Here is a 511583-nt window from a genome sequence, read left to right as displayed (position 1 = left end):
ATAGCCAAGTAACCTTTAACTCTACGAGAAGAACGCGGGAATTCGAGAATCCCTCTAACCCGGCGATACGCGTAGAAACAAATCGACGAGAGCGCGAGTCCCGTAGGGATACTCAGAGGGGGGACAGCATCGAATACACACAACACTTGTCGCGCAACAAGCGTGACGCGCGTGTACGGTTCGACCTATTACGACACATAGCCATGATATGGTAGGACCCGCGAACACAAACACGATGAGTAACTCTTTAAAGATCGAACCTCCCACTTTTTCAGGAAGAAATTCCGAGCTACCCATGCAATTTCTCGTCAATTTGAGGGATTACCAAGACGTATTTTTACCACGGTATCATTTCAAAACACTCATAAATCAATGCTTGCAGGGACTAACTCTGCAATGGTGGAAGATAGTAAGAGAGGGAATCATACACTGGGGAGAATTCGAAAGACAATTCGCTCGTCGATTCTGGATCGAAGAGCGACAAAATTCGGTGAGGAGAAAATTAGAATTTGACTGGTATAACCCAACGAAGAAAATGACGAGATTAGCTTACACACTGTCAATCATCGAATTAGCGCGAGAGTTACGTCCTCTGCTCAGCGAGAGCGAAATCATAAAAAAAATAAAAAGACACTTTCCCGAGGACATTAGATTATCAACGCAGACGCTCGGGATCAGTAATATCGCGGATTTCTTAGACTTATTATCCTCATACAATGAGGAAGGGCCGGAAAATCGCGAGAGAACAAAACCCGAAACCTTCAATCGCTTCCAAACTCAGTATAAAAAACCGGATGAGAGAAATAGCAACCATCAAGCTACGAATCACCCAAGCAATGAAAATAGGACTTATCAACCTCCTCGTGACAACTCAAGGAGAACATTTCCCCCAAGAGAAGTCACCAAAAACATACGCGAACTCGGGGAAACAGTAGATTTAAATGACAATCTCGCATCCGAAGAAACCATAGACGAGGAGGGAAACGAGCAGGCGTCGCCTCAATAGATCCCGCGATCCATAAGGTGACGCTAGGCTTCGGAGAAAACACACGAGAAGCGTTGTTAGAAGAGCTAGAGAACAACACCACAGTCTCGACACGCGTAACTTGCCCCTTCCTTAACATTACTGTGGAAAACATTCCCACAAAAGCACTCATTGATACCGGGAGTGAGATTAGCGTTATATCGTCAGAATTCTTCCTAGAACATCAGAAGGAATTTAAAATCTGTCCCACTCTTCCACTAACCGGAGTTTCAGTTCGCGGTACAACGTCTGGAAGGGCAGTAAAAGTAACACACCAAATTTTTGTCACAGTAAAAATAAAAAATTTTATAGTAAAAGTCGCCTTAATAATTGTATCGAAACTCTTACAGTCATGTATACTCGGGGCAGACTTTCTAAACAAGAACAAATCCATAATTGATCTCAATAAGCAATGTATATCGCTCGAGTCACTAGATACCTTGCAAAACAAACAAATCATAGCGTTCAATGACGACCAAACGAGTATGTCTGCTCAGCTTCGTCAAATCCAAGTCTTTCCGTGGACCAGGTCAGAAATAACCCTCGACGAAATAAAAACAAAAACAAATGAATTAAAAGAATCATCATGCGAACAAAAAGTAAGAGTCCAGGAACTTCTTGAGAAACACAAAGGTGTATCTTCCGAAATTCCGGGACTCCTCAAGACATATCGGCACGAACTAAAAGTTATACCACACGATCCATTCAAAGCCATGCCTTATCCAGCGCCTCTAGCATACAGGGAAGCGGTCGATCGAGAAATCGAGATACTGCTTGAACGAACAAACAGAGGATTAGCACGATTGTCTCGAACCTTAGTAACCGAAAAGCATAATACTTGGTATCGGTGGTTGAGTGCAGTTGAGGACTGTATTAATCAGACACATCACGAAGTCACTGGTATTTCGCCTATCGAACTGCATACGGGAAAAAGCTTCCGAGACCATGGCAAGAATGAATTCATAATGTAAAAAAAAAAATCTCTTCCATATGAAAACCTCATCTTCCGTGCGCGTGAGAATATCTCGCGAATAAGAGGGCAAAGTGCCGAAAAACTCAACAAAAAACACAAATTCAGACATTTCAAAGTCGGTGATCCCGTATTGGCTAGGGCCTTAGCTATCTCGAATCCCGTAACAAAAACCGTAGCAAAATTTCTACCATTGTATGAGGGTCCGTATTATGTTAGGGGCCGTCCATTAATCACGTGATGTTTTTTTAAGCATTTTTCAACCCCGCCTCCACCTTGGTGATACGTGGTGAGGTTTAAGACTACCCCCCACCCCCCACCCAACATCACGTGTATTTTTAATATCTAAAAAAAATTTTAAATTTTTCAGAATATCTTAGAATATTATCCTAAGTACAGATATAAAATATAATCTTATCTTATTTTGATATTAAGGACCATGATAAAAATGTCTAGATAGAAAGGTTAATAATGAAAAAATAAATACACGCGATATCTTATTACACCCCCCCCCCCCCCCCTTGTGACATTCCGTGATTTTTGTCAATCCCCCCCCCCCCCCCCCTTTTAAGCCACACGTGATTAATGGACGGCCCCTTAAGGCAAAAGTGCCAGAGACATCATACATACTCTCCCAGCCGAATTCCGACAAGGAAAAGGGATGGTGCCACGCGAACGACTTGCGTCCATACACGCCTAGTGTAGAACAGTTCGCGACCAGCACCTAGGGGTGACTTCCCCCCAATTTTCTTTATACCTTTGTCGTATACCAACCAGACAATTTAACAAGGCACGTCTTTCAGTAAACCGGGAAACACTGACGCGACATGTCACGAGACGTCGATACTCAGACGGGGAACTCTTTCACCGGGCGCGTGCTAACACCTCGGCCATACCAACCGGCCAAACCACGTATGAATTACGTTTGATTTTAACGTAATTTTAAGGCACCACTTACCTCAGACGGGTCCACCCAACGGCGCAAAGTCCCGGGCAGTTCCGCTGCGCACACTACGGGGGGACGAGACGGGAGAGACGCACACACCCGCGGCACAACACTCGCGCACTTAAACTGCGTCCCGATCGCTTCTCGGCGGAACTTAAAACTTAACGCCTAGCTAAATAAATAAATAAATAAATAAAATCAGAAGTGTATAAATAAAATGAATATATACAGGTGTATAAAATAAAAATGCATATATAAAACGATAAAACAAAAAATCAAAAAATAAAAATCTAAAAAAATCAAAAAATTAAAAATCAGCCTATCCGCTGATTTTTGGAAGGTGGCGGAGTGTACTGATGTTAGATTCCTAGTGGGCCGCTCCCTACGGTACTGCAATGTAAGGCTGACCCGCGGCGAAGTCGGAGCAAGCCCCTGACACTCCACCACCTTCCAAAAATCAGGTTAATATACTGGCCCCCCAATGCGGAGCGTATCAGATATTAAGCTGATAAGAACAGATAAAAGGGCGTTTATTAAAACAAACAATGTTCCCCCGGGCTTACAATTGTTTGCCCGGGGGTGCTGCGGTTACATCTTCCGCCCCTGGCGGTGGCTAAAACATACATAGATTTAAAATATTGCGTGTGATTTCAAAAGGGCTGTCACGTCTTTGGCTAAAACTCAGTTAAAATATTTAGGTTGCATGGAACCCAGTGACTAGAATGAAAACAATGAATAAATACTGGGGTACATGCAACCTGTTAATGCTTAAAATAGTAAAAGGTACAAAGAATAGATAAATAGATAGATGAAAATAGAATAAATAAATAGGTAAATAGATGGAAAAGATGAATAGATTTGAAAGGGAGATGTATAGATAAAATAAATGGAATTCTAAGAAGGTGTAGGATAAAAAAGACATAGAATAATAAAAAAAATATAGGTAGTCTGTACCTAAAATGTAATCAAATTTGTGAACAGTTAAAATTCCAGGGACTAGCCCCTACTGGCCACCGCCCTTAATTAGCATTGAACATGGAAAATGAAGAATAGAAATTCAGTTCCACCTAGGACATGCACTTGAAATAGTGGGACGTAGCCTAACTTGGCCCGTGAGCGACGGCCTTTCGCCATTCCGGTTTTCCATTAAATTTGCTCCCGTGCTACCACCCAAGGGTCCGCTTAGCTCAGGCACGCGATATTGCCTGACGCCCGAGACGTGCTCCACGTATATATCGCGGGACCAGCGTACGGTCTCCGAGACAATGAGCCGGCGCATCAGAGCTGCATACCTGTTACCGATATGCAGCTGCTTCAGCACCGACTCATTCCTCGGGTCCCATGAGCCGAGGGCGCCGACGACGAACGCAGAGACCGTCACCCGGTAACCGCGCCTTCCGAGCTCATCGGCCAGGGGCTTGTATTTCAAAATCTTGCGTCCCCTGGCCTCATCAAAAGCTATTCTACGGTTCTCGAAAGGCACGGTCACATCGACGATGACGATGCTCTTTGAGGGCTCGTGCCTGACCACAATGTCAGGTCTGAGAGCCCCCAGTTCCCCGTCGACCCCCTCGACGCGCTGGTTCACCCGGAGCTGCCCCGGCAGGCGGTTCGCCTTCGCTAGGCGGGCGACGATGGCATCGTGCCGCAGCTGCCACGCGGCCGAGTGCGGGCGGCAGTGGCAGATTACGTGGGGAAGGGACTCGAGTGCTCCCCCGCAACGCCGGCAACGCCTGTCACCATCACCCCACCGTCGTGCCCCGTTGAGGGGCAGGACGTCCAGGCGCGCGCGGTAGACAAAGCGCCAATCAGCGAAGCGGGTGAAGCTGCCGCCGCGGAGAAAGTGGTTGGAATACCTCGACCACGACGACACCTCGAATACCTTCCCCTGGTCAGGCTTCCTTAGAAGTCTCTGACCGTAGTGCTCCGCCCATGCCGCCCGCAGCCGGCGTACAATTTGGCCTCGCGCTCGCGGAGGCACCACCGTCGTCCACCCAGCCGAGCCCCGGATCTCCACGGCCAGCTCCCCAAGCTCGGCAGACCACCGCCACTTCAGGCCCAGGGCCTTCGCGCTCCTCCTCGCCGCATTCCGAGCCCTCGACCACAGCGAGGAAGTGCCCCCCCCCCCGTCTCTGGCAAGCCCATCTTCCAGCGAACCGGAGAGATAGGCCGCCAGGTCGTAGCGCGACGGGTCCCGTCCAAGTTTCCTGGACACCGCCCGCCCCAATGAGCTCCATGCCAACCCCCTGACCACCGCATCGGCCGCGGATAGCATCCGGAAGGCGTGAGCGATGGTCAGGGCGTCGGCAAGGTCAGCCAGGGGAAGCAGTCCGCATCCCCCCCTACTGGGAGGAAGGAAGACCACCTCCGCGCTAGCTCTTTGGGGAAGGTTTAGCCAGGACTTGGCCAGGCGCTTAGCTAGCCTGTCGGCTGCCGTCAGAGGACCCTTCTCCACGTGTGCTCCCCGCAACGAGAAGTCAAGACGGGGCAATATGAAAGTTGCCACCGTCTCAACCTTCTGCCACGGGGTGAGGAGGGACTCGTCAATGGCTCGGAGGTCGCGTTCCAGCTCCTGGACCATCACCAGCGGGGTCTGCTTTACCTGGTAGCCAGTCGGGATCCCCAGGTGCAAGTAAGGTTCCCCCTCTGCCAGAGCCTTCATTTCCTGCCCCTGGAGGGTGAAGCGGGTGGGAAGTACCCGGCCACCGCGCCCACGCCCCATGTGGAGCGTGGCGCACTTCGCGGGTTTGAACCGGAGTCCAATCCCACCCGCCGCTGCCTCCACTGCCTCCAGCAACGCCTCCATCCCCTCCGGAGTGTCCGATATCAACGCGAGATCGTCGGCGTAAGCTAGCAGATTGTGCCGATGGCCGTGTAGCGTGTAACCCGCCGGGTGGGCCGATGCTGCACGCAGCACCGGTTCCAGCGCCAGGTTAAACGCCACAGGGCTCATCGGGCACCCTTGACGCACTCCGGAGCGGATGGTGACGGGGTCCGTGTATCCTTCGGACGTTCGCGCACGGGTGGAGCAGCCGTTATACATTTCCTCAACAATATTCCTTAACGGCGACGGGACTCCCGCTTCCTCAAAAGCGCGCCAGATCGCCTCGTGGGGGACCGAGCCGAACGCGTTCGACAAGTCCAGCCACGAGACGATCACTTGGCGCCCCGACCTGCGAGCGTCGGAAAGGACCTCCTGCAGCACGAAGTTGTGCTCGTAGCACCCCTCGCACGGCAGGAGGCCCTTCTGTTCCGGACTGAGCCGGTTGTTGTAGACGGCCCAGGCAGTAAGCCGGTCAGCCAGCAGCGCGGTGAAGAGTTTGGGCGTGGTGTCACCCAGCGCGAGCGGCCTCCAGTTGGACAGGTCGTCGCGGTCACCCTTTTTGTGGATGAGAACCGTGTTCGACGACTTCCAGCTGGGGGGGACCGCCTCCAGACGACGGCAGGCGTTAAACGTCGCCGCCAGCAGACGACAGTCGGGGTCGGCCTTTCGGAGGTCACGGTAGGTGAGCCCGTCGGGACTCGGCGCAGAATTATTCATACGCCGGAGCCGACGGTCCACCTCTCGCTCCGTGAAAGGCCTAACCAGACCGTCGTTACTGTTTTCGTCCGGAGATGTGAGAAGTTCGGCCAGAGGGCGGCCCCTCAGGCTCTCCGCCGGAGCGTACATGTCCTCAAAGTGTTGACGGATCCGCTCCTTTGACACTTCACAGTGCTGGAGCGGGCCCGTCAACACTTCTTGGACAGCGCGACGACGGTTCGCCCGGAAGAACCGCTGGATCCTTGTGGCCTCTCTCACTCGGTCCCCCCCGCTGGAAGTGCCCCACGGCGCTCCCCACCGGGGCTCCCGCGATTCCCCGCCCGCCCGGACCCCCCGCGCGTGGCTTCCCCAGCCCTCCCCCCGCGCCGGCCGCCCGCACGACCGGCTGCCCTCTCCTCCCCCGCAGCCCCCGTTCTCGCTCCGGTGATTTGGAGGAACGTGGCGACTCGCGCCGCCAGCTCCTCCAGATCGTCCCAACTGACAGCCGCCTCCGCCAAGCCGATCAGTTGTTCCCGCTGACGCACCACGCTTTCCTCGTCGACACGGTTACCGGCGTGATGGATCATTGCGGACCGATCGGCCGGCCTCGGCGACTGCCCCACCGGAGCCGGTGGCTGACGGGGTTGGTTGGGCCGTCGTTGGCTCCCCGCAGGCGGACACCCGCGCCCAGAGGTCGCGGGCCTCCCGTCACCTGTGGCTCCTCCTGCCCGTTGTGCTCCGATCCTCCGGATAGCACCTCCTCTCGTTCTTCCTTGGCTCCGGGGCTCCATATCCGTGGAGCACGTGTCCGGCGTCCTTTGCCTAGAAACGGAGCAATTAGAATTGTTATTGTTATTGTTACTATTGTTATTACTGTTATTTTCGTTTCCGCGTGCATGCGTGCCTGGCATCGCATTCACCCTCGGGGCGCGAACACGGGAGCCTCGCCTTAAAGTCGCTGGCGGTCGCGTATTGTTAATATTATTATTTCTGTTGTTGTTATTGTTATCAGAACCACTACTTGCTGCGTCGCCTGGGGGCTCGAACACGGACGACGACCCCGAAGAAGATGTTGTGGACGGGGCTGGTGAAGACGACGGGTTTTCCTCGGTGGACGCCGGGGCGGACCCGCAGGGATGTCGTCGGCGGGTCCGCTGGGGGACGACGCTCCACGGATCCCTCGCTGGTGAGACCGCCCTCGACTCAGCTTCCGCGATGGAGGGGAGGGTCCTTGCCGCACGTGGCAGTGCGGCAGGTGGTCCAAAGGTGGTCGTGGTGAGCCTCCCCCCTGCGAGGGGCCGTGGGGTGGTGATCGGCCCCCCGCACATCGTCGTCGTCGTCGTCGCCGTAGTTAGAGTCGCAGCCACCGCCGACGTGATCGGCTGTCCGCTTACCGACCCCGCTCTCCGGCTCCGGGTGTTGTGGGCCGGCGGGGCCGGCATCTCCCACGGTAGAAGGCTGCCTCCGGTGGGACCGCCAGGGGGAAGTGATGTGGCCCTGGCGGTCGATCGCAGCCCTCTGCGTGCAGCCGGCACGCCGGACGATGGCTGCATCGTCGCGGTGGTGGCGCCCGCGGTGACGGCGGCATATGTGGTTGCCGCCGTCCTCATCCGCCCCGGGAGTTTCGTTGGTCGGGGGGGGGGCCTCCTCTGTTGATGGTGGGCCCCGCCGCGTTTGGTGATGGTGTTGCGGCGGGGCGCAGATGCTGTGCCCCCCTTAGTCCCGGGGATGTCCGCTGTGGCATGGACACGGTGCCTCTCCTGGTGGAGGTAGATGGTGGGGTCGGCTCGACCGGCACGCCGGCGGCTCTCCTCCTCCTCGTCAGGGGGCCCTCGTGGATGGAAGGTCGGGCCCCCGGAGAGCCGCGTTGACCCCCGCTGGTCCTCCGCACCCCGTCGTTGGAGAGACGGGGTGCCTCTGGGGTCCTCCTTATTGCCGGCAGCCGACTGATGCTGCACCGCGCTCCAGACCCGGTCGTCGTGGCGGGCGCCACAGGTGTTGTGTGGGCGGTCTCGTTGCTTCTCCGTGGGTGGCTGGTGTTCTGCCGCGTCGTCCTCGACGTCCCACTGGTGGTGGCAGGGCGTGTGGTGGTGGTTGCCCTGCTGGAGCCCGCCGTCGCCGTCGTTGTTGTCGTCGTCCTCGTCGCCCGTGTCCGACCCGCAGACGCCGCAGCGCTGAAAAAGTTTAGTAATGGCCGCTCACGGCCCTCGTCGTCAGTCCGCGGCTGCTGCGCCGCGGGTGCTTCAGGCGCACCCCGACTACCTGTTGTTGACGCGGGATGGGCCCGCTCGTGGTGCAGCTTTACCGCCTTGAGGGGATACCCCCCCTCGCCGATGAAGCCACACACACCGCAGCGGAACTTCATCCCGCGCTCTGGATGGTATTTTCTGAGATGTTTTTCAAAGTCGGAGTGCGCCCTGAACGCCCCCACCGCCCATGTCCCCCTACCCCTGCTGCCTCTGAAACATTCCTGGCAGCGCGACTCGTCCGGGAACAGGAAATCCACAAAGACTTCCATCACGTCGCTAAGTGAAGCCGCCGATTCAGCAGTGCCTTAAGAAAAGAAGAAAGAAAGGGGAGGTAGAAAAGGATGGGAATGAAAGAGGGGTTATCTAAGGAGTTGAAGAAAAACAGCGATAGTCGGTATTGCCTCTGCTACCTTAAGAGAGAATCGGTAACAGAGGGGGAGGATAAGTTACCGACGGCCCGCAGTACCGACCTGTGACTCGCGCCAACAGCTTCGGCTACTGACCGCCGGGGGGGCAGCACCAGCCTGTCGCACCTTTGGCAGGTCGGACGTGTTTCAGTCGTTCCCGACCGCGGGCAACGACAGACGTAGTGGTAGAAGGATCTCAAAGCTGTTGCCGAGGCAATAACTCGCGCTATTACCTCACAGAAACTTCGAGACTTACGTTGACTCTGGGTTGTTCAAGCCGGAGAGACCAACCCTCGTGCCGACGCACTTGCAGTCGGTCTTCCAGCAGCTACAACCCGTTGAGTCTTAACGCGTTCGGGATAGGAGCGCAACCGGACACTGCAACTCACCGTCACAAGGGCACCAACAAGTGTTGGTGCGACGGCCCGCTACAGTGACGGAAACTAGGGGTGGGGTAAAGGATTAACCGGCCTAGTGCCGCGCGAGGACGGCCAAGTAAAGTCGCCTCGCAATCGGCACCGTATGGCCGGGGGGAAAGAGAGAGAAGAAAGAAAGAAAGGCACCAATTACCTCAGACGGGTCCACCCACCGGCGCGATGTCCCGGGGAGTTCCGCTGCGTACACTACGGGGGGACGGAACGGGGGAGACGTACACACTTTGATCTGAGCCAACAGGCCGAGAAGCGATTTTAACGTAATTCATACGTGGTTTGGCCGGTTGGTATGGCCGAGGTGTTAGCACGCGCCCGGTGAAAGAGTTCCCCGTCTGAGTATCGACGTCTCGTGACATGTCGCGTCAGTGTTTCCCGGTTTACTGAAAGACGTGCCTTGTTAAAATCAAACGTAATTCACGGCCAACCGAAACCGAGGGGTGTTATTTCGATTATCTGGAAAGAGACGAGGAAAAACAGAAGGAGGAACGCGGCATTGGGGCGCGAGAACCGGTTGGCTATCACGGAAAAACTACAAAGATCCTTCTCAAATTCATCCCATCTCGGATAACACCGGGGGAGAAAAAGGGGTCCGGATATCTCAGGAGTATCGCGGATTTAGGGCAGGTCAGGTCCGACCCGGGATATGGGAAGATCGTTCGTGATCACACGCAGGTGATCCAGATCCCCGAAACAAAAAAACGTGAACCCATACAGCCGGAAGAAATCAACGAGGCCACCATCCGAAAGCGTATGCGCGGTAAAATTCCTACGGGACGGTGTACCATACCCCAAAATAGATAAGTTAAAAACAAACAAGTTTTATTTTTAATTTTTTTTACCTAAATGCATAAGCCTTCCAAGGTTATGCAAAAAAAACAAAAAACTAGAAGGGCGATGTGACGGGACGCCTGGCTGACGTACCGACACCTGGGGTTCGGCGCGTGCCCTCTAATATTTTGCTTGGTAAACCCGAGCCCAAATCTCACTGTCCACTCGATAACCCCACTACATACCGGGAACCCAATCAAATCGCACGATTTACCGTACCCCTTCTTCAGGGGACGCGACCAATCTCTATCCCCGAAAACGGCGTAACTAGACAGTAAGAGTATAAAAGACGAGCGCAAATGTGGTTCTAGCTATCTATCACCTATTGTGCAACCGCCCGTATAGATCTACGAAGTCTTCTACGCGAAGACCCATCCGTGATCATACTCACGGAGCTTCCCATTTCTACGAGGAGCCTGATACCAAGGACCCACGATCAGGAGACGTGGAGTACCCGTTCAAGGAATCCTCAACACCACTTCCCATCAAAGGAGGGCATTCAGCGTACTAATATTTTTTATTTGTTTTCAATAAAAAAAACTCCTTAGGTACTAGGGAGCCGTGTCTGAGTGAAGAACAGCATTGCGTCTGACCTTATAGCTCAGATACGGTGATCGTCTCACAATCCCCTGACCCATAGGTAGGACACCGGAACCCGTAGAGAGTCACGGTCATTGCGACTGAATGTCTTAATACAGGTGAAGGTACGTTTGCGTAGAATTCTCTTTCCTTTAACTACCACGCTAGTAATATTCAGTCTTGCCATACGCAAACTGAATTACTATCAAACTCCTTCTGACTACTATGCTATCACACAAGTAATATTCTGTTTCAGTACTATCTAAACGAATAATTATTAATATCGAAATCAACTGTCAGCGACGATTCCTCATTGTCGAATACCGCCCCTCTGACGACCAGGCTATCACATAAATAATATTCTGTCTAGCCATAGGTAAACCGAACTATCATCTAAGTCCTTCCGACTACCATGCTATCACACAAATAATATTCTGTCTTAGTTCCCACTAAACGAATCATTATCAATCACAAAACCGATTAGTCAACGACGATCCAGCATTATCAAATACCGTCCTTCTGACCAACGTGCTATCACGCAATTAATAGTCAGTCTTGCCGTAGGCAAACCTAATTGATATCAGAGTAAATGAGGAAGAACTATCCCTTCCTAGATTATCGAAAATCTCTTGAAGATCACCAGAAAAATAAATTGAAAACTTTTCATCCTGTCTCTTATCCCGCCTGACGGGAACAAAACATTCACGTATCATTGCAATATTTCCTTTCCGGAAATAAATATTTCGCATCACGAGTCAACCTCTCAGAGCGATTGATCTGTGCGTGCTTCACACACGCAGACTAAGTTTGACCCTCAACCGTTTACACGGCCTATGATGATGGGTTTGTTCCACTCGTGCCTTTGCACATGAGAGTGAGGAAACAATTTCTGAGGCTTTCTCGGAAACCAAGTTGAAGCGGTCAAACAGTTCAAGATTTCCCGAAGTTGATCACACGATCGACAAGTAATCATTCTCCACCTTCCTTCTGGGTCCGGAAACCGAATCCTGCAGCTCCATCCCAGAGATAGGAGACTCTTAAAATTAATATTACATTCGAGTTTGCACTAAATAGCATTTATATATATACACATATATATATTGAAACGTTTCGAGTTTGTTCGCGGGCTTTATTTCGTCAGAACTTCGTACATGATGTGTGCTATTTAGCGCAGACTCGAATGTATATATATATATATATATATATTGTAACGTTTTAGGCGTTACGTTAATAAAATATGGATCCGCGAGTTTACTTATTATCGAATCAAAAGAAATCAAGAGCGTAAATAGAATATCGTGAAAAATGCTTTTAATGCAAGATACGTGTTTCTCGTTTAAAGTCTGAAACAAGACTGTTTTTACAATAATATCGGTTGGCGCAGCAACCTTATTCTTTTTAAAGACATAAGAGGTTTATAAACGTCTTTTATCTATGCTGACTACTAGATCATTAAAGAGGGGGCAAAACGGGTGATTTCACCCTTTGTAACACTACTCCCCCCCGAGGAAAAGAGTCGTCCCGACTCGGGAAAGATAAAACAATTTCAAAAATAGTCTAGTAGTCAGTGCTCAAAGGTGAGTTGGAGCTGTGGCTCTAAAAATTTAAGAACTCCCTTTTTTACTATCTGGCATTTGCCCACAGTCTCAAGGTAAACCACAGAAAACCTTGAGCAGATAGTTGAGCGTTAAATAATCTCAAAAATTTATGTGCCATGTTTTATAAAGGTTAGTGTTATTAAGTGTTATGTGGCTTCATGAATTCAAAGTTATCCGCAACGGCCCAGATTGATGTCGGGAAGAAATTCAATCTTCTTCATGAAGGATCCCTCCGAAACAGGTTCAGATGAAAACATCGAACCGGGAACCGACAATTCCAGAACCAAATAAGATGAAAACAGACTTCTCTTCATAGGAAATAAGGAAATCGTGGGGTGACTTCTTTAGAAATAGTTCACCCTAGAGTTTTGGAAGGACAAATGTGAGTGATGGTATAACAATTCAAATTCACTAAGTGAATTTGGGAGAATACTTGAATAAAATAAATTGAATATGTATTCAAAAGAAAAGAAACGATCTTATCTGAATTATTTCTGCGTCCTTCTTCAAAATAAGACCATCAGTCATCCTCAGGAATCGGGAAAGATTGGAAGGAAAAGGCTGTGTCAAATAACCTGAAAAAGTGCTCACAAAAACTGACACTTAAGGTTAATAAAATGTGAAAATCAAGCAATCGCTCATCGACCTCGAAAAATGATCGTGGCTCTTTTCACATTATTCCTTAAACCAAAGCCTATCCGACACAAAACTCGATTCTGAAGAAGAAATTTCTAGAAGGAAACAATCGAAGAAAACAAATTTCAAATTGATTAGCAACGCAGAAATAACAAATCATTACAAGAAAAGTAATCATTGAAGACAATCCTTATACAATTCCGCCGAACCACTCAAAAGCACACATCATGAACCCAAACTCAAAAGAACATATTTCCCTAAATGCGGGAGCATTATCACGCAAATGTCTCCCGGGTGATATCGAAGATCTCTCAGAAAAAGAAATCTGTGATTTTCTTGATTCAAAATGGGAAGAAATGTCATGTGGCAAGTTAGAAGGATTTCAAGAAAAAGGCAGAACGGATTATTCTTGCGAATCTTGCTTCATCCTCCAGTAAGTTCATCATATCGAATAACACAAATAAATAATAAAAAAAAAAATAAAAACATTTTTTTTTAAACAGCTCAGAACCCAAATTACTGGACCATATAATATCCTTTCACCTCACATTCCACGAAGAAAAAGCTAAATGTTGGATCTGTGGCCAAAGTCTGTTCATTGCAAAAAGAGGGACGAGTGGGTGCAATGAATGCGAAAAAGTGAAAGAGGAAATTAAAAAAATTAAAAATGTTACTCGTTACTTTCTTTTTTGATTATATTGATTGTTAAAATCAGAATAAAGTTTCTTATTGAATAAATCCCTTAAACGCCAAACAAGAAATTTCTCTAGCCTTGTCCGTGTGTCATTGCAAAACAAAAACTAGAATAAACTTGGTCGGCTGTGGATTCTGCATTGATAACCAAAACAGGAGCCGATAAAGAAGAAAAGGTTTGTTTTACTAGCCAATCTTCATGAACCTCATGGATAGTTCTGAGTAGCTCTAAAGAAATATTCGATTCTTCCTCACGAGAACGGGAACTAACTCGAGCAAAAGAAGTTTCTGGGGAAACTCGCAAATAAACAATCAAATCTACTCTGAGCTCAGACGAGCGAATGAGAAGATCAAAATTTTTTGTCAATAAATGAGATTCGAAGTCGCGAAAATTACCTAACCTTCGATGAGCTTCTACAAAACAATTGCTACTGAATATCGATCTTTCCATCACCTTTACAGGCAATGAAGTCGTCTGCAGATGTCTATCTAACATAACCATTTGAGCGAAATGCTGAAAATAATAGCAATAACGATCTGGGTTCTGATACATCAAATCTAAAAGATTAATACCAGCTACATTTCGATATTCTTCAAGAGGTTCTAAAAGGGTACAGACCTGGCGATCTGCTAAAAACCTCTTGGTGAAAGTTGTTTTTCCGCATCCGATATTCCCTTCAATAATAATCGTAAGCGGTCGAGTTTTACTCAAATGAATTCCGAAAGGTAAATTCTTCTCCCAATCGACGACCGACTGTAAAGAAGGTCAAGTCGATCACAGTCGTCAAGGGTGTTCGTTTGAAGATCTAACCTCGAAGGATGTTCCTGGTCTTGGTGAGACTGTTCCAGGTTGATCTTCTTCAAATGGTGCAAGACGATCCAAGTGAACCACTTTCTGACGCGAATGAGGAGATCTTCGGATTCTATAAACAACATCATTTATCCGGTTAACCACTAAGTAAGGGCCTTCCCAATTTCTTTGTAGCTTTGGACATCGTCCTTTCTGTCTTCGAGGTTGAAAAAGCCAAACAGAATCTCCAGGATTAAATTTTAAATCTCTGGCTCGAATATCATAGCGAGTTTTTAATTTATCTGAAGCCAGAAATAGAAATTCTATTCCTAGTAAAGTGATGAATTTCTTCTAAACGTTGTTGTAATAAAAAGGCATAATCTGTTTGATGCTGTCTTTGCACAGGAACAGGGCCTTTCTCTAAATCTGACGGAAGTCGAAGATTTCTTCCAGTAAGCATGAGGGCTGGCGTCTGCTTCGTCGTCTCATGAATCGCAGATCTGTAAGATAAGAGGAAGAAAGGGATCCAGGAGTCCCAGTCTCTCTGATTCTGCTCTACGAAGGACGACAAATATTGTAGCAAAGTTCGATTCAGACGCTCTATCATGCCGTCAGATTGCGGATGCAAAGGAGTTGTACGAGTTTTCCTAACCCCTAAAATCTGAGTAACCTCTTTCATTAAGGTTTACTCAAAATTTCGGCCTTGATCAGTATGAAGTTCTAGAGGAACTCCGTGTCTACAAATAAATTCTTTAACGAATGCCTGTGCTACAGTAGAGGCTTCTTGATCAGCGAGAGGAACGACTTCAGGCCACTTAGTAAAATAATCAGCAATAACCAAAGCATATTTATTTCCAGAATGGGTTATCGGAAGAGGTCCAAGAATATCCATTGCTATCCTTTCAAATGGAGCTCCCACGTTGTAAATTTGAAGAGAGCTTTGTCCCTTCGCTCGAGGTCCTTTCTTTGCCGTGCAAATTCGACATCTTCGACACCAATCTTCAACGTCCATCCAGCAACGGGGCCAAAAGTAGAAGTTGCGAATTCTGCCCAGAGTTTTATTTGAAGCGAAGTGTCCGCCTGCAGGAGAATCATGATAAAGAGCAAGAATCTCCGGAACTCGTGACCTGGGAACCAAAAGTTGCCACCTGATTTCTTTCAAGTCTGCAGATTCCCATTTTCGGTATAAAATTCCATCAATTAAAAGAATAGAGTCCCATTGAGTCCAATAAATTTTCAAATCTGGCTCGGCTAAAGATATATCCTGCCAGTCTGGGCGAATTTCTGCTTCTTTCCAAGACTTCACTTGATTCAAAGTGTCGTCTTCTTGTTGCGATTTTCTCCATTCCCCCTGGTCATTTTTAAAAGAAATCTTCCGTATTATAAGAGAGGGGTCACGATTTTTCTCTAATCGTGCACACTGTTTACACTCTGGCATTTCCTCGCAGGGTCTTCGAGAGAGAGCATCGGCGTTTCCATGATGAATTCCTACTCGATGACGAATATCAAAATCGTACTGACCGAGCCTTTCTAACCATCTAGCTACCTGACCTTCGGGAGATTTAAACGAAAGTAGCCACCTGAGAGAAGCATGATCTGTACGTATCAAAAATTTCCTGCCGTACAAATAATGGTGAAAATGTACTACGGTCTTAACAACAGCTAAAAGCTCTCTACGAGTGACACAATAATTCCTCTCGGTTTTACTCAAAACTCTGCTGAAATAGCTTATCACTCTCTCTTGACCTCCCTGAACTTGTGACAGAACCCCGCCTATTCCTGAAAGAGATGCATCCGTATCTAAAATAAAAGGAATTTCGACCTCTGGATAGGCTAAAATCGGCGAAGAAATAAGATTTTCTTTTAATTTCTTAAAAGCCTCTTCGCATTCCGGGGTCCAGTCAAAAGGAATCTTGATTCCGGTCAAATGATGGAGAGGTTTAGCTATACTAGCAAAACCTTTTACAAATCTTCTGTAATACGTACAAAGGCCTAAAAAGCTTTGAATTTGTTCTTTATTCTTAGGTGTCGGCCAAGAAGAAACCTTCTCTATTTTAGATGGGTCGGTCTTCACACCTTGTGCTGAAACGATATGTCCGAGGAAGCCTACTTCTTTCTGGAACAGATGACATTTTTTCGGGCTCATTTTCAGACCTGCTTGCTTCAGCCTAGCGAAAACTTGTCTGAGATTTTGAACTTCTTCTTCAAAGTTCTTGCCAAAAACGATTATATCGTCTAAATAAACGAGGCATATTTTTCCCGTGAGCCCATGGAGAACAGCCTCCATCATTCGTTCAAAGGTAGCCGGGGCATCACTCAAACCAAACGGCATAACCTTGAACTGCCATAATCCTCCTAAACCTGTAACAAAAGCTGTATTTTCTTTATCTAGAGAATCCATTTCGACCTGCCCGTATCCGCTCTGAAGATCTATGGTGCTGAACCAAGTTGCACCAGCTATCAGGTCGAGTGTCTCGTCGATTCTGAGTAGAGGGTAAGAATCTTTCTTCGTTATATCGTTCAGCTTTCTGTAATCGATACAAAATCGTTTGGATCCGTCCTTTTTGTTAACAAGGACGATTGGTGAGGCCCAGGGACTAGACGATGGTTCAATAACATCGTTCTTTAGCATGTCTTCCACAAGCTTCTTCACCTCTTCTCGGGCGTTAAGAGCGAGTCTTCGAGGAGCTTGTTTAATTGGTGAACTCTCTCCGACGTCGATCTTGTGTTTGACAGAAGTACATCGGCCCTTATCACCACTATCTTTGGCGAAAGAATCTTTAAATTCTAGCAAAAGAGATTTAAACGATTCTACCTGAGCTGAATTTAACGAAATCGAAGATTTCTCAACAAGGCTCTGTAAATGCGAAGGAAAACGTTGTTGCAAATCATCCTCCGAAAGTTCTATTTCTCGAATTCTAGGAGGAGTCCAATAAATTCCATTTCTATTTGTACAAAGAGTTATTTCACGATTGTTTGAAGCTAGCGAATTTCTCTCAGTCGAAATAACACAGTTATGAGCTGTAAGAAAGTCTATTCCCAAAATACCTTCATCCTCTATATCTGCTATAAAAACCTTATGTGGAGAGTCGATACATCCAAAAAGGTTAATTTGGACAGTAGCCTGTCTCAAAACCGGGGTCGTCTCTCCAGTGGCTGTTTGCAGAGAAAAAGAGGGAACAATCTGGTCATCGGATTTAAAGAGATCCGATCGAACTACGGTTACTTCCGCACCCGTGTCTATTACCCATAGACAATCGACGCCATTTACAGTACCGCACGCGTAAAGACCAGACTGTCGTAAACTTCTAATTAAAAACTGTTCTCTAAGAGGGCTTTCACTTCTAACAATCTGCGATGATTTTCGCCCTGACAAATCATCTGAAATTAGTTTTTTGGGTGAGTTCCTGTTGAAAAACTCGATTGAGGATTTGCTTCCCCTATTTCTATATTTTTCTTACGCCAGTTAAAAGAGTTTGAATTCGAGCCTTGCATTGGTTCTCTACTATTCTTTTTAAGTAAAAAGCAATGATTAGCATCATGTCCTATTTTATGACAAAATAAACAGGTCAAGCCGGTTTGATTCGTCATGACCGCGTTCTTATTTACACGCTTATTTTGTTGGTTTTGAAAAGAACCTCGATTTCTTGGTTTAAAATTACTATTGTTATTTTTATTTCTATAATTTTGAGGTTTTGACTCCTCCGAGTGTTCAAAACTTCGTCTTTTTGAGGTGTTTTCGGATACCTCAATCCGACGAAGCTTGTTCGGCCCAAAATATTGTCTCCTCATTGCCTCCACCTCGAGGGCTTTGGCCGTTGCCTCCCGCAGAGAAGTGAGGCCCGACGTTCCAACGGCCATTTTAATCTCTGGATCATTAATCGCATTCAAAAAAGCTTGCGTTGCTAATAAATTACGAGACGGCTCGTGATCTGGCAAAGCTATACGAGAAAGCCGTTCGATATCTTGACTAAGAGACGCGAGGTCTTCGTCTCGTCCCTGTCTTCTTGTCTGTAATTGTGCCGTATACAGTTTCGTCAAGTGGTCATTTCCATATCTCAATTTGAGTGCAGAACTAAGTTTCTCATAATCGGAAATTTCTTCCTCAGACAATGCCGTTAAAACATTCAAAGCCGGCGTTCGAAGACAAGAGGCAAGACTGTGGGCCCTCATGGCGGAGTCCCACTGATTATGTTTAGCAATCCTATTAAACTGACGTTCATAATCTGCCCATGGAATCTTTCCGTCAAAAATTGGCGGTTTTAAAGGATAAAGAGGTTTCTCGTTAATCTGAGAAGCAACCTCAGGAAGTCTCGAATTATTTAATTGATTAAAATGAGAACATTGAGGCCGAACCTGAGTCAAAGACTCGGAAAAACCAGCCTCATTATTTACTCTCGTTCTACTAATTGGAGATTCATCTACTCTCCTAATAAAAGGCACAGACCTTGATTCAGGAACATCCTGGAATCGACCTGGATGTTGAACCTCCTGAACAGTAGGAACGGGAACAGGAGAGGGAACAGGAGAGGGAAGCGGAGTAACAACTCTGGAACCCTGCGGTGTTACAGCTGGTCCTCCAGTGCCACTCATTTGATGAACGGACTGAAGAGCCGCCACAGTTGTCCGGAGTAGTTCGTGAAGACTAGTCTCGGAACGCTCTTGAGCTTCTCTGTCTAGCTTCCGCTGCTCCAACTGAGAGGCAAGTTCCCTTTCTCGCTGCTCCAACTGAGAGGCAAGCTCCCTTTCTCGCTGTTCTCGTTGCTCTTGAAGCAACTGGACAAGTTGTTGTTGTTGTTGTCTTGCCGCTTCTTGTTGTTGTCTAGCCGTATCCAGAAGCTGCCGTTGATAACGTTCGGCGGCTTCTTGTTGTTGGCTCATAATTTTTAGTAGGTCGATTTGTGAAACTGAGACCATCGTAGGGACAGGTAAAGAGTCCACTGAAGGTGCACAAATAGACTCGGGAAGCCGCGGATTTTCGGTGATGGCATGTTCTTCACCGCCACTTTCCCGACGACGAGAGCGTGTTAAACGACCGCTACTCATAGTTTATTTCACTATTTCACGCACTGAATCAACTCGATTAATAAGAACTCAAGATCCCGCTTCTGACACCAATTGTAACGTTTTAGGCGTTACGTTAATAAAATATGGATCCGCGAGTTTACTTATTATCGAATCAAAAGAAATCAAGAGCGTAAATAGAATATCGTGAAAAATGCTTTTAATGCAAGATACGTGTTTCTCGTTTAAAGTCTGAAACAAGACTGTTTTTACAATAATATCGGTTGGCGCAGCAACCTTATTCTTTTTAAAGACATAAGAGGTTTATAAACGTCTTTTATCTATGCTGACTACTAGATCATTAAAGAGGGGCAAAACGGGTGATTTCACCCTTTGTAACAATATATATATATATATTCATCACAATATAGCACATATATATATATATATATATATATACATTGTGATGTGTGCTATTTAGCGCAAACTCGAATGTATATATATAATATATATATATATATTGTGACGTGGTATTTCGTACCCCGTCACTTTGTTTAATTATCGCATTCCCCTAGGTGCAGATATCGCTAAAAATAACGAAAGCACGTCTGAGGCCAATACTCCAAAAATGAACGACTAATTATCTTTAAGTTGAATTCTCTTTACTAAGCTAATTGTATGCTATTTTCTAATTCTGTAATGCTCTACGAGAACCACCCGCGAGACCTTCGCGTCAAGATACCAGGACACTGCCTGACAGGGGTCACGTACCAGCTCAACATCGACACCACCGACTACAGACGAACGAATACCGCTGAAACCACTTCCGATGGATGCCTATCTAGTTGTCGAACAGGGTCGTGCGCGATGCACAAACAACACCTCCAACTATTTGAGACTTATCAGCCAGGAGCCGAACCACGAACGAATGCTTCTACCGCTCGGATGCATCGTCAGGCGCAGTGCCGGCGTTAGGGGGGGGGCGCGATGGGGCGACGGCCCAGGGCGCCAAATTTTGGGGGGCGATTGGTGGAGGTGGGATACTTCCCCCACCCCCCACCCCCCACGAAACTGGAACGCGTGGTGGATGGTGGGGATTGCTAAATGTTCGAGAGTGGGGCGCGAGGCACGTTCACATTGGTTCAGAAAAAAATTAACTCTCGATTTTGATTTCCTTAAGTGGGCGCCAAAATATTCTCGCCCAGGGTGTCAGTCCCTCTAACGCTGGCACTGGTCAGGCGGCGTACAGGGCTGTGCGTCAAAAACACAACAAAGCCTCCCGTCGACGATACTTATCAGCCTGGAGCTGAACCGACCCTAACATCTACTAAGTCGTTGACTATCCAATAGAAGTCGGTTTTCTCTTCACGAACCGTCATATCGAAGGACTGCGGCGTGGAATAGGCTAATGATATGCTGACCACGTGGATCTGGTGGATCTAGTGTGGGGATCCGGGTTGAGGGCCATCACCACCAGATCGTTCCGGCATGAGGGCTTCGATGAGCGAGGACCGGGATGCAGCGCCGACGAAATAGTTACAACGGGGAGTACCAGTAAAGCAAGGAGTGAGTTACAGTCGATCGCAAGTCCAAAAGACCGGTGACGTAATATTGCCGCACACCTCAATATCGCAATACATGAGCAGTACGACCCCCCCCCCCCCCCCCCCCCTCTCACCAACGATACCGCATAGCTGAAGGAAAACATCTCTAACCACCTTCCGACGTCCCGATACCTCGATACCTGTCGTCGAGGGAAAGCGGCGAGGGATTATCGCCGCCTACCCATGGACCAGGCCACGCGACCTGCTGGTCCAATTAAAATACCGCAAATTTGAGGAAGGATCACGTGACAGCAGCTCGACGAAAATCAGGATCATCGCTCATCTCGTCACTCTACGTTCAGTTCTTGAATAATAACGACGTGCTATCGCAATATTCAGTGTCATCACCGCTACCTGCAGATCTAGTTCTCGCTATTGTACCGCATTCTCTAGTACCTGTTATATCTTCTTTTACGTAAGTGAGGTTCCTTTTCTATTTTGTGAAGCCACGAGATTACTTGCAATATATCGTACCTTTACCTTTATCTCTTTCTCTCTTTACCTTGCAGTTGGTCTGCTTGAGCCAATTGGGCTCGTATCTTTTCTCTTCATCTTGCAGTTGGTCTGCTTGAGCCACCTGGGCTCGTACCTTATTCTCTCTTATCTCTTATCTTGTCCCTTTCTCTGTCTTATTGCAAGTAACTTCGCGACTGGTTGACTATTACTTACGCATTGTTAATGACTATTGTTTTATTTTATTATCTTTCTCTTCTGGAATATTTGAATGTCTAATATCGCTGTCTAGCAGTGCGTTCCGTTGAAGGATCAATTTTTATCTTAGCTATTGAGCATTGCTATTTCGCTATAATTTCTCTGATTAGTTTATATCTGTCTCTTTACCTATTACCGTTGATTATCGTATCTTAGTGAGTGTACCGCGGGAGCGATCTTACATCGCTGCGCGGTCCCGCTCGTCGTTCATTTGACATTGGAGTATTGTGCCGTATCGCATAACATCTTTTTCACTATTTTCTTCGCTAATATAGCTGATCGTAGTTGTCCGTAGTCTATTTGGTTTGCCGTACGTTGCATATTAATTACCTTGAATATTGTTTGTCTTATCTTGAATTGCCTTTTATCGTACCGAATATTATCTCTCTTTCTCTCGCACTTACCGCAAACTAGAGACTACGTATTATCTGTTATTCTCTATATTTTATGATAATTTTCTATTTGACCTGTCGCTTGAATTTACCTTGTAATTCATAATTCCCTGTCTGCCTATTTCTGATCATTCTGGTAATGTGATAACGATTACAATTGTTGTATTTCGCATGTGTTATAATCGCTTCTCATATTTTATGACTTATTTGCTTACCGCTTAATTTAAGTACAGTATATCTTTTTCTGTTCTGCCTATCTATCATAAAACCGTGTTAATCGTTACCTTTAGTATCGCGAGCTTGCGCATATTTCTCGCTTATTCGGAAAACGTTCCGTTATTTGTTAACTCTCTCGCTTGACCTTTCTCTGGCTGTAAATATTGTTAATTATCGCATTTATCGTAATTGTATCTCAATCTCTTCAGCTGCTTGCTTGTCATTAAACTTATCGCTTCTTGCTTAATATATTTGATATCATTCCTGCTTCACCTGTTTCTTATTTTATCTATTGGATTCGACTCCGCCCCTCTACCATTATCTTGTCTCTCTGAGCGAACTGTGCAAAACCGTCGTAGAACCTGACCTTACATTTATCTATTACCTTTACCTTTACCTTTGTCTTTTTCTCTAATTATCTATTTTTGACGCATGTGCGTCTGGCGCCCAACAATCGTATCTTTCTCCCTTAGTATCTCTCTCTCTATCTAATTATTTAGGTTAGTGACTGCGCCGTAGGGTAACCAATTATCGTTCTATCGTTTTACCCTCAACGTCTGATAAAAATATTGGTTACAAAATGGCGCCCAACGTGGGGCCACGCCAATAAAGAGGGATTATCTTATTCAGTGGTGAAAGTAAAGTTATCGCATACTGTCAAAGCACCAGAAAAAAGTAAGAGACCAAAAACGAACCCCAGAAACCCCAAAAATTGAAAAAACTGTGAGGAACTCAGACAATTGAGCAATATATTTAAATTAATTGATTACCGCGACCAAGATTGGATATAAACCAAAGTTTGAATATTAGAATTCCATATTGCGACCGAATACAGCCTAGATATCGCTAAATTAAAATATCGAAAACTGAAAACTCTTTAAATATCGCACGGCTTAACCGCCATCAATAACGTAAATCTGAAAACTATTTAAATATTACTGATTTTCGACTGTAATCATCTATAAAAGTTAAAAAATATTTGTATCCATCATAAGACAAAGTTGGAACTTGGCAGACGTCTGAATGGATTAACTCTAATTTTTTACTGGCTCTATTAAAACTGGATTTAAAACAATGTCTTGGATGCTTGGCTATTGGACAAATTTCACAGAAATTTTTTTTATCATTTACTACTTGAATATCTACATAATTACTTAACAATTTTTTCAAAGCATCAACATTTAAATGAGCCATTCTCCGATGCCATAATTCCAAACTTTCTCCTTTACTTTGAACCTTCTTCACTACTGCAGGGCAACTGAAAATAGATTTAGAACTATTTATTTTATCATTCTTAATGTCTAAGACATACACACCGTTTTTACTTTTATTTCCGACAATAACAATATCTAAACGCTTATTAAAGATCTTACAATCTTTCTCCTTGAAATCAATATTCCAACCCGATTTTGTCATTACACCTACGGATAATAAATTCGAAGCCAACTCTGGTGAATACGAAACATTCTTTAATTTAATTAATACTCTCTTATTATTATGGTGCATATACAGATTTACATCGCCCTCTCCGCATACCTTGAGCTTCTGTTTATTCGCTACTATTATTATTTTGATTTTCGAATCACGCATATCCCCGAACATACCTCTACTATTACACATATGCCTCGAAGCAGCTGAGTCTATCATCCATGAGTCGCTACTACATGTGCCCATCGCTATCAGCGACACACTCGCATACTCAATCTCGGCGCTCTCGTACTCGTCTTCTTCATCACCACCTTGAGCTGCCATGGCACCAGACCCATCTCTCCTGTTGTTACCGCTGTTGTTATTGTTTTGACTCCCGTTGCTGCTATTACCACTAACTCGACGACAATTCCTTGCGTAATGTCCAGGACGGTTACATCTATAGCAAATTAATGATGATCTGCCTCTCTGAACGCCTCTTCTACCTCTGTTTTGTTTGTATCCAGCGTTTGCGCGCGAAAAGAATGCCAAGTCATTGTTTTGTTCCGTTGAAAACCACTTAACATCTTGTAAAATCTTTGTCTTCACCAAGTCTGTCGTTAGATCAACCTTGGAACTTTCCAGAGCCATGACCATGGGTTTGTATACTTCAGGAAGACCATCCAACAGAATTGCTCCTATTACTTTGTCCGGGAACTCCAAGCCGATGCTCTTCAACTGGTGAGCGGCCGATACAATTGTATCAATATAATTTTCTTCGGACGAACAATTTTCGAGCTTCGTGTCTGTAACCAACTGTATCAGTTGCAGACCCCTGGTCACTCCTGTATCTGCATCGGTTTTCTTTAGAGCCAACCACACATCACGGGCCGTATTCAAATCTCTTACGTGTCCATATACCTGCCGCTCGACCGCAAGAATGATTTTGGCGCGAGTTTTCTCATCTTTCCGGGGGTCGGTAGGAACTGCCGCTGCATCGTCGGGATTAATAAAATCCCACAAATCTTCGTGAGTCAAGTAAGCTTCCATTGCCACTGCCCAATCATCATAATTTTCGCGGCCTTTCAACTTTTCAATTGTCTGAAGCCCGCTCAACGACGTACTGGCTGCTATATTGGTTTTTCACTTTTGAATAAAGCGTCGATGAGCTAATCACTGACTTTTCGCGTTAAACCTTCGTAACTGGGCCCATAACCTGATATAGGTTGTGGAAGTAAAATGAAGAATGTACACAGGATATTTTATTTATTTATACTGCAGTTTATTTTAAATAAGACCCGGATCTTTACTAATATTATTTTAAATACAAATGTTTGCTATCCAGCAAACGCTGTGTTCAGAGCTAACTCGCAATACGCACTGAGCCGATCTACCTGCCGGTACGCTACTGGTCAGCCTACACACACACACACATACGTACTATACCTACTCTTACCTATGAACATAAACAGAATATATATATATATATACAACTAATATTAACGTTCAATTTATATTTCAACAGTTTAACAATAAGTAATTTTTAAAGCAATGCTCTGATTTTTTCGAAGAGTTTTCCATGTTGTTCTCCAACAAGTGATGACGAAACAAATTCTACTTACGGCGAAGGTCTGTAAAATAAATAGAAAATTACAAAATCTGATTTTCAACCTATTGCTGGTGATATGCTAACGTCAAAATCTTGCCTCGGAGAAGACCTATGGATTGTTGGAAACAGAACACTTTTCAAGCTTCCGAAAGATCTTACAATCTTTCCTGTATGTTATTTTGACGGAGATGTCGTACTTCGAAGCCTTGACGTGTCCAAACTTCTTGCCTCGACCTTTGACGCATTTATTCGAGCGCTAAACTGTTCAGCATAAAACCATCCGGATATAATTAATAAGGATTTGATTACAAATAATCCAGAAAATCCATCTTTTGATGATATGAGTCGTTAGTTTCTTATATCGAATTTAAATTTGTAGTTAATTAACATCACTTTTCAAAAAATTTTTATGAGTGATACGAGGGATTGACGTGCAATACATTACGTTTAATTGTTATCAAATTACTTTACATCGTCGAAACCTTATTTAGATACTATTTATCAATGTAACTTTTTGTCTATGTATATTTGCATTGTATGTTCCAACTATTAGATTGATACTGTAACTTCTGTCTTTTCGACTTTCAACATACAACTAGTAATTAATTGTCTACCGAATCGGTCAATGAATGATTTTTATTGATATTTATTCATAATAATTTATAAATTTCACCTCCTCAATACTACAACACACAGTAAACTTTCAACTTACATCCTGAACCACGGAATTGCAAATCATATCATCATTACTATACGAGTACGCAGGAACTTCTCGCAACAAAACTTCCCGTACTGACTGGTAATTTGTGGACCCTTCGTATATATTTTGACAATATTTCTCCATGAAAATAGCAAAAAATAATTGTTTTGTCATGAATAACATCGTAAAAATATGACCGTTTCCTATAATTCCAACTAAAAAATATTGTCAAAGCTTACGAGGTGTCCGCAAATTACCAGTCAGTATGGAGATTCTTGTTACAAAAAATTTCCCGATGATAATATAGTTCACTTCCTTTAAGAAACAAAACTTAAAAATACCCACTATCCCATAACTAAAATTCAGGAATTGAAATTATTACACAATTGTATCCTGTGGGTAATTATTATTAGGGACTACCGGCAAAATGCTGAAATTCCGGGTAAAATAGTGTCGACTCTATCGGGAATACATATTCTCAAACTCGAAATTTCTAATAATTAACACGGACACTGCCACAAATGTTTAATAAAGCGGACAGATACGGGCAATTATAATCTGGGCATGGTAATAAATTTCCGAACAATCTTGTGTTTGGGGGTCAGTGTATAAAATCGCAATCTAACCAGGTAATATAAGTAGAAGTTGAAAAAAGGAGCCATGAACGTCTTTAATTTTTTTTTATTATTACTTTTATGATAATGAAAGCCTGAGGTTCATCGGAGTTTGTTACAGCATGGACTTGAACAGTAGTAACAATCGAGTGATACCTTATTTCCAAAAAATGTTTACAAGTGATATTTTTGTGCAAAACTGTCTGGGCTTTCCGATGCAAATAAACTACATTTTTAAAAAACCACGAAAATCTAACGTAAATTAATAAATTATTTTTATACGTCAGCTGCATTTTCATTCGCAATGAAGGTATGAGCACGACTGGAGACATATATCTTCAGTCAACGGTATGAGTAATGTATCAAAAATATGTACACAAAGTACATAAGGTACAACATATAGGAACAACTACAAATCTTGATTCTTTGGTTAACTTCTTCGATTGTTTCTCCTGTCTTTTGCATGAAGAAAAGGTTTCTAATCCTGTTAAGAGTAAAGCAGGTGCATGTTTATTGTGCATCTATTTAGATAACATTATTTTTGTCGATTTAATGGAGTTAGATTAATATTGCTGAATTTGACTCAAAATGAATTTGCATAATTAGAGTGTACGGCGTCTTGACGGGGTTGTTCTTCTTCTTCTTCTTGCCAGTGGGTATTCCCCAATCGAGGATGTGCCAAAGTACTCTTTAATTACTCCTGGTATCTCCAGGAGTTTCAAACGTGAGTTGACTTCATTCAAATATTTCCGATTATGATTGTTCCAAAGTGCCACTCTTTAGACTCGAAGTCTCTCCACTTATGGGTGTGTCTTGATTAGGTTAGACTGTGTGGCTGGGTTCGGAGTAAGTTCAACGAAACAAAAAAAAAAGACACGCGGGATAGGACACTGAATGCGTCCAGTAAGAATTTCTCATCTTAGTTCAGAAGTTGACTCCCCCATGCAGAATGATTTTCGAATTGAGCGAGGGTTTGGAGAAGTACCTTCCATTCTGCGCGCGTAAAGAATTTATTAGGAGGTCTATATGTGTTTAGGATATGCAAGTGTGTGCCTGAGAGTTTAATTTGAACCAATGTCCCACTCCAGTTTTTGGTGCAGAGTAAATTACGTCCAATCGATAGCAGATTTAGAGAGGTGTTTTGAAGTAACTATGAGTAGCACCAGGAGGGTAGGAGACAGCGAAAGTTATGAGCTAGGATTTTTCCCGACTAGACCGCTTCGGTCATCTTAGAGCACTCCTCTGACGGGGTTATATAAACATATCAGTTTGTTCCTGTTCGTCATTCCCAAGGAACATTAAAGAGGAGCACAATCTCTGACTACGAATATGGTACCTTTTTTCATATAGCATTCAGGTAGCGTTTCGATCGCTCCAGACCCTCCACGTCCGGCATAGCGGCCATGTTGAAGACAATTTGAAAATGGCGGTTTCCGCATTGGCGTTAGAGGCACGGAACCACGGAGCATTAAAGGTATATATTTTCCGTCAAGCGCCTACGTCACAGTCCGATTTTAGTAGATGATTTTCAGCAAATTTCTCATTGCGTGGACCATTATGTTCAATTTGTATAACAGACTGTCAAAGAGTAGGTATATGAGGTTGTAAGTCGGCATGCCACGATCAAGTCAGTCATCGATCGATTCTCGAGCCGTTAACACCTTGGAACGTGGAGTTCCTGATATCTCTGGGTCTGAAACTGACACCTTTTGGGAAAGGAATTTCCGACAACTGAAAATCCCATTTTGTTGTTTTATCATCTGTTACGTACCATGGACGAAGAAATCTTAAACATTCAAACACCAGTCGTCTTTGACGAATTTGTTGCGCATTACGAGATTCACGCTCACAAACCTTACGCCTCGTCAACTTTCAACAACAGCGATGAAATTCGAATCACCGTTCAGCATCAGGATTTATGCATATTACCCAGCAAAAGTTCGGTACATATCCATGGACGACTCCTCAAGCCTGATGGTACAGCTACTGTGAACACACAGCTTGTAAACAACGCGATCTGTCATTTATTTGAAGAAATTCGCTATGAAATTAATGCAGTTGAGATTGATAGAAGCAAGAACGTTGGCTTGACAAGTCTCATGAAGGGTTACGCTTCCCTGCACCCTGGTCAGACTTGGCTGATGGAGAACGCTGGATGGCTTGATACAGAAGAGAAGAAAAAATTAACCGAAGCCGAGGGTAATTGTGACGTATTGATACCGCTCAGCATGATATTGGGTTTCGCTGAAGACTACCGCAAGATCGTTGTTAACACTAAACATGAGTTAATTTTGTCGAGATCAAAAACTGACGTCAACGCAATCATGCAGACTCAAAAGGAGGAACTCAAAATCATGTTCAATGCAGTGGAACGGCTAATAATAAGGGAATTATACGAATATCCCGTACTTGCCACAACATCGAAAAACGTTTGGACTGTGAAAGCTTCCACTCAGCTTGAAAAACCTCGGTACGTCATTTTGGGTTTCCAAACAAGTCGAAAGAACAAGACCGGCAAGAACGCAAGTCATTTCGATCATTGCAATATCACGGACGTCAAGCTATTTTTAAACTCTCAATCTTATCCGTACGGTATCCTGAACCTCAACATGAGTCATAATCTGTACGCACCCCTGTACGAGATGTACGCAAACTTCTAAGCTACCTACTACGACAAGAACCCCGGGCCGTTGTTGACAAAGAGTGTATTTCTTCGAGACGTCCCCTTATTCGTTAACGACTGTTCAAAACAAAACGGATCTCTGAAGTACGGACCTGTCGACATCCGTCTTGCATTTAAAGCTAGAGCTAACTTTCCCGCTGAAACATCGGCGTATTGCTTGATTGTTCACGATCGTATTTTAGAATACAACCCACTCAGTGGTGGGGTGAAAAAGTTGGTATAAAAGCTGACCCGTTCCCACCATCTCGCACAATTCAAAGATGGAGCTTATCGTTGATATACAAGGCTTTCGTAGACTATACAAGGCAGTTAGTTCATTGGTTGCCACGCGGGGGAAGGGGTAGTCGTAATCCTGTTGCACCGCGGTGGAGGCTGCAGCGATGAAGTGTCAAAAGTCTGCGTGCTGGTCTGTGATCGTAGCGTAGCAGTGTAGGTCGTACGTCTGGTCAGTTTCGGCGAGACCGAAGTGTCCTGCCGATCGGTGAGATCGGTGGTCTCTTATCGCAGCCTCGGTTGGTCTTCAGCAGCGGGAAACTACGTTGGCTGATTGCGCGACGCACTCGGCTGCGTGGGTGGCGTGAGCGGCGCGTGTGACGCAACGCTTTCTTCTATGGCGCGCGACCAGAAAACGTGAAACGCTTGTTGCAGTGCGTGAGTTGTAAGGCGCGCGACTGACAAGTTGACTTAACAAGGTTCTTGTGAACATTGACCTTTCAACAATACCTTCAGATTGAAAGAATTGGCTATAATTTCAATCTACTCGAAAGCATCTCCATCATTTTTTTTCGTCAAGGCACTTTACGAATGGGATTGTCTGGACGTCAAATACAAAAGCCAAAATTCTTGGATGGAACGCGATTTTCACGGTTTACCTTGGAGCTGTGGAAATATACCGTTTGAAGAAGTTGAATGGATCATTGAAAACAGGCTGTTCAAAGCTGAAACCGTGTACGTAAAAGGAGAAGAAAAACAGGATTGGTTGCTTAAAATTATCCCCAAAGTTCAAATCATCAATTTGCTGGACTTCGGTTGTCCGTCACTTCAAACCTTGCAAAAAACTTCAACTGTGTCTCTAAGATATGACGTGCATACATTACCCAACGCAATCTGTGCAACACAAAACCTTTTGTTACTTCAAAACTGGCTACAAAATCACGATACTGTTCGGATGGCGAGGGTATACGACTTCTGTTACTGCGCAGAAACATGTACAAGAACGGTCGCGCATTCCTGGTGAATATATCATCCTGGTTACGATACTGTTGAATAAAATTGCTGTACTATCGTTGTGAAGTGATTTTCAACTGTACCCTGAAAATTGTACTCAATAAAACTATTTTTAAAGGATATTCATGAATTAATTTCACACCTTCACCTTAGCTCTTAAGAGGGATTGTTTGTTTCAATATGAAGTTTATGTAAGATTCAAACTTGCTCTCCATCCTTGACCGAGCTGTACTCAAACGGAGTCATGTTTTGCATTCCTAGAGCGATAGTAACCCAACACCGCAGATCCATAGCTCTAAATGTATACTACCGCAGCTATCGGTCGACCTTGCATTCTATTCACATTACAGTTACAAGCCAAAAAGAATGTCACGTTGATGATAACGTACTGACATCCAAGTTGGTGAAAAACAATGCTCAGAACCAATAATTTTGGAATGTCGCATGGTTGATAACGTGGGAAAGGAATGTGAGGTGGTTGATGTTACACATCAGCAGTCCTATCATGGGAAAAGAATGCGGAACGGTTACCGACATCCGAGTTGGTAAAAACATTCACGCCCCCCGCTGCAACCTCGACCGTTGGCAGGCGGGCACAACATTGAGACCTTGGCCTTCGGTCGGTAAGATTGTCGGTAAGGGCAGCACAATTTTGACCCTTGACCGATAAGAATTATCGGTAAAGCAGTGCAATTCTGACCGTCGACTGATACAATTGTCGGTAAGGTTGCGCGATTTTGACCTCAAGTCGATACGGCAGACTATGATGTCATCGCGGAGAAGGTTTTGAGTCTGGGGAGGATGTCAGTAAGTGTCGGTAACAGGAATCTGTAAGTAGAACTCTCCTTGGATTGATACTCTCATGCTCCTCTCAGTACCCTAAGGCTTCCAGCTAAAACACTTTTGTGTGAACTTCCCTCGCCCTTATGCTAGTTTGAGGATGAAATGGAAGTACCCTACCCAACCTATCGTACATAAATAATAATAAGGAATCATCAGAATGCTAGAAATACGATTCTGCAGTTCCAGAATTGATATTTCAATTTTTGGAAACGTAGTAATCAGCAGCTCAAAAGAAAATGTAAAAAACTAACGAAAAAAAATTCTTTTTGTTTTGTAACGATAAGTATTTACGTATTTCAAGTAATGGACTTTTGGCATAGAGTTTCGTGAACTATAAGACATCCGCCTACAAATGTTAATCATCCCGTATTAACATATTAACAGATGCAATAAATGAAACAAAAAGCCCTAATTGTAAACTTTTCATTATGTACCGATAAAAAATTTTAATATCAAATCAAATTGGAAAAGAAAAAATATGGGATAGTGGTTATATAAGTGTGAAAATATATCTTTTTGGATGATATTTTATGTCTATGTTTTTGATAGCGAAGCGTACTTCAAAAACTGAATTGTAGCTTCTGCCATGCGATACGATTAAAATTCGAAAATAAATCTGTTCCAATGAGTTGAAAAATTAATCAATGTATTGCTCTGATTTTTTCATACTATTGTCAGTATAGTAGTACGTACTACATTATACCAAAATAGCAGAAAAATTCTAGCCCCCGATGGTTTACCGATACACGGTGGACATGCCCATAAATTTTCGATACGAACAAAAAACATAAATGGAAAAATTCAAAGTCTTAGGTTATAACCAATTAACCTTCAAAGTAACCTTTCTACAGCAAAAAGTTGGGATTCATTAAAAGCAACATTGCTTTGACAAGAGCCCTGAGTAGTTCAGAGGGCTATATTAATGACATATCCACGAAACTTTTATCTGATCTACATTAAAAAATTTTAAAGAATGCAACACGAATTTTAATTCAAACACAAAATTGTAGTGAACATCGACTTGCTGATATGATCTAGAACATGGTTACACGTTTCTCAAAGTTGTCATTCCGTCCTCAATAGTGCTGGACAAAAGAAGATCGAACTTGGTCTCGGCTTGGTCTTCCCCTGATTTTCGAGACGAAACCAAAACAAATTAGAAACTATACTAAGATTACCCTGAAGTTTCGACAAGATTCTCGTTAAGATTAAAGTTACAAATACTTTATATTGAAATAGTTTTTACTTGAAATAGATGTACCAGGTTTTTCCTCGTCCACTTTAATAAACCTGATACATTATTTTGAAAATTCAACAATTATATTGAGTGTTACGAATGAGCCTTCAGCTCCGTTACTACGCGGTCGTGGATGGCCCAAGTCATCCCACTGCCACGTCAGCAAATTCCGCTAGCAATCAGAAACAACTTAAAAGGGGCACGATACCTAAAGCTGCTCAAAAAAAAGGCCGAATGTAGGTCCTGCAAATGATGCAAAAGATATAATAGATGAAATTCAACAAGCGGTGACAGAAAATTAAACCGACTAAGGTTGAGAAAAACATTTTGATGATAATATTTTTCTTATGTAATTAATCCTCCGCCGGCCAACATAAACGATATCCTCTATCCTGACTTTCTTACTTATCGGTGTCTCGGGAATTTTGCATTGTTTAACAATTTCTACTGATTGACTAATTGAAAATTTCGTAATGCAAACTATTGGAATATTTAGTATGCGCCTGAATTTTTGAAAAGCCCTAAGTGGGGGAAATACAGCCCAAGTGGAAATTGTACACGTTGGCCGGCAACGTCAGTAAAAAACCACTCGGCCGACGGAGGGTTAGGTTTGAGTACACATATAAAATAGTATTGCACAAGGAAACACATTATTATTGCGATGCTGAGTACTTATATTTCATATTTTTTCATTCTCTCAAATTGGCAAAATCATGTGTCACATTATTCAAATCTAAATTACGAATGATTTCACTCTCTATACTTAACAGAGATCGAGATTGAGATTATTCTGTAATATCTTAAAACACAAGACATTTTTTACCCTCTTTACTAATGAGAACAACTTCTCTCCACTGCAATTTGTGACCGTCAACCTCAGGTAACATTTTACTGCGATACCGATGTTTGAATTAGGCGCATCTACTTTCGTTGCCTTCCTATTTTAAAAATTTGAGAATTCAATGTTGAAAAATTTGGATTCGAAAATTAAAAAGTCCAAAATTTCGAAGGCCCATATAGGCTATAGCCTTTTCAGCCCTACGGTTAATTTGGGTCTGCTAATAGCTCACAATGATAGCGAATGAATTACCGTAAGCATGCCGACATGCCGGCGAGCGAGCTGAGGGGAGGGCATAAGCATTCTGGGTCAATACAATTCCGGCGAAGGTACGCGAATTTTCCCGACGTAACCCGGAATAACCTTGCTCCAGGGTATTCGGTCGTCATATCGTATCATTGAATAGATACGATATTTCATGGTATATCTTACACTCGACATACCTGAAGTAATGGAACTATTATGTCAATTTCTGAAAGTTGTGAAAGAAAGCTGCATTCAAATTGAATTTATGATTATTCTGTCACTCATAGACTGACTGTACTTCTCCTGTCGAGTCTGGTACAGTCGTTCAAATAGCTATTGACGGTGTGTTGAAGCTGCAAAGTCGAGCAGAATTTAGCAGTGCGAAGATGATTGGGTGTGATTGAAATACCCTTGGAAGGAACGGACTATGATTTAAATCTGTATACTCAGTAAACATAGATTTATCGCTTATAGTGTTTACAATAACTAGTGCTTGAGCGAGCAAGCAATGAGTTGAATTAGAGAGAGAAAAGAGAGAGAGGGAGAGAGTGAGAGGGAAATATTGGGAGAACACGAGGTGGTAAAACCGGTAGATAGCGGACAAAAGTATTTCAACGGACTCTGTGGGACTCTGCAGTTGAAATCAAATTAACAGGAAGAATTTTCACCGTCTACCTGCTGCATTGCGCTAGAAATGGTGCTTCTTCATAAATTTGTTGTAATAATATTGACCAGTGTAATAAAGAGAGGTATTAATGGGTGAAACGTCCACATGACAAGGCTATACAGAACGTAAAATGGAGGAAATGTTCAATGGTCAGTTAACCAACGAGATTATCTTTGGCTGGCTGGAATTGTCGATGCACCGAACGAAGTAAACGCGAACACAGCGTTGATTTGCTGAATGAAAAGGTTACAGACGGCAAGATGAATCAGTACGTAGAATGCTTAGAGCTGTATATGAACCATGAATGGGACTCTAAATGAGCCAAATAATTATAAAAACGTCCATTCGACGAACGTAATTACCATATTAATAACCAAATTACAAACATACTGGCATTTGTCACGTGGTTTTATTTTCCTTGTGACGTCACGGTGGACTCTAGTTTGAATTTCTTACGGCAAACGTAAAATACAAAATCCATCATTAAAATGGGGAAAACAAGAGGTGTACACGAAACTACTCCAGAATTAAGAAATAGAATGGTTGGGATGTACGAAGCTGGCTTGGGCCTTCGAGAAATAGCTGCGGCAGTCAACTGTTCTGTAAGTATATCATATACGAACTTTTGTAGAAGAGACTTTAAGACAGTTGATCTCAAAGTGAAAATTTTGTTTCTCTTCTGTACCACTAAAAAAAAATTTTACCAATATTTTGCCATCATTTTTCAATTTGATAATCCTTCATGGGTCACTTTTTTCTCCAGCAACGAACTGTCAAGAGGTGGCTCAATCGTTTTGATAAAGAAGGCACTGTTGAGACGAGAGAACGATGTGGCCGCAAAAGAGCTACGACCTCTGAGCAGGATGAAGCGATCATTCGTTTGGCTACGCAGACACCCATAACTGCAGCAAAAGCTGTTCTACCAGCACTGGGATTGTCCTGTTCTGTCGATACTGTCAGAGAAAGACTTCATAAAGCTGGAATACACAATTGGAGCCCTTCACGAAAACACATGCAAAGAATTCCTTTAGGGTTGGTAGACAATGATTATTGTTATCGTTATTAAACCTAATTGTATTTCTATTTGGACGAAGAAGTGAAATTGTGAAATCGATGTTGAAAGGATATCCTTATAAGATGAACAAAATCTTGGCACTCTTAATATAGTCTTGTGGAAACCGTTTATCTGAATACTATAAAAGAGCCTAAAGTCCTAAACACCTAAGTGTACAACGTTCACTTGACTCAAAAACTGGTGAATTAAAAATTCCTTAGATACACATTTAAATGCTGAAACTAATATCAGAATTAAATTCAATCATAATGAGCGTAAATTGAGAAATCTCTGTTACTTACAAGAAGTTAGTTTTGTTGACTACTTTAAAAAAAATATGTATATATTTTTTGTGCAAGTCCATGCTCATGCTTTATAATTTTGGGTAAATTTTTAATAGTATTTATGTATTTTATCTAAAGCAAAAGCTTATTTTAAAAAGGATATAGTAATTTTATGTATAATGATTGTTGTTCTAATCACTATTAGCCGAAACAATATACTTTTCCATTTTAGACTATATATACATATTTGACTGTACATTGAGTGCAATCTTCCCAATTATAAACCAATAAAACGGCTGATAAGCCAAGGCACCGTCTCTTAACGCTGAGTGCAACCAGACAAAAACGCTATCACTTGAGAAATGTAATATTTTCGTCCCATGTTGAAGAGGAATTGATTTCATTTTATTTAATTTTATTGACACTGTTTAAACTTCTAAAGTTTCTATTGAATGAGTGACTTTTAATGCACACTTTTTTTGAAAGCTCTTATGTTGCAACTATTACTAAAAATACCATTTCATATTCAATTGATATAGCAGTCCTTACTTTGTATATTCCGAAAAAAATGTTGGATTTTCTTTAATTAAAGTTAATTTGGCAGTTGCGGCCTTTGTATGAAAAGCTCAAATGGTGATAAAATATTAATTATACATTTATCACTGACATTCTGTTCCAAGTATATTGCTAAACTCAAGTTGAAACAACTCTCAACATTATTAATGTATTTTGGAAAATTTATCTTTTCATACACATCTGTAAACAATTAGAATGGAATATTATAATTTAAATGGTTTTGATACTGAGTTAACGAAATCATTGCACAGAAGAATCTATAATAATTTGGAAAATGCGGCAAATAACTACCATGGTACTCTATTTCTGGGTTTTAACATAGCTTTCCATCGCTTGGTACACTTGCGATGTTTCCAGCAGTGAAGCGGATAGCGTGGTGATTCAACAATCGGTATGGCGGCCTACTGGTACACAGTTAGGAAGGAAAAAGTCTTCCAAAGAAAGAAGGAAAGAGAAAAAAGGTACAACTGCAAACAAAAGAAAAACCCTTTCAAGGAAAACCAAGTCTAAAGATCTGTACATCGGTGATGGCGCTCCAACCGAGGCTTTGAGACAACCCAATATACAACCTGGATTTGTACTTCCGTCACAGCAAAATGTTCAGCAACCACAAAATAACAATTTACAAATATCTAGTCAGGCTATACAGGCGAGTCCAATACCATTTAGTAGCTGTCTCACCCTTGCTCAACAACCGATTTACCAGCATCCTGGCCTCAATGTTGCACAGAACTGGCCCCTGGATCTGGTTCAAGGCAGCCATCATTATCCACAAGTTAGTTACTAATGTTTTATCATAGTATCTTTCGTGACTGAAATTTTACTGACAACTGCAGGTTAAGTGAAGCGATTGAATTGACTTGGACAATCTTTTGTAAAACTACTAGCTGCTATTTCAATACAACTAAACATACATAAGTAATCATGCTCAAGAACTACAGATATTATGACAGTAATGAAATTTCTGAGGTGTCGTTTTATTAGTACTTTGACAAATACTATAATTTCCCTATATATTTCATTTTAAACATAGCAATTAGTAATCTGTAATTAGCGCACTTTTCGAGGAAATCATTTACATGTGACTTTTTTACGTAAAGAAAGTATTGTTGACAAAGTTACGAAACGATGTGAGACAATAGAAAACTAAAGGTTTATCTATTTTGTAGGACGCTAAATGAGTACTAGAGGCTTAATACTCAGACCATTTGACAACAAAGTCACATACAAGAAGCAAGTTCTGGCAAATTGTGTTACTCTAATATAAAAAAAGTGTGGTCATTGATTGGAAATTAATGGTTAAATGCAACTTTGCTGTCCAATGATTTGATCACTTGGCCTTTGGTTGTTCTTATCTTACAAGTAAACGTCTGTTACGGAATGTTCCAGAATTTTATTTAATTCTAGTTTGAAAGCTATAACTGAATAATCAGATGAAAATTTTTAGAACACTCGCCGAGTGAATAGGAATTCTTCCGGCACTTTGTAACTTTTTTAATTCAAAATTCACCAAAACTTAATTATTAAGATTTCATTTTTGGCCAACAGGGACAACCCAATGCTGTAACTCATGAGCATCCTCAACAACAACAACAACTACAGGAACTTCATACTCAACAAGAACAACAACGCCAACTGCAAGAACAGCAGATTCAGGAACATTCCAGACAACAGAATTCCCACCATCAGAACATTGAATCACAACAGCAGCATCAACAACAATCCCAGCAGCCATCAGAAGGACTTAACCAACAACAGCAGCAAGCGTCCCAAACCAATTTATTGCCTACCCATCAAGAAGCAAAAATTTCGAGAATCGATAGTTGTTCAAACTCAAGTAATTCAATCAGCAATAGTCATGCATCTGACGAAGATGGAGAGTTGAATGAAAATACTCTGAAGAAAGATAATAAAAGATCTCTTAAGCACAGAAAGAAAAAAGGTGGCAAAGCAAAGGGTACTTTGGAAACTAGTGTTGAAATCAGGAATCGAATGATCGGAATGTCAGAAGCAGGACTGTCAACCTTGTCCATAGCATTGGCTATCAACAGATCGGTAAATTATTATTAATGATAGATTGAATGAGGATTTTCCAAATATAATTCAAAAACTTTTAAACATTCATTATTAGTATAATTCGTGGGTATGTATATTTTGCTAAAGTCTGAAAATGCGTACATTTTTTTATGAAGATGCATCCATACTCGAAATCAAGCACCCTAGAAAGATTGTGTATGTCAATATAATACTTATTAAGATTATTATTTTTATTCGTGAATCATACAATTGTACAGTACTTATCAAATAGAATATTACCCAACAGGAACGGACAGTAAAACGATGGCTAGAAAGATGGCACAAAGAAGGCAATGTACAAACAAAAGAACGCAAAGGTCGACGACGTATAACAACGAAAGAACAGGATGAAGCAATAATTGCAATGGCTACTCAACACCCCTTGACTGCAGCAAAGTATGTTGCACCAGCATTAGGCTTGAGGTGTAGTGTCGATACAATTAGAGAACGGCTACACAAAGCTGGGATTCACAGTTGGAAACTTGGAAAGAAACAAGGGTAAACAATGCCATTTCAAATGGTTCCTTATTTCATTAATTGGAAAAGTATTCAAATAATCGAAAATCTGTATTTAAGTTAAGCTGAATACATTTCATAATCTGACCTTTCAAGTCTTAAAAATTTGAAATCCTAATAGAGGATTTACCTTAAGAAATTGATAGAAATTAATTGTAACTATTTATATTAGGGTGTTTGGCATTTAAAAAATTTTCCGTTTTTCTACAGGTGCATGCAAAAATGCTTACTTCTGATCCCAAAAGGAAGCCGCAAAAACGCTGTAATATCAGTTTTATGGTGTGCGAAAACAATTTTTTTTTAAATATGTAAAATCTAGATTAGCACCCCTTCAACATTCTTCTATATCAGCATTTCACCCTGAACTGGTTTTACAGTGCCCAGTCTTTTTGAGACTTATTTTTAGACGAGAAGCAAGCATTTTTTGCATGTGCCTGGAGAAAAATAGAAAAAATTTTTAATCTGAAATACTCTCATCTATGTAATTGAAACATATTGTTTTTTCGCAGAGAGGGAAATGCAGTGCATACTGTTCATTTATGGCAGCCAAGCGGTAATCGCCCTAATAAACCAAAACTGCCTGGTGAAAAAAAGAAAAAATCCTCTAGTGATAAGAAATATAAACAATCGACTACTGAGACGATAAAAAGAGGTTCTCGGAAGAAAAAAGTAGAACCAGCACCATTGAAAATCATTCCCCCGCCAGCAAATATGATTACTGAACAGAACACCATGCAATTCCATGAGCCTCCACGTAAGTTTTTCTCATCATTTTTCAAATTAAGCATTCTATAGAAAATCAAAGTCAGAAATCTTCGTACAGGTATAAATATTAAAAATAAATGCAATAACTTTTTTATTAGTGAAGATACCAAAAAAAGTATCGTACTTTAAACAAAACTTTATTCTGGTCACATTAAATACTCGAAGCTCTGTTTAAAAAGACGACAGAATACTTGAAAACAAGGTTAATTTAGGTATAAGCACGGTAATTTTAAAAATACATTTTTATTAGGTATGCTTGTTTTAACCATATGTATTTGGACTACTATATATTTCTATTGAAAATATATGATATATGATATGAAAATATACATGATATCATAGCGAAAATTCTTAAGGAAGAAAGTTTTCAGCAGTGGAAAAAGAAAAAGGTCTTCAGTTTCAAATCCAGCACCTGGTACCTGACGTAGGTTATGCGAATTTTTTGGGCTAAGCAGATTTTAAATAATTGATGTAGGGATTCAGGAAGGCTTGGAGCATTCTTATTGTTATTTGGACGATCAGTAATAGCTGGTATGAGTCATCATAGCAACATAATTTCAATATGCCTGTGAACATGGGAGAGTTTAATATCTCATACCCTGTTTCAAATAACTTGGCTCCTCTGACCTTACCAACCAAAATATGCCACAGCAAGATCTTGTTGACCAATGGAGTTGAATTATGAGTAATATTATTCTTGGATATGAAGGTCATAAACAAAAAAAACTTTTTTTGTGTTAACGTTTTAGCCCGGATGAGGGCCCTCTTCAGAACAATTTTATTTCAGAACCTCTGTCACGAACAGAAAATTGAATTGAATTATCTTGCGCATACGGAGTCGGTTATTCAAAAAGCTTGCCTTAATTTTTACCGTTCTTTCAGGAAAACTACGGACCATATAGACAAAAAATGTTGGGTACAAATTAATTACTGTCTTGAGTATCACTGCTCAAAAACACATCGCATATTACCAGTTACCAATATTTGCTAAAGTCTCCTTACCAATCAAAATGGAGTAATGCAATATTGTAAATTGCCACTTAGTGGCAAATTATGTTTCAGGCCCTAACATTATGCATCCAGTGGAAGACATGTCTGCACCTCATCCATCATCACATCCACAGCAACTGCCTATGGCAGAATCGCAAGTTCCTCCAGGTTCACAACCCTTGCAACCTATGGAACTCTTAATGCAGCAGAGATCGGATTGCAGACTAGCTCAATCTATTGTTGGACCCCCAGTTTCCAGTCAGGGAAACACTGCTGTTGCGTATCCTCCTTGTATGGTTGGGACCAACAGCCACACAAATCATATTGAGCAGCCAGATCCATTAAACTACGAACCCTATATGTGGAACTTTTAGGGCCAAAATTCTAATCTAAGCGTATATTACGTGCACAAATATCACCAAGATTACTAGCATTCATATTTATCTTTTTATATTTTGATCCTACATACATTACGTTACTTGTCATTTACAACTTCATCTATTACTGCCATCGAATTTAAAAAATAATTGGTTCATCCACGATGTGAATATTAGCTTTAACACGATATTTATTATCGTCAACCCTTTTTCCATATCCCAGTGAACAATTTTCAATCGGGAAAACCATAATCGACAGGTGTAGTAAAAAATCAGTATAAATTAGTTATAAGAACCTCACTTAAGCATAAGTAAATATTCGGAGCATATATATGTATATATTGTGATTGATTTTAGGCGCTTAGTACGCATAGACTGGGGTCCTTCAGATATTACGTTGAGCCATTTTGTTATACACCTCCCCCTCTCCCACTCTTAAATTCACCATCGACCAAAATTTCACATTGAATGTCGTAGATAAGGGCACAAGTTGTGTATGAAATCCATACTTCGGTCCGGATGCTGGATTTACTCAGGTAGATTGCAAATCGCGTTTACATTAACTGGACAAAGGCCCAAAATTTGAGATTACATAAATCCGCTATTGTGAAAAAAATATCAGACGAAGTCCATTCACAATTTTTTATCATCCTGTCTAACATTACTGTGCTTTTATCCGAACATTTGCTAATCCAAATTAAACTCAATCCCGATAATTTCGGATAATCTTGGTTCTACTGTATAACGAATTATCATAGTAGTAGAGATACTCCTCAGTAGCAGATGTAATATTTTAGTAACTTCATTGTACCATTGGGTAATGAATTGTAATATAAAAAAAAACCATTTGTTTTGATACGAATATATAATTAATATCTTGGACGTTAGTACGAAGCAAATTGGAATAAATGACATTTTGAGAGAACTGAATTCTCTCCGAAAATATATAGTTTTTGGTGTAAAATTATAGTTTAGCCACTAAATGTTTGTATATAAAATTGACTATCGAACCGAGGTTCACAACTTTCGAACAGTTTGAGCTATGGATTTTGCTCAATGGATACTTTATTAGAGCATTTAATTTAGCAACTGATCTATCTTGACGATGATATAAAAGTATGTACTTTGGAGTTTTTAAAATAACAGAAAACACTATTCGAGATGCTATCAAAGTCCTAAAATTTCATTGGCCGAAGTTTTCCTATGAACTAAACACTTTTCTCGGTCAATTATGATAATTCCGGGTGAGATGGCCTACACTATAATCCAAAACAATAAAGTACACAAGAAACTATACTGTGGGCCCCCTCTTACCTATGTCCATCTTACTCTGAATAACTCTACTTTCGTAAATTGCTACTGTCCATTTCATACATATTGTTGCAAACCTAAGGTTGCAACGCAACTAAAATGAGTTCCTGAACGAAATAAAGTGACCAGACAGCAAAATATAACGGCAAAGAAAAATGTAATATATTCTTAATACGTGTTTTGGTTTAAGTCTGAAAAAGGACTGTGTGTATCCAATAATACGGGTTGAGCAGCCAGACGCAGCAACCTAGTTCATTTGACTAATACCATTTAAATTCTCTGACTGTGAATTCATGCAGTCTTCATATCAGCTTATATGAATAAGCAAGTCTTATCCAAGTCAAGCTTAAGGTCTTTCTCAAGAAGTCAAGACTCGTGGACTCGACTGTGAATACGGCCCTAAATTTTGAAGACTATATACCGTTGACTGAGAATATATAAAGACTTATGACCCTGTATTATTTTTCGTAACAGTTTGCCGGGTTTGGCAGTTATTAGCAGTTTGACGTATTATCAAGCAAACACCTGACACGTCGGTAAGAGAAATTCTTCATAACCGACACCTATCGCGTGCAAAACGTTGGTAACATATCGTTGTCATCGTGAAACTGAAGAGTTGAGAAATTTCTGTACAATAAATATTATGTATGCCAAAATAGACCGGTCAATTTAGACACAAAAATAGTGATCGAAACACAATAATTCCGACAGAGCTGAATTTTGGTAGAGACCTTGGGTTTACCATTATAAAGAAAAACAAAAAAGTCCCCGTCAATACCATGTGTGCTAAAAAAGTTATTCAAGGTCAAAGGTCAAAATTTTCGGTTTTGTCGATTTTTCTCATTAACGGTTGATTTTATCAAAAAAATAGCTCAGACCAAAATTGTAAAACATAAAATTATCTTACTTTTTTTCCTAAGAATTATCATTTCTGAGATATCACGATTCTAAAAGTCGAACGAGTTACATTCTATATAATATGCACGCATATTATATATGTCACGGATATACATAGTATATGTATAGTATATATAGTATATATACATAGTGTATATATAGTATATATTATAGTATATATACTGATATACATAGTATATATATGTATAGTATAATATTAAACTGCCTCAAGAAAAAATATTTTTTTTTCGATCTCCAGCTTCATGAAATCATAGTTTATAACACTAGGGATATGTTTTCTTACGTTTTACCTCAAAATTGGTACAAGCTTTGTTCACTTAAAACGGTTGATTGTTAGTGTATTGATACATTTATTGTAATTCTGTTTGGTTGTTGCGCCTTACAGAATCATTCCGTGAGTTGATTTACCTTCAACCGTTTCGTCGTCAAGTTTCCCAATGTGTTCTCGAGACGGGGCTCTGTATAGCTCCACATTGGAGATCTGCATTACCTTCAAAACGCTGCATGCGTTGCCTACAATACGGCGTTACGGAAGAAAGTATAATTCATGCTGGATAATTGGTATTCGCGGTTTTGAAGGTTTTGCAGTCTCTGGTTTTATGGATTATTGCAGCAGTGCATCTATCTTTACATTATATCGGTTATACATGTATCTATGGTTTAAAGTCTTCTCTTCTCCAGGCTATGTATGGCGTAAGTTGCTTATAGTGTAGCTCTCAGCTCCGAATGCGCAAATGGTATTGTTGAGTGTTATATAATAATTGGATATAATGGTGTTAGTTAATTATGGTGTTAATATGATAATGATATATAATAATGTATAATAACATTATAGCTCTTTGTAGTGCGAAGATCTCGTAACATAGTTTTTAGGCTTTGGTTAGTGAATTTCATAGTTATTTCCATCTAGGGATATTCCAAATAGACAGTTGTTTTAATACCTTATGGTTACAAGTTTCTCGTACTTCTAGTTTGTTTGGTTGATAAAAGTGACACACAATAATGATAATCGATAAAACATACGAACGTTCCGGTCGGATGTTACAAACGGATAAACAGCACGACGGGGGCCGTGGTATATATCCTCAGTCAACGCTCCCGCGGTCTATTCTTATACCTATGTCTATGATTAAAATACATACCTTGAAACTCGAAGATTAACTGCGCATGCGTGAGTTGTATCGGCGGTCGTGTAGGCTGGCCATCCCGAGTTTTAGCTGTCAAACCACGGACTTATGTCAAACTGATTCTGGCGGCGATGTAGCTGTTACGAATTTTTTAGGTTAGAATCTTAATTAATTGAGGTAGTGACTCGGAAAGGTTTTGGAAGTATTTGTTATTGGGTCGGAAAGTTAATTCTTCAAAGAACGGTCGGAATTCAATGCTTATGCTCTTTGAAAATTCAAACGTATATACACATTTTGTGTACGTTGGCCTTCTGCATCGTAGCCAAAAATATCGCTGCGGGAAGATTTCGTCGACCAATGAGATTGAATTATTTGGCGCATGCGCAGTTGATTTTCAAGTTTCAAGAGATTCCCAGGTAGCATTCTGTCGCAAGTTCACGTTATGGTCGTCACGTGGCGCGTGCATGGCTCTGGCGGCAGACCACTATCTGCCTGTTTCCGCAGTTGTAGGAAGACGTGCGCATGTGTGCTTTCGACAGAAGCTTGCTGCAGATCATGCATGATTCTCGAAGGGTCTGCCGGCATTCACGAAGAGCAGAATGCACAGGTTCTCATCGGCAAAAAAAAAAAAAAGAAGAAAACTATATATTGCAAGATTTTCTCATTTATTTCAAATATAAAGTTCAAAATCACAGAACATGGCAGGTCATTCGTTGACTATAATCGTTATACTATATAATTATATTAATATTTATATTTTATATTATTAATATGCGGCTATAGTAAAATATATGATATATTACACCCATATACATATATAGGTATAATATAAGTCTGCATATTTTTTACTTTTACTTAAAGATAATTAGTCTGAAACGTGTTACAGTTACTCGCGAGCAAAAATGAACAAGAAAAACACTGACTCACAAATCTATGTCTACAACAAGACTAGAAGAGAGGGTCTCTTATACTATTGTACAGTTATTAATATAAATATGTCTTTAGTTACATTTTTATACGTTGTAGCTTAAAATTATTAACTACAGTTTATAATAGTATTGATAAACTGATATCAAATGAGTAGAACAGTAGATAATAATGGAGTGTTTGAAATCAAAAAATAAAAATTAATACTTTATATAAATGTCAGAAGACTAAAATTTATACCAGATACCAAAAGCGTCTACAGTATCTAAATGTTAGCTATGTTAGTACAAACCCGCCGCATTTGTTGATATAGGTATAATGTTTCATTGGAAAACATATAGTTACATGTCACTTGTGGATATCACAGCTGCAGTACCAATTATAAATACTATGCTTGAGCATAAACATAAAAACTAACATCACAGCTATACGTACTAAAATATTTCTTAGTCAAACAAAGTACATAGGTACGTATGTTTGAATACATGTAGGATCTTTAATAGGCAAATTGTGGGTCTCTTATTCCGCAGTGTCATTGTCCTGGGTGTTCAACCTCGTAACGATGAGCCATTTCAGCCATATATTTTTGTCTGCGACCCTCCACATGGACAGAGCGAATGGCACGTCGTTTTGCATCCTGCAATCTTTTTCGTGCACCCCGAATTGCCTCTTGCATCAGTCTCGCAAATTCTGTACGATCATGTGGCTGTGGTATTGTTCAACACTCACGTAAAGCATCTGCGTAAACAATCATCGAAACCTTGCATTGAATATAGGGTAACGTATTATTAGTCAATAACGATAATCTTAGTCATACACACCAAAAAATACCTTTCCGATACAGGTATCAAATAACGGTCGGAGATTCTCTTTATCTGAAACAGACTTTCCAGTCCAAGAGAATTTTTGTGTCAGGCTATCCGTCATGGCTTCCTTCAGAAATGGGTTGAGAGCATCTCTAGCTGTGACACCACCAACGTTAATAAGATAGTGTCTCTGAAATCCATATCACTCGTTTTTAAACTTGCAATAAATATCACTGAAATTAGTTACCACCCGAGAAAAAATACACTATCAGGTGAGGTGATAAAACTATAATGCTTACTAGAGATCGTTGTCTTTCAGGATCTTCTTCAAACTCTTAAATACCTCCAAGGTATCAACCCGGAGCATCAGCTATGAAGCATCTGAATTTTATTTTTACTAAATGATTCTTGAAATGGATACCACCGCTGGCGAAAACCTCTTGGACTTCATTTGTGAACATTTTAAAGAAATTGTTCGGGTCTTTTGGCTTACCCTTCCCATAATAGACACCTGCGATAAGTATAGAGCTATCAGGAATATTTATTATTCGGAACTGGATAGGCCAATACTGAGTTGAACCGTCTTTTGCACCAGCAGCTCCATCAGTACTAACATCGATTTCTAAGATATTAGGTATGGCATATGTGTGTTTCGACAGTTCTTTTAAAATTCCAGCAACAAAACCTACATGCCAATATTTTCCGGGTTTAACATCAATCAATTCAACGCGACGATTGCAAGTCCCAATCAATGTTCTTACATCTTGTGGAAGAGAGGCCAAACAGCGATGTGATCTGAGAACTGTAAGTATTGAGTTCGCCTGGACATTGTTGATGTTATTCTCAATAAAACAATCAGCTAACTGTGTTCGAAAGCAATTTTTTAATCGAATACTGCCTTCTTCACCCATAGACTGATTGTTACTATCGTCTTCACAGATAGCATCTGAATCTGAACACTCATATTCGGAAGAATTATCTTTCGCCTCGTGAGCTAAGTTATTCCAAGTAACCGAACTTTGCGGTTCGTGAGGAGGACTGTCATTTGGTAAAATAGATACTACGACGTTTCCATTATTCAAAGATATTTCCTCAGAACTATCATTATTGACGATATTGCAACGTAAATAAGAATTAGCATCGGCATGCCTCGCCATTCTACAGTCATTTAAACGATTACGCCGTTGCCTTTGTGTGAGTTGACTAAAGGGGTTTCGTTTCAGCCTAATCATGATTCAGGCATGTATATAGACAAGCTACAGAAATTATTAATAATATTGCATATATAGTTATAGTAGAGGCAACAAATACAAATCTTTGAGAATTACGGGACTTGAAATTTGACGAAATATCACTTTCGTACGTAAAAGTAATAGCAATGGCCAAAAATTTAACTTAAAAAGTGAGCTAATATAGGTAATATTGTATTATATGTCAACGTTTGAACCCGACATGCAGGTCTCCATATGTGCATTAATTTTGAAAGATAATTTGAAACGACACTTACTTTGTGAAATGAAGTATTGTGTTTCTTTTTGTTTTCCTTCCAGCACCGCGTGTACGTCTTACGGCTGATAAAATGTCGTCGACAATATCTTTACACGTTTTACTGGGATGCCCAAGCTTCCCCGGTTCCCGCTATCATTGTATGTAATATATCGGGTATAAGCATCCTGCGCGCACGTGCGGGAAGGTTGCGAAGTACGAAGAACAGAATTCCGGCAGACGTCGCATGAATGCTGCAGCAAGCGCTGTTAGACAGTCCCTTACAGCTTTGCTGTTTGCTCGCTTGTTTTGCGTCGCCATACACCAATCATGCATTATTCTGCCGTATGGCGCTGCCGATCAAGATCTTGCATGATCTGACGGCGCATGAAATGCTACCTGGGAAGGGCTCTAAGATCCCGGTATGAATGTCAAAACATGACACAATAATCTTTAGTGCAAGCTTGCGCTTATCCAAGTGTTAATGGGGAGTGCTCGAATGAGTTCGATGCTTTGGATAACGCGGAGCCTTGATCAATCAAAGGTCGGATAAACTAATTTCTACTGATTTGCACAAAGAAGCGGATATGGTTGGCTTTGAAATACTATCCAAAAGTACTCCATGTATTTTGTCCAAGATTTATGTACCGGAACAAGTGTTAAACAGCCAATTTAAACGTATGCCAGCCAATGCCATTTACTAACACCCTTTACAATATTACTCGTAGGTATGAGCAACACTTGATTTTGTTTCTATTGTCTATCATCGTTCAGTCTATAACGTAAGAAAACATTAATATAGTATTATAAAAACGATATTGAAAACAATTACTAAACGATTAAAAAACTGAAGGAAAATATATAATATAAGAAATACAAGAAACAACATTCTCAAATGAACGAGCCACTCTCACTATGTTACAGGACCCCAAGTAAATTTGTAGAATACCAGTTAATATTGAATATCACTGAGTTGAAGAAAAGGTTTTATAATTATAATGTTCAAAATAATTATACCCTGATATTTTTTATTTAATTCTATTTTGTTCGCTAGAGATCAACATGAATGGTCCGAAAATTTTGCAAATAGTCATGTCCTGATTGATTAAAAATAGGTTGGTGTAATTATAATGCAATAAATATTCGTCAATAATTAAATTTAGGTGCTAGAACTATACTGCAATGTTATACTCTTTTAATGTTCTTCACATAACTTGTGAAAATCTGGTCAGTGTAAAAATGAGCCCAATACTATTAGAATCGGATTGCAATTATCACAATTTATTCATTTTGAATGTTCTGACTATAAATATTTTGTCAATTTTTGTTGATATTATTGTATCCCTTGAATTTCTTGAGATCTACTTGTTTTACTATCCGACCGAAAGGAGTTGTTGCCAAAATTCAAATGCCTAGCGAGTTGAGAACAACCCAACCAGTAGCCTGAAAAAATTGCATGGCTGGTCACATCGTTCAGACACCGAATCAACAAGCTGGAATTGCATCTCATCAGGAGAGTATCAAACCTACAGATCACAAATTTTGCTGAAACTCCTAAGGGGGTTTCTTTGGCCTGAAATATGACGCTCCTGATCTGTAGTTTCGTTCGTTTGGCTTCCCTTTGCTAGGTTTACAATATACCAAGTTGTCGAAAATACATAGTTTATACTTTACTATGGCTCTGGAAAAATAACATAACTGTTCACATTTAAATCTGCGAGACCCTGTCACAAAAACATCTAGAGAGGACAATGAAAATTAATATTTCAGGCAAAATATGCATCAGCGTTTGGTTATTAGGGCGTTCCACTCACTAAACTGCTAATATAAACAATTTGAACCGGATTGAATAACGGCCCAATAGATGGAAATTACACATCAGAAGCTCAATATTTTAGGGCAATATATCGCCGTTGGAAGTTTAAGTAGAGTCTGATCCGGAAGTCTGATACTCTCTTTGTCAGTCAAATGACATCTGGGCAGGTTTCTGCAGTTTTCATGCAACCTGTGCAAAGTGGACTGCAAACGCTTATACCCATCCCTCTTTCTCTCTGCACAAACTAATCGTTTACGGGAACATACCTGTAAGGGTATGGTGGTAGGATTGATTGTAATGACTATTATTTTTATTTTTGTTACATAGTATGCATGTTGTTTTGTGGTGTTCATCATCATTGGCGTAAGTAACAGTGATGGAGATTTTTTTAATAGTTTTTTCTTTTCTTTTGATTCAGACTATAGGGACCGACTCATCCTTAAGAGCAGAACAGGAAATCGAAATTTCAATATAAAGTTTACTTAGATTTCAAGACTTTTTTCATATGAGTCAAAATTTGGAATGTCAACATGCCATTCGATTTCATTGTCCTTTGTATAGTCTAATGTGTTTTTCAGAGGAATTATTGCGAACACATTAGTATATGCAAAGGCAAAAGGATACTTATGATCAATTCGTCCAAAAAAAGTAAAATTTTAAGAGCATAGATATTTTTGATGGTAAATATTTGAAATGATGAATTATGGAACCATTATGAATATTTCATATTTCAGTCAAATCCTTACGTTATTAAACTAAAAATGAAATAGTTGAGGTTAACAAATGTAACAAATTCGATACAATTACTACGTTTACATGCTCGAGCGTTACAGACTATCACTAGCTCATAACACATAACTCGGTGCACGTAAAGATAATGAATATAAATTAATAAAGCAGCCTGCATCAATTATTATATTCGACACTATTTGGATCGGTATGTATTTGGCGAAATTTATTTTTAAAAGCTAAGACCTGTTTAGTAAAAAAATGCATAGACAAAATCTCTTGATGACTGGAAAGGGTTCAAAGAAACTGATCAAAAATACGATTCGCAATTTGCAAAAAATGACGTCACTATTAGAGGAAAATGGGTAGATTTGAAGATAAAAACAAATACCAGATTATACTGCCATCATGTATTACCTATCTCTGAAGTTGCAAATCAATCGTCAACCATGAAGCTCAATTGCATGTCAACATTTCAAATGACTCATATGCAGTATTATATGAAAGTTTGTTTTTTTCGTTTTAGTTATCCATAACTTAAATATACCGTTTTATTATTCGTTGGTGTGTGTTTAATAATAATTAATAGGTAATTACGAAAATCATTTAATTCAAAGCATATGAGCCTGGTTTGATATAGCACACGTGTAGTGATATAGACAAACGGTTGACTCAATTCGTAGTCTTGCTACTCCGTTCTCTTCTTTTTTTTTTCAGTTTATTCCGTTTTTCATTGTATAGTAGGTAAAACTTATAACTAGCTCCATAAGCCACGTTGTACAAGAAACATTTTGCACAAGGCATACCGATATCCTAAAATTATTTTCAATTGATCTGCAAGCTTCAGTGTAAATCACTTCAATAAAAAACAAATAATGAGAGTATTTTACCCGCCGTAAATTATGAAAAGTAAGTTTGAGAATATTCTGGCTTGCTTGCCTCTCCTCTTATCTAGGTCAGAACAAAAAGTGGAAGCCATGCGTTACCAAGCTATAATTGCTTATTTGAATCTTTCCACATTCAAGTGACTGAGAAGATTAAAGTACCCATTCCCACGAACTTTGTTGAATCACTAAAAACGGAAACCAATTCGAAATAATTAAAATCAAAATTTAACAAAGAATCACACAGAATCCACAATAGGATGACAGAACTAATTTTCATGTTCTTTCAACGAACTGATTATACCTTACCAAATCAAAGCAATTGTCCCAGGCAACAAACAAATTTATGAATGCTTAGTGGAAACCCAACTGAATCATTTTCATCATAAGGGCTACAAAATATTCAGTGGCAGTCAGCCACGACTCTTAGCATAGGTAGTACAATATCTGCATATATGACCCGACTTAGGAACTCACCTCCATTCCAAGAGTCATATCCTACTTACTAAGCAGTCGACCCATGTCACAAGTGATCTACTTTAGCACACAATTTTGGGGTCCGTTTGTATTAGTAGGCTTTAGTCTCGGCCGTGTCACTTCTCTCTTTCTTTCCATCCATTAACTCTACGTTTGGTTTTCACCGTACATTTTATACTTAATGTTTCATAATTGTATCACGCAAACAATTTCTCTCTAACATCCCATCGAAATAAATATGTTAAATGTATAAAAATTAGAAAATGGTAGCCATAAGCACTTGGTACATGATTTTACCATGTCATCAATTCAGAATTTTTTTCTCTACGATTACTATCACTTTTTATTTTTACAATTTTTCTTTTTGTTCAACTCAAGACAAAGTAAGAATAGATAAGAAACAGAAATTAAGAGAAAAATTTGAGCCTTCTCTGTTTGGTTGAAAAAATATGATGGCATGTAAGAGCATAAGTGTTTTTCTTAGCTTTTCCCAGGTTTTTAAAATACATAAAACATTAAGATGCTTTTGTTTATTGCACTTAAGATCTATTCAGATAAGTTTAGGTTTTTACAAGCTTCTATTCTAGGAGAACATTTCATTTTTATACTTCCTACCGTAAATAACGTGACGCAAATACCAATTGTACGCACATTTCCTTGATTTCGATTCTTTGTCAGTATCGTGTTAGTCCTGAAAATTATATATGGGGTAGGAATACTCAAATTCCTTGTTATTGTACATTTCCTGAAGTAAAGTTTACCGTGAATATCACGAGAGATGATACCTTTCAAGTTTTGGCCTCATTCTGCGAGACTATTTTCAAAATGTGACATTTATTGCTACTTAAAATATTAAGCATTTGAAAATTATTGTGTAGTCATAGATTTATCCAAGGCAATTTTTTATATACATATATGTATATGATAACAATAAATGTAATCTGGTTTAATTTGAATGTGAAAAACAAATAAATAAAGATTAAAATGTCACGCGAAATTTCAGTTCCACCTACTAATCTTCGTTTAAAATAATAACATACCAGTAACTGCAGTATTATATTTATCTTGTCGTGCATATCAAGTTTTATTATTATTATTACTATCATTATCGTAATCGTAATCATTATTATTAATATTATTAATATAAGTTGTTTAGCTGTTTGATAATAGATGAATTTTGATTAATGATAAAAAAAAAAAAAAGATCTAAAAAATGTCTGAAAATAAAATTTCAAGAAAATCAAAAGATGTTCAAAGGCTTTTACATGTAAATTTTATTGTTTTTTTTTTGACTCTTTTCAATCAATCAACCCTTTGATGAAAAGTAGTTGTATTCGTCGTACCTCGTGTATAACAAACAACGTATGTGTTTATGTATGTGTGTGTTTTCATGTTTGAAACTAGAACGCAAACTGCTCACTAGTTTTCTTTTACTTACATCACTTTTAAAAAATTTTAGCAGATGGTTGTTTAGAAATTTGGTAAGTAAGGAGATGTTACTTTGATAAAAAGTTACTCATCACCGCTGTTGAGCTGTTATATTTATTGACGATACCAAGCTTGTTCCAATACCATTGACGAGATGTCAATCGGGTTAGCGGCTTATGATGATAGTTGCAGTTGAATAAACACAATTATTTATCCAGGGCAGTGTTGGTTTTTATGGCAATTACCACTTCTTCGCCACAGGCTTTAAGAACAGTGCACTGAAAATAGAAAAATGATGTATATAAGTTAAACATTATATGCTATGAAAAAGGACACACTCGAAGTAAAAAGTATTCTGATCGTTTTTTTCCTTGTAAAACATTTCTGCCTTTCGAACGTAGTAACATTTACGGTCAAGAGTTTTGAATGTACCATCCAAACTCGTAAAAATGTTTGAGCACTCCTCACGACACAACCATAAAAAATATTCAAAAAAAAATTGAAGAAAATAATCGCATTAGTAAAAGATTCAGTTGTTTTTTAAAATGCTCTAGTTGCAGCTAGAATTATAAGCAAAATTTTTACAATTCAAACAAAATAACAGAAAATCTATAGAGAGCTCGTCCATCAATTATGTAAGGTTTGGTAGGAGGGAAGGGTGGGGGAGATTTCCCAGATGCGTTCCACTTTTAAAATAATTTTCAAATAATACGTATCACCTATACACTACTATGAAAATTGTTTTAAAAAAATATTCTGATTATTAACGATTACTTTTGTTATTACTAATTAAAAAAAAAATTCATATGGGGCATTGCACGAAGTATCGATCAAGAAAGAAAATTGGTATTTGTGATTTACTTCAAATTTTTTTCTGTTAAAGTACTGGTAGAAAAACGAAGCCCTGGATTTTCTAAAATTTTTTTCAGTCATGCGTATCTGAGATATTACCATTTCAAAAGCGAGCATTTTCTGAAATCTGAAAAAATTCAGGAAAAATTTTGAAAATTATTTTTGTAATGAGTTTTTCATATGAAAATGAACAAAAAAATTTCCCTATAACATGGGTCGAAAAAAATATTTTTACAGAGTTACGGAATGAAACATTTATATTAAAACATACATATTACAATGTTTTATACATATATGATAGTTATTTGATTACCTTATGAGAAAGATAAATCTTTGACGCAGAATAGCGATGAGCAATAACTTCAGTTTTAGCTAGTACTGGAATGACGCAATGCATTTGTTGCATGTGTGGAATTCTATGCGTGTTATTATACCTTGATGTTAGGAACTTGACTGTATTTTCATAGTCGTCTTGTGTTCCATAGAAAAATACTATATCGTATCAAAGATGGGAGGAGTAATTGTAATGTTACAATATGTAATTCTCTACTTTGGTGTTTTCTATGTCCTTTCAAGTTGTATGGATTACAGCACTAATCATAAAATCTTGAAGTAGATTGCATTGTTGTTGATCAACGATTGCATATACCAGAAAGTAAAAGATGTATCGTTGTATTGTAGGTTATGAGATTTTTTGATCGTGGTACCTTCGTTGACGGTGCACTAGAGACGAGTAATACGAACTCTTGCCTGAATACATGAACGTTTGCACCTAGCGGTGCTGCCGTTGCGATTTTCGAGATTTTATACTAACGTTCAGTGCGCTACCTAGCAAAGACGTAGGTAGTTACTATTTTTCAAATTGAAATCTGTGAATATATTTTTTCGACCCATGTTATAGGGATCATTTTTTATCATTTTCATATGAAAAACGCACTACTAAAATAATTTCTGTTTGCATTATATTCCTACCTACTTAATTGCAAGTGGAGTCATACAAATGACCATCTCTCACACGAACGTAACCATCCTAGTGTCTCTTATAGAAACTCCTGTAATATCGTATGCAATGCATTTGACTGCCTAAATTTGAGACAACTCAATGATTTTGCAAATTCGTCAGGAAATACACTTGATCTAATTTTTACCTCGTTTTCAAAGGCCACAATTTCTACTAGCATCGATCCGCTGAGTAAAATCGACAAACTACATGAAGCTTTTGACATATTACTACATGGTCCAATGTTTGTACCATTGATGAATGAACTTCAGAAAAGGTAACTACGATAACATCAATAAAGGTCTTAGTGAAATTAACTGGGAATCTCTTTTCGAGAACCGCCCTATAGATGATATGTGCAATATTCTCAACCAAAAACTGCAAGAATTAGCTATTAAACATATGCCACAAGAGAAAAACATGATAACAGGTTTCCTAATTGGTATAGCAAAAAGCTGGTAAGTCTAATCATTCAAAAGAAAACCTCACATCGCAGATTTAGGCAACATAACTTTTAATGTGACTGGTTAGAATTCAAGCACCTCAGAGCACAAGTGAAACTGCAATTCAAACGCGATAATGCACAATTCTTGTCAAACTTAGAAAAAAACATAAAAAGGGACCCGAAGAATTTCTTCAAATATGTCAACGATTCAGAAAAATTTGGTTATCCCGCAACCATTCATCTAAACGATGCTACATCTGACCAGAGTGAGAAAATTGCAAACCTTTTTTTTAGATTTTTTCGGCAATGTCTATAGAAAAGACTCTTTTGCTGGCTGTAAATTGCCGATTATTTCGCCAAAAAACATGCATACGATTCAAACTACTGAACAACAAATCCTGAAAGCCTTGAGTGGGCTAAACGTAGATGCCTCGGGTGGCCCTGATGGACTACACCCGTACTTCATCTTTTCATGCAAGGAAAACTTAGCAAAACCTTTGCTTTCATTATTCAAGTGCTCTATGAATCAAGGTACTTTCCCTAGCCCATGGAGAGAAAGTCACATAGTACCAATATTCAAGAATGGCGTCAAGTCCAACATAAAAAACTACAGACCAATTAGCATTATTAACGTCTTTGCCAAAGTATTTGATTCCATAGTCTTCAACAAAATAAAATTCCATTTGTCAGCAAACCTTCTCGATGAGCAACATGGATTTAGAGAAAAACGATCCACTGTCAGCAACCTGGCAGTGATGCTTGAGGAAATAATTACCTCCTTTACTAACCGAAATAAAACACATGCTGTTTATATGGACTTAGCTAAGGCATTTGACTCGGTGAATCACAAGCTTCTCACAGAAAAACTAAAGTGTCATGGAATAGGAGGAAATCTCCTACAACGGTTCAAATTGTACCTGAGAAACCGGAAACAAACGGTCAAAATCAACAACTTTCAATCAAAACCTATCATTGCGGACTCTGGAGTCCCTCAGGGCTCACACCTGGGACCACTCTTATTCTTGATTTTTATCAACAATAATGAAAACTGCATCAAATTCACCAAGTTTCTACTATTTGCAGATGACCTGAAAATCTACTGCGAAATCAAGAGTCCTTCAGACTTATTCCTACTTCAATACGACTTTAATAGTGGCTGCCAATGGTGTAAAGAGAATGGACTTGCGCCTAATACAAAAAAAATGCTACTCGATGTTTTTCTTTAGAAATAATACCGATTCTAGATACGCAAATGTGGAATACATGCTAGAAAACCAAATCTTAGAAAGAAAAACCATAGCCAGCGATCTTGGAGTTATTTTCGACTGTCATCTGACGTTCAATCTCCACATAGACCACGTCAAAGCAAACTCAATGAGGATGTTGTTTTACATACTGAGAAAATCGAAACCTTTATCTGATGTTCGATCAATGATCACACTCTATGACACTTTTGCTAGACCAATATTGAACTACGCCTCCATTATTTGGTCCCCCAAAACGGACGTTAGTAGCAGAAAATTAGAATACGTACAACACCTCTTTCTAAGATTTGCATCCTACAAAACAGACTCACCCATGTCATTTCTTAATCACAATTATGAAAGAATTAGCCAGCAATTAGGATTCAAGTCTCTCGAAAAAACACGTAAATTCACAGATGCAATGTGTCTATTCAAAATGTTCAACAATTTAATAGACTGCCCTTCAATTTTGAAAATGTTTAACTTAAGAGTGCCAAACAGAAGATCGAGACACAATGTACACACATTTGCAATACCGAACCAATATCTAGCCAGTTACACCCACAAATTCATCATTATGCAACTGAGTATGTTAGCGAATAGTAACAGTGGTTGGATGGATATCTTTAACCAATCGATCAGTCACTTCAAAGCGTTAGCCAGAGAGGCACTCTAGTTATCTAAATCTTAGTTGAAAACACTCTAGTTTTATACTTTGTTAAATTTTTATACAATATATTGTTTTTTTTATATATATATATATATTCTATATTAATGTTATGTATTTTAAGAATATTAAGTTATTTCCGTTGATAGTTATAAATAAATAAATAAATATTCGAAATCCGACTTTTGCTGTAATGAAATCTCCATCTTTGAATAGGGTTAGAAAATTTTGAAATATTTTCTAGAATTTTCTGAATTTTTTCCAATTTTAGAAAATGGCCGCCTTTGAGATGGTAATATCTTACATAGGCAGGATTGAAAAACTTTGAAAAAAATCAGGGCTTAGTTTTTCGACCAGTACTTTCACAGAAAAAAGTTTGAAGTAAATCGGAAATACCAATTTCCGTTCTTAATCGATACTTTTTGGAATGCCCCATACACAAATAACTTTTGCAAAGGGTAATTGAAAGAAAATTGATTACAAATTACTTATGAAATGGGTCATGAGAAAAATTGACACATTATCATTGCAATTCAAATTTATGCACACGCGAACAAAATTCATTTCGCGTTCTATTTTTGTAATGTTTACTTATTAAAACAACATAACTAGCGTTTAATTAAATGATTTTCATATAAATACGTACTTATTGGTGTGAATCAAAACAGTAATTACCGATTGATTTTGAGCGAATGAACAATTACAATGTCATTGGTAATTGATTTCTGATATTACAGATTACAAAAGTTACATGTAGTTGAATTTGCAGTCGAATTAAAAATGTAGGTAAAAACTCACAATGCTAGTTTTCTGCCAATATTAGAGCATCTTCCTAATATCAATTAAATTCCGAGAATAGATGCAGTGAATCTAAGGTAATAACCCCAGTTTCTGACCCTGTCTCACTTCCTGATCACTCCCCTTTCACCATATAATACAATGGTTCTTTCCCTCACCACTTGATAAACAGCCAATGGCGGGCTCTGATGAGAAATTACAACACTAGTCATCAGTTATTCTTATCAATTCCCATGTGCAAAGTGAGACACTGGTCTTAAAATATCAGTAACTGGGGTCATTTATCTTGTTGTTAACTATAAAGGCACCCGACAGGGATATAACCAAAAAGAATAGAATAATAAAAAGTAGAAGACACGCTATAATTTTTTTCATAACAGAGTGCTGTTGAGAATAATAGGAGTATTATTTAACATAGACAACTAAAATAATATGTGATTTCATAGAGACGCGATCTTTGTACTACTATTTAATAAATAATATGGTTTATCATTGATTGTGAGTCAAGAAATATTGGATGATCAGTAAAACAGACCTCATGCTCAAAACTCCTTGACCTAGTTTTTTATGAATCACAACATGACGTAAACATTTCGTGAGTACGAAATATTATATTTGAAAGGTAACAATGTAACAGTATGCTTGTACAGTTTAAAAAAAGGACAGTCGACTTTAGTTTTAAAAAATCACGTTGAACTCTTTAACACATCAACATTCTTTTTCCAAACAGACCAAGGCATCATCATACCAGAGTTGGCATACATCTTACGAAGCTGAAGTTTGTTACGTTAACATAACAAAACATCAAGGTAAAAATCATGACTGTGCAATATCTGAATGCATTTCAAGGACTTTGCTCTTAAAAATATGAGTACATTTTGTTTATCCTTGGTTAATAAAATTTCAGACGATCCTAAAAGTGCGAAATAACGATTTTTCCTAAACATGCATTGTTACAGTAACGTTACTAATTTCATACTCATTACATTTTCGAACCTTCAATTCTGAAATTTTTCAAGATATTCTAACCCAGAAATACAAATTTTCTGAACATTTCTCAAGTTTGTATTCTGTTCAATGATCATAATTTTCTTCCATAAAAGTATTGTGAGTACTGGTGAATAGTTTGAAATGTAGATCACTGTCTACATATTAACAGCAATCTGTGATTTCCAATCGGAAGAAGAAAGGAGGTAAAGGAACACAACTTTTTACGTTTGTTGGAAATAACATGACGAAACATCTCAAAATTCATCAGTTCTGTTAGATTTTGATCGTCATCTATTCTTACAGGTTACAAGTTTTCGGACAGTAAAATAGCAAACATAATCTGACAAGTGACTGAAAAATTTAATTTTTTTTTACAGACATGAAAAAGCCACTTTTTGATGCCTGTTTTTGAACCATAAAGTGGCACTTTATACCACTAACATCAGAACTGCCATATTAAGATTTTGTAACTTCAGTTGCGCAATCAAAGATGCGAGTCAAAACTGGCGTCGAACTGACTTTTCATGCTTTGCTAGGAAAAATATTGTATAGGGTGTGCCTCTAAACTGTTTTTGGTTCGAATAATGATTCACTGCTTACAGTACTATTTAGTTTCAATTTATGTAAGTCCTGTCTAATAGTAGATTGTGCACCAAGAAGGTAATGTAGGTCTTTTTATGACAAGCATAAGTTTGCAGTATGAGTTGTAGGCAATTGCGTAAGTGAGACGAAGACAAACATTACAAATACACGAGGAGAAAGACTTTGTCTCCATGGTGTACATAATACTTTACGTTAAAAAAGTATGGTTTACAAGTTTTTTTTATTACAACGGAATACAAAAAAGAGCACTTTTAAGCACTAGGATGTAAGAGTACACTTTTATGTACTCTATGGCTTTTTTTTGTACTGTCGCAGGAATAATTCCTTTACATAAGGAACGCAGGAAAAGAAAGATGTGTAAACCATACTAGTGTTGCATAAAATATTGAATATTCATTTCCTATTATTATATATTATATATATTTCCGATGTCAATGGATAATATCGACAGAAATAAGAATAAATAACAAAAATACTTACCAGCAGTTCTTTGCCGGCGTCAAAATCGGCACGTAATTGAATACCCAGTTCCCCATCTGGAATCTTTAGATCCTCGCGGATATCTCCATTGTCAGCCATTAAACTCAGATAATTGTCATCAGATATGTCTGTCAACTAAATCAGAAGAGAAATGTACAGAAGATTTTAATGACAAATACGTTACATTAACGTGTATGGTGCTTGTTTTTAGTAAATTGATATAGATTTTTGGAAACCCTCATATTTCTTTTTAGTTAAAGACGAATTTTCTGACAATAACTAATACGAATGGAAAATTGTTCATAAAAACTCAAATGGTTTTTACCCACTGCAAAAGCTCTCATATAATGCTTTGTAACTGAACCTCTTTTTATTTGCAGTTTAGAATTTATCATTTGTCGACGATAGTTTCTACCAAAATCAAAAACTTCATGGATTCGTCAAAATAACTCCATCCCTATAACTTTTTTCCGTTTTGTTATAGTAAAAATTGAATCCTTGCCTGGTAGTCCTCTCGTTTGACGAATGGAACATCCATGTTGTGCGTGGACGGACAAATATCTTCGTACTTTTTCGACGTGAATATGTCGATACCGACTAGATGAACCTTGGCGTGGCCATGCTTGCCAGTCTTCGATGTCGACATTTCAACAATCTTGCATGGACGAGATTTCAGCATGACAAACCCGTTCTTGCGAAGTGCCGAACATTGTTGCGGATACGTCACAGATGCCCCAGAGTCACCGGTCTCAAAATGAGTATCCTCAATGTCTGCCATGTCGAATTAGGGTTGTCTCTATGGACAGGATAATATTTTGTTTAACCAGAAACATGACAATCACTTAGTGTGGGGTCTTAAATTCTCTTGAAACAATATCATAACTTACAGTACTCTAAGAGAACTTTAAAACATGTTCATGATTATCAAGACGAAGCCAGCATCCAAAGTTTGCAACTGAACGAATTAACGTCGATCGAAAGAAGGTAGTGCAGTTCGGAAGTAAAAATTTCCACAAATATCACAAGGTATTAATACTTTTATAAAATTATATGTCCAAAACTGTACTGCATCAACCTGTTCAACAGCACTCTGCTGCACTTGGTGGCTAACGTCAGCTTTATTTCACCATTAGTGCATATAGTTTCAGTTGCCAAAGTTCCCTATTTTTCAAAATTGTATGTTTTGCAGACAACTGCAAAATAACTCCAAGTGAGACAAATCTAAAATTTGAGATTGATCTCTTTGATGGATTTATCTTTTTTTGCGATTGCAAATCAATTGCAAAAGTAAATTCATAGAATTAATGCTATTTCTTTATTTCTATATCAAATGAAAATGTATTGGAATGTTTTTGTTCAGAATTAAGTGTACAATGAGGTTATTAAATCCTTTTTCTGTTTTAGATACGTGGACTTCGATATTTGGAGGTATATACGTCAACGCCGAAATTGATCAGGGCACCCCCTTAACTCACAGTTGAATATTGCTTTAACGTGTGCTTTTTTCTTTCTTTTTTTTTTTTAATTTATAAGAAGTTGAACATATTCACAGACATGGGACACCTAAAGATACCTGATCCGAAAATCCCTTGATTCAAGATGACGTCCACCAAGTTAGTTATCAGTCACTCAGAAGTAATGAAGTAGCATTCACTGAAAAGGCACAGTATACCTATATTATCAGCTTCTGTTTTGGAATTATTATATTTTGTGGAATGAATAATTTTTTGCAAGTCTTAAGTCTTTACATTTCCTGCAAACTAGAAACGAAATTTCCTGCTTTATAAAAATCTTGCAGAATAGAATCAAAACATTGTTAAAAATGCCTTTCGAATGGTTTGTACTTCTTTGCCTCTAGATTATTAGCTATTCATTAAATTTATGTACCACATCTGGTATCAAGAAACTTTCGATCGATAAACCTTTGGATTTGAACAGGTATGTCCATGTTTTTGTCAGAAGTAGTGACAACTTGTTTTTTGATCAAGTTTAATCAATCAAAGCTTGAGATACATAAGGAATCACACACTTTCTACTTTGTGTAATTCTGCTGAGAACAATGAAGTAAATTCCATAAAAATAATAATCTTAGAAATCAGAATGTCTTTAAATTTCTCCAAGTTGCTGAGAAAACTCCCAACAAGCTTAAACAGTATAACAATAAATAAATAAATATATTGCAAACTAGATGTATAAACATTTAATCTTTGAATGAATCCAATCACATTGCGGGCGGGGGGGCATCTATTCGACTTGTGAAAAAAATAAAATCACAAGAAAAATCTTCAATGAACAATTTTTAAAAACCCTTCTACAATCGTGGTATATTAATTGTGTGATCTGAATATTTTTATACACAACCAGAAGAATATTTTGAACAACCTCACATTTAGGGTGCCCAATGAGACTTATTTTTGCCCATTACGAAAAATTAAAGACGTTTCTTCCACCCTCTAAGCTTGGAGTGTCTCATTGAAAAACTAATAGAATATTAACTTTTTTATAACTATATTTTCATCTTGATTCCTGCATTATGCTGGCTCTAAGAAAAAACAGGCAGCAGGTAACACGTATCAAAGTTCTAGATATCCTCGAAACTTCATATATATGTTTGAATGTGTTATAATGGCCCGAGATTAACCAGATATTAATTATTGGACTGTTCGGTACTTTTTTCCTGAGCATTGCATTGCCTGATGATTTATTTTCAATGTATATCAATACAGTAGAACCTCATCTGTCTGTTTTAAAGTAGGAGGAGAAGGAACTTCGGAGAAGTCAAGTCTCGGATAACATGGAAAACATGCACTAGCATCCATTATTTATAACATATTAATTAAAATTCTGTATTTTTACATCTGATGCCATAATGCTGTATGAAAATACACATATTAATTATTAGTGCTAGCATGCATTATCGGATCAATAGTCAGGAAAGAAAATTTTTTTTTCTAATTATGCGATTATGTATATCAGACCATGCAGAGTGCTTCGATCAGTCGGATGTCTTTGATAATGTGGAATCTCAGTAAATCAAAGGCCGGATAAACAAGGTTCTACTGTGACATAGGCTGCGTATTGCCGGCTAGTTTCAATATCAGGATTCGATTTTGCCTTCTAACGAAATATACAATTTGGTGGGAAAAAATTATTAATCCGAAAATGGCAGTTTAAGGTATTTAATGAAGGAGATAATCAGCTTCTTGATACGAAAAATTAGAAGATTTGCGAACAATTTTCATATTTTCATGACTTAATTTCGTAATACTAGTAATCTTATTCAGCCAAAAATGGCATATCAACAAAACGCTTTTAAGCTCTTTGAGAATACACTTATATTTTCAATCGTCAAGCACAGACTGGGTGGTTACCACCCATGTTCAGTTTTGAACAGCTGTATTTTTGAAATGATCAATTACATAATATCCAAAAAATTCATGGATATGTTGGAATGTCTCAAAAATAAATTTACATTGTCTTTGAGCAAATATATAATGTTGCTGATACACAGAAAAATTGATGAATCATTTTTTTCAGTTGAAAAACATATAGAGCATTGAATTTTAGCTGTGGGTGGTTATATACCAATGTTTACTTGAAGGGTTATAATGTCACTTAGTGACCCATGAAGAAGTATTTTGCAAATATAGTCATACCAAATTACAGCGAGGAAACGAGAAATTCTTAAAAATAATGCTGCACAGATGAAGGCAGTGTAGAGTTCATTGAATAATCGGAACAAACATAAATAGCCATTACTGAAAACTTTTTTTCTCACCAAAAATATGTTATAAAAGAAAAAAGGTAGAATAATTTTGCAACTCTTCTATAAGAGTTCAAAATCTAAGGGACTTAAAGTATGCAAATTTTGAGGTACAAAGGTAATAATTCCACCACCTACTTCTCAAACGAGCCTCATGCTGAATATAGAGAATAATACCAAATAATCATTAAAGAACAACAAAAATGGAAATGAAACATGATCGTTACTCAAGAGCAAAAATTCAATTTTTAGTGTTGTTCTTTGGAGGTAAGTAATACAATCCACATAAAACTTGAGGTAGAAGAGTAAAAATTGGCAATTCCAAAACTCGCTAAATGCCAATTTGCTTTCAAGGCGTTCCTTCTATACTCATATTGTTTAACACTGCAAGTAAATGCAAAGAAATATTTTTAATAACTGGGTTTGGAATTAACTACTTTTGGACTGCATTTCTCAAATTTAATTTCAGCAAAACCACGTTTTTAATTGATTTTTGTCTACAAATAAACTTTTATTGATTTCTGGTTGGACAGACTTTCGTAGCTAGTCTAGCAATGGGTCTGAATAAAAAGATATGTCCATAAAAAAAAATTGTTTTCTTTAAAACATACACGGGACTCGACTGGGTTCAGAACTTTAGTTTCACATCAGCATTCAAAGCTAGTTGCAAATAGTAAGAAGTACAATATAGTGAATGGCAAAAAGTTCTTTCACATTTACAGCTTGTTTTCAAATTTTAAAAAGGAACAAATAAATACCTAACCGACGGAGGCATTACGGATTTTCTGGAATTTATAGCGAAACAATTTTTGAACAATCATTGATTTGAAGTAAATATTGTAGCTGCAGACACAAGAGAAAACGAAACAACTGTAGGAAAGTACTGTTGAAAATTTTGTCAGTAAATATGTGAAAGACTGAGATGCACAAAAGCTTCAACATTTCTGAGATCAAGAAACGAGATAATCACGAATCACAGAAATAATACATGTATCAATTGCAAAATTCACTGCATCTGCAGTCACTGGTAGATTGATATTTTATTGCACGATTTAAACAAAAACCAATTATGACGGTCAAAATGTTACTAAAAGAAAGAGAGACCCTATTAGCAAGAAATTGGATGAAGTTGAAGGTAGCAGCCAGAAACAGCAACCAAATGCATAAAACTTCTTTGAAATAGGTTAATGCTGTTTAATTTTGCACCCACACTCCTACAAAAGTAGATGAGATTCAACGTATTTGACAATATTTCGAATGTCAGGCTGCAGTACTTTATTAATATCAACCCAAGCAGGTTAGATATCATCTCTGGCTGCAGGCTTCAAGTTCGTAGAAATTGGGCTAAGATAACGGTTGGAAAAGATTAGGACCATATGGCCGGCTATAAACCCGCCTGTCGGAAATTAAAAAAAGAAAAGAGTAAAAATTTCAGAATGACATGTTCAGAATGTTCGTTTTTGACGACAATGAAAAAAACGTTACCGGTGATAATACGAAAGTATGGTCAGAGTACAGGTATTACTTGACCTCCAGTAATGAGTTATAGAGTGACTAGCAAGATATCCAGGTACAGCTATGCAGTGGCCATGTGGCATATTGACGAAATTATTCTGGGAATTAGAATATTATAATGGGGAGGAAATCTCGATGATGTTAGGGCGCAAATTAATACAATAGTTACTTTTCGTTCGAAGGATATTAGAGTGGTCAGAAGCAAGATATTAGGTATGAATTAGTGATAATCGGTTGGGATTCCGCGATACGGGGCGATACGACGGCTTAACCAAAGAATACATCAGCACGCCCGGGTTATACTCGTCGTAGAGGGAGTCGAGGATAAAAAGTACTGGGACTGGCAGGGCCTGGCAATTGGATTTCGGGATGTAAGAGTAGCCTTTTCCTTGACGTATTTGATGCGAATAACTATTAACATGGCGGGAAAGAAAGTGAGAAGCCTGAAGAGCCACATTGCCAGCGGCCCGTTGTCATCGGCAGGTCACTACGATATTCATTCGTTTTTATCTCAAAATGTACGAACACTTTCACGTGCATACAAACCGGGCAAAAATTCACGTATCAAATTCGAACCTCTCCTTGCGTTATTTAGGAATTAGCACCATTAGTTACCACAAAAACCGAGAGCAGCTCGAAATACTCACATGTGACCAAAATGGATACTTTAACCAGAAGATCATGTCGCGCATGCGCCGTGCGGTGATCGAAATCGGGGTCCACTAACATTGAAACACGGACTTCCGACGTTTCCTTTCACATCAAAAAAGCTCCTTTCCCGCTCGACGCCGCAGACAAGCTCGCTTCTATGTTTCTCCCAAATTTCTTGCATTGAAATATGTTTTCAAAATACATACTATTGATGTTTAATATATTTCTCTCGCTACGTTTTCTTAGTTTTCAACAGGTAAATAATTCTATTTTACATGAACTGTATGATGAAAAGGTGAACAAATAAAAGCCAATTTCCTTTCCTGCACCAGCTTCATCACCGTTTGACTGCTGTCAAGCACGGCGGCAAATTAAGGTTAAGCTACGAAGCTGTAACATCCGACTAACTCGCTACCAATGTTTCCCATTTATTATTACAGTATATAGTTGTTATTAACCATACCTAACTTTGGTATGAGAATCTTGTAATGAAACCAAAAGTTACTAGATTATATCTAACTATTGATATCTAACTATACATTATTAATTGAAAACCAATTTGCGTAAAGGTTGCGAAATTCTTTTACAAAATTAAAACATCACTATATATAACCTGGATGCCTCCCAGAGAGCTCTTTTCCGAAGGTAAAATACACTTCCGTATTATAGACAATTTCGCCCACACGAAATAGCCGTAATGGTAAGACAATCGCACATACTTAGATATATAGGTATAATCAAGCGTATTATTTAGCCCAAGTAAGATTTATATTCACATAAAACCAAATACAATCACATTTCAGTATCTGGAATACTTACGACCCTCAAGAAGTAGCTATTGAATATACGTCAAAGTAGTCGTTTCATAACGCCGTGTTGCATGCAAAAATATATACAAGAACTACTCTCGAGAGCATAGTGTGAGTATACATGGGAAGCTTTCCAGCAAGGAGACACAGTGTGACACTGTGTTACACGGTCGAACACTGTGCCTTGGTGCTTGTTGGACCGCTTTGAGGTTCTTAATTCATTCACAAGAGTCCGCTCATGCATTATACGAAAAATCTAGGAACATTGAGCGCTCCAGGAAAAAAAAACATTTGTAAAACGCGTGTAGATTATCATTGCATTTAATAAATAAATATAAACAATACCATGCGCCGAAAATAAAATCTTTAACTAAAAAATTGGCAGCAATGAATCCGACACAGTGTCCAACCATGCTCCGCAGCTGTGTCCGACTGTGTCGTTCTGTGTCGTTGTTGGAAAGCACCATGTTCGACACAGTGTCGCTCTGTGTCGCTCTGTGTCGTTGCTGGAAGGCTCCCATGGTGTGCCCATATATGTAATACTCCCCAGAACTCCTACGGCATAAGACTCCACTCCTTTCATCGAAATCAAAGCCTTTAAGTAATTTTGTAGCAACTATTCAAAGAAATTCCTATATTGTTAGGGAATTATTTTTCTTACGAACGCTACCCTGCTAAAATCACGATTAGAGACAGACTTTAATAGAAATTTTTTTTGAAGACAGATTTTGACTACGGTGTGCTCTTTTATGTTATTATAACAGAATAAGTATATTAATGGACTTACGTATATTATGAACTCATGCATTTATTAATATGTAATCGATAACTTTATTCTTAATAATGATTACTTAAGTATTGCATAAGTTCAAATTGAACGTATATTAGGCCGATTTTTTTTTTTTTTATTGTAAGCTCTAAATTGTACATGAATCAGAATTGACTTACGACAGCATGAGTACATTATTATCACTACGCTTCAACTGGGTTGTACATTATTCACCTATATCCATAAATAGCCACACCAATCAATATTCGACGTGTTTGAGTGCAGGAGTTGCACATGACACGTCAAAAACGTCCAGGTAATTTCATGACCATGTAATTTACTTACCAGTTTCATAAATATATCCTTCCACAGACTCTCTTTGAAGAGTTCTTTCCATACGGCTTCTACTTATACCACAGATTTAACAAAGAATGTAAAAGTTGTTAAAAAAATCTTTGATATTAAATAACTCTAAACAGGTACATAAATACAAATTTTCAGAAATTCTTAAGCAAAACTGTTAATATTCCAAAATTTAATATACAACAAAAGGGTAAAAAATTATACAATAATATGTATCTACTCAGATCAGCGATTACAAACATAGATAAAACAAAAAAATACATCTATCAAAATATTTGGTAATGACCAATTTTATCATTGTTTTTTGTAATAACTTTTTGACATTATTATCGTTAAAACTTATTGTTCTTCCAATTGTCAATAAGGTAAAAGAGCTTTTTTCAGATTTTTATCCGGAAATAATACATAAATCTCATTACTATGGAGTTTTAAATATGATTGTACTTCCTATACATTCTTAAATGGGGTTCAGTTTTTTTTTTATATACTTTAGAAATAGACTGAACTGAGCTTAAACTCGGATTAGCCTTGCGACAATCGAGTATTTTTCATTTATTAATAAATAACAGTAATGTCATCGTGCACATTACGCAACACCTAATTTCCGTAATTAATTTTTTGTACCTCGTATTGATATTAGAATTATTCAAAAGTTCAAAAGACCCATTTTCCTCTTTAGCGGCAATTCCTAGATTGCCCCATTTTAACAGTAAAACAATTGCAATCCGTTACAATACAATAATGTGTAGAGTTTTCTCGTTATCGGTGACCCAAAAAGTCTCTGCTACTAATATCTTCCAAAATACGAATATTTTTAGATTTTTTTCTACAATATTGGATTCACCATTTTATATTATGCAACTTTGACCTTAGATTCGGGATCAGCGACCTCAAAAACACTACGGTACCAATTTTCAATGGAATCCGTTTGGCCATTCACAGGATAGTATTTTTATTTTCATCTTATGGAAATTTGTTATTTACATAAATTAAAAAGTACTAAACCAATCGACACCACAATATAATCATTTCTTAGTTTGGAAAAGCAGCGTCCATTGAGATCAGAATCATTGCAATCCGGTACCTCGTTCTAAACCAACCGTCGGACAAAAAAATTGATCACATAGATACATACATGCATACGTACACATGGAGACAATGAATCTGAGACGGCTAATTTTTTACACTAGACAGTTATGTTGCCATCACAGAGAAACCTACAGCGCCATAGTGCGCCGAGAGCGAAACAAACTCAATTTCAATAAACATAATATAACTCATGGCCGTCGAATCTAACCTTAGGATACGCATAGGATACGTGTCAATCACTGAACTAAGAAGGCTAGACAGGAGAACGAACTAGGGTGGTGGGATAGTCTCATATACGACCGCCGCCTGGCGTCGCTGCTAACCGTAGTGCACTGCGCAGTCAAGTAATTCGAGTCCCCCCGTGGTCACCCGTCTCCTCCTTCGCTTCGTTCTTGCTTGCTCGTACGGTTTAAGGTTATGTGTATGCACGATGCGCGTGACGCGAGCGATGCGGGCTAGAAACAGAATTAATGTAAAAATGCGCAGTATCGGATTTCGCATGTACCCTACGGTTAGCAGCGACGCCAGGCGGCGGTCATATATGAGCCTACCTCAAACTCGCATTACTATACGAGTTCGGTGCCCTGTTCTCTAACCTTCTTGCACTGAACCACGGAGTAGTAGGAAGGAGACAACACTCTGCGATAAAACTTGTCCCCAGTTTTGAGGTAACGTAAGAGGAATTGTCTAAATGCGATTTGAGCGCCTCTAATGGAAAAAAGTGAAATTTTCGCTATAAAATGTAAAAAAAAGGGCGGCAATCGTAACCTATAAGCTACGTTTTATAAACATGCTCCGTAAATTCGTAAAATACGCATCTGAAGTGACTAAAAAATATTAAAAACCGAGTGATTGCTTTTCTAATCTCAACCGACATTAAATCCGAGGAAAAGATTTGCAAACGGCGAATCGTAAGATCATATGGGGAAGGGGGTGAGAGCGCTATACGGGCTTACACCGCAAGAGACGCTTAAATCGCACCTTGACAATTCTTCTTACGTTGTCCCAAAAACTGGGCCAGCTTTTGACCCAAGTGTTGCTTGAGTGTTGTCTCCTTCCTACTACTCCGTGCACTGAACTTAAAGTTCAGTGGTCTCAACATGGAGACTAGAGGTAAGGAGGCCGAACGCATCTGGCGGAATCGTCGAAAAGTGGATCGTGAAAGTGATAAAAGATCTTGTAGTTCGAGATGTATCCACAAGCGATACCAGCGCCTGGTTACGAATAGGAGTCTTCAGTCAACGGAATAGGATCACTGATAGGATACATACGTGAGGATCGATGATTCAAAACCACCGCGCTGACGGAGCCCGCAGTGGTAGCGCTGAAAAGCGGGTACACCCCGCGGATCATCACTTTCACAGTCCATTTTGCCAGCATTGCGTTCGGCCTCCTTACCTATAGTTTCCATGGATGTCAATCTAACAAGCCATCATCCCCGCAGTATTTCAAGGTTAGATTCGACGGTCATGGGCATGGAGACTAGAGTACAGGAGTCCAATCTCTGTATTGAAGATGTGTCCGCGAAATTATGAGAAATAAGGGTTCCGCTACAGCGGCGCTGTCGTCACTCTAGACCGATAGCTGTATGTATGTTAAATATAATAGTCTCCATGATGCCGCACATATTTACGTTTATTATAATTATTATAATTTTGGTCATTGTACCACTGTATTACTATATTTATAGGATCAGAACGTCCGGAGCGACGCTGGTGATTAAACCGTGCACTATTAAATCTCGGAGTTTCGCGGACGCCTTTTCTGCCTCTCCGCCTTAGAGATTGGACTCCTGTACTCTAGTCTCCATAGTCATGGGGTTTATGAGATTGAATTTGTCTCGCGCTCGGCCGACTATGGCGCTGTAGGTTTCTATGCGATGCCAACATAACTGTCTAGTGTAAAAAATTAGCTGTCTCAGATTCATTGTCCACAAATGTACACACATTGACGCAATCAATATTACAATTAATGTATGAATACAATAACAATTAACCCTTTAAGGTGAATAAAGTTTATACCAGTCTTGAGGTGAAACGTAAAAGAACATATCCCTAGCTCTTTATAAGTATTGCACGATACCAAGGAATAGACTCAAAACCGTGCAAGTTGCAACGCCCAGTAACAGGCAACCGAAAAGTATAAGAGCAACGCTTATATAGATACTTGTCAAACCGATCTTATAGGTATATCAAAATAGGAATTAATTACACGGATAGGAAGCTATGCGCACAGCTCGGACGCTTACATTACCACACCAATATGGTGTTATACCAAATATCTATAAAAAGCTCACAATGTAGTAATAGCTAAGAACACAGATCATGGGCGAACATGTGACGACGGTATCGTACTCTGGTTTCAATTCTTAAAATATGGGGAAAATTGCCCCATAGTTCGACAGAATATTAAAGAGGGGGATCATTTTGCGCAGATACCGATCCCCGTAAAAACGGGATACAAATTCGAAGTCCACCTATCTTAAATGTGAAAAAAGGAAAAATTGCATGAATTTTTCCAATTTTCTACTGCGATTTCGTAGAAACCGTGCCATTCTATTGTTTCTGCGTCAAATGACTATGTGTTGGAGTATTTTTGTGCAAAATTGCGTAGAGATTGGGGCTGTTTAGCCCATTTTCGCGTTTAAGATATGTAGACTTCGATATTTCGCGATATACACGTGAATATCAAAACCGACCAGTACTCCGTTAATTCCAATAAAATATTTCCAAAAATATAATCGGCGCAATTAATGAAAAACATTTGCTTGTACGGATTTTGTAAGTCTATGGTTGTGTCGGTGAACGTATTCTCGTGCTATGGACCCTATGGACATACCGAGTCCCATGAGCCGGAACTGTCAAGAGCGAAACGAGCGGAGCCAATCAGAATAGTCCTTCTCAAATTTTCTCATAGAGACACTCTGATTATAACCAGATTAACAAGTGATAATTTCGTTGACGTGAATTTCGAACTACAGAATAGTAGAACGATAGGCACTGATGACAGGTTTCTGTGAGAAAGTGTATACACAAATTCCAGATCCGTAAATTCGGCTCGAATTCTGGACCATGAGAAGCCTACCTAAATCTCTTTTGAAATCTGGTGTATAACCTCCGTAAATCTTATGAAATCCCGAAAATCTTTTAATCTGATTACACCAAATTTCAAGAATGATTAACCCCTAAAGTTCCAATTTTTTATGAAGCTGGGAATAAGAGTTTGATATCTTCCCTAATTTTACTTCCTGCATTTCCTAATGTCTTCCACGTCTGATGGAAACGTACTCATTATTGGTATTTCAGAAATGAAGAATTTATACAATCTTTCCTGTAAAACTAATGACTCTTTATTTCCTTCTTTCGGAAGCACATAATAGCGCTATTTTTTCTTTCCTCGTATGTATAGGTAGATAATGTACTGAGATTGAAGCTTGACAACTTCTTTCATTTGTGGTAAAAATATGAGATTTACAACAAATTAAATAATAGTTGCAACTACATAATTGTGCAGTCTACGTATCAATTTTACCAACTAGTTCAAACCACTGTCGAAGGGCATCGCTGAGGACAGCTGGCAATGCATTTATGTCACGCAGTATCATGTAGAATGGGAATGGAAAATTGTCCATGTATGAACGAATACTAACTAACTTGCCACCTTGGAAAACAGGCATTCGAATATCCAGAATTGAATCCTGGAACAAAAAAAAAAAAATACAGTCGTTAAAATCAAAATATAAATGTAGAGAAGTCAAAAGCACTGGGTAATTTTAGTTTCGTGAGACAATTTAATTAAGTTTTTTTCCAACTTACTTTGTTTATGGGATTATCAACGATAATAAAAACCAAAAATATATCGGCCATCCTTGCTCTTCTAACAGCAAAGTTCACTTTGTCTACACCCTCGGAAAAGATACCCCGCCCATCAGACAGCACAACTAACAATTTGGCGTTGTCCGTTGAACTAGCTTGACTTGAGAACATATCCACAGTGAAATCCACCAGTTGTCCTACCATTGTCTTCTTTTGCTCAAATCTCATTTGCTGTATCAATCTATTTGTATATGAAAAAAATAATATATTATCGTCGGATCTGTCTAAACATTGGTATAAAAATTACGAAATATTTCAATCATACCATAAAAAGTGTCTTCATTGCTTTATTTTGATGTTAAATAATTGTAAAATTTGAAAAAAAAAGTCATGCGATTTTTTTAGAAAAACCATTTACGAGAGCTTATAGTGTTTCCACTTATCTCACTTACTTAGAGCCAGTGTGTTCATTGAAGGCTTCTCCTAGTGGGTGAAGAACGTGTGTAGTTTCGCCAAAATTCATGACGCATAGTTGCCCAACTTCCAAATATGTCATAGCTTTGCTAATCAGCGCAAGAGACTCAAACGCTAACTCCTTTGAGTGGTTATCAGCCATACTGCTCGAATCATCTACGGCTAAAACTATTTGATAGTCACGTTTTGATAGTTTAGTACGTCTCATCCAAATTTTGTCCTTCCTGAACTGACTAGCAATGTACGGAATGACTTTTCTCATGTTTATTCTCCGCCCTGTTCTGTAGTCTCCTTTTAATCGCGATGCCTGAGTAGGCTCTAAAACCAATCGTAATTTCTCACTCAAATCTCTCGCGGGTCCGTCTGTCAAAGTGCTAAGACAATTCCATGCAGCTGTCGCTTCTTCCGTTGGTGGCATTTGGGACCATTGACCTAGCATCGCTTCAACTTCGAGCCGTTTCTGCTCAAGTACTTTAGATGGAAGAATACTATCTTCAGAGTCTCTGATGTTAGTATGGAACATTGTTTCATAGCCTCTACCAACCCTTGCTGTTTCTGCTGTCTCACCATCTACTTCAATATTCATATCTCTTTGGCCATCTTCAGCACGTTTTTTTTCTTTAGCTCTTGAGACCATTTCTTTATCTTTATTTGCATCGGAAAGCTTTTCTGGATTTTGTACATCATTTTCATTGTGATGTTCGTGCTCTTCATCTGCATGCATCTCTACGTCCATTGTATCATTCTTCTCATCGGGAATCTCTTGGTTTTCTATATTTGAAGCTTGTTCTCTTACCTGTTCTTCAGTTGCCGCATCTAGAGTGTGTTTGTCATATTTATCTGCACTCTTAATATGTTGATACATTTCAGCCTCATCACTTTCTTCAATTGGAGGATTTTGTGTCATATTGTCAGGAACAGTTTCTTCTTTTTTGTGTATAGTTTTCAACTTCTTACACTCTGATTCCATTTTATCAACTAAACTACGATTTTCATCACTCGTTCCGGGATTCTTTCGTTTTTCTGCCTTGATATTTTCCAAATTCTTGTCAGCGACAGGTGTGCTATGTTGCATAGAAGAGCCCGATTGCCCCTGCTCTTGTTCTTTGGAATGAGCTTGGCCAATGCCTTTGTCATTATTCTCCATTTGACTATTCTCTTCCATAGGATTTGCATTTTCCTCCACTTCACACGTATCTGCAACTTTGTCTCGCGATCCTCCTTTATGTGCATCGACCTGTTCTGCCGCATCAGTTTCCTTGCTTCCTGCATCCATGCTTGGCTCTGCTATATTATCTTCCTTTGTATCTTCATCATTTTCTTTATCTTCGTTTTTCTTTTCATCTGTTTCTTCCTCTTCATCCACCAGTGGTCTTCCAGCTTGTTGATCACTATCTGGTAAGTCAGTTTCTGTTTTTTCATTTTCATCTGGCTCTTGAGCATCCAGTGCCAGATCGCTCTCCTCAGGATTATCTCCCTCCTCGTCGCTGGAGTCGTGATCTTCACTTTTATTATCTGTTTCAGGATTTTCATTCAATTCTGCCTCTGTTGTTTCTGGTGGCGGCATAACATCCTTCATTGCATCTATATCAAAAGGGTTTTCTTCCATATCTTGTTTATCCTCTTTAACATCTTCATCATCTAGATTCATATCCTCTGGTAGATCGAAAGGTTCTGGTTCAGGATCTGGCTGGTGCTTACCATGGTAAGGATTGATCTGGTCATCATTTTCATTTAGGTCATTGATTTCGTTGATTTCATTCTTTTCTTCTTCACTTGTTTCTTTTTGCGGCTCCTGATTGTCTGTATCCTGGTCATTTTCGGCTTGATCTTCCTTAGCGCCAATTTCCTTCTCACTGCTTTCCTCTCCACCGCCTTGATCTTTATTTTCATCCTTGTCATCTTTATTTTCTCCATCTTGTTCATTCTCATCATCTCCCCATATTTTCTCATCAAGACAATCAGCATCTTTTTCCGTCTCGCCCATCTGTTTATCTAGATCTTTGTCATCTTTTTCATTATCTTCGATCTCGTCACTGTCTTTTTTTTCAAAATCTTGTAGTTTACTGTCAAAGTCTTCAGACATATCGATTCCAGCATCTTCTTCCTTGCAATCTTTGTCTTCCTTTTCTTCTCTCTCTTCATTTTCTGGCCTTGCATCATCTAGCTGGTCTTCCGTCTCAATTCTGTCAGACACATCTTTATCACCCTCCCCATCGCCCAGGCCCATTCCCCCCTTCTCCACACTCTCTTGGGATTCATCCGTCATTCCTTCATCCATATCAAGATCCTTTGGTACACAAAATCCATTCGTTGCTAAATCCAGAAATACGTTAAGCTGCAAATACGACATCTTGCAAATTGTTCTGAAAGCAGCGAGCTGCTCATTCAGGTAAAATTCCACAAACAAAAGATATTGTTCCAACAACGGCCGCCATCTCAGCAGTAGTCTAAAAATGAAATAAATTTAGTGAGCACAATTTTTCTTGATAAGAAAATTAAAAAGCGAAGTTAAAAAAGGTTGAAAGTGCCATTTAAAAAAATTTTCTTTTAGAAACTATGCATGTACCAAGGTTGATGTTTTCTGAAGAAATTTTTTTCCCTCCAAAAAGTGGCACTTACAGCTTTCCATATTTTTTTCCTCAATAGTATGTATTCTATATTTCTTACAATTAGTTCAACGGATGAGAATTGGTAAAATGATAATAATGTATTACCTGTTACAAGTTATAGCTGTGTGCACAGTACTTCCGGATATCAATGTTAAGAGTTGGTTCATGCTCCGAAAAACAATCTCTAGAGATAGCTCATGGATGTCAGTGTTTAAAGATCCTATTAATTTGTTAGTTAATTGCTTCTCTTCCAAGTTACTTTCTTGGTATTCGTCTTTGGTGCATGTGCCTTTTGCCATTGGGAATTCTTTGTTGAACGCCAAATTCTTTTTATATAGTTTTTGTATCGCAATTAAAACAATGTTTATTAAAAGATCTAAATCTTGTTGACATTTCTTGACAGTGATATGATCCTCGACATCATGACATTCCAGTTTGAATTTAGTTACTTTCTTTAACTCTTTTAACTGATTGATGTTATTTATCATTTTCTGTTCCAACCATGATATATTTTCCAATATTGGATGGCAATCTTTTTTGTGTTCTACGGAAAAGAGCTGCTTTAAATTTTTGATGGCAATTCCAATTTCCTCAATAGTTTCGCAACTTTCATTCAAAAATGAAAACTGTGCTGATGTTGCAATGTAAGTTAGTTTACATTGGTCTTTATCTAACTTGTATTGAACTTTCGCACACGGAAAAACAAAATCAAATTTTTTTTTTATATCAGTCGCTCTCTGGGAACATTTTTCTATTATGGAATTTGCATCTTCCCAGACAATGTCTCCTTTCTTAGCATTGATCATTGGAACATTGATTGAATCTATCGTGATGACTTGTTTTACTGGTTCCGAGCCAAACTCTGGTTCACTTGGGCAAGTTTTCAAGTATAATTTAATCTGTTCTAAGCAAGTCATCATTGATATTAACAGTTGTTTGAGACTGTCCGCAGCTTTAACAAGTTCACACTGCTCAGGAATATCCAAATCATTCTTTTGAATATTTGACAAGTTTTCAAGCTGCAATCTGAGTGAGAGAAAGTAATTAAATGACTCGGTGAACGTCCGCTTTTGCTCGTGGGCTAACAGCATGACATGAGTAGAGAATCCTCTGCATCGTTCTACATTCTGCGGGCCTAGATCTATTTTATTAGTTGTCAATGCTCTATCAACGGCGTCTATCATTACAAAGGATTTATAATAGTACTTATCACAGCATTCCCACAATTGAAGCATCTCTGTGTCCGCCTTTGTTTTACGTAACGATAAAAATGCTGCCCGTATATTCAATGGCGGAACCGATAGGTCCATGACTTTGTCTAAATTGTTATTCCATGTTAAAGTGCCGATCCGATAGGATACTCCTACAAGAGTTAGGGCTTTGAAATATGTAGCCAAGGCCATTCTCTTCTGCTGAAGTATACTCTTAGCTTGAGATTTCTGTTTTGGCTTGGGTTGCGTTCGGTCGATATCCATATTTTTCAAATGCAAACTGTGGTCCATGACCTCTTGTATGAATTGTTCAATGCCTGTACGCAATGCTGGGTATGAAGTCATTAGAATAGTTTCACGGCAAAGTTTCTTTGCTCTGCTCAAAAGAGTCTCTGTTTTGGAAAGTAGTGTGCCTTGCAAAAGTAGTTTGTCATCCTCCTCAAAAGCCATTGTACTTGTAACAGATTTGTCTTGTTGATTAATAAAATATTCGATATTCACAGGCTTCTCCCACATCTCTGATCTATTTCCCGCCTTGCAGTCTACTGGCATTGCCACTAAGCACAGTGATACATTCTGTTTTAATTTGGATTCGTATTCCCGAATAAATTTGTGCAACGTTCTGTGGGTTTTCTCGATAGTTTCTTTTACTGCCCAGTAACTGATGTCATTCCATCTAGCAATTTTAACAAAATCTTTCAATTTTTTTTCTATAGGAGCTTTCAGGCTAACAATTCTGTTGTTAACAGTCTCCGTGAACTGTTCGTAATATTTATAAAAATTCCAGAAAATTGAGAGAAGTTCATCCCTTCTCTCGTTTGATGCCATATGACAGATGTGACAATGAAACGTGAAAAGTAAGTTGAGACGAGATGAATATTCGCCTAAGGTAGATGTGTTCATAAATAAGTGCAACGATTCTATCAATTTCCCTTTGGTAACCTGTTCTGGATCCCCGGTTGCATCCTGGGTTTCAGTCAAGTATCCTTCAATTAAAGCGTAGATAAAGAACCACCATTTAGATGCCTGCATTTTGGATCTTTCGAATGTGACGTTCAGGCAGTCCATCCAGCAAGATAACTCTAATCGTCTCCAAGAAATAATCTGCTGTGTTAGTACCATCGAGTACTCAGTCAGGCTAACTGCACTGTGAGCATTTTGTTCCCATTCTTGCATTTTCACCAGCAAAAGCTCCAGTCCTGTCAAAAATCTAGACAGTGAAGATGTTATAGGAAAACTGTATATCCGTTGTATAATAGTGTCGATTGCTTTTAGCGACGGATGTTCTGGCCACTCGATTAATAAACTTCTAACTCGATCTACGATATGTTCCAGAATAGGTAAGCATTCTTTAGCTTCCTTCACGTTACTATCTTTATAAAAATCATAGGATTTAGAGTTTTTAGTCCCGCCATGAGTATTGCCAAACAAATCGCTATCGTCCCCTTGACTGATAGCTGCTGTTGCCGTAACAAGAAAATTCAAGCTAGTATATAACTTTGTAGTCAAAGCATTCGTTAAGCCAGATCGGGTGTTGTCTAGTAACAAACCAAATGTTTTGTACCTCTGCATAAGGGGACCAATGTACTCAACTCGGTACGAATTTGAATTATTTTCTAGCCAATAACAAGAGGTAAATGACTGAACCACAGTAGCATGTAATTCATTAATATGTTGAATATCTTCTTGCGTAATGAGCCCATTATAAGTTTCATCTTCTTCTCGTTCTGTTTGGCAGAAATTTTTCTCCAATGATGGATTTTCATCAGTTTCAATGTTTCCAAAATCTACTTCATGGTATCTAGGGAATAACTTGTGCAACTCTATCGTAATCTCTTCATCTTCAGTCAAGGATTCGCCCTTTGTGAGGCATTTATTTTTGAACAAGCCATCTTCTTGTATTTGTTTTTCCTCTTTTTCCTTTTCCTGCTGCTGCCAGGTAAGTACAACTTGTTGAAGCAAGGAGTTGAACCTTGACCACAGGGAATTTGATAAATTTCCATTCAACACGATATAATTACGCAACTCACACAAGCTACATTTAATCATCCTAAAGATTTCTCGTTTACAGGAAAGTTTGTTCTCGGTACGGATATTTTTGCAGATAATTTCTTTCGTTATTTCACTTGGTAATAAATCTACCAAGACAAGAAGATCCTCTTGATCATTACCAATAGTTGGAAATTGTACCAAATTACTCATAAACGACTCTATTTTATATTCCTTACAACTAACCTTAAAGATGCTACTAATTTTCTTAATATTTTCAACCAAAATATTTATTCCATGCTTCATCTGAGCCACTGCAGAAAGTAGAGGTAGCACTAGGTCAGGATATCCAGGCAGAAATCTATGCTCCATATCATCGGAAAATCTGTTGACAGAATCCTGCCACATTTCTACTTCTCTTATGACATTTTGAACAAGCTTCACGTTAATCGTAGTTCGATTTTCATGAAATTGTTCTACGAGACTAGTTAATTTGTTCAAGTGCTTTTGAAGTATGGTGTAAGAACCCAGACTGTTTCTAAAGTCAGCGATTTCTCTCGTTAAATTAACAAATTCGGATGACGGTGGTCTAATCGCGTTGTAGGTTTTTAGATTGGCTTCTTCAATCAACAGGTTTCTCATATAACTTGCTATTTCTCGGATGTGGGGGTGCATATTTTGACTTCCTACGCAATCTCCTATGAGTCTCGCCTGCAACTCAGTGATATACAGTGTCTTCTGACAGTCAATTATGTCTTCTTTAATGTATTTAAGTTTAAGTCCAACTTTGTGTACTGGATCAATGTAACCCAAGTTGCTGAATACACAAACTTGAACATACCCTAACAATGCCCACATAACTCCTACTTCTTCAATATCATTTTCTGATATTTCCTTGGTCTTCAACCTCATTGCGAAACGACGTAAATCATCTAGTGAATGGTGATATTCGTATACTGGATCACGCATCGATTCAAAATTCACATTTCGCATATCAACACAGGGTACGCCAAGTTCAGCTTCTGCTTTTGCTACAGCTGTCAAGTACGTATCTAAATATGACTCTAGTGTGCCAAAATCGTTCCATTTGTACTGATATTCTATCGCATTAAATGTTACCGCATTCTTCCATAAGATTTCATTTACTATTTTTAATTGGTTATTTCTTGCTCTATATGATCCAAGCATTGCTATTGAAAGAATAGATTCGTTTTTGCTGTTCTCCGACTTCTCCAATATTAACTCTGATACCAAGCTAACTAATGATGCCCCGTACATTGGATACTCCACCTGTAGGAAACAAAGTAGAAACGAAAAATGAATTAGCAGAATTTATCATATTGGATTAACTTCTCAAGGAAAAATTCGTTTCTTTTGCGCTAATCATCTTTGATCAGGTCAGTGCATTGTGTATGAAGGGTAGAAAGAAGGCGATGTCGAGTATAACGTTTTCACTGAGTGGAGTAAGGGCTACGATCATACGAGTGAAATTGCTTCTTGCTCATAATGCACGCGATTTTTTTTTGACCTAGTCCTTTTGAACATCCTCCTTTTGCGTATATAAAGCCAGCGCAAGAATTGACGTATGAAAAAATGTGGCGCCTTACTGGGTGAAAGTTACATGTCGGCCATTCGCAAAGTATGTATGAAACAGCTATTTCCCGTCCACTTGAAATTCGCAAAAAGGTACATTTAGAAGAAGAAACGGAAAAAAGAGTTATTTAACTTTGTGACACTCGTATGTGCCTGCAATGCTTTAATCTTATCAATTTGGGTGCCACTATGAACTGATCACTATCACTGCAAATTTTGTAAATCATGAGTAGGTATGGGTGTGGAGTAGGGTACCTCAAAAAAACTTTATTTATTCTTTTTATCAGCCACTTCATGAAACCACAGTTAAGAACGTAATATTGAATCTCCTGAAAGGAAAACGCTGTGCTATTTTTTTAAAGGTTCTGCATTGACATTTTGTATTTCCCATTTGTATAACACATAAGAAATCCATTTCTGACGGTTGGATGGAGATTATCATTCCTCTATACAATCGACAGAATTTTAAATGGTAGCGGTTGACAACTCATTCGGTCTTCTTCAAATTGCTGTGTCGTAGAACATTTGAAGTCATACGATCTTCGAGATATCCCAGGTACCGATTTTTCAAAAAGTAAAAAACTACGTTTTATATAATATTAAATATCTCGAAGAACGTGGGACTTCGATGTTCTACGAAACCTCGATTTGAAGGAAACCAAATGAGTTGTCAACACTACCAAATAAAGTTCCGTTGATTGTATAGAGAAATGATAATTTCGATCCACCCGTCAGAACTGGATTTCTTACATGTTGATCGAATGACGAATACAAAATGCTGATGCATGCCTCTAAAAGAAGTCACACAGCGTTTTCCTTTCAGGAAATTCAATGCTATGTAATCAACTATCATTTAATGAAGTTGTTGGAAATAAAAAAAAAATTTTTTATGAGGCATCCTAATGTGGAGTCATGATCGGACTTCTATTGAAGTTTTTGTGTTTTGATGTTTATTGTTTTAGGTTGATTGGTCTGGCGATTTTTCATTGGTTATTGTAATCTAAATAGCGATGTGTCATGACAACAAACATTAAACCGGTAAACAAGACTTCCTGGTAGTCAGTCTGTTTTCTAAAAGCGTGATTTTGCTTAATTTGTAAACGTGTGAGGTGATTAAACCTGATTAAGAGACTGTGCAAGTTATACAGTTATTAAAACAAACTATGACTATTAGGTAAAAAAGTAGGCTGGTCGATAGCGAAAATTTCATGATCAATACCTCAATTTCTTCATCCAAATTCCTGTGTTCAACATCTTCATCTTGAATCCTCTGCCAGTGTAACATTTTTCCAGGATTTTTGACTGCGCAAGAATTTTCAGTGTGTTTGGAAAGTCGAAGAAATACTTCTGGTAATAATTTTGATGCTTCTGAGGGATGGTCAAGTTTTGATATCACAGCGTTTAAAATAGCGAGTACGTTTACTGGAATGGTAGGAATTTTTACAAACATGGTTAAGAGATTTATCGAGATCATTGTGTCAATAGAATCATTCGACAATTTGCAGCAAACTCTTCTTTGAACATTGTGTGCAATTATTGAAAATATATATTCATAGATGGGCCACAGCTGTACTTCTGCTGATCTAAGTATCATCTCTTTATCACAGATTGTTCGCACTTTACTTAGCACATCTGCGGTTTCAGTAGGCGTTCTTAAAGCAATGTGTTCATGTTCACAAGATCTTTCTATCTCTGTGAGACTCGATGGAATTTTTTCGTTTAAATCTGATGTACAATATATCTCCTGCCACCAACTAACCAATTTGAATCTTGTTTCCAAAAATTCAGAGTTTTGTAGTATGGTTAATTGCAAATCTTGCTTTAATCTAGGTGCGCCTTTGTCTTTCGTGACACAGTGAACATCAGATACTTGCCTTAATCTTGGATACATATTAACTACTATCTGCGACGCATATGGTGTCGGAAGACTCAAGAATTTCTGTACTTGTTTTGATATTACTCTTAAGGGATCGTTCGCTGTTGATAATGATTTATTCATGTCGTCAATCATAGCAAAGAGTACTTTGATGGCAATTCGGCATTCTTGATCTAGTGCAAATTCATTGCAGGTTTTAAAAAGCTTGACAAAAAATTTGATCAACCATTTATAGTGAACTCGCAGTAGCAGTGATACTTCTTCTAGCTGGTTATTATTGTGCTTAGATTTTTGCAGTTTGTTTATCAATGTGAGATTCCCCAAATTGTAGAATCGCGTTCGCCACTTCAAGTTCTTCTTTATATAGATACAATTGACAGTGTCCACAATCACTGAATCATCTCGGAGTGCAAGATTGATACATTTATCCAATTGAGTAAGAAATGTAACGAAATTCAATACCAGTGGATGTTTGGTAAAGCTTGCTGTCAATTTTCCTGAAACGGAAAAAAAAATAAAATTAAAAAATCATTGAGTGGTTCTGAAATAGATTATTACAATAACAATGTAAAAATTGAGTACAATTATCCAAATGTTAATTTTTGAGAAAACTTTGTGAGTGGCAATAGATTGTATTCCCATAGAAATGACTGCCCCTCAATTGGTTTTAGATTATAGATTATAAATATAATTGGAGCTAGGCCAATGTGCTGAATAGTTTCTCACCATGATATACGTAGTTAGAATATTGCTGAATTGAAATCAATGTTTGATCTTTCGACAGCGTTTGCTCTTTCAACAAATTAGCCTCCATCAAACTTAGGGCGCACATGTATAATATTATCATCAACCTGTTACTGTCATTTAGGTTTTTCTGACGTAATTCGTTTCCCACGATTCCTGGTGAGTATTCTGGATGCCAAGGTAAGTTAGTAGTTGTATAACTGAATTCGAATTTTGAAATCTCGTTGGCTAGTTCAGAGTTTTTGCGACTCAAGTCTAGCAAATCGTTATCAGATGACAGTATTTTTGAAAGCCATAAATATCTCAGTCTCCAATCCTCTAGCGAAGACATTTGGTAGAAGTGTAACAATAGATACTGCATAATTTCATTTATATCAATGTCCAAAGTAAATTCTCGGCTTGTTATTTCGAGAATATCATTCAAAAAACTGGTCGTTAATTTAGGATGACCATTACTTTGAGCAGATGGTGTAAATGACTGATGTTTCTTGATAATAGCTGACAGTATCGCTCCCTGCTGTCTGATAAGGGCTAGTTGGCAGTTTTTTTGTAATTCATTTGTCTTCCAGGTAACAGAGCCCCAATCGATGAATTCTTGGTCATCATTCGTGGAAAGTAGTTGGCTCGTATTTTCTTTAATGATTGAAATCAAACGATCTCTTGTTGGTAGGTGATTTACAAACCTTGACCTGAGATAAACATCAATACAGGCAGACTCGACAGCTTCTGGGATTGAAGATCCCCTAGATATTTGTTGATGTATCAGAAATGCTGCATGCAACAAGTGAGCAACACTTGGCTTTTGACCAGACTGAGCATTCTGTAAGACCTCGTCATGAATTCTAAGTAGCGCCATTTGTTGGCTGCTCCTGGTAAGCTTGGAATTATGTAGCAATGATCTAAGATCAATAACATCAGTCTCCAGGCCTTCTTGTTCTCCAAGGATATAAATTTCCACTCCTCGGTTACGCATAGCTCTGGAATATTGTTTAAATCAGATGAGTAATCCAGTAAGATAATGAATCAAATTAATGTCCCTCAATAACTTGATCGACACATAGAATTAGCAACAACACTCGTTGCTATTTTTTAACAATTTTTATTTTTTATTTTCCCTTGTAAGTGTCGAAAAATTCACCTTGATATTTCACCATAGCGTGGATCCATTGCCAAAAATAGCCTGAAATTATTGTGTGGCTTGATGACGATGACATTGCCTTCTTCATCCACACCTCGCTCTCCTATGGTCAGTACTCCATTAGGTTCCAGGAGTCCATTAAGCCTGTCCAATACTGCAGGACTGCATAAGTTGATCTGATCAATCAGCAGCCAAGATCCTTCTTGTAAAGACTGAAGATTGAATATGTCAAGATTTGAAAACTTGGATAAGCTTTTATATTCATACTATGAAACTGGAAATAAACTCACTTTCACCAACATACTATCCACCCATTCAAATTTACCACCAGCGTTCAGACACTTATCCTGCTCCACAAGGGTCGATAGACGTTGCAGCTTTGTTTCAATTACTTCAAGTTGCGATGCATAGCTGTGGTTGAATGCCTTCATAGCAGCTATCAAGTCCGACAGCTTGAGCACCTTTTTCAAAAAAAATGCAGTCTCCGTAGCCATTGTTGAATCTTCATTCTGATCTATAATTTGGAGATGTGAGTAAAAAAGTTATCAAATATGTAGTGTAGAAGTGTTAATAGCAGTACATCAACTTATTACTAATACTGTACAACTACTGGCACGTGCCTACTTACTAGCACGTGCACCATTTTCATGAAATGGTTACATTGAAGACATCGAGGGGTTATCCGCTCAGAAAAAAGTGATACCATGATTAAAATATCTACGGATTTTTACAAGTTTAGAATGATTACGAAAGATCACTTAAAAAATAAATTTTACTTGGATTAAGCAATTTCTCACGATTTTTAAGATATCATATGATTTCTGAAGACTACTATTTATGAAAGTAATCACAAGTAATCTTAATATTTTGTTCACCATACTCAGATTCCAGCAAGAGGAAAATTTTGAAAAGAATTAATCTACTTATGCATAAACGTTTGAGCGAGCCAGGTGTCGACAAAAAAAAAAAAAAACGAAACAAAATACCAAGTCTATTTGGCGTTGAAAGTTGCATCATGAAAGTAAATTATAAATTTTGTTCGAAATTTTTATCACTGCAAGATAAAATTAATAATAATTTCTTATTTGTTAAAGATGTGATACAATAATACATTTTACCTATTGATTAAATCATTTGGAGTAATATGAGTCTATTAAATATAATATACAATTAATTAAATTATTCAAATTCAATGATTATTATTGAAAAAATTTCACTTTAATAACACTGAATTCAGTGTGATTTCGGAGATCATAAAATCATTTCGAATGATATTGACACCATGATTACTCGAGCGGATGACCCTTTGGAAGACATTCTCAATTACAATCAATGAAACTGTAGGACACAAGAATAAGGTTTAACATATTCGTTACATCGGTAAAGTAAAACTTTTCAGATTTGCAGGACGGTTTCTTTGAGATACTATGATGAACATGTTAGATTGTCTAAATCCAATACCTACATAATTGAGATTCGGCAGCTTCGACCATGATAAAGTTATCAATATTAGTGCGATATCAAAAATTTTAAATACGGAGGTTCTTCACTTCAATGCAGTCAAAGAGCATAAATTATAATTATTCCCAGTTAATGAACATTATTCCCGTTTTCGTCAACTGATATTCATTGAAAGGTAAGAATTACAATTAAATATGTATAATAGGAGATTCCGAGTTCGGTTGAATGCACAAAAGTGAGTATAATGTACAGGACTTTACATCCTTTTACGAGTAATTACTTTCCGCCGTCACCCTAAGAATAGTGTATACCGCTGGTTTCGTACTTTTAGAATATCGGAATTCTGAGATGAGGAGATAACCGCTCCAGAAATAGGTAAGTACTATAAAAAGAGGCTGTACATTCACTTGACGTTACGTGAAATAACACCATTAAATTGACCGCATCTCTCTTCCGATTGAATATCGGTGAATCAGATAGTAATAATTATAGTCTACGATTTATATAACAGCGAATAAGTAAAACGACAATAGCAAACAAAAAGTTACGGTACAGTTGAAAAGAAGCTACAAACCATTTTGCAGATTTCGTACGTCTTCGAGTAAGCCATGGTGCCTTGCTACGAGGTCGACATTCTCTGCACTGATCGTATTTCGCAGACTACTTAGTAATAGCATTTGAATTTGGTCTGTCATCTCTTCCAAATGCCGATTATAGTCCGTCTGTTGAGTAAAAAATGAAGTATTAAACGCAAGACTAAAAAATCAACACAAAAAATATTGAATTAGGAACGAAGTGAAAAATTAGAAGTTAGTTGTACTTGACTTTTAGAAAATTAATAATAAACCACAGTGCACGTCGATCATTATGCGTAAGATAAACAGACACGCCGGCGACAAATATAAGTTTTCTGCCGTCGCATCGGACATCTGAGAAAGTCTATTTTTCATTCTGTTGGCCGGTGAATAATTTTCTCCATCAAACGCTTTATTATTCAAGTTTGTTTTTCTTTATTTCGAAAGAGTGCTTACTGGAAATGATTGGATATAACTATTGGGGGTGAGGAAAAATTCTCGGCGTTGCACACAGGTGACGATACCTAACGTTGGTTCTGTTCAAGACTATGCTTTTCTATCTCAAACATTTCTGTATTGTACACTCGATTGGGAGTTATCTTGATCCAGCAGTGCTTACTAAACACCGGATTTCATCTCCTAGGATCTTCCAGAACGTGGTTCATTAGAAAAATCGAAATTACCGATTGGAAATTTTGAGAACCACTCTCGACACGCAGTTTCACTCACGGCAGATTCTCCACAACCAGAACAAATTAGTCTTTCTGTTTCCGCGGCTGTTTTACCGAGATTAAATTGCAACAACGTGCAATGGCGAATGTGCACTTTATCGATTTCCATTTTTTGCACAAACTTTCACGGTAAGAACGAGCTATTTTCTCTATAAGTTACGGTCAGTTTTGTAGCACGTACTATATAGAAAAGCTTGAGATAGAAAAGCAGTCTTGTGAAATTCGCCCTCGAATGTCAACGCTTTGTTCGATATGTCGTAGTTACTGTGGTACTCGATATGCTCTTTTGTGTAGCATAGTCGATCCAAGTGAATCCTTCCTGTACCACAGATTCGAAGAATACCATTTTATTTTCTAAAATCAAAAAACATTCACCCCTACATTTGCCTAGGTCTTTCGTAGATACATGCGCATGCTTGCATACACCGGTTGAAGTAATAGGCAGTAAATTAATAGCTCTGTTATAGAGGTAGTCTACGTATAGTTGTACAAGGACGATCTATAGGTAGTGCTGGTCAGGGTATGATGTATGCATGAAGCAATAATCATAAAATTTGATTTATTCCTTAAGATATTTTTCTAAAAGGGCCCGCCAAGTACAGCCAACTTCGAATTTTTCTTTTCGTCCCTAATTCTTTATTTGTCGCCTTCATTTCGTATTACATATTACAAAAAAGTTACGATATTTGGACAGTAAAAATGTAGATTTTCATATTTTTTGTAGGGAAGTGTAGTGGTGCTGGTACTGTTCGAATGTATATTGTTATTTGGTGGTTTCTAAGTAGCAAATTGAATTTTTGTTGGTAGTTTCCACTTTAATGTACTTGGCGCAAGGTTTTTGCACCGGTGGTGCTTTGGGGGGATTTCACTACTTTTTGAATCGTACGTTGATAACTTTGACATGCAGAGAATTTTTTTAGAACAAATTATAGTTGTTGAATGCTTTATCGACCTTATCTTGGCACTATGTGTAGAGTTCTCGGTGCCGAGGTCGAAATGAAAGAAAGTCAAGAATTGATGTTTCGGACTTGAGGGGTTACTCCTCAGAAAACTACAATATCTTTTATTATTACGAAAGAGATCATTTAAGATAACAATACCCTACACAATCCTACCCGACCCTAAAGAGAGAACCCTATACAAAATCATGGTTATTTTAAGCTGATTTCATCGCAGCATGCGGTTTGCTGGGAGCCGCTATAGATTGTCTAACCGATTATATGATCATAAACTTGGACCTCACAAGACTACTAGTTATGCATCGAGTTTCATCAAGAGCACCACACTTCGTTAATCCAATTTGAACTAGTCTCACAATTATGACTAATTTGTATGTTGTAGTTACTTAGTTGTGAATATGGAACACATGAACGTCATTTTCATTCATTATATTATACGAAATGAATTAGTATCTCAAAAATTTCCTTAGCACTGTGACTACAAGGTAGATTGTTTACATTATGTCAAAACAGTTCTATTTTTTAAACGTATAATTTTGTGATGAAACAGATATTGCTGACTTCGCTTGTTCGAAGGTTTATATGTCTTGTGCCCCAGGAGCTGAATTACAATTGGCACGATATACTTTGCTAGTTCGACTTTTCCACCTGACGATACACTGAGCGTTCAGTGCTACCTATACGGCTTCACGTACTTTATTTTTCTATCGGTCGAGCTCATTTGCAGAATTTCAAGTTACCCAAGTTTCCTTAATTATTCACATATTGATCATGGAATTCCGACATTACCACCGAATTGCGTTTTCGATTAAAGTTCATCTATCGGAAGCGCAGGTAAATTTCGTATCTGAATCAGGTAGTATGGAATAAAAAATGTAGATAGCAAAAGTCACATAGCGTAAGTCTTAATAATAGAAAGCTACATGACATCAATTGTAAGAGTAATCTACCGTCTTGCGTACTTTTACTTGGACGTGAGTAATATTTAATCAAATAGAAATCAACACGCGTAAAGATTTACCGTTGCATTAGAGTTACTATAATCTTGCAGAAAGACTTGACTTTAGTTTTTGAAAATGTAAAGATTTCAAACTCTACATAAGCAATGTTATAAAACTACTTTGGATGCACCATAAAGTTGTGCGAAGAAATCAGTGAACGGATTCTATAATCATGGTTGAAGGGGCCACTCACTTAGAATTCACCAACGATTCCCGAATGATTGCTAATGTGAAAAGAGCCTGAATTCCACTGATCTCCAAGTGATTCCTCAACGTTCAAAGTTGTTCGACATCTCGCTGATGTGCGTGATTTTCAGTACTAAAATACAGCCTGAATTTCGGTGGTTTTTAACTAATTCGACAAGTGAATGGCCCTTTGATGATGGTGTTGCTCCTGCAACTGGTCATTCGTTTTGAAAAAAACTAACTATTCATGCGCACATCACATCGATTTTACTTCACTCGAAGCTCTTAGTATTTAAAATCTAGATAAAATGTTTTCATGTTGCGAATATCATGGGTTTAGATGAAAATTTCCTTCATACGCTATACTGATTTGAGACCCTAGAAACGGTCATATATTTCGGTATTGATTTATTGTATCCACGTCTCCGTACGGCATTGAGCCAGTTTTGTAATGTCAAAACAGAGCACTATATATTTTATGCGTGTTTTTAATAACAATAAGCCTTATGACGCGAAGAATATACCAAGCCATAAATATTGTTAAGGTTACCGTTCACTAATCTTATATCATGCATCGTATATCACCAAAATTTCCAACTCATATGATGATAAATGAATGAAGAGACATTGAACAGACAGACGGGTGACCTGACAGCTGATCGAAACATTAAATAAGACTATATGTACTGAAATGTGGCATTTTTTTACACGTTACAAACAGCTCCCCGAAACCTAGGTGAAACCCAAAATAAGAGAAATCGCGATTACAACTGTCGATATAGTCGAAAAGAGCGCCAGGACGAGGGTCACGCATCCAAGACTCCGAGAAGGGACATTTTACATGTTAGCGAATAAGTGATATTTCAGGCTTTTTGTTCAGCGTTATTTCAGAGTTCACGCCGACGCCAAGCGCGGATTAAAAACGAATTCAGTGAAATTCATCTGGCACCAAGACGCAGGAGTTTGAAAGGAAGGGCGAAACGCATGAGGCCATCATCGCGAGATGCGAACGAGCCGTAGCCTTCTCTCGCAACACCAGAGCCTCACACATTGCGAAGTCGTCATCACGCCACGGACCAACTATGAAGCACCAACGAGCTCCACTGGTAATCAGCGTTCCGCGCCAACGGAAATCGACGTAGCAATAAGCTTGGGTTAATAATTTCGTAATCTTAGAGCCAATAAGAATCGGGCAATGTTGATAATGATAAGAGTGGATGTTTCGAATTTCCACCTCCGCGTGGTGGAACTTAACGCGATAGTCCTGACGAGTACGAATGTAAGAGGTTTTGATTTTGTCGAAATAATTTGCAGTGTAGAGTTGGAGAAAGACGTTTGAAGCAACTATGGGCACTTAAATTTCTTTTTCCTTTTTTAATTGAGATGTGGACGAAGGAGTTGGTAAATTGCTTATCTAGCTACGTAGCGGTAAACACGGTTCAATTTTTAAAAAAATTGTTACCATAATTTTACAACACAAGATGAGATGAAAAAAAATGACGTCATTATACGGTAAAATTAAGGTATTTTTATGGTTATTCTACTGATAAACCTTAATAAACGTATTTTAATATCTCTACTGTCACATCGGCTGCATCGCCAGTCATTGTCACATAATTCGTATAGAATCGAATTCGCATTTTGTCTGGTATCGATAATAACTTAGCCGGAAAGGGAAAGCATTAATCCTTTGAAACATAGATTTTTCTTTGCAGTCGAATTTCTTCAAACTGGGTATATAAGGGTTCTCGATGTCGCTGATTTCAAAAATAGCAGAGTGATAATGTGAATGTGATCGGAATGACTCAAAAATGTACGCTCGGGAGTTTTTTGGATCATCAAATACGATTGGATCCGCCATTTTGAATTTCACAATTCTGACGTCAGATTCGTTTTCAGCGATTCCGAAAACGCACGAGTAACAAATTTGAAGCGAATCGGATTGCTTTTTCGTTTTTTGATCCACATATTGGATCCGCCGTTTTTGAAATTTTGAAATTTTTACGTCGGAATCGTTTTTAACAACCCTAAAAACCCATGATCACCATGTTCCACTTTTCTAGTCCCCATAACCGTCCCACAATTACATTTATTCTGCAAAAACAGGCATTTTCAACACTTTGTTTACTTATAGCGCTCACTATATTGGCAGTATCATCATGATTCCTCTTAAAACATTAACATCGTAGAAGTCCGTATATGCAAAAAAAAAAAACATGCCAGCAATATCTCAAAAATTTAACGTAAATCTTGAATAACCGATTCAATGAAAGTGTCTCATGCATATACATATGAGACGCTGTGCAGCAAGAGGTTCATAAATATTACTGTACTTATGACGTACGAAACACACCAAGAATCGGAGATTGTGTATCAAGGGAAGAAAGGAGGCGATTTTGAGGAGTGTGAAGATAGCCGCACGGGCGAAGCGAGGGCGGCCTTCACACGAGTCAAATCGCATTCCTCGCGTGGTACAAACAATACTTTTTGTTCGAATACTTTTGAAAACGCATCATTTCATGTATGTAAAGCAAGTCTGAAAGGCGCTACTTCGCGCCTAGTTTACATGTTTGAAATGACAAGTTTTCAAAGGGGTCGGACTGATATGTATTTCTGCACTTGATTTACCACTTATTGCAGAAATACATTGCTTAGCGTTATTCTTGCATAAAACAGAAAAGTATTCATACGCATCCGAGTTTCGTTTATTTCTGTTATGTATCGGTCAAAAATGGCCGTGGAATTGTTTTCGGATAGTTTATTTATTTTTTTTTTCATAAAGAATTAATCGATATCTACATATTTAAATTAAATATTTAGTTCAGAATCGCGGGTTTTACAGTTCTCAGAATTCAGAAGTCGGTTGCTTTAGAAGATTGGGGAGCAGGAAACCAAGGATATTGACATTCTATTTGCTAGTGCGATAGCCTGGGTAAACAGAAACCGCGTATGAGTTTTTGTTTCGAAAGAAAGAAGTCATCGGTCAGAATTAGGAAATCGGTCGCTAGTCCATCACCAGGGAATAAGAAGGATGAAAATGATTGATTCCAGGTTTCTTTCGACACGACCATTTTTTGTACTCCTGCTCAACCCAGCCTATTCGTCAGGGGCTTTATCGTTGCAAATGCAAGGAATACGCATAACTTTTCTACCTTCACCAAACATGAAGATGAATAGTTGAGAAAAGAATTTTACGGAATTGAATTTCGGAATCCTGCAGAGTTTTTCGTATTTATTCAGAAAAGAAATCGTCACTTGAAAGATACCAACACCTACAAATATACGAAGTCGGAGACAACTGCATACAATGAGAAACAAAAGTACGTCAGCAGCGTCGACCGCTGAAAGAAAACTGTCTCTAGTTTAAAATTCGAACCTGAAAATAAAAGGAAGAAAGTTGATATAGGTGGTTCAATCTTTTGATACTTTGAGTTAATCAGCAGTTACGTGTCCCGTTTGACTTTGGTTTCACTGCTCGTTGAAACTGTTTGATTTTGCACTAGCAGATCCTAATGTTTAAATTTACGTATTAACTTCACAAGAATTCACTCAGCTTTCTAGCTCTAGTCTCGACATTGGTTCTTGATGTATCGTTTAATTGACCTAGAGTTAATATCAATATTCTAGTATAATGTTTAATTTGTGAATTTTCGATACAACACGTTAGTAGGTCCTCATAAAAAAATTAGAAAGAAATCAAAAATGAGATTATTATTTACCTCTCTATATCTATGATCAACCGATAGAATAAATCCTATTATTTATCCGGTTTATAGAAATCTGAAGCGGATTTATCCTAATCTTAGTTTCAATGCACATCTCCAAATACCCTTGCAATTGCATTAACCCACAAATATGCAACATAATTACTCTATTATCTTGTATGTCGTTCCTTTACCCTGTTTAATTTTTGTTGAATAAATTATTATTGAATTATTATAATATACAAATGTAATGTCATCTGACTTGTCTTACCAATTTATTGCCAAAGTTCCTTGATCCGACCACAGACAATTCAAATACCCACGTTTAATTTCCAACGTTCTGAGGACTCTAGCGAACCACAGCATAGCAGGAGAATAGCGGCCACCCTGCTGGGTACACTATAGACTAGCGCCACCATATGCATTAAACTTCCATATCTGGTATACGACCGTGCTGGTGACTGACATTCGTCAATCGTATCGTGTAATCACCTTGATTTTTGGCGTCCAAGCACTCTATACGTCACTTTGACGTCGGATGGTTGTTATAGTTGCGGAGTTGTTTTCCTCTTTATCTTATTCGTTTGCAAACGTTTTATTTGAATCTACAGAAATTCAGCCGATACGTTGGAATAATAAGTGAATTGAAATGTGTAAGCATTGAAATTATTAACGTATTGTATATGTTACGTTTCACGATCATGTATCATTGAATCCTAACATACGTTTCTACGTTCAAAAAATTTAAATAAATAATCAGTTCTTTCAAAATCAGAAGAAATGGTCTTATTTATCCCTATATTTGTTGCCTTCGTATATTTTTCCATTAAACGTAAAATGAAATATGTACCATAACAGTTGCTATAATTCTTATTGATAATGGCTAAGTTTTTAATTGAGATTTCAAGGTAAGAATGAGTGATTTCAAATAAAAATTCATTTTTGACACATAAATACACTATGAAAAGTAGTCTAGTACTTCATCAATAAATTATTGAAACTAAAACTTTTTCAATTATCAGTTACATTTTTTCAATATTTTATTGCCGCCGAACAACAAAAAAACGTCCAGCTGAAAATTATATCATCGTTTTTTCACAACTTGAACTATGTTCGGTAAAATTTTCAAGCGAATGGAGTAGACCCCAAGCAAAATTCCTTCAATCGCGAGTTGCGGGGAGTCAAGAATTATTTGCGACCCAAAACTATGGAAGTTTCTTCACAAGATGGTAAGGAATGAGTTTTTGACCGCACGTCAAATTTCCTGACGATGGGTCGAAACCCGTTCCGGTTTGCGTGGTGTACCCCGCATATCCTTTCTTTCCTTTTACACATTGTCACCATCTCTCATTTTTGGTTGACGTGTCTATAAGGTTCAATAAATGTTTCATGGATAATTCAATACATAAGTAAAAAGCAAAACATGTTGTAAATAACGTTTAGAATTCAATAATAAAAATACATTGCAATGTTTTCTAGCCTAACTGGGATTTCGTTCACTTGGTTTGCAGAAAACAAGATTCGATATTAAGTTCGAACATTGGTTTCTTAAACGAGTAAACTATTGAAAAAATTGACTACTTTTATCTCTCAGCTGGGAATGCGGATGCGGATGTTGTCATTTTATCCTCAATAGATCGACTATACGTAAATACAAGGAATCTGTCGTACGCACAGGGAGGTGAAGTTTGACCGATATTTGTAGACTTTTTTAATCGAGTCTCAAAAGAAAAATATTATGTGTACTTTTTTCCAGTGACATAATGACATTGCAACGAATAATACTCCTTTACTAATACGATACTATTATCGATATTTGCAGAGTCAATTAATGCCAGTTTTCAATGTTTATGATGGATGTTGACATTCTATATCAGCTATCCAGACATATGAGACTCTCCGCGTCAATTGGGCGACTTCGTTTCTTTCATATGACTCGGGTTTTGCGAAAGGTTACATGTATGGTTGTGAAATTAACATAATAAGATAAGATGATTACGAGACTTCCATATAATTTATTTAGCGATCCTGATTAGTTTTGAAGTAATTTTCAAACCTCATTTACTTTTACACTTTATACCGATGCACTTTTCATTATTATCTTTCACTGCTATATAGTTTCACTCACATATAACTCTACGTGCCAAGGATGGCAAGTAATTAGATATTTTGCATTTTCCCACTTCAACGAAATGTTGAACCGTAAGATATTTATATCTTCCTTCATCTTTAATCGTTAATACGAAAACTGCATATCCGTTGATTAATTCACAATCGACGCATGATATGAAGGGTGAATATACATAGATTTGTAAAAAATCCAGGTTCAACTACTATGCCGAAATTTCTCATGCGTAAAAATGTTTCTGTTGTAATGCGGTAGAGAAGAGATTAGATAAAGAAAAGGTCCCACCGGCGAGATAGAACGTTTTGTTTTCCCTCGGGTGTTATAAAACGACCGCAGAACACAGAAGAGCTTTTCACAAAACTTGACAGTCGTTTCAACCCTCCGTTCTTTCGAGAGATATATGTTCAGTTGTAGCACTTAACCCGGCTCATTTTCCACGTCTGATGTAATCTTCGGACAGTCGCTGATGTGTTATATTCGTTTGCATGCTTGTCCTCCAATCGAAGATGCACATACCACTTTAAACTGTGTTTTGTCATTTGTTATCTTATGCCACAATTTTTTTTCTCTCTGATATTGGGCGTAATTCCTCTAAATCTGACTATGATGAGAATAAAATATGCGGGGCCGGCTCAAAGGATTCAATAATTACAATATTTATTAGCATCGTATACATTTTCAGGCATAAATCCTCGAAAGTAGACCATTTACGTTCCTTAATTATGACGATACACATAAATGCCTGAGAAGAAAATATTAATTCAACCCGTAGTAACCACAACTCTCTTGAGCATTCGTACCGGACACACTAGTGCGATGTAGGATTTTGGATTTTTATAGTACTACAACTCTCGTATAAATAATCCAAAAGTATTCAATAATCAATGTTTCTTGCGGTAAAACTTTCCTAGGAATCAGACGGTGATAGGCTCGAATGCGAAAAATAATACCGATACAGTGAAAATACCTTAAAATCAGAACAAGAATGTTGGAACATCGATTTTTCGTAAAAAAAAAAACCTTTTCTTTCTATTCGACAAAAATGATTTTATTTTGTGTTAAACTTAAAATGTACTTTGAGGAAAATAGTATTTTACAATCATTAGAGATCATTAATGATTTTTTAAGCGTGTTTGAAATATGGCATATATTTGAATTTAAAAAAAAATCAGAACATGGTTAGTTTATGACAGCAAAAAGCGTTCATTTATTTGAAAAAAGTGCAAAAATTGAAACATTTTTGGTCACTCGTATGTCTTAATCTATATTATTAGTGCACTCGACACAAAGTCCACATCTACGGTCGCCGTAAATGCGGCCTGATTTTGACCAATAAAGTAAAAATGATAGAAAATTGCGTATATTCATGCCAGAAACTAAAAAAAAAAGTTATAATACAAAGATTGAATAAGTATTTCGTAAAGATATGACATTTTTTTTTATCATCACGCACAGACTTTCCTAAGCTGCTACCACACTGGTCCTGATTTACACCACGTAGCACTTTGCGCGCGGCTACGACTCTGATTTCGGAACAAATGACGCCGAAATTCTGCGCAGGTCGTGGTTTGGGGTAATGACATATTTTTCGTGGCGGGGAGCGACCGTCGCAGAAATCCGTTAAAAAGAGCCACGAACAAGAAATTTTAGGTGGTGAAAATTTGCACTAGTGTGATTACTATGGGTTAAATGCGTGAAGAATATAAGAGTAAAAAGCGGTAGAGAGTTTATTTTGTTTTTTACTGAACAAGAAAATTTTTCATGCGACTAATTTTGAATTTGTAAATTAAGGATGCATTTTGGAAAATCAAAGAGAAATCAAACCAGTCGTGGGTTTTGGTGATATTTCTAGTTTTTCTTTGGCTTTTGGTCACTAACAATTTTCATAAACGACTGAATACCACGTAGAAAGATCAACTTTGGATATATGGAATGAAAAATATATACGTTCGATTCACTTGATATTTGTACAGGTCTTGGATTATACCATTTTCTATAGAATGATTGCATCATTTTAGAAATGTTCATCCATTTTTTAGTAACAAACGGTCAAGATCAAACTTTTTTTCATCGTGTCACCATTTCCCTAATATAATTTTTGTTTTAAAAAAAATGTGGTCATTCTATGAAAAATGTTTTAATTAAGGATCTGTCCAAATTTCAAGTCAGTCAGGCGAAAATATTTTCAGATTTTACCCACACCGTTGGACCACACTGCGGCCGAACATTTGTTTTTGCTAATAAGTCCGTTGTTAATTATTATTTTTCGTTGGAAAAAAAAAAAAAACGATTATTGCAGCAAAGTTTGTACGCACAAAAACTTGACCAAAACTCGGCACTGCGCCAGTGCAGCGGAAAACATCCACAGTGCTTTCAGTCAACGATGACAATGATTTCGGAAATTGTAGTGAGTAAATCCAATTATTAAAGGTCTAAAAGTCATTTGAAAGACTTGTAGGGCATTTACACGGCAAAATGTAATCTAAACGTACTTTACTTTTGTTTTCTACAGGTGAGATCCAACCATTTTTAGAGAAAACAATCAAGACTCAGAATATCACGAATGAAGCAGAATACCAAGAGTAAGATAACTAGAATCTGAACCTGTACCAGAATTATTACTATTGTTAGATTACCAGAACTAGGATAACCAGCAACTGATCCTGTATCACATTCATTAACATTGTCAGAGCAGAATTCAGATAATTGTAAACTAAACCTGTACTAAAATATTAATATTGTCAGAATAACAGAATTAAAAAATCCAGAAACTGAACCTATACCACGATTAATAATATTGTCAGACCAGAGCTCAGATAATTAAAAACTAAACAAAATCACCAGAAACTGTGAACCTGCGAATTTGTGTGCTGTTTTCAAACCTTACAAATTGCAAGAACACTATCAAAAATCAGTACCGACACTTTCTCATTCAACTGTTTCGTACGATCTCTAATAGACATTAAACTTTGAATTCAACCAAATCGAAGGTAAATGCTTCGAGAAGTCACATAGATTATTTGCATGTTTGAGAAAGTAAGAACATGACTGAAATTTAATTTTCACTATTCTTTATCGAATTACTCGCTAATTTTTAGGTTTGCATCAATGAGACATTTTATTGTCAAAGTTAAAAAGCTTCTGCGTCGATAAATTGAAAAAAATTTGAACGAGCACGAATAATTTTGATCTCATTTTTTTACAAGGGCTCCCTCAGTGCCCGGTGGTAGTATTCCGGTTGACGGAAAAAGAAGATAGCTAGCGAATATTATCTGTAGTATATCCAATTTTAGTATACTAAGTGATTTTAGAAACGGATTCTAGTTCATTGAAAATATCATGACATGTATGTGAATTCGTATCGCAAGAAAATTAAGAATAGGCTTGTTTTGCGATTGCGATAACCAAGCTGTCAGAAAGAAGATTTCATTATGAGGTACTGCGAGGTTCATCAAATTTAGCAACAGAAATTCGTATATGAGGGATTCCTTATCCATATAGGTATCCATATAGGTACTTTTGGTAGTACTTTGATATAACCAATTATGGGGCAGATCTGAGATGGTTGAAAAAAAAGTGGCCGAGTTGACGGAGAATCCCTCATAAGGTGTATCTTCGTAGCGTAGAGTAACGCAGATACTGGGATAAGGATAATAACAATAACTACGAAGCAGGTGACAAGAAAGCAGCGACATGAATAAAAGAGGTTACGCTGCTTCGCAGGCGTGGATTTTTAACCCGCAGTGAATGAAGCAGGTAAGGTGCGGGGTTGAAATTCCGAGTTCCAAATTTTTTGATGACAAAACTAAACTTTGACGAAACATCAAAGTTTCAAATGGTCCGAAACACGACGCTCAAGGTTCTGAAAGTGCAAAGTTCCGAAAGGACGAAATGGCGAAAGGGCATAACTCCGACAAGTCAAAGTTCTGAAAGTGTGATAATGAGTAAACTTAAAAATCTAGACCAGCGAAATTCTGAATGATCGAAGATTTTTAGGCGTGTCAATGTCTGGTTTGGTGAAATTTCACCACTTTGGTCTTTCTTTGTTTTGAATTTTTTAATATTTTTACGTTCGGAATCTATTCATTCTGATTTTCGGTTTTTCTGATTTTTTACACCCACTCGTTGAGTAACTACGCTGTGTGAGTAAATTTTAATTTTCGGAACTTTACTCTATTGTAACTTTATTTTTCGGAATTTTGCTCTATCGGAACCTGGAGCCGTCGCCTTTCCGACTGATCAAAACTTTGTTGTTTCATAAAAGTTTCATTTCTTTACTTCAAGTTTCGCCATCAAATAACTTGCAATTAGGCACTTTTGAAATTTTCAAATTTGGAACTTCAACCCCGCGCTGTAGACGAGTGGAATCGTGCGCGTCAAGTTGGAGTGAGTTTGTTTCTCAACTGGTTTCGATTTCACATCGACTCCTTAGACTTCTCTTAACAATTAACCTCCCTGTTATATGTGCAACAAAGAACGTTTTCACAGGGAAAATGTAACGGTAAGTTTAGGCTAATTGTGAGTTTCACTGCAGGCTAACTTCTGCAAATCGTTCAATCTTGTGGATACGAGACGGATTTACATTTTTTCAAGATTTCAGACACCTGCTACATCTTGAGATACGACTACTCGGCTTTTAGATTTGCGTGTAAAGAATGATTTATATGCGCAGCCTTTTCTGCAGACTTACAGGGCCAGAGGTTTAAAATCCCACCTTCGAATAAACGCAGCAAGTTACAAATCAACCTTACACATCAATTTGAATTTTTAGTTGTGTAGTTATATTTTTATACTTTATTTTTATATGATTTAATTAACTTTAATTTTATTTTATTTTTAGATCTATATATATTTTTTATTTTTTGTTTCCATATTTGTTGAACTTGTTTGAGACAGATGATTCGAAGTTGTCCAATATTTTCATGGACATTATTATTACATATCGATTGATTGATTGATATTCATCGAAATGCAATAATTTCTAAACCTTTCATCTGTTAGATACTGCGGTAGAATCTTTGGTTACGACTTCAGATGAAATGATTTGTTTTTAAAGATTCTTCCATACCCCTACTTGATTCGTAAATATTAGATATATATGTAATATATGCATACAGGGTTGTACACATAAATCTACTTGAGTTCTAATATCACAGTATATACATTATAATTAGTGTTTTGGCGTCATATGAATAAATAGGATGAATAATCAATTTTCACTTTTTTTTTTTAATACAAATATCTCCATAGGGATTTGATATCGAAATTTACGTAAATACCTGTTTTGTAAATGTTGAAAAGATACAAAAACTTGCTTTCGTAAAATTTTTTGATAAATCGCACAGTAATGGAGAAAAATTTCACTGTTCATTAATTTGAAATATTTGACACGGAAAATGTATCGACCAACTAATTTAAAGGACTACAAGTCATCAGGGTTCTTTTTTTGTGCCACCGAATGAAATCTGAGTTAAGAAGAAAATTTGAAATTTAGTTTAGTCTTAGCGCAGAAGAGAAAAAAAATCAATCAATCATGAAAAAAACACGTTATATTTCACTAATTGTAAGACGTAATGTATGGAGTCTTGAAATAAATAAACTCCTGGCATTGTAAAAATAATACAACTGTTGTAATAATGAATTGAATAAATCGAGGTGGCCTAATGAAACAAGGGTAACTCTCCAAGCCTGATAGTATCAGTGTATGTCACCGTACAGGGTAGAAAAAGGGTATCTCAGAAAATTCTATAAGTTGTGTATTATAGAGCTACGTATGCACTTACTGTAGTCTTCTGAGATACCGTTGTTCTAGCTTACACAGCGAGATAATTTAACTTAACATATTGAAACATTCATTTTTTATTTTGCCAAGTTTATCATATGTTTTTTGATTAAATACTTCGATCCGTGGTTCATAGAAACGATTGAAACCCGCGAGACCTAACCAAACAAAATTACTAGGTACTAGCTACTAGGTACTAGCGCAGCGACGTTAAACGACCGGCTTCAAAAGATCTGTCCCAAGAAGATTTAGATTGTCATTAATCAAATGTCTGAACATATAAAAGCTAGTGTTGAATCAGAGAATATGCTAAATTTGGCTATATAAATAACTACTACGACATGTTGGAATAGTTTTTTTCGGCATGAGTACTTCTACCATCGCTGCCAGTACAGATTCTGATGAAATTCGTTGAGTATTTTTGTTTTTTTTTTCCTCGGAATGGGCCGTCGTCGTTTGGCTTATTTCGTTGGAGATGATGGAAATTTTTCATGTAAGAGGCCTTTCGTAGGTAGCGGCAGAATTACCGACGTTCTCCCTTCTTCTGTCACTGGCTGCTGTCGATTGTCAGGACTACTAAACTTTGCCATCTCAACTAGATCGAAATCCGTATTCGCATTTTACTTTAAGCTATTTAGTTCCGATAGGGAACTACCTTTCTGGTGCATGCGGTAAAATTTTACACGCGTCGGTAGGACAATTTACGAATGAAAATGTAATTCTTACTAGTAAGAGTAATCACCATATTGCCTGGTATTTATTTGCAGTCTGCTTCTTATTTTATTACAGCATACCGTTAGGTATAAAGATCTATGTGGTAACTCTTCCAGAAAATGAGGTATAGAATACCATTTCATCGATTGTGTACCCCTTACTGCCATCAAAAATGGTACGTACCCTCATCTTTTTCCTCTGAGTGTATAATAGATTACACGCTAGCCAACAATGAGCTTGTAAGTACCTTCGCAGGCAAAGAATAGTATACTGTGTAATAAGGAGGTAAGCTCTGTATTTTGGGGTCGAGCGTAAGTTTCCAATATGAGTCGTATGTGAGCACGCATACGAGCTGACGCAAGTATAGTTGTGCGAGCCGAAGACGAATATTGCAAATACGCGAGGCGCAAAGACCTCCTTGTTGCACACGATTCTTTATAAAGCAAGAGTAAGTTAAGCTTTTTTTCACGACGCACGAAATTGAGGTTAGGGTCAGGTAATGTTAGATTTGTTCGCGACGACGCATGCGCGCAGTAAAGAAATGACCACTTTTAACTACTAGGACTCAAAAGTGGACTTTTCAGTATCCCGCGCACGCGCATTCGCAGACTTACTCGACCGTCACAGAAACGGGTAGGGGAAGTTCGGGTAGCCCCGGACACATAAATGAATCATACCAAAAACATATGAATAACAGATTTAAACGTTCAATATTATACAATTTATTAACTTCAGAGTCTCTTTTATGACTTTAACAAAACAATAGCTTCTTTGCTCAATTGTGCAAATAATAATAATAGAAAAACGTTACCACCTAATTTCGAGCAGTAGAATAAACGGCGGGTAACCCTGGACACACATTTTAATTACGATTCAACCGTTCTTTGGCCTTACAAACGTCACAATACCAATAGATATTCGACGAATATTTAATGTCGACACACACTTCGTGAGCCCAATCGCTGCATTTTCGACATTGAATCCAACCTTCATCGAAGGTTTCCCCACACGTGATGCATTCCGTATCTTCATGACGATCTTCATGGAAGCAAGTTTCAGAGTTTTGTTGACATTCTTAGTGCATTTCGGTTCGATTTTTGTTCATTTCTTTTATTTGTTCGAACATTTTTTCTCTTTTTTTGTTTATTTCCTTTCGTTTTTGGTTCTTCAACAGTCGACTTGTGGCTTATTGAATCCAACAGCTCGCCCAATGCTCGTCGACTGAGGAGTTCTTACAACAACATCTAGATATTTCTTGTTAAAATTGTAGAAAAAGTCTTTTCCTGCCATACTCTTATCTTTGTTGAATCGATGAGGAATTTTCAGATTTTCTGCTAATTGAAATGCCAGTTTCAAAATTTCAAATCTAGTCAATGGCATTAGACGATTATCGAGGTCTTTGACATGGCTGCAAAGTTACATTCCATAGGTATCGGAAAATGTGGGATCATAACGGCCTAACTTTCGTTGCAGAATAAACTCTTGGCCACTGTTCAGTGCTTTTACACGGTCCTGAAGAGAGCTTCTGGGCACATCCTATCTCTCAGCAGCTAGCCTTACCGATAACTTGCCTTCTTTGACACATTTGATAGCTTCTTTCATTTTATTTTCATCCCACTTGCCTCTATTACTGGTTCGTCCTTTGAATTTCGGCATATTCTTCCTATAAGTATAGAAATATATTTCGATCGATTCCTCGAACAACGCTCAACTGTCGGTTTCTTATATCTAAAACATTTAGACTGTCCCGGGGTACCCGAAAGACTTGTGTCCGGGGCTACCCGCGAACCTCTATTGCATATTTTTCTTAAAAGCTATTTAATTATAAACATAATCAAATAAACACTGTTATGAACTTAAAGTATATGTAACGGCCCATAATACAATTATTAAGTTTAGTACTAATACTCACGTTTTTTATATAAAAAACCTTTTTTGAAATCAAATCAGCGCGCACGAAAAATCTCACCGATAACAAACTTCGCAAACACTTTCTTACCCGGTCAGCACTGATGTCGATAGAGACTTGAATTTGTATGTACGCACTATGGACGCGTTGAGACGTGTCGCTTTGTTTATGTTTTTGGCTCAAGCGTTGCATACTTCAAGTGGCTGGGGGTACCCTCTGTCCGGGGCAACCCCGCACTTCCCCTACTTGGTATACAGAAAGGACACATGTCCATTAGGGACAAAAACCCCAATAAATGGCACTGACAGTCGTATATACACAGAGATTGCAGGCGGATTTACAGTGCATATGTATGTTTCTCAGCTAGCGTATAAACCAGGAGGGCATAAATTTTAACTTTGCTTTTCTTATTGATGTAAACGACATATGTTGCGCAAACGGCAATACGATTCGACGGTTCAGAACTGAACTCAAGAACATTTTTATCAATAGTACTATACATATCTTGGCTTTCCCTCTATAAATTTTTACTATCTCTTGTTGACGGCCCCAGGTGGCCAGTTCACGCGCTGTGCGAAATTTTTGATCGATGAATCTTTCTTTACGCGGGCGGATCTAAAGGCGATCCATAACACACACCGAGATTCGTTGACGCATAGCTCCGTGGTTTCAGCGACCCGAGAGAGTACCAAGAATTACCTCTTCACATACATCATCTACAAATCGCGTCTATGTGGCGGTACCGGTGTATCAAAACACAGTTAGACCTCGACCACTGGAGTCACGAGTCACATAACGATGTCTCACAATGCAATAATCAGCCGTTCAAGTCATATGATTCTCTTTCTGTGTGAAACTTCTTCGGCAACCCGACGTACTGACGTGTGAAAATTCAATCAACTACTTCTACAGAGTAGCTTGTAGCTGGATATGAGCCTCGCACTGTGATTCAAAGAGGTAGGTGCTCTGTATAGTCAAGCTTTTAGAATGGTAATGGATTTTTGTCACGGTTCTTGAGATCAAGGCGTCGGTTTCAACTGTCCAGGAAATTACGTTGACAGATTCTCTAATCCATTTCTTGAGCGTCGATAAAAATAAATGTATTTGTGCCCAAAGTGCTTCTCGTTAAACAGTTGTTCAACTTCTATGGAGCCTCTCAGATAAGGATTTTTTTACAGATAAACCAAATGCGGCGTTTCAGGTATTTGATTCAAAAACCTTAAAAATAAATTAAAAACTTTTGAAAACGTTGTAATAATTTCTTGAAAAATGTTTAACTGTCATTGGATTTTCCGAAATATTTCCGGCTCTCAAAATTACACTTGCATTTAGATATCTGAGATATCGACATTGATTAGAATTCGAATATGCAATTTTCGCACCTTCAAGAGCTATCATTAGTGGTCAAAACGTTTCATTATAAAGTTCAAAGTCACACAATAATTATTTATAAAGCCGTAAATAATTAAACGATTCTGGATAATTTATAGAATACTACACTGTTTTTATTTCTTATACGAACTAATTGTGAGATAGATAAAATCTCATTTTTTTACGTCGTTGATATATTGTCAAGAAAATTAATGAGTCCATTTTTACAAAATCTTTGATGTATACGTCAAGATTAAGAAACAGTCATCACAAAAATATTCTATACTCATGACATAAGATTCTTGAGTGCTCTGCAAACTGTAAAAAACATAAAATCAATACATTAATTCAAGACTTCAAGGTCGCAGGCTTTCCATGTGGAAATTGTCTCGCAATGAATAATTTTTCACAATGTATGTAATGGCTCCAAAAAAAGAAATTCAGTATTTGGGTATATCTTCTCATGTAGCTATTTGCATAACTATAGCGACATGGATAAATTGTTCACTCTACTTTCAGGCGGGAGAGGAGTGGAATCTATACGGTATGGTCAGCGAAATCCTTGTACCGTGTATATCTCTTGAAACAGGCCTTTTTAAGCCACAAGGTCACCGCCTATACGAACACATGAACAACTTTTATCTGAGAGCATTTGTCCACTATGCTCGACTCATTGTCAGAAAAACTTTGTGCATGTACACTTGGGGACAATGAATCTGAGACGGCTAATTTTTTACACTACACAGTTATTGTTGGCAACAAAGAGAAACCTACAGCGCCATAGTCGGCCGGGCGCGAAACAAACTCGATCTCAACAAACATACCATAACCCATGACTGCCGAATCTAACTTTAGAATTGACGTGTCAATCCAAAAAGTCATTATCCCCGCGGTATTCTAAGGTTAGATTCGACGGTCATGGGTTATGTTACGTTTATTGAGATTGAGTTAGTTTCGCGCTCGGCCGAGTATGGCGCTCTAGGTTTCTCTGTGTTGCTAACATAACTATCCAGTGTAAAAACTTAGCCATCTCAGATTCATTGTCCCCAAGTGTACATACTGGTGCAGACGATGACCGCGTGGCATGGAAGGGCCCGTTTTAGAAGGGATTCACGGTACAGCCTCCGTTCCGTAAATCGGTTTGAAAGTATATTCGATACCCAGTGTGGCTCCGCAGTGTGCTTTGTTCGGTACGGAGGGTCTAAAATGGTCAATCTACATAACAGGGATTGGAAAAATGTTTGTTTTCGTAGCTTGGACACCCCATAATCATGTAAACCACTGATGCTTCGTCGTTTGGTTCCCAGTTGAGAAGCTGCAAAAAGGTTGCAACGACACGAAGTTCTAAAAAAGTCCCCACTATCAATTCATTGCTCTAAATTATATGTTTACATATTTTAGTATGGATAACACGAAAGCGATGTACCGTATCGATTACTATTTAAAACGTAGTAATTTCATATCTTGACGTATAATAAATAATAAAACACTCAAAGATCTGAAGGCCTAAAATATACCTGACAATTATCAAGCAAACCTTCTATAAAAACGTTTCTGGATAACATTCGAATGTTTTAACGAACTTATTGTTTAGGAAACGTCTTTGCGGTGACAAGGGAAATGGTCTTAAAAACAAAATGTACATTATTTTTCCAGTCCCTTGGATAAGAAGGTTATACGTATTTTCTACCTTTAAAACTGCATTATCTAGCCAGCGATCTCATATGACTTCGTGTTAACCCTTTCATGCATACATTTTACCTTACATGCGATTTACTTGAAGTTGTGCATCCATGGGCTTTTGGGATCGCTGATTACGAATTTGAACTCGAAATTCAAAAATTCAAAATGGCGCATCCTACATGGCGGACGTAATTCCAAAATTTGTTTCATTTTGATAAAACTTTATGTTGGATGGTTTTTAGGGTCACTGATTACGAATGTAAACTCTAAATTCGCAAAGTCAAAATGACGAATCCAATATGGCGGACAAACTAAAACAACAAGCAATTTTTAAGTTTGTACGAACATCAGCATTCAGATTTTCATAGTAGATTAGCAGAAAAAACCTTTTTTTCGTGGTAAAGTACGAATTTCGATTATTTTTTTAAATGTGCTATTTTCGCGACATATAAATTAATTTTACATTTTTCTTAAGACTTAGAAATATTTCAGGGAACATGTGGAACCAAAAAACTCGGCTGCTGTTACTAAAAAAGTAGTTTAATAAACAAAAAGCTGCAAAAAATAGGTGGGACGCTGATCGAGTATGACAATTCGACTTTGCTACACAGTAATATTACTTTGACTATATTTTTGAGCGATGCATACATGTAGTAAACTCACCAACATCTTAACAAAAACGTGTATGCCATTGCACAAATATAGTGAATAGAATCATATTTCGAGTTTACCGTACTCTGTAGCCGTTTAGGTAGCAGCTTTATATTAGAAGAAAAAAGTTGTCCTTCAAAATCCATATCATGCGGAAAGAGACGGGGCAGGGTCTTAGTATGAGTGCAAAAAATTGAAAAGTGTAAATAACGTTGAAATGCCGGAAGATCTGAAAATTGTCTATCGTATGTTGAATTTTCCAAGAGTTTTATATATTTTGTCAAAATGCGTTAAATGTAAACAGTGTGGAGAGGTTGTGGAATTCAAAACAGAATTCATCAGAGGGCTGAGATTTAAAATACTAGATTTGTGTGCATCGTGCGAACTGATTTCGATACCTTCATGCCCTTACATCCATACGGCTTACGACGAAAACACCTGATTTTCTTTTTTGGCAATACGCATATTAGGGATTGGTTTGAATGAAGCCAAACAATTTAGTGAGATAATGGACCTGCCGTCACCAATTGAACCACGACGTACGATACAATAGTGAAGAATATCGTAAACGATTGTCAAGTGTTTTTGTACTGTCGTTGAGAAACGCAGTCGACGAAGAACAAGAGGAAACACGTAATACCAATCCTTGCAACGACGGCACAAAACTGACTGTTTTTTGTAACGGTATATGCAGAGAAACCTGTTTTAACCTAGTTACTCGGTATAGTAACTCCAATTGGTTACTTCTTGGGAAAAGTTATGGATTTTTTTTGTGAAATCTGGTTTTTGCTCTGCATGCAATTACTCAAAAAAGCACACCAATACTAATCAATACAAGTAACGGAAAGAACGGCTGGAAAAATGAAAGCGGACGCTATGAAGGAACTATTTAGACCTAAAATTTTCATCACCTTTGAAGCGTTACCACCCGGTTTAATTCTATGAGTAGGTAGTTTGATAGATCCGAGATATCAAAGTCTGTTGTAACTTTCAACTAATTTTATCGTGAACGGGCCGGGTAACCGATGACAACTGTTGACGTTTTATTATGCCATATTATAAGAAACTCAAATTGTGGGTCGTTTGAATGAAATAGCAGATTCTTCACTTTTTTGTTCATTTTTTGAGTTTTCAAAATATTTCGAGATCTCAAGTTTGTAAAAAATAACAAATTTCTACTGCAAGTCATTGGATTGATAGAGCTGACTATGATACGAAATGTGAAATTCTGTTCTAAAAATTACCATATTGATAAAAATTCTGTCTGAAAGTTTAGTTTTACGCTTGATTGGCATTTCGCATATGCGAAGACTAAGCAATTAAAGTGAAAAGAATAATAAAAATGTAAAATAAGAGGGAAGAGAAACTAACATCCGCTTTGGGAAATATTTTTTCAATTTTAATTGTCTATATTGATTCAGTTTGTTTATTTTTGGTTAGTTTAGAGAAAAATAGAGTGAAATAAAAAATAGCTGACTATATTTAAATCTGAAATTTTCGGGAAAGTTTGTTTACCAATTTAGATACACGACAGAATCAAAAGGTAAATATTTCAGTATTCAGAAGCTTCTGAAGATACATACGGTCAGAATGATGAATAAAAGTCGTTATGAGGCAGAAAAAGAAATCCATCGCAGAGGATCACCCGCTTAACAGATTGCGTATTATGTCCAACAAATGACTAGTCACGGAATATACTACGTATATTGAGTGGAAGGTGAAATTATTCGTTTCTTTCGTTGATTGCTCATGTTTTTTTCTCCGTCTCCCCGTTTACCTCTGACCTTTGCCTGTAGCTGTTCTTAACCACTCGCGGCACAGAGTCTCATGTATGAGACACCTTTTTTAAATTGATTATTCAAGATTTACGATCAGTTTTTTTCACACCATGGTAATTTTTTTTTTTTGCATAATTGGACTTCTTAAACGTCAACATTGATGTTTTGAGAGGAATTATGATGATTCCGCGAATATAGTGACCGCCATAAATAAACAAAGTGATGAAAATGCCTGATTGTACCTACAGAATAAATGTAATTTTGGGAAGGTTATGGGGAGTAAAAAAGTGTACCCCTATAATCCTTTTTTTTGGGTTGCTAAAAACGAATCCGACTTCGGAATTTCAAAATTCAAAATGCCGAATCCAATATGGTGGACTGAAAATATAAAAATTGATCCGATTTGCTTGAAATTTGCTACTCGGGGGTTCTTCTGGTTGTATTTGGTGTCCCAATGAACTCCTAAGTGTGGATTATTTTCGAGCCATGCCGATCACTTTCACACTTTCAGCCCACCGCATTAAATCTGCTATTTCGAATTTCGAAAATCTCTCAGATCTGACTCCTATGTTCAAATCAGCAACGTCGCGAACCGTTATATGCCCAGTTTCAAGGAATTTGACTGCGAGGAAAATTGTGTGCTTCAAAGAGTCCAAGGGGTGTTAATCTTAAAATTAAGACGAAACATACCATTTTCTTCGTTACATTTTTCCGCGGTCCTTTGGCTTCCGCGATTGAAATACAACATACAAGCCAAAACCGATAGTATTTAGAAATAAGGTAGAAAATCTTGACCGGCGAAGAATATTATCTGCAACAGTAAGGTCCCTACTGGCTGTAGGGACACCCACTATCCGCGGCCGAGGGAGAGCTCGTGTTGTCGGAGTCTGTGCGGGGGTTGTAGAAGTGGAAGGAGGCGTGGAAGGCTGAGCTGCAACACGGGGCGAGGCCCGGGGTGCTTCCGTAAAAGCGCGAAGCGCGCAGTGCCAACTGGTCGCCCAGTCCGTGCGTACTGCGTTGCCATTCCTCAGGCGTCGAGAGTTGAAGCGGTCGAGTTTTAACCAAAAAAATAAAGCGTGTTCCGCCCAGAGTGCATCTGATTTCTCCCCGCCCCGATACTTGACCGTGGAAATAGTTCCCTTCAGATATATATATATATATATATATATGTCTAGTTCTCTTCAGAGATACATTTATATATATATATATATAAGAGCCATTCATAAACATATTGCCAGAAATAAATAGGCACCCTTTATCCATTCAACTGTTTCGCTTTAGATTTATCGTTGTTATTAATTTGTTATCATTATTATTATTGTTGCTGTTAATATTGTTGCTGCACAACACGCAGTGGTGGGTAATGATGATATATGCTACACTCTGAAGGAGAGAGTGAGAAAGCGAAAGATGTACCTTTACACCTTAGAAGACGCTGAATCGAGTTGACCTAGCGTGTACAAAAGCGATCTGCAGCGCGACAACGAACGACACGACCGCAAATGGTAAATTATATGTTGTTTGACGTGTAGTGGAGATTGTGATGGTGAAAACGTGCCTGGATAAATTTCAGATATGCTTAGCTATTTACTCATTCACTTCACATCATCGAATCATTCAAACAAAACGTTGCGCTCTTTTACTGATATTGTATACATGAGCGATTTGGTGACTGGGTTTTACGCCGGTTTGTCAGCCTCATTTAGGATTACGACACGATTTACAAGATTTATACTGGACCGCGGAATGAATTGACATCAGCAACGCGCAATACGTATGCTTGATTTTTACCACATTACAAATAATGCACGGCTAATTATTATATCTACAGGTGATTGAACCAAAGCGTGTGTAAAGACAACCTTGTCGATTAAACACAAGCGTTACTCTTGTGGTATTTAGTTTAAATTAAGCTGTTTGTATAGAAATTTTATTTTTACATCTGAAATATGAATATACCCAAATTCTGCAGTATTTCCACTTATATGAAACGAAAAATATGAGTTTCATCTCTAATGCAGGTAGCTACTAAAGAATATCGCCCATAGACCAACGTTATTGATGTAATTATGGAGGCGGTTTTATGATGGCGTACTTGAATAGTAATCAATTACAAATTAGCAAAGCGACGTGATCATTAGCAGCAGCCCACGTTTACGTCAACCGGTAGTTTTCAGAATAATTTTCACGGGCGGAGAATCCATGGGTATATTTCCTTTGTCAAGTTGAACCATCTCAGTTCGCATTATAATGTCGATATTTTCCAATAACATCCACAGGATCTACGCGCGAATGTTGTTCGTCTCAAAGCAAATCACCCGACGGTAAGCTTAAAGAACTAAAAAACTGAACGCACTTCGAGTTCAAATCTTTCTTCTTAATTCTCCAAGTGGTTAACTAAAAAAGAAGCGTATGACATTGAGTGTTGATGAATTAGATGAATTAAGACGTTGAAGAAAAATTGTAAATTTTTGTTGGAAGAAATAGTTAAATATTTTGTAATTCACTTTAGTATTTCGTAAAACAAATACATTAAATCAAGTACAGTTTTCTAAGAACTCCAAAAATGTCGATTTGGCTATCAGTAGGACAAAGATTGATGACATTAATAATCTTAGTTTATATTTCTTGCTTCAAATTACGTGCCAATTGAGAACTGAGCAAACTCCTCATTGGGCATTATTTAACTGACACTGTGATACGGACGAAGTATTCGATACTAAAACAAGCACTCAATGAAATTCATACGGATTTTTTATACCTGACTCACCGGTGGTTATTAGTAGTTCGTAACTTATTTTATCACGAAGGCGTCAAATGCTCTGCGATATTTGGTGACTGTTCACGGTGCTGCTATAAACTTATATTTTACGTCTCTTCCATACGATAACAGAAATGCGACATTTATTAATGAGTGGAAATCAATCTCTCCAGGGTAATTACAAGGAAAGATCTGTGAACGTTTTTAACCGGTGATTTGGAGTGAATCCAAGACCATATAAATTGTCTTGGAGAGAAAAAAAATGAGTATTACTTTGTGAAATATAATTTTCATTCTTTATTTCAAGCAATAAATATGTGTTTATGGTGCATTTTTGGGTTTCGGATAGAACAATGTACTCCCTTATCAATACTCTGAGATTTTCTGAAGACAAAAATACGCATCTTATACGTAATATATTTCAGTCGGAATCACGAATACCATAGTCGTTCAAAGGAGTATTTTGCATTTGTTTTACGCTATGCTTCTATCATCCGCATTCGCAGTTAAGGCTAGGAAACTGAAATGATCAAGCGCGATTTTCGATGAATCATAGATTCCCCCGGTATCGACCTCTGAAAAACGAGCATCGAATGAATTACCAGTTTATGTAAAGCACAAAAAATTCCTTCAAAATTTATGTAAAACTACATCGGAATATCGATTTTAATACATATAAATCTTTACTCAACTGTGCTTCATTAGCAATTGTATTGTTTTCTTCTCCAATTTCGTCTCACATTCAGAGGCCGACAGAGAATTTATGATACCAGAAAGAGCTGCTATCTATTGTTCGAATGATTAGTTTTGCCGAGAACGTTGGCGCCGGCGTCGAATAGAGCAGACACAAAGCTACTCCCATACAAAAGTAGGTACACTATTCGGTAGAGCTTTGAGAAGAGATTTGTTAAGAGAAACTAAGATTTGTTCAGATTTGCCCGATGTGGCGAATTATTTTGTTCTCTTTCCCAGTGAACTACATATTTCATTTAAACAAATTGGTAAGTTGACTCAATGAAAAATTCAATTCACTATATAATATCTACTCATCTGATATACTTATAACGTGTAAGATGTAACTTTGTTTGCCTATCTGTCGGCGCAGCATAATTTACGTCGGAACCCTTCACCGGAATATTTGGGTTGGGGTCAAAACTTGAAAATGTCAATATTTCAAATGGCTGACATATCGAAATTTCAAACATGCGAAAAAAAAAATAATGAACGATGAATTGTTGGAAATCTTGATTTGCGAAAGTGTCACTTTCAGTCCAAACTAAAATACGAGTTCTATTCCGTACGAATTATTCGACAATGACTGGCGATGCAGTTGACGTGAGGCAATGGGATGTATTTTCATATAATTCGTATAGAATCAAAGTCGCATTTTGTTTCGGACTGAAAACAAGTCAACCGAAAGGCATCACTAAATGTTACTGTACTGAGCGTACGTACAAAGGCATGCAAAAGAAAATTGACAAAAAGGATATTGACTGATTGGTAAAGAACCCCGCAAAGTATTACGTCATTTATAACGAAATATGTAGGAAACGCTACTTAAAAGAGTTCGGAATGCGTTCACCACTCCCAGTTGGTCCTTGTTCCCTGTTTGTTGACTCGGTTGATAATAATAAATTGTGTTGAATCACCGACTCAAATATCGTAACTTCACTGAGGCGGCGCTATAAGCTACGAAACACGGACGCGTACTAAAAAAAAAGTAATTCAGGGACGAAGTGTGCTCTTGAATTGTAGGCTCGAGGCGTGAAGCCGTTGACGGGCGGAAGGGGAACGAAGTCGACGGCCATATTAGGAGGAAACTTACCAATTATACGTCGTTTTCGTATTAACGCGACCAGTGACGCAAAGATCTGAATTTCCGTTCGTCTTTCAAAGTGGGCAAGCATAGGGATAAAAACAGTAGAGTAGAAACGTTATGTGCGTGCCCAATATTACTCATAATGCGGTCCGCAACATCGAACGCAATTGCTTTCACCGAATTTACTAATGTACCGTTATATTAAAAGCCTTGTGAATATAACTATAATCATAATATCTTCTCTCAAAAATAGTTGGCACTGTCTCAGCACCGCTTGGTAATATCAGAAATGGTTTTATTTTGAACGCATATATATTTGACACATATGCCACTTTGCATTTCCGAGTTCAAATACATCTGAACGTGTGTTTTATTTTCTATTTGAAATGGATAAATGTATGCATTTAGCCAATTTCGAAATGCCTGTTTTCGGACGGATTTGACGACTTTCATTAAATTCTGTGACCAATATAATCATGATCAAATGAATCGTATTAAAATGGCCAGGTCTCCATTTAATTCTCAGCTTTAAGAGTATATCCACCAATGCGTCAATCCTCTGGCACAGATAGTAATTTGATAAGTATCTTGACTACGGAGCAATAAAAGAGAAGCCAGGATACAGTTGATCAGAGCGCCGCACATTGATTCCGGCCTGAATCAATGCGGTTAGATCAGGTTTCATCGGTACGATGGCATCCGACAAAGTGAGTGAATAATATTTACAATTCTCTTTACTCCAGAGTATCAAAATCATTTCCAACTTTAGTGAGTAACGGTGTTTGCAATTATGCTTGTCCGTCGACTCATACAAGTTTGGAAAATTTATGTGAAAATACTGAAAACATGGAATTCGGATATTATAACCTCAATCTAACTAAGAATCTGTTGTATTTTTCGTTGTTTTTTTTTTCAACTTTTCGAACGTGTTCGTACAACCACAAACTTACAATCACTATTGCGAAACCTGTCATTTTGAAAAGTTTAAAGCGATTTCGGTACTCTGGAAAGAAGAGAACTGTAAACTATTATTTGCTTACATCGTCGGAAGTACGGACTTCCTCGAACATGTACACTCAAGGACAATGAATCTGAGACGGCTAATTTTTTAACACTAGACAGTTATGTTGGCAACACGAAAAAACCTACAGCGCCATAGTTGGTCGAGCGCGAAACAAACTCAATCTCAATAAACGTAACATGACTGTCGAATCTAACCTTAGAATACGTGTCAAACCAACAAGTCATTATCCCCGCCGTATTCTAAGGTTAGATTCGACGGTCACGGGTTATGTCAGGTTTCTCTGCGTTGCCAACATATCTGTCTAGTGTAAAAAATTAGCTTCTCAGATTCATTGTCCCCAAGTGTACATCTTTGGTCAATGAATTGGTCGTCGACTGTTAGTGGTGGAAGGTTACTAGTTGGGGACAGAGTTAGCAGTAACGTTTTTAAACTGGGTACAAAATTTAACAAGGGCACCTTAAGGCAGCTTCTCCCTTATATCCTGCTCCCGCATCTTGACTGAATTGCGAGTGAAGATCAAAGTCAGCCTGTAGCCTCACTTTCCACAGAAATAGAAGAATTTTGAATAATAGTTCGTAAATAAATAGCGTATGAATGCAGGCTAGCAATTATTTTTCCAATAACGCCAACCAGCTGGATCCAGTAGGAATATTGAAAGCTATAGATTTCCGTCTTTAAAAATTTTTTGTAAAATGTAACACTCATTTACCATTGCCTACGCCAATTGCGCGATGTTTTTCATACGGTCAAAGGATATTGTGACCGAGCAGGATATACATTAACGGCAAAACATGACGATTCATGAAAAACTGCAGTTGATTATAAAGTAAAATAATGTACACACAAAATAAAATGTCAAGCAAAAAGTGTATTGGATTTGATCATTCGTTACAAAAAATATTTTACATTTTCCATTTTATATAGAATTAAGGAGAGCAGTTCTGGCTCTGCAATTTGAATAAAATTTTTGAAAGCATTAAGAATTTTATATTCTGAATGCATTTAAGGAAGCATTTTACCTAGCCCGGAGCCTGCCTGTACGTAGTGTGCACTTATATCGCCTTAAAGTAACTGTCGGCAATGTAGATATTGTCGATATTGATCGTGGCCACACCAGCATAACATTATGGTGTGGGAGTCTGTCCCAATATGGCCGACGGCTATGATGCCCCTTACGTCTCTAATTTCACTATGACGGAATTAATTTTTTTGAACGCAATTAAATCCTCCGATTGTTATTTTTTCTTTCTTTTTTATTTAAGACAGAGATAAAAACCACCGGAACTTGTCTTTTAGTAAGTTATACTACCTGATATTTACAAAGGTCAGAAGTGATTGCGCAATATTATTTCAATATGTTTACTATAGAATGAAAAATGGACTGGTTCGTCCGAATAACCATAGTACAAAAACTTTCGTGAAAATAAACAACCATCTCTTGCACGGTTTAATTTTGAAACAAATATATTTGCGTTATACGAAATGAATAATTTTGGAATATGAGGCGTTCTCCACCAATTCAGCCATTTTTTTTTATCCTCTCGAATTTGTTCTATAATTGGTTATGTAATAGTATTACTTAAAGGTACTCTCTGTGAATGTTTTTGAGATTTTTTAAGTTACTCGTTTCGGGAATGTTTTTTTTTTTAGCCCGTGTATTATGGAAGATTGAAATCGGGTAGAAGAAATCCCAACACTAAAAAGTTATTTTTTTTCTCAGAACTATTCAATGCTATAAGGGTTATATTTTTGATGGCATCAAAAAGGCTATTTTCAGCGAAAAAAATGCGAATTTATTTTTTTCTCTCAATGTGACACCGTTGATTTCACTGTAAATTTTACAGGGTATTTGGCAGTGTTTTGAGAACATTTAAAAAAATTGACATTGTGGAACTCAACATATTTGCCGATTAGAAACCATATTTTACCAAGAAAAATGAATTAAGGTACGAATGATTTCCTTTTTTCCATGAACTATTTAATGCGATTTGATGGAATAACAAATATAACTTATATTGCATTAAACAGTTCATGGAAAAACATAACTTTTTTGTGGTAAATTTTGAAATTACCTTTCTCGATGTAAGAAAAGTACTGGTCACCGTCAAAAATGAATCTACTTTTTCTAATTTCGATGAATCTTTACGTTTTCGGACCTCTGGTACGCGAAAAACAGGTTTCTAGAGAAATGTCGGTCAGTCGGTCTGTCTGCCTGTTCCGACAAACTTCTACGGTGATCTCGGAAACGGCTGGCTGAATATATTCGAAATTTGCCTGACTTTACATTCAAACGATGAGTATAAAAAATTGTCATGTCCTGCTTTCTTTGACTGTACGATTCGAAATAAATTCAGAAAACTCGAAAAACTGACACAGTTGATACGACATTTATGGAAAATTTCATCCAAAGTGTTATAAAAAGAATACAATAATGCAATAAGAAACGATTGTATCAAAACTAAAGAAACTATTTTATGAAAAAATGATATTTTAAAAACAAATGATTTCGATTATACTTGATTTATTTTGTACTTTTAGTAATTGAATCGGTTTTTATGATGGCGAAAAGTACCGCGAAAAATACAATGTTTAGGGTTTGTTTTTAAATTATAGTCAACCCAAGAATGAAAAGTTGAGTTTCACTAAAACTCAAGGTTTAAGGCCCTGAGAATTATCACCGACTATGCGTGTGTGCTATAGCGGCGAGACGCTTCGATGCTCAGCTAATAACTCCACCATTTGGCAACAATTCGATGATAAAAAACTTTTTTTGTACTATTCAAATGTGTACTAAAACACACTTGATATTTTACGAAGCTTGGTTGTTTTTTTTTTTATCTTTAAAAAGAAATTGCCGAATATTACCTTTTCAGGCCTCTCAACCAGGACACTGCGTTAAAGGGAGGGTGACCTAGTCGATTTCGACGTTGTGTATATCTGGAAGGTATTTTGTATATATCTCGAATTATTTGAGTCCACGTAGTTAAGATGCACAGTTTTTTTCAGAATTGCATGTAAAATGACGCTGTTATGCCCTTTTTTGCGTTCGAAATAAGTGGACTTGGATAATTCGAGATATATACGACAATGTCGAAATTGACTAAGGCATGCCTTTAAGGTTAACCGAACTAACCACTTGTTCTTAAACCAATTAAATTAAGTAGCTTTGTTACAAAAAATTTAATGATAATTGATTTTGCCGAATTTTTTTTTAATGCTTAAGGCTAGAATTAATTATACAATTGGTTACCAAAGTGTTTCGTTAATTATCATCTGCAGGGTATGATTTCGTAATAAATTTCAATAATTGGAAAGATTTATAGTACCAGAAAAACATTATGCAAGGGTAGTTAAAGATAGTGCAGTAGCCTCAGATAGTGCGCCCACCCTACGTTGTAAATGTTCCGAATACCAACGAAAAAGTTTCTTTATAAAAACGGTGTTTGCGAATTGACTTTGAAAGTTAAAGTTAAGTGCTAAGTTTCATTCGAAACGGTACTTTCAGAAAATCAGGTATTTTGTACTATAAAAATGAATCCAGGAAAGCTTTTTGTCAATATATATAATCCTAATAGGTCACAGTTTCAGTGGAATCACGTAACGGTCATACAGGGTGAAATTCACCCCAGCTCCAAAAAAGTGACATCCTGCTTCGACAATGAGTTTAAAGAATCTAAAAAAATATCTAGATATTGTTTAAGGATCGCAGAAAAAGCTCTCTCAGTTTTCCCAGCCAAAACTTATTGTTTAAGTATTGTAAAACATCGGCAAAGTTAAGACACTATGGGACTCTACGAGGCGTTTGAAAGATGTCCGAGTTCATAATCATCCCGAGTGACAAATTAGGGTCGAATGGCATTAATTGAACCGCACACAGTATTCACGTAGAGATCATCAAAATAGCACTGCCATGTCCCACAAAAATTTCGCATTGCAAGAATTGCGTAAACAATAATTGTGCGAGCGTTTTAATTTTCCCGATTGTATTGAATCTTTTTGAAAACAAAGTAACGAATGTATAACTAAATGGTGTAGCAGCTTTGTTGTTTCCTTTGAGCGTAGACGACATATAGCTCGACTACAATACATAGGGCAAGCGTGAACAGTGAAATCACTTCTGGGTACAAAACATAATTTAAATGGTTACCTTGAGAACATGTAAAATGTTAAATGCAAAATGACATTTACATTTTAAATGCCTATTTCAAATGAAACCATTTCAAATATTACCGGCAGTGAGTGAAATGCAGCAGGGAGAGATTGACCTTTATTGGCTGAAATGCGGGGATGCTTTGGGTGTCTCGACAAATTTCACCGTATGCAGCTATTCGGGGCGTGGAGGACGGAATGAATTCCGCGCGTTTACTGCACGCTTCGAAGGGAATGCCAATTATTTGTTTTCGATTGAATGACCGCCTTCAACAGGCTGTATTATACCTAATTTGAATGACGTGAGTTTATTTAAACTGACATCGGTTTGACTAACTTTTATTGCAACATAGCTCGACATGCCACAATGCTACTTAATAAATAATACCTGTAAGTGTTACGATTTCAGGATGTGAAAATAACATACGTTTAACGTTACATTTTTGTTTAATAAGATATAGATTTTCATTTTCTATACACGGAAAAAAATAATTCGTTAAATCGGTAAATTTTAGTGTTAATACGATATACAGACAGCAAAAAATTTATCCCTCAAAGCAAGGATTCTCACTGCAATAGCCAAGATTTTGCAAATATAGCCAAGCGGGATTATGAATGTGGTAAACCCGTTAGTTGAACTTGCAAAATTCTAACTGTTGAAACAAATTTTCTTACTCTCCCTATATTACCACTAGTACTTGCATGTCCGGGTAATTATTGTTTTCGTGTAAATTGATGTAGACAGAAAAACATCGCGTTAATATTTCGATTGAAACGATACAATATGGGTCAAGAGGACTTGTTCTAATTTCTGTTTCAAGACTGATAACTGTATTTGTTGTGGCCGATTCAGCTCAATCATCGAGTGAAAAGAAAATTATATCCGACTCTTAGTACAAGAAAAAGCAAGAAAGTTTTCAATCGGTTACCAAAATTATCTCACGGAAAAATGTTCATCGTATCGATCAGTTTATCGTAGTATATAGTTTATTCGATATCAAGTTCAATACCTTCGTTTTGCTTGAGATGTCATTTGAATACGGCATTCAGCATCAAATAACATGCCGAGTAATAAACCTCAATACGTAAGCATTGGGCTCCCCGTTGATCGTTACGCGACAGATACAGACGATATATTATTCAAAGTTTTTTGTTGGTACAATCGGTACATTATGGACACGTATTCGAAAATTTTTGCAATTCTATTTTTCCTGATTTCGACCAATCAAGTAGTTATATCTTGTTAAAAATACGACAAGGCGAAGAAGGCTGGTGTCACGTTTTAAAAATTATGTGAATCAATTTCACTCTCAGAGAACCTGTGTCTTGGGTAATCCTATGCAAATCTTACGGACCTATTAGTGCCAAGGAGGGGTTCACAAAATTCGGGTGTAACTTACGCGATAGCGGAAACGGGGGGGACCTTTGAATACTGAACAACCACCTGTGAAACTGACTTGCAAAGTAAGATCCCTGCTGCATCAGAAAATTGCGATTTCTAGAGGTCGCGACTCGGGAGATTCCGCGGAACGTAGGCAAAAGAATAGCATTGAAGGTTGACAAAAGATTTCACGGTACAAATACGCGGTTTATTCAATAGGTATAAGTTAGACGCTAGTACTGCCAATATTATTTCTGACCCGCTAAAATTGGGGACGTCAGAATCGACTTTAACTCGGGTGCATGTATAAGGGCATCCTGTACCAACTGGACAAACGTCTGACCGTAACTCCTTTCCATTTCATTGCTAATTTTTTATTACATTTCTTAGGGCAAAGTACATACTACAGATATTTGTTTTTTACTTTTATCTCAGTTTTTGAGAAATAAAATTGGCCTTAAAATTGAGGTCAGATTTTTTTAAATGTATGACAATATATAGTATTTTTGGGAAATATTTTCAAAAATTCTTAGGACAAAAACAACAGTTTATGGTGGATCCGAAATGACTATCTTTTTTTTACGAATTGCCAAATTATTAATAATCCATTTATGGGACATATGTGTAGAGAGATAGAAAGAAAGATAGGAGAGAGGAAAGGAAAGAAGAAAGAGATGCCAGAGACAGAATAAACGAAAAGGATTAGTAAGCTTCATTGACGCTAACGACAGCTCCCTTGGCCCGGATCACTTAGCCAGGAAGGACGTATTCACTAAAACGACCGTCATGAGTAATATCGAAAATCGATCGGAGTCCATTTGGTATTCAACACCTTTTGCCGCATTCCATTGCCGATCTATTTTTACGTGATCTACGACACGCAATGACGTGGAGGGACTAGTGAATTAATGCAATATCCTGATTTAGAGGTCTAAAAAAGGTGATTGTCGGTGCTTTTTTTTGATAGGGAGAGAAACAACGAAGCTTCTTAACATTTTAAGTGTATTTTAACACATAATAATTCGCCGTTCGACCAGAGCACATTTCCTACCATCGCAACGATGTTGATGTATGTCCCAAAAAATTTAATTGACGTATTTTCAAACACTAAGGTTAATCTCGGGTTTAAATCTTTACGAGTGCGATGATTTTCCAGAATGAAAAATGCGTTGCTCATCGATTGGCGGATCATAATGATTGTCTGGAATTCAATAGTGTGAGATATATGGCATGTCAAGAAAATTAATCACGTTTCAAATTAAACTTTTTTCTTGCACATAATCACAGCAAGCACAACGTTCGAAGTGACTTAAACATTTTATTCAATTTCATCAGCAAGTAACATTACCGTTTCAACTCTGTATGAAAAACATAAGTTAGTTCGCTCGTGTACCAAAATGTTTCTCCTCAATACGAGCGTAGTTGGTTCAACGAAATACTTTCAACTACGTGGGAAGGTTAACTCAACTATGCCATTGGTTTCGCCGTATCCAACATCATGATGTAGTTGGGTCGACTACGATTCATTTATTTTAACAATGCCTATTTCTCGCAAGGTCTACTGCGGTTACATCCGATGAGCAAAAATCGACCCCAACTTTACACCCTCGTTAAAATTTTTATCCGTTTGGTATTTTGTTGACACTTGCCGAAAAAGAATAATGAATTTGAACAACGTGTGCTTTTTTGATCTTTCTTTTTTTTGAGGGGTGGAGGTACATGCAATGTTCGATGGTTAGAAAAGTACAATGATTTTTTATGAAAATAACTGTAACGATCCAGGTACCCATTTAATTAATCAACCGGAAAAAAGGTTATTGGAAAGGGCTGAATAATCACACAGCCCTGGTATCTACCGGATTATTTATTCGTTGCTGAACACGCATGCGAGTAAAGTAGCTGTTTTTATTAGCGCCATGGCGCCTCCATAAGCGACTCTCTCTCAGCCAGATATTGGGATCAGCAACGAATAAATGACCCTGTATACATGTGTCGTAATGTCCTTATAATGAATTATTACAAAATGGTACAACTTTTTTCTATTCCAGTAATCACGAATACAGTGGCGCAATTTACGGAAGAGGTTAGACGAAACGAAAGAAAAAAAAAAGAAGAGAAATGTGAATACAAATGAAGAAAAGCGTACGATACGGCGAACACCTTTACACCGAGAGAGAATAATAAAATGTGTCACAAGTCCGGAGAGTGGCCGGTGTCCGATGAATACGAAATTCGAAGTGTGAGCATTAAATGCGAGCAGTGCGTTCACACGAATACCAGTGTCGCATTGTCACGAGAAATAGTGTGAACGTAGCACTCGCCTCTTTGGCTTATGCTGTAAACTTCACGTTGATCGTTAATCACCCACTTTCCGCACTTGTAACGCAGCATGATTCAGAGTGTATAGAAACCGATACGATAGAGGAAAAAGAGAGAAACTACAATTAGATGAAGCAACGGATAAGCGTGGAAATAGGAGAGGAAATAGTCAAGGAAATGCCTCATTGACCATATAACGGTTGCCGATGCGATGAAAACCAATTATGCACGTACGTATTCCGTGGAGTGAACTGTTGAAACTTGGCAAAACGCCGAAAGAGAAACGCTGGAGATACGGTTAGCGGTATTAATTGTTCCAGCCTCCTGGTGATCGATAAGGTATCGAGGTGGAGGAATTTGACCTGTTCGGTACAGATAAATCTAAAGAAAGAAAGAGAGAAGGGGGGGGGGGGGGGGGGAGGAAGAGAGAGCGAGAGAGCCAGAGGGAGGGAGAAAGAGAGAGAGAGAGAGAGAGAGAGAGAGAGAGAGAGAGAGAGAGAGAGAGAGAGAGAGAGAGAGAAGAGAGAGAGAGAGAGAGAGAGAGAGAGAGAGAGAGAGACGTTGACGATAAAAGGAAACGTAATATACCAGTAGAGATGTTGCAGCCCGATCGATTGAGAAACACCATTTTCTTGCTAAAACCCGCTGCAATCCGACGCCGGGGCAATTAGAACGAAAACGAAAACCTGCGAGACCATTACATACAGGAAAAGTGGAGACAAAGGAGAGGAACGGAGAACTCTGCTCCATATCTTTCTCCCTCTGCCGTCATCTGTCTATCTCTCTCTTATTTTCTCCCCCACCAGGTCACCAACCTTTCTCTCATATCTCTTTTCTTCGGCTGTCTTTGATTTTTTTTCCTCTCTCTTCTGTGTGCCCTGCCGCCGAAGATCAAGGGAAGGAAGAATGGCTGCCGGTAAGTGCAAGACAAACACTTGACACGTTTTTATGTGAAATGAACCAGTGACTAACCCCCTATTACTACCTCGTATTTTATGATCAAAATTTTTATCAACTTTATTAATATGATTGTTATTTGTAGCATTATCATTATTGTTATGTCTATAGAGATTTATAAGTACAAAATAACACGAGTACACGTGCAGTGAATGTTCCACGCTGCTTTAAAGAAAGAAAATGTGAGAAAAAAAAAGAATTGAGAATGAAAGCTAATATTGATGATTGAAAACTTTTTTCAAATAGAAAAACGGTAAATGACCAATTTAGGGTGGTTTCTAAGAAGGACAATTTTGAGTTTCGACGGGTTCACCCCACAAATCGGTTCCAAATAATTCAAACATAATTCTTCAACTTTTTCAGATTTTTATCCCAACTCTTAGTCCAGTCCAAAAGAAAGTGGAATTCCGCATTTAATCCTTTCAGGGGGATATTAAATCTGGCTAACAGATTTCAATAAAATTTGGTACAAGGTAGTATCTTGGGTCACTAATTACGAATCTGAACTCAAAATGTGACAATTCAAAATCGTGAATCCAATGTGGTGGACCGAAATATTAAAAATCGTTCGATTTTGGTGAAACTCGGTACTCGGGGATTTTTGAAGTCACTGTTTACGAATCTGAACTCGGAATTATTTTTGAATTATTTGGAACTGGTTTGTAGGACGAGCCAGTCGAAATTCAAAAATGACCTTTCTAAGGATCACCTTAATGCCTATGCATATAATCGAATGAATTGATTAGTTGGCTACATACTATGGCTAGTTCCACTCCAATAGCATTTTACCGTACTCGGAAAATGTGTGATGCAGTAAAAGTGCAATTTACTAGGTTCAAACATTTCTAGGACCAAAGGTTTTAACTTGGAAGTAAACTTGACACTTTCAACCAAGTTTAAGAATAGAGCACTGAAATTCGACGGTCAATGCTGAGGGTAATGTAGGTAACCTTAGGCGTAATGTACTCACATTTATACAAAGAGTACTGTTACACGCAATTGACTTAATCCAACTCGGGTCAACCCTGCAATATTGGCCGACCCGACTTACAATTAACCCCACAAAGAGAATTTAAGGTAGGAAACTCGCGCATAAAAAAAAAAAGAACAAGGTCTGAATAATTCCCGACTTTTTTATTGTTGAGAATAAGTTAGTGTTTTTGAATTTTATAAATTCTCTACTTGGGTCGAAATCAACAGGATTTTGGGATTAATTCTACGTTTCGTGTATAGGTGTGTGAATTCTCTGGAAAACTTGGCGGAAGTTTATTAATTTCAAAATAATGATAGCGCCAAAAAATATTCAGAAATTGAGACATGCCTGCAGGATTTTATTACTTCTTCGAAACCTCGAGTCATATGAGTACTATACTGGTTTTCTATCTAGTGCTTACTTGATATTGAGTGCTAAATCAGTATCAATTTTGCCTATTAATTTTAATCTACGAGGACGACACAGGCTTTGGGAGTCGCTGATCAACTCGAATTTTCACAGGGTGAAAGTAATTAAAAGTAAGCTAACTCATATTTCTGAAACATGTCGCCTGCATAACTAACTACAAAATTATAATGATACGATTCTAAATGGTATGGGGTAAGCTGTCAGGTCTTATAATCAAGATCGATAGTAAAAAGTGCTTCTAGAGTATAGAGAATCAGTAAATACCTCGAGGTATGATCAATGTTCAGGAAACGCAGGTCACCTTCGATTTCTTATCAAATCTCACAGCTGCCCGTTCAGATAAAACCGCGTTGAATAGTTCGCTCCAGATTGAAAAGAGTAATAGAAATATAATAAAATAAGGAAGATAAAAATGTACTAGAATGTATATATAAACAATAGTTTAAAGTAACTTTCTTTACACTATGACACGGGTTCGTCGAATCGAAGAAGTAAAAATACCGCAAGGGATTGCTCGAGGAGATAATACCCATCAACGGACACATATACTAGTGAATCTTTCAGCCGAACTAAATAAAACTAACGAGTCTCATATTTTTATACGCATAAAAATATGAGTTCTAACTTCCCAAGCAATTGCATGGTTAAAAAGTAATATTCTGGAGTAAAAAGTACTAAATTCTGCAAAGCGTGAGAAATAAAATTACAAACTTGAAAAAAAAAAAATATTTCAGCCATAAGCTGAATTGAATTTCTGAAATATTTTTGAAGTCTTTTAGTGTACAAATTTCCAAGGTCTACTGTGTAGTATGATGGAATTCGTATGTGGCTAATTTTGCATTTTAAAAAATCATCTCCACACCAGCCTCTACGTTTCTTGCTGTATTGGAATAATTAGTTGTACAATTGATAAGTTGACGGAAAAAAATTGCAAGCTTACCGAAGAAGAGGCATTTCTTCCGATAGATTAGCCATTCTCTACAATTTCATTAAATTTTATTTTTTCCATGAAAGTGCTCACGTTGTATTTACAGGATTATTCATTCGTTGCTAATCACCAGCGATATGCCAATGTAAAAATGGGTAGAGATTCAGGGTAGTTTAGATCCTCAGCGCAGCCCACGATTGGCTGGCGCCGATGTCACGTGATTGAAGCTGTAGCCACACGTCGACGGTCAAGTTCCCTAGCCGGTTGCTGCAGCAGCGACCTCCCGGCTAGGGAACTCGACCGTCGACGTGTGACTTTGGTTCGAATTACGTGACAGCCGTCCCAGGCAATCCTGGGTCACGCTTACAATCCAAACTATCTACCACGAATCACTACCCGTACCTATATTGCAGGTATAATGCTGCTATTCGGCAAAGAATAAATGTGTATACCTTCTGTTAAGCTTCTTTTCGCATAAAGGTTCACGAGAAAAAATATCTGAAACATGAGCGAATACGTTGTACTTTGATAGTATCTGCCGAATACGTAGCACATGACTGCGATGTATTCGGCTAAAAGTATGAGGTTGGTTACAGACGAACGGATTCGCTAAAAGCTGACGGAGTGAGAGCATAATATTGAAAGATACACTCGAGGCTTTGAAAACCTCGCGTCGGGAAATTTATTTCGAACGCGAATACTCGTGAGTCTGGAAAAGCTACGGTGAGAGGTAGAGAAAGGTTTGCTCTGGGAGATGGAAAATGTAGGTATTGGGACTCCCTCGCAATACGAGACTATTTTACAGTTTCATATCCTCCAGATTCCAGCAGGCTCGGTACATACCCTGGATATGAAACTCAAAGGCAGGCAGGCGGACAACTACGCGGTGTTTAGATGTACAAGATACAAGGTGCAGGTTTATTTTCGCCAGAGTGAGGAGAATTACAGAAACCCGACGCAATGTTGACATATTAACAATATTTGCTGTATAAATATTTATCGCCAATATAATCACCGATCACAGAGTCAAGGTCGAAGCACACGCAAGGTTCTGTTTCGTTTGTCGGATCACCCACAGGCTGTACGTTCTTACACCAGGCTCCGATCAATTGAGCGCAAGTGTGAGTAAGTCTATGGCCTGTAGGTGATCTTATGAACGGCACACGGCTTTCGATGGGCTTTCGACTTTAATATCAGACTGCAAAGGATGGTCGGTTTTAATCGCCTCAGACGGATATCTCAATGAAATCAGACCTGCCATGATTATCAATTGAACTGTCGAGGATAAGCGTAAATGACAAGGAAGGTATCCCAGGTCGATCTCTCCGACTTGATATCTTTTGTAATACGTTATAGTACACTAAAACCGAGGCGACAATATTTTTTTTTTTATCTGCCATTAAACATTTGAAGGGAGTGAAACAAACCTTCAAAGTAAGGCATTTCAAGGGGTGGTTTAGCGGTTTCACTCATAAGAACATAATGTTTTTCAACCAATCTAACTAGAAAAGTTTTCTGATAACGAGAAATGAAGAACGTAATTTTTTCAATAAAAAAACAAAAAAAAAAAAAAAAATGCACCTCTTGACATACTTTACTTTGGAGAGTGGTTTCGCCACCTTCAAATATTTATGGTCGGATAAAAAAAATACATGTCGCTTAGTTTTTAGTCTACTGTAACATGTTACAAAAGAAATTAAATCGGCGAGATCGACCTGGGATACCTTCCTTGTGAGCAGTAGGAGGAACTCTCACTTCCACAACTATATCTTGTGAGTAAAACGTAAGGAATAAGATTTTATACGCTACAGAAAGGGCTGTAGAAGTAGCTGTGGGCTAGATAAAGTCAATTAGCTTCTCCCTCCCCTTCCGTATTCGTATCCATCTTCAACTCCGCGAGATTCTAGAGCGATGAGAAGAAAATCGATGATGTAGGAATACCGGGGTTAATATTAAGGTCAATGGAGAATGTTAAAAGATGGGGCGTATATCTAAAGACCAAGGTATTGAACCAATAAGCTGCAGGTATATCGAAGATTCGGTAATCCTGGGAGGTAAGATAGTCACACGGATTGTAAGAGAAATATCTAGTAAAAATGAAAATATTTCAATTTAGTAGATGTCGCGGTAACAATCTAACCTTGATTGATCAACTATATCTATAATGACTAGCTATGTGTACGAAAAAAGCACATATTGTGAATTGTAGAAAATAGTCAATTCTTCAACGTACAATGCTTAAGTGAACGATACGAATAGTCCTTTACTATATTTGAATGGTGGGATTCCCCATGTCGCTTCTCTCAATGTGATTATCTACTAAATGCACTTACTGAAGTCATGACTTATGTTGATAATACGTAGATTAAGCGATTTTTTTTCAAATCAAAATCTATCAATTCCTGAATTCGAAAAGGCCGTATTTTGCGAGGCAAGTTATAAATTTTCCGAAGAAATATAAAATGAAGAGAAAAATAGGCGGCGTATGATGTGACAAACGACCTATTATAGTTTAGTCAATTAGCCACGGTTTCTTCACGTTAAGCGTAAAAGATAATAATTTGTTTCACAACCCTCAGGTTTTTTTTTTTAGAAAAGCCACTATCCTTAACTTTTTCTTACGTACAAGAGGAGCACTGAAATTTATAAACGGAATGATATCAGATGTGATTCGATCATTCGAAAAAATCGCAGACTATTCTGACCGAACAAGGAGCGAACAAAGTTTTTAAAACTTTGCATTTGTTCTTTGTGATATACTATTTACGAATAAAATTAGGGTCAAATTGGTCGAAGTGAGGTAGAAAACTGTTGCAGAATTTGATAGAATGACCCGTATACGTGATTGATCCTTTTTTTATACCGCCAAAGTACCGTTTATACAATTGTCATAAATAACACGGGTGATTTTTTTTGTAAACGAAATTTCTATAAATCACTAGCGATGGTTTTTCCGTAGGCCCTCAATTCATCAAGTCACATTACAAAGACGTTGCATGCAAAATTTATACAGGTTATAATTAGTAAACTTTAGATTCGTTCAAAAATAATCGATGTTGATGAAAATTCATTTCGAGCGAGCTGTAGAACATTGATTTTCGAATAAAATGATGGATTATGATCAATCATGATCTATATACATTGGACAAACAATTTTGGCATGAAAAAATGGATTAATAAGACATTTCGAAAATTATAAATAATTAAACTTATAGCTTGTTTGGTTCTTTCATATTATGGAGAAATTCTTCCAACTCAATTCGCCTCGATTGAATTATTCCTTAGTTCAAAGCAAAAACTGGTACAAGATTATGATTCAGGAAATAAGATAAACAATACTGCTTTGCTATTATAGTTTACAGGAATATTAGAACTCGCGCAAGTAGCATCTGCCAAAAACAAAAAGAAAAGCTGAGAAACCAGAGCAAATCGTTTCGCTCGGTCCGTTTAATGCGAATTTGTAAATCTCGAACATCCTTACACGCCGGTTCCCAGTAGAAAAAACGCAGGGTAAGGTGAAAGTAGACACTCATATACGTATATAAGGATGGCGTGTCCAACGGCTTGAGACGAAAGGTTGTCCGATCGAATAGGAATTGATTTGAATATACATTGCCCGTTTTAGATCGGTAGAGATAAGTGATTTTTACGTTCATTGACACATGTGGAAAACAACGAGATGAGTTGGCTATATTTTTTAGACAAAGTTTCATGCTTTCAAGAGTGTTGACTGTGTACTTGGTGTCTGAACATGCCCGTTTTGGTTATAGGAGATATCGAGTACCTACACTACCGTCAAGTTTTTCACTGCAATACCGCGTCATTTTTGCGGTACCAAATGAGACTAAACGTGTAAACATTCCACGTGATTTCTGACGATTTTAAAATATGGTGTATAACATAATTTATAAAGATATCAGGAAATGATATACAAAGAAATTCAAACAGGAAGCTGTATGTAAAGCTGGTTGCATAATTTTAGATATTACCATTGCTTTCCATTGCAAACTCCTTTCTTTTTCTTGATATCTTTAAAATTTTGGGAGATTTAACGCTTTTAAGATTACTGATTATGACAATTGTGACTGCGATATGGTAACGCCACAACAGAACTATCATTATTATATATATACCTACTAATAATGACAATGACTGGGTTTTCAATCGATTTCGAACGATGCGACGACGTATTAATTTGAAAGCTGATAATACAACGAATCGTGGTTAATATCGTGTCCTGGGACACGACATAGTGGGAAGTTTGACTGACCTCTTTTGCTAGTTCGCGCTTTACCATTTGCTGTTTCTGATATTTCTGAATTATGTCAAAGCAATCCATGTTTGAATAATGCTACATGTTACTTAGAACTAAATATTTAGTCAGTGTAATTCCCAAATGTCCGTTGATTTATGTTGAGAAAGTTGTTATGATAAATGAAAATGCTTTTCCTTATCGAGTAAGAGACGTGTAACGTACGCGCAAATTCGGTGATTTTTAATGCAAAAACTCGCGAACCATTCTGTTTTAATAGTAACAATCATGTTACGACCGGCGCACCACCACACGTCTTCCACATCTTCTTCATCCACGTATTGCATCTAATTGCTGACTCTTCCATATTCCATACAGTAATGTTACGGTCTATAACCTGTCCTCCTATTTCCATGCAGCCTCACGCCACTCGTTATCGCCCTTATTCCGCTAATTCTCTTCCCCGCTATTCTAGATTCTCGCACCTTTCCTGCACTCGTACTCTTTGTTCCGAGACCACTTCTATGTCTACCCTCACCAAGTACACTTCTAATCAATCTCTCATCAAGAATACTTTCAATCCATTCCCGACAAGTCACCTTCCACTCCAACTTACAATTCCAAATTTCAACAAACCAATACCTGAACCATTCTCCAATTATCAATTTGAACATTCATAACTAAGATCCACTTCGTCTACACATTTATACTCCTTACCATTCCAATAAACCATGATGAATTCGAATACATCCTTCTCGCGTCAATTCTTACTTCTTCCTCCATTCCCTGACTCAAGAGCAGCGACGAGATCCGACCCAAAGTTACCCGAAACAACATCTCGAGTGGCTACGGAGATATATTGACAGCCGCTCGTCAATACCTCTTCTCTATCCCGTACAAATGAGATAAATGAAAAAGTATTCTAGGGAGTATTAAGAAAAAAATGTTGTATCATCAAGTTACTGACAAGAAATGCGAACGAACCTGCGGATGTTGAAGAAACAATATTTGAAAAATCAAATACACGCATGCATTAGTTAACTAATTTTGTTACTCTCGGAGCTAATTTTATGAAATATTATTAAGATAATCGTATCGAAATGATTCGTGCCGGTCACAGTATAGTGCTGTGCTACTATTTAGTTACTAGTTTTTCGGCTTCTATCATCTGAAAATTTAGTATCTGACACGAACGCGGCGCTTCTAGTATCGTTGAATCTGAGGGTAGAGAGATAAGTGAAAACGAGTCGGGGCATAATTTTCCTCAAGAAAAAAGACTCAGAAAAGGAAGAAGCGCACAAAGTGCAGTAGCGTCTATGGTCTATTCTCTGAATATTTTCTCGCTGAATGAAATTTATTCAACCTCTCGGTTCGATCCTCGAATATGTGTCAAGATGGCAACGGCCGCGCCTTAGGCGTTGAACTTGTCAAACAAACCATGTCAGTTCATGCTGCAGACGTTGTGGCAAAAGGTCTAAGGTAGAATTCAACTCTCGACCATTGGCGAAAGTTCTAGCTCTTTTCACTCCCTTATTATGACTCCTGTTCCTCCCATCCAATCACCTGCACATACCTCGCAGAGAACTCAAACAGAATGAAAATATCAATTATTGTTTTGATCATGAGAAAGTTTATCGATCGTGTGTTTCCATATTTGCATCTGTTGGGGTAGGCTTAAGTTATTGAAGGATTTTGACTGCCGCTGGTTTGAATGGAAGTTTTGCATTGCTAAATCAACAATTCCATCTTTCACCTTTCTGCGAACACGACACTGCCTATACATTAAACCACCGATACGGACGTCTATGACATAAAAATCTTACTATTGTTGTGCATCCTGCATTCGGTAGATCTCAACCGTTGTTATTTTTTTATTATACGATCATGGAAAAAAATTTGCCGCCCAGGCTAAGAAAAACATATTTTATCCTCGATTTCATCGCACAAGTTGTAGGAATTTCATGAATGTACGCTACGTAAAGAATTATTTGAAATTGATACGAGTACACAGTTTTCGAAAACGCGGTTCAGAACCTTCGTGCGAATGATGAAATATTTTTCGTTGGTTTATTTGTGGCTGAAATTACCGAAGGCTCGAGGCTTCTACGGTTGGGTTTAAAAAGTTGCTGATAAAGATAATAATAATGACGACAAAAATAATAAGAATAATAACGAATAAGGCTTTACAGAATCCCGCTACTGCCGGGCTCGCGGCAGCCGCCGGATGAATATACGTATGTTTGTCTACCTACTCTCATCCCCTGCCGCTTTCTACCTTCAAATCCAATTAACGGGTTTTCCACAGAACATTGGCGCGATCCACACCCCTGAAAAGTTATTCAAGATTTTCTCACTTTCACATCTTTCGTTATATTCAGTTTTATGCGACTGTAACGATTTGCGACCCTCTCAACATTGGTAGTTCCCAAACAAAAATTTCAGTTACTTGCAATAGCAACATAGTAATTCACTTCCATATTAGCAGAAAATATGATTTTTAAAGGGACAATATCCAAAAAATCGTTCGAAATAAAACAGAAAATACCGTATTTTGATCTGGACTGTAAACCATCTTCTAATATGCCATTTTAAACTGAAAAGCTTATTGTCAAATGAAAATCTCTTACAATGCTCGTTTGACAGATTTGTGTCAAATTTTTGTCAATTTGCAAGAATTTAGAGATCCAAGCTCACCTCTAATTGTAAAATTACAATTTGAAACTTGATTGAATATTGAATTTCAAACAATTCCAAATTCCACAGTCGAAATGCATAATTGCCTGCTGGTAATTTTACCGTGCAAAAAAATCTTATTTATAAATCATGAATTTTGGTTTACTATACGGTTTTTTTATTGTTTAACTTGTTTCCATAGTTTTTGCCGCTTAGCCGTGTTCACTGCGGGACCCGGAGACGTTTATTTTGAAATATTTTAACCGCGAAGTGAATAAGTGTTTACGTCTACCTATATCGAGTGACTGTGCACAGCACAACGCTTAGCATTTTGTATTAGGATGTTAAATAAGACGGATGGTTCTGACGAGAACTTCTTTAGAGTCGAACTGACAAGAGAATGAGGGAGCTACTGATCGAAGAAACCAATAAAAAAACGGCATGCCTTCTACAATGCTAATCAAAATTAGATCTATGTTGGATTCATACTACTTAAGAGATCATCCTAATGTAACTAGTAGAAAAATAGCTGATTTTTGCTGATTTTCGTTGGTTTTTTTCATAGTCATGTCAAATCAAAGCACTCGTGAAGAACAGAGTAATTTTTTTTTTACGTTTTATAACGGTTTGCTCGAAACGTGGTTTCTCAGAACAGTGGACACTCAGAGCAAGAGTTTCATAGCCATCTGTCTCAAAGCACGTTTTTCACGCTATTCTTTATCTTGCTAGGGAAGGTTCTTTTGTCTTTAAAACCCTCACACGTTTTTAACGAAAAACTGTCGAAAAAATTGGCTGAATTCGATACTTTTTTTCAAACGACGGTCATTTTATCTATTTTCATTTTTGAAAAAAACCTCCATAGCAAAATAGCAGCTTTAATACCGATTAATAATCTTCTTCAAATTTTGTTTCAAATGATTTTTACGGCCACCACCAAGTCCACCGCGGAGACTGCTTTTTTTCGAAGTCGTTATCAACCTTGTAAAACAAATTTAAGAAAAATAAAAATGAACGTTCAAAAATTTCTTTACCGTTCTTCGTCAGTACTTTGATTTGACATTAAAAAACGAGATTGGTTAGCATATTTAAAACATCGAGAAAAAAATTGCAAAAATTATCTATTTTTCGATCCGTTACACTAGGATGATCCCGTAAGACATTGAAATAAGTTAGGTCATACATTTTGATTTCGTAGTAAGAAGATCGCGTCTTCCTCGATCGTCATGAAACCAACACCTAAGCGCTGAGGAAACTGATAAGTTGTAAGTCTCGTGTATTTTAGATTGCATTGTACAATTCATCAACGTGTATATTTCTCTTTAACCTAAATTAATCTCCGTTCCAAAAATTGTAATTTCCGCAAAAATGTAAAGTATCGTAACAGTGCTATACATGTGCAACACTTCGAATAATCGTAATCGCACTTACCACGTGACACTATCATATTAATAACATTTATTCTTGATTATGAAGTACATTTCGATATGCAGACAGAGTCGTGTACTCATTTTTGCCTATATGATGGGATGTGTCACCAGTAGGACTTGTTATTAGAATTCGTACACAGCGATCTGGCATATATGTAATTAATTGTTAAGTTAATTAATATTTTTTACGACGGACGTGCCACTAAGATGGAAATAATGATTTATACAGTTGAATACTATCAAATTATTACATTTTTCGGTAATAAGTTCATACTATCATATTAAATATTTGCCGAATATTTTTGTTTTAATAAATCGAAGCCCGGAGATAGCTGGCTGGGTAGAGCCGAATCGTTGATTGCTTTCGCTCAAACATCATCTCCTTCATTGACTTTCCCTGACGAAAATTTAATAACTATTCTAATTGGGTCCCTAAATTCGAAGTTCCAATTCGTATAATCTATTAGCCAATACTCTCTGTTGCGTTATTCTTAGAAAAACTTGGGTTACTTAGCGTCTGAGAACATCTTTTAATTCGTCATTCAACAAGTTACGTTATACGTACCAATTTGCAAAATCTACAAGATTATTACTATTAGTGAAACGTATTACGATTCTAAGAGTCCGAGCCGTTTTCAATGGTCGCTTGCACGCAATTCTCGTAACATCACTATTCAGTATACTTAATATAACTTTACGCTAGTTTTCCAACTTACGCAATCCATATTCTTACACGTTATCATACTAGTGTACTAAATAATGACGTCTCGAGAATAGCGTGTATTGAAAACGCGTTTAAACTAGCATGACTTGATAGATACTGTCAATAATTTTGACTAATAAAGTCTACATGCAAAACGTTGTTTCCGTGCCGTATCGATTTGAAATATAATATAAGAAAAAAAAAGTACAATTTTTCTGCCCAACCTTTAATTAAGTACACACTGCCTTCTCGGAGCATTTTCTGTTCCCGTATACGTTGTTTCGAAAAATTGGTTGTGATTCATAATTCTTTGGAACAGATTGGTGTTTAGAACTGCAAAACTCCTCGTTGAGGCTGAATAGTAATAGATTTTGTTCGGGAGTGATATGTAAAATTGTTTCCTCTCATTTTCAAAGGTAGAACGAATTACCACGAAAACTTGTACTGGATTTCAGGGTCAGCTGCTGCTATGATTGGGGCAAACTTGAGGTTTGGCATCGGGGCTCCATATAACGTAACCTCAAATGCCACGAAAGTATTTCAGTGCCATCCTGGAGGCATAACTGAAGCTACAGTTATATTTAGTCTTGGGGCCCTCGGAATGGGCGCCAATGTCATTCTGATGGCTTTAATATTAGCCAAACGTCATCTCCGAAGGTAGTATAAGTACCAGTTATCAATCCTACAATAACAGAGAGATGCTAACACGCCAGCGTTACACGCGTCTTTCGGTTTTTCCTTGCATACGCGTTTATCGGTTCGATCAAGTCCCAACAATAAATAGCTCAGGCTGTGGAATACGTAAAAAGTCTAGTGATATTCATTTTCTTAATCCAGTATTGCATTGTTCGTCGAGAGCTTGGTAACGCTAACGTGAATACATCTTCACCCGGAATCGACTATAAACTTAATAATACTTTATTATTTCTAGGCAGGATAGATAAAAAAAAAAAAAAAAAAAGAATTTTAAAGTAACAGTTATTTTCCAACGGAATGCATAGAAAAAGTCTTGCGAGAGGAAAGGAGAAAATTTCAACGTAGCCTATTTAAATAGAAAATCAGAAAACAAAAAGAATTATACATATGCAAAAATATACGACAAAAATCAATATAAAAACGAATATCATAAAATACATGAATAGTTAAGTCAAGAAACCTATACTCCTATTTGTCGTAAAATTGGAACCATAAAACTGACATGCCTAAAACAGACATATGTAAACCACAAAACTATAAATAAATTTTCTTTCTACTTTTTCGTTTTTCCTTCATTTTGACAATTACAGCATGGTCAATCCCCTGGCTTTGTAGAATTTATTGAGTTCAGCAATGACACCATACGAAACATATTATTATGGTTTTGAACTTTAACGGTAAAATACTTCGAATAAAAGAAAAAAAAATGTTGTACGATGAATAACAAATTTTTTGATCACTTAATTGTTAGTTCATAAATTAACGTGAATTTACTAAACATAATTATCACTGAATCCAGCAACAAGGTTATAGACGTGCTGCAAATTTTTGGCGGTCCACTTTTCTTCCCCTCCGCATTTGCAAGTCATGAAAAGCCAAGTAGATAAAATATGACATTAAGAGTTAAAAGTTCAAAATCGTGATGAACAGGTATACATACAAATGACAGAATGTCGGCTTTTTTGGTAATTTCTACACGTTATTATGTCTCTAAACCCTGTTTTGTAAAGCCTTGTTGAAGTCAGTTGACGCAAGAATTAGCTCATATCCCAATAAAACTTTATACGTAGTATGTACCCATTACATACAGTAATAAATATGTATTATAATAGATATATGCGTATATACATATGTATCATGTCTTTGTATCTCTGTAGTTTCTCATTATTGATACGTATAATTATATTACACGCCATAAATGAAGCATCAGTTGAAAGCTAGAGCCTCTTATTACATCATTACTATACATGGTATACTATTACGCAAGACAGAAGTATCGTAGAATTTCCTTTCAAGAAAAATATGTAACAATTTTATCTCCTGACTTCTTGCCTATCCCCTCGTATTAAATCATTTATAAACCTGCACTGTAGTGTATTAGGTGGTTCGATTTATTACATTTCTCGAAAATTTAAGAGTACCTCGAAACATCAATAAGATTTTCCCAATACTTCACTGTACTCCTGTTATATCACTTTTTGAAAAATGAGTTGCCGGAAGAGATATGCAATACCAGAAATAGTAATAACGGAAAAACGTACTGGGAAAGTCTTCTTTGACGGGTGCGACTGTTTCTTCAGATATTACAGTAGAGTTTGGGGAATGGGCAACTCGAGTAGCCGAGACAAGCAATATTGTAACAATATATTTGAGTTGCAGATGGTCCCAAGGGCTACTATTTCATCAGGCAATGGTGGACTGCGCAAGGGCAGCCATTTTATTGCCTCTTGGGTTGAGCATACTGAATTGCCAGCCCGTTAACAAGTGTTCGCTTGTCGAGACCGCATTTCTATTACTGGTCACTGTCTCAACGGTGAATATGCTTACCACCGTCTTAAACGATAGTCCCGTATTTCCAGAAAGTGAGGAAGAAGCCGATCTCACCGCTCCTCTCCTCATGGACTCGCCTCAGGTGAAATGCATGAATTTTAACCAGTAAGTAATGCACGTAGTGAAACCGCTAGGTATAGGGTGGATTTCTGATCTCGTGATATCCGATATCAACTGTGTGTAGGACCATTGATCGCTCTGTTATTGTCCGTTAATGCAACTATACAACAAAACGTCACAGGCCTAGAGACACGTGCCATGTTTATATAAATGTATTTTGTCATGTTGAAATACTCGTTCCATTTGCGCGAAATGCGTTCTAACAAAGCGAAGATGACGATATGCACGTATTCGGTATTCAAAACGTAAGCTTCAAGAATTTATACTCTTTTCTATTTCTCTGTTTTTACCGTTAACGATCATTTGCAGTGTGAAAATAGACAGCTGTGCCTGTTACGGGGACTCTATCGGACACTTTTTTTCGTAGTGAACAACACGAACGCTGCGCCATTTCAGCTTGAAATTTTGCTCACCATGAACATAACTAGTGTAATTCGAGTGACAAGTGGCAAATATTCTTCATATCACACGTTCCACATCATATTTCGTCCGATAAAAGTCCTTTTAAAGTTGCAATGGACATTCTCTGCATTACTTCAGCCATGTTATAAGTAAAACGGTGTACATTAACGAAATAATGCAGGGAATAGTGCAAGGAATGCCTACCATTGACTGTCACGTCATCGTAACAAGCGCAGCTTTATTGGTTTTTATAGAAAAGCTGAGGAGTTTTTTCACCACCGTGACAAAAGTCGCAAGTGAGCGCCAACTCTCTTTTTCCCATAGCCCCAGTAATATATACAACCAAGACCCGTAATTCGGTGAAAAACCTAAATTTCACGACTGCCAACACTATAACCGTTATTTATTTACTTTTATGTTTTCGAGGCGTTATAAAATAAACTGCCTCACGTTGGAATACTTTATTCTACATGCATCCGCTGTCGGGGTCGGAACTTACATGGAAGCATTCGACTACGTTCGACCGTTGCTATCAGACTAAAAGCTTATCCTTCTCCCTAAAAGCTACAAGTTTTAAGTGCGATTGAAATTACCGCGGTTAACGCGACGTGTAAATATTTGCTCGCTTATCTGGCCACCGCGAATTTCCTTTTTACTCAATAAAACACGCGAAAATGTCCAGAATTTAAAATTCCTTAAATTTCAAATTTGACGAGCTGTGGTAGTCAAACATTGCATATTGAATACATTGCAAATCTAACGGACTATGAAATTCTAAGATGCATAATTATAAATCAGCAAAATAAAAAACGGGACTCTCAAAAATTATAATGCAAATCATCATATTTTTCACATACGATACCCATTTTTTCGTAATTTTTTTTTATCCCGATAATGACACGAAAACAACTCACGTTTCATGCTAAATTAGGTTGAAATGATAAACTTTGTTGTGGCATTCAAACTTCGTGAACTTTTTAATCTTAGTACACACTTCAAGAGGTAAAAATTTTAGACATATCGATTTTTTGACGTCCCGTTCATTTGTCGATAATTGGTGGACTGGCCCATGTGCTTATATTTTCGGATGTCGAAATAAGTGAATACTATTAAAAAAAAAAAAAAAAAATCATCAAACATCGATTGTCAGCATCCGTTATGATAGTATGAATTTGTAACAGCTCAACTAGCAATCAGGCGGCAGACTTTGCGTGTGACCGATTTCGGTCGGATTTATTAATCCTTTATTAGACGCGTCAACTTTCGTTTGGGGTATCCGGAGACCCCAGTTGGTTAATGCAATATTTTCAACTGCAATATCAATAAAAGGTTTTGTACTGAAAATTGTGGTTGTCTATGCGTCTGGCAATAAGGATTTACGGATTCAAGATTTCAAATTCATCGCTTATCATAAATAGACAATATTTCATCTCAGAAGTCGCAAAACCTGAAAATTCGACCACTATGAAAGATATCGCAAAAAAAAAAAAAAAAAAAAAATTCTGTCTTTGTATGAAAATGGTTCTTTTTAAGCACAGTTGCTGAGACGAAGATATAAACAAAGAAAATAATTCATGGCGCAAAAGATTTACAAAAAATGAGTACAGTTTTTATTGACTTAGAAAAAGCACCTCTTTCGACCAATGAAAAAGTAGATGTAATGAGAAAAAAAAAACTAAATAAATATTTATAAATTCTCAGCTTTATGTCATTAATATGATTTTGAAATTTCGTTAAAATTTCAGTTGACCCAAACGAAAAAATATCTTGACATTTAGTTCTGTACCACAGATAATACTTGTTCCCGTTATACAGCACGAACAGTAACGCTGGTACACGCGTGGGGTCCGTAGAGACCCCGACTACGTTTAATGATTTATGGCTGCGAAATGAATGACGAAACAGCGCGCCAACGCAAGCAATGGCTTAATTGGAAGGTTCCTGGGAGGTCCACCTATGGCAGCGCTGGAAATTTTCTTTGTAGCAACTGAGAAAAAAATGAAAGGCCTGGGGTCTCTACGCCCCCACGCGCCCAATGACGGGTTAATCTCGGGTTTAATATACTAGTTTTGGACCACTCGAAAGTTTCCCGTAAAAAAGGGTTGAGGCCGCTACACCTTCGGTTTCCAAAGAATCGAAGTCAACGCACCTACCTACGAGAGTCAATGTCCGAACTCGAGTCTTTAATACCGATGCCCTTTTGTTTCAAGAATAATTACACTGGTCTGCAAAAGAAAACTTTTTTTCTCCTTCTCAAGAGCATGTGTAATTATAATAGATTTGATGATCTTGAATCGAAATGTAATAATAAGAAATATGTACCGCGTATCTTTTCATGCAATGTTTTTTTTTTTATTATTATTAAAACGTTAATTTTGCTAGAAGATTATAATCAAACACTAATAATAGCAACAACATTTATAAAAATAAGTTATAAAGTTGAAACGTATAAAGATTGAATTCGTCTGAAAATTTATCTACTGGTATCGTTCCAGTTATTTTGCAGTTTTCTTTCTCTTCGTATTGCGCGACATGAATTCACAACGAGATCTGTACAGGGGCAGGCATTGATGTGAAAGCAACGTTAGGCGACAACTTTCTTTCTTTTTCATTCAGTTCGAACTGGTTTTGTATGTACAGATACTATTTAAATAGATTAAAGTAACGTAAAAGTAAGTAGTTAAACCCAAAAACAAAACACAAGAAACTCTGAATTTTGAACAATAAAAGAAAACGTCATATCATGTAATATATACGTGACAGCAAAAAATGGAAAGCAGACGTAGATTCAGCACATTAAAGCCTTTATATGTACAATAATTTTTTTTTTTTTTTTTTTTTTGTAGAACGATTTTGTTGTAGAACCGTGTTATTCGTCAAGGGCATGTGGGGATCAAGAATTTATCAAGAATGCATGTTAGAGAAACTTTATATAATTTCATTTCGTACCACAGAGTAATGACTCAATTCTTGTACGTGAGTCACTTTTGTGACTCTCACCCAGTATGTTGAACCCTTGACTGCCTTCCCCTTGTAATTAAGCTGGAAAAAACTATTTCGGAAAAATTAAGGCCTGCTTAATCAAAGGAATAAAGCATTCCCAATTCTCTTTTTGGTTTGAGTTTTTCTATGAATTTTTCTAGCGATCCTCGCAAGATAGTTCTAGTACGTTTACTCCCAGTTCAAAAAAATCTCCAAGTTCCGAAATGAAAGAGAAATATTCCAAGCAATTGCGTCAACAGCTTTCAATTTCTCGAAGCAAACTTTCTTGTAAAGTAGAGGAACCATAGAAAAACCTAATCAAAATCGATACCATGGATAGACATTGAGAAAACTAGGTAAGGCACAAAAATGATGCGAGATAATCTTTATTCCTCTTTTTCAACAGTGTGTATTATTTGGAACGTTCATGATATGGTTTGCCAGCATAACGATTAATCTCGGACCAACGTTTCTAAGCGGAGCCCTAGCCGCAAACACTGAGACCGGACACAACGCCCCAAGCTGTCCCCTGGTTCACGGCCCATTCCGTCATTACATACTAAACGTTTTATGGATCGTGATAAATGTTATCTGTGTGCTGCTCACTCTATTTCATTTACGGAAATTGCACCGAGATTTGACCAAAGCAAACGTGGAAGCGGTATGTTTCTCATATCGGACCTTACACGTCAAATCATACAAAGAATAAACCTGTCTTTTTGACCTATACGGAGTTATTAAGTCCCATAACTTGAAAATTACCCAGGTTATGAATTTTCAAAGACTCTCGCAATCGGAGTATTTTTATATCATTATAATTCGTGAGAAAGGGATGGATAAATTCAATGTCGAATGACTAATTTTGAATTGCCTCACGTAGGTGCACGTGCACATTTTTTTCCTCGAAATTTCATCACAAAGTACGCTGAAAGCGCTTTAAAGGATCATCCTAGTGTAACGGGTCGAAAAATAACTGTTTTTTGCGATTTTTTTTCCAATGGCTAATATGAACTAATCAGTACGATTCTTTAATGTCAAATCAAAGCACTCGTGAAGAACAGAAAATAAATTTTTTAACTTTTATTTTTATATTTTTTACATTTTTTTTACGTTCTTCACGAAACGTGGTTTTTCAAAACGGTGGACACCCTCAAAGGAACAGTTTTCAAGCTATCTATCTCAAATTTGAACACAACATTCTTCACGTCATTCTTTGTATTGCTATGGAAGCTTTTTTTCTGAAATTTTAATATTTTTTTAACTAAAAAACTGTTTAAAAAATAGGTTAAATTCGATACTTTTTTCAAACCACCGCCATTTTGTCAATTTTGATTTAAAAAAAAAAAAAAAAAAAACTCCATGCAAGATAGCGGCTGTCATACTGATTAATAATCTTTACAAAATTTGTTTCAGATAATATTTACAGTCACCACTGTGTCCACTGTAGAGTATTCTTTTTTTCGAAGTCATTTTTAACCTTATATTTTAAATTGATTATTGTATTTCACCCATCGAAAAAAAAATCACGAAAATCAGCTTTTTTTCGACCGATTACACTAACAAGGAACACAAGGAAGTGTCCGCCTCCGATTTTGTTGAAACTTAGTAGGAATGTTAAGTACGCTAAAATAAGAGATACGCATTTTTTTTTATATCGGCTGAAATTAATTTTAAGGGGGTGAACTACCCCCCTGAAATGCTATTTTTGACAATTCTTAATATATTGCATAATAGGGCCTAATGTACAGATTGCAGGTAAACTTAATTTCTTGGGATTTTTGACGTTGCTCTTTCTAAATCTGAAGTCCAAATTTGAAAGTTCAAAATGGCGGAGCCAACATGGCCGGCGTCAATAACGAAAAATCGATCGATGTACAGATTGCAGGGAAACTTGATTTCTAGGGGTTTCTGACGTTGCACTTTCCAAATCTGAAGTCCAAATTTGAAAGTTCAAAATGGCGTATCCATCATCAGAAGATACATGAGATACTCCTGCTATCGTGTCATTCGGTCATTGAACCAGAAATGGATGGGATCTGAAGTACTGCAGAAACAAATATGGATACCAATTTTCGTAGAGATATTGTGATGATTTTCTACCGCCGTTTTTAATTCGTCGCTTCGAATTTCGCATTTTCGTGGTCAGATCCATGATCAGCGACCTCGAAAACAGCTTCCACCGACTTTCGGTGAAAATCGATCGATTTTTCGTTATCGACGTCAGCCATGTAGGATCCGCCATTTTCAACTTTCAAATTTGGACTTCAAATTTGGAAACAGCAACGTCAGAAACTCCTAAAAATCAAGTTTCCCTGCAATCTGTACATTAGGCTCTATTACGTAATATATTAGGAATTGTGAAAAATAGCATTTTAGGGGGGTAGTTCACCCGCTTAAAATTAATTTCAGCGAATGTAAAAAAATACGCATCTCTTATTTTAGCGTACTTAACATCCCTATCAAGTTTCATCAAAATCAGAGGCGGACACTTCGCGGATGTTCCTTGTAAGATGATCCTTTAAAATAAACCCATAACCAAGTCTCGAAGTTGATCGATTGATAATATACCGCAGTTTCCTTCCTTGCGTGGAAGCAAGTTTCGTCAAAAACTCCAAGAACTTGAAATAATTAATAGCTGAGGTCATTTTCGAGTCAACAAACTATAACTTTGACAATTTTTTCGACTAGATTTTCAAAAACTTATAAGAAAGTAAGAAAATGTGAAACAATATAAGCCAATTTCAAGTACTTTTCGTGCGATTCGGCGTGGATTGTCCCATATTTCTAAAATCTCCAAAAGGTTGTCTCTAACAAACAATTGCAAGGTTCAGCCATCGATATCCCATGTTATTTTGCATTGTATAAAGCGCAAGAAATAAGAGCAAAGGAGACGTAACTCAAGCCTGCGTCCCAGCAAAAAGTGGGCACGTTTTCGGCGCAGAGTTAATAGTACCGATTTCCTCCATTCTCCGCGTACGTGTTTTACGGTCGTTCAAAATATGCAAATATTGTAAACAAACAACTGCTAGCCGGTCGGTAATCATAATAGTTGAACGATCGAACATCGACGGCGCTCAGTGCGGCGAAACGTTGTACTAAGGAACCGTGCGTCAAAATCCGGCCCGACTTTTTGCCGGATTTACGTCCCCTTCCCTCTTACTTCCTGATAAAACGATAGGTTTTATTTCTCTTTTGTTTTACTGGGCAAATGTATAAGAATTATAACAAATGCGAGCAAACCAAACTAGTTGGCTACCACTTTATTTGAATCACTGCACTGAAACTTGACCATATTTGGGTTAATTTATCACTTTATTGTACCAAATACAACCTTGACATGTCGTAAAATTGCTTTCTTATATTATTATCTGCGCGGATTGCTATTTTCTTCAGTAAAATTATCGACGTATACGTAATCTTCGTAATCTGAACCTCGTGACGACTACTTTGTTCCCACTGTTTAACTGACATAAATTGCTATACATTTTCAGGTTCGCGTGGCTGGATTAGTTACAACGTTAGTTAGCGTTACTGGAGGGCACGGTGGATCGAACGGACTGATCGATAGTAATGATAGAAGAAACTCGCGAAATGGAACAACACCCAAAGTTAGTAGACGTAGTCACTGGGAAAAAAGGGGGATAAAACGGAAACAAAGCAATAAAGGAATTACATTATCATTAATTTACCTATGTGTGGACATAACTCTTCTTTATGAATCGCGCCACACACAATATTTGAATACAGTGTTACAATTTTCATGCTGTAGATTAAAGAATAGTAGTGGGCATACGGCTAAATAGAACTTCTCAACAAAAGGCCAGTTTTTTATCGTGACAATCCTTCAAAGTGGAAAACATGAGTAATTTTAGATAGCTCGTTCGGTTAACAAAAGTTTATCATAAATACACAACACGCATACTTATACAATATTTATCACTTCGAAAATATTTATATCCCGAAGGATATGACGATTATTAAGAATTAAGTTAGATAACGACGAAATCTCTTGTTCGCAAGATTTAAAATGTCATTCGATTCTCAGAGAATTATAAATATATAAAATGATGTAGGTACTGAATTGTATTGGGCGTCTCTTCCTCTAAACTAACTCGTAGTGCCGCTATTTTATACCGATGTCACCTCATAATTTAGCGATTTTAATTGAATCAAAAACATTTTTGAGTTGCTTACGGCACGGGGAATACCACTCGCGATTCTCCTTTGTGTCGACAAACGGAGGGCTGTTCACTCTCGAATTTATTCGATAATATCGGATAATATTTAAGGATTTGTGAAGATTGATGATAATTTTGAGTAACTCGAATATTCCGAGGAAATGATTATACTGATTCTGATATACTCGAGAAGATTCGAATGGACTAGCGCCGACTCTTTATAGGATTTGTGCGGACTTGCCAAGATTCATGCAGACTTGCGTGGATTTTCCATAATAAATTCGTATAGACTCGCGCGGACTTGCGTAGATTTGAGTAGACGGAAAGCTTCGGAACATTTAAAAATAATTTTATGGCGATTTTACCACAAGTTTATTTTTCGCATTATTGTTAGTTGTTTTTTACGATATTTGTTTTCACAATTTCCATTGATTACTTTATTTTATTATTCCAAAAATTATTGTAATCATGAAAAAATAAACATTTATTGTGAATTCTACTTATTTGCAAGGAAGTTAATTCACTCACGCAAAATTTTTCCAATTTTTAATTATTAATTATCTAATTATCAATTATTTGAAATTGGAAAAAATTATAATTTTTGATTAGTAGCATTTATATTTAAATTTTCACAATTTTTCAAACAGATTCGCGATCTCTATTTTAATAAACATTTTATTGAAATATTATTGAAAGCTAATATTCGTGATCTATGATTTTTCTATAATTACCTTGACTTATAGTAGAAGCCGGTAGACACAAAACCAAAGATGTTACTCGTTCAACAACCGATAATCGCGCTTGTGTGAATGCACACGTACACTCGGGAACAATGAATCTAGACGGCTAATTTTTTACACTAGACAGTTATGTTGGCAACGCAGAGAAACCTACAGCGCCATAGTCGGCCGAGCGCAAAACAAACGCGATCTCAATAAACATACCATAACCCATGACTGTCGAATCTAACTTTAGAATTGACGTGTCAATCCAAAAAGTCATTATCCCCGCGGTATTCTAAGGTTAGATTCGACGGTCATGGGTTATGTTACGTTTATTGAGATTGAGTTAGTTTCGCGCTCGGCCGAGTATGGCGCTCTAGATTTCTCTGTGTTGCTAACATGACTATGCAGTGTAAGAACTTAGCCGTCTCAGATTCATTGTCCCCAAGTGTACATGCGTAATATAGCTGCCGATTCACCAGTCCGAGTTTGTTGACCTGTGATTTTTCGGGATTCATGCGACTTATCAAGACTTGTCGAGACTCGAATACGGACTCGAGTCGACTCGAGTCCCGACTTGATCATTTCTTGACAATATTCCGCGGTATTCCGACATCACCAGTCCCCGCATCTTAGTCGAAACGAACTTGACGAGATTCGTAGACTCTCGCAGATTTTCGTAGATTATTCGAGATTCTGAAGAAAATTTAAAAATTTGCGTGACTCGCAATAGATTCGAATAACTTAAAAATTCTTCAAATACGAGTGAACAGCCCCTCGTCGACAAGCAACATCCAAACTGTAAACGAAGCATATAAAATACCGAAGAAACCAAGTTTTATCATTGTCACAGAGTAACGAGAAAAGCCCTCACCACATTACGAAGCGTATGAGACGTCTGAGAAGAAATTAAGAGACAGGAATCGAAGATACAGAGAAAGCCAACGAATTAAGTTGTGGACACACATAGCCTTACTTTCTTAGGTTTTGGAGCGGAACGAAAAATTTGATTCTATCGCCATTCTATACCACGGAGCTATGTCTCAGGCTAATTAGTATCAACCTTGAGATATCAAGCGTTACAGAAATCGTAGGTTGTCACAGAAGGGGTCCCACCCTTCGTGGAGTTTCATCTCTGGCATACAAGACGAAACAGAGTCCGAGAGGTCTAACCTCTTTTTACTAAAAAACAAAACAAAAATAAAGCAAGGTTGAAAAAAGATCTATCTTCTTTCTACAAAAAACGTAATTAGATTTACTTTTACAGAATACTCAATCCAACATGACACTTCACCTGTACCAGTGCGCACCGAGCGGTCAGAAGAGGTTGACAAAAGGAAAGGAAAACCAAAAACCAAAAAAGTAGAGTTCAACGCAAGTTAATCTTGGAACGACAGAAGGTGCTCCATCACTTGCTCAGAGCGATGTGCCCAATGCCATTAGGCTTGTGTCAAGCGAAACCTTCGTAAAGCCGCGAGCCCCTAATGGATAAGCTGCAACAGGGCTCTAGGTACCAGCTGAGAACCCAGTTGAAGAAAATCAAATAACCTCTTCCAGCAGCAAAAACTATTGCTCCAGAGATCCAAAAAAACTTAACGATTCATGGGGTGGAACACATGAAAAGGAATTCCGAAAGAGGAAAGACACGGTTCATGAAAAGTAGTCCTGTCCGATAAACCTATCAATAGCAGAATTATCTAAACCCAGCCCAAATATGAAAGTTAATCTTATACAGGCAATTACTAAACGAGACAAGCGAATCATGGCCAAACCGGATCATATGTCATTTTGCATTGTGGCCCTGAGCAAAGCGATTGCACTGATTCTAAGTGAATCTCCCATTACTCGAACATTTCAGCGCTGTAGAATTCGTGGGATTTCTAGAATCATGTTGGCCATTCTTAAGATACAGCTCAGTTTACACGAAGGATTTTCAAAAGAACAAAATATCTAGTACTTAGAAATAACAACGGTGACTTTAAACTACAATGAACCTGGGCTTACACTTACAGGACTATAAATGGTGGCAGGATAATATCATATCAGCAAGTAATCCAATTTCGAACCCTCATTTTAAAACAATCAACTTTTCAGATGCCTCAAAATCAGGCCCTTGCAAAGGCTGAGAAACGCGTAGATACTGGAAAGAAAAAGAAAAAGATGCACGTATAATTTACTTGGAATTAACAGCTGCTTTCTTTAACCTGAAACATTTTGCGGATAAATATTAAAAATAAGACATGCTACTAAAAATCGACAACACAACCGCGATGTCATGTAACAATCGAGTGACTGGTATCCAGATGAACAGCCCAAGCAATCTGGCAAAGAAAATCTAGATGTGGTGCGAGAGACAAAGGACTTGGATTTTCGCCTCTCACATGGCATCCACCAAAACCACAAGCGCGGGTTTTGATTGCAGAAAATTCGAACTACAAATCGAATTCCAATCAGCAGACACGGCATTCATATGAATAATTTACAAATTTGATTCCCCAGAAACAGGTTTATGTAGTACTAGGACGAACTTGAAATGTAAAAAATTTGTTTTTTGGTTAAAAAATACAGAAAGTGTCACGGCAGATACATTCACTATCAGCTAGGGAAAGTATACTTCTTTTATACAGATTTTCACCATTTCCCGTTATTCTGAGTTTGAAGAAAAATTCGGTGTGGGAAGGCAACTAGCAAAGTACAGTCAGGTCTCCCATTAGTGCCGCTTTTCCAGATTTATGTGTGAACCCTTTTCTCCACTTCTCAGAAAATTATTGCAAGCTATGATTTCTTATACCGTTCTCTTGATAGTGCTGTTAACTAAAAGTTCTTGTCATCCATATACATATAGTTCGGAGTACGATATTATATTCAACACGAAGCGACAAAAAATCCGCCTGAGCGCGAAAGTCGAAGGTGGGGGAACGCCAATTTGCCAAAAAACTCTTCCCCTTTCATCCCTACCTGGCACTAATGGGAATCCCGGCTGTAGTAGTTTCACATTGGTCAACAAGACCTTGGTTTAAACTGTACAAATCACTGTGTACATCAAAATCTATCATTTTTAAACCTAATATTGCCGAGTTATGCTCTGTAAACAGGGAACCGCACAATCTATGGAAACAACATTGCCTGGTAGCCAGGAAGTGAAGGGCACACGAGCGGAAAAGAATTCATAGAAAACCATAGACGTCATGATATCATTTCTGATCGAATCACAAACGAAACAATACAATAATACGTTAAAAAGCTGGCAGAACACCAAGGACGATTGACCTATTGTGTATTTCGATCATGGATACGTTTAACTTCCTCACTGAACAATTTGACAGCGGATCATCAGCTTATGGATTCCTAAATTGCACGGAATCAGCAACATCCTCAATGCATGGAGATAGATCAAGATGCTAGAATTGAAAGATTCTTTAAAGGTTAGGACAACTAAAACCTTCTTAACTAATAATGACTGGGCATTCGACCCAAAAATTGTGTTAAATCTCTTATCCCGTTGGTCACTCACTGGAGAATGTGGTCTGGAATAATCGTTCCCAGGACTTATCATACTACTAACGCTAATAATCGGCCGAAAACTGCAAACTCTTTCGTGAAAAATATAAGAAATATAAGAAAGCTAGGTATACTCATATTGAAATTGAGATACCGAATAAGATTGAAATCTGGGGCTCTATAAAAACTCAACATACCTTGATTCTAACCTCTATATACAACAAACTTGAAATTATGTGTGGTATCTACCCCAAAACATTATATGAAAAGCAGCAAAGAGTTACGAAATACGTCTTACTTTCCTTTCATATCGTTAAAAAAGCCAGACAAACCAGTATCTACACAAATATTGAGTCGTTGAGTGAAACAAAGGCTCTGAAATAGTAGCGTGGATGCTAATACTTTCAGTGCATACAGCACAAGGCACGCTTTTAATTTAGCTGCAAGTAGAAAGGTGGCGGGTTGGTAAATTATCTCGGAAACCTTCACCTGATTTTACATTCATCCAACTACCCCAAAAGGACCTACTTTTTAAATCGTTATTGAACGAATAAGTAGAAATTCAACTTTTATAAAATACGACAAAAACATGTCACGATTGCATGAAGCGCCTTTTTCGAATAGATTAGTCCCACCGGAAACCACCTAAGAATTCAACCTTGGTTTGATACCCAGAAATGTCAAAGCAATACTTTCAAGGAATAAAGAATGGTATTCCCGGCGCAGTAATCAAACGAAAAATATTTTTGATTTATATACATGTAAATAATGTGGTGACATTGGTGAAAAGTAGCAGTACTACGAGTCGATCTCGGAAAAGTAGCTTAATACAATCATAATAGAATTTCACTTACAGGTAAGTTCGTTGAATCATTAAATTGTGTTCCATCCAAAACCAACAACAAATAACATACTTGACAGAATCAGATACAAATCGATCTTCAAAGCCTTTAGGGTGAAGTTAGTCACTTGTAATTTCTACCTCACTTGACTCAAGTACATAATTTTTCTTTCATTTATATTAATTTTAACTCAATATTAACTTCAATCAGGATTCTGCGAATCGCATATAATACGTGAACAATGACTATTCGACAGAGAGGCGGTGCCATAGAGGAACATCGCAGGATGAGAAATTATCTACGAAGAATGGAACGCGAAGGAGTTCAAAGAGTGAAAATGTTCCTGATCATAACGGCAGCGTACGTTATTTTTTGGGGACCATTATTCTTCGTTACACTCGTGCACCATCCTGTCATTGGAAACGCAACGGGATACGAGGTAAATGGAGTCGAACATACACTTGTCGTTTTAAATACCTAAGTCGCCCCCAAGTCACTGCAACTGATACATCCGCCACTGATCTTTTATTTTCTCATCTCTTCTTCACGTCTCTTTCTTTCATCGCCAAAAATTATTACTGCTCTTTAGTAGTGATCACTTGTACAGTTTTCAACACTCACTTACATATAATCGTACTAATGGATTGGGTCATTTGGGTTTGAAGTCCACTATACTGATGGGTAACTGAGCTGGACTATTGGTCGAGGAAACATTAGAAACTTGGCTGTTTTCTGCATTGAACAAATATTTGAAAAAATGCATACTATCGGTAATCCGATTTTATAGAGCCTCGATCAATAACTAGGTGGCGAAATTGTTTTATCAATGCAATTATGCTCGTAAACAATCAAAGCAGCATGAAATTAAATGCATAATTTTTTTGTCTTATTTTGTAGTTCTCAACATTTGTCTACTGTTCATTCTATTCGAGATCGCTCTTCGGGCTAAATGTTCGCAGCTACCATAATTTTTGACGGCTTTTATTTTTGAAGTACCGACAGATCCAGAAAACCTAACACTGTGCATGAGAATTGCAACGAATTTTCTAGATCATTCAAGTCTACTTCAAGAAAACTTGATGAAAAAATTACACTAAAACTGCGTTCTTCAAAGCATAGAAGCCGATAATTATGATCCCGAATCCCGCGGGAGATTTAACGAGAGCTGCTGGCACTCTCTTATGTTTCAATGTTTCTTAATTAGGCAATGCTTAGCGTTTTTACTTGCCGACTTAATGAATTTCAGACCTAGGTATCCTGATTCATTGGGACAATAGTAGAGTCTAGAAATGTATTAGCGGAGTACGTATCATATTCCATGCAATAGTACAGAAATGAGTACAAGTGGTCTGCAGAAGTCAAGCAGTGGCAAAAGAAGTACTCGAGTTAAGCTCAAGTGCTTCATCACTACAACAACTACTGCACTAGTAAATAGTGATTTTCCGTAAAGGTTTTACTGAAGATCGTTCAGAGTATCCGTAGAGTATTCAGAGCATTAGCAAGTTTCTCACCAGTTCTTTGTACGATACACAACTCAGGTGACGCTGCACATCGCTCACGTTCACGCGTTCATAAACCCGGCATTATTCCTGGCGTTACATCGAGGTTTACGTCAAGGCATGTCTGACGTGTGTTGCGGATGCTGCGAGAGCCTGGCTCGGTGGATATTGGGATCAACGGTAAACAGTCCTATACAATCCGTGCAACCGCCCAGCTACGAACCACCCCTACGTCTACCCTCACCCCCAGATCCTCCGCTGGCTCTTTCTGCAGCAAACACCTGCGACCTAACAGACGTCGCTCTTTTGAAACCGCCTTTGCCCCCGGTTACCAAACACTTACTCATGGTAAGTTGAGTAACAATCTTAACCCTCCGGGGTCACTGGGGATCAATATGACCCCACTCTTAACTTAAATGTTATATAATTATAAGTTGTTGTGGTTGAATAAGGTTGGTCCTTCATCTGGCACCACTTTGAAGTATTCCCTGTGGCGCGTAGGGGTAATTCTGACCCCATGTCTGACCAACAAGGAAGTATTTCATGAAAATACGTATTTACTTCAACACCAAAGCATATGCAGGAAAAATAGGAATCAATATGATAACAGTTTTTTTCCGAAGAAGGATATCACATGTAATTTCTGTGATAGTTGTAATCAGATGTGCGAGACTGCGGTAGTAAAACACTTTTTTTTCTTAACGTGAACTGCTGTAATGTCCCTCTAATGTTCACGAATTTTCTTTTAACGAGAATATTAGTAAAATACCAACGTTTCTTCGTAATTTTCAGGTTTTACTTTATTCCAGAATAAACGCTTCTCATATCTCAGAATAAATATCTTTTTCGGATCGCTCAGTATTAAGCTAATTTATCTGTACAAGTATCACATTTTAGAAGTATCACCTACAAATCTTGTCAAAAAATATTTAAGAAATACAAAAGTTATGAATTTTTCAGTTAAAAAAAAGGTGGTTTTTACACTTTTACATGTTTCAGAATTTTTTGCGCCACTTTACTCATCAAATTTTATACATAACAACGATTCTTCCCTAACCTACAATGTCCAAAGTATAATCCTAAATTTTTTTAGTCAATGAAAGCGATGCAACAGTCGCTAATATCACGTTATTAATGAAGACTGGGATTATTCCGACCACATGTAACATGTTATATGCAGAAGGTGTGGCCACAGAGGGTTAACCAAGTGCTGCTCGTTAAGTTACTTCTCTATACAGGGACCTGAATTCAACCAACTTATAATATAGGAGATTCAAGTCTTCCACGACCGTGGCTTTACGGATGAGTAATTTTTATAAACCACATGTTGGCATGAAGTTGCGGACTCTTTGATGACGAATTCGGCACCAAACATTAGGATAGTCACAATGAGTATTCTAACACGGCGGTGACAATTTTAACTTAAAAAAAAAAATTCTTCTTCCAATTTTGTGTTGATCAAAATGTATTACACTTCATTGTAGTTTTAAACTTCTATTATGGTGAACTCAAAAAGAGCAACGCTTCTTGTAAGTATGGGTGGCTCACAAAGCAAAATTGTTCCCGCATTACATTATGCGTCTTTGTCTCGACTGATTGTTTAATATGATTTTTTGTGTCAATTTCTCTGCCTCAATTGATTAATGAAATTGATCTGTGCTTTCAGGATGACTTGATCGCGGCACCACCAGACCCCTGGATCTTACCACCAAGGCCTAAGAGCACAACGAGTCTGTACCAAGAAGAGATATCTCGTAGGCCTAGTTTACTGTTGCCACCTCCGCCCGAATTGGGTGACTTATCGCCGATAAGCCCTGCGAGTAGCGACCTACCCAGCGAATAGATCCTTCACGCAGATCTTTTCGTGGATACACACCACAGAGCAGGGTGAATCCGTGTGTTTAGGTAACTCGTGCTGTTTTTCGTAATTCTATACAGTGGCTTCATACACCTCAAGTGGTATACAGAACACAGAAACATGTTATAACCGAGCGGACGGATTCACCCTACGTTAATTTCCCGATGGTGAGCATTCACCAAAAACCCAATGAGAGTAAAATGCATATTCTTAAATGGTAAATATTTCAATTACGTATCAACGCTAATCCATTTACTGACAATTTTAAATAGTCTGTTAATTATTTGGAATGAAACTTACAAAATTATTATTGTACATTCCTCAGACATGTAGGTAATCCTACTGACCAGCATGATTGGAAATTTGAGGATTCGAATTCATAATTCATACAATTTTAGAGAACAAAAAGGTCGTCAATTAGTTGCTAAGGTGTCAGTTATTGGAAAATAACCATTCGATTTTTCGTAAATTATTATTGGCTCGGGGCTTCTGTGTGAATCTTCTTGCCCACACCGATTTGAATTAAACTATTTTAGATCACACGGATTTGTAACTTAGTGAAAACAATTGTATTGTTGTATCGTTATAAACAGCATCTTCACGCACAGTATTGTCTCAGGTAGATTGTCAGAATTAGTAAATTGTGCATAAAGGCGGCAGAATAGTTCTTTCTACCTTGACAATGAGCGTAAGTTTACAATATGAGTCATAAGCGTGCGCATGCGCGAGGCGAAGACGAATATTGCAAATACGCTAGATGTAAAGAGACTTTGCCTTTGTAGTTCACTATACTTTATGTGACAAAAGTATGTTTCACAGGTTTCTTCTTATCGCGGAGTACGAAAATAAGCACTTTCAGTACTGAGACATAAAAATACGTATGAACCGTATTTGCGTTACACAAAACATATTGAGTACCAGTATTATTAACGAGGGATTGAATTGATTAGAAAACATATTTGACACTGTCGATATCGTTGATTCAATTATACTCGACATTGCCTTGCACATGCAAGGTTATGCGAAACACTATTTTCAAGGTACGTACAACAACATCAAACTACACCTACGGTGTGAAATTATATGTGAATTGAGATCACAATACTTAATTAGATTTAAAGCATAAATATGAAAACGCCGTGAATAATGAGACAGGTGTAGGATAATTCTTCGATAAAGCCCATGTTGAATAATTTTGTGTGTAGAGAGGTCAGATTTCACCGTAAATGTCAGATCAAATGAAACTTGAAATACAATTTTAAGTACGCCAATGAAAAATCCAAAGTTTTTAGAATTGCAACAACAACAACAACAAGAACGACGACGATGATGATGACCATGATGACAACAACAACAATAACAATAATAATTATGATGATGATAAACCTACTTTAGGTTGAATAATATAACAAGTAGAAACGTGAAAAATAATCATCGATTTTTCCATTTTGTCGTGCGGATTCGAGACGAATTTCTGACTTGAAAAAAAGAAAAAAAGGGGAAGACAAATTGAAATTCGCTCATGTATGCAGATAAAGCAATACGGGTATATGAATATGAAGTTATATCAGTCATAGACGTAACTACAAATTCACTTTTAGATATAAAACTATGAAAAGTAATAATCGCCCAACTGTTAGTTCTTTACAAACTGAATTCTATATTTACAATATGTTAGCTATGAAATTTTTAGAATCGAACGAAGAGACGTAAAAAATCATATTTTATTAAGCTTCAATTTATAAACTATACATAATTGTATGCTCGTGTGTTTTAATGTTCAGTACAATTTCAATACTTGCAGCTAATTGCAAGTCCGTTCTTGTGTTTTATCAAATATTACGTTTGGTGTAGAATTTTGTCAACCGTTTCGCATAATTGGATAAAGTAAAGATTAGAATATATGTTCAGTTGAAAAATATCCAACAGATTTTCCGTAACAAAATGTGCTATAAAAACGTGATGGTTATTATTCTGTCCATTTTGCTATAATACGCCACCTTTAAAGGACACAAGATCCGTATACAAGTGTTTTATGTTGGTTCAGGTATGTTTGAAAAATATGATTCTAAAAACTGGTTCCTCTCCCCATCCCCCTCCCGTTATCTCATCATTTCTACAACTTTTTTACCTTCAATTCAACAAAAAATAATGTTCGTTCTATCAAGATGTGCATCATTCATAAACGCAGATTTTCATGACACAAGTACAAGTTTGTATGAGCTTTATTCGAAATAGGAAAAAATTAAGTAATGAACTTAACAATAAATTACATTTATTGCATATAATATCAAATTATGCACTAGATTACGTGTTATTTGTTTCAATTAAAAGTCATCTCGTTATAATGTATACTTGAATCAGAGACTGTGAAGAGAATGATATAGTCAATCCGTACTTATTTAAACTATTATCATAGCATTACTGATGCGAAAATATTGCATTCAACGCAATTTCACACGCAATCTCGAATACAACTGTCGAGAAAAAAGTTTTATGTTACGCAACGGTAATGTCAACGAATGTATTTCTGCAATTGAATTACTACTTATTGCAGGAATACATTTCCTAGCATTATTTTTGCATGGAAAGAAAAAGCTTTTGGGCAGTTCGTTCGGCATTGCACGTAGAATCGCGTCGAGTACAGTATTGATACAACAGTGCTGCGTAGGCTTCCATAATAGTAAACAAGTGAAATTTCACACGGTCTGTAAAGACTGACTATAGCATTCTGTCAAGATAAAAAATTAATAATATCTGTTGAGTAACATGATTTCCCGACGATAATAGGTATAGAATTAAGAATGTACGATTGAATTATCAACGCTTTAATATCGTATATTATAAGGGGCCAGTCATACATGACATCACGCCAAAGGGGAGAGCCTAATAAGAGTAAAGTCAACTTTTCCAGAAGGGAAAGACACAATCTGACAAATTGGGAAGCAAGAGAGTTCAGAATCCTGTAGGTAAACGTGACATCGTTGTGGGCGGCTTCGAAAGTCTACGATTACTCACAATTAGAATATGCCCATGGATAGCAATGCATTTTTGTAATTTTTACCTCAAAGTGCACATTCTAAATGTACCCAGTATCTGTGATTGCTTCTTGATATTTTGACTATTCATCACAGTAGGTATACGTCTGATAAACTCGAGTTGCGAGTACTTGGTTCCGTAACAATTGGCGTCATGTAATTGAAGGGACTAATTCCCAACTTGCTTATAAAGATAAATAAATATTTGGGGAAACGTTAGGTTCATTCAATTTTTCCTCAATTATAGCATTCAATATTCGCGAGGGGTAACCAGTCATGAAATAGTATGAAATTTATGTGAAATACCTAGCGTGAAACTGTATGAAATGGTTACGAAATACGTAAGTTGGGTCGCGAATATATTGAGTGGTTACCCCTTCGGCTGTTAGTTTTGAACCGAAAATATCGCAACATGATATGATGATGTGATATAGAAGTATTCAAGTGATAGAAAATTAATTTGAATTTTATTTCGAAATAAAATAGGGAGGGTTGCTAAAGTTCAGAAGAACAGAAAATTTTACACATTTTAATCAACTAAGAATCTCTCAACAATAACAATTAACAAAAAGTATCCGAAATGTGCGCGTATCTAGGTATATTTTATGTATTGTATGTAATTCTGTATGTGCGCGCGTTCTTGACACACAAATAGCTCGTCACCTGCGGCCGTGATGAAAATCAATGCACCCACAAATCAAAATGACGTATATATATATATATATATTGTATAATAGCACACGTTTGAAATCTTTACTTGTGTATGTAGGTGCAATCCAAGTGGTGAAAATTTACTTCTAGTGAGAACCAATTAGTTAGGGATGACCTTGCAAAATTCTGAGATACACGATCGATCGGGATGCTTCGTAGAAAGTAGTCCACGTAAGGTATACATATAATATAGCTATGCACCCAAGATAACCAAAATGTAGACATTCAAAGGAAGAGAGAAATCATTGTTGAAATTCGTCGGAGGAAAAAGTACGAAGTTGAACAAGAGATATAGCCAAAAAGCTTGCCTTTTTGCGCGAGGCTGGACCACGCACAGTCCTGTGACGAGCGCTTGCGTACTTTGTTTTCCATCCTTATTTCACCATAATCGGTTCAGCGGTTCGTCTGGAGTCACGCCTAATAAAAACTCGTATACAACCCACACGATTAAAAACTGTGGAAAAATTGCCTCACATTTGTAATTCCAGATTTAATTCTAAATTTGGCACACTCCTTCTAGTGGCTGTAACTTCAAAAATAATAAAAATAATTGAACATAGAGGCATCGGAAAATGCATGAAATACTCTTCAAACAAATGTGATATAATCTTGTTTTCAACCATTTAGCTGTATTGGTTAAATTCTTCGACCTTACTTCTTGCCGTCGACCGCTAATTCTTAAATTCTAAAAAGAATATGCTTGTATTCGTTTACTGATTTATAAAATGGACCCGGGACTGGATCTTTTTGAAAAATTTCATCTTTCTGCGCGTAAATGGATGTACGCACCAAGGTATAATAGCGTTTTTTCTTGAATTATCGTTCTGAAAATATTGAACATTATCCTTCATACTTTACTTGATTTTATTGACGTGACGTTAGCAAAGAGAAAATTCGAAACCGGCCACCTCCAATGGCTTCTTTACATTGGAAATTATTTGGAAACGTAGTTCATTTTTCCTACCCTCGATATTGCATTATCATAGTGCTTCGATGTCTCATTTATGACTCATTACTTCGAGAATAGTTGAAAACACCTAACCCATGCACATTATTGCACTTAAAATTCGTGACAGAAGACAACAGTAACGTACACCCACAAAAAAAAAACAATTTCAATCTTTTCCATGTAAAAATGTATTCAACGAATTCTGCGGTGAAAAAGTAACGTTTTACCGGGTAGCGACTAAATCTCCATCACGAAATTCCAGATAAATTGGTTACAGCAAATTTAAAAAAATATACGTATTTTCCGTATCTTTTTTTTTTTTTTTTATGAAAGTACGAACTGTCACTTGGGTCACACTGTCACATCTGGCCAATGCGCACAATCGTTTGTAAGGTAATATTTAAGAATATTCAAAGTTTGAAGAGAACCTTTCGGTGATAGTGAAAAAATTTGTATTCGATCTAATTTATCTAAAGCTTAAAAACATTGTGGGACGTACTTGTATGAAAAAAAAAATATAATAAACGATTTGCTGAATTGCCGCAAAAGCTCCTGACATTTCCCTAACTATTCCAAAATTTCATAATTCCATGAGATTTCCAGATTTTGCAGGAATTCCCTGACCATTGGCCACCCTGTGACTTACTGAAATCTCAACAAATTCTATTCAATGGTTCATCTATAATAACGAAAAATAAGGATCACCTGACTTGATCGCCAAAAACTATCCCGGTGATAGATTTGTAAAAACTAACGATAAGAACGTTACTGGCACGCGATCATGTAGTTTTTTTATCCATCTCTGAAACGTACATTTTTGCAAATATTTTTCCGTCGTCAAAATAAACAGTTCCATCTTTAATCTGTAAGAACACCAAATAATTATACAGTTCAACTTTGAATATTCCTGGAACGATGATTTAAAAAACAACCGTAAATTAAGTAATTTTTTTTAAAAAGATCTTATCATAGGTTCATTTCGAACTTGACTTGCCAAATTTTTGTTTGAACATAAATTAGCCATTCAGCGACTCCGACTATTCTCAAGTTTACAAGTTCGACTAATAAGGAAAAGTTCTAGACGTCTTCACCAGGATTAGTTAATGTTGTGGATGTAAGCAAATCCAAGACAGTTGACAAAATAATATGAACTCGGCATTTCTTATTTTCGCATTGACGAATGTAATCTTGAATAATGTTAAATATGAAAGAATTTGTCGATGAGAAAAATTATAGGATGACCGCGGAAATCGAACCCAGGACCAGCGGAATATAAACGAGAAATTCTCTGTGTTTTAAGTTCAAAAGGTATATAAATAACACCTACAATATTCAACAATGGAATGGAAATATTTTCGTCTTCAAAAGAATCTTGGAGATAATTATGCAGCACTGAACTTTTTGGCATCCATAGAGCACTTATAATCAACAAAATTGTAGATACTTTGTCATTTCAAATTAGGTACGAAGCTAACAAACCTGTTTAATCGAAACATCTTATCCAAGTTTCGAGTTTACTTTGAACAGTAGAGTGAAAAATGACAAACTTTTTCGCGACTAAATTGACTAAGTAATTCACCGTATACCGTAAGTATCTCTTTAGTCGAGGAAATAAAGCACTAAAAACGGCCCAACTGTCGATTTTTTGAGCAGTAAGACGGATTTTAATGCAGTTTTTTGCATTCGCTTCGTAAGAGCGCCTACAAACTTTGTGAACTAAATTGATTAATTAATTTTTTGAAAATGCATTATGGCATTAATAATATGCATTTTGCAAGTGCACTTCCAAGAGAAACTAAATAAAAAATTTGCTACTCGGGGGTTTTTGGGGTCGCTGAACACGAATATCGCCACGGCAACCGTCTCCGAGGTACCTGGTGCCCAGGGTGGACAGTATCAACGTCTTCTCCTAGAGTTTTGGCGAAAATTGTGATCGAATTTGTCGAAACTCGTTGCTCGGGGGTTTTTGGGGTCACTGAATACGAATATCGATACGGCAACCGTCTCCGAGGTACGTGGTGCCCAGGGTGAACGTTTCCACGTCTTTTTCTGGAATTATCTTGAGTATTATCATTTTTACCTCAATTAAAGTATATTGTTCTTAATTCAATCACAAATTCGATCACAATTTTCGCCAAAACTCTAGGAGAAGACGTTGATACTGTCCACCCTGGGCACCAGGTACCTCGGAGACGGTTGCCGTGGCGATATTCGTGTTCAGCGACCCCAAAAACCCCCGAGTAGCAAATTTTTTATTTAGTGTCTCTTGGAAGTGCACTTGCAAAATGCATATTATTAATGCCATAATGCATTTTCAAAAAATTAATTAATCAATTTAGTTCACAAAGTTTGTAGGCGCTCTTACGAAGCGAATGCAAAAAACCGCATTAAAATCCGTCTTACTGCTCAAAAAATCGACAGTCCATTGCTTTATTTCCTCGACTACTTGGCGCGGGCCTTTTGCGCCACTCGAACTGACCTAGAGCCCTGAATACTTATAAAGAACCTGCATGAAGATATCCATATGGTATAATATTTACACTTACTAGTTCATTAACGTTACCATTGATCTATTTAGTTACTGAATTCATCACTCAAATTTGAGCTATGCCAGTTTTAGACAGAAATTTTCACTACACGAAACATTTTGTCGTTTGAAAATTTGTTTGGGTAAATCGAACCACCTTTGTACCGCTCGCAGCCATAACCTTTAATTTAATTCAAAAATACGGCCACAACTGGTACTGAACTGATCAAAACCGATAAACCTACCCTGCTGTATATTTTTGCGCATAGATTCATTTAAATCATAGGTACATATGTATGTCATGAAGACGTGCACAGATTCGTATAACTCTATGACACTATTCTAACATATTTATACAAAAGTGTTACGAGAGATAAATTCAGGAAAGTAGAAAGAAAAAAAAACCAACACTTTAATTACTGTTAAGCGTTAGTTTTAAAAAATAATACATATTGTATAATATGTACGTACATCTAAAAAAAAAAAATTTGGTTCACATTTCTATTTTCCAATCAAATTATTTTTCCAAACTATTCATTCAAACCTGAACAATAAATAATGAATTTATGTGAGTCGTTAAACATGCAAACAATAAAAATATCGCAGAGATATTTTTCACGTTAAAAAAAAAGAACTATATGAAATGGTATGACGTTATTATGAAAGCAAACGTACATTTTCGTACTGAATCATACTTCAATGTAGCTATTTGTAATGAACGAAGAGCAGTGAAATCACACAAAATGATTTCATTAATTGCGGTTGCGGAAAAACCAGTCGTCTTAACTTCTAGAAGAGATAGCTTGACTAAAAACATTCGTAAAAACTTGGGAAGGTAAGAAATCTCGTTGATACTTCGAAGATATCATCTGTTTTCTATCGAATGTTTATGCAAGTCTCTCAACGAACGTCAATGGGTTAAACTTATATATGGGATAGGAAATAGCGAAATATTAAATTTTTTCAGAAAATTATCGTTGTATATATTATTAATGCAGAATCCTTCCAGTACTTCATTACCTGCATTGTCAAGGTTCTTCGATTTACTTTCATGGAGTTGGCCATAAGTAGAATCAGAAAACGGGGCTTTTCCGTGATGAAAATCAGAAATTTTTACACTCGTTGTGAATAATTTTTACAAGGAAACTATCTCAGGTCGATTTCACCGATTTTGATGTAGTTCATATACTCGTATGCCGTATTGCATAGAAAACTAAGCGACACGAATTTTTTTTTATCGGCCATTAAATACTTTAAGGGGGTGAAACTGCCCTCCAAAGATGGAGGTGTCAAGCATCAATTTCGTTCTTCCATGCACAAGAACATAATATTTTTTTACCGAACCAACTGGATAAAATTTTCTTAGAACGAGAAATAGAAAATGTGATTTTATCAATTAGAAAAAAATTGAGGGAGTCAACCACTCCTAAATACGATTAAATTTATGCCAAAAATGGTCAAATTTAATTATAAAAATGTAGAAAAAAATTCATACTGCAAAAATACAAATTTACGTGTTTTTGGATTTTTCTAAAGGAAAAAAAAAATATTAGACGGAAACTACTCCCCCGAACGCTCTTTTTTTTGTATGTATGCAAAAAATGGTCAAATTCAAGGTTTAAAAATCTGAAAAATACATTTTGCGTATAAACACCATGGATAATTGACGTGCAGTTTTCGAATTTTCACGAAAACAAATAAATAATGAACCCGAGTTTTTGAAGGTTTTAGAGTCGGATATGACTTCAACAATAACTTATCGCGACATAACACAACATTGCATCAGATCAGCTTCTACACGTGTAGAAACATTGACTGTACATTAGACGTTTTGATAAAGCGGCTCACGTTCAGTTTTATTTATGAGTTGTACGCCATCAGAACTACTTGAAAGTAAGCGTTCCGATTTTATAGAAAATTTAATATTTCATACGAGTTCACGTGTAGGAATCATAAATTTCTCATTCAGAAAACGGTCAAAGAATCCGTAAGTTTTTCGTTTATTCAAATTTTCTACAAGATATTCTCTTACGGAAATAAGTTGGTCAAAGACGACTTGAAAGAATATTTCTTGTTCTTTGTAATTCAGATAATATATCATTCGGATAGTCGAAAATTCGGATAACTGAACAGTGTGGGAAAAAACTGTTGTTTTCCTCAAAAATCTAAATCCAAAAAAGTTTGTGAAAAAAAAACAGCTTCAACCTCCATCATATTTATAATGAATGAATATTTTTAAAGTCGACCACAAAATTGAAGATTCCCAAAATGTGCATTTTCTATTTTGAAGACTTTTTTTAAACAAAGACAAAAAACAACTAAATGTTTCCTGATTCTATATGGGATAAATTAGTCTTGATTTGTTCTAAATTTTTTAATTCGAACTATAATTTTTACCAAAACTAGAACCTTCTGAAAAAAACTAACTATTGCAGAAAGAGTTACCGAATATATTAGTCGAACTCATTTTCGACGATTTTAACTGTAATCACCCATAATGTGAATGAAATTGTTGGAAAAGTAAAAGAAGGGAAGTTTTTTTTTTTTCTACTTCTACCTTTTTCGAAATTTTTTTATAATTTTGTACCGAAGATTACAGAAGATTCACATTACTTAATAGAATCGAAAATGAAATTCATTGTCACATCTATAAATTCTGTGTGCAATAATCAGTTTCATCTCATTAAGTCTTGATTGAAATCAGAGCTGATTCTTTCCATTTTCTGCTATCTGATTTTGTTGAAAAAAAAAAAAAAAAACATCACAATCAAAAGTGACGCATTTTTGAAGAAATAGCCCACAGGCGGACGTTTCAGTGTGCAAAGGGGTAAAATGGCATTCACGCAAAATTATGGAACACAGACACAACAGAGTGGTTGCGCAAGGAATAAAACATATATCGGTAGTACAACCTCAGTCTGGGAATTTTCATTTTTGAGTTTAGATTCGGAAATATCCCGACATTGTTTAAGGTGATAGTTCGAATTATTTCTATTTAACTTTGAGTAAAAACGAATATCTTTCTGGGTAATTTTTTCTTACAGCGAGTCATTCAGAGAAAAATAAATATCATAATTTAAAAACTGGTAATTCCTCTAAATTTTTGATAGTCAATTAGTCAAAATAAGTATACGCAAAAACAAAAAAAAAAAAAAAAAAAAAAAGAAAAAGAAAAACAAGTTGGATGAATAGAACAGGTTAGCTTTTTTATACATGTGATCCCGAAATCAGCTGTTCATAGTCGAAATACCAAACGTTACTTGAAGATTTTTAAAAATGACAAGCCACAAGTCGGCCCATATCAACATCATCTTTCCCCATTGAAACAAGACAAGTTTTGTACAAAACTCTTCTTGCATCGCTTTTCGTTCCTGAGTTATTCACCTTGAGATTTCTTGAAAAAAAAAAACCAGCAGGCAATGACTGTATGAATAAATTGTGCATAATAAAAATAATATGTACTCAAACCTGCACTAAAAACCTATAACTGGAAACTAATCGCTAAAAAATGTTCATTAATGAATTTAGTACAATATTATTATTGCAAACAAGTTGTATATAAAAGAAAAATAATCTGATCGCAATGATCACAATTCAAAAATGTTTATTGAAGTGAAATGCATTATGATGCCAAAGTATATGACGTGAATAGAATGTTCATTCAAGTTTTATCCTCGGCAAGATAGATCGGCACCATGTAAACCTAGTCTATTATTTCGACTATGAACAGCTGATTTCGGGATCACATGTATAAAAAAGCTAACCTGTTCTATTCATCCAACTTGTTTTTCTTTCTTTCTTTTTTTTTTTTTGTTTTTGCGTATACTTATTTTTACTAATTGATTATCAAAAATTTAGAGGAATTACCAGTTTTCAAATTATGATATTTATTTTTCTCTGAATGACTCGCTGTAAGAAAAAATTACCTAGAAAGATATTCGTTTTTACTCAAAGTTAAATAGAAATAATTCGAACTGTCACCTTAAACAATGTCGGGATATTTCCGAATTTAAACTAGTCTATTATAGATAAGAGTTATTCTAAAGCCATACATAAGACTATGAAACAAGATATCATGTTTACAAATGCAATAAACTTCGTTTCCAGTTAAGAAAAAGCATTCTAATTCAGTCTTAAAATTGTTGCTTTTGTGGTTATTTAAACTTCAGTTTACCTAGAGTAATTTCGCAGATGGTGGTGATCATTCTTTCGTAAGGTATAACTCTGTTAATCCTGGTTAGAGATTTAACAATATATCTGTTAACTAATATTGCATAAAATTTAATTTTCAAATACTAGAATTTCGTCAAGACAAAGTTTGTCTTTTCAGTTCAACACGAGTGACTACAATTTTGGACAAATGACAAAAGTTATGGGACAAAGAATGTTTTAAGAATGGTAATGAAAATTCATAATTACTAATAATCTTCGTAATTTAACCAGTCACATGGTGTCGAACGCAAATACAACAGATTAGTGTTTAAACCGATTTATAAATCAACTTCTGGTCACTTTTGAGTGTTAATTGTCAAGCATTGGTAGAAAAATTTGATTTTGATACGGAAACGGTGGTTACCTGACTGCTGTACAAATTTTGAAACGATTTAATTGAGGACTACAGCGGAATCGTAGTTACAGTTCCCAAAATCAATTTCCACAGACTCGATTCAGGGTGTCTACTTTTTGCGGTTACCAGGAAATCATGAGGTTGTTTCAGGAAACAAATAAGGATTTTTTCATGAGCTTTTTGATGATCCACAACTATATTACAAGCCTTAGAAATACGCGCCGTAAATATAACAATATGTTCCGTACATAGGAGGAAAAGCATATTTTCTTTAAATCGATCTATCTATACAAGAGACTCAGAATTAAAAAAAAATGCTAATGAGTATGAATATTCCGTATATTGCTAATATCTGACTTACTAATCAACCAATTCATTAATAAAATCTCATGACATTTCTTGACTTTTTGAAGGGGTGCATTGAATTTCATGACATTTAAGAATTCTCATGTTTTTTCAGGTCGTTAGACACACTGTCGATTTCACGTGGCCATGAAGTCAACAAATCTTATTTTTCAACAAAACATTTAGACATAATGTTTCACTTCTACGCCGTTGTCATTTGTTTCCACAGTTATTTAAAATACTGTGGTAGATACGCTCGTCTTGCAACAGATCGAAACAATTACAGACTAGTATCCCTAGAAAGGTAAGTGCAGTAGGGTAATTCTCCATTAAATGGAAATGGTTTAAAATTTTGAGCCCCGGTCACTTAAAAATTTTTTCCAAGTGACTTCTTTTACCATAAAACTATTGACATTGTTACTTTGCAATTCGTCATCTGGTGGAAAAAAATCAAACTAATGAAACTAGGCTGACAGCTGACCGTTGATCGTGTTTTTTCGCGTGTTGATGGTAGAACGGGTATATAATTGATTGCATTTCATAAATTTATGTGACATATGTTATTTGAAATGCCAAAAATTACGGTTTGCCTCTATTAAAATTAAAACCTTAGGTTATGTGGTGCTAAAATGACACCGATAATCAGGCTCTGACGTCATGAGGGCATTTTCTATTACCCAAAATCTTTTGTTTTCTCACTCATTTATTTCGATTAATGAATTATCGAATACCTATTCCAAGGACTTACGATATTACTGTTTACGTTATTTCTTTTCTGACGACCAACTTGCAATGGAAAAAAATGGCCAAAACATAAAACAGCACTCAAACTTTCGAGAAGGAATAATTTGAAGCTCTATCGTCAACGATGACGGGAAATTTTCGAATTGAAATACCAAAATTAAAGGTTCCCATAATGCGCCACTTTACGAAATCATTCGTCATCGCGAAATTAATGAAAGAACATATTTCAAGTTTCGTATTTCCATTTTCTATTGTACGTCAATTACGTTAGAAGTATGCGCTCCGAGTTATGGATAGAATACTTTACTTGCACACTTTGCTTTATTGTTATTTCAACTTTTTCATTTTTCAATTAATTAAGACGTTATATCTCATTGCAATAATAATTATTAATTTCATGCATTTTGTACGAAATATTTACATAACGGTATAGTTACCAGGATTAAATTTCTATCAAACGCATACCTAGTTTCTTCGTTGAAAAGTACTACAACAAAATGTTACTTTCATGTACGAAGCTAAGGACATGTGAGCGCAGCGTGGTAACACCACGATTCTTTCCTGAAGACTCCAAGACGAATTATGTGTCAGGACTAAAGCGATATGATAGACAATTCGAAATTCAGTTATGGGCATTACGAAAACTAAGGTTTCTAAATCTCAAAACTATTTTAACACTAGATGATCGTACTACATCGTTAAGCACACTATTTTAATCGAAAATGCTAATGGAATCGATAAAATTCCACAGTCTTCCAATATTTTTCGGCTGCATCTATGATTATGCCAATAAATATTTTCATCTAAACTCATACACTTCTCGATGCGGCCTCAAATTTTTATAAAAATCAAGGAACTTGATGTGGGCAGAAATCGATTTTTATAAGTAAATAATCTTTCTTTGCAGAATTTCAGTTCCACGAAGTGTTTCTACCCATATTTTTGGACATGCGTCACGGTCGCTACAATACATTTCAGATATGGGGAAGTGTGTTGCAAATTAATACGTGTATAATGGTATGAATTGTAAAGATTCGTCAATTTTTAGAAATGTAACAGATACGATTCAAATGACGGTTAAATATTATATCTCCCAACAATGAATTTTCTCGTAACTAATGATACTGCACATATCATTTATTTGACGGCTTGACCGTCTTGCGTGTGCTTCCCATCGGAAGCGTAAGATTCCAACATGCAAACATTCATCTACATACATTCTTACATCGGGTGCTCAAGAGACGAAAACTTTCTATTGGCGGTTAAACATGGTAGAAATCTATCTGATATCGAGGATATGTAATGAATTTGTGGGTATGACGTGGTTGTCTTTTGACCATTACATTATATAAAAATTAGGGCGAGAATATTCTCACTCTTAATTAAATTGAAGTGCTGGAACAAAGACGTTTGCAAAATGTTTCATTTCTTAAATCATATCACAATCAGCCATTTAATAGGCAACGAATCTGTAGGAATGCTACATGTAAGACAATTTTCCTATAGAACCTTAAAGTTGTAGAATTGGTTTCTATATGAATTGATCATCGTATAATTGTGCGTGAAACTAGTACGGATAATTTGCAGATTGATGACGGTATCTTGTAGACACTAAATACGAATAGAACTATGTCTTGTGCAGTGGTATTTCTTTCCCAATAAACAAATCAGCGTTATGCACTATTCCACCTGATACAAGCCGTATCAAATATTCATTTTCACTCACCTGTTCGAATCCTCCCAATAATTCAGTTGTGTCCATCGCAGAGTTGACAGATATAGATCGGAGTTTCTGGCCAGCGAGTTTTGCTAGAAGTTGCACCAAACTGGTCTTTCCGCAGCCACTTCCTCCCACCTTTATAATCGCAATGAATAGTGAAATTGACAAAAGAAAAAAGATTTAATTGAAAATCTCTATTTGTATTGTGAGCCACATGGTATAATTGCAACTTGTGACAACAGTGTGAGAACATACTAAACCGAATTGAGTACAGGCTGTTTTACCGGTAAATTTGTGTATTTTACTTCAATTCACGCATTCATAAAGACTTTTGAAGAAAAAACTATATATTTCTATTTCTGACTATAATGTGGTTTAACAATATTGATTATCTAAGTTAAATGCAAATTTTTCTCATTATCATATTATTTTACAGCAATCAAATCAGATCTGAGAATCGTGTGAGAACTCGTTTTCGTTATATTTTTTAAGTCTTTATAGCAAAATTATTGAAACACAGTTGTAGCTTATACAGCACACAACAATATACCACACCCAAATTTAAAACCAACTTCATTCTAAAATTAACATTTGTAATTCATCAGTATTTTAATTTCTGTTATTTCTGTCTAGGCTTATGCTGCTGGCTAAAACCTAATTGATGAGCTGATTACAGACTTCCAAGCTGATCCATCTCGATTGTCTGAGCAACAGTGACAAAGAGTAGTTTCAGTAGCAATTTTGTGAGTAGAAAAAAAAATGCAATTTTTGAGAATAACTATGCAAAAATGCCATCAGAAAAAAAAAAGTAACCACTTTTAAAGAATCTGTTTCTTCTCTTCATAAAAGTATGAAGAAAATAGTACCTGCAATTTATCCAGAATTTAACTGTATAGTGCAAATGAGTCCTTACATCAGAAAAAAAAAACATCTGTCAAGACCTTAATGAGCCTCGACAGGAAACGTATGCGTTAATTATTGTCAGCCTTTGATAATGATGCAGTACCAGTTAACTTTGGTAAAATCCAAAACAAGTCAAATATTTAACTCTGCAAATTCGGAAACCCAAGTATGCCGATAATAAGATACGAGAAGACATTTCAAGACCATGTGACAAAATGACGAGTACTTACTAATATTGACATCCAATTCATATTCACACATCTTATCAAGCTCTTCAAGGTTGCTGTTTGATTTCTCAGAAGCAGCAGAGTTTTCTCGTCATGTACACAAGTACTGCTGCGTTTCAGCGATACATCTCCAAGGTAGAATCTGTCTTGCGTTATGTACGTAATCGGCTGAACAGGAGGCAATGGATACTCGTTTGGAGAAAACATTTCTATGTACATGTCTCTGACCTATATAAAAAAATAAATTTAGTTGAAATCCACCTTTGGTGTTCGCATTTAGGGAGAAGCCAATCTTAAATGAGGTTACAATTCCATTGGTAAAGTTTGAATCCAACCATCGTATTAGTTTCTTTTAGCAATACACGCTCACATGTTCTAACTATATTCACGGGCTGAATTACAGATAATTCGAATTTTGTTAAAGGTGATTCTATACTTCAACCATTCTAGTTTCCATTTGTTTATTGCAAGATAACATTGTTTTGATACCCGAAAAAACTCAGAAAACCAGGACAAGTTCATGAATTTGACTCGCAACTTTTAAATTTCTTTGAAAGATTCGAGTTTTTGAAATGGATATGGATTATGTTCTGTTTTGTTACAATTTGCTGAATTTCAGTGCATGCAGTAGTCCTTATGAGGTTACGAAATAATGATTTAAATCCTGAAAATGCATCAGTTACATTATAATGTGACAAACGCCAATCACATTATGATCCAGTAAACCGTAATATATGTATATACGTAATACAGTTCGTCGCTATATATATATGAAAAAAAAATAGTCGATTTTTTTGGCCCACCCTAATATATATATATATTAAAAATATAATGTTAAATTATGTTAAAAATAGTGTGCATTGAAGTTTAACGGTGAATATCTTCTGAACAGTGAGGTATACAAAAAAATTGTAAGAGACCTTTTTTGTAGAGAATTCAATTTCCTACGAAAATATGATATATTTTTTTTTTTATAAATGGTAGATACCGAGATATGTATTTTTCTTCCTAGCCATAAGAAAAAAATAGAAAACTGTGAGGCGGAGGACCTTCCTATTAAAATTAAGAGCTCATACTTGGAGACAATGTTTTTGAGGTCTCTACCAACCAAGTTTTCGGAGTACAAAGTGAAAAAAAAAAAATAGTCGATTTTTTTTGGCCCACCCCAGTATAGATATTATATTATTTTACAAATTTAACTTTTTTATCATTTTGAAATTTGAAACTAGATTTTTATCAATATTTTTTTTTACATCAACATCACTAACTTCAACGTTGTAATTTTGCAGCATACAATTGATCTCAGCTTCGAAATCTGACGAGGAGGCTTATTTGGCTAAAAGAAATTATCTCTTTATTTACCCTCAGCTTATCTTCTCTAGTCCGCATCCTGTCTATATAGATTAAATCTACACACGTGCCAGGATTGTAAGTAGGGTGATCTCTGTTTTTTACATTGGCCGATTGAATTGTCACCTCGCACCATCGAGTTATGTCTCTGAGATTCATTTCCCATGGAGAACCACGATAACCCCAAACAGTACCAGCTTCTAGTGCCAATTTTGAATTGAAATCAACCATTTTTGACACTAGATCAACAGGAAGGTTAGGAAACTGAGCTACGACGATGAATTTCAGGTCTACATCTGACAAAGTTTCCATGAACACCTAAACAAACACATCAGCATTAGCAATAGGTGTCGGTATTCTTTTGTAATTTGAATGGGAAATTGAACATCGTTACTTTTTGTCAATTTGATTATGAAATATGCGAAATGATTTTAGTGAAGTACATGGAAAAAGAATAGTAAGATTATAGATAAGAGCTAAGGTATCGATGTTTCTTAACAAATTGCTTTGAAATGATAAAACATTTAGTACGCTCATTCAATTTCACTTAACGCTGGCTTATTTTGGTTAAAAAACTTTTTTCACAAATTCACTGAAACAACACTCAATTAACTGAGAAGGGACCCTGCTCAGGCGAATCGTCAACAATTTTTGTATTGTCTCAGTGACTTTGATATCCAAGAAACATTATTCATCATTACTGAGGTAAAGAATAAATCTTTCTACAATCAATTCAGTGTTGCAATTTCTTGATTAAGGTCAATATCAGTGCAGTTTTGAAAAAAGAAATATTTATTCATACCAATGTGAGAAATAAAAAAATATACTTGATATTCTGCCATTTTGAAGCAATTTCAAATTAAAAACCGATATCCTAGCGACCATTTATTTATTCGTTTATCAACAATCAAGCTCAATGTTTTCAGCATGATATTGTGAATTTCAAATTACTTGGGATTCGTAGCAGAGGATGCGAATAAACCGAATATACAAGTTGTTTTTGCTCATATTTCATGGAGGTACAACCTGGTGGAGCGGAATAATAATGTCTCAAGCCATAGCTTGAAACTAATCAAAGTATCGTGCGATAAGTTGATTCGCTTTAATTAATACGTTCAATTTTAACATGCAAACAGTGTCAATTCATGAAGAAATTTTAATTGGCCTACTGAGCAGAGCGTTTAAAAATGTAAGCTAGTTGTATGTGCAATAATGCTCAAATCAGTACACCGTTTAAGATTTACGTATGATCTTAAATTTAGCACTCACTTGGGTGAAACGATTTAGGAATGATTTAGGAAGACCTCTTCTTGCTCCACCCTGTCTCAAAGGATTTTGGCAAGCAAATAGCTTAGTTCCCGGTTTCACAATAAAGGTCCTTCCTAATTCCGGTACATACAATTCACCGCGGTGATCCAAGCAAGCATTCAGACCCTCCAGCACGGACTGAGAAGCCAAATTCAATTCGTCTAACAATATCCAGTGACCGGCTCTTAAGGCCTGAAGAAACGGCCCGTCTTTCCAAACAAATTCACCTCCTTTTCCACCCTCGACTGGTAGGTCAGCCCCAAATAAGTCGGACACGTCCTGCAAAATGTGATTTTACAATTAGATATCTATATATTCAATTATTCTCATGTCATTGAACTGTTTTTTATTTAAATTTAAATTTTAAACTGTCAAGAAAATTAAGCAATCTAATACTCTCTCAAATGTACATGTTCCAAAGATCCACGTCTGGTGAACTTTTTGTTCCACCTCATTATACTTAACGATTAGTAAAGTAAATAGAATTGTCGGTAACCCGCTTTACATGGCTATTCATTCAAAAATCAAGACAAGGACTTTAGTCAGACTGATGTTCATATATCTTGCTTCCAATAATGTATTGTAAGTATATTGCTTTCGATTGTAGGATATTGTGAATGATCTGGAAATATAAGGGTTCAAAGTAAAATTGAGTAATTAACTGCAGGTTTTAGCAGAATATTACATTTCGGGAGACCACCTGCCAGTGAAACAATACACATTGCCAATCTAAAAGTACTGTATTAATGCACGGCTTAAAAAACACAGTCGAGAATGAGTAACAGTGGGAAAGAAAATTGAAGTTCCTACACATTACGTAAATCTCAGAAAATTCAATATAACGGATGAGTAGTATATTGTACGTTGTATTCCCTTATATTCAAATCTTTTGTAGCAGTTTTAGATTACCACGTATATCATGCAAGTTACAAGTAAGCAAAGCATTGCCAATTAAGTAAAACGCACTACTTTGGTGCAACACTGAATAATGGAGACGTTGCTGGCACAAAAACTTTATACAGAATTATGATAAATATTCTATTACATACAATGGCATAAGAATTATGAGGTTGAGATTTTCAACGTTACTATTTTGACGTATGTTCACGAAAAATAGATATTTCGTAACTTAAGGATTACCTGAAGTCCAGTAAACTCTAATAAAGCAAAAGATACTCATATTTGGCAAACTCGAGTCCTTTAGTCACTATCAAGTTGTGAAACAGTGACGTTTGAAAAATATTTCTTAACAGTAATATTACTAACTTCAATGCCCTTAAAAACTATATCACGTAACTGATTGACGAGGTAGCACATACTCAAGACTGCATATACCTTACAGGGGATTCCACGTTTGTAAGTGGAAAAAACATGTATTATTTCCTAACAGTGTTGACAAAATTTTAATCAAGAATACCGACCGAGAAAAAAAATTTTTTTTTGGATTTCGGTCTAATGCTTGAATTCTGATTCCAGACATCGAAAAACACTTAAATATCCATTTTTAGCTTTTAAAGTTTGCTTTTGTCTGATTTACGTCGATAAATACGTTTTAAATATTTTAATTCATTTTATGAGCAATAGATGGTAGCACTTTGATTATCCCAATTGCAAATTGCATATTATAATTATTTATCACAATTCTTGAATAAAAAAGATTTTGATGTTCCGCAAAAACTTTTCTGATCGTAATTTAAAATACAATTATAAAAAAAATATAAAAATCAGTCGTTTTTCTTGAAAATTTTAAAAATTGCTCTCGTTTCTACAAAAGCAAACTTTGATCAGAAAATTATTTTTTCCCTTATTTGTAACGTAGGAGAAACCAAAATTTCACATGCAGAAACCAAACCTTTGAAACCTTGTTCAGACCTTTGAAATTTTTTCCATAATAGTTGGAATTTCTAATACAATGTTTTGATGGAAAAATTAAATAAAGTGTAAAGCCTCCCCCACTTTCGTCCGTCGTCATAATAAACGACGCTTTTAAGCATATAAAATATTGTATGACGTAGTAAGAAATTTTACTCACAGTTTGTTCACTCAAATTTATACGGACCAATTTATGACCCGAAATGTTGGCAAGGGCTGAAACTAGACTGGTTTTTCCAACTCCAGGACTGCCTTCCAAAAGCAGGGGTTTACTCAGCTGTAAACTTCGCAGTAACATTACAGTGTTTAAACCAGTTGTCGGAGCAGTAAAAGTAAATAACTCGTTGCTTGGTGAAGCAGGTCCTCTTGGAATAAAAAATGGCTTAATCCCAAACCCATTCTCGCTATTATCAGCTACTATTTCATCAGTTTCCAAGGACGAGTCGATAGATAGTCTCGATTTTAGTACGTTTGCAATTTGTGCTATTAAAAATTGCCGACAGCTGTCTTTGAAGTCCTTAAGCTTCCTCGTACTGAAAAAGAAAAATTATTTGCATTTACATATTACATTTTCAAATATCTTTTAAATGTATTAGAATTAAACAACATAAATAATATATTGACAGATACTTGTGCAACTTTTTTTTAGAGTTATGCAGTTTTCTCCTGTTTTTAGATTATTAATAAAATTTTCACTCTGTTGATACGAAACTCAATATCATCTGAACTATTTAGGAAATGGACTGAGCCCTTGAAATACCTTTCCGAATTTATAACTACCAAGTTTGAGCAAAAAACCTATAATTTGGATCGTTTCACAATATTTTTAGGCATGTGTTTCAAAATGTATCTGTTTAAGGATCAAATTATTGACTATTTAATGATTATATCTAGTTAACCAATTATTGAAGAATTAGAAAAAGTACGTATTGTTTTTCAATACAATTGATTGACTAAGATTGAAAAAAAAACATATGAAGCTGCAATGTGAAGGCATTTACAAATAAAAATTTACAAATACAGTTAGTGTAAAAGTGCCGAAATCGATGATATTTGACCTCAGATATTATTAAGATCCTCTGAAATGTCCTAACTTGCGTTTGCAGGTAGTGAGTTTGTACTGTGCTTTAGATTGTTTGTAAAACCTTGTATGATGAAATGGGTCAACAACAGTAGCGACTATATCTTAAAGAATCTAACATTACTTTTATGACTACGCCAGTCTTTTATTTCCTTCTTTCAATAACTACTTGATTTCTTTTTTTTTTTTCATCAAACGTACTGCCAGTATCTGGTGAATACAATTTTACTTTGTATGCAGAAACATAGAATACAACGGATCGCGTTAGTAGATATCATTTATTCTGGCCAAATTTATATCACTGTAGAAAATTCATTCTCAATTTAAAGAACAATTCTCAGGAACAATGTAGTACATACTCTAAATATGTCACTTTTACTTCTTTCAAGTATAACTGTAGAAAGCAAATCAGCACAAATCCTCAATGTGTCTTTCTGTTAGGTTGCTGTAAAAAATCGATTGGATAAAATATTCCTAATCTTCTAACTCACAGGAAAATTGTTTCAAAATTCACCCTCAAGTGATCATTGAAGAATTCATCCTGACTTACAGCCCTTAACATTGAGCACTTTGACAAAAGATTGGCAATCCAAATTGAAAAAAGATTTCTTCATTAATCTTCGAACTAGTATATCTAATGTTTTAAGGGGATCCCCAACCTTCATTTCCAGCTATATGAAGCCACGATGTCCCAGAGCTGAAACTTTTCATACATGGGGCACTTTTTATGTGGAATTCAACCATCAGAAAATAAAAAATGAAACGTTTGTATTAAGGTTTGTCTCATTTATTTTTCATCGGAAAAGTGAGATACCGCAAAATCTATACGATTGATTTTTCGAAATCGAATGTACAACCCATAGAAATTCTCAAATTTTTAAATTAATTTTTGGTATTTTTGATCAAACATTCAAAACATGACATTGAAGCATCGTTAGTACCTCCGCGGTCAAACCGGAATAATTGCGTATTATATACATTCGCGTTTACTGTACTTCATCTACCTGTATCACACCAGTCAGTCGTATAAATGCCCGCAAAAAGAAAGCATGTTTCGTAATTTGAAAATTTAGTGCAAAAGAGATAAGAGAAATATTAATTGTACCACTCAAATGAAAGTCGAGTCCACGTGTGGAGCAAGCACAGACGTTTTGGAGATTGGTAAAGAACCACAACTCAATCAGCGGCGTTAGAATATTCATATATATAAATTAGATATTATAAAACATGTATCATCAATTTCAATACTGATTTTTTTCCTGAAATTCATCCTTCTTATGCATACAATATTCAAAATGCCATCTGCATATAAGATTTATGACAATGTTTGACTGTAGCAATAGGGTTTAGATATCAATATATAACGAGTCTTACGGGCTACATGAGTAGGCAGTCATTAAACAGTATATTTTTCAAGTGAAAAAACAATATTTCAAAGGTAAAAAAAAATACATCAACAATGACAAAAATTAATTTAAAAATTTGAAAAACTTTGTACGTATTGTAAATTCGATTTTGAAAAATCAACCGTATGGATTTTGCGATACCCAATTTTTTTCGATGAAAGATAAATTAAACAGATCTTACCACAAATGTTTCATTTTTTATTTTTCGATAGTTGAATTCTGCATAAAAAATATTCTGTATTAAAAAAGTTTCAGCTCTGGGACATTGTTGCTTAATATAGGGAGAAATGAAGGTTGGGAATCCCCTTAAGGACGAATAGGCCATTTCGTTCAAATTAAAAGATAGGAAAAGAGAAAACTGATTTTTGAGATAATCTCTAATGTTATCATTTTTCCAAAGATAGTTGACATGAGTATAACAACATCCTTATTATATGATACAAAAAACTTAAACTCTGGCATTTATAATCAGATTTTAATGTTTTTGGGCTCATTTTCTGATCAAAATAATAGTGCTGTATAGTGTCACTGGCTTACTCGGTGAAAATTACTTACCCAGTTAACTAGCCGTAAGTAGAAACAGCTGATGAAATATACAAACCGTTTTAACCAGTTAAGCCAGCTAAGTTATATAACACTACCAAATAGATTTTTAGCGCTTACCTGAAATAAATAATTACGAATTGTTATCACCAGAGTGAATAAAAGTAGATTGTGTAAATACTGTACAACAGATCTTTGTCAATAATTACATTTACGTATTAAAACTGTACGATAATTTACGGTTTCTTGGATGTTTTTTAAATAATTTTTCAGGATCTAGTTAGTGACAAAAATGAGCTCAAAATCACCAAAGTCGGATGTGATTGATCTGAAAAACAAATTTAAGCCTTTTCAAAATATAATTTTGAAATCTTTTCTCAAATTGTCGATATCTTGATTAGTGTTTCTCTAATTTGTTCAGAATCTATAACCACTGAGATGTCAGTTTCTAAGCCCATCAGTATGAAACTTTTTCAAATATTGCCTCTCCAAATATCCCAAAATATCTTGTTTTTCGGTGCATTTGTGCAAAAAGAGGTAGGTAGTTTTAATAAAATTTCCATTGAAACCTCCTCGACACACAACGAAATGTGATGAAATTTTAAGTATAATTCTGTTTTATCTGTTTTCATTAAAATTTGATTTCAATTTTTGATAAGAAAATAATCTGCATTCAATTTTGAAAGCAGTCATGAAAGTTATTTTTCAGGAACTTCATTTACAAAGTTGATGTGACGACGAACTTCCTATTCAACTCCTGTAAAGGAAACTTGACGAAACGAAGCGCAATTGAATATTGTTTTCAAAAGATTTGCTTTCCACGAGAATTGTATTACGAACACAAAAGAAAAACCATTCATTAGACATTGCAAAGTATTCTACACGTTCTACACTGGCTGACATGCCTAGGCGAATGCCCACGTATCTCTCATCATTTCCTTGTCTACTGGCTTGCTCTTAGCTCCCTCAATCCTACTACTCAATTTATATGACCCAACAATTTTCTTGGTCTGTCTTACCAATCACCTATGCTTCCTTATCCATCCTTCGCTTATTTAAAAACAGCCAACAATATTCTAATATACAAGGAAATTGCATTAACAGATTAGATTATTGTTAGATCTTGTAACTCGAATCAAATGAAAATGACTCTAATAATGGATATCATTCAAGATTAGTTTCACAGAAGTTCTAATAATGATACATATGAATATCAGGTACCTTTCCATTCCCGTCAAGCCTGACCCAACACTATCGACATAAGTTAAAAGTGCTCCGTGGTAATAAGCGTCGGCTATGTCCAATCTTGACAACTTATTTCGCTTGTTAGTAGAAACATTGATAAAATCAACCCAAGTAAGAATGTCGCGTATGCTAACAGTGAATCTCCTTCCGATTTCCGAAGCTGTTAACCAATCAACAAAGTCGAGCATTCCAGTAGCAATTGCATTCTTTTCAACACTCCAATTGACGACTAGATTGTGTTCGATAATAGCTTGCAAATCATTTCTCTCTGAACACCCTTCGCACCAAATTTCCGTAAAACGATTTCTCAATGCCGGCGATAATTCTTTCTTTCCATAATCACCACCTGGGTTCATAGTCCCTGAAATAAATATTCACATTGTATGAGATTTGATTAGTGTGACTAAACAAGAATTTACAATCGTTGGATACAATTTTGTCCACATGAAAATCATCATCAGTCATATTACGCTAATATTCATGAAGTATGGATATGTGATGAATTATAACTGATTGTAAGACCAATTTTCTGCTTACCAATGAAGTGAAAATTTGCATGAGCAACAATAGTGTGATTATCCTGATCTCCTATTTGACCTTCTTTTTCTGTATCCACACCCCTCTCAGTCAACAGAAGACTACGTTCGGGTTCTGTAAAAAAATTTCATGTTGTCGCCTTAAATTCGAATGAACAGAAATGAAATTGGTAAGGAAATCCAAGAAGCTTTAATTATTGACTCCAGACACAACCAGGATATTGTATTTCAGCCTTGGTAACTTAATGGCTCTATGAAGCGCTTGCATATTTGTGGTAGAAGCGGTAGGGTCATCAGAAACATGACCAATTTTAGTTGAAAAAGAAATCCATTGTGTCTTAAAGTAATGTCAATGACTTAATAAATACTAATTTCGTGCTGACATTCAACCTTTCATTAGGAAACAAGATAGAATAAGGATGGTAAGAAATATTCAGTGTAAGTCTGAATATAATCAACCAAAGTTTACATATTTTAACATTTCATGTTGACAATTTTAGCATTTCACGCAATATGAATGGTTAAAACTTAGATTTTGCAAGTTTTCAGAATTTTCATCTTCACTCGGTACATGATTTCTCATCCCAATGTCCCATCTGAATCAGTCGAGACACTTTTTTCAAATTTAGAATATAAAACGAACCAGAATGTCTGTTTCCAGGTCTTTCTTATTTTTAGTCACAGCTTGATATTGTGTACATACCTAGTAGCGAGTTTAACCTTTCGAGCACACTGTCATCTGCCAATGAAATTTCATCTGCTAGAAACAGATCACCGCTCGTCATTGCTTGTATGAGTGGACCATCAACCCATTCAAAAAGTTTCAGATTATCGAGGTCACTATGATTTCTGACTGGTCTGAGGCTTCCGATAAAGTCTGATGATTCAGTGTGCATGTGACAATTAACTGTACACAATTTCTGCGAACTTGCCACAGCTATTACTTGGCATATTGTAGTTTTTCCACCACCAGTTTCTCCTACCAAAAGAACTGGCTCCTTAAATTGACAAGCCTTGCCAACCAAAACTGCCAGTCGGCGCATATGGTAAGTCCATACTATATGTGGAAACATTTGACGACCCTTATTGATTACTTTATCGAGTACAAATTTTGTCACAGAGGATGTATTTTCGTCCAAAGTGAAAAGCGTATTTGGATTAACATCTCTCTTCAAATGCTTCTTTATAACTTCTCTAATTTCATTGGCTTCTTCAGGTTTTCGTACCTTTGCTCCAAGAACTAGGTACCCCTCATCTGCCAAATGTTGACTCCAATCATATAAACGATTTTTTACATCTGGTGCCAATCTATACCGTTCACCCCAACGGAATAAATCTCGGAGTGTTATGAACCCTGTAAGTATTTAAATTTTGAAATGAAAATCATTACAAAAACTTACATTTTTGAACGGAATGTTTAAAGTTACGAAGTGACTCGTAGAAGCATTCAATTAAGAATCAATGGATACTTTTAGTCGGATAATTTGTTATTGTCATGAAATGTTCAGACGAACCTTGTTTGCCTGCAAAAGCTGCAGTACTCTTACGTCGGATTTGTAGATCTGTCATAACGTTTATTATTTGCTTGCAATATGAGTCAGGCATACTGCATCTTTCGTGTAAAATAATTTGCAACTCATTAGGAGGTATATCATTAAAATGTAGCTCAACAAATCTGTTCCGAAATGCTCTAGATAAAACCTGGGGATACAAATTTTTAAGTAAAGTAAGATGATGGCATATTAGATTACCAATGACAATATTCTCTTTCTCAGCCTGTTTTATCTCTGAACATTACTTTAAATCCTGATTTTACATATTCGAGGAGGAAAACAGTAACAAAAACTATATAAGATTTTTCACCTTCCGGCCACCGTAGAGACCAGGTGGATTTTGTGTGGCAAATAGCATGAAATTCGGATGCGCTTTAACAGTCTGTTGTGTTTCGGGAATGAAGATTTCACGATTGTCATCCAAAACTCTGTTCAAAGCTTCAAGAACATCACTGGGTGCTAAATTAAGCTCGTCGAGAATAATCCAAAAACCTTAAAAAAAAAATTAATACAGCATAATAAAAATAGAAAGTCAATTCAATGGAATTTATTAATTCTATATATAGCTAAACAGTTGCATTTACAATAAAGAACTTTGACTATTGGTGCACATTAAACTTCAAACTAAATGAATATTGCATGAGGAATAAGTTAATTGACTCTAAAAAAATCTACCAGAAATTTGTGGCATTCTATACCAACTCAACAAACTTCCAACATTCACCACTTTTGATTTCATCACTGATTTTTCAATGGATTATTTAGGACAAAGTGTAGGTTAGTAGTTATTTTTTCAAAGATTACTGAATCATCCTTCTTTTGGGATCTGAAATTTTGAAATTTTTTGACAATCTTCGTTCTGAATAATGTTTTCAATTGACTATACTTCTGAAAGTCAGATGGGATCATCAAACTTGAATATTAAAATTGTTCGTATAGAAATGCATGTGCTTAAAAAGGATACTCCAAAAATGTGGAACGTCCTTAGAACTACGAAATCATGCATGAAAATTGACAAAACAAATTTTCAAAAGCTACGAATTTTCTTATGTTATCGATAAATTTAAACAAATTCTTAGCATAAAAACGACCAGTTTAGGCTAGCTTCATTAATGGCAATTTTATTTCACTAAAATGTTTTTTTGAATTCTCAAGTGATTGATATTCCATTTATCAAATATCCCCTGCAGTAAGATACTCGAATCATATTTCGATAAAGTAAGGTACTAGGAACTTCAAAAAGAAACTCATCAACAATGCAGAATATTCAAAATCGCAATTTAATTCTATTTCGAATGTCACATTACGAAGTTGTGGTTCTCAACCATACCAACCAACTTTTCTGAAACCCACGGATTGCTTTAAAGTAAGTGGCCAGGGGGCAGATTGAGCTGTAAAAATATTGACCATCTTGAAAACAGAAATTTTAAATCGAGAAACTGATAACTTAAGTTGAAAATAAACAAACTAATTGAAAAATTCAAAAATCTATGAAGTTGAATCGTCCATTAACTTAGATTGTATAAGTTGTTTTTTTTTTTATTATTCGTTATTTAATACAAATGACACGAGCAATGCATATACAACCATCAGTTAACATGTAACACAATATACTTACAATCAGAAAGTTCTGGGAGAGGTTGCGAAGCAATCCCTGAAGATTAGCACCCAAACGATTTCAGAATCGCTATGTTCCCTACATTCTCAAAGTCTTTCAAGTTAGAGGAATCCTTACGATAGTTTACGTCATAGTTTAAGAGGAATAACGAGATGAATTTTTTGGATAGCAGATACAGGTTTTACTTTCTGAAATAAAGTCGACAACAGATTTTTTGCCGTTTCTTTTTTGAAATATTTTTCACAAAAATTCATATTCATAAAATTAGGATACAGTTTGTATTAGGATTACTCTAACTCGAAAGACTTTAAGAACTATAACACTGGAATGTCTCATTTGAAACAAATTGGAATTCTCAATATTTTGCATTGTCAATGAGATTTTTTCGAAGTTCTTAGTTTTTTACCTCATCCAAACCTGAACAAAATTGATTTGAGCACCCAACTGGGCGGATATTTAATAAATAAAATATCAATCATTAGAACGTTCAAAAAAAATTCTTTCAATGTAAGACAGCTTCATTCTAGCGCTAAAATGCGCAATTTTTTTAATAAAATTAAGTACGTCATACCTTTTGAGAAACCGTTTTTCAATTTTTAAGCACGATATCGTAGTTCTAAAGATGGCACCCATTTTTTGAGTACTTCTCTTTAAAACGTAGATTTTAATACGAACAATCCAAGTTTTTAATTCGGATAATTCAATCTGATGTTCGGAAGTTACATTCAATTGAAAATATTATTTGGATCGAAAATTGACAGAATCAAAAATTTCATGTCTCAAAACCTAATAAGATAAAAATCTCAAAAAAAAAATGAAAGTACCTAGTATCAACTTCGTCGAATGTAATAAAAAATTAACAAAGAAATCGAAAGTGGTGAGGGTCTGACGTTTGTCGAGTTGGTATGGAACGTCCCTTATACATGAACTGAGATCATAATCTGTACGAACCTTTGCGCAGAGCTTCTACTAATACTCCTTCTTTAAAAATCAGTTTTCCATTCTCATCAGCAGCGTAACTACCAACGTATTCTTGCAAGTCTGTATGTTCGTGATTGTTAATTCGGACACAAGTGTGCCCAGATGCTTTGGCTAAATAAGTTATTAGACTAGTTTTACCAACAGAGGTATCACCCTGTAGTAATACTGGCATTTTTCCAATCGACACAATGCGTACCAAATCTTTAAGATTTCGTCGAACAGATTCAGTCAAAATGTACTGTAAAAAACAAGGCAAAACTATCATGCAATTAATCAGAAAACATATTTTCGAATCATGCATGAATATGTTATTGGATTCACATTAGGGTGGGTCAAAAAATCGACTATTTTTTTTTCACTTTATGCTCCAAAAACTTGGTTGGTAGAGACCTCAAAAACATTCTCTCCAAGTATGAGCTCTTAATTTTAATATGAAGGTCCTCTGCCTCGCAGTTTTCTATTTTTTTCTTATGGTGAGGAAGAAAAATACATATCTCGGTATATACTATTTATAAAAGAAATTCGTCTGATATTTTCGTAGGAAATTGAATACTCTAAAAAAAGGTATCTTACAATTTTTTTGTATACCTAACTGTTCAGAAGTTATTGAAGGTTAAAGTTCGATCATTTCAAGATAGATATCTTTTTTTTTTTATGAATTTTATAACTCTTCAACAAAAAGTCATTATAATACGCGCAACTCATGGTTGTGTCGGAAATTTACTGCTCTACAATAATGGTCTCTTATGATTAGTCGATTAAATTAACCGTTCAGAAGATATTCAACATCAAAGTTCAATGCACACTATTTTTAACAGTTTTTTGTTAATAATTAAAACAATTCCAATTTAAATCATGAGTTTCGGGGAAATTTGTACAAATTTTCACCTTCAAAAATTTTCACCACCAGAACTTTAACCTTCAATAACTTGTGAATAGCGAGGTATACAAAAAAATTGTAAAAGACCTTTTTTTAGAGAATTAAATTTCCTACGAAAATATAAGACGAATTTTTTTTTTTATAAATAGTAGATACCGAGATATGTATTTTTCTTCCTCACCATAAGAAAAAAATAGAAAACTGCGAGGCGGGGGACCTTCCTATTAAAATTAAGAGCTCATACTTGGAGAGAATCTTTTTGAAGTCTCTACCAACCAAGTTTTCGGAGTATAAAGTGAAAAAAAAAATAGTCGATTTTTTTGGCCCACCCTAATCCACATGTTTATGATGCAGAAGACGACACATCAGAAATACTCTATAATTATTTAATTTGATCGTTTTGAATTAGTTTCACTGACGTGTCCCCTTAAAGGTTTGAAATCTCAGAATATTGAAGTTAGTAACTTTAGCATAGTGAGATGAAGAAGAAATCTCACTATTGAACAACTGAGAAACGATTTTGAAGCATAGTTGATTTTATAAACTGTAAATACGTATTGTTTTAGTACGGTTTACTGAATTTCAAACAGTTCGGACATTGGAAAATGTCTAGTTTTTCAAAAAAATACAGCATGCACGTTACAGACTTCAACTTCATTCAACTTCCGATAAAAGATTTTGTATACATATTCAGTTAAATAACATGGTTACAGTTCAACTGAGATTTTTTTCGAAGAACGACAATAGTACTTAACATATGCATTTTAAAAAGCATACTGTAAAACTGTTATACACTTTTGCGCATAGTAAAAATATTTCATTAAGGATTTTTAAAGAATTCGAAACTTTGTATGGAAAATGTTGCTCAAGTCAAAAGTTATGTAATGATTTTTTCAATTTTACTAGATTCAAAACAAAATTTGCAAAATCTGACTATGACAGAGGAGTTCATGGAAGTTCTCTTTTTTTTTTTTAAATTTCTTAACAGATAGCAGGTTTAACTTACATTGCAAGGTATTTCTGGTTTCAAGCCCCCTCTAACAATCCAATAGCCTTCAAAGTTCATATAATCTTCATTTATCGCACATTTTGGTTTTGGTATTGGCATGCTCAAGATAGCTTTCACTTCTTTTGGGTTTAGTATCGCTTTGATAATCATTTGTCGCACAATTGGATATGAGTCATAATCTAGCTGGGTTAAAAAGCTAAGACATAATGCTTCGTACAATGACCTTAAAACTGAACCACAGGGATTCGAGGCAGCAACGCTTAAAGCGCGACACAGCGTTCTCAAACTGTAGTGTGGTTTACGGGCAGTTCCATCAGCCAGGGAACGAACAGCTTCTTTCCTGACGTTCAGGTAAAACTTGACTATCGCTTCTTGTTGTGATGGAGGAATAAGTAATTCTTTGAGATAGCACTCGACCAATAGCTGCAAATCGAATTGCTCAGTGAGTTCATCGACATACAACTCAGTGAAACGGTTTCGGAGACCCACTGGCAGCTCCTTTTTGCCCACGTCTGTTGCAGGATTCATACAAGCAAAAAGGGTGAAGTCTGAATGTCTTTTAACTTGTTCATTATCTCCACGTTCGATGAGAGACAGTGATCCGCATGAGCCTTCTAACAAACCAGATAAGCACTCAAGAGTCTCAGCATTCGCTAAGTTTATTTCGTCTAGCAAAACCCAGTATCCTTTTTGGAGAGCCTTGATCAAACTTCCTTCGATAAACGCAAATGCTAGGGAGAACTGCGTCTTCACCTGAGATTCCAATTTCATCAATTTTATGGAAAGCCTTTCCCACTTCTTCAATGTTTTCAAGCTGTTTTTAGCTTCAGAACTATAGTCAATTTTCCTTGATGCAACGGCTTCACTTTTTTGCCTCTTAGAATTGCGTGTTGCGGCTGTTCTTCCCAACAGCCGTTCTGTCGTACTGGTTTGGTTTTCATCAATTGTCGTATTCAGTCTTTTTATAGCAGCTGAAGTACTGTGCGTCATCAATTTCACCAACGTTTTCCATTTGTTTTGATTAAAACAAAGTGAAATATGATCAAGAAACTGTCTATTGGGTTCAATAGCGAAGTAGGAACGAAACAGCATTTCGAATTCTTCTCTTATCGGTGTTATTAAAAACTTGATATCAACTGGTTTATATCCACCTAAGAGGTCGGTACTTTCACTTTGCTGATTCATATTGATCACAATCAATTTGTGTCCTGTACTTTGTGCTAAATATTGTATTGAGCTTGTTTTCCCTGTACCAGTTTCTCCTACGAGAAGCACAGGCTCCTTTTGTGCTACGCAACAAGTAATTCTTTCCAGCAAACAACTGGAAGGTCTGGTGAAGGAAAAATTCGTCTTAGCATGATGAAAGTCTGGTATTATTGACTTTTTGCATATAACCTTTGCACGCCCAGCAATAATGTAGTCGGAATTTGGGCTGATGGATGGTTTATGAGAGTTGCAAAAATATTCTGCTTTTGTTTTCACTATTCCAAGCTTATTTCCAATTGCTATAGCCAAAGACAATCGTTCACCTGTAACAAGCAAATACTAGAAATTATTTTCTCCAAATTTATGGTCTAACTAATTAATATTGCAATAATATGTATCAATAAAAACGTACTCTGATCTGGTACAGAACAGCAAAATATATCAATTGCATCTTGGAAAACTTTCAGAGCAGATTCAGGTGACGAAACAATGAAATCGACAGCAGCTCGATTGCACCATTTAATTAAATCTCTGGTCGAAGTGAGTCTACCAGTTCTGATTGGCACGGATTCTTTGGCACCAAGTTCAGAACGATGATTTCCCATTGAAAATAATAAAAATACGTCTACCATTCTGCCAGCTACTGTACTTAAGACTGGGAAAAGGGTTTGAATGATAGTAACGAGTTCAGTTTTTGACAAAGGTTCGACGTTAATTTGTTGCCAATTTTTTTCAAGGAGGTTCGAAGCCCCTGATGATTGTTTGCAGACACCGGTTGATGTGGTGATCAACCTTTGGGTAAGAAATAACTGGAAATCACTCCTGACATGAATTGCATCTTGATGTCCAGGCACGCAAAGTGTCCCAGTTTCTATTAGGCTGTTCAAAACACTGGCTACGTCTAATGCTGCACTGTCAATGTCTTCCAACAGCAACCATTTACCAGCTGTTGCTGCTTGTGTGAGAACACCAGGCTGCCAAACAAATTCCCCTGGTATATCTGTACATCTGTAAGTACCGAGCAGCATTTTAGAGTCTGTTTGATCCCCAAGTTGAACTTTAATGAAGTCCGACGATGTGTGTCCTGTTACTTTGGCCAAATATTCGACCAGGACTGTTTTCCCGCAACCTACTGGGCCTTGAAGACAAATACATTTTCTCGAAGCTACAGCCAATGCTATACTTCTGAGATTATCCTCCATGGAAGGTACGGATACTAAACTGCTATGTTTCCTTTTATCGTTGGGATTCAACACTGGCAATAAGATTCCTCCAATTGATGCTATGCAGGTTGCATCTTTGACAATATTAGATACTTCCGTGACGGATGTTGGAGTCAATGTAATAGGATCTAGTAATTCGTTATCACATTCCAGAAGGAATGTCTCAATATTTTTTAAGAACGTTTTGGCACACTGTTTAATTAAAGACTCAGACATTTCTAAGACAATTCCGATACACTTGAGTGCGATCCTGAAAAAAATAAAAAATTGAAGAAAAATTAAAATAAAATGATTAAACGTATAATATCTCACAAATTATTGAATACATCTTGCAATACCAGCTGTCAATTTTTTTCATCCACATTTTGTCATTACGCTCTTACCAGATTACAAGTGGTATTTTGAAATGAATATCTTTGGCGGTTTCATTAGATTATGGAAATATGGCTTGAAATGATATAGGTATACTGCCAAGGGCGAGTATTAGGATCAGGGAAGTACTGTGTACAGTAATATTTATTAATGCCTTACACACTTCCGACTAACTTTTTGAAAAATTAATTACACAGTAATCGAATGCTAATTAAGTGCTTCAAGAATATCCCAGGCCCGAATTTGATGCTTGTAGTTGCAGATTTTTTGATTTTTCATTTTTCTCAACCGTTAGCAGGCAAATCGACGCTAAAGGTTAGAAATTCGAGAAAGTAACTACATATTAATTAAATGCTTCAAGAATATATAAAGCGTGAATTTTATGCTCATTGTCGAATTTTTGTCACATTTCAAATCATGACACACTAGAAATGATACAAGCATATGAGGGTTAAGGGGGTGTCCTAGACAATATTGACATTGTCGTATGTATCTCGAATTATCCAAGACCATGTAATTCAAACGCAAAAAAGGCTGTAACAGTCCCCTTCCACATGCAATTCTGAAGAAAAACCACTTCAATACATTTTCATTTAACATAAAAATAAAAAAAACGAATGATTTCTATGAATTCTAGTAAATTTATAGACATCGTGTCGTTTCATTATTTTTCAGTCGCTAAAGGTGTGGTAATTGCTGAAACAAAGGACATTTCACATAATTTCGTATTTTTATCACAATAGGGGTGGTTTTCAGCCAAATGCAGGTGAGCAAGAAAATCGCGTGGTGGATTTTTTTTTAGACCAACTAATTCTAGAAGTAGATATCGGCCATGTAATTACTGAAATAAAGAATATTTCGTACAATATCATATTTTTACTACACCAAGGGTAGTTTCCCAAGCTGGGGTTTTTGGTAATTTGGAATGTATTTTGAGGTGAAACTCGAGTAGCTAAATAGCAATTAAATATACCGTTTACATTTTTTGCAAGATAGCGTAGCCCTTTATCCTGCCTAAACGACTGGAGCATAAAAATCGGGATTTTGTCAACAAATTAATAACAAAAAAGTCCTAAATCTCTGTATAGATTTTAATCAACTGTGCTCAAGTGGTTTTGCCGCCATTAAGGGCATGATATATTTACTAGTAAAGTAGAGAGTCTATTACATAGTAATGAATATTTCATGAAGTTATTTTTCAATTCTAGTTCATAAAAAAGGTTACTTTACCCTTACTCTCAAAACAATTCTCGAAATTAAACATACAGCCATAAGCCACGAAGTGAATCTGCAAATCTAGAAACGTTACCTAGCATCTATTTACTGGTTGATCATAAAAACTGTAATTTAAAATTCCCTTATTTGCGAGTGTTTTTTGGCACCAGTTAATATTTATTTGTTAATGTTGATAAGCAATGGTAAAGGTTTTTCAATAAATTCTTCAGGATCTCCACCGCTAAAATTAAATTCTGTCCATAATTTTATGATAAAAATTGAATATGAATTTCTAAAACAAATCGAGGAAATTTAATGATTGCTAACAATGAGATTTGTGTAACATCCCTTGTTCAATAGTATGACCCTATTGCAATGATAATACAAAGACTGGCTAAATGCTAATGCCCTAGCTTGAACACAACCAGCCAACTCGGTACTCATGGGACAAGCAATAATAAATCAGGTTTTAATTAATCATCCCTAGAGTAATCAATAATTAATATACATTGTAATAAATAGTCGGTTATTAGCTAAACCCTAATCTTGTCTTTCCCAACAGTTTGAGTATTAACATTTATTTTCATTTTTAAGTATATTTGAAAATGTAAAAACAGTCGTGCATGTATTACTGCATTTTTTCAATGAAAAGGGTATTCACAAGAGAAATGATAAAATAAAAATGCAGAGGTGGAATAAAAGTTGACAGAGGTAAAAACAACATTGTTAACAGTGAAAAAAAGAATTTTAATCGCACATTTTAAACAATATTGCTCAATTATCAACAACTTCGCAGAAATGATTGTATTTTACAATATTCGTAATGCCAAATATGAATAGGAAAGCTGACAGCAACTTTATTAAGGTCTGAACCTCACCCCACTCAATTTTTTTAAGATCTGTAAAGCTGGCAGAGCCATGTCAGCAGACCATCACAAAGACGATTTACCTATTTGTTGCTTTTTAATTGCTAATTAATTACTCTAAAATCGATTTTATTTCTTCAGCCGATTTTCGGAAAATCGGGGTCAGCTAGCGTAACATAGAGCTGGTCTGACCCATAGGTGAAAAAAAAATTAAATAAATATTTAAAGAATACCACAATTTATTGCTATTTAATTGCTATCAAACCACTGACACCCCAGTTGTCCATCCTTTGTGAATAACTAATTATTTGGCTAAGAATGAATTTCTCCTACACCATCCGAGCTCATTCCCAGATCAGAGCCAGCTAGCCTCACATGACGCCAGCACATTTGTAAAAAGTATGTGGAACAGAATAATATTGCAATTTATTGGAAACAAATCGCTATTGATTATTAGGCATTGAAACTATTTATTTCCTATTCATCGCGAATCACTCACCTACTGCCTACCATGGACAATACAACTTCGAATACAAAACTCGCAAAATGACGACTGAAACAATCAGCCGCGAGCAGAATCGCATGAGAACTCGATGCACTTCACGAAGCTCCTCGAATTTAATTACGAATTTATTCGACGCGCAAGAGTAGAATTTTGCTGTTAGAAAAAAGCACATCCCTCCCAGATTTTATTGCTCGAGCAAAATCGCGTGAGAACAACTAGATGCACTTCCGGTTCACTTCACGAAGCTCCTCGAATTGATTTACGGATTTATAAGATCGAATAAATTCAACCAACTTCTATTTCGCAACAACAAATTGGATTAAAGGTGAACTCAAGTTGTTAGTACTAACATACTCTGTTTGAAAAATAATATACAATAAATGTACAACATGTATAGAACTTTGAAATTATGCCTCAAATTTGGAACGATTTATTGCATGGCATAATAGTCGATTTTTTTTTTTTTAATTTCCAGATATTCTTAATATAAAAACAAATAATTTAGACTGGGTCTGATAATCTGTCTTTCTTTTGATTCTTATTTTTTTCATTTTCTAAACAGTTGACATCCCATCAGTTGGATATCCGCCGCAAAAGAATACTCAAATCATTTTTAGTTTATGTGGAGATAAGGAACTAGGAATTTCAGAAAGATCTCATCAACAATGAACATTCAGAATTCTAATTTAATTCTGTTTCGAACGTGATATCACAATAATATAGTTCTTGAAGTCTTTCGAGTCAACTATATCGTAGTTTTCAGCATTAATGTGATGCCTTTTTCCGATAGCCGGTACAGGTTTAGCTTTTTGAAATAGAATTGAAAGTAGATTTTTTACTGTTGATTGTATTTTCTTCTGAATAAACTTCATAAATTGTTCAGAATGGAAATTTTGAGAATTGAAAATTTGATAACTCAAAAACTATGCAAGATTAAAATAATAAGAAATAATCTAGTATCAGGGAGTCTAGTGTCAATGACATATCAAATTCCCTGGCAATTCCCAGTTTTCCCTGATAGCCCGACACCCCGAGTATCTATTTCGTCCTACAGAATGTAATGAAAAATTAGCAAAGAAATCAAAAGAGATAACGATAAGATGTTGGTTGAGTTGGTATGGAAGGCCCCATATATTGTTTATCCAACTCTTAGGAACTAAAACTCACTTTGTTGGCAAATGAATTCGTCAACTACACAGATGATGAAAAAACAAACTCAGCATATTACAGAATGACAAGATGCGATTGTAGTTACCAAAAATTTGTTTTCAACGATTTATGAAGAACTTATATATTGGAATGAAATGGCCTATTTTTATATAATGTTTGCGTTCAAATTAATGTCACAGAGTATAGTTAACTCGCATCATTTTTTTTTCACCTGACAAAAGTTGTTCACATACTAAAGGTGAATAAGAAATTTAAATTGATAAATTATTTTCCAAACTTGTTCAAATAAAAGAAATTGCTGTATTTGTATGCTTACCATTTAGTATTTTCTTCATCACTCATTAGATATTTGTAAAATTTTGCCCAGTTCCATTTTCTCTTGAAATATTGAGGGGCACTTTGCAGAATGCTATAAGAAGCCAGAACTATGTCAAAATCTGAAACCCGGGGAATATTGATTTCGAGATTAGTTGGCTTAAACTTTTTTGCACTTCTTTCTTGATTCACAGCGATTGTCTCAAACGGTGCTGGATTACTTTCAAAGTAATGTAAAGTGAAACTGAAAAGTATACAAGAAATAGGTTGAAACATTATTAAATCATAGTTTTGTAATCACAGGATGAACATTCTTCGATCTTTCATGCAAAAATAACGAATAACACAAACAAGTCAAAGTTTACCCAAGAATATCAGGATGCTTGTGAACTAATTTTCCCAGAACAACACAGTTTAACCTGTGGGTATCATAACAATCTTTACTTCTTGAGAGTTGGCAGCTTTCAGAAGTAATGGCCATTGATATAAGTAACAGTAATATGTCTGGAAAACATTCGGCAACATTCTGACTGTTGCCTGGATTCATCAATTCCTTGCATAATAATTCAATTATATCGTCGTATTCAGCATTGCTTAGAGTCTGCAAATAAATGGATAAGGACGTCAACTTCTTTCACGTAAATCTCACAAATGTTTAACTAAACACGTGTGCATTAAAATGATACACATAGAATCAAGTGCCAGAGTTGTATAGCAGTGTAGTATTTAGTACTTACATTCAATTTGATAAATTGATGAAATACAGCTCTAGAACTATTATTTCGGTTGCAATATATTCGCAAATTTTCGATTATCATATTGCTGCATGTGGCAAATAATGTCACTCTGTATTATGTTGTAATTGTTCAAACCGCGTAGGACTGTTGAATGTATTACCACAACGGTCGGCTGACATAAAGGTTATCTCTCGTGGGCATGCCACATGCTTTTAGTCACGGTGTAAGAATAAGAGGTGGTCCGACTGGCCCTCGGTCACTGTGATTATTGTGTCTTAGTACGACGGAAATCCGACAGGGGCCTCATGCGTCGGTGACGACGAGGTAAACAATAACGGCGGCGATCTAGCAGACAGTATTTACGAAAGTTTCACGTTTGCATGTGGAAAATCAAATCTGCTGCTGAAGTTTACATGGGTACATCAATATTTGACAAAAGAAAATAATTGTATAATAGAAGTATGTGACTATAGCGACAATATATTAGTGAAAATGAAATGCATGATGAATCGAAAGACCAAAGATTAAATAAAATTTCTTCCGTACGCTTTCTTGAGAAGAATAAAACTGTAATCACACCCCTGCTTAAAAAATCCGACAGAGATCCGACAGTCTGTGTCGAATTTTTTAAGCAGGGCCTGAATCAATCTGCACAATAATAAATGTGTGGGGGCAATAATAACGAAAGTTAACAGGCAATCCGGGATCGACGTTTGGGTTTCTGTCGTTTACTCAAAAGACAAGAAAATGGTGAATTGTTGTTTGCCCGATTGTCGAAGCGGATGTTTGGGAGCTGACGAAACAGCCTCCTATATTTCAGAAGTGGTCCATTGCTGTGAAAGAATTTGGCGTAGATCTTAAATTCAATCATTTTATTTGCGAAAAGCACTTCAACTATGGCGTACCTAATTTATATCAGGTGACAGTTGATGATGCTCTAATAAATTGTAAGTTCTCGTTTCCATGTGATTTGCATGAGGAATAAGTCATTGCATACTGTCTACATTTATACAGTTCTCCTAAATCACAAATAATGTGACGTTACTTGACCGATTGCGCGACTGTCAGTTTTTTCAAGCCAGTGATGAAGAAACCAATTGAACAAACGCAACGGTAATTTTGTATTTGTAAATAAATGTCACAAATGTTAGGCACGAGCATACAAGGGAAAAAAAAATTGACAATTCCACTGAAAAGATAAAAATTAATAAGTAGCAAGTCAAGTTGTCCCAATCTCCTGAAATATACCTAGCAGTTAACCTCTAAGAGCTGAGAAAATATGTATCCATACTTCGATATCGGACATGCCGTGGATTACTCCTATGAAATTTAAAATTTTGGGAATCTCTCCTCTATCTTTCGGCTCCAGCAAGTCATCATCACTGCTAGACGAAGATGAAATTAGATCTAATAAAAGAGTTGCTGTCACAGCATCTACTTAGACTCTTTCACAATCGGCAGCCATAATTGCACTACTTTAACAACGACTCTCGATTTCAGAGCAATATTTTACGCACTCAGTGCTAAATTCACGCACCCGAGCTGTCAGTGGAACACGCTGGAAATACGAATCTACCGCTAGTGCGCTCTCAGTTCACACTCAGTGCAACCAGTGGAAAATGCTATTACTCATTGTGACAGGTCAGGAATCAAAACGACACCGGGTGCTTTACATTTGGAGCACAGTGTGACTCAGTGTACAAATTTCTATTGTAAGCGGCCAATCCGGGAAAAGGAATTGACCAGAAATAATGGAAGCATCCATTGTCATACGAAACTTTTGGCGCATCCTCACTAATTTTTTTGCCCACGCGTGTCTTGACTTGTCTAATCTAGAGACCTTGCACCGTGAGAGAAACCTATAGCGCCATAGTTGGCGGAGCGCGAAACAAACTCAATCTCAATAAACATAACATAACCCATGACCGTCGAATCTAACCTTATAGACTTGTGACGTGTCATGGTTGTTGACAACTCCTTCGTTAACTTGGCATATAACGTTCCAGTACATTTTTCGAACGTTCCGAAATGCTCTACATGCGCTAGCACACGTTTCGAAATAGGTTCTTTATTTTTTAGTTTGTTTCATCGTGCCCTCTGGGTTAATTTTGTGTAAAAAAGCAGTTTCTGTACTTCAAAATATTACATTTTTTCACGGATGGATAGGACAATGGCCGAACCGAAAAACATTGACCCTGAATTAGTGACGTGTAGTTTTAAATGCCACAATATCTTGACTATAGTTGGTGACATCAAAATAAGCTGTCAGATGATAAAAATGAAAGACAGCTACTATATTTGGGTTGGTGATATTGTCGACAGCGTAATGAACGACCTTTCCCTAGCTTTGATCTCTGATTACGAGAAGGTACCAATTTCCACAAAGCTGATGGGATCTGCTATTGATTCGACATCCATCAACATGGCTGCAAGACTGGCAACGAAACTGGGGAAACCAGTTTATATTAGCTTCAACATCAAGACTGACAAGTTGTCGATACCAGCAATAGAAAAGAAACTTTCACAGGAAATAAGCAATAGCCTTGCCCTTCTTGAGAAATAAAGCAACTGACCAATATCTTCCAGTACTAATTCTCAAATTCTATCATGCCACTACTTGGGTAAATCAAGTGGTTATATGGTATCCGATAAAAATCCATGAAACAATAAAGACTTTCGGAAGTGAAATGTTGAACAATAATTCTCATTTAGTTATGGAAATCGACCATCTTCTAATAACATGTTTACCGTTCCTAAAATATCATTGATACTTATTCTTGCTTTGTCTGAAATAATTCTATTATAACAAGTTTGGTAGGCATCTCAATTGATTTGCAATCGTGTCTCAATTTGCAATCAGTGATGTACGTGAAAATTGATAAAAGTTGTAATGAGTCCTAGAAATAAAATACATACACCTTCGTTTGTATTTAAAATTTCGTTTGGTTATATAAGCTCAATTTCAAGCATATTTCGTCGTTTTCTGATTATCTTTAAACATGTAAACCAAAGTGTTACTTAAACAGTGAATACCATATATAAATATTTTTCACTTGTGCGTTGTTTTTTAATCAGCTTACTTTAACTCACTTATTTTAAACTTTCTCAGGCCTGGCAGATTCTATGTACAAACCGTGTAAGAATGTCACTCATTTATAAATTTCTTTGTTCTTATATGCCATTTAGTTCATAGAGCTCCGTCACTTAACTCAAGTGTTGACTAAGGCCGTTCTTCCATTCGAGGCTTGCATTTTCATATCTTACGCGCCTATTTCCATATTTCCACATAAACAAGAACACACGGTGAAAAATTAATTGCAATTACTATATCCCTTTTATTCCAGTGCAGTGTAGTAAGGGAGCATTTACCCTTTGAGAACCTACCTATCTTTTTGATCATTGAGGACGCTCTGGGTCAAAATGACCCTTTCCCATTTTTGATATGTCACCGGTTTAAATGCACGAGTCCGATCTACCTGAAAATATTCAGAGGTATGCATTTACTATCTCCGAATGTGATTGTATCGTTATAAAGTATAAATATAACTCATGAATATTTTTAAAAAACACAGAAAAGAGAATTCTTTCCAAGTTTTACTATTTTAGAAGAAAATGGTATCGGTCAGAATGACTATCTGTTTTCGAATGAGGAAGATGATGCTCGAGTCAGTCCTCATTGACCAGGTAAAATGTTACACTTGTTGTCTATTAACAAAAACTTGCACATACAGATGTCAAAATTCTGCAGTTAGTCCAATTCTACATGCAATGCCAAACAAGAATATCCAAAAACTTTTTTGTTTCATGCGGGAGCAGGACTAAGAAATGTATTCGTGCAATACATGGTAATTCAGGTACAGGAATACATTTCTTGGCATCATTATTGGGTGAGACAAAACTTTTTGGGTACAGCCCGACCTCCCAAAAATTCGGATTATGGATGAAAGGGGAAGAATTTTTCCACGAATCAACGGTCTTCCAGTATGTATCACCACGCTTGCCAGCAAAACTTTTGCTATGACTTCTGAATAGTTCCGATCGCTTGCGCTATTATGCAAAGTATTTCAGTCTTACCCAATTGTCATTTTTAAAGTACTAGACAAAAGTAGGCCAAGAATCAACGGAATTTCAAAGTGTGAAAGTCAATTTTCATGAAAATGACTTCTGATGTTAGCTTTAAAAAAACTAAGAACTAAGACGAAAGTAATCATTTTGACTTTCTATCTTAATCATTTGAAATAATATATAAGCATCTTGAGTAATGTGCGAGGAGGCCAATTTTCACGCATCTGTATTAAGAATATTTAGATGCATTCTAAAACAAATGCTTATGTTAAATCAGTTTTCATGAGCTATATACTTATGGGTGTCTATAAAGAAATGGTCGGATTTTTTGCATTTGATAGGAAATAAAATTCTGAGACAAAAAGTCCTTTGTCATTTTTACATCTGACCCATACATGATTAGTTATTAATGAAAATATTAAAAATGTAGCCAATCAGATGCACGCTAAAGCGGTTAGAAGATGGGAGGGCGAGTTACAGGGGGCGTATTCCGAAATATACTTGCAGTACTGCAAGTACTGGCAACTGCGTTCCGAAATCGCCCTACAGCTTAATGCCGCCGGTCAGTGACGTCACGAAATTTGTGACGTTGCTGAGGATTTGCTGAGACCAGAGATGAGTAGGGAGATCTCCAACGCTCGGCTTTTCGTGATACCAGCTGATAAAAGACTACTTTCGGTGCTTGTAAATGGTGCATAAAAATGGACTTTCCATACAGGTGTTGCAAAAAGATTTTCACGTTGCCGGCGGTAAATAAAGACGGTCGCGCTTTTATCCACAGTTGCGCATTTCACAAACAGCTGCACTAGCGCCACCGATCGAATAGTTTGGTGCATAAAAATGGACTTTCCATTACAGGTGTAACAAAAAATAGAGTTTGATACACGTGCGAAAGTTGGCAATGCCTATCTCGCGTGAATGCGCCACACTCGCCCTTCAACTCGTCTACGGGCTTGTGCTGCGCCTCCACGCTTGTGCGGGCGTTGCCACCTTCGCGCACTAGTATCGAAGAACACTATTCTTTACGTGAACACAGTACAGTAAATTGTCCGAGATTCGAAAAATCAGAATAATCTGTAACTCGTCATACAAGATTTAAGTTTAGGAAACGATCTTTCATATAAAAATTAATTGAAACTGAAGTTTACTCATTGCCTTATACAGGCTATACATGTAATTTGGTGTAAATATATGCGATGTAATAGTATAAAAATTATATAAATATATCTAGAAATGACATACGAGCATATTAATGTAATATATTTATATTTAACAATTGAATTTCATACACACCAAAGATTAGTGAGTGGTTTATTTACACAAGCCTGTAACTAATCCACGACAAAAATGAGCACAAAAATATACTACATTTGATAAAAGTTAAGAATGTTGAGAAACAGCCATAGTTGTTTTGGTAGAAAACTTGCTTTCGCTTGTACGACAGATAATGAAGAAATCAATCACAAGCTAACTTAAATGGATGGTACTTTTTCCAAATGCAAAAGTTTCTAACATAATTCTAACAGCTTCATCACTTACTTTTAAATTTCAATATTATCCTTTACAAATATTGTTACATTGTTTTGCAAGTGTATTAATGCATTGGACAAGCATGCAGATATGATGATATTTTAAAAAGAATTTCAAATTAGTTCTCTTTTTTTAATATAACAACGAATGTTAATCTGTACATGGGTTACCCTATGCAGTAAACATGCGCTAATCCATTCCCAGTTGAACAGTGTAACTAGCCCCATTGTACTAAAATTTATAAGATTTGTACAGAATTATCAGATTACGTTTTATTGCCAATAACATTCATGTGAAATTTCCATTTTGTATTGCTATTTCCAACCAATAGAATAAAGTATATTACAAAGAGTAGTATAAAAGTAATTCATGAATTGATCAGTCATTTACTTTCTGATTTAAATTGCCCATGTTTTTACTTAAAATTCACAAAACATACTTGATTCCATCTCTCACAACCAATGATTGTAACCTCAGTATTCGATTACCTCCAAAATGTAGGCTCCTATTTTCATATGATACAGTGTTGATTTCCATTAATTACCAGGCGTTGGTATTTCGAGTAAACTAGATAAGCCTAATCTTTCAGTCACTGTTAATTGAGTCTTTGCAGCATCCTTCAGACTAAAGATGTGCGTCAACTCCATTTCTGTGCGACCAAGTGCCAACGCTTTATCAAAAAGTTCAATTGCCTCTTTAAGATTACCTCTGAAATCGGAATGTAAATAAGGACTCAAAATTATAAAAATTTTGGAACATTTTTATCCATAATGATACAGCACAGATCATACCTTTGTACCTCAATAGTTCCCAATGTCTCGTAACCGAATTCACATTTATCATCCAATATCAATGCCTTGTTAATATACTCGATTGCCTTATTAATGTTTCCATTCCATTGTAAGTGCAATAACCCTCTGTGTACATGAATGTTGGCATTATTTGGATCTCTTTCAATTGCTTTAGCAAAATAAGAATCTGCCTTAGCGTAATCTTGCGTGTCACATAAGATCTGTTTAAATAAAGAAAAAATCTATTGAATTATCATTTTCAAGAAAAGAGAAAAGAATTCATTCAATTAAAGCCGCTATTTATTATTCACAGTTAGTACTTTACAGAAGTAATTCTGTATTTGAGATCAAGTAAGACAAATACTAAGTTTCAAAACAAGAAGCAAATATTAATCTGAGTTTGTTTTTTCATATTATACAGGTAGAAAAATATTTGTGTAACCCTAGAATGGTAAAGGGGGGATAAAAAAAAAAACCCCGCGCAAATTCAAATTTCCTGTCGCAAGAGAACAACTTACGGTTTCGACTCGACCATAGTTTCAACTATGCAAAAAGTTTTTTGACCCATGTGATTCTTTATTAGAAAACGAAGAAAATGCAATCCCACAGGAACCTTAACAATATGACGTTCCCGAGAATACAAGGCAGTTACCGAAATACGTAAAAAAATAACGTTACCGTTCTGGAGTTAAAATATTCTTGACCTCGAGATTTATATATAAAAAAAATATATACCTGTGCATAGAGTGTGTAGCATTCTGCACAGTCCGGAAATTTCTGAAATGCTCGTTTAAATTCCGTCATGACGTCAGCTACCTTGTTCATGTCCTTTGACACCACAGCATGCCGATAATCCGTGTAACATTTTTGAACAAACGCAATGTCAAAATCGGGATTAAGATCCACTGCTTTTTTGAAATCATCTTGAGCATCATTTATTTTTTCTAAAAGCAGATTCACCTGTAATGAATCACAATGCTAAGTTTTATTATTTTGATAGTCTTAGGAAATGAGCAGCTTCTACAAAATTAGTCACCATTCTTCAGGTATTTTGGCAAATATACGGTATATTTTTATTCTGTGATACTAGAATGAAATAATATTTTTACTCACTGAACTGTACCCCAACTAGAATGTGAACTGATATATGAGCTGACTCGTCTACTGCGACAGTGAGAGCTGTTTTTGAGGTCAATGCCCCTTTATCGTACTTACATAGCTAATACGTGCTAATAGAGAGAGAGCCAGAACATTTACAGGTGGAGCACGTCAGATGCCGCTATCAAATACTAATGCCACAACAAGACAACCAGCCCAGTATACAACAATACAACATAGGATGGTTTATGGAGAGCTCGTCTCTCAACAATTCACATTCCAGTTCGACTATATTTCAGCATTCATGATGATAAGCCTACCTGTCCCCTGTGATGATAAATATCTCCACATTTTGGGTCAATTTCAATCGCTTTTTCAAAATCAAGGAAACACTTGTCAGGGTCCTCTAGTTGCATGTACATGCTGGCCCTTTTTATCAAAGCGTTCACTTTCAATTCTTTACTGGTACTGTTACTGTTTATAATTTTTGCAAGATCTGCACTAGCATCCTCGTGATATCCTAATAATAGATAGAATGTAGCGCGGAGGAGGTATACCTCCATACAAGCTTCTGGTACAAAATCAGGGTGCTCAATTTCCTCGGTACAGTAAGATATCACATTGTCATATTTCTCTTCTCTAATTGTCTGCTTGGCCTTAGCATAGCCTCTGCAATTGCGAAAAATGAACTATGAATACAATTTTCTGTACTTTTTAGGAAAATATCTCCAATACAGATTTGAAGATATGATAATCTTTGGAAAATATTTCTGACAAACAGAAATCCATTAGCTTGAACCAATTTCACATAATCTCTGCAATAACTAATAAGACTGAAATTGTCAGCACTATAACAACGGAGTAACACTCCACGATTTAGTGTATGACTGATTTCAGGATTTTAAGGTATCACTTAATTTTATACATCTGACTATTTCATAAATGTCACATTATTTTACCAGTAATGTACACCAGATTTCACTAGTGGTTGACCACTTAGAACAGTAATTACTGAGATTAAGTTAATACGAGCAAAATTATTTAAGAAAACCCGGACCTGTCGTCCATCCCCTCCGATTTGACTGATTTTTTGTGAGCATGTTACCCACCTAGAGATTAGTCAAAAGCCAAATATTGGGCCCTGCAAAAATTTATTGGCTTAGGCAGAGCCATTTCTAGTTTTTTTTTTCACATTTTTGACTTGTATTTGGGTATTTTTGATTACGCAGAAGTTTTTTGTACGAAGTGGCTGAAAATTGGTTTCACTATGTAAAATTGACCAAGGAACAAGAATATGACCACAGATTTGACCTACGACAAATGTCTACAGAAATATTGGCCAAAACCCTCAAAATTGACCAAAATGCCCCAAATCTTGGGGAAATGGTCAACATTTTTTTCTTTTTACTATTCAATATGGCCATCTTGTAGAGAAAGAACCAAGGAATCCAATGAGCACGCATCCAGATTTTTAAGATGAACTATTTAGAAAATACATGGCATCAAAGTTGAAGTTTTTTTTTTTTTTTGGCAAAAATTGCAAAATAAAAATGGTGGATGACAGGTCTGGCTTTTCTTAAATAATTTTGCTCTATATGATAATTACGAGAGAAAGGGATCATTGACTCTTATCGACTGTGAAACAGCAAAGGAGTCCGAAGACAGAAAATTGCTTCCTTGTATGGAGAATTGCGTTCAAGTAATAATACATTGTGTATCACGGGTGGAGAGAAGGCGATCCCACGAATGAAATCCCGTTTTTCTGTACTACGCCTGCTGAAAGTTTGCTTGTGATACACATCAAACGAGCGCAAAAATTAGCCGTTTTTGAGCGCACTTCGCAAGCGGGTGTGCATACAATTTTGCACCCGGTAAAGGGTAACTTTGCAAAAGTTCTATTCGTCTGCTCGCAAGTGCACGTGAAAACGACAATTTGGCCCCTACTTCACATACGGGAAAAGGCGCTTTGTCAAAAGAGATTGAACAAAAAAATTGAATTCACTATTTTAGAAGGTAGCAATAAAAACTGACTCTTGTTAACCCTGAAACAAATTCACAATATAGATTTTGGTATATGTTGTCTGATCTCAATTTACATACGTGGTAGGCTCAGCGATTTTGAATTCGTCAAGTTTACTCAGAATTGGATCCTTACTGAAAGCACTGAAGTATGTTTTGATGAAGTGCTTACTTGGCATAACTGATTTTCTATTTGCCATATGTTCCTTTGCATGTTGCCTGCCTAAAGTATTATAAACACATGTTGGTACTAAAATATGAGTGTTTGAAAATAAGCTCAAGCATTTTTCATTAATCCGAGTTACGTGTAAGAAGGACATGAACAGTTTCGATTTGTAAAATAGAGTAGAATTAAGATTACAAATTTTTTTTGTTGTAGATGAACGTTAGAATAAGAAAACTTAACAAACATCACTGGATAGATTTCTTACACATAGTTACATACCGAGCTGTTTTAGAATTCTGTCAGCCATCACAAGCGTTGATTGATTAGAAAATTGTTCAAGGATGCAAGCAGCTGTAACATCTTCCAGAACAGAAACTAAGTCGTTGCTGTGTTCGAGAGCTCGTGCTCTGCGTTGCAGCGCTTTTACATATCGAGGATTTAATTCCAACGCTTTTGTACAATCTGCTTTGACTGCGCTGTATTTTCTCTGTTTAATAAAACATGGAATTAGATAGCTGCGTTCTTTGCATATTTAAGTCTACAAGCTTTAAATAAATTCTTTTCACTACTTTACGTTAAAGGTAATACATACATTCATTCAAAACATTACCATGTTAGAAAGTATGATGTTAGGAGGTGGATTACACAACTTTCAGCTTTAGGTTTAGTATTTTCACATTTTGATAATCTTCAGCTAATCGACGGCATTTCGTAACCAATTTTTAAGTTCAACAGTTCAAAATGTTAGGGCAGCACGCTAATGAAACTTAAATGATAAGTTTAAGGACGTTGCCTAGTGAACTCGTGCAGAAGATCTGGTTTACTGCGCGGCTCGAGCCAGATGGCCGAGGTGAAGAGTGAGCGGGACTCACGCTATACCCCTCGTACACCAGGATCTACCATTCCGTCAGAACTAGGCCACAGTATCAAGTTCAACGTTTTGAACACATCGAGGGGATTTTCTTAACCGTTGTAGAATAGCAAAAAATGAAATCTCTTAGGTGTGATGGTCAGTTTTTACAAAAAAAAGTTTGCATTGATGACTAAAAAGAAAAAAAAATATGCAACGAAGACTACCCAAAACAACCGCTGGTTAATTATTGACACTGGGTATATTTTCAATGATCAGCTAGGCCATCTGAAGGTCGCTGCAATAATGAAACCCACGCTATCCTGTCCCAATCTCCTAATCATGCCGAATAAGATTAGGGTTATAGAATAACAGGTATTGAAAAAATTTGTACATCATGGCAAGTCAAATTAGGTATGCGGTAGTAGGTGAGAAAGTGATGAATAATACGTATCAGAAAGTTGGAGAAACCTAATTGAATGATTCAGATAATTTGTATGTAGCGAGGGTTTACAATCGCTATCTGTGCAAGAAATGGGCAACGTCCTTAAATATGAAATGTATCAGGAAATACGAGATTCCTGTACAGCTCTGGATGTTTATATTTTTAAAGCATTCTGATTTACTGAAACAAAGAGGCAAGCGGTGCATACTACGATTCTATATATCCTACCAACTGGTCATAAGCTGCAGCTCTGTTTTGGTAAAATGTTGCCAGATCCATGGTATTTTCTTGTGGACAGGTTTCAATGGCCTTGTTATAAGATAAAATTGCTTCGTCATATTTTCCAGATTTGAAGTAATTGTTTCCTTCATTCTTGTACTGTGTTGCCTTTTCCAATGGAGTTTGTGCGGAACACACTTTTTTGAACTGCAACGTATAAATATAATTACCATAGAATTGTTTAAGGTTAAAATTCGTAACTCTCAATCCTTTCAGTCACAGTGGGATGCTTAGCAACCCACCTAAAAAATTTCCAAAAATAACTAGCCATTTCAGTCACACATTTTTCCACTCAATATTTTGGCCTGAATTTTGTTACTCCGGGGTTTTTGGGGTCACTGATTATGAATCTGAAGTAAGAATGTGATCACATGCATCTAATCGATGATATACCTAAATTCTGACTTCAGTTTCGAGATTAGCGACCCCAAAAATCTCCGAGTAACAAAATTCAGGCCAAAATATTCAGTGAAAAAATGTATTACTGAAATGGCTAGTTAGTTTTGGAAATTTTTGAAGTGGGACGCTGAGCATCCCACTGGGACTGAAACGGTTAAGTGATAAAGCATTTTAGAAAATAGCTGCTTTATAACATAAGCAGGATTATAGAAATAATAAAAGCAAAGCATATTCAATTTGCAACCAAAAATCTTACAAATTCTCAACTTGCCAAATTACAATTTTCTAAATATGTTGCATTATACAGACATTAGGTATATATTAAGTCTTGTAGAATTTCCGTTTCGCTATAGCGTTTTCAAGTGGTTAGAACACTGCATACTGGGTGTACAATGAAGCCGTGAACTGGCTTTTATTCATATTCTGTGTCATGGCGCACTGTTTAAATATTTTCTATGATTCCGTTTCTGTTGCTAGTTTAAAAACCGGGAAATCATACTCAGTGCACACCGACTGCAACAAGTGAACAACTCTATTACTTGTAGTACTGAATACAAGATTGGTGCAACAATGATGCAAGATTTTTCCTCTGATTGTAAGAGCTCATGTCAGTATAGTGTAAATATGATGACCTCTACAACCAAAATCACAATGTCGATGAAACTTGTGGTCTACTGCTAGGTAGTAGAGAGTTTAATTTTATACTAAATTGCTGTATACGAAATAGATTTTGATTTATTTTTGCGGCTTTGTAGACGTAAGATGCAATAAAAAATGCTATAAAACCAATCTCGGTACTACCTACAATACACCGCAAATTCTATTGCGATATTTACTATGGGCGATCGCCATATTTACACTGCATTACAACACAAGATACAAGCTCGCACACTTAGGGAAAAAATCTTCCACCAATCTTGGCAGTAAAACATGATGCGTGCAAAGTGTGCCCAGCACTACGATGAGGCTGAAGCTAGCAACTAGAATTTGCAGCCTAACGTTCTAATGGTCACTCGAGTAAGGTAGTGAAATCCGAAAATCAAAATTTTGTGAAATACCTTGAACCCCCAATACCTTTATAGAATTACGACGATAAAACTGAACTATATTTTACAACTTCCAAAAAGTTTGACACGTTTGGCTGCTAACTTTGGCTGCTAGCTTTAGCTTCATAGCACTACGAGTAACACAGCATATGAGTAAGAGCGTTTTCAACTGGCTGCACTGTGTGCGCGCCAATATGTTTGTCGTAGAATTTCTTCTTTACTATTAGTAGAAAACTGGAGAAACCACACTTGCAACTGCACATTTAATACATTCATTTGAAAACGCTCGAAAATACAATGGAGGACTCCAGTGTGAATACGGTATGCGCTAGTGTAACCAGTTGAAAATGCTATAGAACTTTTCATAGTAAAATTGAACGTCAGGCACTAATGTTTCAGCATGCACGTCACTTGTGCTCCGGGTACTGATGATTGTCTAGACCTGGGCCAGTGCTGATGAGATAACCTTAATCTTAATGGATCATCCTAGTGTAACAGGTGGAAAAATAGTTGGTTTTCGCCGTTTTTTTTCAATGCTTAAAATATGCTAATCAGTTAAAACATTTTTTAAAAGGTGTTCTTGAAACGTGATTTTTTAAAATAATAAACACTCTCAAAGGAAAAGCTTCCAAGCGAGCTGTCTCAAATTTGGACACAATATTCATCACCCCATTCTTTATCTTGCCATGGAGGTTTTTTTTTATTTTGAAATCACATCTTTTTTTAACGAAAAGCTATTGAAAAAATAGACTAAGTTCGATACTTTTTTTTCAAACCGCTATCATTATGTCAATTGTGATAAATGAAAAAAAAAAAGAAAAAACCTCTATAGCAAGATAGCGGCTTTCATACTAATTAATAATCTTTTAGTTTACGAATTTTGTTTCAGATAATATTTCTGGTCACCACTATGTCTACCATGACGGCTCCTTTGTTTTGGAAGTTATTTTCAACCTTGAAAAATAAATAACAAAAAAAAAAAAAAAAATAATTGTTTAAAAATTCATTTTCTGTTCTTCATTAGTGCTTTGATTTGATTTAAAAAAATCAGATTAATTAGCGTATTTTGACCATCAGAAAAAAATTGCGGAAATGAGCCATTTTTCGATCCGTTACACTAGGATGATCCCTTAAACAAATAGGATTTCAGCCCCGCGAAGGGCTGTTTTGTGTGCCAGGTCAAATGATGTGGTCCTGGTGCTCGCCGTTTATTGACTGTCAGAAAGGTTACGTAATTTTTTCAGTGCCGTAACAATTCGGTTTCAGCTTCGTGAATGCTAGAGATCCGGTTGTACTTGTCGTACTTGTAGAAGAACTCACACTTGAATAAGTATTCTAAGCTGGAATAACCACCTTGGAATAAATAGTCTGGATCACAATAGCGATTTAATGCTCTTTTGTTGCTCTAATAGTTTTGTGGAAATCGATGGCGATGTCAAGATAAAAATATCACGTAATCTAAGCTTGAATGACCACCTTAGAAGAATGAATTTGGATTAGAATAGGCATTTAGTGCTCTTTTGATCCCAATTTGTTACCCCAACCGATCCACCAGAACCGACGGCAATGCCAGCATAACAGCGCCATGCCTAACCCTTCGCACGCTTGGGGTAAGCTGAGGGAAACCGCCTTTTGCAAAACATATATACGTATGTATGTGGAATTCCATATCAGCCCAATTAATATCTGACTCTCGCAAGTTTGATTTTGTTCAAAAAAGTGTCTAAAATTGTCCCAACTCTGAAGCAGTAACCTCAATTTTTTCATATTTTTTATTCAACTGGTTGATTATTTATGATTATTCAGATTGATTGTGAAAACGTCCTTTTTCAGAATCTTCAAAAATTTTTCAAAAACTCTATTTTTTATTCCAAATATTTCAAGACCGGGTCAATGGTGGGCCAATTTTTTTTCTATTTGTTTTTTCAGCACATTAATTTTTTTGATCGACTAGAACATTGTTAAAGCAGCTGAAAATTCCCGAAAAATGCTGAAAACTTTGATTCTTCACTTAAAACATTTCTATACCAGTTCCATTATGGAGCGACTTCTATTTTTTTGATACATACAAACTTTTTTTTATCAACTTCATAACGAAACCGAGTTGGAAATGTTCTAAACGAAAATTAGAATTTCGAGAATTTTTGAGAATTTTGATCAAAAACATGAAAAATGTTTAAAGTTTTTATCTTAATAACCGGTCTATTAGAAGCTCGGTCTTAGCATGTTTCAAAACGAAAATGCAATTTTTGAGAATTTTACGAGAATTTTGAAAAAGATGTTTTTCAAAATCACTCACAATATTTATAAATAATTAGCCAATTGAATATATATAGTCTAACTTGTTGTGAACAACTGGGGGGTTAACTACCCCACGCCAAGTAAATGGCTCATATTACACTGTTTCTGAGGAAAAACGGAAATTTTCACTTATCATTTCATTGAATGTCATTTCTAAGATTTTGCAATTTCATCAAACTAGATCACTTCCAACTTCAAAATGTATTATATAGTTTTGTTCAGTTAGCCTCATGGAAACAATTTTATCTTGAACTGTGCTATGTTGAGAGTTTGCAGTTAAATCTTCAGCAAAAAATTTTGGAAATTGAACGTTTCATTAATATTATAAACGCATCTCGTGTTTTATATTTTATATTTTTATTTGGCGGTGTATCCACAACGGGATAAGTGAAAATTAACGAATAACAGATAGTGGACCCAGTGGTTTGTCACGCATTCGCCGTCGTGCTTGTGGGTTTTGTGCCGAATGTGCAGGGTGAGATACTGAAGTAGTATGTGGCGCAGATGTATACACGCCTATATTGGTTGCCACACCTCTACATTTTCATTTCCATACTATTTTCTGTTACGCTGGTGACATCGAAACCATGACAAATACCTAAAGAGAAACATTTTCAAATTTATTATAGATAGCAAATTTTTTGTTTTCACTAAGGAAAAAAAATTTACTTGAATACCGCTTTAACGGCACGGCGGCTGCTCTTTTGCCCACCTTATAGGCACGGCGCTGTCAATTATCAGCGGTGTTAAAGAGATTACGATAAGATGGAAAATTTTGTTTATGAAATGACGTAAGTCAAATGACCACCAGCTCTCCGTCTATCACTCCTTACCATGATCAAAGGAAATAACGAAGAAAAAATTAGGACACAATACCCTACATCTTTTTTCTCGTCAATTCACATTCGTATATCACATGTTTGATTTTTCTGCTCACACCCCTACCCATAAAATTCTCCCTGCTGTGACCGGAGGTAAGAATCAATGCAAATCGGTGATTTTAGAAAAATGAACGGTACTCGATTTTTTTGCTCAAAGGCAAGGGGTGAGTTTTCCGAGTAAGAGAATGAGCAGAAAAATCAAATTCGTAATTTGTAAACACAAATCGCGGTTAAAAAAAATCGGGCCGCAATTGTTTTTAAAAAATCAACAATTTACGTCGATTTATGTCTCTGATCGCGGTTGGGGTGAGTTTTCTAGATAGGGGTGTGTGCAGAAAAATTAAACATATTGTATATTAATATGAATTGCCGAGCAAAAAATCCAGTACATTATGTTTCAAAACTCACAATTTATTCATTATTTTCTCCTATGGTGGTAGAGGGTGAGTTTTCTGGGGAGGGGGCAGATGAGTAGAAAAATCGGCCTTACGTAAATTTAGAGGATTGAAATACAGCTCAGGTTTTCATAAACTAATGCTCGACTTTCGGCTGGTCATCTCTTTTCCCACCGAGGAGATGGATTTTGCGGTAAGGAGATGACCAAAAAAGTAGGCTCGTTGGATTATTTTAGAAAATAAGAGACAAAACCAATGGTGCAGTCTTTCTTTTTCTATCTATACTCGTTCTCCATGCCATCAATCTAGTGCTGCTAACTTTTTTTGATAGCTAGCACCACCACAAATCTCAGCTAAAAGGGTTGAGCAGAAAAATCGCGAATAAACCAAAAATATAGTGACTGACGAGCAATCAAGTCATGAGCAAAAACAAAAATTAATATTTTGAAAGTGGGTGTGGCAACCTAATGAACTTCTTCAACAAGGATATACAAGTGCAAATAATAAACTAGATCAGAAAAACTTTGAAAAGATAAGAGTCAAGTTTTCTTCACTTTTGGAATACTGTCCTTCGGGACTGCGAAGAAAAATTATAGCCACTGCAAAAATTATTTGAGCAATAGTTGCTTTACATCTTTTGAGGAGTATTTTTTCGATAAAGCACGATAACATTGATTAGGATTGGAGTACTGTGGAAAAATTTGGTTCTCGGGACTTCAGATGTCATGGACCGATCAAAGTAGCTCCGTGCATAGGGAGGAAGACTGCAGAATGGGAGGATTTCAGTTTGTAATTTATAAAAATTATAAGACTGGTCATGTCGTTCAAGTGCCGAATCAGTAAGCTGAGGCCTCAACTCGGTTCGGCTATACTCGGGTAAGGTTTTATGTAGTTTTCTTCATCCCTTGTACGAATGTGGATTTTTGTATTAAACATCCTAAGACAGTTGCAGACAGATGCATCAACCCTAGAACTTCAGCATTGGGTTATTTGTGTCCATGCCAAATATTTCGACAGTAAATAAAATGCATGCATATATGCAAACTTTGCAAAAAAATTATTGAAAAAATTTTCTTAGCACAGCAAAAAATTATATCATTTACTTAAGCAGGGTTCGTACGCTTTTTGGAATCTGAAATTCTCTGACCTTTCCAGGTATTCTAGCCCAACAATATCATTTTTTCAGTAGCATTTCAAAAAATATGTCGCTGATTAATGACAATTTTTTTACACATTAACACTAATACCTTCAATTTTACCTAATAACTGTGTTACTGCTTAATTATCAATTTACACACAACAGCGTGCAATTTACAATGAGAAATGAAATGAAAGATTTGGTATTAGGTAATATACATAGGATGTACGAAGTGACGAGACTAAACAAAATTTTGAGTGCACATTTTTTTTCTCAAGATTGATAGGACTTTGTACAAGAACGGTTTATTTCTTTGACAGACTAAAAATTCCAGTGCTATTTTCGAAATCCTTGACTTTTCCCTGCTGTAAGAAATTTCCCTAGTTATCCCAGGTTTCTCAATTTTCCTTGTGCATACAAACACTGTTGGGATTTCAAAATGCACCCATAAATTTTTTCAGATTTTGCCATACATTATAACATAATCAAATAAGCGATTGGCAAGAACCCATAGTGGAGCTTTACAGTTGTCGAAAAATATATTAAGGTTCTAAGCTCAAGACAGCTGCAGATGTATAAAAGTGATTACTAACCTATTCCTCTGAGATCATGTACAATTTTTTCGCTTATGGGGTACATGCTTACAAGTATGGCAGCACAGGTAGTAATTATTATCATCATTATTCGATCAACTAAAGCAATTATACAGAGTATCAGCTATAATTTTTCCGGTTTTTCGAATTAGGAAGCCCTATATAAAGTAAACTGTGACTAAAAGATTCAATATTCTGGGCTAGATACAGCTTTGACGTTTACCATTGACTGTATTTATTTCTTATACAAAGTAAACTAACACAGATAATTCGAGACAAGTATTTGACAAGTAATTAGTAAAAGTGACTGTATGGAAGTCATATACATATTATGCAAAATTATCCTGCGCTTCAACAGAGTCGTGTCTTATACCTCATGTTTGAGTTGCAGTTTCAGATAGCAACAGGAACAATAATTCATAAAAACTTTACAATAGTATGACAAATGCCAAATTTTTTCTAGCCTAGATCAAAAGTTCTATACATAATAATGCAAATAGCAACAGCATTTCCACATCCATCCAAGGTGAGTAACAATATTCTAGAACTAAGGATCTTGGACTGATTTCTCGCTTGTCTGTAAGCTCATTACAAGACAAACACACAGAGCAAACGGTGAAAAATGTAAGAGAATTTTATTGTTTTCGAATCGTCGAATCAAGAGAAATGTTCGTGAGCCAATAAATTCAGTTATGCGGTACATGTAAACGGATATTCTAACCTCATTTTCCGACTCGCAAGCCGAAAGCGTTGTCGGGAGAATGTCACTGTCAACCGATAGTTCCACGTCTTTTGAGGTGCCGTTTTCTTTGCCGGCTCCACCTTTTGATCCTCCTCGACGTCTTGGGACTGGCTTCAAACTGTTCTTATAGTACATGTAGCCAAGGCCGAGAGCTACCGGCGCACCGACGGCCAACGCAAGTTGCCATTTCGGCAACGACGAGCCCGTAATGCTGGCCGATCCGCTGGCTGTTGTCATTCTCTGGAAATACTACGCGATAAATGTCTTTACTCGCCCGGGACGAATAGCAATTTTAAGGTTAAAATTAATCCGAATATTAAAGGAAGCAGGAATAATTCACAATTCACACGGACGGCTTAGCGTCGCCACAAGGCATCGCCTGGCTTCCCCCGAGCTTGGAGAAGCTTAAGCTGCTTTTCCACGTGCAGCTAACAACTGAATGAAGCAGCAGTAAGAATACTCTGATTGGTCACTGATTTTAGTGTTTTCTTCAGCATCTGGATGTTAACGTGAAAACTGCTGTTCGAAGTAGCAATGAACCTACTTTCTACAGCATTTGGTTTAGTTGCATGCAGCACCCGATCTTCTACACAGGTCTGCACTCCTATCTTCTTGACGTGGAACGCGGCTTAACCGTGTTGAAACTTTGAAAGAGCTGTAATCTTGGAGGTCGGTGTGCAGCAAAGAGGTACACTTGGAGGCAATGAATCTCAGAAAGCTAATTTTTTACACTAGACAGTTATGTTGGCAACGCCCAAGGTCCCTAGATAAGAAACGTCAAGACCACGGTCTTACATACAGGTCTGGTAACTCCGGCACTTTTGAGTGGTAGGGGGTGTCACCGTTAGTGAGGCACACGGTCTTGTTTCCTATCTATCCGCTAAGGGCGCCATTGGCCCAGGGTATGATAGATATTGATGTAGGTATACCGATAAGATAACCTGCTCATCGAAGTTTTTGACAGTTCATAACTCAGTGTAAAGTGTGTAAACGGTGGATCATCTCCACAAGATCTCAAACTGTCTCAAAAGTTGTGAGCCCTCGGCTTGATGTTTATGGATTTTATTGACTTCAACATTTGAGGATTCCGTTAAAATAAAACAATTATCACGCCCGCCATAGAATGCTAGCAAACATCTTAATCATTTTTTATTCGCATCTTTCTTCATTTTTGAGTGTTATTCAGGATTGTTGATTCCGAAAAATCAGCTGTTCGGATCTGATTTATGATTGGCTCACCCCGAGGGGGCAGCGCTGCAGAAGGAGAAGACGAGAACCACGGTTTTGCCTCATTATCTGAGTCATTCCCCCACCCTACTGGTTACCAGACCTGTATGTAAGACCGTGGTCAAGACACGCGTGGGCAAAAAAATTAGTGAGAATGCGCCAAAAGTTTCATATGACAATAGGTGCTTCCATTTACTGACTCAAATCGACTTGTATCGCTATTTCTGGTGTAACCGGCCAATCTGGGCATAGGAATACACCAGATATAGCGACACAAGTCGACTTGAGTAGCTCTGTTCGTTTTAGTTACACTTTCTACACTTTTTACATTTTCCATAGGAAAGGGCACCGTCCATTGGCTAGATTCAGGAAAAGTGCAAAAGGTGCATAAAAGTGTGACTAAAACGAACAGAGCTATTCAGTAAATGGAAAACACTCAATATGACACGGTGTAAACATTTCTGGTCTATTCGTTTGCCCGGATTGGCCGCTTACAATAGAAATTTGTACACTGTGCTCTGAATAGAAAGCACCCGGTGTAGTTCTGATCCCTGACCTGTCACAACGATTAACCTCAAAATATATACGTGCTTCTATTTATTTCGTGAACGTCAGGACACTGAGGGCGCAACTCGTGAATGCCTAACCTCAAAAAATTGAGCAAGATTGGTTAAATTCAGCCCCCTGACACTCACCACTGCTCGCTTACTAAAAAATTGTACGCGTTTCGTCCGCGTTTTTTAGTTCCTTTACATGGAGCTAGTAGACTTTTGACACGTTCGCTGACCGCGCTCAAGCTTTTCAGACAACTACTAGCGCCACTAGTGGTGGAGATTGGCGGCAGAATCGAGGGACATTTTGTGAACCACTTTTAGCAGCGTGTGTCAGGGGGCTGGTCAAAACTGGTTAATGCGGTGATGTAAGTTTGATATTTTTTGGGCCAACGCGAACAGAAATTTTTGCCCACGTTATAGTGAGAAAAACTGGAACACGCGTGTCTTGACCTTTATAATCTAGGGATCTTGGCAACACTGAGAAGCCTACTGCGCCACAGTCGGCCAAGCGCAAAACAAACTCAATCTCAATAAACGTAACATAACTCATGACCGCCGAATCTAACCTTAAAATACCGCGGGGATAATGATTCGACGGTCATGGGTTACGTTACGTTTATTGAGATTTAGTTAGTTTTGCGCTTGTGTGAAAAGTTATCCGTCTCAGATTCATTATCCCCAAGTGTACATACAATCTCGGCAGTCGGGGTGTGCAGGGTGTGTTACAAAGCGACATGTATAAGCGTTTCCCCCTCACTAGCGCTATCTGCCATATTTTCAGGTCATGATTTCAGAGACGGAGTGGCCAAGGGACTCTATTTTCAAATTGAGGACCCTTTTCAGTGAATGCGGTGTCGTCATGGTGGTTATCTGTCAGATGATGTTCGCAGACAAAAGTTGCCTGTTTGCGAGCCAAAACGACAATTTATAGGCGTTGTATAGTCAACAAATGCCCATCTATCTGTTGCTTCTTTCTTTTAGGCTGGTTGCTTCTTGTCTGTAAGATGGTTTCAAGACGACTTTATCACATCACTGATAGTTGATATTTAGACATCTTGACGTATTTTAAAAAGGTATCTTAGAGCTTACAGCATATACTGTACATGCTCTAAGTTTTAGAGCAATCTAAATGTTTCACATGCGGGTAATTGGACGTTGTTTTTAAATTTGGAGATATTGAACACGCTGTATATTTATATTATGTCAACATATATATTTATGTTTATTCTATAACAAGATGTACCATACGTTTTCAGTAAAATGCAATACATTTTATTCGAATGCAGTTATGTAGTAATGACAGACGATATTTCATTGCTATGGTTACAAAATTTTCAAGTTTTTTATATTCATATAAAACAACTCGAAGCTCATAACACAATCAAATCACAAATATTAGTTTGTAGTTAATAATGAACGGAACAATATTATGTCTTATCTTCACACTTAATCATAACTTGAAGCTTTCATACTTTTAAACATATAAAGTATTGTAACGTTCTATGACGTTGCAAAAATTAATAAGGATTCGTGAGCTTATATGAGACAAATTAAAGGCGCAAATAAAATGTTGGGAAAAAGATTCAATAGGTGGAAACGTGTTTCTAGTTTAAAGTCTGAAACAAGACTGTTTTTACAATAATGTTGGTTGACGCAGCAACCTTATTCTTTTTAAAGACATAAGAGGTTTACAAACTTCTTTTATCTCTGATGACTACTAGATCATTAAAAGGAGACAAGACGGGTGATTTCACCATTTGTAACAATATATATTACTTTTTAATAATTTGTAAGCTATATCAATACTTAACACTTATTATTACACGAGCATATTTATCGTGTTTTAAAGCTAAATATGAGTTTCAGTCTACCTTCACAGCCTCATGTCAATATTTCTTATCTTAAAGAAGAAATTCGTCAGGAAAAGTCATTGATTGAGAACTTGAAAAATTATCCCGTCTCTTTTGCAGTCTTTTTTACAGGTTATGCAAAGGTCTTTCTGACACATTATACTGTTAATATGATAATAATATTATATTACAACATTACATACTTTGAAACGTATATCTGAGATATTTATTTTTATTAAAAAATATATTCGGATCTAATGTTTACTTACCGAAACATATGATCGATTGTTATATTTTTTGCGCGCACGTATGTTTATTCTCACTTTCAAGCGCTTACCGATAAGTAAGGTTTTTCGTTCTTCAGATATGTGCGCATCTTTTCTTCACAATTGCTGACAGTTTTTCACACAGTTAATTAATTTAAGCTTGATTTTATATTGTACTTTTTGGGTGATGCTTATGATGCTTATGATGTTTGGAACTCTTTACGCTTCCTCTCGATTCATTCATAGGAAGAACCGAAGAACACTCGTTGATAAGATGTTTTCTAGATTCCTCTTACAAACTCACCAATTATTGGCTGTTGCAAGATTCTCTCACGCGGCAACACTGTTGCTTTATCGCATCGGGAAATGGGGGACCACAGTTGTCAAGCTGATTGCAGGTGGTGCACAATCGTTGGTTTACTTTGCCGCCAAATTGCGGTGTTCCAAAATGAAAAATTATTTTGCTTGGAGGATTGAAGAACTTAAACAGGTTAATTTGCCATGGAGCTGTTTCCCAAGTGAAGAAAAAAGTTCCTCTATAAAGGAAAATGAATTTTAACGTAATATCGTATGCTTGAATTTGAATTTTGAACCAACGATGGTACTGCCACCAAGCTGCAAGAGTTGGCAGTGTGGTTCCCCATTATTACTTATGACAAGTCGTATGCGACTGCGTGGCATTGGAGAATACGAAAGAAATTCAAGTCGCGACTAAGTAACCGAAGCTCGAAAGTACAGATACATATATCGCATTCGATATTTCAGACATCTCGCATGTGATACCTAGGATCCTCAATTCGAGAGTAGAGCAGCTGGTGTAAATAGGACGCGTTCCCAAATTAGCTGCCAGCGCAAAAACTCTCTCGGACCGAGGCAAAACTACTCACGAATTCGGGAGCGCAAAGGAGATAGGATATTGCTGACAGCACTGAGTGCTAATACTGAAACCATGGTGGATATTAATTTCACCATGACTGAAACTCACCCATAGTAGGTTCATTTCTACGGGTGGGTTCCGAAATTAGCTCGCAGCGCTAAAAACTATCTAGGACAGAGGCAGAGCTAGTCACGAACTCAATACTGCAAAAGAGATAAAAGATAGCTAACAGTACTTGGATCCAATTTCGGAACGCACCCAAAACTGCAAAAAAAAATTTTTATACATCATTGAAAATCTCCCGATTTAGCGACAAAATTATCGAGCTAGTAACACTGCCGCTAGCTTCCCTGCTCTATGGGTACATACATACATCGTGTAAGCGAATAAGGTGTGCTCTCAACGGAGATGCGCAGTAGCAAAGTCACGCGATAGCCCCCATATGAGGTCACGACGAAAATTCCGTTTTTGTTTTCTGCCGTAAACAGTACAACATAACCTCTGTTATTGTTTTTAAAAGTGACACAAAACTTCAATATCCTATCACGAAATGATTTGAAATATACAGACTTACGAATATTCGTTATTAACAATAAACAAAATACGAGTGATATTGGTTTTTGTTCTGATGGAAATTTTTAAACCTACACCTCTCCCATCCTTGTTTCCTTTCTTTTATGACGTTTAAATTTTTATCAATTTCTTTAACGAATGATTGAAAAATGAAATTTTGGAGTACTTTTTTAATTGCTCGAATTATGCTTTCTGATTTATCCTAAAGATATAACAATAAAGTTCAATTTCTGTTTGAATTGTCATCTTATTAAATACCCGAGGTTGTGTACAAATATCACGTGTACTCAATGCGAATGATTTGGCGACTGTAACTAATTATTTAACATTTGAATATCCCCTATCAAATAAGATTCGATGGACGTAAGAATGAATGGCTCTCTTATAGCTTTCAAAAATAGCGCCCAAAATGACGTCATGTGGGGGCAGGTTCTCATTGGTCGAAGCGGCAGTGATGCGCAAGAACACACCTTATTTTCTTACACCATGCATACATACATTCCGATATTGGCTCTCGGTACTGGCAACAATATTCTATCTCTTTTGCGCTATCTAGTTTGTGAGTAGCTCTGCCTCTGTCCTAGGGAGTTTTTAGCGCTGCAGCTGATTTTGGAACGCATCCTATCCATAATGAAACCCAGCCTTGACGTGGTTCACGGAAGTTCCATCTGCTTGTAATGCAGGGTTCACAATTAGGCTATACGTAATCAAGAGGAATTAAAGGGAACGAATCGAGGCAAAAATAGAAAGATAAAAAAACTCACCAGCTGATAAGAAAATTAGTATATTTGCAGGAGAATTTTGTCGGTTGAAATTCGTTTTTCATGCTATACAACGTAGCTCACGTATTAAAATATCGGCAATTTTATACGTTTTTTCATTATTTGCGACTGGTGACGCTGCCGAAATGGTACTAGAAGACGACGAAAACACTTGGTAAGAAATTAGTTAATCTTATTTAGACGCATATGTGCTTATATTTCATACTGACACTGTATAACGCTGATATGTGCGGTGAATCAATTTATGCAATCTATGAGTTTCAACGAGATCCCACCATCAAAATGAAAACATTGCGCACAATATTTACATAGCCTGAAACAACCGTCTAAAACCATGTATATGTCTGGTTCGTACTTGTTAATTTGGCCGATTTCGCACTTGAACAGAAATACTGTTTTGCAAAGAACGCACGATACCGTAAACGTAACTGATGTTCTAACACTACCTGTCTGTCCCAAGTAATGGTACATACATATTTTTTTTTTGCCCGCCAGATAATATGTTTATGGTGTACATTTTTATACGACAGCTCATTTGCATACAAATGTTTATCATTAGCATAGTGTAAGTAATAGAAGCCACTTAGTGAAGTTTGCAAGTGTTGCACATTGGTTCAATTCCATTGAATAATTATTGAAATGTACAAACTTTGCAACATATTACAAACATGTTCTTAAAACCAATGTATTAATAATGGTTTCAAATTAGCACTGCATACAAACTTTTACATGCATTTACCTCAGAACCTGTTGAGAAACTATAAAATGTTCTCTTGATCAGTGTCACTTCGTAGTTTGATCCAAATTATAATTCTGCTTATTTTTGGAGCTTACCACATCTTTGAGCATTGTTTTTGGTTTAGTTTCGATTGGCACTAAAAAGTAATTGGCTGATTGATTGGAAAACGATTATTTTACTAGGTATAAAACCTTTTGCCATTTAATGAACAATGCCAATACTCAAATCTGTGATCCAAATTTTACTATTTTTTATTAAACAAGTAATTTGATTACTGTCTGTATTGTTTATAAATACTTATACTGCATAATTTATGCGACACCTAGCCTCATTTTTGAATATTCATAATAGGGTTTTGGAGCTTGAAGCAGCACTTCTTGACAGCGAAGCACCATCTGCCAGCGATATTTACGCCATATGCAAGGGTCAACCAGTTCCTGCGAATCTTCGACCTGACGTCTGGCAAGCTTGTTTAGATGTCACGGATCGAGGAAATCAACTTATTCATTTCAATGAGGTTTTCGATCTTCTTGAACAAAATATTCTCAGGGAAGATTGTCAACAGTTAGTTGGTGAGTTATTGATTGCCCAAGATAAAGTACAATGCCGAAAGCAGTGGTTCGAGTCATCAACCATATTTACTGACAATGACTAACATACAGTAGCGACATGCGATCAGAACAATGTTATAAATTCTTGGGAAAAAGTAACGCTCATGTGGAATTATAGGCACAAAATTGTACAGTGTCATGATATTTACTCAAAGTTCAGTAAATTAACAATTAACCTGATTCAGGCATATGGATCGTTTTGCATATAGGAAAACTCATGGTGTATGCAAATTCTAAGAATATTGTGGAATTTTGTTAGTGATAGAAAGTTTTTCGGTTATACTGGGGAACTGTAACACACAGTTTGGCTCGCGATTTTATATTCATTAATGCAACAATTCGTTACTTCATGTTCGTATTCAGCGACCCTAAAAACGCATATCACCTTGTCATGCCAAAATCATTATATCGAAACTTGTAAGGAGGTTAAGGTGGAATTGAGCTAATACACAAAAATTATATGTAGAATATTCTCATTTTCTCTGCAATCGGAGGGGATGTCCCTACCACCGTGCCTCTACCTGCCATGGTAGTTAACACTTCCTCTGTACGTCGCAATATTGATTCTACAGCAATAGAGACAGCGAAACGAGCACAGTACTGCACAAAATTGCAAGGATTATGGAAAAAGTTGTCCCATGAACTTTACTAGAGTAATAGAACGCTAAACTTGAGGGTAAAAAACTAAGAACAATCAGATTCTTATAGTTTTGCAGTTGTACTATAATAGTCCAAGAACTTTAGGATTTCACTTCGGAAAAAGTTCAACCAAGCTAGAAATTGGTATACACTTCCTTTTCAGCTCTCCAAATAAGGTGTGGACAATCCCCGGAATTCGGTTGTACGCATAACTTGTTACAGCTCATAAACGGTGAAAAAAATTATCTTTTTTCGGTTTTTTGCGAATATCTTCGTTACTGTCGGTCTTACGGCTATAAAGTATGCTTATAAAAAACAAAGAGCGGAAAATTTTCTACAAAAACGGTGGAATAGAGTTTATTGATAGAACTAGTAATTTCCACCAAAAGACAGTGTGAAACATCAGATTGAGTTTTCTAATTGCTGCGCCGCTACGTCCTGTGTGCTGTATGGCGGTGCCACAGCAGCTGCGCCTCGCCTCTGATGTCAGGGCATAGATTGGGTCAGGTTTATGTCTGCTATGCCTATTTCTGCTCTCGAGGTGTCTAGACAAACAGTCCCAAATTGTTTCTACACCATACTGGATGTATATTATGTTGCGTTTTCAAGGTAATTACTCATGATGGACCAATTGTGTGGTATTTGTGATAAAACTCTCGTAAGTAACGAATCTGTAACAGTTGAGTGGGAAATAAATGAGTTAAAGGCCGCTAGTGATGAGAGAAATGATTGAAAAATAGCACTGTTTAGTAATGTGCAATTTATCAAGTGCACGTGGCTTGCCTTAAAGACTATACTCGCCAGTCCAGTATTAAAGCTTTCAAAAGGAAACGTGCTATCGAGGATACTACTGGTTCATCGGGATGTAGTCCTCTAAAAAGCAAGATACGATCATTTGCACTATCCTTCGACTTTAAGAAATTTTATATTTTTTGCGATAACGGGGCTGATGAGGAAAAATAAAATAAAATTCATAAGGAGCATCGTAAAACGATTAAGCACGTTGCAACAATTGGCTTCAAAGAAACCATAATGCAGATCACCGAAAAAAGAAAAGATGATCAGACCCAGGCGGTTGAGAAAAGGGTTATCTTCGAGACAAATTTGGTTGGAGCCGAGGCAAAATATCACAGCAATTATTTCATCCATTTTCTTTTACCAGGCAATAGAAAAAAAACAAGTTGCCCTGTGGATGGTCGAATTATTGCAGCAATGGAAAATATTTTCGCCTACATAGAAAATAATGATGGCTTCCACTGAATTGAAAGGAGTCCTCGAAGATTGTCAACAAGATGATAAAACTATAAGAACAAAGCTTCAGGAATTGTATGGCGACAGAATTGTCATTTCGTCGAAAAGTACGGGACCATCTATTGTTTGTTTTCGAGATACGCACTACAATATTCTCAATAAAACATGGTACGAAAACAAAAAACATAACGCCAATGAAGAACTTTATGAAGTTTTGACAGCAGCTGCAGCGATTCTTCGACAGGATATGCGTTCTGCAGCCTGTGAAATGGATTATTATCCTCCAAGTACGGGGATATTTGACGTTTTAAATAGTTCTGTTCCAAAATCTCTTTGTTTTTTCATAGAGGAGATCATTATTAAAAATAAAAAAAGGTAAATTGGAACCACTACAAAAGAAGTGTACCATCATTAGCCATGCTATCATGTCTGGAGTTTGTCCACGATCATTTCTTTCACCTCACCACATTGGAATCTTTATTTGCACAGATAATTCGGATTAAAACGACAAGTTGAAATTTGATCGTGCTTGGGTTTGTGTGCATCTTACAAAGAGACAGTACTATACGAATCTTCCAGTGTATTCCATCCTGAGCCTTTAATTTCTCCTCCAGAAGATGGCTGTTTCATTCAACATGTTTGTGACAATGCAGACCACAATGTGTTTACACTTGCAGGGTGGCCACCCGTCTGGAAAACCGGGAAAACCGGGAAATGTCAGGGAATTTTGTACGTCAGGGAAAAGTCAGGGAAATGTCAGGGAATATTTTGGTTGGTCAGGGACTTTTTATAGAACTCACGGATTTCAAAAGCCTTGTCCATAAAATTGAGATACTATCACCGCATCGTGCTGTATTAAATATCAATTTAAAAATTTGTATAAATGGTGGTGTATTCTTAACACTTAAAAGAAAAATGTCCCGTTGGAAAAAAAATTTTAAGTTTATTTTTCAAAAAGTTACACATTCGTTAATTAGTCATAATTCTTCGAACCTCGATTTTCATTGCAAACAGCATAAATGTTCAAATAATAGCTCTAAAAATATTTCGCTTCTTGGAGCCCCTTCTTAAATATATACTTAACAAGACCAAGCAAATGGAAATTTTCATTTTTTGTCAACTTTCAAAAATCACAATGAACGGAATGAACAACTTTTAAAAACTTTTATAACTTTAATATATTTGGCCATACTTTACCTAGGTTACTATAGTTGTTAGTGATTTCTGTACAAATTGTGCATCAAAATGTTAGGGAAAAATAGTGATTTTAGTCAGGGAAAACCGGGAAATGTCAGGGAATTCCGTGAGCGGAATTGAGTGGCCACCCTGACTTGACGGTGCAAGTACATTTCATTCCATGGGCATCATTCGAATCGTTACTCCACATGATACCATCCATGATAGTTAAAAAATTTTCAGCTTACGAACGATACCTACTGCAGCAGAGATGGCAACGGTTACCAAAGTTTCGATGCAGATTTATGAAAATAGTAGTGTGCAAGGTTTAAAGAAGATCACGGTGGAAGAACTTGATTGTGATGAGGTAACGTCGAAGTCACTGCTGCGAAATACAGATGTATTATGGATGCATGGAAAGTGGAAAGACCTACCAAAAATACCAGGTCGGAGTGGCTTCGTGGAGTATTTAATGAATAATGAGGCATATTCCAAGTTACGTATAATTTTCTTGCGATTTATTAACACACCGGCAAGTGATTACAACACTATATAAGCATCTTTGAAGAGCATTCTCAACGATGGTGCAGGGTCATGCATACGCCAGAGCAATCAGATCTCATACATTGCTCCAAGTGGCATTGTCTCAAATTGTGTTCAATGAGATCACGTTCGATGATGATCAGAGTGCAGTAGTAAATCTTTGTCTCCAGAATTTAGACGAAGCATCGCCATCATTTGATGAGACTAAAAGTGTAAATGCAGTTGGCGAGTTGAAAAAAGCATTTGATAACAAGATGTCTGAATTTGAAAATAAAGACCCAACTGCGCAACTGTGGGTACAGTATTTTGAGATGATCACAATTGCAAAAGAATTCATTAGAGCTGAAAGACTGGGCTGTTGGAAGGCGCATTTGACTGGTATTAAAAAACTGCTTCCATACTTTCATGCCGCGGGGCATTTTCTATATTCGAAATCGGCACATTTGTATATTCAAGATATATACAAACTAAAAATGTCCATGAAAACTGAAGTTTTCAAGATGTTCACCAACAACTTCTGCATAAAACGTTCGGAATAATATTTCTGCGGAACATGATAATCGAACAGCATTTCATGAAATTTTCAAAATCAAGCGAAGGCTTCACACGTGGGAGAAGTACCAAGGAAAGTGGTTTGAGGAAATGGATCTTTGGATTATTGACTGCGAGCCATTTCTGAAAGTCTGGAGAGCTTTTGTAAACTTTCTTTCGATACCGGAGAACAACATGTCGATGCAAAAGACTCTTGCGTAAACAGAGACCGTGAAGATGTACAGAAGATACTCCAATGGTTTCAATCTCATTATCCTTTCCCCGATATTCAACAAATTATGTCTATTGCAACAGGGATAAGTGATGACGAGAAAATAAACTGCCACAATGCTCAGTAGATCGGCACTGCTGTGATGGAGAAGAAAATCTGTCAAAATTTTAAAGATATAAAATCCTCCCACGCCGACAGAGTACTTCCGCTATTGACAGTCAACAGTAAGGTCAAAGTTCGTGATCAGACAGTGCCTATTGATCCATTATTATTGTTCCAGATAATCAGTGTTATGAAAAAATCGGATAGAGAGCTCCGTATTTATATGCGATATGAATTAGCTCCATTCCCGCTGTCAATGTTTATTGAAGGGCACCTGCGTACCGGAAATAGATCTGCTTTGTTTGTCGTTTTCAAGCTATCGGTAGCTGAACTTGATTTTCAAAAGTTACATATGTCATCGACGGACGATTTTTGTTACATCGGGTTGTTTAGCATCAGAATCAATATTTCGATGCGATGTGTTCAAAGTATATTGGTTATGTACAAAGATATTGTCGTAATAAAAATAGTTTTCGATGAATATAACAATCGCACCAACAGCATGAAAGCTATGGAATAACGTCTTCGAGCCGCAAAATCTTCATCTGCTGACACCTACTTCGATGAGACAAATGTCACAGTGAGCCAAGAAAAATTCCTTTCAAACAGTAACAACTAGCGCAGGTTGATTTCGACGCTGTCTGTCAAGTCCGAAGCTAATAATTTTGTTGTTAAAACACTCAAGATGATGCTGACGTTTTAATATTATAATTGAAACAGCTTTGGAATCTTCACGCACAAATAGATCAGTTGTTGTTGGGGAAGACGTGAATCTCTTGGTAATTTTGGTAGCTCACACTCCGATTGATGATGCAATCTTCTTCCTCAAACCAGCCAAGGGAAAAGTTGAGCAAAAACGTTACTCGTCTTGAAGTTTCAATGATCACAAAGACATCAGGGATCATTTTTTATTTCTACACACTATCACTTTTTCATAAAGGAAAAACTGCAGCTCTGAAACTTTTCACAAAACATCAAGACTTACGTGCTGCAGCACAAATATTCAACCAGAGTGATGTTTCTCGAGAATCAATTTCTTCGGGTGGAGTTTGAATCTTTCTAGCTGTGTATGGCGCTCCAGTTAAGCAAGATGACTTGAACGCATACCGTTATCTGTGTTTTATGAAAGCTATAGGTAAAAAAAAGTTGTTAAATTTGAGTTGATTACCCCGAACAGCTGACACAGCTAACGAGCACCTGAATCGTGTGTACCACCAGGTGCAGTATTGGTTAGGAAATCAATTGAATCTGCAAGATTGGGAATGGGTATTCAAAAATGGCATATTGGAACCAATAACAGCAACGCAACTTCCTGCCCTGGAGCGTATTTTGAATATGATTTTTTGTAATTGTTCAAATGGCTGTGGCGTATTGTGTGACTGTCGAAAGTTGGGCATCCAATGTTTAGTAGTTTGTAGCAATTATCGTGAGACATCTTGCCTGAATGCTGCTCCAATCGAAGATTCGATACAACAAAGAAGCAATATCGATGATCCAGAAACCGATTCTATCGATGATTCCGACCAATCTCGGAATTTCCTACCAGTCTCGTGGGAAAATCAAGAACAATTCGAGAGAGAAGAGGAAGAAACTGAAAGAGAATTAACTGTCAGAAATTAGTTATATAAACAACCTTCCTTTTTTTTTTACATATGTATTCCTAAATATTCACGAAGGAAAAGATTGGATTATACCTAACCTGACTAGCTTAATTTTTTTACGGTACTCTTTTATATCTTTATAATGTTAGAATAAGAAGATCAAAAACAGGAACGTTAGTATTGCACACTTAAATATACTATGTTTATACGGTAAACCTCAACATCTATATAATCTTAGAATAAGAAACAGGAGCGTTGATTTCGTACACTTAAATATACTATTATTTATACCCGAATGTCTATAAAAATATCAAAACGAGAAGAAACAGCATAGAAACCTCCATTTCGATCATTACATGCATTTAAATATGCATACAAAATTTATATTGGACTTTAAATGTCAGATTACGTGAAAACTATTAGTGTCATCGATAAACTCTATTCCACCTTGTTTGTAGAAAACTTTCCGCACTTTTTTTTTTATAAGTATACCCTATAGCCGTTAGATCAACAAGAATGAAGATATTCGCAAAAAACCGGAAAAAGGTAATTTTTTTTCACCATTCTTGGCCTGTCACAAGTAATGCGTACAACCGAATTCAGGGGATTTTTCACACCTTATTTGGAGAGCTGAATGGTAAGTGTATATAAATTTTTAGCTTGATTGAACTTTTTCCGAAGATGAGCCCATTTTTCGCCTAAAGTTCGTGGACCATAAAAGTGAATATAATTTGCCTCTTTCACTCACTTGTAACTAACATGTAGAGAGGTTGTTCATTTTCCTTATTTTGGCTTTACTGACTTAACATTAATGGTCATGCTCCATTTGAAATATCATCTCTCGTATGATCATGCTATTAGCTTCAGCAGCACTAAAACTAAACAGCGATTCCTTATGTACACTCCCATTTTTCACTGTGAATGTGTCTGGAATAACTAGATTCTTCTCTATAAAAATAATTGATCCTAAATTTCATTTTGGTTTATAGAATAATAGATCCACGGTCTATTAAGTAATAATTAAAAATTTGGTATACTGAAGGAACATCCAATTAGATAATAAGATTCATGTAATTTTCATTGGACATTGAACTGAAACAATACCTTTTTAAAAGATAATAATTAATCCCTTGTCTTTTTTCGACAGGATAACTTGTGCACCCATATTACGTTTCGAACAGCTTAGACAAGAAAACAAGTGTATGTTGTCGAAGAAAAAGATATTACATTTGTCTCTTGATCTAGGTCTTGCTTTGCGAATCGTTACTATTGAGATTCAACACGTCTTGTAACACTATTAATTTCAATATAGGTGCACAAGGTATATCGTCGAAATGCTATGAAGTGTAATTGCAAGTATGTGAGTTATCTTAGATAAATCGTTTAAAACGCAATATGGGCGAACAAGTTATCCTGTTCTAAATAGGCAAGGCATAAATTATCTATCTTTTGCATTACAGCTAAACTTGGCAACGATGATGAGGACAAAGTTTCTGTTGTGTCCGACCTAGAGTCAATACTAACATTCTACTGTAAAAGTAGAGGCAAACAATATGAACGAGGAAACGGCTGGCTGGAATTGTTGGGTCCTTTGATTGCTCTCAAATTACCTCGATCTGCAACCTACAACTTGTTTGAAGCGATCAGGGATGTTTACATACCAAGGTAACGAAGCCATCCATATTGCATATACAACACAAGGTGGCATCATTTTTGCATATAACTTCATGCATTCGCTTACTTTTGCTGTCACTAATGTAGTATGTTATTTGATTCAATGAAGGCTTTTAACAGTTCTTGTGAATTGAGTATAAATCATTTGAACAAAGTTGTTATCTGGTTGACTATATGTGCCGATCCACCAACTTTCAGCCAGCTTTTTTAAATTCGCTTTTCGATCCACTTTAAAAATTTCAACACGAACTCCAAAGTTTCTACTTTTCCATTAAATAAATCACTTCACAATTAATTTTTTTATATGTTGGATGTATTCAAAAAATTCTAAACTCCTGGAATATTTATATTAATTTAATAATGATCCTATTTTCATGCCACTCTAAAAATTTTTGGATACATGGCAAAATGTCTACTCTTTCATCCAACAGAATTAAAACAACTTATTTTTCCAATACCTGCTTGGAGAGTTCATTTTCAAAGCTTGTAGAGTGTGCCTTAAATGCTCCATTTCTGAACAGAACGGTAAAACGATGTTGCCGTTTGTGCATAACTGGAGTGCTCAATTTTCTACACTAGGGCTATTTTTGGCACATGCGCAGTTTTGTGCTACTCAATTTATGCATTGTGTCAATGGGCATAAGTTAACTAACCCTAATTCTATGTGCTGGCAGTAGTACCTTTGTTGCTTTTCAAATCAAACTTTTCTTCACAGGTATTAGCAAAAATAGTACGTACCCCACATGCGGATTCGTAATCTGATTTGTGTGATTACAGCGCTTGCCTCTGCTCGTTCTGAGTTCATACTAGTACACGTATAATTGCAGCACTTGCCTTTGTGGCTGACACTACAAACTTCCTATTAATCGGAAATCACTTACTTTTTGCATTTGTAATACAGTATATCATTAATTCAATTTATTCATTAAGTCAATTTTCAACAACATTTTTCTTGTAAGTAATGATTTGCACATCCGCATTTCATTTATTAGACGGCTTTGCCCGTCTTGCGTGGCTTCTCACCAGAAGCAAGGATTCAAAAGGGTAAACACATCATCGACACATTACATTCCTATATATACACTGTGCTTGAAGAGACGAAAATTCTTATACATTCATACCAGGCACACGAAAAACAAATTCGAACTCACTGGTGATGAGAGAAATTAACAACAACAGAGGCAGGGTGGCTCGGTGATCTAGTGGAGTAAAGCTCCGGTTAAGCATCGCTAGACGCCAGGTTCGATTCCTGGCTCCGTCGTTAATTTTTTGAAATCACCAAATTTTCGAATTGTCAATTTTCAAGTATATCATTACATTCGAGTACAGATTGAAAATATTAAAAAACGTGTGTTTTTGGCAATCTCTGAGGATCTACCTCAAAATGACTTTCATATTCGGAAAAATCAAACTTTTTTGCTCATAAAACACATGCAATCATCTTTCTTTTTTAGAGATTAGAAGTCCTAAAAATTCAACAATAAAGTCCAATTTGAAAATGTGATAAAATTGATCAACGTGTTTCTTGTAAATGGTAAGGCCTAGGGGCCTTAAAAGGGGAGGATTTTCAGTCTAAATTTCCACTATCAAAAACTTGCCAAAACTGGGTGAATCCGCTCAATAATATCGTAATAACTTTCAAAATTATCTAATTACATTTTATTTTCTCTACATGTTACTAAATTTCCGTTTCAGAGGTGTTATCCATAGTTCTGTATTGCGATTGCTGCTGCTGTATCATGAACCAGAATTATGTTCATTCTTAGATACAAAAAGGGTGTCACCAGAAGAGTATACAAAAGGATGGATAAATACGTTATTTTCTGGAGTTTGTTCACTCCCAGCTGTCTGTACAATGTGGGATTTATACTTTATGCAAGCAGATCCCTTCTTTATGATGTTCTTATCACTTATCATGGTTGTTAATGCTAGGTAAGAATTGATATATTTCTATTACATACTGCGAAGTAATGTAATTTGTTACAATATAATTCGTTTTAAATAGCTATGTTTCTATAGAGACAATGTATAAATTAATGACATCTATGTTCAGGGAACAAATTTTAAGCATGAAGGATGAGGAGAAACAGAATATAATAGACACTTTAGCAGCAATGCCTTGTGCCTTAGAAGCTGAAGATGTTACAGACTTCTGTTCGTTGGCCCAATACTACGCTATGAAGACTCCATCTTCTTTCAAACAGGATCTGTACTCCATCATGTTTGGGGAGGGTGGCGATGAAAAGTTGATATCTCATGCGTTGTGCTTACCTGTGTCTGCCCAAGAAGTCGTCGAAAATACTGTCGAAGTGCCATCTGCAGTTAACGGTCCAGTCGAATCCGTCCGGTTTTTCTTAGTCGATTGTAGACCTGCTGAGCAATATAATGCTGGACATTTACCTACAGCGTTTCATTTGGACTGTAATCTGGTATGTTTATTTTACTATAAAAATTTGAAAACTTCTTCCAGCAAATATCAATCTGAAACTAGCGGCTGGGTCTCGTAGCTAATCCTGTTATTGTTGATTACAGTCAAGTGGTAAAACTTGCCTTACTGAAAATTTGCATGTGTCAAATTTTGAAATGTTTTGAAAGAATTCAGCATGTAATTCATTACATGATTTATCTTGTAAATTCGATAACATATCTAAGAAATCACATAATAAATTGTATGAAGTTGAGGCTAGCAGCCAAAGTTAGCAATCAAACTTTTTAAACTTTTTAGAATTAGAAAGATACTGACAGTTTTATCCTCATAATTTTACAAAAGTATTGGAGGTTGAAGGTATTTCACAAAATTTTGATTTTTAACTTCATTACCTTGTTCAAATGAACGTTAGAAACGTTTGGCTGCGAATTCTGGCTGCTAGCTTCAGGTTCGTATAAATTACGAAAGCCCGAATCATCAGATATACTACATCAAAATTTACATAGTTGATGATATAGTTGATTATATGATTTTTGATCTTGTGTACCTAATGATTTGTGCTTTTGTAATTTATTATGTGATTTCTTAAATATTTCATTGAATTTACAAAATAAATCATTTAACAAATTACATGCTGAATTCTTTCAAAACATTATATGATCGGATAGGTAAACATTTTCAGTAGGGTGTTGATGAGAATTTTTTCAAAAATTAGAGAAAAGTAATATTTTTATAGGATCATAAATGTAAAACTTTACCATATTACTTTATTACAAAAGAATTTGGTTGCGCTTGGCTACTGAGTTCAGTTGTTAACTTCAGTTTGATCTAGCAGATAAAATGTGTTGTACAAACCATGGTCTTGAGACTAGGTCTCGCAACTCCTGTAAAGTTTTTTCATTGAAAGTGTCCCCGATAACGGAAAAAATTTATTACTAATATCCCCAATAGAAGTATTGCGAGTCAGTATTGTGGTCAGTATGAAATCCAAACAATATGAAGTCACAGAAGATCACTGCTATTCTTGCGAGTGATGTTAAATTTTGCTTAGGGTGCTTCACATTTAAGCAAACTACTCGACCTATCAAAGGTTAGTGGCCCTGAATTTTATGCAAAGAGGCTGCACTGTTGCTAATTTTTAATATTAGCGAAAATGAATTTTGATAGGCAGCATAATATATTTGAATGTTGATTGCCTCTAAACGCATAAGAAACAGAGATAGTTATCTTGCTAGCCATTGGTGAAATTTGCTGCAAGTTTGTCACCTAATATCTGTCATAATATGAGTTTCGAGAACTATCTAGATGACCGTGGTAAAAACAAAAACGCTGTGTTGAAGTCTCTATTATACGAATATACTCATATTTTTGGTTAAAAGTACATTCGAAGTCTGCAATCTTCCAAATTCCACGATTTGTTTTATCATCTTAGTCAATGTACATGAAGTGTGCTTGTTTTGGCCAATCAGGCTTGATCGAAAACTCAAAGTTTATCATCTAAAACTGATTTGTAATTTTCAGTAATAAGTCGGAGGAGTAAATTATTTGTAGTTACAAGTTTGCTTAAGGGGTAATACTACCTTGTGTACACGAAAGCAGAGAGAAAATTCTGCAATTTATTTAAGAAAAATCAATTAATATTTCTAAATTCTGTTCGTTAAACTCTGTTTCACACATGTTAATATGAGTCTTGTAGTAGAAGAAAAATTTTGTCTTCAATTATTTTAAAACAAAATGGTGGTGGAGTGGTTGATGAAAGAAAACTTATTGTTTTCCACCAACGACCACCTGCAGGTCGCAATTGTAAATTTAGAACAAAAAATGAAAAAGATTTTAAAAGAAGATGCTAAAATCTAGTGCAATACGTAGGATTTTTCAGAAATATTAATTCTTACAAAAATGGCGTCAATTTGAAGGCGAAAGTTTTATTAAATATTTTCACTTGTTCCTTCAAATTGAGTTTTCGATCAATCTTGATCAATCGAAATTTCAGATACATCTTTGTTATGCAAAAACTTATATAGAAAACAAATTTAGTTGAACTAAGCCCTTACTCCAAATATTTGTGTGTTTTCTTTGATCATAAGATTTCTGTGATTTGAAAAATTAAAGAGTGAGATTGATAGCACAATTCAAACCTAACGATGCCTATACTAACGATTATTACAGAATGTTGAAGTAATTTGAAGCAATTGCTTTGAAACGATCATATTAGTAAGGGACCAAATTGATGTAGTGCCTTGATTTAGCCACCTGGTTAATGAATCTAAAAGCACTATTCATCGCAGATGCTCCAAGAACCAGCATCGTTTGCAACAGCTGTTCAAGGATTACTTCAAGCGCAAAGACAAGCCCTGGCTGTCGGTTCACAAGCCGGAGGTGAACATCTCTGCTTTCTGGGAAGCGGACGTCAAGAAGAGGACCGTTACACTCACATGGTTGTTGCATCTTTTTTGCAGAAGCATACACAGTATGTTAGTATGGTGTCATTAGGGTATCAAGGTTTGTTTATTTATTAGTTGTTGATTTCACTGCAGTATTGAATGTAAGATGATGAATGGGCATGCCTGGAATGTTCGGGATAGGCTTTGACGTGATGAACATTTTTATCACTGTAGGCACATATATCACTTTTACTATAGTGATATAGTGTATAAGTATATGGGGCATTTCACAAAGAAACGACACCAAGCCAAACCGATGGGGTCGGGAATTTAAGTCATATATTTTTTTTCTAAAATGTTTTGAGTTTGGAAATATACTCCTAAAGGGATTTTTTAATTGCCGCCTTCGTTTGAATAGAATCACTCTTGGTGAATTTGGAAAATTTCATATTCAAGGCTAAGTTTCTAATTGAAAATATTGTGTAAAAAATTGAAAAATCGTTATTCTATGGAGTGTGAGGGCTTGAAACGTGCGTAATTTGACATAGATTAATTTAAGATTTGATTTTTCCAAATAAAAAATGGTGTATTTTGAGGAGGCGAAAAAATATTGATTATCTTCGTTTTTGCTGGTTTTTATGATACCGCATATTTTTTTCTTCAAACTACGCTCAAAATCAAAACCTTTTTGTTCTTGATGTTTTTTTTTTGAAATATCCATTGTTTCAATTAGATACTTAGCCTTGAATATGAAATTTTTCAAATTGATTCAGCGTGATTTTGTCCAAACGAAGGCAGCAATTAAAAAATCCCTTTAGGAGTATATTTCCAAACTTAAAACCTGTAAGAAAAAATAATATATGTCTTAAGGGGTCACATACACTTGTAATTTTCAAAAAATTGTTTTTTTTTTTTTTCTATTTTCTGAATGTACATATATTTGAGCATACACACTCAAAATTTTATGTCAATTAGACGAATATTTTCCAAGTTATAGACACATTCATGAAGGCGCATTAGGGAGGCGCGTCTCACAGTCGGGGTCCGGCGCGCCAGCTGTCTACCTGAGGCGCTGTCCAGTCTTTCATTGTCTATCCTACTCTCTTTCCTTTGTCATTTCCCATTGTATGTTTCTCAGTAGCCTAAATTTGAAAAGTAGTCGTCAGTCTCAGCAGAGAAGCCTAACAGTAAAGTCGTGTCAGTGTACTTGTGCCTTCGATAATATCGTGAAAATGAAGTGTAGCAGAGAACTTAGAAAATCAACGAAAGTGTACAAGTCAAGAGTGAAGAAACGAAAGAATGTTATCAATCCGAAAGCAGCTGAAACGGATGAGTCCAGTTTCAGTGCCTCTGCAAAAAAAATGAGAATGCAGGAGGAAATCTTGGTGCCGCGTGATCCGTCCGTTGAGTACCGAATTTTGAATTTTATTACTGTTTTCGCGGCCATCTCCGAATTTGTGCAGTGCAAAACCTGTAACGGAAATGTGAAATTTGAAACTGCTTCTGAACGAGGACTCGGGTTTAAAATTGTTTTGTCGTGCGATCAGTGTCCATCTCGTAGCATACATTCTAGTCCTTTTATCGCGCATTCTTATGAGATAAATCGGCGTTTTTTGTTTGTCATGAGAGTTCTTGGATTAGGGTTAAAAGGTGCTGCAAAATTTTGTGGATTAATGGACATGCCCGCTTTCCTAACACAGCCCACGTACGATTTAATTATGAAGAATATACATTCCTGTGTGAAAACAGCAACCGACAAACTTTTTCAGCATGCTTGCCATGAAGAAAAAGACTTGACTGCTGAACACCAAGGTGACGAAAAATCTGCAAAGCTTACCGTGTCCGGCGATGGAACCTGGAAAAAGCGAGGATATACTTCCTTGTATGGAGTGACATCATTGATCGGATATTATTCTGGGAAAGTAATTGATATCCTCGTGAAAAGTGCCTATTGCAAACAATGCGAAACTTGGAAAAGCAAACTTGATAGTGAAGAATATCGACAATGGTATGAAAACCATCAAGATGATTGCAGTTGTAATCATTCAGGTTCTTCTGGAAAAATGGAAGTTGATGCAGTGATCGACCTATTCAAGCGTTCAGTGGAAAAATTCGGAGTGCAGTACACAAATTACATTGGAGACGGTGATTCTAAAACGTACTCCGGGATTTTGAAAGCTGCCCCATACGGTGATCAAGAAGTCGTGAAGAAGGAATGTATTGGACACGTACAGAAGAGAATGGGAACGCGACTCCGAAATTGTGTGAAAAAGAAAGTGGAAACGGTGGAAAAAGAGGATGGAAAAAAAATACAAAAAAAAACTCTCGGTGGAAAAGGCAAGCTGACAGCAAAAATGATCGACAAGTTGACAGTTTATTATGGCTTAGCAATTAGGAGAAATTGTGATTCGGTTGAGAATATGAGTAATGCAATCTGGGCCACATTTTATCATTACTGCTCGACAGACGAAAATCAACAACACGCAAAGTGTCCGATCGGATTGGACTCATGGTGCTCTTGGCAGCGGGCAGCAGCTGCTGATAACTTATCAGTTTATAAGCATGATTATCAGCCATTTCCACAAGAAGTTGCTGAGGCCCTGAGGCCCATTTATGAAGATCTCAGCAATGAAAAATTATTGGAAAGATGTGTGGGTGGTTTCACCCAAAACAATAATGAAAGCTATAACCAACTGGTGTGGAAGATCTCTCCAAAAGTACTTCCAGCCGGATCAAAAACGGTGGAAATGGCTGCATATATAGCTGCTGGCATCTTCAATGAAGGGACAGCTGCCCTTTTATATTATATGAGTGCAATGGGCGTCTCACTTGGGTCCAATGCGCATTCATATACAGATAAAGAAAATGCGCAGCGCATCAGATTCTCCGACCTGAGATCACACGAGAGCACCAGAGAGGGAAGAATGGCTCGCAGACAGCATCAAATCGAATTATTAGAAGCTGCCAACGATGCGAACGGATTATTATATGGCCCTGGAATAGATGACTCCATGTAAGTTGAAAAAAGACAAAATTTACCACATGTAAAACGCTTTTGAAACTTTAAACGCGTTTTTCTCAAAACTATGTTTTCAAAATCGGTGATCAAGATTTCTCGAAAACGGCTGAACCGATCAGTCTCAAATTTTCACACAACCTTTTTAACTAGATTTTTTAGTAATTAATCGAAGATTTTTTTTCTCCGATAAATATTTTCCATTTTATAAACAATTTAAGGCTTAAATTTTCGTTCAAAATCGAGTCTTTTATTTTGAGAAGTCGCCATTTTGTGAAAAATTATTTTTTCGCTAATTCCTTCGATTAAATACTAGATAATGTATTATATTAACAAAATTTATTTGGTTTTTTCATTTCAGATAATCCGGTCCAGAGATATCATGATCACCGCAAAATTGGTTTTTTTTGCGGAGCTCTAGGAGATCGGTGATAGCAACATTCGCGATGATTATTTTTACAAATAAAAAATATGTTAATATATTATAAGGTTATTATAATATGTACACCAATTTTCAAATTAATAAATTGAATAGTCTGCGCGAAAAAAATTCTTGAAAATCCGTCTTTTTAAAGCCTTATAACTGTATGTAAGCCCTTAAATTCCCAACCCCATCGGTTTGGCTTGGTCCTTTCTTTGTGAAATGCCCCATATATATCCATCACTCATGGTGATTCATCAGAATAAGTACAGTACATGGTGGCCACGGTCAAGGAAAACCAGGAAACGTAAGAGAAAAAAAAAATTGGTCAGAATATCAAACTTGGTCAGGGAAAAAGAGATGACCAAACATCTGATAAATGGCTGGAAAAGAAATTGAAAAATTTTCATATTGTTAGTGAAAAAAAAAAAAATTTCGGGTACCACACACGGCAGAAGTGAAATTTTTCAATATTACAAACAATACCGAGCAGCGTATATAATATGCATACAATATTCATATGTGTACGAGGGTGTTCGTTATTTAGGGCTCAGACGAATTTATTTTACACAGCACTTCATGTAACTGGTATGGTTTTTCCACATATACATCCTCTTCTAGTGTGTCGTTTAAGTACGCCGTAATGATATTCATCTGATGTATCTCAAGGCCGAGCTCTGCTGATATCATTGCCAGTAGTCGGATTGACGTTGATCTCACGACTCTTGAATATCTCTAGTAGAATCTCTATCTCTATCCTTTCCTGACCGTTGTGAGCACCCTATTGCAACTAGCCTCAGTTTCTTCTTGTCTTTTCTGCCTGTGTTTTTCGTACAAAACACGAAATGGTTTATTATATTAAAATTTTGTCAAAAAATTTTTTTTTTGGTAGCTTCGAGTATCCCCTTGAAAATCTAGCTCAGATCATTGGAGTAATTATAATAGTTTTCAAGATCGTTGAAGCATAAGTTTAAAATACAGGAAAAATAGTGGAATTTTAAAAGTTGCATAACTTTTGAAAAAAAATTTTTAATTTTTTTCCTTTGGTAGAACTTCTTTGTATAACGAATGAAAACTTCTGACCAAATTTCATCCAAAACAAAAGGGGTCGAATACAACCATTGGTCGATTTGACATGGAATGGCCCATATGTATATATTTAGATGTGTTTTAATTAGATGTATTTCTTCTTAACATTGTTGAGTTTCCTAATAAATTTGCACTGAAATGAAATCAAGAATTGGGGGTATTTTAATTGGTAATGTGTAGCACTAATGAAGTCAATAAGAACTTTGGGGAAAGAAAATTGAACTCGTCAAGGGAAGTTAGGGAAAAGACAGCTAATTTTTTCCCGAAAAAAGTGGCCACCATGGCAGTAGAACATTGTTCATCTGAGGTAATATGGGAAGGGCGTACCTCGGATAAGTGAAATCTCGGATAATATGTACACTATACACAATTGAAGCCATTACGAAGTGCTGCCCTTGACTCCAAAATTGGAACTATTGCGTTTATAGCTTGCAATGTAAATAATCGCAAGAAACTTTTACAAATATATACGTGTTCAAACCAAATAGTGATACAAAAGTATTTCCTACGTGGGCATAGCATATTATTCCGTTTCATCCAAGGTTCTCTGTATTATCTAAAGATATACCTCGGTTAGTGCAGAGTGCTCGGATGAGATGGGCGTCTCGGATAATGCAGAACCTCGGGTAATCAAAGGTCGGATAAGCAAGGTTCTTGCGAACCCAAGTCCACGTTTCAGTCCCCGTTGAGGGCCATTATCAGAAAATTAATGACTAAATCAAAATGATTTTCCTTTCGTGACATCTAAACATTGTTTTTATGTATGCTAGTATCATGTAAGAAGGTAATACGAATTTCAACATGTATCTAGTTCTTTAGGATTCACTCTGGTCATTTGTCGTTTATTTTGTGATGAGCCGGCAACAGGGGCTAAAACGTAAACATGGGTTCACTTATTCTGACGTATCACCTCGAATTCCTTTACAAACTACGAACGTTAAAAAATTCCTATGAATTTCTCTTGTTGTAGCAATTCATGAATATTTTGGAGATGAAGTTGTCACGAATCTAGTGGATCACACTTCGCAATACTGTTTAGTATGCAATGCTAATTTATCCGAAGCAAATTCGAATGAGTCAAGCCCAGCTAAAATAAGAAATAACAACTCCGATATTCTTGGGAAAATTGGATTGGCAATGAAACTAAAGAGTCAGGAAGTGAAAGGAAGACTCTTTGACTATATTGTAAATCCATCTGCAAGCGCCAATGGCAATACAGATATTCGTAACAAAGATGCAGATTATGCAAAAAGGTTACGAAGTAATGCTCCTGTATTTAGCATCGATGAAGATCATGATCTAGGTTGGTCAAAATTAAAAGTACCATTATTCTTCAATTGCTTATGCACTCATGAATTCTAAATGAATGACATTCATTAGCGAATTTTTGTGTTATAAATAAATGCATTTTTTTCAGATATGACGATGACAAACCATGAGAGCGAAGAGCCTGTCGAAGTGGTATCAATCCAGCAATGGTTGAAAGATCCTAAATTATTGCATTCCTTCAAATGTCAAGAAGTAAAAGTTAACGGCTATGTATACGAAAGGTAAAAGAATACTTCAGTATATTTAAAGCACTCTTCCCTTTTTTTTTCGCGTGTATGTGTTACACAGAATTTTTCGTTTTGTGTGAGTACAATTGTGAGAGATTTGGATGATGCGTTACCTTAATCATATACACAAGTCATCTCACATCACACTAGATAGTGGTTGGACATCACCGTTACTGATTTTGATGAAACGTTGCAAAAACATTTACTTCAATCCCAAACGGAGCTGTGCAAAATAATTTGTTGGAAAAAAAATTATTGGTCAAATTATAAAAAATGAACACCATCAAGTCAATGGTGATCGAAGTAGGCAAACCAAAAAGGTTGAATATAAACCAACCTACTATGGCATTGCATATTTCTCGCTAATTATTTAATATGCTTGAGTTCAAATTAATCCCAAACATCGTCTAAAATATAAAAATGGTATTTTTCGTTGGAGCAAGAAAATAACGTTTGAAATTTTGATGCTCAATATTGATAATGTTCATTTCCATTTCATGTTTTCTTTTATTTGTTGCGACCAAAGCTCCGAATTTTCTGTGTTCTCGTAACAGTTCTGGACTCAACGCGTTATAGCAGGGGTCTGTGGTTATATATAAATATGATGCCTATCATAGTTATATTGAAAATATGCAATTTCACAAATTGTTAGATATTAGTTTGGAGTGCAAGTTATTCGAAAATCATATAAAAAATGTATCGGATTTCACGTTGACCATTTTTGGGTTGGGTTGAAGTATTAATTCTTGAACCTTTGTCCTTATATTTATGATACAGTTTTCAGATGTAATAATAGACAACAATATAACTAAAATTTAACAATAGTACAATGAGAACTGATATCAGAAAATAAACTAATCATGTCCATGAAATTGCTGTTCAGGTGACAAGCAGATGGTACAGCATTTATTTAACATCTTTGGTTATATTGATAGCTTTGGCTAGGCAATACATAGCTGTTATTGATAGCCCTGACTAAAAATGATCGAAATTATTATCATCAAGGTGATCCCTGACGGAAATTGCATCTTTAGGTCACTATCCTTTTGTCCATTTAAGATATGGAAGGCAAGATTAGAAATTGTGGCATGAATGTTGACAAGAATTTTAAAGTTACATCGTATACAATGAATCATACATATAACATGTCAATTAAATCGTCTACAGATTTTACACATCATATAGGAAAAAAATTTGGCATAAACATGGAAAGTTATTGTGCGACCTCAAAGGCTGAAACAAGTTAGGCTGCAAGTGATCTTTGGCACTCCAAAAGATAAAATAAGTGAAACCACAACACCCAATAAAGAGTGAAGTGTGAAGTGCCAAGATTCAATGCCACATATAGAGGTGCGCTTGCATACAGTAATGAGCAAGGAATTGATTAGATAAAATATGTTTGAGGCATTTGTGTCAGAGTTGTTGTTGTTGCAACGGGAGCGAGCACAATTGCATCCAAGGCAAGATCAATAACAATGATAGCACACACACTTGCGCGAATCAAGGTGAGAACGGGAATTGGGTAGCCGAGCGAAAGACTAATCCGACCGACACAAAGTAAAGTCATGATCTGATCACCGCAGATTGAACATTTCTGAGACAACCGCCGCGAAATCAATATTTAACAAATCTGAACACTTTGTGGGAAACTTGCGCGATTACCGAGGGTAGTATGTGGCGGAATAATAGGACTCTGAATAATCTGTCCAGTCATTGGGGATTTTCTCATGGCTGGCTATAATGAGCCTTTTCACTATGTAGGTCAGCTTCCAAACGGTTGAGAGAGAGTGGATAGGAAGGTGTAAAACAGTGCTTCAAGCTTTAAAGCTACTAGCTCGTACAAACAGGTTTTTTGATCAATTCAAATGAGTCGACTGCTGCACTCTACAGTTTCCAGGAAAGAATCGCGAATGAGCTAAAGAGGATCGGGAAGAAAATCAAACCAAAAAACTACTGGGATAGAGTCAATCAAATTTATGTTGATTTCAGATTGTGTAGCCACAGTAATGAATACAACAGGGGAATTCGTGTATCAGTCAGCAATGGCTGAGATACCCGGTAGGGTGATGATTGATGTGTTTAGCCCGTAGACCTTTGCTTATTATTAGAATAGCATTGGTTTCGAGAAATCATGTATGACACGCGCTACAAAAATATTTTTTTAAAGTTTCGTGACAATCAGAAATCAAAACCAACAGAAATCGTTGCTCAAAAAACTTCTTGGGGCGGAGCTCCATATCGTCCATTAGAATACCAGAGGACTCAGGTCACAGCTCAGGAACCTAAACCACAACCTCATGCTGAGGACCTCTCAATCTGCTATTCTATTCTAGCCTTCACTGAAACCTGGTTCGACGACTCCGTTCAAGACACTGAATTACCTCTAAATGATTTTATTAGTTACCGTAAAGACAGGAACGCGGAAACTAGTAGTAAGAGTCATGGTGGCGAAGTACTTCTGGCGGTTGATAGGAGCCTGTCTCGGTTGTGCTTCAGCATTCCTTACGATAGAGGTAGGGAAAACGTTCATTGCAACTACGCAATAAGAGATGTACGCCTACAAGAGTCAGACTGTGTCAAGGACCTGGGGGTCCTGTTTGATTTAAAGTTAACATTTAATGAACACATTAACGTTTTAAGGACGGGGATTTTTACGTTGAAATCGACCTTTTATTTTAAACGAAATTTGTGTATAATATCAGTGAATTTCTCATGTGGAGTGTCCGACTAACCCAGTGGTCGAAATATTGACCAGTCCCGTCCTTAAAAGGTTAATTATGTTATCAACAAGGCCTCCAGAATCCTTTGGTTCGTTATGCGTTCCGCCAAGGACTTAAATCCCCATCTACCCTGAGGACATTATATAATACTTCTCGTTAGTTGGTACTATCCTATTCTATGCCTCTTTCATCTGACGCCTTCTTAGTAAAGGTAATGTTTACCGTTTGGAGGTAGTACAGCACATGCTCCTCAGGTGTGCTTTGTATAAAACTGATCATTCCATGAGATCTTTCGATCTAGACTACTCTGAGATTGGCTAATATTTAAATATCCCCAGCGTGACCTCCTATAGAGACTACCTAGACCTATTATTTTTATATAAAGTTTTTAACAACTTAATCGATTCTCCTCCTATCCTTGTGATATTTTACCTTCACGTCACACGTGCATCAGCTAGGAGAAACGACATCATTTTCTAGGCACCATTTCTCTCTAACACCTACCTGGCAAAGTCCATCTCGGCGCGATTAAACATTTTAGCTAATGCGAATAGCACGTGGATTAAACGGGACAACACGTCTATCTCCCGCTTTTAAAAAATTGCTGTGGTTGCCTGTTTCGAATATCTGTAGTCACATTGTTCTACTTTTCTATATTCTGCTATCTAAATTGTTGTAAATTTTTGTTTAAAGGGTTTACGCCCGTATAAATATAATAAAGAAATTAAATGGTGATGTCCAGCCACTAAGGATTATGACGTGAAATGACCTATATAGTATATTCTGCTACTTCAAGTTTCTCAAGAATCTGAAATTAATTAATCTAGGATTATGTTACAGTCAACTTTTGGTTATGGACACCCATCTGATTGTTCTCAGAGAGATTTCAGGAAGGAAAGGTGCGGCACATGTGATCGTTAAACGGCCATTATCAAGTATTGTTAAAATAACTTCGAGAAAACGACATCCTGACTTGATCACATTCAAGTATGGTAGCACACAAAATGATACATTACTTATCTCAGATATGGATAGGTTTCTTATTCCGAATGCCAGTGAAGCGACAAAATTGATTTCGGAGCAAATATTGAAACAATTGAAGACTCTTGAGTTACATTCGCCGGTCTAGTTTGCAGTGTACTGTATAATGGGGTTTCACGATTTATTTGATAAATTTTACCGCTGTTATTATTGGTATTATTATTACTTTATGTAGAGTCATTTGTAACAATCGATTATTATTTATTCCAGAAAATTGTGAAATTTTATGAATCTTTCAAATTCAAATTGATGTATAGATTGTTACGTGCATATTCATTGATACCATAATAAAGTGTAATTTGATAATTGACAACTAGGGGCTTCGCCCCTGCGCGCTTCGCGCCAACCCCATCTCGGCGCTACGCGCCTCGGGCACTCGGCGCTGCGCGCCTCACTATTTCCTTACGCATTGTCTAGTAGACAGGCGAATTCCTTCATGTTGATTTGATGACAGGTCTGCACTTGCTGTCCATTTCAATTCCTTCTGTGCTTACTTTTCTTTTTTTTATCAATCTAAGCTTCCATTCGTTGGTTGAAAATTGGTGTTCCTTCTCTATTGATATCGATCTATCTCCTTGACTTGCTGAATTATTTTTGCTACCGCTCTGCCCATTATTCTCCAAAATCACCTTCTTTATATTATTTTTTTCTCTATATTTGCGTTGCTGTTCATTCCGCAAAACACCTCTTTCTCTTGAGGTCAACATCGATCCTGGTCGTCCTCTTACCTGGTTATACGAATATTTGATGGATATTATTCTATGGCTTATTTGGTTCTTCGCACTTACAATTTTATTTTCCTCTTTCTTTTGTGATACTTCCGACCATCCACCATCTTCATCGCCTTGTCTGCTGCTTGAAACTCCTCCTTTCTCCATTGTCATCGTAAATCCTGGCTGTCCTTTTAACTGTTTGGTGATATATTTAGATTTACTATTATTTGATTGTTACTTTTCATACTTATTACTCACTATCTGAATTTTATTTTGGTACTGCAAGACATCAAAGTGTCCACTGTCTCCGTCGCCGGTGAAGAGTAGCGAGAATTGTGTTTCATTTTGTGATCCGATCCGGTGTGGATGAATTTGTTCTTCGCGATACACGATTAAACATATCTTAAAAATGTCCGCAGCTGCAGCTAATTCTGCTTCTCCCCTGTATATTCCATTTTTATTCATATGTGATTTGTAATCACCAGGTGACCTAATCACAGCACCGTTTGACTCATTACCTGTAATAAAACCCGCAAATGTAGACCAATTATCCACTTTATTTGAAACGATACTCAGTCTCACTTCTGCGTGTCGATCTTGAGTACCGTATACACAATACGCCAACGCGCGAAAAAGACAATTCCTGTCGGGAATCATCTTGATATTTTTCGTTTGCATGTTCATTTTTTGCGCGTCAGAAACAGATACCTATAAAGATATTTGTCAAAGACTGTCATAAACAGCCGATGACAGCTGTCAAAGGGTTTGCTAGATGCTTTTTGTTTTGTTTTCGGCATCTCACCCCACCGCCAACTTCATGCGTATACTATTGTTATTATAATCTTTTTTTTTTTACTATTGTTATTATAATCTTTTTCTACGTTCATTTGTTTGAAACTTTTTTATTAGATAGAGAGATGTATACATTTGTGAAAACCAGTTGATCATATCCAAGTAATGAATAGCAACGTTTCAAGTATTTGTGTACTTACTTCACCCCATTTTCAACTGTATTACAAAAGAAAAAAATGCTGGACAAAGTTTAATAATTTGCAGTGTGTGATGCGATTTTTACCAAACGATTAATGCTTCGTGTTGGATCTTTATCATACAGTCACGCAACATATGTTATGATATGTAAAGTAATCTTACCAAATGTAACTTGTAAATTGAAAGAATCATTATGTAATATTATTTAAATTTGCTAGTAGCTGATTTTCCTTACAATTGTGGGCTGAAATTGAATTTATCTTATTATTCTTCGTAAAAGATGAGGAATCACGAATGCGTAAGTTACTTTTTAGTCCTCAGTTATGAAATTGACATGTAATAGCATCATTTTGTATTTGTAGGCATTTCAAAACAATTTTGCTAGCAAACAAATTATAATTGTGCATTTTTCTAAAGTAATATTATATTTTATGTCTGTTATACCTCTAATATCATAATATAAAAAAAAAGATGCAAGACTTTGTGTTATAAATTTGTTTATAATTTTGTGTGAATATCATAGTTTTTCCACAAATCTGTTATAGGGATATAATAGTTTCATATAAGATTAATAGTCAAACAACTTAAGAGTTTTTGTTGAATTTTATCCGGTGTTGAATGTATCTCGTATCACTGAAAGAAAATCCGTTGGTTAAAAAAAAAAATATATATATATATTTTAATTTAATGCCTGTTCGAATTAATTAGGAATAACCATGTTAAAATTATCAATTCATATTTAAGTATGAGGGAAATTGAATATGAAAGCCAAATGTCATGCAAATTTTACAACAAATTGATACTATGCTTTCGAAACCAAAGCATACCAATATAAACATGAGTTTTTCTTTTGAATTAATGTCACTCTAAGATATTTAATTCTATCTAATAAGTAATAGAAAGTTATCGAACGATTGCAAAATTTGCTAGTATTACATCAGTAATGAAGAACCTTTGACTTAATGGCTATGTTGAGCAGTATAATGATACTTAACATGTTTCATAGGTTACTTTTGATTGACGAGGTTTGAAAATATTTCAAATTTGTTACCTCAGCCTTGGTCGCATTTTTGTTATCCGTAATCAATGTACCTTTGATACTTGCAATTAGTTCGAAGAAACTAAACAAGATCGAATATTGTATTTACGTCTAAGTCTCCTACTCTTTCTCTAATCTTTCTCACTCAGCTTTGTCTGATATCGGCATCGACTATTGACGAAGAATTCTCCCGAAATTAAAAATTCATCGTCAAATTCATGCAAATGAAATCAGATATCTACTGAAATACTGAAAATAATTAGTTTGAAATAATTCTGTGTTTTCTGACTGTACTATCTAAGTTTTACATTGAGATATGTCACCTAATACTGATCCTGCTGGTTTAATAGATTGTAAGTCCAATCTTTCAAGATTTGAAGTATATATGTATCTAATGTTGTTTAAACGCAATGTGTTCCATGAAACAGAAAGACGGCAGTTTTCAAAAAACTTCCCTCGAAAATTGAGAGTTAGAGTATTTTTACGTTTTTGATTTTTCAGCTGTAATGTATCGACTTTTTTGAGGTATGATTGAGCCGTAAAAAAAATCAACAAAAGTAAAATTCGTAAACTAATATTAATTTTCAAGTCAGGAGTTGAAGACATGAAAAAAATTAATTCGTTTTTAGGAATTTGTATTTCAGTTGTGTAATATGTGTTTATTATTTAAATTCACACAGTCGCATGCATCTAATGTAGTACTAACTTGACTTTGGCTTAAATGAATAATAGTGATAATAATAATAAAGTATCGTTTTTATTTTTTGACGTGTCAATTGAAGGTGCAAAACTTTCACAATTGTGATATAAATTAAATATTACAAGTAAAACAATTTTAATCATGTGTTTGAACTTGATTTCTCAGTTTCAATATTAATATTTTATGAAATTAAATTTTTATCAAAATTGCATACGGCACATCCTAATTGCCAAAGGTAAATGTTTATAAATTATAAATATATTAATCAAATATCAATTTGCATTGTGTTAAATATATTGTGCATAACATAAAAGGATTACCTCATAGGATTTAGTTATGAAGAAATTCAGTATATAGCGCGTTATTGTCACTGACCACATATGTACATGATTGGTATAGACGTAGTATTAAGTAATATGTTAATTAGAGTAATAAAATAATAATACACATCAATGTAATACGGCCTTTCTACAACTCTATGCATATTCATACTTGCATATCAACTTTGTAACTAGTTGTCAAGTAATGCTACACGTTGGAGAAGACATATTTTTCTAAATGCGGAACATTCAATTTTGTGTATCATTTGGACACCGTCTATCAGCCCATGGCACTTTTGTAAACCATTCTTACACGGCCTGTTAGCATGGCCTGTTTGCACACAATAATTTTGGCAATAGTGTACAGTACGTTTGCACACAGAAACTTCAATGCACACGGCAATATTGCACACAATACTCCTGCCCACAGAAAAGTCGAAACATTTAGGTGCCGATAATTAGGAAAAGGGTCCTGCATCAAAAATTAGGTAGATTTTAGCTACCCTTCACTGGATAACAGAACTGGTGTAAAAAAGTGTCGTGCCTACATGAGTATTGACCCTCGGATCACAGATTTCACTGAAAATTCCAGGAACATTCTTTTGGCTGAAAATATGTTCATCAGATTCGATTGTCTAATACTCTCCTTGTTAGTCTCAGGACACAAATATGAATAACAAAACATAGTAAAATTTTGAAAATATTACAGGAAAATTCAGTTGATAAGGTTCATACGGAAAATAGGACATTCTTTTTCCTGTAAAAGTAGATTCTCATCCGAAAAATTTTTCAGAGAAGTTGAGGAACATGTGTCGCAATAACTATATTTCTCTAGTGCATCACATTATATTTATCTGAATGTTTTTTTTTAATATTTGACAATAGTTCATTTGTAAAATATTAATGTATTTCTAGAACATGGAATAAGATAAGGTGCATGCAAAATGTGGTATAAATAGGAAGTACTTTTGCGCGGTATTAGTATGGAACACTCCTTCAACATAATGTTTTATCACAGTTACGATGTCAGTTAAAATAAATTATTTTATAAGATTAGTAGTAACCGCCTAACAGCAAAACAATTTTTTTCATCAGTTCTACAATTTGTCGCTATCTTGTCGGCTCGTAAAATACATAAATACACACATATTCCTCGAATAAAGAATGTGCCTTGGTCGATTTGTAGCTACAAATACCGAAGTCCATGTATCTCAAACGCGAAAAAAGGCTCAACAGGCAGAAAAATCGAGTTTCTGATGTGCTTCTGGACTTTCTTTCTGACAGCTTTTCAAAATCTGCTGCTTGGGAGATGTCAGCAGCCGTTTCCACCAAAGATCTAGGAGTCTCTCACTTAATTTACGTTTGTCATAGAGCCTCAAGCTGGTTATACCAGTGCATACAGGGTGTAGAGTGAAGTCATATACTGTGTTTGACTCGCATGTTGTATTACTGTAATTGTAGCATTGACCACATTTTGTACCTACCGTGTTTTGCCGACAAGATTGGTGCAAGAATGGTTGTATAACAGTTTTTGTTGCATTTACGTATATAAAGACGTAAAAATAACTAAATTAATTTCTCATACAGCAATTTAGTCCCACGACTAAACTCTCTTCTACCTAGCTGTACACCAGAAGGTCCATCGTGACTTCGGTTATGGGGTTAGTTATATTTACACTGACAGACACGAGCTGCTGTACTCGGGGCAAAAATCTTGCATCAATGTTGCATTAATTTTGTCAGCAAAACGGTGCGAACCAAGTGTATCTGGCATCACCAGTGACGCAGTATGTAAGTAAAACACAGTGTACCGTTTCAGTTACTAACAATCTTAGTCACGCATAAAATAATCTTTTCAACGCATACACTCACAATCAGTTCCGCGTGACGTCAGGCGCAACCGCTGATAATTGTATCTCTGTAGCCGCAACTACGAAAGCTCCAACTTCCGATACTCTCCACATTCGCAACAGCTAGTGCCAGGCGATACTGTAAAATGTTCTGGCTTAAATAACTAGAATCTTGAATATGCCCACGGTTTGAAAATGGTGAATATAAATTGTCAGGAGCTTTTCCCATCGCGATGGAGTGTCGTCGTATTCATTTCCTATATGACACTGTTCGTTAATCAAGGTACGTTATTTGAGGCTAAGTTGTCGGCGATTTTTTTGATTCTCGTTTTAAAATTCTATGGTAATTTTTATCATTCAGACGATCAAACCTGACTAGGAGAAAACAAAGAATATCGAAATTTCATTCACACTTATCTGGAAAAAGAAATGCCGGTCTGTTCATTTTTCGTATTTATAGTGGAATCTTTTTGAAAGTTATTAGAGCGCCTTTAACGCTAATTTAAAAATTTATCATCTAATTACCACGTGAAACAAATCGATTATAAAAATTGTTTTGCAAACTGGCTTCTATTTCAAAAAAGAACACTCCTGTGATTACATTATTTGTTATTAACTAATGTGCATGAAGTTCTAAACGCACATTACACCAAAAATATTAATTAGTATATTATACCAAGATAGGCGTTTCGTTAAATTTTTTAATCCAAATTGATAAATCTGTAATGCAGGATGTTGAATAGTTTGCCAACAAAAACTAGCTTGGTACAGGATCCTTGAATTTTCATTGCAGTGGTTGTTCAGAATTTCAGGCACACACGTATGATAATTGAGAAAATTTCAGCTCTCAAGGGACCAAGTGTTTTTATGCTTATAAAATAATTAACTTGTCAGTTACTATTATTCAATTTATAAGTCATTATTGATTAGTATTTCACACATTTTTCAGGAATCTTAGTAACATGGTCTCAAAATGAAGAAAATTCCTACAAGTACAATACTGTCACTGTGGTACTAATGACGGAGATACTAAAGCTGATTTTATCAATTGGATTTTACTGTAGAGAGTAAGTAAAGACATACATTTCCTTGACTTTTCGATCGATTAAACTTCATAACAAGTTGAAGTTACCATGATTAAGGGGGGAAACCGGTTTATGAGGTCGAAATTTTGCTGTTTTTCATGATTTTTTTTAACCAGGAAGGAATAATCACAAAACGTTTAAACTTGGAGGATATTTTATTTATGTTTTCAAGTGCACTTTGAAATTTTTTCAAATGATTTCCGCCGGAAATAGTGGAGTTACCGCGTGCAGTCCATGGGCGATTGCCATCCGAGCATTTGGCTTGCGTACATCCCTGACATCGCAATTTTTATCTGTAATCATCAGGATTTTTTTTTTTCATTAAAAACATATTTTCTAAGAATATGAACCTAATTTTGATCAAACAAATTGAAAATTGCATGTTTTTGAGGTGTTTGAACACAATGTCATGTTTTTATATTATATTTTTTCATCTTTCTTGCATAAAAACATATAATTTTAATAACAATATAATCCCCGAATTAGGTTCATATCACGTGGAATTGAATAAAGAATATCTATACCAAATTTCAGAACGATTGATCAATAACTTTTTGAGCTAGAATGTACGCAAGTCGAACAAAAAGTCGTTTCGAGAAAAACGCGTTTGAAATAAAATGTAGCGAAAACGAGAAATTCAAGGCAGTAATTAATAATAAAAAATGCTCACCGGTTAATCAGCTATTCCAGCACCATATAGCAATCCCTCTTCTTGCTCATATGCGTCATTCTATTATTCAATAGCACAGCGGTATTGAGGCAGGTAGCTGGAAAAGAAGGGCCTGGGCGACCGCTCCGTTATAATTACCGTGCGCTTCTTCACAGAACCGACGGGCGGTCACTTAAGTGCTCATTGCATTCGAACTAATGGGAATTTTGCTTTGAAATTTTGACCACATATTCTTGAATAGTTATACTAACGATTCATGCAATAAAAAAAAAGACGACCATGTCTTATTTTGCTTGTTATCAAAGCCTACGCCTCACTGATGTGAAATTGCTGCAGTCAGTGCAATTCTACGTGCAATGACGAATATAACTACCAGAATAAATATTTCCGTTTGATGCAGCTATGATGCCAAGAAATGTATTTTTGTAATTAAATTGCCATTTATTGTTGGAATGCTTTTCCTGGCCTTACGTGTGCATAAAACAGGAGTTTTTTGATATGTTTGTTCGGTACTACATGTAAAATTGCGTTGACTACCACATGTTCACATCAGTCCTGCATGGGCTTTGACAATAGTATAAAAGATTGACATTCAACTCTGTAAGTAAAGATATAGCAGCCTTTTAACATTGAGTTGAGATTAGAATCAGATTTATAAGTCAGTACAACATTTAGCATAAGGATGTATGGGACATATTTCCAAATACCAAAAATATTTTGAAACATCTTTGATGCAAAAAGAATAATATGCAAGAATATTCACTGACTTGTTTTTCCACATTGTACAAGTCGATTATACAGAGTTGTGTATTGTGTTATAATCAACCAAAAACAATTCTCGCGGGGGTCATGCAAATTAATTAAAAAAATTGCGTATTTTCGAGCAAAAACACACTGATATTAATGATTCAATATTTCTTAGAAATTGTACAATTTGAAATATTGAATGACGCGCCATAAATTATAATCCAAATTATTAGTCTTTTTCACTCTTTTTAAATTTTTACTGGAATTCTTAGTTATTACTGTGAATGAAGGGTATTTAAAAACAACCTTATCCTTTATAACAAAATTGCGCAGGATAAAAGATGAAATCTGAAGTATTTGTGAAAATTTCACAGTACAAATTTATTGTAATTTTTTGAGTTTCACACATTTGATACGTGAATAGATATAATTTTGGAGTTTCACTTTCGTGTTTTCGCAGTCCTCTAGACTCTAGAGTTAGTCACCAACCTCCTGAACTGTAATCCGCAACCTCTTGAACTGTTATCCGCGTATGCTTATGATTTGCTACAATCGCTATTTGATTGAATTTCTGACTAAGAATCTGAGTAATTTCATTAGCCATATTATTCATAGGTCACTTGAAGACAACTCAATTGTGACGTGAGCACAAAACCATTCTTTTTTGTATCGTTGTTGATGTTGTAATTGAACGTATATGATTGTCTTCACCTCGATGATGACGAATAAATATTTGTTTCTTGGATATGAAGGTCAATGAAACAGACGTCAATTTGTTAACGTTTCGGCCCGGGTGGGAGCGCTCCTCAGAACGAACTTTTTTTAACATGATAATCTGTCACAGGACAAGCCAAGATTATATACAGAGAGTGAGAAGGAAGAACAAAACATATATAGAAAAAAGTAAAATAAATAAATAATTCATAAATAGATAAATGATAATTAAATTAAAAATAAAGATACAATAATATAAAATATACAATTTAACGACTGGTTTACATAGAAAACACATCACCAAATGAATGCGATTTAATTTAACAGAAAACGGTATTATAATCACCTGGTGCAACAATTTTTTGGATAAAAAAGCATGATGTGGAACATGCCGATGAAACAGTTTTATAGAATAAAATTATAAAATACACTATTACATTATACAGTGCAATACGGAACTCCTAAGCACACATCATAGAGCAAAATTAATGGCAAGGAAGGCACGACATTGAATTTAGATGACCGTTAGAGACGTTGACACAACAATGGTCGGACCAGAAGAAGGCTTACCGGCAAGTAGGAGACATAGATATGACCTAGGAACATAGAAGCCAAAAAAGGACAATTTGGATGATAAAGTAGAGATATGCACAATAGGTAACTTAGGGGAACTAAGAATGGTGTATTACCGACGTATAGATATTACTGAGGTGTTCAATATCTTGACGCAAATTAACTGAAAGAGGATGTGCAACAATGTTACACATCTCAAGAAGAAGGCGTTTGTAATACAACGGTTCCACAGCTAAGACGCTAGCCCGTTCATAATTAAAGACATGGTCTAGTTCAATGGAGTGTCTGGTTAAAGCAGTGTAATTTTCATCTAGGCCATGAATGTTGCGTTTGTGCTCCTTAATTCTAGTATGTAATTGCCTACTTGTTTGCCCAATGTATATCTTGTCACAGTTTTTGCAGGGAATTTTGTAAACCACACAAGAGCGGTTGTCCAAGGGTAGACGGTCTTTGCTTGAGTCAAAAAATTGGGATAAGTCATGCTTGTTTTTTCCAACAAATTGGATGTTGTACCTAGCGAAAATTCTGTTTAACGACTCAAAAAGGCCAGCGACATGCGTGATAGACACAAAATTTTTTGGAACGACAGGAACGTCGCCAAGATCATTGTGGTTGGAGTCATTAGATGACAAAATCGAGAGGTGTCTCTTCTGTATATGATTCTGCAACATGAGGGCAGGATAGTCGTTCTTGCGTAATGCGTCATAGATCAAGGAAAGATTTTTGTTGTGAAATTCTGAGCTAGACAATCTGATGGCTCTGTCCACCAAGCAATAGATCGTACCAGTCTTGTCTGATCTAGGATGGTGCGAACGATAATTTAGATACCTTTGTGACCACGTAGATTTGTGGTACCAGTCAGTTTTGATGAACTGATTATCGTTAATGATTAGAACGTCTAAAAAACTAATTTGGCCGTTAATTTCAGGTTCAATGGTGAATTGTAACCTAGGGTGGAAACTATTGAAAACTTCAGGACGAGTTTCCATCTTGTTTTTAGGGGCAGCTGTAATTATATCGTCAATATATCTAAAATACAATGGAAGAGCGAAATCCAATTTTTGAATGCAGCATTGGTCTAGATCATCCATCACAAGAACGGACAAGATTGGGGAGAGCGGAGAGCCCATAGGTAAATCATAAGTTTGGGCGTAGTTAGTGTTGTTAAATTTGAAGATGGTAGCCTTGAAACAAATGTTTAACGCGTTAATTAGTTCCCTGGGTTCCCTGAGTGGAACCGGGACATGGTTGGATAGTTGAGACCACCTACTAGTAATTGACAGCGTTAAGGTGTCGCTGACCTGGATCTAAAAGTTGTAATCGATCGAAGCGCCCTCTGCGTAAGTTTCCTCGGTTCCAAACCATTCGAAGGTGGTACTCTCCACCGGGGAGTAGCGCAACACAATATTAGACAAAACGCGGTCGGTAAAAGGCCTGAATCTGAGTCGGTAACCATACCAACAGGACTGACTCAAATTATGCATGCAAATGATGACGTCATGTGTGTAGCGACTGCATCACGACCGAACTGATTATTTTGATAGTTTTATGGTGAATATAGCAAATTCAATTTCGCGTTCCGTGAAACACCCTTGAATATGGGAGATTCTTTGACGAATCGGACAGATTTAAATAAAAATCGACCGACACAATTTTGATGTAGCTTAAAATTTTTTCACGGCTCTATATCGAAAAAATAGGGATACGTATTCGAGGATTTTTTTATTGTACATATTTTGTACCATAGAGGGGATCGAAAATTTGATAATTTGGTGTTTTTTGGTATGGAGACTAATTTTCAAAAATTCATAACGCCGGATCTATTTGAGCTGAAAAGTTTGTTTTTTCAACCCAAAGCTAATAAAATGAATTTTAATACTACAATTCTTTCATTTACGATTATTCCGAAATTTATATTGTTATAAATAATTAATATGTTTAAATCGAATTTTAACAATCGCCTTCACCTCGTAGCGAGTTCTCAGCACGACCATCGTATTCTACGTCAAATTATCTATCAATAACGCATTTTTATTTGATGGAGAAATTATTATTACTGTAGGAAAAAATTAAATTAATCATTTATATTACAGAGGAAAACGATACAAGGCAAGATAACGAGGCGTGCAATGGAACCCGCGCGCCGATGTGACGTGCCGCGCTAGATAAATTAATTCTTTTCCTCCAGTAATAATAATTTCTCCATCAATTAAAAATACGTTATGGACGAAAAATTTCACGTAAAATACGATGGTTGTGCTAAGAACTCGCTACGAGGTTGGGGCAATTGTTAAAAATCGATTGAAACATATTAATTGTTTATAACAGTACAAATTTCGGAATAATCGTTAATGAAAGAATTGTGATAAAATTCATTTTATTAGCTTTGAGATGAAAAAAACGAACTTTCCAGCTCAAATAGAACCGGCGTTATGAATTTTTGAAAGTGAGTCTTCCAAGCAAAAAAACACCAAATTATCAAATTTTCGATGCCCTCTATTTTACGAAATATGTGAAATCAAAAATCCGCGAATACGTATCCCTATTTTTTCGGTATAGAACCCGTAAAAAAAATTTCAGCTAATTCAAAAATGTGTCGATCACAAAGGTGTTCGGTTGGAAAAGAATGTCCCAATATACATTAAAACATATCGCGCAATATTAGTTTTACACAGCACGAAGTATTTTCAAAATGATTTCATAAATATCACCATTCACCATTTGTAGATATTCGCAAATATGTTCGAAAAATACGATTGAAACAAAACGGGTACGAATCGTTGTGGTCTCGTTTTATGAAGCATCGCTACGACCTTGCATGACTATTCTTCGACATAGGTATCGAAATCATTCTGAAATTGTACACCGCTTGTTACACACAACTCTACTGACAATAATGAAATAATTTTATGTTCGAAGCTATTTTACTAATGAAAAGGGTTTCAAAAAATGATTATATATAATATTGGAACACTTTATTCATGTTACTATGGATGTATGAAACAATTGTTAACATCGACGTTGAGGATTATTTTTATACCCTCTGAAATATTAAATACAAGGAAATAGTATCCAAGATTCCAGGTAACTATGAAGCTGCGGGTTGTGCAAAACAGTTTCTTCTCCCGGTTGATGGGAGTTTCTAACATCCTTTGCGAAGTAATGTAATTTGAACATAGTTCACCACTCCATGAAGATATCCTCGCGGCATGTCGATCTGCATGTAACATTGCGACCGTCCAACGGTTACGATGGACTATCCTGTACAATATAAGCGTGTTTATTTGGTTGTTTCGCCTTTTCAACGTAGAATCCATAACATGATTAGTACTTGTGGATAAAAATATACTTTGGCACACAATTCGAGCCCTTCCCCCCCCCCCCCCCCCCCCCTACCATATAAGGACTCATACAAATACATGGGTCCTTTTCTGTTCTCTTACAACCATGTGTCGGCGCCATCTCACTATACCCAAAAATGTTGAAAGTGAATGGTCGAATCTGATGAAATGGAATAGCGTGATTAGAAATTTTGATCATCTTGAATAATCCGAAAAGTTGAGATAATTCTTTTGAAATTAGGATATTCATTTTTTACGAATCACTCTAAATTTCACCGTGTTCAATATTTTACTACCGATAGCAGATATCTAATGTAGGTCATTTGGAATGAATATGAATGGGAAATTCCTCGTCAAACCCGACGGATTATTTGTAATCGGAAAGATTTTTTACAGAATGTATAAAATGGTAGAAGCCTCGCCAAAAAATGGTACCATTAAACAATTCGTTCGTTAATAACAATTACAATGTTCAACGTTTCCGGATAAACCAAAGTTTTCTACGAAAGCTTATCCTCCCTGCTCGCGAATGTGCTGTGAATCATTTTTCTACGTCAAATAGAACCGGAGATGAGATATTGATTCTTCAAGTTTACTGCGCGCCCATTTTGCAACAAAATTGAATGACTCGGCGCTTTCGGAAAAAAAATCGTAGAAATAGGTTTTGACTTTTTATGCTCACATATCACTTCGAAAAAGCTTTCATTGTTTTGGAAAATACGCGGTCATTTTTTGTCAGAATGATATTTCTGATTCAAGAACCTAAATTTCGTTCCAACTGACTTTTTATGGTTTATATGATGAAATAATAACAGTCGTAATATTTATTTTCCTTAAGATTTGAAATTTCTCGCATATTTGCATCGTACTTAGGGTATATGTCAACACGTGTAAATTTCTCCTATTATCGGAAAAGAAAATTACCGTACGATTATAATAATTGAACTCTCCGAGCATTCGAATCTAGGCTCCGATAAAGTTGTGGTATTCGCAACGAAGCATTCAGCAATTCTTATGTTCTGCACACTCCTAACGAAAAATCAAAATGATTATATATGAAGAGAACAGAGAAAAGAAAATTTGAAACACGTATGGGCTATTCCGCGTCAACCGGATCAGTCATATCTCAGATATTTTTTTAATTTGGCATGTGGATTGTATAGGGGGAGTTAGATTTTTGTGCCAAAGCGCGAATCTCATAATGCAAAATTCGATTTTTTATTAACAATAACAAATTAGACTCCCATTTTTTTCAAAAATTCATAACTTCGGCAAAAAATTAGATACAATATATTTTTTTTTTTCAAATTACGCGGAAAGCTCCATAGAATTTAAAAAAAAATACGAAATGGTAAAAACAAGTTGTTATCAATTGTTTATTTAACAATTAATTTTTCAAAGATTTTTAAAACAGTGACTGACACGATCAAAAAATTTTTTTTAAATTCTGACATGTTCCTTGAACTGTACTACAACCTGTGAATTAATTCCAGAGGGGTGTTTTTCTTCGTTTTCGAGTAAAAAATGATTAAAGGTGTCGATGCGCATGAAATTGCGGCGCGCCGAGTCTCTACGTAATGGCGGGCGGCCGGTTGCCGTCCACCGCTACCCCGCGGTGGCGTCGCAGCGTTATTTTAGAGTCATTTTCACGATGTAGGACATGATTGAAGAATCTGAAAAAAATACTGTACCTTCACAAGGCCTGCTCAAAGCGATAAGTGAAGTTTCAGGAATGTTTTTTTATTTTAAAATAAGTAGCAAGTTATGAAATTATTATCATTTATGTGCACTCTCATGGTGTGTAACCGTTATTTTGAATCTCTGTAATAAAAAAACGGTGAAAAACACATTCCTGAAACTTCACTTATCGCTTTGAGCAGGCCTTGTGAAGGTACAGTATTTTTTTCAGATTCTTCAATCATGTCCTACATCGTGAAAATGACTCTAAAATAACGCTGCGACGCCACCGCGGGGTAGCGGTGGACGGCAACCGGCCGCCCGCCATTACGCAGAGACTCGGCGCGCCGCAATTTCATGCGCATCGACACCTTTAATCATTTTTTACTCGAAAACGAAGAAAAACACCCCTCTGGAATTAATTCACAGGTTGTAGTACAGTTCAAGGAACATGTCAGAATTTAAAAAAAATTTTTTGATCGTGTCAGTCACTGTTTTAAAAATCTTTGAAAAATTAATTGTTAAATAAACAATTGATAACAACTTGTTTTTACCATTTCGTATTTTTTTTTAAATTCTATGGAGCTTTCCGCGTAATTTGAAAAAAAAAAATATATTGTATCTAATTTTTTGCCGAAGTTATGAATTTTTGAAAAAAATGGGAGTCTAATTTGTTATTGTTAATAAAAAATCGAATTTTGCATTATGAGATTCGCGCTTTGGCACAAAAATCTAACTCCCCCTACACAATCCACATGCCAAATTAAAAAAATATCTGAGAGATGACTGATCCGGTTGACGCGGAATAGCCCGTATACAATTTGGTTACTCAATATTTTGAAAAATGTATAACAGAACGACGATCGAAACAAATGTCAAAAAAACGACGATCTTTCGAACGCCACTCTTTCGAAGTAAACGTAAACAAGACGATTTGTTTTCTACATTTTTTTTCTATACTATGAAAATGCTGGAAGTCCCTCCCCACTCCTCAACGGTGTACATTTTCGTAGAAATACAATGAGCATCATGGGTACAGTGAGAACAATCTGGGGCGAGTGTTTCCATACTTATGAACGGTAGTGTATATTCATTTGAAGAAAAAAACGGCAATTTCTCAAATAATGAATTGCAAAATCTGAAAAAATTCACGCAGAGCACCTTTTAGTAGTACTTTGATTTAACCAATTATGGGTCGAAAAAAAAGTGGCCGAGTTGACGGAGAATCCTTCCTTTTCGGGTTAAATTCCGAAAATATCGATTTTTGGAAAAAAAGGTGAGAACCGAAGTTGTTCAGAATTTGATTATCAACAAGTTTGTTGCTATTCATTTATGCCATTAAGTTGAAAATAAACGAGATAATGGAAATATTTCGAATTTGTCGCTTTTTTCAGGTTTAATTCCAAAAATCTTGATCCTGGAAGAAAAACTGTAGGAACTAAACTTGTAGAGAATCAAAATTAATACAACTTTTGTTCTGACGGTTTTTCTGTAAAATCAAAACCAGCCGAGTTATTCAAGAAAAACCATTTTAACCTAAAAAAACCATTTTTCGAATATACGCATAAGCATGATTTGGTCGCCATTTTCAATTTACACTCCCAGTGACCCCCCCGAGACAGCTATGAAAAAAAAATTTTCGTACAAATTATTTACAAATTAACCGGGGAATTTCGATATCAATTCTGACGATGACCCAAGAAATTAAAAGGTTGATCGAAACAGAAATCCGAAAAAATTAAATTTCCATTTCTTTGAATGAAAAAAGGCGTTTTCCCGAAAAATTTCTTAGGAACTTTCGACTCCAATTTTGACAAGGATTCGCCCTGTCAAGTATTTGTTGTAAATTACGAATCACCCTGCATAGCAAGTGCAGATTTGGCAGGATTCTTGTAAACGATATCTATAATTGCATAACAGAAATTTGCAATATAAAACACTTACCATTGCAACGAACGATTCGTTCGTCGGCGCGTCAAATTTAACCTTTTTTTCGGTTCAGCCGTGCGACGTAACTTGTCCATTGTTGCACTCACAAGATTATCGTTGTTTGTAACAAATATATGTATACACACTGGCCGCGTGAAAATTTGCACGTGATTAGAACTTGTGACACGGCAAATTACCAAACACTCGCGTTTGCGTCGTTCGCCGCGAAAAGTGGATGTGGACGGTACGTGAGGAAACGCAGAAGTGACGGCCGCGCGTATAGTGGGGACAGTGGCGTGTGAGGGATAGTACTCGGAATCCGAAGAAGTTGATTCCTTCGAGAGTTCCAAATTTCTGTGAAATCTTATAGGATTGTGCCGGACTTTGATGTACAGCGGTAACACATACCCTGACTTTTCGTAGGTCGTATAGGATGCAGAAACCAACCCAAAACTCGCTAGCGTATCCGTAGCGTATACCATCTACGAGAAGTCACGGTATGTAGTTTTATAACGATTTCCACGTAATGAGTAACTTTCAGGTAATTCGTCTAATGTAAAAAAAAAATTTGGTATCATCATTCAGAACTAGGCGTAATTGACAAATGAAACGAAGCAAATAAAGTATGAAATCCTTATTTGTTGAGAATTGAAAACAGAAAAAATTGGCAAGCAAATCTTCATCAGAATTTTAACAAGGATCGGCCCTATAAAATATATGCCACGAATCTTGAACCGTTGTATGCAGTAATGGTATGTATGTACAATGACACAGATTTTTTGCGGGACGTATTTCTAGTATTGTTAACACATCCTGTTCAGAAACAATTTCGTGTATGTATTAGGGTGATCTTTAAAACAGGCTCGGATGATTGTCAACCGGCCCACCCCCCCCCCCCCCCCAAATTTGCTATAAATAAATAAATAATGGTCTGTTCAAGAGCACAATTTTTTATCTCAACTCTAACCCTCACGCTAATACATACGTGTTTCCTGAAATTTCGGTATTTATTTTACTGCCGCATCTAATCTTTCGGTCAATAATCTGCAAATATGACAATCTTGCGGACATTGATGCTACTATTAGATGAGGATATCCGGAACGTATATGGGGCATTCTATGTCAATTATTCGCCATTTATATCTGCCTTTTCGACGAACAGGAATTAATGGATAGGTATTTTCGTTTTTGTTCATGATTTTTCATCAAATCGATTAAAAAAGGCAGATTTAAGTGGTGTGTACTCGATGTAGAATGCCCCAAAACCCTTCAATAAAATGAAAAAGAATAATTTTCTTTGCGGAACTACGACTCAAATCGAGAAAAGAAACAGTATGTTATTTTAATATCGGGTTTTGGAAAAGCCATGAGCATTTAAAAAAAAAATCGTGCGAAATTTTGATAAATTTAAGGTGTTTGGATGGGTTGAGACAAACATCTAAAATATTTCAGAAAGACTGCTTTTGGCAGGTACAAGAAAGTGTAAAATTTTCAATAGAATCGAAATTGGTCGGGGTCACGGGTTGACCGATTTCGCATGGAATGCCCCGTTCACATACAGTCGGGCTACGTGCGATTACGAATAGTTACTGCGATTGTGAACTGATGTTACAATTTCCAAACGATGCCTTATAATATGCACGAATTTCAAAATCTAGCGGTTATTCTGAGTGAGTTGTACATTTTTTCGTATCCACCTAAAAGCCTATGCTCTCGTCGGCACTGCAGATTGTTGCTTTAGCAGAAGGTTTGTGAAACATAGGACGTGTGCGTATGACCATGTAGTGTTACTATCTGGTACCGCTTCGGTCGACTGCAGCGCTTCTGGAGGTTCAACGTTGAACTAAATTACAGACTTCTCGTGCGTCAGAACGGGCTCCTGTCACCTGAAAATCGCCCGCACAAATCGTGCCATATTTACGGAAAACTGACTGGTGCTATAGGTTTTCCCGGATTACGTGTGTGTCTTTGTACGTCGGTATCTCCCTGGCAAAAGTGAAAGAAATTCTGATATCGTGCAAGCGGTGAATATTCAACAAGTCGCTAGCCCGATCGGCCATGTTTGAGGAGACGTGATTTTATTGAGTTCATCATTATTTTTATTAGACGTTATCAGTGATCTGCGATAGTAGTGACTGAGATATAGACGTACAATTATATTTAAGCTATGTTTTGAAAATTTTCCCAATCAGATTCGTACCCCCGTTTTATCAGGATTTGTGCGGGCGATTTCCCTGCTTCTGACGTCACAAAATATATATAGGACATGCCAGATCAGCGGCACCGTAATAGACTGATCTTGAGGTACGTTAGTGAACAAGGAGACCACATCGAGAGAGATCAGAGTGTAATTGGGCCGGAGGCTGAATTTACTAATGCCTTCAACAAGAACGTAACTGTCTTTAACGCGTGATGCAGGAGGGACGATGTTATTCCCAATCCATTTGCCCAGAGTTCTGGCCAAGTTGAAAGTAGGACTATTAGTGAAGGAGACAATGATTCTAAGTGGTACATCTTGTTTATGGATTTTCGGCAGACCATAGACTCGTGGTGGAACACAATCAGATTTTGCGATGTAACGTTTGAGTTGTACGGAAATGTATTTGGCTTTAACCCAGTTTGTCGTTAATTTTCTTATATCTAATTGCAATCTACAATTGAGGTCGAATCTGACAATGTTGTAAGTGTCAGTGTTCGAAAGCTGGAGAAGCATTTTTTCAAAATACAATCGATTAGTAAGGACAACTGTGGTGTTGCCTTTGTCAGATCTTAGAAACATTAAGTCGTTGTTATTTTTACGGAAAGATGAAGTTTCTTTGATTTTAAATTGTATGGCGCCATCGTGATGCATAGAGCGAGTAGGGGTGTTGTTAAACTTCCTCAATGCATTGGTAAATTCTAGCCTAGCCTGGTTTCTGAGATCCTATGAGATGGGAGAGATGTTGGACTCAAAATCAGATACGAGGTAAACAATTGGAATCTCTGAAAGGGGTACCATATTTTGGTCCCAATGTAAGCACATCCGCCACATTGTCCGGTATAGGGACGTTGCCTAAGTTAACGAGCCATTTGTTGTCTACGGTAGACACTGAGTGAACTGGGCGATGCCATTTGAGATTGATAAGCTTAGCCAACTTATTGATTTTAGCCGCTTTATGAACGGAAAAACGCGCTTCAAGTTTGATAGATTGGGTGTGAAAGAATTTTTGTGACATCGTAACAGGTAATTCCGCTAAGATATAATTCTCCAGTGCAGAGAGGGTTTCTTTCGATTTGATAATGGACGCATGTGCATCGCTGATTTCCAGATTGAGCAGGGATTTTTGAAATTTGGTTACAAAATGGCGAAATTTAGTTCTGGATCGTGACAGTTTAAAATGAAATTTGTTCGAGATAAGTTTAGGGAGCCTAAAATGTGTTGAGAGAACGTCCAGCTTCTTACACTTCAGGAGGAAAATACGGTGATTTTTTAGTCTCGACAGTGACTCGGATGTGGAAGCCCATCTATCAAGATCTATGACGCATTACGCAAGAACGACTATCCCGCCCTCATGTTGCAGAATCATATACAGAAGAGACACCTCTCGATTTTGTCATCTAATGACTCCAACAATAATGATCTTGGCGATGTTCCTGTACGTTCCAAAAAATTTTGTGTCTATCCCGTATGTCGCTGGCCTTTTTGAGTCGTTAAACAGAATTTTCGCTAGGTACAACATCCAATTTGTTGGAAAAAACAAGCATGACTCATCCCCATTTTTTGATTCAGGCAAAGACCGTCTACCCTTGGACAACCGCTCTTATGTGGTTTACAAAATTCCCTGCACAAACTGTGACAAGGTATACATTGGGCAAACAAGTAGGCAATTACATACTAGAATTAAGGAGCACAAACGCAACATTCATGGCCTAGATGAAAATTACACTGCTTTAACCAGACACTCCATTGAACTAGACCATGTCTTTAATTATGAACGGGCTAGCGTCTTAGCTGTGGAACCGTTGTATTACAAACGCCTTCTTCTTGAGATGTGTAACATTGTTGCACATCCTCTTTCAGTTAATTTGCGTCAAGATATTGAACACCTCAGTAATATCTATACGTCGGTAATACACGATTCTTAGTTCCCCTAAGTTACCTATTGTGCATATCTCTACTTTATCATCAAAATTGTCCTGTTTTCGCTTCTATGTTCCTAGGTCATATCTATGTCTCCTACTTGCCGGTAAGCCTTCTTCTAGTCCGACCATTGTTGTGTCAACGTCTCTAACGGTCATCTAAATTCAACGTCGTGCCTTCCTTGCCATTAATTTTGCTCCATGATGTGTGCTTGGGAGTTCCCTATTGTACTGTATAATGTAATAGTGTATTTTATAATTTTATTCTATAAAACTGTTTCATCGGCATGTTCCGCATCATGCTTTTTTATCCAAAAAATTGTTACACCAGGTGATTATAATACCGTTTTCTGGTAAATTAAATCGCATTCACTTGGTGATGTGTTTTCTATGTAAACCATTCGTTAAATTGTATATTTTATATTATTGTATCTTTATTTTTAATTTAATCATCATTTATCTATTTATGAATTATTTATTTATTTTACTTTTTTCTATATATGTTTTGTTCTTCCTTCTCGCTCTCTGTATATAACCTTGGCTTGTCCTGTGACAGATTATCATATTAAAAAAAATTCGTTCTGAGGAGCGCTCCCACCCGGGCCGAAACGTTAACAAATTAACGTCTGTTTCATTGACCTTCATATGCAAGAAACAAATATTTATTCGTTGTAATTGAACCTTTGAAACGATCTAAATTTCTTAAAAATGGTGTTGCATTCTTATCTTAAGCCCAGAGTATGATTTGATCGATTCAAGACTTTGCTTTATCGACAAGATTTCGTCGGGTTGACTTGAGTGATTTTAGAATTTGCTACATAATTTTAATATCATTTCCCTTAGTAGTTTTTCGAATAATAACCAACGTATTAATAAAACCACATACAGTTTTTTGGAATTCTTTTAAGGTAGTTCCAAACCAAGTATGCTAGTCATAGTAAAGTTCAAAAAAATGTGACATGGATGACAGTGGATGTTCAGTCGCGCTTTTCAGACAAACCATAAAAGGGATAATTGTTGGATTATTGAATTAAAAATTATCTTACCTTTAAAGAATGACTGGAACTTGGTGAATTGATGTGCCGATGTCGTGATGAGGGGTTTAACAAAGTAACTTATTTTACATGTATTAAATATTTGACTCAAACTGGATTTATTTAACCGGTTGAGTGGTAATGAAGCATATATCAGCAAAAAAAAGTCGTGCCAAAAGTGGTGATGAAGCATATATCAACATTTTGCAATCATTCGGGCAGGAGACCCTAAAATTGCTTACAAAGTGGTATACTGGGGGTTTCCAGACCGCTGAATCTGAATTTGTACTCAGAATTCACGTCCAGACCATAGGGGGCGCCCTATCAACACTCTGAAATGGCGGGAAAGTGGAAGACAGTTTGTCCTTTTAGTCACACAGTATCGTTTACATACAATGTACATGAGAATGCTATCTCGAGGGTTCTCGGGCTTTGTAAATCCGCCTACTGTGTCAGAATTGACAACTCCCCAAATTCAAGATGGCGCAGCTAAGATGGCGGACATCGAATTCCAAGAAAAACGTAATTTTGCCATGAATTTTGTTACCCGGGGGTTTTTGGGGTCGCTGAAACCGAATCCTGTGTCAGAATTGACAAATTCCTAAATTCAAGATGGCGCAGCCAAGATGGCGGACATGGAATGCCAAAATAAAAACCCAGACTTTGCCATGAAATTTGTTACTGGGGGGTTTTTGGGGTCGCTGAATCCGAATCCGTTGTCAAAATTGGCCCCATGAAACTGGATAATGTCCCGTATATTTTCTGTCAGAGCGACAGTAGTGAGGATACGCCTTTTAGCGGGCGTGAAAATAACCAGCTTCCTCGAAAACACCCGGGTAAAAAGACTGTTGGGAACAACTTCGTGTTTCGGTTTTGGTTCTGAAATTTCGTGTGCGCCTTTGTCGGGCGCTCCATCTTGAATCTACCATCTTGGATTTGGGCTTTGACCAATTGTGACACCGGATTCGGTTTCAGCGACCGTGAAAACCCGCGAAGTAACCAAATTCATATCAAAATCTTTTTTTTTTTTTGGTATTCCATGTCCGCCATCTTGGCTCCGCCATCTTGGATTTAGGAATTGGCCAATTCTGAGACCGGATTCGGTTTCAGCGACCCCGAAAACCCCCGAGTAATGAAATTCATTTCAAAATCGTTTTTTTTTGGCATTCCATCTCCGCCATCTTCGATTTAGGAATTGGCCAATTCTGAGACCGGATTCGGTTTCAGCGACCCCAAAAACCCCCGAGTAATGAAATTCATTTCGAAATCTTTTTTGGCATTCCATCTCCGCCATCTTGGCTCCGTCATCTTGGATTTAGGAATTGGCCAATTCTGACACCGGACTCGGTTTCAGCGATCCCAAAACCCCCGAGTAATGAAATTCAGCCATTTATTCGCAAACCTGTGTCGTACCACTTTTGGAGCTGCTGCTCGTCAAAAGCCCTACCACCCAACCGGTTAATAATTCGAAATATACCGAGCAATTGGGCTTTTAGTATAATGGAAGAAAAGGAATCGTGGGGTTCGCTTGTTATTTGGGAAGAGTAGCATTGTAAGAGAATGCAAGATGATAGAGGATTATACCACGAAACTGTATTGAGAACAAATTAGTAAATTTGGAAATAGAAACCAAGAGAGCGATTCCGTGCTCGATGGCCGTTTTTATACGGATTGATAGCTGTGCAAAACAATCCCTCTTTTTACTCTGCTGTCAAACTACAGCACACTTTTCTCCTTATTCTAGGAATTAAAACTGGGGCACAATACCCTCGGCACCTGTACTGGTATTACTATGTTGTAAACTTTAGTGCCGTGAGCACGCTCGAGGTTACGTTGCGCTGGGTTCTAGCCATAGCTTACTTCTTGAATGTTCTGACTATCCTACTTGTTACAAGATCAATGTTGGGTGTTAGTTTTAAAAGTATAAATATTCACATAAATATATAATAAATATGTAATATGACTAAAACATAACAGAGTGAGGTATATACATAAATATATATATTGTAACGTGGCGTTTTCGATGCGCGTTCCAAACGACTCCCCGAACCCTAGATGGAGCCCGAAATTAGGGATCCCGCGGATCAGACCGCGAATCATTTCGAAAAAGAGCGCCAGGACAAAAGTGACGCATCCGATACTCCGAGGAGGGACAATTTTCGGTTTGGCCAAGACCATTTTTCAGGATTTTTGTTTTTTTTTGGTTTCGAGTACATGCGGCATCATACACGGGATCGGCGGCAAATTCGAACGACCTTACAGAAATACAGTCGCGACGGATCGCGACGAAAGGAGGGCCTCTCACGAGGCTACGGAGAGAGCGTCAACGCAGAGCTCTGCCGCGAGGGAACCCAAGGCGGACGAGATTCCCGTTGGTGGCCGGCGAGCCGTAGCCTCCCCTCACCACGCTGACGTCAGGCAACCTCGCGAAGTCGTCACCACGCCACTGTCAAACTACTGGATAGCGGAGACTGGACAGCCAATCATCACCCCGCCACAGCGGGCACCAAATATAGCGATAAGTTAGGCTATAAGAATTTCGGAAAGAAAACACCAATCAGAGCAGGAGAGTTTTTCACGATGGATAGCGTCTATGTTCGAGGCATGTTTGAATTGCGGCTCCGATTAGCGGAGCTCGACACTTGGGTCCTGGCGACATTTCGCGACATTCGAGTGGCATAGAAATTTACAAAAAAAAAAACCTCCTTGAAGTGTGTGTGCCATGGCCGAAACGAGAGTTGGCGAATTCTTGGTGTGGTTGCGAAGCGGTAAGCGCTATTAATTCTTTGCGAACGCATTTCGAGTGCAAGTAGATCGGCGCACAGGCACCCGATTGGCCAAGCCCTTGTTGAGTTAGAGTAGTACTCGAAATTCGTTTGCCGATCTCCTTGTTGATGACCGTAGCCTGAGTGTTCGCGATAACGCATAGAGTCAATTTGGTTCCTGTAGAGTCTCGTGTGAGGTCACGGTTTTGAGTGGAGGCGATTTCGGTTTGAAATTGAGTGTAGCCAAATTCCGCTACACAGGGTCTCGTCGAGTCTGCGTATGTAAAAAGTGTCACCTCTCGTGTAGGTCGCGTATCATCGTGCCTAGACGCTCAGATTAGCGGGATGGCTTGCAAATTTTTCGGGAATGGCGACTGTGACGTAAGTTCGGATGCGTTTAGATAACAGCCAGGCGATTCTCGTGGTGATCAGCGCCATTAAAAATAACGGCTAGAGATGCGAATAGCGCGTCGACTCACAGTCTCTTTTGTTTAAGTATTGAATTATTGTTTAGTAGTAAAGTGGCGATTAGCGTCCGTAGGCTTAACGAATTTTCTAGATTTAGGAACGATCGCGGTTAGCGCGTCGATTACGATTTCAGTTTAGTTTGACCTAGTGGTTTATTGTTAAGTGGCGATTAGCGCCCGTAGGTATTAGAAGTCGTCTAGATTTTGTCAATTTTTTTTCATTTTCTTCTTTCTGTTGTACAAATTTTTTTTTTTTGTGTTAAATCTAAGTATTTGACTTTGTATCGCGAAGAGCGAATTGTGAATTATTATTTCCCCCGTTTGTATTTTGGATCGCGAGGAGCTACTTGTGAATTATTATTTCTCTTGTTTCGTACCTCAGTGGCAAAGAGCGACGTTTGAATTATTATTTTTTTTCATTTTTTTTTTGTATAAGGATTGGTGGAAAATATAGTGATTGATTTTATTATTGCTTTGTAAGATAACGTGTTGGCGTACGTGTGTCGTATCTCTCTCTACCCAAAAATTACCCCTCCCCTCTGCGGTACTGAGCTATCGAGTATATGGTCGCGGTGTATCGCATTACCGATTTCGAGGCGTGTTGATCACACCAGGCGCCCAACAAATTTCGCTATATTGTTTTGGGTCCAGGATACCTCGCGGACACCGATTTATTGTGCACGCGGAAAGTTCCCGGTCATTTTCTCCGAGTGACCGAGGAGCGGGAAAAATCACGTCACAATATATATAATTATATATATATACATATATACATATATGTGGGTATATATATATATTTATGGGGCATCCCATGTCAAATTAGTAGGCCATGTACCCCACCCCCTTCGAATTTGATAGCTTTTTAGTAGTATGTTCTTACTGACCCAAAAGTGTCCCGGATTTTTATCAGATTTTCTTTAGCCAGTGGTGAAATTTAGGCAAGATCACAAAGCCAATTACAAAACACCGTTTTTAACAATCTCAAAAATTCATACTGATTCTATGATTCAAAAAGTGATTTTTGAGCATCACACGATGATGGGATCTTGATATTTACTATTTTTTTTTTGTTGGAAGGTTTTAGTTTTTTCGCGTTGGAATAATTTTTTTTTTTTTTTACGTAGCTCGATCTAAATAGATTGCAGAATCACATTATTTTCATGATTCCGTGGTCTATTCAGATCGGGGAATAAAAAAAAAAGAAACGAAAAAACGCAGGTTTTCAAAAACAGCGTTTTCGGAATTGGCTTTTCGATTTTTTTCAAATTATACTGATGGTTAAAAAAATTTGAAAAAAAATTCAAGAACTTTTTGAGTCGGTATAAATATCGTATTAAAAATGATTAAAACAGATTTTAATGAGTGAAAAATGTTTTTTGACAAAAGTTGTAGGGTTTGAAAGGGGAAAGAAGATGAGGGTATCAGATTTTCCGTACGTGGACCTGCCAAAGTCAGATGAAGATCAACTTAGTTTTTTCAAATAGAATAGTACTTTTGTTTGAAATATTTTTCACTCACACTTTTGGTTTTCGAGATATTTAACTGGAATAAATAAATTGAGTCACCCTGTATACAGGGTGAGGCAAGAGTATGGTAACCCCTTGAAATCTGGCGGGGTTCGGTGAAAAATAAAATTACCAAGGTTGAGCCTTAGGTTATTTTTAACACGGGATTCAATGGTGACCTTTGATTTAACCTTGAACCTCATCTTCAAGGTCATTTTAAAATCAACTTTGATTTTTCAAATGGGATCTCTCATTGTTTACCTCATTTTTCAAGTATGTGCTAAGGTCCAAGGTCAACGTGACCTCTACGGGTCAAATGAAAGTCAAAAGTGTGCTTGGTAACTTGGTAATAATGCCAATAATTTTGAGGATCCGTATCTCACGCAAGATGTTGTTTAGTGTTCGTATCGTACTTATTTCAACAGAGTCAAGTTATTTAAAAAATGGAGAGTTCACAGTTTTTGGGATAGGTTTGTGTATGTGCTGTTGTGTAATTCTCTTTCATAAGTATTGTTTTTTGCCGACGTAAATCGGCTTGTGAGATATTTGAGGGTTGCTCTTATGTTTGTTGGTTTCCTGTTACCCGGCACGTTACCTTGTGTATGTTTTTGAGTCTGTCCAGTGTTCCCAACCTTGACAGACTAAATTATGGTATCAGGGCCGTGAAATTATGGTACTGACCAGAAAAATTATACTTATAAAATTATGTTGTTTAGTGTTCGTATCGTACTTATTTCAACAGAGTCAAGTTATTTAAAAAATGGAGAGTTCACAGTTTTTGGGATAGGTTTGTGTATGTGCTGTTGTGTAATTCTCTTTCATAAGTATTGTTTTTTGTCGACGTAAATCGGCTTGTGAGATATTTGAGGGTTGCTCTTATGTTTGTTGGTTTCCTGTTACCCGGCACGTTACCATGTATATGTTTTTGAGTCTGTTCCAGTGTTCCCAACCTTGACAGACTAAATTATGGTATCAGGGCCGTGAAATTATGGTACTGACAAGAAAAATTATCGTACTTTTGTTTATTTTCAATAAAAAACACAAACAACGTCAATTTATGCATTTTATTGCCATGAATATCAATAAATCGAACCTTTTATCATTAGTAGGTACGGTAATTACATTTTGCAATTTCTGAAAATTTTTAATATAGAATAATCTCTTTTAACCATTAAAATTAATATTAATTCGGCATATCGACGTCGTCTTCCGATTCTCCATCTTGGAATGAAGCAAGCTTTTCCAGACTAGCTTGGTACAATATATTCTTTGTCATTCTACTATAATCTTCCTTATCTGGTTGGTCAATGTCACACAGTTATTTTTAATGCGTTGTCTGGATAAAATAATTCCATACAGTTTCGGAATTATTAATTTATTTTGCGTTTTCGTCTTTGCCAAATTTACTGCACTGAAAATGCGCTCACACCCAGCATTAACATACGGAAGTGCCAAAACGTCAAGTACAAATTTGGATAAATTTTTAAACGAAAACCCGAATTGGTCTTCTTCTTCGTATTGAGATAATTTGTGCCAAAATAGATCTGGCTCGTCAGAAATATTCACCTGAGGTGGTAATTCATACTGTGATAGTATTCTCTACTCATCATCGACTTTTTGATGCATTTCCTCTGGAATTATACGCGGCAGAGCTTGCATCAGTGGAAATAAACTTGGAGTTGTTGCCCGAGTTTTTTCGAGAATCGCCAGAGACGGTTTAAACACCTTGATTTTTTGTAACGTCGAATCAGTGAAGTCGAATCTATTCTTGATCTGCTGACAGCTAGACATCAAAAATTGACTACACCCCTTTAGAAAATCTATTTTTAGATTCTTGTTATCTCGTATCTCGGCTCGTTGCTAAAAATTGGCGACTCTTACCCCCAAATACATTTGCTCCAGAGGTGAAAATTTCTCAGCATTTTCTGGGTTAACTTCAGAAATTGGTGTGTAATTTCATCTCGAATCATGATCACATTTTTTTTTCATGTCTTAGACTCCTAAGAATTAGGAAAAAAGTCATTATTGTTAATTCTGAATTTTACTATAAAAATAAAAATAAAATCTAAAAAACTAGGTTTTTTGAAAATCTCGAAAACCGTTTGGGTTAAAGAGCTAAAAATTTAGATGAATTATTTTTCTTCGACACCAAATCGATCCTCTAAGTGCGAGTCAAAAAAGCCGCGGGGGCAGATTTTTCATATTAACCCGGCTATACCCTTTGTATGCGGCTGCTTCGACCCTAAACGATTCTCGGACACTTATGCTGACAAACAATGCGTTCGACAAGTTTCGATTTGACGGCTAGTGGCCTGCGGACAACGGATTGAGGTGCGACGTCGAATTCTGGAAGGTTCTGAAATAAACTCTTAACTAGCAGGACAGAGGTTCTGAATTAACGGTTGATATTGATGATGAAAATATTTTACTGAAAAAAAACAACTTAAGATTACAGTTGTACATAGAATTCGTAATGCTGATATACGAGTGTAATTACATGTTTCTTACTCAACGGTATCGTACCCATGCTTTAGGCAATGGGAATGAAGAACTGTCCGAGTGTACATCGATTGACTTTTGTGTGTATGTATTTCAGCAGAAGATTTCGCAGTAACAATACGTTTTGAGCTGCACAATTTGGATGTAATATAGCACGATGCGCACAGTTTGAATTAGTATCTGACATTTTGTTCAATTTCTGCAACGACGGACAATCCAAATCCATCAAATCAACGACTTCAACTTTTTCACTCAGAATTGTCTTTTCTAAACTTTTTACGTTAATTGTTGAAGCTTCACGCAGCGACACGCGTTCGATGGCGAATTTTTTTTTTGAAAACCCTGTTTATTCTATTACTATGAAATTATTCGGATATTACTATATGATACACTACTAATACTACCACTATTAGACTGTCTGCCGTTGGTTGACCATTAAAGAGATCTGAAACAAAGAAAACACATATTTAATATAATTTCTAAAGAAATTAAGAAACCTAAAATTATGAAGACTTACAAATTGCAGATTTACATGCTCTCGTGGATGCGAGTTACGCAAGACGCCGTCTTGGTAATAGGTGATCATTTCCATGTGGCAGTACAACACCAGAAGACGTCTGCAGGCGCCACATCGATGTGATTTCAGTTCTCCTTGTACACGACGACATCGCACGCAGGACGGTAGACTATCGATGCGAGAGAACGGTATTCTTTCATGATTCGAAAACATTGCTCTCTCATTGAGACCCTCCTCTCGCGCACAGTTTGTGCAATAAACGCCCTTTGGCCCCCTCGAATACAAGACCCTACGGCAGACAGTGGTGGTATAGAACCGCTGGTGAATGTCGCGTTCTCGATCCGCCCAACTATGTACCTCTACGAACAATAAACAGCCGAAACTGACGACCACGCTACTTCTCAAGAAAAACTACGTTGTTCACTATCGCGTATTGAAGCAATGTTTGGAATTAGGCTTAAAATTACTCAAAATTCACAAAGTTCTCAAATTTCGACAAGCACCATGGCTAAAAAATTACATAGATTTGAATACCGATTTGCGGAAAAACTCTCACAACGAATTCGAGAAAAAATTTTACAAACTGATGAACAACCACGCTACTTTTCAAGAAAAACGTTGTTCACTATCGCGTATTGAAGCAATGTTTGGAATTAGGCTTAAAATTACTCAAAATTCACAAAGTTCTCAAATTTCGACAAGCACCATGGCTAAAAAATTACATAGATTTGAATACCGATTTGCGGAAAAACTCTCACAACGAATTCGAGAAAAATTTTTACAAACTGATAAACAACGCAGTTTTTGGCAAAGCAATGGAAAACGTGCGAAAGTATAGAGATGTTCGATTGATCACCGAATGGGATGGATGGTACGGTGCTAGAGCTACTATAGCCACACCTAATTTTCACAGCTGCACCGTTTTCGAGAAAGAGATAATTATCGTCGAAATGAGTAAGACGAAAGTCAAGTTGAATGAACCATTGTATGCAGGTTTCTCCATCCTGGATCTGTCTAAAACATATATCTATGATTCTCATTATAATTATATTAAGCAGAAATTTGGCAGCCGAGCAAAATTAATGTATACGGATACCGACAGTTTGATTTACAACTTTACCGTCCCCGACATATAGGAACATATGCAGGAAGACTTGCATAAATTCGATACGTCTGATTATCCGCTTGACAATGTTTATGGAATGCCTCTAGTAAACAAAAAAGTTCACGACTTGATGAAAGACGAGAATAACGGGAAAATAATGTTGGAATTTGTAGGATTAGGAGCTAAATTATACGCATTCCGAGTCTTGGGGGTTGAGAAAGACAGTAAACGGGCCAAAGTTGTCAGAGGATAAGCGTTGAGAAAATTAACTTTCAACGATTATTTGGAATGTGTTTTGAACCGTGAAAATTTGTCTACAAATCAGCATTTGATATTAAGTCAAAAACACGAGGTATACACTGCAGAACAGCAGAAAGTGGCACTGAGCTGGAATGACGACAAGCGGATCGTGTTTCAAAACACAACCGACACGCTTCCGTGGGGCTACAAGCCTGCCGGTTAGCTTTGTAATTACCGTATCGTAATCTATGTAGGATTTAATTTATAACTGTACCGTGATGTATAAAATATTATTATGTAGGATAGTGAATAAGAACGCTCCGAAATCTAAAAATTGTACAACGATGCATATGTCTGTCGATTGTCTCAAAAATGAAGATGCAGACATGTTATGTATCGGGTATAAAATAAAGAAGCACATACGTTTTTACAAAAATTCATTTATTCAATGTTACATGTCCGATTCGTTTATCCAACTGTTGTGTGTATTGTCAAAACCTAATCATCTAACATATATTTTTCTTCCACGCTTCTTGAGCACCTTCTCCACCAGGTAGATATCCGGATGTTTAACTCTTGTTCGTAGAATCCACCAGCGATGGGTTGATCTCGGTAGTCTTTGAGCTTGTACGTCCCAGGATGAGTATTTTCCACTCGACTTATCGTGAATATTTCAGTCGTCCAATTGGGAGTGTAACATTTCTCGAAGACATTTTTGAATTTGCTGATTCGAACTTTGTCGCCGGATTTGAACTTTGCCGATTTGGTAGGTATCGCTCGAAGCCCTCCGTACGCCTGACGTAATATCACCCTTTCGTTCACAACGGTGACATCCGACGGTTTCATTCGTATGGGGTTCGATGTTTCGTGCTGTTGTAGGTTGATATCAAATCGGGTAAGATGTCGAGCCACTTGTAGCTTCCTTGCATGCTGAACCGTGTCCACATTTTACCTTAGAGCGTACGATTGAAACGTTCACAGATCGAAGCTTTCAAATTACTGTACGTGGAGTAAAGTTTGATTGTGTAGCGTGACATAAGCAATTCAAATTTCGAGTTGTAAAATTCCGTTCCTCTGTCGACGTGTAAATTTTCCGGCACCCGTCCTTGGACAAGCACAGATTACATTGCTTTCGTAACATCATCTCCAGACTTGCTCTTGTGAGCATGTATTTGTAGCCTTTGTTCTGTCCAGCGTACGACATCATATTAACAAGATCCGCCTGCCAGGTTTCGTCGATGCCGCGCACGTCTACACGTCGATGCGGGTAATTGCGGCGTGCAGGTTTATGCAGTTCCGTCACCACTGCTTGCTTTCTCTCGTTCGTATTCCAACGCTCTTAGTCTGGTGTCCAATTTAGAAATGATTTCAGCATTTCGAATCGATAGGTCTCTGCCTGTTTTAAAGTCTGTGTAAAAGGTATCCAAGGCTTTCTCCGTGGTGATCTCCAAAGCTTTGATCATTTGATCGAGGTTGTCGATTTGTTTTTGCAGCACATTGAATTATCATTTTAAGATTTTTAAGGTTACAGCATTGTTCGGCTCTGTGGGATCTGCGACATTGCACAGTCTCTTGTTCTGTACATCGTAATTCCCGTCCGCTGTTATTTGAAATCCGACACCCGGAGGACCGCGACTGCTCGTAGCTGTGATTTTATTCAGCTGACGTTCGAACACGTCGACGCTCATCTCGTGAATGATTGCTGAGTCGTCGAGAATTGGCTAATAAATGAATCGGGCTTCCCGTAATTTTTCGAGAATCAACATAATTTCATTGTTGTGACTTGTATCCCCAGCCGCTTGAGATAGTATAAGCAAACGAAGACGTTCCACCAGCTCGTTAGCGTCGTCCCAGAAAATATCATCTGTTTCAACACCCTGTCGAGTAACCTAAGCCTGAGGTAGCAGAACACCTTTGCCCGTCGCTTCGACATCTGTGACGATGGTGATACGCCTTTGCCTGACGTAGAAATATTGAGCAGTTCAGCAATCAAGTGCTCGAATTTGGCGCTCTGAGCGTTTCGGATAGGCTCGGTGGCGCTATAGTACTATCTGTGAGCATTTGTTGCGAGAAGGATATTTCAGTAATTCTTCTTGTCGTGGCGGGTAACGTGAGCGCTGTTGGGCATCTTTTTAAACAACAGCTCCAGCAGTCCCCGAGTTTTTGGATAGAGCGTACCGCCTATGCGAACGGAATCGCGTTCGAAGCTTATCGGCGAGTCACCAACTATCAGTCCGGCCGTAGAAAGACTCCATACCTCGTACACTGTATCCAACTCGTGCTTTTTTTGTTTATCGTTGAACATCTCAAGATATTCATTTTCTGATCTCACCGACGATTCCGTGACAGTTTGATCCTCTTCCTCTGCAGTTGCAAATGAATCTCCTGCTTCCATTTCGGTCTTCGGCTCATCTTCCGTTTCAGTTTTGAGTTCTTCCTTCACCTCTTCCTTGACAAGTTTCGTGCCTTGAGAAATATTGGCTAATTCCTGCAGCGGGGTTACCACAGGTTTGAAGACATCCTTCATTCTTTCCTGCAGCGACTCTTTTCCCGTCTTGACGATTCTGTGCTTACGACGAATCGCATTACTCGCTTGAGCGATACGATGCAAGACTTCTTTTTCCTTACGAATTTCGTGCATGTTGACACAACTAGTTCTGGAGAGCTACCGTTTCGTCGCCTTCAAAGATCGTGTATTTTATTCTTCTGTCATGTTTATAAAATTGTCAAATCCCCTCCTATACCGACCATTCCCGAGCTCACTATCCTTGTCGATCACTACGAACTCATATTTGTCACCGTTCCAGCATGCCGCACACAAGTCTTTAAACTCTACGTACGACATATCGGTGTTTATATGATCGTTGTACACATGCCTTAGATTCATCTCGTCTTGTTTGAATAAGACCAGCAAGTTGGTGTTGTCGCGCACGAGATGCTTAGGGATTCGAGCGTACGTCTGACAAAGATAGAAACAGTCTACATCGTGATGTCTACCCATACAAAAGTACGCGGTTATGTTATCCAGCTTCTCGCACGCCACGTTATCGAATATCATGATCGAGTTAGGTTGCGCCTCGTTCGGTGCAACGACGTGCTCATGCTCGTTACAGGGGTAATACTCAACACCGTCGACAGTTTCGAGCACTTGACTCAGAAACTTGTATTCCGGTTGATTGAGAGATTTTGAGTAAACGTACAGGTTTTCGTACCTCAAACCGTTTGGATGCGTTATGAGCGCAAATAATGCGTTGGTTTTGCCACAGTTGGATGGTCCGCAGAATACCGCACGTACATTACTCGGCAACAATTCGCCATGACGTTTTTTCCGTTTTGTACTTTGCTGCGTAAATTTGTCAAAATTCATCACAGGCAGCTTGGTCGATTGTGTCTCGAACCTCATCTCAACCGTGACTGGCTACATTTTCTATAAATGCATCGTTTATAACAACTTGCTCTCAGTCGCAGAGCGAACATGATTGTGCACAAACGTGATCGTAAGCGATCCGCAAAAAAGCGATCAAGTGGGAAAGGTTTAGGAAATAGCATTATCAACGAACTCCCGATCGAGTTGCATGATCCCGGTTACCAACACTGCGGTCCTGGTACGAAGTTGACGAAAAGACTCGCGAGAGGCGATTCCGGTATCAATCCTCTCGATGCAGCGTGTAAGGAACACGATATAGCGTATTCGAAAAATCGTGAGAACCTCGAAGCTAGAAGCGTCGCGGATAAAATATTAGCCGAAAAAGCTTGGAAACGGGTTCTCGCAAAGGACGCAAATTTGGGTGAGAAGGCAGCCGCTTGGGCTGTAGCTAACACGATGAAGGTGAAAACAAAGTTAGGCATGGGCTGTCGAAAACCAAAGAACGTTTCCTTGAACAAAATCATAGGAGTAGCAAAACAGTCTATGATTCGGAGCTACGACGCGAAAACGAGCATTAAGTCTGCACTCAAAGGTGCTCGAGAAGCTGTGAAAAAAGAAGACGGTAAATATAATGTTAAATCACTGCGCGTTCTACCAGTACCCTCAAAAGTTGGCGGATTTCTCCCTCATCATTCCTAGTTTTGCCGGTCTCAGCGCTACGGGAGCGTTAGCGGGGGGTGCTACGGTTATAGCAAAGGCTGTAAACGATGCGAGTGCGGCTAAACGAGAATTGGAGGAAAGCAAACGGCATAACAAAACGATGGAAGCGATTGCCTTAGGTAAAGGTCTCCATCTCAAACCTTATAAAAAGGGTTTCGGTCTTCATCTTTCAAAAAACTAAGTTTAAAGCTACCACGCCGAGCGTTGACCAACTGGGATTTACTGAAGTATGCAAAAATCATGAAAATTCCATACTTCCGAGGTGTCTTGATGCGCAACGAAATGCCCAAAACCGGACCGTGAAAAACGAAACAGCTGTAGTCAATCTCGACGATAAGATGGCTCTGGGACACACTGGGTTGCATATAAGAAACGCGGCAACGATGTAGTTTACTTCGACAGTTTCGGTCATCTTCAACCTCCGTTAGACCTCGTGAAATATCTCGGTGTTGGTAGCGTTAAGTACAACGATGAAAGATATCAGGATTACGGTACATTCGATTGCGGACAGTTGTGTCTGAAATTTCTAAGCGATAAGCTATATAAAAATGACACGTAATTTGATAACGTCAGTCTAACACTCGCAGTCATAGATGATTCGTTTACGCTAGCGATATCAGGAACGTCTTCGATTCTCGAAGTCCAATATTTTCCTCCGATCGAACTTGCTTTAAACAAAAATTATATTCTCGGTTTCGTTGAACTGTTATCCTTCAATTCCATTCCTAACGTTGATGTTGGTCACAATAAACTATACGTAGCCGATAAGGAAGTCGCTATATCCACTGGCAGCTACGAAATTGAGGATATTGAAAAGTATGTTCAAGACGCGTTTAACATACCAACATTGAAATTAGCATAAAGCCTGACAACAATACGTTATGCAGCGAAATCAAATGTAACCATATCGTAAATTTAGAACCTGAGGATTCTATTGATCAGCTTCTTGGATTTACGCCGCGCGTATTGGCTGCTAACCAAACTCACCATTCGGATATGCCTGTAGCTATTCTCAAGGTTAACGCGTTGCGAGTCGAATGCAGCATTACAACGGGTGCCTATGTCAACGAGCGCAAAGTGCATACTATTCACGAATTTTTCCCTATCGTTCCGCTGAGATATAAGATCGTGGAAGTGCCGTGGCACGTCATTCACCTTCCGATCACCATCAAGACCATAGATCACATACTGCTCCGGTTAGTCGATCAAGACGGAGATCTGGTTAATTTTCGCGGAGAAGTTATAACTGTGAGACTGCACATCAAATCGCAATAAGAGATGGGTATTGTATACCTATAACAGATTGTCCAAAACGAGTTATATTAGTCAGTCAGCATGTCTCGATCAAGTCAGTCATTGATCGATTCCCGAACCGCTAATACGTCAAAACGTGGAGTTTCTGATAGCTTTGGGTCTCAAGCTAACACCTTTTTGGAAAAGGAATTTTCGACAAATAAAACTGCGATTCTGCTGTTTCCTTGCCTGCTACGTACCATGGAGGAGGAAATCTTGAGCATTCAAACACCTGTCGTCCTTGACGTATCAATCGCCCACCAAGAAATACGCGCACACAAACCATACGCATCGTGAACTTTCCACAACAGCGATGAGATTCGAATCACCGTTCAGCATCAGGATTCATGCATATTACCGAGCAAGAGTTCGCTGCATATCTCTGGCAAATTGGTGAAATCGGATGGCACTGTAGCGGCGATCACAACTTTAGTCAATAACGCCATCTGCCATTTGTTCGAAGATGTACGGTACGAACTAAACGCTGTAGAGATTGATAAATGTAAAAACGTTGGTCTGACCAGCCTGCTGAAAGGTTTCGCTTCGCTCAACCCTGGTCAAAGTTGGCTTATGGAAAATGCTGGATGGCTCGATGTTCAGGAAACGAAAAAATTAACTGATGCCGATGGCAACTTTGACGTAGTTATTCCCTTGAACATGATATTGGGCTTCGCTGAAGACTATCGCAAGATCATCGTTAACGCGAAACACGAGCTGATTCTTACAAAATCAAAAAGTGATTTAAATCCCATCGTTCAAAATCAAGACGAAGACTTTAGAATCGCGATCGATCAGGTGGATCGGTTAGTACCCTATGTGAAGCTCTCGGATCAACCAAAAATCGTACTGTTGAATTGCATTGAGAAAGATACACCTGTCTCCATGAGCTTTCGCAGTTGGTAGTTGTACGAATATCCTTTGCTACCGGTAACCATGAAACACGTTTGGACTGTGAAAACCTCCACCCATTTGGAAAAACCACGATTTGTCATGCTCGGTTTTCAAACGAATCGAAAAAACAAAGCCGACAAAAATGCCAGTCATTTTGATCACTGTAACATCACTGACGTCAAGCTCTTCTTGAATTTCGAGTATTATCCGTACGGTAACCTGAACTTGGACATGAGTCACAATCGCTTTGCATTACTGTACGAGATGTACGCAAACTTTTAAGCCACCTATTACGTCAAAGAACCCGAGCCTCTGTTGACGAAGAGCGAATTTCTCTAGTTCGAACCTCTGATTTTTATCGACTGTTCGAAACAAAACGAGGCTCTGAAATCTGGACCGGTAGATATTCGTATCGAATTTGAGGCCAAAAATGAATTTCCTACTGGAACATCTACCTATTGCTCGATTTTACATGATCGTATAATTGAATATAACCTGTTGAGTGGTGGGGTGAGGATTTTGGTATAAAAACCTTGAAGGTTGTGACAATCGATTCAGTAGTTTTCACGCTGGAGTTTATAGTAGGCGTACAAGGATCCAGAAGACCGGGTCCCGGTTTTACACCAAAAGAGTTGGCAGTTGTGTCACTCGACGAAGATACCTACCCGTCAATTTTTCTCTTTGAACCTCCGCACGGTTGGAATTATTTACTCGTTCCATTCAAAAGCGAAAACTTGTGGCTGTCACGGAATTATCATGGACTATCCTGGGAAGGTGGTGATTTACCTTTCGAGAAGCTTAACTTCACTATCGAATCTATGTCGCTGCGTAATGCTTCAACAGTTTACGTAAAATGTTTGGAGAAGAAAAGTTGGCTGCAGAAAATTTTGGGTGAAAAGGTGGAAGTCGTTGATTTGATGGATTTGGATTGACCGTCGTTGCAGAAATTGAATAAAATGTCAGATACGAATTCAAACTGTACGCATCATGCTATACTATGTCCAAAATGTGCAGCTAAAAACGTATTGTTACTGCGAAATTTTTTACTCAAACACAAAAGCCAATCGGTATCTACTCGAACAGTTATTTATTTCCATTGCCTAAAGCATGGGTACTAGGCTGATTAAAAAAAAACGGCTAATTTTTTTTTCAAAATCTTCGCATAAAAACTTCCGAGAAGGTGTGAAAAGACGCCTGTAAAAAGCAGAGCCCTTAATATTATTATTAAGAGGTCGCGCATCGGGAATTTCTATTTCCCGTTTAAATAACACAGGAATAAATTTTTTTAAATTTTGCAATTTCGTATTTTTGCAACGGCTCATTGAATTAGCGGACCAAAGCATATTTTTGTAGGAAATTTGACGCTCTACGAAAAAAGTTCTTACAAAGTTTTCGATAGTCACACTCCTTCAAAAGTTATTCGAGGTCAAAGTTGAACTTACAAAAAAATTCAATGATTTTTTTTTTCGATGATACTATGAATCTTTTCTCATTATTTTGTTATAAAGATATATTTAATAAATATATCTTACTCTAATTGGGCTATATATAAACATAAACTCATATAACAAAATAATGAGAAAAGATTCATAGTATCGTCGAAAAAAAAAACATTTAATTTTTTTGTAAGTTCAACTTTGACCTCGAATAACTTTTGAAGGAGTGTGACTATCGAAAACTTTGTGAGAACTTTTTCTGTAGAGCGTCGAATCTCCTACAAAAATATGCTTTGGTCCGCTAATTCAATGAGCCGTTGCAAAAATACGAAATTGCAAAATTTAAAAAAAATTTTTCCTGTGTTATTTAAACGGGAAATAGAAATTCCCGATGCGCGACCTCTTAATAATAATATTAAGGGCTCTGCTTTTTACAGGCGTCTTTTCACACCTTCTCGGAAGTTTTTATGTGAGGATTTTGAAAAAAAAAATTAGCCGTTTTTTTTTAATCAGCCTAATGGGTACGATATCGTTGAGTAAGAAATATGTAATTACACTCGTATATTAGCATTACGAATTCTATGTACAACTGTAATCTTAAGTTGTTTTTTTTCAGTAAAATATTTTTAATCATCAATATCAACCGTTAATTTAGAACCTCTGTCATGCTAGTTGAGAGATTATTTCAGAACCTTCCAAAATTCGACGTCGCACCTCAATCCGTTGTCCGCAAGCCGCTAGCCGTCAAATCGAAACTTGTCGAACGCATTGTTTGTCAGCATAAGTATCCGAGAATCGTTCAGGGTCGAAGCAGCTGCATACAAATTTCAAAACCTTCCAGAATTCAACGTCGCACCTCAATCCGTTGTCCGCAGGCCGCTCGCCGTCAAATCGAAACTTGTCGAACGTATTGTTTGTCAGCCTACATTCGTTCAGGGTCGAAGCAGCCGCATACAAATTTCAGAACCTTCCAGAATTCAACGTCGCACTTCAATCCATATCGGCAGACCGCTCACCGTCACGCCGAAACTCGTCGGACGATTCCGAGTATTGTTTTCGTCGGACGATTCTAAGAATTGTTTTTCGACCTGAAATTTGTTCAAGGCCAGAGCGGGTCTTTCAGAATTCAACGTTGCACTGAAATCCTTTAACTGCATGCCGCTCAACGTCGAGTCGAAACACGTCGGACGAATTATTTGTCAGCCTAGATTCGTTCAAGGCCGTTGCATGAGCCTTCCAACGTCGTACCTCCGCCCTCGAAACCTCTCGATCGCCGGAGAATCTTCTGGAAAATCTTAAAACCTGACACATGCCAGGATTCTCGGTCGAACGGCCGAGGATCCACGGAGTCCGCTCGAACGCCTGAGGATTCACGGAGTGCGCTCGGTAATGTAGTTATCGATCCCGCTCGATGAGCATGATTTTCTACATCGTCAAAGAGCACAATTTATCCCACAAAAGGTAATACCACGGCAATTTCAGGCATTTTTTACCAACGATCATGGTCATTTGGAGGATTTTTTACCCACGATCATGGTCATTTGGAGGATTTTTACCGACGATCATGGTCATTTGGAGGATTCTTGACCAACGATCATGGTCATTTGGGACATTTTCTTACCGACGAGCGGTCGGCATAGCACGTTTTATATTACGAGAGGGGGGGTAACCATCAAGGGTTTGTGTCTGGGATGCGTGGATAGGCGGCTTGGTCGGTAAAGAAGGTGTTTGTATCGAGAATCGGCCTTGTTTATCTACTGACACATCTTTCAGATTGAAAATGTTGATTTAAACGCATGAATTTAGGCAGAATGTACTCAAGAAACAAATAGAAAAGTTTGATGATTGGATTACTGAGAGAATCAAGAATATGCTCAATTGTGTGCAGTCTCTCGGAATACTGTTTGTCGATAAAGTAGAGTCGCAGTGCATCCCACTGCTTCAAGAGGCGCAAAAGGACAGCTTCCAGCGCAAGCCATCGCGTTTGCGATGGATGGAGTATTTTATGGATTTATAAATCCAGAAAACTTTGAAATTTTCGAATTTCAAATTGACGCTTTGTGCTGGCTTTGAAAAAATTATACAAGTTTTGGGCTAAATCCTCGCACATCATGGGCAGTACCTTGCAAGCTTTACTTGCGCACAAATGTAGTGAATGGCAAATACGTTTGAAAATTAATATTCCGCGACAGGCTGTACGGAATCTATTTGCTACAAAATTATTGGGACCCATTATTGTACTGCATCCGTCATATCCGAAGCCAATAACATTCTCGAACGGTACATCATGTTTTTCAAAAGAATCTTTGATACATTTGAGTAAATCTTCGGCAGTCGCGGACTCGGCATTACTTTTTTCTTCAAAAACTTGGCGAAGTTCCCAAAAACGGCTAACAGTTTGTCCTTTGTTTTCATTATAGAATCTGAAATTTACAAATAATTTTTTTTAAAACGTTTGGGTTGTTTGGGTCATTCAAAAACAAAAATGAAAAAAAATGCATTTGTCGGTATATACCTTTCTCAAGGTCATCAATTTCAACGAGATTATAAATAATATACTCACCTAACCACGATGCATAGTGATTTTATAGCAGAAACGTCAGTAGACTCATCTACAAGGATACTGAATTTTGTAGACCTTAACTTTTTCGTAAGATACGTTTTTTGAGATTCACCAATTACGTTCTTTATTATCACCGAAGTTTTGGTTGATTTTAGTTGTACATCTTCAAGTATTTTTGAGTCCGGGAAGCAATCTTCCATAACATCCGCCAAATGATTTATAATTCCGAATGGGATGTTATGGTCCACGATGAGTGCTGACATTTTTATTTCGGCTCGTTTGACCGATGTACTGCCAGAACGATCAATGTTTTGCGCTCGATTTATAAAGCTGCCAATCGATTGTAGATTGGTAACAGCTTTCGATTTTGCCACATGAGACTGTGATCTAGCGTGATTGCGAATCACCGTCAAGTCGGCGGTAAAATTCGTACAACATGAGCGGCATTTGGCTTTTAAATTGTTTTCCGGGTCTCGCTCCAGCTAACCCGTAAAATCTTTATCTTGTGTCCATGCTTCTCGGAATTTTTGTACTCTACGGGTGTTGAGCAGGACTTTTTTATTTGGCGGAAATTTGGAGTATTATTTTCATCCACTAACTCGTCAGAATCCATTTTTATTACTGGTATAAAGTTTATTTACGTTACAGGCTCAAGGGCTGTCTGTCATTAGTTCATTACTAAGGTAATATTGAGAGAGGTATGTTCTCCTCCAGATGGCGTGGTAGGTACCATCTTGGCTATCGCCCTCTAGGGGCATGTGTCACAAGTGAGGGACCGGGATCCCGGTCCCGCTTGAACAGATCGCCCACAATATTACCTTATCATTACTTCGTTTCTCGCTAGTATCGCTGCAATTGTATGTAAAATGAACGTCTACTCTCTCCCTTTCTTTTTCAACTTATACCATACATTTTTTTACAATTTGCATATGTTGTTTTCATTTGGTCTCGCGAAAATATCGTAGATTTGCATTATATTGTACAAGCGTTATGCTACATTGTACGTACACCAGAATTATGCTACATCTACGATAATTATGGTACGGTGAACCACCGTGGCCGCCATCTTTGTAGCCTACGGCAGAGTTCACTGGTGGTCAACGTAGGAACTTCCTCAGTCAGGAGCGAACATATATGAAATCATTTATGGTGCCTTCGGGGTCTTAAATTTCTGAAATTTTTTCGACGAGAATATGTACAGAACATTAATACTTTGGTATCAAACACTGATTCAGTTGTAACGATGTATAGTTTTTTGATTTTATTTCTGTGTTGTATCCCGGAACAGAAAACTACTTCACATGTAATCAAAGCATGTAACAGCATGATCAATTCAAAAGAATGAGTCAATTACAAACTTGTTGATGATTCATAGTAATATTTGCTTCCACAGGGATATGTTAGTATTTGACATAATAACGTAGCCTTACAATGGTCTTTAAAAAGAATAGTTCGGTATGGCCAAGCGTTAGTGTTTGAAAAATTTGCTGAGATGTGTTGTGAAAGGATTTAAAGTTACTTGATGTAAGGTTTGCAACTGCGTTAGAGGTCGTAGTCGCGTATATGTAGTATCTCAGCTGATCTGGTAGCGTCGGAGATACAGTCATAAAGGAAATGTTCGAACGTGACGGGTCTTGTTTCGCGGCAGGCATTCAAAGGTTTGACCGCCGTGAGGGGACAGTCTTGCTGAATATGGAAGTTATCCGGGATCATATGAAACGTGCGGCTGTTTTCATTAGTGTGAGTTTGGGTCTTAGCGCTTGTGACAATTGTCTGGTTGGTATTGCCGGTAATGGATAGTCGTTTATTTGTTGTACGCAATACTCTGGTCTATCGACGTTATTTTTCACTAGACTTAATTCAGCATCTTCGTCAACTACGAATGTCGAATTTCCGTGCAGTTCCGGAGCATTAATTTGAATCTCTGGTGGAGTATCGTCTATTGATCTTGTGATGACGACGTGATTTGGTACACTGAACGCTGGTTGTTGTTGTCGCTGGGAGAACGCACAGGCACCATTTGATTTTGAAGACTGCTCGGTCATTCTCTGAGCATTGTTGCAGATTGCACTACTGTTAACATTGTTATAGGCACGAGGTTTACATTCGTCAATTACATGCCCGAACCGTCTGCAGTAATTACAATTATTTTCTAAACTCCGATCTTGTGCACGAGTATCGGTAGATCGGCAATCTCTGTGTGAATGACCGGTTCGTTTACATTGTGTGCAGGATTCTTTAGGAATGCGGCAGAAATCCGCGGCCAAGTGATCTAAATGACTACAAAATTGGCAAACTACAGTAGCGCTCAAAAGTATTTTGATAATATGAAATTCGTTATTAATTTGATCAATCGTTTTTCTTACTTTTCTTTATTTCATCTTTATTTTCGAGTAATCGAGAGTTAATTTTCAACAATTGTGTAGAACATCGAATTTGTTTCAACAAATGATATTATTGATTTTTGTAGTTTATTCTTGCATGTAATTAACTCAATTACTATCTTTGTCAGAATACTTTTGAGTGCTACTGTATGTCAGGCTGGTCACTGGATTGCTTACAGAATCTTGCTTGTGCGTATGTAGCCGGCATGGGAGTGTGAGGGAGAGTGAGGTAATTGGAATGCAGTGGCCGGCAGAAGCCGTGATTGCAGGGAGGGGATAGGTAGTGGTTATTTTGAGGTTAGAGATGATGTCGGAGGCGGAGATGCAGATGGAAGAGAGAAACCCGATAACGGCCACAGAGCAGAAATATTGGCCGAACTGGGCTGACTAGCGCTCGGCAATCACTGCCTCATCAATTCACGCTCTTCACCGAAATCAATTTCTATCGCGCCACTGAATGTGGTCGGTCTATAACTGACTACCCTTAATTCTAACTCATTGCGAAGACCTCTGATGAAGGCCAGTAGGCCCCTGTTTGTTAACGTGGTCCAACCAACCATCGACTCTGTTGCGGGGATATTTGGCTGCAATCACGGTTAAGAATTTTGTCGTTAGCTGATCTATTCTTCCACCAAAAACTAGAACACTCTCGTATCAGCCTTGCTTTATGCTGCCTCCCGTAAATGTAATATACATGTTGCTTATACCGTCAGGAGTCTGGAAAGCTCCTTCAAGAATTTTAATGATATCATCTACCGTGGTGAACTCTTTGCCATAAAATACTGTTTTTGCATCTACCGTCATTCTGAACAAGATCACTTGAGGGAATATTGGTTTTTTGTTCGGTCTTAAGAGTGAGTTTGCGTGTGGTATTGTGAAGACTAAGTTGTCTACTGGGATGTTATGCCCGTCGAAGGGCGGAACCCATTGCATGGCGTCTTTGGCTTATACATATGACATGATAATCGTCTTGGGTGTCAGCCATCGTACTTGAGTGTTGGATGTTTTGCGGTAGTGAGAAATGTAGATTAATTTAGCAAGATAGATTATATTAAGACTTACAGGTGGATGCAAAACGTAGATCATGAGAAAACGCACAATCGACTGGTTTCGAGGCTTGTAGATTGCTGGTGTAGTTGTCCTGAGATTAGTGCGTAGTGGTGTCTCCGGTATCCGGTCTCAAATCGTCGGTGAAGCAGAGATGGACGTCAAAAACCAGTTCGTGGAAAATGGGTGCTCCAATGGGCTTCGTACTTGATTTCCGATTAAGTCGTGTTGTGTCGTGCTTGGCTAGTGACAATACGCTGAGTATGCATCAAGCTGTGATGATGACATAATAAGATTGTTTGCTTGTTGTCAACTAGTTTGGTGTTCATGTAGTCACACCGGGAGGTTGCGTGTTGTTGCTGTTGCTGATGCTAATGTGGTTCGATATGATGTCGTTTCTGAATATCCTGAGTGGTTGTTGGCCTGTTGTCTGCCAATTGACGTGTATTTGATAATATGTCCCGTGCTATTTGATTACGGCGACATGGGTTCCGGAACGCGAAGACCACCGCTGTCACCGATGTTACGGGTTTCAGGAGGTTTAATTCGACGAGTGGTTATCGAATCACCTCTAATACCCACCCGAGATGTTATTTGAGTCATTCGGGTTCGGTCTCGTCGCTGTTCCTAATCCGGAAATGATGGAAAGAATGATAATGAGATGGAGCAGGTGTACCTTTTGTTATTTACCCCATTGCACTCTCTCATTCTACCGCATTTCGGCTGTGCTTGGTGATCTCATGTATCGCTTGGGTGTCAAAATGAAACAAAACTGTTACATACGAATAAAAATACAAGCAGAAATACTCGGCGTTACCCGGGTTATGATTTTTTCTTTAATCCTTAAAATTTATTTACTTGGAAGATTGTCGTAAAAAAAATATTACATTCACAGAAGAGGGAGCGTCCATAGATTACGTACTCGAATTTTCAGAGTTTTTCTCCCCCTCCCCCTGCTTTTGCCAACTTCTGTGAAATTTGAAGACCCCCCCCCCCCCCCTTGAAACTACATAAAAATTAATAATAATGAAATGAAGATTTCCCCTCCCGCTCCCGCAAATGAAAATAGACTCCTACTGGTCTAGTGGGGTAAGGCTCCGGTCAAGCATCTCTAGATACCAGGTTCGATTCCTGGCTCCGCCGTTAATTTTTCGAAATCACTAATTTTTCAAATTTATATCTCCCAACAATGAATTTTTTCGTAACTGATGATACTGTACATCCGCATATCATTTACTTGACGGCTTTGACCGTCTTGCGTGTGCTTCCCATCGGAAGCGTAAGATTTCAACATGTAAACATTCATCTACATACATTCTTACATCGGGTGCTTAAGAGACGAAAACTTTCTATTCACACATACCAAGCACAAGAAAACAAATTTGAACTCACTGGTCAGGAGAGGAATTAACGACAACAGAGTCAGGACGGCTAGGTGGTCTAGTAGAGTAAGGCTCCGGTTAAGCATCTCTAGATACCAGGTTCGATTCCTGGCTTCGTCGTTAATTTTTCGAAATCACCAATTTTGCAAATTTATATCTCCCGAAAATAGACTCCCTTTGTTACCAGGAAGTAATAATCATGAGTAGTATTCATTCTTATCAAACGTAAATTCTTATTTGTTAATTTCGCTGTTTGCATGTAACGTAATCATATCTGATCCCCCACGCAGTTCCACTCAGTAATTTTTCGTCATAATCTGACTACCCTCTCCCTAAAACAGATGTCGTCATTTATGGACGCTCCCAGAGATCCGCATGGGATGCCTGTTCGTGTGTGTTGGCTCGTAACCGGCAGCATTACAGATCTAGCTCCGCTTCTTCCACCTCCCCGATACTAATAATCTTACCCCCACTATAACGATCGGAGCGATGGGACAACGGTTGGTCTCAGTGACAGCTCAAGTAGTAGAGAACGCACAAAACTTGAATGAATTATTAACTCAAAATTTTGTGTAGAAAGTCGAATGTAACATAGCTTACAGCACTTCTGGAATCATAAGGAGCATTTTCAAAAAAGTTTCCTCAAAACTCGTCAAATAGATGTCAAGTTAAATCCGAACAAACATACATTCAAAGAATTTCATATACTCGTATTAGTATAGATATAGATGTAGCTATCTATCTCCAGCGCTGCTTTTACACATGGAGCGACTGGAGCGGTCGCTCCGGGCGCCTAAGAGTGAGAAGCGCCATGAGACTCGACCGAAAAAAAAAATTGTAATGATTAATTTTAGAACAAAAATGATCAAAATATGTAAAAATTAGTCGCTCAGCATAAACGCTATACGGCGAACGAGATTTTAGAATATAGAAAGAGTATCCGTTTGACCCCCACATGATAGGAAAGGAGCGCTCGCTTGTTTTTCAGCTTGTGGGCACCGAGTAGCAGCCAGCGGCCAGAGATATGCCGAGAAGTATCGCGTTCGGAACATTTTGGACGTGCTCGTTCAACCGGTCCCCACTACACGACCCCCCACTAAGTCGCTCCCGATTCCTGTAGCCGAAGCGAGCCCACGTCCGCAGAACGGCATACTATTCCAGTCAAATTAGGGATTGGGTTGGTTGTTGGCTTACCACACTTGGGGACCAAGTGCTTTTTATGTAAAAAAATGCGCTCATTTCGAAAATCCTAGTCCCCGTGGGCGCAAAGTGGCGGAACATGGTCAAAAAAAAATCAAATTTCGAAAATTCACATTCAAGACCAAGTGCATCTTGCGGAAAATGTAATTCTAAACAGATTTACCTCTGTACATTTTTTGCCTCAGAGCCATGCTTTCCGAGATATTCGACGATGAATGCGAAAAAATGCGACTTTTTTTGGTAATTTTTCAGTTTTTGATTTTTATACTATATACTATAAAGTGTTACCTTATAGTACACGGTTAGAAAGCTGTTTTCAAGACGCACAATTTCAAAAAAATAAGTCGAAATCCAATAGGTAAATCCCGAGATAATGGCCTTTAACTTTAGAGCTGGTTTTTTAGACAGCTATAAATGCTAGCACAATCTGCAGAACGCCGATCGGTTCGGTAAACCAACTCCTATCCACGTGCAAGTTGTTGAAAATATTATAATACGCATTCGCATTTAGAATGCAGGAGAGAGTGAACGCCGTCGCGCGAAATTGCAGCGTGCGCTGCGGTGGTGGGGGAAGAGCGCAGCCGTCTTTGCAAAAAAAATTTTCTCGGCGCGCTCTTTCATTGCGAATTTCTCGGCTTCTATTCGACGGAAATGGATGCCTTTTTTTATAATTTGCATGTTTTGAGTCAGATATGCAATGAACATAATCGTTATCCCAAATTCACAACAGGTCACAAGATAGTACAGGAAATTGTAGTACAGTACAGTATATTGCAATTGTTTCAGTTAGTAGAAACGATAATATTTGTAAGAGTTATACAAGTACGTGTATAGAAGCATGGATGAATCGTTGCTCCTATTGAAGACTAGCACATTTTAATATTTCAAATGAGTTTTTGTTCGCTTCCTCAGCATCCCTTTTTTTATTTCTTCTAGCAACTCTGGTTCTTTTGTTGCATTTTCAGCCTGGATGCGTGCGACAGACAAATGTGTATTGCCCAATGCTTCACAAGCTGCTACCGCTCTTGGTACGATAACGACGTTAAGCTGTTGCAGGATTTGGAGAAAAATGTTTGCTCCATCGTTGAATATACTAGCGTAAATGTATGTAGCAATTTCAACAATCACGTTTCCGTTAAATAATATTTTTGGAGCGATTTCCCAAATGTTGGAGTTCAAACTTTCATTATTATTTTGGGTAAAGCCTCCTAAACACTTTTCTAATAATTCGTCGCTACTAAGGGCTTCATATACCGGTTTAATCGCTTCTGATACAGATGCATTGAGTGCAGGCTTGTGAGTAGGTATATGAATTCGAAGAGCCTGCGGCTTCTGCTTGTCGCCACGTACATCAACTTTCCGCGCCAGGGGAGCAGTTATCATGCTGAGGATCGCTGTAAGTTGAACATTTGTGATAATATATTGCCATATACATACTTTTCTTCATGTCGGCGATGGATTAGTAATTATTTCTTATAGCCAGTCCGTAGTACACTGTCGAGTCGTCGATTAATTTTGCTGTCAATTTTCCTTTCTTTCCGAGACCTTTATTTTGTCTTGTAGTGTTCCGGAGTGCCTATGCATTTTTGAACATGTCCGGTACATTCTTCGTTTATTACAATTATGTCTCCATACGGTCATATTTCTGTTACAAATTTCAATGTTTTCATATTGCCATCCTCAAGGTAATAGAAAATACTTTATGCCGTGTAATTGTTCAAATCTAGCAAAAATCTCAACAATTCTATCAACTTCCATTTTCCCTGAACTTCATTTATGATTTGCTGTGCACTCAGATGCATGAACTTCATACTACTAATTGTATTCTACGGCTTCCTCTTTGTCTTCTCAAAATTGGCACATCTTACAAATTGACAAATTTACGATAACATCCACAAGTTCACCAGACAAAATTCCTATGAGAGTTGCTACACCTTGGAGCGACGAAAATCCTCTTTCTCCCTAAGTATCGTCTCCAGAGACAATTATTTCAGCAGGTTGATCGACGTTCTCGTTTATTCCGGTGAGTCGCTTTTCTTCTTCAGCTGATGCTTGCATATATGAATGTGCAACCACTTCTGCTGCATTTCGTACGTTTCGCGTAATCTTGTCGTAAGTTGATTGACAACAGCATTTCGGAAGATCTATAATACCCGCAAAAATTTTAATTCCTGTCAACCTAATTCTAGAGTGAATCTGGTATTTATTTCGTAGCTGTGGTTATTAGTAAAAAAGGGACTCGAACTTATGGACTTTTGCTCACATGTCACATTTCAGAACTAATGCGAAGCCTAATCGTCTCACGTGTGATTCCAAGAATCGAATATCACTATTGCACTTTTGCACATGACATACGAACTAATCGCAGCCATAACCGAAATGAAATTCAAAATCACATTTCCGCCGTGACTGCGCTCAATATTTAAGTCAACCGATTTTGTCGACTTTAATTTTCCTCGCAGACGAACCGCTGTTTACATCCTCACTTTCTGGTTTAGTGTGCTGGTTGATATGAAACAATGCGCTCGATCTTCCACCCTTTTTCTCAAAAACGCTCGCTCACCACTCTCGCTCATTTTATTGTATTTCAAAATTTCTCGACTGGAAAAATTGTCTTAGTTTCGCGAAGGCTCAACGTAGACTGAGCATAATCTAATAATCGAATAACCGGTTTAACTGTACCTTCGAATGTAGGGGAGAATTTCCAAAAGACACGACCAGCGGCTGTTTCGGCTTCGGGCGTCATATGACCTGACCCGACCGGCCAGGTATACTGACTCACTATTTTTGTAACTTCCACAGTTGTTCGAATTTTTTATTGGTCATGGGCTCAAAATATTCTTAGAAGATGAGGCTATTGGAATATACAATGTAACCGTATAAATTTTTAGATAGTTGAGAGGGCGGAAAGTCCGGTTACCCTACGGCGCAGGTACTGATCTGAATACTAAGATAATTAACGATAAAGATACTATTGTTGGGCGCCAGACGCCGTAGCGTCAGATATAAGATAACTAGAGAAAAGACAAGAAAGGAAAAGATCAGGTTCTCAGTATAGACAAGATAGGGGTAGAGGGGAGGGGTCGTATCCAATAAATAAACACAATAAAATTGGTAAAGATAACAGTATCAAGTATATTAACAAAATGCGAGAGATATTAATTACAAGCAAGCAACACAAGAAATTCAGATACAATTAAATCATGTAAGAAATTTAAATACAGCCAGAGAAAAAGTTATGAGTGAGAATTAACAGATTAACGCGACAAGGGAAACGTGATAAGCGAGAGAAATGCGTATGTTCACGATACTATTATTTGGAGTAACAATCAGCAAGGTTCACAAGAATGAATTAAGGTAGGCTAGCATACAATCCACAATCTAACGTTCTTAAATTAGGTTAACAATGCAAGCGAAAACAAAATGATACAGCGAAAGAATAGTATTAGCACGGTAGAAAAAAATAGTCAATATAATTTGCAGATAAAGCAGAGAATGTTATAAACAATAAAGGAAGCAGGAAATATTACTAATAATAAACAAAAGTAAGAAATGTTGCAAGTGATAAAAGGAAGCAAGAAATACAAGTTAATCAGATAATATCAAAATTAATCAAAGATTCATAAATTTAAAGAAATAAGGCATTCGAAGAAATATTCAGGAATTAGATATAAGAACAGAAAGTATAAAGAAATACGTAGTGTCTAGCCTGAAATATATGCGATAAATATGAAAAGGGATAACGGTAAAATATAGAAAAGATACAGATATTCGCAACGTAGGTATCAAGAAAAGATATTATAACGCGATATATTACAAGCGAGAGTGACTATGTACAAACTACGTGCCAGCGATAATAAAGAAGAGACGTAAATAAGAAAGATGTTATTCAGTACGGCGCAATACTCCAGATTCCGAGAACTACGTGTTACACCGCGCAGCGATGGAAGATCGCGCACGCGGTATACTTACGATATTAATTACTCAAAAATAGTCGGGACTAAGGCAACTTATAGTCAAAAAAGAAAAGAAAAAGATATAGACAAGCTAATAGAAATTACGGTAAAAGGTAGAGATAAGATACTAAGAATAAGGCAAACTGAGAGAATATATTGACGTTTATTTACTCCCAAAATTTCAGGGGTACATCTGCGGACTCCCGTTCCGCTTACACAACCACTTTTAACCTACTACTACACTTGTACTCTATACCTACAAACTATATTACATTTTGTTTTACATTTTTTTTTCCTTCTTTTGCCTCTCCTTTCTCTTCTCTTCTCCCTCTTCACTCTGTCACACTCAGATTCTCACACCCTCACAGCAGGGAAAAGACAAAAAACAAATAAAAAATACAAAAACCGCTATTTCTTCACTCACACCTACACCCTTCACCCTCCAGCCAAAGGACCTCCGTTTCCGCTAAACTTTTCTACTTTCCCTATTACTCTGCTTCCCCCCCTCTTAACTTCCCTATTATTTTCAGCCATCTTTCTTCTTGTCCCTCGTCCCCCCAAAACTTCCCCTCTCATTTCTTGCCAGTCTCTTTCAATCCCTAGCCCCGAGCATCCCTCCTACACATGTTCCCATGTCTCCTCCTCCATCTCACATATACCGCACAACTTATTTTCTCTATTCTCCCAAAACCTATATCCCTTCAGTTCATCTCCTAGTCTATATTTTGCTATCTTTCCCCACCTTTCTTTACTCCACCTTTTTTTAAGATATCCTGGCTCTCCCTTTCCCTTAAAAAACTTATATTCCTTGTTGCTTCTCGAACCTACAATTCTTTCCCATCTCTCTTCCTCCTGCCTCCTTCTTTCTACTTTTACTAAATCCTCGCCTCTCATTCCACCCATCTCCCATCTTCTCTCCACCTCCACCATCTCCCATCCTCTATCTTCGAAGAAGTCTCGTCTCTTCGCTTCCCACCCCGTTGCTCCTCTCCCCGCTCTCACCCTTTTCCTCATTTCCATTCTACATCTCCACACTAACTCCCCGCCTTTTCCTTCCTCTAACCTCTTTTCATAACCCCATGCTCTCATTCCTGCTCTTTCTTCCAACATATCCCTTTGTAATTCCTCCCTAACCATGTACCTTGCCACCCTTCTGGATGGATACTCCAAGAACCCATCTTAAGTACCTTTCCTGCATATCCTGTACTTCTTTTCTTCTTTTCCACCCCCAAATTTCAACTCCATAACTAATCACAGACCATACCAACTTGTCAAACAACCATATTCTTCTACCCCAGTCCTTCCCAAATTTTCATTTTCCTAATCCCCATACTTGCCCCATTACTTTTGCTCCTTTCCTAGTCCTTTCCTTAACGTGCTCATCTTGATCCCCGTTTACTTTCATCACATACCCTACGTAGTTATACTTGCCCACCTCTTCAATTTCCCTACCCTGCCAATTTCCAAACACTTTCCTTTTTCTCCCTCCCCCCTTCCTACACCTCATTATTCTCGTTTTCCCCGTATTAACCTCCAACCCTTTCTTACTAACATACCTTTCCAACGTCCTAATCATACCTTTCATATCATCCTCATCCTTTGCCAACAACGCCACATCATCTGCGTACGTCAATGCACATACCCCCCCCCCGATAAAACTATTCCACCCCACCTCCCTCTTTCTAGTTCGTCCTCCAAGTTCGCTAGAAACAGTACGAATAACAAGGAACTTAGTGGGCAGCCCTGCCTTACTCCCTTTTCCGTCCAAAATTTTTCCCCTACCTCTTTCCCCACTCTGACCCTTCCACACGTTTCTTTTAGCACCTCCTCGCATCTTCTTACCAACCCTTCCCTCACCCCTCTCTTCCTCATGTCTTCCACTAACTTCCCGCGGACGACCGAGTCAAAAGCAGCCTTGAAATCCACATACATTATTATCATTTTCCCTTTACTTCTAGCAATTTCTCTATTTATCAGATAATTTAGCACGTGTATGTTATCTATCATTCCCCTTCCTGCTCTAAATCCCGCCTGACTCTCCGGCAACAATATTTTACTCTCAACCTATTCCTTTATCTTTTTTTCCAGTATTCCAACATATATTTTATACGCCGTCTGTGTTAACGTAACTCCTCTATATTCTTCTACACTTTTCCCTTCCCCCTTTTTCACTATTGGTACCACCACCCCTTCTTTCCAGTCCTCTGGCCACCCTTCTCCTCTCCATACCCTCTGGCACACTCCCCACAACTCCCTTGTAATTTCTGCCGCCCCATACTTCCAAGCTTCATTAGGTATCCCATCCTTCCCCATCGCTTTATTATCTTTCAACTTTTTCATGATTTCTTCGACCTCCTGTTAAGTAATATCCCCCTCCTCCTTTCTCGCTTAATCCTCCTCTCCCATATTACCTTCTCTACTTCTCCTTTCTCTCAAACCTCCCAAAACTTCTCTAAAATATAAATCCTATTCCTCCATCCTTATGTTCTTATTTATCCCCTTTCTTTTCTTTCTCCCTTCGTTTACCACCCCCAGATTTGTCCTTCTGTCCTTAGACTTCCTACCCAAGTTTCCCATTTTTCTTTTTCCTTTTCCTTTTTTCCTTCACACAGTCTACTATATTTCCTCTTTTCTTCCCAATACACCTCCCTGTATATTTTCCCGTCTCTAAACTTCTGCAAGAACACCCTCAGATTACCTTTTCCTTCCCTATACTCTTCATCCCACCATCCCGATGCCTGTTTGCTCCTCGCTCTCACCTTCTCCGTTTGCCCGACAGCCTTTCTCACCCTGTCCTTTAGACTTTCCCACTCGACCACTACACTTCCCTTTCCTCTAATCCTCTTTCTAAATTCCTCCTCACATTTCTGTGCCCCCTCCTCCGTCCACACTCTTCTTCCTATACCCCATCTTCCTGCCTTACTTCTCCAACTTTTAGACTCCCTGACTTCTACCCCAACTACAACTGGCATATGATCCGATTCAGTCCTTTCCTCTACTCTCAACTCCACCATACTTCTTTAATTCTTTCATCAATCAATACTAGATCTATAACTGAACATCCCCTCCCCCCTACAAATATCCATTCCCCTTCTTCGTCCCCCCTCACACACCCATTCGCTATTGCCCACCCTCTTTCATTGATGAACTTACACAGCTCTTTGCCTCCCTTATTCACTACTTTATCTTTCGACTTTCTGCCCCCTTCTTCCTGTTCATTATATTCTATCCCTCCTTCTGTCCCTGTCCTAACATTAAAATCTCCCCCTATTATCACTTTTCTATCCGTATTAACTTCCTCCATCCATCCTCTCATTAACTCCTTTTTTCTCTCCAAATCCTCATTTACATATACCCCTACTACCCACCGCTATTCTTTTCCTAGGCAAACTGAGAGAATATATAAGGGGCATTCCATACCAAACCGACCTACCGTCGAAAATGACAATTTTGATTTTGTCGTAATTTTTTTTATCTTTTTGTACTCTGTGAAAAAGAGCTCCATGACTTTTTTTTTGAACTTTTTTATCAAGCCGTTCACGAGATATGAATTTTTCGAAATTTTAGATGTTTTTTTTTTTAAATGCTCATAATTTTTTCAAAAATGCATCAATTTGAATTTTTTTTTCAAATTGTGTGCATTTTCAAGTTTTCGAACATTTGATGCAAAAAAATATCGAAAAATTATTTACTTGATATTTTTTAATTCATAGATTAAATTCTGATTTTGAACATTGTTTGATCCTTCGATTTTTTTTGAAAAATTCTCAAAAAAACTACTTCCCATTTCACAAATTTTAAGCCTGGTCCCGTCATGGGAAATCAATTTTTTCTATTTTTTCAGAATTTTTCAAAATTATTGAACATAATCTGATATAAGTATGACTTTTACTTATTTCTGAAAATAACACAGATAAATAACAATGTTTTCTTTAGTATTTCTCTAACGACACCGTAATATTTTGATGTGACTCGAAACATAAATGAATGCTAGAAAACAGCTGACCGCGATGCCAGGAAACAGCTGAGCGCCTGTAGCGCTGTGCAGCGGCTACCGGAGCAAATACGTATTTCCCACATTTATCACTCAACAATACTAATTATTTTGCATACTGATATTGAAAATAAGAATTTCTATAACACATTGAAAATAATGCTTGAAGTTGTTTGATTAAAAAAAAATTCGAGTATTTTGAAAAATTCTGAAAAATAGAAAAAATTGTTTTCTCACGCCGGCGACGGAACCAGGCTTAAAATTAGTGAAATGGTAAATAGTTTTTTTTGAGAATTTTTCAAAAAAAAACCGAAGGATATGTTACGTCCTCCAGACTTCTTATTCCTTTCCCACACTCTTAGTTACCTTACGCTCTGTAGTCTACTCTTATCGTCCGCATGTCAGCAGATTCTTCTGTAACTCGCGGCTAGCTTGCCTTCTACATCCCGCTAAACTAGGCAAATCCATCCTAGCGCTCAAGCAAGACACCTATCTCTCTAAACCAAGACCATACCCTTTTCCCTCGACCGACTCCGTTGCATTGACTACTAATAAACAATCATATACTTTAAATCGTTTACCTTCCCTTCATACCGATCCCTTTCTATTCCATTCACTTCCTGCATTGGGAGTAGTAGCACGCGAGTGCACAGTCGACGTGAACGGACCCTATAATAGCCAAATAACACCTTGGCTGGGCGTGGAGTAAGCTCCGATTACCGTTCATCGGAGCCTACGCAATCTACCCCGTAACAGATACAAACAATGTTCAAAATCAGAATTTAATCTATGAATTAAAAAAAATCAAGTAAATAATTTTTCGATATTTTTTTGCATCAAACTTTCGAAAACTTTATAAAAATACACACAATTTGAAAAAAAAATTCAAACTGATGCATTTTTGAAAAAGTTATGAGCATTTAAAAAAAAACGCCTAAATTTTTGAAAAATTCATATCTCGTGAACGGCTTGATAAAAAAATTCGAAAAAAATCATGGAGCTCTTTTTCACAGAGTACAAAAAGATAAGAAAATTACGACGAAATAAAAATTGTCAATTTCGATAGTAGGTCGGTTTGGCATGGAATGCCCCATAAGCTAATTAATTTACCAATCACTACAACGAACAATAGTTAGCTAATCAAATAAAGCTGGTAATAAAATAATTACTATTGAAGCATAAGCAAAGCGATAATAAGATGCTGCGATTCAGTGATATTAGACAAGCGAAGCAAAATTAGGAAAGGAAGCAATAGTCACTACAAATGAAATAAGTAACCTAATTAGTCGCGAAATTATTTGCGGTATTAGATAAGAAATAAGGTAAAGGACGAGCCCACGTGGCCCACGCAGCGCAAGCTGCGAGAAAAGATAAAAGAGAAAATAGGTCAAAGATAAAGTCAAGATACGATGCAAATAACTTCGGGCGGCACAATATAACAAAGAAAACCTCACTTATGTGAAAAGAAGATAAGGTAGAGAACAGTTGAAGTAACAGGAGAAACAAGTTAGAAACGTAGGCACTGAACGTAGAATGTGCGGAATCGAGGGATGCTCCTCGTGATCCCGGCTGATTTTCGGCGCGCTGCTGTCACGTGACATATCCTTGTCTTGTGTGAGCGCTAATTGGGCTAGCAGGTCACGTGAGACGGGTCAACGGGTAAGATGGGCAGTAGTCCATCTTCTTTCTCGTTGACATATATTGAATTATTGGTCGCAGCTCGGTACTCGCCCTATGGCACCATTGTACCGAGACGTTCTGGTGGTGGTGATTACCATATGGGCCACTCATCCAAAACTCACCAGTCTGACATGGCCCATCCCGTGCTACTCGGGTTTGGCGACCATGCTGCGATCCTTCGATGAGGCATGTGCATCAGACGAACATGCTCTTACTTGATGGCTGACGGCGAAATAGGCGATAGGGCTGGTTCAGCTCCTGGCTGATAAGTGTCGTCGGCGGTTCGCGTATCCGTCGCCGACGCATCCAAGTGGCTGTAGCGCTAATGTAGGTGATTCGGCTCCTGGCCGATAAGTCTGGTCATTGGAGGTCTGTATTGGCACGTTGCGCCTGGCACCAAGCATCACCCTGTTCTCAATCCTTGCAGGCATCCACCTGGAGTTGGATTGAGATAGGCTGTCCTCTGGCTGACAGTATGACGCTGTCAACTCGGTCCGTGACCTATGCCTTGCGATATCTGGTTCTTTCCAAGTGATGTTCTGGGAGGTGGTTCTTGTAGTGCGGTACGGAAGATAGAAAATAGACAGGTATTAGCTTAATATATACTTCTCGCAAAAATTAAGGGAACAACAAAATTTTCGCAATTTTTTGGTGATTTTCAACAGGCTGTATTTTAGTGAAAAATGGTCGTGCAAGAAATAAAAAAACAAAGCTTTTGAAGCTTGAAGACTCTAGCTTTTGAATTTTTTGGTTACAAATTTTTCGAAGCACTATTAGCCATGCAATCCTTGGATAAAGCACGAAGAAAAAATTTTCAAAATTTCTTACATTTTTTTTTTCGCTCTACGGGCATGGAAAAATTTTTCCGAGCTAAACCAATACATAGGTCGCATAGCCTGTTTATTCAGCTTTAAGATGCTTTTTTTTAAACGTCGATACGACCATTTGTCTTCGAGATATCGAATTTTGAATGCCAAAGGATCCTTTTTCACTCAACTGCCGATATCTCTGGAACTACTGGTCGCACAGCGAGCCGAAGGGCAATTTCTTTTTCTGCAGAAAATTTCCTACAAAAATTTGTCAAGGTTGATGTCAATAAAAATTTTTTTCCACCTGTAGCGTTGACGTGAAAAAAGAGCAAAAAAATGCCATTTTGCCTTTTTTTGGATAATCGACTGTATCTTCGTCAATATTGGGGGAAGAGCTTAGGTTAGAAGAAAATTTTACAGCCTAATGTTCCCCAAAGGTCCCCCTAAATCGGTAGATCGATCGGTTCAGCGGTTTTCCTGGACCGATTGATTGAAATTTTGACAAAATTAAGAGAACAAGGTTCCTTAAGAAACAAAAACCTTGTTCCCTTGATTTTTTCAAAATTTCAATCAATCGGTCCAGGAAAACCGCTGAACCGATCGATCTACCGATTTAGGGGGACCTTTGGGGAACATTAGGCTGTAAAATTTTCTTCTAACCTAAGCTCTTCCCCCAATATTGACGAAGATACAGTCGATTATCCAAAAAAAGGCAAAATGGCATTTTTTTGCTCTTTTTTCACGTCAACGCTACAGGTGGAAAAAAATTTTTATTGACATCAACCTTGACAAATTTTTGTAGGAAATTTTCTGCAGAAAAAGAAATTGCCCTTCGGCTCGCTGTGCGACCAGTAGTTCCAGAGACATCGGCAGTTGAGTGAAAAAGGATCCTTTGGCATTCAAAATTCGATATCTCGAAGACAAATGGTCGTATCGAGGTTTAAAAAAAAGCATCTTGAAGCTGAATAAACAGGCTATGCGACCTATGCATTGGTTTAGCTCGGAAAAATTTTTCCATGCCCGTAGAGCGAAAAAAAAAATGTAAAAAATTTTGAAAATTTTTTCTTCGTGCTTTATCCAAGGATTCCATGGCCAATAGTGCTTCGAAAAATTTTTAACCAAAAAATTCAAAAACTAGAGTCTTCAAGCTTCAAAAGCTTTGTTTTTTTATTTCTTGCACGACCATTTTTCACTGAAATACAGCCTGTTGAAAATCACCAAAAAATTGCGAAAATTTTGTTGTTCCCTTAAGGGAGCTTTCCAGTGTGACAGCCCGAAAAATCGCTGTTTTTCGCGATTTTTTTTTTTAAAGAAAAAATAATTTAATCAGTCTGGTTTTTTTTTGTATATTAATTGGGTATTGAAGAATACAAAACAATTTTTCAAAGATCGATTTATTTATTAATTAATATCTATAAAAATGATGAAACAATTGTTGCAGAAAATGCACTTGGATGTGGTGTCCACGTTGGGAGTCACAATTTTGATCTGAAACAAAAAACACAAAAAGATTATTGATCGGTATATAATTGGCTTTCGTGCTATGGAGGCTTTTTTCTTTTTTTTTTTTTTTTGCAAAAATGGCGCCGGTTTGAACAAAAAGTATCGATTTTAGCATTTTTTTTGGCAGTTTTTTTTACAAAAAAATAGGAAGATGTCAAAAAAAAAAAAAAGCTTCCATAGCACGATAAACAATGACGTTAAGAATATTGTGTAAAAAATTCAACTCGATAGCTTTAAAACTCTGCCCTCCAAGTTGGACACCGTTTTGAAAAATGCTGTTTCGAGAAAAACGCGTTCAAAGTTTCAAGTGAGGAAATTTTAGGTAAATCGTTTACTTACGGTCAATCAGCGATGCCAGGTCCATACAATATCCCTTATGCTTCTTCGAAAAGATCGTGCTCAATGGATTGTTCAGTCCTACGAGCTGTCCTCGCCTCTTTGCTACCAGGGACGCCTGGCGGTTTGCTTGGATGATGCGCGCATTCTTGTGCTTAGCGGCGAAATCTGCGGCGTTCGGCCCTATCGTGCATCCCATCGTCTTCAAAATTTTCAAAATTGGGTCGTAACCTTCATTGAAGGTGCACACAGCACACTGCGTAGCGATTTCTACTATCTGCTTGCCGCAGAATACGTGCTTTGGGGCTAGTTGCCACACGCAGTGATTGATTGATTTTCAAGAATTTAGCACGCCATCCGCTTTTTTTTTGAAAATTGAGTGCGACAAAAAAATAAGTCGCACGACTAATTTACGGCTAATTAACGGCAAATTATGCAATAGTCCGAATTCAAATTTTCGACAATTGGCGAGCCAAGTTCATGTACGTACAGGTAGGAACGAGACAATAGAAATAACAGTCGCACGGGCAGACGGCCGACGCGGCAGCTGTAGCGCTCCGTTGCCTTCTTCCAAAAAATGCTGTACAGTAACCGAAATAATCTGAATTTCGGCATGAAAATTTCAGGGAATATTCGGAAGAGTGTATACTATTCGATAAAGCAAAAAAAAAAAAAAATCGATTTTTTGAAAATTTCACACTGGAAAGCTCCCTTAATTTTTGCGAAAAGTGTATAAATCTCATCTAAAATTAGCTCGTCGTTCTTGTTGAAGTATTGGCCTCAGACGTGTCTTAGCTGTTTATTAGTAGTAGTCGTAGTAGTAGTAGTAGTAGTCTATTGTATTCTTCTTTTCGAAATTTTACAATATATTTGTACAACAGAGTTCCAATTTATTTTTTATACTAAAATTCGCTATTTGGCTATAGTACACTGAATAATGAGCAAGCGCAAAACATATAAGAGCATAAAACTTTCTCAATATTTTAAAATCTATTGGGAGAGAGAAAATTATATGTATATCAAGCGATCCATTTTCTAAGAGAGGTAATTTTAGTCCAACTCTTTTATAATATAGCTCTCTACATGAAACAGTCAGGTGACCTAAATCTATAATTTCGCTGCAATAGTTACAGTATCCTCCTTTAGATATTTTGTAATGCCTAGAGTCGACTATTAATCTTGTGTAGAAGGAGTTCGCTAGCCTGTATTGACAGATAACTTTTAATATTTTCAAAGGTATTGACACTTTCAAATATTTTTGAACCTGATTCTCAGCCTGTAACCAATTGTACATAATATGTGACGAGGATTGTGCTACTTTTTCACCATTCATATCGCTCAAGTATTCTTTATATTTCTCTAATAGTTCAGGTTCTTGCAACGTTATTTCGCCTGGCGACGTTTCACTCTATAGGTCTAGACTGTCAATTGGTTGAAAGAACATTTTCTTCACTAATACAACCGAATTATATTTCGCACTATCCTGGGCACCTTTGTACTAACTTAATTGTAGCGGTCTAAGAAAACAAATTTTCGGATATCGATCATCTTCCATTCTCAAAATTTTATTAATCCATCTTGTGACTTGCTTAAAGACTAAGAACGAAAACTGACTAAGTCCCAATTCTCTTCTTACCGCATAACTTGGTGTGCACTGAGGCAAATTCAAGAGTTTTTTGAAAAAACCTAATTGTATCTTTTCCACACTATCTAGATGCCTCAATGAATACACCTCTGTACCGTATAATAATATTGATTGTACAAGCGCCCCGAATACATCATCGTAAACTTTCCAAGAATTCGCCTATAATCTATGTATTAACGCTATTGTAGAAGAGCATGCTGCTCTGGCTTTGGAAACTATTTTTTTTGTATGAAATTCATATGACCCTGTTTGGGAAAAGGTCACCCCCAGATAAACGTATTCTTTGACCAATTCAACAGAGCTATCCCCGACCATGAATTTTTTTTCTTTATGTTTATGCATGAGACCGCCTTTTCGGAAAATAATTACTTTCGTTTTTTTGGTATTTACAGATAACTTATTTAATACACAATACTCATATAAGGCTTCAATTATTCTCTTCATATGAATATAGCTTTCGGCCAAAATGACAATGTCGTCGGCATATGCAAGTAACAAAATTTCTACTAAATGAGTAATTGATACTCCTCTAATATACTTTTTTTTTAACAGAAAATATTCTAAAATGCAATAAAAATTGAAAAGAGGGTTGGGGAAAATATCTCACCCTGCAATACACCATTTGTAATATAAATACGGTCTGAAATTCCGTCTGAATTTCCAATTCTGATATTTGCCGACGAGTACAAGCTTTAAAGAACTTTTATAACTTTAGAGCTAAACCCTTTTCTTTGCAGCTTACCCCAGAGATTGGAGTGATCTACAGACAGGAATGCGCTTTTAAAGTCAACAGAAACTGCATGTAATTTGCCTATTGTCTTCTGTATATGCAATTGAGTTATTGAATTGAGCGAGAATATATTATCTAAGCAACTTTTTCTTTTCCGAAAACCCGCCTGCCATTCGGGGAGAATATTATTGATGTCGCACCAGGCATCAACCCTTTTATTCAGAATAAACGTAAAGCATTTGACAATTGTATTTACAAGCGCAATTGGCCTGTAATTACTTGGATCCCTATTTGCTCCTTTGTTTTTATACAGCATTTTAGTTAGTATACAGGGTCAGTTGTTTGGAGTCTTTTCTGTATCCATAATTCTATTGAATATTACATTCATATATAAAACCCAATTCGGAGTAAGATTTTACAGAAATTCGTTTGTAATCGAATTGATACCAGGGGCCTTGTTTAATTTACAATGAGCAATACTTTTGTAAATTTCATCTGAATTTATTGGAGAATCCAACAGCTCAACCCCATTGGTGAGCTCAGGAGTCGGAGCTATTACCGGGTTGTTAACCTCGTAGAAGTCTTGAAAAAAACTACACCATTCATTCAAACTAATACTCTCAGCCTCCTTCATCGGCTTTTTTCTGTACCTGTTCACCGAATTCCAAAATTCTTGTGGATTTTTTACGTTCACTACTCCGTTAATAATTTTTTCCGTATATTCTTTTTCACTGCGTTTGCATACCTCCTTGTATTGGTTTTTAAGAACTAGATAGTCGTCAACCTGTGGCTTTTCAAATTTTTATTTTTTACAAATATTTAGAGATTTTCTGAGCAGGCTCTTTATCCTAGTGCATTCTTTATTGTTTCGGCACTTTTCAAACGAGGTTCCCCCCTGCCGTGAGATCATTCCGAGTTCTCTGGCCGCTGTGATTATATTTCTAGAAAGAAGGCTGTCCATATCGTCTAAACTTATGTTAAGGTTGCGAGGAACGTCGAATTCCTGCATTTTAGACTGAAACTCTTTACAGAGCTGCGGCACCCTAAATAAATAGATAAAATCGACTTGCGCTACCTCTAAATCTTAAATAAAAAATTTTTCCGCGTGCAGGCATTATTTTTTCGTCATTTCAAATCATTTTTTCACTACCACTTTTTTTCGAATAAAATAATGATTTTTTTGAATCACCCTAATACATACTCACACCACCGTAATTAAGTTTTTTTTTTTTATAACATTTTATCTTAAAATTCACAGATATTATATATCTAAAGTTATTTATAGCAATATTTCCTAAGAGTATGACTAAAATCCAAAAGAAAAAAAAATATTACAAATATTAAAAATCTAATTACAGATTCAAAAAAATGTGTTACGATAATTATTAACGAAGTTATTGATTTGTTAATTGAGCGGTGAGAACAGCCGGGCGCGCGAAGCCTCGAGCCCCCCACCACGCCGCCCGGCTTCATTCCTCCCACTAACGGTGCTCGACGAACTTTGAGCAATTTTTTTTACTAGATACAACGCACCTAAAGATCTAAAAAAATTCACGGTGATGCCTTGGGGTGTTGAGAGATAGCTGATATTTTTTTCCCCCTCAATATTAATTACAACAACAATAAACAAAATAACACTTGAACATCGTTATCTCCGGTTCTAATCAAGATATTCATGTTTTTTTTTTAAATTACTCGTAAAATGAAGGGCAAGTACAATCCATCATAAAATTTACAATAATATGAATATTCTCGGAGATATCTCTATTTGTTTAAAAGCAAAAAATTTCAATTCGCCCAAAAATTGTGATTTTTGAACATAAACATTTTTTTTTTTTCATTTATGGAAAGTACTAGTAACGAACTGACTCCATGATTTTTCGCCAACCCATGGGCCAATCACATAAGAAAGGGCAGACGATATACGGATTTTGGCTTGTCGCGGATTGTTGCTCAACTATATAACACAGCCAAAAAAGCCTTGCACGATAGTTTTGAAGACATTTCATATTACCTGTACCATGAGTTTCAAAGCCACACGTTGTTTATTCATCAATTTATAACAAGAAATGTAAATTTTTTTTCCACGGTATTTTACATTTTGCAACTAAACAAACAGAGGAAATTGATCTCACGACAGCTTGTTTTATCGAGAATGATGAGACGAACAACTTTTGTTTGAACAGTTTTCGTGTATGACCCATAACAAAGACGTTATTTAACAAAATGTAGGATCTCAAAAGTTTAAACAATCGTTACGGTCAAACCCGGACTTAACTTTTTGGGGGGTGAGTGAAAACATGTTCGTCCGTCTCTAATCAACCTATAAAAAAATCGGCTAAACTACGTTATTCCAGAATAGAAGTCAGTCAATTTTATAGCTTATTCGTCTGGACTATATCAGAGATGAGAACTATTGGAGAATCGTGAGTGTTCTTTATGCTCTGTTGACCTCAGAACAACGTACATATCTCATCGTCAGAGTCGCGTTTCACATGAATAGTTTCTCTTGCGTCGTCAAATCAGAATTAGTCACAATATTACTCGAGTCATGGTATGATTAGGTTGGTAGGTGTACAAAAGCATCGTGGACATTGATGTTCGAGAACAGTCCAGTTAAGTACGGTATATCACATAGCTGTGGTCTCCTCTCTAAATGGTTCGGTTCATACTTAGGACATAGCTTGAAGACTATACTATATATGTACTATAACATACTGTATGGTTAAAAAAAAATTTTTTTTATATAGCAGTTATTTTAACCACTAAACCATTGATTGAAGAATAACTAAAATTGCCCGAAACGGAGGCAAGAAAAATAAACACAACATAACAAATCCAAGTCTTCGTTCGTGTCAGTCTACATATGGGGACAATGAATCTGAGACGGCTAATTTTTTACACTAGACAGTTATGTTGGCATTACAGAGAAACCTACAGCGCCATAGTCGACCGAGCGCGAAACAAACTCAATTTCAATAAACATAATGTAACTCATGGCCGTCGAATCTAACCTTAGGATACGTGTCAGTCACTGAACTTGAAGTTCAGTGGTGTCAATCTAACAAGTCATCATCCCCGCGGTATTTTAAGGTTAGATTCGACGGTCATGGGTTATATTATGTTTACTGAGATTGAGTTTGTTTCGCGCTCGGCTGACTATGGCGCTGTAGGTTTCTCTGTGATGCCAACATAACCGTTTAGTGTAAAAAATTAGCTGTGTCAGATTCATTGTCCCAAAGTGTACATAAAATTCATAAAAAATCTTTTTGATGTAATAAAAATAACAGAAATAATAGTTGGACATAAATTATTGCAATTTATCGGGTGGTAACGAATGGGAGGAAGCGGATCCAGGGGTGCAGTGTTGGTTTCATGTACATAACATGTATACCTATATATGGGGAATTCCATGCCAACCTACCATCGAAATTGACATTTTTAATTTGATCCTAATTTTTTGTCCTTTTTGCCCTCCGTGACAAAGAGCTCCGTGATTTTTTCGAATTTTTTTGTGCAGCCGCTTATGAGATGTGAATTTGTCAAAATTTTGTATTTTTTTTAAATGCTCATCACTGTTTCAAAATTGTATCAATTTGAATTTTTTTTTCTGAAATTGTGTGTTTTTCAATAAAGTTTTCATTAATTTGATGCAAAAAATATTAGAAAATTATTCACTAGGTTGTTTTCCATTTAGATTGGAATCTGATTTTATACATTGGTTGTGTGCTTCGATTTTTTTTGAAAAAATCTCAAAAAAACTACTACTTATTTCACAAATTTTTGGCCTGGTCCTATCGTAGGTAAACAATCCTTTCTATTTTTTCAGATTTTCAAAAAATTATGGAAATTTTAAAAAAAAACCTAATATGATATGACTTACAATTAGTATGATATAAGTATGATTTTTAATGTCTTTTAAAATAAAATATCAATAAAAAATTACAAACGGAGGTAATCGGAAATCGTGAAAATAATAAATCTGTATAAGGATCAAAATATTTATTCTTGAATATTTTCGTTTTTTTTTTGCTGTCGTGTTTTATTACCAATTACAATTTTATGTTTTCAATCAACCTATGAAGTCCCATGTAGTATCAAACAAGAGATAAGAATCTCTACCCTCAAGAGTTGATTTTGGATTCAGAAAATAAAAGGGATAGAATACCGTAGCAAAAACAGAATAATGCCGTAATTGGAAAATTTCAATTGTTTGTAAATAAAAAGATATGCGTGTGTTTGTCTGTGTTCGAATTACAATCAAAGTAATATTCATATGCTACTTCAATCGTCTGCACATATAAATTTAGATACTGGAGTTGTAAAGAACTGATTTTGTAATTATGATTTTCAGTCACTCTATTATCTCACTTGTCCAAGAAATCAGGAAATATAAAAGAGGTAAGCAGATCATAAACTAATTGGTTAAAGCTCAAAAATTATATATTCACATTGATTATTGTTTTCATGTTTCAGTACTTCTGCTGTATATGGTTCCATCATTTTTATATTGCCTCTACAACAATTTGGCCTTTGTAAATTTGGCTGCTTTTGATCCAACAACGTATTATCTTTTACTCCAATTTCGTGTTGTCATCACGGGGATTATTTTTCAGGTACTTGTACCTATTTACTAAGAGAAATATCTCTGTAACTCTTAACCCTTCATTAGGCGCGTAGGGGCCGTATAGACCCCAGGTCTTTAATGTTTGTCTCCGCTGCTCCGAAAATTTTTGCTGGCGCTGCCATTAACAGTACCTCCTATATGAACTTTCCAATACAGCCATTTCTATGTTGGCATGCTGTTTTCGCCATTTATTCCGCAGCTACGAGTCACTAAACTTCGCTGGGGTCTATACCGACCCTTCGCGTGTACCGGCGTTACTGATTGTGGTCAATCACAGGTGTAAGTATTATTTCTGGTACAGAACTAAACGTACATCCATTTGTTTGTACTGTGACGTGAATTTTTCCCGCTCCTGGGTCACTCGGAGAAAATGACCGAGAACTTATCGCGTGCACAATAATTTGGCGTCCACGACGTACCCTGGATCTAAAACAATATCGCAGTTTTGTTGGGCGCCTGGCGTGATTAACACGCCTCGAAATCATTAATGCGCTATTCCTCGGGCATATGCTCGATAGCTCAGTACCGCGGAGAGGGGAGGGGTAATTTTTGGAGAGAGAGAGAGACACTCGAAATACACATGCTATTTAACAAAAGTAAAATAAAATCTTATATTTCCCAATGGCGGTGATACAAAACAAAAAAAAAATAATCCAAAAATCGCGCATCGCGAGCCTAAAATTAAACAGAAAATTACACGTAACCTACCCTATTTCTTACTCTAATGAGCTCGCGGCTCCCTAACTAAAACGTCACTCAACGATCACAAAATCCTCATACGCAATTCTCAATTTGCAAATTCGCCATTTGTCCTCCATGGCGATTATTGCTCGAAACGAAACTAAAACTAATTATTCGACGGTGCGCCGTCGGGCTACCGAACAGACGGCGTCCTCAATCTCACTCGAGATCTCACCCGACTCGGAGCTTCGACGCTACCGCGAGCTGCCCTAAATCTAAACGAATCCGCAAACGTTACTATATTTTAAACGCAACCAAAACTCAATGCTCAAACTTCTCGTCTCAACTGCTGCTCAACGCAACGGCAATTTCGACTATACATCACCTCAACTCGACTAAAAACTATCTTAACTAAACGGCAACTTAACTAAGCGCAAGCACCACTACATTTAACTTCAACTAAACACAAGCTCAAGGTAACGCAACTCAATCTACATTATCTTAACTAACGGGTACGGAACTCAATGCAGGCGCAACTGAACGTAACCTAAACTGTACGCAATCGCAACGCATCCGAAATCAAATCTTTTCAAAATCCTCCAAAACGTTACCCGCTAATCCGAGCACTCCAATTCGGCACTTCCCGACCTACTCGAGAGGTGACACAAAAAAAAAAAAAAACCCGATAACGCGGCTCGACCCGGTACAGCGAAATTCGGCTATACTTGATTTCACTAACGAGAGAGACTCAACTAAAACCCGTGACTCTACTCAACTTTCTCAGGAACTCAAAATTTACTCTACTCTAACACGCGTACTCAGGCTACGGTCATCAAGCAAAAGAATCTGCAAAAGAATTTCGAGTACTTCTCTACAACGCAAATCCAAAACGGCTATCCGGTACTCGGCAAGCCTTTTCGCAATTATGCTCGAAATTCAATCGCGGGGATAGAAGCAGCGCTTACTTTCTACATCCTTGCAACCCCCTTTCCATTCCCCTCGCGATTTTTGGGCGAGTCCATTACTTCGCGAAACTCCCCAAAACGTGACTACTTATCACGACCGCCAGAACTAGAGTGGTTTCAAAAACCTACCACCTGCCGCAACACGGATCTTGATACGCCATCCCACACGTGACGTCATACTCACAAGCATACGCAATAATCGATCCGTCATCGATTTCGCCGATCGCGCAACTCGACGCGCACCTCCAATAGCATCGCTGCGCAGAACTTGAAGCTAGATCGCAATCTCGTCCTCCGCGCAGCTCCATGACGTCTTGGCGGTGAGCGTGGTGCTCCCTCGTCGCTAGTCGGTCCGTCGCAAGTTCGCCGGTCAATTGTTGGCGGGGTGAAGGGGGAGAGGCTGCGGCGCGCCGGCCGCCAGCGGGTATCGCGTCCACCTTGGATTCCCGCGATGCGGGGATCTGCGTCGGCTCCCCCTCCGCAGCCTCGACATCCTTCCTTCGCAATTGTCGCTAGTCCGCCACTTCGCAGTTTCCTCGAATTCGGTGTCGACTTCTGGCCTGATGCCGTTGTAGCTCGAAAAATAAAAAAAACAAAAAAAACCTGAAATATCTTACGCTATTCGCTAAGGTGTCCCCTCTCTTAGTTTCGAATGCGTGACTCTAGTCCTGGCGCTCTTTTGCAGAAACTTCGCGACTCAATTTCGGAAATTCCTAAATTTAGGTTCCGCCCAGGGTTCAAGGAGTCCCTTGTAACGGGCATCAAAAATGCCACGTTACAGTACATACCGTTTTAAATTTTAACAAAAGTTGAAGATCATATTAATAACATAAAGTTGGGAATGTATAAATATTTATTAAGTTTGTTTTTATCATTACATGTACATTTCCGTTGGTCGAAAAATGTGCTTCTTCTAAGTTAATAAAAACTGTATTCGTTTATTGAAAAAATGGAATGCCATGGAATATTTTATTTATTTATGTCTTTGTCTCAGCAACTGTGCTAAAAAAACATGTGTATACATAGAAATAGTTTTTTTCGCGATATCATATACAGTGGTAAAATTTTCAGGCTTCTTGACCTCTGTCATCAAATATTGTTTATTTATGATTATCAGTGAATTTGAAATATAAAACCCGTAAATCGTTATTGCCAGACGGATAGACGAATACAATGTCCAGTATAAAACCTTTTATTTGTATTGCAGATGAAAATATTACATTAACAAAATGTGGTTTCCCAAGACCCCACGCGCCTATAGGTGCTGCGAAAGCTAACGTGCGTAATGAAGGGTTAATCATTACAACTGTATTAATAACACAACAAAATTTTTTAAAACTAATTGCAAGCTATATGCTTTTATTATGACAATTCTGAGATAAACGGATTGAAAGACTTTCGTAAGGTGGTATCCTCAAGAATGACTCCATAAAATAACATTGGATTGACTGTTGATTTAGATGGTCTTCAAAAAGCAGTTATCAACCAAACAGTGGATTTCACTAATGTTTTTAACATTCGGCTGTATGATCAAACACGTCAACATAGGATATGGTTCCAGCATGTTCAAGAGCTTGCATTTCAATATAAATGCCCTGTTTATATTGATCCAGGTATGAGTTACCTTCTAATACTTTTACATTGAACCGGCAGGGTATATGATACCGATGTTTTGAAGGAAAAGGTATTTGAAATCTAATAATTGGCGAGGTTGTCGGTGGACTTTGATTTATTCAATAATAAATTTTGTACATTATTTTAATTCTAAAACGTTTCATCATGTATTAGAGTATTTTACTACTTAAACTATAGAAAGAGCTGGACATCCGTGTAATTGGTTGCGAGAAGGATTGCAATGGTTTTAAAAATGAGGCACAGACAGAGTTACAAAATGTTGTAAAAATTCATCCAACAAGGGCATACATGAGTATCATATACCTTGACTAACAAACATCTTGATTAGCATGCATGGTAGGCCGCACTGTCGTCCAGAAATTGTCGATCGACACGTGGCTTGATATAATTTCTATACTATTGTTTCACTATACGTTGAAATACAATTAAGGTAATTGTGATTCGTATTTCGTCGGATAGTTGAGTTTTGGATTCTACCAGAAGATAGTTTTAGTCGTTGAAGCTCAATTCCACTTTACACATATTTCAGGCGGTGTGTTCGTGTCTGGCCGGAGTATACAATGAATATTTACTCAAGGGTCATGGAGCTCGAATAAACATTTTTGTACAAAATGTGTTCATGTACATCGACAGTATTTTTTGCAACGCTATAGTTCTTGTAGGCCAAGGTATTCTGACAGACGTTTTTGAACATACCGGTCTTAGCATTTTCACTGAGCCGAAAGTCATCTTAATTATAGTAAATAATGCAGCTGTGGGTATAATAACAAGCTTCTTCTTGCAAACTTTGAATTCGATTTTGAAGACCTTTGCCAGTGCGTTGGAACTCGTATTTACTGCTATCCTCTGCTGGATCTTGTTTAATATTCCGATTCATGTCAATACTGTTGTTGCCATTGCAGTTGTAAGTTATTCCGTATTCTTATACTCTCAAAATCCAGTGCAGAATACGCATCCAAAAGTTCAAACAACTAATGAATCTGACAGTGAATCATTACTCTCCACAAAACAAAGTCAGTTGGTTTGAGTCTAGATTAAATTTTATGAAAACGTTACTTGTAAGATAATTTAGGGACCGTGACTACTTATCAATAAAGTATTTATTAACAACCGGGTCACATATGTGGAAAACCAAGAAAAATGTGCGAATTTTTAGTACTCTGCTGGAGAAGTCGCTAAATCTTATTAAGGAGTTGAAATTTAACTTATATCACAATAACTATCCAAATATTGAACAAATTTCATATTTTTTTGCTTAGTTGATCCTTTTTTCAATGAATTAATTTATATCTTATAATAACTGAAATTAGACAACAATAAAAATTTCATAATATAGTATAGTATAGTATATGTATATGTATTTATTTATTTATTTATTTCATGGTATAAGATACAAAGAATTCTACGAAGCAGTGTTTGTCCTAGTTGTATGTTTTGCATTATTTCTTTATAAGAACAAATACTGCTCGTGCCTTATAATATTTTTTCTTTTCAAATTATATTAAAATGTATATCATTTGATTTAATGAATTTGGTTTATAAAATATACAGCGTGTCTCATTTTAATCAATCCAATGTAAAAATGCTTCAGACGAAAGTTTTGAGATTCGAAGGGGGTATGACGATTTATATTGGAAATAGGAGAAGAGACAGAGAGGCAGAGAGAGAGATGAGTTTGGGTCGAAAGAGTCAGTAAATCTATGTAGCTCGATAAGATAAGACGTGTGACAATAGTGATTCTAAGCGAAATCCTGACCAGGTAGAAATTTTAACTAAATATACAACCGAGCATTGAAAGACTTCAATCACTATCTATTTTATTCATTTTTAACATCGTCACCGTCCTCTGTACATATTTATATTTCCCCTTAAAAACACCTCTCTCGTCTCAATTTTATTTTACGGATATTTTTCTCCTCACTCTTCGTTTCTATCTTTTTATTTATACATCTTTATGTTATTATTATGTGTTTTGTTTTTTTTAAACTCTCAGGCTAACTTCGGTAGACCTGCGTTGAGTAGTGTGCTTTTTATACTGTAACCTTAAAATAACTAATTTAAGAAAGAGTGGAGAAGTAAAAAAAAAGAAATCGAAGTATCAAAAGTTGTACAAAAAACTCAATTTCTTTAAGTATCTGATTTTCTGTGTTTATGTCTTTTTTTATTTGATTGCATAAATTGTCGAGAAAACAAAATCGTTACAAGGAGAAAAGATGAGAGTGTCAGATTTTCCGTAAGTGGATCCGTTAAGGTGAGATAAAGGTCAACTTGGATTTTTTCGATATTTTTTTTGTCGGGATCTGAAAACCATGAAATTCTGCAACAAAAAGTATACAAATACTTACCAATTAAACTCGACTGGTGATAAGATACGAGTTGGTCAAGTTGGACGGAAAGTTCCCATCGTGTCTAGTTCATGAGTTTTGCACGTTAAGTAGAATTCGCAGAGGCGAGCTTCTGACAGGGGCCATGACGTGAACACACCCGCTTGGCCCCCTTTTACCTTTTTTTTTGAAGACAAAACTAGAAAAAAAAAATATAAACACTTAGAAAAAAAAATAAAAGGGAGCCACAGCGGCAGCGTTCCCCTTGTGGCCTCTGAGAGACTTGACCGCCTCGTATCTCAACACCAGTCAAGCTTAAGTGGTAAATATGTAGTACTTTTTGATGCAGAATTTCATGCCCTTTCAGATGCCGGTGAAAAAAATATACTGTCCCATTTGAAAAAAACCAAATTGATCTTCATCACACCTTGGCGGGTTCGCTTACGAAAAATCGGACACTTTCATTTTCTTTCCCCCTTCAAACCTTACAACTTTTGTTTGGAACATTTTTCACTTTCACTTTTGGTTTTCGAGATATTTAATTGGATTGATTAAAATGAGACACCTTGTACATGTTGTGACGATTTAATTTTTCATTCGGTAAGATAAGGTAAGGTAAGTTCCAAAATTATTTTTACTATGTACAATAAATGCAGTCAATGGCTACCAATTGTACCGTTGTAGAATCCAGAAAGCGGAAGGCATACATGTTTATTGAAAATGAGAAATATGTAGTGAAAATGAAGTTGAAATAGACAATAGATGGGTGGTGCCATATTTGCTATATTCGCTTATGAGGTAAGGAAATAAAGATAAGAGTTACTGTACGTACGTTAAAGTATTGTTACAAAAGGTGAAATCACCCGTTTTACCCCCTTTTAATGATTTAGTAGTCATCATAGATAAAAGAATTTTATAAACCTCTTATGTCTTTTAACCCTTTCAGTCATGCATTTTTCATCTGCACCGATTTCGATGAAAATTGGTACCCGGGGGTTTTCGGGGTCGCTGATTACGAATCCGGCATTAGATTTTCAAAATTCAAAATAGCGGATCCAATATGGCGGACGTGAAATTCCAAATACTTATTAATTCTTCTAAAACTCTGTAGTCAGGGGTTTTCGGGGTCGCTAATTACGAATCTGGCATTAGGTTTTCAAAATTCAAAATGGCGGATCCGATATGGTGGACGTCAAGTTTTATATTTTATATCTTTCTGCTTAATATTTTGGCCTGAATTTAGTCATTTAGGGGATTTTGGAATGGCTGATCACGAATCTAAAGTCGGAACTTCATAATTTCTAAATCTAAGATGGCAAATGCCATCCTTTCACTTTGTCCCTGACTCGTTTCCGATTCCGCACGACGGCATCTTAGGCCAGCCCTTCTTACGAAAAGAGAAAGCAACTATTTCTTTCAACTCGAACTCGGTGATGCTTGGATCCTCATTGCCAATCCACTTTGATAAATTCAATGAACCCTCGTCCGCGCCCGAAAAAACGCGCGTAATTACAGTACAGGCGCGTACCGTGAAAGCCATCCCACTAATAGTTGCGAACCCAGACACTAAAGTAGGTTACCTTAAACGCATCGATTTAGGTAACAATGTTCTATGTGGTGAAGCGTTAGTTGAAAACCAGAACGGCATCGCTTACTCGTACGCGTTCAATTGTAACGAATCTGCCGTAGAGATAAGTCCCCCAACAGTAACCCTAGACGAGTTCGACGAGCCACTGAGTACAGTCATGCCCAACGCTACGCCCACTGCATTGAGTAACCACCACAGCGATGCCCGCGCCAAAACCCTCGTTTCGCACCCAGGCCCTCTCCTCAGCAACTCATTAATTCTTTCTGCCGCCAAGCGTACATCGCGACCGACTAATAATCCCCCCTCCTGCCCCATCCAGTCCACTGACCTCGCGCAACTGCAATCCGATCCTCCTATCCCTGACGACAGTACACCCTGTCCCGGTGCCGCAACAGTGCTCTTGACTGACAGTAGGTCAGAAAGATTGGACGTCCTAAAGAGCAGCTTACGTCTTGATCGTTTGAATGCGAGCGAAAAACAATCTATATTTAACCTCGTAACAGAATTTAACCATCTCTTTTATCTCCCAGGTGATAAATTAGGCCACACCAATTTATCTCATCACACTATCCCCACGACGGACAATACGCCTATTCATACCAAACAATACCGTTTTCCCAAAATTCACAAAGACGAAATCGAATCCCAAGTTGATAAACTACTCAAACAAAATCTTATTAAACATTCCTCATCTCCGTATAATTCCCCGGTGTGGATCGTTCCAAAAAAACCGGATAGTGACGGCAATAAACGATGGCGTATGGTAATCGACTACAGAAAACTTAACGAAAAAACAGTCGGCGACGCATACCCCATGCCCGATATCACGGAAATCCTTGACCAGCTTGGCTCAGCTAAATACTTTTCCACATTCGACCTTGCTTCCGGGTTCCACCAAATTCCCGTGCATCCGGATCACAGCACGAAAACTGCATTTTCGACACCTAGAGGCCATTATGAATTTTCTCGTATGCCCTTCGGACTAAAGAACGCCCCCGCCACGTTTCAAAGGCTCATGGACCAAGTCCTTCTAGGCCTACAAGGCAACGAGATGTTCGTATATTTAGATGACAGTTATTTACGCTCGAAACTTCCAAGAACATGAAATTAAATTTCGGAAATTAATGAAGCGACTAACCTCTGCTGGTTTAACTCTACAGCCAGACAAGTGCCAATTCTTGCGCAAGGAAGTCGTTTACCTCGGACACCTCATAACTGAGTCAGGAGTAAAACCTGACCCTGGTAAATTAATAGCTGTAGAAGAGTATCCTGTCCCCAAAAGTCCCAAAAATGTTAGACAGTTCCTTGGCCTTTTAGGTTATTACCGAAGATTTCTTCCAAATTTTGGAAAAATTGCTAAATGCCTTAACAATTTAACGAAGAAGGATACCCCTTTCATCTGGACGTCCGAACACCAGTCTGCCTTTGAAACCTTACGCGATTGTTTATGCAAAGAACCAATTCTACAACACCCGGACTTCAACAAACCATTCACGCTCACTACAGACGCGTCAAAATTCGCGATAGGTGCAGTTCTCAGTCAAGATAAAGACGGTGCCGACCTACCGGTAGCATACGCATCCCGAGCCCTCAAGCCCGCTGAATTAAACTACTCGGTACCTGATAAAGAATTCTTAGCCGCCTACTGGAGTATGAATCACTTCCGCCCCTACATCTATGGTCAGAAGTTCACTTTAATAACAGACCACGAGCCACTCGAATGGGTAAAAAGCGTCAAGAAGCCTAATTCCCGTTTATTACGATGGAGCTTAGAACTAGCAGAGTACGACTTCGATACGAAATACAAGTCCGGAAAATCTAATACCAACGCTGATGCTCTGTCCAGGAACGCACCGCCCGACACCGCTCAAATTCTTCCCATAGATTCAAAACGCCCCCGTCCAACGACTGAAGCCTCTAGCGATAAACCAAAAAAACGCACTAAAAAGACTCATCAGTACCCCAGACGCCCTCGACAGACCACAGACGAGTCCACCAACCCAGCTCCACTGAAACACCCTAAAATCTCACAACCCTGTAAGATGATATACTCCTCTGATGCCTCTGATTCCTCTGATCTCTCCGACGATGAGTTCAGCGATAAAGAAACTCCGTTGCTCAAAACCCCCCTCGTTACCCCGGCACCAATCCCAGTACATCACCAACCTAAACGCCATCGCGAAACAAATTCTTCAACAAATCCTGGGCCTCATAAAAGACCATACCTGAGCTATTTTTCAGATTCTTCCCTTAGCTCGGATGACTTACAGACCCCAGAAACTGAATCAGGAACCGATGACCTTTGTCCAACCACCGATTTACCGGGCCCTTCTTATAGCGATTTCCTCATAGAAAGCGAAACTTTTCCTCTCATGCGTAATAGACGTATCAAAGAAATAAAAGCTGACCTATTACAGCAAAAGGATAACTTGGCTCATTGCATATCGGCTGACTGCCAAATGTCAAAAGGAATCGCTTCAGAACTGACAGAACGTAAATTCATTAACCGCGAACAACTTAGAGAATTCGACCCGACTGTGACTGACATTATTTCTGTGGTACATGGAAACCGGAAAATCTATAATCTAGTTACAAAGTCCAAACACAGTGACAAACCTTTGCCCCACGTTTTTTTTGACACCTTGGTTAACTTTAGGAAAACCTTGCAAGAAGATGGCGTAACATCCGTCTCGATACCATTGATAGGTTGCGGACTCGACAAATTAGAATGGAGCGCGGTACGCAGAATGATCCATTACGTTTTTAAAAATTCGAAAATAAGAATCACCGTTTGCCGCCTCGACTCTCCGCTTCCTGCCACCGCGCGCCCCTGCATTGCACCCCCACCCGTTTATACTAACCTCCCTGACCCTGTCCCTTCCACATCTGGATTACCCCCCCGCCGCCATCTCCGAAAGGAATCGGAACGTCCGACTAAACCTGCAGCACCTCGTCCGATTCCACCTCCACCCCCACCCACTGACGTCATCATGCCCCCCCCCCCCTGTCGGGACTCCGCGTCCCGCTAGGAGATACCCCCCCCGCTACTTTCAGGCCGACGAACCCTTTCTTACACCCCTGTTCCCCTCTCCCCTCGCCCCTCCCGCCCACCTCTGATAACGACGACAGTTCCGACTTGCTCACGGACGCTGAATACTATACGTGCACTCAACAATTCGACTCCCATATGGAAATTACTGACCATAACCATGACAGTGCTCTCAACACTAACGATGATCAAATTAATGACCCTCACGGTTTCGCATATTTTATTGACAACTTGGACGACATACCAGTATCGGACAATGTCAAAGATACCAATGATGGACTTTTGATGCTCAAAACCAACTATGCGCACTTCATATCGACAGACTGCGCTTGGATCAAGGGTATACCAGCCCAACTTGCCGGCGAGAATATCATTGACCCAAAAATAGTAATGAAGCCTCGTCCGCGAAAATTTGATATCATTGAATCTAAGCACAATAGTCGACGTATTTTCACCCTAGTATTGAAAACAAAAAGCTCGGATAAAAGCAACCTATACGATATCTTCAAGCTATTGTCCAAACTGAAAACGGCTTTAGCCGATTCAAACCTAAAGTCTTTTGCCCTCCCGATAACCGATGACAGTTTAGACGCTCTCGATCCTCGCGTTATCCAAAAACTTCTATCCTATATTTTCGCAGACTTAGGAATTCAAATCATGCTTTGTCGAAACACGACAGTCATCCCAGACGAATGTTTACGAAAAGAAATAATCAGAGAATGCCACGAATCGTTAGTCGGCGGTCATCAAGGTGTCACTAAAATATATAACCGCATTAGACAAAAGTATTTTTGGCCCCGTATGAAAGAACAAATCCAAGATTCCATAAGAACTTGCGAGAGTTGCCAAAGAAAAAAATTGGTCAGAGTAAAAACCAAATTGCCAATGATGATAACGGACACGCCTGCCGATGCATTCGACAAAGTGGCATTAGATATTGTTGGACCTCTACCCCTTACTAAATCGAACAACAAATATCTTTTGACGATACAATGCAATTTGACAAAATTCCTGGACGCCATCCCTTTACCTGATGCCACCGCCAAAACTATAGGCGCAGCATTCGCCAAAGAATACATTACACGTTACGGTGCTCCTCGAGCAATACTTACAGACCAAGGACAGAATTTTATGAGCACAGTCATCAAATAACTTTGTAAACTTTTCAAAATTAAGGAAATACGAACCACAGCTTACCGCCCACAGTCTAACGGATCGCTAGAACGCAGTCACCTTGTTCTCACTGAGCACATCAAACACTACACGGATGCTGGCAAAGACTGGGACGATTACATCCGCTTTGCAATTTTTTGTTATAACACCGCGAAGCACGAAGGTACTAACTTCACCCCCCACCAACTAATTTTCGGCTCTCAAGCCAGACTCCCAACAGATGCGAACCCTGCCAGCGCGTATACTCGTTCCTACGATTCCTTCCTTCTAGACTTAATCGCTAATCTATCCAGCATACGAAAATACGCCGCGTCCAACGTACAACAAGCAAAGCATCGTTCCAAGACGTATTACGACCGTAATGTCAACAGCCAAAATTTCGAAGCAGGTAAAAAGGTCTATCTACTGAATGAAACCCGATACAAATTCGACGACCACTATCAAGGTGTGTATACGATTAAACGCATAATTGACAATATTAACGCTGAAATTTGGATTACCCCCCGAAAAACTAAAATCGTCCATTTCAATGAATTGAAATTGGCACACTTAACCGACGCTTGAACGAATACGAACTTGACCTGTCCACTTTAGTAGACGCTATCCCCTTTGCCCAAAAAGGTATCGTCCAGCCTAAACTTCTATCACCAGAACAAATTATTTCCAGCCTTAAACATATCCCCTACCCGCGTCGTACAAAACCCCAAATTCCTACGCGCCATGCCATCCACCACCCGCACTTAGAAATAATAACATTTCCCGATGACCTACCTACTCGCTCTTCGTCGCTGCTCCGGACCCAATCGGAAATTGAAATGACGGAACTAGGCATACCTAAGCCGCGTAAATTGCTCCCCGAGCAAAGCCTTAACGATAGCTCCGAACCACTCGAAGTCTGGCGCTAAGCCCTCCGCTATTAGCAATTATATTCTTTCATTGCCTTATTCTGCCCATAATAATCTGCAGCCATAATATAATCATCAGCACGTTGCATAAGTTTCATTTATAACATACACAATATCTATCATATACACAATATCTGTCATATATACCACCACATTTATAAGATGTCATTTAGAATTTTTTTTTATTCAAATGTATACTAACCCACTTAAACACGCACCAACATTTAGGCGCTATATTTTAAGACTCTTCTTTGTAATATTCTGTAAGTGATTCAGTACGATAAGATGTCATTTATAAATTTTTTTTTTTCAAATGTATACTAACCCATTTAAACGCGCGCTAATATCTAGGCGCTAGATTTTAAGACCTTTCTTTGTAATATTCTGTAAGTGAGTCACTATGTTTCATGGCATTCCGCTTCCTTCCGAACATCCTATTTCGTACCCTCACCGAATGTTCTTCCCCAAAGGGGGGCGTGTTACGTCCTCTAGACTTCATATTCCTTTCCCACGCTCTTAGTTACCTTACGCTCTGTAGTCTACCCTTATCGTTCGCGAGTCAGCAGGTTCTCCTGTAACTCGCGGCTAGCTCGCCTGCTACATCCGGCAGAAGCAGGTAGATCCATCCCAGCACTCAAGCAAGACACCTATCCCTCTAAACCAAGACCATACCCTTTTTCCCTTGACCGACTCCGTTGCATTGACCACTAATAAACAATCATATACTTTAAATCGTTTACCTTCCCTTAATACCGATCCCTCTCTATTCCATTCCCTTCCTGCATTGGGAGTAGTAGCACGCGAGTTCATAGTCGACGTGAACGGACCCTACAATAGCCAAATAACACCTTGGCTGGGCGTGGAGTAAGCTCCGATTACCGCCCATCGGAGCCTACGCAATCTACCCTGTAACATCTGTGTGTTTTTTGTTGTTTTTGTCTGTTTTTTCTTTTATTTTTTTGTGTTTTTTCTTTTGTTTTTTGTATTTTTTTATTGTTTTTTTTAATATCCCTATTATAATGCACGTACGCACATATACATATATATATCAATGATAATGATAAGAAACCACGGATTTTAATTATCTCAAATTTCATCTCAAATTAACTGAAATACTTATTTCTAATGTATATTTGAAGGAATATTCTTGATAAAGTAAGATTTTACGTGATTGAAATTTTTATTGTCACATTGCCCAATTGGATCGACTATAGCGGATCCACCATTTTGAATTTTCAAAATCTGACCTCATATTTGTGATCAGCGACTCAAAAAACCCCTAGATACGTATTTTCAGAGGCTTTGGTTCAATACTAGAGCTCTGAGGTGATTTTTTAAAAGGTGGGACCGTAGCGGTCACACTATGACTGAAAGGGTTAAAAGAATAAGGTTGCTGCGTCAACCAACATTACTGTAAAAACAGTCTTGTTTCAGACTTTAAACTAGAAACACATTCTCTGCTATTAAAGTCTTTCCATAACATTTTATTTGCGCGTTTTATTGATTCACTAAATAAGCTGGCGAAGCCATATTTATTTTGCAACGTCTTAAAACGTTACAGTATATTATTATTTACAATTATATGATGTAAAAGGTTATTTACTAATTTGACGAAAAACTAGTATTTAAGCGTGATTTTTCTTGATGTTCAAAAGAAGTCTTCAATTCTAAGAAATTACCGTCGATTATCCTTTATCCTATAGTGGACTGAGTTTCATACAGATTATCCAAAAATTTGTGTAACACTAATTCAACCGTTACTTGCTACTTGCAAGAATTAAAGACGAAGTTAGGCTCTATTATCCAAACAACGGAATGGGAATGCGAAGATATTATCAGGTTGGACCATGATTATGTGTCAGCTTTAGTGGTCAATTACATAATGACTTTTGACTTTGAATGACATGTGACTGGGTTTTTGTACCGCAAATTAAGAAAGCAAAATAAGTGTCAAGTATGTCAGAAAGCCTTTCAGTCAGTTAAAGAAAATTATACTCTCAGCGAGGCAGAATTGATTAATATGAAAACCAGAAGTGGTTTAATTCGTAGCAATATATTTTTGTTCTCTCTTCTATCAGCGATCGAGAAATACTTCTCTAAGCACATAGAATCTGAATATCGATCTGTATATGAATCTACTGTGTCTGATATGATACAGAATTACAGTTTTTCTTTTCCTTGCGAACGATACAAGGATTTAATTGTATCGCATATCATGCACTACGACATGACTATGAGAATGCGACAATGGGCGAAAATTAATACTCGGGACGTTCTAAAGCAGAGCCGTGAGAAGAGAAATGTTAAAGAATAATCAGTCGATAATATGGCGTATCCATAATTCGTATTTGAGGTACGTGGTGGCGCTACTGTATACTTACTTGCATCTTATAAAGTTGAGTTAGCCTTCTTGAAACGGCTGTTAATTATGGTCAAGTGATAATGAAGGACTTTAAAAGATGTGTGCTATCGAATAGAATCCCACCTAATCTGTTCAGGTTATGGGTCCAGAAACGAAAAATGAAAGTACAATATAAAATAAATAGATACGGTATTACGCCGTTCAACAGTTCTGAGTTTGGAAATTGGCTATATAGAATAAAACTTGTGTTAGAAGAAAATGATCTCAATGGCACGCACAATGAAGGATTCAACATGGAGGAAGAAAATTCCAGAAAGAAGAACCGAGGCTGTCGGATTTTTTATGTAGGGACACCAAGGCGAAGAATATAGTCGTCCAATGTATCGTCGATAATCATCTTGAACTGATAAAAGAATGTAACACAGCACGAGAAATCATCCAGAAGCTTATTAAAAACTTTCAAAGAACAGGTATAGCATCACAACTACTGTTAAGAAAGAAACTGTTGACTCTTAAACATAACGAAAATGAGAGCCTAGAAACCTTCTTGATAACTTTCGATAAGATTACCAGAGAACTGAAGGGATCAGATGCTAAGCCAAGTGAGAGCAAAATAATATGTCATTCACTGTTAGCTGTGCACAATACTTACGATAGTGCGGTCACAGCAATAGAAATGATGGTGAACAAAGATCTTTCAATAGACTTTGTGAAGAAATCCAAAAAAGGCCTTTAAAAAACCAATGACAAAAAAGGGTAAGTATTTTCGACAAACACGAATATACGAATATATAAGAACGATTCGAAATCCAGATTCCCCTTTGAGTGCTACAAATGCGGCAAGTGAGGACACAGGCAATCAGAGTATAGATTTAGAGGAAAGAGGCCCAAGGAAACTCAACAGAACAAGAAAAAGAAGTCTGTTTTCTAACATGCAACAATACTCAAGAGAGAAAACCAGGTCGGAATTTACATTTCTATGCTGATTCCGGTGCCACAGATCATCTAATAAATTCCGGCGAATACTTTGAACAATATATTGCTTTGAAAAATCCAATAAGAATCAAAGTTGCTAAAAAAGAACAATACATGTGTGCTACGCATGAAGTACCATCTGATAGACCAGTTCAAAATTGTACAAGCTCAGTGATGTTAATACAAAAGTAATACCACTGTGTGATAGTGTTGAGGACACTCTGAAAGTCATATTCTACGTCTAATGCAATCAACGATGTCTGATTCACACGAACATCACAAACAAATCCGTATCTCCAAATTGATATTTCTGCATAACTGTTTCCTGCTGCTACTACGAGGACATCTTCATTCTTGATGACTTCTAGTACAACACAAAGCACATCAACGCCATCACCGCCTGCAGACACGAAATCGCTATACCAACATTTTCACGGAAGAATGCAACATCTTCTTCCATTGCTTCTCTTCATCTTCACTTTGTAAGTCGCAACTCCTAGGTTAAAATTTACAACATAGCTACCGAAAGTATTTTTCCGCACCTGCCTCTTACAGATGCATTGGCTTTGATTCCCACGTTTAATGGCACTAATATGCCCGTATCCGAATTCGTAATTAAAGTAGAATGCGCAGAACAAGCTGTCTTAGCCAGAGAACTAAATTTATTCTCCACACTCATTCGCACAAAAATCGAAGGCGACGCGAGTAAATATCTTGAGTCAGATAAACGAGATTCTCTTCGAGATTTGCAAGACTGCCTAAGACAGGCCTACTTATCTAAACAACACCTCCCAGAGTCAGAGAAGGAATTCTTAGCGGTTGTTTATACCGTAAAACATTTCCGCCCTTACCTCTACGGTGAACCCTTCACCTTGGTAACAGACCACGAACCACTAAAGTGGATCAAACACGTCGAAGACCCGACGTCTCGTGTAATGCTCTGGAGACTGAAATTGGAAGAATATTCGTACGTCACAAAACATAAAAAAGGAATAGCGAACTCCAACGCAGACGCACTTGCCAGAAATCCACCTGTCGATTCTTTCCGAATTCTGCTTATTACCTCAAAACAGGCACAACCCGATACGGAATGGAATGCTCATCTACTGACGCCCACAAGTGCGCCAAATTGGCTCACCAACACCCAACACGTGCTCGCGAACCAGATACGCTATCTTTGTCCACTGGCGCTCACAAACGCATCAAACATATGGACCACTACCCCAGACGAACACGTGGGTCTGCACACGAATACACTAACCCTTCCCAACGGAGACGAACCAAAACATTACAAGACACGTCCAATTCTGCTGTTACCTCCGACTTAAGTGCCAGTATGACTGACAATAGCAGCGCAATGGAGCCACTGATTGTAAGAGGTAAACCGATCAAGCAAACTACGGAACGAGTTTAACCACTTACCTCATCTAAACCCAACCAAAATTCCGGTAAACTCCAGAGCCGTAGTATTAAAATACGTGAAAAACAGTCTGACACACTGAATCAACGGACATCCGAAGCCACTACCAGCAAAGGCCGAAATTACGCCGCTCGATTCACGGAATTCCTGACAGACGTAACCACCTACCATTAACGCATAGTAAATTTATTCGAAAAATACGCGTCAATCTCCTCGTAAGACAAGATAACCTAGCCCATTGCATCTCAGCAGATTGCAGAACATCACGAGGAGTCGCGGCACAACTAATCAATAGGAAAATAATCACCCGAGATCAACTACAACAGCTAGATCCTGAAGTAACGAGCGTATTGACACTACCACATGGTACCCGCGTCACTTACAATCTAGTCACCAAGAAGTCCCGCTACCAGAAACCGATTGAAGAAACACTATTCAACACCCTAGTAAACCTAAAGAACTGCTTAAAACAAGATAAAGTCAAATAGCTCTCGATTCCAAGACTAGGCTGCGGCTTAGATGAGTTGGACTGGAACCTTGTTAATCGGATGATCCGTTACATATTCAAAAACTGCGATATAACGATCACCATTTGTGATTATACCAATCCGGCTTATGACTCGACATCTTTTGAATCTGAAGCAGAAACATCAATACCCAGAATCCCTGCTCCTCCTCCGACTCGTCGGCCGACACGTCAGACCGGCCCTAGGTTGGCTCCAAGACATGCTCCCGTTTCTGCTCCCTCGTGCTACCCAACTGATATCTCGGAGAGTGATTCCGTGACACATGATTTGGAGTCAGCTGTTGAAGACACGGATAGCGATGACTGTGTTGTACCTATAGCAATGCTACCACCTTCACGCTCACAACGTAGCGACACTCCCAAAGAGCAAAATCCGGACCGCCCCATATTGACAATGATAACTTTTGTTGTTTAGATTACTTCGTACAAAATCAAAATGACATATTACCAACACCTAACGTAGCCGAAACTAATGACGTACTTCTCATGTTGCGCGACAATTACGCTCATTTCGTATCAGCTGATTGTCGTTGGGCAGAATTGTAATTTTTGGTATTTTATGTTTTCAACTACAGATTCTGCTCATATTTTTATAAATATGACACGTTCATCCCATGATTAACCTAAAATCAACCTCCTCTGTTTCGAACACTACGTGCCGCCATTATTGTTTACAATGGTCTGGCCAAATACCGAATTATGCAAAAATTTACAGCCGCCGAGCCGCAGGCGGACCACCTATTATTCTTACATCGCGGCAGCGGAGGAGAGACGCAAGGTACATGGTATACAACGTATATTACATGTGTGCTGCGTTGCTTGTCATCGCGCAATTTTTCTCTCGCACCGGTCGCCCGGACAACAATCCTGTGCCTCTCTGTTTCTCATCCGCGGCAATTGGAAGAGGCGATGCATCCCCTTAATTAAGTTGGTAGATCGATCCATGCTTTGAAAAAGAAACGCGAAATCAAGAAATCAGAATTTTTTAACTAACAACACTTGTGGTATTTGTTAGTGGAGTAGTCAACATGGACGAGGGGAAGTAAAACTCGGTTTGTGGTGTGATTTCACGATAAAAAAAAACGTGGGCAGTTCACACGTGGTAGAAGTGAAACCTTCAGAAACTAAACTGCGAGAATGAGGAGAATGCAGTATCAGGAGTGGAATAATTATTTGTTCCAGCGATGGTAGTTTCATTTCTTTACATCGATAGTCGTTTCATTTCGTTTCATCGAGTTTCAAAGCACTACCGTGCTGAAGAAGTTAAGTTTTGCATTTCCGTTTTATCGATATTTCCGTTACATCGATAGTCGTTTCATTTCATTTCACTGAGTTTGAAATCACTCCCGTGCTGAAGAAGTTTTCACCAACGCTGCAACAGCTCTAAAGAAGTTTTCATTTCAAAACGTAACTTCTGATAAATTTTGAATTGAAATCTGATACTGAAATTTGGTATCTTTTTTGATTCAGGTAACCGTAAATTACCCATATAAAAACATTGAACTATAAGACAATAGATGGAGATAGTTGGAACTACAAACTTATCATTACGTATGATAAGGTTTCCTGTTACTTGAGAGAAAATTTATTGAATTGAAATTCGAAGTGTCGTTAACACTGATGATTGGACATTTGACTCTTATAACCAAGAAACGTGCGTCACAACGTAATACTGAGATATTTGGAAATTACGGGAACTATGCAGCAAAAATCTTTCATCACTTTTCTTCATAACTGAGACAACTGCCATTCTCTTTTTAAGGTACTTTGAATTCGAAAGATACATTTATGAACGTGGATTGAAATCCACGGTGTAACATATTTTTTTTTTTAATTCACTACAAAGTATATCTGCCATTGGTTGTCTGAATCGCGCATGACATCGATGCATTCTATCTCTTCAGGAGCCGATGGATTTTTAGTTCAGAAGCCATCAAAGACATTTCCTGGTAAGCTTTGGTTGCAGTGATGAGTCTAATCCCGATGATGATGTCAAGGTATGCAATGCCCTTTCACTCGCGACGTGAATATTATGGTACCTGAGTGTAAGAGCAGCGGAAGCCAGTCAACAGTTTTGGAAAGAGGTATTTCTGCGCAGGTTCAAATAAATTGTAAATCACAGACTGCTTGGAGTCAATTATTACTTTACGAACTTTTGGTGTACAAATGAGACATTTGCACATATAATGGGACAATCTCCTGTAACTTGAAAATTAACAGCTCATGCGCGAGTTTTGTCGGCTGTTCGTGCAGGCTAGCCATCCCGAATTCCATCAAATCTATTCTATCAAATTGTTTCTGACGGTGATATAGTTGATACGAATTTTTGAGGCTAGAATCTTAAATAATTGAGGTAGTGACTCAGACAATTCTTTGAAAATTCAAACATACACATTTTGTGTACGTTGGCCCTCTGCATCGCAGACGAGAATATCGCTACGGGAAGATTTCGCCGACCAATGAGACTGAATTATGTGGCGCATCCACAGTTGATTTTCAAGTTTCAAGAGATTGTACCGGTATATTTATTCGCATTGAAGTGGTTCTTGATTTGGATTCGGAGAAATTTTTATCGTTCTGCACCCTGACACTATTCCCCAATTGTCGTTGATAATCTGTCTAAAATCTGACCTCCCTACACCAATTATGGTCATCAGAGCACCAGCAAGCTTGGATTTTTCCTATCCAGGGTTGATATTTTGGGATTGCGAAATTTTATATTTTTACTGGAAAATATAAACACATAGCGATTCAGCATATTTTTCACTTTCGGCACATTGAATAGCTAATTTTGTGAGCATTTTTCAATAATCAATTCAAATTTGAAGGTGATCAAAAATTTAGTTTCACCTGAAAATCAACCATAAATGAGGAAAATTCAAGCTTGGTGGTACGTAGGTTCCCATTGCTGTAAAGGGTTAAAATTTGTAGCACATTATTTTTGAACAATTTGAAACAGTTTTGGAAGACAATTTTCAGTAGTAATACAAGGAAAGTTCTACTCACAGATTCCTGTTACCGACACTTACCGACATCCTCCCCAGACTCAAACCCTTCTCCACGATGGCGTCACAGTCTGCAGTACCGACTTGAGGTCAGAAACGCGCAACCTTACCGACAATTGCATCCGTCGGCGGTCAAAATCGCACTACTTTACCGACAATTCTTATCGGTCGAAAGTCAAAATCGTGCTGTTTTATCGACAATCTTACTGACCGAAAGTCTCTATGTTGTGCTCGTCTGCCGACGGTAGAGGGTGCAGCGGAGGGCGTGAACTTTGTTATCGACCCGGATGTCTGTGACCCGTCCTGCTTTCTTTTCCCACGATAGGACGGCTGATGTGTAACATCAACCACCTCAAATTCTTTTCCCACGGTAGGAATGCTGATGTGTAACATCAGCCACCTCACATTCTTTTCCCACGTTACTAACCACGCGACATTCCAAAATTGATGGTTCTGAGATTTGTTTTTTACCCACTTGGATTTCGATACGTTATCATCCACGTGACATTCTTTTTGGCTTGTGACTGTAATGTGAACTCTACGATGAATCTTAAACGGGTTCAGTCATGGACAGAGTGCAAGGTCGGCCGATAGCTGCGGTAGTATACATTCAGAGCTATGGATCTGCGGTGTTGGGTGACTATCGCTCTAGAGATACAAAATGTACCTCGGTTTGAGTACAAGGATCATCGGTCAAGGATAGAGAGCAAGGTTGAATATTACAGAAGCTTCGTATTGAAAAAAAAATTCTCTCTTAAGAGCCAAGGTAAAGGTGCAAAATTAATTCATGAATATTCTTTAAAAAACTGTTTTATTCAGTACAATTTTTAGGGTACAGTTGACAATCACTTCACAACGATAGTACAATAATTTTATTCAACAGTATCGTAACCAGGATGATATTTTCGCCAGGAATGCGGGACCGTTCTTGTAGATGCTTCTGCGCAGTAACACAAATCGTACACCCTCGCCATCCGAACAGTATGATGATTTTGCAGCCAATTTTGAAGTCATAAAACGTTTTGTGCTGCACAGATTGCGATGGGTATTGTATGCACGACTCATGTTAGAGACACAGCTGAAGTTTTTTGCAAGGTTTGAAGCGACGGACAGCTGAAGTCCCGTAAATCGAAGCTTTCTAGCAAGGAGACACAGTGTGACACTGTGTTACACGGTCGAACACTGTGCCTTGGTGCTTGTTGGAACGTTTTGAGGTTCTTAATTCAGTCACTAGAGTCTGCTCATGCATTATACGAAAAATCTGGGATCATTGAGCGCTCCAGGAAAAAAAAAACATTTGTGAAACGCGTGCAGATTATCATTGCATTTAATAAATAAATATAAACAATACCATGCGCCGAAAATAAAATCTTTAACTAAAAAATTGGCAGCAATGAATCCGACACAGTGTCCAACCATGCTCCGCAGCTGTGTCCGACTGTGTCGTTCTGTGTCGTTGTTGGAAAGCACCATGTTCGACACAGTGTCGCTCTGTGTCGCTCTGTGTCGTTGATGGAAAGCTCCCTAAGTGACTATGCCCTGCAGGGGGATTCTGTAACTCGTTATAAGAATAACGGTTCGGAACGCTATCGTAACGATAACGAATTTCGCCGCGTGTAACGACAATCTCATAACGACGGTGCGATTCTGTAACTACGAATAGCGATGCTTTGACGTTACAGAATGCGATGACGAAACGTCGTTATGAAACGTTATCGTTATCTTGTAACCAAAGCGGAAGTGACGTATCCGTATCTCGTGAAGGGGGCTTACTCGTAAGTTGGTATTCCATTTATACTGAACAACTTCAGTCTACTAGTTACTCCCTAAAAATCACTAGTAAGTTACCAGAAAATCCTAGCAACTCACCGGCAAATGGCACGGATTCTCATGTTTACGTTCTATTTTGCACCCGTATTCATAATCTCTCCTTGTCTCAAGGATAAAGGACGCCTTGATAAAGGCTTCCTTAAATCTCAGAGGTGTCCTTGTTTCATAGTCACAACTAAGCTCTCCCTTCTAGAAGGAAGACATATTTAGGGATATGTGATTGCTTATGGTGGTAGAACTGCTGATCGAAGCGCCGCTCGGCTATATTCAAATCTAACTTAAACCACTTGGCCACAGTCTTACGTACAGGTCTGGAAACTCTGGTGGTGGGGGGCGACTCACTTATTGAGTCCGCTTTCAATAATTCTCAGATTGGCCGCAAGGATCACTGTAACCTTCTAGGGTCACTCCCACCCGTGTCTCCGCCACCCGTGTCACCTGTGAGCGACAGAGATAGAAAAAATTTCTCTCTGTTGGCGCAAGCGTGCTACAGCCTAACCGGCCCTATTAGATAGTAGCGATAGCGACGCAGTGCCGAAACGGTAAACTACAAATTGATTCGATATGTGAGTCACTCCTAGCAACGGTCTTACATACGGAGTTTCCAGGCCTGTATGTAAGACCGTGCACTTGGCTCTCATTGTCAAGTTGCGTCGGTTGATGAGAGTGTATAACCTCAAAGAAATTTACCTGTAGACTGGCCGTGATCTCTGCGTCATACGGGTCATAAGTGCATAGACGCCAAGCGCAAGCGCATGCATTGGCCACATGAAACGAAACAGCCAATCGCAGTGCCGAAGGTTTCCTCGAGGAAGCTCGAGACCTGCCTTGAAAGAAAGAGGCCAATAAGGCTCCTTATTCTATCGAGGAAGGTCTATGAAACGTGAAATGAGGAACAAGAAATCCTTGTTCCTCATGGAAGTGTGACGTCGGAACGGTGCCTGGTGGAAATTTCCAGATGTTAGACACCGGAATCGTTCACACAAGTACAGTTAGACTCACATCAGTAGTTTGGGTCACCAATTACCAATAAACTATTGAAATACACCGGACAACGGGCATTCTGTCTCTCTAATCGAACGAACCGAGGAAGGAGTAATTATTGGATAGAGGATTTGATTAATTGGCTTACCTTTTGAGAATAATCTGGATATGATGACTTGCAGCGTAGATTGGTGAGAGGATTTAACGGAATGACTGATTTTCATACATTTAGATACTTTGATTAACTTGGATTTATTTTATAAGTTCAATATTTCAAGTCACAAAATCGGAGTTACTTAGTGTAAGATCTTGAATTAATATGACAAAATGGAGCTGAAAGCTCGCTGGACTTTTGAGCAGAGTAACGTTGTATAAAAAGTTTAAATGCAAAAGGCAAAAGGATTTTACCGCGAGACTGTACCGGAACAAGATGACGAATCTGGTAGTAGAAACCAAGAGGACGATCCGATGATCGGTCGCCGTTTTTATAGGTGTCGATTGTTGCGCAGAATGATCCCCTTCTTTAGATTTTGTCAACTTTTGCGCACCTCCCCCTTTTTCTAGGAATTATAATTAGGGCACGATATCTTCGCCGCATGCACGCCTGTGATCTTAGTTCTTTAGCTATTACTATATTGCAAGCTTTTACATATGGTATAACGCTGCGCTGGTGCGGTGGTGTAGGTGCGGGGTCGTTGTTCTGTAATTTTCCATTCTGCGTGGGCTTGTTGTTGGGGCGCAAGCCCCCCTTGGCCCCTCGGCTGCCGTGCTTCTTCACCGCTGTGGCGTGCTTTCAGCAGCTATTCCCTAATATGGTAATCGCAATGCGTATGCGCTAGTGGTGACCCATGTTTCGTGGTGTATGTGAGTGCCGTGTGCATTTTCGGGGTCACAATGCGCTGAATTCTAGTTCCTGTTTACTTCTTAAATATTCCTACTATCCTGTTCGTTACAAAGTCTATATATCAAGATTGTCATATTGGTTACTCGTCGTTTGTTAGTTTCACAGCGTGTAACTATATAAAATTGCGTATGTATTGTAATTGATTACTGTCGTTATTTACCTGGAGTACAATAGCGATTGTTTATGAGACATAGTTGCTATTTGCTTGACATTATTAGAATCGCGCTGCTGCGAATATTCTTAGTTGTTTGTGTTATAACTATCATAACAGATTTAGGGTATTTAACAATTTGATAATTCATAGTCTTAGAGCAGGTTTACATGTGTGCTTTCGTATATAATTCTCTTCTGTAATTATTAATTCTTATATTGATATAAATCGGCTTAGAAGCTTCCAGAACGTTTCTCTTATGTTTGTCGGTTGCCTGTTATTGGGCGTTGCCACGTACGCATCTTTGAGTTTATTGCGAGTTGATTTACCTTCAATCGTTTCGTCGATAAGTTTCCTAATGTGTTCTCTAGATGAAGCTCTGTATGGCTCCACATTGGAGATCTGTATTGCCTTCAAAACGTTGCGCGTGTTGCCTACAACACGGCGTTACGGAGAAGAGTATAGTTCATGCTGAATAATTAGTATTCACGGTTTTGAAGGTTTTGCAGTCTCTAGTTTTATGGATTATTGCAGCAGTGCTATCTTTACATCATAATGGTTATACATTTATCTATGTTTTTACAGTCTTCTATACTTCAGGCTATATGGTATAGCGTAAGTTGCTTATAGTATAGCTCTCAGCTCCGAATGCACAAATGGCATTGTCGAGTGCTATATAATAATTGGATATAATCGTGTTAGTTAATTATGGTGTTAATATGATAGTGATATATAATAACGTATAATAATATTATAGTTCTCTGTAGTACGAAGATCCCGTAACATGGTTCTTAAGCCTTGGCTAGTGAATTTCATAGTTATTTCCATCTAGGGATATTCCAAATAGTTAGACAGTTGTTTTAATTCCTTATGGTTACAAGATTCTCGTACTTCGAGTTTGGTTAGTTGATAAAAGTAACATGCAGTAATAATAGTCGATAAAACATACGGACGTTCCGGTCGGATGTTACAGAAGGACTATAAACAGAGAGAAACCTCTATAAATACGGGTGTAACTCACAGATAGTTGCCTGCCGGCAGGGTCATGCGTGCACGCATGTGACGGTGACATCACAAACTTGTGACAGAATACTACCTGGGTATAAAAAAATTACCGAACAAAATTGTAACCATAATTTCATAACACAAGATTAGAGGGAAGAAAATATCGTCAATTTACGGTAAAACTACGGTATTTTTTCATTAATTTCACTAAGAATTTTAATACTAGTCCGTGTTCGTAAATTGGCTGACAGTACTGAAAATTCCTTAGGACAGAGTCAGAGCTATCCACGAACTTGGAAGCGCAAAGGAGATAAAAGATTGCTGACAGTACTGTCAGTCAATTTTCGAACACGGCCCTAGTGAACACTATATTTCAGGTACATACTTTGATTTGTTGGCGTTCAACCGCGCTCTACGCCACTGCGCTTCTATATGAACCCACCCTAACTATCCTCTTCTAGCGTTTCTCCATTTACGGAGCTTGGCAAAGATCAGCGTTCCTAACCTTTATGCAAGATTGTGGTCCACTTGGACATACTTTTGATAACTTTAAAAACTGATTCTTCCCGGCCAAAAAATATGGCAGGTGGTAAAAACTCTCAGGGAGGATTCCAACCGGTTAGTATTAGACTTAGAAATTCCAAAATTAGCTCACTCAACGTAGTTCATCCTATTATAACCTGACTTAACTTTTTAATTGCTAGGATTCTGATGTCCACATTACTTACGAGGATCAGCAAAAGATTAACAAATTCGCCAGGCACAACGCAAAGCTAGAAGATTACAAAGATGAATTAAAATCGAAGCAGGTATTTATATTTGTATATGGTTTCTAAACCAACAATAATATACCTATTTTTTGAGTGTTGTTAAAACTACTCATCCAAATGAAGCTTCATGAAGCTTGGCATAGCCAAGTTTGGGATTGACCAGGAAGCTTTGGTACAAAAAATTCTTACTTTCACCAACTCGACTAACGTTTTAATCCCAAAAGTGGAACCGTAAAAAATATAGGATATTGCCATTGAGTCTACATCATGACAGTTTCCAACGAATATCTATAGGTGTTTGTCTTCGGTGATGAATGTTATGCATTATTTGGGTATGGCAGCATTCGAAAAACTCATCTCTTAAATTTTCGACTTTCAGAATGACATAAAAAATCTTGAAGATGCCTGCGATGAACTCTCCCTCTTTGATGACGATGTGAAAATTCCGTACCTCATCGGAGAAGTATTTGTAGATCAGGATTTTGAAAAAACCCAGGTTATTCAACTTTATTATCACTAGTTCTTACAATTTAATTGGCAAATATGGATATACAGGGTGTTGAAAAAAGGTGAATACACCTGGATAGCACGAAAACGACGTAACTTAGAGATAAACTGATGATAGATTCCCAAATCTCGGGCCCAAACACTAATATTACCATGGGATTCCCAGTTTATCTCTAAGTTACTTCGTTTTCAGGTTATCCAGGTGTATCCAGAATTCTTCAGTATCGAAATTGACCCTACGTCACTAGGAAGGGGCTTATAACCCCGGCGATGGTTAATACGTATTCGGACGTAAAATTTCCCGCTGAATCCAAATTCGAACGAAAAAATTGGGTTTTCCATTTGAAATTTCAAAGCTGGGCCTCATAAGGCCCCCCTGGGCCCATCTGGTCCAAAAACTAATATTACCATTGGATTCCCAGGGAAAAATTATTCGGGAATCTATTATCAGTTTATCTCTAAGTTACGTCGTTTTCGTGATATCCAGGTGTATCCACCTTTTTTAAATACCCTGTATAAAAAAACATCAAGTTCAACCGATGTTGGAATATACCTCAGTGAATCTGATTATGTTAAGACTTTCTATTACACATTTTCAAAGTTTTATGAAAATTCTATAAAATTTCCAAACTGGTCCAGAGATAATTTACGTTATTTTGCTGAGATCATTGAATGGCATTGCTCCGATACTTGATATTAACCGTTTCAAATTAATTGTGAATAATTGAAACTTGAACGATCCATCCTTGCTATTATTCTGTTTACAATATGATAATACTTGTTAACTGGTAAGTGCTGGAAATAATTATATATCGAAATAAAATTACAAAATTGCAAAACCCATCCGCTTGCAAAACCTTGGAATGAGAGGACTTGGGTTGAAAACTGCAGCAAGTCGAGGAGTACCTGAGCCTCCAAAAAATCTAAGAGTTGTCACATTGCTCAAACACAGAATTAAAATGCTGAGGTTTGAACCCACTCTAAGTACATTTATGCCAGGTTTTCTCCAGCTGTGCTCCTTTATCATGCACATATTGGTATTTACAATGAACCTTTCAAAGTAGTTGCAGACGTATAATGATGGTTACTGGCCATTCATCCCTTATCCAACATAACCTAACAATAGCTTCTGGGTATATACCCTGCTGGGTGTGGCAGAATAGGTAGTGATTGTTATTACTATTACTATTACTACTATTCTTATCATATTGTTATAATTACAATGTAACTATTTGAACTGCAAGATCAAAATTTCTAGTATTTTCTAATTATCAAGTTGTTTTCTATACCAAATAGAATGAAGGTAAGGTGGATTATAATCGTACCTTTGACTAGGTAATGAAAATTTGTAATATATAATTGTGTGAAGCTGCCTCTAGCAATTAGAGGTGAAGGTAAAATACTCTAACGTTGATTAAAATAAGGCAGTGAAATTCAAGAGTCAATGCTTTAGGATTCTCAAAAATAGGTAGCTAGTAGATGTATAGAATCTTATGCCTAAAATTGCAGTGCATTATTCTAAGTATAACAAATTTAGTGTCTGCGGTAACTAATTTCAAATTCATCCTAGTTTCATTTGTAATACATGGAGAGCCAGTGACGAAAAAAATCACGTTTTTTGTCCATGCAAATTTTCTATCCTAATATATTCTTCAAACATAGTTTATACGGAATTTTGAAGTTTGGTTACCTTGTGGTGTAGTCTTTGGCTTGGAAGTGGGCCTAAAACGGGTAAAAAAAAGAGATGCAAGAATGTGAAATGACCAAGGCTGAACTTGTTTTTTTCTAATAGCCAATGATGTTTTATTTACAAAATTAATAATGTTAGACACTTGGGTAAGGACCAAAGTACTGCCTGACTCAAAGGGCAACTTGTTTTTGTTAAATGATTCGTTTATTTTCAACTTTCGAGTAGAAATGGCAGTAACTACACTTGTAGAAAATTCAATTTTCCACAACTTTGATTGCAACCATTTTTAGCCTATAATCGATATTTTCTAACTTGAACCTGAAAAAAGGGAGTAAAATTGGATTTTGTTGTGACATCACGAATAGTGAATTCTATGAATTTACTTGTGACTAGTAAAACAGAAGGGGGTGATGGGGGTGAAAAATGACAAGTAAACAAGCCAAGACGACGAGTACAACAAGTTGAGGAAATTTTTACTATAATAGTGGATCCAGAATTGGGCCCACTTTTTGCTGGTAAGCAAGCTGTCGTTCCGTCTCGTTCCATCTTACTTCTTGCATTTGAACATCACCACGAATCCGCCATGTATCGACTAGTTTCAAAGAACCAGCTTATTATTTGATGGGTCTTCATACTGCCAATATATGTTACATTTATTTATTACAACTAACACGTCTGTATGTTTTGTTTGTATCAGAAATCATTGGAGGAAGCAAAAGCAAAGAAGCAAGCAGAAATTGCAGAGCTGGAAAGTAAATCCTCAGAACTCAAGGTAGTAATGAGCGATTTGAAAGCACAACTCTACGCTAAGTTTGGCACACACATCAACTTGGAAGCGGAAGACGAATAGTTTGTAAAATGCAATTATAATTAAGGTCTAATTTTTAGTTATTCAAGCAGTTCAAGATATGGTTTCAATTATTTTCATACGTACTGCTTATTCATAACCCTCACCGTTATCATTGTTCTCAGTACTCATCAATTTTTACAACTTCAAAAATAAAAAAATTTCACTGCTGCATAAACAATTGTCAGAGTGAAGGAAATTAGGTAATATCAAAATGTAGTTTTTCAGTAATTAGCTCTGTACTGAAATATATTAATTGAACACTATTTCTGGCATATAAATATATAAGTTAATTGTATTCATAAGGTAAAGATACGTAATCTTTATTAAATTCCATTTGTTTCAGAAGTATTAGTTTGGCTATTTATTTGATATTGATTATTCTTTGATAGAAGCTTGTATCTATACGAACAACACAATAAACATCTGCTTACACTATCAACTAGCAGTAACTATAGCAATGCCATAATAATAAAATCAAAGTCTTTCTCGAGTACACCAAGTAGTCACATGGTAGACGTACCATGGCAAGTCGGTGAAAGTATCCGTTACTCTAGTGTATTAGATATGGATCACAAACTATTGCCAGAATTGAAATATTTGAACAAATTTACCTAAGAATCGCTGATTGACATGAACAGTTTTTCATATGGTTGCTGAACTATAGATTCGATGTCAAGAATAAAATTTCAAATATGATAGCCTGTGAAAAAATTTTCTGATAAGCCCAGATATAACTAGATATGAAATGTCCATATCAGGCCTGATATGAAAATTAGGCAGATCTGAACATATACGGACAGATCAAACTACATCAGTTTATATATAGCCTGTTATAAAAATTGGCCAGATCTGGTCTTACATGGACCGATTAGATTATATATGGTTATATCTAAGTATTTCTCATACTCATGGAACACAGACATACACCTTCCACAACAATATCACGGAATACAATACACTTAAAACTTCAATTTAGTACAATAAATTATACAGATCTGCGATACATTTATAACTAAAATGTAGAAATACCTGAGAAGTTTTTGGAAACTTCTATATATACTAAATTTGAAATATTATACCATCTACGAGAAAGGCTGTCATGTTAAGATTGTGAATAACCCGTTAAAAAACAATTTTTCTGTATAACTGCGTTTAAAAAATGGATTTGATTTTTGAAAATCGAAATTATAGAGACTAGAAAAAAATTTCAATTGAATTTTTTGTATTCTTTATTAATTGGAACATGGAAAAACAGTTTCTTTTCAACAAGGATGACTATATGATCTGACATGGACATATTCTAATAGACATATATAATCTGATATTGTCATACATTTCTATATTAGAAAATATTTCACCAAAATATACAAAATCATATGCAGACATATCCGACTGTATGTATTAAAACTTGATTTTTCATTGATATTCTCTGATATAGACATATATTGAAATATCAGCTCATACATGAATATGACCATATCAGAAGACTTGCTGCCGAGATAAAAAAAGCTATTGTAGCCATATGTAGCCGGATATAGCTGTAAATACTTAGATTTCATTACCTGATATAGCCTTATGTAATCTGATACGACCATATATAGATTGATATGTCAATAAGGAAATCAAGTTTTAATACATGCAGCCAGATATGGTCAGATATGTCCGCATATGATTATGTATATTCCGGTAAAATATTTTCTGATATAACATGTACGAGAATATCAGATTATACATATAAATTTACATCACGTCATATTAAGCTATATCAGACTACATATGGGCTTATCAGAAAATTTTGTCATGGGAGTACAAATCGCCAAATGTTGAAGGGTGTCTATGAAACTCCTTACTCGAGGATTTTCAAAGTTGCAAGATTCCGTATCCCATATCAGAAATGGGAAATTCAAAGTGGCAAACTTTATACCTAATCGTAAGTAACACACAATCAACCCATATTATGATTATTGCCGACAGAAAATTAAGTCAACTAATTTGTACCCAATAAATAGCTTGAATTTATATAAATAAATTAACTTTACGGCACCCCGAGGCACATTGCTAACAGCTACCCATACGAAGAATATATTAATTTCAGAATAATATGGTCAAAGACGTCGAAACTAACGTTAAATCGGAAACGTTTTTCCAAACTGGTTATGCATTACAGTGCCCAGTGTTATTTCTGTATGTGGAAAAAATTATCTTGAGATCGTGCCCATAAAAGAATGACAAATGTCCAAGAAAATTACACAAAACCAGACATTCAAGCTGTCGAAAAGAGAAGGTGGTCACTAGCTAGAAACCACCGGAAATCAGCAATATAAATATTCAAGAATTTTTAGACGCTCGAGTTTGCTACTGAAAAACCTGAAAAAAATCCTTGACATGTGTACAGATGTCTGCTAGATTTGTAATTTTCTTCATCATTTTCGGAGTTAAAATGGCGGATTTAACACAAAAAGACTGAAGATCGCGTTTTTTTACGATAACTTCGAACGAAATGGAGTTAGAAGGCTAAAATTTGGTATGGGTCAATCATTCTCCAATAGAAAACAGAAAGTCACTTGCAGAATCCATTCCGAGCGGGGGCATTTTTGGTATGCTTACGCGGCTATGCCGTCTAGGCTTCTAGACTAAAATACACCTTTTAAACTGTAGCATGTGTCAAGGGTTTGATTATATAGGTATTGACTTTATGTTGTTTTTGTAGGTTTGTGTAATAGTCTGTTATTTTATTTCCAGTCCAATTTTATCAGTAAAATAGTGTTTCATAGAATTTTCTACCTCTTCGCTACCTATGTTTTTAATTCTTTCTTAAACACCACCTTACTCTTCTTACTAATATCTATTAATATAATATGGTTCCATAATTCAGCTGCTATTTATATTTTTTGTATTTTGGTAGTCTGGATCAACTTGATTGTTACATCTTCATTGGTGATTGATCTAGTATGGTGTTCGTGAATTTTTCTTCGTGTGTCTTTCTTTCTGTTGCTGCGTGTACTGTGATCAGGACATTGTTTTTATAAATGTTTACCTGATATCTAGTGTATTTAATTCTTTGATCAAAATGTGTATCGAGCAGTCTCTTGGTTTTTGGAAAGCAATTCTTATTGTTGGTATAACTTTCTGTGCTTGAATTAGCGCTTTCAGATTCTTTTGTAAATTCTTCCCCAACGTATCATTCCGTAATCTATAACCGAATTAACGGGGGTGGCATATATTGCCTTCCTTGTTTTGGTGTTTACTAAAAATTTGATGTAGAAAAAGGCGTGTATTTCTCTTCTCATTTTATTGGCAGTGTCTTGGACGTGGTAATGCCATTTTAAGTTTATGTCGTTTTATATTTCGAGATGTTTGAATTTTTTACATCTTGCATTCTTGTTTTATGGTTGCAGATGTGGCTGCGTATTGAGTGTTTTTCAATCTATTCTTTTTTTGTGTTCCTTTGGTTGATTTGAGAAGCTATGCATTTTGTTTTATTCATATTGTTAGTCTAATCGTAAGTAGGGTGTCTAGTGTCAATGATATATCAAATTCCGTGACATTTCTAGGTTTTCCAGATGTAAATAGACATTTTCTCTCAGGACTCATTTCAATCTAACTGATTACTATCTGAATAAATTAATTCTCTACTAATAAATTCACCTTTTTCATGCAAATTAGTTGAAAGTAAGTACTACTCTATTATATTAGAAAAAAAAATTATTGTAAGATACATTTAATCGATAAACAGGAAGGGCACGGTGACCCTGCTTAGCATTAAACAAAATTCCAAAAGCTATTTACATTGTTAAGGATACTATCTGCAACTCGGATAAAATAGGTGTCAAAATCACAAAAGGTGAGATATTTGCGCTGTGCCGTCAGGTCTTTAAATTGGCTACAGTCATTAAGATCAAGAGAGCTTATGAACTTGGCATGCATGGGACTTGTCCAAGATACATGTAGTTTGTCTCAGCTCTTACTATACCACAGTGGGAAGGACGGACGTCTCAGATATTCACCAGGAATGTAGCAGAGAAACAGCTCAAAGAGCATATTATAGAAGCAGTCGCTTATGGAGTCGGCATCCAATATTCCAGAGAAGACGTCTGACCAGACCACCTTGGACAGTTCAACGGCAATATGGAAGAACGTGACATTTCAAATTGTGCTACAAGAACGTGACATCTCAGATTGTGCCAGAAGTACGTGACATCTCACATTGAGAAAGAAGAACGTGACGACCGAGGTTAAAATTTAGTCGTAATGTCACGTTCTTCTTTCACAATTTGAGATCCCACTTCTTGTGTCACAATCTGAGATGTCACGTTCTTGTAGCACAATCTGAGATGTCATGCTCTTCCATACTGCCGTCGAGTTCAGAGCAGATCTTGAAATAATCACTTGGCGAAATCAAAAACGAGTTTCCTGAAATCTATAGCGGGCTTGAACTTACAGACTACTCAGATATCAAGTGGCGCATGGAATTTATCACACTTGACATGAGAATAGATAAACTGAGAAACCTAAAAATTCTTGGACGTAGAAAAGACAAGATCGAGTGCTTTAGTGGCAGAATTACAGACATTGTTAAACTAGAAAGTGCCCAGAGCATCGAAACAGTCAGAGATGATGGAGGCGGATTCGATGTTGCTCTTGCAGGGATGAGAGCTTATCAAAGAGAGCTGACCGCTGTGTTGACCAACTATGTCAATCCAGGTAACTTATAGTCGCTGCAAAGTAGGAAATCAAAATCCGGGTTCTTCAATGCAAGCTAGTTTAATGCTTTTTCAACAACCTTGACATGTTTCAACAACCTTGACACGTTTTTTCGTATCGTTCATCATCACCGAACAATTTAAACGAATATAATTTTGATCTCAACTCTACAAATTCTGACATTTTTTCATTTACACTCATCTTTCATTAAACCAAATACTTTTTGTTATTTATGAACAACATTTCGTAAACATTACCTGGCGGATAATCGGAATGTTCAAATTTATTGAAGTTCTGTTTCATGCATTCTCATACGTCAGGAACGCTAAATTGGTACATAAGGATGTGGGTATCAGTGTACATCAATTTTGATTGGTATTCAACATTACTTTCCACGTAATTTTAGCGAAAATCGCAAATATTAGTTTTGAAAGGTTTAAGATGACGAAATCGGTTTATAATAGTTTGCTTAGTTTCATTTTTGTTTTATTCGATTCTATTATTACCATATCTTTATCAAAAACTGTATGACTATGGAACAAACCCCGCAATAATCTTATGGGAATTGGGTTTTAGTGAAATCATCTGGTTTATTTATATGCTGTAGATCTTGGCATTGTAAACAAAAATCTCCACGGCCACGACCCTCCCGTATGACTAGTTTCGGCGCTGTAAAAACGTTCATTCTATATCCAGTATTCCTTTGTGCAAGAAAAACTACGAAAAAAATTATTATTTCTAATAAATAAAACTTGGGCATTTAACCGGACACGGCCACTTTAAGTCTATGGACTCATCCCCTCTTCCAACCTCAGCGATTTTACCTGTAGATGACGTTATCTGGTGGAACCTGGTGCAAATAGGCGTTTTCAGTTCTCCTATGGGATAATGGAGATGAACAAATAGTGAAGAATAATTAATAATAATACATAAGCTCTCTCTGCTATGTAAAAATATAACAAAATAAAATTCGGGCAATCTAAAATAACTGTAGCTCCCATTCTCCCATCTGCGCAGATTTACGCTCCTTGTCGTTGTCCTCCAGGGTGTTCAGGTCAAGATGTTATCTGCCCTTTTGTCCATAGAATTTGGATAACTTTTTGCAAATATTTATTTTTGATCCAGCCCTTATAGTATGACGTAAGTTACATACATTTTCATGTGTCGTTATTGCTGTCTACCGCTATTTTTCCAGCTACCAAAGTATCTGTCATGTTTATTATTCAACACAAAATATCACTTCCTGCTGCCACGCTAAAAACTAGCGCTTATAAGATTACGTTTTTCAATTGATTTTTTTAATCCGCCCGTACCGTTGCGCTCTTCAGTACTGGAGGCCAAGCAGATTTCCGTATCAATTATCAGCGATGTTAAGAGAGTATAAGATGGAAAATTTTCTTTATGAAATGACGTAACTAGAGTGGCCATCAACTCTTAGACTATAGCAGGCTTAACCCTTATGTGCGCATCTAACTTCTCCTACGTCGATGCGCACCCGGGGTACCCGGGTACCCACCTCCAGTTTTAATTACTTCTTGAGTTCAGATGTGAACAGAGTAAACATAATTAAAAAGTAATTCAGCTATGTTTACGTTTAAAAATAGCGTGTAGTTGCCACAAAGAGAGATCGAAGGAGGGGATCTCGAGCGCTCTACAGCCAATTATTGGCTTTATCGAGCAGCAGATGTTCCAAATGTTTGTGGAAGTAGCAGTTAGATAGTTAGATTCCGTTTCAAGTATACAAGGTCCCAGCAGTGACGCATTTGCTCAGTTAAGAACATTGATTAACATTAACATTGATTTACAGATGAATATATCAAATTTTTCTCTAGTGTGTACTCGGGTACCCTGGGTGCCCCCTGGTACTAACTGTACTTCAAGTTCATATTTTCATACCAAAAAAATTTTTTCTTTCGAAATATAGTTAGGGGAATCTCTTCGTGAAGAGTTAAACTTCCTAGATCCGGAGGCTCAGATCGAAAAAACATTTTTTTCAAAAAATTACAAGCAACAATGTGACGACCTGGGTACCCGGGTACCCGGGTGCGCACATAAGGGTTAAGGCTCCCTGGACTCTTGAGTCCTTCGTTCCCCCCTCTCGTTCTGTCGCTACGCAATAGGCCCAAGTATAACCAGGGACTATTGTATTATTATCACATTCCATATTAAGAATTTAAAAATATTGCCAATAATTTTTTTCTTGATATTTTAAACGTGTAGAAGCATATATTCAAGAGCACAGCGTATAAGTAAAAATTGTTTTCGTGTTCACTGATGTATTACAGAGATACTATTGAAGATACAAATAAAATGAATCATACCTTTTTTATAGAGATTTTAATGAGCTTTAATTTTTGCAAAAATTTTTATCGTGATCAGATGTACGATTATCGAGATATGATGAAAAAACTGGATCGGAGCATCTTTTATTAAGATGGCGATCGAGCCGTAGAGCTAAAAGTCAGGACTTTTACCTTCTTCAAAAGTAGGTACTACATAAATTGCGCGTGGTCCACTTCAGGGTCGTGAAAATTAAAGCGTTAGCAAGAAGCCATTTCTGGTGGCCGAATATGTAAAGCGCGGAAAACGAGTTGTTAGGGAATAGCTGCAGTAAATGCAGCGGAAGAAGGTACGAGCCGCCAAAGGCACCGATTTACCCGTGGATATCCGCGAAGAGACCTTTCGGGAGGGTGCATATAGATTACTCCAGGTCATTAAAAAAACGTATTTTCTCATATTAGTAGATGTATATGGCTGATGGATAAAAGTCGTTACAACGAAAAGCGTCTCATCAGAAGCGACTATCGCACTGTGCCGTCGAATGTTCGCAACCTAAGGTCTGCCACATGTCCTAGTAATCGACAACAGCCAGCAGTTTGTATCGGGCGAATTTAAAATATTTTTGAAAGAGAAAGGGGTGTTCCATAAACAAAGCGCACCCAGCGACTAACGGAGTGGCGGAGAGAGGCGTATGAAGAATGAAGCATGAAGTGTAAATAAATGTTAATTTACCGAAAAATTATAATTTTCAATTAACTCCTTCTTTGTATTATACAAAATAATGATAATTCAGTGATAATAATTCAATTCAATTCATAAAAGTATGCAATTATTCATCAATGTTTCTTTATGACGTTATCACGTAAAACTATCGTCCGTAAACCGTCTTTAAAGACAACCAATTTTTTTTTAGGTAAATGGCTGAAAATCGTAAAAAATTGCAGTTATGAGAATGGAAAAAAATTTCTTTCACAAGATGAAGTACGTTTCACACAGATAGTATAACTGTATCTTATAAAACTAGTTATATGAAGTCAGAGATTATATAAATCCAACAAATTTATATATAATTGATGTATCAAATTATTCACATAGCTGCGAAAACACCCCGGAACTATAAAGTGGAAAACACATTATGCAAGCTTATAAAAAGGCGAGTAAACAAAGAAAGAAGTAAAACTTCTCTGGGCAGTCAATCATTGAAAGTACCTTGACCCCACGCAAAAATATAATAGCAACATTCCAGAAATATATCAGAATTACGTCCATGACTGTGTATATAACTTGCAAAATACTTTCCATAAATATTTCCCAAGTTACAAATACAGACACAGACACATTTCTGACACATTTTTGACACGTTGCAGAAACATTTCATGCTACAAACGAAACATTTCTAATATATTTCGTGCCACGTGGGTGATTAATATGCAAAATAAATACGCATTTTTGAAGTGACAGCAGGATTTGTAAGTTACCTTAACCTATCCTCTCTGGTTCCGAATGTCGATTTAAATGCTTATTTAAAGTCCGCTGTAATACTTCGTATTGTACTATCCGAGTTGGAATCGAACCGAGATCTTCACATTACTGGTTGCACGTCTTAACCACTACGCTATATTACCGATTACAAAACTTATCTAATTTTTCCTCTATTATTTTTGCCATAGCAATAATGAAATTGAGAAATAATAAAATGGCTAATTATTTGAACAATATATTAAATCGATAATAGTGAAGTCTTACAAAGTAGTGACAATGTTAGGTGGCATGTTAAATATGTTCAAAATAAAAAATATTTCAGAAATATTGGATACAGCATATTTGCATCGTCAAATATTTAAACCATTTTTGAAATAATGAAACTGTTTCATTTCAAATAACACATTCTTGAATTTTTTCCGAAATATCCGAATTTTATGTTGCAGTTGACATATTTTCGAAACTTTTCAGAAACACCCAAAATGATACGTTGCGATTGACAGATTTCTGAAATATTGGAAATGTTATATTACATTTGAAATATTTTTGAAATATCGGTAATATTAGCTTGCAATTGACATATTTCAGACTATTTTCAGAAATAGTCCTGAAATTATTTAATTTGAATCTAATATATTGCAACATATCTGAAATATTTCTGACATATTTCGTGCTGTGTGAGATTATTACGGATTTGCATAACTTTTACACGCATCACAAAAGCAAACATTTTTTTATCGGGCGTTGACTTTTTCATCCTAGTGATATTGTGTAGCATGCTTAGGAGAATTGTTGTCTGGATGAAGAACTGTATGCTTGGAAAAATCTTGAACGCATTTGAAATTGACAAGCATATTTGCTTTTTATTTCTGTCTTGCGGTACTGCTCTCTATTTTCGGATTCGTTAGTCTGAATACAGAAATAGATACATCGCATACAACATGGTCACTGACTCTGCTTTGCCGCATCTGAACGTATGCCAAACCATTTAAAAATTTCTCACCAGCGCATGTATCGAGTTTCATGATAACCGATAAGTTTTTAAGATGTTAAAATGGTATCGTTTCATTTGACCGGATTTTATCACCCTCACTTTGTTACAGATATATTTAAAATATTTTTATGTATAAAAATGAATTATTAATTGTAATGTATGATCTCATGATATGTACGAATGTGTATGCCTACATTAGAGTTTTGCGATCAATTGAAAGAGCAATTAATTGAAATCTATGAGTAATCGCACAGCCTTATTCTATTCCAATTTATACAATTGTGCACAAAGTTCATAACTATTCATGGCCATTTGCAGTATAATCATATATGGCACGATCTTTTCCAACTCAGCCACACTTATTTTATATTATTAATTGGTTGTATAGTAGTACTACTAAACCGCTCAGCAGTCAGGCGAAAAGAAGACTTTCGGGCCACTTTTGTGCTGGAAAAAAAATTTCACAGATTTATCCAATAATTCAGCGAACTCAAAATGATGATTTATTAAGTTAGAGTCAAACCGATGAAGTAAAAACATTTTTTCTTTTTAAATGCCCACATATGTGTCATGACACACAAGTGGCACGACTTTTTTCTATTCACATGTGTGTCACTAACAGTCAAGAGGTTAAAGGTACTCTCTTTGAATTTGTGTACATTTTTTAATTTACTCGTTAGGAAATGGCTTTTTATTAAATCTGTATGTCATGGAAGATTGAAGTTGGGCAAAAAAAATATTAAAATAAAAAAGTTATATTGCCTATCAACTATTGCAGTATATGTCATATTTTTGATGGCATCAAAAAGGTTATTTTCAGCTGAAATAAGTGGAATTTTTTTTTATCTCGATGCGTCACCTTTGATTTCGTTGTGAATTTTACAGGGTATTTAGCAGTGTATTAGGGACGTTTAAAAAATTGGCATCGTGGAACTCGACATTCTTGCCGATTAGAAAAAAATATTTTACTTTGAAAGGTATATTAAAGTACATCTGATTTCTTCTTTTCCATATACTGTTTAATGCGATACATGTTATATTCTGGCATGGTTATACATGGCATCAAGAATATAAGATGCATCTCATTAAATTGATGCCATTAAAGAACATAACATATGTTGCATTAAATAGTTCATGGAAAAACATAAGTTTTTTACGTAAAAGTTTTTTTTGCCTGACTTCATTCTTCCATGACATACATGTTTAGGAAAAATTAAAAAATGTGTAAAAATTCACAGAGAGTACCTTTCAGTAGTAGTAGTACATTGTAACCAATTATGGAACAAATACGAGGGGATGAAAAAAAGTGGCCGAGTTGGTGAAGAACGTCTCATATATACGAAACTCACATTGACATAAATGGTCATACACAAGTTACGTTGCATAGTGTTGTCTTAATAGGTCTGCTTTGAGTTGAACGATGTTACTAGTTCGTACTTATATACACCACCGCGGAGAACGTGGATCTCGGGTACAAAAATCTCTGACATAGAATAGCCGTGTTCTCGTGTTACGGGTAAGTTAAAAAATTGTTATAATAGAAAACAAAAGAGCAAGGAAAAGTTATATGCTTGTGTAAAAATAATTCTGGTACTAAGTAACAATATAACGCGGATAGTAAGTACTTGACGACGAGCATATTTTCATCCTCCTGAATAAAACGAGTTTGAATTGCATTAATTTAATCAAAATAGTTGTTTTTGTTTTCTTCTCTGTCAGTTTGTTTACAAAATCTTCACGTCAACTGAATTCAAGTCCTTCTAAGAAGCAATTGGAAATAATATAACGTTATTATAGGCATTATTAGAACACACTGAAATTTATTAGTGCATAAAGACCACCAGACAACAATGTTACGTTATTGGTATGATGCTCAGAATTTCAGCTTTGCAGATTATAGATCTGGCAATTACCAAAGGGATAATGAGTCGTATGATCTATCATTTTTAAACATATGAATTCTTTTACACATATTACTGTAAATCAGTTTTTAGAAAGCAAGACATATAAATACAACATTATCTTACCTCACTTTCTCGAAACTGTTAGTGTTGGATTGTAAAAATAGGTTGACCAATGAGTCATCTAGAATAAAAATAAAATGTCAATCACGAACACCTTTTAAAATAACATGGTATTCAAGGACGCTTGGTTTAGTAGCTGCTGCTTAGTACATGTTAGAAATTCGTGCTGTACCATACAACGCTGATAGATTGTACGTCAAATCAAATATTTATTTATTTATTTATATATTTTCATGTGTGAAGCCCAAAGTGAAATGGAAGCGTTTTATTTTACGTATTAGTGAATATAATATATGCACAAGATCTCGTTCGTCAAGTACGAGCTGGTAAGAATACATTTTTAAATGATTAAATTAGCTTCTAAATCAACATCAGTACACTTATGAATAGGACATTAGGAAGAGAAAAAATTTGCTATTTGCCAGCATGTCACCCCCTAAAAGGTTTTCATTGGTTAAAATAAAGATTCTCGGCAAAGATGGGCGTTTTACTTTATGTAGAAGATTGTCCGCATTTGATTTTTCATTTTTGTTTACATTTTTTGAATTTATGAAGAATAATAGTGAAAAAATCTATTCTTATAAAATAGCACATTGAGATTGTGCAGAGTAACGATGAAAAATGTAAATCGCATTTTGACTTACAATTTCTTGAATTCAAAATTATATTAAAATATCTGAGATAGTAAGCACGAAGATTTACGAAGAAATTGTAATTTTGCATTTTAAAGGGCATTAAAATTACAAAATAGTATTTCGATACTTTCTCACAATTCATGGGTTTTCAGACTTATTGCGAAACGACTGACAAAATCATGGAAGTATGCATGGTACGTGGTAACGATTGACTGTTATTTTTGTAGGAAATTGAAAACCTTAGAAAACTGTACTTATTCGTTGTTGTATCATTGATCTTTATCAAGTTATAAAAAAATAATGAAAAATAAAAACGGGGAAATAAAGTGAGGAAATTCTCACTGAGACATGTAGCACTACAATTATTTTTTCTAGTCTGAAATTTATATTGAGCCCAAAAATTACGATCCGTAACATAACGATATAGCGAACGGGAATTGCATTTGTTTAAATTAAACGTTTGTATCCAATTTGTACTATTTCATGAGTTAATTGAATTAATAATCAAAAAGTCGTTAGATACTCTTCTCAAACATCAACTGGAGACTTAATATTACTAATGTGAGACTTATGCATGAGGTAAATTGATGTTTTGATCGATATACGCAAAACATTTTTTTAAATGACTATTATTGTTCATAAATTCAAAATTTTTTAAATGAAAATGATCGATGAATTGCGGACCATTTTCCACATAACGTAGAATGTTAATATTTTCCTGAAATATTTCTTTGAACCTAAACAAACTTTTTAGGGGGTGCCATGGTGGAAAGTCGCATATTATTGTACTATTATGTTTTCCTGAAACACCTCAATAGGACATACATATGTTCCATAAGAATTTGCACACTTAAAATATGTTTAAAACAATCAGTGTCACGTTACTTAGTAGTTACAAATTCCTTATAACGAAATTTACGCTCAGTTACTTGGGTTGTACAGTGCAGATCACATTACTACCATCTTGTCTGCCACTTTATCCCCTGGCAGAAGTATTTTTAGGCGTAATTATTTCATGAACTCCGCGAATGTCGTTAATCAATTCAGACACTCAGTAGCCTCCGCTTCCTTCGGGTGGTAATTTTAGTCTCACCTTAGTGTTGTCAGTACAAACTCCGTTAAGGATTGGCTAGATTCAATTCACACATAGCAAGTTTCCTATTACAGAATATATATGAAACAAAAAGTTGATCGTTCACATAATTTACGACACAGAATACGAGAACTCTAAACCTATTTCGCCATTTCTGCCTTTTCATCGTACAAAGTATCTAAATAATTTTAACACGATTCTCAGAGCAGCAACATTAATAACGTGTTCTAATTGAATGGCAATGTGAATATTGTTCGTAAAATACTGATATCATCTTTAATGCATATTTGTAACCGTACTGCATCTTGTCAGTGTAACAAGTTGGATTTACCTATTGTTCTGTGCGTCTTCCTGTTTATCGAAAGGTAATTCCAGTATTTTTATTGATCTTTGACATTTTTACACGAGTTGATAAACATTCTTTGACCTACTATACAGAAATCAATAATCCTAGAATATGTTAATGTTAATTACAGTTGTGTGATAGTAATTTTCACATTTATTAGATAATTGATTGCAGAATAACTTCGATGTGACGACCTTTGCCGTATAGAATCCGAAGGTTCAATAAAAATAATATCGCAGTTCAAAATAACATGGATCAGGCTAAACAATTGGTGTTGGCTTTGAAACAAAACAACAAATCGCACGTTGGGTATGGCTTGCAGCAAGAAAGTGAAGCACTTGTTAGTCACATTCTCCAAAATATGGTAAAATCAAGCCTTCCACGTTTCAAGCCTAAAATGAAAAATTCGAAAGATTCTATGAGGTATCGCGAAGAAGGTAAATACAGGTTTCTTTAATTACAAGTAATTAGATTTATTAGGTAACTATTCATACAAACTTTAACCGTAGAACTAATGTACGGGGTCGTTCACGACCCCAGCCATCTTTCAAACTGCATTTTTAAGGTCATGAAGTACTGCTACTTTTACTGATCGAGCAAACTCACCTTTTTTTCCTATATTAAATGAACAAACGAATGAAAAGGGTTCCAATTTCGTCGGTACATTGCTCTTTCGAAGCGGAATTCAGGCAAATTACTCATATCCCGAAAATCTTAAGAAAATGAATGGTTTTCTTACACGATTTACTATTCCCACATTTAGGTAGTTAAACTCTTTCCATCCGTTTGTTTATGTAATATAGGAAGAAAACGGGCAAGTTTACCCGGTCGATAAGGGTAGGAGTACTTCATAACCTTAAGCCAGAAATTGACATGATCGGCTGGGGATCGTAACTATAATTCAGTTTCACTATCTGGCCGTGAGGTTAGGCCGGCAGTGCATTAGTTGCTCGCTGGTCATTGCACAAAACAATTTTAAAGAGCAGCTGGGATCGCTAACGAATCCCACTCTATACCTACTGTTAGTGTTTCATGGAAGTACCTGAGCAAATTTCACTTTTTTACTCAAACCGAAACATGTGTTTTTTTTGTTATGTACTGTAAGCGTCAATAGTCACGTATATTATCTGAAGCTATACATATACTTCACATACCTAAGCAATTTTCTCCGTAAGCTCGGACGCTTTGTACAAAATGTGCGCTACTTTATTTTCTTTACTTGAACTTGGCAGGCTTGCTAATCGCATACTATTTTTCAAATAAAAGAAGTTGAAAATATACGAAGACCCCGTACAAACACTTTTTTTGTTACGTTTTGATTGACTTTTTTCATATTTCCGTATGTTTCCCATTTTCATATTCCAAAATAAATATTTTTTTCCAACGGGATATAGAGATAGTAGTTCTTTCCTGCTAGTCTAAAGTATCCGCTTCAAAATCGCGTTTGAAGTTTGAAAATCAGTTCATTACGAAGAATGATATGAGATTTTGTTGAAAAAATAAGGTTTTTGCCGTTCCTTAGCACTATTGGTAGTTAACTAAATTTTTCACCAACTAAACTTCAATAAAATTGGATTTGATCTCCACCATACGTTTTTTTGACTAAAAAATGAAAAGATTGATGCATTCACGAGTCCCATTATTGCTTGCGGTACAAACGTAGGAACGAGAAACGCGTGGCGTCGTTAACTACCCCACTCACGAGTTATAAGGTAGAAAAAAAATACGTGTATTCCTAGGGTTGGAAAGATATTTATTCCCGATTTTATTATAATGTTAACCTTTTTAACCTGAAAAGCGAAAAGAAAGTGGTATATTTTTTTCTCCCAACTTTTATGGGGAAAAACCAACTTTTTGGAATTTGTGCAAAAAATTAGATTCACAGCAGATATGATAGAAAATGTTCCAAATTGGTGTGGCGAGAGGGCGAGAAGGAGAGAGGTGGAGGGAGAGGCAGAGAGGGAAAGAAAGAGAGAGAAAGCATATTTATTTGATCCTGGAGTGTTACTCCCTAAAGACCACAGGCATATATTACAAAATACCAATGACAACCTGAGACTAATTAATTCTAAACCTAAAGCTAAATCAAAATAACATAGCAAGCGAAGAAATAACAGGAAGAAAATTCAAAAGTAGAGAAGTAATAAAATAAAATAATAATTGTAACCACTACAGGCACTCAAGCAGGGACAAAATAAAAATCATACATTCATACAGGCGCTATACACACGATCTGATGAATTTTACACATCGTCAAATCATACCCTATGTCTAGTTCCTCGGGTTCGCTTCACGCTCCTCCGCCGCAATCAATTATCCACAGCAGCGCGATGGAAAAACTGGTAGAGTGGGTGTTAGCATGATTTCAAGCGGTAACGAATTCCAGAAATGCACACCAGTAACAAAAAAAGATTTCTGATACATGACAGTGCGAGCAGATGAACCTGAAACGTATCCGTACGAGTTTGATTGCGCTGTAACGCAAGGTTCATGCGCAAACACAGTTGGCTATCAAAAAGTCATGGCTCTGCCAGGTATATAACCTTGTAAAAAATACAGCCAACTAGAAACAACCGACGATTACATGGCTGCAGCCAACCGCAGCGTCGCCTATGACTGGATATGCTCGCATCACGTAGAAGACGCATTAAGCAGCGCATACAGTTATTGAGCGCCACCCGAATCGAACGCTCTAATTCCCCTGACGAAGTTGTAAACACTGGAGCCTAGTAGTGAAAAAATGGAAACACGAAGGTGACGATCGGTCGACGTTCTAATGTTATGCTTAATAAACTGTCATTTATCCGGATTCTATACACAGATGCTGCCGCCTTTTTGCTCACAAACACAACGTGTTGCGGCCACGACAAGGTATTATTAAGGACAACCCCCAGATATTTAAAGGTGGGCACAAACTCTATGGCTTTATCCCCTATTGTTACCAGTAGGAAACTTGCGTTGAGGAGCCCATTGACATATCGCGAACTGCCAACAATCATCGCCTTTGTCTTCTCGTCATTAAGGTCCAATTGATTTTAAAGAGACCATTGCCTTATGCGCTTAATGTTCCTATTAAGCAGATAGCTGTATTCAGCAATCTCGTCCGGCCGGCATTTGAGGTATATTACCAAGTCATCGGCTTAAAGCAAGTGAGAACAATTGCACAAGTACAACGGTAGATCGTTAATGAAGATTGAAAAGAACAGAGGACCCAGAACACTACCCTGAGGAACGCCAGTTTGTGAATAAAGCCAGTCTGACAGCCTACCCTCACCCCCATGGACCGCTTGCATGCGATCGCGTAGGTAAGAGTGAAGTGCCCCCATGGAGAAACCCAGCCTTTGAATCTTCTGCAATAAGAGACAATACTTGACCTTATCGAAAGACTTCGTAAAGTCAAAGAAGACAGCTATAGTGACCTCATGGTCATCAATCCCTTGACGAATATCATCCACAAGCTTTAGGACAGCAGTCTGAGTCCCCAACACTTACCAAAAATCAGTCTGCTGCCCGTCAAATAAATTGCGTGACGACAGGTACGACATGACCTGATCAAATAATAAACACTCCAGTACCTTAGCAATGGCACAGAGCCACGAGATAGATCGGAAACCCGAGCACTGCGTTAGACAGCGTGACTTTGGCAGTAGATTCACAAACGAGAACTTCCATAACTCAGTGAATACTTCATCTCTAAGTGAGCTATCGAACATGACAGTCTTAGCAACACCCGAAAAACTATGAAGGCTTGAATGGCCAGGCCGTCCGGCTCCTGTATTTGCATAGTCACCCGTGCCATCGCAGCTTCCACACTCATCAAGTCAACATTCGCCAGGAAAAATTGTTTATCATTCATCACACCTACATCATATTCAGTATCAATACATTCCAAGAGCCCCGGTAAGGGATCACCCGAGGAGACTGATGCTAATTGCTCATTAAGCGGCTGCACCTGCAGATGCGCCGAAAGTTCACGGTAGGCAGGTTTCATGACTCCCAAATCATCAATCACCTTCCAAAATTACTGTATGTTGTCCGCTATATTAAGCTTCGTCTGAACATGGTCAGATTTTGCACTAAATATGTAGCATTGTCTTCACCTTCCTACGGAGATCAATATATTTTTGGAAAACTGTTTCCGAACCTGACCGCTTGGGTGTACGATAACACGTATCCCTCTGGCGCATAAGCTCATGCACTTTTCATGTAATCCACGGCACGGCGGGGGGGGGGGGGGGCGTGTGACTAACACCTTTTATAGCGGGACTGCCCGATCCAGGACCTGATTTACCAACCTGTTGAACACAGAAATCTTACAGTTCATACTCGGCTGATTACGAAGCAGCGAACAATCAAACGATGATACCACATCAGTTACGGCTGCCAGGTCATCGTCATTCCAAGGGCGATACTGGAACTTCTTGGCGTTGGATAATCAATGCCATACCTGAAGGAGACGTGAATCAAATCAAATCATGCCTAGAGAAAAAAGTTTGAGAAGACTGCTCCAAGTTGTTGGAGAGCCCAAATCACTGACAATACAAACATCCAGCCAGGAGTCCGGTATTTGGGTGTGCTGGGTGGACTAAAGAGGTACCAACTGCAATCTTTGCGATGTAAGAAAGTCCTTGAAACGGGAAGAGTCATAGGTGAAATTAAGTAAGTCTGCATTAAAGTCCCCAAGGAGCAAAGCAAAATTGTAACGTTACAGACACGCCATATTTGGCGGTCTGTAATTCGCAGCTTCGGCTGCGAAGTACCCCACACCTCTACTAAAATGAACCTCGGAACACCATCCCTTTCCAACGACGAAGCGGAAGCCACAAGCTACCCACACAGTCCTTTGTGCAAATACAGTGCAACGCCACCACCATGACGTCCTCAGTAATCGTCTGGAAAAATGTTATGCGTTAGAAGTCGGACTTGCCCATCCATGATGCGTTCATTGAGTCAGCTTTTGGCAACTGCAATTATATGCTAAGGGCTACGCCGGAAGAATTCATGAACCTCACCAACAGGTTGAGGCAACAGACATCAATCACAGCATCAACTATCTCTACTCCTATGAAGCGAAGTTCACATAGTGGCTTGACATGGTTGGTTGGAGATAAGTAATCATACTGTACACACAATGACAACAACCATTACCAGCGCCGGCTCCAAGACATTTGCCGCCCCGGGCAAACGAGAATATTTTCGCCCCCCGTCTCCCAACCGCTTTTTGACCGAAATTTTCAAACTGATAACTTAAATGAAAATTCACTCGCCTTGCTTTAACGTAGCCAAACGCTCTTAATGACAATCGACATAATTTACATTTGGATGAGAGAAAAAAAAACCGCCTCGAGCCGCCTGTTCGGCGCCCCCCTAAACGCGGCGCCCTGTGCCATAGCCCAGCTTACTGCCCCCCCCCCCCCAAGAGCCAGCGCTAACCATTACCACCTGGGCAGTACACGAGATGCGTCCGATCGAGTTTGACAGCAGTATACATATATACAGGTTTATAGTTCCAAAATAGATACCGTCACGACGTGCTAATCAGTGTAATCACAATTGTGAAGCGGGGGACCGATATATAATGACAACTCCAGCGCCTAACCCAAAAATTATCAAGGCCACTATAATCGACTACGAAGATAATACTTTCATATAATGATCAATTGTTGAATCATTCAATGTCGAGCACACGTTTCAAAGTACAGATGACACCACATTGCACCACACAAATACGCAGATGCAAGCAGTTTCCGCTGTTATTTCAGAAAGCAGTTCAGATCACGTAACATAACAACATATCAACATATCAAGAGATAGAGTACAAATGATCTAGAAAATACGGAAAGAAAGATATAAAATAGTACAGGAATTGATTAATTTATTTAAAGAAGATCGTGCACTTGACCCTTATGTGCGCACCAAACTTCTCCTACGTTGATGCGCATCCGGGGAACCCGGATACCCACCTCCAGTTTTAATTACTTTTTGAGTTCAGATGTGAACAGAATAATTATAAATCGATTTACTTAATTAAGTAAACATAATTAAAAAGTAATTAAGCTATATTTACGTTTAAAAGTAGCGTGTAGTTGCCACAAAGAGAAATCGAAGGAGGGGATCTCGAGCGCTCTACAGCCAATTATTGGCTTTATCGAGCAGCAGATGTTCCAAACGTTTGTGGAAGTAGCAGTTAGATAGTTAGATTCCTTTTCAAGCATACAAGGGCCCAGCAGTGAAGCATTTGCTCAGTTAAGAACATTGATTAACATTAACATTGATTTGCAGAAGAATATATCAAATTTTTCTCTAGTGTGTACTCGGGTACCCTGGGTGCCCCCTGGTACTAACTGTACTTCAAGTTCGTATTTTTATTGCAAAAAAAATTTTTTTTTCGAAATATAGTTATGGGAATCTCTTCGTGAAGAGTTAAACTTCCTAGATCCGGAGGCTCAGATCGAAAAAACATTTTTTTCAAAAAATTACAAGCAACAATGTGACGACGTGGGTACCCGGGTACCCGGGTGCGCACATAAGGGTTAATGAGCATCACAATACTAAGAGAAATAGATAAAGTAAATTATTAACAATCCAGATACCTTACATCTTATAACTAGGGATCTACATCTAGTAACAGTCCTAATCGGCGAGCTGTATCAACAATACAACACCAACTAAGGATTTGCCTTTAACAATAGCAGATGCGCAAACAGCCTAGCGTTCAACATGTTGAGGGAGGTAACCGACGAAACAGAATCCAGGAAGCTTCATAATCCCAGAGAGGTAGCACTCGATGCACTCGCTGGTAGTCAGTCGCTAACAGTCAGAAGAGCCAAATGAGTCTCGGATTGAATGGTGATAGGCTCAGACGCTGCATCACGTTTCGCCAAAAACTCCTCATTCTTGACCCAGATGTACCTAAAGCGACACTCCCTGCCACGCGAAACACCGCGGTGTGGAGATGCTCCCCTACAAGATTAAGTTCGTCAACATACACATGGGGCCGGGAACGTTTGACAGCCAGAACACGATTTCGGATATCCGTTAAGTGGAGTCGTCCGAATATTAAAGACTGTTTATCAGTAACCCTCGTGCTTTCAAAGTGAGTGATCTCGACAATCTACAAGTCTGGGACAGTAACTGAAAGAAGCGCTATAGCAGATCGGAAGATAGTAGGTAGATCATCTGCTTCTAGCTAGGAAACACCCGCCAGCAATAGGTTACGACTTACTGCATTGCGTTCCAGCGTCTTTATCCTATCCATGAGTTGAGCGATCTCAGCAACGTGGTCAGCACGGGCTGCCTTGAAGGCATCAGTTTTATCCAAGAGTTGGTGGTTCTGAGCAGTGAGTGCATCAACCTTTCCAGAGAGCTCATCGTCGAGTTCTGTGGTAGATCTAGCGAGTTCATCGACCTTGGAAGACAGAGCATCCATCATGGCAGGGAGCGTTGGAAGTCCATGTATCTCTCCATTCAGCAACGTCGAGCTAGCTTGAACCGCTGCAAGCACAGTGTCCAGAGTAGGAGGCTGCAAAGGCGGTTGGTGGATGCCCACCGAGCGAGAACTCGCTTCACCAGATATAGGATGCAAGGGCAGCAAACTAGTATTACTGCTGTCAGAACGACATGCGTTACTTCCGGGAAGGCAGCGCCACGAACACCAAAGAGGGCACGAAAGAACGGAGCCGCTACAGACGCAGAGGTACAGGACCTTTACATTGGGTGCCTGACCTGGCATTTGGCTTGGCCGCCTTTATCATCTGGGTGCAGCTGGGATGATAATGTCCACCGCATTTGTAGCAACGTACAGAAGATTTAACGTCCTTCTTACAGCCTTTGCAAGTTCTCTCGACCGATTTCACCTGAGTATGGGCAATATCATCAGGCATTATTAGATAAGTTCAGATCAGAGTAGGTAGGTTAGCTGAGAAGAGACGAGTTTAAAGTCCAAACAAATAGATACACACATCAGGAACACAAGCATGCACTAAGCCGAAGTAGTAGAGGCTACACACACCTCTACTATCACAATGTGTCGAAAATAACACAACCTATCGAATTGGACAGGTGAATAGTACAAATAGCACGTAAAAATGAGCTGGCATGTAGCACTAAGGCAGAGCAGTAACATGCATACAGAGTCAAAGACAAAAAAAAAAAAACACAACTTCTCCGGGGGAGGTGCAGGAGTACGCCTCAAGAAATGTACTGGAGACAAACTTACACAGTATCCAATACGTAACTCACCGAAAAGTTTAAGAAACTGAGAGCACATACAAACATCTCTCGAGAGAGAGAGAAAGGGAAAGAGATACAGAGAATACACAGCTGTCAACCGCTTCTTCTATAAGTGCCACACAATTATTTTTATTGTGTTTCTCAGTTTTTTTGTTAAGCTAATTTCGCTTTCAAAAAACTTTGCTTTTAGACGGAGGGGCTGTGCCTCCTGACCTCCCCGTAGCGGCTTCGCCCCCTACATGCCCAACCAAGACTTGCAGCCCTAGATCCGCTCCTTCACTCTACCTCTCGCCGACCCACACCTAAATAATAGTAATTGTATGCATTTTTGAGAAATAATTTTTTCATTATTAATCTACGTTCTCAGTTTTTTATACCTAATATAACGGAAGATGTATCAAGTTCGTATTTTTAAGTCAATAATGTTCCCAGAATTGAGTGGGCAATAAAGTCTTATATGTAATACAGGACTAAAGTGGATTACCCCTATTGTAAACTGGAAGGAAAAATGAAAAAAAAAGAAAATATACAATAATAGAAAAAAAAAGATTTGCAAAACAGAAAGAAATAAATAAAAAGAAACAGCGTCCGCCATTGTGCGATTATGGTATCTTTCATTTGTGGTATTTTTCGCTTCTGCCATTTTCGATTTACGTTTCACACCACGGTTAATTCTTCCCGGGAAAATATTTCAATTTAGTCATGTGAACAGCCCGTAAAGAGAGCCCGCGAAGAGGGAATTTTCCGGGATCCGCCACAATCACGTAGGCGTTGGCTACAGGAAAATTCAGATTTTATAAGTTGATAATTTTGCCGTCTGCATCGTGAATGAACTCGACGTGCGCGGGCACCGCAAGGTGGACCCGTCACCGTATTAGCCGACGACCAGAGAGACTTTCGGGTCACTCTGGGGACGCTAGACCCCTTTGCGGAAGTTACTTCTGAGTTTGGTTGGGTCATCCCTTTCGTGTCTGGGAAGGCATTGTATCGCCCGGAGCCGAATAGCTAACGTGCGACACGATGAAGGCGGCAATCAAAATTAAAATTATTTGAAAAACACGACCGACGCCGCGTGAACACAGAGAACGCCGGGAGGTTGTAAGCCAGCCCAGCGTACTGGTAAATCAGAAGAGCAGCTTCCGAGGTGTTGCCGCGTGTTGCCGCGGCCCCCCACCCCTCACGTGCCGCTTATCAGAGTGGGACCTACGACTACTTAAGCGAACGTGCGCCAGCGGATCGTCAGAATTCCGACAACTGTGGAAGAGACCACATATCATAAGTGACGAATTATACCGATATTAAATATTAGGGGCTTCGGTCCTGCGCGCTTCGCGCGCCAATCCCGGGTCAGCGCTTCGTGTCTCACGATCAACCGCTTTTCAACCCCTTATTGTCCAAATTTCTAAAAACGCAGAAAGCACTTTTTAGGTATTTATATTATGAACTGTTTGAATCAAAAACCAAGTCGATGTCTCATCTTTGTGCGGAGATATCGTCGAAACCGTAAAAATCACGTTTAACCACTTTTCACCCTCTTAGAGTTTGAATTTCTGAAAAACGCTTCTTAGTGAGTGCTTACGTTCCGAGGGGAATATGCATCCTAAATTTCAAGTTTCTAGGTCAAGGGGTTTGGGCTGTGCGTTGATCGTACTTGTTCCTTTATATATAGAGGTAACAGAACATCGACAGTTGTAAAAACAAATAAAACATCATTTTCTATCTTCATCCGTTTGTGTCCTTGTCCTTGTCACCCACAATCCCCTTGTTACATAATAAACTATTTTCTGTTTTTTTTTCACTTGAAAGAGTAACCGCAAAAACCCTCTTTTTTCGCCCCTTTTTGCGTAGTGTGCAGCAAGAACGGGGAAGGTCATACAGAGGTCTCCGTGGGCTTAAATTAATCGTCATCGAAAATGTAGGTGAGCATATTTCGATTTTTTTCGTTTTTGCGCGACTTACCCCTATTTTGGGGGTGAAGTATGTTTCACCCCCACGCTAGGGGTGTTTTTCCCTTTGAAGATATTTGGAAGAATATTCTTGATATTACTCCTGCCATGTGGAATTCCGCCAATTTTTCCCCAGATTATGTCAACCATTTTTGATTTTTCTTGTACTGGGGGTGGTTTTCACCCTCTGGGAAGGGTAGTTCTGAAATAAAAATGGTTCAAATCATCTCCATATGAATACAGAAAGTCAAATGATCCATTTTTTGAAGTTAGGTGTATAATCCTTAGGGTAATAATAGTGATTTGAGTTTGCTTCGTGGTAGTTCAAAAATGCAAAGTTCTGACATACTTTACCCCCAAAATAGGGGTAAGTCGCGCAAAATCGAAAAAAATCGAAATATGCTCACCTACATTTTCGATGACGATTAACTTAAGCCCACGGAGACCTCTGTACGACCTTCCCCGTGCTTGCTACACACTACGCAAAAAGGGGCGAATTTTGTGGTCACTCTTTGGTACACATTTTTGTATTACAAGACAATATTTTAGTACGGGTTTTAAGTGGAATAACAGTCGTTTAGGTGGCACATTGACAATCACGTCGGTTTTTTTTTAAATCTGAAAATACTAGCTTTCGTGCCAAGCTGGAAAGTTGTACGGCCGTAGTGCGAACATTATTTTTTGACATAGTAGTCTCAAAGTATATCATTATGGTTATGTTATCCGGCCATCACATGGCACTTGTGTTCAGTTGGACACGTGTCCATAAAGTTCAGCTTTACGGCCGGAAAACGCAACGCTACCTAATTGCGTACTTTGCGGCTAGTATTTTAAAAATAAATTATCAAATGTCACCCGAAACCGAATGAATTCAATCTTCGTTACTGATGGACAATTATGATACAATGATAACTGAATATTGGGTTATCGCCTGTGAATAGTTCTCCGTGGGCAAAAAATCTCTATCATTTATTTATCTCAATGGTAATATGAATTCCATTTTTTTGACGATGCTATCTATCGTTTGCACATACCGATCGTATTACTTTTTGTTTCAATCGACTAAAATATGCTATATATTGTACATAAATAATATATTATGCCACACGGGCGTCAATGACGGTCTTATGCCCATGTTAGATGAGCTATTTTTTGCAATAGTACACGAAAAATTGTCATATGTATAGTAAATTATATTGCGTTACATCAGGAAATTGTGCCTGGAGGTGCCAGCCCTGGTTGCAATATAAGGGGGGAGAGGGGGGGGGGGCGTCCGCGGGGGGTTGGCCCCACTCCACCTATGAAATACTATGAATGCTATGAATACTGAGAAATACTAACATATACATGAAAAAAAATCAATATTAAACATGCATACGAAAAAATATTTATGCTAACAAATGCACAGTTGAGTGGGATAGTTCTTAAAAATATCGTCACGGTTATTTGATCAAACAAACATTAATTCACATAATAATTTGAGTATCATCACATTTTTTTTAATTTGATATGCTTAAAATGTAGATAATGTACAAATACGTACGAAAGGACGGAGCACGCTTTGTGTTGTCGATCGTCAAAGTGGCACTGACTATATGGTGCGGCACGGAGAAGAGTCATAGGTTACACACTTGTATCTGCATGAAAATGGAAGAAAATGAAACTGTGTCTTCTATTATGTGTCGTATACATTACCTATCTGTCATAAATATCGTAAAGGATATATTATTAGGGCATTTCTATAGTACATAGTAGTATAGAAACGCAAAGAACTGAATTTTCCCTGTTACGCCCGTGAGTGTAAGATCAAATTTTACACACACGCTTGCAAAAAAGTATGAATTGCTATCAGTGTCAGGCGTTTTTTTAATTCATTACAATGTATTTACAAATTACGAATGTAATTACTATCGGTTTTTATTGTAATTAAAAATTACGAATGCAATGAAACTAATTTTTTCTTCTAATTAAAAAGTACAATTATCCTTAGGATCGTAATAATATTTTCTGAACGTATTTGATATCATTTTTCGAACTAATTGAAATCATACTTTAGGCATTCATAGATCATTCCCAGGACATACGAGTAACTTCGAGAATGTGCATTCAACTTGAGCTATGTGAAAAATCTGTGTTTACAAAATATAAGTTATTAGACTTCAATTTTCCGAACATTACATTACTGTTTGATTGGCTTTGTAAAATTTTGTAAGAAACAATACGGAGCTTACGCGAAAGTAAGTGTAAGTTTAAAACAGGCTGCAAATTGAAACTTGCAAATTGCTTCTTCTGGAAAAATATCTTACTTCTAAAAAATATTTGCCGGTATAGGAGCATCGTCACAAAGTATGGGGAAGAAAGTCGAAAGTAATAACTTGCGGCTTTGAAGTATCTTAGTACAAAAATCTCGAATTTTTTTTCTATACCATAGGGCTTGATTAATGAGAATATAAAATTCAAAATTTCTCAACATGCAATAAGAATCGATGTTTAAGAATGTTACATAATTACAGTTTTAGGCGCTTTTTTAAATAATTACATTATAATTACTAATGAAGAATTTAATTAGTCGAAGAAACCCAATTCTAATTACATTCGTAAGTTGTAATTAACAGGAAAACCGATGCTAATGACATTCGTAATTTGTCACTGGAAGAAAAACCAATTCTAATAACATTTATAATTTATAATTAGAAGAAACAAGGATTTTAATGATATTCACAATTCGTAATTAGAAGAAATGTCGATCCCAATTAGATTTGTAAAAACGCGTAAAACATGCTCGCGTTATATAAAATAATTTGCTTGGCCGGCAAATTTCAGCGTTAAGGACGTTGCCTACCGAGCTCGCGCGGGAACTTTGGCTTCCCGCGTGACTCAAGCCAAGCGGCCAAGGGGAAGAGTGGGCAGGACTTAAGTCTATGCCCCTCGCGTGCTATGGCCCCCTACTCTGCACTCCGTTGGGACCAGGCCGCTTGCACTTCAACGTTCTGAAGTTCTGACGTGCGAGGAATATAACTGGAAGCTCGTATGAGTTTCGCGTGGTTGATGAGATTAGGATACGTTTATCCAAGGAGAGGTTGGCACGTATATATATTATTTCAAATATTTATTGCTTATGCAAATAATAATAAGTTACAGAAATCATTGAATAATCTTCGTGTTTTCGAGAGATCTATTGCATAACTCGTTGCAGTAAAGTGAAAAATATTACAAGAGAAATTACCCGAAACAGCAGTTAGCTGATTCATGACTAAATACTAGGGATGGGCGATCTCAAGCAAAAGATTGATTCTCAGAATCGATTCGAATTAATTTTGGAAAAACCGATTCATCCAAAAAATCGGATACAAAAGATTGATCTTTAGAAGATTGATCGTTATTTTTACTTTTTAGTTTAACTGGAAACCGGTGTCTATATTGGAGATTAAAAATCGTGTCACACAAATGTAGTACTTATTCAACAGTTTTGATATTTAACAATAGTTTGCTTTGGGTCATATTTGTTTATCACAGCAATAGTTCTCATATACATATTACACAAACCCAGCCGACTAGGTGGGAAGCTTTTTTTATTAGTTGTGATATTAGATTTATTAAGCGCTAGAAATTGGTCGATTCTTTTGTATTCTCAAATCTATATTATCCATAAAATACGGAACGCCAAAATAGACTTTCAAAACTTTTTTTAATTGAAGATTTAAAAAAAGAAAAAATCGATTAGTAAAGTATCAATACAAAAGATCTATTTTCTCGACTCAAAAGTTCGATTCTTGAGTTAATCGATCTAGAATCGCGCATACCTACTAAATGCATTGCCATCAATAACCCAGGTCTCACCACGTTGGAGTCGCTGCGATGAAGAGACCCACTCTATCCCGTCCCAACCTCTCAACCATGCCAGAAAAAATTAAAAGTGTTACATACATCGATAGATATTCAAGAGAGAATTAGTAAATCAAAAAAATTGAGTTATACATGCAGGAGTATATTAGAAATTGATAGATAAGGCGTATTGAAAAATCAGCAAAATCTATGGTACAAAACATGATCAAAAGTAATGGCGCGTCAATAAATAAAATATATACATTCGATCGCGTAGAATACCATACTTTTCGCTTTCCGTTATGACGTTTCATTGGTATAACGAGTAATTATTATAGAAATACAACGAATCTTAAAAATAAACTGTTTCAATAAATATTGTGGAATGAAAGATGCAAACATTCACCAAGCGAATATGAAAGATCATTATTCAGAAATTCATTAATTTCTGAACTTGAAAACATAATGTGAAAACACGTTGTATCCGTGCAAAATTTCGAATGGGCTGTAACTGAAAAATGAAAATTTAACAAGCAGGATGTACATGCGAGGGTTGATTTGTGAAACAAAAAATAAAAAAATGGCCTACATACAAAGAAAACAATCCTTGAATCAAGAATTAAAAAATTCTTAAATCAAGTGCTGAGTATTCTTCATTCAAGAATATGTGATATTTTTATAAAAAAATAGCATACTCTTGATCTAAGAAATAAAATATTCTTGAATCAAGAATAGTTTTCTGTGTGTGACATTATTGTGAAATAGTTATCTATAAATGAAAGGAAAAATATACAAATATGTAAAAACTTCTGTATAGTCACTCGTTAGTACTGTCGGTTGTCATTTTCTTTTTCTTACGGATGGAAACATCAGTCATTGAGTGTTTTGATTTGACCGCAGAATTTCTAGCTTCATTTATTTGAGGAGGGTCGCGAATCGGAAGTTGTCGAGCACGTCTGGAGTGCACTATTGCTGGCAAAAGGCAGAAATGAAAAACGTCAGCTAATTTATTTTACAGTTTCAATTTCCAAAAATTGTCGTCGCGAACAATTTTGTCAAAGATCAGTCCTTTCGGCGTCCAAACTACGAAATAACACCACTTCCTTTTCGTAATGTGGAGAAGACCCGAACATAACTGATAAAGCTGAATCAGTGCTGGAGTCAAGTCTCAGGTCTCATCGAGTTGAATAATTGGCTCATTTCGAAACGTGAATGTAGCGTACCGAACGTGGCTGGCATTGAAACTTCAAGCTGCAACAATGTCTTCGATAGCACGTCATGTTTTCAATTCATTGGTGTATTGTGCATTGACCTTGGCCAGTAGATGCAAATATCACAATCAAATAGTCAGTTGGGTAGATCAGTGTGCGGTAAAATTCATCGGTAAGCTTGTAATCGTGAGTGGACGAAAGATGGAAAATGATTTTCCGAAGAATAGGTTGACAAAACACACATTGAGAAAGGGACGGTAAATAATAATTCGAAGAGATTGTTAGGAAAATACGGTGTTCTGAATTAATAAAACGTGCATGTTAGTTAGTCGGTCTGAAAATGAAAACTATCAAGTCTATGTAAGCAAACTTGATGCCATTCTATTTACCGGAACCTCTCCCGCTGATAAGCCGCCAAATTTTTCCAACCCTGCCCTTTTTCGTACTTTTCCGTAACACTTTCCTTATCTTAGTCATAGCGAATGACCGATGAACACTTATCAAGGGATTTTAGATACTTTACTAATATTTACTCACGAAGAACACACCGAATAACGCTCACGGCTCGCGGTTTGAATTACGGGTTTGCACGTGTTGAATGAAGACTGCTGCTACGGCCGTTAGTTCGTACGACGGGCGGCTTAAGCCAGAGATGGCGCTAGCAAGCAATCGCTTTTCGCAGTGAAAATCCGCTGTTTCATGCTTCAGCTCGTGCAAGTTTTCTCGCACCTCTTAAGTTCGATCTTATTGCTCTTAGTCCTAAATTAAAGGTGAAGAATTTAGCTGTGTCGTGTATTTCGTAGAATTGTGAAAAAAAAATTCGTTCTTGTCTTATTACAACGGGAACTTTGCTCACTTTCAGTGCTGTTTTCTACGACTCTGAAAAAAAAATTTGAAATTCGGAAAAATACACGACACAGATTGCTTCTTCGCCTTCATAATGCTTGTAATAGAAGTTCGATATCTTTATAAATGACGGAGAAAACTTGCATCGCGTGAACTTCTGCAAGCAGCAGTTCCGCCGGGAGTAGGTAACGTCCTTAAAAAAATAGTATGTAAACCTCGAAAAAAAACGAGGGTTTGCGCTTATCAACCGCCCGTTTTTGCTCTCGGTGCACAATGTACTACTCCGTCCAATCTGTTATGCCCAGCCATGAATTTAGCACCAGCAATACCTTAAATCGCCAAGCACGAGCGATTGAGGTATTGTTCGTCAACCTTAACGTTACATTCCGTCTGGAATTTCTAGCAATCTTTCGCATCGTCATTTGGCAGTGAACCTCGTATAATATATCTATGTTCGCAACTAAATTACAGTACGGTTATAATTTAATAATCATAATACTACTTTAATCTAACAATCATAATATCATTGTAGAATAAGTACAATTACAATATATAATATCCTTGTAGAATAAGAAAAATTAATTAAATGTAATGTAATACAGCACACGAATTAAGTTCAAGAGTTGAGGTGATTAGAAAAATTAAGGGCACAGTCTTCAGGGTTAGGTAGAGTAGTAGTGCAAATCTCAGGCAAACTATAAGCATCCATAGATTCTGGATTCGATTCCTGGTACCCTCGTTAATTTTTCAGTCACCAAAATTTTGACATTTACCGCACAACATACTCATGTATTCGTATTGAGAAAAACTTGTTTTTAAAATACTTAGGGAACCAACGATTTGTATCTGGTGAAGATATTGAAGCTATTGAAAGCTATACTAAGAGCTTAGCCTACGCAGATAGCCCTGAGCTAATGGCTTATGCCTATGCAAACCGCTCCGCCGCCTTGTACAGAAAACAATTGTACGAAGAGTGTCTAATAGATATTAACGCAGCATTGTCTTTGGACTACCCAGCGAGTAAGAAAAAAAAATTACAAGAAAGAGGCCAAAATGCTATGTCAGCAGTCATGAAACGAACGAGCAAATCAAATGGCAAATTACATGGTATGAACAGGATAGAAAATAATCACAGCTCGGACACCGAACCTAAAGAGAAGTGTGCATCTGACAGCAGTGTGGAAAATGATGTATGCGAAAAATTCACGTTAATCCCAGACATGGGATTTGAGATGGCTGCTTTAGAACGATCTTTGACTGAAAGTAATATCACGTGTGACATAAAAAACTGCTCCATAAACAGTCTGGATTGCAAAACCTCAAGAGATATAGAAATACCCGAATATCTTGCGAATGAAGGCCTGCCGCAACTTGCATATGGTCCAAGTAAAGAGGCTCCATCGGCTAGTGACGGAGTACAAATTACGTATTCTGAAAAATTTGGAAGACACCTGATTGCTACTAAAGCGTTCAAGCCAGGGGATGTTATTGCAGCAGAGAAACCATTTGCTTCGGTTATATATGCAGAAAGGTGAGGGAATAAATGAGTATGAGTGATTCAAGGTCTCCTTTGACGGCATTATTTTTCAAAATCACATACTAATGTTACGTGGGGGTGAGAGTGTACTGAGCGGTGGTAGTTAATGATTAATTAATAATCAAAAATCCTCCCACGTAACGACAATGAATAAAAATTAAAACTAAGAAAGACTTACCTCTAGATAAGCCGGTAATGTGGGTACGTTGTTGCCTAGTCCTATACAAGTCTGTGAGAATTGTTTAAATGGTTGAGGCTAATTTGTAATGAAATGGGATAGGTTATCGTTCAAAATACATGGTTGAATATGATTTTGATTGTTAGAAGATAACGTATATTCTGCAAACGATTATTATGAAATGAATGAATGGTATAAAAGAAAAACCAAAAAAGGTATAATCATAAAATGTCTGAATTTAAACATAGATAACGTCGACGGACGAATTCATATTATAATACAGAGAAGCTGTAGAACTAATTGAATTCAACCGTTTACGCTTCTTTCAAAACGTAGGGTTCTTTTAATAATAGATATATGAATAATATATAACTAAACATAATGCTTGTTAAAAACATCTATCCTGAACGACTATTATTTCTACTTCTGGTCGGTTATTATTATATGGTATCTCTCTTTTTAGATTACATGTAACTTATGTTAATAGTCCAATCCTGCGCTACGGATCAGTCGATCCGCAGAATTACAGGCGTTACTTAGCTCCGACTTGAGCCGGCAAAAATATGATTTGGGGGCCGAGCTGTAGACAGAAGAGTGTCTCTCTGAATAGCCAAGGTTATTATCTACAGCTAGGTCACTTGTTTTTGTTTAATACGACGTTATGCAAAATTTGGAATGATGTTGAAGAAGACTACTCGAATTAACTTATCTTTAAATTAGTCCAAGAAACGGGTAGAAAAAAGGGCAGTTTTATGTCACGGCGTGCAGAAGGGATGAGACCTGCGGATTCTGGTAACGATTATAGCCCACATGAACGCCTACTACTTTCCAACCAAAGATTTGACTTTCTAAATTTTTGACACGCGTTTAAAGTTTTGAAAAACAGGTTTTCTACTAGGATCTCTTAAACTATTAATTGTATCTGATGACAGCAGCAATGATAGTCAAATAGAATTTAAGGACGAGATCAAAGATGATTTAAGTGACAGGAGCGATGATGAACCAGAGGTGCCAATAAAAAGAACTCGAGCGAACAGCGTACAATACGTAAACTTGTAAATATTGATTGTGAAGAATTGTATGTTTAAGAAAACATTGTTAATATTTCACGTTCAAAGAGCTGCAGTTGCAATAAATTACAACGGTAATTAGCCAATGATGTGCGAGGGCGACCTCCTGGTGCCCAAATCTACACGGTCAGCGTTACTTCGCGCTCTTCGACGGTGTTCCGACGATTCTCAATTTCGTCGCTTACACGTGTAAGATGTTGACAAAAAGTATCTTAAGATAATTCTCACGCATTAATCCATACATCTTAACAGAGAATCATTTTAATTTGGTGGTTCCAAAGTTAGTGGGTTATCCTAATTATTGATGATAAGTTTAAATTGAAAAGAGAGATATTTTTAGGCTGAGCGCTGCTGATGCTAATTCAGCAGTCTCTTGTCTCAGTTCTTGATAACAGTTATAAGAAACAAAGTTGAATCTTAGACTAGGGATCGTTGCTGGTCTCTACGTGACTTTTGCCAGGAGGGGTGGAACTCGTCAGTTTAGGCAATACGATATTTTAATGTTATGTATGGCTGTAGCTTTCGTTACAGCGTTGAAAGGGAATTTTGAAAAACACTTCACGTATTGAGAGTCCTAGTTATATTCTGATTTCGAAAAAGGTATGCCCGAGCAATACGCCAGACGTAACACTAAGAAGAACAATAATGGCTTTCAATTATAAAATTTTGGTACCAAACCAAAGTCAAATGTGAAAATATATACCTTAATGGAGTGTTGCTATCAGAGTACAGCAGTAGTTAACCTGTTGGCGTATTTTTGTCGTAACTAGAGTACTAGTAAAGTAATGTGAAGTAATAGGAACGAGGCGTCATCACTTTGACATCAATGGACATCTGCAGTATAATGTTGCAATTAAAGAGTATTTCACTAGTAAACATCACAAGTGATTTTCCATAAAGCCAAACTTGAATAATTTCAACATGAATACTTTTAATTTTTGTCCGATTATAGTGGTTAAATGCTTGTATTCTACATGGAAAAATTTATCGTTACATTTACTACTTTGCGGGTTGTTGCTTAGGTTGGTGACATTATTACCATTTTTATATTTTTAAATTTTCCCCATGTAAATGAAACTGTCGATCTAGGAACTGTAACAGCAAACAGCGCCAGTTCCTCATTTTGCCAGAGATTGTAATTAATCCAACAACAATTTCTTCCACATATATCTGTTATTTATGCAATTGTATGATAAGCTATCAGAACTGAACTTAACCTACTAGTCATCATTTGTTTTGTATTTTTTTACATAAGTCCTAATTGCAACAACACATTCTAAATTTTGTAGGATTGTTTAAGGTTTTCATGTCCAAGAAGTGAATTTTCGTACGACCATTTCAAAATCATATATTGAAAATAATGAAAATATAACCAGAAATTTCAGCACATTCTACCTTTGAAAATATTTTATACCACAATTACTTAATATTCACAGAACTGCTCCGTCCCTTACTCGGGCAGCATTACATCATATACATCAATATTAGGTACTCGGATAGAATTTTTAAGAAAGATATCTGTATATTGTTTTTTTTTCTGAAGCTAAATTCTAACTCATTAAATCAGGCAGTTTCCTATGAAAGCCCCGTAGGAAGCTGACACAATTAGTAGCCGAACTGAATTCGGAAATTATTGTAAGCTCTTGATGCATCGGATGCTCACGATACATTCAAATGTGAAACTTGAAATTATAATCTGAAATCGAAAATACAGAGTGTTTCCGAGTAAACGCCGCAGTACATTGAGTTGCCTACCACTGAGGGCGGGGGGGGGGGGGGGGGGTATTCCGATAGGTGAATAAAAAATTATCAACTTTTTTTTTTTCTTTCATATTTTGAAAGTACAAATTTAAGACCAAAATTCAAAATAATAACGGAGTTATATCACATGAAAGAGAGCGCGGCGTGAACCGCGCGACATCTGCAATCGTATAGCGATCTTCACAAAACAGGTTCTAGCGCCTTTACTCACAAGGAACATCCGCGAAGTGTCCGCCTCCGATTTTGATAAAACTTCGTAGGAATGTTAAGTACGCTAAAATAAAAGATCCGCATTTTTTTATATCAGCTGAAATTAATTTTAAGGGGGTGAACTACCCCCCTAATGCTATTTTTGACAATTCCTAATCTATTGCACAATAGGACCTAATTTACCGACCTACCAAGTTTTATCAAAATCAGAGGCGGACACTTCGCGGATCTTCCTTGAGAATCCTATGTACGTACTGTGGCGTTTACTAAAAAACACCCTATACGGATATTACGTCTATTTGATAGAACAAGAATCTTTTTTACGGTCGTAGAGTACATCAAAAAAATATCAGGCAAATTAAAAATAATGATGTTTTAAGAGTATTTAGTTTGACGTAGAATGAATTCTATAGAACCACTGCACGAAATAACCTGGTGAACTAATTTATGATGCACACATTTTATTCAAATTTAGCACACTTCCAATCATACTTATGGCGGATAAATAATAGTGTATCGTGTTACAAATATGGAAAGTGGGCGGTTCCGAGGAGTGTGAAGTTTGCAGCGCAAGTCGCAAAGGCGAGTACAGCATTTGCATGAATGCGAGTGTGAAGTTGACGGTACGAGCAGAAGGGAATTGCTATAATTTCACAAGTGTTGTGTGGATGCAGCATGAGCCAAGGCGAGCGCTGTAATCAAACTAGTCAGATATCGTCGCGCCGCACATGTTGCACACGTTTTTTTTCAACACCTGTGAAGGAAAGTTTGGTGTGTGAAGCAATGAAGGTACTCTGGCGCTCAATGATACAATGCGTCGAATTGAGATATTTGAAATTGCGCATTGGCGAAAGAAGATTGTGTGTAAAATCGAGCACTTTAGTTGTGCGCATGCATCAATGACATTTTACCGTACTTTTTGAGAATGCGGCATTTCACGCACGCTACATAGGTTTCACAAAGCGAACTTTCCTAGCAGATGTTGGAAAACGAAATTTACGATTTTCCTGTTATACTATATATTAAAAAATTTGTTTAGGTACTATACGCATTGTAATCATTGCCTCTCTAAATGCTACAATTTGATTGCTTGCCCGAACTGTCCAATGGCTTTGTACTGTTCGAATCATTGTCAAAAATTGGCTTGGGCTGCAGCACATCAAATCGAATGTCGGATCATATCTCTTCTGCCGAATTTACTAAATGTTGACGAAGATAAAATACGAATGCTGACAAAAATTATGCGATTACTGATCATGGTTACGCAAAATGGTATGCTGATTGACGATCTGAGGAAGGACACGGAAGTAGCAGAATCCAATTCAGGTATTTGAATTCCAGCTGCATTGAATATAAAACTCCCAAGCCTTATCAATAGATTATTGACAGTAGAAACAAATTAAACTTCAATCTATAGGTTTTCATAATATAACAAAAGAAAGTCATTTATAGATTAGAGTCAGCAAAAATTTCAATAGAAATAACGTTCTTTTTTTTAAGAGCAAATTTTCTCATAGCTCAGGCAATCGGCTATGATTTATAATAACTATTAGAATTTTCATCTGTGTTTTGTTATGTTATCAGCTTTTTATAAATTTCAAATTCTCAAATCCAATTGGGTATTTCAAAAATATTTTTTCAGTGAAAGCTAATATTATTATTTCGTGTTCAAAACATCAGAAATATTTCGAATGTTTTGAATGCGCCTGATTCGTTCGATGCAGTATCATCACACCTGCCGATGCACAGTCGCCGCTACTACCGTCCGTGAACACCTTTATTTGAGTGCGTGCGTAGTCTCATCCGTGTTGCTTGGGGACGCAATAACTTCACTGCGAAGAAATTTTCTCGACGTGAAATTACCGAGCAAATTAAGAATTTTTTTTTTTTTTTGACCATGACTGGACGAATTCTAATTTTTCAAGCTGCGCAATACTCAGAATAATGTGTAACATGTTTTTAAAAAACATCTGAGTGCTGTACCAGTACCCCGTACCTCACTAAGATCACAAGATTTGGATAGGCCATAACACTGTCTTGAATACAGATCTGACAACGATCTCGAGTTTCAGATGGTATAGGAGGCCCTCGTTTTGAGGTCAAATTGGTGGTCTGATTACCGCGTGTGCAGGTGTGTGGTATTTTATATTCATGTATTTTGTTGATCCACAATCTGAATTTGGAATTGACGACCGCTATCCTATGCAAAATATGAGTTTCAAAGCGATCGAGTAAATTGTAAACTAGATCGTTGCTAACGATCTTCCTAAAAACTGTACAATAATTTTTACCAAGGTATGGGGGCTGAATGAATACATGTAATTGGCTCAACAAAATTTACTTTTCAATAATTACTCAATCATTGGTCAACTGTCGGTATTATTGTTTTATATTTACCTGAGACTGGAACCGTGGTTAACGGCTTATTGACGGATACTCGAAATGAGGTTATGAACGTTTGTTTGCTATACAACCCTACCTATCAGCCCCTTCGACGGCCAGAGTATGAACGACAAAACATGCTCTCAAAATGAGGGCATCCTCCACCACCTATCGTTTCCAAACCTATCTACAAGAGCGTAGACCATATTTTCACTTTTCATTATTCGAGTGCCTCTCTATCAGGTCCCTGATACAAAGTTTGAGACATTGTCCAGTGTCCTTCTTAGTGACACCAGCCTCCACGCGGCACTGTCACTCTGCCGATCGTAAAAATGTTTATAATAAATTCTTATTGTTTTTTTTTATATGTTATTCAATCTTGAAATCAATTTGTAAATTTGGTAAAAGTCGGTGAAGCCCATTATTTTATAAAATAAGCGAATGAGTGAAACAGTGATCAAGTGTCGTGAGTGAAAAAGTACGACGACCGTCGTTTTATGCCGATTGATGTTAATTATCACTGACATCTATATTACGGGCTCTTGTGATTGCACAATACAGATTCTTTGAGCTACATGTAGATACAGAATTAAACCAACGATGATGCGATATTCTGAAATCGTTACGAATTTGCAAAACAGCCTAAATAACGATCAGAAACATTTGCGTCACGCATAAATGGCTAGCAAAAATATGCCCAGGAGAAGGTTGTTCGTTCGCCATGAACCTGACAAATCAATGCAAACCGTAGTTAGTAGAAGAATAGATATGATGCCTTAAATCAGACGGTATGTTACATATCTTGATTCTCATTAGATTACATTTATTCAGTGTTTCATTGCAAAATAAAATATTCGACTATGCTACAGAACGCAATTAAAAATAGTAGCTTTCATTGCAAGAGTAAACCAAATAAATATACTGTAAAATGCTTCAAGTAATAAGAAACCTTATAGAATCTTTTAAATCGTTTGAAATAAAATCTCTCGAAATCGTTCAAATCAATTGAAAGTTTCTGATATTATGTAAACTAGTGAAATATTTTAAAATAAGTATGTTGATTTGTTGTAAGATCAATTTGTAAATGCTGACATAATTCAGAGTGATATTAAATCTTTTAAAATCTATGAAGTCAATTCAATCACTTGATATTTTGTAAAAGCTGATCAAATCGTTTGATACCTGGTGAGATATACTATCTATCAGATTATTCAAATAACGTACGCTACAATTCATATATCATTGACCAATCATTTGAAACCTTGCACACTGGCCAGTATCTTTATGAAACAACTTTTGCTGCAGTTCCAACCATGATCTGCATGTGCTGATATAATATTACATGTAATTCCTTGCTATTGCGATATGTTGACCAACTGTAATTATTTAAATCAATCTATTGTTTATTCTAATACTAATGGTTGCAATGCAATTTCGAATATTTGACAATTATACGACATGTGTTTCATCAATTACTAGTGAACTATTACATATATTTACCACTTAAAACAATGCTGGAAATGAATTTCATATTAGTTTGATCGCAGTCTTGGATTATATACTACGAACTCGATACGAGAAATGACTAACATGCAGGGTGCAACTTGAAAACGGCTATTTATGACAAATAACACTGAAAACTCCAAGGCTGTATATGATGATATCTACTTCAGAAAAATTCAAAAGATATAATATACACAACTTGAACCAGTGAAAATACACAAAATATGAACTGGAATCACCGCCAACTATACGTATGGGTTAACATATAAAACAAAGAGTCACTTACCTGACGCATAAGATGAGAAAACGGCATTATCAATGAAGGTGAAATTACTACTTCCAGCTGCGAATAAAACAACAATATAATCTACAATGGCTGTTGGCAGAAAAATTGGAAAAAGACGTTACAAGTAAAACTGGGCAAATATTACATTGAACCAACGTTAGCAAAACAGTTTTATATAAACCGTATTATATTATATTACGTTGTACAAATGAATAAACGCATAGCAAATAAATCTTAATTTCATTTACTAGCCTTCTGTCAGCTCAGACAGAAAAAATTTATCATCTAATGAAAAATATGTATAAATCCCTAAACCATTTGAAAAAAAGAGAATCAATCTCTATTTGATTGTATAAAAATAATATGAATTTAAAAAAAACTTAACGTCGTTAACACAAAAGCTGACTTTACATTACGTTAATTACTTTCTCATATCTGTAATTATATTCTGTCCAATTCTCGTAGTGATTAGTCTAAATTTCTAATCCACTAGCAGCGTGATCGTAAATCGATGAGTTCATAAACATCTGATGAATAATCTAACGTCAGTCACAGTTGTTTACAGCTCCTTTTTACACCCAAAATCGAACTCTAATTTCTCGGACACATCATGTACTTTCCACTTTCGAGTTTACGCAAATTCCCCGAAATACTATATTTTGAGATCTTGCAACGTAGATCTGAGCATGCGGCATGTGTTATTAACTGGTAACTTCGGGTTAAAAGTAAATTATCATGAAAGTTTCGTCAAATTGAAATCAGTATCATTATGTTTCCCAAACTGGTGCGATTCCAAAGCCATAGGTGCCACAGGCGTAGCGCCGCCCTCCACCTTGATGTGTGGAGGCGGTAGGTCTAGAAGGGTCTCCATTGCAGTTGTTGGGGTGGTCCGAAGAGCCCCTGTGATACACAGGATCGTCATCCTGTAGATGCGGTCGTATGCTGTTCGGAATGTGAGCATGTTCATTGCGGGCCACCACACGAGTGAGGCATAGATGATTTGAGGCAGTATGGTGGCTGTGAATATCCATCGGACTACCCGTGGTTGTAGTCCCCAGGTTTTGTCTGTCATCCTTCTGCAGGCGCAGTAAGTGGCCGTAGCCTTCTCTGCTTGGTGGTCGATGTGGGCCCTCCATGTAAGTTTACGGTCCAGGGTGACTTCCAGGCAGCGTATCCCGGTACGCAGGGTTAATCTCGACTCAAAGATCTCGATGTGTCCCATCATGAGGTTGCGCTGCCTAGTGAAGAGTACCATCTTGGTTTTTCTAGGATTGATCTTCAGTCCCTGAGATGTGCACCAGTTCTGAACAAAGTCAAGTGTGCACCTTGCTTGTCATAGAAGGATGGTGGGCGCCTGCGAGGATTAAGGCCACGTCGGCGATGTATCCCACCGCTGTCACCGTCATCTTGTCGAGCCCCGTAAGTAGTCCGTCCATGACCAGGGTCCGAAGCAGGGGGTAGAGTACACCCCCCTGTGGGCAATCCCTGCCGACTTGGGTCCTGACTTCGGTACCTCCATGATTGGTGGTGACAGTCCTGGTCTATAGCTTCTGCCTGATTCAGTCGACTAGCATAGCACTTATGCTGAACTTCGTGGCAGCCTCACAAATTGCATCGAAGGAGGTGTTGTCGAACGCCCCTTTAATGCCCATAATGTCCATTCTTGTTTCTGGGATGAATACTACCCTGACCTCCCTATGGACGCTCATGGGTATGTAGCGTAGTCCTAGGCACGCTCTAAAGATTTTGTTCAGCCTGGTAATCACGGCCTCGCCACCTTCTCGAAGGAGGGCCGGGAAGATCCCATCCGCCCCTGGACTTTTAAACCTGTCAAAGGTGTCGATGGCCCACCTGGTCTTGGCCGTCATGATGATCTCTCCCAACGATTTCCAGTTCCACAGTCCCTGAACTGGTAGGCCCGACCCCGAGAAGTGGACCTCAAGCATATGCTTGATCGATGGGTCTGACAAGAAGTCTCTGCGGAGCTCGGCCACTAGTGGTAGGTCTTCGGTATCGCTACAGAACCCTTTCCAGGCCTCTGTCTTTGATCTTTCGATCAGTTTCTTGTATGTACTCTTTCTGGGCAGCCTTATACGCCACCCAATCCGTGTCCTTGTTTGTCTTACGGGCCTGGTTTAGGAGTTCTCGGAAGCTCGACCTAAATTTACCCAGCTCTCTGTTCCACTAGGGGACCTCGAACCTATTTACCTTGGGTTTTGCGGGACACGCTGCCTCAAACGCCTGGATTATGGAGGATCGCAGGTGTATTACCTTGCTCTCCACCACGCTAGCACTGCTCAAATGGCCGCAGGATCCCTGGAGCCTCGAACCCAGTTCCTCTTTATAGGAGTGCCAGTCTGTTGCCTTGGGATTCCTGCGCATCCCGTCGAATCCAACTCGGGTTTCGCCGCGAGGGAGAACGTGATGCACCTGGGGTCTGAGAGTGTGTCTTCTTCTTGCACCCGCTAGTCGCTGATGAGTTCCAGAAGCATGGGGCTGCATAGTGTAAAGTCGATCACTTCTTGTCTGTGTGAGGTGATAAAGGTTGGTCTTGAGCCCTTGTTCAGTATGTCGAGCTCGACTGATGATAGGTACTTCAGCAGAGGTGCACCCCTCTTAATAGTGTCAGAGCTGCCTCAGACCGTGTAATATGAGTTCGCATCGCAGCCCACATCGAGGTGCAGCCCCTTGTCAGTGCAGTACCTGACTAACTTTTAAGTTCTTTCGTGGGAGGTGGTTCCACGGAGTCGTAGGGAAGTTAGGCCGAGCACACGACTAGGTCGATGGTTTCGATCTTCTCCCGTTTTGCTTGATCAAGGCTGCTGCCAGATCTCTACTGCAGAATTGGCTCAGCCTTAGTGCCTGATGCCTACCATTAATGAAGACCGCCGCCGGGTCCAGCAGCGTCTTTCTCGCACACTAGCATGCCGATTTTTCTATCTAGTCCTCAAACAAGTCCCTTCTTAATCCATGATTCTTGAATGACTGATATGTCTGTTTGCTCCACGGCCAGGCTTCGGGTATGGATAGCCAAGGCTGCTTTGCAGTGTTGCAAGTTGATCTGCGAAAACTTGATCTTCCATGCGGTCATCGGGCCGTGGGACGTCAGCTTCGGTATTTCGGGGGATGAGGGTATCCCGTTACCGAGTCCCCCCCCTCCTTGTCCACAGGGTCGCCAGCTGGCTGGTGCCCTTGTAGCAGCTCCGCCGGTGCGGGGGTCGCACCCGGCAATGTCCTTTGCGAACCTGCCTGCACGCTCTTCCGCCCGGCTCTACTGATTGTAAGCTCGTGAGCTTTAGGGGGACAACCCCTGGGCCTCGCGGTACAGCCACCTCCGCCTCCTCCACCTCCTCTTGTGGCATCCATCGTGCCTCGGATCGCGGACCTCTCACCCCTTGTTCTCGAACCCGAGGGATCCACGTCTTTCGTCGAGGCAGTGGCGCGTGACGGCCTCGTTGCCCTTCGCGGCGCTGGTGCCCTTTCCCGCGGCGCTTTCCCGACCTCGCTGCCTGGCGGGCGGTCGTCCAGTTCCGTTTCCGTCATAGGGCGGCTTTTCTTGAAAGAAATACGCCCCAAGCCGAAGTGGGCTACAAGCCCCCCTCCCGTGCACTTCTCTCGATTTGGCGTCTACGCCCAACACCAGATGGACGGACTTGAGTCCGGCGTTCAGGCGCTTCAGCCTCCTCATGATGGTCTCCGTTTCCACTGGTACACTAGGGATGAAGACCATCATTCTTGTGAGCCTGGGCAGTTGCTCCCTTCCAGAATACCGAGGGAAGTTTTCGCCCGAAGCGTCAAGGACGGGGCCGTCTGACGCAGCCAGGTGAGCGCCCCCTCATCTGAGCATGTGACCCACAGGACGCCCTGGTCATGCCGGCACTGTTTAAAGCGCGGAACCTCCTTCCAGAGCTCGCACCACCAGGTCACCCTGCTTGGAGTCTAGAGTGACCCCGGGGTAGCCCGAGGAGGTAATAACCACCCTCCGGCCCCCCCTGGCCGCCACCACATAACTCCTGGGTCTGAGCTCTTCTCGGTCCCTTTTGGGGGCCCAGTAGACTTCTGGAGGCGTGCCGTCCGAGGGCCTGGATCTCTTTAGACCCGTTCCCTCCGATGGCGCGTGGTTATCTTCTTGTTGCACCTCGGTATCAAGCTGCCCAAAAGATGGGCCGCCCGTCCTGGGGTGTGCGGGTATGGAAAAGGATGGTCTCCCGCAGGGGTCGTCTCCAAGGAGGTCCCAGAGGCTAGCCTGGCTTTCCTAGCCCTCCTCCTTGACGCCCTACTGCGGCGGGCCCTACCTGCTGTTGCTGTTGCCGGAGGGGCGGCGGTCCCAGGCTGTGCCGGTCCCTCCAACCCCCCAGCCCCTGCGGTCGTGACAACGGACAGAACGCTGCGTATCAAAGAGATTAAAGTCTCCTCGTCCGCCCGCATCTCACTGGTTCCGTTGTTCGTTGTTGTCATCGGCAAGTTAGTCTCCGTAGAGACCCCCTCGTCGGGCGTTGTCCTTAAATCTGGGTTTTTGTTTTGGTGTAACTCCATCGGTGTCTCACGAGTGTTGCAATGGGGTGGCGGTGGCGGGGGGGGGGAGGGGGCAAATACATTCGAATGTATTTGACGGAAATTATTCAACATTGTAATGTGACCCAGTCGAGGAAGCTGGGAGTTTATCCTAGGTACCCATTTTTGGAAAAGGCGAAAAACCACGTTTTACGCCATGTTGAATCACTCGAAGATCGTGCGATTAAAAAATTTCTCCGACACGGCGATTCGAAGAAAACATATAAACTGTCAAGCGCTACTATACAGAGTTCCGTTCGTTGCATAGAAAGATTATTATCTCCCTCCAACCGTCATAATTGGATTTCTTACGTGTTAATCAAATGGGAATTACAAAATCTCGATGCGGCACCTCTTAAAAAAATCGCACGGCGATTCCCTTTCACGAGGTCTAATGTGATGTTATAAACTATGATTTCATGAAGCTGGAAATGGAAAAAAAATAGTTTTTTTTTTGAGCCAGTCTAATATATATATATATATATATTAGACTATATATATGTTAGATACTCGAAGATCCATCAACGTCATATAAGCGGTGATCAAAATGTTACAATGACACAATATGGTGATGCGATATATATTCTATAATATATACTATATATAAACTATGTTTATATACTATATATACTATACATATACTACGTATATCCGTGACATATATAATATGCGTGCATATTATATAGAATGTAACATTGAAAAAACCGAAAATTTTGACCTTTGACCTTGAATAACTTTTTTAGCACACATGGTATCGATGGCGACTTTTTGCTTTTTCTTTTTAATGGTAAACCCAAGGTCTCTACCAAAATTCAGCTCTGTCGGAATTATTGTGTTTCGAAATGTCTAAATTGACCGGACTATAATGACGGAAAGTGGTATCGAAGTGACCAATTTTTGATCACATAGTAAAAGACACGCTGCTATCGTAAAGTTGTGGACGTCGAAGCGATTCGTGAAGCTGCAGGCTGGACGTCAAAATTGAGCGTGTTTGCTCGTTTTTATAACCAACCTGTGATCGAAAAGGCTAGCGTAGTTAGGTCTATTGTCAATTCAGTTTATTAAGTGTACACTAAAAGACAAAATATGTCTTAAATGTTCGCTAAAAAACAGGTGTTAAAAAATTGTTTCAATTCTAGAGCCTACGGTGTAATTATATACGGTATAATTAAGCTCGTATCAAATACAAATTGTATTCAACTTGGAACATCTACCTATTGATCTAGAGGATAAGACCACGCAACATAATTGTACAATCAATCGAACTTACCCTGAAATTCACATTCTCATCAGCATTTGTTGAAGTACAGAGAAAGTATCGTTCGCCTTGTTTGTTGGCCATGTTCAATATAGTATCAGATTGGTGGAATTGGTCTCATTAACTGACATTAAAAAAATTTATCTTTTTTTGAATGCATAGATAGCAGGACAGCTGGTTTCACAGACGATGGAAAGTTGGATAGCTTCAATAGCCGGTCGGCACTCAGTCTTGCGACGAACATGACATCAAGGCCGTTAATTGGAATAAGCGCCTTTGCTTGCATTTCTTCTTTGGCGGTTTTGTTACTTGCTGTGGAAACTGATTTTTTCAAAAAAAAATTCTCACTTGCAGAATTAAAAGACGTCTCAATGTATGCAGACATCCCATTCTGCGGTGCAATTATGCTAAGGGCCTGTGTTATCATGTCTTCAAACTGTTTCTCGGTGAGTATATTTTTTTCGAGTACTTATTAAATTTAAGGAGGTTGGCTGCTGGAACATAGATTAAACATCATGAGAAATGCTAGGAATTTATTACATAAGTTATTTATTTATAACCTTTGTTGACAACTATTATGAGAGTTTGAACTTCGTTGCTGATATTTCTACCCTACACTCAGAAAGATTTTTTACTATTTTTGTAAAAACCTATCAAGTTATATATTGTTTTTCTTAATATGTCAAATTACTGTCATTACTACAAATCTGGTGTTCCAAAAACACGTCGCTGTTCGGTCTCGGTGTCCCTAGTTCATTAAAGCTGTTAAAGGGGTTCCCATGGTGATTCATACCTACGAGTGATATTCGCCCACTAAATTCTTGAAAATTGAGAAATGATTGGTGCATTCATTAAATGGGATTGGTACCTTGGTCACAGTTGTACGTGAAGTAGTCGTAGGTAGCCACAAACGAGATTGAAGGTACAGTAAAATGTTAACGAAATAGGCTCACAATCAGAGCAGTTACTATGCGAATGCATGACATTGGCACAATAAACATGGCCGTCGCTCGCGTCGAGTGCAATCACATGGGAATCACGTTTTGAGGATACAATGTTTTTATTAATTTTATTCAATTGAGTTCTATTTGTCCCTCAAGAATATCATAGCACGAATAGTTAAATCATAATCCCAAGCTGTAAATTAGTTTAAACAATTCCAATTGAGGAACTGAAAATCACTCATAGACGAATACATTTGTAAGTGAATACCCCACTGCAGAGCCCCTTCTAAATGCCTTAGATACATTTTCTTACTGTCTGGAAATATTTAGTTCCCCGCCTACATTACTACGTTAACATATTTTTGATAGGAATAAAGCTAAAAATTGTCAACTCATAAGAAATAAACGATTGAAGAATGTTTTCATTGGGCTGTGTAGGGTATGATACGGATTTTTCTGATTTATGGATATTGATGAATATAATTGACGACCTCTGGGGCTTGGTACGGTTTGGTCTATGTTAAATCACGATTCCCACTGTCAGTATTTTGTATTATAGTTACCACCATCCTCACCTCCGCCTCCACCTTCGACAGTGGTAGCCTATCGCTGTGAAAAAATGTCTCATCGTTTCATTCTTCCATCCTAATGCTGCATTACGGTGATCACTTGTAGAAAATCTGATTACTGTTTTTCGATTTCGTGTTGTTCGTTTGATAATTATAGCAATCCCTTCATGAGCAATTTCGTTTGGATGCTAGATATTATAGATAGTACTTTGGTACTTTTAAGTAACTTTATTTTATCGGAATAGTTAGATTCGGAGATCGGCATAATGTCTATTTTTATGTTATAGCTGTGTAAAAATACTTTAAATTTTTGGTTCTATTGGAGTAAGCCATTCGTTTTCCAGATTACAAACTTTATTTTTCTAAACATTATGACATCTTTGCGACTCTATCAGCATATTCAGTATATCGTTCGTTGTCTACATTTGTTTATGGCGTTATACCTTCTAATATGATGTTAGTAGCGTCTATACCGATGTGCCAGCTTCTTGTTTGTTGTCTATTGATTGGGTGTATTGGAAATAATTCTTGACCAGTTGGTTTGAAAGTGCTGAATTACGATTCTTCACAGGCTCATTTACTTTTAGACTTACTTTTTTTTGGATAGTACGGAAAATAGTTTCTGTTGTAGTTATTTGCCAATATAGTACAGCCAATGCAATTCGTTGGATGGTTGTCTCCATAGTTAAAGCATTTCATGTTATGAGTTTTTTACAGCCTTGGACAACCACTACTTACGCATCCAGGAGATTCGAAAAAACAGATTTTATTGCATATTTGTACGATAAATTGTAACGCATATGTTGCGGGATGCACTTTTTTTCGTGCAAACGTTCGAACCTTGATGATACATTTCCTTGTTGTTTTTTGCTCCTATTGATCAAGGGGGAGTAGTAATGATTTTTTATTGTTATTTTTAAGGATGTTATTATTGCGTAAGCATATTTACTATTGTCTCATTTTCTGGTCATGTTCTTCTATTCATGCCTGTGTGAGTTCGTTTGTATCTATAGCAACGTATACGTTTCTGAACACTATTTTCAAGTTGTTGTATCGTTTCCTTTTAGACCAGTCACAGGGCGAAAAAATTGACCGAAAGTGTAAAAAACTGTTGGTCGAGATTTTATTGTTTCTGACGCTTCATTGAATATCATTAACAAGACTTTACATTTTCCCCTTTCGCCGCGATTCGCTCCGAACTCTGCGATGGCTAAATGGAACAAACCATTAGTTTTATCGCGTTTTCTGAGCTTATGGGGTAAAAATGGTTCAATACAAAATTGAAGGTGGTGAAAATTCTCTAGAAACCAGGTCCTATCTAACCTTTACTGTCATAGCAATAGATGCGAAAAGTTGGCCAATTTTTGACAAGCACAAAAGACATGGATTGTAAATACTTACGAAATTCCACGTTTGATTTACGCTAGAAAATCTAAATCAATATTAGCGTGGAAGCACAATCTGATAAAAGTGTTTTATTATTTGCTCTGATTCTCTAAAATTAAATTCATTCCATTATTGATAGAACTATTGTCCGGTACATTTTCATATTCATTAAGCTGTATTTCAAAGATTCATTCGGCATATTTGTTCGATAGCGTTAATCTGGAGAGAGGATCGGCAGATATGAAACGGCCTTTTTTTCTACAAATATCGCATCGGCCGAAGAGGGGAAAGTCCTTATTCACGCCTCTCAGGCGTCCTTTTTCAAACCGTCAGTATAGCCAAGCTTACATGCATAGTTGAGAAGTTAGGCTTGTCAGCTTTAACACGTTAACATCATAAATAGGGGAGACTGGGATCGGTAGAAACATTTTACGGAAAATCACTGTTTACAATTACAATTTCAACTAAGCGTAATTGATAATATGCTTTAATTCGACGTTATTGTTAGTTATCTAACTTCTGATGTATAAGGCTATAGTGGCATTATCTGCATTGCATAAAACATATGGGAGCAATATTTAAAAATCGGAAAAAATATTTTAACTGACCCCATACCCGGGGCGGTTCTAACACTAGCTGAATAATAAAAATAATGCTGTTACATACTTATTTATTGAGACAAAAATGATAGAATAATGTACAACATTAACATCTCATTTAATATTCAGTCTCGTTCAATTAAAAACTGAATTTCAACTGATTGTGAGAAATGAAATTAGTTACATCACATTTGCGCAAATTTTATGATATACTCAGTATTTTAATAGTAAAACCTTAAATAAAATTAAAGGCTAATCAAATCTGACGAAAGTAACAAAATTAGCTTTTCTACGACGTAACACAACTACAGTTTTGAAATACATGGGATGAAACCCTAACCAACCCTAAAAAAATTGTTACAACCGTTCTCGGCACATTTTTTAGACGTTTTATCGATATAGCCTCCCAAATAAACGACTTGAATAAAAAAAAATTATGCTTATTTGTACATTTTTGTGATAAAAAAAGTTAACGACGGAGTTGGGAATCGAACCTAGCATGTAGAAATGTTTTGACGGAGACTTACTCCACTAAGTCACTTAGCTGCCCTGACTTCTCATCGTTAATTCTTTTTATCACCTAGTATTAGAATTGTTTGTTTTCGTATGCTTTAATAATTAATTTCAATGTTGATTTCGTCGCTATAGCACAATGAGGACCATGCTGTTTGTAGGTAGATAGGCCACAGCTGTCACTGGAGACCATGTATTAGTAGGAAGAGTGCAGATACAAGTACACTACTTCATCTATGGACGTCCAAGTAATGATATATAAAGCCAATATATCGGTTTAATGCGAGAAGTATTTGTAGTGGAATTTAATTCAAACATTTTGGTGATAAGAAAAATTAATGACGGAGCCGGGAATATGTTATTAATACGTGGTCTCAAGTAACAGCTGTATCCCATCTACCTACAAACAGCATGATCCCCATTCTGCCATAGCGACGAAATTAACATTCAAAAAAATATTTGTACTTCGATAACCAAAGTTCTTGTACTAGAAATTAAAATAATCTTAACTAACATCGTTTAGTAATAAAAAACAAACTAACAGCAACAACAATACTAAGTTTTGTATACAAAAACACAACGACCCCTCTTGCCCGCGTATGTTGGACTCGCAGTGCCACCTGACTTAAACGGGCACGTTCCGACACGAAAGCCACTCTTTTCTCTTCTTGTATCTCCTCCGTTATTTCTATTAGTTTTTGAATTATTAATGTTGTTTCAACCGACGTCGGTCTCCCTTACGCTTGTTGTTGTTTTATGCTTTTACTGATACTTTTTTACTTTTGGTGTGGAAATGGCAGATGAAATGCAGTATATTGTATGTGAGTAGAATTAAAATGAAAGTGACACCTTTCAAGTTAAGGAGAACAGGTTGAAGACTCAAAAAGAATCTAGTATTCGCCAAAAAAATAGTAAAGTGGATCAGTTTCGAGAAATGAAATGACTTACTGTACATGTTAAGTGTTAGGAATCATAGACTAATGGAAAAGATATCCGTGCCACCGTTAAAGCGAATACAGGTGAGGGTTTAGTTACTTATGTATTTTAGATGGGGTCTCTAGTTTTTCTTATAAAAATGACCGACGTTTCAAGATATAACAAAAAATTTTTATGTTATTCTCTAGAGAACATGGTAAACAGATTCACTCTCCACCGCTTCATCTCTCTAACATCTTCTTCATATTGATATCAATACCCCGTGACGGTATAAACGATACGATTAACTGAATCGGGGACAATAGGCGTACCCTCCGCCCCCCGCCCAGGGCAGTTCTTGGATCTGTCGACGTTGACTTTGTCTATAAAATCGTAGCGGTTGACCACCCGTATTCCGCGATGGACTGAATTCTATTGGGGCACATAATCTGCGCCATGATATAGTAAAGTAGTACCGGGGTACTGTTACGACAGTAATTACATTGTAGTCTGAAGTTGACATTTCTATTTCACAGCTGAACATCTTGGTAATGATCACTTGTTTATCATTCGAAAATAATGCATTAATAGGAGCAAACTTTAATCAGTGACTTCCGAAGTTACAGTGGTGAATATCAGAAGCAATAGCCAACCTCCTCAATACACTCTAGTAAATTAAGAGTACTCTAAGTGGAATAAAACATTCCGAGTTGATACTGACTAAATTCCATAGAAAAAGTACTTTTATTTTTATATCCACATTTCCACAAAGCCGCATACCGCATACTTCCATTTTCCGAACTCCTGTGAAAGATTCTGCAATAAACGCTTGAAAAATAAATCAATTAATGACTCACATAGCTAATGAACATATTTTCTCTTAGATCCAGCAAGACCCAGGAATCAAATCTGGCTCGGGTCTTTATGTGCTTCACAGCCTACAAAATCATTCTTGCGCACCAAATACATTTAGACACTTCGAGGGCTTGACTATGATAACCAGAGCATTAGAACCTATTGCCGTTGGTGAACAAATTTTTACTTGCTACGGTACTGCTCACGGCTGCATGTCACGAAATGAGAGAAAAAAAAAGATCATGGAAGAATACTTTTTTGAATGTGAATGCCCAGCATGTTACAATGATTGGCCAACATACAAAGAAATTTTAGAGAATCACATTGGATCAATAACCAAGAACATGGATTTGGTTCAAAAACTGAAGCCGTTTAAGAAGAAACTATTGAAAAATAAGTATGACATTCATGCGGTGAAAAGTATTATAGAAATATTACACGAAGAAACGACAAAGCCGTGCGAAGAAATGATCCACGCAATTCAGTTTTTGAAAAGCTACTACTTAGGTAAATTGAAGTGAATTTTTTCTTGTTTACGTGGCGTGATAGATAATTGATTTTGGTGTTCAATATGATCCTGCTTCAATGCGAATATAAGTAGATAATTCCCCGCAATGAGTAACAATCAGGTCTCAGGTATTTTCCCTAAAGTGCCCATCAATCGTCCACGAACATTGATTAATTATTTCCAGCCAATCGTGATGTAAATCACTAAGGAAGAAGAATAAAACTTCATGGGTGTAGATGGTCAAAAACGATTCATTTTGCAGGTAACATTTCGGTAAATGCAATTTTTCATATTTTAGGGGAAACTATTATAACTAAAAAATCACAAAGTTGTCAAATTTTAACAAGTTATCACAGTAATCTACGTTACCTCAAGGTTAAAGAATACAATCGAAGAAAAGACCGAAGTGAACTAGAGGTTATGTCGCTACGTGGTTTTAAATTATACATACTATTCAAAACATTAAAAATTATAAAAAAACTTAAAGGTAATTTAGTCATTCATTGTTTATCTGCTTCTACTAATTGTATAATATGACTCCGTATGTATAACTTAAAACCACGCGGTGACATAACCTCTAACTCTCTTCGGTCTTTCCTTCGATTGTAAATTGTTATAAAATTGTTTATATTATATTGTTTTACCTTGAGTTAACGTAGATTGCTGTCATAACTGGGTAAAATTTGACAACTATATGATTTGCTAGTTATATTTTAGTTTCTCCTCAAATATTAAAAATTGCATTGCTACAATTTTTTTATAGGCTCTGATGAAGGTCGACCTCATGCATTTACCGAAACGTTAGCGGCAAAAATAAATCGTTTTTAACCGTCTACATTCACAAAGTTTTCTTTCTCTTCATCGTATCTACAGTCAAGAAAAGTTACACGTAAATTACTTTTACTTACGTTTTGTCAAATGATTTACACACCGTTCTTCTAATTAATCACGACACTTAGAATTCCACAATTAGGTTTGTACATCTCTAATTAAGATTCGAGATATTTTGGTAGCACTTGTAATTTTTACAGGAGTTAGGATATGTGGAAACACACCTAGAATTTTATGAATTTCAATGATAAGACTTTTTTTCTTGAAAACAAAAAACAAACTTGTTCTTATTCGAACTTTACATAATTGCGATTTATTTAGAAGTTTTTACATACCAAAAAAAAAAATTTGAACCCCTACAGGACCTTGGGATTTTTCTCTACTTTTCAGTTTGAAGATCTAGACTTAGCTGTCAATATCATGGAATTGGATGGTGGAAAAAATAACACTACTTTCGAGCCGATATATCGGCTTCCGGTCCTGTAGGAGTTAAAAATAAAATGAAATTCGTTTTGTAAATCAACCATTGAAAAATTGCTTTCGAAGTTACAAATTTCTATCCTGAAAGGGTGACTGTTTTTTGCACACAGAAAAAAATAACTGTGTTGTATTGATATAAGGGTATCGTGATCTATTGAAAAATAGCATATAGCTTGGATTCACATCACCAGTAGTTCAACTAAATCCTTGTAATTTACATAACTAGTTCGATACTTTGCAAACTAATATAAGTCTTCATGGATTATCATATTTCAATAATAATCTGGCTGATAATAATTAATTTTCTTGAGACCTGATTAAATCTTCACACGTGGAACTGTCTATTTATAACTTTAACATGCTTTATATATAGGTACATAATATAGTTGCTTCGCAGAGTTCATATAGAGTGATACGCTTTTTGGCACGGGTGATGGCTTAACTGACAATTTTTAATATGTGTTCCATCTGAAATTGTTAATACTCTTAGTATTTGGATTCATTTCAGCCAAGCCGTAAGACTCCCCGATCGTGTAACAAGTTTGACATGATATATTCAATTTACATGAGAAAAATACATCATGCAGTATGTTATTAGGTATAGACGTATTTTCATAACTGCGATGCTTGAAAAATATTTTGAATTTTTGTAGAATTTTGAAAATTCAACAAAGTGTTATGAAATTTTATAGGAATCCCATGGAGCTCCTAAAATGCATAAATTTTTGAAACCCCAAGAAATTTTCAGGTCCTAAGTTCGTTTTAAAGTTAATGAACTACAGGACTAACGTAATAGGAGTATTCATATACAAAATATAATTCAAGATTTAACAGGTTGCTAGGCTAGGATCCATAGTGCAGTAGCGCTTCACTATTCAGAGCATGAGGGGCTCCCTTTCACAACACAGATACGACAAAAAAAATTTTTTGGCTTGAGTGTCAGACCGTGTTTATCATCTGTTTTTGGGGTCTCTGAAACCGAAGCTGAAGTCCATTTCACCCCATCACGTCAGGTTTTTGACAAAACCTCAAAAAGCATTCACAGCCACACAAAAATAAAAAATAATTCTGGCCTGTGGGTTAGACCATTTTAACTATATAATTTTGGAGTTGTTGAAACCGAATTTGAAATTCATTTCATTCCATCATGTCAGGTTTTTGACCTAACCTTCAACGCCCGAAATGCATCGAGCATTACAATACTTGTATATTATCCATATTCTCTCAAATCAGTCGACTAGTAAACGACAACTGGACCGATGTTGGCCGATTCCTTCCAGTCGTCATCCCGCGTCCATGATAATAGCCTTCCTCTAGTCAGAACCAACGCCTTCGATATGAAGTAGATTAAATCGCGATAAAACTGATCAGAAAGCATATAGACCAACGTAGCAATTAGGATTAAAATAAGGGAGAGTAAGAAAGCTGGAAAAATAAAAAGAATCTTGACTGGAGATATAGCCAAATCGGCGGAAATAAGTTGGGAAAAAGAAAAGCTATAGCGTACTCCGCGCTGGAGTTGGTGTGCTGACAAAGAGGGGGAAACCGCCAAATCTGTATAAGTATAAACAAGTACCGGCACGACGGTCGGCACTCTCTTTCCGTGCTCTCCTTCGGAAGCGCTAAATCCGTCGAACCAAGCAATCAGCTGAGGCTAGCTCTTCAGCTGATTTGGTTTCACATTAAATCTTGTTATCGAAAACTTGATTTAACTAATTTAATTCTTTTATTCCCGTTAGAGATTTTCATTCTTTCCTAATGCTTCTCTCGTTAATATCAATTAGAAATATACTAACTACTTAGTATTGGATTATCACTTGTAATTTATAACTACATTTACTTTTATAATCTATCAAGATTTATTATTTCGGTGATTGGCGGTGATATGAGGCCACATTTATTTATTTTTGTTTCCTTATATAAATATTTTTTTATTATTTAGTATGTCATTATTTCTTTAATTTGCTTTCGCATTTCTTTCTTTTTTATTATTTCTGTACTGATACAGCCATAGTGTTGGTAATAAAAATAACCTGTCCTTATAGTGTTCCATATCAACGAGACTAATCATTTAGATCACCGCGATACAGGATCATTTATGCCCTGACGTTCAGCGCTGCTATTATAGTACCACTAACGCTCCCAGGGGATCTGCCATCAATCACTCATATACGCATGCACGGCTGCACGCTATGTAGTGCCACGGTATAAGAATAAGAGGTGGCCCGACTGCCCTATAATCCCTGTGTTGAGTTCTGTGATTATTATGTCTTAGTACGACGCTAATCCGCCAGGGACCTCATACGTCGGTGAGGATGAGGTTAACATTACTGGCGGCGATCTAGCAGACAGTATTCACGAAAGTTTGACGTTTGCATATGGAAAATCAAATCTGCTGCTGAAGATTACATGAATACATTAATATTTAACAAAATAAAATAATTGTATGATGAATGTATGTGACTATAGCGACAATATATTATCGTGAAAATGAAATGCATCATGAATCGAAAGACCAAGGATTAAATAAAATTCCATCGATAGGCTTCCTTGATAAAGAGCAAACGGTAATCACATTGAATCAATCATGCAAAGGATGCACAATAATAAATGTGTGGGGTAATAATAAAATAGTTACGCATTATGTATAATATTATTATTATCATATTAAAATACATTTCAAAAATTTAACGTTTCTTGTTATGTACAGTATAGTTTGGCTTGCTTCTTTTTTACCCCACTAGTCTTTACCATTTCCCGACTTTTTGTATTAGTTGCTTGATGCATTCGCATAACTGTATAGTAATGTAGACAGTACGCAATGACTTCTTCCTTATGCAAATCACATGGAAACGAGAACTTAACAATTTATTAGAGCATCATCAACTATCACCTGATATAAATTAGGTACGCCATAGTTGAAGTGCTTTTCGCAAATAAAATGATTGAATTTAAGATCGACGCTAATTTGTTTCACACCACTGGATCACTTTTGAAATATAGGAGACTGTTTCGTCAGCTCCTAGACATCCGCTTCGACAATCGGGCAAACAACAATTCACCATTTTCTTACCTTTTGAGTAAACGACAGAAACCCAAACGTTGATCCCGAATTGCCTGTCAACTTTCGTTATTATTACCCCACACATTTATTATTCTGCATCCTTTGCATGATTGATTCAGTGTGATTACCGTTTTCTTTTTATCAAGAAAGCGTACCGATGGAATCTTATTCAATCTTTAGTCTTTCGATTCATCATGCATTTCATTTTCACTAATATATTGTCGCTATAGTCACATACATTCATCATAAGATTATTTTCTTTTGTCAAATATTAATGTACCCATGTAATCTTCAGCAGCAGATTTGATTTTCCACATGCAAACGTCAAACTGTCGTGAATACCGTCTGTTAGATCGCCGCCATTATTGTTTACCTCATCCTCACTGACGCATGAGGCCCCTGGCGGATTTCCGACGTACTAAAACAAAATAATCACAGCGACCGAGGGCCAGTCGGACCACCTCTTATTCTTACACCGTGTGTAGTGCTCAGACGTTTCTCCGCACCGCAACATATACCACACAAGGCACGCCCCACGTTGACTCATCGTCAACTTGCGAATTTGCTAGCGATATCGAGAGCTCGACGCCAATCGCACGCACTAGAGACCTAGGCCGGTTTGGCCGGTTATCGTATTGCCATCGGGGCATGGTGGTTGGTATTGACTGACCGGGTTCGGTCACTCGGCTTAACGAATCATATTCGGGTGCTGAGGGCTGTCAATGCGACGGGACTAGCGATACCTGAAGGTTTGGAGTAAAGCATACGTCGATCAAATCACGAGAGCTGCTCTGGGCCACCACACACACGCAAGTACGTGAGAGGTGGTATTGGCTCATCACGTTCCACGCGTTGATCCGTGAATTCCAACAGAGCGTTGGTTCGGTCAGTGCGACCTTGCCAGCGTTTCGTGCGGGTATTGCACACCAACCATTCACACGTACTGTGGCGCCAATTTTTACTGTACCTCCGCCACCCGGAGAAGTGACCAAGGATTCACCGCGCGCACAATAATTTGGCGGCCCGCGATGTAAGCTGGAAAAAAATTAGATCTTACAAAAGATATCGCGAGATTCTGTTGAGTCCCTGGTGTGGTCAACACGCCTAATAATCGTTACCTTCGCTAAACCTCGGCTAATGAGCTCGGTAGCTCAGTACCGCGTAGATGGGAGGGGTAATTTTGGAGAGAGAGCGAGACACTCCTCAACAACACGCTATTTGACAAAAATGAAATAAAATAATATAATTTGTAATAGCGGCGATACAACAAAAAAAAATAATGATTCAAAATTCGCTCTTCGCGATCCAAAATCAAATAACAGTAAATCGTTCGTAACCTACGCTATTTCTTAATCTATTGAGCTTGCCGCTCGCTAACTAAAATCTAACTCAATATTTACAAATCTCAAACGCGCAACTTTCAATTCGATATCTAGACATATTCACGTTACAGCAATAATTGCTCAAAACTGAAACTATAAATAATTTCTCGACGGTGCGCCGCCGGGCTACCGAACAGACGGCGTTCTCAATATCACCTGACTCGGAGCTTCGACACCACCGCGAGATGACGTAAATCTAAACTTGAAAACTTAAATTAAGATGACTCTTATTCTTTACTTAGCTCAACATTATGCGAAATTCAACTAATCAAATTCTTAAACGCAATCGTAATTCAAGTGCAACCGAAACTCAATAACACGAACTTCTCATCTCAACCGCTATGTAAGTAGACAAAACGAAACCCAAATCTGAACTAAACGCAATCTTAATTCAACGCAAACTCAACCAAACACATTCTCAACTGAACGCAAACTCAACTAACTGCAATTGCAACGTATCCGAACTCAAAACTTTCTCGAAGTCCTCAAAAACGCTATTCGCTAATTCGAGCATTCCACTTCAGCAATTTGCGACATACACGACAGGCGACACTGAAAAACACGATACCGTGACTCAACTTTGTACAGCGGAATTCAGGCTGTACGTAAATTCAAAAACGACAAAGACTCAATTCAAAACCGTGAATCTACTCAACATTCTCAACCCAGCAAATTCTACCCAACTCCATAACGCGAAACTCAGGCTACAGTCACCAAGCAAAAGAATCGGCAAACGAATTTCGAGTACTTTCCCACAACGCAAATCCAAAATGGCTATCCGTTATCCGGCAGGCCTTTACTTTATTAACTTAGAAATTCGATCACGAGAATATTAGCAGCGCTTATCGTTCCACATCCATGCAAAAAATTCTCCAACCCCTTCGTGTTCTTACGGTAATGTTTCATTTTTCGCAAGACTCCAAAAAGCGAACTCGCTATCGAAACTTTATGATTCTGCGACTATCTCGCACGATCGCCAGAACGAAAGTGATCTCAAAATCGACGACCTACCGCAACACCGATCCCGGTACGCTACTTCCTACGTGACGTCATTTCCACAAGAATACGCAACAATTGATCCGTCATCGATTTCGTAGATTGTGCAACTCCACGCACTCCTGTCGGAGCATCGTGACGCAGAACTTGACGCTGGATCGCAATTTCGTCCTCCGCGCATCTGTATGATGCTTCAGTGGTGAGCGGGATGGTGCTTCCCCGTCGCTAGTCGGTCCTTCGCAAATTCGGCAGTCAACTGTTGGCGGGGTGAGCGGGGAAGGCTGCGGCGCGCCGGCCACCAGCGGGAATCGCGTCCGCCTTGTATTCCCGCGATGCAGGGATCTTCGTTGGCTCTCCCTCCGCAGCCTCGACATCCTTCCTTCGAGATCGTCGCTATTCCGCGATTCCGCAATTTCCTCGATTTCGTTGCCGACTTCCTGCTTAATGTCGATGAAACTCGAAAAACAAAAGAAACAAAAAGCATGAAATATCTTATTCGGTACTCGCTAGTGTCCCATCTCGGAATTGCGGATACGTGATTCCAGTTCTGGCGCTCTTTTGCCAATACTTTGCTACTGGATATCGGAAGAACCTTTAATTTAAGTTCTGTCCAAGCTTCAGGGAGTCGTTCGTAACGGCCATCAAAAATATCACGTTACAGTATATGTACACGAATGCATAATCACAAGGCGCGACTGTACGACATTTCGGGGTACAGCCGTATAGCCCGACCAACGCAATAGTTCATAGATAAGGGACACGGATATACTTTGATAGAAGCGGTAGATGCCTATTCGCTACCCCCGGCCTGAGGCACCCCGTGACCAACTGCTGGAATCGGTGGGTCGTCCTCCCATCTTGCGAATCGACAGCAGTAAATCGCGCAACCAAAGTCGAGACATTTTTGCATCTAAACGAGACAAATAAATTCTACAGAAAGTGTCAGAAATAAGACGACGCTAACAGAGAAATATATTCAAATTGGCGCCTCAGCGCATGACCACGATTGGCTATGATGAATGTAGCTTCTTTCGCGTAACATACTAGAAGCGAACACACTTCACTTCCTTTTGTAATTCTACCTGTGATATATAATACAATATAATATCTACTTATAACAGAGCCATCCTGATAATACGAGTACTTTATTTACCTAAAAATAACAGGTTATGGGCCCAGGATACGCTCGCGATAAAAGGTTAAAAGTAGAAAAGTGCTAAATACAAAGCAAAAGTCGAAAAACGCAACGAGAGATTTTTGAGGTTAGCCAGCCGCGTGCGAAGTGCGAAGAAAAGACCAAGATAAAATGGATCAAGAACAAACCAAAATAAATAAGCTTGAAAAGGCAGAAGATTGGAACCTGTGGAAATTCCAGATCAAAGTAATGCTTATGAGTAATGAAGGATGGGAAGTCGTCAACGGAACAGCGGAAAAACCAGAAACTCCAGCAGAAGGAGCGCCGCCAGAAATCAAGGCACAGTACGTGAAGGAGCTTAGAAATTGGACTAAACTTGATGGTAAAGGGCAAAAAATAATTGTTCTGAATACAGGTGAGCAAACCATGTTACACTTAACAAACTGCACCTCGTCAAAAGAGATGTGGGATAAGCTGCATCAGATATATGAGAATAAAACACAAACAAGCATACATCTAATGCAACAAAAATGGTTCAGTCTTAACAAAGAGCCAGGAGATGATATATCGACTCACATAGCTAAAATAATGGACTTACGCCATAAATTACAGTCAGTAGGAGAAAAAGTATCAGATAGTATGGTAATAACAAAAATAATAATGACGTTACCGCACCAATACGATCACTTTGTAGCTGCATGGGAGTCAACTGCAGAAATAGAAAGAACAATTGAGAAGTTAGCATCAAGATTAGCGATAGAAGAAATGAGATCTAAACTACATGACGAGCAAAATAGTGCTCTTGCTGCTAAAACTTATAATCTTCAGAAACAAAAGCGAGATGATGAAAAGAAAGAGACATCCAAGAAACCAGGGGTGTGCCACAAATGCAAGAAAACGGGCCACTGGAAACAAGATTGCTGGTACAACAAGCCGGAGGAAGAAAGGCCTGCATGGCTGAGAGGTAAGAAGAAAAACCCACCAAGAGGCGATGCTTTAGTCGGGCTAGAACTATTATCCTTGCCGTCGGAGAGTGTGGAAAGCGACGCTTGGATATTTGACTCGGGGGCGAGCAACCACATGACCGGAAGAAAAGAGTGGATGACTGATTACGAAGAGCTGAAGGAACCAGTTGGCATCAAGACAGGAAATGGAGAAATAATAAAAGCACAAGGAAAAGGCAACATCGACGTACAGGCGTACGACGGAAAGAGCTGGAAGTGCAGGTACTTATCGAATGTATTATATGTACCTAAATTACAATTTAATCTATTCTCAATGAGCGCTGCATTATCCAAGGGTCTCACAATGAGATCAGATGGAAATAAATGCACACTGATGAGAAACGAAGAAACAATAGCGCTTAGCTCACGAATCGAAAAACTTTATAAAATGGATTTCAAAGTAATAGAACCTAAATTAAATCTTTTGAGTAAGGAAGTCAACGTCGCAGGAAATACAAAAAGCGAAATACAAGTATGGCACGAAAGACTGGCTCATCAAAACTATCAACATGTCAGACAAGTGCTAAAAAAACAAGGAATAGAAATAAAGGACAAAGTAAACCCATTTTGCGACCAATGTGCACTGGGAAAATCACATAGACAACCGCTGAAAGAAAGTAAAAGCGTTTCAAAGAAAATTGGAGACCTGGTTCACTCAGATCTATGCGGACCGATGGAAGAAGACTCACTGGGAGGATCAAAGTATTTCCTTCTGTTCAAAGATGATTTTTCGAACTACAGAAAGATATATTTTCTGAAAAGGAAGACGGAAGTGTTGGATTGTTTGAAGAATTTCATCGAGAGAATGAAGAAAGAAACGGGCTGCGAGTTGAATACATTAAGAACAGACAATGGATTGGAGTATGTGAACAAGCAGGTCTCGGAATTGCTCAACCAACTTGGAATTAAGCATGAAAAATCAGTGGCATACTGTCCACAACAAAACGGGAGAGTAGAAAGAGAAAACCGGACAATAGTCGAAGCAGCTAGAACAATGTTACAAGGAAAAAGTTTACCAAAGTCATTATGGGCGGAAGCGGTCAACACCGCAGTCTTTGTACTAAACAGAACAGGAAAAAGCAGAACAGAAGAGAAAACTCCTTACGAGCTATGGTTCGACAAAGAAATGGACATAAAATTTCTCAAAATATTTGGAACAGAAGTCTACGTCAACATCCCCAAGGAAATGAGGAGAAAATGGGATGCCAAGGCAAAACCAGGAACATTTGTAGGCTATGATGAATGTACAAAAGGATATAAAGTACACTTCACAAAGACCAGAAAGATAGAAACTCACATACACTTGATCTTCAAAAATGAAAAGAGCCCTACGAATGATGAACAGAGCAAACAAGCAGAAAAACAGTGGGAGTTGACAGACATGAAAGATCCAGAAGAAAACGAAGAGAACAAAGAAGACGAAGAAAACGAAGAGAACAGAGAAGACGAAGAAGATGAACACAACGAAGAGAGAGAGAATGAGGATGAATCTGAACACGATTCAGGCTCCTCAAGCTACGAAGATCCCGACAATGCTACCCAAGAAGAACCGACTGAACAATATCGTTTGAGAAACAGAGGGAATCTACAACCACCGAAAAGGTATGGCGAATTTGAATTTGATTCTCTGTTTCTAGCTAACTGCGGAGAGCCCTTTGATTATGAGGAAGCGATAGCTGGCAAAGAATCAAAAAAATGGAAAAAGGCTATGGCGGAGGAAATAGAAGCGCATAACAAGAATAAGACATGGACATTAGTCACACCTCCACCAAATACGACAATCCTGAAGAATCGATGGATCTATAAAACTAAACTGAAACCAAATGGAGAACTTGACAGACACAAAGCACGACTAGTTGTGAAGGGATGCAATCAGAAAGCAGGGCAGGACTACACAGAGACATTCAGCCCGGTTGTAAGGTATGACTCCATAAGAATTATTCTATCATTGGCAACATCTCAGAAGCTGAAACTGAGACAATTTGACGTAAAAACTGCATTTCTTTACGGAAATTTAGAAGAAAAGATCTATATGGAACAACCAAATGGTTTTGAAAATGGTACTAATAAAGTATGTATGCTAAAAAGGAGTCTGTATGGACTAAAACAGGCTTCCAGGTGCTGGAACAAACAATTTACCTCCATACTAAGGAAATTCGAGATGAAGGTCACAGAGGCAGATCCATGCGTGTTTATCAGAAAAGATAGTAAGCTAATACTGGCAATCTACGTGGATGATGGGGCAATAGCGGCGAAAGACGATGCAATTCTAAACGAATTTCTAACCTGCCTGAAAGAAGAATTGGAAATCAAAGAAGGAAACTTGGATTATTTCTTGGGAATACAAATTGATCGACTACCGGACGGATCAATCCTGGCGCATCAACAACAATACACGAACCAAATCTTAAAGAGATTCCACATGGATGAAGCGAATGCTGTTGGGATACCTATAGATCAACACCAAGACTTGTCCATATACAAAAATGAAGATGATGGGATGCCCATAAACGCTCCCTACAGAGAAGCTGTGGGCAGCTTGATGTTTTTGGCAATGGTAACCAGGCCGGATATAGCCTACGCTACGAGTATCGTCAGCCAATATGCAGAAAATCCTAGGAAGATACACTGGCAATGTGTAAAACGAATTCTGAAATATATAAAAGGGACGGTAAATCACGGGATTAAGTTTAAAACTAGTATTATGAATAATCAGTTGTGTGCTTACAGCGACGCAGACTTAGCAGGTGACTCGAAAACTCGACGATCTACTACTGGGTACATACTGAAATTAAACGACAATCCTGTAATCTGGGGGTCTAGAAAGCAAAGGTCGGTTGCGTTATCGACAGCAGAATCAGAGTACATGGCGGCATGCCAAGCCGTAAAAGAAATTATATGGAGTACAAAACTAGTCGCAGAACTAACCAGTAACTATACTAAGACACCTATTCTGTACGTAGACAATAAGAGCGCAATCAAACTCATTAAGAACCCTGAATTTCATAAGAGAACTAAACATATCGATGTACAATACCATTTCATTAGAGAAAAATTAGAAGAAAAGGTCTTTACAGTAGAATACGTTAGCACAGATAATCAAGAAGCTGATATACTTACAAAAGCTTTAGCCAAACCAAAGTTTCATAAAATAAAGGAAATGATAGGAGTAATCAAAGCTATAAAAGACTGAGATGACATAAGCATAAGTACATGAACCAAGGTTTATTATGTATAACAAAAGTATTAAAATAAGCATATTTCTATATTATGTCGTAGTGGGAGTGTCAGAAATAAGACGACGCTAACAGAGAAATATATTCAAATTGGCGCCTCAGCGCATGACCACGATTGGCTATGATGAATGTAGCTTCTTTCGCGTAACATACTAGAAGCGAACACACTTCACTTCCTTTTGTAATTCTACCTGTGATATATAATACAATATAATATCTACTTATAACAGAGCCATCCTGATAATACGAGTACTTTATTTACCTAAAAATAACAGAAAGGAAAGAAGACATACGTCCTACACAGTTGCGGTTGACGCAAAATCAGGACATTATAAACTTAAAAAAAAAAAAATTATAATCCGTGTCCAATGAGCCTGTTATACTGAATATACGAGTATAACCTAGGCCTAATATAACCTCATAATCTCTTCACCCCATAACCATTCGAGCCCTTCCAACTTGACGTTTGATTGAAATCCTATCTACTTGACATTTGTTATTCGTTATATATTATTTTTAAGGTTATGTGGTTATTGGAATTTTAGGTTATAGGGTAAAGAGGTTATGAGGTCAAGGGATGAAGGGGTCGAATGATTATGGGATTATGGGCTTCGAATGTAAGATTTATTAAGGTTATGTATAAAACCTGACATGACGGGGTGAAATGGACTTCGGATTCGGTTTTAACGACCCCAAAACTATAGAGTCAAAATGGCTTGACACCCGGGCCATAATCATTTTTTATTCTTATGTGGTTGGGAAAACTTTTTGAGATTTTGTGAAAAACCTGATGAGATAGGGTAAAATGGACTTCGGGTTTGGTTTCAGCGACCACAAAAACATTTAATAAATAGCCGGACACACAGACCAGAAAATTTTTCTTTTTGTGTGGCTATGTAATTAGGGTTCTTTATTCTGCAAGGATTATCATTTTTTGAGGTATCCACACCCCTTGACCATGGTATTTAGGGGTGAAACTCTACTCAATGCCCCCTTATCCCACGAAAAATTCCTATATCCTGTTAAATGCAATGAATTTACTAAACATCAATAACTGAATTAAATCAATAAGTCAATAAATAGTGACGGGCGCTAGTTACGCTGGGAAGTAGTCATTGACATAAATATACATACATAAACATTAGACTGTCTCAAGAAAAAACTTTAATTTCTTTTCGATCTCCCAGTTTATGAAAACATGTTTTATAACGTATTATAGAACCTCGTGAAAGGAAATCGCTTTGTAATTTTTTCATCCGCTGACGCATTGTATTTTTGTATATACCATCTAATCAACATGTCAGAAATCCAATTCTAACGGTTGAAGGGAGATAATATATTTTCTGTACAACGGACGAAACTCTAAATGGTAACATTTGACAACTTATATATTTTCTTCGACTCGGTGCGTCGTGGATAATTTTTAATCGTACGATTTTCGAGATATTCAAGATTGAGTAAAACGTGATTTGTCACCTTTGCGAAAAATGGGTACCTAGGATAAACGCCCAGCTTCCTCGACTGGGCCACAGTAAAATGTTGAATAATATCTGTCAAACATATGAAATGCATGAAATTTATTCAATTTAACCGAACTTGGTGTACCTATCTACTGGGGAAAAAAGTATCAAAAATCATAATAGAAATTATTTCGTGCAGAAAAAAATATTTTGTTTTGATAAATACCATATTTACGTTGAACATTTCCATGCGTCAGGTTTGGTCCTTTAGAAATAGTATTCACTCATTCAATACTTTTTTTTTAACAATAATTTTCCATTCAAATTCTGAAGAGTCTGTGAAAGTGGATTAACTGGCATATCAGTGCAAGAGAGATATTATCGCGCGATTAAAATTTTTGTACAACACGCCGATTCGAAGAAAACACATAAGTTGTTAAATGCTACCATGCAGAGTTCCGTCCGTTGTATAGAACAATTATTATTATAAAAGGAATACAAAATTTCGATACGGCACCGCTTAAAAAAATCGCATGTTGATTTCCTTCCAGAGGTTCAATAGTATGATCAAAACTATGATTTTATGAAGTGAGAGATCAAAAAAAAGTTTTGTTTAGGCCGTAACATATATCTTGAAGGATTCTAAGGTTCCGTTTTATTCGTGTCGCTAAATTTATAAGTAGTTAAATTTTCATTTTCAATTGGAAAATATCCACAACAAATTCCAATAACAGTAGGAAAACCTTTTTTAAAGATGGGCCTTGTGGCCCCATTCTTCATGCGGAATAAAGATAATTTTTCCAACATTTTTGGCACTTTCTTTAACTTTGCTGATGTTTTGCAATATTTAAACAATTAATTTCGACGAGAAAAACTGAGAGAGCTTTTGTCGCGATCGTTAAACAATACATAGATATTTTTTTTAGAATTTTAGAACTTCTTTTCGAAGCAAAATATTACGTTTTGGGTTAATTTCACCCTGTGTGTATGCGATTCTGCTGAGGTGTGTATTGATTGATGTTGATCGAAATGTTGTTTATTCAATAAAATGGATTTGAAGATAATTTGCCGAATGTAATGAAATATGTATAATCTGGAGATAAGTTTTTATTAAGAGTAGATATTTGAATGAGATGTGTGGTTGTTGAAAGTTGGGATACGAGTGTGTTTCAGACAAAGCATATGGGTGCAGAAAAGGAGTGAGAATTCAGAGTCAGGGAAACGGAATTAGCTTAGGGTGAGGCTGGATGAGGACAGAAGGACAGGATAGAGACTATAGCGTTAATATAAGAAATGTGGAAGATGTAGCATACAGGAGCAATAGACGGGTAGCAGTACGCCCGACGGAACAGGCAGAGAAACTTTTTCTTTTTTCTCATTGGTTTAGTTAGATTACTTGATTTACCCCAACACCATCTGTACGATCGGATCAATGCAGAGCAAACTTCAGGATTGCGTCGTGACATCACTATCATAACTAGATATCTAAGGGAGAAACAACAGAACTAATGAACAATCCGGGAACCCGTTGTATAGCTTTGAAATAACTGACGCAATACAAAGTATACCTGTCAGTCAACATGTATATGTCGAAAGACTAATACCTAAATTTTATTAATTATGTAATGTTTTTCAATCAAATATTATTTTTCGGATTCCCGGAATGATGTTATTCTACGTGAAATAGTGTGTAGAATACGACAAAAAAGTTTCCAAATTCTTGGAGACGGAACAAATTTTTTTAATCAAAATTGTTTTATGGTAAATCGAATTCGAATTTCTCTTTCTGTAAAAAAACCGTACTTGATGTTAGAAAATGGGTGAAGTCCGAAAAAAAGAAACTATTAAGAAATGATACAATTGACGTCGTTCTGGTTTGTATCTCTTGAATTTACTTTTGGCAATCAAAGTATTTTAATTGACATTAAAATGCAATAGAACTCTTCGATCAAAATTATTTCTTTTGTAAAAAACTTAACAGATAATGATGGGTATGGCTCCGAGTTTCAAATTTTTTCAACCTTGCAAACAGTACGAGGCATACTTTTTATGGCCGTAGGTATTAAAGAATCCAATGTTTTCCGGAAATGTGTGGATTTTTCGTAGTTACCAACTATACCTGTATTTTGTATAGTAGTAAAAATTCACGAAACCAGTTATGGTATCCCATGTTGTTAAGGGAAAACATCTACCTGGCGGCTCGAAAAACGAGTCAAAATTGAGAATTTTTTCTTATAACCTATGAGAGCGTACATTTTCAGCGTAGAAAAAAAAGAGCCCAGAATCTATAAGCAAAGAAGAAATACAAGCCAGTCCCCGGGAGGTGTTTTTTGTTGTGTTCGGCGGTGGACACTTTCCAGTCTGACAATGAGCAATCTATGTCAACAATTATCGAAACGAGTTATTCAAGTCACTAGGTTTCACATGTCGTTGACCATTACCAATATTTTTAATAATTTTTTTTTACATAGTGGCGACGAATTTAAATTTAAGTACCAAAAATTACTAAAAAATTTCCAAAAAACAAGATCATCAATGACGTCTAAGTGTAGCTTCGCTTATTTCGTGTAAATTTAAAAAGGATCTATAGAGTGATTCTCGAGTTATCGTGTCCACCGGTTTCGAAAACAGTATTGCAAGAAAAACGCGTTCAAAGCTTTAAGTGTGGTTCTAACATTATCGTGACGGTGAAGTGTATAGTTGATTTTTAATCATTCAACCGGGTTGGCAGCTGTTGGTCTCAGAATGAATTGAAATCTGTCTGCAATAGGAGGTAATTAATCACATGCGCACGGTAGCAGCGACTGGCTGCAACTTGATTAAAAATTACCTCAAAGTGAGGGATTTATAACTTTACTTTCGGTCGTCGATTCTATGGCTCTCTGTGGCAGTCGCAGCTTCGTGAGTGATCAATTTCCATTGTCTTAAGATCTCCAGTGCTCAAGCTGTTGAACCACTGAATTATAATAATATTGGAACCATAGAGACTCGAGGTAAGGAGGCCGAACGCATGTGGCGGAATCGTCGAAAAGTGGATCGTGAAAGTGATGAAAGATCTTGTAGTTCAGGATGTGTCCGCAAGCGATACCAGCGCCTGGTTACGTTGACGGAGCCCGCAGTGGTAGCGCTGCCAAGCGGGTATAATCCGCGGATCGTTCATCAGTTTCTCAATCCATTTTGCCAGCATTGCGTTCGGCCTCCTTACGGACGTTGCCTACCGAGCTCGCGCGGGAACTTTGGCTTCCCGCGTGACTCAAGCCAAGCGGCCAAGGGGAAGAGTGGGCAGGACTTAAGTCTATGCCCCTCGCGTGCTATGGCCCCCCACTCTGCACGCCGTTGGGACCAGACCGCTTGCACTTCAACGTTCTGAAGTTCTGACGTGCGAGGAATATAACTGGAAGCTCGTATGAGTTTCGCGTGGCTGATGAGATTAGGATACGTTTATCCAAGGAGAGGTTGGCACGTATACATATTATTTCAAATATTTATTGCTTATGCAAATAATAATAAGTTACAGAAATCATTGAATAATCTTCGTGTTTTCAAGAGATCTATTGCATAACTCGTTGCAGTAAAGTGAAAAATATTACAAGAGAAATTACCCGAAACAGCAGTTAGCTAATTCATGACTAAATACTAGGGATGGGCGATCTCAAGCAAAAGATCGATTCTCAGAATCGATTCGAATTATTTTTGGAAAAACCGATTTATCCAAAAAATCGGATACAATAGATTGATCTTTGGAAGATTGATCGTTATTTTTACTTTTTAGTTGAACTGGAAACCGGTGTCTATATTGGAGATTAAAAATCGTGTCACACAAATGTAGTACTTATTCAACAGTTTTGATATTTAACAATAGTTTGCTTTGGGTCATATTTGTTTATCACAGCAATAGTTCTCATATACATATTACACTAACCCAGCCGACTGGTGGGAAGCTTTTTTTTATTAGTTGCGATATTAGATTTATTAAGCGCTAGAAATTGGTCGATTCTTTTGTATTCTCAAACCTATATTATCCGTAAAATACGGAACGCCAAAATAGACTTTCAACACTTTTTTTAATTGAAGATTTAAGAACCTAATCCGATCCTTGCAAACTTGGAATCGATTCTAGAAAAAATCCATTAGGAAAGTATCAATACAAAAAATCTATTCTTTCGACCCAAAAGTTCGATACTCGAGTTGATCGATCTAGAATCGCGCATACCTACTAAATACATTGCCATCAATGACCCAGGTCTCACCACGTGGGAGTCGCTGCGATGAAGAGACCCACTCTATCCCGTCCCAACCTCTCAACCATGCCAGGAAAAATTAAAAGTGTTACATAGATCGATAGATATTCAAGAGAAAATTAGTAAATCAAAAGAATTGAGTTATACATGCAGGAGTATATTAGAAATTGATAGATAAGGCGTATTGAAAAATCAGCAAAATCTATGGTACAAAACATGATCAAAAGTAATGGTGCGTCAATAAATAAAATATATACATTTGATCGCGTGGAAAACCATATTTTTCGCTTTCCGTTATGACGTTTCATTGTTATAACAAGTAATTATTATAGAAATACAACGAATCTTCAAAATAAACTGTCTCAATAAATATTATGGAATGAAAGATGCAAACATTCACCAAGCAAATATGAAAGATCGTTATTCAGAAATTCATTCATTTCTGAACTTGAAAACATCATGTGAAAGCACGTTGTATCCGTGCAAAATTTCGAATGAGCTGTAACTGAAAAATGAAAATTTAACAAGCAGGATATACATGCGAGGGTTGATTTGTGAAACAAAAAATAAAAAAATGGCCTACATACAAAGAAAACAATCCTTGAATCAAGAATTAAAATATTCTTAAATCAAGTGCTGAGTATTCTTCATTCAAGAATATGTGATATTTTTATAAAAAAAACACCATACTCTTGATCTAAGAAATAAAATATTCTTGAATCAAGAATAGTTTTCTGCGTGTGACATTATTGTGAAATAGTTATCTATAAATGAAAAGAAAAATATACAAATATGTAAAAACTTCTGTATAGTCACTCGTTAGTACTGTCGGTTGTCATTTTCTTTTTCTTACGGATGGAAACATCAGTCGTTGAGTGTTTTGATTTGACCGCAGAATTTCTAGCTTCATTTATTTGAGGAGGGTCGCGAATCGGAAGTTGTCGAGCACGTCTGGAGTCTACTATTGCTGGCAAGGCAGAAATGAACGTCTGCTAATTTATTTTACAGTTTCAATTTCCAAAAATTGTCGTCGCGAATAATTTTGTCAAAGATCAGTCCTTTCGGTGTCCAAACTACGAAATAGCACCACTTCCTTTTCGTAATGTGGAGAAGACCCGAACATAACTGATAAAGCTGAATCAGTGCTGGAGTCAAGTCTCAGGTCTCATCGAGCTGAATAATTGGCGCATTTCGAAACGTGAATGTAGCGTACCGAACGTAGCTGGCACTGAAACTTCAAGCTGCAACAATGTCTTCGATAGCACGTCATGTTTTCAATTCATTAGTGTATTGTGCATTGACCTTGGCCAGTAGATGTCAAATATCACAATCAAATAGTCAGTTAGGTAGATCAGTGTGCGGTACAAGTCATCGGTAAGTTTGTAATCGTGAGTGGACGAAAGATGGAAAATGATTTTCCGAAGAATAGGTTGACAAAACACACATTGAGAAAGGGACGGTAAATAATAATTCGAAGAGATTGTTAGGAAAATACGGTGTTCTGAATCAATAAAACGTGCATGTTAGTTAGTCGGTCTGAAAATGAAAACTATCAAGTCTATGTAAGCAAACTTGATGCCATTCTATTTACCGGAACCTCTCCCGCTGATAAGCCGCAAAATTTTTCCAACCCTGGCCCTTTTTCGTACTTTTCCGTAACACTTTCCTTATCTTAGTCATAGCGAATGACCGATGAACACTTATCAAGAGATTTTAGATACTTTACTAATATTTACTCACGAAGAACACACCGAATAACGCTCACGGCTCGCGGTTTGAATTACGGGTTTGCACGTGTTAAATGAAGACTGCTGCTACGGCCGTTAGTTCATACGACGGGCGGCCTAAGCCAGAGATGGCGCTAGCAAGCAATCGCTTTTCGCGGCGAAAATCCGCTGTTTCATGCTTCAGCTCGTGCAAGTTTTCTCGCAACTCTCAAGTTCGATTTTATTGCTCTTAGTCCTAATTTAAAGGTGAAGAATTTATCTGTGTCGTGTATTTCGTAGAATTGTGAAAAAAAAAATTCGTTCTTGTCTTATTACAACGGGAACTTTGCTCACTTTCAGTGCTGTTTTCTACGACTCTGAAAAAAAAATTTGAAATTCGGAAAAATACACGACACAGATTGCTCCTTCGCCTCCGAAATGCTTGTAATAGAAGTTCGATATCTTTATAAATGACGGAGAAAACTTGCATCGCGTGAACGTCTGCAAGCAGCAGTTCCGCCGGGAGTAGGCAACGTCCTTAACTCTAGTCTCTATGATTGGAACGCTCACTGCGGTGGTGGGGGCTCTGGAGTGAGAGATAGCTGAGAGGTGCAGTGCTGTTTCTTTCTACTACCTACTGCGCATGCGTGGGACAGTCTAAGCAAAAATGTAATGTCACTGATTTACAAAAGAAAACATGTACGAAAGGGGTACTGATCTCCGGTGTACAAGCTTTTTGAATAAATGTACAGTGCAAGAAGGACAGCACTTCACCTCCGAGCTATATCTTTTTCTGGAAAGCCAATCGTATACCGAGCCGTGCGGTTAGCGTTTCAGTATTATCATATTTCAGTGGGTCGAACACGTTTCATATAAAATTTCATGACTATGTCAATTTCGTAGATATCAATGTGAAATTTGCAGGCAACATACTTAAGACATATAACTTTTAGAGAGTTTTATAAAACTCGATATTTTTAACCCCTCCAGTAGATGCGCCCCCTTAAAATAACTTTCAGAATAAGTCTAGCTTTGCAGTCGATAAAAGTAGTGAGGTTAATTTTGTATTTGTAAAATTTACTAAAAACTATTTTCTTCCCAATATTCTTCTTTACAAAGTGAGCAATTTCAAACTCCGAAAAAATACAGTTTCGCAAAATTGACGTGCCCTTGATAATTTTGCATTAACTGGAGGCATAAATTTTTTAAATATTTTCCTCGAATAACGTACAACTCCCTCATTTCATGTCAAGATCAGTCAGTACTGAAAATTTATAAAATAAAAATATTGTAAATATATATTCTTTAGATAGTGTGTTATGTGAATTTTTTTTTTTTTGAAGTATTAAATTGGATTGGAATCTTATATTATTAATGTCGGCAAAACCTACGCATCAATTGCTTGGCACTTGTAGCTAACTCAAGTTTGGGATGATCGTCTTGGCGATGCGCATTATGCGGTGTTGAATAGCATACAAGAAATGTTGCTTACAGTGCTGAAAATCTATTTGCTGATTATATTCTTAATATTAAAAAAGCTAGTCGTGGGACACTTTTTTGTACTTTTCGCTAACTAATTACAGATTGACAGATATTGCTAAATGTGGCTTTGTAACATCTTAGATAAAATTGGTACCAATAGTAATCTTCTGGGTAGTGTTCCATTAATTTGGTAGTGCTTCTAGAATATTGCGCTTCACTTTATTGTGGTTGTAGAACTCACCGCGACTTATTTGTCAGCGGAGAATTTTCAATACTTGTCACTTTTTGGATTTGTTCTTCCTAATGAGCTAGCTCTCATATAAGGTAAGTGTTTGCTTTAAAAATTACTGTGCGTACTGCAGGTCCTTTCCGGTGAAGGAACAGATCGCCGCACTCATAGGCCACCATTGGGTAACTGCAAATATTTGCCCGAATAAACTAATTCGTGATGTCACTACATACGATATCCCCCAAATTTCGAAATATTTTCGATTATGAGTTGTATCATCGTAAGTAGGTGCATAAAAGCCGTGAATCTCAAAATTTGGAAGAAATTGGAGCAGTATGATTTGAGACGTATTGCCGGTTAAGGATGATGTATTAAACATCACAAGAAAAACTTCTCTTTTCTCGCGTAGTTGTTCTATTTCAGTGTCAAAAATATTGCGAATGCTGAAAAGTAATTACGTAATTGACTTTTTCAAGTCATGAAAAAATTTCAAATTTCATTTCTGACGGTTGAAAAGCACAAAAAAAAATAATACTTTCTACAAAATTGATCTTACGCGACGAGAAAAACATGTATAATTTCATTGGATAAAAAAATGCAAAAATACGCATGCTGACTGGCGATGAGTATTGCGTTTTCCTACTACAGTCACTATTTTTTTTATCTTCTCGGACCTGGTCTCTAATGGGCTATGTAGTAGTATTACTTAAAGGTACGCTCTGTGAATTTTTTCAGATTTGTTAATTAACTTGTTGCGCAATGGTTTTTCTGTTTAAGCTCATAAATCATGGACGATTGAAGTCAGACAAAAAGAAATTAAACATAAAAAAGTTACGTTTTATGATGAACTATTTAATTCAATATATGTTATATCTTTGATGGCATCAAAAGGACTATTTTCAGCAGTAATAAATGTAATTTTTTTTTCATTCAGTGCGACATCTTAAATTTCACTGTAAATTTTATAGGGCATTTGGTAGTGGATTGAGAACGTTTAAAAGATTGGCACCGTGTCACTCGACATTCATGCCGAGTAGAAAATACATTTTACCGAGAAAGCTGAATTAAGGTACATCTGAGTTCCTCTTTTCCATGAACTATTTAGAGTCGGAAAATATCTATTCAGAAAGGTATTTTAACGAGCTTTTACTTCATTCTTATTTCTGAAAAGCGATCCAATAATAATTATAGGGGAAGGGCGGGGGCAAACCGGGGTACTTAAGGAAATACTAAGATTTTGTGAACGTAAACATATTAAATTTTCTTTTTTTTAGTTGCGAACAACGTAAATAATGTCAATTTTCAATTTCCAGTGAGAAAAAAAATTTATTTTTGCGGGCAAAATGGGGTACCCCTAAAAACAGTAATTTTTTTTTTCAAGTAAATAAAATATGTGTAATAATTACTTTTTAAATTAACGTTAGTAATAAAATTTACTCTCAACATAATTTTAAAAAAGTTTTTTCTTGTTATTTCCATTTCTTTTATTTGTATTTTTTCGCAAAAATTATACAAATGTTTTTTTTTTTGCTTTTAATGGTGTAAAATGATGCTAGAAGACATTTTTGACCATTTACGAAGTTTTCGAAAAAAAAAATTTTTACGAAATTTTTGGGGTAGCCCATTTTGCTCGCCTACCCCATTTTGCCCCCCCCCCCCTTTCCCCTAATTATTTTCTTTCTAATTTCTCCCATTTATTTTCTGAAGTTATGAAATATCCATCTTCTAATAGGTCTTCTCATGTGCAGACCATGATCTGAAGGATTTCGTCCAGCGTGATCTGAAAGAATATACCTAAAAGAATATATAATCTATTCCGGAGCGGTTAGAAATAGATTACTTTGGGCTTCGCTTCTATAAAGTGTAAACACACCTGCTGTGATGAAAGTACAGTATTCTGGGTGACAGGATCTCAGTTGTACGGACAAGACGAATGGATAGAACTCCAATTGTCCACAATGGTTTATATTTTGCTTAATGAAATAAATCAAGTAAACTATTGTAAATGACAAACAGAGATTTAGGACGACTAGGGTAATAAATTAAACTATTACAAATGACAAAAAGATTCAGGACAACTAATTGTAAGTATCGCGTTACGGTTTAGAAAAGGTGAGTCGAGGAGTAGGCCACCTTGGGTAGCGCGAGGGTGACTCTTAGGACACGCCACGGATTCACCGAGCCGTTCCGTTAATAAATCCTGAGTCTCCATGTAGCCTTTATGCGTGATGGAAGGTCCTTTCCAGTGGCCAGTTCGATCGATGGGGTGCACCACTCTCTTATCTCCAGGCTGTGATCTCGTTGATCTCACACTCCTCAATTTTGACTGACTCGAAGGTGTCGATGGGTTACAAAATTACGGCTCGGTTTCGTCGGTGGTGGGGCGTTATTCTACAGAGTAGCCATTGTGCCACTTTGTCGGTGTTAATGCATTCCCTGACTCATCCAGTTGTGTACGGGGAAGCGACCCTCGCAGGAAAGCGCTAGGCAAGCAGCTTGACGTTTAGCGCGTGTCGCGTGTTTGAAAGGGGTCGTTCGTAACAGTGTCAAAAATTTTGTTATATTTTATAAGATTTTTCTGAACTTTTCTATACCTCAGAGAGTGTTTTTTTTAAATTTTTTCAATCATACTTCCGATACGCTGGACGAAAAATTATAAAAAACAATTGCGATTGCGTTTTTCGTCGTTTACCTGCCTACAAAATATTATAAAGCCAATCTGATACATCGGCATAGAATCTTGATCGTGATGTCATGGAATGCACTGTATACAAAATACAATTAGCTATACTTATTTTCCTATAATCAGTCTTCACGGCGAGCCATTTTATGCAAATTCAATGGAAGTAAAACATCAATCAATAACAAGAAAAAATCTCTCATTGAGCCATTGAATATTTCTCTAGCTTCGGTCAAAAAAATCGATGAAAGCAATACACTTACCTGTTAAAATCAACGGTACTTAAAATCTTTAAGAAAAATTATGGGTCGATTCAATTATCAAAGAACTGGTGTTCTAGCCTTGCTTTTGTGGTAAAGATTACCACGGTAGTAAATTACCATGACATTACTGATGATGTATCGAAGGATACAGCACCCCTCCAAATTGACCACAAGTACGATAAAACACTTTTATCGTATCGTTGAACGATTGAATTGCATAGCTTTTGATTGAAGATTATCACCATTCCGCTCGTCGCGCACTCTGGTGGCCGCCTATTAAACTGTATTCCTTGGCCGCACATTAATGCAACAAATGACAGTTTATATTGGGGAAGCTGGTCCTCCATATACCGGGACAATATCTTGAAACATGAAAATCAACTGCGTATGCGCGAGTTTTATCGGCTGTTCATGCAGGCTGGCCACATCGAGTTTCAGCTGTCAAACTCCGTTTCTGGCAGCGATGTAGTTGATACGAATTTTTGAGGTTAGAATCTTAAATAATTGAGGTAGTGACTCGGAAAGGTTTGCGAAGCATTTGTTATTGGGTCGGAAAGTTGATTCTTCAAACAACGGTCGGAATTTAACGCTTATACTTTTTGAAAATTTGTTTCTTTGATTGAAATAAGAAATCTGTTTAAATGTTGGGCGTTTGGAAGAAACGAAGTAGGTAGGTGGGTTCAGTTTTTTCATTCATTTTTATGATTTCATATATTAAAAATATCAATGAAATTTTTTTCTATTAACAGAAAAATAGCCACAGTAATTGCATATCTGCTATTCTTTGATATCTGCTCCTCCATCCAACTCATTACACCTACAGAGATCATTGCCACTTTTGTTGATTGGCGAAAAAAGTAGTAGGTTTCAGAGTTTCTGTCGATTCTAAATCACGTGAAACGTATCTTCTAACTAATTCTCGCTGTCTCATAATTTTAGGAGGTAACATTCAATTTTATGACTTTTGAAAATGAAAGACACCAAACCCATCTTTTAAGAAATTGGAATACTTTACTATCTGGAACAAAACCGTGAATCTCTTCGGCATTTAGTTCAACCAAATTTACTAATAGTTTATACTCAATGTATTCATTCCGATCAATAAATATTGATACTAATATTGAATATTTTCCAATGATTACCAGAGTTCATCTTACAAATTTCCGTCAATATCCGATTCAATAAGTAAAGGGGACCCAATACTAAAATTGAATATTCAGTAATATTTGATTCATTAACCCTTAAATGATACACGTCTTAGGTATGACTAATTGGATATTGACTAATCGGATTCAAGATTGTGTCCCTTGTTCCTTTAAAACAAATAAATATCTAATTTTCAACAAAGTCATGAAAATATGTTCTTAAATAATCTTCCAATTGCTGTTATTTAGGACCAATAGACTCAATTCAATCCGATATCTACTTCACAGGGCTCCCAACATCACCTTGTAACATGGATATTCAAAAAGAATCCCTGTGTCGAGGAACCATTATAAAATTCTCGATTTTCACCTCGTGCCACTGGATAACTTCTGTGTTCCAGGTTCTATTTCCAACATCCGGATGATATTTTTTCTGTTTTAGACAGTGCTAACATGAAATGCAAAAAGAATTGCAATAAATAGATTCTTAAACTTTCAGTCTCAACGTAGGATCCCTTTAAGAACGCGAAATTGAATCTGGTTTTAAGCTTTCGATAAGATGCAGGATAACTCCCTGATCTAGATCCATAATAAAAAGTTAGCGAGCAAGTAAATCCTATTATAGACCAAGTGATTATTTATTTGCAAGGCAACGTGTACTGGTAAGCAAATGCATTCTTTAGAGTTTGCTGGGGTTGGATGAGGCTCAAGCACGTATTATGGCTGCAACTATAAACTACTCAGCTGACACCGTTAACTGAGACCGACTGTAAAGACATTTCCAACAGAAGTTATTTAACGTTTACAGATTTAGATCAGTTCATTTTGCCTAGCATAATTTATCTCTACAATCTAATACAAGACTTGAAACACTATTCATTTGAATTAAATGCCAAAGAGAGTAAAAGCAAGCTTCAAAATAAAATATCAAAATTAAATGGTAAAAAATTTGAAAAACAAATACTGGCTAATAATACTGTTTGGATAACAATAGTATACGGAGTGATTCCTCGGTAGAATGAATTAGCAGTAACGGTTAAGTAACAAATTTATTGCCGTTGGCTCGATAAAAGTACAATGATCGAATATTCAGACCACGTGATCTGTATTGTATCGCGCTCTTCAACTTTGCCTCAACCGATGCTAATAAGACAGTGATAGCCTGAAGAAATTTACTCGGGCACCTGTTGTCTGACGCAACAACCAGGTTCGATGGTTGAAATGGTAACACCTATCGAGAAGCCAGGGTCTTTGCCACCAAAACGTTTTGAGCATCAGGTGAGGCATGATTTTCCTCTTGTCAACTAAAGTTGAAACTTCAAGCCTGCTAAGAGAAACGAATTTTATCATTGAATACTTGTGAAAATATTGTAATACTCAAAGATCATAGAATTACAAATTTACTTACATGCTTCAATGCCTGACAACTTTAGTCTCGCTTTGACAATGGATTGTTTCCTACCTGAAAATATTTCCTACCTATCAACTGTTCAACGGAGTTCACGAGGGTCCTAGAGAGTATTGCGTCAGGTACGTCTGTTGTGAATTGCTACTTTTTGTACTCCTAAGCTTCGTATTTAAGATGAATAATTTTTTGATTCTTTGTTACTGAGTTTATTTGTTTATTTTATGTTCATCGACACTGATTACTGACTTTCAGAGCACTGCACTGTAAAAAATCTACTCCTGACCTACCTTCTACTGGGTTTCAACAATCCATTTATTTTTAATTTAACGTAAACAAAGAATCTTTTTACGATAAACATTGTTCTTACTTACCTGCCTTAGTTTGTGCAGACTCCCACTAGTTAATGACGTTCCACGTTTAACTTCAGATTTTTACTTTTAATAAATAACTAACCCAATTTCTGTAGCAGGATTATCGGATAAATTTCTCAAATAATAAATATGAATTTAACCCTGTGATGAGTATGTGAAATATAAAAAGGCTGATTTCACTTGTGATAGTGTCTTTACGATCTTGGTTTCTCTATGAAGCACGTTTTATACATAAAAAATGTAAGACTACAATGAACTATTCTTTATGTAATGTTACCATTCAACATGTTCACATTAAGGGAGTGTGTTGCTGATAAGTATGCGTGATGAGTAACATGTGTCTGTATGCAAGAATCTGCTTAACAACAAGTTAGCCCTGAGCTAAAACTCGTATTGTTAACACGCACTGTACTTGTCCCCTGCTCCAAAATAAAATATTATTCCTCTATCACGGTATTACTATAGATAGAATATATAAGAAATCGTGGAATAAATTACAAGAGCACAAAACATGAGATTTGCTAGATCATAAATCACATATCAATCATAAAGTGGACTAAGATTTGATTTCTTATGTGGATCGCTTTTATTTTACGTTTATTTTCTGACACAACACAACATTAAGTAATTTCATCGTCCAATCCCGTTAGATCCGACCAATGACATTATTCAGTGTCGATTTGTGTCAGAAAATTGATGTAAAAGGAAAAGGCCCATATTTTATCGGATTTACAAGATGAAACATATAATAAATTACACGCTGCATTCTTCCATAACATTTTATGATTTATCACATAAATATTTTCGGTAGGTTTGTCTTATACTGCGTTCACACTTGTCAGAAATCACCAACTTTGCGCACTTCAGTAGGGGTGTACGGGTACTGAAATCCTTCGGGTCGGGTCGGGTAAAATGGATTACTTTCGTGTCGGGTACCCGAAAATATTGGAATACCCAAAAATCTCGAGTGACCCGAAAATTCCGGGTTACCCGAAAAACTCGTATTACTAAAATTCCCGAGTTCCTCAAAAATGTTATGTTTGCCTAAAATTGCTGAGTTTTCGAAAATTTTGTTCGCGGCTATTTTTGCTTCTCCAAAAATACCGGGATTTCTAAAGTAGACAGATTTTCGAAAATTTCGGACTAGCCGAAGTTTTCGAATTACCCGAAGTTTTTGGACTACCCGAAGTTTTCGGATTACCCGAAGTTTTCAGATTACCCGATGTATCGGATTACTCTAAGTTTTCGGATTACCTGTAGTTTTCTGACTACCCGAAGATTTCGGGTTTGCCAAAAAACCCGACCCGAATCCGAGTTCAAGTACCCGAAATTTCGGGTACCCGCACAGCCCTACGCACTTGTAACACAATATACTATTTATCAATTCTTAGTCTATAACATATTACTGTGTGGTCCATTATCTTTATTTTGGTTAGTTGCGAACTTCGAAATTGAACCCCATTTTGCCGCCACCAGCTGGTTGCCACAACTTGTAATTCCTAACCTAACCTAAAGGTTATTGCAACCAGAATGTGAAACTCTCCACCCTTGACAACTTTTTTTAAAAACATTTTGATGTTTCCAACCGTTATGCCTAGCTAACACACATTATTTAACAATGTTCGTAAATTTAACCTTCATATGACCTTCCGTGACCTTGAAATGACCTTCAAAAACAAGTTCAAAGTAAAAGTTGTTACCAAAAGTTGACCCCCTTTGACCTCAACAACTTTTGTCTGAATCATTTTTCTGTATCCAACCATGAATCTGAGATATTTCCCATAATAGATTAAAACGGTCCACCCAGTATATAAGTCTCCCAATCTGAGTAGGACTAACAAAATCGAATCCGCACATATTGTCATCAATGGTTAATGTTTCGTTAGGGCCGCATGCACTTTTTTAGTGTAATCAGAATTAGAGTAAACAGATTATATAAATCCTTTTTTCCAGGTGTAGACTTAACTGCTGCCTAGTACAAGGAGTGAAGAAACGTGGAGTCGTCAGGGACTATTCTTCATACTTGTGGATGTATTTATTTATTTGATACATGATGTTGGGCTACCAATGCATATACGTAACAACATCCCAGGTGAAAATCGGATAGCAAACTTTAAATAAGATTGAATGTACACGTCCACTTATTTAGTCAATATTATAACTTGAAGACGTATTTAATTCCTATCCTCAAAAATATATGTGTAACTGACATCCCTATTTCAATGTCTGCATTTACTAGACTGTGTTCATACTGATTTTAAGGTTACTTCATTTAATGGTACTTACTTTTATCGTATTTGAATGACTTAATCTAATGCGCAATGAGTTTTTTTTATTTAGACAACGTGTTGGAATGGCAAACATTGTCATTTTAATTTAAGCTCATTGGCGCCAACTGGAAGTATAACGTCATGTCGTACCGCCACACCGGTTCATTATGTTTTTTTTTCTTCTGTATCCATTCTGTTCTCTGTACACGCCAAAAATAAACGGCATCGTGTCAAACATTTATCCCCTTATTTTACCCTGTTTATACCCGAACCACCCACATCCAACAGGTTATGGGCCCCGAGAAACAAAAACAATTAGGAACGCAAGAACAGTAAAAGTGAAATTAGTGGATTCCATTCAGAGTAAGAATCAAGTAGAAGTGAGGTTCAGTGAACACATGTTCTTCGAGCACTCTTCGAGCCATGGATTAGCAATCCAGCAATTCAAGGAGTTCAATCTTCTTGATCAAGAAATTATCTCAACCAGCGGACTACAAAGAGTGGAAATTCGCCATTCGCATGTTATTATATCACGAAAAGCTTTGGGAATATGCGAGCGGAGACATTAAGGCCGACGACGACAGCTGCAATGCAGAAAAGAATCGACAAGCCCTCTCCACAACATGTTTATCAGTCGATCCGAAACTATTCGTTCACTTGAAAACAGCAAGCACAGCGAAAGCAGCGTGGGACAGCTGGGGAAAAACATTAGAACAAGATACGGCTGAAAAATTAGGTATGTTACAACAATTAATATCCACGTGACTGGCGGACTGCAAAGACATGAACGAATACGTTGATAAGATGATAAGTATGTGTCTAGAGATAGCGAGAGTTCAATATTTATTTATATTTATAATATCAATACTTTTAATCCTAGAAGGTTAGCGAAACGGAAATGGGGTTTGAGAATTCGTGGAGATCGAAATAAAGAGAGATATTCACTTTGTCGGGTTCACTTTATTCCGCGCTTAGAGCAGTACTGAGGGTTACAGCTGATGCGAGAATATCGCGAAGAAGAGAACATAAGAAAAGTAAACATAGAGACGATAGAAGCAGAGAATACAAAGAGCGAGACAGATGTCGCAACACGTGTGAGAACGAGACTTTAAATTTCAGAACATGTGAGAGATACATTGCAGATACATACCTATATCGCGACATACATGAGGCATTTACCGAAACATTCTGCTCGCCTTGTCAACGCACAGTAGTTCACAAAGACAAAGCTGCATCAGATTTGCAAGAAATTTTGTTAAATTTATACAGAGTATAGAAATTCATACAGATAACGGTCAGACCTTGACGATAGGTCTGGTGAGCGTGTCACGTGCGGAGCGTTCTCGCACGCGACTGACTTCACCCTCTAAGTTATCCGCAGAGGTTTATATTTATTTTTGCGTGGATAAGAGGTGATCGTCCTCTACAGGGCCTTGGGAATAGGGGTGGAGGATTTAATGATATTAATGTAATAGAATGTTTACTATGGGATCAAGTTTTAATGAATCAAATGCAACTGAAAATAGCAAGCGAAAGCAGCGGGTGAAATATCTGAAACGAGGAAGCTTACATAAATGTTCTTAACCTAGTTGTTCTCGTTCATACATCTACTCACTCGTTTGGTGGTTTCTACTCCGAATTCTCACTCTCTCTCAATTATCACTATTCTTATTACTACACAGCTCGATTGAGTTCGTGGCTCGAGGTTCAACACTTATTACTACTTCAACGACTAACGCCGCGACGCGAGATGCTTTGGAATACCGCTTGTAGAATTAGAGGGGTTCCCACTCTAATCGTCGGTGATTCTAAGTCTGATACTCTTCACACAACAGCTTTGAAGGAGCCGGGTTCCGTAGATGTCGTTCTTAGCTGTCTCTAACGGGGACTGCCTTCGCTCGCTCGTCCGACACCCCTTGGAGCGTCGGACAGCGAGCGAGGTTTTTGCTGAATTTACAATTTTGAATAAAGGCTCGCCTCGCGATGCTCATCCTCGAAGCGCGTGATCTCGCGCTCGTCTGATCCCGGTGTTGATTACACCCGGGATCTGGCGGGCGCGGGAACGCTGACGTTGTAGCGGTCAATTGCGCCGCTGCGCTTTTGCCGTGCTACGAACTGGATTATAAGATGGTTGAATTATGTGAATTTAATAATGAAATTAAGGCTATACTGCCTCGTCTACTTTGAAAGCGAATATTAATAAGTAATGATGAATGCATAATAATAAATTTATGTGTATGTACATGCGGCGTTCGTGACAAGCGTAGAGGATTGAGTGCGCACAGTTGCGACCCGAACGAGACCATCTGCACGTGGGTGCACTGCCGTAACGCGCGCGAGAGGCCACTTCGAGGGCATGTATCGTCCGTCCGCGACGAGAATGAATGTGCCGGTTTGAATGTCGTTGGTCGGATGCCACTTCGAGATGGTTTGGAGTCGCTGTAGATACTCCGTAGACCATCGATGCCAAAATCTTTCGAGCACCTGTCGCAGTAATTGCCAGCGCAATAACCTTGATTCTGGCAGATGATTCAGTGATGGCTTTGTCACTGTATTGAGAGCTGTTCCGATGAGAAAATGCCTAGGAGTCAGAGCTTCAATGTTCGCTGAGTCGTCAGAGAGAGAACATAGAGGTCGCGAATTGAGAACAGCTTCGATTTGCACGAGAAGCGTGGAATATTCTTCGTACGTGAGTACCGCGTCTCCGATTACGCGTTTCAAATGGAATTTCACTGACTTCACGCCGGCTTCCCATTTTCCGCCGAACTGAGGAGCGGATGGAGTGTTGAACTTCCATTCTGTGCCGTCATTGGTGAGGAGATTCGCTGGATGTTCAAGTTCGCGAGATGATGCGCTGAAGAGTTTGCGAAGTTCGGCATCCGAACCGACGAGATTTGTGCTGCGGTCACTTGAGAGTGATAAGCGGATTCCGCGGTGCCCGATAAATCGTTTGAAGGCTGCAAGGAAGCCTTCTATGGAGTAGTCTGTCACTAGCTCGAGGTGTATAGCTGATGAGGCGAAGCACACGAAGAGTACAATGTAACCTTTGTAGGTCTTTGCTGCTCGCCCCTTCCGCATCTTCAAGATTATGGGCCCGGCGTAGTCTACACCAGAGTGAGAAAAGTGTCGAGATGGCAAAGTTCGTGGTGCCAGTAGCTGACCCATCAGCTGTTGAGCCGTCACGCTTCGTTGACGAGCGCATTTTACGCAACGCAAGATGTAAGAGCGAACCGGAGTTCGTCCACCGATGATCCAGTATGGTCGTCGGATTGTTGCGAGAGTTACTTGAGTTCATCCATGTAATATTGCGAGATCAGTTTGGTTGATCACTAGCATCGTGAGTACTGATTCGAATCAGTGGATGCTTCATGTCTGGATCAAGAAGCGAGTTGCGGAGCCGCTCGCAAACGCCGAGTAATCTAGACGAATCAATGAACGGGATGAGTCGAGAGAGTGGGTTCGATCGAGCAAGCGTTTCGTTAGCGGTGATAAGCTAAATATCCGAGGTCAAGTAGGCTTGTTGCGTTGCTTTGACCCAATAGAGACGAGTTGCATCGAGTTTGTGAGGCGTGAAAATTTGATAGAGCGATATTACTTTTTTGTTGCGGAATCGTTCGTTGACACGTTTGCAGAGCGGAGTGATTCGAATGAGTCGAGTTAAGCTGGAGTAGCGTTCGATGAGATCCCATAACTGAGACGATGGATCTTTGAGTGTCTTTCCTACGACCTTTTTTCTTTTTTCAAGGTCAATGCCATCGTCGAGGGAAGGCGTTGCTGATGGCCAAAAGCGCGAATGTTGTTTTGTCCACACGGGACCGTACCACCAAAGATGATCGTTTTTAAGTTGTTGAGAAGAGAGTCTGCGAGAAGCACAATCCGCGGGATTGTCTTCACCAGCTACGTGATGCCATTGGGCGTCAAAGATGCACTCTTGAATCAGCGCGACGCGATTTCGAACAAGGTCGTCCCACTGCAATGGATTCTCTTTAATCCAATACATTGTTGTTATTGAGTCTGTCCAAAGATGTACAGAAACGTAGGTGAGACGGAAAACGTTTCGTACGTGAGAGAGATGTCGCACTAACAACACCGCAGCGGCAAGTTCGACCCGAGGGGTTGTGACGCGCGCGGAGCGAGATTGTTCAGCTGATGCCGGACCGTGCTTCGAAGGAGCAACCTTTGTTTTCGCTGATACGAGAGAGACGCGTATATCGTCGTAATCGTTCATTAATCGAAGATACACGACCACACCGAGAGCAGCATGAGATGTGTCCGAGAAACCGTGGAGTTAGACGGCGAAAGCGGTTGACAAGAGTCCGATCCATCGAGGAACCGAGAACGCGTGGATATTTTGGAGTCGAGAGAAAAAGTCTTTCCATCGGATGATCAGATGATTCTGGAGGGGATCATCCCATCCGAGCTGAGCGATCCAGAGTTCCTGCATTAAGATTTTTGCACGCACTACTACCGATGCGAGCCATCCGAGTGGATCGTACAATCGAGCGATTCGAGACAATACCGTACCTTCAGTCGCGATTAACGTTTCGTCATTGACGTTCGATGTAAACATAAACATGTCACTTCGCGGCTGCCACGTTAACCCAACAGCACGATAGAGGCTAATTTTCAAATGAAAGAAATGAAGCTATTTTTTTCAGCGATGAGGGAATTTCTTCCAGGATTTTTTCGAGATTGGCGGTCCACTTTTGCAGAAGGAATCCGCCCACCTGGAGGAGCGCGTTTACTTGGCAAATCTGCTCTTGAGCTTCTTCGATGCTGTCAGCTCCTGAGAAGACGTCGTCGTCGTAGGTTTCGTAGAGAATTCTATTGATTGCGCGAGGAAACCGATAACCTTCGTCCGCGACAACTTGACGAAGGGTCCTCAACGCGAGATATGGTGCACTGGCCAGACCGTAAGTGACCGTGCAGAGGTGATACGAATCAACCGGCGAGTTCGAGGAAGGTCTCCATAAGATACGCTGCAGATCCCAGTCATCTGGATTAATGCGAATCTGCCTGTACATTTTTTCAATGTCAAAGACGTACGTGTGCTGTCGCTAGCGAAGTATGACGTCTGCGAGATCTGTCTGTACTTTCAGACCTACGTGCAAACAGTCGTTGAGAGAGAATCCACTGCTCGTTCCACGAGACCCGTTGAAGACTACGCGGAGTTCAGTTGTTGAGCTCGTTTCGCGAACGACACCAGGATGAGAAAGATGGAAAACTCTTTGGGGGTCTTGAGGTTTATCTGAGGCTCCAGACATGTGACTGAGTTTTTCACACTGATCGAGAAATTCGTGATATGCGTTATGCAGTTCCGCGTTGGTGGAGAAACGTGTTTCCATACGCATGAGAGTCTTGTAAGCTGGAGCACGTGAGTCGCCAAGGTCTAAGGTTGATGCTTTGAGAGGTGATCGAACGATGTACCGCCCATTCGATTACGAGAATGAGTCATGGCGAAATGCTCTTCACATTCAACGTTCTCAGGCGCGAGTTGATCTGGTAATGCCGCGAATGCTTGTTCTTGCACCCAAAATCGTTGCAGAACCTGGAGAAGTTCGCGGTCAGGTGAGCATTGAAAGTTGTGAGCTGGAGTCGTGGGATATTGTATATCCGCTGAGATCGGCCCTGAGAGAATCCAACCGAGCTTCGTTTCTTGCGCGACTGGTGTGTTGATCGACCCTTTGCGTACTCCTGTTTCGAGGAGGTAGCCGTAGACATCGGCGCCGAGAACGATTTCTATTTTTCCTGGCCTCGCAAAGTTTGGATCGGCTAGTTCGAGTCCTTGAAGGTGTGACCACTGTTCGTTGGATACTTCTGCGGATGGTAAATACCCCGTGAGTCTGGGCAATACCGATGCGTTGACGATGCACGAAAATGCTGAATTCATGCGTGAGATTAGAGTCATTGTAACTACACCATTCGTTGAATGCGAAACCGCTGCTCCGATTGCGACGATCGAAATGGATGAACGCGAACGCGAGAGTCGGAGGCGTTGTGCGAGCGATTCCGATACGAGAGACATTTCTGACCCTTGGTCGAGGAGTAGCCGAGCTTCGAGATGCTCTCCGGAGCGAGAGACTACTTTGACGAGAACAGTAGCTAGCAAGACCGAGACGCGATGAACATTGTCTGCGCGAGCGACATTGCTGGAAGCTGCCCTGTTGAGAAGCATTTCCCTCCGTGCTTTGGCTAGGAGTTGGGATTACTGCTGTCGATGTGTCGCGATCCGTGGATGTGCGATGCTACGCGTTTCGGTTTTGCTAGTTACTACTCTCGTTGAAGTAGTCTCTCGCTCCGGAGAGCATCTCGAAAGTCGGTTACTCCTCGACCAAGGGTCAGAAATTTAGACCTGCGTCCTGGCGACAGTACGCGACAGTTGCGTGTTTGAAAGGAAAATAATAAAACAGTCAATTGTGTGCGTCATGGCTGATACAGGTGTAGGAGAGTTCCTGGTGTGGCTGCGAAGCGATAAGCGCTATTGATTCATCGCGAACATATTTCGAAGGCGATTTAGATCGGCGCACCGATCAACAATTGTCCAGTTAAGGATTGAGTTAGTGGAGCACTCGAAATTTGTTTGCCGATCTCCTTGTTTGATGGCCGTAGCCTGAGTTCTCGCGATAACGCGTAGAGTAAATTTGGTTCATGTATGGTATAGAGTAGAGTCACGGTTTTTCAATTGAGTGTAGCCAAATTCCGCTGCACGGGGGTCTCGTCGGGTCAGCTTATGTAAAAGTGTCACCTCTCGTGTAGGTCGCGTATCGTCGTGCGTGAGCGCTCGGTTTAGCGGAGCAACTTGTTAACTTTGGGTGATTGCGGATACGAATTGAGCTCGGATGCGTTACGATCAGCGTCATACGATTAGCGTTAAGAAGCATGTGATTATAAATAATAATTAGAGTTGCAGTTAACGTGTCGAGCTATAATTGGTTTTTGAAATTTTGCCCGTTTGCGTATTAGTAGGATGCGGTTAGCGCTATAGTTTAATCAAGGACGATAGCGGTTAGTGTGTCGAGTGAGATCTGGTTTTAATGTTTGTCTAGTGGTTTATTGTTAAGTTTGGCGATTAGCGCTGTATTTACTAAAAAACGATCGCGGTTAGCGCGTCGGGTCAGATTTTGTTTTTGGGTTTTTGTGTTATTGTTTATTATTAAAGGCAGCGACTAGCGCACATAGGTTTAAATGTTTTCTAGAGTTCGTTGTTTTTTTTGTTAGATCTAAGTATTTGATTTTGAATCGCGAAGGGCGAAGTTTGAATTATTTTTTCTTTTGTTTTGTATTATCGCTGTCGTGAAATATATTATTTTATTTTATTTTAATTTTGTTAAATAATGTGGTGATGTCGAATCTCTCGCTCTCTCCGCGGTACTGAGCTCCCGAGTTAATTGCCGAGGTATAGCGCATTAACGATTTCGAGGCGTGTTAATCACGCCAGGTGTCCAACAGAATTTCGAGATATTGTTTTAGATCCAAGTTGCATCGCGGGACGCCGAATTATTGTGCACGCGGTAAGTTCTCAGTCATTTTCTCCGAGTGATCGAAGTACGGGAAAAATCCACGTCACAATACATAGCCGATAAAGTAGTCACAATACATAGCCGATAAAGTAGTCACTATATCTACTGGCAGCTACGAAATTGAAATCAGAATAAGGCCCAGCAATAATACTCTATGCAGCAAAATCAAATGTAACCACATCATAAATTTTGAACCTAACGATTCTATTAGTCAGCTTCTCGAATTTACACCACGCGTATTGGGAGCTAATCAAACTCATTCATCGAATATGCCCAGCGCTGGATTTGGATTAGGGACACTGGAGGCTAGTGCTCAGGGCAGCAAATTTCTAGGGGCGGCAAAATTTGGGGCTTGAGGGAAAAAAAATTTTTTTCGCGTTATCAAAAATGCTTCAAAAAGCGTGTATTCATAAATAAAAATAAGTACAATAATTTTTTTTATTGTTGAGAGTTTTTAAAAATTATAAACACTGCAGTTTCATTTACAAAGTTGTGAAAATAGCTTCAGTGTTTAAAATCTTACACACATTTTTAATAATAAACGTGTGTGGTCGGGGAACTTCCGTCAGGAACGAAATTCCTTACGCTTTTTCTTAAACTCCGAAGTAATTCGATATGGAGACTTGGATTGTTTATATTTGTATATTTTCGTCTCGTAACACAATAGCGTTGCCGAAAGTTTTTGGCTCGATTACAACTTGTTTGATATGATCATTATTTTAGTTCAAACTGCGCGCTGCAAAATGCTCAGGTTACTTTCTTCCACGTGACCCCTTTTTCTCATGCTGCCACCTGCATTCCAATTCGCAAAGTTCTTTTTGTATAGTTCTATTTACATTTCACGAATCTAACCTATAGATAATTACCGTTTGGCTGATCGTGAGCATCAGTATTTGAATATTTTACAAAGATGAGTGACGGACGGAGAAACTTAAGCGGATCCGCATATCGAGAGCGCGCTTTCGAAAAAGTAAAAAGGAGAAAGAAATATGATCTAAAACTTCTAAGCTGGTTGGTTTTTTCACGAGAAAGGAAGGAACAGAACTAAAGCCGGTTAATGATTGCATGAACTCAGAACAAGGAGGTATGTCACAATGGTATCGCTGAATTCCATATTTTTCGAAGTGAAATATTTACTTGCAGATATGTACAGTCACTGCTTATTGCAATAATTGGGTTAGGAAAATGATAGTGTATTTTGACAGGTTATGGTGATGATGACTAGTAGAAATCGTTACGCGTCACTCAACAAACCGCGTCTCTCTTGTGCGTGTGCGTGCGAGTAGCGCGGACGGGAGGTATGCCCGCTCCATGCGACTTTCTTTCTCTCTCTGTCTCTTTAACTGGTCCGTTGCGGACTACCATTTCCCCACCCTGTGGAAGAGGGCAGTGATAGTCCCAATTAACAAAGTTACTTTACCTAAAACCTCAAGCAACTGTCGCCCAATTTCTCTACTTTCTTGCCTCAGTAAGGTTCTCGAACGCCTCATCTTTGACCAAATATCATTTTACATCAAACGATACTCAATCCTGGATCTGTGGCAGTGTGGATTTCGACCGGGCTATAGCACGACCATGGCTCTTTTAAAGCTCCTCAACGACACTAGATTTGGTATGAACAGGCGCCAGGTCACTATCCTTGTGATTTTCGATTTCTCAAAGGCTTTTGACACGGTTCCGCGCGACATACTTCTCCGCAAGCTGCGTAATCTGGGATTCTCTAGAGGGGCTGGCGACTGGATGGCGTCCTATCTTGGCGGCCGGCGCCGCGGCGACAGGCGGTGAAGCGTGAGGACGGTTCGTTGACCGGCTGGATCTCGACCAATACGGGAGTTCCGCAAGGATCGGTACTGGATCCACTGCTGTTCTCACTGTTCATCAACGACCTTGGGTCGGTTATACGATTTGCCAAACGCCTACTTTTTGCCAACGACCTGCAAATCTATGTCACTTGCCCGCCTGCTGATTTGGCCAAATGCATTTAGGAGCTGAACAGTGACATCAAATCCATCCGGGACTGGGCATCCAGTAACAAGCTGCGACTCAATTTATTGAAAACTAAGGTAATTCTGTTGGGGAACAATCGGCTAATCAACCAAATCAACCTCGACGATCTACCCTTTCTGGGAGATGGAAACATCAGCATTCGCTGCGAGTCTTTAGTCAAAAACCTTGGTGTCACTTTGGATTCTAAACTCACTATTCGCAATCACATCGCAGGAGTCACCTCCAAGGACAACAGAGTCCTCTACCAACTACAACAACTCCGTAATTACACCGACGTTAACTTTCGCAAAAACCTGGTCAGTTCGTTCGTCTTGCCTCTCGTATATCACTGCTCGCCAGTCCTCCTGGGAGCTGACGTGATCAACGATATAAAGCTGCAGAGGCTCGTCAACAAAGGAATAAGGTACGTTTAGAATCTCCCTCGTGACGCGCCTATATGAAGGGTCGTATCTTATTATCGACGCGGGCTAGGCTGGCTGTCTGTCACTGATTCCAGGAATCATGGCGGTGGCTTGCTTGGCCTACAAGCTTCTCCATCATGAATCGCAGCACTTCCTAAAAGATTTGCTGGTCAGCTACGAAGCCGGACGCTCGCTGAGAAGTCAGCAATACTCCCAGCTGTGTATCCCTAAACATCGGACGGATGCATATAGTCATTCCTTTGCAGTCTCTGGACCATGCATCTGGAATTCTCTACCTGAGGCAGTCAAATCGTCTCCATCCTATACAACCTTCAAATCTCGACTGAAAAAACACTTTGCTGCGCTGCAGGCCGTGACTGCTAATTCTGCTTGATTGGGGTCTGGTCTGTGGCTTGTGCCGCTGAGTGCCGGGTCGCCCGCCTCTAGCTATGCTATGTTCATCATTATCCTTTTGGAATTTTCATCCTAACTGCCAGTTAACCGTTAATTGTAAACTGTAAACTAGTATGTAAGAGAGAGTGCATTTATTGAGTGCATTTATTTAGAGAGTCTTATTTGCCACTCTTGTCACAACTGATTTGCAACATTTGTTCAAATTAGAATAAAAATATTATATCTGTCTATCTATCCATCTCTCCACAGAGAGAGAGCGAGAGAGAGATTGATTGATTGAATTTATTATTAAGGCTACGGGGTACAACCCTATACAGCCGTGAAAAATATAGTATAGCAAGAGAAATATCACTTACACTTACCAATTTAAAATTGGATGAATTAAAAATTAAAAAATAAAAATAAGAATAAGAAAAATTAGAAGAAATTAGAAAAAATATAGTCTCTAATGAGAAAATATCACAGAGTAGTACCTGTTTGATGTTTGTAAGTAATTAAGGTTATTAATCAGAAGTAAATGCCAATTGATATCACTATCGCTAATAATAATTGTGCTCCTGGGACAAGTCCCCTATACACGTGAACCAAATACATATATACGTATACATTCAGCCGCACAAATAATATATAACGTCAAGAGAAGGTGTTGAGGCACGATTGACGTTGGTAATTATAATATGTTTATACCAATATTGGTTGTATCAGGGGCAACAGTGGGATAAGGTTCAGGGGCGATCAGGCCGACACTTGGATCACATGTCTCATATGTCCCCTCGTACATCTCTCTCAGCCAACCAGGCTGCGAGACTCGTCTTAAAGACTGCGAGTGAGACCAAGCCAGTAATTCCTGGCGGTAGACGATTCCAGAGGTTAACTCCAGTAGCAACGAATAATTTCTGCAAGAAGTCTGTAGGGCAACGGACGGGCGCCAGTGAATTTGTGTGTTCCCGCACTAGTCACAGGTTGACTCTTGCTGTAGGCCGAACCCTTTCAACTAGGTAAGGGGGCTGGTTCTGGTTTATTATTTTGTGCATGAGACAACCTACAAAGTACAGTCACCTGAGAGAAGGTGGAAGCCACCCTAGCGCTCGGCGTGACGCGGTTACAGGATCTTGTCTCCTAAGATTGAGCACAAATCGCACTGTATTATCAAGAACCACGAGCAGGCGCGAATCTAGTACTTCCGAGATGTTGACAAGTACAGCACAATAATAGTCAAAGCGCGGATGGACCAGGGCGCGCACGAGCCAACGACGCACGTTCACTGTCAAGAGCCGACTATTGAGTCTGAGGAGGTACAGGGAAGAGTTTGCCGACTTAACGACCGAAGTGACATGCCCGTTCCACCTGAGTTCATCCTCAATTGTTGCCCCAAGGTAACGCACCGACTGAACGAAGTACACTGGCACACCGTTGACGCGTACCTCCTGAATAGAAACCAAGTCAATATCTCGAACATCATAAGCACTTTCAATGACCATTCCCTTTGTCTTAGACTCGTTCAGGCTTAGTAAGTTGCCTGTAGCTCAATCAGACACCGCATCCACGTCCACCGCTACACGCCGCAAGATTGCGCATAGATCGGCCCTGGTCCCGTGCGCGTACAGAACAAGGTCGTCTGCATAGAAGATGTGCGCGCAAGAGTGTAGCACGGATGGCAGGTGGTTCACGTTGAGCGAGAAGAGTAGCGGGCCCAAAATACTACCCTGAGGTACTCCTGATGCGATTGGGAGCCACGATGATCTCTCGCCATCTGCACCCATCACAGATTGCCTTCGACCCGAGAGATATGAGGCAAAGCATTGCAGGGTGTGCCGCGACAGACCCAGCCCTTTCAACTTCAGTAGAAGTTTTCTATGATCAACCAGGTCGAATGCTTTTGAGAAGTCGAAAAAGACTACCACTGTTACTTCTCTCCGGTCCATGGCTCTCCTACAATCGTCTGTGAGTTTGAGCAACGCGGTCTGAGTACTGTACCCCGCTCGGAATCCCATCTGCAGTGGGTTAAGCATGTCTCCATCTGTTAGGAATCGTCTCAATTGACGGAAGACTAGCGACTCCAACACCTTGGATAGACAACGCAAGATGGAGATGGGCCTGTAGTCCGACTCAGTCACTGGGCTGCGTACCTTTTGGATCGGCCGAATCAAGGAACTTTTCCATTCCTCAGGATATACCCCGTGCCCCAGAGAGTGATTCATCACGTCAAAGATTGCCGGAAAGATCACTGGTACGCAAAGCCTCACAGCTCGAAGTGAAATCCCGTCCGAACCCTTCGCATAAGATGATGCATCTGACAGACAACTAGCTAGATCATCAGGCAACACATACGAGAAGTACAATCGGCTGTCGTCGAACTCAAGCGGCTCTTGCCAGATGTCGTCAATGGTTGGTGCACCTCGGTTGAGGTGACGGCGCTGTACTGATCCGAAGTAGTCATTGATTTGTTCAATAGGGCAGCATAGAGTGGACTCTTCGCGACCCTTGACCATACCAAGTTTCCTCAGCTCGTTCCAGACGTGACGTCCACGCAGTCCAACAAGTCTAGTCTCGTAATAGTAAGCCTCTCCCGCCCGGATAGCAATTTGTGTGGCGTTACGTAGCGTTCTCGATGTTATCCGATCTCTCTCATCTTTAGTTTTTAGGAACCGTCTATAGGCTCGATTCCGGGTGCGTATGATTGTGCGAATTTCTTCAGTGATCCACGGAGCTGGCGAAGCAGTTACAATCCTGGTCCTAACTGGCACAGCATAGTCTACGGTACGTCGAATGGCACCCTCCAAGATACAGAGACGCTCATTAACGTCGACCGATTCGAAAAATCTTGCCCAATCTTGTTCGAGTAATATCTCCCTAACTACACGTTCATCCACACGGTCCCAGGCTCGACACTTGATTGTCTTACTGAGCACTGATGGGACTTGGTAAGAGTATTCTATGAAGAGCAGATCATGATTCGACAAGAATGAAACTGCCAGCTTCGTGTGTCGCTTTCCGTGTCGTCAATGGCGATAATGTCCAACCAAATGTCGACTGTCCCTTGGTGATGGGTGGAACCATGTTCCACGATGGAACGCAATTCCACGTAAGCCCGGCGTTCTCTAGCATATTCCTCACCTGTGTCGTACGGACAGATGTTGCCAGAAGGTCAGCATTGAAGTCCCCCATAGTCACGACATGATTGTATCTCAACATAGTCGAAAGGTACAACTCCTTGAACTCGTCAAAGTCAGACATTAGGTCTACGTAGGGTGGACGGTACAACACAGAGACAAGGACTTTAGCGTGGTTGTCAGCCCAGACCTCTACCATAATAAATTCCGGAATCGCTTTATTACCATCGCGGCAATCAGCCGACATAGAACGCCTAATTATCCGAGCTCTCAAAAATTCGTGCACGTAAAGCGCGACTTCGCCACCACGCCGGCCCATCCGATCGTGACGAAGTAAGGAGTATGAGGGGAGTGAGACCATCGCGTCTGGGATTTCTGACCTGAGCCACGTTTCTGAAACTCCTATCACCCTATATTGAATTTCCTGAAAATAGTCCCTGGATTGGTCAATATGGCAGACGATGGACTGTGCGTTCACATGGCAGACCATGAGATTAGTGAAACCAATACCTGCTTGAGCCGCCTCATTTACACTCGATGAAAATTCGTTGACCCCCTCCGCCTCCGTGCCCCCATCATTGCGCAGTCAGCCTTTCGTCACCTTCCGTGTGGTCTTAACCCCCTCAGAAGGGTTAATTGAGTCCTTGTTGATGGCTCTTACTTGCTTAGAACCGGATGGCCTAGTCGCTGATAAGGTGCTGCTAGTTGAGCGGGCCCGATTCGTTAGTTGCATGTGCGATGTGGATGCCACTGCACTATTAGATGGCGCGATTCCGATCTCATCCGTGGTGGTCCTGTCTCGAGCCAGCACTGATGTATCGCCAGTATCGTGGTCCAAATGAGCCGTCTGCGGTCGTAGCATGGCAGGTCTTTTCTTTGTCCTGTCCTCGCTTTTGAGGATCCGATGTCCATCACCATCAAATACCACTCTCAGCCCTATTTCGCCGTCCGCGGTCCGTCGTCTGACCTCGGTCCAAGTCTCTGCATGGTCCACCGCTTGTGCCGGCGTTCTGTCTGGGTTAATTGAGACTTTTTGATAGACCTCGTTTCCCTTGAGGCGATTTGCTGATGTACGAACCGTTAACGCGATATCTCGTGAGGAACACTTGACCTTGATTAGCCGCGGACGGAGTCCATCAGCACTCGTTCTACCGATCCTCGTGATGTTAAGCTGCCCAATTTCAACATCAGGTAAGATCGTCCTAAAGAGGTCACCGACCTGCGTAGAGTCGTCAGAGGCTAAATCAGCTGGCTCCGGGAGTCCGGTTATTATGATGTTTGAGGCACGTTTCTCTCTCTCCCTGAGTTCAGCGGTGACTGAGTTTACGAGACTAGGATCCGTGGTGCTTCCCACCTCGCGGGCATTGTTTCCACCAATCATAATTTCTCGGATCTGGTCACTCAATTCATCGCATCCAGCCTCGATCACATCGACCTTAGAGTCAGTCGCTTGAACGGCTACACCGATTTCATCGACCTGCGTCACGATGTCCTCTATTTTGTGTTCGAGACTATCCTTTATTACGCGAAGTTCTACGCGGATCGCTCTGATTTCGGCTAAGATGTGATCATTGCTTGCATTACCTACACAGGAGACTAGCTAATACACTATTGCACAGTAATGGATTCAGAATCAGGTTTGCATCATTTTCAACTCTAGAACGCCAATGAACCACTTCTATTTGGACCAGTATTCCACGTACTGTCGATTTAAAATTACAGAGATTAGGATCATTCGAGATATCTCGGTCTACCAAAGAGTTGATAAACCTTGACGCGGTCAGGTGAAACAAGTTTTCCAGTACCTTTGTGCGTGGCACACTAGTCAATAATGGCGCAAGAGGATAACGCGGAGTAACACGCCTCTGTGCAGTATTATTGCTTTGGGTAGATAGATCAAATAAATAAGCAGGTTTACCAGAGGCAATAACAGCATAGGCTAGTGTAACAATGAAGAATAAGCGTCTATTTTCAGCAGTCAACCAGCCAAGAGATAACCGATATGGCGTTACGGGTGCTTGCCAAGAAATGTAACCGTAGACAAAATGACCACAAGTGTTCAAAAGGCATCGAAGTTTTAAATTTTGCTGTTTCGTTAGATCATTATAGACTGTTGCAGCATGATCAAAATGAGGGAAGATCAGAGACTCAACAAGACGTTGTCTAAGAGATGGCGAAAGTGCATGCCTATAAAATCGTAGAGAATAAAGTGCCCCAGGAACACGACTATAGATCTGCCTAACATGCCTATCCCAGCTTAAATTTGAGGAGAGTTGAACTCCAAGATCAGATACATGACTAGAATAATCAACTTTGACACCATCAATTATTACACTCGGAAGTGTGGACAAATCAATACTTGAGATGTAGTGTTGACTACTCATGATAATCAGCTTCGTTTTGCCACGGCTTAGCTTAATCATATTTCGCTGTGCCCGCTCGAAGACACGCCTTGCATATTCAGAAAATTCAAGTATGTGTTCACGTAGTTCACTAGGAGGCAGTGAAGAAAGATACGCGTATCATCTGCATATATTCCATGTCTAGTATGGATAAGGACATGTGGGAGGTCATTAATGAAAACGACAAACAGTAATGGCCCAAGTACACTACCTGGCGGAACACCTGCAAAAGTTTCAATAGGATCAGAGTGGAAGTCATCTTCACCACGAATTACCTAGGTTCGGCTCATTAAGTAGCTCGCGAACCACTTGACAACTCTTATCAGAACAGTTAAGCGCACGCAATTTTTGTAAGAGTAGCCTGTGGGAAACAGTGTCAAATGCTTTCGAGAAGTCAAATAAGATTAATGGTATAACCCGACGCTGATCGACAGCCAATCTTACTCCTCCATGAAACCTAAAAGAGAAATTTGAGTTGAGTGACACGGTCTGAAACCTGACTGCCATAAATCTAGAAGATTGTAGGTATTGAGATATCCAAGCAATTGCCCGTGTATCACGCGTTCAAAAAGTTTCGAGAATTCAGAGATAATATCAATGGGGCGTGTATCAGACGGTGAAACAGGCGAATTCACCTTAGAGAGAGGTATAATTGAGGCCAGTTTCCAACAACCAGGAAAATCACCTTGGTCTATGGATCTGTTAAAAATCTCAATTAAGTACGATCGGAGAACTGGGTAAGCCATTTTGAGCATTTTTTTCGACACTAAATCAGAACCAGTGCAATTCTTTTGAGTCTTTGATACTGCCCGATCAATATCCTCACCAGTTATGGGTGTGAATTCGAAAAGACCCGGAAGGTCACTGCGAAATGGACGACTGACCGTATCAAGAATTTCACTTGATTGAAAAGGTTGCGGCGCACGAGAAACAGCAGCAAAGTGCTGGTTCAATACATGAGGAGAGAAATACTTGAGCAGTGAGGGAGTTTTTGGTGCAGTCAAGTTCATGCTTCTAAATATATTCCAGGTAGATTTGGAGTCTAAGGATGTGTCAAGTAAGGACGTGTAGTAACGATTTGTAGCTACATCTATACCGCTCCTAACACGAGCTCGCAAGTTGATAAATAATAGTTTGTCAGAGGGACGACCATAAAGATGCGCTCTACGATATGCAGGATCCCTTGCTTTCATTAATGCCCGAATGTCAGCCGATATTCAGGGCTTATTCCTTGCACGAATCGTAACAGTCCGCTTAGGTGCATGAACATCAAAAACATTCAGTACACTATCGGTAAGAGTTTTAGTTAATAAAGCCAAAATAGAAGATGGTGGTGGAGAACTCAACGATAAGTCGACGTTAGTGTCAGAGATAGAGGATAGGCTCAGCCGATAAATCCAGTGCCAGTCTGGAATGAAGTTCATCACAAAAGGAGTTGAGGTTCACGCTTTTAAGATTATGAAGAGTAATAACATTTGCTTTCCTAGCCAGTGATGGAAAATTATACTCAAATGAGATGAGATCATGACTAGCTGCAAAAGGAATATCAGTCTTCGTGTAAGAACGAACCAAAGTTAGGGTAGGTATAATAAATAGATCAAGCCAAGTATGACTCTGAGTACCATCCTCCCGAAAGATATGATGAGTAGGTACAGACGGAACTAGCTCCAAATTATGTTCAAGAAGGAGATTACTAAAATAATTTGAGTCCACATGATCTTTATGCATGGGAAAATTAAAGTCACCTGTGATAATAACATCAGTGTAACTCATAGTTAACTCCAAGAGTAGATCAAATAATGCAGTCGGATAGGTTGCATGAGGACGACGATAAACAACTGCTAATAAGATACTAGTTGACTTATGCTTAACCTCCATAATTAAGTATTCTGGTTTATTATCAAATTGGTAATTAAAACTAGCCAGTAATTTGGTTTTATAACAATCACGAATATACAGAGCAACTCCCCACCCTCCTTTTCAATACGATCTTGACGATGAAGATTGTAGCCATTAAGTCTAAAAGGTGTATCAGGGTTTTCGGGAGTAAGAAAAGTTTCCGTGAGAGCCACAGCATCATAAATAGAATTTGTTGAAATAAAAACGTCTAAATCGTTAAAGTTTGCTGAGATGTGATTTATAATATTATAATATTTATAACAGATTAGAAAACATCCTCTTGAACTGAAGTGTTGATTTTTCGGCTGAGCGATACAAAGTCATTGCGTGTTAACGCGTGCCTGGATTTTGTTGAGATCTTCAACTGAATATACAGGAATAAGGGGAGTTCTACTGCTAGCGCGCATGCAAACAACTAAGTTTCGAACAACGGGATTCAGGTAGTTAAGTGCTTTTGCTTTCAGGATGGCCTTACGAAGTAAATCATACGTTGACTTAGGCCAGAAGGGATTCATAAAGACCCGATGATGACCACCAGAGCAAAAAATAGTTTGCGAGGTCTTATCTTTAAGTAAGTGTGACTGAGATATGACATTATTGCGTACAGTCGGTGAAACAAGTTTTACTACCACAGTGATGAAGTCATCAGTTCTTTTCTGTTCAGTATCAGGCCCTGCCTGTCTAGCATCAATTTCAGCATCAGCTGGGACCGACCGTGCAGACGGCCAAACTCGAACAGTGAATACAAAGTTAAAATTTTGCATGTTGTTTGTTGCATTAAATACTTTTTGAACGGCACCTGAATAATTATTTGTTCCACCTTTCGGTATTCCAGTAATGCATATTTCACACGAATCAGTGAGTAACTCCCAATCCATAACAATCTTAAGGGCAGATTTAACTTCGTTCAAATCGTTCCGATTGTCCCAGCTTTCAGCCTCAAGATTTGCAATTCGCGTAGATTGATGTTCAAGTTTTTTATTTACGTCTGTTACAAATGGATCAAATTTCGGGGTAGATCATGCCTCAAACCACGGTGGCATTTTATTACCCATGTCTACAAAAGGATCTGAGTATGAGGCTAGTGAACAGGTAACTTTGCTTCTTTGTAAATGCGTTGGAGATGGAGGGGGCCGATCGCCAGTTAATCTTTTACGAGATCCCGTTGTATTAACAGTCGATGACAGAGGTGTCGAGATAAGTGAGTCGATTGTGCGTTCAAATTGCACATCACTCCCACTAATCGAACTTACAAGAGTAGAGGTACCAGGTGTCCCATCATATCCAATAATATAATGCTAAGTTCCACTGCCAAGAACCCTTTAAGCACGAATAGTAGAAAACGTTACCACACGACTATATGTATATATATTGTAACGTGGCATTTCGGACAGACATACCCGTTACAAGGTGCTCCCTGAACCTTGGGCGGAATCCCGAGATAAGGGTTTCGGGGATCGAGTCGCGGTAATAGTAAGGGGCGCCAGAACGGGAGTCACGCATCCGAGCTTCGACAGGGACGTAATAGAGGATTATGAATAAGATATTGCAGGCTTTTGTTTATTTTTTTTTGGAATACACCGGCCACGAGTCAGCAACCACCTCCGCCGCCGAGGATACTTCGAGGCAAGGCGACATCGCGAAGATCATGCGGGAAGGATACCGAGGCTGCAGAGGGGGAGACAACGCAGATCCCTGCAGCGCGGGAATCCAAGGCGGACGCGATTCCCGCTGGCGGCCGGCGCGCCGCAGCCTCCCCGCTCACCCCGCCTACACCTGACCAAAGCAACCGCGAGAGACCAGCTAGCGACGAGGGAGCACCACCCCGCCCAAGCCCCGGACACCGTAGAGTTACGCGGAAGACGACATCGCGATCTAGCGTTAAGTTCTGCACCGCGTAGCGATGACAGGTGCGCGTCAAGTTGCGCAATCTCCAAAATCAATGACAGATCGATTGTTGTGCATTCTTAGGGTAATGACGTCACGAAGGACGAGACCGGCGTTGCGGCCGATCGACCATGAGAGATCACTCTCGTTCTGGCGATCAAGCACAGCGGTGTTATCTGTTGGCGTTGAAATTGAGTTTCGGTTTTGCTTTGTTTTTGCTACTGGAAGAAATTTTGGGTGTCGTAGCGGGAAATTATATTGAGTTTCGTTCTAGTCTCCTTCTGTTGCGTGGGGAAAATTTGATTGTCGTTACGAGGGACGATGGCCGACCACCGCCACGAGGGAGTCGGAGCTTTTGTATCATGGATGTGGAGCGGTAAGCGTTGCTGATATTCTTGCGATCGAATTTCGTGAGTAATCAAGTGAGGGCTGGTCCGAGAGAGGATCGCCGTGCGTAATTTGCGTATCGAACAATCCTCGAAATTCGTTTGCCGATTCTTTCGTTTCGTGACCGTAGCCTGAGTTACGCGTATTAACGTAGAGCCACGGTTAGGCGACCGAGAAGGTCGAGTAGAGTTCCGGGTTGGAGTCGCGGCCAGCTTGCTGTAATTTGAGTGTAACCAAATTCCGTTACACGGGGTCCGGTTGAATCAATACGATAAAGTGTAATTTTTCGTGTAGGTCGCGAGTCGTTAAAAGGGGAGCGTTCGAACTCGCGAACCGCGTCCCGGCGTCACAGAGAAAGTTGAGCTCGGGTGCGTGATAGGAAGGTTTTCTTTTGTAGAGGATAGTCGCGGATTTCGGTTTAGTTTCGTCGAGGAGTTTGTTGTTAAGTTGGCGATTAGCGCCGTAGTTATTAGAGGACGGTCGCGACTAGCACGCCAAGTAAGATTTTAGTTTTAGTTTTGGAGATTTTGTTTATTAGTAAGGTAGTGACTAGCGCCAGTAAGAATAAGCGGTCATTTAGAGTTAGTCACGTTTTCTTCCTTCTTTTCTGGTATATTATTCTTAATTTTTTTTTTGTTTGTTAACTCTAAGTAATCGAGTGTGAATCGCGAATAGCGAATTACGCTTGATTATTTCCCGTCTTGTATTTTGAGTCGCGGTGAGAGACGCGACGTTGGAAAAATTATTTATTTTTATTATTTTTTTTTGTATAAGGATTGGTGGAAAATATAGTGATTGATTTTATTATTGCTTTGTAAGATAACGTGTTGGCGTACGTGTGTCGTATCTCTCTCTACCCAAAAATTACCCCTCCCCTCACTGCGGTACTGAACTATCGAGTATATGGTCGCGGTGTATCGCATTACCGATTTCGAGGTGTGTTGATCACGCCAGGCGCCCAACAAATTTCGCGATATTGTTTTAAGTCCAGGATACCTCGCGGACGCCGATTTATTGTGCACGCGGTAAGTTCTCGGTCATTTTCTCCGAGTGACCGAGGAGCGGCAAAAAATCCACGTCACAATATATATTGTTACAAAGGGTGAAATCACCCTTTTGCCCCCTCTTTAATGATCTAGTAGTCAGCATAGATAAAAGACGTTTATAAACCTCTTATGTCTTTGAAAAGAATAAGGTTGCTGCGCCAACCGATATTATTGTAAAAACAGTCTTGTTTCAGACTTTAAACGAGAAACACGTATCTTGCATTAAAAGCATTTTTCACGATATTCTATTTACGCTCTTGATTTCTTTTGATTCGATAATAAGTAAACTCGCGGATCCATATTTTATTAACGTAACGCCTAAAACGTTACAATTGGTGTCAGAAGCGGGATCTTGAGTTCTTATTAATCGAGTTAATTCAGTGCGTAAAATAGTGAAATTAACTATGAGTAGCGGTCGTTTAACACGCTCTCGTCGTCGGGAAAGTGGCGGTGAAGAACATGCTATAACCGAAAATCCGCGGCTTCCCGAGTCTATTTGTGCACCTTCAGTGGACTCTTTACCTGTCCCTACGATGGTCTCAGTTTCACAATTCGACCTACTAAAAATTATGAGCCAACAACAAGAAGCCGCCGAACGTTATCAACGGCAGCTTCTGGATACGGCTAGACAACAACAAGAAACGGCAAGACAACAACAACAACAACTTGTCCAGTTGCTTCAAGAGCAACGAGAACAGCGAGAAAGGGAGCTTGCCTCTCAGTTGGAGCAGCGGAAGCTAAACAGAGAAGCTCAAGAGCGTTCCGAGACTAGTCTTCACGAACTACTCCGGACAACTGTGGCGGCTCTTCAGTCCGTTCATCAAATGAGTGGCACTGGAGGACCAGCTGTTACACCGCAGTGTTCCGGAGTTGTGACTCCGCTTCCCTCTCCTGTTCCCTCTCCTGTTCCAGTTCCTACTGTTCAGGAGGTCCAACATCCAGGTCGAACCCAGGATGTTCCTGAATCAAGGTCTGTGCCTTTTATTAGGAGAGTAGATGAATCTCCAATTAGTAGAACGAGAGTAAATAATGAAGCTGGTTTTTCCGAGTCTTTGACTCACGTTCGGCCTCAATGTTCCCATTTTAATCAATTAAATAATTCGAGATTTCCTGAGGTTGCTTCTCAGATTAACGAGAAACCTCTTTATCCTTTAAAACCGCCAATTTTTGACGGAAAGATTCCATGGGCAGATTATGAACGTCAGTTTAATACGATTGCTAAACATAATCAGTGGGACTCCGCCATGAGGGCCCACAGTCTTGCCTCTTGTCTTCGAACGCCGGCTTTGAATGTTTTAACGGCATTGTCTGAGGAAGAAATTTCCGATTATGAGAAACTTAGTTCTGCACTGAAATTGAGATATGGAAATGACCACTTGACGAAACTGTATACGGCACAGTTACAGACAAGAAGACAGGGACGAGACGAAGGAAGACCTCGCGTCTCTTAGTCAAGATATCGAACGGCTTTCTCGTATAGCTTTGCCAGATCACGAGCCGTCTCGTAATTTATCAGCAACGCAAGCTTTCTTGAATGCGATTAATGATCCAGAGATTAAGATGGCCGTTGGAACGTCGGATCTCACTTCTCTGCGGGAGGCAACGGCCAAAGCCCTCGAGGTGGAGGCAATGAGGAGACAATATTTTGGGTCGAGCAAGCTTCGTCGGATTGAGGTATCCGAAAACACCTCAAAAAGACGAAGTTTTGAACACTCGGAGGAGTCAAAACCTCAAAATTATAGAAATAAAAATAACAATAATAATTTTAAACCAAGAAATCGAGGTTCTTTTCAAAACCAACAAAACAGGCGTGTAAATAAGAACGCGGTCATGACGAGTCAAACCGGCTTGACCTGTTTATTTTGTCATAAAATAGGACATGATGCTAATCATTGCTTTTTACTTAAAAAGAATAGTAGAGAACCAATGCAAGGCTCGAATTCAAACTCTTTTAATTGGCGTAAGAAAAATATAGAAATAGGGGAAGCAAATCCTCAATCGAGTTCTTCAACAGGAACTCACTCAAAAAACTAATTTCAGATGATTTGTCAGGGCGAAAATCATCGCAGATTGTTAGAAATGGAAGCCCTCTTAGAGAACAGTTTTTAATTAGAAGTCTACGACAGTCTGGTCTTTACGCGCGCGGTACTGTAAATGGCGTCGATTGTCTGTGGGTAATAGACACGGGCGCAGAAGTAACCGTAGTTCGATCGGATCTCTTTAAATCCGATGACCGGATTGTTCCCTCTTTTTCTCTGCGAACAGCTACTGGAGAGACGACCCCGGTTTTGAGACAGGCTACTGTCCAAATTAACCTTTTTAGGTGTATCGACTCTCCACATAAGGTTTTTATAGTAGATATAGAGGATGAAGGTATTTTGGGAATAGACTTTCTTACAGCTCATAACTGTGTTATCTCGACTAAGAGAAATTCACTAGCTTCAAACAATCGCGAAATAACTCTTTGTACGAATAGAAATGGCATTTATTGGACTCCTCCTAGAATTCGGGAAATAGAACTTTCGGAGGATGATTTGCAACAACGTTTCCCTTCACATTTACAGAGCCATGTTGAGAAATCTTCGATTTCGTTAAATTCAACTCAGGTAGAATCGTTTAAATCTCTTTTGCTAGAATTTATAGATTCTTTCGCCAAAGATAGTGGTGATAAGGGCCGATGTACTTCTGTCAAGCACAAGATCGACGTCGGAGAGAGTTCACCAATAAAACAAGCTCCTCGAAGACTCGCTCTCAACGCCCGAGAAGAGGTTAAGAAGCTTGTGGAAGACATGCTAAAGAACGATGTTCTTGAACCATCGTCTAGTCCCTGGGCCTCACCAATCGTCCTTGTTAATAAAAAGGATGGATCCAAACGATTTTGTATCGATTACAGGAAGCTGAACGATATAACGAAGAAAGATTCTTACCCTCTACCCAGAATCGACGAGACACTCGACCTGATAGCTGGTGCAACTTGGTTTAGCACCATAGATCTTCAGAGCGGATACTGGCAGGTCGAAATGGATCCTCTAGATAAAGAAAAAACAGCTTTTGTAACGGGTTTAGGAGGATTATGGCAGTTCAAGGTTATGCCGTTTGGTTTGAGTAATGCCCCGGCTACCTTTGAACGAATGATGGAGGCTGTTCTCCATGGGATCACTGGCAAAATATGCCTCGTTTATTTAGACAATATAATCATTTTTGGCAAGAACTTTGAAGAAGAAGTTCAAGATCTCAGACAAGTTTTCGCTAGGTTGAAGCAAGCAGGTCTGAAAATGAGCCCGAAAAAATGCCATCTGTTCCAGAAAGAAGTAGGCTTCCTCGGACATATCGTTTCAGCACAAGGTGTGAAGACCGACCCATCTAAAATAGAGAAGGTTTCTTCTTGGCCGACACCTAAGAATAAAGAACAAATTCAAAGCTTTTTAGGCCTTTGTACGTATTACAGAAGATTTGTTAAAAGGTTTCGCTAGTATAGCTAAACCTCTCCATCATTTGACCGGAATCAAGATTCCTTTTGACTGGACCCCGGAATGCGAAGAGGCTTTCAAGAAATTAAAAGAAAATCTTATTTCTTCGCCGATTTTAGCTTATCCTGAGGTCGAAATTCCTTTTATTTTAGATACGGATGCCTCTCTTTCAGGAATAGGCGGGGTTCTGTCACAAATTCAGGGAGGTCAAGAGAGAGTAATAAGCTATTTCAGCAGAGTTTTGAGTAAAACCGAGAGGAATTATTGTGTCACTCGTAGAGAGCTTTTAGCTGTCGTTAAGACCGTAGTACATTTTCATCATTATTTGTACGGCAGGAGATTTTTGATACGTACAGATCATGCTTCTCTCAGGTGGCTACTTTCGTTCAAATCTCCCGAAGGTCAGGTAGCTAGATGGTTAGAAAGGCTCGGTCAGTACGATTTTGATATTCGTCATCGAGCAGGAATTCATCATGGAAACGCCGATGCTCTCTCTCGAAGACCCTGCGAGGAAATGCCAGAGTGTAAACAGTGTGCACGATTAGAGAAAAATCGTGACCCCTCTCTTATAATACGGAAGATTTCTTTCGAAAATAACCAGGAGGAATGGAGAAAATCGCAACAGGAGGACAATACTTTGAATCAAGTGAAGTCTTGGAAAGAAGCAGAAACTCGCCCGGACTGGCAGGATATATCTTTAGCCGAGTCAGATTTGAAAATTTATTGGGCTCAATGGGACTCTATTCTTTTAATTGATGGAATTTTATACCGAAAATGGGAATCTGCAGACTTGAAAGAAATCAGGTGGCAACTTTTGGTTCCCAGGACACGAGTTCCAGAGATTCTTGCTCTTTATCATGATTCTCCTGCAGGCGAACATTTCGCTTCAAATAAAACTCTAGGCAGAATTCGCAACTTCTACTTTTGGCCCCGTTGCCGGATGGACGTTGAAGATTGGTGTCGAAGATGTCGAATCTGCACGGCAAAGAAAGGACCTCGAGCGAAGGGACAAAGCTCTCTTCAAATTTACAACGTGGGAGCTCCACTTGAAAGAATAGCGATGGATATTCTTGGACCTCTTCCGATAACCCATTCTGGAAATAAATATGCTTTGGTTATTGCTGATTATTTTACTAAGTGGCCTGAAGTGGTTCCTCTCGCTGATCAAAAAGCCTTTACTATAGCACAGGCATTCGTTAAAGAATTTATTTGTAGACACGGAGTTCCTCTAGAACTTCATACTGATCAAGGCCGAAATTTTGAGTCAACCTTAATGAAAGAGGTTACTCAGATTTTAGGGGTTAGAAAAACTCGTACAACTCCTTTGCATCCACAATCTGACGGCATGATAGAGCGTCTGAATCGGACTTTGCTACAATATTTGTCGTCCTTCGTAGAACAGAATTAGAGAGACTGGGACTCCTGGATCCCTTTCTTCCTCTTATCTTACAGATCTGCGATTCATGAGACGACGAAACAGACGCCAGCCCTCATGCTTACTGGAAGAAATCTTCGACTTCCGTCAGATTTAGAGAAAGGCCCTGTTCCTGTGCAAAGACAGCATCAAACAGATCATGCCTTTTCATTACAACAACGTTTAGAAGAAATTCATCACTTTGCTAGGAATAGAATTTCTATGGCTTCAGATAAATTGAAAACTCGTTATGATATTCGAGCCAGAGATTTAAAATTTAATCCTGGAGATTCTGTCTGGCTCTTTCAACCTCGAAGACAGAAAGGACGATGTCCAAAGCTACAAAGAAATTGGGAAGGCCCTTACTTAGTGGTTAACCGGATAAATGATGTTGTTTATAGAATCCGAAGATCTCCTCATTCGCGTCAGAAAGTGGTTCACTTGGATCGTCTTGCTCCTTTTGAAGAGGATCAACCTGGAACAGTCTCTCCAAGACCAGGGACGTCCTTCGAGGTTAGATCTTCAAACGAACACCCTTGACGACTGTGATCGATTTGGCCTTCTTTACAGTCGGTTATCGATTGGGAGAAGAATTTACCTTTCGGAATTCGTTTGAGTCAAAACTCGACCGCTTACGATTATTATTGAAGGAAATATCGGATGCGGAAAAACAACTTTCACCAAGAGGTTTTTAGCAGATCGCCAGGTCTGTACACTTTTAGAACCTCTTGAAGAATATCGAAATGTAGCTGGAATTAATCTTTTAGATTTGATGTACCAGAACCCAGATCGTTATTGCTATTATTTTCAGCATTTCGCTCAAATGGTTATGTTAGATAGACATCTGCAGACGACTTCATTGCCTGTAAAAGTGATGGAAAGATCGATATTCAGTAGCAATTGTTTTGTAGAAGCTCGTCGAAGGTTAGGTAATTTTCGCGACTTCGAATCTCATTTATTGACAAAAAATTTTGATCTTCTCATTCGCTCGTCTGAGCTCAGAGTAGATTTGATTGTTTATTTGCGAGTTTCCCCAGAAACTTCTTTTGCTCGAGTTAGTTCCCGTTCTCGTGAGGAAGAATCGAATATTTCTTTAGAGCTACTCAGAACTATCCATGAGGTTCATGAAGATTGGCTAGTAAAACAAACCTTTTCTTCTTTATCGGCTCCTGTTTTGGTTATCAATGCAGAATCCACAGCCGACCAAGTTTATTCTAGTTTTTGTTTTGCAATGACACACGGACAAGGCTAGAGAAATTTCTTGTTCGGCGTTTAAGGGATTTATTCAATAAGAAACTTTATTCTAATTTTAACAATCAATATAATCAAAAAAGAAAGTAACGAGTAACATTTTTAATTTTTTTAATTTCCTCTTTCACTTTTTCGCATTCATTGCACCCACTCGTCTCTCTTTTTGCGATGAATAGACTTTGGCCACAGATCCAACATTTAGCCTTTTCCTCGTGGAATGTGAGGTGAAGGGAAATTATATGGTCCAGTAATTTGGATTCTGAGCTGTTTTTAAAAAAAAAACATTTTTATGTTTATAATTTATTTGTGTTATTCGCTATGATGAACTTACTGGAGGATGAAGCAAGATTCGCAAGAATAATCCGTTCTGCCTTTTTCTTGAAAGCCTTCTAACTTGCCGCATGACATCTCTTCCCATTTTAAATCAAGAAAATCACAGATTTCTTTTTCTGAGAGGTCTTCGATATTGCTTCGGAGACATTTACGCGATAATGCTCCCGCATTTAGGGAAATATGCTCTTTTGAATTAGGGTTCATGATATGTCTTCAATGACTACTTTTCTTATAATGATTTGTTATTTCTGGGTTGCTAATCAATTTGAAATTTGTTTTCTTCGATTGTTTCTTTCTAGAAACTTCTTCTCTGGAATCGAGTTTTGTAACGGACAGACTTTGGTTTCTTTTATTAATGTGAAAAGAGCCACGATTATTTTTCGAGGTCGATGAGCGATTGCTTGATTTTCACATTTTATTAACCTTAAGTGTCAGTTTTTGTGAGTACTTTTTCAGGTTATTTGACACAGCCTTTTCCATCCAATCTTTTCCCGATTCCTGAAGATGACTGGTGGTCTTATTTTGAAGAAGGATGCAGAAATGATTCAAATAAGATCGTTTCTTTTCTTTTGAATACATATTTCGTTTATTTTATTCAAGTATTCTCCCAAATTCACTTAGTGAATTTGAATTGTTATACCATCACTCACATTTGTCCTTCCAAAACTCTAGGGTGAACTATTTCTAAAGAAGTCACCCAACGATTTCCTTATTTCCTATGAAGAGAAGTCTGTTTTCATCTTATTTGGTCCTGGAATTGTCGGTTCCCGGTTCGATGTTTTCATCTGAACCTGTTTCGGAGGGATCCTTCATGAAGAAGATTGAATTTCTTCCCGACATCAATCTGGGCCGTTGCGGATAACTTTGAATTCATGAAGCCACATAACACTTAATAACACTAACCTTTATAAAACATGGCACATAAATTTTTGAGATTATTTAACGCTCAACTATCTGCTCAAGGTTTTCTGTGGTTTACCTTGAGACTGTGGGCAAATGCCAGATAGTAAAAAAGGGAGTTCTTAAATTTTTAGAGCCACAGCTCCAACTCACCTTTGAGCACTGACTACTAGACTATTTTTGAAATTGTTTTATCTTTCCCGAGTCGGGACGACTCTTTTCCTCGGGGGGGAGTAGTGTTACAAAGGGTGAAATCACCCTTTTGCCCCCTCTTTAATGATCTAGTAGTCAGCATAGATAAAAGACGTTTATAAACCTCTTATGTCTTTAAAAAGAATAAGGTTGCTGCGCCAACCGATATTATTGTAAAAACAGTCTTGTTTCAGACTTTAAACGAGAAACACGTATCTTGCATTAAAAGCATTTTTCACGATATTCTATTTACGCTCTTGATTTCTTTTGATTCGATAATAAGTAAACTCCCGGATCCATATTTTATTAACGTAACGCCTAAAACGTTACAATATATATATATATGTATATATATGTATATAGGTATATTTTCCTTTTATATTCGTTTTTCCAACATGGACAATCTCTGTCATATGCTGAATGATCTAGTTTCAGGTTTTTTTTATTCTAAAGTTCCTGATTTTTTGCGCGCAATTAATACACTTTTTTGTCCCAGCTTTACATTCCTTCGTTGCATATGGTTTTGTGCTATTTCCGCACGTTTCCTGTCTTTTAGTATCTTTAGCAAAATGATAATTCCCGCAGCACTTGAAACATCTTAGAATCTCTACATAGTCTTGTACTCTGCATATATTCCACCCTATTTTCAGCTGTTCCATCTACAGAAATTTCTCTCTGGTCCCAACATTAAAAAACACTAAACACTAAGTAAAACACTAAAAACGTAAGAAAATTCATTCCTGACGGAGGTCCCCCGACTGCACACATTTTTTTTATCCACTAAAGCTGGACAGCACCAAATATATTTCTAAAATTTTTAGTTTTCTAATCACACTTCAAATAAATTTAGGGAACAAATTAACTTGACTAAGCTTTCACCTTAAAATTACTTAATCTCATTCAACATAACTTAAACTTAAGGTTCAATTGAGTGAAATTGTTTTTAGATTCAGTCAAGTACAAATTCTGTGTAGGCTTAAATAGTAGTTTAGGTTACGTTGTGCCAGATAAGAAAATTTTCAAGTTGAAGCTTCGTGAGCAATGTCTTTTACATTCGAATCAACTGTCACTAATGTCACTATCTCAAGGTAATGAAAAAACTCTGACTCCATCCACGAGTAACAGTACTGAGATTATCATTACGACTGCTTTGCTGCAGCTAAATTTCGATCAGAAAGATGAGCTTCAACGTACAATTCCAATAAAAAATGTGAAAGAGGTTGCATCTAAAGAAAATGTACATAAGCGATTATAGGGGAGAATGGATTATAAACAAGTGTACGAGAGATTATGTAGCAACACACGGGTCACAAATTTTTCCGGTACAAAACGAGACTAAAGCGATGGAAAAGCACGATGGTTATCAGAATCATTATTTGACAGAAAGCTTGTTAATGGTGAAATGGTTCCAGGTCCGGGGCTCGTTTACTCAGTTAGTAAAGGGTCTGTATACTGTGCAGCTTGCCATCTTTTTAACGTAGACTGTTCTTTTAATGGAAAGGCAGGATTTAACGAATGGAAATATGCAGAAGATCGTGTTACTGAGCAGGAGAATTCCAAAAATCACAAGAAAAGTATGCCTCAAACAAAGATCAGATACTTATAATAGAATAGATAATGAATTACTCGTTCAATTAGACACAGAAATCGGGTATTGGAGAAATATTTTGAAAAGAGCAGTCGCTGCTACTAAAACCTTAGGTTCACGAGGGCTTTCATTCAGAGGAAGTGATGAGAAATTTGGCTCGCCAAATAACGGTAATTTTCTGATGCTTATCGAATTTCTCACATCGTTCGATCCATTTTTGAAAGAGCATATCAGGAAATTTCGAAATAAAGGATCTGGTGGAACGAGCTACTTACCAAAAAACTATTTACGAAGAATTTATAAATCTTCTAGCGGAAGAAGTTTCCTCCACTATAATTCAAGAAGACAAATTAGCAAACTATTACGCCATTATAGTGGATTCTACACCTGATATATCGCACGTCACCAATTTTCTTTTGTCCTTAGATATGTAAAAAAAGATGGAACACCCGTCGAACGTTTTCTGATGTTCATTGAAAACTCTGGATACAAAGCTGAAGATTTGTTAGTTGCTGTGGTATCAGCTCTCGAGTTTTTTGATCTTGATATCGCAGATTATCGAAGTCAGTCGTACGATAATGCGAACAATGTATCAGGAATTTATTCAGGTTTACAGGCGAGATTTAGTGAAATTAATAATCTAGCAGAACATGCTCCTTGTGCTGCTCATTCCATGAATTGGGTTGGAGTCCACGTCTGAAGCGGCTTGTTTCTTCCAAACAGTGCAAACTTTGTATAATTTTTTTACTGCATCGACACATCGCTGGGATATTCTGCAGTCACATACTGGAAAAAAAATTGCATTGAAATCTCTATCTGCAACTACATGGTCAGCTCGTCATGAAGCAGTTCAGATAGTTAATCGACACTTTGGCGAATTAATCGAGACTTTGATTATTCTTGAAGAAGACACCAAACAAAATGCAATCACGAGATAAGAAGCTAAAGGTATTCGAATTCAACTGGAACGACTCGAAAGAGCATTTATGCAAATACTTTGGCATTTTTTGCTCTCAAGATTCAATGTTGTCAACCAAAGATTGCAAAAAGTTGATAGTAGTATAGCTAATGTGATTGATGACTATCGTAGCCTTGTTAAACTTGTGACTGATTTACGAAATGAATTTGAAATCTACGAAAAGAATGCTTTGAAAATCTCAGAGGTTCAAGGGTACAAGACAACTGTTTCCAGAAAAACAAAGAGAAAATTACGTGCTGATGAATTGAATTACGGGCGGAATTGAATGAATTGGAAATCATAAATCCTACCGCTATTAGCATAGAAATACTGCTGCTGAAACTATAGAAGATCAAGACTCACCAGGTAAAAGATCTTGAGGCCCATAAGTACGGAGCGCTGTACGATCTTGTACAATGTCATATACTTTTCTATAATTTTTTAATATTTCACGTAAACTTATGAAATCATGTAAAATTATGTCAATCATATATTTTTGGAAGTTTTATATGATTCTTCTTCTTCAAAATTTATAAGGTTAGCTGTAATTATTCAAATTCATTTCAACTCATATAACTTTATGTAATTTTATGAGATCAAATTCTTAATATAATTTAACATGAATTTATCTGATCATGTGATAAAAATCTTACCGAGATGTCTCTTTCACACTCGTTATTGTTAATTTAGACATGTTTTCACACGAGGAACATTTGAGCGGAGTTCAAGGAATATTTTTAAAAAAATTCTACCTTTACAAGTATTAAAATAAACTGATCGCGTGGAACGAATCACGTCGAAATCAAAACAAAAAAAAAATCCATCTAGACAAAATAAAATAATCAAAATATATAAATATGAATTTAACAAAAAATAAAATAGGAAATAGCTCGATACATTTCGCAGAATAATATCAATTTAACAAAAAATTAAAACGGAAATAGTTCGGTACCGTTGACGAAATAATATAAATTTGGAAAAAAAAATAAAAATAATGATTCGGTACGATCTACTCCAGAATCGTCACTGCTAAAATTTGCATGGATTGCACCATACCATTTTATACAATTCTGTGAATCCATATACCTATTCATACTCGTGATTTTGTATGTATCATTATAGACGTATACTTGATCACATACGTCCTTTGACATGAGTTCACAAGCCTAGATGTACCATTTGTGTTGCTCCATGTATCCACCGATACATAATTACACACAATTTGTTTGCCGGAACTTTTATTATTCTGTATTCTCAAGTATGATCGTGTGACAGAATTTTTTCCCAGTACACATAGCCATCGACATGAAATGGGTGAGAAATTGCATGTGAGTGATGCTGAATCTCCGAATAAACTGATCGTAGAAAAAAAATTATACGAAATGTGAGGATAAAACAATCGAATGATTTTTGGCATTGTTTTCAAGAATGGGTTCTTAGATGTAACTATCTTTTTTGCTTTCAATATTACTGATTTGAAGATCTTTATACATGAGAGAATTTCGACGGAATTAAAGTAATCAAAAAAATCATAAATCCTACCGCTGTCAGCATGAAAACTATTGCTGCTCAAACTATAGAAGATCAAGACTTACCAGATAATGGATCTGGCGGGTTAGAACTACGAAGCACTAGTCCTGAAAGTCGAGACTCACCAGGTAAAAGACTTGGAGAGCTGGAAGTACGGAGCGTTAGTCCTAAAAGTAAAAACTTACCAGGTAAAGAACCTGGTGGGCCCTTTTAACCAAACAAAAATTTGAGGAAAAAATTGATAAAAATACATATATCAATTAAAATAAATGGCCGTCTACGTCCTAACTGGCATAAGTAGTGCATCACAACGCATGTACTCACATACGTACTATATTTGCTTAACAATGGATAGTGTGCTCCAGCAAAGACACATTAATTTTTGTAGTTAGATTTGATTGTTTTGAAACTGAACAATAGACTAGGACCCGGGTAATATATGAATAGGCAAGCCTGTCTGTAACAACACTGTGGAGATTTCAAACCACACTTTGTATGGAGATCTGACGGTAGGACTCATCATTGACTGTACCTAGGTACACTCTAGTGCGTGTCACAGTCATAAGATGTCATACATGAAATCAGCATGAGATATACTCATAACACAGTTTGGAATTGTTGAACAGATTAATGAATCACTTTACAGTTGTTGGAATCTAAATAAAAACGTATTAGGGCTCTTGTAAGGTATATGGTTCAAATAAAAGTTTTTATTTGTACGTTTTCATGTAAATGATGTAGATTTATTATTTATAAATTGAATATCATATAAGGGTTGAGATAATCAGCGTCCTGAGAAACTTAAGTCACAACAAACCTAAGTTTATTAAAATAATTGTACTTTCCGCAAGCGTTTGAATTCGTATTCAAAATTAAAATTGTGGTGTATCGGTGACACAACTATATATAATTGAACGTGAAGGAACATTTGGTGTGGCTATTTTAATTATTAGTCCAATTGATTATCTGTTCGTTATTCATTACACAATACTAAACTTTTGAGTGAATTATTTTTAAGATGTTGGGAATGTATTAATTGAAAACTGGAGCACACACATACTATGTATGATGACACATCGCCATGTAGAGTACGGAATGGAACCTATCTACGAATGTTGAGAACACACGACTGAGATAAGCAGTAAACCGTACATCAACTTATCCAAGCAATTGGTAAACTATATAGCATCAGGTTCCATGTAGCATCGTCGAAGTTATTGTGTCTGATATGTTTGACCTTTCACTATGATGCATAACTTATCTCGTCAGCAGCGCCAAAAGATTTTATTATGTGAAAAACTGTCATGCCTATGACAAATACTTTTTATGGTAGTACTTTAAGAAAATTTTGACTTCAAATTTGATATTTTTGAATACTCTCCGATTTATTGGTCAGCACATTCATAGTTTATTATATGCTTTTTGCAAAGAACTTAATTTAACAATGAGAAGAGAAGAAGCATATCATAGGTTACACAGAATCGTGTATTCTAACATTCATAAGCTTGGTTAACAATTCATCACGAATCCAAGTAATATTGTATTATAATATTATTAGTATTAATATCCAAGTATGAACATAACTATTAGCTAAGCTCAAGTCTTCTGGTTAGAAATGCAATGATTTTTGTAGGTTAGAGGGAAATGAAGGAAAATTGTGGGGGAAATGTGAAAACTTCAAACTGACTGGTTCAATAACAGCACCAAGTCATATTTCCCTTTACTTTTTCAAATGTGCCTTCCTTTGCTCTCACTAGTATGTATTATGGAATTTTTTTCAAAAACGGCCGATGTTGGGAAATGCTGCGAACAGTGGTGTCGTGGCGGCTGGTTGATGATCTCCAATACTTTTGAGTAAGTTTCCTTGTAGTAGACTGTCCAGTGCTTTTTGTACAGTTGGATCATTAAGCAGCGGCGACGGAGTTACTCCAGAATTTGGGGCTGCCGTAGTTGGTGCGGGTGTTGGAGCTGCTGGCATAATACAATGCATTTACAAGTTTTATAATTCATCGTTAAGAACAAATGTTGACTACTAGATATCTTAGTTCTATCTATAATATATGTTAAGAGAAGAGAAAACAATAATTAACTTGCAATTGTATACGGAGAAAAATATACTATAGAAGCTGCAATAAAAATACCATAGGCAGTTGATTGAACGGAGAAAAGATAACGAAACCTACTGTACTGATATTAGTGTGTTCAATCAGAGTATTGTACAAGCCAAGATGAACAAATCAAAATAATTCAATACGAAAATCAGAAAATACATCGACAGAAGTCTAACATTTGTTATAAAGCAGTCTTTTGCTTATAGGAAGCTCGAGTTCATTGAAAGATTGTTTTCCAGTGGGGGCACTTTTCATATGCTTAGCCGGCTATGTTCCCTGGATCAAAAACGACCACTAAATTCTTATATTTTCCAATTTGTTTTGATACATACAACTCATTCAATGCAATGACATGTTTACTTCAATGAAATAATGTTTATCAAAATTTGAAAGGCAAACTGTGATCATCAGGGATGAATAGGATCAGCTGTCTGGGTACTTGCTCAAATTCTAAATATTGATACCCGAATTCATCCGATCATAGTATAACCAAGAGAGTTTTAGTATAGTTCAGCAAGAAGTTATACTAAAATGTTCAATGATATACTAGATCTAAGAATCAGTCGAGTCTCGCGAACAAGTGAGTCAATCTGACTGACTGTCGTTTGAACACTGCAAAACATAGTTTTAATGTGAGTAAAATAAAACCCGATTTCCGATTCAGGTACTGATTTTGGATTTACGAAAACTATACCTAACCAATACTAACAATAAAACCATTGATTAGTTTCCAAAATCTAGTATTAAAATTGAATAAACCTCAAGAACTTGTTCGATAAGACAAATCAACGGACGACCACGGGAATCGAATCTGAGATCCGTGGAAGCCTATTCGTGGACTTATACCCACTAGACCATCAGGCATTCTTACCGCTGTTGCGTCCACCTTCCTCATCTTTTGAGTTCAGTATTATTATTGTACTGTGATAGTAGAGGGATCTGTTATTGACTTCAAGTACACTCTTTCATTTAGGCAGCATCATATGCACTTACGGCCTTTTTCTTGCTTGGAAGGTTAAGTTGGCCAACGCAAAGAATGTTGAAGGCATGCATCCGCGGTCTATGGTACGAAATATTGATGACTAGTGTGTCGTATCAAATGTTATTTATTTTATCATCCACGAGGAAACATATATGTTGCTTTGCGTTGGGCAACCTCACTGTCGAAGCAATAAAAAGGTAAAAATGCATATGACGTCGCCTAAACGAAAAGGCATGCTTGAAGTCAAGAACGGATCCTAATTAAGAACCTTACCTCTGAACGTATATACTGGCACCACAAGCCATGTAGAGAACAATGAATACAGCAGTTGTGATCCAAACATCATGGCGTAAGCTTAGTAAATCTGAGTCTTATTACACTGGTAATAAGGTTTTTTTTTACCAATAGCTTTTGATTACTGATAACAAGGGCTGTATTAGCATATACGATAACTGTAATAGAATGCAACTATACGTAAGCACAGAAGTAGTAGTCATTAATCAGTTGATTTCTATCAATGCATGTAAGCTGTACGCAGTGTGCATTCCATTAGTGAAATAAAATGAACTCCTGTTCAAATCATTTAGAATGTATATCAAAATGTGAAATCAAAATCACTTGAGAATTTCTGTTAAAGGACTAGAACACAGTTGTAAATTTGATCATTTAGACATCCTGTCAGTACACTGTTTCAATATTACCTGTCAAAAAACAGTTTATAACAAAAGTAGATCTGCAGAAGAAATTACTTGTACCCCAGTTTGCTGGTGTGACTGGTGCTGGAGCTGGAACAGGGCTGGGAACGGCTCCCGGAATTAGATTCGGTTTGTTACTGTTCAAGATGTTCAGAATTCTAGATTGAAGTTCGGCCTGCTTTGGGTCGCTTGCAACAGGTGAGGCAGACGTAAGATCTTTTGCATCTCCAAGTTCAATTTGGACCTGCTCTTCACGTTTCATTTCCAAGTACTTTAAAACTCTATCATACTGTAGAACAGTTAACTGCCGGTTATCTGCTAACATGTTCAGTAAAACTTGTACAGCATCAGGATGACGATCTGTTGCACGCGGCACGTTTATTGGTACAGAGCGTGAACTGCCTGCTCTGTAGTTCGTGAAATCATGATTTATCAAAGCAATCGCATCTTCGACGGGCATATTTCTATGTTCTGAAAAAAAAATTTTTAAAGATGCTAAAAATACCAGAACGCATAAATTTTTTGTAATATTTTTAAATCTCAATATAAATGTCAATAAGCACGATTCGCTAATCGATATCTTGCAGCTTTGATAAAATACTAAAATTGCTTCTATCAGCATTGTGGCAATTGAAATATCGCTAGTGGATGCAGAAGCAATATTTGGTATCAAATCTTGTCATAGAAATTATCCGAGAGAAAAACGTAGATACATAAATATTAATTTATTCCGAAAATTGACAGTAAGTAATGACTCTTCATTCCTTCACTATGAGGTGTGAACTTTTTCGCCAGTATGTCAACAGAGTGCACTTTATCAACTTGTGGTAGACAGCCAACGCTGAAAATGTTCTATTACGCAGTCATTAGAATTGAATACATCACTTCCATGTTAGGTGACAAGAAGACTCTCCAAGGGGTGTCTCAAGGGAGCTAATAAGGTGTCAATACACTCGAAATTGTTTCGTAGTTTCCGGAATCACTTAGCGATCTCCAGAATCAATTAGTAATCTTTGAAATCACACTGAAATCTATAATACTAAAATAAAAATATGTATTAATAATCATCAAAGTAATCATTGGTAGTCATGAGCAATCATTTAGGATTATTTACTTGATATTATTGTTTTTTCTTTTTTGCCGATAACTGGCTCGCTCAAACATTTATGCATGACTAAATTAATTATAGTTTTTCTTTTGATTATATCGGAGTTTTGTAAACAAAAAGCTGAGAATTCTTGTAGATATTTTAATAAATTGTGGTCTTGAAAAATCACATGAAATCATGCGAACTTCTGGAAATCACGTAATCAAAGTGGATGTTTATTTTTCAAGTAATCTGTCGTCATTTTTCGTAATCCTTCGTGATCTCTTGTAATCGCTCTATCAAATGTAAGGAATCACGAAATCCGTAATCATCGTGTCAATGTTTGCCCCTGTGAAAACTCCTTGGGATGCTCAAATCGCTGACAAACGGGTTTCGATTCTTTTCAAATACGTTGTAGAATGACCCAACCCTATTACCAGGCTACCGACATTCCCAACAACGCTCCCTGATTTTCGAGAAAATTGATTGCGAAGTTTGGCGCGTCCTTTATATAATGTATATCCGTAACCGTCGCAAGCTTTCAAGTCAACGAACGCAGCGTAGTATAATCCAGGAATTATAGCCCGAATATGACCATTTCGCTACGTCATACCGATTTTTGTAATGGTAGATTTCACAATAACATATCGGAATCCGTGATTATTTTTTTTAACCGCTTCCTGACCACCGGTCCATATTTGGAACAAGAATTTTAAAAAATTCTACCGCGCGAATATATAGTAGAAAGTATACTACCGCGTTCTGTTGATACTCATCACGATTTCGCGGGAAGCGATGATTTGGTTATCTAAACACTGTTTGAGCACTCTGAACTTCTCCAATTTGAATTTCTCCACTATCTAATAATTTGTGTGTGTATATTTTACCCGTACAAGTAGGAACAAATAGGTAAAAGAAGAATTGTTCCAAATTCGGAACAACGGCAGATCAAGATTAGTATAATACAAATTTCAATTATGATATTTTTAGCTTGGCAAATGTTCAATAATAATAACATAAAATATGTTTGCACGCAATTATGATGATACATCTGAATAAAAAATCCCACATGAATTATACTTTAGTTTTTTTATCGAATTTATTCAGCTCATGCAATCAACTCGAAGGGTTACTCGAGCAAGTACGAGGGCTGTTCAAATCCCACCTGAAGATTCGGAAAACAGTGACGCTGAAGACAGTGACGATGATTACTCAGATGAGACTCGGAGGCAAAATGATTGTTCCACCTCGGGTACGACAAATAACTCGCAGCGCGTAAGCGCTGTATTTTATAATCATTCCAATGCACGAAGTAGAGAAGAGGGAGCAACGCTCGGAGTAAAGTTTTTTTTTGAAATTGGCCTGAGAATTTTATGTTTGGTCAAAAATCAAGTTTCTCCATAAATAATTCCAAGAAATTTTATTGTTCTAAACATCTTCCAAAAAATGTTAGAAAAGATTTTTTTCGAAAAAATGAAATTTTCAAAAAAAAAAAAAAAAAAAGACAATATAGAAAAAAAAAATACTTTTGAGGAGAAATAATTGTTTTTCAATTCTGAGCTGAAGACCCACTTTGCCTCAGTTTCTCCCATCTATGCGGTCTTATCGGAATTTTTGATGAAGTATTGGCTCATCGTCAAGATAGTTACAGATCTTCTTCCCACAACAAATGCACTATATATCACAAAAGAATTTTCAAATATTTTTTTAGGCGAGGAAGATTCTGATGACGATAGTCAAGAGGCCGAACCTGCAGATGACGATTGTGAAACGAGTAAGAGGTCTAAAGCAGCCATACCCAAGTGGAGAGTAGTATCTCCAGAAGAAGGTGAAACAGAGGTGCTTGCTCCGATACCAGACAGAGCTTTACTGGTCGATGTCGAGGAACCAGTCGATTACTTTAGACACTTTTTTGACAAAGAGTTGCGCCTAAATATTGCCGATCAATCCGACTCAAAAAAATCCGATACATTCATTGAATACCAACCTGAATGAAATTGAACAATTCATCGGTACTTATATGTTCATGTCGATATATCGTTTGCCCCCAAACTGATATGTTTTAGAATAATGAGACGCGCGTTGATCAAGTAGTCAATGTATTTTCTGGTAACCGATGGAGAGAACTGAAAAGAAACCTTCACCCAAAACGCGATCATTTATTCAAAATACGCCCGTTCATCGATGCACTTCTAATCAAATTTCAAAATCTCTCAAAGCCACAAATATTATGCGTTGACGAACAGATCGTTCCAACTAAAGCAAGGTCAATGCTGAAACAATACAACCCACAAAAGCCTGATAAATGGGGATTTAAAATATTCGTCTTGTGCGATGCAAATGGGATTACATACAATTTCGAAATATACTGTGGGAAATCCACAACAGCTGTAGACATTCCTGGTCTAGGAGCAAGTTCCAGTGTTGTAATTCGATTAGGCAAAGTTATACAGCGAGACGATAATCGTTTATTATAATATTATAACTGATTTGGCTCGATAGGATTGTTTGTAAAACTGAAAGAGTTAGGTATCGGTGCTCTTGGAATTATCAGGATAGATGGTTTTCCAGGCCTGACATTCTCTGCTGATAAAGAATTGAAAAAACGAGGTACAGGTTCTCACGAAGAGAAAGAATGTATAGTGAACGTTGTGAGAGTCAGAGCAGTGAAATGGTTCGACAATAGAGGTGTTTCACTCACGTCAGCATTTCAAAGTGCACAGCCGGTCGAAAACGTTAGGCGATTCGATCGCGGAAAAAAAGCAACGATAAGTATTGCTTGGCCCAGAATAGTCAGAGCTTATAATCAGTATATGGGATGCGTAGATCTCTTGGACAGGACCGGACGTACATTATCGAATCCGCATCAAGACGAGTAAATATTACTTGCGGTTTTTTTTCACTTCATTGACATGGTTGTCGTGAACGCTTGGCTTTTGTACTGAAATTTTTGTGTCACGAAACAAATCAATATAAAAGATCAGCTGACTCCCATCAAATTTCGAATATCAGTGGCACAAGCGTTATGCTTGCAAAAAAAAAATTTCTCGAAAAAAAGGGGGAGGCCTAAAGCAAGTGAAGCCGAAAGTAATAAGAGAAGACATCCTACAACTCCAGCTCCAGAGATTTCTGTGCGTCTTGAAGCACTAGGTCATTGGCCAAAAATTAAGAATAAAAGGCACAGGTGTAAGTTTTGTGCCAATAAAGCACAAGTTTACTGCCAGAAATGTAAAGTATAATTATGCCTAAATCAAAGCAGTAACTGCTTCGTGCAATTTCATACATCAATCCGACTTTAATCAATTATAATTGACAACTAATAATTATTAGTTAGTATAAAAACTATTGGTTTTTCTTGCCTTGACCAGGTAATCTGTAATCGTTGGCATCTAATTTTCTAAAAACTTGTTATTTATCGATATAGTATAATGTATAAGTATTTATTATGGTTGCACGTGTGGAATAAAGTTGAAATAAGCGAAAATAAACGTTGCGTTAACTGATAAAAAAAAAGATTAATTTTTTTAAATTTTTTAATCCTTATGAGCCGTTGTTCCAAATTTGAAACTTTTTTTTCGTCCAAAAAATCTGAAAAAAAATTAAGTCACTATTCTATAAGGTTTCTACAAGGTTAATGTAGGGTAATGCCTCACGGAGCCAGGTGCAGACCTCGGGGGTGAGAAAAACCTAGATTCTTGCTAATCGCATCCTAATAAACCACTTAAGACAATAAAATATTTGCCAACATTTTGTTACAGTCTACATTAACTGCCGCTTGGCCTATAAGGAGATATTCTCGTTTAGAGGCCTAAATTTCGGGCATTTTTAGCCGATTTGGTAAAAATAAAAATGTATTGTCACCATCTATTTTTTGTTAGTCTTTTTTCTTGATGTTCAAGAAATTACAACGAAATTTTCGTTTGAAAAAAATAAGAATTCAGAAAGTGATATGCCTCCAAATATGCAGCCAAAAAAACAACGGGTTTAGGTGGATGACATGATTCCAGTGCTCCCATTCATTCACAACAGAAATAAAACTAATTTTCTTGATTACTAAGCATGTCATTATGACCAGCACCGAAGAGAAAAAAATAAAAAATTTAGAAATGTCGACTGCCTAAAGAAAAAGTTAATTTATTACTTTTTATTTTCCGATATTGTAATTTAAAAAAACATAAATAATAATCAGTTCGCAATTCCCGATGTCCGGGTTAAAGAGGGATGTATACTAAGATCCATACCAAGTTTGAAGTCAATCAGTTGAGTAGAACTCAAGATTTTATGTCAACCAAATTTAAAAATTTAGTTTCGAGTTAAACGTGTTTAAAGTTTTAACCTCGGTTTTGACGATGACTTTTGTGTCAGATGAAATGGAAATTTTTCTTACTCTTGATCGGCGGTTTGTGGGATATATAGAAGGCTTTTTGTGGCAATCGCAGCTGCCTCATAGGCTGATCTTTTTAACCTTGAACTCGACTCTTTTAAAGCGCACACCGTGCATTTTTTCACACGAGTGCTCATAACTTTATCAACTTTTGAAAATTCGACATGGGCTTGGGCCAAAGTATACTTAAACGATGTAGCTATAATCCGAAAAAACGATTTTCTTGCATTTCTAGACTAGAATACCCCTCACAGAAAACTAACATTATTTACTAACTTTTCATGAGTCAATGACATGTACGGATGGTGATTGTATCGTAGTGGAAAGTTTCGCAACCGCTTATATGACCTGAAGTTCAGTCATGAAACATCGAAGCACGTAGCCGTGCGGCGCGCATTCCGGCGTACTATCCGTTCGCCCCGTGTACAAATCTCGCTCTGCGTTAACTATTTTTTTTTTTTTTTTCTTTTTTCACAACTTATTTTAAACGAACATACAATCGACATTTCTCCCACGAATGCTGCTTTTTTCAATTACATACTCGCTAGAAATTATAGAAGTATAATATAATACCCTGCTATATTATTTACAAATCCGGGTACTTGCTGCATATTCAACATTATTATACGGGAAATTGCTATGTTAATTTTTCATAGAAGTGCAATTTCACAGAAAAATTGAAAATTTTCTACCTCTGGCGTCCGGGTTGTTTTCGGAGAAATTCGTCCACGGCCTGCGACCGTTGATATTTCATTGTGACCACCTGTCCTAGACGGCGAGGTTTTTGTTTGTGTACTTTCGAGGAGAGTTCGAACCAGCAAGAAGGAACGTTGCTCATCAGTTGAGCACGACATTCTGAAGAGTATTGACGTTTTGCAATGGAGATCGGTGAGAGTAGTTCGTTTGTGGACAGTGCATTAACACGCGAGGAAATCCAAAACTTGCTGGATGATGACAAAATTGATTTGTTATGCTCTCCAACCACCCACAAAGAAAATCAAGAATTGGCTGACGGAATATGTGTTAGATACAACGACTATCTTTGTTCGGGAACTCTGGTGGCAGATAGCGAAACTACCTTACTGTAATTTTTGTTACGAGTCTAATCTCAGATGTTTATTTTAACTCTATGGTAGTGACTAAAAAAAAAACAAGAAGCTAGAGCTTCCCGTTCTTTTCGCCGATTCGTTGTACCTTGAATATCAAGTATTTGTGTGTAAGATTAAAGACTATAAATAAAGGATTGTTCTAACAAATTATATACAGACCATCATTACCATTACCAATAACAATATGGTACCTGAGAAAGTTGTTGATTGAACATAATTTCATATCCGTGACACAGAGTTCGAAAATCAGTACACGCTCAGTATTAATCGGCAGAGAATTATTGAAGCGATTTTTCAATATGTACGGGAGTATGAGTTTCACCGAACAGGAAGTATTATTCTCCATATAAAACGACGACAGCGTTGGTTTTGAAAGATGGGACTAAAAAACCACCGAAGTGCTATAAAAACCCGTACCAACGAAGAAAAGAAAGGTTGGCAAGGACACTACTTCCTCGGACTCTAACGAAGAAAAAGAGGTACAGACCTATGACAAAATTCTGTTTACTACAAAAGTGGAGGCAGTACAGCTTGCAGAATTGCACCCGAAGTGATCCATCAAATCATTGTGGTCGAAATCTACGATGCTCTTGAAGGACAAATCACAACTGACAAAATGGAAAGCTGACATCGAAAAAGGCGGTACACGCTTTGACAAACTGGAAGTAATTGATCGTTGTGTTTATGATCGGTTTATCGAGGCAAGGGAACAAAAAGCAGGCCTAGTGACGACTCGCATGCTCAAACAGTGGGCAATGGCGGCTGCTTTTCAATTTCTTAATGGGAATTTTGAATTCAAAGCTTCAGACAGTCGAGCGATTGACTTCAAAAAGAAACACAACATATCCCAACGGCATGGGACGAAATACATTAGTCAAAAAGACAACACACTCGAAGAACTGCTGGAGACTGCCTCCAAACATCAAGAACAAACGGCTAATACGATTAGAAATTTCGATCCAGATTATGTTATAAATACCGATCAAACGGGGTGTGAGTATCGGATTAGCAGGAAACGCACATTGTCACACCAAGGCGAAGAAGCCACCGAAATAGCTGTGGGACAGATAAATAAACTTACGCATTCCTATACGGTACAACACGCGCTCACTTTATCCGGAAAATTGCTGCCGAAGGTATTCATTTGTTTACAAGACGTTACCGGTAAATTTGGTCCGCGATTAAAAAAGAAGTGGATGAATTCATGTTGCGGTACAAAAATATTTATGTAACATCTACGAAATCAAGGAAGCTTCAATAGCACATATACGAAGAATTTTTAGACGAGATAATGGCGCCGTATGTGGAAACGAATCCATTTTTGTACATCGTCGATTCGTGGGGTGGCCAAACATCTGCAGACTTGCATCAAATGAAACTCACAGACAAAGATGGACCCCAACGTGTACTTTGTCCGTAATACCTCCGATGTGCACACCATTTTGCCAGCCGTGTGACGTATATTTTTACCGCCAACAGAAAAATTATATACGACACTTCCAAAACGCGCCGTACCTGCTGCTCCATGATAAGGAAATCACATCGAGAGAACACATGATCAAAATTCATTCTCTGATACACGGCCAACTACGGGCTCCAGCATACGAGATTATAATAAAGTAAGCATACTTTTTTTAGTAATCGATATTTTCGGTTGATCTGATGCGTACAACCGACATACTTCGTGTTACACTTATTTTAAAAACAATTGTGATTTTTTAAGTAGATATGTAAATAATAAAGCATTATTACATTATATATGATAAATATTATTCCATTATTATATTATACTTCTATAATTTCTAGCGAGTATTTAATTGAAAAAAGCAGCATTCGTGGGAGAAATGTCGATTGTATGTTCGTTTAAAATAAGTTGCGAAAAAAAAGAAAAAAAAAATAGTTAACACAGAGCGAGACTTGTACACGGGGCGCACGGATAGTACGCCGGAACGCGCGCCGCACGGCTACGCGCTTCGATGTTTCATGACTGAACTTCAGGACATATAAGCGGTTGCGAAACTTTCCACCCACAATATCTCTCGAACGGCTGCGTATCTGAGCTAAAGCCTTTAAAGTTTACTTAGTACGAGTCCCCACACTACCACCCTACCAAGTTACATCCCAAAACTCCTGGGCATTCTCCTGGTGTCTCCTCCATAGACATATCTATAGTATGATACCGCTCAAGAAGTTAGTAGTTTAATATAATCAATTTCTAAGGTATCTATGACAAGATTTGACAAAATTGGTCGCTCTACTGGGAGGTCAAATATTTGCCTATATTGACTACTGGTCAGAAGATGGGGTTATTGAGAAAATGTGAGAAGAATGGACTATCTCGTAAAATAATGTAGACTGATATATTTTGCAAGATACGTAAAAATTGGACTATTTCATCTACATTGACTATAGTATCAATGAATTTAATTATAGTAATCTCAGGCAAACTAGCCCGTTCTTCACGAATTTCAAGAACGATCTTCAGTATTTTGCGACATAGCCGGTTCTTCACACATTTTTTGAAGTAGCCCCTTCTTTTCACCGATGATCAATTTGACGCATTATTGAAAGTATATGTATACTAATGTAACATACTCATAGTAAATTTTGACGAAAAGTGGAATAGGCACATGTTAAAATAATGTCTCTCTAGACAATCAACCACAACGCTTTTGAAATATGAAAAAAAATTTGGTGGGTGATCTCTCCTGAAATTGAGAATTGGGAACATAATCATAAACGAGGAGAAAGTGATTCACAATACCTTGAGGTAGCCCGTGTAAGATATTGAGAGTGAGAGATCTGTGTTCTTGATTTATATGTGTGACGACAACAGCATACAAACATCCACGACTAGCAATATTTCCAAGAACACGACTCAATGGGACATCTTCGTTAGGAAATAATAAATCCACTGTAAGGCCAAGATTCTTCAACCTCATTTCTATCGCCTCCGCATACTCACTATAAATTTCATAAAAATAAATACAAATGGTTTTTAATTAATTGTTGAAGAATAAGTTTGCCGAATGTCAAGCATGACCATTGTATTTTTTATACAGTACTTACGTCAAAACCTTGCTCACCACGATGATCTCACAATCGTTCTTTTCGGCTGCCACTGAGGATTGGTAATCAATTGAGCCAGACAGTGACCTGAAATATAAGATTGAAACAAGAACAAGTAATTTATGGTACTAAAATGCAATTGATAATTTAGATATAGTGGACTGTAATGATCTCTTTAATGAAAAAACACTCAACATCCTGATAAGTTATAGCTTGTTCTATCCTTCACCCGTAAAAAATTAATAGGTTTAATTAGTTCGAAATTTCGTCCTTATCTAATGTGAAATGTATAATATGGCAGGGAAAATCGCCTACAGCTGAAATGTGATGACGGAGAATTCAACAAATTCGAATTTTCATGCAGTCTTGTGCCGTAACTCTTAAAAATTGATTCTTGAATTGCTGAATGCGTCTATAATTTTCTACTGCAAAGTAATAAAATCGGATGGGCAGGAAGCTAGAAGCAGGAAGATAGTCAGTCGTTTACCAATGTTAGGTACAGTGAAAGACAGATGGCAGCAAATTGTGGAGAAATGGGTAATAGGAGTGTGAGTGAAACGTAGGCGGAGTGTACAGCGAGAAAGTAGGTGAGTAGTAAAGAGTTGACAGTGAAGGTAGTAAAGGCCGAATCACATAAAACTCCAGAAGCCATAAGCATAATGCAGAAACCATAGCACATATGCTGTTGCAAAAGTCTAGTGAACAGTGCACTTGCGCTATGGTCTCTGCATTCTGCTTATGGCTTCTGAATTTTCAAACCACACAAAAATTCATAGACATATCACATGGTATAACACCAGACCAGCGCTGAACCGGCAGAAATTAAGCAACAAGTGATTATAATAATTTCGCCAGAAATGGACTAATATCAACACAAAAGTACGTAATTTTGCTAGGTATGAATCAGGGTATTGTACATAAAAACTATTTGCTCATGTACGATTCGACGCAATTATGAGCACGTATTTGATTATTTCACTTTTGTAATTATACATTATTTTGAGGTTAAACTGATTTTGTGTAAAAGTGAAGTAATCAAATAAATGCTTACAATTGAATCGAATCGTATCGTATATTAGCGAATAGTTTGTATCTATATTACATTTATTCACACGCAGCCAAAGTATGTACTTTTGTGTTAATATTAATCCAATTCCCGGCGAAATTGCTATCATTACGTGTTGCTTAATATCTATCGGCTCAACATTGGTCTGGTGTTATGCTACCTGATATGCCTATGGATTTTTGCGTGGGTTGAAAATTCAGACGCCATAAGCATAATGCAGAGACTATAGCGCATGCGCACTGTTCACTGGACGTTTGTAACAGCGCATGCGCTATAGCTTCTGCATTCTAGTTATGGCTTCTAGAATTTGATGTGCTTTGACCTTAAGAAGAGAGTAAGAAAAGCGTAAGAGAGCTAAGCATGTGTGTGTGTCAAGTGATAGAAGTAGAAGAACGAGTAGATCTCACATGGATTTATTTAATCTTGCGTCCCTAATTTATCGGCATATTGTTAACGTACTATTATACAGAAATATATAATTTGTTTTTGCTCCCGACTCATGGGCTGAATTGAATATTTCCTCACAGACATAATCTTCCGCTAGCTAGACCATTCTCTGTACACACCGTTTCTCTAACAATTAGAAGTGGGATCACGAATGATTAAGCAGGGAGAACAGTAGTATATCAGATTTTACAGACAGAGAAGTAAAAAGAAAAATCAAGAAAGTACGTGAAACAAAATACATAGAAGTGCCTAGAAAACATGATAAAGATGGCGTCCGAATAACCGCGTTGACCGTTAATTTAGAATTTCGAAAAGAAGATGCCTGACGAATCAGATTTCGACCAGTTCACGCAGAGAGCGCTCGGTAGAGAGTGCGCAGCACCACGGCAACCGTGAGCGTAAAAGGATAATAATCACCTAACGTCCTTACCGACAGTGCCAGCAGGCACAATCATGCAATAGGCTTCATCAATACCGACAGGAGCGCAAACACTCGCGGAACGTCAAACCCCTGTGAGCAACAGCGAGTTGAGTCAAGTGCTGGCGGCAATGGCTACCATGTTACAAAATACGAAGATTCTAGCAGAAGTTCGTAATGAACGAAGAGGAACACAAGAAACTATGCACTATAATATAATGCCTAATTTGTCAAGCACAGACATTTCCAAGGGACCGAAACCCCAATTGATGCACAAGCATGGATGAAACAGTTAGAAGCGACAGCGACACTACTTCGATGAACATGCGCTATAGTCCTTGAAACCGCAAAAATCATTTAGCGAAAGCCGCGAAGAATTGGTACCTCAGCCGCGTAGATACCATTATCGACTGGACGAATTTTTAAGCTGCATTTACTGAAAAGTTTTTGCACGGGAAATCAATGATTAAGGAATGGCAGGAAATGACTGAACGAGTACAAAATTCTAAAGAAGACACACGTCTGAATTTTCTTGATAAGCTACGACGATGTTGAGCACTGGAGCTATCGTTTGTAGAGATTAAAAATTAAGTTGCAGTAGCTTGTGGTCAAGAGACTTCAGCGATTTTATTCTCACGACGGAAACATGCGATGAAGATGCACTGTTACAAAGCATCGTGGAATATGAACGAATCACTTTAGACAGAAAACGCAGAGCAGCATTAAGGGGTTAGGTGGGTTTCAAAATTTCAAAAAATCGAATTTTTTTTTTTTTTTGCTTATCTTATAATTGAATATGTTGAGAATATTCCTTTAAAATTTCAAAACGATCCGAGTCATATTCTACGAGATATAGCCTTTGGATGTTTCACCCATCAGGCTATAACCAGGCGTGACGCAGGTATATGGAGGCAGATATATCGAGGCAGTTGCTTAGTTATTGTTCTTTTATTTTTGTGATGCGAATACTAGGCTTACGACTTGCCGGATGTAAAGAATTCTGTGGTTTGATGGATATAAGTTCCTCATTCTCGAATGCATCAACGTACAATTTTTATGTTGATAAAATACATAAGTGCGTCATAACTGTTGCCGAATCAATTTTGTTGTCTGCTGCAAATTAAGAAAAAAATTAACGTGTGATGAAAATAATGTTGAAGATACGACAGATGTTACCGTGTCAGGTGATGGCACGTGGAAAAAACATGGGTTTGCATCATTATACGGTGTAAGTACGATTATTTACATGTTATTTGAATGTAAATCTTCAATCGCGTTTTTCTCGAAACTACATTTTTGAAATCGGTAGTCACGATTTCTCGAAAACTTATGAACCGATCTCTTTCAAATTTTGCACACTTCTTCAAAATAACATTATCTCGTACTTGAACGAAGGAATTTTTTTTTTTTCTATGCCAAGTAATTTTTCAAGGCCATGAAGGGTGCAAATTTTACTCAAAATAAGGGTTTTTTGTTTTCAACGCCGCCAAAAATGTAATTTTTTTTTTTTTTTTTTTTCCTTCGTCCAAGTACGAGTTTTAAACATCTACTAACAGAAAATTTTTGGTTTTTGCATTTCAGATGAATCTGTCATGAGTTATCCTGACTACGCCGAGAGTACTTTTTTTTGTGGGGTCATAGCAGACGACGTGTCCACGCCTTAATTTTCAATATTTTTCAATGAAAATTTCACAAACTACTTATAAAATATGTATCTTTTATGTGTTAAATTGATGGAATGAAATATTCTGTTGATTAAGTAAAAAAAAATTCATAAAAATGTACCTATTTTGAGCTTTTGAAACCCACCTAACCCCTTAACGAAGGCCGCCTGAGTAGCAGCTACGCCAGGATCAGCCGAGATAGGAGGAGTAGTGAAGGAAAGCAAACCGAATACAAGTGTCTACGTCAAGTCACCAGAAACAGCATGCCGCAAGGAAGGGTCCAAGGCAAACTGCTAGCGAAAATCAACGATTGTGTTATAACTGTGACGGTATAGAGCATTTGCCAAAAATTGTAATAAATCATCTGTTAAGTATTATGCGTGTGGAAAGAATGGGCATATTGCAAAAAATTGCACGAAACCGAAACCTATGTTGACAGATGAGGTTAAGAATGTTGAATGTGAGTCGAATGAAAGTAGTATTAATAAATATGTTAAATATGTTTATGTAAATGAGTGTAGTCTCAAAGCTTTGATAGATACAGGCAGTTCGGATTGCAGTATAAAAGCATCAGCAGTTATAAATGCAGGGTTTAATGTGATTAGACAACCAAGTGAGTTAAGAGGATTTGGGAAAGTTGGAAATGTCGTCAAATCTTGCAGAGTAATCATAGTAAAGGTTGTGGTTGATGATGCATCAGCTCACGGAGTAACGTTTAGAATCGTACTGGACGATTTTCAACATTACGATGTAATACTAGGGCGCAATTTTACCGAGCTACCGCACATAATTTATTTCAAACTGAGAGATCAACTTTATTTCCAAGAACGCAAGGACGAACCAGCAATTTATCCAATCGCGGTGTCGAGTCAAAATAACGACCAGTGTAACATAGAAAAGAATGTAATACTCGGGTCTGGAACAATTCAATTTATTGAAGCGAAAATTAAAAGTACTGAAATTACATTACCGATTATAACTTTGGGGGAAGAAAGAATTGCTGTAAAAATGGACAGTAAGATAGGCGCTTCTATTGTGAAAATTGAGAGTATGCAGCGGCAGTCCCACGGGTTGAATCAGTCCGTTTAAACGAATTAACAATAGACCTAAGAATAGCTATGTCTGAACGAAACGAATTAGTTTAGCTGTTACACAAATATCGAATTTGTAAAATTTGCTAAAGATCTTACCGAGTTAGGATGTACATCGTTGGTAGAAATGGATATTCAGTTAAAACCCGAAAGTACCCCTGTTTATTCCAGACCATATAAAACCGGTATGACAGACCGTGAAATTGTAAAAAAGATAATTGGCGAGTGGAAAATGGCAGGAATTATTAGGGATACCACTTCACCATATGCGAGTGCATTCTTACTTGCCAAAAAGAAGATCGGAAATTACCGACTAGCTATCGATTACCGACGATCAAATGCCAATACCCTACGTATTCATTATCCCTTAACAAACCTGGATGAGGGTCTTGAAGTATTATATAGAGCAACTGTATTTACTATTTTAGATTTAGTACACGGATACTCACACATCCCATTAAAGGAAGATGCCAAACAGAAAACAGCTTTCATCACCCCTGATGAAACGGGTGAATTTCAACGAGTCATGTTCGGACTAATCAACGGCTCATTTTACTTTGCCAAACTAATGAAACAAGTTTTTGGATCACATGACAATAAAATAGCTATCAGTTACTTTGATGACATGTTTTTATTTGCATCTTCTTGGAACGCGTTAATGAATAAGTTAGAAACTCATTTGCAACCATTGAAAGAAGCCGGACTAACTGTGAGTATTAGTGAATGTAAATTTGAAATGGAAAAGTTTGAATATTTGGGATTTAATTTTGGCTAGCTTATAGATTAGATATAGAGTTACTAACGCTTGGTTGACACGTAATTACCACGGAATACCATGGAATGCTGGCAACAAATCTCACCGAAATGTACAGATTAAACGAAAAATCGTGAGAAATGCGTCTTATGCATACGTCTAATGGGAGGAAAAGAAAGCATGGCTGACAAAGATCCTCAATGATACAAAACTGGTCATTAATATGGAAGATTTGCACATCCTGCCCCCTGCATTGGGAAAATTGAAACATATAGAAGTAGCGCACTGCCGCGACTTAAACCACGGATGCATTCCATTGGGAAAAATCAAAAAAAAAATAATAATAATAATAATAAGGAGTGGCGTATTGGTATGACGACAGCCCTGAATACATCCTAGCATACAACTGCGTCTTCGAAAACATCTCGTGGCTGCAGAAGTGGTGTTTGAAGGAGTGCATCGGTTGTCTAGAGAAATCACTCCACCTGTACAATAAATTACATGGTTTAAGAGTAATGAGGTCGGAAGACATTGCATTTTCACTAAAAGAATTTACGTTCGCTTCAAACTCTACAAAGAGGTGTGGAATAAACTGCCCGAGAATACGAAAATGTATGACATCGCCAGTTACCGCAGATACTACCTGTATTATATTGCAATTCACCTAAATGTGATAGTGATATATTGAATGGACTAAGTCCCCTAGTTGAAGACCGTCCACCCAAAAAATTTAGACAAAGCGTCGAGAAAAATACTCATAGAATTCATTATATCGGGCCCTTATCCTACATCCTACCGTACCTAAATTTTACATACTCATTGTGATTAAAGTTTGAAATTAAATGTATCTCAAGTAACTGGAATTAAAGCATTGGAAAGTCATTCGTTTTTATTAGATGAATCAATTATTTTACTGTAAAAACTTCCATATCTTTTTAACCAATTGAGTTTCGTGACTTTTTTTTGACGAAAATTTGCGGAAAAAATAGCCGCATTTTATGATGAAACTTTGAGCCGAAAAAAAGTTGGGGAACGAGCTTAAAATCACGTTTTTCAGATTTTTTTTACCTGGACATCGAAATAGACTTTATCCCTCAAAACCATCGAAAAGTACATAAAATTACACAACTTTTGTCCTACTTGACTTTTTGGCCTGGACGTACAGTTTGGGAGCTACAGCGATGTGAAAAAAATAATTACAAATTTTGGATTTGGTGTAACTTACAACTTGTAAAAGGTAGAATTTTTATTATTTAGGGGAATTTTTTTTTTACAACCCATTAATTGACTAGACCAAGTTTGAGACAAATCGGAAGGAGTGTGGACAATGAATTGCACATTTCGTATGGAAATCCCCATATATATATATATTCGTATATATATATATGCAAGAAGGCGCTAATCGTGAAACCCGAACTTAGTACGGCACTGTTAGCGACTATGTGCGCATTGTAAGCATGGGCGGGGCTTGCGCATCTTCGATTTCTGCAAGTGTGCCGCGTTTCCGATCCCACGCGGTTGCAATAATCGAGGTCCTAGTGTAGTAAAGTCTGCGAGAAAGATGATGTTGATAAATTTGGCAAGGACTGTGCTATTTACTATTTAGGTAGCTACCTATGCAAAAGATTTCTCAAACACAACAACTCTGACTGTAGGGCACTGCTTATCAATCCGGATTCTCAAATGAGTACACTTGACGAACACCAAATTTTGACATTGTTGAAAACTTACAAAAATTGTCAATTGCATCATTGCCAAAAAGTTGTTTTCGAATCGATACGAGTTTGGGAATAAGCATTCAACATTTTCAATTTAGATCACATGCTTGTTAAGAACGTCGCGCAAATCCTTTATGGGATATTTAACAGTGGTCCTTCACTGAGATTATGTTCGCCGGAACATACTGAAATTTTTATTAAATCATATGCAACAATAAGATGCCATTGGGCAGCTCGATTTTACAGAAGAGTATCGGGTCCTAAAGAAGTGTTGCACGAGTACTCCAGATTTGTACGTTAACTTCTGTTCGAAATTACGTTGTTGTCGTTATCGTTGTCGTTCATTCAAGTTTATATTACGGGGCATCATGCGGATTATTTCTAGTCACCACACTAAACGCCACGCGCCGACACGCCCCCTTGACTGTCACGTGCCCTCGTGATCATATTTTATCTGCGAAGGAAACTTTAGTTCATTCTGTGCTCCCTCGTTCTGACTGAACAACGTAACTACTAAGTGCCGGGTTTCCATATGTGTCATACCTCAGCGCTCTACTGCTGCTCCCAAAACTACAACAATACGATTGTGATCAAATAAATTACAGAATTGTCAGATTTATCCAGATAACCAGTGGTTGAGCAGTATTTATGTACCTCTGTGCATCACAGTTGTTATCTTAACCAAAACACACAATAGTCGACCAGATAACTCAGTAGTCAACCATATGACTACAATAATTAACCATCCAAGTGGTCCTATTGGTACTATAACCAATGCACAAGTCAACCGACATTGACTTTTTGATTAACCATATGGTCCTTAGCTCTCTGGGCCAAGCAGAGCTATCGTCGCTATTACATCGCATCATCTCTGACTACATAAGTGAGGTAGGATCTTTGTGATTTGCGATTAATAAGCAGATGCATGGCTCGTGTATACTCACTGGTAAACCAAACTTGTAACTCACTGTTATCACTGCTAACATCGGCGCCTTGTGACTGTTCATTACCACTACGAGTATTACAAGAATCAAGCTCCATGGGAACATTACTACCAGGCATCATCCGCAAACGTTCAGGTGCATACTTGTCGGTTCCGTTGCCCTTTATGGCGTACAAACAATACTGATCATGAATTAAAACGTCAACCACTTTGTATGGCCCTTGAAACCTAGCATCTAGCTTACAATTAGTTTGATTCCACTCATGATACGCTATGAGAACGTAGTCTCCAACTGAGAATCTACGAACTTTGGATTAACCACTATCGAATAATTCTTCATCTTTTAAAGCATTTTTATCAACAGAAGTGGTCGCCTACTCTTTGAATTCAAAAATATCCACTTTTTTCTCCTCTTGGTCGTCGATAACCGATAAAGAAAGGGGTCTTGCAACCCTACCAATCAGTAGTTCTATCGGACTATGTTTAGTGGTAAGACTTACTGTACGGTTCAACGACAGCGGTATTTCATCGGATTTTCGCCCCGACTTTTCATCATTCAGTATCATTGTTGTTGGCATATTTTCAATAGTACTCACAACACGTTCGACCTCACCGTTAGCACGACTCGTTCCTGTAGCAACCAGGTGCAGTTCGATACCATGTATCTTACAAAACTCTCGAAAATCATTCTTTGCGAAACATCTAGCTTGATCCGCAATAATTCGAGATGGAGCACCAAATAAACTAACGCACTCTTGCAAAGTCGTCATTGCGCTGCAAGTATCCATGCGTAGCGTATGCCGCAAGAGTACGAACTTAGTAAACAAATCAATGAATACAGAAACATATTCGCTCAAATTATTTTTCACATTTAGTTAATCAGTAGTATCAATATAAATAGTATGCCATGGGAGACTGACTTGTCGGATCCAATAAATCTCGATTTGTATTTTGCCGGAACGAGATTTCGACAGCTTGCAAGTTATGCAATTTTCAGCAAACTTGCGAACATACTTTGGCATGTTAGGGAATCAAGTCGAACCTGCTCATGTTGTGGTTTCCACTCTATCTTACCTTTCCCGGTGGTTAATCGATATAGTACAGCAGTGATTTGTGAAAATTTTCGAACAAATTGTCAAAGTTTTGTAACTGTTTCTGGCGACGAAAAATCCGTCAACGCTTTCAATTTTCGTGGGTTAGCTCGTATGTCACGAGCTGAGACCTCATATCCCAAGTATTCCTGCTACACAGAATTTATTTAGAAGCATTCTAATTGTAAATCTTTCCAGCTACTGTTACACATAATTAACTGGAATCATCATGTCAGTTACTTAGCACACCGCAAAAGTGTTTACAAGTTTCCCAAGTGTCTTATTTATTGCCTTTTGAAAATCAAAAGGTGCATTCCGTAAACCAAAAGGCATAGTCAGATACTCAAATTTACTATTCGGGGTTCAATCGAATTCTCGTGAACAGGTAACTGATGACAAGCAGATGCCATGTCCAAAAAGTTGTAAAATATTTTACTCCACTCGACCATTGTATCTGGTCATTTATGAGCGATAATGGATACCTATCGGCTACGGTATCGCTACTGAGCTCGCGATAATCCACGCATAACCGATCAGAGCCATTTGTCTTTTTAACCAAAAGTAAAAGTAAAAGGTTTTATTGTACCGGCTGATAAAAGTTCTTCAATTTTATTACGCACAACCTTTCATCTGGGCGAAGACGGCACGGTCTTCGAAACTTCGTTGGGCAGTGCGATTGGGTTGTATCCGTTTTATCTCCAATTCGCCTGTACTAATACATCCTGTAGGCGATCCCGTAACAAACGATGAAACGAATTCGTTTGATAACTTGACGAAGTTCAATCTGTCCGTACCAGCTACATCAGTATCAATTTCATCAAAATTGTCAACCCTATCGCCAACTTGACATATCTTGACATATTTTGTTTTTCTTAAACAAAAATTATCTTGCGACACTTCAGCTGTGAAACTCTGCGCAATCAAATCGCGAGCATTCAAGATATCATGACTAAGGCAGTCGTCTGGTACGACATGCGAAAGAATCCTTATGGCGTACTCGTCAATAGTCACTTAGGACAAAATCTGTAAGTTACTTACGATAAGAGACCTTCCAACACCAAGAAGAGTCACCAGCATTGAATACATTTGTCAGAAAATTTATTGGCTATCGATTCTTTTATCAGAGAGCATTCGGCACGAGAATTAAAACAAAACAGATACTTCTCACCACATTGCACTAATTGTGCAGTGACAGATTCAATCGTGCAGATAGAGATCAGCTTCATACTCTACAGCCTGCTTCGATGGTCCGCCGGCTGCGTTGCTTTTGTCTTTGTTTTGAAATCGAGAAGTAATATGACCGCTCTTATTTAAAACAGGTGACAGTCTTCTTCTTCCCTGAGGAATTGCTAGTTTTATTTTTGCTCCTGCTGTCGTCTTTTTTTTTCTTACGATGCCGACAATCATGACATTTGTGAGCCATTTTATTACAAACGAAAGAAATCGTTCTCGGTCTCTTATTAGCAGTAAATTTGTCACCCTCGTCGTTGGCGATAGAAGTAGCAAATCTTTTTCGATATGCACTAGCCGTTAGTTCTTGCAGCAACACACTTCGTGAATTTATGTCGGTAGTGAACGCAAGTTGCTGTAATCGCGGCTCACGTTGAATACAATATGCTAGCACTGTAATTACAGCTATCCGCTCAAGTCATGGATTTCCAACGAGACATCAACGTGGTCACCAGTCTGCTGCTATAGGCTGACAAACACTGATCTTCTTTTTGTTTTCCTCTATTTACTTGAATTATCACTGCAGCTGGAGTTGCAATAGAACCAAAAAGGGGCAAAAAGAGTTTTTTGAATTGATGTTAGTGCGTCGGAATGGTCAGCTGTGTTGTTAATCGCTCGATCCACTGACTGGACGGTCGAACGCATTACAATACATATGCTATACTCGTATTGTAACTGACAGCTGGTCGAGGTCACCTCCGACATCAGCTATGGCCGTACATACGACAGATCACAACAATAACAGACACATACTAACTCGATGATCCACCGGCAAGGTCATGGATAAGGAAGAGACGACGACGATGTAGCGTGATGAGCGATCACGACGAGTATAAATAGAAGAACCGCGGAGAGCATCTTCAGCAATTGACCAGCACAGCGCCGAACTAACTCACAATTCAGGAGTAGATTTTGTAAAAGAGCAGTTGACCGGCATAGCGCCGAACTGACTCACTTGTTATCAACTCTGTTAAGAAGCAGTTGACTGGCAAAGAACCGAACTGACTCACCTAAGTCTTGTAACGAAGTGTTTCTCGTCTGGAGGGTACTATCGAATTTAGCTTCAGTAATTTATACGATAGAGATTTAAGCAAAACGCTTATTTCAACTTAGAAAATTTTGATAAAGTATAGAATCCACGAAAGCACGGGATGTCTAGGGAAATAGAAATTTGAGCATAAAGCAAAGTAAAAAAATTTGAACCATGGAAACGATTTGAAGCGAAACCTATAAATTATTGCAATAATATTTTGTTTTTGTTATTTTTCATTGTTGATTTTAAGGATTCAGTTAGTTTGAGCGCATAGCGCAACGCTGTATCATTTCTTTTGTTGTTTTGAATGGTTTATTTTAATTAAAACTTACTTTGGTTGATTATCAAAAGTTTGTACAACGCGTTTGTTTCTCTGTCCTACACGGTTTTTTTTATTCAGAATTACACCTTCCGTAAAAAAACCGACAGGCAGCCAAGGTTGTCCCTGGTCTGCAGGATCGGTGTTGTGTTTGGGTCATCAAGCCAAGTGTTGCAACTAATGTAGCTACGACCAAGGGTGGAGGAGTAGAAAATGAATACACAAACTGAACTTGATTTGGGTGTATTCAAGGTGCCATTGAAATCGAACTATATACAGAGTCGTGTGATACAAGAGTAACTACTATGACGACACTCATATCACGACTGACCTCCTCATTCCTCAGCTCATTCTTATACCTCTATGACACACTCACACACATACATGCATACATTATACAAAGCATCATATTGCTTGTAACACCAAGGCTAGAAGTAGGAAGGCGACTCTGTTTACTCCGAGTTCGCGGTCAGAAGGGAGCACCGGGAAACCCGCATCTCCGAACAGATGACATACACATCGCTCTCTTGTCTCCGATCGGTAGCAAAAGCGACACAGCTCTTGTCTTACGTGAGGGAGCACAGGAGGGAGGTGCTTGTTCATAAACCAAGGCGGCTTTGGAAACACTTAAGTCCGTATAACCAATTGATTCAGGGTGTTTTTGGGTCGGAAAGACCGATCCTTCTGTTTGCCCATCAGAAGAGTTCCTTTATATTATCCATATTTACTTTAATTCTAGGGGTTGAGGCAAAAGAATTACACAATAACGGAGTTTTCTCACAGGTACATGCCTCAAGAAAACCGCACACGTTACAATATATATGTATATATGTTCTGTGACGTAAGTTATGCCTAACTCAAATAGACAAGGTGTAGCTACCACTTTCTACTACGTTTGTTTCAGGATGAAAAATCTGCTATTCATTATTTTTTACACTCGAACCAAAGGATAAAAAAAAAATCCAATGCCGATACGACTTTATGCGATTAGCCTTTATGATTTTTTTTTAAATTACGGTTTAAACGTGATTTCTATATATATAAAATAAGAAATTCTGAGTGACTTATTAACGTTCGGGCCAAACGTTTGGACTTAGGAACATGAAATTTATCGAGCATCTTTCTTTCATCACGTGAGCAGCCACAAATATTATTTTTTATTTTTTTTTTTGATATTCCACTTCCCCGGAGATGAAAACGGGTAAAGCGTGTTTTTCATGTATTTCTCGATATCTCTTCAGTCTAGTCAGCGAGATCGATTAAGTTGTTGCTTATAGCGGTAACTTATTTGAATATCTAAAAATGTGTTCGAGCATTTTTTGAAATTTGATTTCTAAGAGGTTGAGAATGGGCGAAACATGTCTCCGCCGATTTCTCGGCATTTTGAAGGCTCGATGCAATATCGATTTGGTTTTTACTAACGCTTATCATAGAAAATACCTATAAACGCATATCAGTATGTCAAGCACAACTCATCACCCCCCAATAAGACTAATGTGGTAGAACATTTTGATTGGTTTTTCACCTACTCCCTACGGATGAAATGGAGGTTATTGGAAATGACCAGTGAAAATAAATAAAAGCTCACAGTCTACCTACATTTAGTTTAAACATTTTGAGCATACTTTTTTGCTGTTTGTAATCGCAAAAAAGTATACGAGTATAATGGTGCTTCAGACTTTGCGCCATTCGAAACGCCAATAGTGTTTTGCAAAAATGATAGAAAATTTTTATAATCATATCGCTATTATAAACTTACATGCAATTATACTCCATGCAAGTGATGACCGTTTTATAGTTTGAAAATTAGTTATCAAGGTGCGAGATAGCGATAGCGAAGCATTGCCAAAATACTTGAGCTGACGAACGCTAGCCACGAATCAATTACTCAACAAGTCTAGTTGACGGTACAATTGTGACTGTTGTATATATGGAGTGCCAATGGTTGTTCAAACTGGATATTCCAATTGATATGCAAATTTTAAATTACATCAGTTGTCAAATTATCTTGAAAATGACTTCTTGAATTTTTTCTGCAATGAATTGATACGATTTTAATGACAAACCTACTTTAATGGTAACAGTAGTAATGTGAAAGATTCAATTTATGCTGTGATATTTTCAAACATGTTTTTATGATGTAATAGATGTCATTAAATCAAAAGGTGGATTTATCAATCGGTAACATTATCACTATATGCTTGATCGTTGAGTCTTACTACTATTATTACGTGATTGGCAGAGAGGTTACATGCAGAGGAGTACAATATTTATGTTCAATAAGTTGAGTTCTAAGAGTATTGACGAGTAATTTGCAAAAAATATTTCTTGTCATTCTGCTTCCCATTTGACTCTCTTCCCGCCTCTTACGCGAATATCAGTGAAAAAAAATGTACAGTATTTTGCAGGATTTGACATACAAATACAGTAACAGTTGACCATTACAAAAGTAAACTTAAAATTTAAAGTGTGCGTCAGGGAAATTAGAAGTTTAATTACTGATTTTCTGTAAAAATACGTGTTATATATCAGGCTGAATCCATCTCAAATCATACAGGCCAGCAGAGGTCATCTTCCATAATTGCTCGGAACTGAAGTATGTTCTTCCTCGCCCAAAATAAGCGGACATATATTTGTGTCTTGATAATCATATCAATTATGAATATGAAAAAAACAAAAACCAATGTTTCATTTTTCAGAATCGGAAAGAATGATAAAATAAAATAATTGTATAAATCAATTGTAAGCCTCTTGTGTTGCTCAAAGATAGTCGGCATGAAAAATAAATTTAACATACGATCCCAAATAGCAAATCGATTGAAAAATGCTTCTACGAAATACAAAAACTGATATTACATTATTTTTGCAGGAATTCGCATATGCAGGGAAATGAAGAATTGAATTATATTCAATGGAGGCCTTTTTATTCTTCACACTATTCCGGAGCGTATCTAACCATGTAAATATGACTGCCAAATCAAAATAAGTAAAAAAATCAATATCTCGACAAATAATATTAAATCGATTTTGCCGTTTATAGGATATATAGTGTATACTCTCTACCAAAACATAAAAATTTTCAAAAAAATCGAAACTGGATTTTTTCAGATGAAATACTTTTTGTTTTTGTTTTTTCAAATCACTATATTTTTTGCAATTTTACCAATATTTCGGATTTTCATATCTGATTCGACGGAGTATGAAGTTTTGCGATTTCAAAATAAGACTTTTTAGAAAATCTCAAAAATTGCGAAATTGACGGTTATTTTTCGGAAATTATATATTAAAAATCAGAAAAAACCGATATTTACCATATAATCATAAGAAATCGCTATCGGACGTGAAAAATTGATATAGATAATAATAAAATATACGTGTCTGCCTATTTTGGGCGAGGAAGAACATACTTCAGTTATTATGTAATATGACCTCCACTAGCCTGCATGATTTGAGATGGATTCAGCCATCAGAACTCTAAAAGAAGGCAATATCTGTTTTAATTCAATTTGCATGAACGAAATATTTCGGTTAACGCGACTTTATAGCAGAAACAGGACTGGAAATGTTGTAAAAATCTGCCAATTGATTTCTAATTCACAAAAGATCAAAGAATATTTAATTGAAAAATACTTGTATTAAGCACGGACTACAATTTGCTATGAAAGCATTTAAACTGTAAAAAAATACGTCAGATGCACACAAAAATTAAATACCCGACTCTGGCGTGAAAGGATAAAAGAAATGAATTCAAATAAGATCGCCTCAAACTTATACGATGTGAATCGAAAGACTCGCCATTTCATATAACAGTTTAAGAAAATCACTCCAAGAGTGTAGTACCTGTACTTTTGACTGAAAAATACCTGCATATTTTCCTAATTATGCATTAGTAAACTTAGTATTTAGACCCGTATTGTACCTACCTTCATTACCAAGGACGAGTAATAAATATTGTTTTACTAGCGTACAACTTATGCAATGTGAGAAATCAAATTCTGTGCAATAACATACCTGTCTCCCTGTTTGCCTCGATCCCAATCACGCCCTGTTTTGTCTTCATTATGGCTTCCTCTACTTAATGGACTCCGATCTCTGAAATTCACACCTCCACCACCACTGGTTGTAACACCAACTCCGAGGCCACCTCCCCCACCTCCGATTCCACCACCACCACTGTCTCTGTTTTTATTTCTGTTTTTACCACCTCTATTCCCTCTCGGTCTTCTACCTTGGCCTTGATTTTCTGCCTGATTACTTTGGTTATTACCACCGAACATGTTGCCTACTCCTCGATTCTGGTTTTGGTTCCCAGCACTACCAGCTCCGAATTGGTCACTTCCCGCACCCCGATTCTGATTTCCCGAACCTCGATTCTGATGACCAGTAGCAAATTGTTCTCCGCTGCTCCGATTTTGGTTCTCAGCCGCAAATTGGTCACCACTACCTGCACGATTTTGGTTGACTGGCCCACGATTTTGATTCATGTTGCCAAATTGATCATTTACGGCCCCCCGAACTTGGTTTCCTGTTTGGTTCCCCCCAAACTGGTCGTTTCCAGGCCCCCGAGAGGGGTTTACACCAAAGGAATTTTGATTAGATCCTGGAAACTGTTCATTGGTGTTGTTTCGGCTTAGATTACCCCCTCCAAATTGATCATTAGCAAAATTCTGATTCTGCCCACTATTGAAGCCTTGATTTCCACTTACAAACGAATCGTTGGGGCTTCCGAATTGGTTATTTCCAAAAGAATTGTTGCCTCCTGGTTGCAGTGGTGGAAAGTTACCCTGGATATCAGATCCCCCTCCGCCACTGGATGTTCCAACAACCCCTACATTGCCAGGTCCTCCCCCTCCTGTGGTAATACCACTACTCGCGGTCTGGCCATCCTTTTTAGCAGGTCGGACATCTGGATGTAAAAGAAACTATAATTATCACAAAAACAAAAAGAGGAAAAATTAATAATATCTTCATTCATAAAAATGATTTTGTAATTTTCAATTACGTGATTGCTAGACTGTGGATGAAACCAGCAATATTTGGGAATAAACTCTTGTACCTTTGCTATTACTCATTTCAGAATATCTCAGGGTTTTTTATTATCTTGGTAAGATTGTAATGTATTTTTCATATGATTTTTAAGATTTAGTAATATTTGTGAATTCAAATTACAGAATCTTGATGAACAGATTTTGATTCAATTCATTACATTTACCGTTGATAACATTCTACAGCATAAAACGGACTACTAATTTACATTTTCTTAGTTATTACTATGTACACTAAATGCTTGACATGGTTACTTCAAACCAAGGATTTAGGATCAAAATTCTTTTCTCATACATTTCTTTTTTGGGAACTGCATACAATTAAGTACATTTCTTTGTATACCTGCTAATTTTAGTAGTAATGATGAAATGTATATGAAGGTGATCTTCATTCAGGCATATTCAAAATTTCTGTTAAGAAACTTCAAGTTGATTTCTTTAAATTTTATTGTGATTTAAGCGGAGACTATGGTGAAAATTAAATAAAAAATAAATAATTTAGTTTTTGAAAAGACTAAAGAAGACATAATCAAATATTCTTTCCTACGGGGTGCATATTATTGTACTACGTGTCACGGAAAAATATTTTAATCTTCTGCAATGAGAGTGTATGTGTAATAAATTATTGGCAGATTTCCAGCGTACTGCTGTGAAAAGTTCTTTGCACATTACAATTTCATCGCAGAAGATTAAAATTTTCAGGGTGTCGACTGCAATCGAGAATTTCAATCCCAGCACTGTTCCAGGAATCGCCAAGAAAAATAATTGAAAAATTCAAGGACATTAATTTCGTTTGCTCATGAACTTTTCAGGATACGATAAATTGGTCAGGTAAGAAATTAGAAAATTTATACAGCAGTGTATATATAGAGTGAATTGCTGCTAAAGTGAATGGTCCGTCTGCTAAAATTTAACATATTCAATGCAGTGTATTACAAATGAAATGTCGCAGTATTCTGTAAAAAATATTGTATATTAACTATTCCAGGACAAATCAAAATATTGCAGGGCTTTTCGAGGACTTAAGGAGTGATTTTTGTTTTCTTGAGGATACTCAAGGAGCAATAGACACCCTGAATTGTCTTTCAGGACACACACTGCGATAATCTCAATCTTGCAGAAAGGGATATTTAACTACATATTTTTTAGTTATTCTAAAAACGAAAAATGCGGTATTATTAAAATTTGATTGAAATCCCCATTAGAATGGTAATTTTTATGACTGTGTTACATGTAAGAAAAAAAAAAAATATTAAAAAAAGTAAACCCCTGGAACCTCATGCCTAAGAGATTAGCCTTAATCGATAATAACCTAAACATCAAGTTGAAAATATTGAAAAAATTAAGGTAACCACTACCCATTACACAGACATTGTGGTTTGCCATGTGTAGGCTGCTAATGGTTCAAGAGTCCTAAGATTAGTTTGTGGCGATTTATTCACTCCTACATTCGACACTTGTGAAGACTTTTCCAGTACATGTACAGTGGAAATGAAAAGTTCAATGATAGAACAGATAATTGAAGATGCCTATGGATGATAATGCAAGATACAGATAATGTGTCAGATTTGAAGGGTATATTACCTATTCGTCTGCCTTTAAACATGTTTCCATTTTCATTCTGTATTGCTTTGAGTGCTGACTGTTCATCTTCAAACTGCACGAAGCCAAACCCTCGGTTAATTAAGGAACCAACAACAGTGCCATACTTCTGAAAATGCTCCTCCAATTCATGTTTATTCATGTCTTCTGTCTGCAGATGACCTACAAATATTCGGCTGTTGATGGTTGCCGGATCTTTCAATAATCGGGCAGCCATTGTGTAACAGATTTCTGTGTCTTGTGTCTGTAAAGAAAATTGTAGAAATTTTTTAAAAATAAGAACAACTTTTCTGCAAAGAGGATTGATCTATAAACTGATTATGAGAAATTGGCCAAGCAAGTATTTAACTCTCAAAAGGCATGTGTTACCTGCGAGAGAATTGTAAATAATAGATCGTTTTTCGCGGAGGCTTGAAATTAGGAAATTGTTACGAAATGAGTTGAATACATTCCAAAGAAATGGATTTTTTATTAGACAATTTATCTAGTTTAGTTATAAGCATCAACATGTATTTTTTAACAATAAGATTTTTTTTTTATAACAGAAGATTTTTTCGCTAGATTCTAGGTTCGATTCCTGGCTCCGTCGTTAATTTTTCAAATTCACCAGTTGTTCAAATTTACATTTTCTCAACAAAAATTTTCTCGTAGATTAATGATTTGCACACCCGCATCTCATTTATTAGACAGCATTGCTGTCTTACGGGCTTCTCATCGGAAGCGAAGGATTGAAAGGGGTAAACATAAACATCTACACACTACAGTCTCCTTACATCGTGCATGCAGAGAAGAAATTCTTACTCATACAAATCGGGCACATGAAAACAAATTTGAACTCACTGGTTATGAGAGAAATTAATGACAACAGAGTCAGGGCGGCTAGGTGGTCTAGTGGAGTAAGTCTCCGGTAAAGCATCGCTAGATTCTAGGTTCGATTCCTGGCTCCGTCGTTAATTTTTCAAATTCACCAGTTGTTCAAATTTACATTTTCTCAATAAGATTTTTATTTGCAGCATTTACTTGTTTAAGATGTGTATGATAATTCAGTTCCAGGTGTCTTAATCCAGGACTTAGTAGGAATATCTCTCAATATACTTATGCCCCTTGAAAATGTGTTATATGTATATGCAGATGACAGTCTTTTATAATGACCAGATCAAAGTTCGTAAAACGAACATAACGAAACATGGAATGAAATGTGTATTCCGCAACTTATAAATTGTTAGAAATTTAGTACACACTCAAGCATAAAGACCTGAATAAAACATAATGTATCCATTCTGCAACTGGGAGCCATACAAATTAATTCTCAAATTACCATATGGGATGAATAAATTAATAAGTTAAGACTGATCAATGAATGAACAAAAAGTAAGGAGATAAATAACTTTTTGCCACACGTGCTTGAAAATTTTGATTTTTGAAGCCTATGAAGTAAGCATAAGGTGTTCTATTTTCAAACAATTTGGAAGACAATATTGGTGTAAGCGTAAGCTACATAGCCCTAATTGCACGCGCTATGAGTAAGCATGTTGACACCAAGGGTTCGAGTCAAGCCAGAGTTGAGTTGGAGTCGAAACAGAGTCTAGTTGGAGTTGGGATCGAATTCAGGTTGAGTCAGATTCTAGTTAGAGTCGAGTGGTATTTGGGACTGAGTTGGGTTAGTTAGGTTATTGCAAATTTGTTTGATAATAAATTATCAGTGCTATTGCTTCTGGACTCATTATTTAAACCTCTTTTTTTGCACATGTGGTTCACAATGCTAACACAACTCTAACCCGATGCAAACACAACCCTAACCCGAATCTGACTCGACTCCGACCCTTAGTATATATGTGCTCAGTAGCACCTTCGGTGTTTGTCAAATCACACTTTCCATCATACTTGCTGCAAGAAAGAATGTATGCTACATATGCTAATAGGCGATGTCTGACTTGTGTGATTACAGCACTTGCTTTGGCTTACGCTGCGTTCACACAACTACTCATGCAATTGCAGCACTCACCTTAGGCTTGTACTGACGAATTCAGATCAGTATTTGTGTGAATACAGTACTCGCCTTTGGCTCAAGCTGCAAACTACATACTCATCAGAAATTATTCACTTTCCACACTATAAACACGATTTACTATCTTGACCAAATTTGACAGTGAGAATTTATATATTTGACTTCATACGATTCACTGATTGGTCACTTTGCAGAGATTTTATTTATGAAGAACTATCTTTGTTTACAGCTGTTAATCGCAAATGACAAATTTCCTAGTGAAAGAAAAAAAATTTTATAGCAGCAAACTTTCACAAGGAACACATCAGTAGCCTGTTGGGTGACAGTCCTAGGTCATCCTGTACATCAATATTCAGAACTTCATGTATATTTTCTAGGTCGATTTGTCTCTATGGGTTTAATCATAAGTCAACATTCACAGAGATCAAACAGCTAAAAGACAAATTATCAGTACTATTTATGCACATCACACATTAATGACCTCAAAACTTATATCACATGGAAATGAGTTTGAACATTCTTGTACGTTTTTTATTTCCATCACTGATAAATATGCAATGTGTATTTGCACAATAAAGTGCCCTGTATGGAATGACGTTAGCCATGCAAGAAAGATAGGATTCTTTTTTTAACCTATGTTAATTCATCGCACAGGCCTCTAGAAATTGTCATGTTTTTTTATTACTCGAATATCACAGCCATGAAAACCTATTGGCAACTTTGCCAATGTTCATCAATCTGACAGAGGGTTTAATCACAGTATGTAATGTGCCATATATCTTCGGAGTGATTGCAGAACTCTTACATGACTGGTCGTATTGCACTTCAATCACTGTCCATGCGAATAAACAGCGTAATAAACATGGAATACCCACGACTATCATGATTTGTTTTAATAACAATAAAACATGACGAGTTGTCCTTTGAATAGTCAAAGTTACAGAAAGTAAATGGTGATTCTATACTTACGAAGTGTAATATGCTCCAAAGAACGTTTATGTTCAATTACTATCGAGGTTATGTTTGCCCCAGTCAAACTGAGCGTCAGTGATCAACTACGTTGACATCACTATCCCAAGTAGTTGAGTAAAATTTATTTGCTGCTTTCTCGTCTTAATTAGCGGCTATTTCCTCCTAGAAGGTACAGGTAATATATACAAGTTGTACTATGTTTGTCGAAACTAAACGTCGTGATGTAGAACGCAAGATTAAATTAAATTACAGTCCATTACGTAGACGTGATTATATGGATAATATTACATCGCGTTATACATACATAGTCCCTTTGAGTATGCTGGAAGTACACAAATGGTAATTTTATTTCACGTTCTATTTTCTGCCTTGCAATAACAATAGTCAACGCCAACGCGTAGGTACATGGCAGAGGGTACGCAGAGTTTCGTGAACTTGGTTTCCTACACGGTTGCGTGTGTAGGGATGCAGTTCCATTGCAACAACGGATTGACGAGTTTCTCTCTGGCGGAACAACGGAATGAAATAAACAAAAGTTACTAAATTCCGAATTCCGTTGATGGTGTGACGTCATGTGACGTCGAACGGCACCCCAACAAAAATTCTCAAATGCTAGACAATAGAAATAAGCGCGCGAGTACAGTTAGACACACGTCAGCAATTACCGATAGTATTGAAATACTTGTATTGGACAATGATGGTTCATTCGCGCTAACCAGATAGAACCGGAAAATAGGGCATTCTCTTATAAGGTATTAAAGTAAGGTTTTTTTACCTATTAATGAATGACCAAATCTCAGCAATGTAGAGTTGATCTGACGAATCGACATTCTTTTGAGAAAAATATTGAGTTAAATGTGACGTTGATACGGTACTTCGCGAAAATTTCCAGATGCTAGACACTGGACTCGATCACGTAAGTACAGTTAGACTTACATCAGTCGTTCGGGCCACTAATTACCAATAAAGTATTGTAATCACTGATCTCTATCTATATAGTGATTGTAACATACCGAACAACGGTTATTCTATCGCCCTGATCAGACATATCGGGGAAGGAGTATCTATTAGATAAAATATTTAAATTCAGTGCCGGATTAAGGGGAGGGGGGAGGGTAACCGGGCTGAAGCCCCGAGGCCCCCACAATTTTTGGTAAAATTTGCTGGCAAATGGTATGTGAAATCACTCTTCTGAGAAAAAAAAATTTTAGAGTTACATTCCCAAACATTGAAATTACATTGAGAATATATTTATTGTTGATGATGTCGAACTGCACTGGAGAGCGCTCATTTTCCAAAATGAAAATTATAAAAAATAGACTACGAACTGTTATGAGACAAAACCGTTTGTCAAAGTTATCCGTACTCATAATCAGCATTGAAAATGATTTACTCAGGGAGCTGAGTTTTACCAACATCATTGATGACTTTGCGTCGAAAGAAGCTCGCAATATGCTATTAGCCTAACGATATAATTTAATGTGACTCATTTCTTGTATTTTACGATACCAACATGTGTTAGTTGACAGGATTGTATATATCTCACAATAAATTATTGCTTCACTATAAAAATGAAAGTTTCCTATCTTGTTTGAAAAATAATTAAGGGCCTCCCACTTCTTTGTTGCTCTAGGGCCTCCACACCTATGAATTCGGCACTGTTTAAATTGGCTTACCTTTGGAAAGTGACCGGGTTCTGATGAGTGCAGCGTAGATTTATTAGAGGGTTTAATGGAATAACTGATTTGGATATATTTGGAAATTTGATTAAATTGGATTTATTTTGTAGTTCAGATTACAAGTCACAAACAACGGGGTTATTGGTTTTAGATTTTAAGTTAATAGACCAAAATGGAATGGAGAAGCTCACTGAAGATTCGACAGAATGACTTAAAAGTATAAAAAGTTTAAATGCAAAGAGTAAAAGGATTTTATGCCTTCAATGCCCAGTCCATTCTGTGTGATCCACAGTCTTACATGCTGTATTTATGGCGCTCGTAGTAACAATACGGTAATTAGTTTGAAGTGGGCTAAGTTTGGACAAAATATAGTTGGCTGTATAGCGCTTCTCGGATCGACATATAATATGGACTACGCTTAGGCCAATAGAATACGGCCACCTGGTAGAAGGAGATAGCCACTGGTTGAGGTTAATCTCCGTGGGAGCTTTCCAGCAACGACACAGAGCGACACAGAGCGACACTGTGTCGAACATGGTGCTTTCCAACAAGAACACAGAACGACACAGTCGGACACAGCTGCGGAGCATGGTTGGACACTGTGTCGGATTCATTGCTGCCAATTTTTTAATTAGAGATTTTATTTTCGACACATGGTATTGTTTACATTTATTTATTCAATTCAATGATAATCTACACGCGTTTCACAAATGTTTTTTATCCTGGAGCGCTCAATGATCCTAGATTTTTCGTATAATGCATGAGCGGACTCTAGTGACTCAATTAAGAACCTCAAAACGTTCCACAAGCACCAAGGCACAGTGTTCGATCAGTGTCACACTCTGTCTCCTTGCTGGAAAGCTCCCCGTATCTTTCTATTCTGGAGCGTAGCAACATGATAAAGAGAGAAAGCAATTGCCCTCCACCTCGTTCCCTCTGTCTAAATCTAGTGGACACTTTTCGAAGGCCTTCATGTTGGAATTGCATAGTCCATGTTGATAGCTTCTCGCTACGCCAGTTGTGGGATCTATGCACGAACTAAGAGGATCTATGTTAACTCCCGTTATTCTAAGATATAAAAGTTTTGGACACCAATTCTCGATGAACCAGACCTCCGTGAAGTTGGCCCCCCGAAGTTATTATTTTTAAATCTAATTAATGCAATTCGTTTGAGAATCGTTTGAGAGGGTTTGAGAGTAAAGAAAAATCGTTTGAGAGTTAGTAGTTTTTCCGGAAAATTGATTTTAATTTTGGGTGTGAAGTTGGCCCCCATATTTTCTATCTCCTCAAAAAATGGACTTAGACGTTTAATTTTTTTTTTAATCGTTTGAGAATCGTTTGAGAGGATTTGAGAGCAGAAAAAAACTGTTAGAGAGTTAATATTTTAATTGATATTAAATAATTATTCAATGTGCGATTTCCCCTAGGATTAGAGCACTTCCGGTGTGCGGATTGTGTGTGTGCATTGTATATGCGCAAGATGTCTGCGCAGTGCGTCTGAAATCAGCTGTAGCGACCGAGATTGACGAAGAAATACGAGTTTCGAGGATATGGATTATCGTAAATCGAACAGGTAAGAGATGGACATGGAGACGAAGCTGAGCAATTTTCTCTCAATGACACCAATGGTAAGAGAAGAATTGGATGAAAGTATTGGAACAAGACACGAGCGTCTAAAACGGGAAACGTGACGAAATCTTTTTAACGCAGTGCAACAGAAAGTGAAATCTTTTATAGAACACTAAAATTGATGTTTACTTGCAGATAAGGAATAATGCACTCATAATTGGAAGAAACGTAGAATGTCGATGGGCTTATAATATATGTCAGCGATGTTCCTGTTCGTCTATCCCAAGATTTCTGTGTTCTCAGATCTTGTAAATCTTGGACCGTGCTTGCAACGATCTTGCGAACGATTCATGTTACTCGGCTAGGCGTACCATCCCTTGTCGCATTTACAAGGTAAATAAACTGTGTAGCTGTAGCTGTGTAGCTTTTGCGCAGCGAAAAAAATTGTTGGACAAATACCATGACTAAAAATTTCACAACAAAGCTATAAAATAAACGTCATTTTTTTTAGTTCTCACTATATCACGTATCGTTTCCCTGTGTTTATAACCCCTGAATTCCCACAAGCTTCAATATTTGTTCACAACTCGACGATGTTTGGCAAGATCATTGAAAAAACGTCGGATAAATTGATTATACGACTTTATTCCTTAAGTTCTTTCGCTCTTTGAACATTATTGCTCTCGTTGGAATATCGCTCAATTTTTTGAAGGATTAATTGATTTTGTTACTGGAGAAGACACGATGAAACAGAAACGCCAGTTTCTTCGGTGCAGAACACTCACGACCAGCTTCCAGCTGATTTTAGATACACTGCGCATGTACACCGCGCATATCCATTGCGCAGGCCGGAAGTGCTCGGAAACTAGGGGAAATCATGGGGAAATGAATCACTCAATAATTATGGAATATCAATTAAAATATTAACTCTCTAACAGTTTTTTTCTACTCTCAAATCCGCTCAAACGATTCTCAAAAGATTAAAGAAAAAATTAAACGTCTAAGTCCATTTTTTGAGGAGATGGAAAATATGGGGGCCAACTTCACACCCAAAATTAAAATCAATTTTCCGAAAAAACTACTAACTCTCAAACGATTTTTCTTTACTCTCAAACCCTCTCAAACGATTCTCAAACGAATTGTATTAATTAGATTTAAAAATAATAACTTCGGGGGGCCAACTTCACGGAGATATGAACCAGGATGACTAACAAGACTGAAACTATATAGTTTTAATAAATTGGCTTCATTTTTGTTATACAGGGTGTCCCCGCTCCAAGTGACCAAACTGATAGGGGTTACAGGGGAGTCGAACGGAGTAAATTAACCCGAATAACATGTGGTATCCGAAGTCGCGTTCGTGAGATACACCGATTAAAAAAGTCCCGCTAAGCGCTGACATGTAGGCAACTGAGTATACAGCAGGCAGCGGTTAGCGGTCTTGTTAATGCGCACTTGACTACTGATGTGAAACATAACGCTTTCAAATTCACGAATTTCAAACGGAGACACTCTTGACATTGAATTTTCGCCAAACATGCCGGCGCTTAGTCTGGTCGGTTACTTGGAGGTGGGACACCTTGTATAGTAAATTTAACTCACGCGACTCAGCTCAGCTCAGTTATTTAGACATACCTATAAGAAAGCCTATGATCAGCGTGCATCCTCAAGCATATTCCCTACATATTATCAACTACTTCAGTGATGATATCTTTAGTGGAAATCATTGTTCTGTGTTGGCTACAGTTTGATGTAAGCCGACGAATAACACCTCTGAAAAATAATTTGTTCGTGAAATAATAGTGTCCATACCCTGTGCCCTGCTCTATCTTAATATCTCCACGGTGTGGTGTGAATCATGGTGTGAGTATACATGTTGTGCTCTTCGCGGTGAAAAACGCTGTCAGTGTGTCCCATCTGTGCTGAAAAAAATAAATAACAAAAAATTATGTCGTTGGATCAGACGGTGTGCGAAGGTAAAAAATGTTTAAAAACATGCTTATTACGGTATCCCAAAAAATTGAAGAACAGCTATTCCTAGAATTGGCAATTATTATGCAGGTGAACGCATTTGAGGTTATGTTTAAATTCATCATTGTTTTGAATTGATCGAAACCCATCTATTCCATGGCATCAGATTCATCGTATTCTTTAATTAAAAATCGATTAATATGGTATAGCATATCTTATACACGTTAAATGCAAATTTTTACATACATGCTTGCTTACCCTAATACAAACTCATTAGCTGGCTGCAGTCTCTTGAGCAATCTTCAATCAATGATTATACATTCAAAGTTTACTGGTAATGTTCCAGACCTGAAGGCATTCGAAAGACGTCTTACAGAAGTTATTGCTAGTCTACAGCCCTCAACACTCCGTTGGAGAAGTACGTTGCAATAATACTAACGTTTATTCCATATTCTTTCATTTTTCTTTTTCATTTACATGGTAAATGATGACATTTTCATTTGTATTAGTATTATTTTATCATCGATAATTATTTTTTATTTGTGTTCAGCATAACTCAATACACCCTAACTTTGCTGGAGATTTTTCAAATATTTTTTTCTCTTCTTCCAACGTCCGATCCAGACTCTACGACTCATTTATCCCTAATACTCCAATAGTCACATTGGCCAGAAAATTGACCGAGTTCTGTTCAATCTCCTTATAAGTTGAGCAATTTTTTCCAAGGTAGACTTGATCCCAATGCATATACCCTAGGTTTTGTATTGAATAAAATGATAGATTTATCATGTTGAAGTTAATGGTATTATTGTAAGGATTTATGCTGAGGGAAAATCTTCATTTTACACAAGGATAAAGTTTGTAACATTCTCGTAACGAAACATTGGAAAGAAATGGTCTATTGGCTTCGTTTTACAGTGATTTTGAAGGAACTAAGGTTTCAAAATATAAGTATGTCTAGTTTTACTACATTTTACTGAATTACAAACAACTCCAAATAGTGAATTTTTCCCATTTTTTCGTGACAATAACGTTACAAATTTCTACCTCATTTCACATAGTGTCAAAAAATTACGGCTGTCTTTCTTATTTTCTACTGTCAGAATGTGTTGAAACATTGCTTTTCCATCAACAAAGGGTCGTTTTTGCCGAAATACACTTTTTGAGAATGAACACATAGATGTAACGGTGATACTTAGCAACTTCTAGAAATTTTTCGTTCAGGCAGTTGTGCGTCTTATTGAAACGAGTAATATCAAAAAAAAATTGCCTATATTTATTAGAACTAAAGATGAAGTTGTTTTAACTTGTTATGATTTATCATTGTTGTAATCAATATTATGATTTCAAAAAATTCACGTGCGTTACCTGTACCTGTAGGAATGTCTCTAAATTCCTAAATCGTTCTTGTACCCCTATTTGCATTGAAATTAAGTATCCAACTGAAGCAAGCGCAAGGATATCTGAGGAGCCGTGCGGCAGGCGTGGTGGGGGCAACTTACGCCCTTCGAGCTTTGTGCAGCTTACTTGCAAAATAACATATTTACGTTAAATATGGTCATGGAATAAATCGTTTTCTGTTTGTGTCACATATCCTGCACTTAGTAGAGCAGACACGTACCGACTGACTAGGGTGGGTGCACCATTGAATAAACGTTTCAGTGCATTATCAGTTTTACGAAAGGATTTCTTTTCACTGGGCGATTATGGCGTGATAATACCGATACTATTCGACACAATATGCCCTCAACATTTGGATTATCTAGTTGAAACAAAGTATTCGAACAAAATATATATATAAAGAAAATATATTTAAAGTAAAAATAGCAATTTTACCAGTCGTTGAACGTTTTAGCTCAATCAATGAACAGACTCTTCCCCAGTAATTGCACAGGCTTATTTAGCAAATGATCATCGAGATCCAGTGGATGAATAGTATAAAATAAACATTTATTTCACAAGATTTCACACATAAAAAAGACCTCCGTAAAGCTGGCCCCCCACTTGCTCAGAAAAATTTGAAAAAATCATAGATTAAGGAGCTATTTATGAGCTCTACAATGCCGCAAAGCATGATTTATTTTGACCACATGAGAATTAAGAGCTAATTAGGAGCTCCTAATATACGTTGAAAATAATGTCGTAAAAACAACTCCTATGGCTATATGCACGCCCAATCTCTATGAGCGGAAGAAAAAAAATACCAAATCATGAATACTGGTATGTTATGTGAATTCGGAGCTTTTAAATACCAACGATGACAATTTTTTATATTCAACCCTTAGTAAAACACAAAAAAAATCACCCTTAAAATTCATCGCAGCGAATTCTTTCTTACGGCAAAATGTTCAGCGATTTAAGAGCTGACAGAATATGCATAGTTTGTTTTATGAGCTACTCCCCCCTGGCCACCCCCCGCTCCGATTAGTTTTCCATCATCACAGAACTACCCTTAAAATTTATCGCAGCGAATTCTTTCTTGTGGCAAAATGTTCAGTGATTTAAGAGCTGACAGAATATGCATAATTTGATTTGTGAGCTACTCTCCCCTGACCACCTCCCGCTCCGATTAGTTTTCCATCATCAGAAAAATACCCTTAAAATTCATTGCAGCGAATTTTTTCTCGCGACAAAATGTTCAGCGATTTAAGAGCTGATAGAATATGCATAATTTGATTTTTGAGCTACTCCCCCCTGACCACCTCCCGCTCCGATTAGTTTTCCATCATCAGAGAATTACCCTTAAAATTCATCGCAGCGAATTATTTCTTGTGGCAAAATGTTCAGCGATTTAAGAGCTGACAGAATATGCATAATTTGATTTTTGAGCTACTCCCCCCTGACCACCCCCCGCTCCGATTTGTTTTCCATCATCAGAGAACTACCCTTAATATTCATCACAGCGAATTATTTCTTGTGGCACAATGTTCAGCGATTTAAGAGCTGACAGGATTTTTGTTCCACCTTTTTATACTCCCCACCCTGGTTTAATTAGTTACCTCCGAGTACAAACCTATCCTTAAAATTGATTGCAATGATAAGGGTGCAATTTATCGTCTTATTGATCCATAAATATTGTACATTTAATCCGAATTTCCATGGTTTTGTGAAAACAATTTATCTTGCATTACTCACAACGTCGAGGCCGTGACCTACAATCTATCTATCATAGTAGTTACCGTAGCTATCGGCTAACAAACAAAAAATAAAATAATTTTTTCCCACTTTCTCAAATCATAAACGTTTTTCACTCGATTTATACATTCTAGAAATTTTTTTTTATGTTTTACATGTTACCCAGGACTCACCACGTGGAGGTTGCTGCAAGACAGACCCGCCCTTGGGCTTATTTTACCGTCATTGTTAGTTGCTCATAACATTCGCCACTGGGTAATTCCGAACTTGCTAATGAAATAGCATTCGCAGCAAGTACGTTTATACGTGTGTATCATAATTGTGCATTACACGATATAGTCGGACCACAAAAATTGAGCTATTGCTGTTCAGGCTTTCCGATTGCTTAAAGCTTATTTGCAATTCAGTCTACATTCGTAGATCGTTAGAATCGAACGTTTAAAATCAAATTCTACGTCTTTCTCAATTAATCAATCGAAACATTACCGTTGTGAAATTCCATGATTTCTACCGTAAACTCGGGCTATTCTTGTGTATAAAGATTTTTTAATGATTCACGTAGCATCAGTAATATCGAAGCCACGATAAATAAAACAAAATTTTACGAAATCTGCATCAGTAATGACACCACGAAATCCTAACAATTAACTAAAATTTCCAAAAATAGTTTTGCTTTTCAAATACCGTTAATCTGCAAATACCAAAAGGAAAAACTGAAATGTGACTGATTTTTTCTACCAGAACCGACTATACATGTACCTACCAGATACATAACGCATTTTGTTGTATTCACGGGATGAGTACGATCCGTTTACGGATCATTAGGCGTTTGAATTTTTGGGCGTTAGCTCCAGGATAGCGTATTATGTATCAATCGACTGAATGAGCAACCTATCATGGCGGTAATAAAAGCCCCATGTTTTCCTAATAGACGAAATTTAGTTTGGGAATTGAACATTAATATATTGATAGTGGATTCACTCAAATCTCAGTAACAATTTCAACTTTCGAGCAATCCACAAATAACAGACATTTTAAATATATTGTCACAATTGAAGCTTATGAGCTTGTAAACTTAACGTACTGTCTCCTGCCAGCAATTGTTTCAAAGTACGTAAATGATAATCTCTGACCGTACCTTATGTTTTCCCGATAAACGCTTTTTACTACCCCGAGTATCATCGTATAAGATCCAACTTTGATCTCGTCTATACGCTATTGCCGTATAATGGCCAATATCGTTGAAATCAGAATTTCAGAAATTATAGGTGGTGTAAAATTTACAACGCCAGCTAGGTGGTAAGGGTTATCCATAAATGGTAACGGCAACTCTGTTGGGACGTCTTTCAGGCAAATCGTAGTATCTGTTGTGGCGCTTATGTCGTAGGTTTCGACAATAATGTAATTCCCTGGAGAAAATACAAACTATTACCATTCCCAATTCGGAACGTGACAGTTTGAATATATTACCCTGTGAAGTATTAAATAATTATTTAAACAATAATTGTTAACCTGTTTCAAAAATAGTTGTCACATATCCATTACAATCGTTTTCGCGACAAGGACGTTGGTTAGAAAGTATAACAATTCTGTCGATGGCAGAGCTGAATTCTGAATTATCAACATCGTTTCTCTCAATCTGAACTCGTGGAAGTTTTGTGTGTCGAGAAGGACAACCTTTGTCACACTGTGACACCTCTTCAAAACTCGGCATATCTGAAAATAATCCTAAGCACAAGTCCCCTGCCGTTACCTGGCAGTCGATAGATTCGCAATTACCCTGACTGCGCGTGAATGGATATAATGTTTTTAAAATTTGCGCTCTTCGACGATAGCAAGTGGCGTGTAGACCGAACGCCGACACTTATGAAATTAATTCAAAAAATGGGTTAGTATCCCCAATATTCGCAACGATATGCTTAAAATTCACGCGGCCAAAGAGATTTGAAAAACGACATTTAACGCGTAGGTATTACTAAGGATGTGATTGTTTCCATCCAATCTCACCGACATTCGAGTCAGTTCTTCATTAATGGTACTTTAAATAGTTTTTCATCTAACAAAAACTCATTGGATACATAGTCCGTGTGCAGATTTCGCGAATTTTCCGACTCATTTTTTTATCTTTTGCTGCTAACCCCCCCCAATTTTCTATTTGATTCGATGCGGCAACGTTTAATATACTTTCCGCGTGATGAATTTTACACGACTTACATATATGTATGCTTCTCACCGTAACCTTCTTCTTCGCCATCTACATTGTGCTGTACATTCGCCATACATCTGTGTCGAACATTGTTCGAAAACATGCGCAGCTTTCTTACAGAGAATACATGTATGTGCTCTAGAAGGTGTATCACCATTTGCGCATACCGGACATTGCGGTAATAAAGATGGTAATTCTTCGGAATATCCCGTTGCTGTAGCGTCACGTCTTCCGCCGCTAATGCACTCTACTCCATCTAGCACATTTGTGACTTTCGATGGAAGAATGAGATCGGATGGAACGCAAATCGTTTCGTTTATTGGATTGGTCATATTAGCGGAAGCTACGTCGATTAATTTGGCATTCCCACTTATATATTTGACGTGCTTTGTTATAAAATTGTCTGCCCGTGTCAGTAAGGTATTATTGCGTATAAGCCGATTTTTTAAATTATTAAATTCTGATTCTACGGCCGCGCTCGATGCCGGCATCCGGCTGTATCCGAAAGTCACCCTTACATACGCAGGACCACAGAGGTAACCATTTTAAATCTCTAACTAACCGCTCAACTAACTGCGGTAAAAGATGAGTATTTTCGCGGTCCCCTTCTTCAAGAATTATATTTTGAACCCCCAAATCAATAATCCGTCCCCAATCCTGCCACGAAGGAGGTGCTTTGGTTTTTGCAACTTAGAAGATCCTAGGAGGTGGGTAAAAAATGTCAGTCGCGCGAGATGTCGATGGAATTCAGTGATAATGGACATTGTCGGGGTACGTTGTTTTATTACCGCATCTTACTGCACCCCCAATGTCTGTAAATACTTCAGGGTACATAACTATATCTGCAGGTGCGAAGAAACGTCGAATGCAATAAATTTTGGTCAGTATTTAGCCTGAAAGATGATTTATACATGGAATTAGGGAATAAGTGTTGTTTACCCCCTGATGGGTTAGTATTCCTTATGTTAGGTTGATATCCTCAGAAAGTAATAAAACAGTAAAAAAATTTAACCTTGGGTACACCTTGATGGTGTGAAATATAGGTAAGTTACGATATGGCTGGTGCAGCTTCGACCAATGCTACGCCACAAGACGATTGCGCTGAACGAGTAGGGGTAATAAATTTAGTATTGTGGTAATAAATTAGCAAGAAAAAGTAAGAAAATCTCCCGTTCGGTTTTTTTTAGTGGGCTGATTCGGCTGGTGCAGCTACCAGGACGTCATTTGCTCTCCCTTCGATCTCCTGTAGTAAAAGGGTCAGTTTTTACTTACTCACCCCTGCCTGCAGGGGGATATATACATTAAAGAGATCAATCCATTTGTCTTCGAATAGAACTGCTGTCCAAAACCTCTATTCTATCAGGCACGTTCTGCAGGGTAATAGATTTACAGCTTATACTCTTACGTATGAGGGTAATAAGCCTTTCACCCGATCCCTCAGGTCTATCTTTTCTTACACAATTGAAATTGTTGAATGTTGGAATGATTTTTGATGTCTTTGTTTTCATTTCCGAGAGGCAGAGAATGTCGCATTTGATCAGAATGTCTGGAATTTCCCAGTACTTAGACTGGATTCCATTTACGTTACAGTTTACTACTTCCATTTTAACATGTCCATCCCATATCTTCACTTCTATATATACGTGTGTCTATATCTTTTCACAGGAGCGTCCTTCGTTCACCCCTTTGCGACCAGAGGGGCTCGAGTGTACCTCCTCCACCTTGTGTCTTCGTCCCACATAACTGGTATAATGATGTTGAAAGAGAGCTGAATACCGTAATGAAAATGAAGGGCTGAACAATATGTAGTTGCACAGATTCTTTGTAAATTTGTCGTAAATTTTTGGAATATAACAGACTCGATTACTAGGGTGACATTGGAAAATACTGCAAAAAATTGGATAATGCAATCTGAAGCTTTTGGAGTAGCTGCATCTTATTGAACGCCTTGGACCGAGTCTGAGTTTCCAATGGAATACTCACACCTTTGTCGAAAATCTTGATTGTGCAGGGTAAAATTTTAGAGCTAGCAAAAAAAGTTACGTCATTTAACTATGAAAATTTTGGATCTTATTACATATTTGTTGCCTCACCGTCTCTAACCGTCATCCAATTTCCACGTCCGTCCTTTTTTTTGCCTAAAACTGATTTAAGATGAGAGCTTGGGAGCTTCATATTGCGCTATATAACCGTAATGTAGCATTGATTATTAAATTTTATTCTGTAAATCTGTTTTCATCGTCAGGTCTACATCAAGTTTCATTATACAAAAAAATTCTCGCATACCAGGTGAATATAATTCGTTTTCTGATAAGTTAAGTCGCATTCATTTGGTGAATTGCTTCTTATGTAAGATATTTTCAAGTTGAATATTTTTATTTATTTTAATTTTTTCTGTATCTATCCTTGGCTTATTCTTGTGATAGATTATTAAAAAAAATTTCGTTCTGAGGAGGCCCCCCACTCGGGCCGAAACGTCAACAATTTGACTTTTTTATTGACCTGCATATCAAAGAAAAATACTTAGTCATCATTATCGAGGTCAAGAAAATCACATTCTTATTGGATATTATTATAGTCTTAATATCACTAAAATTCAAATTGGAAGTCTACCCAGGGCCACGGTAAAGGCACATAAACTTGAAAAGAAAATCAGTTAGAAAATTTGACATAAGTGAGATTAACTTTTGGTTTAATAGTAAAGAATGACGTTTTATGTTCAACGTTAACAATGGCAGATGCTTTGGTTGGTATAGTAAACAGCAATTAAGAGCGCGTAAAAATGTGTGGTACCAACATCATAATAGTGAGGTTGAGATAGCGATTACTATTTTAAAGAATTCTTTCAAATATTGTATAAGAAAAGACAGAAAAAAAATGACAAACAGATTCTAGCAATTATTTTGGTTTTCCTTATAAATACTTTCAGTTGTCGATTATTATTATCACAACTGATTCTTATCAAAACATAGATTACGATTAAGTTATTTCATACCAGTGAAACTTATTCTGAAGTCGATGTATCGTTAAATTCGAGTTGGTTGTTGCACCCAGATACTTCATAACCAACCGATCGTCTTGAGTAGCAATCATCACGTTTCGGAACAGAACGTCATCCTCGCACAATACTTTTGCCATCCTCGACGGTAGAAACACGCTGAACGCCTCATCAACATCTACGACTACCTGTTGGCCAAATCGGGTCTGCACTCTCCTGATACGTTACTTAATAATTTTTGAAAATCTTCTAGTCTGACAGCTTGCCCGTAAATAAAAATTCCTCCAGGTTGCCAATTTTGTTCAGTATAGTCAGATCCATTTTTGAACTGTTTTCAACTTCTTTACTTTATTCTTTATTCAAAATTCAAACGTTCCAACTTCTACATCGTTTCGTTGAGCTGAGATGTTTCATAAATACTTTTTTCTTCAATCCTTAGATGTTTTTTAAGAATACGTAAATTCACTCTTTTAGTTCTACTAGTTGTGGAGTTCTCTTCAGCAGAGGAGAATGGATGTAAGACTGATGTTCTTACTTGAATTTTCTATTTTGATAGTCAATTTTCTCTGACCGTGCAGTCTTTTGTCTCCTAGAAATTTCTAGAAGCTTCACAAGTTATTGAAACTCAGCATTAAAATCGAAACTTCAGACGAATCCCAGAACTGGTTGTCTTCCTAATTTCCGAGAATTTTTCATCGAAGCAAGTGCGTATCCAGAACCTTCCAGAACTTCACGTTTTTCTGATCCACGCGGGCCGCTCGACGTCACGTTGATACTTGTCACTCAATCCCGAGAGCTGTTTATCTTCCTAAATTCCGCGAATTTGTCATGGTAACAAGTGCGGATCGAGAACCTTATAGAATTTACCGTTTGCCAATCAATGCGGGTCTCTCGACGTTGTGTCGCAGCTTGTCTAGCCATTTCGAGATCTGTTTGTCTTCCTAAATTTTGAGAATTCGTCGTTGCAAATCTTCCAATGTCTCCCTTCCCTCGCTGGTCATCGGAGGAACTGAGGCACTTTCTCGACGTTGATTTACTGTGAGAGACCTTCTAAAAGCTGACTCTTACCAAAGTTCCCAAGAGTTCGCCCCTGCGACTCCATCTTCCTTGATACATGTTAATACTGTGGTAAAAGTAGAGCCCGGGATTTTTTTCCGATGAAGATCGAAAGCAACCCGAATTTTATCCGATGATAGGAAAAACGATAGTAACATATGCTGTTGCGGTAAAAGTAGAGCATGGGAGTTTTTAATGATAAAGGTAAAAAATAACGTGAATCTGGATATTTTTATCCGATGACTGCAAAACGATGGTAAGGTAGAGCGCAACGTGGGTGATTACCATCTAATGATCAATAAAGTCAGCCTCAGTGGGTATAAACTCCACCTTTCAACATTCTAGAAAAAGGTTTGTGTCTGGGCTTTATACCCAGATCCAGAATTTGTATCCCGAACTCTCCTTGCTCCTCTACACTCCCGTATGCCAGGTTTTGTTTCGGCAAGAAGTGCTCTTCGAATTATGTAATTAAGATTTGCAGTTCGTCCTTTTCCCCTCCCGTAAAGAGGAATGTCGTATATATTTTGAAACCGTCCTCTCCCATGTACTGGAGGAGCTGGGTACATTGGATAGCCTTGGTTTTTGTGCGCTTCAGATACAATCAAATAATTTTTGTATTTGGCTCGCCATGTCCCCCAATTCTCTGCCCCATTGTCTGTCATTGACATCCGTTGTATTCCTCTGTATCTGTTCGCCCTTAGACTTTGCTACTTTGATCGGTCTCTAGTTGTAAGTTAGATTTGAGATTTCACCCAAGGACTTTACTTTGATGCGAGTGAATTTGTATTAAGGTATGAGATTTACATTAATTTAATTTCTCGCATCGAAACGTCTTTCACTATCGACTGCGCCATGCAATGTTACATAAGGTGAATTATCAGACACGCGCGTATAAAGTTGTGTCTCGAACCTAACTGCTGACACTCGTTAATTGACAGCGCGTACCACTGCTCAGAGTCGTACTCCTCACATGTCTTTTTACAGTTACTAATAAATAAATATCTCTTAAAGATATACCTAAAAGGTTCCTCATACAAGATGGCCGAAGACGTGGATAACGAGAATTTAGAGAGAGAGAGAGAGTTATAGTAGAAAAGCGCTATGAATGTTGCTCTAAAATAAAACCGGCTCGCGTGTCCGTGTGCCTAATTTGTAGTTCGCTGTATCACACCAACTGCTTGGAACGCGTCAAATCGCTGTGTGTTGTTAACAATCTTTTCGTCGTATGCTGCAAACCGAACCTAACCTCAAATAACAATGACCAGGAGACCAGCGAGGATGTAATAGTGCTTAGAAATATTATCGCAACCTTCAAGTTGGAGATAGAAAATCTTAGAAGCGGAATAAGTGCAACAGGCGAGTCGGTGGAAAAGGAGTCGAGGAAAACCGGCAGCCTAACCATACCAAGCGCGTTGCTGAGCTGTTTCGTCAACTGCCGCAGTCTGGATGAGGAGTGCAATGAGTGCTTCGGACTGAAAATCGAGAATAAGCTGCTAAGAGATCGTGTCATAGAAATCAAGGAAAAAAACTTGCTACTTGAAGAAAATAACCTAAGATTAATAGAGGAAAAAACTGGCGCACTACTCGCAAGCTACACAGACATAACTTCACATTGAGGCGGACCGGCGGGTGTATCTCATTTCGGGAAACCTCGAATACCGTCCGTCATCATAAAGCCAAATGCTACAAAAACCAGAAAAAAACCTTGCGTGAGATCAAAGCAAAACTTTATACGAATAGTGTTGACGTTAACGTCGTCAAAGGGAAGGAATTGCTAAACGGCGAACTAGAAATCAGCTGTGATAGCCAGGACGATGTCTAGCGCATGATAAAAAAATCGAAAAGAATACGGGGACACGATATAAGGTGAAATTTGAAAAACTGTCGAATGCATGCAAAAATATCGTTCAATCGTTTGTATCAAGGAAGAGTATGAGCCGAAAGAACTGGAGGAAATGTTGATTCGGGCACATTTCAAGGAGATTGAGGACCCAACAGTGAAAGTTAGCAGCTTGATAAAAATTGTAGGCAAGGGCATGTTCACGACTTATGTAGACGTTAATGCCAGTGTTTACACGAAATTAAGGATTACTAAAAGAGTATTTATTGGCTGGCAAAATTGTACAGTGTACGACGCTCTGAATGTTGAAAAGTACCATACGTGCTGTGGTTACGGTCGCGGTGCAAATAAATGTACCATGGAGATACCGTATACTCGTTCTGTGCAGGTAGACATGATTCGAAAGAACGTGAGAAACGGACAAGAACGAGTATCACAAGCAAACTGCGTCAATGTGAACAAAATATTTCAGTGTAACAGAGATATAAGTCATGCAGCAAATGCAGAGGCGGTCTGCGCAACCTATAATTCGCGCCGAGACTATCTAATTTCTAAAACGTATTACCCATCTGGAGACCTAATATCAGGATAAGCTTTATTGAACTTTATAACAGACTTTGAGAGATATAACATTGACACTCTGCGTTTCAAGCGACACGAAAATTGTAATAACCTAATTTTGTCGAATGAGTTCTATACGGTAATTCACCTTAATATAAGAAGCTTAATAAAGCATTCGGAGGAACTTGAAGTCATCCTTAAAATGTATAGTAGACGCTTTGACGTAGTGGTTTGCTCTGAAATCTGGGATATTGATGACATAAGGTTGTACCAGTCGAGAGGATTCTCTCTGGTTTACAATAATGGAAGAGTGAACCAGAACGACGGGGTTATTGTGTTTATCCGTAACACTATACAGTTTACGCACAGATAGACCAAATCGGGAAAGTTAAAGTACCGTGCATTAAGTTTACGGAACTTGTCCATAGTAGCACAAAGATAGTAGTGGTTTATCGGCCTCATACGGTCGAGCCGATAGAATTTGACCAAAACCTTAACAGCATCAGACCAGAGGAACTACTGCTGATTGGTGACATCGAAATAAATATACTAAATCCAAACAACGTCGCGGAAGAATGTCTGATTAGCCTAGCAGAGCACGGTCTCCTATCGGCAATAAACTCGCACACCCGTACGCAAAATGATACCCGAACCTGCATTGATCATGCGTTCATCAGAACTGCGGCATCGATTCAAAGTATTAATGCGGGAGTTGTGGAATCCAATATGACTGATCACTACCCAATCTTTATTCAGCTTTCGTGCAGAATACCAACGCAAAAGGTCAGCCTACGTGTGGTCAAAACATCCGTAAATAAAGGAAAGTTACTTGGTGGATTATCAGTTGAAGAGTGGAGGGAAGTATACAAAGCGGCAGACGCTGATACAGCAACGGAAGAGTTCATACACAAGCTAAAGTGGCACATTCAAGAATCAATGACAGGAAGAAAGATTAGGATTCCCGCAGTGAAAAAACCGTGGGTCTCTGTCGGGATAATAAAAACGATAAAGGCGCTAGACTCGTTGTCTTCCAAACCTGCAGTTAAGGGAGTGACTTAAATCGTACCGTAATGTGGTAGTGTTTGTGCTAAAAAAGTCGCCAATTGCATACCATAGAGCTAATATAAGAAACTCAAATGATAATGCATAAGAGACGTGGAAAGTGGTTAGTTAAATTATAAACCCGGACAGTGACAGGAAGACAGTGAAGCAGGTCGTTAAAAACAGTAGTTATAATCAACTGGTCTGAAATAGCAACGGCATTCAATAATTTTTTCGCGAATATTGGTGTTGACCTCATGACGAAAATTAGGAGGAATACTGATGGAACTATGAATATACAGCGGGTAGTAAACTCGATGTTTCTCAGAGAGTTGGACACTATAGAGATTAGTAAATGTATCGATTCATTAAAAACTAACAAAGCACCGAGAATTGATGGAATCACGGTAAAAATTCTAAAGATCTGCAGTGCTTTCATATCCTCTCCAATAGCATGTATAATTAATAAAAATAAATAAAAAACACCTCTCGATTCTTTTCATATTTTTTTTTTTCGTGATATTCGGTTACTGAAAGAAGTGGTCGTAATTTTTTTTCAATTTTATCTCAATGGATTTTGGATTTACATATCTTTGAAAATTTTCCATTTTCTGAGGACCGTTAAATGTTTAAGGGATCGTCTCAGTGTGAAATTTTCAAAAAATTGTTTTTTTTTTTTTGGATTATCGTATAGTATACACTGTTCTAAACATTCTCTCAAATTTTTAAATCGAAATTCAAATTATTACGGTCGCTACAGCGTTTCTTGTAGAAAGGGAACGGGTTTTCTACCTGCGCGAGTACTAAGGTGCTTAGGTTCTATAACCTTGCAGAATAAACTGTCCAAGCATTTCAGTTCGTTTTTAACATCCACCATGGATAGACGTACGAGAGAAACCCCCAAGAAAAAAATCAAGACCTGGCATCGCCGATTGATCGTAAGTAAACGATTTATATAAACTTTTCCAACTTCAATCTTTAAACGCGTTTTTCTCAGAATGGTGTTTTTCAAAACGGTTTCCACTCTCAAAGTAAGAGTTTTAAAGATATCTAGTTCCAATTTCGGGAGAACATTTTAAACGTCATTCTTTATCGCGCTATGGAAGCTTTTTTTTTTTTTTGAAAACTTCCTATTTTTTTTTACGAAAAACTGTCGAAAAAAAGGGCCACATTCGACACTTTTTGTTCAAACCGCCGCCATTTTGTCAAATTTGAAAAAAGAAAAAAAACCGTCCATAGCGCGATAGCGACTTTCCTACAGATCAATAATCTTTTTGAAATTTTTTTTTCAGATCAAAATTGCGGCCGTCATCGTGGAAACCGTGCAGCACCTTTTTTTTTCACGTGAAATTACAACAATTTATACAACAATGATGCACTCAATAAATAAACTTTAAAAAAATCATTTTGTATTCTTCATAAACCTATTTATTTATGAAAAAAAAACCGGACCGATTAGTTTATTTGAACATTAAAAAAAAATTCGCGAAAATCAGTGATTTTTCGGAGGGTCACACTGAGACGATCCCTTAAACGCCTATATTTCTGGATCTATTAGTCGGATTACAAAATATGACTATATGAAATTAATCGGAAAGAAGTGTATTTTTCAAAAAAAATATGTTGAAATAATTGTGCTTCCCCCTTCATAGTGAATTCTTCGTTTAAACATCTTCGTAAAATCAATTTTTCGCAAAGTATGACATGACTCATAATTTTCAAAAAATTCTCAAAAATACTTCGAGAAATATCAAACATTTTAAGCTGTGGCTGGTCGTGGCTGTCTCCTTGCATCTAAACTTTTTTTGGAATTCAAAAGATTTTTGCTCAATTCGGGAAAGGAAGCAATTGTTGTACTTATCGACTTTGCCAAAGTGTTCGACACACTTCACCATGAGGTGCTGCTGGATAAGGTGGAACGATATGGATTTAGCGGTATCGTTCGCACACTAGTCAGGAACTATTTGATTGATAGATCACAAGTCGTTAAAATCAAACGTCAGTGTAGTACACCGGAGGCAATAAATTATGGGCTTTCGCAGGGGTCGGTGTTGAGGCCAATGTTTTTTTTTTATACAAACGATATATTCGAAAGACAAATCGATAGAAAGATTATCAGCTACGCCGACGACACTGCGCTTATATTTCAACAATCATCTTGGGCCGAAGCCAAGGCCAAGGTCCAACGTGAGTTCCCAGTTATTAGGCACTGGCTTCGTGCACATTATTTAACAATTATCATGAAAAAACACAATAAATTATCTTCGAATGTCACCGTGATAGTGTTCCGCAATTTGATAGGATTCAAATACATGAGAGAAATTGTGAAAGACAGGGCAAATACAACTACCCTGCTCTGGCAAACACTATTTCGATGAAATATTTTAGAATTGTAATCGACCAACACTTTTGATGGGATTCCCATCTTGATTACGTAGCAACAAAAAAATAAGATTCATGCCCTGTATTTTTTATAAATTACGACAGGAACTAAACGCAAAACAATTATATCAAATATACTACACCCTCACTGAATGGATACTTTCGTATGGGATTATCGGGAGGGAAGTGCTAGGGATAACGTCCTAAACAAGCTGCAGTCCATTCAAAATTGCATTATAAAAGTTATGTTACGGAAGGATGTACCCCTTAGATGTACTGTATAGCCAAACAACTATACTGGACACCAGGCAGAAATTTTGCCTTACTGGGATCGAGCTCAGTGTTAGCAATAACCAAATGATCCCGGTAATCCGCAGTAAAAGTACAAGGACTACGGCAAATAGAAATATAACGGTGAACCAGTGCAAAAAAAGTATCGGCCAGCACTCCTATAAATACGTTGCGGCGAGGATAACGAACAGTATCACAATAGACCAGCGGGAAACAATATTTAATTCCAACAAAAACGTACGGAACAGTGTACTGAAAGTAGTGGTTACAAACATTTCCAATCTGGCAATGAGAACCGTAATGTAGTAATGTAAGTGGCAATATCATTATCTAGATCAACAGTTACCTGTATCTATATCAATAAAAGTGGCGATAATAATTATATGACATACACTTGGGGACAATGAATCTAAGACGGCTAATTTTTTACACTAGACAGTTATGTTGGCAACACAGAGAAACCTACAGCGCCATAGTCGGCCGAGCATGAAACAAACTCAATCTCAATCATCTCAATAAACATAACATAATTCATGACCGTCGAATCTAACCTTAGAATATCGCGAGGATAATGACTTGTTGACGTGTCGATCCAAATTCGCGTATACACGCATCAATATCATGCCTTTTTAAATCTATTTCAATGGGTCAAAGAAAGACCTGGGAAATACCCAGAAAATGTTAGCTAATTTCGGGTTTTGATTTTTTTCTTTAGAATGACGTCTTTTTTGAAAAAAATGTTACAAAATTACAGAAAATTACCCATATTTTCAACTGTAAAAATAGAAGGTCATCCGAATTCACTCTTTGAAAAAAAGAAACATCCACAGATGGGCTTCCGATGGTCCCGGGTTTAATCGAGGGTTCGATTCATGCGGTCGTCCGTTAATTTTTCTCATCGGAAAATTTCTCTTCAATTTCTCACTTTCTAAAACTGAATATGAAATCTGAATAAAACCCTTGTCGTGTACAGAGAGATCTGCTGGATCTATTATGCTTTTATAATTTTCTAAGTTGAAATGGCGCAGTTATCGCGAAAAAACTGAATATCATATTTTTTTTGCCATAACTCCAAGAAAAATAGAGTTAGAAGACTCAAATTTGGTATGAGTCAATTATTTACCGACACAAAACAATAAGTCACTTGCAGAATCTATTTTGAGCGAACACTATGACAAAAACTGGTCTTATATGTCTATGAGTATTACTCATCCACCATTACCGATTACGTTGCCAATATACCAAGCCTGTGTATTTATCAATTCTCCCATCTGTCACATTTCCGAATAATATCAAACTGCACCATTAAAGGTAACTATATTTAATAAAAAATGTAACACGATATTTATGCACTCTGGATAATTCTGGAAGATGCTTGCAACTTTTATCAATTGCTGTGTTGTGTAAAATAGTAAAAGGAAACATTGTTCAGATAACATGAAAAACATCATGTTTATATGCTTCAAGAAATATTTTGAATATGTCTATGAGAATGTTGCTAGTTACTTAAGTGAAAAATTTCTAAACATTTGGTCCTAAACATTGTTAAAAAAACTATGTATACATAGGTATAGTGTTTTTTTTTTCTTTTTGCAGCATTGCTAGGCGTCATATCCGTATGCACAGCAGTCGGCGCCTGGCATTGGCTCACAGATCCTAATACGTCAGCAGTTTCCTTCACACAGAGTCTTTGCAATCATCCATTTTTTACCGTGGCTAGCATTGTACTAGGTAAGTACATCTTAGATCAAATTTTTGTACATTTTATAACATATGTGGATTTTTCCACACTGAGTGAATAGAACGGATACATGACGCCCGAATTTTAGATATGAACCATATTGCTTTAAATTACTAATTGTGTCTCGAAATGCACTCACTCGTCTATGTTGCATATTTCATTTATTTGAACAGTATACAAAGAACTCAAGGAATTGAACTTATTCACTAGAAATGCAGATTACTTCTGAATTTTGAAAATGATGGTGTATTATACTTGAAAAGACAATTATCCTGGGTATATGATGGAAAACCACGATGGAATTAAAAGAGATGTACCATATTTCCACATCTTTGTATATAAACGCTGCGGTACATTTTTCATACTTTACTCAGGCCCACAAAAAAAGTGTCTGAACTCGGCATGCGAAACATGTTTTCTTACGTACTTTTTATCGCTGAATCCGAATCTGAAATCAGAGTGGGGGGCCTTCCGGGCCGATTTTCAGTAAATGGCGATTGACAGTCAAAAAATAGTGATACACAGTCGTATGAGTTTTCGAAGTTATAATCATTATAACTATACGTTTTTGGGGTCGCTAAATCCGAATCTGGGGTCGGTTTGACTATGTCTGGTCAAAAAATGTCTGCTAGATTTGTGATTTTTTAAATAATTTTTGGAGTTAAAATGACGGATTTAACGCGAAGACTGAAAATCGCGTTTTTTGCAATAACTTCGAGCAAAATGAAGTTACAAGGTAAAAGTTAAAATTTGGTATGGATCAATCATTCATCGATAATAAACAGAAGGTCACTTGCAGAATTCATTCCGAGCGGAGGCACTTTTGGCATGCTTACCCGGCTATGCCCTTTTTATATGTCAATTTTAGAATAAGAATCACAAACCGAAGTTATTAGATTGAGAGTATATGGTGCAGCGGACCTCTACATGCTACACGAGTTGACTTCGCGACTTGTTCTAACAATAAGTATAACTGCTGTGAGATGACTCCCACATGCAGAAAAAAAATTGCTTGGATTTATAACGGCTTCTTTCCGGGTGGCGAAAAAAATATTTCACTTGAGAAAGCTAAATATTTGTCAACCCAAAATCCTATTTTGTTGACCTGAAAAAAATTTGTTTATATTTATTTAAATATTTTTTCGCTACCCGTAAAGAAACCACTGTGGATCGAAATAATTAACATTTCAAGTGCACTGTGCCCATTGGGTAGTTTGCACAGCGAAATACTCATGGTATTACTACGAGTTATATGTAACCAAGATTTTTGTTTCTTCTGAATTTCAGTCATATTGTTCATGATGGGTGTACACAGACGTGTGATCGCACCAAGCATCATAACGCAGCGAGCTAGGAGTGTATTGGGCGATTTCAACATGAGCTGTGATGACACAGGAAAACTTATTTTGAAACCTACACGACCACCTCATCCACATGAAAGTTAATATATATGATGCTTAGGATCATACCGTAATATATGAGTGGAATACGAATGAATCATATATTTGCCCCAATTTTGAAGGGGTGTATTATTGAAAAGTCATAACCAATTCGTTCACAGCAATATAAGACCCCTGTTCTACCACAAAATCAGTTCCTCATGCTACTTGAGCCAAGTTCGTACTCGTGAACCAAAATTACATTGTGTGGTACTGTATGTATTATTCATCTCTTGTGATGATTATCTGCCAGTGAGTTGAATAATAATTTTGCAGATGACTTGTTCAGTAAGAAAATGTACAATGGGTAATCTGTTATTACCTTGTTACAATTTATTTACATAATTGTCAAAACATTGCTACAGACGATTTTAATATCAAGTATCTTTAAGTATTATGGAATTATAAAATATTGAAACTTTCCCATGGCCTTCTGCGCGTGTATTGAAATCGTGAATAAATAATGATTAAACGGGTAAATTTATTTTAATTGAGCTCTAATGAACATGTAGGGCCTTCTTCTTGGCAGTGGACGAGGTGTGGACGCTCTATCATGTCACGGATGAATTATTCATCGGGCTTGGACCAAACCGTAGCCACATAATAATGATTTCCACTCAGGATATTATAGAATATTTTATATTATCACTGAAGTGGTTGGTAATTTGCGACGTTCGCAACATCAACGCGGTAGTTAATTTTGGTCACCAGTCCTCCATGAGCCAGGTGACTAACAAGCCTGAAGTTTTATATTTTTAATAAATTAACTTCCTGTTTGTTATAAGTAAATTCAACATTTATGACTCAGTTATTCAGTCAGCCTGCATCCTCGAGCATCTTCTCTACAAATTCAGTATTTGTGGCGATCTCTGCCGATGAATGAACAGTTTTACCCAAGCCCCTCTTAACAATTTATGAATTACTTTGATATTGAGTACGTTTACACGGCGTCCTTATTCCGGTTAAACTGTGGCTGGCATAGTAATACCGAATTTAAAAATGTGTGACATTTAAAAATGGCGCATTACACTGGATATAACGGATTTACACGCATTTTTAAATGCGGCATTACTATGTCAGCCATAGTAAAACCGGAATAACAGCACCGTGTAAACGTACTCATTGTCATTCTCAAATGCTGATATAACAATAACGCTACGGGTTATACGTACAAATTTTTTTATTCGTATTATTCAATCCGTGAATAATTTTCTCTCAAAAGAAGGCCAGAAGGTGCCACTTGAAATCAAGAATGCAACAAAATAAAATTTTATGTTGTATACTTTGTGTCCCATTGTTGTGGTATCGCTTTGGTCCAAACCTTTCGTATATCGTTTGAAGAGGAATAGTAAGTGTGACGTCCCATATGCACAGAGAACACGGATCACGGAAACACAAAACGGTAAATTTCCCTTGAGAATGGTAACTTTTCCGCGATATCCGCATTTTTATCTTCTGCTTATCAATTCCGTTCCGTAGCTCGTTTTCCTACCTGTTCCATGTAGCTCAAATAATGGATCGGACCGTGTAAATATACTTTTAATTTCCTTTCACTTTCGGAAATGTACTTTTATTTGCATCATATCTTAAGTACAAATGCACGATTAATTGAAATACATACAAATCAAACCAAAATCCATTTTAGAATTTTAAGGAAAAGCAAATGGACATCAATTTCCCGTTATTCCGGTCCGTGGATATGCTACATAAGGCAGCTAGGAAAACGCGAACTGGGACGGAACGACACTCACCCCTGTCTTCAACAGCACAAGCTTATGTAGTATGTACCGAATACATAGGTAGAATGCATAACCTTTGTTGAAACGTATTATAATTTTTAAAGCGTCTTGTGTCAGCCTAGTGACCACTCAGGAAACTAACGTAGTACCATATGCACATGTCCGACCGTGTGAGGAGACAAACATTTTAAACTTTGTACGAAACTACCGAAATACTATATTTAAGATCTGTTAAAGTGAACAGTGTAAAATTGTAGGCGTATAAAATAAATATATGTTATGAGCCCGTGTGCGTTTTGCCGAAAAAGGCCAAAGAAGTGAACAGATCTATCGTTTCACAAATAATAGCGGCAATAGAGTTGATGATAGAGTTGTCACAAAAAAAAATTATGCTTACTTTCTCGGTCACTCAGGTTTCCCAAATGTCAACAACAATCGGCACTGCAGGTTGAAATTATGAACTTACACAACTGGTTACCTGAAACATGCAGTTTATTGTGATCCAATGATTTCACTAACGTTTGCTTTAATAAACGAGGTTTTCGGAATCGCCTACTTAAAGGAAGTGTAATAACTCTGTTAGATGCCGATGAATCAAGCTATCAAAATTAAAGTACATTTTTATTCATATTTTTATTACATCTATGCTGCCGAAATTGTTGACTGAAACGCATAAATACATATTGAAATTCACCGATGTTCGAGCATGCGCATACAGTACTACGTTAGTTTTCTGGGTGGTAAATAGGCTGATTCGGAGCGCTGGAAAAAATTTACAGCAAACTTGAGACAAATGCTCCGCAGGAAATTTAAATGGGTGCACGTTTTGGGACTTAGCTTATTGATAAATTGAATATAATGTATGCCATGAACATGTCTATTTTATCTGCATTTCGTCCTTTGTGGAATGTTTCTACTCTAAAATTGAAAACAGACGTTTTTGAGAAACAGTGTATATCTCGGGTCTGAAAAATAGATAATTCATAAGAATTCTGAATCAAAGAATGTAAATTGGTCAAATTATATACAACAAAGCACATGTTATTTTGTGCTAATTATATTGATTTCACTTTATTTCATTAATACCATCGCGACTTGATTAATTGCAGCATTGAAACGAGCAGAAATATTTAAACGAAGAATTCATCGTCAAAAAATATTTCGATTGTAAGTAAAATTGACTCTGTAGTAACATGTAAAAAATTTAATTCTTGCAAAATCACAAATGTAAATATCTTGAATTAATAATATATAAATCTATAATTAAAAAATTCCATTATTAAAAAGAAATTATGATCAATGCAACTTCTAAAAAAAAGAGCATTCGTAAATTCGAAAAGCTGTTACGTATACCTTCTGTTACGGGCATAACCAGCTCGAGGACGATTTTAGTCGTTGCTTACGTCCATATAGAGACGCCTTGTTTTAATTATTACTTAATGGTCAGAAAACTAGTTTTGTTTATATAAAGGTCCCTTGAGGAGAGCATCCACCGTGTAGAGGGTCGTCCGCCACGTAAGCAGATGAGGAAGATAATAGACTGTTACAGAGGCAGTGGCATAGCCCCGTGGCATGAGGTCGATTGTAAAGGTGGGCTGAGTGGGCTCGCTTGGCAAACATTGGATAGTAGCGGAAACAGACGACTAAGCGCATGCGTCGACGATGAGCGAGCGACCGGGAGAAAGAAGAGGGGGAAGAAGCCTGAGGCCAACAGCAGCAGCGGCAATTTCAGCTGTTTCAGCGGCAATTTTGGTTCACACTTTGTACCGTGGACCAGGGAGCCCTT

The 511583-nt window shown here is 37.7% G+C and overlaps 14 protein-coding genes, 5 long non-coding RNA genes and 1 pseudogene across 35 annotated transcripts; 9 read left to right on the top strand and 11 right to left on the bottom strand.

Moving 5' to 3' along the window:
* Window positions 1-3305: 3305 nt before the first annotated feature.
* Window positions 3306-3487, bottom strand: LOC124174515 (annotated as a pseudogene).
* A 3248-nt stretch (window positions 3488-6735) lies between these two features.
* LOC124187850 (mucin-5AC-like) lies at window positions 6736-8978 on the bottom strand. Its single transcript, XM_046580039.1, has 2 exons — window positions 8766-8978; window positions 6736-8634 (listed from the first exon to the last, which is right to left on the bottom strand). Exons 1-2 carry the CDS (start codon window positions 8976-8978, stop codon window positions 6736-6738), a joined length of 2112 nt encoding a protein of 703 aa, XP_046435995.1.
* A 25153-nt stretch (window positions 8979-34131) lies between these two features.
* On the top strand, window positions 34132-42255 carry LOC124180541 (transcription factor SPT20 homolog). The gene is made up of 7 exons (XM_046566182.1): window positions 34132-35274; window positions 35436-35704; window positions 36944-37361; window positions 38135-38641; window positions 38910-39160; window positions 39688-39932; window positions 40988-42255. The coding sequence occupies exons 1-7, from the start codon at window positions 35161-35163 to the stop codon at window positions 41305-41307; spliced, it is 2124 nt and encodes a 707-aa protein (XP_046422138.1). The 5' UTR covers window positions 34132-35160; the 3' UTR covers window positions 41308-42255.
* A 3519-nt stretch (window positions 42256-45774) lies between these two features.
* LOC124180630 lies at window positions 45775-47310 on the bottom strand. Its single transcript, XR_006870297.1, has 3 exons — window positions 46699-47310; window positions 46415-46589; window positions 45775-46353 (listed from the first exon to the last, which is right to left on the bottom strand). It is a non-coding gene; the product is annotated as an uncharacterized LOC124180630 (long non-coding RNA).
* Window positions 47311-52305: 4995 nt separating this feature from the next.
* On the bottom strand, window positions 52306-66367 carry LOC124180592 (eukaryotic translation initiation factor 5A). 4 transcript variants are annotated; one of them, XM_046566319.1, is made up of 4 exons: window positions 66223-66367; window positions 60800-61093; window positions 60298-60432; window positions 52306-53496 (listed from the first exon to the last, which is right to left on the bottom strand). In XM_046566319.1, exons 2-4 carry the CDS (start codon window positions 61073-61075, stop codon window positions 53425-53427), a joined length of 483 nt encoding a protein of 160 aa, XP_046422275.1. In that variant the 5' UTR covers window positions 61076-61093; window positions 66223-66367; the 3' UTR covers window positions 52306-53424. The 4 variants fall into 4 exon arrangements, with proteins under 4 accessions (XP_046422275.1, XP_046422268.1, XP_046422283.1 ...); XM_046566312.1 differs by having other exon boundaries at window positions 66122-66259; XM_046566327.1 differs by lacking the exon at window positions 66223-66367 and adding an exon at window positions 61871-61956.
* Window positions 66368-72545: 6178 nt separating this feature from the next.
* Window positions 72546-192665, bottom strand: LOC124180517 (midasin). Its single transcript, XM_046566144.1, has 25 exons — window positions 192489-192665; window positions 192117-192352; window positions 191753-191995; window positions 186498-187558; window positions 184877-186408; window positions 182961-183228; window positions 180702-180883; window positions 180353-180539; window positions 179542-180192; window positions 178840-178953; window positions 178279-178663; window positions 174188-174560; window positions 172117-172434; window positions 170860-171165; window positions 169501-169725; window positions 168374-168502; window positions 86744-86891; window positions 84999-85222; window positions 84709-84920; window positions 83553-84547; window positions 82170-83323; window positions 76263-80647; window positions 73524-75995; window positions 73072-73312; window positions 72546-72953 (listed from the first exon to the last, which is right to left on the bottom strand). Exons 1-25 carry the CDS (start codon window positions 192567-192569, stop codon window positions 72771-72773), a joined length of 16305 nt encoding a protein of 5434 aa, XP_046422100.1. The 5' UTR covers window positions 192570-192665; the 3' UTR covers window positions 72546-72770.
* LOC124180550 lies at window positions 110332-158946 on the top strand. Of its 5 annotated transcripts, XM_046566213.1 has the most exons (12): window positions 110332-110846; window positions 122524-122714; window positions 122864-123024; window positions 123115-123163; window positions 123685-123710; window positions 135592-135793; window positions 137492-137744; window positions 141573-141827; window positions 144658-144774; window positions 150666-150848; window positions 151948-152256; window positions 153575-158946. In XM_046566213.1, exons 5-12 carry the CDS (start codon window positions 123701-123703, stop codon window positions 153749-153751), a joined length of 1506 nt encoding a protein of 501 aa, XP_046422169.1. In that variant the 5' UTR covers window positions 110332-110846; window positions 122524-122714; window positions 122864-123024; window positions 123115-123163; window positions 123685-123700; the 3' UTR covers window positions 153752-158946. The 5 variants fall into 5 exon arrangements, with proteins under 5 accessions (XP_046422169.1, XP_046422151.1, XP_046422189.1 ...); XM_046566195.1 differs by having other exon boundaries at window positions 122524-123024; XM_046566233.1 differs by lacking the exon at window positions 141573-141827 and having other exon boundaries at window positions 122524-123024.
* Window positions 192666-194658: 1993 nt separating the features above from the next.
* Window positions 194659-195051, top strand: LOC124187849 (proteasome assembly chaperone 4). Its single transcript, XM_046580038.1, has one exon. It carries the CDS (start codon window positions 194659-194661, stop codon window positions 195049-195051), a length of 393 nt encoding a protein of 130 aa, XP_046435994.1.
* A 2751-nt stretch (window positions 195052-197802) lies between these two features.
* Window positions 197803-211630, bottom strand: LOC124179361 (mitochondrial import receptor subunit TOM70). The gene is made up of 8 exons (XM_046563647.1): window positions 211206-211630; window positions 203681-203878; window positions 202437-202644; window positions 202073-202214; window positions 200293-200641; window positions 199610-199834; window positions 198875-199095; window positions 197803-198791 (listed from the first exon to the last, which is right to left on the bottom strand). Exons 1-8 carry the CDS (start codon window positions 211461-211463, stop codon window positions 198620-198622), a joined length of 1773 nt encoding a protein of 590 aa, XP_046419603.1. The 5' UTR covers window positions 211464-211630; the 3' UTR covers window positions 197803-198619.
* Window positions 211631-217220: 5590 nt separating this feature from the next.
* LOC124174420 (TBC1 domain family member 23) lies at window positions 217221-241422 on the top strand. Its single transcript, XM_046553573.1, has 9 exons — window positions 217221-217509; window positions 218446-218666; window positions 226241-226445; window positions 228150-228386; window positions 228508-228883; window positions 231171-231384; window positions 236763-237095; window positions 237210-237342; window positions 240909-241422. Exons 1-9 carry the CDS (start codon window positions 217481-217483, stop codon window positions 241195-241197), a joined length of 2037 nt encoding a protein of 678 aa, XP_046409529.1. The 5' UTR covers window positions 217221-217480; the 3' UTR covers window positions 241198-241422.
* A 3338-nt stretch (window positions 241423-244760) lies between these two features.
* LOC124174423 lies at window positions 244761-246835 on the bottom strand. The gene is made up of 2 exons (XR_006868933.1): window positions 246744-246835; window positions 244761-246207 (listed from the first exon to the last, which is right to left on the bottom strand). It is a non-coding gene; the product is annotated as an uncharacterized LOC124174423 (long non-coding RNA).
* Window positions 246199-311890, top strand: LOC124174421 (UDP-galactose transporter senju). Of its 2 annotated transcripts, none has more exons than XM_046553575.1 (6): window positions 246199-246662; window positions 247671-247788; window positions 306999-307045; window positions 307121-307260; window positions 310378-310530; window positions 311082-311890. In XM_046553575.1, exons 2-6 carry the CDS (start codon window positions 247739-247741, stop codon window positions 311577-311579), a joined length of 888 nt encoding a protein of 295 aa, XP_046409531.1. In that variant the 5' UTR covers window positions 246199-246662; window positions 247671-247738; the 3' UTR covers window positions 311580-311890. The 2 variants fall into 2 exon arrangements, with proteins under 2 accessions (XP_046409531.1, XP_046409530.1); XM_046553574.1 differs by lacking the exon at window positions 246199-246662 and adding an exon at window positions 246788-247004.
* LOC124174422 lies at window positions 248067-250710 on the bottom strand. The gene is made up of 3 exons (XR_006868932.1): window positions 250284-250710; window positions 248477-250058; window positions 248067-248099 (listed from the first exon to the last, which is right to left on the bottom strand). It is a non-coding gene; the product is annotated as an uncharacterized LOC124174422 (long non-coding RNA).
* Window positions 311891-333195: 21305 nt separating the features above from the next.
* Window positions 333196-338599, top strand: LOC124177557 (probable prefoldin subunit 4). The gene is made up of 4 exons (XM_046560057.1): window positions 333196-333371; window positions 333458-333562; window positions 333903-334019; window positions 336418-338599. Exons 1-4 carry the CDS (start codon window positions 333333-333335, stop codon window positions 336568-336570), a joined length of 414 nt encoding a protein of 137 aa, XP_046416013.1. The 5' UTR covers window positions 333196-333332; the 3' UTR covers window positions 336571-338599.
* Window positions 338600-347482: 8883 nt separating this feature from the next.
* On the top strand, window positions 347483-416840 carry LOC124177493 (SET and MYND domain-containing protein 4-like). 7 transcript variants are annotated; one of them, XM_046559933.1, is made up of 7 exons: window positions 347483-347546; window positions 350289-350565; window positions 367017-367719; window positions 371984-372270; window positions 381090-381373; window positions 386738-387215; window positions 416283-416840. In XM_046559933.1, the coding sequence occupies exons 2-7, from the start codon at window positions 350379-350381 to the stop codon at window positions 416303-416305; spliced, it is 1962 nt and encodes a 653-aa protein (XP_046415889.1). In that variant the 5' UTR covers window positions 347483-347546; window positions 350289-350378; the 3' UTR covers window positions 416306-416840. The 7 variants fall into 7 exon arrangements, with proteins under 7 accessions (XP_046415889.1, XP_046415872.1, XP_046415906.1 ...); XM_046559916.1 differs by having other exon boundaries at window positions 347490-347546; window positions 350303-350565; XM_046559950.1 differs by lacking the exon at window positions 347483-347546 and adding an exon at window positions 348182-348380 and having other exon boundaries at window positions 350303-350565; window positions 381282-381373.
* Window positions 413588-414426, bottom strand: LOC124177595. The gene is made up of 3 exons (XR_006869645.1): window positions 414330-414426; window positions 413959-414012; window positions 413588-413874 (listed from the first exon to the last, which is right to left on the bottom strand). It is a non-coding gene; the product is annotated as an uncharacterized LOC124177595 (long non-coding RNA).
* Window positions 416841-418828: 1988 nt separating the features above from the next.
* On the bottom strand, window positions 418829-419764 carry LOC124187848. The gene has a single exon (XM_046580037.1). The coding sequence runs from the start codon at window positions 419762-419764 to the stop codon at window positions 418829-418831; it is 936 nt and encodes a 311-aa protein (XP_046435993.1).
* A 30237-nt stretch (window positions 419765-450001) lies between these two features.
* On the bottom strand, window positions 450002-484650 carry LOC124177482 (PE-PGRS family protein PE_PGRS30). 3 transcript variants are annotated; one of them, XM_046559885.1, is made up of 9 exons: window positions 484454-484650; window positions 484147-484311; window positions 481152-481413; window positions 479229-479428; window positions 478534-479129; window positions 462749-462835; window positions 462444-462643; window positions 453160-453570; window positions 450002-451282 (listed from the first exon to the last, which is right to left on the bottom strand). In XM_046559885.1, exons 3-9 carry the CDS (start codon window positions 481384-481386, stop codon window positions 451089-451091), a joined length of 1923 nt encoding a protein of 640 aa, XP_046415841.1. In that variant the 5' UTR covers window positions 481387-481413; window positions 484147-484311; window positions 484454-484650; the 3' UTR covers window positions 450002-451088. The 3 variants fall into 3 exon arrangements, with proteins under 3 accessions (XP_046415841.1, XP_046415825.1, XP_046415833.1); XM_046559869.1 differs by having other exon boundaries at window positions 478534-479428; XM_046559877.1 differs by having other exon boundaries at window positions 450002-451279; window positions 478534-479428.
* A 2755-nt stretch (window positions 484651-487405) lies between these two features.
* On the top strand, window positions 487406-487824 carry LOC124177591. Its single transcript, XR_006869644.1, has 2 exons — window positions 487406-487456; window positions 487593-487824. It is a non-coding gene; the product is annotated as an uncharacterized LOC124177591 (long non-coding RNA).
* A 1090-nt stretch (window positions 487825-488914) lies between these two features.
* Window positions 488915-511291, top strand: LOC124177576 (nuclear envelope phosphatase-regulatory subunit 1). The gene is made up of 4 exons (XM_046560089.1): window positions 488915-489373; window positions 489715-489786; window positions 506475-506609; window positions 507907-511291. Exons 1-4 carry the CDS (start codon window positions 489346-489348, stop codon window positions 508062-508064), a joined length of 393 nt encoding a protein of 130 aa, XP_046416045.1. The 5' UTR covers window positions 488915-489345; the 3' UTR covers window positions 508065-511291.
* Window positions 511292-511583: the final 292 nt, after the last annotated feature.

This window comes from Neodiprion fabricii, chromosome 1 (assembly GCF_021155785.1).
Source record: "Neodiprion fabricii isolate iyNeoFabr1 chromosome 1, iyNeoFabr1.1, whole genome shotgun sequence".
Taxonomy (NCBI): domain Eukaryota; kingdom Metazoa; phylum Arthropoda; class Insecta; order Hymenoptera; family Diprionidae; genus Neodiprion; species Neodiprion fabricii.
Note: the sequence above shows the minus strand (reverse complement) of the source record. Positions and strands in the feature narration are given on the sequence as shown.

Coding starts and splice junctions, on each gene's coding strand:
- LOC124187850 (XM_046580039.1), bottom strand. CDS start 8,978: ATGGAAGTCTTTGTGGATTTCCTGTTCCCGGACGAGTCGCGCTGCCAG. Junction 8,635..8,765: donor GGGGGTATCCCCTCAAGGCG/GTAAAGCTGCAC, acceptor AAACTTTTTCAG/CGCTGCGGCGTCTGCGGGTC.
- LOC124180541 (XM_046566182.1), top strand. CDS start 35,161: ATGGGGAAAACAAGAGGTGTACACGAAACTACTCCAGAATTAAGAAAT. Junction 35,275..35,435: donor CTGCGGCAGTCAACTGTTCT/GTAAGTATATCA, acceptor TTTTTTCTCCAG/CAACGAACTGTCAAGAGGTG. Junction 39,161..39,687: donor AAACTTGGAAAGAAACAAGG/GTAAACAATGCC, acceptor GTTTTTTCGCAG/AGAGGGAAATGCAGTGCATA.
- LOC124180592 (XM_046566319.1), bottom strand. CDS start 61,075: ATGGCAGACATTGAGGATACTCATTTTGAGACCGGTGACTCTGGGGCA. Junction 60,433..60,799: donor TCAAACGAGAGGACTACCAG/GCAAGGATTCAA, acceptor CTTCTGATTTAG/TTGACAGACATATCTGATGA. Junction 53,497..60,297: donor ACGCCGGCAAAGAACTGCTG/GTAAGTATTTTT, acceptor TTCTATTTTCAG/TGCACTGTTCTTAAAGCCTG.
- LOC124180550 (XM_046566213.1), top strand. Junction 137,745..141,572: donor TCCTCATGGACTCGCCTCAG/GTGAAATGCATG, acceptor CTTTTTCAACAG/TGTGTATTATTTGGAACGTT. Junction 150,849..151,947: donor GAAACGCAACGGGATACGAG/GTAAATGGAGTC, acceptor TACACAACTCAG/GTGACGCTGCACATCGCTCA.
- LOC124180517 (XM_046566144.1), bottom strand. CDS start 192,569: ATGATAATCGAAAATTTGCGAATATATTGCAACCGAAATAATAGTTCT. Junction 180,884..182,960: donor AGTAGAAGCTCTGCGCAAAG/GTTCGTACAGAT, acceptor TTTTTTTTTAAG/GTTTTTGGATTATTCTCGAC. Junction 85,223..86,743: donor CGTACGAAATCTGCAAAATG/GTTTGTAGCTTC, acceptor TCCAAATTATAG/ATCAGAATGAAGATTCAACA.
- LOC124187849 (XM_046580038.1), top strand. CDS start 194,659: ATGGCCGAACCGAAAAACATTGACCCTGAATTAGTGACGTGTAGTTTT.
- LOC124179361 (XM_046563647.1), bottom strand. CDS start 211,463: ATGACAACAGCCAGCGGATCGGCCAGCATTACGGGCTCGTCGTTGCCG. Junction 202,645..203,680: donor CTGCAGCTTATGACCAGTTG/GTAGGATATATA, acceptor TTTATTAAACAG/AGAAAATACAGCGCAGTCAA. Junction 200,642..202,072: donor AAAATCGCTGAGCCTACCAC/GTATGTAAATTG, acceptor TCGCAATTGCAG/AGGCTATGCTAAGGCCAAGC.
- LOC124174420 (XM_046553573.1), top strand. CDS start 217,481: ATGGTACTAGAAGACGACGAAAACACTTG. Junction 218,667..226,240: donor AGATTGTCAACAGTTAGTTG/GTGAGTTATTGA, acceptor TTTGCATTACAG/CTAAACTTGGCAACGATGAT. Junction 228,884..231,170: donor TTCATTTGGACTGTAATCTG/GTATGTTTATTT, acceptor TATTCATCGCAG/ATGCTCCAAGAACCAGCATC.
- LOC124174421 (XM_046553574.1), top strand. CDS start 246,917: ATGGTGAATATAAATTGTCAGGAGCTTTTCCCATCGCGATGGAGTGTC. Junction 247,789..306,998: donor ATTGGATTTTACTGTAGAGA/GTAAGTAAAGAC, acceptor TATGATTTTCAG/TCACTCTATTATCTCACTTG. Junction 310,531..311,081: donor CCCTGTTTATATTGATCCAG/GTATGAGTTACC, acceptor CACATATTTCAG/GCGGTGTGTTCGTGTCTGGC.
- LOC124177557 (XM_046560057.1), top strand. CDS start 333,333: ATGGCAGGTGGTAAAAACTCTCAGGGAGGATTCCAACCG. Junction 333,563..333,902: donor ATGAATTAAAATCGAAGCAG/GTATTTATATTT, acceptor TTCGACTTTCAG/AATGACATAAAAAATCTTGA. Junction 334,020..336,417: donor AGGATTTTGAAAAAACCCAG/GTTATTCAACTT, acceptor TGTTTGTATCAG/AAATCATTGGAGGAAGCAAA.
- LOC124177493 (XM_046559933.1), top strand. CDS start 350,379: ATGGATCAGGCTAAACAATTGGTGTTGGCTTTGAAACAAAACAACAAA. Junction 350,566..367,016: donor TATGAGGTATCGCGAAGAAG/GTAAATACAGGT, acceptor TAAAATACTTAG/GGAACCAACGATTTGTATCT. Junction 381,374..386,737: donor TGTCTTCAAACTGTTTCTCG/GTGAGTATATTT, acceptor ATTTTCTCTTAG/ATCCAGCAAGACCCAGGAAT.
- LOC124187848 (XM_046580037.1), bottom strand. CDS start 419,764: ATGGGTCAGCTACTGGCACCACGAACTTTGCCATCTCGACACTTTTCT.
- LOC124177482 (XM_046559869.1), bottom strand. CDS start 481,386: ATGGCTGCCCGATTATTGAAAGATCCGGCAACCATCAACAGCCGAATA. Junction 462,836..478,533: donor CGAGGCAAACAGGGAGACAG/GTATGTTATTGC, acceptor CTTATATTTCAG/GTCACTGTCTGGCTCAATTG. Junction 462,644..462,748: donor GTGGTGAGCAAGGTTTTGAC/GTAAGTACTGTA, acceptor TGAAATTTATAG/TGAGTATGCGGAGGCGATAG.
- LOC124177576 (XM_046560089.1), top strand. CDS start 489,346: ATGTCGTTGGATCAGACGGTGTGCGAAG. Junction 489,374..489,714: donor GGATCAGACGGTGTGCGAAG/GTAAAAAATGTT, acceptor GTAATGTTCCAG/ACCTGAAGGCATTCGAAAGA. Junction 506,610..507,906: donor CGTGGCTAGCATTGTACTAG/GTAAGTACATCT, acceptor TCTGAATTTCAG/TCATATTGTTCATGATGGGT.